Raw genomic sequence first — 520,367 nt, 5'->3', positions numbered from 1 at the left:
AGTTACTTTTGCCAGGTTAGCATTAATGTTAGCGTCAAAACATGGCTATCCAGCATAATCCTATCCTACAATCCTATCCTAATCCTAATTAATCTTCTCTTTCTCTACCTCTCTCTCTCATATATATAAACTTTATTTGCTTTTATTATATTATTTTCCCTCTGTTTATATTTGTACATTGTTATTATTATTATTATTATTATTATTATTATTATTACTTCATTAACCTTTTCTTCATTAACCTTTTCTTCATTTAAAGCATTACAAGAACTGCTTGCTTCCTTGCTTTTACATAGTTTTCATTGTTTTTGAATAGAAACCTTTTATATTGTGTAGTATTTTTAATGAATGAAAACTTAATACTTGCTTTTATTTGTTTTCCCCATTGTTTATTATTATTATTATTATATTTAATTTTATTTTGTTTAGTGTCTTTTTTTCTGCTTCTTTTTGTATTTATTTTTTATTTCTGTATTTTATTTATTTATTTTTTAACATTGTTTTCCTATTTAGATTTGGTTTTCCTTCTGTAGTTTCTTAAAAAAAAGAATGCTTGCTTTTATTACATTTAATTGTCCTCTGTTCATTTATTGTTGTTGTTTTTTAATAAAGTCGCTGCTTGAATTATTTTTCCGCTTGTTTATTGTGCATACTTTATTGCATCTTTCTGAAAATAAGCAATTTTATAGTGTTATTAAAACACAGACAAGCATGCTATTAGAAAATGTAACAGGTTACTAGCAATCAAAACAACTAGCTAAGTTAGCCGATTTTGTCAATGAATGTTTTATATTACAACACAAACCTATTGCCTACATCTCAGTCAAACCTAGAATCCCCTAGGTATTTAGTTCGCTAACCAGATATATTAATATTCAAATTCCACAAAAACGTTACATCTCAGTCAAACCTAGAATCTCCTAGGCACCCCAAACCCAAAAAGTATAAAATATATTTGTAAAGTATAAAGTTCATTAAACTATTGTTGCTTGTTATAACCGTGGTTTCGTACAATGAGCAGTCGGCCAAGTTGACTTTTATTTTGAAGCATGTGAAAAAAAACTGTGGTGACGTCGTTTCCGGGACTCAGGGACGAGCTAGGTGTCGTAGAAGAGGTGGACTGACAAATGAGATCTGCGGCCTGACGCTGTTGACCACAGCGGCCCAGAGACACGCACCTCCTGCAGGGACGGTGGCCTCAGAGGGCCGAAACGCGTTTTCATGTGAAGTAGAGTTCCCTTTTCAGAGAGTCGGGTCTTTTTGGCCAGATTCATTTAAAAGAGTCGGTTCTTTCAGCTACGAAGTTGCTTAAAAGTCTTATTCCATTGTTTTTCATGCATTTACAAATGTCTAGTTGTGGTCTCTAGTATGAATGAAAGCCCTGTGAGCTGTTTTTTGTGAGAAAAAAAAAGTGCTTCGGCTCTTGCTCATGAATATTCATACATGCATACATACAGACTTGTCAAGTCTTCCAGAAGTAGCAGGTGTCTTCTGTCTACTGCATATCAATAACGGCTCCCTGATGCCCATAAGTCAGATAAAATCTCCCTGAATCTAGAACGAGCCACAAACAAGCACCCAGGCGACACACAGACTTTTTCCCCCAATCGCATGTGAGTAAGAGAGGAAGAGGGAGGGCAAGATGTTCCCCTCGTGTGCATATCCATGAAATGCATGAAAAACCAAGAGGCCTGTTCCCTGCAAAGAAGGAGTCTGTGAACCAGCCAATCTGTTTTTAGTGTGGATGGGCAGCGTTTTTTCCTCTTGGATGGGATGCGTTCAGAGCATCAAACTCATTTCACCTCTGACTACTCTAAAGTATATCCAAAGTGTTCTCAAGTCTCACGCTTTGAGCGTGTGACACACCCAACTCAGCGAGATCACACGCTCACACACCACACATGGTATTTCTCACGCTTGCCAATCCATCAGCTGTATATTATAATGTACTCTCGTTGAGCCAATCAGAATATAGATCGCTCTGTTGTTAGGCAGACCTAGGCAAAGAGGGTGGAGTTTCAGCCAGAGTGTCAGGCGCGAAGAACTGTCCGATTCGAAAGTTCTGAAACACACGTCGGTGAACAATTGAAGGAGAACGCCTAAAACGGTTGTCTCAGGGCAATTTATTTGTTGTCTCAGGGCAACATCATGTAGGTAGACCTCTTTTGATGGACCAATCATGAGGCATCTCATTTTTCTGATGGAGCTCCTTAAATAAACCTACTGCCTTGTGTGGATTCTTCCTTTTGCAAGACAAAATGATATTTGTAAATTTTGTACATTTAATTTGTAATGTCCCCCTACCTCCTGATTGTGTGGTCACTATGCTGTGTTTGTTTGTAACATCTTCCCCACACTCGGTGAAGACTCAAATAGCCCTTTTCGACCAAAAGAACTCTGGTTCTGAAACTGGTTACATTCAGGCTTATAAGAAACTTGCTGATTTTAAGTGAACCAGCTCAATTTTAGCACCTTCAAATCTCTGAAAGCGATAGAGTCTTTCCTCGTATCCAGATGAGTCTGTGCTCAGCGCTGTTCTCAGCAGATTTAAGTTGAGCTCCAGTGGGACTCGTGCTCTCAGGCACCTGGCCGCTGATGGGCTGGAGCTCCAGAAGCTGCATTTAATTCTCTGGTAGAGGAAGATCTGTCCATCATGCAGGACTCCTTTGAGATTAGGATGTATTTCCCCAGCCTTGAGGGGAAACTCACCTTTCTTTCTACTTTAATAATGTACACATTCAGAACACAGCAGTGTTGTGCTATGTGTCAGCTCAGCAGGGAAAATAGGTGTAGGGAAAAGTAAAATGAGAACACTGTAGCCAAATTAATTTATTATTATCATAACAAGTGATTTTAAAGTGAATTGTTTAAGTTTTATGGTCAAATGTTTGCCCAACAATACAGTGAATAGCCCATTTGAGTACTGATCTAATCCATATTATGGCAATTCAGCTACTCAACTAAGTAAAGATACAAATATACTTTAGGAAATGAAGGTCATTCAATCTGAAACATTTCAAGAACTTTAAAAGTATTTTTAAAGCCCTATCTGAATGGGATTAGTTTCTCAGGGGGGAATCTGTGAAATATATTTCACACTTCTAATCCTAGTCATAAAACTCTTGCATCCGGACTGCAATTAAAAAACAGAAGGATCAGTGAGTTTTTTGGCTTTCTCAGTCACATGACATCGCATTCAGTAGCTCCTCCATTTCCACTGGCTGTTGTGTTTACGTGGATCTCCATTTGTAATTACGATGTGTGGCGGTAGACAAATAGCTGTTATTAAACGCGAGGCGATGAAACTCAGAGATGTGAGTCTGGACAGGACTAAAATTACCGGATTGCATTTGCAATCCCATCAATTTTTTTTTTATGAAACTGGCTCTAATCAAAACCACCCTAGGAAAGGAAAAGCAAGAGTTACATACTTGTGTTGCACAGAATATGTTCAACAGAGTTACCAGCCTGAGAAACCGCAAGTAAGTAATTCACATACTACGTGGTTCCTTAGAGTTCCTTCATAGGCTGGATGACTAAAAAATAATATTGAAAAATATTGAATGAGAAGGTGATACTTTACTAATATAACACAATATAACACAAAATATTTTATATTTTGCAATTTTACCCAATGCATGTCTTTAAACGTCACTTTCATTGTTATAATTATTATTATGTAATGGAATTTATAGTCTGAGGATGCTTAGGAGGAGGTCACAGCAGGGTCAAACCCTCCTGCAATACCACAGATGTACTTAAGGAGGCTCTCTTCAACATTATCTGCCCTCAGCTGCAGCTTCAGCAGTGGGTTCTGCACTGACTGTAAAAAATACCACATGCTGTCTGTTTTAGAAATGGTGAAGAACATTGATGTGTATGGAAGCCCATTCCCGCCACCTAAAAAAAATAAACAATCCAGAACATATTTTTTATTATAATTAAGTCATTATTTTTGAGATAGTAAGTCAATATTTTGAGATACTAGTAGATTGTACAGAGACGGAAGCAGGTGAGACACAATATGGATACTATTATTGAGGACTACTTCAGACGTAGATTCACAAATCATGTAATATTGGTGCTTTTAGAAACAATATTAAAATAAGCCCCCGGACCCTGAAGAGAAGATATTAATTTAATAACACACTACACTTCTATTTTAGTGTGTTAAACAGTGTGACTGGGGCTCCAACTGTGTTGTATATTATGATGGTAGGCTTCACTGGAGGAAAAAAAAACTTTTTTCCCCGCAAAAAAGGAAACACACTCACAATCTTAAAATAATGACTAAGTATCTCAAAATATTGAGATAGTATCTCTAAATAATGACTTAGTATTTAAAAATAATAAGATAGTATCTTAAAATAATGACTTGGTATCTCAAAATAATGACTTAGTATCTCAAAATATTGAGATATCTCAAAATAATGATTTAGTATCTTAAAATAATGATTTACTATCTCAAAATAATGACATAGTATCTCCAAATATTGAGATAGTATCTCATAATAATGACTTACTATCTCAAAATAATGACTTAGTATGTCAAAATATTGAGATAGCAGTTTACTTAATAATAATAAAAAAATGTGCTGAATTTTTTTTAGATGGCAGGTATGGGACCTTCAGTGAAATAAAAAAAACATAATATTTTAAAAGTATAAATAGCAGACATGATTTAAAAGGTTGGGGTCAGAGCACGCAGTGGCGAGCATGCAGCTCCCCCTTGGCCCAGAATGCCAGAACATGCTACAGGGGCTCGCGCCACTGTCTGTATAAGGTCCGGTTCCATTTTTTAATTATGTATACAATGCTAATGGCACCGCCAGAGGGGGGAATGTGTCTTACATGCCCAGTAATTCATGTAAATGAGAGATTTTATGCAGCCATGTTTGTACCAAGGCGAACTGCTCTGCGTCAGCGAGGCCGTGTGCCAGACACATCGCATTTCCACCATGCAAAACAGCTTCATCTGTTCAAACTCTCCTCAAGACCTTTCACAGACGCTCCACAGCACAGAATTATGCCTGTGAGCCATTCTGTGCAGATAAAGGCAGAGTTTACACCGGGGAACATCTCACAGTTCAGGTTCTGAAGATATGTAGAGGCTGCTCTTATTGCTCAGCTTGATCCAGATGATAAAAATAGAATTATAGCATCTGAGTTTACTGATAAAAATAAATAAATAAATGAAGTAGACTGTTCCATTAATGCATGGATCTGAACACAATGCTCCCATCACAGGGAGGGTGAATGCAACACTGCAAAAAATCAAAATCGTAGCAAGTGAAATGATCTAATATAAATGTATTATTATTATTATTATTATTATTATTATTATTATTATTATTATTATTATTTATCATTTTCTCTATCTAAATAAGTACTGTGTAAGATTATTTTAACCTTTTCAGACCAGAATGCTGTTTTCTCTCTGTAATGCACTCCTATAATATAATATAGCATTACAATAAATACAAACAGCAGAAATCTGGAACTACACTTTGTTCTTCAGCTTGGATCACAGGATATAACATACTTAGTTAAAAGTGAGATTTCACTTTTACAGGTAAAAAAAAAACACTCATATTGCTGAGATAATTGGATTAGTGTAATTTGCTTTGGTGCCTAAAACTTTTGCACAGTATTGTATATATATATATATATATATATATATATATATATATATATATATATATATATATATAAATATTAGGGGTGTCACGATCTCGATATTTTATCGAAATCGAATCGAAATGAGGTCACGATCTCGAGTATCGAAGTCAAAAAGAGGATCGACGATCCCTCCCGCGCGCGCTACGCAAATAGCGCAGCGCGCTACGCAAATGGCGCGGCACCAACACAGCGCATCCTATTCATTTAAATAGAGATAGCCACTGCATGAGCGCAGTCGGCGGGAGTGTGATCACTGTTTTTTATCTGTCCAACAGGGGAGGGGGGGCGGGGGTTGGGCGCGCAGGTTTTGTATCTGTATCTAACGGAGGGGTGGGTGCGCGCAGGTGAGAGCGTGTGAACTCGCTGAAATGCGTGTGTCAGTGTGACTTGAGAACACTGACTATAGATCACAGTGAGGTGGATTAAAAATCTTAAACTTATAATTGACTACACCTGTTGCTTTCCATTGAATTAAAAAAACATCTTTCTCTCAGATAAAGTAAACACAAGCGTGTTTCTGACTAAAATAAAAGCTTTTCAGGAGAGATATAAGTTATGTGTAAATATTTATAAGACAATACCCACATCACTTATCTAACCAGCCTGTACTGATTTCTGCCCCCCAATAATGCTTTCAATAACCTCTTGTAACCCCTGGCGGCCGTGGTGTGTCCACTAAACTCCGTAGTTATAAACATCCTGAGGTTAGCAGCGCGCTAACTGACCTGTGTATAATGTAATCCGAGCAGTGCCTCCGTGTCGGCTGTTCTAACCTGCTGCTGTTAGCTGCTTGGGCTGAAAGATGAACTGTAGTGAGCTGTATTATCCGGTTAGTGGGGTTAAAACCTTTATTTGTTTACAGAAACAGTAAAAACGGACTGGCTGAGCTCTGTAGCCCGTGGCTGGGCTGTACTGAAGTAGTGACTGAGTGAAGAGAGCGGGGCTTGTGCTGCTGCAGCTCCGACTAGTGGTTGGATGAAGAACTGCAGCTTCATGTAATGAGCAGTTTCACCAGCCATCCACACACAGCTCTGATAAACTGCTTGTTTTAATAGTGCACACTGTTGCTACCAAAAAAAGTCACTAGATGGCATTACCATATATATCTTAATAAATAATAATAATAATATTTATAATATTTATAATAATAATAATAATAATAATAATAAATATATTATTTAAATTTTATGAGGCATAAAATAATAACAAGAAAAAAAAACAAGAAAATCGAGAATCGAATCGAATCGTGACCCTCAAATCGAAAATGAAATCGAATCGAGGATTTAGAGAATCGTGACACCCCTAATAAATATATATGTGTGTGTGTGTGTATACGTATATATATATTTATAAATATATGTATATATAAGAAATGATAGGTTTTTACATCAACAATTATGTTATGTAAAGATCTTATTTTAAGGTTGCATTTATTTTAAGAAATCTTACTAAGAAAAATTGCTTACCCTTTTGGCAGATTTGTTCGATTAATATTTCATTTTTTATGTTAATTTTGCTCCACAGTTTTCTATTGGTGAAAGCTTTTGTACTAATTCAGAATTATAATCACTTATTTATCTCACCTGTTTAGTTAGCTTAGAGCTTTTGTTTGGTTGTTTGTAGGGCATTTGTTTCTATTTTATATAAAGCTCTGGTGTGATAATCACAATGTTGCTAAGTAACCAATTATTATTATTATAAACTGAAAGTGAAAAAACATTTGTGTTAACTGAATCTAATAAAAACGATATAAAAAAAAAAACATAACTAACTGAAACTGTATTGTGTGTTTATTAAACTTACTAAAACAAACTGAAATTACTGATAGAATACCCTCATTTTGTGTTTAATTTATTTATAAGCGGTGTTTTCACTCCCGGAGTCGTACAGCGGAGTCGTACAGCGGGCGGTGTACAGCGAGCAGCACCTCGCAGTCCGTGGCGTTAGTTCTTGCGATCGCGCTAGCCGCAAAATACGACAGAAAACACTGAGAAACTGCAGAATTATGTATGGGATTACAATATGCGTGCGAGGCAGATGAAAGAGAAACAGGAGATGCAGTGTGTGAGAACATTTACCTGTGAGTAGCTCATACACCAGAACACGCAAATAGCTCTCTCTCTCTCTCTCTCTCTCTCTCTCTTTCTCTTTCTCTCGTTTGTTTCTTAGATTGATCTCTCTGATGAGATGTGTGAAAACTAATACAACTAGCAAGCCCACCCTAAAAATGAATTAAAACTTACTGAACTGTAGAAAGAATAAAAAAAACTATAAAGTTAATGAAAAATGTTATTATTACGTAGTTCTGGGCGCACGTGAACGCCTTCGTGTTTCACTTGCAGTACTGTGTAGCTGTTCTTAAAAATCATTTGGGCCCGATCTAAGCTCTAGTATTTTAATCTCACTACTAAGAATAAATAGACTGAAATGCTGCAGGAAGGGATGTACAATATATAGGCAAATAAAATGGGAAGTTGACTAGAGATATTTATCTTGACTTATTTTAACTTATTATTAAAATTTTGACATTGAAACATTTTAAAGTTAAAGCAAATATAAAAACACTTTCAAAACTGTCACAACTTAATTTTTTCATTTGGTGTTGTATTTCAATAGATCTCAGTTTTCTACAGGAATGCTTGTACGTAGCCTAAGCGAATTCCCACAGAGCCACATAACAAGACCAAAGGATCCAAGCCTGGAGAATAAGCCCTCAGTGTGTCTGTGATCACAAGTACAGCCGTCTCCGACGTTCACCCGCAATCATCTCTTCCGTCTCCTCTGATAGCGCAGCCGAGCGCCGCAGAATCAGCTTGTCAATCACTGACACACCATTCAGACGACTGCGACAAGACAGACAAATGTGGTTTAAAACCAATATTGTAGGTTTATATATAGTACATCAGCTTTTCCTATCAGAGTGGGCCTGGAAGACGCCTTGGGCTCTTTGTAGAGCGCACAGCCACAGCCTCTTTCGGAACGGGGAGAACCAAAGAACCTCGAAAAAGCACAAAGTAAATACATCAAGCGCTGCGGTAATTCATTGCAGTAATTAAAAAGAGGCAGGCAGATAGGAATGATGAATGGCAGTTATTGACTCGACTGTCAGGCAGCGTGGGCGTCAGATATTTTTAAACAGCGGAGCCGAGACCCGGCGCAGGGTTGTGTTTCCTGAGCTCGTCCTTCTGCAGCTGTTCCGGCTTGGCCTAATTAAACCACGCTCATCAACTTCAGGCAGATTCAACACACTGGCGGTACAGAGCTGGATCAGAGCGTTAGAGTGAAACTCTGGGAACTAGACTTTTGGGTAAAGCTGTCATCAAGAGGCCTCAAGTTTTCCATCAGAACATACTGACTTAAAAAAATGTGGTCAAGGCAACATGAACTGGCAGAGTTATGGCAATGGTGAGTACATTTACAATTACTTTAGAATGCAAATACTGCAGAAGACCAGAGTTTGTAAGAAATCTGATCAACACATTTAGATGAGCTTGGGATAAGATAACAGGAAAACTTAGACATTATAGGAGTCAGACAATAATCAGAGTTTAAAAAACATGCAGAATAAACGTGATGTGAACACTGCAGCATTTTTCAATGAATCAATCAATCAATCAATCAAACTTTATTTATACAGCACCTTTCAGACAAATACAATTAAAATTCAAGGTACTTCACATGTGATTGAAGAAAATATAAAATAAAAGAAGAAAAAGAGAAACATAATACTAATAGAATAAATCATTTAATATAAAATAGACAAGCCAGACTGAACAAATACAATAGGTTTTTAGTTTGCACCTAAAGATTTCTATGTTTTAAGCTTCTCTCACATCAATTAGGTTGTTTCAACATTTTGAAGCGTAAAGTGGCTAAAAGCAGCATGACCAAAGATTTTTCTTTTTCTTTGTGGAACAACTAAAAGAGACAATCTGGAGAATCTGATGGACCTTCCTTGTTCATAAATCTAAAGTAAGGGGCTTGAAGGGGTACTTTTCCCATTGTTACAATAGCAAAGACAAACTGACATGCCCTACATCAAGTTGAACAGTTGAGGCCTTGCCATGAGCACAATGGCCAGTGTGCAACCTAACAAACAAGATAACACCTCACAACTTGTACACGTTTGGATATTTTCAAGCCTTTCCCTGGGGAAACACTCCATGATCAATTTACTGTACATACTTCTATTTTATTTCAGTATGTAGCATGTATGAAAGAAAGTGGAAAAGAAAAGTGGAAAACAAAAATAGAGATAACATATTTTACAAAGAGACAAATGAGCAACAGCAATAAAAAAACTTGGTCATAGCCAAATGTCCCCAACTCCATGAAGTTTAAGAGTTTTCATCTTATGTAATATGGATGAAACATGGCGCCCCCCGAGGCAGACGTGTTTGCTCGCTCCGCTCTAGAATGCCGGTTTTTACTTCTTTTTTGCACTTTTTACTTTCTCTCTGCAGTGCACAAATGCCATGCACTGATAACCTATGACAGACAAACGTTACTGGACATTGGATTGCAAGATAACCCGCGTTTTAACGGATTTATACCGCCGGAGCTGCAGCCCATTGTTCGCTTCCAAAACCACCGCCACCACCGCGAGGCAGACCCAGACATACCGACTGAGAGCGCGTGTGCTGACCCCAGGAGAGCGCTTCGGAGGCGGCGACGTAAGCGGGGCAAGAGGGGAGGGCTACATGCTAGGCTAAAGGCTCGCGCTAGCAGACCACCGGTGCCTAGCCTCTTGCTAGCTAATGTGCGCTCTCTGGAAAACAAACTGGACGAGCTGAGAGCAAGGATTACATCGCAGCGGGAAATGAGAGAGTGTTGCGCTCTGATTTTCACTGAAACCTGGCTCTCGGATAAAGTTCCGGACAGCGCTATTCAGCTCGAGACTCACTCCATACACCGGGGAGACCGGACGGCTGCCTCTGGTAAAGCTACAGGAGGAGGTGTGTGTGTGTTTGTAAACAACGCGTGGTGTAGAGACGTTCAGACAGTTCATCAGCACTGTTCACCAGACGTGGAGTTTCTCCTGCTTAAATGTCGTCCCCACTACCTTCCACGGGAATTTTCAGCGGTGTTTTTATGCTCTGTTTACATTCATCCACGAGCGAACTCCACAGCAGCGCTCGGTGCACTCCATGACGTCATCAGCGCGCTGGAGACGGCTCACCCTGATGCCGTCATCATCACAGCTGGTGATTTTAATCAGTGCAACCTACGGACTGTATTCCACAATTACTACCAACATGTGGATATTCCTACATGAGATAAAAACACGCTGGATCACGTGTACAGTAATTTGCATGGTGCTTATCGTGCTGCACCACGCCCCCACTTTGGACAATCAGACCACATCTCCCTATTCCTGTACCCAGCATACAGGCAGAGACTGAAACAGACAACCCCCACAACCAGAACAGTGAAAATATGGACTCCGGAGACTGAGGGCATCCTGCAGGACTGTTTTGCTACAGCAGACTGGGATATGTTTGAGGCTGCAGCCACTATGGGGGACTCTTCAATCAACATACAGGAGTATGCTGAGCATGTGTCCGGTTACATCAGCACGTGTGTGGACAACATCGTGCCCACCGTACAGGTGAAGAGGTTCCCCAACAAAGAAACCTTGGGTCAACAACCAGGTACGACACATGCTGCGTGCTCGTTCTCTTGCATTCAGATCAGGCAATGAGACACAAAGCTGCGAAGTACAAACTGAGGAAGACCATCACAGTGGCCAAGAGGCAGTACAGGGAGAAACTGGATGGCTTCTACTCCACTGCTGACTCAAGGAGGATGTGGCAAGGCCTGCAGCACATCACAGACTACAGGAGCACCACCAGCACCATCAGCTCCACAGACAGCCTACCGGATGATCTCAACACATTCTACACCCTCTTCGAGACCTCCAGCAACAACACTGAGAGGGGTACACACACCCAGCTCTCCCAACCCCCCTCCTCCACACTCTCAATATCACCAGGCCAAGTTTGCAGAGCTTTGAGTAAAACAGATCCACCTCAGACGCCATCTCTGCTGCCCTCCACTACTCCCTCTCACACCTGGAAAACAAAGACTCCTACATTAGGATGCTCTTTGTGGACTACAGCTCTGCCTTCAACACGGTCATCCCCCACAAACTCACCCACAAGCTGTCCACACTCAGCTTGCACCCCTCCCTCTGCGACTGGCTCCTGGATTTCCTCACTGGCAGGCCCCAGTCTGTAAGGATTGGCAACAGGACTTCAGCCAGCATCACCATCTACACCGGCACCCCACAGGGATGTGTCCTCAGCCCCATCCTTTACACACTGTTTACCCACGACTGTGTCGCCTCACACAAGGACAATATCATCCTGAAGTTCGCTGATGATACCGCGGTGATAGGACGCATCAATGGCGGAGATGAAGCGGCCTACATGAGTGAGGTGACCAGGCTGGTGTTATGGTGCGAAGACAACAATCTCGCTCTCAACACGATCAAGACAAAGGAGCTGATAGTGGACATGAGAAAGGGGAGGAGACCTCATCAGCCACTGTTCATCCGGGAACTTGAAGTGGAGGGAGTGAGCAGCTTCAAATACCTGGGCGTCCACATCAGTCAGGACCTCACATGGACAATAAACACAACGCAGCTGGTCAAAAAGGCTCAACAGCGGCTGTACTTTCTGAGGAGAATGAGGAAGTTTGGGATGTCTCCCAAGATCCTCAACAACTTCTACAGCTGTGTGATCGAGAGCCTCCTGACCAGCTGCATCACCGTGTGGCAGAGCGCAAACGTCTGCAGAGAGTAGTGAAGACTGCCGAGAAGATCATCAGGACTCCACTGCCCTCCCTGCAGAGCATCTACCACCACAGAGTCTACAGGAGAGCTGCATCCATCCTCAAAGACTCCACCCATCCCCAGCATGGACTGTTCACACTTCTGCCCTCAGGCCGGAGGTACAGAAGTGTAAAATGCAAGACCACCAGGTTAAAGAACAGTTTCTTCCCCACGGCCATCAGACTCTTGAACACACCTAAGGAATGACCCTGCCTTCAGACTCTAAACACACCTCAGGTATAACCCTGCACTTTACTTCAACATGTTTACATTGCAGCCGTCACTTTACTGTTAATCTTTTTTTAATATATATAGTTAATGTCCATAACTGCATTATTTCGCACTTGCACTTTTTTTATACATTTCTTTGCTTAAGTAACTTTTATTTTTTTTATGTCTTTGACAATTAGTTTAATATTTATAACCTTATTGTATTTTTTTGCACTTTTTCTATCTTCTATTTGGCATTCTTGGCGAAGAGCAAAGAAAGAATTTCATTGTACACTGAAACCCGTTTCTGTACTGTACATATGACAATAAACTCTTTGAATCTTTGAATCTTGAATCTTGAATCTATGTAATATTATGCTCATATTTGGCCCAGTGCATTCATTGGGCCTCACTGGCAGCTGATGTAAATGGGCTGAAATGGTGGGGTACTCCGTCTGCACCTATTGATTTGCAATAATTACTCCTGAGAAATTAACTTCACAACAAGCTTGAGGGAAGCCAGCAAAAATGAGGTGAAAATGGCCATGTCAGCAAGCTATCCGCTGAGTTTCCAGGTGTTTGGAAATGGATCAGTAGGTTGGTTTCTACATAAATGAAAAGCTCACTTCATTCTGGGTTCATTTCAGCATGCAGGCAAACTGATTCACACAATTAAATTTCACAATAACGTTGTATCGCTTGAGGGGTGTGATGGTTCACAACATTCAGAATTTAATTCAATTTGATACAGTGCAGTCTTGATTGAATACATTCTCAGCAAAAATAAGCAGGGCCTGAAAATATGCCTCATGTTAGGGTCGCAGTAACAATGAGTTAGTATATACACTCATGGGCCACTTTATTAGGTACACCTTGCTAGTACTGGGTTGGACCTCCTTTTGCCTTCAGAACTGCCTTAATTCTTCGTAGCACAGATTCAACAAGGTACTGAGAGAGAGTCTGCTCCATATTGACGTGACGGCATCACGCAGTTGCTGCAGATTTGTCGCTGCACATCCATGAAGCGAAAACCCCGTTCCACCACATCCCAACGATGCTTTATTGGCTTGAACTCTGGTGACTGTGGAGGCCATTCGAGTACAGTAAACTCATTGTCATGTTCAAGAAACCAGTCTGAGATGATTGGCACTTTATGGCATGGCTCATTATCCTGCTGGAAGTAACCATCAGAAGATGGTACACTGTGGTAATAAAGGGATGGAGGACATGATCAGTAGCAATACTCAGGTAGGCTGTGGCGTTAATGTGACACGATGCTCAATTGGTACTAATGGGCCCAAAGTGTGGCATTGCACCACCACCACCACCAGCCTGAACCGCTGATACAAGGCAGAAAGGATCCATGCTTTCATGTTGTTGACACCAAATCTTTACCCTTCCATCTGAGTGTCACAGCAGAAATCGAGAAATCGAGACTCATCAGACCAGGTAACATTTTTCCAAACTTATATGGACCAATTTTGGTGAACCTGTGTGAATTGTAGCCTCAGTTTCCTGTTCTTAGCTGACAGGAGCGGCACCCGGTGTAATCTTCTACTGCTGTAACTCATCGTTCGCCTCAAGGTTCGATGTGTTGTGCGTTCAGAGATGCTCTTCTGCAGACCTCGGTTGTAACGAGTGGTTATTTGAGTTACTGTTGCCGTTCTATCAGCTCAAACCAGTCTATATATATGTAATGTAATGTAATAAATTACCTGTGGTAAACAAAAGCTGTATGCTTTGTTCTGTAAACATTTTTCTGGATCCTCTGAATTACAAGATTATTTAAGAACAAAAAAATATTATTTCAGTTTAACACCAAACGAATGCACTGTAAACTCAATGAAGGCGGTCTGAGACACACCCAGTATGAAAGAAGGGGACAGACAGGTCTATAAAGTGAGTAGACAATTCTGGCTCTGCCTCTGTTCTCAATTTTACAGACTCTAGTTGCAAATCTGACAATATGGTGGACATTTTTTTTAACATTTGTGTCATATTTATAAAAGGGAAGGGTATTAAACCATAACGTCCATGTTTTCTATAGCCAATGGTTTACACTTCAAAGTGTCAGAGGCACTAATAGCTAACTGGCATGCTAACTGCAAGCAAATGTGGTATAGTTGAACTAACAGCAGTGAAGTCTGATCTAGCTAATAAGCTAACAAATCAGTTTGTGTTAATTTATCAATGCCACCCAGGTAATTAAGTTGCTAATTGCTAGTGTATTGCTTATATTAGCTATATTAGCCTTGTAGCTTAAATGCAAGCACAAAGAAAGCTAAATGACTACATTTAATTGAGTGCAAAAGAAGAGTAAATCTGATGGTTTTGTGTTTAAATGCCATTGTTAGAGTTGATTTCAGATTAAAAAACAGTTTTCGTAGCACTGGGACTAGGGCTGTTCTAGGAAAGAAGGCCTTTACATTCAATTACGTTGATTGAAGACCAAAATCGTTTTAACAGCTGTAATTTAGCTACATGCTCAACACAGAAAGAAAGTGCTCCGTAAAATTAAATGGGAGAACAAAACCCGATAGTTCAATCTTTCTAATCTAATGAAGATCACGCCATTAGCGAAGATGAGTTCGTCAGCACCAGGGGGACACGTTCTCCGCTGATTATGAGCAGGGATGGAGGGGGGAAAAAAAGCGGTAGCTGTCATACACACAGCACACGACAGCCCAGCTGCCACTCAACACGCCATCGCTCTGAATCATGCACACCCCACCTACATTAATCTGCCAGGCTCTGCGCTCTGAACAAGATACATTTTTCATGAATCATTTAAAAAGGGTATAAACTCTGGCAGATTCGGTATTCATCACACACATTTAAAAGAGGCAGCACTCCCAATGACACGCTGTGGTAGTACAATGATAAAAATTGGCAATGCTTAGAAGCAGTGTAATTGGGCTGCTTCCAGGATTTGATTGCTGTAGGGCTTAATCTGAATGTTTGTACTGAGGGGAACACACTCTCTGGTGCACTATTCCAAGAGGACAATGCTTGTCCACGTACAACTGCTCTGACAAGAGCCTACCATCCAAGAAGACACTGATTATTCTTCTCGTCTTAAGAGCTTGCCTTGAAGACACAGATACCATGCCAGGGTCAGCCGCATCACTAGACCATGTGTTGTCACATTCTTAAGACAAACCAGAGGCCCACAGATGTAAAACAACCAAAGGGGTTTCATATTTGGAGGGTAATCCAAATGAGAAGCAAAAACAAAAAGGGTATATTACGTGACCATGCTCTTACTCATAAATTTCATTAAATGCAGTTGTAATGCATCACAGACTAATTTAGTTAACTTTTCATGCGTCACTTTGGCTGTGGATAAAAAAGAAATAACAATACCACTTTAAAATAAGACTACCTTTATAGAGGGTTTATAAATGGTTTGCAATTAGCTTATTAATGGTTAATAATTAGGTTGTAAATGCCTTAAAAATCATTAATAATCAGTTATAACACATACATAGAAAGGGCAACAATGACATGTTGTTTATAAATTACTAAAAAAGCTAGTGGTGGAATGATTAAACTTGGGAGTTAAATGGTTAAACTGATGTTGACCAGTGTTGGGCATGTTACTTTGAAAAAGTAATTAGTTATAGTTACTAGTTACTTCTCCAAAAAACTAACTGAGTTACTAACTGAGTTACTCCACTATAAAACTAACTAGTTACCAGTAAAAGTAACTATCGCGTTACTTTTGTTATACGCTCGTAAATAAAAAAAGAAAATCAATTATTTATTTACTACTATTATTAGAAAAATAAACAAAAATAAATCCAAAATGTTGAAAAAAATATAATCTAACGAATTAAAAAAAAACTTTTAATACTAAAAAAAACGGAAAAACGCGTCTGGGGATGAATTTAAACAAACCAAGCCACACTCAAAGGAAATATCTATATATAAACAAAACAAAATAATGGACAAAAACAACAATCTAATGACTGTTAAAATTGTATTAATATCAGAGTTTAACAGCTGGATCAAACAGCTTCACCAAAAAAAAAAAGCAGCAGCACCACAAAAAACGGAGCAGCTAAAAAAGAGTCCTTAAATCGGAACTTGGCCTGTGCACGGCAATCACTGAATTAATTAGAGCACGCAAATCATCACAATTGTGCCTCACTTCACCACACCAAACCACAGGCACAGCGGCCAGAAGCTCAAGTTCACCGGAAAGAAGAGGGGTTAACCAGGGCAAAGCGAAGTTAAAACCAAAAAAAAGAAGTTAATAGAGCGGCTAAAGTAACGTGCAGTAACGGGGTGTGGGAAATAGTAACGGCGTTATAGTTACAGTCAGAGTAATTAGGTAGATTACTCGTTACTGAAAAAAGTATTATTTCAACGCCGTTACTCCCATCACTGATGTTGACTGATGGAGAACATGGAGATGGAGAAGCAAGTTGAATTAGATGGAGGAGACAAAGTAAGTTGAGTATCTGACAAGATCTGAAGTTTAACATTATAGACGGCTGTGGGTTCACTATTTGGCAGGTCATTGTTGCCCTTTCTACGTATGTGTTATAACCGATTATTAATGATTTTTAAGGTATTTACAATCTATTGAGTAACCACTAATAAACTAATTGTAAACCATTAATAAACCTTTCATAAAGGTAGTCTTATTTTAAAGTGGTACCGAAATAACTTTTAAATTTAACAGAATCGATGAGTATGCGTTAATCAAGCCAGGCCTCAAAGTTTAAACATCAGTGAAGAAAAAGACAGAACAATAATAAAAACTCTTCTAAAATAAGCTTCTAAAATAATAATAAATAAATAATTACATTATTTTTAAAGGCTTTAATCAGAGAACAAGTCCTTGGTTAACAACTTGCAGCTATTCTGTAGCACTGGAAGTAAATTAAGCTTCGAAAGTTGATGTAAACAATTCGGGCGGCTCAGCTTTTGCTGATTACCTTACAAATCCTGTGAGTAACAGCAGTGCTGGAACAGACTGTGTTGCTACACTCTGTAGGGCAGGATTTGGATGATATTGCATGTCAGGATTACTTTCCTAATGGATAGAATAACAAAGCAGGATATGCAGCTCATTACTTTAAAAAGTTGAGCTCTTTGCTTTAGAAATATTACAAATAAATTCAGGATGTGGTGAGCACTGGTTCCTATACCTTCAAAAAAACAGAACCTGGGAGAAATTGAAGAGGCCTGATACAGAAAAAAGTCTGATACAATCTAACAATCCACCACAGCATCAGAACACATCATGAAACAGGTTCTGAGAGTCAACAGCCTGTGGCATGGGTGGCCCATATGACAAAGTAAACAAACCTAAAAGTTTCAGCTGTGAAAGAAAGACACAGAGCTGCAGTATGTACTGAATTTAAATAACTGTATTCTGAATAATAATAATCAAACACAGCATGTTAGTCATCTGACCAGTTTTACATGTTACATTGTTGTAATGTTTGGCCTGTAGAGCCTGCGCATTCAAAAGTCGCTCATGCCAGGTTTACACAACACAATTTAACCCAGTTTTTCAGTCACCGACAGTTTTTCACTGATAATGCTAGATATCTAACTCAGTCAGCGACTGGGAGTTAGGAGCAGCGGCTACTACAGACTACCAAAGGAATTGCGCAGAAAGAGAGAACCACGGGTCCAAAAATATACCCCCTGCATTCCCAGAGCTGTTTATGGAGAGTCTGACCACTTTCTGTCCCACTGTTATATCAGGAAATGACAGTTAAACTCTAGAGAAAGCCTGCAAGTGAGTCCTCTATGAATGGGATGAATGAAAGCTAAAAACTTTATTTTAAAAATAACAATGAGCTACTTGTTTTAAGCATTTCTTTAATTTAGAAAGTAGAATAATGTATTTTACAAAAAAAAACTATAAAAGCATGCCTGTACATTTCAGTTTATCTACAGAAAACAGGTCTAAAGCACTGTAAATCACTAGCATTACTGTTACTGTGAGCTGATTTGTTGGCGAGCTGATCCTTGAGATACAGATAGAACATGAGTTCAAAACGATAAAAAATGATGTCTGATTTGATATAGTTCTGTGTTGAGGACCTACATACATTATAAAACTAATCAGATATTTATAAACTCATATAAACACATAAAACATGTTTTCTATGGACGTTGATTTACACTCCATTGGGTTTTCACAGTGTAAGAGGCACTAATGGCTAGCTGACATGCTAACTTCCAGCAAATGTGGTAGAGGTGAACTAATGCTGTCACGGTGGCCAAACACACAACAGACACACACACACATACCAATCAAACAATTTATTAAAAACAGAGCTAAACCTATATAAGAATGACTAGGGACAGGCAAGGTCAGTAACAAAAAGGCAGCAGGAAAAAACAACATAGTAGAATGGACAGGCAAAGAGGTCATACACAGGATATCCAAAAATAAGTAGGAGGGTAAGGCAAAAGGGCAGTCAAAAATACAAAAATAGGTGGGCAACTAGAAAACTAACAAACAACAAAGGACTAAGCAAAAGAGTAGTCACATAAACAAAAAAAGGTTGATAAAAAAAATGTGGGGTAGAAGAGATATTAAAACAGGTTCAATAGCGGGCAACTAGGAACAGAATCAGGTGGCTGTTTATACTAGGAGGTGGGAATGATAAGAAGGCTGGCGAGTTAGAATGCTTAAGCGTCATGTGATCAGGCCTAGATGCAGGTGCATCCTGGGAAGGGGAGTTTTTAGTGCTAGAGCTAGAGTCCATGGCAGGCACACAGACAACATCAGGACTGACAAATATGTTAAACTAAGAGAGGTGAACTTTGAGCTATAATTCCTTGCTAACTGCAGGCTAAGAATCTAACAAATCAGTTTGTATTCATTTATCAACTTCACACAGTTTATTAAGGTGCTAATTGCTTGTGTATTGGTTATATTAGCTATATTAGACTTGTAGCTCAAATTCAAACATAAAGAAAGCTAAATGACAACATTTAATAGAGGGCAAGAAGTTTAAATCTGATTGTTTTGTGTTAAAATCAGTATAAAGGCCAATGAAGGAATGAAGTTACACTTATATAGCACCTTAGAAACCCAAGGACGCTTTACATTTTTTTACATTTAACACACAACCACACACCAGAGAGAAGCAGCAGCCAATAGTGCACAGCATACTCTCAAGCAGAAACAATCGTCCACCTGGAGGGCACTACAGCATTTACCCAGGACAGAGTGCCAATCCATTTCTGGGCACACAGTCATATATACATTTTATACACACACAATCCTGTACAAAGCACAGAAACAAAGGGACAACATGGAAACTTCACCCAGATCGGGACTTGAACCCAAGACCCCAGTGCTGGGAGGTGAACGTGCAAACCACTAAGCCACCATGCTGCCAATGTCCAGCTTCTTTCAGTCCAATCATATGCCCTCTCTCAATGTCTGTAAACTGGTCAAAATGAGCATTGAGTGTGTTGTAGAGCATTCAACAATCTCTCATTGTTTGGGGGAAGCTCATTTACAGCTGGACAATAAATAATGACTGCAGACTTGATGAAAATTACATGAAACTAAAATAAAACTGAAACCACAAAAACTGGTTTTAGACCACAATAATTTATTGTCTTGATGAACAGTTCTGGTGGAAACAGGAGAGTTGAGGTGCACATTGAATTGTTCCGTGATTTGGGCAGCCGTGGTTTTATGTTTTTTGGATACAATCCGGGTTAGCACCCGAACATCCCTTTCAGACAGCTTCCTCTTGTGTCCACAGTTAATCCTGTTGGATGTGGTTGGTCCTTCTTGGTGGTATGCTGACATTACCCTGGATACCGTGGCTCTTGATACATCACAAAGACTTGCTGTCTTGGTCACAGATGCGCCAGCAAGACGTGCACCAACAATTTGTCCTCTTTTGAACTCTGGTATGTCACCCATAATGTTGTGTGCATTGCAATATTTTGAGCAAAGCTGAGCTCTTACCCTGCTAATTGAACCTTCACACTCTGCTCTTACTGGTGCAATGTGCAATTAATGAAGATTGGCCACCAGGCTGCTCCAGTTTAGCCATGAAACCTCCCACACTAAAATGACAGGTATTTCAGTTTCATTGTCCATCCCCTGTAGATGATATGTAGTGGAGCATAAAAGTAAAATAAAGGACAACATGACCCGAGATATGAATGAATGCAAACCAGAATGAAAAAAAAACAAGCAAAGATAAGGATAAGGCAGGGCAAGATTGGTAGAATATGACATTTTATCAGACATGAGTCTTAAACCTGCACTGAAAGTATATTTACAGCAGGCTGGTTTGAGTTTTGGGAGTATGGCTATTACCCTTTGAAGTGAATCTGTAATGACATGCGAGAAGCAGATACACAATGACCGGCGAGGAGACTCGAGTAGCCTGTCCTCCATTATTTACACATCATATGTTCTCGCCATGCTCGGCTGTTGGCAGCTATGTTTTCCATTTGTTGTCAGGATTACTGGTGCAGGGATCCGGGCTTTGCACGCTGCAGATTGCGGATAAAACGCTCAAAACCGGAGGATGAGCTCCAACTCCCTCATGCTTTCAGAGCTAGACAGGACTGATCTGTTATGGCAGCATTAACAGAACATGATTAGAAAGAGAAGCGATGGTTTAGCCAAAAAACAAATACGTACTTAACTAGTCAAGTTAGGCTGCATGTTTGGTGAATATTGCACTCATTTTGAATAATTCAATAATACTAAACCAACATTGTACTAAAACAAAAATGGTTATGCTTTATTTTGTGTACTTTTTTATCAGATAATCAGACTCTCAGTACCTTATCAACAACATAATCAGTGCAGTTGTTCAGCAGCACCTGAACATTAGATCATTAGATTATCAACAGATTTTTATTAAAGATTAAAACTGAATTCAGTTGTTTTTCACTTTATTTGGAGTGTTCTTTTTAATATTTGTAGCTTTTAAACTGAGAAATCACTGATTATCAAACAGTTCAAACACTCACAGTGTGGTGAGACCTGTGAAGCTGTGCTAAGTTAAGTAAACAATATTTAAATTACTTAAAATGGTGAAAACTTCAATTTCTGTAGTGATGCTGTCACAGACTGCACTCAGCCGCCATCTACAGAATTCTACACAAACATACTGCCAGTATTTACAGAGCACAATACATTCCTCTCAAATCCCTCCTGCACTGTCATCAGAGATGCCCTTTACCTTGACCTCTCTGCTTATATCTAGTTGCCAATACAATAGGAGCAGCACAATGGAGTTAGTAAGATGGAAAGCCTCAGCAGGGCCATGTCTCCTTGGCATTTCCTCTGTATCTCCATATATCAGCCCTTTTCCTGTGATAAGACTGTCCTGCTGCTTCATGTGTCATGTGGTGGTTTGGGTATTGAACATCTGCAGTTCTATAGAACTACAAACATCATATTACTGAATAAAAAGAACAAAAACCTGATTTGATAAACTATGTCAGTCACTTCAATTTTAGTGTTGGGACACCTGATTGAAATTAGGGGTATTAAAAATGATTTATTCTGTGTTTTTTTATTCAGGAGCATTGCTGTGAAGATTGATTGCATTAAGTGCCTGCACACTAAGAAAAATAAGTACAGATTTGTACTTAAAAGAATACTGAACGTTCCTTTGAAATGGTACAAATCTGTTCTTCCTGCTGTAAGAAACACATCAGACCCTCTAAAGACCAATATTATACCTTTGAGGGAACAATTTTGAAAAGTACAAGAAAGAGACAGAGAGAAAAACAAACAGAGAGGAAGAAGGAGAGGTAGAGATGGAGAGAGAGTGAGACATAGAGAGAGAGAAACAAACTGAGAAAGAGAGAGACAGAGAGAGAGAAATGGAGATAGAGACAAACAGATAGAGACGGAGAGAGAGAGAAACAAACAAAGAGAGATGGAGAGAGTGACAGAGACAGAGAAAAACAGAAAAAGAGATGGAGAGAGTGAGACATGGAGGGAAAGAAAAACAAATTGAGAGAGAGAGTAGGAGAGAGAGACGGAGATAGGGAGACAAACAAAGAGACAGAGAGAGAGAGTGAGAGTAAGACAGAGAGAGACAGTAACAAATGGTGGAGAGAGAGAGTGAGACGAAAGATAGAGACAAACAAAGAGAGACAGAGAGACAGATGGAGAGAGAGAGAGAGAACAAATGGAGAGAGAGAACGAGAAAGAGCTATTTCTTGTGTTATAAGCAGCTTGATTTATGTGGCTTCTAGAAAATTCCATGTTTACTGGTTTAAATGACTTTATTGCAGTTTTATAATTTAATAAAAGACATCAGGAAGTGTTACATATTCTGCTGTGAGGTTCTATTCATCACTAATTAGAGTATGTTTTTAGTGAGTCAAATGAAATCACTGTGTAACCCTTTACAACTTTATGATTGTAGATCCTCTGAAAGCTCTTTTCAGAGAGACATGGCTCACATTCAGGTAAACTTCTTGTGTAGAGCAAAAATAAAAAAACAAGTATGAGTGGTTTTAGCAGTAAAATTAGGTCTAGTCCACACCTTCACACTAGCAAGACTCCAGGTATGCTAACCCAAGACTCTAATTTGCTTTTTATTAGGTTATTAACACAAGGGTTAACATACTTTTTCCACCTAACACTATGATAACTTTTTGTGTTGAATTATTTAAGGCATATTTTATTTATCAATACCCTTGACTTGGATGAAGATCAGAACATATTTTTTTTTTTACAAAATTCCAATGGGTTCACATACTTTGTCTGGCCACTGGGTATTTATACAATGTTTTTCATGTTTTTCAGCCCTGAAATGTTTTTTAGCCTATGCACAATTTCTTTCATGGTCCTGCTGCTGGTACAGACTGAGATCCCGGACGAGCCCCCATATGTAACAATCCCACTTTTGTCTAGAGGTGACGGGATCAATACCATGGCATATTTTAATAAATCCATCAAAATCAGATAAAATACTTAAAATAAAGGTAAACAAGCTTTACTTACAACCAAGCTATTAAAATAACATTCTTAAATCATCATGTCCTGAGAGAATCAAAGTAGACTGCACCAAAGAATGGATTAAAAAACAAAACATAATACACTTCCTACTACACCAAACATTACCTAAGTGATGGAATTTACAGTATATACACACAGGCTAGCCTGTTTTTTTAGATGTGAGTGTGAAGAACATGCCCATTATATAAGGGTTCTGTTCCACTTACAGCAGTGGCGTGCAGTTAATATAGTGCGTACCCCTTCTGCAACACCCCACCCCCACATACCTACACATAGATAAATATTACAATAACTGCATATTCTCGTTCTTGACTTTATAAGTTATATGAACTTAATACACATTAACAGCACAAACTCAGCTACAATTAACAAAATACCATTTACAATAGACCACAACAAAGCTTTTAATTATTAATTTTTAAAGCACAGCCGTTCAACAAAGATCACTTATTTGAATGCCTACAGTATACCAGGTCAGCCAAAACATTAAATACACACAAACACAAACACCGATTATTGTGAATTACTTTCACATTGAAGGGCAGCCTTTAAAAAGGCATTTAATTAGATAAGACACAATATTTATCTCATCTGCAGTCGCAATTCCATGATAGTTAGCTAACCACCCCCGTAGTGAAAATCATGAATTTGATTGGTGGATTTTTCCTACAACTTTGCTAATAGTCTTATTACTACACCCTTCTCAAAATCAGTAGAAGGGTCCACGCAGACACAAGGGGGCAGAAGCTATTTTAAAAGACAGTTTTGATTGGTTACTACCACTTTCAGTCAGATAGGAGTCCTGTGGCAACTGAAAAACACAGACAAATGCTTTGAATTAGTTGTTGTTTTTGTATTTTAGTTAATTTAATACATATGCTTAGAATTTGCAATAACTATAATATATATTTATTTCCTAATTAAATATTATGTAATGATTTACATGCACCTATTGTCACCCCTTCTCTGAAGTGTTAAAAGTGCCTCACTGCACACCACTGACTTACAGCAGTATAGGGTTGGGCGATGTCTCCTTAATTGGCAGATGACGATGTTTACAGTGAAACATCGCAATGGACGATGATCTTGTTGGGGGGGGGGGGGGGGGGGGTTAGAAAATTAGGACACTTTAAAAAGGTCATAAAAATTGATGCATAAAAAATAAAGAATTTATATCTTATGAAAAAAAAAAATTGACGACACAACCCTACAGCAGTATAACCTTTAGAAACCTTTGGTCTGAGAGTGTAGACCACTTCCCAAGCCTAAGCTTAAGCACTTATATTTTAAAGCACTTACTCTGACTCTGACTCTGCTGCCGTAGGTGATTCATATCAGAGTTCTACATTGGCCATCTAACGTTATTCAGCTCTTCTGCTCCCATTAACAGAACTGTATTGAAGAAAAAATTGGTTGATTTCTATTGGAGAATAAGGAAATCGCAGACCCCGACATTTCTGCACACTTTACCGTGGAGGCAGCACGAGATGTAGCAGTAATTGAGATAACATAAGAGCCAGTGAAAAAAACATTTCCTATTGGCTGTATCTGTTCATCAGATAGGCCGGGTTAACAGGAAAACACATCCGTGGAAGGCCAAGCTTATCACAGAAGGGCATCGCCAGCCTTTGCCGGGCAGAGAAGCGGCAGGTGTTCATATCTATTCTCCCAAACCTGATTTCTTGCCAATATTAATTCTGCCCTCAACATGGCCGCCGTCTGACGGGCATTTTTTCTCATTAAACAGACAGAATGGAGTGGCTCTGGCTTCTGCCGGCCCGAGATCCTGCAGACTTTTTCAAATTTAATGAAAACTTCAAAGCTTCCCATTATTCTCATTTAAAACACATATCAGACTTTATTTCGTACTGAGCCGTGCTGGAGTTCTGCTGAATATACGTCTTTATTTTTATAGGATGAGATTTAGAGGTATCTCTCACTGTTCAGGGTTTTGTTTTTAAGTGTTTTACCTAAACAGCTCTCCAGAAACGCATGCAGGTCCGGTACTCATGAATGTTGCCAAGAAACACACTAGCAGGAGAGACTCACTAAGCGTATTGGAAAAACCTTTGAGACAAATCAAGACTAAAAAAAATAAGAAACCAGGATTTAAAAAATAGAAAGTTCCTAAGAAACATTAACAGGACCAAGACTTAAAAAGTCTTAAGCAGAACTAAGACTAAACATGCAATATGTCTAAAGTGGCAGGTGCAGCAAGGAGAGGACACAGAGAGCAGACACAAACGCAAGTAATATTAACTAACAAATAAATAAAAAAAGAACAGATAAACAGAGAAACTTGCTTATAGAATGAAAGAAACATCTAAGAAAAATCGAGACTCAAAAAGAGAAACTTCCTTAAAGAATAAAATAAAAATCTAAGAGGACCCAAGACTGAAATAGAGATTTTTTCTTATAAAATGAAATAGAAATCTGAGAGGAACCAAGACTCAAATGGAGAAACTTTCTTTTAGAATAAAAGAAACATCTGAGAGGAACCAACACTCATAAAAAGAAAGTTCTCAAAAGAATAAAATAACAATTTGAGAGGATCCAAGACTCAAATGGAGAAAGTTCCTTTTATAATAAAATAAAAATATGTGAGGAACCAAGACTCAAATAGAAAAACTTCTTTATAGAATTAAAAGATAAATTTGAGAGGAACCAAGTCTTAAATAGAGAAACTTAAAGTGTGTAAGAAAAAGCCTCAAATAGAAAAAACTTTCTTAAAGACTGAAAGAAACTCAGTAAGGATCCAAGACTCAAATATAGAAACTTTTATAGAATGAAAGAAAAGTCAATGAGGATCCAAGACTCAAAAGAAGAAAGTTCCCTAAAGAATGAAATAAAACTGAGTGAGGATCCAAGACTCAAATGGAGAAACTTCCTTATAGAATAAAAGAAAATCTGAGAGGAGCCAAGACTCAAATGAAGAAAGTTCATAATAGAATGAAATAAAACTAAATGAGGATCCAAGACTCAAATAGAGAAACTTCCTTATAGAATAAAAGAAAACTCAGTAAGGATCCAAGACTCAAATGAAGAAAGTTCCCAAAAGAATGAAAGAAAACTCAGTAAGGATCCAAGACTCAAAAGAAGAAAGTTCCCTAAAGAATGAAAAAAAAAAACTTAGTGAGGATCCAAGACTCAAATAGAGAAACATTATTGTAGAATTAAAAAAAAACTCAGTTAGGATCCAAAATTCAAGTACAGAAACTTCCTTAAAAAATAAAAAATACTCAATAAGTGTCCAAGACTCAAATGAAGAAACTTCCTTATAACTCAGGAACAAAGTCCTGGACTGGAAACTGGATCTAATGATTGAACAACACTGATTAAAATAAAACAGATTTTATTACAGCACATACTAATACCAAAAGTTATTAGTCACGTTTGATGGGCTGCAGTGTGTCAGATGGACGAGCTGGAAGCACTGTAGCTCTTCCTAAAGGTCATCTCCTCTAGCTAGCGTCTGCTATCTGTTCCTTCCTTCCACTGCGCTCATCTCTGTCACTGTCTCTGCACAGATAATGATGTTCTCTCAGTGTCACGCTTGTGCAGATAGAGGGCGATAAGCGTGCGTAAGGTTACACCTCCACTTTTGTGTGCAAATGTCAGCCGCACATGTTCAATCCAATCAGCGCAGCCCAAATGACCATGAGCTGCTACTGAAATGTTTACAGCTGACATAGAACTTTAGAGATAGACACAATATGATAGGAATAGGATAGGAACTAGTATCATGCGTGTAGGGTCACCTGCATTAAATGTGGATCATTATCACCCACTGTGCTGTCTACTGTGGGTGGTAATGATGCCTTCTTTGATTTATTCCTAGAACGCAACTTTGGAAATAGAATGTCTTATCCATCTGGCACCCACTATCAGATGTTGCTCCACCTCTAATAATTCAATGAGCACAATGGCCTGTGTTCAATTTACAAGATAACACCTCACAACTTACACACAATACATTGCCACTTGTCCAACACTCAACTTAAGACTACTTCAAGCCCCTTCAAGCCCCTTCAAGCCCCAATATCCCAACCGCAGTGTTCTCCAAAATATGATCATCCTAGTTTAGCATGTGATGTTTCAGTAAGACCTGCTCAAACCTTGAGAAATGTGACTTTCATTAACCCTTTGAACTCTAGGCTGTTTTGGTGTGTTTATTCTCTGTTTTTGTCAGTTACTCTTTCAGGTCTTATAACACAGTAATTATATCAGACAGACACATGCCATGAGCTCTTTTACTCCAGAAGCCATACGGCTGCTCAAAAATGTAATCATTCAAAATGTAAAAGGAAGCAGAATTGTTATATTTTCCTGGAATTTATCATGTTTTGGTTAAAATTTTACCAAGCGCCTGTTTTTTTACTTAATTTGAATGTATAGATATACATATATATATATATATATATATATATATATATTCACACCTAAGATATCTTTTCAAAAATGGTTAAAAAATGGACTAAAGTGTTTATGAGTTGAAAGCATAATAATATTGATGATAGTTCATTACATGGATTATTACTTGACAAAATGAAAAATACATGGAGAGCATCAGGCGAATTTATTTTTCTTGATAATCACACCTCTAGGATACATGTAGATAATTAAAAACCTGACACTCAGAGCAGCCTATGCATTTGAGTATATATAACAGCCTGTACCTGTCTTACTTAATCTTATTTATTCTTAACTTTTATTTTTTATTTTAGCTCTTCTTTTATTTTTTTTATTTCCTTTTTATTTGTTTCCTTATTTATTATTATTATTATTATTATTATTATTATTATTATTATTATTATTAATAGTTTTTCATTATTGCTTTTTAACTTATTTTGATTTTCTTTTATTATTATTATGGTTGCGCATAATAATAGCAACACCTTAGCAACCACCTAGCAACACCTTAGCAACCACCATGGATACCATAGCAACGCCTTAGAAATCACCTAGCAACACCTTAGGAACCACCAAGCAACTGCTTAGCAACACCATAGCAACCACCATGGATACCATAGCAACACCTTAGTAACCACCTAGCAACACCTTAGCAACCAGCTAGCAACACCTTAGAAACTACCACAGACATCATGGAAAGCACTAGCAACATTATAGCAACGACCATAGTGAACGGTGGGAGCCATTTTAGCCGCGCAACCAACCTGCGCTCCCTTCAGGAAATGCACTTTTCTAGTTATTACTATTGTTTTTAATTATTATTATTGCTTTTTTTATTTTATTTATTAATTCTTTAGTTCATTTATTTTTTTGTATTTTTATTGTATTATGTAAAAGTTACTTTTAGCTAACTTTAACAAATTTTTGTTGAAATAATCTTATTTTCTACCATGCTTTATTATAATCATTTATTTTATTTTTTCTATTTTATTCTGATTCTCTTTTTATTTTTTATCTATTTTTATATTTTATTTACTGTTATTTTAAAATGATTAAATTTAGCTATTATTTTCTCTGTCATGTCAATCCCTGTGTTTGTAAATGCTCGGCTACATTGAAAATGAGGGTTGCCCTTAATGTACAAAATTAAATAAAGGTTGATTGATATTGATCAGGACACACAAAGAAAACTATGTACAAAAATGTAAACTTTTTAGTCTAAATAAATAAAAATGTTTAGTGCAAAATATCTACTTAGTAAAAATGTGCAAGTAAAATAAAAACTATATAAAGTAGTGCGCAGCTAGCTTTATGTCACACCTGGTGCTGTAAGCGCTCCTGTCTCTCCCACTCTCAGCTCTACCTGCGATCTGCAGCCTCCGGACTTCATTGCCCAGGATGCACCTCACACTGAAACTACACTGACTCATGATCACATGACACGTCACATGCTTCTACCAGGAAGTCGGTCTCCAGAATACTAGGCCTTTTGGCCTATAAAAGGGACTCGTTTTGCACCTGTGCTCTGCCGAGTATTGATGGTTTTTCCTCATACAACACGTTTAATTTGCCTATTTTTTGTATCTCTCGTTTTTGACCTTGCTTTGTTCACCGACTCTGATTTTTGCCTGCCCTTTGATATTGCCTGCGTGTGTTTGACCTCTGGACTGTTTTCTACTCTGGTATGTTATATCCCTTCTGCTGTTGTTCGCCCCTGTTGATATATATTTTTGTCTGACTATCCCTTTGTCTGCCCCTTTATTTAATAAAGTCACGTTTTATCTGCATCAGCGCATGTCTGAGTCCTGTCCAGCCATGACACTTTAGTTTGAGTGAAGGTAGTTTCACACTTTTTCTGTCGACACTTTTGAGTTATTTACTGATATTATTTTGTTTGAATCATCATATAAATATGTTTGAAGCACTAAAGGTAAATAATATTGGTTGGGGAAGGAGATCTCACTTTTTTAGGTGTTTTTCTCAATGGGTGTCTTGTAGATGCTTTACCACACTGGTATGTTATCACTATTTTTATAAAGAGTAAATGCCGCCCTTTTTAACCATATATGGATTATGTTTATGTGTGAAGGGATTCCTGAGTAATTAAGCTGAGAACACAAGGTGTGATCTTAGTTTAGCATGTGATGTTTCAGTAAGACCTCCTTGAGAAATGTGACTTTTGATTAATTATTGGCTACATTAGAACATTTTTGTGTGACGTATTCCTTTAAATCCTCTCTCTGTTGCTAAGGAGCCCCGCTGGCTCTCTGACTTATTAATGGAAGCCCGCCAGGGTGTTTATGGGACAGCATCAGAAGCATCACTCATGTGGCCCCTCGGACTCCACACAGTGCCCATCGATTTCCATCTCTTTCAGCTGACACTTCCCATCAATCATTACAGTAACAAGTCTTCATTTCTGCTCAGAGAAATTCACCATTTACAGCCCACTGGACCCTGACTTCCACATCTGTCCACCGCAGAGCCACCAGATACTCAAACAAGAGCCCTTTCTGGTTTTATATGAAAATGTTTTTATTATTATTTGTGTGCACAGATGTCGCATTCAGAAGATGCAAATTGCCGTGCTGAAACTGGTGTCTAGTGTCTATTGATGAGTGGATAACGCTCAAGTGCTGTTATTAAAGATGAAGTGCTTTGAATCAAACAGAGCAGACTGTTTCATTTAGCTTTAATAGCATTTGAAAGTTACTGTGTCACACAAATATCCATTTGTAATATCCAGCAAATGAGACACAGAACAGAAACTAGTATCATGTCAGCCACATTTATTGCCATGTTCAAAGAAAGATAAAGGGATAAATCTTATACACTGCTTAAGGCGCATTGCGATGCTCAGCGCTATCTTACACCGCATCAACAGTCTATTTTCACACCTTGAGTCTACATTGTTTTAATAGCAACGACACTTGTAAAAATATATCTACACTGATGGGTGTGGTGGTCTGGAAGTGAGGTGCGTTCAGTTAAATTTCTGCCGTATTGCTTTCTTGGCAACGGAAAACACAGGTGCACCACTGGTGCGCCACTTGGACATGGACGGTGGAGTGGGTGGATGCCAGTGTTTCAGGGTGCCTTCATGTCTCCAGAAGCCTTTAGTTAGGCTGTTTTTATCTGCCTGCCGGAGTCTTTAGCCACACTCTAATAATATTAACATAAATCCAGTCAAAACTAATTCCATTTTTCTGCTTCCTCTGAGTTACCGACTGCCCACCTGTCTGACCCGATACTGATGGATGTTGGCCCCCTTAGGTTCTCCTGTCCCCTGTTCAACAGCATTTGCGCAGTGAACATTGTGATGCTCAATGCTATCTCACACCCTGTCAACAGTCTATTTTCACAGCTTAAGTCTGCATTGTATAAATAGCAACAGCGCTTGTGAATATATCTTCACCGATGTGTGTGGTGTCTGGAAGTGAGGTGTGTTCAGGTAAATTTTTGCCATATTGCTATCTTGGCAATGAAAGAAAATAGAATGAACAAGTGTAAACAAGCAGGTTGATTTCCTCTGCTGAGAAGCATTGGACATGTCCAGCTAGCTGCACCCCTGAAATAGCAATGCGCCAAAGTCAAAGCAAAGTTCAACACAACTGGCTGTTAAAGGGAATGAATGGCAAGTGACGTGCTGATTGGTATATTTCATGTTACACCCAAAACACACTCATGATTAATTAGGAGAATTAATGCATGCCATTTGTGCATTTTGCACAAGGTGTACTTTTTTGTACTATCGCTATGACAGCAAAGACACACTGACGCCCCAAATTAAGCTGTGTGGTTGATGGCTCACCTATAGGTCGCTAAAACAGGGCCCCTTAAGACTGCCCTGACTTGCAGGACATGTGTGTAGGATCTCTTGCATTAAAAGTGAATGTGTTTTTTTCTTTTCATGAACAATACAAACCAGAAGCTGCAGGACACAATCACTATCATGCACTGTGCTGTTTACTGTGGGTGGTAATGCCGTCTATGACACATATTGTTTTTATGGTACCCACAGGTGACACAGTAGACTCATCCTTCCAGCTTTCACTATAAGACCTCAAAACTCCAGTAATTCATGTCACCTTGCCATTATGTTAAATACTTACAAGATAAAACCTCACAACTTGTACAGGTTCCCCTGAGGTATTTATATGCTTTATACGACTTTTGACATGTCAGTCTATGTTCATTATGACTCTACGTAGCTCTAGTTCATCCCAGTTGTGTAATTTTGAATTTTTTAGACCATGATGTCACCTAACATTATGTCATTGACCTGCTTCAGGCCGCTGTCGACTCAGAACACTGTCATGCACAGCCTCTGGTCTCAGTCCTCTGTGCCTCTAACACCATTTACTGCAGTTCTGTCAGAACTGGGTCCTGTGTCTGGACTTATCTGAGCAGAGACAGCCGAGAGAAGCGGCTGATCTTTTACAGAGCTGCAGCATCAGGCAGCATCCTTCGCAAGACATCCTCCAGATCATGTGCCAGTCACCAGCAGAGACATCAGGGACAGTGCACTTAAGTATAAAGAAATGCAATTACCTGCAGGGTAAATACCAAATGCACATATATAGGAAGTGTTTATGAAGAAATGCCAGCATGGCTATTGTGAACCGAAGCTGGTGAGGTTAAAAAGGTGAGTTAGCATTATGTTAGTAAGTTGTGCTAACTGCTAATGTTCATACAGCTCTGAAAAAAAAAGAAGCGTTTCTTTCTTTCAATTGTACAAAATTGAAAACCTCTGCAATATAATCCAGAGGAAGATAGATGATCACAAGCCATCAAACCAAACTGAACTGCTTGAATTTTTGCACCAGGAGTGGCATTAAGGTTTTTCCAAAAACATGGCGAAGCCCCTGTTCCCTACTAGTGTCACATAATGCACCTTATAACCCAGTGCACCTCATAATTAAAATAGATCCTTATAATTCCTAGGTGTAACCCTGCCTTCTTGTGATATAACATTTTATAACTGTTTTTTGTAGAAGAATTAAAATGTATTAGCGCAGAAAGTTAGAGGAAAAAAAATGAGATGGTATATGGATGGGGCTGTTCTGCATTAAAACCTTTGGGAATTTGTGAAGTGAGAAGTTGTACTGTACACGATTTTCTACAGTCCAAATTGCAGTGTAAGAAGAGTTCACTTTCTCCATATACAGAATATTTAAACACACATCATTCAAAAGGTGCTTTCTAATCTAAAAAAGCCACAACTAGTTTCTGAACTTCTATACCAAATAATGTATAATACTGTAATACTAAATGTATCATCTTTCTCAGTGGCGTGCACAGACATTTTGGGGGGAAAGTGTTCAAGGGGAAAAGGGCACTTTGTAGCGCATGTGGTGCTGTATGAGACATTTTACTGCACAACAAAATGATTTCACGTTGGGCTTAGAGGGCAAACGGTACGGTATCGCTCAGGTTTCAAAAGATCATTTTAAACCGGCCTCAGTAAAATCTTAATAATAATATTTTTAAAAAAAAATTAAGTTTCAAAAGGCACTTTGGTTGATAGAGGGCAGAGTTGGTGGAGCTTTAGCCTCTGATCTTACTTCTAGACACTTATACATATCTATCTATTTTGTTGCACTTGTTGCCCAACAAAAATAATAATACACTAATACAAATAATACACTATTTGTAGGTAAAACCACACTTGCAAAATCACAAGCAAAAATGACATTTTACATTAAACCATGTTGTGAAAAGTTTGCACTGCTATAGTTCTGCCATGACCTCATATAGAGAGAGTCATCATGACTTTTAAATGTCTCCGTTTTTGCTCGTGTGTGTTCCGGGCTCAAATGTTACGTGCTATTTTTGTGTTCTAACAAAAGAAACGTTGCGTAAGAGACTTCTTTAAATGTTAACACATTCAAATGTAGTGAATCACGGCAGTACCTCAGGTAGTTGCTTTGCATCCTTTCTGAACGCAACCATGAGACACAAGAAAAGTTGTTTTATGGAAAAGTCAGTTATTTGTAAATGGGCCATTTCACAGAATTGGTACCATTTGCTTGTTGTAACTCTTAAAATCTCTGTAAATCTTATTTCAACTCTGTATCTAATAGCACATGTATTTACCTATTCAAAACATGTACTGGTCAAACACAGAGAGCTTTACTTTTCTAAGCTGAAGATGGCTACATTTTTCTCAGTCGTGTTACCAAAACTCATGTGATATTTAAAAAGCAAGTCCACTAATTCCTTTGAGTTTTCTCTCAAGAAAGTGTTCATTTTAAAGAAATGGTTGACTGCATGTTCAAAGAATTGATATTTATGATGAAAAAAAGTCTAAAATATGCAAAGCCATTTTTATCTTTTAAAAAGATAAAAGACCCTAACCTGAAATGTATAAAATGCATTATCATGTAATGTATTAAACAAATGTATAAATGATGAACCAAGCAACATTGGAAAAAAGTGGTTTACATGAACTAATATTCACAATAATAAATCAATAAACCAGGGGACAATACTCATTACTGCTACTGGCACTCACTCCTGTTACTTGCATTTATTACATTTACTGGAACTTCGAATAACAGGACTTAAAGTAACAGGAATTAGTTTTTAGCATAGCATTAGCAAAAACATGAAAAATAAATAAATGACAGCTACGCTAATAGCATGAGGACACTGATCACATTATAGTGATTTTCCCAAAATGTGTATATTAAAAATAAACCAACAAGATCTAACAATTAATTTAGGCAACGGGACAGAATGTTGAGATTGACGTCCTCAGTCATAGTTATGGTCTTCAGAAGAACCAGCTGATGTCACTTCCTGTTGTAGATGTGACTTTGTTCGTGTTGTTTGTAGAATGTTTCAGATGTTTCAGATGGGGTAATGTTTTACGGTAAAAGGACTGAGTGAAAACCCAGGGACAGAAATTATATGTGAATTTGAACTTAAATATTATGGATTTTGTATGATAAAAATATCCTTAAAGCATAGATGTGATTTGGAATCAAACAACAATGCAAAAAAGTAGTTCTAAGTATTTTGATTCATTTACTTAATGACATATCTTATTTTGCCATTTAAATCAATGTAATATAATACAGGAAATTGACAAATCCTGCACCTAACAGCTGGGGTTATGCATAGGGCTCAGCCAGGATCTACTACTCACTCAACTAACAACAATAGCAAAACCACCACAATCTGATACTGGCTCGACAAGAATCCAGAAGCACAGCCTAACACTATGTTCATGGTCCATTGCCTCAACTGCCAAGTAACAGACCTACCAAAAAATAACCTATGAACAAACAGAATCCCTCCTTAATCTAAGATCACTTCCTTTAACTATGGCAACAACACACTGACCACAGCACCCTACCTAAGCACAATCACACACAATAAATCACATTATAAGTTGCGTGAGCAGAACACAGCAACCACTACCATCTGATACTGGCTCGACAAGAATCCAGAAGCATAGCGAACTATGTTCATGGTCCGTGCCTCAACTGCCAAGTACTCAGACGTCTACAAAAACTCATGAGACAAATTATTACAAGAGCAGGACCACACCAATCCCCTTCATCCAAACTCTAACACAAACTTCAGTGCAAGCTCTTCTCAGGGGTCATCAGGCAGGCACCTTCCTTCGTCAGTGTTTCGCTGAATTAGGCCCACGACACCTCCAGAACGCTCAACAGTGAAGTCTGGCGTCCCAGACCCACCCCCCTCCAAGCTTGCTGTAGAAGCACAAACTCACTCCCTTCCCCACACAGCCTCAGCCCTTCTGAACCACAACCACTGACTAGATCTTTCAGCTACATCTGACAACTTCTTCACTACAGTCCTTAGCACACGACCTCTAATTCCGAATTCAGACAGCAGTCTTGTGGCAGACTTCGCAACAAAGCCTCTAGTACAATGCTTAATATCGGCTGGATACGCCAAATACAGTATATTATGCATCACAATGCTTCTAATTTTTCAAGTAATAAGAGAATATTTCTCATAAGAACAATTTCTGGTTCGCATTAGAGCAATATAAGCAAACACAAATAAAACTGTGTCTTCAGCTGGTTGCCAGATTGAGTACATGCCGCCGCCAGCTCACTGTACTTCTCTTTCTTCCTCTCATAGGACACTTCCATGGCTTCTTCTCATGGTATGATAAATTTGGCCCTTTTCCCTGATTTTATTTGTGTTGACCACAGACAATGTCTGGCCTGAGGGAAGTTGCTGTGATCTCCTGCGGAAACTGGAGCTGCTGGTTCAAGTCAGCCCTCATCTTCCACTCACCTCCAGGTGTCAGAATGGACCATCTCCTCAGATTGGTGTCCAGCACCTCTTGTTTCCTGTACGATGAAGTAAATTCTTGGTTGCAAACACTGCAAAAAACTAAATCTTAGCAAGTGAAATTTTCTAAATTTATGACAATAAATCTTATTTTCTTCTCTGATAAGACTTTCTGTCTTACTAAGCGTTGTGTGTAAGTGTTAGATTATTTTGTTTGTTTTAGGGACAATTATCTTAATCATTCTTACTTAGAATTTGTACCTTATTTTAATCATTTGAACTCAAAATAATCACAATCAAGCAGCAATCAAATTATTCTTGTTTCTTGTGTCCAAAAACAGTGAATTTTTTTGCTTGATTTAGGTGTTACTTCACTCATTTTGAGACTTTGCCATTGCTTTTTGTAAGAAATCTTACTAAGAAAATTTAACTTACCCCATTTGGCAGATTTCTTTACTTAATATACATATATTTGTCTTAATTTGCATATATTTTGTCTAGTTTTTGCCAATGGATTTTTTGCAGTGAACTTGATGGGCTGTTCTTATTCACCTCAAGTCCCTTCCACACCCTTCCACAATCTCGTACAGCTGTCGCAACATGGTGCCATCGATAGCGGTTCAATGCTTCTTTACAGCCCTGTTAGAATGTGCTGCAAGCTTGAGTTCTGGGTGCCACAGAGATGGCAGTTTATTTCAGATCCATACCACAAATAGAGGTTTCTGAGATTTGGGAAAGTGTCAATAATTGATCTAATGAGGAAGATAAATAATACTTTGTAAGTAAATGTACTAGTACTTTTACTGTGAAATGCAGACCTCCCACTTCTCCTGTGACTCCCGTGGGATTCTCGTGCATAAAGCTCTGCATACAGCTCTGAAAAAAAAAGAGACCACGTCAGTTTCTCTGATTTTACTATTTATAGGTATATGTTTGAGTAAAATGAACATTTGCATTGCATTTGTTTTATTCTATAATCTAAGAACAACATTTCTCCCAAATTCCAAATATAAATATTGTCATTTAGAGCATTTAATTGCAGAAAATGGCTTAAATAATAAAAAAGATGCAGAGCTTTCAGACCTCAAACAATGCAAAGAAATCAATCAGTTAAGAAATCAATATTTGGTGGAATAACCCTGGTTTTTAATCACAGTTTTCATGCATCTTGGCATGTTCTCCTCCACCAGTCTTACACACTGCTTTTGGATAACTTTATGCCTTTACTCCTGGTGCAAAAATTCAAGCAGTTCAGTTTGGTTTGATGGCTTGTGATCATCCATCTTCCTCTTGATTATATTCAAGATGATTTCAATTTGGTAAAATCAAAGAAACTCATCATTTTAAAGTGAATATCTTATTTTTTCCAAGAGTTTTAGTGGTGTCCTGACGTCTGCAAATCCTATACAGTACAATAGTCCAGAAATTAATACACTGTAACTATATCGTTTTTGCTTGTGGATTGTTTTGGGAGCGCTTAAGCAGCAGAGGGTAAGAGAGTGATTCCTTGTGAACTCACGGAGCAAGTGCTTCTGGATCTGGAAAAAAGACTGGTGTGCACTGGATGCATTGGTGGGCCAGGCCATCAGACCACTGGTGATGATATAAGCCTAACTTAGCTCATTAAAAGTTCTGCTTGTTCTTATGAATGGGCAGGACAGGCCATAATTAGAGTATGTCCAAGAACATCAATGTGCAAATTTCGTCTGCATACTCGTCTCTCCTCTCCTCCAAGCTCTGTGGATGAGCTCTGTCCTCTTTGTTAAAGACCTTGTGGTCAATTAGCCCATGTACATGCTGAGGGGATTTTTGGACTAGATCACCATAGCAACCAGGTAGACCCTTATAAAGAGCATTGTGCAGTTGGGTGGATCGCTGTGTCTGACCACAGTGAGAACAACAGACGAGTGAGAATGAGGTCGTCTGCAGTCACACTGTGAAGGTTTGTGACATGGAACACACAGATGGCACAGTCGTGGTGGTGAAGACTGAGATCAACAGGAACATTCAGACATTCTGGAGGAAGTGCGTGTTTAAAAGCTTGAACTTAAAAACTTTGTAATACTTCCTGCAATACTAACATTGATTGATCTTGTGAGGCTTTATCTCCACCAACCAATGCATTTTAATGTTGTTAAGTTCATGCAAAATAACCTATGTCCACATCAGTGATGTCAGTAAAGCGTTACTTAGTAACGCGTTACTCTAATCTGACCCTTTTTTTCAGTAACGAGTAATCTAACACGTTACTATTTCCAATCCAGTAATCAGATTAAAGTTACTTCTCCAAGTCACTGTGCGTTACTCTCTCTCTCTCTCCACCTCACACTCACACACAGACAACCACACACACACGCACACACACCGCTCCCTTACCCATTCCCCCTCCGCTCTTCCCCAATCACACGCGTCTCGCTTTCTCCCCTGTCTCTCTCTCTCGCGCTCGGCGTGTCTTTAGTTTCCGCCCGTTTTCGTTTTTCGCCAGTTCTCGGCTCCCTATCTCTTTATAAAGGCATTTTTTTTGCGGCCGCGTCCCAATTCACTAGCCAGGGCAGCGGTCTGCCACAAATTTGATTGGCAGAGGAGAGCATTTAAAGATTTTACACCACACGTGATTGGAAGTTCACTGTGGCGCAGAGCGCACATACCGTAAAGACAAGAAAAGTTCCGGTGCTTTAAATGAACACTGTCAGAATTAAGTCCTTCTCAGTTGGTGGGTCCGGTATGGGTCCGTATTGGACAACGTCTGGGTCTGGACCCGGACCGCAGTCTGCAAATATGTGATCCCTGGTCTAGACCATATACACGGTTCTGTTTTATAAAACCACTCCTTGCTTCCCAGAGAACAACAGGGTCAGTGTTCAGTTTTACAGTGTTAAATATGTCAGGTCAAGAAAGACTTTCTTTATTTTATATATTTTTTATAAAAACAAGTATTTATGTTTAGTAAAATCAAGAAAGACCATATTTTATTTTTTATAAAAAAAAAAATATTTATGTTAAGTTAATTTTTTTATTTTTATAAAAAAAACTTATTTTTTTAGGAAATAGTTCAACTTAATAGAGATAAATTGTTGCTGTTAAAAATGCATTTTCCAATAAAGGGAGTATTGGCAAAACTGGTTATAATGTTTATGTTAAGGCGGCGGGAGGTGGTGTCTGCAGCTGCTGAAAATAACTAATAAAGTAACTTGTAAAGTAACTTAGTTACTTTTAAAATCAAGTAATCCATAAAGTAACTAAGTTACTTTTTAAAGGAGTAATCAGTAATCAGTAATCGGATTACTTTTTCAAAGTAACTATACCATCACTGGTCCACATCTACAGCCCCATGTTTCTACAGCCAGGGCCGCTGCTAAGGTTTTGGAGGCCCTAAGCATAACTGGTCATGGCCACATACACTTTAAAAATGGTTAAACATGCGCAAGATTTAGCGCCTCCATGCATTTTTTGATTATTTATTTGACTGGAAAATGTCACATCTGGCAACAACCAACAGAGCAAACCGAGCCGTGCCATTTCAGGCAATAGGGGTGGGGGCATTATATTATGCACAAAAATAATAACGTGCCGCTTTTAAGTAGTAGAGTAGGTGCCCCATGCAATGTTTAAAGACAAAAAAGATGAGCGTATCATAAATAATTCACATTGGGTTTTAAATTTAATAATGTCATAATTTCAACACATTTCATTCTCAGTCAATTTGGCTCTCTGCAACTGCAAAATGGTTGAGGCCTAACGCTGGCTGCGTTGTCTGCGTATGCAGAGCGGCGGCCCTGTCTACAGCCTATAACCACATACCACAAATAATAAGCTAAATGACATCATGTTTCTTTTTTTTCTTGCATTTTTTTTCTAGTTTTTGAGTTGAGGTGCTTTAGCTATATCTAGCACATTAGGCGATACTGTGAAAGAACAGTGGCAAGAAGTTGATGAGTTCTTAGCAGATCTTATCAGTGATTAAAATACAGCTTTGGAAAAAAAAAATAAAAGAGAGCACTTCAAAATTATGAGTTTCTTTGATTTTACCAAATTGAGAGATGGATAATCACAAGCCATCAAACCAAACTGAACTGCTTGAATTTTTGCACCAAATGTGGCATAAAGTTATCCAAAAGCAGTGTGTAAGACTGGTGGAGGAGAACATGCCAAGATGCATGAAAACTGTGATAAAAATACAGGGTTATTCCACAAAATATTGATTTCTGAACTCCAAACACTTAATGAATTTGAGCTTGTTTTCTTTGCATTATTTGAAGTTTCTACAATTAAATGCTTTAATTTACAATATTTTTATATGGAATTTGTGAGAAATGTTGTCTGTAGTTTATAGACTAAAACAACAATGTTCATTTTACTCAATCATATACCTATAAACAGCAAATTCAGAGAAATTGATTCAGAAACCGAAGTGGTCTCTTAATTTTTTTCCAGAGCTGTATGCTTTTGAAAGGGTAATTAGTTATAGTTGTCAACATTTTGGTCTCTCTACATTCATAAAAATCTAAGCCTAGTCTTAATGACTTGCCCAGCAATGTGGCAAAGCTGGCCATGGACTGAACAGACTTATAGGAACTTTAATTTTACCACTAGTTTCATAATAGTCAACCCAAAGTTGTCTCCATCAACCCTAACCAGCAAGATGACTGACTCTATTTTTTGAACGGTGAGATTTTATCAGTAAACAGACGCCATGTTGAGTGAGAACTCCCATTCATATTGTGACCAGTAACCATATTGTCTCATCATTTACAAAAAATGTAAAGTGCGCACTGGTACCACTTTAAACACTGAGTATGACTGGGTACCTGTGCACAATACATGATTTGCAAAGTTTGGTGTGAAGGATCTCATCCCAAACCTTTTGGGATGAATACATTGTTTTCAAGCCAGGGATCAATACTAAGCATCAGTGGCTCATTACTCATAACCACTCTGTTTAATGAAGGGGCACAAATTCTCGCAGACACACATCTTTTAGAAAGATTTTCAAGATGGCCATGGAGGCTGCTTCATATTTATGCCAATGGTTTAGCAATTACATGTCCAATAATCTTAAAGGCTATGTTTAGAATGCCAGCAGAAATCTAACTTTCTGCATGTCTGGGTTGGATCCAGATTGCATTTTGATCACCTGGACAGACAGAAACCACATGCAATCCCACTTTATCCATATTTAGAAGTGGTTTGAAATGCAATTTCTATTAAGTTTTATACAGATGTGTCTCAGTGTGGATGCAAATCCAAAATTATGGAATGCAGGGGTCAAAGAAGAGCACTAAAGGTTAGTTAATGACACCAAACTCAATCCCACAGGAACACATGCAGATATGCTTGTGATGTTCAGACATGCAAATCTAATGTGATACCACCAAGAAGGACCAACCACATCCAACAGGATTAACTGTGGACGCAAGAGGAAGCTGTCTAAAAGGGATGTTCGTGTGCTAACCCGGATTGTATCCAAAAAACTTAAAATCCATAAAACCACGGCTGCCCAAATCACAGCAGAAATCAATGTGCACCTTAACTCTCCTGTTTTCACCAGAACTGTCCGTCAGGACAATAAATTATTGTGATCTAAAACCAGGTGTTTCAGTTTCATTGTCCAACCCTTGTATATGAATTTGATAAACAGGTGTCCATATACTATTGGCCATGAAGTGGATTTTCAAACCACTGCCTGGCCAAAAAAAGGTCACCAATACCTATTGGATAATTACTGCATGAGTGATTGTGTTTCATCTGGCAACACGTTATTTAACTCTAACTGATGCAGTGAGTAGCTTCTCACTTATTAAACAACCATGTGGAAAGACACATCCTCTGGTCATGGAAAATACTGTATATTAATCTGATTCAGAAGGGCCAAATTATTGGCATGCATCAATCAGAGAAAACATCGTAGGAGATTGCTGAAACTACTACAATCTGGTTAAGAACTGTCTAATGCATTATTAAAAAGTAGAAGGACAGTGGGGAACATCATCTTCAAGGAAGGAATGTGGTTGCAACAAATCTCGAATAACTGTGATAAAGCGATCACTTACATGTGTGTTCAAAAGAAATGGTGGAAAATCAACATTAGAATTTGGGGATAATGTTTAATAGTAAAAGTAAGAGCATTTCCACACGTATAATATAAAGAGAACTTAAAAGATTGGAATTGAACAGCTGTGCAGCCATAAAAAAAAACCACAAATCATTGAGGTTAGGTCCAGTTTTACCCTGTTCCAGAGTGATTCAGCATCAGTGTAAAAAGAGATGCAGCCTATGGGGGCGGGGCTATGATCTGGGGTATCTGCTGCAGTTGGTCAGGTCTAGGTTCAGCAACAGTATGTGCTGAAAGAATGAGGTCAGCTGACTACCTGAATATACTGAATATAGACCAGGTTATTCCATCAATAGATTTTTTCTTCTCTGATAAACACGGGTATATTCCAAGATGATAATACCAGGATTCATGGTGCTGGAATTGTGAAAGAGTGATTCAGGGAGCATGAGATCATCATTTTCACACATGGATTGAGAGAGTTCACAACAGAGTCCAGATCTTAACCTCATTGAGAATATTTGGGATGTGCTGGATGGAGACTTTGTGCAGCGGTCAGACTCTACCATCATCAATGCTGCTGTAAGATCTCTGTGAAAAATTAATGCAACACTGGATTAAAATAAATCTTGTGACATTGCAGAAGCTTACTGAAACAATGCCACAGTGAATGCATGCTGCAATCAAAGCTAAAGACGGTCCAAGCAAATATTAGAGTGTGTGAGGTTTTTTTTTTTTGAGGCAGGCACTGGAGTAACTTTGGGAAATTGTAGGCTTTGATACTATTTGAATCTTTCTACATCTGTATATTAACCATGCTGTGCTCAATATGGATTGTGATACCTGATACCAGACATTAAAGCACACAGTCAATACATATACAGGGAAACTGCAGCAAATAACCCAGCTCTCCATGCATAGTATTGACACATTATGAGGCACATGGCCCAGAAAGCTGAAATGGGCCGTGTCCAGGCTGTAAGTGAAATGACAAAGCAGAGGGCTTGAGTCAGCAGGCTGTGCCGTGTGCCGCAGTGACAGAGCGGTCCCCTGCCGGGAGCGGAGAAAAGTACCAGTGTCTTACCTCATGCCCCCCACACCCCCCGGACTCCCCTACATCCCCATCACATGCACTGCCCTTCATCAGCTTTCTTCATCAGCCTGCCTCTGACCCCACAAACACATACACAAAGTAAACCCAGAGACAGGAAAATTCAGCCATTATAAACTTATTATTGAGCTATATAAAGCTTACGATTTGATTTACAGCTCCAGAACATAAATAAGAGACCACTTAAAAAGGTTGAGTTTCTTTGATTTAGCCAAATTAAAAACCTCTGGAATATAATCAAGAGGAAGATGTATGATCACAAGCCATCAAACCAAGCTAAACGTCTTGCATTTTTGCTCCAGGAGAGACATAAAGTTATCCAAAAGCAGTGTGGTGGAGGAGAACATGCCAAGATGCATGAAAACTGTGATTAAAACCAGGATTATTCCACCAAATATTGATTTCTGAACTCTTAAAACTTCATGAATATTAACTTGTTTTCTTTACATTCTTTGAGGCCTGAAAGATCTGCATCTGTTTTTGTTATTTCAGCCATTTCTCATTTTCTGCAAATAAATGTTCTAAATGACAATATTTTTATTTTGAATTTGGGAGAAATGTTGTCTGTAGTTAGGGTGCCGAATGGTCCAGCGGTCTAAAGCGGGAAGTTGCAGGTTCGAACCCCCGCTCATGCAGCTTTGCCATCAAGTTGCCAGTGCTCAGAGGGAGCAAAATTGGCCCTGCTCCCTCCGGTGGGGTAGATGGTGCTCTCTCCCCACATCACTAAAGGGTGATGTCTGCAGCACAGGGCGTCTGTGAGCTGATGTACCGGAACCGAGCCACTGCACTTTCCTCCAAGCTCGCTGGCTGCTCGGCAGAGGCGTGCAGACATAGACTGCTAAAGCAGCTAAAGCACCACCAACTCTGCCCTTTATCAACCAAAGTGCCCTTTTGAAACTTTTTTTTTGTTTAAATATTATTATTATTAAGATTTTACTGAGGCCGGTTTGAAATGATCTTTTGAAAACCTGAGCGATTAAAAACGAGTGAAAACAGAATGCCCTGAAATCAATTCGCACACAACCGACCTCTCTCGACCTAAATCGTACCGTTTGCCCTCTAAGCCCAACGTGAAATCATTTTGTTATGCAGTAAAATTTCTCATACAGCACCACGTGCGCAAAAAAGTGCCCCTTTTCCCCCCTGAGCACTTGCCCCCCCCAAAATGTCTGTGCACGCCACTGCTGCTCGGCAATGCTGCATCAGCAGCAGCTCGAAAAGAGGTGGTGGTTGACTTCACATGTATCGGAGGAGGCATGTGCTAGCCTTCACCCTCCTTGTGTGTTGGGGCATCACTAGTGATAGGGTTGGGTAATTGGCCGTGTAAATTGGTGAGAAAATGGGAAAAATTAGAAATAAAATTCTAAAAAAAATGTTGTCTGTAGTTTATAGAATAAAACAACAAAGTTAATTTTAATCAAAAATCAACCTATAAATAGCAAAATCAGAGAAACTGATTCAGAAACTGAAGTGGTCTCTTTATTTTTTTTTTTCAGAGCTCTTCATTTTACGAGTCAGGTGTGTCTCCTGCTTCACAGCAACTTGGTCCAGTCTACCCCTGTATCTTTAGTCAGACTAGAAGACAGCATATAGTTTTTAAAACATGTTAAAATGTGAGTTTAAATTATTTGACAGGTAAACTGAGCTGCTGCTCCTTCTGAATGAAGGCTGAAAGTTGAGCCTGTGTTGTGTGGTATGATCCGGGTCCTCCCCCTGTCCTGTGGAGATGGTACAGTCTATCCTGAGAAGGTCAGATTACTCTGCAGCGAAAACACGCACGAGCTTCTGCAGAGCGGCAGAGAGACAGGCGCGCGCGGCGGAGATGACACTCTGAAAGTAAGTAATGGGGCTTGTTTTGTTAGTTAGTTTGTTTGTTTTGTGCGTGCATTTGTTTGTGTGCGTGCTCTGCTCCTCGCGCTCTGTCCCGTTTGTGATGCACGACGTAAGCCGGCTCCGTATCACCGGACACCGGAGGAAGCGCACATGAAACTCGAGAGCGCGCGCTGTGCTGGGACGGGACGGGTGTTTACAGAGCCTGTAGGGTCCCATCAACTTCGCAAACGATGCTGTAACTCGGGAAGGGGCTTGTTCAGGTGGGCTTCTCTGGTCCAGCCCACTGTCCCACCTCCTGATGGTGGAGAACTAAGGGTCACGGGTCACTCAAGGGTCAGTCAGACTGGTGAAGCTGGTAAAAGCATGGTTAAACTGGTGAAACTGGTTGACCAGTTTAGATTTTGATCAGTATAGTTATGATATTGTACGTTTAGTTTGAGTTTGATGGTTTAGCTGATCTGCTTGCATGACCAGCATAACAAAGTCGTTGACCAGCTTTAGTAAAGTGGTTGACCAAGGTGGCTGACCAGCATGGCCAGAGTCAAGCTGGTTGACCGGCATATTCACTCTGGATGATTAGTATGACCCAACTGACTGACCAGTACGACCAAGTTGGTTAACCAGTATGGGCAAGCTTAGCCAAGCTAGTTAACCAATATGAACCAGCAAAAGTCAAGCTGGTTGACTAGAATAACCAAGCTGGTTGACTAGTATGAATAGGCTTGACCAAACTGACCGACCAGTTTGACCAAGCTTGACTAAGTGGGTTAACAGTATGATCAATCTGCCTGACCAAGCTAGTTGATCGGCATAACCAAGCTGGTTGACTAGTATGACCAAAGTGATTGATCAGTATTAATAGGCTTGATCAAATTGGTTAACCAGTAAGACCAGGCTTAACCAATCTGGTTAACCAGCATAACCCTGCTGGTTGACTAGTATTAATAGGCTTGACCAAGCTGGTTGACCGGCATAACCAAGCTGGTTGACTAGTATGAATAGGCTTGACCAAGCTAGTTAACCAGTATGACCACACTGACTGACCATTATGACATTACATTACATTACATTACATTTGGCAGACGCTTTTGTCCAAAGCAACTTACAATAATGAAGTACAAAAGTAATAGGAATTAAGATAACCCATTTTTAGATAGGGCCTAAAGGAGGTCGAAGGGAAATAAAGGGATAGAGAAGTGAAGGAGGGGAAGAAGGAAATGGGGTTAAAAGTAGTTAGTGTGTTAGAGGTGTTAGGAGAGTAAGTGATCTTTGAAGAGCTCTGTCTTCAGGAGTCTCTTAAAGATAGTGAGAGATTCTCCTGATAACGAGAGACCATTGTGGTTAACCAGTATGAATAAGCTTGACCAAGTTAGTTAACAAGGATTACCAGCAAAAGTCAAGCTGTTTGACCATCATATTTTCACTCTGGATGACCAGTATGACCAAACTGACTGACCAGTATGACCAAAATGCCTGACCAGTATGACCAAGTTGGTTGAGTTAGAGATATCAGGTGGTACTGATGATCTCAGCAGAAAATGTTGCATTGGGTGTCTGAGGAAGAATAGACTGAATACATTTTATCTGAATCTGTAATGTATCTGTCACACTCACACACACACACACACACACACACACACACACACACACACACACACACACAATGGGATGATGTGATGTTAGCTGTGTATTTCTTTTTGTGGGATAGTCGAGTGTTTCTAAAACAAGCTGTTTTCCACTGTTCCACTGTTTTCCATCTTAAAATAGACCACAGTCCTCATTATTATGGTCTATTTTAAATGATTCAGTTGGCAACAGCGTGTTTTAAAGCTTGGTGATTAGTATTTAAGAAATGTTGTAATGGTATCAGCTAATCAGCTAATCAGAGTCAGTTTTGTCAGATACTTGGGATTTCTGCCAGTACTCAAGGTTTCAGCCCGTACAATGATATATACAATGATATATATGTTTTATAAATATATATGTTTGTGTGTGTGGAAAAAAGAGACTTCTTAAAGATAATTGTGGTTTTATTCTATGAACTACATACAACATTTCTCCCAAATTCCAAATAAAAATATTGTCATTTAGAGCATTTATTTGCAGAAAATGAGAAATGTCTGAAATAATAAAAAAGATGCAGAGCTTTCAGACCACAAACAATTAAAAAAAAGTTCATATTCATAAAGTTTTAATAACCCTAGATTTTAATCACAGTTTTCATGCATCTTGGCATGTTTTCCTCCGCCAGTCTTACACACTGCTTTTGGATAACTTTATGCCTTTACTCCTGGTGCAAAAATTCAAGCAGTTCAGCTTGGTTTGATGGCTTGTGATCATCCATCTTCCTCTTGATTATATTCTCTAGATTTTTAATTTGGTAAAATCAAAGAAACTCATAATTTTAAAATGGTCTCTTATTTTTTCCCCCAGAGCTGTGAATATATATTTGCCATGAAATATAATTATTAAAATCCTTCAGAGATATATATTTTTTGCATTGTTGTGTGACTCCAAATCCCATCTTTATTTTTTTTTTATAATAAATCCATAATATTTCACTTAACATACACACTTTAGTTGTCCCTGGGTTTTTACTGGGAACTGTTACCATAAAACACATTACCCCATCTTAAAAATCTGAAACATCCAAGTCACATCTACAACAGGAAGTGACATCAGCTAGTTCTTCTAAAGATCAGGAGAAGACCAAAATTAAGGTCCCTCATTTGTTTTTCTGTATATTTGATCTTATTGTAACTATAACTAAGAAGGTCAATCTCAACACTCATTCATGTTATCTATATTAATTCTTAGATCTTATTGGTTTATTTTTAAAATACAAATTTTGGGAAAATCACTAGAATGTGATAAGTGTCCTCATGCTATTAGAATAGCTGCCATTTAGCTATTTTTCATGTTTTTGCATATTCTATGCTAAAAACTCATTCCTTTTCATTTTAGTCCTGTTACTCAAAACTTAAAAAGTAACAAAAATTAGTGCTAGTAAAAGGAGTGAGTTCCAGTTACAGTGTTTTTTCATAAATATCAATTATTTAAAATGCAAGCAACCATTTCTTTAAAATAAAGACTTTCTTGTGAGAAAATCAAAGTGAACTTGCTTTTAAACATGCTTTTAAATATCACGATGTAAGTTTTGTAACCATCTTTGGTTTAATAACTGAAGCTGTGCTGCCTATGTTTGACCAGTACATGTTTGAATAGGTAAATACATGTGTTATTAGATTCAGAGTTGAAAAATTATTTTTTAACAAAATTGGAAAAGTTACAACAAGCAAATGGCGCCTATTCGGTGGAATGGCCCTTATAGTGCAATTAAACTGAGATATATAATAAGGCGGAGAGTGAGCTGAAGGAACTTGGCGGGTTCAGGTGTGAGGAGAACGGTAATATTAAAACTATGGTTGGGATTGTATGGGGCGCTGCGGGGGGCTCTGTGTTTGGCGCTGCGGGGGGCGCAGTGGTGCTTATATGGCCCAAGCCTCTCTGCTGGTGGCAATAGATTCAACCCGGTTTAAGAGAAAGAGCTCGCAAACCGAGGCTGTCGTTTAAAGTCTGTGGCAGTTAGTTTGCTCACTGTCGCAGAGTCGTCTGCGATGATCAAGTTAAATAATTAGTTTTTAATTTAATTTGTTTGAGTGCTTGGAATTAATTGTTTATTAAAAACTCTAAATATTATTATGGTCTAATAGGTGTTCTGTAAATAATATGCACATTATGTTAAATAAATAATAGTTAAAATATTGTATATAAATGTATGATTTGATGTAATGTGTCACGGCTTAACAAAACTGCTAAAACGTGGGAACTAGCAGTGCTAATCCGAGCATAGGCGTAGGAACCGGGGGGGAATATTAGAAACAGGTGGATTTGTCCCCCCCAAAAATGATATCAGTTCGCTCAGGTCAGCTGTACTATTAATGAGGAGACAGACCGGACCAATCACGAAGCCGGTTCAGGTATTAAGTCACGCCTCTCAGTAGAAACAGCCAATCAGCTTGCTGGTTTTGCGGCGCGCGGAGCAGAGGCAGTTTGCTGTTGGGGAAGCCCCGCCCCCTCGCTGTGAGATTTAGCAGCGGGATCGGGACGCAGCAGCTTCAGCAGATTTTAAAACAGATATGGATATACGGAGATTTTACTAAAAGAAAGGTAACGATAGGCTAACCACTTCAACTGTGATGATATGTTTCTGATAGCTGGTTAAAAATACACGTCTCTGAATCCGCACACAGTTTAAACCCACTGTGATTAATAAACTGCAGCTGTGTTAGTGTGTAAGCTTATCTGTGGAATTAGCTAGATTGGGAGTCAGGGTTAAAGGAAAAAAATAAACTATATATGTAATGTTTCCCTGTACCTGATCAGCTAATCACTTTAATTTTCAAACTGTTTATTAATTTAGGATTACAGGACTTACTGTGAGCTATAATGAACGAAAATTGATTTAACTAACTAGTTATCTAGAAGCTGGATGTAGATGATCGCCAGAATTTCGTACAGTACTTTAAGTTGGTAGTTTAAAGCAGTTACTTAACCCCGATCACTGCCCTAAACTAGTGTTTTCCACCTGATCAGCTAATAAACAGTCATTTACTGAGTTTACCTGTTAAAAACCTTTAGCCCCCTATGGAGCCTAAATTAATCATGTATATCCACCAGAGGAAGCTCTAGAATATGCAGAACAGTTTTAATATGCAGTAGAATATATAGGAACTGGGTTGAGAAACACTGCTGTAACGTGACTTCTGTTAATTTGTATTTCACAGTAAGACCACATATCCTGACGTTTATAAAAGTCTCTATGAAACGTAAAGTTACATTCTTTTACATAAAAGGACACCATCTTAAGAAGAGCTCTCAGTAGAAAAAAATAAAAGTGCAGGAGAAAATGTAAATATACAACAGAATTGACATGCCAATACATAATAATAATAATAGTAATAATAATAATAATAATAATAATAATAATAATAATAATAATAATAATAACAATAATAATAATCTGTTATATTATTTTAAATATTAGGTGATAACTGAAAATGTTTGTCATATGTACATAATTCAGACATTGCTTGCATAATTTTTAGTTGTATGTAATGTTTAGGTTGTAAAATCACCTTATAATAATAATTTACTTTTAATTAAAAGTAATTTCCACAAATGTTGTTCTAGGAAACAATTGGGTGGGTATTTTCTAGTTTTTATATATTGTTTGGTGCTTTTCTGGTTTTCTTTGTATATTTTGGTTTTTATTTTGTAAGTTGTTTGTGTTTTTCCTGACCCTGTCTTCTCCTCTGTGCTGCAGTAATACTGCATTTAAACTAACTACATACTGCTAACTAGCTGCATATTCTTAACTAGACACGCACTTCGATTAAATAACAATATTTGCATAGATGCATATACTGGAGCCATTCATTATATCTCGTTATATATTGACCATATAAAATATAAGGCATATATCGACGCCATATACTTCAGTATTTGTTAGAATATAAATAAAAGTACAGTAATGCTTGGACATATCATTTCTTTGCGGATAGTCAATATATTTCCAGATAGACTCGCCATTCCTGCAGTAAACATGTCACGTGACCATCCCATGCTACCGATCACACAGCGAGCAGAGCTGTGCAGAAGAACGCTATGACGTCATCCGCGCCAGCGTTCATAAAGGGTTCACGCGCTTGATCCGGAGCTTTGTATCCAGTAATACATAGTAATAACGTGATGCAGACAGAGCGTGAGCAGGTGGAGCCTGATCTGGTGCACCTTTACTACATTTTGAATGAGGTGCAGAGACGTCTCAACTGCGTGTATTTCGTTGGAATGGCCTCTATCTTTGGCGGGACATTATTCGTTTTGCCTTGCATCACGCAGTTAGGGTGCACTCTGTCGGGCTTTACAATAAGCAGTATGGTCGGCCTCGTCGTGGGTGCTTATTCGGCCATTTGCGCACTTCTGCTGGACTACTTAGTTGAACGCTTCATTAGATAAAAATACATAAAACTGCTTATATGTGATACTCACAGCTCCACATACTTAAACAATGGGTTACACGATAAGTACTTCATAAATAAAGTACAGGGTCAGATTTACAGGGGCAGATTTTCGTTAGTTTCGTAACCATTATCCAGACGCTGAATAGCTCATGCTAAAAGTAGTTTTAGAATATTTGGGACTATATTTTAATATGAATTATGCTCATTCATCAAATACATGTTAGCTCTATATTACTAAATAGTTATTGAGAAATTAATAAACAATTCCACATTGTAGAGATCATAACGTTCCAACGCTCGCGACGATGACGTCGTTGCCCTCTCCTGCTCTCCCTCATGCAAAGGAGTGCGCTCGGCGATGCAGGGAGAGAGTGGATTTCCCGCTCCCACCTTGCGCATAGCATATTAGCATATAGCCGCCATTTAGCTATTTTTCATGTTTTTGCTCATTCTGTGCTTAAAAACTCATTCCTGTTCATTTCAGTCCTGTTACGCAAAACATAAAAATTAACAGGAGTGAGCAGTAACAGGAATGAGTGTCAATAACAGGAGTGATTTTTTTGTCCTCAATATCAATTATTTGAACATGCAGTCAACCATTTCTTTAAAATAAAGACTTTCTTGAGAGAAAATCAAAGTGGACTTGCTTTTAAACAAGCGTTTTAAATGTCACATCAATCAACCTTTATTTTGACTCATTTTCAGTGTAGCTGAGCATCTACAAATACATGGATTGACATGACAAAGAAAATAATTTTAATAACTAAATTTAATTATATTAAAATAACAGTAAATAAAAGATAAAAATAAATAAAAATAGAATTAGAATAAAAACACAAATAGAATTAGAATAAAAATGATAATCATTATTATAATAAAATCAAAAGAGGATTAGAACAACACAAAATTGTTAAAATGAACTTAATACAATGCATACAATAAAACATACAAATAAATAACGAACTAAAAAAATAAAAGCAATAATAATAATAATAATAATTAAGGAAAATCTAAATAATTTAAAAAGCAACAGCACAAAACTATTAAATATTAAACTATTAAAACTATTTAAAATAATAAACAAACTAAGGAAATAAATACAAAGGAAATAAAGAAGTAAACGAAGAATTAAAATAAAAAAGTTAAGAATAAAAGGAAGGGGGGAAGGGGGATGCGGGGGCGCGCGCGGTGGCGCTTATATGGCCCAAGCCTCTTTGCTGGCTATAGATTCAACCCGGTTTAAGAGAAAAAGTTAACAAATCGAGGCTGTCGTTTAAAGTTTGTGGCAGTTTTTTTGCTCACTATCCTCGGCGATCTTCCGCTCTCTTCATTTTATTTAAATGTGTACATTAAGTTAAATCATTTGTTTGTAAAAAAAAAAAAAAAAAAAATAGTTATTTTTAGCACGGGATTCCAGTTGGCAATAAAAAAAATTCATTGTTTGAATTTACAATATAATACAAAAATACAATTTTTATTTTTATTTTATTTAAGCTAATATGAAATTGGTCTTTACAGGGTAATATTTACAGGGTCAGATTTACAGGGTCATATTTACAGGGTCAGATTTACAGGGTCAGATTTACAGGGTCAGATGTGTTTCTTCAGGTACAAAGTCTTTCCGAACAGCAGGAAGAAAAGATTTGTACCATTTACCCAGCTAAAATGTACATTCAGTATTGTGTATCACTAATAAACAATATATATTTTAATTATACATTTATCATTTAAAATCCTTCTTTTATTTCAAACTTCTCAACACATATTCAGTTGATGATAATGTTTCTAATCTAATCTAAAGTTTTATAATCTTTACTGGTATAAAAAAGCTTAATAGTTCAGTATAACTCAGTATAGTTCTGCATAATTGAGCATACTTCAGTAAAATTCTGTATAATTCACAAACGTTTTGTATAATTCAGTATAGTTCAGTATAATTTAGTAAAATTCAGTATAGTGTTGTATAATTAAAAAAAGTTCTGTATAATTCAAAAAAGTTCTGTATAATTCAATATAGTTCTGTATAATTTAGTATAGTTTAATATAGTTCAGTATAATTCAGTATAGATCTGTATAATTTAGTATATTTGAGTACAATTCAGTATAGTTCTGTATAATTCAGTATAGTTCAGTAAAATTCAGTAAAATTCACTATAGTTCAGTATAGTTCTGTATAATTCAGTATAGTTCAGTAAAATTCACCATAGTTCAGTATAGTTCTGTATAATTCAGTATAGTTCAGTATAGTTCAGTAAAATTCAGTAAAATTCACTATAGTTCAGTATAGTTCTGTATAATTCAGTATAGTTCACGTCGAAAGCTGTGAGAGGAGTATAAATACAGGCTAATACTAATTAGAAGAAAAAGAACAATAAGTTGGCTTTTCCAAGCAAACTTAACAATACAATAAATCGAATTAGAAATATATTGTCCCACCCTTTAGGGACGGTAGCCTGTATAGTGCAGCTCTAGTAACTTCTAACTTATTTAGAATTTTTAAAAGGGAGTTTTATACTGTAGATCCCATCAAAATTTCCCACCTGTGGTGACTCTGTATTTGATTGCTGCACAAACAAGGAAACGTGCACAGAATAAATACATGGATAATTTTATAAAGTAGGACAGCAATCAGCAGCACTGCACGAGGGGAACAGGCTCTGAGTTTAGCTTTAAACTGGTGAATAAAGCACTCACTCCAGTGGGCTGTACTCTTCAGTATGGCAGGGTTCAGTCAGGCAGAAGCGCTTATTGCTAAAAAGCACTTCACTGTCACTCATGTGAAGGTAAGACACGCTGGTCTGAGGTACAGAAAGTACTTCCCTGGCATTCTGGTCTGTCTGACTGTAGAGCTTTTATGTAAGAAGAACCCTTAAGCCGGGCTTTCAGACAGAGTTCTATATTAAAACCCTGAAAAATCAGAGTAGGGCTTGCATGTCTCTGCCTCTTTGACTTATGTTTTATTTGTTTCAAAATTCAGTTTGTTTCCTAATTTTTTAGGGGGAAATTTGTTGTTTTTTATCATTCATTCAAATTAACGGTATCAGTGTCTTGGCACTAACATCCCTGCAATTTCTAATATATTGATCCTAATAAACAGTGGTCTGGTAGGTGCTGATTGACATGAGTTTTTCTGACCACATCACGTCATTACATACTTGTCACGTGCACAGCCTCTAGAAGAGGATCTGGCATCTCTTGCTGGTTATTTAAGCAATTGTGGCAAACGGGACCATATTACAAACCAAAGACACTAAAAACTTTTAAAAGTTCTCTTCCACATGCTCTGGGCAGTTACACATTGCCAATGAAAGGTCTCTAAATCCCCACAGTTTATGGATTGTCACTTTAAGCTGATATACTAATTAATGTTTTAGCACATCAAAATTATTCTATAAACCAATGAATGAATTGATAAATTTTATCTTCATGTTTTAGTTTAAAAGTACTCATTCTTGCCAGAGAATTCCCAAATCCCTTAAACTTAGACTGTCGCATTAATAATGCATTCTGTGTGTTGAAAACTGGAGTAAAATAAATAATATAAGAAACTAGGGGGAGGACGGGGTACGTGAAACAACTGTAAAAGTTGGCTTGAAAAAGCCTTAAAAGCCAACTTAAAAATCTGCCTTTGGTAAATAGATCATGAAACAACATTTTTTTAAATTTTGTATAAAGCAAGAGGTAGTAGCAAGACATATTTTTAAATGCTTTATATCACTATTATACTTGAACAGATTGCAATGATAAATCTAAATTAATTTGATCTAAATCTCATGAAGCTACAAATAGTACATGTAGTCCTGTGTTACAGGGATTTCAATTGCTCTAGACTGCCCAATTACTGTTTATTACTGAATTTAACATTAACATTTCCCTACCTGTGTAACATGCCTCAAGATTTCACTAATCAGGTCATCAAACCTTCCATCTGAAATGTAATAAATTTGCTATGACAGCTACTGCTGACTGAACTGAGTTCTATCCAAATGCTAATTGTATAATGTACAGCCGTTTTATCCCAGTCTTTTGACGGATTAAGGTAAAAACATTTTTAATAGCATAATTTTATTATAAATGCTGGTGCAACAGTATTTAAATGTCTTTTTCTATTTTTGCAGTTTGTTTTGGGAATGATTGGTTTTGAAATAGGTGAGGTTTTGTTGTGCAGCCGCTGCTTTAACCTGCACACAGTCGTGCACACATCTGCACACTCATACATGTACACGTGCAGCACCAGTGCTATTATCAGCTTGGACACCAGTGAGTATAACAGCAACAGCAGCTCACCCCAGAGAGTTACGTAACACAGTAAATCCTCAGGCCTGAGGAGTGGATAGAGAATCCTCCCAGGTGAGACAGAGTGCTACTCACATTCATGCTTTACTGCTAATTCAGCCATGAAGAGACTCAAACCTGCATCACTTAAATCTGCAGAAATTATCCCAGAATTTTCAGAAATTTGGTTTAGCCTTGTCGCTACAATTATGCTACAATTTACGGACATAACCTGCACAATTTTTGCTGACTTCAGTACTGCCTGTTGTGTTAACTTAGTGATAAGGGCCCATTAATGTAAATAAACCGACATGTTAACTTTGTGTAAAAACTGTGTTTATATTTGATGTGTTTTATGTATTTAGAAAAGGTATGCATTTTACTTTACTTTACTTTTTCTAGTTTCAGTGTCTGTATTGAGTCTTTGTTTGCAGGTTACAAACTTAACATTAATACATTAAACAACATAAAAGTACCACTTTAAAATAAGACTGCCTTTATAAAGGGTTTATAACTGGTTTACAATAAGTTTATTAATGGTTACTAATTAGGTTGTAAATGCCTTAGAAATAGTTAATAATCAGTTATAACACATACGTAGACAGGACAACAGTATAGATGGCTGTGGGTTCACTATTTAGCCAACAACAGGTCATTGTTGCCCTTTCTATGTATGTGTTATAACCATAGACTGTATATAAAGATGGACGCCGTGTCGCCGTTCCCATTCATTCAATGAAAATGAAGCCAAAATCTTCCGCCATTTTGGCGATTCAGAGACCAGAGTCTGCACAGTAGAGACCAGAGGAGGGAGAAAGGCTGTGGAGAGACCGCCTACTCATTTGAATAAGCCCGCCCCTGAGGGCTGCCTCACGGTCACAGACTGCAGAGCGGGGCGGAGCGGAGCTGACGGTCTGTTATTGGTCCCGCCCATAAGCAGCCCTTTTACCATAACCACACCTTTTTTGAATAGAGCCGAATAAAGTTTTAAAAACCGAATTCTGTGGGAATATAAAAATTTGACAATATAAGCAGAGGTTACACTAGCTGCTGCATTTAAATAATGGAGGTAGAATTACAGTATATTAGAAAAAAACGTGATTGAAAGTTGTCTGTTTTGCCATTGAAACCTATGGGGATGGGTGGAGTTACACAGCTTTCTGAAACCGAACAGCAGGGGGCGCCCGACCTGTGGTGGCTTCACTTTTAAGAGACGATGCTCTGTCCAGCTATATACAGTCTATGGTTATAACTGGTTATTAATGGTTTTTAAGGCATTTACAACCTAATTAGTAACCACTAATAAACTAATTGTAAACCAGTTATAAACCCTTTATAAAGGTAGTCTTATTTTAAAGTGATACCAACATAAATACTCATTAAACACAAGCTTGTAAAAAAAATAAGTGAAAATATAATTTATTAATATCACCATACAATATCTTTACCCATGAACTACAGCTTTTTCTTTGCATTATTATCTTTAATTTGAGTTGCATATACTGCACATGTAGCATATATTTGTTTACTCTCAGGATTTTTGAAATTGAAAATCTGATCTGTTTAAATATCCTACTCTAGAACAGTTTTTAATGGTAACTGGATTCAGATGGTCTTAGTTGGTCATTGATGGTCAAGGTGGTCCTATAATTAACAATAGCTGGTTAACCATCTCTTGACCAGCATTATGTGCAGTATGTTGCATTTAGTTTTGCTCATGCATGATGATCATGCTTGTAGACCAACTAAACCATCAAACTCAAACATAAAATATACTCTATACTGATCAAGAGAGTGGCTGTGCTGTTTTTTTCAGCAGGGACATTTTGTAAGAATAACATTTATTGATGTTAACCACTATATTTTTACTGTTGAATTTATTTTCAAAATATTTTTAAAATATCAATATTACGATATATAATACTGTTTTAGTTTGTGATACATTACTGATACATGTCACCAAATATGTATAGATTTATTGAAACATCGGTGCTCTAATCTTATTAAGACAAGGCCCAAATGAAACCTACTACAGTTACTGCTTTATTACTCCACATGGTGGCGCTAATTAGATTAATAGAGAAACCTGCAGTGAAGAAAATTGGTTGTTAAATTGTATGAAACTGACACCAGTAAATGTATAATTCCTGGTATTTACTTATTTAGGAGTATTTTTTTTTTCTCTTCAGTAACACAGATGCTGGGAAGTATCGTAAAGAATATTGCAGAATGATAGTATTGTTATATCTGTCACGGATGTGGGAAAAAAAATGGACTTGCTTTTAAACATGCTTTTTAAATGTCATATGAGTTTTATTACAATATGCAGCTTAGTCACCTTGTAAAAAATGAAGTAGGGCTGCCTGGGATTGACCAGTACATGTTTTGAACAGTTTAATACATGTGCTATTAGATTCAGAGTCGAAAAAAGATTAAAAATATATATATATTTATATTTTTTTATAATTAAATTAAATAATTTGGAAGAGTTATAACAAGCAAATGGCACCCATTCAGTGGAATGGCCTACATACACAGTATTTCTCACAGGGGGTTCCGCAGATGTTTCTTCTGCACCTGTTAACTAGAGCTGGGCGATTAATCGATATTATTGATTTTTAATTCGAATTCGAATTTTCTCTGAGTTTTAATTTTCACCACCAACGCTCCCCTGTGGGCTCCTGTACTTCAGAGTGAGCTTAGCCCCTCACGCGTATTTTTAACCATTTCTTTATCATCTTTAGTTTGATTTTAGTAGGGAAAAAAAGAAATCGAAGATTTTTTTTGGTCCATATCGCCCAGCTCTACTGTTAAACTAAAGAAGACTGAATCCACATTTCTACAGGTTTTACAGCATCTGTTTCAGAGAATATTATTCAAATAACAATCATTTAAATTGGGGCCATCATTATAGTTGTTTGTTAGCATATATGTTGTTCTATCTTTAGTAGCCTTCTGTTCCTGCATGCCTGGCTAGCTTGCCTGTGGGTTTCTGGTTGTAATCTTAATGCACGCTTTTCATCAGTTTGCCTCTCTTGGGGAATTGCATGTGCTTCATACATAGCAAGCCTCAATGCATCCGTGCTTGTTTATTTTGTTGCTACTAGCGATACTGCGGACTACCTGTCAGTTGTTGTTATCTTCAGCACGTTTACGTCCTCGGTAACCTTGCTTGGTGAACTTCTGGCTGTCCTGGGGCAGCCTCAGAGTTTACTCAGCCTCATCCTGTCCTGACTGAGGCATTACAGCCAGTTTCCCAGAAGTGAACCTTGAAGAACTCTTTAATTTGGTTTGTCTCACCAGCAGCTTGTAGTGCAGTCATCCTGCAGCACACAGTATGGTGTGTGTGTGTGTGTTCGCTGGTGGCTGGTTGAAAAGGCCACTGAGCAGTGGAGGCTTTTACTTTCACGTTGTAAATGGAAAGACAGCGTTGTCTGGGGATTAACAAGGGATTTGCTCCGCTAAGCTCCAGTAACCCAACCCATTGACCCTACTGGGGTCATCGCCTCCTAACTCCTAATAGGCCTGTCGGGAAGATGCATTTAAGTGTGGACTTAAATACGTTTATTTATAGCTGTCCAGGCCATAGATGTGTTTGTCATATAGGTCTATCTCTGTAAAATCTAACTTTCCCAGAAATTAAGCCGGGGTTGAACTGTCAGGTGAAACAAACCCTATTTGTGGTCATTTTATCATTGTTATCGGCTATGTTTTAGTATCGACTGATTTGCAGCCAAAATACACGATTGGCAGTCAGACGATATTTCTCTAATCTTGTGATTAGAGCAGTAAAGATTACAGCATCTCTGCGTGAACCTCTTTGAGAAGCACCTCGGTCACAGGAAGCTGAAGTTCCTCAGTCAGCCACTGGATGGAACTCATAAACTCATAGACACTCATTAACAGCCAGTGTTTTTTTATTGCTATTGTCTATGTTTCCTGATTTCTGAGTCAATCTCACCAGGAGTGCAACAACATACTTATTGAGGTGTATGCAAACATACTATTGTTGCCTCCAACAGCAGTTAAATGTACTTATTGGTTTTTACTTTAATATGTATAGTATGAGTGCGTAAAGTTCTTAAAGTTCACAGTTTTATGGAGAGTTATAGCAGTAGTGCAGGTATGAGGTGTGTAGTGAATGCCCGTTTAAAACCCTGGCCTTCAACTTCGAGACCATGTATGTGTATATAGTATGTAATGTCCAGGCTAAATAAAGCTATTAAGTACAATTTATTATTTTTAGCATAATGAAATTAGAAGAAATGTTATGCGACTGTTTTACCATTATTACAGCTTTTATTCTTTTCAGGAAAATCACATTCAGGTCAGGCCGTCGCGAACACATTTAATGATGTTGACGTCTGGTTTCTGGGGAGTAAAGTTTATTGTTCTGAGAACAGCAGCAGCTTTAGCAGTTTGATTTGATCAAATGTTCTTGTTTATCTTTTTGCATTTCACAGTAAGAGCTCCTTGAAAAGCTCTACATCCTTTCAGACTCACAGTGTAGAGATGTCTTCTTGCAGTGAATAGGTAGAAACACTGGTGGATGTTTTTTTTTATATGAAGTAAAAGAGAAGCTTTGTTTTCTCATTTCTCTCTAAGATAAAAAACTTGAAAAACTTGTTTATCTGACGAAGACAGGTTTGGTGGCCGACCATATTTTGCACAATTGTCCCAGTTTTATTAACTTTTAATCAGTTTTCGAAACTTACGCACCAAACAGTGTTGCAATTTGTAGGGGATGCTTCTGGGAAAGCATTGCTGTGTGTGGGTGAGCATTATCCTGCTGAAAAATGAGAGGCAACACCAGTACATCCTGCACATACCCGTGAGTCTTTAGTGCCCCTTATATCACTACTAGGGGTGACAGACTGTAAACTCGTATGTAATCTCGTTAATACCTGCACTAATACCTGCACTGCAAGAGAAGGCAATGGTGGCTGGCTGACAGAAAGCCTAAAACACTGGCAACTCAATGAAATGACCATCCTTGGTAAATGACTTGCTGTCAGTTTGGAAATTGGGTAAAATATCTAGCAGTCAAAGATCTCTCATCAAGAGGTACACTATCCAAAATATGTCTTTGAGACCCTTTTTGAAAGGGCAGCAGGGGAAGCATTTTGTGCCATGAGTATGATATTATGTGGGTTACATGACATTCAATTGGTTGGTTGGGTCTTCTTAACACCACTGACATGGTCCTAGTGATTTACTGAGCTTCTTTTGCCTTGGCAAGAGAAAAGAGTTTAAATACAGATCCAGGCTGTTAATTGCCTGATACTCTTTCATTATATTAGCTGAGGAATGGAGGCTTTAGCACACTGGATCACTGCAACATCAGAGGCTACTGTAACACAGCAGGTTTGTTAGCCATTGATTTACCTTCATGCCTGAGCAGACTGTCCCCTGTCCCCTGTTGATCAGGCTGTGTATATGCATTTGCACATATTTATTATGTTCACAAGCTTTTGTATATGGAGTGTATTAAAAGCTTGATACAGTTCGGGAAAAAGCAGGTTATGATATAGTTTCAGCTCAGTAAGGTTTACTTATATATCTATATGTGTAATGTAGTGCTGGGCGGTATGACCAAAAATCACAGTATATCACAGTATTTTTCCAGATTCTGTATTTTAAACGGAGGTGGAAAACGTACTGAAAATTTTTAATTAAGTAAAAGTAACTTTACTTTGATAACATTCTACTCAAGTAAAAGTAAAAGTACCCATCTAAAAATCTACTCGAGTAAAAGTAATTGAAAATGCACTTTGAGTAAAAGTTAAATAATTACTTTTATTTATTTGATGTAAAAAGGTACAAATCATAAAATAAATAATTATAAAATTTCAGGCAGTATGTGTTCAGACCACCCTATAAAACATTTTCAAGAACAAGTGGCATAGGTTTCTATGATCCATTTTTTTCTTTACTGTTAAAAACTTATGGTCATATAGGTGACTATAAACAGTAATTTTATAGTTTTACAGTTCATTATTATTTTTTAGCTTGCCATTGCTATGCTTTAACTGCTATTTACATGTTTTTTTTAACATTCAAGCAGATTGTTTAACGTTTCCAATAAAAAAAATTAAGGAATTATCATTAAAAACATGAAAACAAAAACTGTTGGTCGGCGCATGTGCAGTGCCGTAAAGATGCTACCCATCGATATGTGCTTAACTCGACAGAACACGACAGTCTCTCCCGCTAACCGTAATAAACACTGCTGGGAGAAGTTCAGCTGCGCTGCCATGGAGAACAAAACTAATTTTTTTTCCAGCATTTTTTTTTTTACTCAATAACAGGGAGTTTTCCAATGTATAAAAGTAAATTACTTGTATCAAAATGTATTTGAGTAAAAGTAAAATGACAAATAAAACAAATAAAGTTAACAAATAAAATGAGTTCAGTGTGCATTCATTTTTTTATGTTTTAGGGTGTTTATCTCTTGTGCTGAATAAATTACACTCAGGACTGATTCTGGGCTAGTCTGGGGGACAAGAAGAACGTTTAGTAATTCCTCTAACTTCAGCTACTGCAGTTAGCTTGTTATGCTAACTGGCTAGCATCATCTAGCGAGCTGTATGCTTCTTTGACGGCACTCTACACTTCTACACAGTGCTCCACAGCGCCTCAAGCGGTATGGCGGTATGAGAAAAATGCATACTGGTTCTAAATTTCCCTGCCTAATCTTATGTAAGAGTGCTGAGTTTGTGTTGATGCCTGATTAAAAGCTGGTTCTGCTCTAATAAGCCTTAGCAAGTGCTGTTAATGAACCTTTTGGCTAGGTTGTTTCTGTCAAAACATATTCACTAATCTTACAATTCAACCACCCAAACACTACCCCAAAATTACCCAGCACTCTGTAAATTACCAATAAAAAAACAATCCGACAGGCTTAACCCAACATTTACATTAATAAACCCAAACCCAGCAGAGTGTTCTATTGACTCTTATTTTCGTCCTATAGAAATAATGAATGTAAAAGTCAATGTGCTTGAGAATTTTACTGAAATGCAACTAGCGTTGTGTTGTATTCTCAACAGCGCAGCATATGAAATTAAGCCTTGGAACAAAGTCGTGCTAGAGAACAACGCCCCAAGAAGCATTTGTCTCTGTCAACAAAATATCATTTGGTGGAATGAGTCAGCGGAACGAGTCCTAACCCCTGTCTCTTTGCGTTTCAGTCCGGCTGATAGTGTCCTGTGTTGCCAGGCCAGGAGCTCGGTCAGAGCTATAGGCATTTTCCTGCTGTTCTGCTGACTCCGTCCCTTTAGACCACAGAGCTCCAACTGCAGCCGCTGCCTGGTTAATTATGAGCCATGATTCAGCTTAACTTACTTTATATTACAAGTATATCAGCAATTCAAAATTACAGCATTACTGCATTACTGTGATAACTGATGTAAAAAGCTGAGTATGTTGTAGGTATCGTTGAGAACAAGAAGGATCAGTTAGTAGCACTTTACAATAAGGGTACATTAATAAACAGTACGTACAACAGAATGTCAGACTAATTATGTATTGATACTAGTTAAGACATTATGAACCATTACAATACATTTCATATTCAGTTATTACTTACAGTAATAATAAGTACATTTTTCACTTACAGTCAAGACCAAGTGTTTTTAGTAGTCGAGTCGAGTCAAGATTAAGATAAAAAAAAACATTAAATTACTTTCTTTATTTATCAAAATTACGCTTAATCTGTGTCCCTTCTAAAACGTAATCAGAAGTCACCACATGAAGTCAACTGAATCAAATTCTATTCATTTTTATTATAAAATGTAAAAAAAAAAAAACAGTCACAATTTGCCCTCAAACAGCTCATCACTAAGGTTAGCTAGCTTGTCGCTAAGGTTAGCTAACTCGTTACTAACGGCAGTTCTCTCCCCTGTAATATTAGTATTTTAGCTAGCTCATCACTAAGATTAGCTAGCTTGTTGCTAAGGTTAGCTAGTTCATTGCTAGCTTTAGTTATCTTCCCAGTAACATTAGTGTGTTAGGTAGCTTGTTGCTAAGATTAGCTAGCTTGTTACTAAGGTTAGCTAGCTTGTTGCTAATGTAAGCTAGCTGGTCGCTAACATCTGTGCTCTCCCCGATAACATGGTGGTAACATGGTGGCCTTATACAGTTATCATACAGTGTATTTGGCAGTACTTGGTATCTTTAAATATGCTGTATGTTTAGTTATTTGCTTCCAGTTCTTGTTCAGTTCTTTGGTCGTCTTTCTCTTTTTTTAACTGGCCTTTCCACACGTCTAAACCCAACGGGCAAAACTTTTTGGCTTGGAAAACAAATACACATTTGCCCACACAATGACCGACTAGGCTAAGACCAGTTAACCCTCACCACACACACAATAATCCACTACTGCTGATTGGTATGCATTCAAATGATTGCTCAGCTGGGATTTCAGTCTTAAAATGCAAGAAAATACTGGAGGATTTTGGCAAAAGAAGAAGCATTGGTCATGCAGCCTCAGGGCGAATAACAGTGTTTTTTTTTTTCCTGTCTCGTATCCTGGAGTTGTGGAGAATGATGTTAATTAATTGGGAGCAAACAATAAGAGAAACGTCGGCGGTCTCTCTGAGACAGGAAAAAACAGTTGTTTATTTGAACGCTCCGGTGGGCAAAGCCGGTGATCCGTGCAGTAGAACAAGAACCATGAGTGCTCTCTGAACCTCAATGATTGAATTAGGTCCAATTTTCTGCATTTTGTCCTGGGATATCTCAAGGAAAGTTTTGTTTCAATTTACTTACAGTTTACTCCAACTTTCTTTTTGCTGTCCTGCTACTTATGCTTTTTCCCATGGCCAATGAAAGCTAAATTATTTGCTATATATCACCAGTCACAATCATTACCACCCACTGTGGGTGGTAAGGCCTTCTATGGCATACTGTATTCCCAGTACAAACTTCAGACTTAAAATATCGCACATCCATTTGGCCCTCATAATCAGACCCACTCATGTCACCTAACCATAAGCATTCTGGCCAGTGTTCAGCCTCACTCACAAGATATCACCTCACAACTTATACAAGTGTAAGAGAAAGTTTAGGTCAGATAAAGGTCACATAAAAAGTTAATGTGACCAGCATACACAAGTGACATTTGTAAGGAAATTTGAGTTGGGCCACTTTAGTTGCTGTATGCACATAGTGCGAAGATGAAGCCTTTGAGAAGACAAAGACTGTGACAGCTAGATCACTGTCTGAGAGCATCTCCAAAACATCAGGCAGGTCTTGCTGGTAAGCAATCGTCAGTACCTACCAAAAACGGTCCAAGAAAGAACAACTGTTAAACAGCACATAAAGGATTATTAATGGAGGCCCACCTCACAACTTATAGCTAACTCTTACTTACGTAGTGGTGCCAGATACCACAGATAACACCTTGTGAAGTCCATGCCTTGATGGGACATTAAACTATAATTACATAATCATGTGCATTAGAATCGTAGACTGTATATAATATAAACAGCGCAACAGGGGTTGAAAAGTGAAGCCACTAACGTCTTTTACGCCCTCTGGTGGCTGGCTCCAGTACAACTTTTAACCCAGACTATTTCCATTCAACTGAATGAGAGATGGCGGAATATTTAATCTAAAATTACACATCCAGGAATTTTTTTGAAAGTTGGGTTCTGTACATGCAAGTACTGCAAGCCCCCCTCCTGTGTTAACAAACCCCAGTGTTTTTATTTTCAGTTAATATGTTTTATAGGAGTTATTCCATGATATTTTCCGTGATATTTCAAATAGATTATGGAGAATTGCTGTGAGGATTATATTGCATTCAGTGACAAGAAGTTACTTGGGTCACAAGGAAGAATAATCACCACCCTATCTGACCTCGTCTCCAAAATTCCCAACTCCCCACCACATCCCAAAAGTCCTGGATGGAGCACCAGTTCCACTGCTCTACAGCTCAATGCAGGAGGGCTTAGACATGGTCCATATGGTTCTATTTTATTGGCTGTACTTCTCCACAGGAACTAAACAACAAACATGTGTGTTTGTGTGCATTTGCACATCTGTTTTAGCAATGGTTTTAAAGTAGCTAAATGTGTTAATTTGAATAGGCGTCCACGTATAGTGTACATCTCTCTTTCCTTTGAGAATCTTTTCCATTCGATTTTGGAACATGACCGGAACATCGGATTTGCTTTCATTCAGGAGCAAGAACTTGGGTGAATGGCTCTGTGTTCAGCTTCATGTTAAATGTGTTGATGTCAGAAAGCAAAAATTGTTTTCAAATAAACTTTTATTTCAAAAATGTGCCAAAATCTGCACCCCTGTCAGGAAAAGTACCACCTCTTGGGAGAGGCTGCAGGTGACGTTTCTTTTCCCTTATTTCTTACAACTCAGCAAAGCTTAGAACAATATCTTGGGTATTTCCATTTTCTAAGTAAAGTTAAACCCAGAAAACAGGAAAAGAGGGGGTGCTTTTCCTGGTGGGGGTGCTGAATTCGACACAATACTGGCTTTACATGCGAGGTCAGTGATGATTGGTCAGCATATTTGGTGCATATTGGTTCATAAACCAGCATGATATACATTTACTATAACAGACACATCACACCAGGGGTCCTTTTCATCCAACCAAACCTGGCAAATCTCAGTTGAATAGAAACATTCACTGTGAGCTGATGGAAAAACGGCTGACCTTAGAAAGTTCAAACCAAACCCAAACCATAATTTAGTTCCTGTGCTTCTCGCTTCAGCATTTCAGACCACTTTATTAATCCAGCCTGTTGTCAATCATAAATCAAATCTCAATTCAGTTACCAGGCAGTAAACCGGAGTGTCACGACGCTGCGGCTCGCTACAAAGCAGGTTATATTGGGGCTTCTTCTGATTCTCCTGGCAGCCGTACATGCTACGTTTTACAGTATTGGCAGGCAACCTACTTTTTACTGAGTTGGAACGTGAGCCGCGTAAGCAATCGCATCGGCTCTCCAGCTTCTGTTCATTCGTCATGCTCTCTGTGACTCATAAGCATCTCTCTGTTTATTACTGTAGGCCGCCTCCCCAATGCATCCCAGCCTGGAGGGTTCCATTAAAATTACCATTAAAGCTTTTCTGTCATTTAAAAGGAAACTCAACCTCTTTTTCAATCTCTTTTAGTGGAGACTTCACAGGGACTGAAGTATTTATGTCAACAACAAAAAGAAAATCCTATTTATATATATATTTTTTGCCTTCGTGCACTTGACTCCATGCTGGTTATATTGACTGTTCTATTTAAAAACAGGTTGTGCAAAGATAAACTATGCCATTTCCAGCTGGGTACATGAATGTAGAGACACTGCTGGGCTGTGACGGGCTGTGCTGTACATTTTAAGGACACATTTTTTTAGGAGTTTGGAAAACGACAATACAATAAACCTTTAGAGTACATGTTTTTTCCTGAAACTGTTCAGATTAAATGAGATAATACTGTATTTGAAACTTAAACTGAAACTAAAGTTTCTTAAAATTTAAATTTTTTGATGCAGGAACTTTATAAAATAATTTTTTTGCTGAAATGAATACTTGAATATTTGAAACTAAAATGCAAACTTTCCAAAATGTAAACTTTCTGAAACAGAAACTTACTAAAAATGTAAACTTTCTGAAATGGTTGCCTAAACAAAAACATTCTGAAACTGAAAAAAAAATCTTTATATATTTATTATATATTTTATAATGGTCCATTTACGCTCAACTTTAAAAAGGCGATGGACACAATTGGAGGTTTCTGTCCATACTCAGCATTAATTTTGTTTGTATTTGGGCACCTTTTCTCCTGAAAACTGTTTATTCGGGTGAGTAAAGCTCTTTTGTTTATTCACAGTAAGCTTAGATTTGCAGACTTGCGGCTAATGCCACCGGACAGCGCTGCACTGAGGAACCCTGAGTGTTCCAGTAAGCCTGGGTGATATTAGCTAGCGGTTCGTCCTATGTAGCTTGTTTTAACACGGTAAACATGCAGACTACAGTCTGATATACTCGTCCCTGAACAGCAAAAGAGCTAGCACGGTTAGCAGGTAATGTTAATGCTGCTCTAGCAGTGCTAGCCGGGGTTAGCAGCAGACTACAGGCTGATAATTCTCACCTCTGAGTGGCGAAAGGAAAGGAAAGTGGCTTTACTGCTCCTTACAACCTGACTGGTACACCAGATTTTAAGGCGCACTGATGATTTTTGATAAAAATAATGGATTTTAAGTGCGTGTTTGTTGTTGTCAGAAACTTTTAACAAAGTTTTGAAGATGTCAACTCGTGTTTTCTATGTTGGAAAAGGTTCAGATTTTGGCATTTGGTGGCACTTGTTTACATTTGGTCTCTGAGATTTTTTTTTGAGATCTAGTATATTACAATAATTTCTATATCACAAATCCAAAACTTCCTTAAATAAAATCTTTAAACACAAACTTATAAAAAATTGATATTTTCTGAAACAGACACTCTCTAAAATGGAAAGTTTTACAGCTATTTATACATTTTTGTAGTAAGAACATAGACTGTATATAGCTGGACAGAGCATTGTCTCTTAAAAGTGAAGCCACCACAGGTCGGGCGCCCCCTGCTGTTCGGCTGCAGAAAGCTGTGTAACTCCACCCATCCCCTTAGGTTTCAATGGCAAAACAGACAACTTTCAATCACGTTTTTTTTCCAATATACTGTAATTCTACCTCCATTATTTAAATGCAACAGCTAGTGTAACCTCTGCTTATATTGTCAAATTTTTATATCCCCACAGAATTCGGTTTTTAAAACTTTATTCGGCTCTATTCAAAAAAGGTGTGCTTATGGTAAAAGGGCTGCTTATGGGCGGGACCAATAACAGACCGTCAGCTCCGCTCCGCCCCGCTCTGCAGTCTGTGACCACGAGGCAGCCCTCAGGGGCGGGGTTATTCAAATGAGTAGGCGGTCTCTCCACAGCCTTTCTCCCTCCTCTGGTCTCTACTGCGCAGACTCTGGTCTCTGAATCGCCAAAATGGCGGAAGATTTTGGCTTCATTTTCATTGGATGAATGGGAACGGCGACACGACGTCCATCTTTATATACAGTCTATGAGTAAGAACATTATCACACCCTTCTCGTCTCCACTGTTGCCATGTTTGTTGTTTCAGAAGGTTTTGACTCTGCATTGCCCTCTAGAGGATGTACTGCTTAATGTATATGCTAACATAAAGGATGCATAGATAGAAGTCTTCAGTGAAGGCTACAATGTTTGAAACAGATGTATTCATATTTATTTATTTGTAAAAAAATTTTTTTCCTGTTTAAAGACTCCAAATATCACCTCATACTCAATAATATCGCCAACAATTTTGAATATCATGAACGATATTAAACCCTGAAATATTGTGCCATATCACCACCCCTATTTATTACATCAGGGTAATACTTTTTTGCTGTTTTTAGCAAAATAATAATTTACACTGTTCTCATTTCCCATTATATATCCACTATATCTACCAGTATAATTTATTTTACTTTATTCCTGGATATATGGAGATATTTGCATATGTAGTGCATTATTAGTATCATGACATTCTGGATAATTTTAATTGTAATAAAACTCTTGTATTTTTTTAAGGGGTGTGCCATATCATATTGATGCAATACTTAAATGTAAATGTAATGTTTTTGCAGTAGTGTATTCTTGATTTTTTTTTTTTAATTCAGTGTTTTGTCTTATTGTCAAAAGTGTCGTTGTTGCGAAAAAAAACAAGAAATATTGTGATATTATTTTAGGGCCATATCGCCCACCCCTACTCCAAATACTCCCTTATCTGCATGAGGAACATGCAGAACAGTACATCATTCTCTGTAATGTGAATCTGGGACAAGTTAAAGCCTAACACCCAGGTGGTGAACAGATTTTTGCATCCATTTATATAAACCTTTCACAAGTCTAGCTCTTTCTTCAAGCCCGGTCAGACCTTCAGCTAAGCAACCTTTAGGCCAGACACGGCATTGTTCAAACGTTAAATCCTGCTTTAACGCTCCGCTTTGTAGCGTCTTCCTCCGTGGATCCAGGCCTCTGTCTGCCTCCCTTTTATCAGAGCTTTCTCATCCCGTGTTTATTGATCATGTGGCGGAAACCGAGCGCCAAGGCTCGCCGAGAAACGCTACAGAGAGAGAGAGAAAGAGAGTGAGAGAGAGATGCCCGGAGGTGCCAACTGTGTTCACACTGCTGAATACAAACAGGGGAAGAGTTCAAGAGGGCTATTTACACATCTGCAGTAACTGAAGAGGAATCTCCATAATCGCTCTGAGTCTGCGGCTAATGCTGCGCTAATCGGCAGGAGTGCGGCCTGTGCCGGCTGAGAGAGAGGGAGGAGAGAGGAGGAGAGGAGAGGAGGGGTAGATGGAGAAATGGAGAGCTGAACAACAATCCTGCAGAAAGTCATCATCACCATCAGACTGAGAGAAAGAGAGAGAGAGAGAGAGAGAGAGAGAGAAAGAGAGAAAGAGAGAGCTGTAGATGACTCATACCAGCACAGTCATTCCAGATATGATTAAAACGCAGTCACAACTCACTGCTGAGACCAGAAAAAGACAGGCAGGACATTACCCTCATTTCACCAAACGAGTTGATAACACTTTATAATTGATTTTCTTTTGTACATTTTTTAAGGGGCGAGTAAAAAAGTAAGTCAATAGTTACTTTTACTGGTAACGAGTTACTTTTATAGTGGAGTAACTCCGTTAGTAACTCAGTTACTTTTTTGGAGAAGTAACTAGTAAATATAACTAATTACTTTTTCAAAGTAACCTGCCCAACACTGGTTGACAATGAGCAAGTTTCCCGACGCACAACGAGCAGGCTTATTCTATTTGTGTGAATAACATAAAATGTTTAAAATTAATACAGACATGTAGAAAAAAAATGAAGACAAGCTGTAACCTAGATATAAATAATAATAATATCTTAATAATAATAGAATAATAATAGAATAATAATAAATAATAGAATAATATGCCAATTAGGCATATTTGTAGCAGTAGGGTATTTTAATTTTCATCCCTGACGCTAATTCATATAAGTTATATACCTGATTTGATCATTTTCATTTTCATTAAACCGGGCAAATGTTTATCAATTGGGTATCACTTTAAAATAAGACTACCTTTATAAAGGGTTTATAAATGGTTTACAATTAGTTTATTAATGATTTAATAAACTATAAGGTTGTAATTGCCTTAAAAATCCTTAACAGTTATATCAGTTATAACACATAATTAGAAAGGGCAACAATATAAATTGCTGTGGGTTCACTATTTATCAAACAACAGGTCTAAACAACTCTTTAGCTCTGTGAGTCCAAATAATGTAAGAATCAGTAATACTAACTAGTGTGTATGTAGCTTCTTGTTTTTACATTCACGGTCTGTCTTACTGTATCAACTCCACTCATCATGTAGGAGCACTTTGTTGTTCAATAATTACAGATTGTTTTTTTATTTTGGCGAGTGTCTATTAGAGTGCATGCACAGTGTTTAAAAACTGCAGCAGCACTGCTGTCTCTGATCCACTCATACCCCCATCACAACACACACTAACACCTCATCCTGTGGGGTCCTGATCATTGAAGAACATGGTTAAAGGAGCATGCTTATATAGTATACAGAGACACAGAGTGTCACAAAGTGTTTCTATATATGATTAGTGGAGCTGGGGAGGAGAATAGAGCTGAAAGTTTATTCTTGTAATCTGTAGGTTTAATGTGTGTTTATAGATGCTGGAAGTTGTCAGGTATTTGGAGGTAGAGCTCCTCCTGAGCTTCTGTTTTTGTTGTGTGTTTTTCGTCGGGTCCTGCCGTCATGTGGAGCTGCTCTTCTGAGCATCAGCTGTGTCCATGCTAATTGTGTTTGTCGGGGGGCTTGGTGTGTGCCAAGACAATTAAACTCATACACAAGACAGCCTTAACCTCTCTCTACCCCTCTCTCTCTCTCTCTCTCTCTCTCTCTCTCTCTCTCTCTCTCTTCCACCTCTCTGTCTCTCTCTCTCTCTCTCGTCCTCTCCCTCTCCTACTCCCTCTACCTATCTTTCTCTCCCTCTCTCTTGCTCCATCTTTTATTCTCTCTCTCTCTCTTACTCCCTCTGCATCTCTCTCTCTCTCGTCCTCTCCCTCTCCTACTCCCGCTACCTATCTTTCTCTCCCTCTCTCTTGCTCCATCTTTTACTCTCTCTCTCTCTCTTACTCCCTCTGCATCTCTCTCTCTCTCGTCCTCTCCCTCTCCTACTCCCTCTACCTATCTTTCTCTCCCTCTCTCTTGCTCCATCTTTTACTCTCTCTCTGTCTTACTCCATCTGCCTCTCTCTCTCTACCACTCTCTCTCTCTCACACGCTCTCCCCCTCTCTTTCTCCCTCTGTATATCTTTCTACCATTCTCTCGCTCTCTCTCTCACTCTCTCTCTCCCTCTCTCTCTCTTACTCCCTTTGCTTTTTCTCTCTCTACCTCTTTCTCTCTCTCTCCTCTCTCCTTCTCTCTTAAACCCTCCGTATATCTCTTTCTACCATCCTCTCTCTCTTCCTCTCTCTCCCACTCTCACTCTAACTCCCTCTACCTATCTCTCTCTCACTTCCTCTCTCCCTCTCTAACTCCCTCTCTTACTCTTTCTCTCTCTCTTTCTCCCTTTCTCTTTCTCTTACTTTGTCTGCCTATCTCTTTCTCTACCATCCTCTCTCACTCTCTCTCGCTGTTCCTCTCACTCCCTCTTTTACTCCCTCTGCCTGTCTCTCTTTCTACCACCCTCTCTCTCTCTTTCTCTCTTCCTCTCTCACTCCCTCTCTCACTACCTCTCTCTCTTCTTTTCTCACTCCCTCTTTTACTTTCTCTCTACCTTTCTCTCTCTTACTCTGTCTGTCTATCTTTCTTTCTCTAGCAAACTCTCACTCCTCTCTCTCTTTCTCTCTCTCTCTCTGTCTCTTCCATTCTCTTCCTTTCTTTCTTTCTTTCTTTCTTTCTTTCTCTCTAAATGATGTATAGAAGTTTAAATACCTGTTTACCCTTCTTCATGTTTTGTCTATTCTCGTGAGATTTCCTTTCTTTTCTATGTACAACTGCGTTCCTAAACCAGAATGCAGTGATTTCAGATCAGTTTCTTATTCACAATAGAATAGAATCGAAAACACTTCAAATATTTACCAAATATCAAACATTTCCTTATTTAGAAGTAACCTATCTTAAAACATTGGGACAAAAAAATCAACTCACATGATTAGGTATAAAAGAGCATTTTAAACAGTAGAAAATCACCAATCTCTGCAAAAAAATGCTTCTAAAAGTAAAATTGCAAAGACTTTGGATGCTCCACCATATACAGTACATAATACTATCAACAGATTCTCCAGAGAATCTGGAGAAATCATTGTGTGAAAGGGACATGGGTCAACATTGGATGCTGCTGAACCTCAGCCCCTTCAGGTGACCTTGCATTTAAAAAGGCATGCTTCTGTGCTGGAAATCACTGCACAGGGTCAGGACCACTTCCACACATCAGTTTACAATTTCATTTTAGAACCTCAAACTAATTCGAAGTAATATTTAGATTCAGATTTTGTAACACAATGATTCAAACTCAATGGTGCGAGTTAGAGTGTAAGTCTGTGGTTTGCAGTGTTAAATCAACACTTATTAGTGTTAAACTTTACACTCTCAGTGTTAATTTAACACTAACAGTGTTGATTTAACACTGTCAAATTTCCTGTGTATGAGCCTCTGATTGCAATCCCAATGTTCCTGTGCAATCTGGACCTGAAACACATGAACACAGGCTTTAAACAGGCTGTGCAAACTGTGTTTGAGAATGTACAAAACCGTACAAAACTACTAAAAAGACTCAATCAGGAGCCCAAACTTTTGACTGGCACTTTAACTACTGTGACACTTTGCGCAGCGACTTCTCCCAGTTTAATGATAGTTCATTTCACCTGCTGTGTTCTGGAGGAATGTGTTTTTTGGCCTTGTTCAGTAGAGTGGGTGGTTCGGCCCCAAGGGGCTTTTTTACCAGTGAGAGGCCATTTCTTTCATCGGCTCTTTGAAGAAATTACATTTGATGGACTGAGAAGGGGCGATTTGGAGCTGTAGCGAAAAATCCGCTCTTATACTTACAGTACTGTCAAGCTTCTGCTTTAAATCAGCTGCTTTCTGTCTGCTGAAACTCCCACTGTTTATCTGTAGGGAAGAGAGAGGGCTGGTTAAAGCCTGGAACTGTAATCAATGTGAATCTGCAGAACACTTAAGTGAGAGCAACAATTTCCTGTTGCTATTAGAGCTGATAAAAAGAGGTATGTGCCTTGGAAAAAAGCCCAAACACACAGCCATCTAATAAAGCAGCACAGCTTTATAACATCAGCTGTTACGTAACACAGCGCCTTCTTCCCCCGTCGCTTTGCCAGAGCTCTTATGATTAGTTTTGGTTCCCTTTTTCATTATGTTCATGTCTTTTTTTTTTTTTGCCTGTTCCTCCCTCCCACACGTCTCAGATGTACTGGTTTAAAAATAGCTGGGGACGGAAGCGCACCTCCTATAGATCTCCATATAAATGTCACTTTCTGAGACGTGAAAATCAGATGGAAATGAACGTTCAGCGCTAAAGGGCTGCAGTCATAGATAAACACTGTTAAAGAGTCTAAACATACTCTTCACTTCCCAATTCATACAGTAAATATATATACGGAAACTTAATGTAACCAAAGCCACTGTCTACACATTATAAGCCCATTCATATTAAACATTATAGGGTGTTTTTGGGCCTTAGCTGCTTCAGGCCTGAAGTAAAGTACAGGGCAGCCAATCAGAACAGAGGTCAGTAGCATATGTCACTCTTAAACTATTATCAGTGATTTTGCAGAATAAAACCCTTATAAATAAGTCTTACAGTTTTTTATGTATAACTGCCCAGTTTTAGACCAGGATTTGATTGTTATTGATCTAATTTTAACTATAACTAATTATATATTTCTATATAACACTATTGTGACTGTTTCTATAAAACTAGAAAGCTATTTCTAACAAGAAATAGTATATTACCACTGATTTAAACTTAATATATGCAATACTTTTTGGACTATATGGCGAACCAGATTATAAGGTGCACTATTAATGAATGGGTCTGGTTCCATACGTAAGGCAAACCAGATTATAAGGTAAATTAAGGGAAACAAAACAGTCTGATTAGTCAAAGTTTATTCAACTTATTCACAATAACTCTCAACATTGTTCAGTTGTAACACATAAAATACTAAACAATACACTCACCTTTTCAGTTCATTTCTCTTTTACAAATCTATCAAATTCTTCCTCTTCTGTGTTTTACAGTTTAACAGTTTAGATAGTGGTGTAATTCGCCCGGTGTTCATTCCCTGTCCCAATACACACCAGCTCCCGCTTTAGACAAACACTTAAACTTTATTCTCATCGTAAATCTCATCATTATTTTTGTATCACTAACAAAATTGTAAATTATTTAAAACTGTGTGGAGTGTGCACCGTGTTTTCGTAAAGTTTTCTCGATTTTAATGTTGTACACTACTAAGGATGCCTACATCGAAGTAAACAAGGATGTCGCCATGTTTTCCTAATGTAATCAGTGTGAGATGCCCACACAGGAAAAATGCCATGTCTCCAATAGGCAGCACCGTGTACCACATAATATCAGTTCGAGGTCAGTAAGCACAACCAGAATTAATACAAAATGCACACCAGATTATAAAGTGCACTGTCAAATTTTTAAGAAAATAAAAGGATTTTAAATGTGCCTTATAGTCTGAAAAAATATGATAATGTCTCACTGGCCAGACTCTCAACAGACTCACACGCAGATACCAAACACACAGTTTATTAATAAAAAGGGATTAGACAGAGGTGGTCAGAGACAGGCACGGTCAGAATCAAAGTGGCAGCAATAGATAACAACATACCAAAGTGAGAGCAGGCAAAAGTGCCATACACTAAATATCCAAAACAGGTAGAAGGGCTAGGTAAGAAGTGGTCAACAACGATAAACAAACAGTACAATGGAAAGTCAAGAGAGTAGTCAAAAAAAAAAAAACAGGTCGTAACAAAAGAGCCAACAGCAAAAAGAAACATGAGAAGAAGAAAACTAGTAATTAGATTCAGTTCCGGCCAACAAAATAACAGAAACAGCGGGGTATGTACACTAATAGGACAGGTGTGCATAATTAGAAGCTCGGTGAGTTAGATCGGTGAAGCGTCACGTGATCAGCAATGTCCAGGGGGTCTAGTGTTTTAGTCTTTAGTGTGTGTGCCACAGAGTTCATGGCAGGCAGACTGACAACATCAGGACTAACGGCTAATTGTATTTCTATAGCTAAATTTACTATTACAATTCTATTGATTACTGTAGTTCAATACCTTACTATATTCCTATATTACTTAAATTCTATTCTTACTGTGACTAACTTTAAATATATGTGCGTGTATGGTCTTGTGCATTGAATGTGAATGTAATTTTCTGCTAGAGTCGCTTTGGTGTCTGTTAGCACGGACAGTTCTAGCCAGACACCGCCGGTCACTATCATTACCACCTGCTGCACTGTCCACTTTCTTCTTCCTGGTACATGTTATGCTGTGGGATGAGGAATGTTAAATTCTTACACAACTTTGGAAATGCATCTAGTTTTAACCATGCGATGCTGTCCATGGTGCTGAAAGTCTACTACTGTTACCAACTCTCCCTAATAAATTCACCAATAAACAAAGTCTTTATGCTAATTTAATGTTTCACTGCTAGGACTACATGATTATTAACACTTTTACTGTTGGGGCATCTCTCCAACATCTGTAATTAGCAGTTCATTATCCTCTGGGTTTTTCCTGAGACTGATACATATTATGGGCAGGCTGTTATGTTGACTGAATATTTGATTTAAAAAATAATAATTTAATAAGCTCTTGTAGAAGAACAGGTGTCTGTTTGCTCTGTGTGTGTGTGTGTGTGTATATTTGCGTGTGTGTGTGTGATGCTCTTTTCCTGGCTGTTCTAATCAGGACAGATGAGGGCTGGGGGTTTGATCCTGGCTGTGGTTCAGATGAGCAGGAGATGAGATGCTGAGTCACAGCCTCACTGACACTGTGTTTGTTTGATTCCAGTGTGAATCACACAGCTGTGTGTGTGTCTGTGTGTGTGTGTGTGTGTGTGTGTGTGTGTGTGTGCAGGTAGGGATGCAGTGTGTTCTGACTGATGATGACTCAGTGGAATGAGTTCACTAATGAGCTGAGAAAGAAAGAGAGAGAGAGAGAGCAAGAGAGCGAGAGAGAGAGAGAGAGAGAGAGGGAAGCAACAGCAGCAAACCAACAGCTCTTCACCATCACTACCACCACTATCTATCTCTCTTCTTCTTTCTCTTTCATTTCTTTCTCTCTATTGCTCTCTCTCTGTCTCTTTTATTTCTCTCTGTTTCCCTCACACTCTTGCTTAAATTTCCTTCTTCTTCTCTCTCTCTTTCCCTCTATTCTCTTGCTCTTTCTTTATTTTCTTTTACTTTCTTTTTTCTTTTATTTCTTTCTATTTAAATGTTCCGTTGCTCCTTTTTCTCTTTTTGTGTTTCTCATTAACATTTGTGTTCTTTCCCTTTTTAATTGATCCTTTTTTCTGATTCCACTCTCTCGTTTTGTCTTTCTTTCTTTCTTTCTTTCTTTCTTTCTTTTTCTGGACCTTTTTACTCTTATCTTTCTTTCTTTCTGCATTATTTCTCTCATTTTCTGTTTTTTCACTCTCTTTTTTCTTTCTGATTCTTTTCACTCTCTTCTTTCTTTCTTTCTTTCTTTCTGTATTTCTTTCTTTCTTTCTGCATTATATCTCACTTTTTCTGTTTTTTTCACTCTCTTCTTTCTTTCTTACTTTCTTCCTTTCTTTCTTTCTATCTATCTGCATTATTTCTCTTTTTCTGGTTCTTTTTACTCGTGTCTATCTTTTTTCTTTCTGCATTATTTCACTTTTTCTAGTTCTTTTTTACTCTCATCTTTCTTTCTTTCTTTCTTTTTCTTTGTTTTTGCATTATTTCACTGTTTTTGTGGTTCTTTTTTACTCTCGATTTTCTTTTTTTCTTTCTTTCTTTCTGCATCATTTCTCATTTTTTTTCTGTTTCTTTTTTACTCTCACCTTTCTTTATTTATTTTTTCCTTCCTTCCACTGTTAATATTTCTCTCTCTTTTATTTATTCTTGCTTTTTATTTCTGTGTCATTCTATTTTCTCACCTTTTTAATGTATTTTACTCTTTTTTTTCTTCTAGTTTTCCTCCTTTATCCTTTACTTTGGTAAGAAAGTCTGTGTAACATTAGACACTGTAAAAATTGGTGTAATCAGACCAGCTGCTCTCTTTTCTTTCTCTCTCTCAGTATCTCTCTCTCTCTCTCTCTCTCTCTCTCTCTTTCAGTGTGTGCAGGTAGGGGTTTAGGCGGTGCTGACGTGTGTATTAATAATGTACACTCTAACCTTTTCTCATGCTGCAGCACCTTCACTCTCAGGGCTCTTGAGTCTCTGTGGTGCACAGGAATGTGAATCTGCAGGAGATCGTCTCACTGTGGAGCTTTTATAACACTCAGGCTGAACACCGGCTTGTTAAACACTGACCGGATACTGTATATATATATATATATATATATATATATATATATATATATATATACACTGTAAAGATATATAACCCCCCCCCCTCTAGTTCTCTCTGCTCCATCCACCACCGCTGAGTGGACCACAGGACCGCTGCTGACCAGATATGATTTGGCCAGTGGAGCGTTCTCAGCACAGCAGTGACACTTGACATTTCAGTGTGTGTGTGTGTGTGTGTGTGTGTGTGTTACTGGCACTGCTGTGTCACTGGGGGATTTAAACACATCAGTGGCACTGCTGGACTGAGAGAGGTCTAATCCAGAAATATCCAGAACCTACTGAGCACTGATGAAGAGCTATACTGCATTAACACACTGACTGTAGTTTATAACTGTACCCACAGTGTACAGCTACAAGGCTATGGCTTATTATCCAATATATAGACATGATATTAATCACTGTACACTAAAATTACTTTAATGCAACTTTCTGCATTTGCTTTTTTAAAGTAAATTTAATTTCAGATAAATTTAAGTAACTTCAACTCGGTTTCAAGGCTTGGAAATGTTAGATAGAGTAAATAACTGAACTGAACTTCAGTCAATCCTTTCTTTTAGTAAACTTTACTTAATTTATTTTTGCTGAATCAATCCTTTCTTTTAGTAAACTTTACTTCATTTATTTTTACCGAATCAATCCTTTCTTTTAGTAAACTTTACTTAATTTATTTTTGCTGAATCAATCCTTTCTTTTAGTAAACTTTACTTCATTTATTTTTACCGAATCAATCCTTTCTTTTAGTAAACTTTACTTAATTTATTTTTGCTGAATCAATCCTTTCTTTTAGTAAACTTTACTTAATTTATTTTTGCTAAATCAATCCTTTGTTTTAGTAACATTTACTTAATTTCTGCATTATCATTAATATTACCTAATTACAATCACTTAATTTATACAATATTACTCAAAAAATTTATTACTACATAAGTGTACCGCAACATGCTAGAAGTTTCAGCATGGAGTTGTAGAGGTTCCTAATGGTGTTCTGTGAAAATCCATCTGTGCAGCTTAAGTATTCACCCAGTATAGACTTGGCAATGCAGCCAGCAGTGTGGACGAGCATTATAACTATAAACTATAAACTTTATCATGAAATATAATTAATAAAATCCTTATGAGATGTACTTTTCCCAAATCCCATCTATGCTTACAAAATATTTTTTTCATAATAAATTCATAATATCTAAGCTTAAATACACATTTTAGTTGTGTCGCTGGGTTTCACTCAGTCCTCTTACCATAACACATTACCCCATCTGAAACTTCTGGAACATTCTACAAGTCACATCTACAACAGGAAGTGACATCAGCTGGTTCGTCTTAAGATCATGGGAAGACCAAATTTAAGTTTCATTTATTTTTTTTTTTATTTATATATTTATTTTTTATGTATATTTGATCTTATTGTAACTATGACTGAGGAGATCAATCTCAACACTCTGTCCTGTTTCCTAAATCAATTCTTAGATCTTAATGGTTTATTTTTAAAATGCAAAATTTGGGAAAATTACTAGAATGTGCTCCGTGTCCTCTAGCACAGCCGCCATTGAGATATTTTTCATGTTTTTGCTAATTCTATGCTAAAAAAATCATTCCTGTTACTCAAAACATAAAAAGTAACAGGAATGAGTGCCAGTAACAGGAGTGAGTTCCAGTAACAGGAGTGATTTTATTTTCATAAAGATCAATTATTTAAACATGCAGTCAACGATTTCTTTAAAATAAAGACTTTCTTAAGATAAAAATTTAATAAATTAGTGGACTTTGGGCTTTTAAACATGCTTTTTAAATTTCACATGAGTTTTTAATAATCTGCGGATTAGAAACTTTGTAAAAATTAAGAAAAGCTGCCTGTGTTTGACCAGTACATGTTCTGAATAGGTAAAGTAAATACATGTGTTATTAGATTCAGAGTTTAAAAAAAAGATAAAATAAAATAAGTTTAATTTGGAAGAGTTACAACAAGCAAATGACACCTATTGGGTGGAATGGAGCAGTAACAGTTATCATGACAGGTCTAGATGGGGTTTCTAATAAAGTGGTCAGTCAGTGTAAAAGGAAAGGGCAGCTGCTGGGAGGATGAAGGTGTATGTATGTAACGGGAGACGGCGTTCAGAGGCTATAAATAAGGAATGCTCCATCAGTCTTACTTTATCTCTCCGTTACAGACAGCATCAGTATTTGCCTCACACACACGCCTGTGTTTGGACTGTGTCTGAGCACAGTATGAACCAACAGCCTGGGTAAACACGCTGTCCAAGGTGCTGAAAGTCCAGCAGTGTGTGGTTAGCCACGGTCCCTCCTCTAATAAACAAAGCCACGTGACCAGATCGTCTCACAGACCTTCATGTTTCTGGAGCTCAGTAACTGAGAACCGGGGCTGCATGATTAATCATACTTTTACTGGGACGGGAGTAGAACATGACATTCAGGACGTCCAGTTTAAAACCACAACCAGTAGTAAAATTAATGTAGTGCTTTATTTACTCTTCAGATAAATAAGAAAAGAAAATCATACCACAGCAAACTATAGCGCACTGGTCACTTTTATGCATTGCACAGCTCAAAATGCGTGAAAGGCGTGAACTAATTACATTAAATTAATTAATCATGGGTGTGTTTTAGAGCTTAGATCGGGCCCAAAAAATCTGACCCGACCTGAGCCTGTGCACGTTCTGCCAGAGCCCACCCCGACCCACCCCACAAACTGTCATTATGAGCCCGATCTTGATTTAAACCCCATATTTTTTTAGTAAGTAAAGCGTTAAAACAGAGCTTTTTAAAATCATTTTCGGGCTGTTGGAATGAGCAAAATCTGTTCAGAATTATGTTAATTAACACTGCAACACTGAAGAAGCATAGACCTATTATTTAAGTTTTTTTTTTTTAAGAACACGAACACAGTGCTGCAAGTCAAGTGCGGACAAGTGGAGGAGCTCACGTTTGTGTGAGCCCCAGAGCTGCGTGATCATAACATTCTAACTATTGTTATTATCACTTTATAGCTTTATATAAAATAAAAATAGCATTAAAAACAGACGCCTACATCACAGACCCTTTTTTTGAGCCTGACCCGACCCTGCCCAAGGAAAGTGTTGGGAAATCTCGAGAGAAATTATACTCTAGCATGTTTTGGCATAACATGAAATAAACCAATCAGTGTGCCAGTTGTCATTCCCTTTAAGAGCCAGGTGAGCTCTGACTTTGGCGCATTAGTATCTTAACAGAGGGACGCTTTTGCACATCTCAGAGGATACTGACCTGTTATGAAGGTACACCAGCAGCTCATTTAAGGGAACAGCAAGGTTATTTTATTCTTTATTCTGTTTATTGTTGAGTTTAAGTCAGGTTTGTGCTCTGTGTGTGTGTTTAACAAGCAGGGTGGGTTGGGGGGGGCGGTTGGATGTACACAGGTACCAGGAATGGGCTCTGACAATTGACTGTTGTTTAGGTTCATTTCATTCAGTGGAGCACCTGTGATTTCTGCAACCAAAATAGAAACACGCCGAATTTTTACCTGAACACACCTCACTTCCAGACAACCACGCCCATCAACATAGATTTATTTCTAAACTCTGCTGCTATTTTAACAGCGTGGGTGCAAGGCGTAAAAAAATAGACTGTTGACAGCTTGCAAGATAGCAAAGAGCATCGCAACGCACCTTGTGCAGAGTGTACAATAGAGCCTTTAGTGTGAGAATGTCCAGTGTAGCAGCAGACCATTGATATAGATTGTGGGTCTAATAATAATAATAAAGATACAGAATATTAAAATATATATTAAGAAATATAATATACTATATGATATTCAGGCCTTGAAGTAGCTAAACAGCACCAGAATATCACACTACCACCACCATCATGTTTTACTGTAGGTATTATTTTTTTTATCTAAAATATGGTGTTACTTTTACTCCAGATGTCATAAGACACACAAGTTACAAATGTTCAACTTTTGTTTGTCAGTCCACAGCTTATTTTTCCAAAAGTCTTGGGGATCATCAAGATTTTCTGGCAAAATTGAGACAAGCTTTAATGTTCTTTTTGCTCAGCAGTGGTTTTCGTCTAGGAACTCTGACATGCAGGTCATTTTTGCCCAGTCTCTTTCTTATGGTGGAGTCATGAACACTGACCTTAACTGAGGCGAGTGAGGTCTGGAGTTCTTTGGATGTTGTTGTGGGATCTTTTGTGAACTCTTGGATGAGTTGTCGCTGCGCTCTTACGATAATTTTGGGCGTCCGGCCACTCCTGGGAAGGTTCACGACTGTTCCATGTCTTCACCATTTGTGGACAATGGCTCTCACTGTGGTTTGCTGGATTCCCAATGCTTTAGAAATGGCTTTATAACCCTTTCCAGACTGATAGATCTCACTTTTATTTTCTTTCTCATTTGTTCCAGAATTTCTTTGGATATTAACATGATGTGTAGCTTTTAAGTATATTATGTTCTATGTCTCTTTATCAGGCAGGTCTTATTTAAATGTTTTCTTTATTGAGAACAGGTATGGCAATAATCAGGCCTGGGTGTAGCTAGAAAAAATTAATTCAGGTGTGATAAACCACAGTTTAATTTTAACTTTTTCATACAGGGCTATGTATGTTTTTTTCTATTTTTTTCTCCCTTAATAATAAAAACCTTCATTTAAAACAGCATTTTATGTTTACGTGTGTTGTTTTTGACTAATATTTAAATTAGTTGGATGATCTGAAACATTTAAGAGTGACAAACATGGTGGATATAGATGGATATTTTAAGAATTGATACAGTATTTCAAGACATTTTATTTTTTATGATATTTTATTATATATAGAACAATTCTTATACCGCTAATTACCACATTACATTGTTGTTATAAAAGTGTTGTTACAGTTGTAATTAAGTCGTGTATACAAGAGATCCCTCACATAAAGTAAAAAAAGCTCTTTTTTTTTTACCTTCTTCTCAACATACATTCATTCCTTCCTCTCTCTCTGATTTCAGATCTGCTCCCTGAAGTTCAGCCCCTCCTAATCGACTTCCAGAAGCGTCCGTCCAGGAGAGAAGAAGGAGAGAGCCGTCGCCAACATGTTCAGCACCAAAAGGTCAGGGTGACATCACGGCTCCTGTGTTGTGTGGTGGACCTCCGCGGGAGGAGACGCTAGGAAATGTCAGGGAACCTTTGGGCCACTGTGGAGAGAGGCTAACGCAGATGATCTGGAGTGACATTTCAGGCCTAGCGTTTATTTTCAGCTGTGATTCAGCGCTCCAGAGGAAGCGGTCACAGTTGATTTCGGGTCGCCTGATAAGCTTTCCCCTCTGTTTACCTCCGCTGTGCAACTTTATCAGTGCACACACAGCGTGGCCTCGTCCAGAAATACACAATAATACACTCCTTCTCTCACAAAACCCAACACAAACACTCCAGCACTCCCGGTTCAGGCGGCGTGAGGTTTTCACACATCGGTACAAGTGTCACACATCAGCACAAGGCCATCAGCTGTGTGTTATGGAGTGTACTCTGGGTCTGTTATGTGTAATTCAACTCATTGACACGTTTAGTGACTGTGAGATTAGAGCTGCACTGGATTTCATCTGTTGATTAGTGTTACAGTTCTGACCTTCGTTCTGCAATACTGTACTATTGGAGAAGGCCACCGTAGTTAAACCACTCTTTACAGTGCTGTGATCTACAGCTCTACAGGAAAAAATAAGAGACCACTTCCGTTTCTGAATCAGTTTCTCTGATATTATAAACTATATACAACATTTCTCCCAAATTCCAAATAAAAATATTGTCATTTAGAGCATTTATTAGCAGAAAATGAGAAATGGCTGAAATAACTAAAAGATGCAGAGCTTTCAGACCTCAAATAATGCAAAGAAAACAAGTTCATATTCATAAAGTTATAAAAGTTCAGAAATCAATATTTGGTGAAATAACCCTGTTTTCTAATCACAGTTTTAATGCATCTTGGCATGTTCTCCTCCACCAGTCTTACACACTGCTTTTGGATAACTTTATGCCACTCCTGGTTTGATGGCTTGTGATCATCCGTCTTCCTCTTGATTATATTCCAAAGTTTTTTAATTTGGTAAAATAAAATTTTCAGCTTATATTATATTACATTATATTATACACTATATTTCCAAACACTTGTGGTGAATAGGAGCTAAATGTCTTAGTCTGCTCAAATACTTATGTCTTATGTTTGGGTGGTATACACTTTTTTTCTTACATCAGCAATACACAACAGTATATACAGTATTATTACGTAATAATAGGGGTAGCATAAGCTGAGCAAATACTGCAGGTTGAACTTGCATTATCCTAATACTTTGTCATTACAAGGGGAAAAAAAGCTATTTTTTATTATTATTATTATTATTATTATTATTATTATTATTATTATTATTATTATTATTATTATTATTATTATTATTATTATGTGTTTCCAGCAATAATATAAACAATATGTTTGTTTTCTTCTTAGTGAAGACCCCGTATTTTTAAATCAGTACCAGTTTGGGGCAAACATTTGTTCACAAAGGGCTGGATTGGTCTAGCCAAATTATTTTCCCTTAATAAATGAAATTATCAAAGTTTTCTATGATTTTCTGATATTGAAGTTTTTTGATAATCTGACAAATATCAGCATGACAAAAAAGCAAAAACAAAAGAAAGGGGGCAAATACTTTTTTTACTTTATAAATATAAATAAACCTCTGAAAATAAATAAGAGACCACTTAATGGTGATGTTTTTTCTTGATTTTACCAAATTAAAAACCTCTGGAATATAATCAAGAGAAAGATGGATGATCAAAAGTCATCAAACCAAGCTGAACTTTGAATTAAATTAAATCTTTGCAACAGGAGTGGCATAAAGTTATCGAAAAGCAGTGTGTAAGACTGGTAGAGGAAAACTGTGATTAACGAGGTTATTCAACTCTTCCAACTCTTAAAACTTTATGAATATGAACGTGTTTTCTTTTGCATTGTTTGAAGTCTGAAAGCTCTGCAAAGCTTCTCATTTTCTGCAAATAAATGCTCTAAATGACAATATTTTTATTTGGAATTTGGGAGTAATGTTGTTTGTATTTTATAGAATAAAGCAACAATTTTCACTTTACTCAAACATAAACCTATAAATAGCAAAAAAATTTCCAGAGCTGTATACACACAGTCAGAGTTCCTTATGCATCCTGTATATTGAATATAAAAATAGTTTAGAATGCACATCCCCAGCTCTGACACCAGATAATTAAAGCTGGGGATGCCTCCTGGCTGATAGAGACAGTGGTGGGAGCTGATTTTATAATGCAGTACAGGATTTGCTCGTGCGCGGCTACAGAGGAACACTTTGTGCTGGAGAGGATCTGGCACAGTTAAACAGTCTTGTGCTGTGCAGCTGAGTGCTGTACAGCTGATCAGGCAGTGTAGTGCTCAGTCAGAGAGAAGAACCTGGAGAAAAGCAGCTTCATGCAGCAGATATGCCTGAATAACAGTGTGTAGAGTGCAGTGGCGTGCAGTGAATATAGTGGGTACCCCTTCTACAAACCCCCCCAACACCCCCACCCCCCTGCCAAGCGACACATAGATAAATATTACAATAACTACAGATTCTCTGTCTTGACTGAGTTATATGAACTTAATACACAGTATCAGCCCACAAATACAGCTACAAACCACAAAAAAACACGCCAGGGCAGCCAAAACATTAAGTACACACAAAAACTCACCAGTCAGAAGGCTGTTAATATTACTGTGAATTAGTTTCACATTGAGGAACAGCCCTTAAAAGGGCTTTTTTGCAGTCGCAATTACGTGATAGTTAGTTAACTACTGAATTAAGCCAGCATGAACATTGTTTTACGACTAAGCAAAGCGTACCCCTTCAGCAGAGCGCTGAGAAGGGGTTAGGCAGCCGTGGCCCCGCCCCCGGAGTGAAAATCATGAATCTGATTGGTTAGATTGTCCTATGACTTTGCTAACAGACTTGTTACTACAGCCTTCTCAAAATCAGTAGAAGGGTCCACGCAGACACGTGAGTAGATACTATTTTAAAAAGCTTTGATTGGTTAAAACTGCTGTCAGTCAGATAGCAACTGAAGAGTCCTGTAGCAACTGAAAGAACACAGACTAATGCTTTGAATTAGTTGCTGTTTTTTATTTTACATGCACTTATTGTCACCCCTTCTCTGAAAGGTTAGAAGGTTAGAGTGTGTGCTCAGTAAGAGTTTGAATAGTGAATATCTTTACTGTTTTCCTCTGCCGCTTTCTGCTAGCAACATTTAGCATTTTACTCACATACAGCTGAGACATACACTTTCAAATTTTTAACTGTGTCTGTGTTGAACTCTGTGCACTCTGAGGAGTTTGGAGTTTCCCTCATACAAAACAATGTGTTTCTCTTGGTTTGTTACGTCCACGTTTGGTACTTGCATTATCCAGCTATGCAAATATCAATGCAGTTTCTATGCTAGGACTCTTTTAACAGAAATCAATATGAGACATAGCTATATTATACATTAGACCACAGTTATTTCTGACCTTGCAATGTGATTGCCTGAGAGGTGTACTATGAATACCATTATCAGCCAGTAATGCACTGTAACTGAAGCTCTTCAGAAATCAATATTTGGTGGAATAACCCTGTTTTTTCTGCATCTTGGCATGTTCTCCTCCACCAGTCTTACACACTGCTTTTGGGTAACTTTATGCCTTTACTCCTGGTGCACAAATTCAATAAGTTCAGCTTGGTTTGATGGCTTGTGATCACCCATCTTCCTCTTGATTATATTCCAGAGGTTTTCAATTTGATAAAATCGAAAAAAAAACTAATCGTTTTTAGGTGGTGTTGTATTTTTTTCCAGAGTAATTGTTCGTTCAGCTATTATTATGTTTTATTGTTGAGTGGAAGGATATTTGTCACACAGGTTAATTGTCTGCGTGCTCTCATTAACGAAGGTAAAGAGAGCGGTGCTAAATTGCTAAATTGAATCCTTGGTCTGTGGGATTGTTTAATTGTAGAGGAGGACAATACAGTTTGAGCACCTCATTAAAAGCTTCGTCGTCAATCTTCTCGCTGTATAAAATCATGAGACCCTAATTCTCTTAGGGGGCTCAAGCAATTTGTATCCACTATACGCCCGAGATAATCTTGGCTCTAATCGCCAGCGTTTACACCCAAAATTAAAAATAAATAAATAAATAAAAATATAAATAAATCGCTCAATAAAAGTAATATGGCAATTTAAACGGTAAAGAATAATTATAATTAATATAAAAATAAATACATATACATAAAATAAATATCTTAATAAATTGTTCATTAACATTGTTTAATATTTCTTTAGATTCATTTGTTTATTTATTTACATAACTAGAAAAAACAGAAATAAATACATTGGGAAATAAATGAATGCAAAAATAAATAACAAATTATTAAGATATTTATTTTTATGTATAGGTATTTATTTTTATATTAATTAAAATTACTCTTTACCATTTAAATCACCCTATGACTTTTATAGAATTATTTACTTATGTATTTATTTATGTATTTATTTATTTTGGCAGTTTTTGTCCTCCATAAAAATGGCTATAGGTGGTCCCGACCCTTTCCCCAGCAGCCTGCAGCACTGGGCTCGTTACCCACCCATCGTCTCGTGGCCCTCAAACCTGGATGGATCTCCACTATCTTCAGTGTCACTTACAATCCAGCAGCTCCTGGTCGACCCACAGAGACACATGACTTCCTCGAGGGCTGAGACGAGTGGTAATGAGACTGGGGTTCACCTCAGAACTCATTATTATCATGGCCCTTCTGTGCTCAGCTCCTCTACTCTCTCGGAAGTGGATAGTGGATGCTATATACAGCCAAAGAAGAAGAAGAAGAAGCGTGGAAACCCTGCCCACCCTTCCCGCTTTACCTGACCTCGCTAGACTGAAAACCAAGCTGTCAAACTCATGGCTGGAATGGAAACCAGCAGCAGGAGCTGTTACTATATTAAAGCAACATGAGCTTGCAGCCATTAGCAGCTGAGAACACGACAGGCCGTGGTGCTTACAATCTGAGTGCACCTGACATGGAGCCTCGTCGCTGGAGTTTGACTGGCGTATGTGTTAATGGGAACCAGTGCCGGTTTTCCTCTGAGGAAAACTCAAGAGAAGGTTCAGCTTTACATAAAGATGTTCATCAAACACTCTGTGACAACGAGCCGAGCTGTAAGATCCTACATGTGAGAGGTGATGCCTGCTGACATCGAGAACCAAGCTGAATTTCCAGTGTGCCAAAAGTTTGGACACACCTTCTCTTTTTCAATGCATTTTCTTTATTATTTTCATGATTATTTACATTGTAGATTCTCACTGATGGCATCAAAACTATGAATGAACACATGTGGAGTTTTATGTACTTAACAAAAAATGACCTGGCCTCCACAGTCACCGGACCTGAACCCAATCCAGATGGTTTGGGGGGAGCTGGACCACAGAGTGAAGACAAAGAGCCAGCAAGTGCTAAACACCTCTGGGAACTCCTTCCTTCAAGACTGTTGGAAAACCATTTCAGGTGACCACATCTTGAAGCTCATTGAGAGAATCAGAAAATGCCAAGAGTGTACAAATCAGTAATCAGAGCAAAGGGTGGCTATTTAAAAAAAAAATAGAATATAATTTGTTTTACATAAAACTCCATATGTGTTCATTCACAGTTTTGATGCTTCAGTGAGAATCTACAATATAAATAGTCATGAAAATAAAGAAAACGCACTGAAAAAGAGAAGGTGTGTCCAAACTTTTGGCCTGCACTGTACATCCAGTGGTGTTAAATTGGGATTGGGTATGGGATTATGCTGTTGTGTGAAACATAAAAAAAATATGCTCTCAAACACATTAAGAGGCAAGAAATTCAAGTAATTAACTCTTAACAAGTTCAGCACAGCTGTTAACTGAAAGCTGTTAATTCCAGGTGACTTTACCTCATAAAGCTGATTGAGAAACATGTGCCAGCCAAGATGTGCAAAACTGTCTCTATCCAAGCAAGAGGTGCCTGTTTTAAGAATCTAAAATATATAAAACATATTCTGGTCCATTAAAGAGTTTTTCGTTGTCTAAATAATTTGATGTTTTTCTTTATAGTTTGGATGACTTTAATTTTAATATACTGTACAAAACAGAACATTTTTAAATAATCAATTAAATAATTAACTTGTAGTTCCTAACTCTGCCTTTCCCCTTTCGGTAAATTGAAATGCACTGCACCTCACCAGAACTACAATCCCCAGCATGCACCTGACAACATCACATGTTCAGCCAATCGTTCTGCTGTTAGTAATTTTTATGTGTATATAAACCCGTTCGTATTATCGGTCTATCTATCTATATATCTGTCTGTCTGTCTGTCTGTGTATCTATCTATCTACTTTTCAATCCTCCCTCTTTCTATTCATCTATCATGCCTTTTTTATTTTATTCTCCCCTTTCTATTTATCTATCACCCCCCTTTCGATCTATCCTCTACCTTTTACCTACTTGTCTTTTCCCCCCTTTTGATCTATTTATCCTCCCCCTTTCTATTTTTGTATCGTAAACAATTCTATTTATCTATCCTCCCCCTTTCTATCTATCTATCTATCTATCTATCTATCTATCTATCTATCTATCTATCTATCTATCTATCTATCTATCTATCTATCTATCTACCTACCTACCTACCTACCTACCTACCTACCTACATACCTATCTATCTATCTATCTATCTATCTATCTATCTATCTATCTATCTATCTATCTATCTATCTATCTATCTATCTATCTATCTATCTATCTATCTATCTATCTATCTATCTATCTATCTAACAAACCCTAACACTAAACCCTACAAATATTCTAAAAAAAAATATGTTTTCTGCATTAAGATTAATAAGTGAATAATGAACTTAATGTTTAATGTCCATAAACCTTTCCTCGAATATTTAAGCCTTCAAGAGTCCATGTTTAAGCATAACCCATGACATATAATCTTTAGGACATGACATGCGGTTTTAACCGAGCTAACAGCTCACCATCATGATGTACCAGCACCTAATCCTGACCTTCATCGTGTATAATTACCACCGCAGAACCTCCCGTCCTACAGATATGTGAGGAGATTGACATCAAGGGCCTAGCGCTTTATTATTTATGTATGCAGAGGCGGAGGAGGTAAAGCTGCCTCCCAGGGAGAGCACGTCCTGCTGGGATATTTAACCCCCTACAAAGGCGCGCTGATCCAATCAGGGACGAGGCGATACGGTGGGTGATGTTCTTTCAGAGAGTTCTGATTGACCTTGAGAACAAGGAAGAACACGCCTGGAGTGTGGAGTTGAGGGAGGAATCTTGGAGGAGCTTCTTTAATCAGAGATTTCAGTGAGAAGATATTCACCCATCAGCTCTTTAGCTCTTTAGCTAGACCCCCTAGAGGTTCTGATCCATCTGATAACAGTGGTGAGAGTGATAGAGGAGGGATTATATCAATATTTCAGTTTACCTACACTGGTATGTTATGTCTTTGTTGCTGCTGTTTGCCATTGTTGACCGTTTTCTCTTTGACCATACCTTTGCCTGAAAATTAATTGCACATTGCACCAGTAAGAGCAGAGTGTGAAGGTTCAATTAGCAGGGTAAGAGCACAGTTTTGCTCAAAATATAGCAATGCACACAACATTACGGGTGACATACCAGAGTTCAAAAGAGGACAAATTGTTGGTGCACGTCTTGCTGGCGCATCTGTGACCAAGACAGCAAGTCTTTGTGATGTATCAAGAGCCACGGTATCCAGGGTAATGTCAGCATACCACCACGAAGGACGAACCACATCCAACAGGATTAACTGTGGACGCTGTAAGAGGAAGCTGTCTAAAAGAGATGTTCGGTTGCTAACCCGGATTGTATCCAAAAAACATAAAACCATGGCTGCTCAAATCACGGCAGAATTCAATGTGCACCTCAACTCTCCTGTTTCCACCAGAACTGTGCGTCACCACAATAAATTATTGTGGTCTAAAACCAGATGTTACAGTTTTATTTTCCAACCCATGCATATTAATAGAAATGCAGACAAAATTCAAATGACTGTAACACAAAATGAACAACCTGATAAAAGACAATATTATTAAGATTTGATGGCATGGTGGTTTAATGGTTAGCACATCGTCCTCTCAGTGCTGGGGTCCTGGGTTCAAATCTCTATCTGGGCTGGAGTTTTCTTGTTCTCCCCAGGTTAATTGGCTACTCCAAATTGCCCAAAAGCCTCAGTGCTTTAGTGCCTGATGGTGGACAGTGGTTTTTAGTGGAGAATAAGCAGTGATTAAGTGCTGTTTGAGTGCTGAATGTGATGGTGATTGTGGTTTTCCAGAGCATTGATTGAGCAAGTGTCCTTGGGTTCCTTGAAATGTTCTATACACATTCAAAAGGGAAGGGAAAAGAAATGTAAGAAAGGCTTTGACCTTGAGCCTGAGCAACAACAAGCCTGTTGATTTCTTTAATGTTCAATCTGTACCATGAACATCTTTAATCAAAGAGTGTGAGAAAAAAAAAAGTGTGAGAAGATTTCCTGTTCTCACTTTCTTTCTTTTTGCGTTTTTGATTCTGGTATATTACGTGTGCTTTCAAGTAGAATTCATACAAATCATTTTAGGATCTGGTAGAGGAGCCCTGGTAGCAGTTTATGTTAACATGCTGTAGCATGACAGTGAAAGCCAGCATGAATCTGGATCACTTTATCTATCTCAAATATTTATAGCTTTCATAACTCAGCTGCACAAGGACCACTAAATATAAATACCCAGTAAAGGTTAGTTAACCTTAACTTTCTGGCTATCTTGTATTCCTTCTGGGATCCTGGCTAAAGCACTGCTATCAGAAGATGCCGGTGATAAACTAAGCACGTTTAATGTGCCTTAATATCTGATCGTTTTATGAACTAGTGCAGAAAATATATTAAATTGCATATTGGTCTTGAGACTGAAGCAGAATAATTCCACAGATATGAACAATTGTATCATAGAAAAGGTGGTTTTAATCAAAGACTTTAATGAAAAGGTTTTCTCCCTTCCATTCTCCCAACTGTTTTTTTCTTTTCCCTTGTTCTCTTTCTAGTTCAGAACTCCCGCTGAGGTCTGTTCCCAGGGGTCATTTTGATTGGTGCTTTGAAAGATGTGTTAAATGACTGGAGGAGAAGGGCTTGCTGGCGTTGGCAGTGCGTTTCAGAATCTCCTCCACCGGCCAGCATAGATCTGATAGTGATTTTTGGTGCCTTTACAGTGATTTATACAGTGACTGATATTTGTTCTGATTGACCTTGAGAAAGAGGACAAACAAAAGCATTGTGTTGTAAAAAGGAATCTTTATAAAATGAAGACTTCAGTGAGAAGGTGTCCTCAAGTCATCTGTTTCTTTCTTTTCTCTCTCTCTCTCTCTCTCTCTTTGCCTGTCACTCTCTCTCTCTCTCTCTCTATTTCTCCTCATACGTCTGAACCCCTGCTGAGGTTCTGGTCCCAGGAGTCATTTTGATTGGTGCTTTGAAAGACATGTTAAGTAACGAGTAAGGGTTTGATTGGGCATTCAGGTGTAGGCAATGCATTTAAAATCTCTTATGACTTGTGCCAGCTTAGATCTCGGGTGATTTTTAAGAAAGTTTTAAATGGCTAATCTTCTGTCAGAATGTCCTGATATTCTTTGAGATTGAGGAAGATAAATTCCATGAAAGAACGTTGGAATTTTAGAAAATTGCACTGATCCTAACATGAATGAGAGGACACGGTGTTTTCTAATTTGATCTTAAATGTATCCTTCCATTAAAATCCACGTTTTCTTCTTCTTTGTGAAATACTGTATATACTGAGTTGTATATGGATGCTGCACATGAAACTGTTCTTCAGCCTCCATTGTCTGCAGTAGCTAAAAAAAAAAAGAAAACCTCAGAAATAAGAGTTGATCTGAGAGATGTCTGTGTCAACCAGTGAGTTCATGGCCTTGCCCACCTTGCTCTGACCTGAGGTGGAGCTTACAGCTGTGTTTACAGAGCTAGTTAGCGTTAGCTATCTTGTGTAAGTAACTGTAGGTTTAAATTGGATCTCCGGTTGATTCTGCATTTTACAGAGACCTTAAATATACACTAGGGAAGCACGGTTTGACAAGGTTGCACAACTCGACAGAACACCGACAGAAAAGCAGGCGCTGTTCGCGAGAAATTTTATGAAATAGAGCAGACTCTGGGGCTTCAACGTAGTGAAACTGCCCAAGCACTGAAACACCAAGTCCGAGGTAAGAGTTTAGTAGTGTTAGTTTAGCTAAGACAAAAATGTTATCAATGCAGCGGAGAGAAGCAAAAAACGACTCACATGGCATTCATTTATACTAGAGACCACAACTAGACATTTTAAAATAAATTTTAAAATCATGAATGAGGCCTTTAATACTGAGGAAGAACCAGTCTGTGGAGTTGATGTTGAACGAAGAAACCTTGGAGGAAGCTCAGAGACCTCAGTAGAAAGGTGTTCTCCAATCAGCTTTCTCACTCTCATTGTCTTTCTCTCTGGGTTTGAGACCCCCTTCAGGTCCTATTCTATTAAGTAAGGTGATTAATTTTGCTGATTAATATGAAAGCTTACAGTGGCGGATTCCTTTGATTTAAATTAGGATGTCTTCCCCATCCTGTCTGAACCTCTGCCGAGGTTCTGGACCAAGGAGTGTTTTATTGGTGTGTTGAAAGATTTGTTGGATGGCTGAATGAGAAGGGTTTGGTTAGGATTAGCACAAGACATGCTGGTGTAGGCAATGTGTTCTTAATCTCTGCCACTGGCTAAAAAGTATCTGATTGACCTTGAGACTGTGGAAGAACCAGCCTGTGGAGGTGAGAAAAGAAACCTTTGTATGAAACTTCTTTAATCAAAGACCTCAGTGCCATCAGAAGTTCATGATAGTTCATGATATACTTTCCCTGTCCACATTGGTGTAAAGAGTGGTGAAGAACAACTCCACCAATGAACAGTGCAATGAGTGATGAGAGTGATGAGTGATGTATAGATTGACCTGACTGAGAAAGAACAACCAAGGTGAGGAAACTTGCAGAAAGCTACTTTAATCAAAGACTTTAAGAGGAGCGATATCATAGAAAAATGTCTTTAATCGAAGAATTTAGTGAGAAGGTGTTCTCCCATCAACTGCTGCTCTCTGTAAATCTTATAAACTTCATTTCACTTCTCAAATATCACTGTGTTCTTCTGCTATAAGATATACAGTATCTAACTAGAATTGCTGATCTGAACAAATGATGATTTATAAAAGAAAATCTTTTATAAAGTTTTTTTTAATCAAACTTTTCCATACCACAGTATTTCTTCTGCCTGACCTTTAGATTTATCTTCTGTCTTTCTCTATTTCTCATTTGGGGTCTTAATCCACACTGAGGTTCTGTTCCCAAGGGTGTTTTGATCTGTGCTTTGAAAGACACATTAAATGACTAGAGGAGAAGGGTTGGATTAGGATTATCATAACCAGTGCTAGCATAGGCAATGTGTTTAAAATCTTTGCCGCTGGCCAAAATACATCTTTTTGGAGAGTTTACAGTGGATGATATGGTGGTTGGTTTTCTTTCAGAGTGTTCTGTCTGACCTTGAGACTGAGGAAGAGTCTATGGAATTGAGAAAAGGAACCTTCTGATTGACTGGAAGATAATGATTTAGTTATAATTGACATAAAACATGCTATGGCAATAAATTTCAATACACATCCCTCGCACTGGCCATCATAAATCTGATATTCGTTCAGTGTACTGACTGACCTTGAGATTGGGGAAGAACTGTTCCACAAAGGTATCATTGAAAAATCATGCTGATCCAATCAGGGAGGGGATGATAGAAAAGGTTGATTTACCTTGAGACTGACGATAATCAAGCTTAGAGAGAAGGAATCTTGGAGGAAGCTTCTAGTTTGGTCTGAAACCCCTTTAGGATTGTGTTCCTTGGTCTGCTGTTGATTGGTGCTTTGAAAGACGTGTGAAGTAACTGGAGGAGAAGGGTTTGATTAGGATTAACAGTGCGGCAGGCGGTGTGTTATAAATCTCTGCCACTGGCCAACGTAAATCACGTTTACCATGGCTGATACTTGAGACTGAGGCAGAAAAATCACATGGATCTGATCTTAAAAGATCTTGAGTGTTTTTTGAAGGAGAGTTTAGAGGGGTTGATAAAGTGAGTGATATTCTGTTGGACTGTCCTAAATGACCTTAAGGTTTATCCTCATCAGCTTCACTTTTTCACATGAGGCTTAGCATAAAGGCTTAGCATTTCATATTATTATATGTACTACTAACAGTAGAGTAAGTCACTAAGTCACAGACAAAATTATAATAATAATAATAATAATAATAATAATAATAATAATAATAATAATAATAATAAAAATATTGTTAAATACCATGAAACCGTCAGAATCTTGAAAAATAGCATGATATACATTTTTGGCCAGCACTAGTGGACATATAGTGTATGTATCTCTATATTTTTGTGTTATAAATGGTTTATTAATGAACCCAAAATAATTATATTACAGCATCCCTCATAGAACCCTATGTAGAACCCTTCTCTTTATTTACAGTAAACTTAGATTTACAGATTTCCATTAAGCGGCTAATGCCACCTGACAGTGCTACACTGAGGAACTCTAATTGTTCTGGTAAGCCAGGGCGATATTAGCTATCGGTTCATTCCACATAGCTTGTTTTAACACAGTAAAAACACAGACAACAGTACAATATACCTCTAACCAGCAGCTAATGCTAATGCTGCTTCAGCAGTGCTAGTCGGGGTTAGCAGCAGGCTACAGGTTGATAAAACTCACCTCTGAACTGCCAAAGAGCTAGCGCGGTTGGCAGCTAATGCTAATACTGCTGGAGAACTAAGCTGAAACTTCTGTATAACTTAAGAAAAATAGCTTTACTGCTCCTTAATACCTGACTGGTAAAATTCATACATAATGTGCATTATGGATTGTGAGGTGCAATGTGGATTATGAGGCGCACTGATAATTTTTTGGAAAATTAAAGGATTTTAAGTGCACCTCATAGTGCAAAAAAAATGGTTGTCTATTTCAAATCTGTTTAACAAAAACAACCTTTTATGAGCAGACTTAATCAGATATATATTAAACTGACTGACTTAACAAAAAAATAAAAATATCTAAGTGGAGATTTAGCTTCTAAGATTAGCCTGCAGCCACACTAGCACTGTCCTGTAGCCCAAAGTTTAGGAAAAGTCAATGCATTTGAAAGCTCTGCTTAACTTCAGTATGATGTTGGTAAACTGTAAACTGGCCAGCGTCGGTTTTTAGAGAGCTTCACATGGTAATGCATTCACTGTCCTCAGTACATTTTATAACACACTACCACTCTAATATAATCTTAATCAGATTACCAGACCCTGGCTTTTCCCTGAAAGCACACAGACTCAGGAGGAGATCTGCTGTTGCATAATGAGTTGTGTGTTTGGTAATGAGAGAGAGAGAGAGAGAGAGAGAGAGAGAGAAATATAATACAGCTGCAGGTTGCAGAAGCCAGGCTAGAGGAGGATGAGCGTCTTTATCTCAGGCACAGACCTGTCAGGTCGCAGATATAAAAGATTTAGATGGCACAGATGTGACAGATGCTCACAGTGTGAGAGCTGCACACCGACACCTTGATTAATCTGGGTTATAGAACAGATCGACCGGAATTAATTTGATGAAACGTCCTGCAAATTTCCATTTTTCAATCAGTCAGCAGTCTTTTCACTGTTATGAGGATTTTATTATCGCATAAATAACTCATTACAGAACATGACTGAGTTACGCAAACCGTATTATTAGGATTCACTGTGTTCTGCAGTCTGGTATAAGTATCGTTATCAATATAAAAACGATTTGGTTGCACAAACGAGTATCTGAAATGATTTCATGGTGATTAAGGAGCATTCTATGATGAATATGATAATAAACATATTGTTGCACATTGTCACAGGTTTCAAGGACACTGCAAAGATGTAAAAAGATAAGAGAGTTAAGAGATGCTACATGTGTCCACAGTGTCAAATGGAGCTGTGAGGGATGACTGAGAAAGCTGTGGAGCATCACAAATCAAGCTAAGTTACATGTCAGTTTAATGCAAGGCTGAGGTGAGACAGATTAGTCAGTTAAGTGCAAATCCAAGTCAAGTTCTGAATCGTGAGTCGTTAATACGAATTGAGTCACAAGATAGGTTAGGGCAAGTCTGATTCAGGTCACATATCAAGATATGAATTTGACAGTTTAACACAAGACTGAATCAAGTCAGTTAAGTGCAAGTCCAAGTCAAGTCTTTAGTCTGCACTACTAAGTCAAGTCACGAGTCAGTTTAGCATCATTCTGAATCAGTTCATGAAACTGACTTGAATCACAAGCCAGTTAAGTACCAGTCCAAGTTGAATCACAAGTCAGTTAAGCACAAATTCAAGGCAAGTCATTAGTCTACACTGCTAACTCAAGTCACGAGTCAGTTAAACACTATTCTGAATCATTTTATGAGACTGACTTGAATCACAAGCGAGTTAAGTGAGAGTCCAAGTTGAGTCACAAGTCCGTTACACACAATCAGAATAAAATCAGATGTCAGTTGAGCACAATGCCAAGTCAAGTCATTAGTCTACACTGCTAAGTCAAGTCACGAGTCAGGTATGCACTATTCTGAATCAGTTTATGAGAATGAATCAAATCACAAGCAAGTTAAGTGAGAGTGCAAGTCGAGTCACAAGTCAGTTGAATGCAAGTCCAAGTCGAGTCACAAGTCAATTAGTCACAAGTCATAATCGAGTCGCAAGCCAGTTAAGCACAATTCCAAGTCAAGTCATTAGTCTGCACTACTAAGCCAAGTCACGAGTCAGTTTAGCACTATTCTGAATCATTTTATGAAACTGACTTGAATCACAAGCAAGTTAAGTGAGAGTCCAGGTTGAGTCGTAAGCCAGTTAAGCACAAGACTGCATAAATTTGTGAATCTAATTTGAGTTACAAGTCAGTTTAGTGTAACTCTAGTGTAGAGAACACTAGAAGTCCAAATTCAGCCGTGAAGTCCACATCGAGTCACAAGTTAATTAGTTAGAGCAAATCTATTGTGTAAATTTTGTTGCAAAAGTTTTATGCAAAGGAAATAAAATCCCAATCAAAATGTTAAAAATCAAAACGAACAAGTGTATGTGAAAAACTCAAATAAGAAAAAAATATATCACATATATATTTTAAAAATATACTTTGTTACATTATTATTCTTTGCAGCTATTCTTTGCGGGGTGAGCTCTCAGATGAGGGTTCAGGGTACCCATCAGTTCAAAACCAGTTAACCAATGAAAATTCAAGGAAAACGCCTTCTTCTAAGCCCCGCCCACCCGTGAAAACAAAAAACTGAAGCAAAAAAAAAAAAAGCCAAAAAACCAACAGAAAATTCACAAAAACACCAAAATAAAAGCAAAATCCAAAGTGAAATGATTTTAAAATGACTGCAAAGTATAATATAGTTACCATGAATATTTAAAATATATATTTGCTATATATTTTTTCTATTTTGAATTTGCAACACACACTTTTTACTTTAGATTTTTCCTTTATTTTGGTTGCGGATTAAATTTTTTTGCGTAAAACTTTTGGCAGAAAATTCACTCCATACTAATCTGTGTCAGGTCACAAGTCAGTGAAGATGAGTCTGAGTTGAGTTCATGAATCAGTCCATATGAAACCAGAGTGCAGCTCCAGTTTAAGTGTCTGACGGGAGTCCGCACACACAGAGGATGCTGAAAGTTTGCAGCAGCTCGGCGGAAACGATGGTGTGGGAGGTAACAGTAGTAGTTCTTGTTCTGACACATAGTTCAGATGTAGCTTTTTCTCCAGGCATGCTGTCAGCTCAGACTTCCGAACGCGTGGAGGTGTTTTCCTCTGTGTTATACAGTCTGGGCCACGGTTGTTCTACAGCCAGGAAGCAGCTACTTCCAGATATGGTCAAATAGATGATGATTAAAGTATTTGGACTCCAAATAAAAAGAAAAACACCTGTAATCAGGGGTATTAAAAAGAGTTTATGCTGCTTTTGTAGGAATATTGTGCAGGGACAGCTTAATACTAGATTTTGGAGAATTGCAGTAAAGTAAAGTAGATAAATGTACAAATATGCTCATAATTCATGAAAAGACTACAAATATAGTTGCCAGAAAAAACAGAAAAAAATGTTGGATTTCAAGGAAGAACAAAGCTACTAAGAACAATAAAGGATTATAAATTTAGACTGATATGAGCAACAATTGGTCATACTGTATGTATTGAGCTACACATCCAGCAGTAAAATAGTTGTAGAGGTTCCTAATGGTGTCCTGAATTAACTCATGCAGTATTCATGCATTTCCTGTAGCGTTTGCTGTAGGGATGGAGTATTGATTGCACGTCCATAAGCAAGTATTTTTTTTTTAATGCAAGCTTTTGAGAGGGCAGCAGCATTTAGACTACCAGAGAGTGCATTTATAAAAGTAGGACTATGGTTGCAGAAACCTTATAATCATAAAGTTAGGCTGTAAGTGCCTGTAATAAAGACCAAAGGCGCGTTGCAATGCTCTTTGCTACCTTACACCTCATCAACAGTCTTTTACCAAACTAAAAACCTCTGGAATATAATCAAGAGGAAGATGGATGATCACAAACCATCAAACTGCTTGAATTTTTGCACCAGGAGTGGCATAAAGTTATCCAAAAGCAGTGTGTAAGACTGGTGGAGGAGAGCATGCCAAGATGCATGAAAACTTTGATTAAAACCAGGGTTATTCCACCAAATATTGATTTCTTTGTTCTTAAAACTTTATGAATATGAACTTGTTTTCTTTGCATTATTTGAGGTTTGAAAGCTCTGCATCTTTTTTGTCTTATTTTCTGCTAATAAATGCTCTGAATAATAATATTTTTGGGGGGAATTTGGGAGAAATGTCGTCTGTAGTTTATAGAATAAAACAACAATGTTCATTTTACTCAAACATTTACCTATAAATAGCAAAATCAGATAAACTGATTCAGAAACTGAAGTGGTCTCTTATTTTTTTTCCAGAGCTGTACTTTTTTAGTTTTTAGTGTGGATGTTTATATACGCGCATGTTCCTTGTGTCCAGCTAAATCTGAAGGACAAAAGCCCTGTTCATGGATTAATTAATGATAATGCTAGGGTAACACATCAGGCAAATGTTAGGTGAAACGTGTATAAATACATGGATCATTTATGTACATAAACCCGTCCTGGCTTGTTTGGCGTACGGATAGGGTTTCATATCGCAATCAGTTTATAAGCTCTCTCGTTAATCCCCCTGAAGCTAATTACTTTGCTAATTAGAAAAAGGTTGCAGGCAGGAAGGAAAGCAGCTATTTTTGCCTTGTCGTTTTTCTCCTTCTTCTTGTTGACTGACAGAAGTTCTCAGTTGTTTTGTAGCAACACAGCTCATCATCCACAGCTATTTTTTTTATTTTCTTCAGAGCAGATGTTAATTATGACATGCTGTAAATAAAAACTCACAGAATCAGACTTTACTGTTATAGGTGAAATTAAATCTCTTAAAATACATACACAATTTAAAATTATAACCCCAACACGTCTATACACTTTTATTGAAGATATCTGAGACGATTTGAGTACTGTAATTTCCACACTACAAGGTGCACCGGATTATAAGGTGCACTATCAAAGAAAATCTATTTTCTGGTCTATTTTCATACATAAGGTGCACTGGATTACAAGGCGCATTATGCTACACTAGTAAGGAACAGGGCCATCACCATATTTTCCTAAAGCTAAGCTAAGTAAACAAAACTGTAATTATATATATTTTTTAGTTTTGTTTATTAAGTTTTTTTTTAAGTACTTGGCATTTACAACATAGATATGTTCATAACTTGCACAGTACAAATGCACCACCATACATCAAAAATTAGTGATAAACAAAACTGTAATTCTTAAAAAATAAATTTTCTTTTAAATTTCTTTTAATGTTCTCTCCCGAAAACTGTTTATATGGGTGAATAAAGTGTTTATGTTTATTTACAGTAAGCTTAGATTTCCAGATTTCCATTAAGGCTAGCTGTGGTTAGCAGCTAATGCTTTCCAACAGCGATATACTGAAGTACCCTGAGTGTTCCTGTAACCCAGGGACATATTAGCTAGCAGTTAATCCCATGTAGCTCTGAACGGCAAAAGAGCTAGCAGTTAGCGCGGTAAGCGGGTGATGCTAATGCTGCTCCAGCAGTGCTAGCTGGGGTTAGCAGCAGGCTACAGCTTGATAATACTCACCTCTGAATGACGGAAGAGCTAGTGCTTAGCGCAGTTAGCAGGTAATGCTAATGCTGCTCCAGCAGTGCTACCAGGGGTTAGCAGCAAGCTGCAGGCCGATAATACTCACCTCTGAACAGCGAAAGAGCTAGTGCTAATAATAATGATAATAATGCTCCAGTCTCGAGTCTCAGTTCTAGAGAACTAAACTGAATCTCCTGTATAAAGCTGTACTTCAGTGGAGTGGCTTTACTGCTCCTTAATACCTGACTGGTAAAATTCATACATAAGGTGCACTGGATTAAAAGGCGCACTGATGATTTTGGGGAAAATTAAAGGATTTTAAGTGCTCCTTATAGTTCAAAAAATATAATAAGCAGTTTTGCCACAGATCAATAACTGTAATAAGCATACATGCTAGAATGGTACCATTAAAAAATTCCAGAGTCTCAGAAAAGAGACTTACCTACTCATTAGGCAGACCTATCCCCTTCTCCCACATCAAGTGTCCCAGACTGCCTTCATTGAATTTACAGTACAGCTTATGCAGCTTATACTGCATAGTAAAAATTCAGTTAATGTATTTAATTAACAAAGCAATTACATTTACATTAAATTACAGTTCTGGAGCTATGTCCAAATGTTTGTGGATTCCCACTCTATAATAAATCATTCAGCTACTGTAAGTTGGGCCCATTGCTAACACCAATGTGCAAATGCACACACTCACACAACTTTAGCCCCTGTAGAGGAGTACTGCCAATACAATAGCAGATAAACCTGTGAACCTGCTGGCACCATGACTAATGCCAAGTGTGGGCTTCTAGATGCGGTTAAAGCCCCCCAGTAATGAACAGTGCTTTATAATCTAGTAGAAAGTTTTTTCTAGACAGTAGAAAGCAGAATAAACTCTTTATTTTGAAAGAAACAATGAATTCTGTTCTCCATATAGTGTCTGTAAATCTCATTAGACATTTGGTTTAAATCACCACCACTATACTTTACTTTATCCTCACCCTTTCTGCTCGACTTCCTCCACTTGTTATTGCCTCCTGGCGTAAGATGGGGCTAAAAAACATACAGCAGCCGGTTCAAAGGTCACACACTGACATGACTACACATCTGCCTGTAAGGGTGAGTGTGCAGTGTGCTGTACGCTGCCTGCAGTATGGTTATGAATTGTATGAATAAGTATACAGCAGCTGAAGGTTATCTTAGCATACTTATATAACTTGGGGTCTAGTTTGACTGAAATAGAAAGTCCACTGATGACGATTTGGAGCACAGAAGCCCCCCATGCTAATATATGGCATCATATAAAGAAAATCATGTAAAAACTAATTTTTAATGATTTTTAATTATTGCAAAGCCAAATTCAGCCTCTTGCTCAATTTAACAACTGAAAACAACAATATTAAATAATTTATTAATTAGGCGAATGTAAAATAAATTATTAGCATTAACCTAGGAACTATATATAGCTGTTGTTCAGCCTGGTCAGCAGCATCACATATGGTTGCAGTGGCTCAAGCTGATGATGTGAATCCTATATAACACATCTTTTCATCTTGGCCACGCCCCTCTCTTCTGCCCACGCCCCCACGTCAAAAATGGGTCAAAAAAGACTCGCAAACAAAACTGAGGAATGCAAAGGAAGGAGTGTATTGCAAACAAAAAAAGGGGAACAAAAAAGCGCAAAATGCAAAGAAAAAGTGGTGTTGCAAAAGATTCATCCTAAAAAAATATTGCAAGTGAAAAAGGTAATATATGCAATATTAGATTAGTTTAATTTTCTCGTCAGTATTAAAGACCCCAATTTTTAATTAAAGATCCCATTCACTAGCAATCGTCAAGCTTGTGTGAAGAGCACTTGGAAAAAGCAAATAGCTTTTAAATAATGTAATGAATAATAAAAATATATCAAATGAAACGCTCACACTACAGCTTTTTAAGACTTGCATATTTGGATAGTTCAGACATTGTTCTTTCCAAAGACATTACATTACATTACATTACATTACATTACATTTGGCAGACACTTTTGTCCAAAGCGACTTACAATATTGAAGTGCAAATAATAGAAGAGGTTGAGTACAAAAATAATAGAAGTTAAAAATAAAGCATCTATAGATAGGGCCTTAAGGAGGTCAGAGGGAAATAATGGGATAGAGGAGTAGAGAAGAGGAAGAAGGAGATGAGGTTAGAATTAGTTAGTGTGTTAGAGGTGTTAGGAGAGTAAGTGCTCTTTGAAGAGCTCTGTCTTCAGGAGTTTATTAAAGATAGCGAGAGATTCTCCTGATCTGGTAGTGGAAGGTAGTTAGTTAGAGGTGTTAGGAGAGTAAGTGCTCTTTGAAGAGCTCTGTCTTCAGGAGTTTATTAAAGATAGTGAGAGATTCTCCTGATCTGGTAGTAGAAGGTAGTTTGTTCCACCATTGGGGAACTCTGCATGAGAACAGTCTGGATTGCTTTGTGTGAGTGTTTGGCAAAGCGAGGCGACGTTCATTGGAGGAGCGCAGCGGCCGGGAGGTAGCGTAAGCCTTCAGGAGCGAGTGCAGGTAGGAAGGAGCCTGTACTGTCATCACCTTGTAGGCGATTGTAAGCACTTTGAATTTGATGCGAGCAGCAACTGGTAGCCAGTGGAGCTTAGTGAGCAGTGGGGTGATGTGCCCGTTTTGGCTGGTTGAAGACCAAACGTGCTGCTGCATTCTGAATTTCTGGTTTTACTACACAGGCCGGGAGGCCAGTTAGTACGGCATTGCAGTAGTCGAGGCGTGAGATTACCACAGCTTGTACCAGGAGTTGGGTGGCCTGTTGCGTCAGAAACGGTCGAATTTTTCCGATGTTGTAAAGCGCAAAGCGGCAGGATCGAGCAACTGAGGCCACATGGTGCGTGAAGAGAAGCTGGTCATCAACCATGACACCCAGGTTCCTAGCAACCTTTGTCGGTGAGAGAGAGAGAGAGAGTCGATGGTTATGGCAAAGTTGTGTTGAATAGAAGGTTTTGCTGGTATGACCAGAAGTTCAGTCTTTGAGAGGTTTAGTTGGAGGTGATGTTCCTTCATCCATGCGGATATGTCTGAGAGACACTGTGATATTCGTGCAGAGATTGCGTGATCATCTGGTGAGAACGACAGGTATAGCTAAGTGTCGTCAGCAAAGCAGTGGTAGGAAAAACCATGTGAGCGGATAACCCGACCTAGAGAGGTGGTGTATATTGAGAAGAGAAGAGGTCCCAGTACCGAACCCTGGGGAACCCCAGTGGGTAACGAGTGGGCTGGGGACAGCCGTCCTTGCCATGACACCCTGAACGAGCGCCCAGTGAGGTACGATCTGAACCATGACAGCGCATTGTCTGAGATCAGACATGTCACAAGTCTGTAGACCAGTCACCAGGGCCAGGCAGGGATGAGACAAGTGCAAATAAAATAAAGAGGCTTTGTTGAAAAGGGACTATCCACAACCATGGTCAACTGACAGGGACAAAAGCATACAAAAATACAAAAACATATTGCTGCAAACATACCAAGAGTCGTGAGTCCTGGTCAGAACATGGCAAGGCAGTATGAGAGGACAAGGCAAAAATTGTAAAGACTATATCAAAAAGTGTCACACACAGAATAAACAGAAACACGGGTAAGAATATCGCTTTAGCATAGATGGTGGACGGAACCAGATCAAATACTCTGCGGGGAGTGAGTGTGGTGAAGGGGTATATATAATGGCTGTAACAGGTGAAGTCAGTATTCCGGTGATTCCAGTGGTCTGGGAGGTGTCATATGAGGAAATGAGTGAGTAAGTAACCATTTGTGGTGCATTCTGGGCAGTGGAGTCTGGAAATAGAGGATTGCAGGTAGATACAGGTGGAGGAGTTAAATTTGAGAAAACTGAGAATGATAATGGAAACCTTATTCACTGCTATGCAATGCGCAAATAGAGATTACGGTAACACTTTACTTGGATGGTCCATTTTATGGCCTTGTTGATGCTCAACTGACATTCAACTAACACTGAATTGAATGTCCATTAAATTTAACTTAACCCTATGTTGAATGTAAATGATTCAAAATAGAACCTAACCCTACACCTAACCCTAACCTTAACCCTTAATCAACCCTAAAATCTAACCCTACACCTAACCCTAACCTTAACCCTTAATCAACCCTAAAATCAAACCCTACACCTAACCCTAACCTTAACCCTTAATCAACCCTAAAATCTAACCCTACACCTAACCCTAACCTTAACCCTTAATCAACCCTAAAATCTAACCCTACACCTAACCCTAACCTTAACCCTTAATCAACCCTAAAATCTAACCCTACACCTAACCCTAACCTTAACCTAAGCTTAAAATCTAACCCTACACCTAACCCTAACCTTAACCCTTAATCAACCTTAAAATCAAACCCTACACCTAACCCTAACCTTAACCCTTAATCAACCCTAAAATCTAACCCTACACCTAACCCTAACCTCACCTTAACCCTTAATCAACCATAAAATCTAACCCTAACCCTAACCTTAACCTAAACTTAAAATCTAACCCTAAACCCAATCCTAAAATATTAAGATAAGCATTTGGGTTAGAGTTGAATGCAGGGTTATATTTAATAGAGAATCATTTACTTTCACCTTTTAGTTCATTTGCATTTAATAGGCATGTAGTTGAGTGTTACTTGAATGTCAGTTGAGCATCAAAGAGGCCATCAAATGGACCATCCAAGTAAAGTGTTACCGAGATTACTACTGAGAACTGATCAGCTGATGCTTCAGGCTCTGATCACATGATCACATCACATATTGCAGTTAACCAATCATGATACAGTTGTTCTTGTTGTTTGAGGGCCTACGAGATCAGAAAGAAGCTGAAATCAATTGAATTGCTTCCTGTCTGGAATTTTAATCCAAACTCATTACGTCCTGCTCCTTAAAGGTGATGGGAGAAGGGAAATAGCCCTATAAAGAAGCAAACATGACACACGTCTTACATCTCCATAGCAGTTCGGAGGGATTTCAGACAGGCTGCAAATTGAACCGAGCATTGGCTGATATACCCTGACCCATATTGAAATTGCTGTGAGACCAAATTGCCTGCGAGTACTTTGGGTGTGCTTAATGCTGTAGAGAGATGAGACGAGGGAAGCGCTCGGCTGCAAATGAGACTCTGAGAAATGTACGCACTGGAACCCAGTTAAAAAAGGTTTGCATTAAAAACTGAACACAGAACAGAGTTTGTGTACCTTACACTCGTTTTTGCACCCATTATTCATTTTCAGCTCTACTGAGTGGATTAGATACAGCAGTGCTGCTGGAGTTTTTAAACACTGTGTTCTTCACTCGCTGTCTTCCACTCTATTACACACTCCAACCTACAGCTCTGGAAAAAAATAAGAGACAACTTAAAAATTAGGACTTTCTTTGATTTTACCAAATTGAAAACCTCTGGAATATAATCAAGAGAAAGCATAAAGTTAATGAAAAGCAGTGTGTAAGACTGGTGGAGGAGAACATGACAAGATGCATGAAAACTGTGATTAAAAGCCAGGGTTATTCCACCAAATATTTATTTCCTGAACTTTTAAAACTTTATGAATATGAACTTCTTTTCTTTGCATTATTTAATGTCTGAAAGCTCTGAATCTTTTTTTTTGTTATTTGAGCCATTTCTCATTTTCTGCAAATAAATGCTCTAAATGACAATATTTTTATTTGGAATGTGGGAGAAATGTTGTCTGTAGTTTATAGAATATAGATCTATCTATACCCAAGTACCTCTCCCTACATGTATCTGAGGTTTGTCAGAGTGTGTTCTCTTTTTTGCCCTAAAATAAAACCCTAATCTAATGGAATGTGTGAAACAGAGAGGTGTGAGGAAGCTGCAATAACAGACCCAAAAGAAATTAAGCCCAACCAAGCAATTATAGGCTCAGTTGGACGTGAAAAAGAAGAAGATTTTCCTTTCTTCTCAAATGTAAAATTACATTACATTACATTACATTACATTTGGCAGACACTTTTGTCCAAAGCGACTTACAATATTGAAGTGCAAATAATAGAAGAGGTTGAGTACAAAAATAATAGAAGTTAAAAATAAAACATCTATAGATAGGGCCTTAAGGAGGTCAGAGGGAAATAATGGGATAGAGGAGTAGAGAAGAGGAAGAAGGAGATGAGGTTAGAATTAGTTAGTTTGTTAGAGGTGTTAGGAGAGTACGTGCTCTTTGAAGAGCTCTGTCTTCAGGAGTTTATTAAAGATAGTGAGAGATTCTCCTGATCTGGTAGTAGAAGGTAGTTAGTTAGAGGTGTTAGGAGAGTAAGTGCTCTTTGAAGAGCTCTGTCTTCAGGAGTCTCTTAAAGATAACGAGTGGGCTGGGGACAGCCGTCCTTGCCAAGACACCCTGAACGAGCGCCCAGTGAGGTATGATCTAAACCATGACAGCACATTGTCTGAGATCCCCATGTTCGAGAGTATAGTTAGGAGGAAGTCATGGTTGACTGTGTCGAAAGCAGCCGAGAGGTCCAGCAGAATGAGCACTGAGGACTGTCCTGCAGCTCTAGCAGTTTTTAACACTTCTGTCACAGACAACAGAGCCGTCTCAGTAGAGTGCCCTTTCTTGAAACCAGATTGGTTCTGGTCCAGGAGGTCATTTTGGGTGAGGAAGCCAGAGACTTGATTGAGAGCTGCTCTTTCTAATGTTTTAGAAAGAAAAGGCAGTAGTGAGACCGGTCTGTAGTTATCAACCTGGGCGGGGTTGAGAGAAGGCTTTTTAAGCAGTGGTGTGACCTGTGCTTGTTTAAAAGCAGTCGGGAACACACCAGATGTTAAAGAGGCATTGATCGTGTGAGTAATAGCCGGAATGATTGCAGGTGCAATGGTTTGCAGAAGGTCTGAAGGAATCGGGTCAAGTGGACACGTAGTAGGACGGCTACGCGTTAGGAGAGCCAGTGTCTCGTTCTCAGTGAGAGGAGCGAACGAGGAGAAAGCGACGCCTTCGGTAGAGGGATACCGGGCAGCAGAGCATGATGTAGGACTGCTACATTGTGCATCAGTAAACTGGCTGCTGATAGCTGCCACTTTCCCAGTAAAGAATGAGGCAAGAGCTTCAGCCATAAGGCAGGTAGCCTGAGGAGGAGGTGGAGGGTTGAGTAGTGTTTTGAATGTAGTAAATAGTTTCCGGGAGTCTGTGAGGGAGCTGATTTTTTTGTGATAGAATTCAGCTTTAGCAGCAGTGAGGCTGGCTGAAAAAGAAGCCAGGAGCAGTTGGTTTGCTGTGTAATTATACAGTGGTGTCACACTTTAATGTGGAGGTGCAGATCCAGCAGGCTTTACTGAACTACAGTGTCTCCAAAAGTATTAGATGACATTTAAGATCTGGTGTAAAATCTGGTAAAGTTGGAACAAATAAAATGAAGTACAAAAAGATTCTGTTTTCCAAAGATTCAGTATTTCCAGAGCACCGTTTAATTAAAAACACAAGAGAAAATCAGAAATATTGTAATTTAAATGTAAGTCATTGGTTTGCTGTGTAATTATACAGTGGTGTCACACGCAAAAAAACAAATCTTTTTAAATCAGTAACTTTAAAAAAAACCTTCTTAACTTTCAGATAAAGTCAATGTTTTATTATTTGATATATATATATATATATATATATATATATATATATATATATATATATATATATATATATATATATATATTAGTTGATTTTGTACTGTAAAGAGCATTTAATGCCACTGATATAATGGTAGTATTATAGCGTGATAAAATCTACATTCTTTTAAAGAGCAAAACATATTTCCAGACGTTGGAATTAAAATATAAAACAAATAAATTACTCAATAAGTCGACGATAAATAAAATAAAAACAATAAATTAAGACAAAGTTGACATTCTGGTTTATTCACATTGATGATTCACATCTTATTTGCTAAGAAAACCAAAAGGGCTTTATTGAGGACAGCTAAAAAATTGTATTTATGTTAAAAAATATGTTATCATGAGCATGTAAAATAATATGTAATATGTTCAGAGCACAGAGCGGAGTGTCACACCTTCCAATAACTTTACAGACTTTTCCACCTTTCCAAACTCCAACTCCCAGAATGCACCTCTCAGTCATGTGTCTCATCCAGCCAATCAGCACCTGATTGATAGATCAGCCTCACCTGTGTTCTGATTCATTTTAGGTGTTTTTCAATGTGTATAAACCAGTCTGTTTGTCCAGCTTTCACAAAGTATTGCCCCTGGTTTTCAGCTGCATACTGAGCATTATTTCACCTTTATTTATCTTTATTTTTTATAAAGGGTTTATGATAGTTTATAAAGGGGTTTATTAATGGTTATTAAAGGTCACCTTCCGTCGTTTTTTCTTTCATTTTAAAATGTCTAGTTGTGGTCTCTAGTATGAATGAATGACATGTGAGCCGTTTTTGTAAAAAAAAAGTGCTCAGGTGTCTCTGTATAGCTCTTTTTTAATGGACTGTTTTAGGGGTGTGTCCAAAATGACCGGATTCCAGCTTGGCTCATGAATATTCATACATGCAAACAGCATGCAAATATCTCTCCTCTGATTGGCTAGGAGCACTGCGACGCCCCTCCACCGCTCTGCCGCTCACTGCCTCCCACCTCCTAACTGATGAGCGGTGATGTTGCGTCGCTTCAGCTCCGCCTCTGGGAGTTTCTCGAGCCAAGGTGGGCTGGTCTGTGAGTTTCTGCCTACGTAGGCAGAAAGATAATTCAAAATTCACCCGTTTTTCGGAGGGGGGGAGGGGGGATTTCTTTGCTTAGCTCCTGCAGACAATGGGGGCTGCAAAACAGTTTAATGTGCAGGTGTACACATTCAACTCGGAGAGACCTACTGTATTCCACAAAAAACAAGAAAAATCGGATTTTCGCGGAAGGTGAGCTTTAATTAAGTTAATTAAGTAAATACTTTAAAAACATGAATAAGCACTTATAACACATAAATAGAAAGAACAACAGTGTCAATGATTTTAACATTTCTAATAAAATAATATAGAAAGTAAGTTTAGGTGTTTAATTTGTTATTATAGTTAAATAAATAAAATAATAACAGAAATGTTATAATGATGACTGATAAAACGAGGAAGTAAGATAAGCATCTATTAAGATCTGAGGTTTAACAGTATAAATGAATGTGTAATCACTATTTGGTACATGGCACATGGCAGGCCACTGTTTCCCTTTCCATTTGTGTGTTATAACTGTTTATTAATGGTTTATAATCATAAAGTTAACCCTTTATAAGCTAATTATAAACTCTTTATAAAGGAGCCTTATTTCAAATTGGTACGCTGAAAATAATGATGAGTAAAACTTACTTTTAAGTAATTAAAAGTTAAGTAAATTTAATTTCAGATAAATTTAAGTAACTTTAACTCGGTTTTAATACTTAAATGTTACATAGAGTAAATAAGTGAACTGAACTGAACTTTAAGTAAACTTTACTTAATTTATTTTTGCTGAATTAATTATTTCTTTTAGTAACCTTTACTTAATTTATGCATACAGTATTACCTACAATTACAGTACTGGCCAAAAGTTTGGACACACCTTCTCAGTCGATGTGTTTTCTTTATTTTCATGGCTATTTACATTGTAGATTCTCCCTGAAGGCATCAAAACTATGAACGAACACATGTGGAGTTTTATGTACTTAACAAAAAAAATGAGCTGAACCTCCACAGTCTCCGGACCTGAACCCCATCCAGATGGTTTGGGGTGAGCTGGAGCACAGAGTGAAGAAGGCAAAGGAGCAACAAGTGCTAAACACCTCTGGGAACTCCTTCCTTCAAGACTGTTGGAAACCATTTCAGGTGACCACCTCTTGAAGCTCATTGAGAGAATGATGCCAAGAGTGTGCAAAGCAGTAATCAGAGCTAGAATATACATTCAGTGAGAATCTACAATGTAAATAGTCATGAAAATAAAGAAAACGCATTGAAAAAGAGAAGGTGTTTCCAAACGTTTGGCCTGTACTGTACTAATTTATACAATATTACTCAAATAATGTATGATACATAATATATTATAATTCCTGAAATTTAAATATTTTTAGTTAAAATACATATTACACATCTGAACGTCTCAACACATGGATGGAATGCAATACAATTTTGGCTCATTGGCTCTAATGTTTTGGTCAGTCTTGTTTCTGATTTATACTGTTGCTTGTACTCAGATCATGTTGGTTGGTTTAGCTCTAAATACTAAAGCTACTCCTGATTTTTACTGCAAGCGCCTCACTCCTGTCTGTGGCGTCACACTGAGCTACTGTATTTCCTGAACTGATGTGGAGCTGATTCCCTGCAGCCGGCAGAGAGGCCAGTGGCAGCTGCAGTTCTCTGCTCTGGTATTTAGAGCTTCATTTGTACGGGATTACTACACAGACCCGAGCTCCAACTTCAAAGAGAGAGCTCGCCATCGCTCGCGGTTCTGCCAAAACAAGCAGCATCTTCCTCTGTTTACCATTCAAAAGCTCTCAAACCATCTTTCTTATCCTTCCCCCAGTGCAACGTTTCAGCTCACAGTTCCTCACCTGACGAGGGCTAATTGTTAAATAGGTATTATTATTTTATTTACACTTTACACTTCTTACTTAACTCTTAGTGATGATACTGTATGTCAGTGGAGCAGGGATATCACTATTGATAACAGAATCTAACCTATCATGTTTTTCGCACTGGATTATAAGGCGCACTATCAACGAACGTCTGTCTATTTTCTGGTCTACTTTTATACATAAGGCACTTTATGCGACACTAGTAAGGAAGAGGGGTGTCGCCATGTTTTCGTTCTAATTCAGCAGGTCTCGCCGCTGAGTGGTGAGACCTGTAAAGTAAAGCTAAATTAAGCAAACAAATCTGTAATTCTTAAAAAAAAAACATTTTCTTTTAAAGTCAAAAGAGCGCTGAATGTTAATCTACACAAATTTATTACCTGTTTATGTGGGCGAGTAAAGTAAACTTTAGATTTACAAATTTCCTCTAAGACTAGCCACAGTTAGCGCTACACTCAGGAACCCAGAGTGTTCCGGTAAAACAGGGCGATATTAGCTAGCAGTTTCTCCCACAGAGCTTGTTTTAACACAGTAAACATGCAGACTACAGTCTATTATAATTAACTCTGAATGGCAACAGAGTGTGATTATGCTAATACTGCTCCAGTCTCTGTGCTGGAGAACTAAACTGAAACTCCTGTATAACACTTCAACAGAGTGCCTTTACTGCTGTAAATTCATACATAAGGTGCACCGGATTAAAAGGGAACTCACGATTTTTTGGAAAATTAAAGGATTTTTGCCTTATAATGCGAAAAATAAGGCACTTACAATGAATATATTTGTCTTTACAGGGATGCAGTAGAAACACATTGTTGACATCAACTCAAGTATTTTATTTTTAAAAGAAAAAACTCTGCTTGCTGCTTTAATTACAGATTTAGTTAAATTAATTTGATCAAATAATCATGATAGACAGTACAGGAATATATCATACATATAGCATAATAATCCCAGTATAACCCTTCGTTTAGAAGGAAAGAAGAAAGTGAGACTGTAGCAGAGATGCTGTTCTGGTTCTGCTTGTGTAAATATTTGATATAGCATGTTCTCCCTGGGGTGTATTTTCAGAGCCTCTTTAAATATATTCTGAACTTGTGTGTCTGTGTGTGTCTGTGTGTGTGTGTGTGTGTGTCCCTATGGTCTGTGGAGTTGTTCATTCAGACTGACTGGTATGGCAAGGGGCATCCCCCATATGCCAGGAATTATCCTGTTATGCCAACAGTTGCTCTGTCCTGGGGGGCATCACCTCACAGAAGGCAATCTGGTGTCTAATTTCATTCAAACTTCATTATATGCTACAGCAGCTGCCAGCAGCCAAGGTCAGTTAGAAGTCGGGTGATTTCGCAACAGTCTGGGAAGTTTTTTTTTGTTGTTTAATTTAGGCAGCAGGTTATCTTTGCAAATTTAAGGAGAAGTTGGAGCTGTCAGGGGGAACATTCACCAGACCAGTGGCTCTTAAATCAGTCCTCAGAGATATCCCAGACCAAGTGCAGATTTGTGCTCCAATTCAATTCTCAAAAAAAAAATACATAGGCAAAAGTATTGGGACATCAGCTGATTTGTTGTTTCTTCTAAAAACAAGGGTTTAAAGAAATGGTTTATCCTGCTTTTATAACTGCCTTTGCTGTCTAAGTAAGACTTTCTACCACATTTCAGAGCCTTGCTGTGATGACTTGATTGCATTCTGTGATTTCAAGAGCATAAGTGAGGTCAAATTGTTGGATGATCACTTACCTCTTCTAAAAATAGTAGATGGAGCTCAGTCATTCCAGAAAACACAGTTTCTTCCACTGCTCCTCAATACTGAGGGCTTTATGACCCTTTAGCCCATGCTTGGTATTAGGCATGGTGCCAACAGGTCCATGTATATGTGCTCTAGCAAGTTCTATTTTATTTGCAGTACTGAACTGTGTTACTACTGTAGAGATACTACTGTATCTCCACATTTGACATATTACCATATTAGTGATGTGTTCAGGATTCCGTTCCAGTGAACTAACATCAATTGTTTTTCCATTTTAAGAAAAAAAAAAATAGTTGAGTGCTGGTCAGTATAGCTTTGAACTTCAGCTCAGTTACCTGTGTTTTCCAATAAAAACATTTACCCTTTACCAGCCTCCATGTTTTCCCCTCCTTTGTTTGTTTTCAAAGCCATGTGATCAAAGCACATGGCTCTCCGCATCTCTCCTTGTCCCCACCCACTTCTTTAGTGGTCCCACCTGTGTTCATTTGTAGCTCCGCCCCCTCACCAGCAATCCCAGGTGTTTCCTGTTTCCTCCATGTGTATTTAAGCCCCTGTGTTTTCTCTGTCAGGGAGAACGTGAGGCGGATGTAAATGCAGGGTAATTTATGTACAAAACAAAACTCAAAACAAGATACACAAACAAACAGAACTGCTGAAATAAACATGGAATAAACTAAAGAAACAAAAAAAACAACAACAAAGAAACAACAACCTGACTGACATGGAACACCTGCACAAGACCAGACAGCCAAACACAGGAAACACAGGGGCTTAAATATACATGTAGGGAACAGGAAACAGGAAACAACTGGGATTATTGATGGGGAGGGGGGGCAGAGCTACAAATTACCACAGGTGGGAGTACAAAAAACAAATAAAGGAGGGGAAAAGCTTGGAGGCTGCTGAGGGACAGGGCAAGCACGTGACACTCTTACACTGAGTAAAATTTTCTAATAGAAATTCTCCAAAATTATCTCAAATAAACTCTTATTCTATTGGAAGTTTTATCTCCTGTGAAGTTGCTGTTTTAGAGATACATGTTTTTAATTGGACATCAATGATATGAAGTTAGGTGGCTGTTAGGACACAGATACTCTATGGCTTGAGCATGTGTGAAAATGAATTGGAGTGAATGGGAAGAGAGGGGGGTGAACATACAATGACAAATAGGCAAGTGAGGGTCAAAAAGACAGGAAATTTGTTGTTGCCTGCTGTGAGATACAGTAGTATATCTAGTATAAATAGTTGAATATTTGGTTATTCGTTGGGAGCGTTTAAGATAAGACGTTTAGAATGAAGACATGGATGGATGGATGGATGGATGGATGGATGGATGGATTTCCAAATAGTGAGCAGATATTCCAATAACTTGAAGTACCCTGCATCAATTACAATGGACATCATGTAGTTTCTTTCTTGAAATGTTTAGTTGCACAGAACACTAATTGAGACCTGTCGTCTATCAGAATAGATCGTAAACCAGCCAATGAAACAAAAAATCAGCCACACAGACATTAGGGAAGGTCAGAACAATATAACAAGCTCTATTTTACTATTTATTTATTTTTATTTTGTACATTATTTATAATTTTTAAGAATAAACAGTTTAGTTAGTTGGATTTATTTTACCATATATTTTATATTAGAATAGTGTTTTATTTTGTGTGCATTACAGACAGAAAACAGTAATTCCTATATTTTTGTTGCCTGCCATGAGATAGTATATCTAGTATAAATAGTTGGATACATGTTTATTCGTTGGGAGGGATTAAGTTAAGACTTTTAGAATGAAGACAGGGATGGATAGATGGATAGATAGATGGATGGATGGATAGATGAATAGATGGATGGATCGATTTCCAAATAGACTTGAAGTAAAGAAGATTTATATGTTCTTTACATGTCCTTTTACTGAAGGGCACTTTGTACCCTGTCAATTATTACTCTTAAAGACCCAATGCTCTATGTAATCTCTCCTCAGATAAATCAATGTGTTTGTTTCACCTCACCCTCTAGCCTGACCTTCAGAAGTTCTCCTCCTGTACTCCTGTAGCATTGCTTACATGTACTGAATAGACGAATTCATCTCCCAAACACATAATTCATCTGCAGACTTTCTGAACGCTTTATCTCCAGCTATTCATCCTATGAAGCATCGCTAGCCTTAGCTCAGGTGCAGAAATAAAACATTTCAAATGGGTCGAGGCAGTGAATCGCTGTGTTCTCGCTCGGTTCACACTGAGATCGTGGAGATATTCCATGAGCTCCTTTCTTCCTCCGGTGGAGAAATGTGTACAAAAGCCATTCAGAAGAGGAATTCAAAAGCAGAGAGATAGAGGTATGCGTCCTTGAAGCAGGGTTGATACCGAGGGTCATCTGCAGACTTTGAATCTCTGCCTGTGCACTGATGTGCTGAGGATTTGATATGCCGGGGATGAAAGCAAAAGACGCAAAAGGACTTCTTTTGCAGTCCTGAGTCGAGCTTTGAAGAGCCTTCCTTTCATGCATGTAGTTATCAAGCTTGATAAACATGCGTACCTCCACACACACACACACACAGAACCACATACTGCCAAATAGCTATGAAACAGCAAGAATACATCACTGATGAAGGGAGAAAAGGGGGAACAGAGAGCATTTCAAGGAGATAAAGAGAGCATTTCATGTAAAACTCATATTCTTCAGTCATTACCTAATGCAGTGATTCTCAAACCACACCTGATGCTTCAGATTCCTGCTCTATTTCTACATACACTGTAGTTCAGTTTCATGGACAGGGACTCAATCATTCAAATGCTGGAGAAAAGTTAGCTAAAAGGAAGCTCTGGGCCAGTCTGAGCAGAATGTTCCTCAAGGTCATCTAAAGAGAGGAGCAATGAATGCCTCTCCTCAGGCCAGCTTTTCCAGGCTCTTTATTACAGAGATCCTGGAGAGGTTCCTCTCTACGATAATTGGCTCCAATGAGCTTCAGACCTGGATTTCTGTGAATAAATATGAATTAAATTAAATACTAAATAATCAGTTTTAATCCGTAATGATTTTTTTGGGCCAAAACTGAAACAAAACGACTGCATTTGGCCAAACAAATGTAAAGTTTACATTAAACTTGTTACTTTTTTGCCGTTAAATAAATCACATAGCCTAAATGTATTTATGCCTTGCATTTTAAAAACTACTTTATAAACTACAGTCAAAAGTTTGGACACACCTTAAATTCACCTTTACCCAGAGACTTGTAAAAAAAAGATGGACGTCGTGTCGCCGTTCCCATTCATCAATGAAAATGAAGCCAAAATCTTCCGCCATGTTGGCGATCCTGATACCCGAGTCTGCGCAGTAGAGACCAGAGGAGGGAGGAAGACTGTGGAGACGCAGCTTACTCATTTAAATAACCCCGCCCCTGAGGGCTGCCTCAAGGTCACAGGCTGCGGAGCGGAGCGGAGCGGAGCGGAGCGGAGCTGACGGTCTGTTATTGGTCCCTCCCATAACCAGACCTTTTACAATAACCACACCTTTTTTGAATAGAGCTGAATAACGTTTATAAAAACAAATTCTGTGGGGATATAAAAATTTGACAATATAAGCTGAGGTTACATTAGCTGCTGCATTTAAATAAAGGAGGTAGAATTACAGTATATGGGGAAAAAAACGTGATTGAAAGTTGTCTGTTTTGCCATTGAAACCTATGGGGATGGGTGGGGTTACACAGCTTTCTGAAACTGAACAGCAGGGGGCGCCCGACCTGTGGTGGTTTCACTTTTAAGAGACTATGCTCTGTCCAGCTATACACAGTCTATGCCTTTACCCTTTCAGACCCTGCGTCAATTACAAGGAACATCATGTCGCATAGAACACTGAGAACTGTTGAGAACTGTTGCCCACATGAAACAGTAGTCTAGCCCCACCCACTGCACTTAAAAAAAACAGCCACAACCAGACTCAAATAAACAGTCCAGGGATCAAAACACAGGTAGAGCAAAAAAATTAGGAATTAAGGAAACACGTTGTAAAGTAGGACGAACCAATCAATACTCAACGAGGCAAAGTTTTAAACCGGCTTTTATACCCGACCAAACAGGTGTTAGTCCTCAGGAGAATGACTTCCTGAAGGTGTCACATGATCTTCAGAGTCTCTGAGTGGTGTATTCTGGGTAGTGTAGTCCTGTGGTTGTGAATCGCAGATAGAACTGAGTGTGGGGGAGATGAGTGCACCTTCAGCGCTAGTCGTGACAACTTGAATACTTCACACCTGCTCAATCAAAACGCACTAAAGTTACAAAAGTTACCTTAATAGAGCAGATCAACTGAAACACAAATAAAAATGCATGAATATGATGACAGAACCTGGACAGAATAGCCTTTCCAGTCCGTTTACTCGACGTAATTGACTGAAAACGTACTATAAAAAAAATTGACGGAATTTCATTGACGACGCGACGTTAATGTGTGATGGAGCGCGAGAGAGAGAGCGCGCGCGCAAGCGAGAGTGAAAAGGGAGAGCAAGAAAAAAGGGGTAAGCGAGGAAGACACGCACACACATATAGTGAGAAATAAAGCATCCTGATTGGCCTCACCTTATGCTAATTCGGCCAGTGAGGTTTCCCTGTGGGCAGGACTTGCAGCGCGAGAGAAAAACAGTGATTTAGCGAGACACAAACAAATTACATCTGACTCCGCAATACTCTAGTCTGGATACGGTGAAATAAGGACAGTTCTGCTCACTGCACAGTTTAAACACGGACTTCTATATTACCTGTAGTGGTTAAACTACTGCAGAAAGCTTGATTAGGTGGGTTTAAACAGGATTAACGCCTTCATTAACATTACTAATGCTAGTTAGAGTAGCTGGATAAGTGTTAGGGAAATACTGTATTCTGTACACTATATTAAAATTGTTGTAGTAACTATATAATATACAGCTCTGGGAAAAAAATAAGAGACCGTGATTAGTTTCTATGATTTGTTCTTTGAATATCTCTGGAATATAATCAAGGTGAAGATGGATGATCACAAGCCATTAAATCAAGCTAAACTGTTGAAATTTTTGCACCAGGAGTAAAGGCATAAAATTATCCAAAATGTACTGCACAAATGGTCTTGGGCTCTAAACGTTTAACAGTGAATGTGCAGTAAAATATGCATTAAATAAGGAGCCACACCACTAGAAAGTGTAAATAGAGGGCACGGCAAAAAATTATCGTGACTATTCGACTAATCAACTAATCGAAAAATGTATTGGCAGATTAGTTGACTACTAAAATAGTTGTTAGTTGCAGCCCTACTTTCCAGAAGATCATCTCCTTCAGCAGTGTTTCTGTTCGAGCCAATTCCAGGACTTTGATCAGGAAATGTATTAAATAGTATAAAAGGAAACACCCACAGTATCTCCCATAAGGTCAGTTTGAAGTCACAGGCTGGCAGGCAGATGATCTGCACTACACAGAGCAGGGTAAACCACGCCGAACGCTCAGCTTGACTCCATCAAGGAGCATCAAGGATGGTGAAGACACAGGGAAATTGCATCTCTCTTACACTCGCGCCTGCGGTCCTGACAGCAGACTGACACACCAAAGAGGGCACCCGGGTGCCAGGCTAATTTCCTTCCTGTTAGTGTCTTCCTCAAGACCATAACTGTCTGCTAGAACCCAGGCTTAACCGGCACTATTGTCTCACCAGAACAGTTCTTCATTCTGTAACACTTCCTATTAATACTATATTTGTAATACAATATATGACATACATAATACCATATAATGACTATTGTAAGATTAAAATATTGTAACTCATTAAATAAGTACATAAACAACATGCATACTTGCTATAAAGTACAATTAAGTGAATTCATAAGGACATATTTCAAAATGTCCTATAATATCTAGGGGCTCTGAGTGGTCCAGCAGTGTAAAGCATTGCCACTATGATTGGAAAATCGATGATTGGTTCGAATCCCAGGCATGCGGCTTGCTTTCGGCTACCGGAGCCCCGAGTGAGCACAACTGGCCTTGCTCTCTCTGGGTGGGTAGATGGTGCTCTCTCCCCTCATCACTCCAAAGGGTGATGTTGATCAGCACAAGGCTGCATCTGTGAGCTGATGTATCTGTACCGAGTAGCTGTGCTTTCCTCCGAGTGCGCTGTGATGCTACTGGGCAATACTGCATCAGCAACAGTTCAATAAGAGGCGGAGTCTGACGGAGTAGGCATGCGCTAGTCTTCACTCTCCTGGTGTGTTGGGGCATCACTAGTGAGTGGGTTGGGTAATTGGCTTTGTAAACAGTAGGAGAAAAAAAGTAAATTACTTAAGTGACATATATAACACATTATAAAGTACAAGCATGTGATTTCATAAAGACAGGTTTTATAATGACATACTGTATCAGTCAAGATTAAGTTAAGTTTTTTTTTTTATTATTATTTTAAAATGTACTGCAAGGTATATTAATACCAAAGGCATCCAAACTATATATATATAAAAAAAAGAATATATTTCATATTTTAGATTCTTCAAAGTATCTTAGATGACAGCTTTGAGCATCTTGGCTGGATTTTCTCAGTTAGCCTTATGAGGCTGACTCTCCTGGAATTCAGGCTTTCAGTTAACAGCTGTACTAAACTTGTTAAGAGTTAATTACTTAAACTTAATTTAATATAAATGAATATAATATAATATAATATAATATAATACAAACAAAACTTAAGCGTTACAGTGCATTATAACATTGCTATGTAATTATCTTATTTACAGATATTATAAGGCATTGTGAAACCTTTATTAATGAAGCCTCATACTTGTGTTATTTGTGTTAAATAAATATAATAAATTAGAGTTAGTATATGGCTATGAAGCATTATATATGAGGCGTTATATAATTAGAGGTGTTTATTAAGTATTTGTGATGTTTTTTCTCTATATAATCTAAGGGGTTGCTCTCAGTTTGTGTTCTGAAACTAATTATACGCACAGCAAAGGCAACAGTCGCAGGTAGGAGAACCTGCTGGGTGCCATAAGGACCTTAATAACTTTTCCTGAGAGGAGATAAAAGGATTAGGATGAGGGGAAATGAAATGCAGTCAATTTTCTAGCATGTTTTTTTAAACGACAGATGTTTTTTAAAGTGTGCACCAAACCGTAGAGACACCTCCCCCGAACCCCTCACCCACCCCTCACCCACGTACCACACAAACAGACACTTACAAGTACAGTGTATGTATTCTGTACCTCCTGCAGGCCTGGTACAGGGGAGCTGATTCATCTTCAGGCTTGATTTGAGAAGCGCTGAGGCAGGGCTAAATGCTTCCTGACAGCCAAGCCCACCCGTCTGAAGCGCTCTCGAGAAGAAGCACACTTCCTACCTCCCTCCCCTTTTCTCCTTGACAGAGACCCAATTCAATTGATACTTTATCATGTAAACAGAGAGATGAGCGGTGAGCGAGAAGGATGGATATGGAGTAAAAGGTCATACAGATGTGTGGAGAGAGTGGGGGGCTTGGTTGGGCCTAGAAATGTAAAAGATGTGGCATTGAAGTACATATGGAAACTGATTGTCAGTCTCTACAAGCCAAATGTCATGGGGAAGCAGGAATGCTCGCGAATGCCAAGACCTGTGTAGGTTGTGAGATGTTAACTTTTAAAGGAGACTGAACACTGGCCAGCGTGCATATAGCAAATAAATGTGAATTATCAGAGTTCAAGCGAGCCATCATAGCACAATGGGTGGTAATGGTCATTATCTATCAATCAACCAATCAATTAAACTACCTACCATCCAAACAACTAGCCAAACAATCAACCATGCAACCAACCCACCAACCAACCCCCCAACCAACTAGCCAAACAATCAACCAACCAGCTAACCAACCCACCAACCAACCCGATAACCAACTAACCAACCCACCAACCAACTAGCCAAACATTCAACAAAGCAACCAATCCACTAACCAACACACCAGCCAACCAACCGACCAACACATCAACCAACATATTAACCAACCAGCAAATCCCTCAACCAAGCAACCAACCCACCAACCAAGCAACCTGCAAAACAATCAACCAGACAACCATGCAACCAATTAACCAACCAATCCACCAACCAATCAGCCAAAAAATCAACCATACAATTGCCAAACTATCAACCAACCAACCAATGAGCCCACCAACCAACCAACCAGCCAAACAATCAACCATCCAACCCACCAACCAACCAATCCACCAACCAACCATTTTTAGTGCAGCCAAGCAATTACAATAACAGGGACTGAACGAGAAAAAAACTGTAGAACGAAACTGTATTTAATCATCTTAGATAAAAAAGGCCCAAAGAAAAATAAGCACAACTGATATTAAACTATCAAATTAAGGCTTAATTAATAGAATAAAATGAAGAAGAAAAGAAAAAAATAAGAAGGTAATGTACAAATTAATATAGGACTACGAAAACAGTTTAAAAAGTTACATTTAAAACAGAAAGGTTTCTATCTATCTATCTATCTATCTATCTATCTATCTATCTATCTATCTATCTATCTATCTATCTATCTATCTATCTATCTATCTATCTATCTATCTCTCTCTCTCTCTCTGTGTTTACAGTGCTAAGTGTCAGGCTGGATGTTTCTCTCACCTTTAATGAAAAAAGCAGGGAGGTGACATATTGCTTTTCATCACCCAGTTCAGGCCTCAAATCAAGCATCGCATTTGAGTCAGCAGAACTCTGGGGGGGGTGTGGCATTGCGACAAGCTCACTGCTCACTCCACGCCCAGACACCACACACACAGACACACACATGCACACAAACACACACACACAATGACTTTTCCTCCACTGCATGGATCTATGGAGAAAAAATTGAAGCATCTATATTTGATGTGCCAGCCTTTCTCATACCTAGATAACCTCTCCTCCTGATATCTCTCTCTCTCACACAGCTCTCTCTAGCCTGACGCAGATGATCTGTTTACTGATGCATGCATCTGGGTCAGCGGTGGCTGCCGGTTTTAAAAATGAAAGAATCTGATGTAAAGTCAAAGTGGTCTCCACCAATCCCACCAAGAGCAGACCAGGTGCTCTCTCTGTTGTGTGAGGAATTGGCTTTGTTCTTTTCCAAACACAAAAAACACACACTGTCAGGATCTGGGGGCATTGTGATTTTACCATCAGGGTTCTGGTACATTAAAGTTCAGTCTGAAATTAAATCACCTGATTTTTCACTCTATATTACTCCGGATTCCAAGGCGCACTATCAGTGAACGTCTATTTTTTGGTATTTTTTCATACATAAGGCGCACTGTAAAATACGGCATGTTTTAAGAGACACTATAAGAAACTTCTAATTCTGCATGTCTTGCCGCTGGGTGGTGGGGGGGGGGGGGGTAGCTAACTAAGTTAAGTAAAGGTAAGCTAAGTAAACAAAACTTTAATAAAAAAATACTTTCTTTTACAGTCAAACAAGAGCTGGTTGTTAATCTACACAAATTCCTCTCCTGAAAACTGTTTATTTGGGTGAATAAAGTGCTTCCATTTATTTACAATAAGCTTAGATTTCCAAATTTCTCCAGCACTAAGGATGAAGCATTAGCATTAACAGTTAACCGCAAGCGGTAAGTGGCTAATGCCGCACGACAGCAATACACAGAGGAACCCTGAGTGTTTCAGTAAGCCAGGGCGATATTAGCTAGCGGTTCATCCTACGTAGCTTGTTTTAACATGGTAAATGTGCAGACTACAGTCTGATATGCTCACCTCTGAGCTAGCACAGTTATCGGTTAATGCTAATGCTGCTCCAGCAGTGCTAGCCGTGGTTAGCATCAGGCCACAGGCCGATAATACTCACCTCTGAGTGGGGAAATAGCAGATAGCGGCTAATGCTAATACTACTCCAGTCTCGGTGCTGGAGAACTAAACAGGAACTCCTGTATTAATCTGTACTTCATCAGAGGGGTTTTACTGCTCCTTACAACCTGATTGGTAAAATTCATACATAAAGTGCACTGATGATTTTGGGGAAAATGTAAGAATTTTAAGTGCACCTATAGTGCGAAAAATACGGTATAAGAGAATTTGCTATGCAATACTCTTTACTGAGTATTTAAATATATATATATATATATATATATATATATATATATATATATATATATATATATATATATTTATACTAGCCTATTTTATAAATGTATGGGCAATATAAAAACAAATTATTGTACATTGTACATTAACTAAATATTAACTGGATTGTGTTTTTTTTTTTTTTTTTTTTTGGTCAAAACCAAATATTAACTGTTGTCAAAAATAAATATGATCTGGTTGGTCGTGGTTAAAAAAATGGACTTTTATACAAATTAACCAATTTGGAAACTATTAAAGAAAGAAATGTGGATTTGATGATAAACCTAAAAAAGCCAACCAAAAAAACCCAAAATGTAATAAATGTTATACATCAGTTTTAGACTCAATATAAGCTGGTTGGTCTTGTTTGGTTAAACCATAGCGTCAGCTCCGTAACCTCTCACCTGTGGTCAGAAGCTCTGCACTCACTCTGTGATATGGTGAGGATCTGTAATATCCGGAACATGAGGGATATCTAGCTGAGGTGGCTTCAGTATCTGATAAGGATGCCCCGTTTGCCTCCACTGGAGATGTACCAGCTGGGAGGAGACTCAGAGGAAGACCCAGGACCAGCTGGAGGGATTAGATCTCCCGGGAGGGCTGGGAGCGCCTGGGGATCCCCAGGAGGCGCTGGAGGAAGGGACTGGGGACAGGGAGGCCTGGGCTTCTTTACTCTCTCTACTGTCTCTGCTGCTCTAAATTATACAACTGAATAAGATAATACTAACAATGATTATGTCATCATATGTGATGCATTTCTTGGTAGTTCACTATGAGGTACTAATCCTGGAGTTATAAGGCTATAAAACTATAAACTAAGATTTTGTGAATGTGGAAATACTTCCAGCCATCGTAAAAATATGTCGGTCGTTGTTAAGCTGGACATGGTGCACTATGCAATTTTGGTAAAGTGTATATGATATAGGATAACGGTCATATTTAAAATCCTGTGGGCTTTACATGGTGGGCTTTAAGTGGTCCAGCGGGCTAAGCTTAGCCACTGTGATCAGGAGATCGCCGGTTCGAATCCTGTTCATGTAGCTTGCCATCTCTGGGTGGGTAGATGGTACCTCATCTCTTTAAACGGTGATGTCGCTCAGCACGGTACCGAGTCGCTGCACTTTCCTCCGAGTGCACTGTGATTCTGCTCGGCAATGCTGCATCAGCAGCCGTTTGAAAAGAGGCCGTGGCTGATTTCGCATGTGTCGGATGCCTGGTGTTGGGGCATCACTAGTGATAGGGGGAGTCCTAATGAGTGGGTTGGATAAATGGTCATGTAAATTGGGGAGAAAATAGGTAAATAATTAGAAAAAAAATGCAACATTACCATCTCAGTCCACATGATCCTTTCATTTCCAGTAATGGGTCTGGATCACCCAGTTTGTCCAGAAATGCATGTGTAAAGCATGTCCTTTAGTAGTAGGTCAGTGTGTGAATGACTATATATGCCTTACTACCTATATACCTTACGCTAGCTCTTGCAAAATTCTGCTTTAAGCCTGGATTCATGTCAGTTTAAGCATCAGTTCCCAGCAATGCAATGCAGACTGCAACAATTCAGCCTCTGGATTGGATGAAATGAACTGGGTCAGGTGGTTCATCTTTCTCTTCCAGCATCTTCTCTGTCTTTCAGTGCAAAACATTTAGCTCCAACTCCATAATAATCACTTTAAGCCATCATTATTGGTAGCACTAATAAAGTGGCGAAAAAACGTTCATTTAAAATGGTAAAATAACCTATGTGCCTTGCATGTGCTTTTTAAATTCAATTCAATTCAATTCAATTTTATTTATATAGCGCTTTTTACAACAAAGGTTGTCACAAAGCCGCTTTGCAGGAAAAACAGGTCCACGCCTCTTATGAGCAGCACCACAGAGATGCCAATTTTATGGTGACACAGTGGCAAGGAAAAACTCCCTTTAAGAGGAAGAAACCTTGGAAGAAACCAAGACTCAGTCCGAGGAACCCATCCTACTCGGGTTGACCCGCTCAGTACAAACAAACAACAAACAAATAACAGAACAAAAACAGTACAGAGAATTAATGTGAACTATGGGTAATATAACAGGTACTAATTTATGAATATAAGAATGTGATGGGCACAAATTATAGAGCTACAGATACTGAGTGTGTTAATGGTAATCAGTGCAGGGTTGCAGAGCCGGAGAACAACACAGCGGGCAGTGGAGAGCCAGGCTGGGAACATCAGGAACAGGGCATCTCCATACATGTAAAAGAGATAGATAGAGAAAACAGAAAGGAAAGGAAGAGAAAAAAAGCAGAAGTTAGAAGGGTTGTGTAATAATTCTGATGAGTAGAAGGACAGGGCTGATTCCTGAAAGCTGGAACCACAGACGGACACATCCAGGAAGACCAGCCGGCCAGGCGTCTCAGCACATGTGAGAAAGATAGAGATAGAGAACAGAGAGGGGAGGGAAGAGAAAGGGGTTAGAATGGTTTTATAAAACTCTGCTGGAGTGGGATGGGCACTGGTAGCAGCAGCTCAGGACATGGGGAGAGAAAGAGAAAGCAGATGATTAGCACAGGGTTTATATTTGCTGGATAAGCTGTAAGAGGAAGAAAATTGTAATGAGACATTACTCAAAAGCTTGAGCAAATAGAAATGTTTTGAGTCTAGATTTAAAGATTGAGAGTGTGTCTGAGCCCCGTATATTAATAGGGAGGTTATTCCAAAGTTGGGGAGCTTTATAAAAGAACACTCTTCCTCCTGCAAAGTTTTTTCTAATACGCGGGACTAATAACAGGCCAGCGTCTTGGGAGCGGAGTGAACGCGGCGGATTGTAAGGAGTAAGGAGATCCTGTAGATAATACGGGGCCAGACCATTGAGGGATTTATACGTCAGGAGAAGTATTTTATAATCTATACGAAATTTAACAGGTAGCCAATGTAGGGATGAAAGAATCGGTGTAATATGATCAAACTTTCTAGCTCTGGTAAGCACTCTTGCGGCTGCATTCTGAACTAGCTAGGAGTTTATGGAGTAATTTATGTGGACTTCCAGCCAACAACTCGTTGCAGTAGTCCAGCCTGGAGGTTATGAATGCATGTACCAGCTTCTCAGCATCTTCCAGAGAGAGCATACTGCGGATTTTTGCTATATTTCTTAAGTGGAAGAATGCAATTTTGACTATGCTACATATGTGAGCATCAAACGAAAGAATTGGGTCAAAGATGACCTTACCAGGTATAATTAAGTGACCGTCTATGTCTACAGTATTAACATTTATGTTTTTATCAATATTAGGACCTAATAGAAGGACCTCAGTTTTATCAGAATTAAGTAAGAGAAAGTTGTGTGTCATCCAATTTTTAATGTCTTTAATACAGTCTGTTATTTGATTTGTACAGAGCTCCTCGTTGGGTTTAGCAGATATGTAAAGTTGCGTATCATCAGCATAGCAGTGAAAGTTAATACCATGCTTACGGATAATTTTACCCAGTGGTAGCATATAAAGAGTAAAGAGTAATGGACCCAGTATTGATCCTTGAGGGACACCATATTTTACTCTAGACTGATAAGAGCATTCTTATCTGGAATCGATCTCTCAGATAAGATCTGAACCAGGTGAGGGCTGATCCTTTAATTCCTATAAGATTTTCTAACCTATCAAGTAGAATAGCGTGATCTATGGTGTCAAAGGCAGCACTCAGATCTAGCAGTACAAGGATGGCATTACTGCCCCTATCAAGAGCTGAAAGTAAATCATTAGTTACTCTAAGTAGAGCTGTTTCAGTACTATGGTTTTGTCTAAATCCAGATTGAAAAACCTCATGCATACTATTACTTTGTAGATACAAGCGCAGCTGGTTAAACACAATTTTTTCTAGGATTTTGGCTATAAATGAAAGATTAGAAATTGGTCTATAATTAGCAAGCTCGCGTGGGTCCAGATTTGGCTTTTTGATAATGGGCTTAATGACCGCCAATTTAAGAGAATTGGGTACGTAGCCCATGCTAAGAGATGAATTTACTATTTCTAGTAACGATTTTCCCACCTTTGGCAGTGCCTGTTTCAATAATTGTGTGGGTACTGGATCTAATATACATGATGTTGATTTTGATGAGTTAATTACACTAAGTAAATATTTTTCTGTAACCGGGCTGAAACACTCTAGGTGTGTCTCAGAGCTGGAGCAGCATTCATCGATATCTATAAGTAAATTTTGGGGGTGATACTGAATTTTTTGTCTAATGCTATTAATTTTATCATCAAAGAACTTCATGAAATCATTACTATTAATGTCGACAGGGATAACGGAGCTAGTTTGTTTTTGACTGCCGGTGAGTTTAGCCACAGTAGTGAAAAGGAATCTAGGATTGTCTCTATTTTTCTCAATAAGCAATGAAATATACTGGGATTTTGTTTTAATTAGGGCTTTTTTGTAGTCTGTGAGACTATGCTGCCATGCTAGCCGGAAAAATTCTAGTTTTGTGTGTCGCCATTTACGTTCAAAGTTACGAGCGGTTTGTTTTAATGTACGTGTGTGGTCATTATACCACGGTGCTAGCTTTTTATCCCTGATTTGTTTTATTTTTGTTGGCGCAATGCGGTCAAGGTTAGAGCGGAGCACAGTTTGTAGATTTTCTGTTTTGTGCTCGAGATCATGCTCATAGGACGGAAGGGAGATGGTTAAGTCGGGGAGTTTATTTACAAATTCATTAGCAATTGCGGTTGTTATTTTACGCTTGCTGATATAGCGGGGCGGGAGGAGGATATTTTGATTAAAAACTATTTCAAACATAATTAGATAATGATCGGATATTGAGTCATGTTGAGAAAGAGTAACTATCTTCTCAGCCTCAATACCCAGTGTCAAAACTAAGTCTAATGTATGACTACATCGGTGAGTGGGGCCAATTACATTTTGTTTAAAGCCTAGAGCATCTAAAACTGATTTAAACGCAACCTTTAGTGGATCCTGGTCATTTTCAAAGTGGATATTAAAGTCTCCAACAATTATGATCTTATCAGAAAGAAGAATTACTGCTGCTAGAAAGTCAGCAAATTCACTAATAAAATTTGAGTATGGTCCAGGAGGACGATACAGTGTTATCAGCAGAAACGAATGCTGCGTTTTGGAAGCAGGAGACGGGCCTGCTACTTTAAGACTAAGAACTTCAAACGACCTAGCATCCAATTGTGAGTTTTGAGATATACCTAACATTGAGTCATAGATTGTGGCAACACCACCGCCACGACCAGAGCTGCGTGGGTAACTAAAATAGCTAAAACCTGGGGGGGTAGACTCATTTAAAGTGATATATTCATCAGGTTTAATCCAGGTTTCACACAGACATAGTGCATTAAGGTGATTATCAGTAATAATATCATTAACAATAACTGAATTTGGTGCTAGCGATCTTATATTTAATATCCCTAGTTTCATAGTGACGCTGCTGGTACTCTGAGAGACGGATGCTGTTGTTTTAATTTTAATAAGATTATTAAAACAGATTTTCTGAGTTCTGAGACACGGGGGACAGACACAGTCTCAATCCTACAAGGTAAAAATGCACTTGTATCTGAAAAAGGCACATAATTAAAACTCACAGCCTTATGCACAGGAAAGTGGCAAGATAACTCATTAGAACAATGTATATTACTAAACTGCCCATTACTTAGACCACTAACCTGGCCGGTATGACTGGAAAGAGCCATTCAGTCCCGGCGTAGCACCGCCTCAATGTTACCAGAGAGGACGGTGGATGCTTTTTAAACCACATTAAATTTAAAGGTTTACAATAGTTAAAAGTAAGAATTTGGATTTTTACTGGACCTGGACTACCCACCTCTGTGTTTAAGTAACTATAGGTTTACATAGGATCTCCGGTGGATTTGGCATTTTACATAGACTCTGAGACTCTGAGACTCAGTGGCTATACTGCAGTAAATGCATGTAAAGTTGTAAAATAACATATGACACTGCAAAGACTGTTATTAGTGTAAAAATGTCTTTATTTTAAAATGCTTCTAACTGTTGTCCGTTTTGCTGCGTCCGGTGTCGCAGTGCTGTTAGCCAATCAGAGGCGATATGTTTACATGTATGAATATTCATGAGCAAGAGCCAAAATCCTGTTATTTATTCTTCCCTTCCACTCCTCCACCGGACTTAAACAGCGTTATACCGGATCACCGGAGCACTTTTTACATAAAATCCAGCTCACAGGGCATTCATTCATACTAGAGACCACAACTAGGCATTTTAACATGAATGGAAAACAATGGAATGAGACCTTTAAAGACCTTAAAAAACTGTAGACATGGGTCCTAATATATAACAGAATTTGTACTGCAAGTGTGATTTATATTGTATCTGAGATGAATTCCTCTCTGCCTAGCTGAGGGATCTGGATCAATACATGTCTTCCTGACTCGTCAAATTAAAATCTCGCGTTTGGTGGCGGCGAGTGCCATTTTCCTAAGTATAGCTTTTGTGCTGCCAAATAAGTTAATGATTGCGAAGGTTAAACGCTCGCAGTAAAAGCACTCTGGAAAGCATCGGCGTGGTCTGATTGACAGTAAAAGAGAGCAGCGTGTGAAGAAAGCAAAACCTTTGCTGCCTCTTTTTGTTAGAATAACATCCCTCCCTCGCAGGAACAGGAAGCTGAGAGATTAATTGTCAGCTGATTGCAGCCCCCTGTCTGCCGAAGGAAGCCGCTCCGGCTCCGAGAAGGTTAGTCGGGTTACGCTGTGTGTTGCCTACACCCTGTCAAATTAAGCGGCAGGCGCTTGGCTTTTCTTGGCTAAACGTTGAAGATTTTTTCCCTAATATTCCATCTGCTTGAGCGCAAATAGATGGGCACGTGCCGGCGTTCGAACTGAGCTCCATTTGTGCTGGAGCGGACGGCGCGGCGGAGAGGGCCGGTGTGCGCTGCAAGCGGGAATACTCAATTATAGATACCAGCGATGGCCTGCGCTGAACCCCTGAGCGCTCTAATGAGTTTTCTTCATCTCTCACAGTCAATTGAAACCTGTGAGGTTGGATGATGGCTTTCTTTCAGGTTTTCTGATGACATTTCTCTTCCATTTATTCTAAAATGAGGTTGAAACACATTACAATGTAGCGTAGTAACAGCTTTTGAATATTATGTGATTAGAAGTAAGGCTAGTCAAGGTAGTGTGTTGGTGTAGTTCTCGTTAGAGGTTAGATCGGGCCCAAAAAATCCGACCCGACCCAGCCCCAGCCCGTGCACGTTCTGCCCGAGCCCGACCCGACCCGAACCATAAACTGTCATCATGAGCCCGAGCCCGACCCGAACCATAAACTGTCATCATGAGCCCGAGCCCGACCCGAACCATAAACTGTCATCATGAGCCCGAGCCCGAGCCCGACCCGAACCATAAACTGTCATCATGAGCCCGAGCCCGAGCCCGACCCGAACCATAAACTGTCATCATGAGCCCGAGCCCGAGCCCGACCCGAACCATAAACTGTCATCATGAGCCCGAGCCCGACCCGAACCATAAACTGTCATCATGAGCCCGAGCCCGAGCCCGACCCAAACCATAAACTGGCTGTTTTCGTGCTGTTTGAATGAGCCAAATATGATCAGAATTATGTTAAATAACACTGTAACATAGAAGCATAGAACTATTATTTAATTAAAATTATTTTTAAGAACAGCTAAACACAGTGCTGCAGGTCAAACGCGGAGGAGTTCATGTGCGAGAGAGAGAGAGAGACAGACAGAGAGAGAGAGAGAGAAACAGAGAGAGAGACAGACAGAGAGAGAGAGAGACACAGAGAGAGAGATAGAGATTTGCATGTTCTGATGTGAGCTACTCACAGGTAAAGGTTCTCTTTTATCTCCTCGTGCTCATATTCTAGTCCCACACATAACTCTGCAGCTCCCTCAGTGTTTTCTGTCATATTTTGCGGCTAGCGCGAGCGCTTACAACTAACACCGCGGAGCGCGAGGTGCCGCCGCGCTTGTGCCGAATCCGCTACTGAATCCGACTTCTGCTTCGCGGACAGAATCGGCACAACACCCCCCGCTGTACAACTGTGGGAGTGAAAACAGCGCTTATAAATAAAATAGTTTAGTTTCACTTTCAGTTTTCGTTATTTTCGATATTTTATAAAATATATATATATATATATAAATAAAAAACAGATGCCTACATCTCAGACTATTTTCTGGAGCCCGACCCGACCCAGCCCGAGGAATGTGGTGGGAAATCTCGGCCCGAACCGACCCGATTTCGGGTTGGGCCTCGGGTCAGGTTGGGTTCGGGCAGAGAATCTAAGCTCTAGTTCTCGTGTTCTTATGCTTAAGAAAACTCCCTGTTTTAGGCTGGTAAACTTGTGGTAAACAGTCCCAAAAACAGATGCTTTTTTACTTACTAACCCTTTGAACTCTAGGCTGTTTTTACCTCTTTCAGGTCTTATAACACAGTAATTATATCAGACAGACACATGCCATGAGCTCTTTTACTCCAGACGACTGCTCAAAAATATAATCATTTAAATGTAAAAGGAAGCAGAATTGTTATATTTTCCTGGAACTGGCCATGTTTTGGTCCAAATTTTAACAAGCACCTGTTTTTTTAGCTTCTTTTTGAATGTATAAACGTTAAATATATTCACACCTAAGATATCTTTTCAAAAATGGTTAGATTAGAGTGTTTATGAGTTACAATCATAAGAATATTGATGATGGTTCATTACATGGCTTATTATTACTTTGACCAAATACATAGAGAGAGAGAGCATCAGGCGGATTTATCACCTCTAGGATACATGTAGATACTAAAAACCTGACACTCAGAGCAGCCTATACCTTTCAGTATTTTGATCAGGACACACAAAAAATAAATAAAGTAGTGCGCACACCATACCTAGCTTTAGTTTGTGTAAAGCAGGTAGTTTCACACTTTTTCTGTGGACACTTTTGAGTCATTTACTGATATTATTTAATTTGAAACATCATATAAATAAGTTTGAAGCACTAAAGGTAAATAATATTGGTTGGGGAACGAGATCTCACTTTTTTAGGTGTTTTTCTCAATGGTTTTCTTGTAGATTTAGCTTTACTGCACTGGGATGTCATCACTATTTTTAGAAAGAGTAAGTTCCGCCCTTTCTAACCATATATAGATTATGTTTATGTGTGAATGGATTCCTGAGTAATTAAGCTGAGAACACAAGGTGCGAATTAGGATGTAAAATCTGTCCATAGGGTTCTAAGGGTTAATTATGCCATTCTGAGTAAACTGTAATCAAATCAAAGCTCCACTTCTGACACCAACAATCAAGCCCCACTCAAAATCACTATGATCACATTTTGTCCCCATTAGAATAATGGTTAATTGGAACGTTACTTAATGCTGATGGCTCATATCTGTATGACTGAATGAATGAACGATTGAGCAAGTAGCTGTAAAAGTGGAGTATTTTATTTGAAGAGTTATAGAAATGCACAGATCTTGTGCATTTACAAAGAACTTCTAGTTTCAGTCAGTAAAGCACTGTTTATTTGTGCATGAGAAACTAAAACATAAGAAAAAGCAAAGTCCAGGTTCTAGTTTACTGGGATGCAGTAAAATGGTAATGATAGTGGTGGAATCCATTAATATTCAACAGTAGCAAAATCAAATCAAATCAGAGCAGTACTGTACAAAGGACCAAGTGAAAAGCAATAGCTTAATGTGGACCAATCAGGAGCCAGGGGTACAAAAGATGTTTTTTTTTTTTTTTCAAGTCTGTGTACTGCATTAACCATTTATACACCCAAGATCTGCAGCATCAACAGCACTCTAGGAAGATTCTTGGAGGAAGCACAGTCTAGCCTTCACTTGCAGAGCAGCCAATCAGAGTAGAGTAAATGTACTGGTGTAAGAAGGTAAAGTAAATTTCATATTAATATAAGATACCTCAAAAATGTAGGATAGTATGTTTTGCTTCCTTGTCTGAACTAAGGAAGCATCAAGAATCAGACTCTGGTAAATATCTCAACATCACACATTAGAAAGCTGAGCATAAGAGATCTTTATATCTGTGATATCAATTTAATCAGTTTACGCTCTGTGATATTAATTAGCATATAGTTATTGCCATGTGTATTGAAAGTACATGTTGCACAACTTCAGTTAAATGCAATATTAGATCGCAAAACAATCACAGGTTAAGTACCATTGCTACAGAGTCATTAAATACCGTTTAATAGTGCTGCTATACACATTGGAATATGAAGTGATTAAAAACCTATTAAACTGATCATCTGAATGGCACTCGCAACAGATTATTGCAAATCCTTACATTGAAGGTAGATGTCAACAAGGCTTTAAATGCATAAAAGTAAATGGGATTACCCTAATGCAGGTATATCTGTAATAGGTGTGAGGTGTACTGGTATAAAAGCCAGTGCTGGTATGATGTTTTGTAGTATGAAATAAAGGAAATAATTTTTTGTTTCCTTGCTGATGTTGTAAGTTCACCCACTGAAAAAGACATGAACAGTCTATAATTTTACCAGTGAGAGATAGAATATCAAAAATAAAATGCAGAAAATCACATTGTATAATTTTTATATATTTATTTGCATTTTGCAGAGAGAAATAAGTATTTGATCCCCTACTAATCATTAAGAGTTCTGACTCCAACAGACCAGTTAGAGAGATCAGCCTAAAAAACTACTTGCGTGGAACTTGTTAATGATCTCAAGGCAGCTGGGACCACAGTCACCAATAAAACCACTATATCTATCATATATAATCTGTAAGACCCCATTAAGACCCCAAGACCCCTGAACCAGAGAGCAGGTCAGTTCTGGGCTGGGCTAGTTCAAGGTCTTGGCATAAGGGCATCGAAGTGCCATGATGACGAGGACACATCTGTTATCGATTAGGCTTATTGAAGTGGTCCATAGAGGCTAAGCCATTAGCTGGCTTAGTCTCTTTATCTAAAGTAGTACATAGAAGCTAACCCATCAGATCCATATCTGCGTAAATGAGCTTTGAGACATCAGTAAAGGACATGCTTTACACATGCATTTTTGGACAATCTGAGAAAGTGCTTTACTGCTGAAAGTGAAAGAAGAATGTGGGTTAATGCAGTAGAAACCTGGAGTAACAATGGGTGGAGGTGCAGTTCTTCCTATTACAGTCAGTGGAGCATTAACATTATTTTAAATCTGATAATTTAGGATACAAGGGGATTCTAATTTTAGCAGAACACCAGTTCTTTTTCTTTTGTTGTTTAAAGGGTGACAATAGCCTGCCTTAATTTTTTTAACATCAGCCTATGGAGTAAAATGGGGAAAGAGTGCCCTCTACCCATCCAGAGGGAGCAAACCCAATTGTGCTCTCTCGGGGCTCCAGCAGCTGATGGCAAGTTACATGAACAGGATTCGACCAGGGATCTCCCGATCATAGTGGCAGCGCTTAGCCTGCTGAACCACTCGTAGCCCCAAGCCTGCCTTAACTCTCTGTACTTGGTCTAAATAGCTGAATAATCTTTAAAATATTTTCATATTGCAAAAACAAATTTGGTTCAATTGGTTTACAACAACTCTTAATCCTACTGTTTGGACCAAACTGAGAAGTCTGAAGGTCTGAACCAAACTTTATAGGTTTGATAGGGATTTCTGTGATAAACCTTGTTTAATACAAAATCAAATGTGTTTATTGTATTTATTATTTTTTCTTGTTGTTTGTTGGATTGTATTTATTTTGTATTTTAATTTTTTTATTTCATTTTACAAGGCCAAATACTCAACCCACTCATTAAAACTCCCCCTATCACTAGTAATGCCCCAACACCAGGAGGGTGAAGACTAGAACATGCCTCCTCCTCCGATACATGTGAAGTCAGACACCGCTTCTTTTCAAGCTGCTGCTGATGCAATATTGCTGAGTAGCATCACAGTGCGCTCGGAGGAAAGCGCAGCGACTTGGTTCTGACACATCAGCTCACAGACGCAGCCTTGTGCTGATCAACATCACCCTATGAGTGATGTGGGGAAAGAGTGCCATCTACCCACCCAGAGAGAGCAAGGCCAATTGTGCTCTCTTAGGGCTCTGGCAGCTGATGGCAAGCTACATTAAAAGGATTTGAACCAATGTTGGGTTGTATTTATATATTAATAATAATAATATTAATAATAATAATGTTAATAAATCATGAATTATTTTATTCAAAATATGAATGAAAGCTAGGGGCCAGCACAAGATCCTCCTGCTATGTTCCTATTAGCTTTCATTCTCTGTCGGCTGTGTTCATTGTTTCTGTCTGAAACGTCCCTTCAGAATGAAAACAAAGGCTCTTTCAGTCAGAGCAATGTGACTTTGAGAGAGATCAGCCGGAGGTCCAGCTCTAATTTGAGGCGTTTGAAAGACGGCATCAATTGACATCACGTCATTTTGCTTTTATCCACAAGGTGGTCTGGCAAGTGCTTCTGCTGTAATGAAAACGTCCTTAGCATCTGTCCAGACACAGGCCTGCTGTGCTGTGTTCTCCCCTCCCCTTCTTGTCTCGTCTGCCCAGTCTATTCCTCAAAGTCTTAGACACCGTTCTCACAGCAGGTAAATGTGGCCCGTATCTGATCTTTTATGTCATGTGTGACACAGGTCAGTTGTTTGTGTGGCAGTGTGAGCAACAAAAACACTTTGAATCTGACATTTAACATTTTCAATTTGGGCCAGTATATGGCTTTGAAATCTGATACATATCTGATTCATAGCAAAAACAGACACATTTGTGAGACTTCTACATCAAAGAGGTGGAAAAAAGGAGGAGAAGGCAAAATTAGAAGATGGAAAAATGGACAGCAGTAGAGAGAAAGGGCTTCAGTGGCAACAGAGCTCTGAAATATATGGACGAATGTCTGTTTTATTAATATTAAAACACTTGTGTTTCAGCTGCACAGTTTCTAATGAATTGGCCGAACACTTCTACAGATTGCTTCTACAAGCAGCTGTGGCATCACACTTAAAACAAACCAAAAACCTGTCCATGGCTGAATAATGTGTAGCCTAAAAAGGATTAAAGTGAAACTTAATGTGAAGCATTGCTGTTTTGTACATGCATGTCACTCACAGTACAGAGTGTACACTGTAAAATATGGGTGTCAAAGATGTCAAATATGGGTCACATTAAAAAGATGGTGTGAACAGTCTAAATTAAAAAGGTGTTTTGGTCAGAAAATGGGCTTCGGGACACTTTTACCTGCTATGCTAATTCAGACATCCCAAGTTGCAAAAGTTGATTTCAGGGAGGTTACCCCCCCCCCCCCCCCCCCCCTGCACACACACCAAAGGATAACGAAACTTTTCCTTTAAATTAATTAATTTAACTTTTTTTCAAATTAAATTTAGAGTATTCAGAGGTGAAATGAATTTTATCTTTTTTCTTTTTGGAAGGCCCTGCCTCTGTTTTCCTTTTTTTTGGGCGGGAAAAAAGCCTTTATTTGACAAAAATTGATAGTTACAGTATCACAAAAATTGCACAACATCAAAAACATTTCATATCATATTACAATAATTATTAATATTGCCTCCGCCATGATCTGCTTTCTCTCACTCACTGAACAAATCCCGTCCAGGAGGGGGGAAAAACACTGCCCGCCCACACTAAAAACTGATTGGCTGTCTCACAGACTCTTTGCAGAGAACAGGCCAATCAGAACCCTCTCTGTTTTCTCTCTCTCCTTCCCACACGCGATTAGAGAAATAAAGTCTGTGGTCTGTGTGCGCGTTTGGGGCACTCGTTCTGAATTCCGGGAGATTAAATGTGACTCGCGGGCATCAGGGAGCCGCTACCGAAATGCGTGAGACTCCCGCAGCTTCAGGGAGACTTGGTTTGTCTGCTAATGTAACTTTAGAAACACCACTTCTCTACTTGACCACTAGCTAAAGCTTTAAACATGGGCAGACCCAGGATTGAGGTTTAAAGGGCATGTTCAAAAAAATAAACACAACAAAAAATGCATCCTTTTTTACTAGAAGTGGGTTAACGCTGCAACTTTTTCCCCATTGGAAAACAGAGAGGCCTCTCCTCAGGCTGTCGGTATGCAGCTCCGCCATACACCCTAACATAACACCACAAGTCCAAGCTGATTTGCATAATGATATTTGCATTAAAATAAACTAAAAACAGCCGCGCTCTGTAGTTGGCCGAGGACAAGTCTGACATTTGAAAGTGAACACAGCCGGCTGTAGTCATCACTGGGTTGCGTAACGGTGGCGCTGAAGTTCAGGAGCCTCAGGACGCTGCTCTGACTCTAATTAATGTGAAAGGTCAGTTAGTGTTGCATCCAGTGTACTGAACACACACACGGCTTTTTGTTGTTGTTGCTGTGAGACTCTGAAACTGCTTTAAGATTCACTGGTATTTACAGTGGGTTGCAAAAGTATTCATACTCTGTGAACTTTTTCACATTTTTTTACCTAACAACTATAAACTTTAATGTATTTTATTAGGATTTTGGGCGATAGACCAACACAAAGTAGGACATAATTGTGAATCAAATAAGTCAAATAAATCAATAAAAATAAATCTCTCTCTCTCTCTCTCTCTCTCTCTCTCTCTCTCTCTTTCTCTCACCTTGCTGGGGTACCGTTGTGACGCCCCCGGTGCCACCTATGTATCTAACCTCCAAGTGCCTTTCCAAACACATTAATTAGCTGTTAATTATTCACTGATTCCCGCTAATGAAGATCCATGGCTTTACCGTGCGAGTGTTCTCCCACACTTCACAGTGTGAGGGAGGAAATCCTCCAGCTCACCGTGGTGGAGGGAGGAGGAGAGCAGCATGAGAGGGAGAGTGGTCTCACTGTGGGGGGTTTGGGGGTCCGTGTGTAGTGTGTAGTGTTTTCATGGCTACAAGTCTACAGTTTATAATTGTCTGAAATCACTTGTTATATTGATAATTTGTTAAATAAGGTAAATTAATTTTTAGAAAACAAATAAACATATTAAAAGCAACTTAACACTTTTTATATATTGAATATACTGACACTAAAAACAACAGCATATCAGCATATGTGAAATTAAGCAAATACACAAGAAGTGTGTCTCTCAACAGATGATTTGCTCACTTAGTTCTATAAAACAAATCAAATCTTAGCATTGTGCAGTACATACAGTACCAGTCAAAAATTTAGACACACCTTTTCATTCAATATTTTTTCTTTCTTTATTTTTTTTATTTATTGTCTACACTGTAGATTAATATTAAAGACATAAAAACAAGTAAGGGACACATACTTGGGCACTTTTCTACACAGGGCCATGAAGGTTTAGATTTTTCTTTCTCCCTTAATAGTAAAAACTTAAAAAAAATTTAAAACAGCATTTTGTGTGTACTTGTTGTGTTGTCTTTGACTGATATTTACATTTCTTTGATGATCTGAAACATTTAAAAGTGACAAACATGCAAAAAACACTTTTTTACATATCTGTATATTATATTGCTGTAATATATTAGATATTAATCTGAAACATTTATAACGGTAGTGTATGTAAGTAGGCCATTTATTGTTTTTTTCTCCTGTTTGGTATGTAAAGACTGATGTAACAAAAAAAGTCTATTTAATGGGGGGCACATTCTTACTGAACTGAAGCTGAGCAGGCTGTTGTATAAAGAATGAGAGAAAGAGAGAGAATGAGAGAGAAAGAGAGAGAGAGAGAGAGAGAGAGAGAGAGAGGCAGCATTTGTATCTTGTACACTAGGTTACTTTTCCTCCCTCAGGCAGAAATCTTCTGTTCATTCATCTGGGTCACCCGAAAGTAGCAGCAGTGATTTTTGATGTGAGAGAAATAATTTAACGCCTACAGTGCTTACACTGCTTAAAAAACTATATTTTTTAAGCATGCAAAGTCAGAAATTCTCTTAATTCTCATAACTTAGAACATCAAGTTATTACAACTAAAGGGGAAGTGGATTTAACGTTTTTTTCTTTTTTTTATACTGTAAGACCGGATAAGTTTACTTAATATTTTTAAGACACTTTGATCAAATGTTTTAAGTAATGGAAGAAAGAAAACTTGAGTTAGCATAAATTAAAACATCAAGTTATTACAAATAATGGGGAACATGATTTATAATCCCTACACACTGATGGTGAGTGTCAGTCAGAAACTATTGGACACACCCAGTATGCAAACAGATTGTGCCAAAAGCCAATGGCAACAGACTAAACTCAGTTATTATAAGTTGTTTCAACTCAAAGATCTCAGTTTGAGTGTATATATGTGCCCACAAATGTTCAACTAACTCAAAATAGTTGAGTATTGAAACAGACTTAAGGAGGGCTTCTTAATTCCCCACATCCTGCTGGTCCAGGGTATTAAACTAGTGACTCTCTAGTCTCAGGGCCATTTCTCTAACCTTTAAACCGCTGAAAAAGCCTCAATTAACATCATAGAATTCTAGAAATCTAGATTTCTGATCTAAAAAGAGGCAAATCCAAAAATCTATTGAAGCATAGCATTTGCATCTCTATATAACATCTATATAAAATATTTCTAAAAAGTCATCCATCTCCTGACTGCTGAATTGTTGCTGAATGCAATCAAATCCTCACAGCAGTGCTCCGAACTCGAATAGTCTAATCAAGTCTACCCTGGACAGCAGAGATGGTTATTAAAAGCAAAAAAACAAACCAAAAAATATTGCAGGTGCCCTGTAACTTGTGTAGCAATATTTTTTGGACAATATTGTTTTTATTTACATATGCATCTTAAACAAATTGAGTATTAAAAAGTTACTTTATTTCAGTAATTCAGTTCAAAATGTGAAACTCTAAACTATTTTAAGTGTATATTTCTTTTATTGTTGATGATTATGGCTTACAGCCAATGAAAATCCAAAAATCAGTGTCTCAGAAAATTAGAATATTATTAAAAAGTTACTTTATTTCAGTAATTCAGTTAAAAATGTGGAACTCATTAAATATAGATGTATTACAAACAGCGTGATCTATTTTAAGAATTTATTTATATTATTGTTGATGATTATGGCTCACAGCCAATGAAAACACCAAATTTAGTGTCTCAGAAAATTAGAATATTATATAAGACCAATTAGTACTTTTGACAGTGTGGGCAGTGTACCAAGTCCTGCTGGAAAATGAAATACGCATAGATCACTCTGTGTGTAATATATATAATATATGAGTTTCCCATTTTTAACTGAATTACTGAAATAAAGGAACTTTTTTGATGATTTTCACCTTTTTTAGATTCACCTGTATTTAGTTATGGCTGATTTCCACACATAAAATATGGAGCTCACCGTGGAGTGAGGTGAGATTCTTTTAGCCTTTGCTGTAGTTTAAAGTTTTTAGGCCTTTGGGGGCCCCCTCTAACCTGGGGCCCTACGCAGAAAAAAGCTTCACACCCCGTACCCCAGTATCCTCCACATCAACAGATGTCATATCCATGTCAGTTTCTAAACAGTGCATTTACAAATCAGCTGAACATCTGAAATCACCTCCCTGCTCTTCCTCACACTTCTGGTTGTTCCTTCTCGCTCAGACTCTCCTCACCATGTCTGCTGATGATATCCTGCTCTTTGAGTCTATCCCAGGCTCCAGTCAGTAATTCACCCAGACCAGACATCACAGACAGAAGAAGATCACACCCACTGGTGGTCAGCAAGGCTAAATTTCTATTAGCCACCTGTGAGAATGTAATCTTCCCCCTGCCGTGAACTTCAAGGAGAAGAAAAGAAGGAGCAAACAGGGCGCTCTGCTAAAGAGAGACCTGAAGCCTGTGTAAAATACAAATAAGAGTAAAAATGGGTTGATACGTGTGAGATGACCCTCAGGATGTTTCAGTCTGGCTGCAGGCTGTTGCGTCAGCAAGTGATTTCAGCACTATTTACATAGTCGGCTTTCTAGTAGAAAAGGACACGAAGAACAGAACAGCATATTGATCATATATTCAATATATTCACTGATAAGCCATAAATATAAGACCACCTCCTTGTTTGTACATTCACTGTTTATTTTATCAGTCCTTCTGTGGTCATTCTCATCACTATAGTCACAAATCATAGACGGAGTGTGCCTAATGCAGTTCACTTGCTCAGCTTTTTGCAGATACTTTTCTGATCAAGGGCGCTTAAGGTCATTGTCCTGCTGCATGACCCACACTCTCCTGATTTTGAGGATTTCATGAGAATTTACTGTCATATAATTCAGGATTTGTTGTTCTCTAAATGATGTCTAAACTGTCCTGGTCCAGCTCAAACATGAAACTACCACTAAGGTTGAAACTACTACTAAGGTTTTTATGCTTTAATACAATTTGTCCAGTCTTTAAAAATGTGCTTATCATTTAAGCCAGAAAGATCTATTTTGTGTGGTCTTATTTGGCCAAAAAATATTAGTCCAATTGTTTTGGCTGGGCAGAATTCAGGCACGCGCAGATGCAGATAGAAATATACTTTATTAATAAATTAAGTAAAAGTATCATGCAAACGGATGGTCAAACAGAAAAGGGTTAACAATGGCAGACAGCAGTAACAAAAAGATATTATACCAGGATAAGTAAACAGTCAAGAAGTCAAAACACAGCAGGGAAATGTTGAGGGTGGTGAATAAAACAAGGCGAAAAGACAATGTACTGTTGGAAAATGCAATTGTAAGAGGATAGAACCGTCAATGACTGTGAGCAAATGAGCCCCTTTCATATAGCTAAAACCATGTGGCAAATACTCAGGTGATCTGCTTCCTGGAAGTGTCATGTGCTGTGTCATGTGATCAGGATTGGGTGTAGGCAGAGCTGAGTGTGTGCGAGAGATAAGAGCGCTTTCAGTGTCGGGCGTGACACAAATAACATTGATTTTTCCACCATTTGTGGAATATACACAGATTAGATTATTAAATTAGATTAAATTAGCTTCAGTGCTCTCAAACCCTCAAAATATATTTCACCCTCTCCAAGCACCTACATCTGATTGCACCATGTGCTAAACAGGGCTTTCTTCTGAGGAAATGACATGTATTTTCACACTTGTGAAAAGCTCCAGCCACGCAGACCTCCGCAGGTGCTGCAGGTGTGTCTATAAAGTGACCCAGTCTGGCGCTGTGTGTATTTTTGGCTCAGCCACCCGCAGACAATGCAGCTCGGGGAGGGGAAAATATATAAATAAATATATAAATAAATAAGAGCAGCAGGCGGATTGATTTGTATTCCTCTCTGCGGTCGGTAAGCCATTTTGGAGCAGGCCCATTTTTCAAGCCCAGCCCAGAACTATCATCCCGCGCCACCCGCAGCAAGCAGGACAGAATACAGATGTTCCAGCGGGACCCATTTATTATTGAAATCTATCTGCAGCAAAGGTCTTCTTCATACGGACAAATGCCTCCGCAGACGTGGCGGGTGTTTCATTCAGTGGCAATAAGTTGTGTGGAAGCACACCTGTCCTTCACCGCTCTGCCGCCGTATGGAAATATATGACGGAGCATTCTGCACGTATAACAAACTGTCAGCCCAATCGCTGTTTCATGTGTTTTCACAAGCAGCAGCTCTGAAATAGCTGATATCAGAAAGAGGCTGGATGGGTAATTTCACGGCGATGAGATGCTGTACACTGGGTGCTAGCTGATTGTCATGTGCCATGTAATATATATCCCATCTCCATATTTCCATCCGCGCTAATGTCATCTAGTCCGCGAGAGATGAATAGAGTGCGCCTCTTAGACTGACATATTTCATTATCTGGATGAATAATGAGTCTGGCTGTGGTGTATTTGTTGCTTGTGAAAGATGCCCAGTACTCACAGCACACCCTTAAACAAACAGGGCAGGGCTTCTTAAAAGGGCCTCTTAGCAAAGTAATAGTTCAGAGTGAACATTTTCTTCAAATAACATGTTAACATTTTTGTAGTCAGTTCTGTAATAGTATGTGTCATGGGTGAGAAGAACAGACTTAAGTACAGATATTAAAATTTATTTTAATTATACAAACAACATTTACAAAAGCAAAACAAAGATGAAGCAAGCACAGGTAACGCAAAAACTCACAAGATTGTGATAAAAATAAAGACTAGAACTAGGACTAAGCAAAACAAAGCAAACAAGAAACTCAATAGCTGGAACAAGACTGATATCTAACTATAAAAAACTAGACCTGGATACAAGAAACACATAGACTATAAGGCACACACACAAAGATACAAAAGACTCAACAAGGAAACACTCAAAATACAGGCTATATATACACAGAGAGGATGAGGAACACCTGGGGAAGGAATCAAGGGGGCAGGGTTACAAACAAGACACCAGGTGACAACACTAAGGGTTAGGGTGGGGCATGGTCAAAGACAGGACCAATAACAATTGGCCTTGCTCTCTCTGGGTAGGTAGATGGGGGTCTCTTTCCCTGCATCACTCCAAAGCATGGGCGCAGATGGCACTGGGGACGGGGGGGACATGTCCCCCCCAGACTTATAGTGACCTCATCCGAAATCTAGCATCTACAAGCATAAACGTTGGGGTTTTAATTTAATTAACTGTACGTTTGTGGAGTTCTGTGTTCCACAATGCCCTCGTTTTTAAACTAGGAAGCGTTCAGTTCAGAGGTTACATTGTTCGGAGCTCCGTGTTCCAGTTCCAATGTAAATTTAACGCACCTTCTCAAGTCCGGGGTTCTAAGGAGCTGGTTACCTGTAGACTACAGACACAGGCAGTTACCAGCTCCTTACGGTACGTGTCCACTAGCACTTTTTTTCAACGCAATCCGCTGCGCTGGATCTCCTTGCTCGTTTTTGAATTAAAATGAAGCAACAGAAGTAGACAGTCATAAGTTTAATATTTTTATTTTTTTACCAACCTCACTGTAACCTATAGCTCTATAAATCCATATTCTGCCGCTTTCAGCTTCTCTTCTGTGGTTGAAAGGCGCCTGTTCTCTGTGTGTGTGTGTGTGTGTGTGTGTGTAAGAGGCTTGTGTGTGTGTGAAGACGCAGCCTGCTCTTCCCTCATTGGCTGGACGCAGCCTGCTTTTCCCTGATTGGCTGGACTGGACACAGTGCGGCGGCCGGATTTATTTGAATAAAGTTGAGCCGGAGGGCGGAGCTGCGTTAAACGCAACGCAACCCGGCATGCACCGAGGCATGCAGCGGCTCTCTCCATTGATTTTATGTATGATGTTATTATGATGTTATTTTAGGAAGCAGTCGCTGTTAACTGAAATTATAAGATGTAAAATGTTAACATTGTCTTCCTGGTCTTGCCTAGGCTGTAGCAATGAAGAAACAAAAAACAATAACATATAACAATAACAATATTCTAAAGTTTATTGCAGCATATATATATATATATATATATATATATATATATATATATATATATATATATATATATATATGATTTTACAGCTTGGTCCCCCCCAGTTCAAAATTTCCATCTGCGCCCCTGCTCCAAAGGGTGATGTCCATCAGCACAAGGCGTCTGTAAGCTGATGTATCAGAACCGAGTCTGACTTCACATGTATTGAAGGATGCATGTGCTAGTCTTCATCCTCCTGGTGTTAGGGCATCACTAGTGATAGGGGGGGTCCTAATGAGTGGGTTGGGTAATTGGTCGTGTACACTGAGGAGAAAATGGGAAAAAATGAGAAATAAAATCATTTTAAAAACACACAATTTGATTATACTGGTCGAGAGCTAAGATAGCCAACTAGCCTAACTGACTTAACTGTCTTAGCCTGACTTGCTTGACCATCTTGAGCAGGGCAGATTAGCTTTAGCTTAGCATTGACCATTCTAAGATAAAGGAGCATACCTCAGCTATCTGCACTGCATCCTGGGTCAGTGATCAGTCATGGTAATTAGATTGTTCAGCATACTGTCCCGCTAAGTGCTACATCAGCTATTACATGGCTATCAATTTACACAATGGTGTTAGCATAGTGCTTAAATTAGCTGGTGGCTGCTCAGTAAAGCTGACACCAAAAAAATGTACCCAGTGAAAAACACTAACCTAGTTAGATCAGGCTGGTTAAGGGGGTTAATCTGACTGGTTCACCAGCATGACTAGATATAACATACACTGTGCTGGCCATATATTATTAAATATTAGCCAATATAGGGTATTGTCACTTTCTTTTCCTGCTCTGTGTCTATTATGTGTGTCTCTGTGTTTTTCCTGCCCTTCTGTTTGTATATTTATTTACCTTTCCCCTGCACGTTACCCTGTCTTTCTCCCATGTCTACCTCTTAGTGTTTTCACCTGTGTTTATTTGTAGCTCCGCCCCTTTGTTCCCTGTCCCCAGGTGTTTTCTGTCTGTTGTCTACTTCTGTGTGTGTATATATAGCCCCTTTTGTTTCAGTTTCCGCTTGTCCGTTCTTGTATGTCTTTACGTGTGTTAGGTTCTTGTTTTTTCTTCGTTTTTAGTCAGTTTACTCCTTGTTTCTATGTTGTTCTGTTGTTTTATTTTCTTTTATTTATGGTTTATTGTTTGTTTTTTTGTTTGTTCGTTGAGACCATTTTTAATGCATTCAGCTATGTTCTTCAGATGTTCTTTAGTTTTCAGTAGGAATTTGTTCAGACCTAACATTTTGTAGCTGATACAGATAGTAATTTTATGAGCTTACCCATCTAAAAATCATATATTATAGCACATTTTTACACTCTGTGCTCCTTTAACAGGTGACCTATTTGGAATACACCCATCATGCTCATAAGAAACAATAGCAGTTGGCTCCAGGAAAATAGCTGGAGCCTCTGATCTCCTGAGGTAAATCCTAGTAAATCTTGGGGCGCTGTTTGGGTAGAATAGGTGACTGAGCACGTCACAGCCTCATGCACTTAACCAGCTTTAATTACTACACCCTATAACTGGAGCAAGCTTTTCCGGTAGAGGCTGCGTTTACTAGGCCAGGTTAAGGGTTAAGACTGTCCTAGAAACAGAGCAGAGTAAATAAGCGCACACACAGGGAGAAACAGACCTTATACCCTAATAATTCCTTCACTCGCAAAAGTTTACCATGTGGGCAAAAGTATTGGGACACCAGCTTATTCATTCTTTCTTCTGAAATCAAAGCATTTATTCTGCTATTGTTGGAGTAACTGTCTCTATGTTTTGGAGCAATGCTTTAAGGATTTGTTTGCATTAAATATTGACAAGAGCCTTAATGAGCTCAGGATGTTGGATGATCACCACTCCACCTCATCCCCAGCACGCCAACTCATTACAAAAGTATTGGATGGGGCACCAAGTACTGATAACTATCTTTATTACTGTATAGTAAACATCTCAGCTTGGTTGTAAGGATTTCTGAATTAGACCATAGAGCTATGGTCGGGATCAGTTGATGAGTTCATTTCTCCCTCTGTTTGCTTTGGTTTTACATAGATGTAAACCTAACCATACCAAAATATGCAGCAATTAACCATGCGAGCACATTGTCTCCTCTGTTGAGAAGATTCTGTGTTCCAGCCTGTATATCTGTGCAGTGTGAAGCTGCTTTCAATGGGATGCGCAGTGCAGATGTGAGCAGTGAACGCTGCACATTGCTGCATGTGTAAACAGCATGGAGCAGCAGAGACAGCGTTTGTTTATAGCAGTGTGTTGCAAATATCTGCATGTTGGCCGGGGCAGATTACGGAAGTTGGGGTTCATTTGCATTAGCATGTTTTAACGTTTTAACATTGGCAGCCCTAAAAAAGAGTTGTTGTATCTGGATAATTAGAATTGGATTGGCCTTTTAAATGTTTGTAGTTTGTTGAAATTATACTAATAGTAATTTTCATAGAAATAGAAATGCGCAACTGACTGAAATAAACCCCGACAAAAGTCAACAGTCAGCCATGACTGGATCACCAATCACTGTGAGCACTGCACACCAAAATACCACATACGAGCACAATGACTACTAATGACACTGATGTCAACATGCTTTTGTCTTTGTGATCATATGTTACACTGTATTGCATGGGAATCATTTGAAAAAGCATAGCGTCAGGTACACCAGTCACAGAAAAACACAGTCAGATTCCACGTGTGCATTTTATCGATGTTCCTGTCATGATGAAAACCTATGAAGATAAAAATTAGAGCAGTCCTTGTTAGACTGCATGAACATGTAGATCCATGACTTAGGGTAACTACAGATCTTATTGAATGATCAAACTAATATTCCAATTAATTTTACAGCTCTGGAAAAATATAAGAGACCACTTCAGTGTCTGAATCAGTTTCTCTGATGTTGCTATTTATAGATATATGTTTGAATAAAATGAACGTTGTTGTTTTATTCTATAAACTTTATTAGAATACGTTTATTCTAAACGTTTATAGAATAAAACTACAGACAACATTTCTCCCAAATTATAAATAAAAATATTGTCATTCAGAGCATTTATTTGCAGAAAATGAGAAATGGTTGAAAAAACAAAAAAGATGCAGGGCTTTCAGACCTCAAATAATGCAAAGAAAACAAGTTCATATTCAAGGGCGTAGGAGCGGGCTTGATATTGGGGGGGACACATTTGCCAATATGAACCCAAGCCCACCCAATAGTTTCCTAGAACAACATTTGTGGAAATTACTTTTAATTAAAAGTAAATTATTATTATAAGGTGATTTTACAACCTAAACATGTTACTTCACATTACAGCTACTGTTGTTAGAAAAATTATGCAAGCAATGTCTGAGTTATCACCTAATATTTAAAATAATATAACAGATTATTATTATTATTATTATTATTATTATTATTATTATTATTATTATTATTATTATTATTACTATTATTATTATTATGTATTGGCATGTCAATTCTGTTGTATATTTACATTTTCTCCTGCACTTTTATTTTTTTCTACTGAGAGCTCTTCTTAAGATGGTGTCCTTTTATGTAAAAGAATGTAACTTTACGTTTCATAGAGACTTTTATAAACGTCAGGATATGTGGTCTTACTGTGAAATACAAATGAACAGAAGTCACGTTACAGCAGTGTTTCTCAACCCAGTTCTTATATATTCTACTGCATATTAAAACTGTTCTGCATATTCTAGAGCTTCCTCTGGTGGATATACATGATTAATTTAGGCTCCATAGGGGGCTAAAGGATTTTAACAGGTAAACTCAGTAAATGACTGTTTATTAGCTGATCAGGTGGAAAACACTAGTTTAGGGCAGTGATCGGGGTTAAGTAACTGCTTTAAACTACCAACTTAAAGTACTGTACGAAATTCTGGCGATCATCTACATCCAGCTTCTAGATAACTAGTTAGTTAAATAAATTTTCGTTCATTATAGCTCACAGTAAGTCCTGTAATCCTAAATGAATAAACAGTTTGAAAATTAAAGTGATTAGCTGATCAGGTACAGGGAAACATTACATATATATTTTATTTTTTTCCTTTAACCCTGACTCCCAATCTAGCTAATTCCAAAGATAAGCTTACACACTAACACAGCTGCAGTTTATTAATCACAGTGAGTTTAATCTGTGTGCTGATTCAGAGACGTGTATTTTTAACCAGCTATCAGAAACATATCATCACAGTTGAAGTGGTTAGCCTATCGTTACCTTTCTTTTAGTAAAATCTCCGTATATCCATATCTGTTTTAAAATCAGCTGAAGCTGCTGCGTCCCGATCCCGCTGCTAAATCTCACAGCGAGGGGGCGGGGCTTCCCCAACAGCAAACTGCCTCTGCTCCGCGCGCCGCAAAACCAGCAAGCTGATTGGCTGTTTCTACTGAGAGGCGTGACTTAATACCTGAACCGGCTCCGTGATTGGTCCGGTCTGTCTCCTCATTAATAGTACAGCTGACCTGAGCGAACTGATATCATTTTTGGGGGGGACAAATCCACCTGTTTCTAATATTGGGTGGGACATGTCCCACCCATCCCCCTCGGTTCCTACGCCTATGTTCATATTCATAAAGTTTTAAGAGTTCAGAAATCAATATTTGGTGGAATAAACCTGGTTTTTAATTACAGTTTTCATGCATCTTGGCATGTTCTCCTCCACCAGTATTACACACTGCTTTTGGATAACTTTATGCTTTACACTACTGGTGCAAAAATTAAAGCAGTTCAGTTTGGTTTGATGGCTTGTGATCATCCATCTTCCTCTTGATTATATTCCAGAGGTTTTAAATTTGGCAAAATCAAAGAAACTCATCATTTTTAAAAGGTCTCTTAATTAGTTCTAGAGCTGTATATTTAATGAGAAAAAAAATATTATATGACATTGTTTAGGGTGTTATAAACATTTGTTTTATTGCAGTTGTGGGTGTATTTCACTCATTTTCAAACAATGCATTTAGGCTATGAGAGCACCATAGTACCATAGCAAATTCTATTTACTATGTAAATTACTTACAACAGTAAAAGCATAGTTAAATAGATTTGTAATGTCTCAACTAGTTATTACAGACTATTTATTTAAGATATTATTAAATTCTATCGCTTAAGAATGTTGAAAATGATAAGTTTACCTATTAATTTTGCTACTGTTTGTATAATTGCAATTCATGAAAATCTTTATAAGGGGAAAAACTGAAGTACAAATAAAAAAGTAATAAATATACAAATGAGAAAAAAATAAATCAAATTTCATAGGGCTCTATGCATATGTTTATAATTGCATCCTGGTTCAGTCGGTTGGACCTGTTTTGAAGTGTGACTTGCTGATATCATGAGACACCAGGGCTGTTTGGGAGGCACCGGAGCAGCACACTAGCACAGGGATGTGGGTCACAGTTGGCTGTGGGTGTTGTTTAGCCGTTCTGGAGTGCGAGGCTGTGTGCGGTGCGCTGTTTTTTTCAGTTAGTCATGGCTGGTGCTGCAGAGATAACTGTATGTGTGTAAGTGTGTGTGTAAGTGTGTGTGTGTGTGTGTGTGTGTGAGAGATACATAACTGCATATATCATATGGAGACTACTGTACTAAGACATCTGGATACAACCAAGTAAAGTTGCAATGGAGTGGAAGTGGAATATATACAAAGTATATATAATGTACGGTATTTTTCGCACTATAAGGTGCACTTCAAATCATTTAATTTTCCCAAAAAATGTCAGTGTGCCTTATAATCTGATGCGCCTTGTGTATGAATTTTACCAGTTAGGTTGTAAAAAGCAGTAAAAACACTCCACTGAAGTACAGCGTTATACAGGAGTTTCAGTTTAGTTCTCCAGCAGTATTAGCTGGAGCAGTATTAGCATTAGCTGCTAACCACCCTAAGCGCTAGCTCTTTTAACATTCAGAGAGGAGTATTATCGGCCTGTAGCCTGCTGCTAACCCTGGCTAGCACTGCTGGAGCAGCATTAGCATTACCTACTAACTGTGCTAAGCGCTAGCTCTTTTAACATTCAGAGGTGAGTATATCGGACTGTAGTTTGCGTGTTTATTGTGTTAAAACAAGCTAGCTGATATCACTCTGGCTTACCAGAATACTCAGGGTTCTTCAGTGTAAAAAGTGGGTAACATTAGTGTAAATCTGGAAATCTAAGCTTACTGTAAATACAGTTTTCATGAGAGGAATCTGTGTAGATTAACATCCAGCACTCGTTTGACTTTAAAAGAAAAAAATAGATTTTTTAAAGAATTACAGTTTTGTTTACTAAGCTTAGCTTAGCTTTACAGGTGAATTAGAAGCAAAACATGGTGACACCCCTGTTCCTTACTAGTTTCACATAATGTGCCTTATAAGTTAGTGTGCCTTATGTATGAAAATAGCCCAAAAAATAGACATTCTGTGACAGGTTTGTCTTATAGTGCAAAAAATACAGTATATGTGTTTATGCAGTTGAAATCCAGGAACATATGGGAATCTATTAAGCTGTATAGTGTATATAAACGGTACAGCCACCACCGATCTGTACATACTGCATCTGTTTATATAAACCTCCAGATGTGCACAGTATGATCAAACACAGTAATACAGGAGGATATGGGAAAACGAAGCAGACAGAGTTGTATTTGGACAGGCACAGGCCTGGGCAGATGGTGTGGGGTGGGGGGTAGTTACTGTACTAGCAGGGGGGGGCAGATTCTCCTCCATTTCTGGAAAAGAACCAAAATCTACAACCTGCAGCATCCCTCCTGCTGCACACAGCCCCAGGGCTTTCACTTATCTCCCACCTTCATTCTGCACATGCTCATACTTACGCAAACACACACACACACACACACACATACATACACCTATACACGCATAGATATGTCTCTTATGTAGTTTGTATATATATATATATATATATATATATATATATATATATATATATATATATATATATATGTCCTGTGTATACAGAACATAATGTAATAACTGTCTAAAATGAGTATAAATAACTAAAATCTTATGCCTAGGTTTCTATTCAGTCATAGGTACTTAATGCAAACACTAATGTAAATCTTTTGGTAACAGTTTTGTGGAGTCCCACAGGGTTCTATCTTAGGGTTCTATTGATGTGAATTATGACATTGTTATTGAAATAAAAAAAAAACTCTGTTATAACTCATTTTGCCATTCCCTTATACTTTTTGCTTTCACTTCTCTCTCATTTGCTCTCTCTTTTATTTTCCTTGCTCTTACTTTTTCTCACTCTCTATTCTCTTGCTCCTGGTCACTCTCTGTTTTTCTCTCGGTCTTGGTCACTCATTTTCTTTTGCTCTTGCTCTCTCTCTCTCTCTCTCTCTCTCTCTTTTTTTTTTTTCTTACACATTTATTTCCTGTCTCTCATTCTCTCTCACTCTTGCTCTCTCTCTCTCATTGTCTTACTTTGCCTCATTACCTAAATGTCCTTCGGGATAAATAAAGTATCTATCTATCTATCTATCTATCTATCTATCTATCTATCTATCTATCTATCTATCTATCTATCTATCTATCTACTTACTTGTTCCAAGTCTCGCACTTTCTCTCTCTCTCTCTCTCTCTCTCTCTCTCTCTCTCTCTCTCTCTCTCTCTCTCTCTCTTTCTCTGTTTCTTAATTTCTCCAGCTCACTCTCTCTCATTTTATCTTGTTCCTGCTCTTTCTTACTCTCTGTATGCAGCTCTCTCTCTCTCTCTCCCTCCCTCTCTTGTGTTTTCTCTCACTCTTTCTCACTCTCTCCCTGTATACAGCTCTTTCTCTCTCTCTCTCTCTCTCTCTCTCTCTCTCTCTCTCTCTCTCTCTCTCTCTCTCTCTCTCTCTCTCTCTCTCTCTCTCTCTCTCTCTCTCTCTCTCTCTCTCTCTCTTTGGCCTGGCCTGATTGTTGTGCTGTTAACAGGATCAGGAGGGTTTGCTGGGTTCTCTCTGTGTTGGAGCTGGCTGGGTTATATTGGGTAAATACATTAGCCCGGTGGCCTGCTCTCCTTAAGAGTGATCACATGGCTTGGTTTTCGTTGAGCTTTGCTCTGAGCAGCGGGCCAGATCAGTTCCATTCCCCTGACCAGCCTGAGCGCGCTGAAGCCATGGAGTCCATACTGCACACGCCTCGGTATGTACGCTAGCTCTGCATTTATTTCACTATGCTTCTGCCCATTGGAGGGGCTGGTAAAAGTCAAAGGAACAGTTATGAAACTGAACCTGAGGCTAAATGCTAATTTTTGGTTGCTATTGATTGTTTTGAAGAGATGTAGCTTTCGCCAAAGTGAAGATGCTAGCACGTGTCACTCTTTTGATAGCATCAGGATTGGTTGATGGCTTCCCATCACTTAAATTTAAGATGCACCGTTCTTTTCCACAGAGGCTCTTTGTGGTATAGATTGAGCTTTAAACAGAAATAAGCCGTAAACATGTGCAGAATGCTAGCTCCACCTCTGCTTCTTCTCTAAATGCTGTATTTGTCTTAAGCTGCGTGATCAATAGCGGGTAAACAGCGTGTCTGGCAGTAGGAAACAGGCTGACTTTAAGTTGGAGGCTATGCGTGGAGAGGAGACATAAGATTTGAGCAGATTGAGAGATCTCTGAGGCGTCTGCTTGTGGAAATGCTGAAAACAATGACGTCTGACAGGGAATTAGCTGCGTAGAACACAGACAGAACAATTACATGCTTGAATGGGAGCATTTGAATAGAGGTGAATGCATTTTTTTCTAGTAAATGCTTCTATACATATAATGATACGGGTACTGGTGCAAATACATATCTTATCTATATTTAAGTGCATATATTTAACAATGTGTCCCGTATGTGCTAGATGTATAAGTACATATTCATTAATATGTCTTACATGTGTTGTATATATGTATGTATATGTGGTAACAATAGCCCATATGTATTTAACATGTACATAAGTACATATGAGTCTGTCTAATATGTTTCGATGTTACTATATGTGTAAGAACATATATGTAATAAAAATTAATAATCTATCCCGTACACATACATAATATTGATTTGTTCCATTTGTTTGTTAAATATGCACATGTGATATCATATATTTGTGTAAGTATAAGTGTAAGTACATATCTAGGAGATTTAAGTCTGTAATAAAAAGTTATAAGTATTTTATAATAATATGCAGTATACATTAGTAACTAGAATTTTACTATATATGTAAGTATTAATAATAACATAATGATGACTTAATAATGTGTTAATAATTAATAAGTGTCACATATGCTCCATATTTGAGTACGATGTCCCATATGTATCGTACAGTATATATTGCTTTTTAAAATATGTCCTGTATAATGAATTATTAGTTATTATAGTATGTAGATCGATTGTTTATTGTTCATAATCAGAAATATTATGAGCTGAACTGGGTTTGTTTATGTAATCAGATGTAATCAGTGTTTCTGTAATCAGTGAGGCTGATCCCATTATTTCTGCTGTAGACTGAAACATTTGGGTTTAACATTATAAGATTAATATAATTCAATAGATCAACATTTTAGCTTTTCATCTGGATCTGATACACAGTTAAGAAAATAGATCCTTTAATCTGAATATTAGTTTCAAATCAGTTTCAAATCCTCGATGCTGAGAGTCTGATGTTGAGTGAAGTTTAAGGGTTATCTTTATCTAGCACTTAGTGGTGTATCTTTACAACCAAGGCTGTATCTCTAAAAAAAACTTTTTTCCTTTAAGTTTTAGAGCTGTAAAATTGACTGTGAGAAGAAAGGCAGGTAGCATTCTCTACTGCAGTGCTGTTAGCCAATCAGAGGCGATATGTTTGCATGTATGAATATTCATGAGCAAGAGACAAAATTCTGTCCTTCTTTACAGACCAGTAATTCAGTGAACTAAAGCAGGGTTATACAGAAACACCAGATTTACTAGAGACCACAACTGGACATTTACAAAAAAAAAAAGAAAGAAATGAGACCTTTAAGTACTTGGAAATAAAAGCTGAAATGTTATTAGTCTACAGTAGAAATAATTTAATAGTGTGTGTGTGTGTGTGTGTGTGTGTGTGTGTTGTGGGCTCTAGTCCAGCTCTGTTTACCTGCGTACGGTGTATCCAGGTCTGGAAAGAGTGCTGGTGCTGAATTGAGAGCTGGAAGATGCTGCTCTAAGCCGCATGGTGACCAGGTTAATCCCACATGATCAGAAAAGGTGGATTTGGCTGTTATAGAGTCGTGACCCTGCTGTCCTACATAGCCTGGCTGATGACACTCACTGAAGCTATTTCTCTTCCATTAGTTCATCAATTTGTCCATCCATTCAACCATTCCTCTTTATCTGCAGGTCTTTTTGCTCTTTGCAGCATTAAAAAAGGTTTCTGATTGGCTCTTGGCTTGGATTAATATTTTATCTTATTTTATTATCATTCTTAAAATTAAAAAAAGTACAAATTGTCATTATTAAAACTGCATATATTATTTTTATGTTCAATTGATTGACTGTATCCCTTATTATTGTTGTTATAACTAAATATATGCCTATCTTTGTATGTAAAGTGTCTTTGAGAATTTTGAATTTTGCTACATAAATAAAATGTATTATTATTATTATTATTATTATTATTATTATTATAAAGTACAGAACAGAAGATTTTAGATTCAAGATTTTTCCTCATACAATGAATTCTTTCCTCCTCGCCAAGTATGCCGCATAAAGAGAACAGCAGAAAATATACAATGAAGCAAGGAATACAAACTAACTAAATATAGTTTCAATATAAATATTAAAACATATATTAAACATATGTGTTTACATCCGGGATGGAAATATGTACATGGTAGCAGTAATGTGTTGTGGATATTATTTACAATTACATGATTATCTACAGCAGTAAAACATGAAAAAAGCGCAAAAAGAAGGTTCTTGGGAAAACAGCACATTGTTTTGGCAGCTAATGCATCTTTCCATCCGATATCAATCCATCTGTCCATCATTCATACACCAATCCATACAATCATGCACTGGATCTATCCATCAGCTGACCGTCAACCATCTATTGGCCTATCCGTCAATCTGTCTTTCCATCCATAAATCAATGCATCCATTCTTTCACTGATCCATCCATGTATCCTCTGTAAAAAAAAAAAAGATCTCTAAATGATCCTATACAGTATTAAAATGGTAAAAAAAATATCTGTTCTGTGGAGGTTCTTTGAATATTAAAATGTAATAAATGTAATAAATATCTATTTACTTTTACTTTTACTTTTTTTATACATGGATTAATGGATGGATGGATAGATATATAGGTTTTAGGTACATAGTTTTAATAGTTTAATTGACCCAATCTTGTATTTACTATGTTCCTATTGACACTGTCTAATGAAAAACACGTATCTCCAAAACAGCAACTTTACAGGAGAGAGAGAAAAAACTTCCAAACTTACAATGAAAGTCAATATAAAAAGAGTTTATTTCAGGTCATTTTTAATTATTTCTACTGGTCCATTCATTAAGGAATTTTGGTACAATGTGAGTTACAGTTTGTCTGTTTAAATTATGTAATAACCTAAAAATCAACAAAAATGAGATACTTAAATTTCATTGGGAATTGACTGTTATCATTTTTTAAACCTTTATTTGTAATAGTGAGCAACAGTCTGTAGTGAATTTAGTCACGGCGCAAAGCAAACTAGACAACAGTTCTTTCACTCCAGCAAACAGCAGCAATGAAGCAAAATGTGGTATGTGTTTAAAATCAGTGTAATATTATGGCAGCATCAAAAAACTGTTTAAACAAATACAAATTAGACAGATAACGCCCCCCCCCCTCTCACCCCCCCCCCCCCGCCCCCCCCCCCCCCAAACATCTGGCATAACCTTCCATTCAGGAAACAAGTTACTCAGTTAGCCAGTTACTCCAACACGAGCAGGAACTCTTTATTAAAAGCCTGGAGTTCAGAAGAAACAGTCAATGATCAGGTGGTCCAATGTCTATAATACTGTACTTATACTTAATTGTATACAGTTTGTACGCTTATTGCAAAATGTACAGTTTACACAATGAAAAAAGCTTTAAAAAACTGTGTATATCGTCGCTGTTCAATGAAAAACAAGCATCTCCATTTTTGTTGATTTTTAGTTTAGTACAGAATTTGAACACACAAATTGTTTCTTACACTGTGTCAAAATTTCTTGATTAATTGACCAATAGAAATTCTCCTATTAAAAAATGACCTGAAATAAAAAATGTTTTTACACTGATTTCCATTGAAAGTTTAGAAGTTTAATCCCTCTCTGTCAGATTGCTGCAAGGGAGACACAGAGAGCGGACGCAACTGCGAGTAATATTTATTAAAAAAACACAAGGAAACGAAATAAACAAACAATAAAGCAAAAGTTAAGAAACAAAGAGACACCGAGTAGTGACTGGAAAAAAAAAACAAAGAAACACGCAACCTGAACTGATGAAAAACACACAAGAACCAACACTGAACACAGACACAAAAGGTTATTTATACATAAGGAAGGAGACAGGAAAAGAGGAAACACCTGGAAACAGTTAACGAGGGGGCGGAGCAACAGAATGTCAAAAGGGAAACACAGGGCCATGAGCAGGGAACACGTGAGGAAAAGACACAGGAATGGGAAAAAAAAAATATCGCCATTTTTGTTTATTTTTAATTTACTACATAATTTGAACAAACAAACTATCCCTTACACTGTGTGAAAATTCCTTTGAATAGTTGACCAATAGAAAGTTTTCTAGATTAACTGAAATAATTTTTTACATTGACTTTAATTGAAAGTAGAGAAGGTTTTATCTCTCTCCTGTAAAGTTGCTTTTTTTTAGAGATACATGTTTTTCTTTGCACAGTTACAAGGGTGGAATGATGAAATGGGTGTTCACGTTTTTACACTGCTTTAATGCTTTAATGTAGTTTTTTTTTTTGCTTTAATGGTGCCTAATGGAATGAAAAGCTGCTACATTAAGGAGAAATATAAGGAAATGCCTCAGTATTAACTGATTAATGCTGATGCTGATTTAGCATCTGGACCCAAAGCTCGCCGTCGGCTTTTATTGGCGTCCACTACTGCACATGCTTTTATTGTTGGATCCTGAATTGAATGTTTCTGCATGTTGTAGCTGCTGTTGTAGTTATATTAGTTTGGAGTGTGTGTGGGTGTGTGTGTGTTTGGGAGATATTCTGATGAATGGCTGATGGCAGAGTGCTGATGCAGAAGTGTTTCACTCAGACAGTGCCAAAAGACCATACACACACACACACACACACACACACCAAGCCATCAGCTTCTATCAACCCACCTTAGACATCAGTGGTGATTACTACACAATTAAGATCAAATTACTTTACCTGGCTGCAGACTGACCAAGAATTTACTGCCAACAAACACCAGTTCCTCACAGACATCTCCAGCTAATGAGGGGTTTTCTGCTCTCTTACAAACTTTATTCAACTTGTAAACAGTAAAAAACAGCTCTAAAGGGTTTTCAGGTGGACTAAGGTTCTTGCTGATCCGAGGACCGCTGGTTCGAATCTCAGATAATGCTGCTTGCAATAAGCAGCCAGAGCCCTGAGAGAGCACAAGCTGGTCGGCACAGACATCTGTTAGCTGATGTATCAAAGCTGGGTTGCTGCGCTTTCCTCCAAGAGCTTCCCAGGTTGGAAAAGTTGGAGTCTGACTTCACATGTATTGTTGGAGGCATGTGTTAGCCTTCCTAGTGTTGAAAAGTAAAGTTCATATAAACAGGATTTAATAAATTGGAAAACAAATGGATAAAATTAGAAATAGAAACCAACAGCCAAAAGAAATCTGCTACTACAGTGGTCCAGAATGGTAAACTGTGGAAGTTAAGTTGAAGGAGTTGAACTTTAAACACTTGAGTCCTCTTACAAACGAAAATCCAAAATACAGAGCTGTAAAACAGACTGATTCCAAAACCTCAAAACTGTCTTCTCTACTCCTGACTCATAGGGCCCTATCTTACTTTGTATCTCATTACATTTAAAATGTATCTTATTTTTAGCAATGCCTGTTACAATCCTAATTGCTATCTTATCTACGCCAATAGGTTTGGTCATCTCGAAGTGAGGTGCGTTCAGGTACATTTCTGGTGTTTTGCACAGGTGCGCCACTGACTGAAAACAACTTAGGCAGACATCAACTGTCAGACATTTATTGCTATCTTGGAAGTGAATTGTTGAGACAAGGCATGTGCCTAACTCCCACTTGTTACGCACACATGGAGATGCGTAGCGTGTCTGTTGGAAGCTATACAAACTTATATACATCAACAAAAACAGAATGAACAAGCGTGAACGAGCACGTCAGTTTCGTCTGCTGAGAAGTCGTCGCATGCATCCAGGTAGCTGCACCGCTGAAATAGCAATGCAATGAGTCCGAGCACACCTTGCTCTTAAAAGGAATGGCAAGTGACATACTGATTAGTTTATATCACACTACACCCAAAAACACAGGTGATCAAAGGAAATCATTTGTATATGCCTTTTGCGCAAGGCATACTTTTCCCATCGTTATGATAGCTAAGACACACCGATAAGCAGTAAATCATGTGCCATGTTTGGTTGGTTAATGGTTTGCTTAAATATTGCTAAAATAGGGCCCATAATGGTTGTGCATTGCAATTGTGTCACTGCATCATTATTATGCCACTTATTACCAATTATACTGTTCTTTTTCTAATTCATTAATATTTTTGTGGTGGATATTCACTGCATATCTCATCCCACAGTTTCTGAAATATATGAACACCGTTACAGTTTTAGATTGTTCAGTTTGCAACTGTTATGAAATACCATAGCACTCTGCATGCCACACCGTAGCTCCAGTTAGGGCTGTTTTAAGGCATTTGGGGGTCCCAGGCAAAATTGACTGCACAATATAAAGTATAGATTGAGTTTTCTGACAATGTGATCTGACAGTGAAACTAATGTCACTTAGAAGCTATCTCTGTTCTAGTGTTAAAGACAGTGATGTCAGTGATGTTAGACAGTGATGTAGCTGGTGTGCATGGATACTGCTGAACATGTTCCAGTCTGGTTATATGATAATATCAGCAACCTAGATGTCTGGATCTAACGTCGCTATGATACATATCTCAAGTCTTAAGTTTATTTAATTCAAATATAAGTCAAAGCTCAAGTCTCTGGGTTTGAGTCAAGTCTTAAGTCTATGGCAACTTTGAGGATTCCAGTCAGAAATCCAATCCTCACTCTGATGGCCACTTTTGCTCCACTTACTCTATTGGACCACTAAACAGACGTAGAATTACAGAAGTCCAAGCTTCTTATGAGCAAGCAGCATGGTGATGGTGCTAACAGTGGCAAGGAAAAACCCCCTCATACTAAGAGGAAGAAACACTATGAGGGAACCAGGACTCAGTATAAGGGGAACCCATCCTCCTCTGGTCAACACTACAAACAAGAGAAGGTGAGAAGGTGATGGGCACATGCTCAGTGTTAATGATAAAGACCAGGCAGTTTAAGCATCCATATGTACAGCTATGAATTCTGTCCATCTGTCTGTTTTTGAAGTCATATCAACATATGCACTAGTAGTAGGGGTGTGCCATATCGTAGCGTACACAATAATATCGCCAAAATCTTTCAGTATCGTGAACGATATTATACCCTGAAATATCGTACCATATCACCCACCCCTAATTATCACATCAGGGTACTACTTTTTTGCTGTTTTTAGCGAAAGAAAAAATCACACTGTTCTCATTTCCCATTTTATATCTACTAGAGACAGATTATATCTGTCCAGCATTATTTATTTTACTTTAATCCTGGATATATGGAGATATGTAGAGCGCATTATTAGTACCATGACATTCTGGATCATTGACTTCTGTTACAAATCTGATTAATTCAGTTTTTCGTCATATCGCCAAGAGTATCGTTATTGCGAAAATACCATAAAATATCGTGATATTATTTTAGAGCCATATCGCCCACCCCTAACTAGTAGCTTCAATTGCTTAGAAACCATATTGACCTTGTAGCTCCAGTTCAACCTTAAGCAGAAACTTCTGACAGCTGATTCTCACATCCTGACTGATTGACTGTTTTTAGGTTGAAGGAGAAATCTGTGTGACTGGTGATTCTCCATTAAAAATGCAGCTTAATCTCCATCCAGGAAAGAGCATGAAAACTAAGCTGTGAGGAAATGGGTAGCAGTGCAAGGGCGAGCAATGACACACCAGAAGCTTCTACCACCAATCACTTTAATAGATCAAAGCTCTAAAAGCATTAATGAAATCCCCACTGCTCAACTGCAGGCCAGCAAAGCGGAGGCTGAGACATGTGCTATATACAGTAAATATTCACTCTAGAGTAAAATGAACATGATCAGAGATTTACATCATTTAACAACGCCTTCATTACTCACTGGCCACTTAGAAACTCCTAAGATGCTGGTTTACAGAGATTGTAGCCCATCTGATGATTTGTGGTTTATATTATCCATCTTCCAGACGATATCATCAGTGGTGATTTCCTAACCACACTGTAGACTGTAATTCTACATCTGTTTAGTGGTCTAATTGGGTAAGTGGAGCAAAAGTGGCCTTCAGAGCGAGGACTGGATTTATGACTGGAATCCTCAAAGTTACAAGACTTGAACTTTGACTTATATTTGAACCAAAGAAACTTAAGGCTTGAGATTTACATCGTAGAGACGTGAGACCCACACACCCTAGATATTCAAACCTTATAGTCTTAAGACATGAGTAGGATTTGAACTGTAGAAACTTGAGACTCCCACTCTCCATACACTCACACTCCAAATCAGATTTACACATCAGAGACTTGAGATTTGACTTGGATTTGCATCTTAGAAACTCTGTACAACACTATGTTTCAAGACTTAAGACTTGACTTTTACCGTAGAGTTGAGCCTTGGACAATCCCAAGAATCAAAACTCCTCATGTTTATAATCCAGGGACATGATCTATGACTTACAGTATATTTAAACCAAAGAATCTTAAGACTCAAAATTTGAATCGTAGAGACTCAAAACCCAGACATCCTAGATATTCAAACCGTTACTCAGATTTACACCTTACAGTCTTAAGACTTGACTAGGATTTGGACTGTAGAAACGTGAGACTCCCCCACCCCAGATATTCAAACCTTCACTCAGATTTAACCCTTAGAGTCTTAAAACTGGACTTGGATTTGGACTGTAGAAACTAGAGACTCCCACACCCTATATATTCAAACCTTCACTCAGATTTACACCACAGATTCTTAAGACTTGACTAGGATTTGGACTGTAGAAACTTGAGACTCCTACACCCTAGATTTTCACATATTTTTCACTCAGATTTATACCTTAAGAGTCTTAAGACTGAACTTGGATTTGGACTGTAGAAACTAGAGACTCCCACACCCTAGATATTTAAACCTTCACTCAGATTTACATCACAGAGTCTAAAAACTTGACTAGGATTTAAACTGTTGAAGATTAAGTCTCCCAACCTTCACTCAAATTTACACCTTAGAGTCTTAAGATTTGACTAGGATTTGGACTGCGGAAACTTGAGACTCCCACACCCTAGATATTCAAACCTTCACTCAGATTTACACCTTAGAGTCTTAAGACTTGACTAGGATTTGGATTGTAGAAGCTTAAGACTCCCACACCCTAGATAGTCCAACCTTCACTCAGATTTACATCATAGAGTCTTAAGACTTGACTAGAGTTTGGGCTGTGGAAACGTAAGACTCCCACACCCTATATATTCAAACCATCATTTAGATTTACATCACAGAGTCTTAGGACTTGACTTGGATTTGCACCTTTGTGTTTTTGACTGTGACATTTTACTTTTACCCTAAACTTGAGCCTTGGACAATCCCAAGCATCAGAACTCCTCATATTCATACCACAGAGTCTTGAGACTCTTGGGACTTGGATTTGACACATAGATACTCTAGACTCTACTTTTAAGACTCAGACTCCTGGAAAATACTAAGTAAAAAAAATGAGACTTGTCTTACACCCCAAGGGCTCAAGCCTAGTCTAAGATTCAGCCTCTAGAGATTCAAGAAATTCGACTTGAACTTGAATTTGCACCACAGAGACTCAAGACTCCACGAGCATCAACCCATATTTATACCACCAGAGATTTAAGATTTGACTTGAATTACTACCATATAAACCTGACACCCATACACCCTGAAGACATAAGACCTAGATTTGCCCCCCTAGAGGACAACAATTTTACCTCAGGATAACGTCTAATACTGTTATGTACCTGCAGGGTTAGCTTGGGTCCAATCCCATTTCACCCCTTGGCCCTACCACTTACCCCTACCCCTTGTTTTCGAGTGTAACCCTTCCCCTTGGAACAGAGTTATAAGGGGAAGGGGTGAAATTCTCCACCTTGAGATTTTGGACAACCCTTTAAGCACCTGATACGTCATCAGGAGCTCTAAAGTTCAGTTACCTAGCTGCTGCTTAACTAGGGGTTTCACCAAGGGGTGAAATAGGATTGGGCCTTGGACTCACATGAAGTGAACATTTGACCATAGCATTATGAAGAAGTTTTTAAAATAGTGCACATAATACTGAAATTTAAGGATTTTCTTTACATATAACTATAAACATTCTAAAGCCAGAACCATTACTTTTTTCAGAAAAGCTTAAACTCAATATGCCTTTATATCTAAAAACCAAAGCACTTTTAGTTAGGCTGCCATATTTATGGATGCTCAATCTCTTTATGCTTCTCCAGATTCCTGGGCCAAATCAGCGGTAAACCCGGAGATGTTAACTGGTTTATAAATCAAGCTAATGGCACTGCTCTAATCTGGGTGGATGCTAATCCTGGCCTCCACCCAGCTGCTGCGTCTTGGAGGAGCACGTAGGCAGATGATGTAAAACTCTTACCCCTTTTTGGCAGGTCGCCCACGTGGCCCAGCGGTTACTGCTGGCTTAGGGGAGGCGGGGCTTTCACGCTTCAACCAACAAAGCTTCCTAATGCTGCTGAGATCTCAGTCTGGAATATTCCATTGATTTTTCTAGTTATAGGCTGGTGCCACTGCCATCCATTTTAACGTTTAACTGTATCAGTTGTAGCGTTATTGCATTATCTTTTGAGTTAAGCAGAGAACACCTGCAGAGATGTTTTGTTTTCTCAGTGGAAAGTGGAGCAGAGGCTATTTGAGGTTGCGTAATCAGATTACATCATGCTGATGCATCCCAGGCCCATAGACAAACAATGAGAAAGTAACTCTTATATGAGTGAGAATACAGGCATATTTTAAGCTTGTTAGCTTAGCTTTGCTAATGGAATTTACAAGTACAGGCTGGATGAGCCAAAATGTTTTTTTTTTCTGTCCAAAACTAAATTCAAACAAAATGAAACACTTAGTTTAAGGCTGAAGGCTGAATGCTGAAAAGCAAACATGTTTTTTTCACAGGTTTTCATTAATATCGCCACTTTTTCCATCATTAAATTGCATATGTGTATGCTTGGCTTGTTTTTGAAAAAAAAAAAAAAGCAGTTACAAAACTACAGTTTTAAAATATGAACTAAACTAAAGACATTTTTAGCATCCAAATAGATTAACCAAAAAGCACAATATAAGTTCAAATAAATGATCAAAAGAAAAAGATCTGTGATTTAATCAAAAAACACAAGTCTGGTCATTGTTCAATATTAATTATTAAATAGTCTTTTTTATATATTTTTGGACAAAACAAAGATACCTTAATGCCCATTTTAATAAAAAAAAATATTTATCTGATTTAGCTATTTATAGGTTTATGTTTGAGTAAAATGAACATTGTTGATTTATTCTATAAACTACAGACAACGTTTCTCCCAAATTCCAAATACAAATATTGTAATTTAGAGCATTTATTTGCTGAAAATGAGAAATGGCTGAAATAACAAAAAAGATGCAGAGCTTTCAGACCTCAAATAATGCAAAGAAAACAAGTTCATATTCATAAAGTTTTAACCAGAACCATTCAGGAACTTGGCACCAGCCAAGGAAAAGCAGTATCACTTTACATCCTGACGTCCCAAGACTTTTTCATGTCAGTGTAGTAAAGGAGATAAAGAATCTGAAGGTGGAGGCATGGGTTGGAGACACCCACCTCTGTATTTTGTTCCCAGTTTTTGGGCTCTTCTGTTTGTGATTTGCTTGATTGATCTCTATTGAATCCCGGATATCCTGGATCAAAGTCTTTGGTTCCTTCTTGATCAGAATTGTCCACCTTCATTTAGCTGCTGAAGTGAATGTGGCACAATTTGAACACAGGAAATAATCCAAACCAAATCCAAACTGAATTCAATTTGCTAAGCTGGGCCTGTTGGATTCTGATGGTTATTTCATGCTCTAAATTTCCACAAGTCTGTGATTTAATCAAACATGTGGCCAGAATTTCATGTTTGTGATTGGGTTAACAAACAAAAATGTAACTGGCGAAGCTGATGAGTCCCAAGCTTGAGAGAGTCTGGACCAGTTCAGCCGGTTTGGCCTCGATTTCAGACGCTGTTTTGGTGCGGAATTGACCGGCTCAGTGATGACCTCATCTCTTCTTCTACCACCATCTGCTGCATCCAGATGGAGTGAGGCAGGGAGAACGGGTTTTGGGAGAAGGGGAAAAGCTCGGTGGGAAATGAACATGTTGAAAGGAGCTTTGAGGAAGAGAAAGAAAGAGTAGAGGGTGATGGACAGACCTGATGGCAGGATGAATTTACAGATAGACTACACCTACACCCGCACTCAGTAAAGGGCATAAGATGTAGAAGTATTCATTTTTAAGCATCACATGAACTGAATATTACTCACCATATCTGATTTTTCAGGTATTCTAGTTATTACAACAACAGTAGCCGTGCTATAGGGGGTCCAACTATCTATATATTTATATCTTTATCAATATTGACCAAGAAACAGAACAATATTCAATGATTTACCAGGTATTAAAGGTGTGCCATATCGTATCATATGCAATATTGCCAACATTTTTGAATATGGTGAACGATATTATACCCTGAAATATCATGCAATATCACCCACACCTAATTATCACATCAGGGTACTACTTTTTTACTGTTTTTATCAAAAGAAAAATTCACTGTTCTCATGTCCCATTAAATATCTACTAGAATCAGATTATATCTGTCCAGTATCATTTATTTTGCTTAAATCCTGGATATATGGAGATATTTGGAGCTGCATTATTAATATCATGACATTCTCAGAAATCAGAAATCTGATAATTGTAACATGGAGGAGGCAGGATGTAAGCGCAAGTCAGGTTTATTCTCCATATTTACAAAATAAACTAACAAAACACTAAGGAAGAACTATAAAGAAAAAGGTTACTGAAACAAACACTATACACCAGAAGATAAACTAAAAGACTGAACCAAACAGGCCAAAATAACAAAGAAACTAACTACATAAAGCAAACCTGGAAAACTGAAGACAAAAAACACAACAGGTCTGAGGCTAAACAAAACATTAAAACACAATCTGGAAAGATTAACAGGACACGGTCAAACTAAAAGCGTGACAGAGAACAAAGGATCACATGAGCTATTTATACACAGGCACACACTAGGGACACCTGTGGAAGTAATGAGGGGGCGGAGTTACAAATGAGACACAAGGTGACAACACTAATGGCTAGGGCGGGGCTAGGGCGGGGCTAGGGCGGAGACAGAACAATAACAAAACAATGCCATGTGCTCAAAAAAGCACATGGCTGGAAACACAAGACAGGAAAACAGGGCAGGAGCACAGAAAACCAAAAGAGGGAAAAACACAGGACAGACACAGGCTAATATGTGACAATAATAAAATTCTTGTATTTTTTTATATCTCAGTTAGGGGTGTGCCATATCATATCATATGCAATAATAAAATGTAATTTTCATTTTGTTACAGTAGTGTATTCTTGAAAAAAATATTTTTTAATTTAGAGTTTTGTCATATCGCCAAGAGTACCATGAAATATTATTTTAGGACCATATCGCCCACCCCTAACAGATACTTTACTATTAAAACAATAATCCTCATGTTGCAGACTTGTATAGTTTTGTATGCATGACTGAAAAAGAGTAAACTGGCATAAACTCACACCAGCTGGGTCTAATGAAAGCACAAACGCTTAACCCAGCAAAATATTTAACATACACAAAAATTGCATTTTGAACCAAAACTGTATCTTTAAAAAAAAAAAAAAAAAGGTTTTGTATAGCGTTGTGTGTGCACTTGCTGAACTAATTCTTACATTGTTTTATGATTTGCACCTCTATATTTTCTCTATAATTTAATAGTTTGGGAGATTTGGGATCTGCCTGTTTTATATTAGCATGTTAAAATATTAGCAGTTTGTGTTCCTTTACACAAATACATTTCCATATATTTTAAAAAGGAACCGTAGGCGTTGATTAGCCACAGACCTCCATGCATTGATGCAGTGTGTGGAAGAGTGTGATGGAACGTTCTCAGCCAATAGCAGATGGTCTGGACTTCAATCAGTCTCTTCAATACTGAGCGAGATGGAAGAGAATCCAATGGCAGGTGTCAGGACAGAACCAGAGCTGTACGATGCAGCTCTGAGGATCTATAAAGACATGTGATGACTGGTATATATTATATGTAGCTTCACAATTTAGAAAAAATATATCATTCTTGGCAGGGGAGTGCTATATCGTATTGTACATGACAATATCTTGAATATTTTTGAAACTATAAAAGAATCTGGATTATGATAATAGAGGTGTTCTGTCTTAAAGCAGCATATTTTGTATTTGTGCTGCTATTTATTTTTAAAAAAATTAAAGGTAAGATTTTTTTTATTATTTACTAAAAATGCAATTAATACCATTGCATTATTTTTTGCCACATTTTGTATTTTGTTTTTATTATTATTATTTCACATACAATCAGAGATTACTGTTGGTAAGTTGCTGTTAATTACAAAAATAGACAAAAAAAATTGCATTCTTAAAAATTATTACTGTATTTTTTTTTTTTTTTTTTTTTTTTGTCGTATAATGCATATAATAAAATATATAGCCAGTAGTAAATACAGTAAGACTACAATAGGGATCCTAGCACAGGAAGTTAAACTTTCTTAATTACTACCGGAAAATGTTATTTTTATTATATGTCTTAGTAGATAACATATTGCCAAGAATATTGTTATCAAATAAATACTGAGAAATTGTAACACTTCTGAGGCAGCATGCAAATGCAAGTTGAATTAATTTTTTGACATTTCAAAAACAAACAAAGAAAAAAAACTGAGACAAAGAAATAAACTCAAAGACTATAAAACAAACAAAGGAGGATTAAAGACTAACAAACATAGAAGCAAAATAAACAAACAAAGAAACACAAACTAGAGAAAACAAACCAGAAACTTAAACACTGCAGGACTATGGATAAAACTGAGACTGAGGATCAAACACAGAGACTGAGGTTCAAACACAGATATTGAGGATCAAACACAGAAACTGAGGATCAAACACAGAGATTGAGGATCAAACACAGAGACTGAGGATCAAACACAGAGACTGAGGATCAAACACAGAGACTGAGGTTCAAACACAGATATTGAGGATCAAACACAGAAACTGAGGATAAAACACAGAGATTGAGGATCAAACACAGAGACTGAGGTTCAAACACAGATATTGAGGATCAAACAGAAACTGAGGATCAAACACAGAAACTGAGGATCAAACACAGAAACTGAGGGTCAAACACAGAGACTGAGGATCAAACACAGAGACTGAGGATCAAACACTGAAACTGAGGGTCAAACATTGAAACTGAGGGTCAAACACAGAAACTGAGCATCAAACACAGAAACTGAGGATCAAACACAGAAACTGAGGGTCAAACACAGAGACTGAGGATCAAACACTGAAACTGAGGGTCAAACACAGAGACTGAGGATCAAACACAGAAACTGAGGATCAAACACAGAAACTGAGGATCAAACATTGAAACTGAGGGTCAAACATTGAAACTGAGGGTCAAACACAGAACCTGAGGATCAAACACAGAAACTGAGGGTCAAACACAGAGACTGAGGATCAAACACAGAGACTGAGGGTCAAACATTGAAACTGAGGGTCAAACACAGAAACTGAGCATCAAACACAGAAACTGAGGATCAAACACAGAAACGGAGGGTCAAACACAGAGACTGAGGATCAAACACTGAAACTGAGGGTCAAACACAGAGACTGAGGATCAAACACAGAAACTGAGGATCAAACACAGAAACTGAGGATCAAACACAGAAACTGAGGATCAAACACAGAGACTGAGGATCAAACATTGAAACTGAGGGTCAAACATTGAAACTGAGGGTCAAACACAGAACCTGAGGATCAAACACAGAAACTGAGGGTCAAACACAGAGACTGAGGATCAAACACAGAGACTGAGGGTCAAACATTGAAACTGAGGGTCAAACACAGAAACTGAGCATCAAACACAGAAACTGAGGATCAAACACAGAAACTGAGGGTCAAACACAGAGACTGAGGATCAAACACAGAAACTGAGGATCAAACACAGAAACTGAGGATCAAACACAGAAACTGAGGATCAAACACAGAGACTGAGGATCAAACATTGAAACTGAGGGTCAAACATTGAAACTGAGGGTCAAACACAGAACCTGAGGATCAAACACAGAAACTGAGGGTCAAACACAGAGACTGAGGATCAAACACAGAGACTGAGGGTCAAACATTGAAACTGAGGGTCAAACACAGAAACTGAGCATCAAACACAGAAACTGAGGATCAAACACAGAAACGTAGGGTCAAACACAGAGACTGAGGATCAAACACTGAAACTGAGGATCAAACACAGAGACTGAGGATCAAACACAGAAACTGAGGATCAAACACAGAGACTGAGGATCAAACATTGAAACTGAGGGTCAAACATTGAAACTGAGGGTCAAACACAGAACCTGAGGATCAAACACAGAAACTGAGGGTCAAACACAGAGACTGAGGATCAAACATTGAAACTGAGGGTCAAACATTGAAACTGAGGGTCAAACACAGAACCTGAGGGTCAAACAGAGACTGAGGATCAAACACAGAGACTGAGGATCAAACACAGAGACTGAGGATCAAATAGAGAAACAGGGAACACCTGGGACAGAAAACGAGGGGGCAAGGTAACAAACAGGACAGGTGAGAACACTATTGGCTGAATGGGGCTAGGGCGGAGACAAGGGGGGAGACGAGGCAAAAAACAAAAGAGGGCCATGTGCTTAGATGCAAATGGCAAGGAAAACAAAACAGACTGAAAAGCAGAACAGGAACGACAAATAAAGGAAAAACACAAGACAGAAATATTGTGATATTAATTTAGGGCCATATTGTCCAGCTTTAATTCTTGTTCCCGTGAGGAAAAAAAATATCGTTCTCATCCAACAACCACGTCTACTGTAGAGCCACTCACATGTGCGTGAGTGTGTTTTTGACAGATAGCAAAATGTCTTGTGAAGGTGGCCTCAGGCTGCGCTGTCGAACAAAACAGGAACACAGTGCTGAGGGGCGCAGTGTTCCACATGGCACCAGACCTGGAAAGACAGAAGAACAGAATAAGCAAGACAGACAGACTCAGTGAAAGAAAGAGAGAGAGAAACCAGGCGAGTGAGTATGTGCTTTAGCACCCTGTGTGCATGGATTGAAGCGGTCCGTGGCGGGGGGGCAGTAACGATAGACTCTGGGCTGAATCAGAAACCCATCGAGTCGCAGCGAGCGGCCCACTTTCCCCATTCACAGCCCTGTGATTTCCGCTAATCATAAGCTTCAAGATTTTCCTCCATTCGCTGCCTCTCTTCACGTAGCGCTGCAGATTACTCGCTCTCACAGAACTTTCAGAACACTTCAGTGCGGGAACAGCGGACCTCTGCCACAGGTCCTCGCTGCCTCCGTGTGCTGCTTGACCCCTCAGTGCGTTTGTCAGGACTGGAAAGTTAATAACAGATGAGATTCTATTTCTGGTTAGTGTGAGAGCGCAGGGTTTGAGTGTAGAGTCTGCAGGAGAGAAGTAGTGTATGTAGTGATTGGGCTGACTGAGCTTTAGGCTTTAGGCTGGAGTTATACGGACGGGATTAGTTTCTCATGAGGTTCTGGGATCATTCTTTCTTTTATGGGGGGTCCTCTGTGATTTTATTCCCATCGGGAAAGACCATGTACGTGTTTTTCTCAGATGTTTTTTTTCTCTGAACTCTGTGCTCCTCCTGTAATTTTAGTCCCATCCGGATCCACATCTCTGAATTTCATCACCTCGCGTTTAATAAAATATCTATTTATCCACTGCCACGCACCGTAATTACACTTTGGGCACGCGTTTCCATGGAGATCCATGTAAACACAACAGCGAGTGGAAATGGAGGAGCTACTGAACGAAATGCCACGTGAACGAGAAAAAGCCAAAAAAACTCACTGGTCCTCCTGTTTTATCAATTGCAGTCTGGATGCAAGAGTTTTATCACGTAGTAAAAGTGTAAAGTATTTTTCACGGACGTCCCCCTGAGAAACTAATCCCGTCCAGATAGGGCTATTGTCATACAAACTGCTTGTTTCTCCATTTTTAAAGATATTTACCTTTTGGTATTTTTATAAATCCGGCTGTTCTATACATGGGGCTAAAATGTCATGATACGAGGTTTTTGTTTATGGAAAGTTCAGTGTAAATATTCTATGAAGAATAATTTGTTTGGTGCTCAGCATAGCTGTGCTTTACTCATTTCAAGGCTGTAGAGCTGTAAAAAAAAATAGCATACCTTTTAATTGTCATATAAAAACCTTGTATCTCAACTTTTGTAGTTTTATTTTGGAGTTAGAGATTTTTTTAAGTCACAGTTTGGTCTTAATATCAGGTGTTGGTATGAGTACTGGTGTGATATTGGTCAGACTTACTGGGTTGAATACAGGGAGAAAAACATATTAGTTGTACAAAACTAATGCCAATATGTTATTTATTTAACCCTTAAAAATCAGTGAATGATGTAATTAGACCAAAAGTGGTATTTTTGCATAAGACTTTGTATTGTTCCATTAATTAGTAATATAATGTATTAGTAAAATAAAATATTAGTAATATTCCTGTATTTTTCTGTGGTGCTGAGTGTCTGCAGTAGAGCTGCTCTCAGCACTGATGCTTCACGGTTAGGACAGATCTGTCCTGGTTGAGGTTTGGGAAGATGCAGAGCGTGGCAGGAATGGTAAGCGGTGTGTTAGGACTGTATCTGGGTCAGCAGTGGAGAGTTAGTCCTGTGGGATTGCTTTTTGTCTGCTTCTGAAGGCCTGACCTTTGGAACCTGATTTGCATACACTTCCTGTCAAGCAGTGTGATGTGTCTGCAGATCTGCACCTCTTCTGCTGCGTCACGCTTTTCACATTAGCTCACTGCAGATGCTGGTAAAGTTAAGATTGTTGGGGATAAACTGTTGAAAGTTATTGGTTAAATTAATTAGTTTAACTTTGCTGGTCTGGGGCATTTCATTAAAGTACACAGATAACACAAACGTGTAAGGTCTGCACTGAAAAAAAAGTAAAATTTACTTTAAAAAAGTTTCGCAACTTTCTGCATTTGCTTTTTTTAAGTAAATTTAATTTCAGATAAATTTAAGTAACTTCAACTCGGTTTCAAGGCTTAAATGTTACATAGAGTAAATAAGTGAACTAAACTTCAGTCAATCCTTTCTTTTAGTAAACTTTACCTAATTTCTGCATACAATATTACCTAATTACAATTACTTAATTTATACAATATTAACTAATTACAATTACTTAATTTATACAATATTACCTAATTACAATTACTTAATTTATACAATATTAACTAATTACAATTACTTAATTTATACAATATTACCTAATTACAATTACACAATTTATACAATATTAACTAATTACAATTACACAATTTATACAATATTAACTAATTACAATTACTTAATTTATACAATATTAACTAATTACGATTACACAATTTATACAATATTAACTAATTACAATTACACAATTTATACAATATTACCTAATTACAATTACTTAATTTATACAATATTAACTAATTACAATTACTTAATTTATACAATATTACCTAATTACAATTACACAATTTATACAATATTAACTAATTACAATTACACAATTTATACAATATTAACTAATTACAATTACTTAATTTATACAATATTAACTAATTACGATTACACAATTTATACAATATTAACTAATTACAATTACACAATTTATACAATATTACCTCATTACAAATACACAATTTATACAATATTAACTAATTACGATTACACAATTTATACAATATTACCTAATTACAATTACACAATTTATACAATATTACCTAATTACAATTACTTAATTTATACAATATTACTCAAATAATTTATGATACATAATATATTATAATTATACTAAAAATAATGTATTACGTGCCATCCATGTGTTGAGACAGTGAGACTTGGTCTGTTTACAAAATAAATCTTTGAGATTATGTAAATATTTGAATGTGTGTTTTAAATAAAATTATATATAATAATATTGTATAAATTAAGTAAGCAAAAATAAATTAAGTAAAGTTTACTAAAAGAAAGGATTGACTGAAGTTTAGTTCACTTGTTTACTCTATGTAACATTTAAGCCTTGAAACCGAGTTGAAGTTACTTAAATTTATCTGAAATTAAATTTACTTAAAAAAAGCAAATGCAGAAAGTTGCAAAACTTTTTTTAATTAAATTTTAAGCATCATTTCTTTCAGTGTGTATTGTTTGCCCAATTGGGAATCAGAAAGATTAGTCCACAGGTTCCTTGTGGGTCCCAAAAATGGTTAAGATGTTTCTCATTATGTGATGTATGCAGAATTAGAGCGGATGTTTGTTTCCAGTATTTGAACTTATGTGTTTCTAATCAGGCAGTTAGACAGGCACGCCACCCCTGAGATGTGGAACTGCGTAAATTTTGTGTGCCCAAGAATGAATGAAAATGAACTTAGAACAGTGTGTTTTTTATTATGGTAACATTTCACAGCTTTACAGTGACAGAACTGTCTTACTGCTGGCTTGTGAAGCAATAAGATCATTTATAAATAAAGATTATCAGTTGAAAGTTTGAACACATCTTAAATTAAGTCTTTTTAAAATTATTTGGATAATACTAACATCATCAAAATATGAAGAAACACATTTTAGATTATCTAGAGTTCATTACTTAAATTTCTTATTCTCTTAATGTGTTTGAGAGCATCAGTTGTAAAGTTGTAAAGTGAAGAGGTAGAGTTACAGGTATACAGTGAATAACTCTATTTGAGTAATGTTCTAATCCATATTATGACAAGAACTACTCAACTAAGTAAAGATCAAAATACTTTAAGAAATAAAGGTCAGTCAATCCAAATAATTTCAAGTTGTAACTATCTTAAAGTATCTACAAGTGCATTTGCAAACACCAGCAAAAATGTCATGATGGAACTGGCTCTCATCAGGACCACCCCAGGAAAGGAAGAGCAAGAGTTACCTCTGCTGCACAGGATAAGAGTATTTTGGTACATTTACTACATGATTCCTTATGTGTTCCTTTATAGTCTGGTTCAGTATTCATTTACAACGTAGAAAACAAAAATAAAACATTGAATTAGAACTGGTTTCTCTGTATATTGTATTAAGTTTACACAATATTTTGATGTACAATGCAATTCTATTTCTTTTTGTATATCCAAGCTTTGAAAGCTGGGGTCAGATTATTGAACTTGAGGGTATCGAACCCTCAACCTTGTGTTCAGAAACACAATATTGTAACTGTAGTATTGTTTTTTTTTTACAGTGATGAGAATTTGATTGAAATTTAAAATAAATAATAATTAATTGGAACACAATTGTTTGGCAAAAAAAAAAGCAACACATTTTTTGGCTGATTATAAATCTTCCAGAATAATAATTAAGCACAAAATCCGAGTACAGTTACCCTGTTCTTTTTTTTTTTTTTACGTTTCTGCAAATGTTGCTGAGAACACACAGAAGGAGAGCACAAATGTTGGGTAATGAGAACAGTGGCATGTTTCTCAGATTGAACACGGCAGCGCAGCTTGAATTCAGCAGACTCTGAGCGGATGCATCTGTGTGTCGCTCGCACACTGAATCTAAACGCCACTAGAGTCAGGCGTTTCTGCTCATATCTCTCTCTCTCTCTCTGTCTGTCTCTCTCTCTCTCTCTCTCTGTCTCTCTCTCTCTCTCTCTCTCTGTCTCTCTCTCTCTCTCTCTTTCTTTCTCTCTCTCTCTCTCTCTCTCTCTCTCTCTGAAAGCACAGATTGTGCAGAATCATGCCAACATGGTGCCCGCTGTTGCTGAGCGGCAGCTGGTGACATGTGAGAGAGACACTTCTGCGCCAGCCTTTTACACCAGTCGGGATGTGTGTGTGTGTGTGTGTTGGGTTGTGTGTGTGTGTTATATGTGAGAAAAGCAGTGGTCAATCCAGACAAAACCACCGCAAGGCTGAACCACCATCTGAGTGTTCTTCAACCCTTTAACCCCAAAACACACACTAAACTAATTTACACACAGCCGCACTCTATTAACTAATTAAGTGAGCTCTAAAGGCAGTTGAATGCACTGGATTTTATTTAGGGGTTTTAGATACTTTTGCACATCACACTTTTTATATTTTTATTTGATTAAAAATTTGAGAACTATGTATCATTTTCATTCCACTTTACACTTATGCAATATTTTGTGTTTGTCTATCACTTAGAATATCAATAAAATACACAAGTTTGTTGTAGTAAGGTGACAACATGTGAAAAAGTTCAAGGGGTATTTTGCAAGCCACTGTATATATAGGGTTAGGTTAGGTATGTCCCTATTTCTCAGGCATTTCTATAAGGATATTTGGTAACACTTTATAATAAGGGTACAAGTCATGACATTAATTAAGGGATTCATTAAGGATGAACTAATCAGTAAGTAAGGATGAATTAAGCAGGAACAAACATATTAATAACTGCAAGGTTGAATTCCTCACCATTAATTAATGTGTGTATGAATGAATGAATATGAGGGTAATGAAGGCTTTGTACACTATATGAATATACCAGTAATTAATATGTTAATTAAGCATGTGGTTTCCATTTGACATCCCACATTCCCTTCCTCATATAATTTAATGCACATGGTTTGTTTTTTAAGTTCCATCCTTTCATATTTTATAAAATGATAACATTTAAAATCATACATACAAAAAAAACACTTTTACTTACTGATGAGTTCATCCTTATTGAATCCCTTAATTAATGTCATGATATGTACCCTTATTATAAAGTGTTACCGGATATTTAAACATTTAGTACATATTATGTGTGTGTGTGTGTGTGTGTGTGTGTGTGTGTTTATGTTTGCTTCTCAAGGGCGTATTGAGAGCGATCTGTGGCCGCTGCAGCTCAGAGCTCGTTAGAGTGGCTAATCAGTCTGAAGGTTACAAATTAAACAAATGAGTTTGACCTCTTTCAGCTGCAAATGAATCAAACATAGGAGACGCACACTGCAGCTTCTGCGTTTTTTTTTTTTTTTAGCATTTTGTATTATACAGGTAAATAATAAGATGAGAAGAAAAATAAAATAATCAATAAAATAAATGTAAAATATTTAAATGTGTGTAAATTAACACTTTGGGCCCTATTTTAGCATTTTAAAGCACATCAGTCGATTGCAGATCGAGCAGCTGGTATTAGGGCATGTCTAAAAAATATATAAAAAGAATATATCTATAAAATTATGCCTTGCTTGGCTCTAAACACGCAAAAGGTATGTACAAATTTACTTAATTAATTATGGGTGTGTTTTGGGTGTAATGTAAAATGAACCAATCAGTGTGCAGTTGTCATTCCCTTTCTGACTTTGGTGCATTGGTATCTTAACAGCGCGGCACATTTGTGCTTCTCAGTAGAGGATACTGATCTGTGCATTCATGCTCTGAAGATATGGCAGCAGCTCAAGTAAGGGAACGTCAGCGTATTTTAATTTTTAGTTCTTTTTTTTTGTTGAGATAAAAGTCAGGATTTGCGCTTTTCTGCGGTGTCAGTGTTTGTGTGTTTGTGTGTGTGTGTGTGTGTGTGTGTGTGTGTGTGTGTGTTTATCGTGTGCGTGGGTACGCAGTGCGCATGGTCCACCTATAGAAATGGACTCTGACAACTGACTGTTGTCAGGGTTTTAATCAGTCAGTGGCATATCAGTCACCTGTGTTTTTCCGATGCCAAAATAGAAACACGCCAGAAATTTACCTGAACACACCTCACTTCCAGACCACCACACCCATCAATGTAGATATATTTCTTAACTCTATAACACTACATAACGCTATAAACACTATTTGTTCAATAGAGCCCTATGAATTTAAGTTAGTAAAATACAATAATGAGATGGTGGGTATGTAGATTATTAGAAGGCTAGACAGAATATGTTGTGAATACTTTATTTATGGTAACACAGGGACACATATTACCTGTACAGAATTCTAAACCCTGCATTGTTAAAAGTTTGGGCCGTTGTTCTTCTTTCAGTTCTTTCATTAATGACTCCCAAAGAGCGATGGAAGGGCCTCTCCTCACCAACCCATCACCCCATAATGGTCTTCCTCTCCAGCTTCAAAATAAACAGTATCAGTCCTTGAGATTGGGTAGTGCTGCAGGTGTTACCCCGAGGATACACATGCAGGAACAGGTTCTGTGGAGGTGTATTTTTTATAACTTTCACATGCAGTAGTGGAAGCAGAACTGTGTTCTTCTTCTCTGAAATGATGGTTCTCTGTCCAGTGCTTTAGGGATGAGTTGGGGATGAGGCAGAATGGTAATCATTCAACATCCTGATCTCACTAATGTTCTTGAGAGCAATACTCTAAAATCGAGAGAATTGTCACGCCTTAGCTATTATCTGTCTTGTGTTTTTCCCTCTTTTGGTCCCATGTGCTCCTGCCCTGTTTTCCTGTCATGTGTTCCCAGCCATGTGCTACTGTTGTTTTTGTCCTGTCTCCGCCTAGCCCCACCCTGTCATCTGTAACCCGTCCTGTCTCATTTGTTACTCCGCCCCCTCATTACCTCCACAGGTGTCCCCAGTGTGTGCCTGTGTATAAATACCCCATGTGCTCCTTTGTTCTCTGTCATGCTTTTTGTTTGATGCTGTCCTGTTCAACCGTGTCTGGAAGTTAATCTTTGTTTTTATCCATAGCGTTCTGGTTTGTTTTTTGTATATTGTTTGATTCTTTGTTAGTTTATTTCACCTCTTAGTTTAGACCTGGTTTAGTGGTTTGTTTTGTAGTATTTGTTTTATCGTCTTTATTTTATAGTCTTATTTTTATTTTATAGTTAACTTGTGGTTTTTGAGGCTGGTAACTCTGGTAAACTTATCCTATGTAACAGAGGTAACTCCTGCTCTTCCTTTCCTGGTGAGGTCCTGATGAGAGCCAGTTTCATCATAACGTTCTCGATGGTCTTTGTGAATGCACTCAAGGATACTTTCAAAGATCTTGATTTTTTTTTTCAGAATGGACTGACCTTTATTTCTTTAAGTATTTTCTTCTTTACTTAGTTGAGTAGTTCTTGCCATAATACGTTATTGCCATATATTTCTGGATGTTCTGGTAACATTTCTGCAATGTCACTTGTTTGTATCAGTGTTTTATTTTTTAATTAAATGTTAAATTAAATGTTAATTTTAATGCTTCCGTAATGTTAGTACTTATCTAGCTGGGAACGTTATGTGAAAACGTTGTAATAACATTGTAATGCAAACCATTATCACGTTAGCATGTTTTCAGAACATTTCTACAATATTATTTCTGTAATGTTACAGGCTAACCTTCCTGAAACTTTTTTTAAATGTTTTCTGTTAGCTGGAAACTCAAACTAAAACAATGGCTGTGTTCCAATTTATATTCCAAAAAATATTACAGATCTAAACTATTTTGTACTAATAGGAATGAGATTCCATTGAAATTGAATTGTGGAAAATTTGGGTTTGTCAATTCAGTTCAACTCAACTCTACTCAACACTTTTATCTGTATTAGCACTAAGATCTTTATTAGGAATTACTATGCACATGAGACACACCCATTTTCTATTCAGGTCAAATGATTAAACTGGCAAAGCTGGTTAAGCTGGTCAGGCTGGTAGAACAACAATAGAACCGCTAAGCCATTAATTTAAACTTATATATCCATCAAGCCTCTACTGTTCAACAAGCTGAGCCAGTCTACCAACTCAACCAACTGGACAAGCAGTGTTTTAGCATTAACATCATGAACTCCATCCATCATCCCATTTCTAATAAAGATCTAGAGTCATGTGATAGAATGGCTCTCTTTCATATGTCTGGCTGACTCCAATTTTGTGGAAACAGGATCTATGGCATCATTACTTCAGCTTTTGTCCAGACGTGAGAAACATTACCTCTGTCCAGCTAAAGGTCTCTTCCTGATATTAATCAGTTTCATATTTCCCTTGTGCCATTTTATATGTCTGTTATTTTTATTTTCTTATTGATCTGAAATTGCATATGCCCTTTGTGTGTGTGTGTCAAACGAAGGAATAGTCCGGCATAAAACATTTTATTAAATTTTCCTATTACTCCAAATGTGTAGTCAATCAGCCATGAGAAGTTTACTTTCTCACCAGTAGTTCACTGGGGATACAATGCTAATGTAGATGACGAGGAATTCAAAACCTGCTAATTGGGTGGCTTTGTTTGTTTGTTTGTTTGTTTGTTTTGTGCCATATCAGCAACATATTAGCTTTTTATGGCATTGAAAATGTTCTTTCTTCATGTGAAGGACTTCCAGAAAATTAAAAAGTTTAGCTGATAGAATATTTTTGAATATATATATATATATATATATATATATATATATATATATATATATATATATATATATATATATATATATATATATATATTTGTAACCCTATAAAAGTTATTTCTATTTGTGTGGCTAAATCAACACACATTTGCTTCAATTGTGATTGTGATCAGTCATCTCAGATGGACATACGTATTTCATTACTGACACTGAAAGACACTGTTACTAACAAAAACAGACAAAATACCAACTTAAACCAATTCTCAAGTGGCGGACTTGCATGTGTACATGTGTACATGCATGTATCCATGTGGATCATGAGGTTGTATGGTGTCCCATTTCTCAATCTGCCGATCTAAATGGTGTTTATTAGAGCCCTCTCTATGCACTCTTATTAAACTCTTTGCCTAGGAAGGCTTTAAAGTGGACTTAGCAATGCCCTATTACCCACAATTCCATTTTGACACTAACTTTAAGATGAAGACTAGCACATGCCACCTCCTCATACGTGTGAAGTCAGACTTCTCCATTTTTCGAACTTTTCATCACCGGGTAGTCAGAGCACTTGGAGGAAAGCGCAGTGATCCAGCTCTGGTACATCAGCTAACAGATGCCTGTTCCGGCCAGCATTACTTTAGGAGTGATGAGGCAAGAGAGCACCGTCTACCCTTCCAGAGAGAGCATGGCCGACTGTGCTCTCTCTGACTCCTTGGATGCGAGCTATTCTTCTTCAGTTATTCAACGGGGGGTGGGGGGGATTCATCAGTTGTTACTTGAGTGGGGGAGGGGGTGCTGGGGTGGTTGTGTTGCCGCCGTTCTCCTTCAGTTGTTCACCGACGTGTGTTTCACAACTTTCGAATCGGACAGTTCTTCACACCTGACACTCTGGCTGAAACTCCACCCTCTTTGACTAGGTCTGCCTAACAACAGAGTGATCTATATTCTGTTTGGCTCAACGAGAGTACATTATCATATACAGCCGATGGATTGGCAAGCGTGAGAAATACCATGTGTAGCGTGCGAACTCGCTGAGGTGCGTGTGTCACACGCTCAAAGCGTGAGACTTGAGAACACTGGTTAAGGGCAAAGTCATGTAAAGGTCATTTTCTTCTCTTACTTCAAAAGATCATTCACTTCTTGGTTCTGGCTAAGATTTTAGACTTTTTTGACTTGACTGTTTTGTTTAAGGAGTGTGTGTGTGTGTGTGTGTGTGTGTGTGTGTATGTGTGTGTGCACTCTGCCGGCTCCTGTCTAATTTTCCCCTTGCACTGAATCCACCGAAGCCCTCGTCATCCAATCACATTTCCCCCTCACCCCCATTCTCAGCCAATCAGAGTGGAGGGGAGTGAGAGTGTGGCTAGCAACTGGAGAGGACTGAGGGACTGCATCTCAGGCCCAGGGATGATTGCTGATGCTATGTGTGTGTGTGTGTGTGTGTTTGGAGGCAGGGTGATGTGTAATGCTGAGTCTGAATGCATGTGGGTCTTATTCTGAACACATAAACCGGGGTTCATGCAGGGTTTACGCATGTGTGTGTGTGTGTGTGTGTGTGTGTGTGTGCTTTGGTAGGTGTGAGACGTGAGACAGGTTCAGACAGAGTGAAATATGCTCGTCGGTGAGGAAAGACAGATTCTCGGAGGGCAGCGTGTCTGCTCATCTCTCTGCTCTTATCAGACTGAAGGCCCTGCTGCAGCCGTGCCTCTGCCATATTGATATGTTTGGAGGAAATGAATAGCAGCAGCATCAGCCGCTGATTTATCCTCCTCCTCTTTGCTGATTTATGGTTGGACTATGATAAACAATGAAGTGCCGAGTTCCGCTTCCCTGAGCTGCTAAGCGGTGGCTGAAGTGTTTAAAGAGCCTGTATCAGGGTAAACCTTTCTGTTATTTACATAAGAGTTAAATGTAGTGTGCAGACATTGAAGTTGTACTCCCTTTAAGGTCAATACAGTCCATAAAGTCCATATATGGAAACTAAATATGTACAGTTTTTAGTACAGTGTAAATATGTACGGCTACATTGGACCAGCCTTGTGGCCAATCTTTATTAATTGCACATTGCAACAGTAAGAGCAGAGTGAGTGTGAAGGTTCAATTAGCAGGGTAAGAGCACAGTTTTGCTCAAAATATTGCAATGCACACAACATTATGGGTGACATACCAGAGTTCAAAAGAGGACAGATTGTTGGTGCACGTCTTGCTGGAGCATCTGTGACCAAGACAGCAAGTCTTTGTGATGTATCAAGAGCCACGGTATCCAGGGTAATGTCAGCATACCAGCAAGAAGGGCCAACCACATCCAACAGGATTAACTGTGGATGCAAGAGGAAGCTGTTTGAAAGGGATGTTCGGGTGCTAACCCGGATTCTATCCAAAAAACATAAGATTGTGGTGGATTATTGGGATAGTATGGAGATTAAGCTGGAGTGTTGGGGATCAGTGGGTAAAGGAAGATAAAGTCGTCTAGTTCTGCTGTAAAGATCAGCTCCTGTAAGACCCTCTGAGACCTCTTCATGCTGCAGTTTTGAAGGTGTACAGTCTACATCACACTTTTTGGCTGCTAAAGCAGCTGGAGGCTTCTGTCCACAGCTGCAGAAATCCAAGAGCCAGCCGGAGCGGGAGACGCACACGGGGGAGGCAGAGAACAAAGACGGCGGAGCGAAAAGCCCGCGAAAAGCAGTGTGTTCTTAGCCGTGAATGACTGCTGTAGACAAAGCCCTGTCTGCTATGAAAGATGCCATCAAAGCGTATTGAGGGGAGAACAATGGCCACCCACTCGCCCAAAGATTTGTTTTTCATCCCCATCAGGATATAATGTCGCTTATTTAATGCATTATGAAACAGAGGCGCTTTGAGGTAGCGCAGTGATTTCGCTAATGCTCAGCCGTAGCGGTGGGAATGACTGCAGCATTCATGTGAGCGGTAAACTCGCTGAGACTCTGAGGTGTCGCTGAAGTTAGTTCAGATTTCTGAATGCTCAGAGTTTCGTAATATAACAAGTGGTTTTAATTGCATTATGTTTCTTTATGGGAAGAAACACTGCTGCTTAGAATAAACCGCGCTGTAAATGACAGGCTTGAATGACTGAAATATAAAGGCTTTGGGTTCTTTGGAGTGACACCATAGAAGAACCACTTTAAAGTTAGTCTCAAAAGAATCTTTTCTATAGAGCATAAAGAATCATTTGTCAGTGTTTTGTCTAGGTGTTCTCTTGCCCTGATGTTGCCCTTTTTTGGACTGCAAGTGTTTCCTCCTCTCATTACCCTGGTACAGTTTTTCTTTCTGATGGTAGCTGCTAGACTTTCACATTAACTGTGGCAAGAGCTATCTGGATAAGAACCAACCAAACTACTTAGGCTACGTTCACATTACAAGCCACTTTACTCAAATCAGATTCTTTGCTCAGATCAGATTTGGCTATCTTGACGGTTCACATTCACAAATGTAAGTGAGCTGTATCTGTGTGTAATGTGAACAAATCTGTCCTTAAAACGCTGCCTCACCAGCACACATTGATACATGTATAAATGTCGCCTTCTTCACTAACAACAAAAAAACTCATATTTGAGAGACGACTCATAGCTTTATAAAGGGAAATGGATGTGTTTGTTAGCAGCTCATATGTGGAGCATGTTTTACTGGAGTGGAGAAACAGCAAACAGCTGGTCTGAAGTTCATGCTCAGGTTGAGGAGGTGAAAAAAGGCCAGACGGTTTGCTTTTGCTGTTTTATCAGCTATAGCTGCACAGCTGCACCAAGAGATAGAGTGTGGGTACGAGAGAGAAGCATGTAGCACTAATGCTAATGCGTAAAAGCAAAAAGATGCTACATGAATTCAGATTTGACCATTCACATTCATGTCGCATGTCCATGGATTGGATAGGTATCTGATTTAGGACCAGATTTGAAAGTGATTTAAATCTGATTTGAAAAAAAATTGGGTTTGGCACATTCACACAGCCATGAAAAAAATCAGATCTGAGCCACATTGAACAAACAATCAGATTTGAGGCACTTTATCCTGGTAATGTAAATGTAGACTTTTTTTTACATTGTATACATATGTATACCGTATTTTTCGGACTATAAGGCGCACTTAAAAACTTTTAATTTTCACAAAAATTGACAGTGCGTCTTATAATACGGTGCGCCTTTTGTATGGATTTTACTCGTCAGGTTGTAAGGAGCAGTAAACACACACTCCGTGCAGCGTTATAGAGAGTTTCAGTGCTATACAGAGTCCAGAGCCGTGCAGCTCCGAGGCTGAGCAGCAATAGCATTAGCTAGATGCTAACCGCTAAGCTAGCTAGCTTATTCACTGAGATCAGTATTATCTAAATTTTACTCGTCAGGTTGTAAGGAGCAGTAAACACACACTCCGTGCAGCGTTATACAGAGTTTCAGTGCTATACAGAGTCCAGAGCCGTGCAGCTCCGAGGCTGGAGCAGCAAATAGCATTAGCTAGCTTATTCACTGTTCAGAGATCAGTATTATCTAAATTTTACCCGTCAGGTGTAAGGAGCAGTAAACACACACTCCGTGCAGAGCAGCAATAGCATTAGCTAGATGCTAACCGCTTAGCTAGCTAGCTTTTTCACTGTTCAGAGATCAGTATTTTCTAAATTTAGCACTTTTAATACTGCTGGAGCAGTATTATTAGAGTTAGATGCTAATCGCTAAGCGTTCACCGTTCAGAGGTGAGTTATCGGCCTGTAAGTCTGTGCTGCTTTGCCTGGCTAGCATTAGCTAGATGCTAAGCGCTAACTCTCTCAGAGGTGAGTTTTATCAGCCTGTAATCTGCTTGTTTACCGTGTTAAAACAAGCTACGGGGGACGAATCGCTAGCTAATATCTCACTGTCTTACCAGAACACGCAGGATTACTCAGTGTAACGCTGTCGTTTAAGTTTGGGTTAACTTTACTAGTTTAGGTGACTAGCTAGCGTGCTAGCGGATAGCTATGCTAACGCTGGTGCAGCAAGCCTTAGTGGACATCTGGAAATCTAAGCTTACTGTAAATAAACTGAAGCACGTTACTCACCCAAATAAACAGTTTTCAGGAGAGGAATCTGTGTAGATTAATATCCAGCACTCGTTTGACTTTGAAATAGCTAGATTTATATATACTGAGACGCTCCACCGGCAAGCGACCACCCCCGGTGGGGGAAGGGAAACATGGCGCCACCCCTGTTCACTTTGATATAGGCACCCTTTCTAGTGTCACTTAACGCGCCTTATAATGCGATGCGCCCTATGTATGGAAAAATAGCAGAAAATAGGCGTTCTTTGATAGTGCGTCTTATAATACGGTGCGCCTTATAGTCCGAAAAATACGGTATATATATTGTATATATATTTAGTTTGGTTAGTTTTGGTTTCACACTGCAGTTTAGTGAATGCACTGCACTCATTCTTTTTCCTCTTCTGTTGATTGATGAATGATGTCTGAAACATCCTAAACAGTGTTTTCACACTACATGTAAACCTGGACCATCTTCAGTAGGTATGAACTGAGATAACTTCTTTTGGTCAAACCAAAATATTCTGTACCTGCAATTTTGGTTCAAACCAAGCTGAAAAGTTCAAAGGACTGCACCTAGCAAGGATGCTCCTCCAAAATACGCTTTAACCTTATTTTACTCATTTGGCGCTGATGTGCTGCACCTGATTCTACTTTTGCCCATTTTAAGAAGTAATACATTTGCACTGTTCTAACTTTTCTATAAATTACATTGCAAATTATTCAGTGTTCAATGTTTGTTTTTTTCTAATAACCATCTATTAGTATTGTTCAATGAAGATCAAGGGCTAACTTTAGAGCACCGGTCAGTTGCAGATTACGCAGCTGGATTTAGGGTGTGTCTGTGCGTCTTTGCTATCACGAAGGTGTAATGCTACAGACGAGGCTTTATTGCAGGGCATGTAAACAGAGAGCGTAGTTAAATAACAAGCAATAAACGTAAATATCAAAGCCGAATCACAAACCGGAAACGAAACCATGTGCCAGAAGCAGTGTTCAACAAAACAGGAAATCAGAAATACAAACAAGCAGAAGGGCTAGGCAAAAAGCATTGTCAAAAGAGCAAACACGAATGAAATACAGACTGAAAGGAAATGCTCAGTATATCGCTGGTTAACAGGGAAAATACCTCACAAAATACACAACAAACAGACAGGTTTATATACATGGATAAATCACAAACACCTGAACACAATCTTAAATTCCGGTGACGTTAAACGTGAGAGTCTGAACACGTGATACTGGCTGATTCATGTTGGGAGTTGTAGTTCCGGGCCAGGTTTTGTCCATAGACGGAAACAGAAGAGTTTCCTGTTTTGGACTACAGAGCTCGCAGCCGGCGTGACAGAGGTTGCAAAGAATGCGCCTTGCGTGGCTCAAAATGTGCAAAAGACATGTACTAATTCTCTTAGTTGATCATGGGTGTGATTTCAGCGTACTGTGCAATTTTACCAAGAAATCAGTGTGTCACTTGTCATTCTCTTTAAGAGGCAGGTAAGCTCTGACTTTGGCGTGTTCTTGTCTTAACAGTGCGGCACTTTGTGCTGTTTCCTCAGCAGAGGATACTGACCTGCACGTTCACACATTTAAGGAAACAGCAATGTTATTTTTTTCTTTATTCTGTTAATTGTTGAGTTAAAACTCAGGTTTGGGCTCTGCAGTGTAGCATGCATGGGACACCTCTTCTTAAGGTTAAATGGCTCTTGGATGAATGCTTCCTTGATGCTACAATTTACTGTGGTCATCCAGAGGCACACAAATCCACTCTGTATTCCTCTGTGGCATTGACATAAGCTCCATCCCACACACAGACACTCATCTTCCTGCATTATCTGACAGTACAGATCTTCTTCAGTTTTTAGCCGGTGCATTTCCTCATCCTGTAATGAGAAATCCCCCCGAGATGACCCGTATTGATAAGCCAGCGTCCAGCGGCCCCTCAGCACAGCCATTTAACAACCAAACGGCCACACTGGCATTTTGGGAGGGCAGACATTAGTGTCGATCTTTCTGACTGAGGTGTGTGTGTGTGTGTGTGTGTGTGTGTGTGTGTTGGAGAACACAGACTACAATTCGTTCATCAGCCGCCCACACGTCAGAGAAAAGTCCATTAAGACGTGGCAGGCCGACTTTTGCCTCACACATTTCTGAGCACCCCGTCTTTATCGTGTCACACTAATGGGCTTTAACCCTTTCAGCTCTGTGTTCAGAGGCTCTGTGTGGCTTTGTGTTCGGGTGATCATGTTGTCAAGTTTGACAACAGTATTTTTTATTATACGAGCCCACAGCATTCATTATACAATTAATGTCCACATCTGAATGTTTCCTATATGGTTAAATGTTTCCATTTGATCCATATGTTCCTCAAAGCACTTAACTATTTGACAAGACCAATCATCTACATTTTTTAAGGTCTGTTTTAAATGATATTTGGTCACAGTCGTTATTGAAAGGTTTTTAGTATCTTATTTGAATTAAACAGATTACAGGTTTATTACAGTTTTATCACTAACTTTTAGACCGGTATATATCAACCACATAACACTGGTGATGCAGCACTGAGAGAATTGGATTCTGTACCAGTAAATATTAATATATTTAACCAAGATATTGTACACACAGCACAATTATACAATAATTGTCCGAATCCCAGTTATGCAGCTTGCCATCAGCTGCCGGAGCCCTAAGAGAGCACAACTGGCCTTGCTCTCTCTGAGTGGGTAGATGGTGCTCTCTCCCCACATCACTTCAAATGGTGATGTTGATCAGCACAAGGCTGCGTCTGTGAGCTGATGTATCAGAACCGTGTCGCTGCGCTTTCCTCTGAGTGCGCTGTGATGCTACTCAGTAATACTGCATCAGCAGCAGTTCAAAAAGAGGCGGTGGCTGAATTCACATGTATCGGAGGAGGCATGTGCTAGCCTTCCTCCTCCTGGTGTTGTGGCATCACAAGTGATGGGGGATCTACAGCTGAGTAGAAGCTTAATAGGTGGGACAGTTGGCCCAAATAGAAATTTAATTATTTAAAAAAAACTTTGTTAACATAGAGTATCAACCTGTTTCATTCCTGATAAACGAGGGTAACAGGCTACCGCAAGAAGGCTAACTGCTAGAAGGCTAACTGCTAAAAGGCTAACTGCTAACAGACTAACCTCAATAAAGCTAACTGCTAGAAGGCTACTCACTAACTGACTAAATGCTTGAAGGCTAGCTGCTAAGAGTCTAACCCCTATAAAGCTAACTGCTAGAAGGCTACCCACTAACTGGCTAAATGCTTCAAGGTTAGCCTCTAAAAAGCTAACCTCTAGTAAGCTAACTGCTAGAAGGCTACCCACTAACTGGCTAAATGCTAGACGGCTAACCACTAACAGGCTAACCGCTATGAGACTAACCCTTAAAAGACTAAACGCTGGCATAACACCACAACAAACCCCATATTTAATTAAAATGAGGTTCAAATCACACGTTAAAAAAATAAAGATAAAGCCAAACGTTCAAAAACGGATTCAGAGAGCACTCCGGATCACACCTAATCAACTAATTCATTCTTTTGCTGATGTTTAACAAATGTAAAACATCTGATTGGGAACTTAAACATTTAATCTGTTTACTTTTGGACACTGGTCTTGCATAGGTCTTTACTGCATTTGGTGACGTTAGACCAATCAGAACACGTCCTGCAGTATCATTCCTCATGCAGCAGCAGGACATGAATGGGTCACGCAGATGCAGAATGTGTTCAGAAACACAATAGAAACAATGGTGAAACTTTTTTGGGTGTGGTGAGGTTTTTCTTACATATGAATATAAATAAACATTGCAACTTCTTTAACTGTATTTTTCTCATTTAAAATCCAAAAATCATCACTGCGCCTTTTAATCCGGTGCCTCTTATGTATGAATTTTACCAGTCAGGTATTAAGGATCAGTAAAGGCACTCTGCTGAAGTACAGCATCATACAGGAGTTTCAGTTTAGTTCTCCAGCACTGAGACTCGAGACTGAAGCAGTATTAGCATTATCCGTTAACCGTGCTAAGCGCTAGCTCTTTCGCCACTCAGAGGTGAGTATTATCAGCCAGTAGCCTACTGCTAACCATGGCTAGCACTGCTAGAGCAGCATTAGCATTAGCCACTAACCGTGCTAAGCGCTAGCACTTTCAGCGTTCAGAGCTAAGTATTATCAGCCTGACAAATTTTAGCTATAAATAGAAAAAATATGGTTTAGGGTTTAGTGCCTCTTTAAAAGCTCTGTTTGCCATGTGAATAAACTTTTCTTGGCTGAGTAGCATCATGTGGGATATTTACAATGCATGTGATTGGTCTGTGAGTTTCCTAGGATGATAAACCTGTATCATAAAGTCTAGAAAATTTAAGTTGATTAAAACTGATTAAGCACTTTTAAAAATATAATAATTTGGAATATTTAATTAGTTATAGGTCCAGGTTTAGACAGGACAGTGTCTGAACATTAGCTATGATCTGCGTATTAGTGACATCTGCTTTATACAGTGACAGAAAACACATTAACTAATAGTGCGTGCAGGTTTTAATTATGCTGATGTTTTATTTATTCATACCATTGACTTGGTGCTAGTGAACTAGTGGTGCTCCCATTAAATGCTACAGAGCTAAACCAAAAAAGTGAACTTTAGTTACTTTTTCCAGCATACTTGGGGTAAATGGTTGTTTTTGTGGCTGAATCAATATGATATATATATATATATATATATATATATATATATATATATATATATATATATATATATATATATACATATTTTTTTTCCCCCATTTTTTCCCCAATTTACACGGCATATTACCCTACCTACTCCCCCTAGGACTCCCCCTATCACTAGTAAAGGCCCAGAAGGGTGAAGACTAGCACATGCCTCCTCCAATACATTTGAAGTCAGACTCTGCCTTTTTTCGATCTGCTGCTGATTCAGCATTGCAGAGTAGCATCACAATGTGCTCGGAGGAAATCACAATGCCCTTAGGAGCGATGTGGAGAAAGAGCGCCATCTTCCCACCCAGAGAGAGCAAGGCCAATTGTTCTCTCACAGGGCTCTGACAGCTGATGGCAAGCTACATAAACAGGATTCGAACCGGCGATCTCCTAAACATAGTGGCAAAGTTGCCAATGTAGCTGAAAAACACAAGTCAGCCAGTTAGTTCCCTTAGTTGAGTAGTTGAGTTTGTATAAGGGCTGAAAAGGTGCAGCGTGTCACATTACTCACATTATTTTACTCGTTATTTAAAGCCTGTAGGAAAACTGTAACAGTACTGCAGTCACCTCTGTGCTGCTGCTTGTTGTATTAATTATATAACTCCAGTAATAAAGATACTCTGGAACAGGGTTAACTGCTGTTACTGCGATGATAAACCAATCCCGACTCACTGCACTGTAATAGATCCCCATGTGTTTTTTTTTCTTTCACGTCCCTCGAATGGCACTTTAAACCACATATTGATTGGAGCAAATATGATTCACGATGATAAAGAGCTCCTCCACGCTCTCATAACTGCAATGATGAATATCAGCCTATATTAGATTCATATCTTCCCCCACGACTTGATTAAGCCGTCAAGCATCTGAAGCTTTCTAAACGCCCGCCTGTCCGGCAAGGCCAGCCTCCATAACTCTCCGCTAAGAGCCCTGTCTTACGCCGCCACAAGGACGCCAAGGAGATGAAAACCTTCCCTGCAGAAACAGAGAGCGGCCTTTTGTTGCCCCGCTACACCTGACGTTGTTGCCTGGGCTTCAGTCATGGTAACGGGACTCAAGGGCATCATTGTCGTCACGTTTGCCTCAGAGAGAAGAGCAGCAAGCTCCGGCCCTGACCAGAGCTGACTGTATAAACTCACTAGTGGGATTAGTGTATTACAACTTAAAGGTCTCCTTCCGCTAAAATTGTTCTTTGTGAAATACTATAGGTTCCTCTGAGTTGTATATGGATGCTGCACATGAAACTGTTCTTCAGCCTCCATTGTCTGCAGTAGCTAAGAAAAGAAAATACTAAAAAAAAAATGAGTCTTAGTTTAGTTTAAAGAAGCGTTATCAATGCTGCTGGGAGAATTACGCTGCTGGCCTCAGGGCTAAGCAACACTGAGTGTTAAGTGTTAAGTTTAAGGGTTAACTTTACCAAGCACTCAGTGCTATATCTTTACAACTATGGCTGTATCTCTGAAAACATTTTGTGCTTTGTGCATTTTGTGACTGTTAGATGCACAGAAAAAAATGAACAAAAATTTTGATTTATTTTAAGCTACAGTTTAGGCTCACCCAGTGTTTTGATTTTTTTTAAGTAAATGATTACTTGAATGTCTGACCAATTAATATGTTTAATAGCATCAGTTGTAAAGTTGTGAAGAGCTAGAGTTGATATACAGTGAATAGCTCTATTTGAGTAATGTGCTAATCTATATTATGACAAGAACTACTGAAATAATTCAAGATTTAAAAAATTCTTTAAGAAATGAAGGTTAGCCAATCCGAATATATTCAAGAACTGTACATTATCCTCAAGTGCAGTAACAAAGACTATCAAAAACATTATGATGAAACTGGCTCTCATCAGGATAGGAAGACCAGGAGTTACCTCTGTTATTGGAACTCTTGGTCATATTTTTATTGAGCTACACACAACATGCCAGACCCTTGGCATAAAGTTGTAGAAGTTCCTAATGGTGTCTTGTGATAATCCATCTCTTGCTGCTCCAATTTTTACACGGTTTCTTCAGATTTTACCCCAAACACAGCCACGATTAACCCTGTGTAAGCCTGTATACGTTCCAAGGGCTGTAAATGGGTTAATTAAGAGAAGTAGTACATGCTTTTGCGCATTTTGAGCCACCCGAGGCATACTTTTCTTGCTGTTACGATAGCAAAGACACACTGATGCCCTAAATCAAGCAGTGCACGGTAGATGGCTAGCTTATAGATGACTAAAATAGGACAAATAGTATGAGTCACTGTGTGCTACTTTAGACTAGATCACATTACTGATGCTGATGTGAATTGCAGGGCCTCTTTTCTCTTCTGTGTTTTTGTATCACTTCAGTACACTTTTTTTTTCAGGACTCTCTCTATCTACTTCACCAAAGACAGAAAAGCGTGCCCTGTATTTGAGTGCGGCCCAAATTCCCTGTTGTTTATGCCTCTTTTGCCAAACCGTGTCCCTGCAGAGTGGCTTAATCCTGCACTGTCTTTTTGGCAAAGCGTGGCTTTGCTGTACGGACCCGACGGACAGGAGGAGAACAAATCGGTAGCTATTTTCTCTTTCCGTCCTCCTTTATCGCTCGCTGGGAGATAGGGATCTATACAGAGCTGTGGGCATTCACTCACAAACAAACCACCCCCTCCTCCTCTCTCCCACAATAAAGGGGAAAAAAACAGCATTTGGCCTGGAGTCTTCCACCAGTTTTCCATCCTTTTCCACCTTCCTCCACGTCTCAGAGAGCTGAGCAGTGCCCACGCACTCGGCCTCCAACGATGGTCGTGGCGCAACCGCCAAAGCTCTTAATCCCTCTGCGGTTTTCCCAGCACCAGCAGCTTCGTTTTTCCCGCTGATTAGCCACGGAGGCTGGTGCTAACATGAGCTTCCGGCTGTGACTGGTATACAGTATAAGAGAAAAAGAGAGGCTGAGAGATGAGTGTGTATGCATGCTAATCACGGATCAAAAGTTACGTCACTGACACACGCAGACCATCTGTCGTACATCCTGTACCTTTGATTTTGACGTTTGTTTTTGTGCACCACCCAAAAACTGCTAGCCAGAAGCTTGGGTACAATTGGCTACCAATGTATGTTTCTCAAGACATATTGCTCTTAGTGCTTAAAGTGTTTTGCTAACACAGATAGAGTAGAAATAGTCAATTCAAAGTTAATGCAGAACAATGCAAGACTTACACTTTAAGCCATAAGTAAAGGACATGCTTTACACATGCATTTCTGGACAAGCTGAGAGATACAGAAATGTCACTGAAAGAGAACATTGAAAAAAAGCACATGGATGGTGGCTTTTGAGTTTTGCAGTATTGCAAGGTTCTAAAGAGTGCTATTCAGACAGATTTCTCAGCATACAAGCAGTTTTCTCAGAGATTTTTTTTTTATTTGTCAATAGCACAATAATAAGACATACCCATTACTTTAAAGCAGCAATGAACTGTGTTCATTCATATGTTGTACGATATTGTAATTATAATTATTTTGACAGGTCTAACTGGTTCATTAATCATGCATTTTTACACAGTGAGAAGTAGGGGTGAAAATCACACTATATATGTACTGCAGATATGTTATCCCATTGTCAAACGCATAGTAATTTTTCATTTTTTTTAATTTTATTTGAAGCAGTAAACACTAGGGCGACACGATATTGAAAAAAAAATTGACATTGCAATCTCGCAACAGATATCTGGACCTCTTTAGAGTCAGCTGATCACATAAAATTGGGCATTTAAATGGTAAGTAAAAGTTAAGATAAAAGATAAGTAAAAGCGTTTTTTTGGGATTAAAAGCATGATTTCAGCTTTAACTGGAAATATCTGCACAAAACTGTGCCGAACTGAGGTGCACAGCTTTCGACATGTGCGTTTACAAGCACATGCCCAGCCATGTGATTACCTCGTGCTTCTCAGGCAGCAGCAGCCTGTTACTCACACAGACACAGAGACAGCGCTGTTCACTCAGAAAACTACACCACTGTGTATCTACTTCTTGTGTCAAGAATAAAACATTGCAACATGACGTGTTTAGTTTAATTGCCTTAGGTGACATCGCATGTCCTGCGATGTGACTATTGCGCATGCGCACATCACAATGACGATGCTTAAGCGATATACTGTGCAGCCCAAATGAACACTGCTTTAAACACAGCCTCTGCAGATAATAAAACACAATAGAACACACTATTTTAATCAAATCCTAATGCACAGTTACTCTCTTTCATAACATCTCAGATCCTGATTAGCAAATCAGGCCCAAGGCAGAGCACCAAGTGTAATTAGGAACTGTCAGCTGAATCAAATTTCCCAGCTTAATAAATTCTCTCACTCTTCAAATATTGTACTAACACTCATCAAACACGGGCTGTTTTAAGCAACTGTCTAAAGATCTGAAAAGGGACATTCACATTCAAAGCGTTTAGTAGATGATCTGACACACACTTACAAACGCAAGGCTGTTTTCATCATTTACTACTTTAAATAAATCAGAAGACAGTTTTTGAGAACATGTGTTCAATATTAAGCCTTTAATGAGTCTTCAGTCAGGGTTTGAAGTGTCGCCGCCATTTGGACACCCAGGGGATGTTCATTCCACTACTTATGTACCAGAGCAGTGTCTGGATTCACTGTAAACATATACGTTGTTCGAACTCAAATGATTTAAGTCTGTTTTACATAAAATTGGATATTTCTAAACATTACTCAACTATTTTGAGTTAGTTGAACATTTGTGGGCACATATATACACTCAAACTGAGATCTTTGATTTGAACCAACTTATTGAGTTTAACTGAGTTTAGTCTGTTGCCACTGGCAGCTTCTTTTCCATTGGCTTCTGTCACAATCTATTTGCATACAGGGTGTGTCTAACAGTTTCTGACTAACACTCACCATCAGTGTGTAGTGATTCCCCCTGGGCTACCTTACAAATAAATCAACTTCCCCTTTAGTTGTAATAATTTGATGTTCTAAGTTATTCTAACTTAAGTTTTCATTACCCATTACTTTTTTAACTTTTTAAAGCAATCAGTTTCCTCATTTTTTTTTAGTAAATTCAACTTATCTGGGCACAACAGTGTTGTGTCTTCTGCAGTGTTGGGCACGTTACTTTGAAAAAGTAATTAGTTATAGTTACTGGTTACTTCTCCAAAAAAGTAACTGAGTTACTAACGGAGTTACTCCACTATAAAAGTAACTAGTTACCAGTAAAAGTAACTATCGCGTTACTTTTATTATTCGCCCTCAAAAAAAAGGAAATCAATTATGTAATAACTATTATTATTAGAAAAATAACAAACGAAAATAAACCCAAAATGTCGACAAAAATATAATCTAACAGATTTCAAAAAAAAAAAAACGAAATTCTCCACACAACCAAAGAAAATTACTAAAACTTATAATACTGAAAAAAACGGAAAAAACTGAAAAAACGCGTCTGGGGATGAAATTAAACAAACCAAGCCACACTCAAAGGAAATATGTATATATAAACAAAACAAAATAATGGACAAAAACAACAATCTGATGACCGTTAAAATAGTATTAATATAACAGTTTCACCAAAAGAGAATAGAGCTTAGATCGGGCCCAAAAAATCCGACCCGACCCAGCCCGAGCCCGTGCACGTTCTGCCCAAACCATGAACTGTCATCATGAGCCCGACCCGATCCGCCCCATAAACTGTCTGTTTTCGGGCTGATAGAATGAGCGAAATATGATCAGAATTATGTTTATTAACACTGTAACATAGAAGCATAGAACTATTATTTAATTAAAATGATTTTTAAGAACAGCTAAACACAGTGCTGCAAGTCAAACACGGAGGCGTTCACGTGCGCCCAGAGCTACGTGATTACATTTTTCATTTTTATTATAGTTTAATTTTATTTTGTTTTACTTTTTTCTGTTCAGTAAATTTTAATTTGTTTTTAGGGTGGGCTTGCTAGTTTTTATTATTCACACATCTCATCAGAGAGATCAATCTAATAAACGTGAGAGAGAAAGAGAGAGAGAGAGAGAAAGAGAGATTTCTGGAATGAGCTACTCACAGGTAAATGTTCTCACACACTGTATCTGCTGTTTCTCTTTCATCTGTCTGGCGCGGATTTTGTAATCCCATACATAATTGTGCAGTTTCTCAGTGTTTTCTGTCGTATTTTGCTGCTAGCGCGAGCGCTTTACACAAAAAGCTCGGCACAACAACGCCCGCTGTATAACTCCGCTGTACAACAGCGCTTATAAATAAATTAAACACGAAAATGAAGGTATTCTATCAGTAATTTCAGTTCATTTTAGTTAGTTTTATAAACACAAAATACAGTTTGAGGTAGATATGTTTTTTTCCTTTTAATTACCGTTTTTATTAGATTCAGTTAACACAAATGTTTTTCACTTTCAGTTTTCGCTATTTCGTTCGCTTTAGTGAACAATAATAATTGGTTACTTAGCAACATTGTGATTATCACACCAGAGCTTTATATAAAATAAAAATAGGAGCCCGATTTCGGGTCGGTCCTCGGTTCAGGTCGGGTTCGGGCAGAGAATCTAAGCTCTAAAATAGAAAGCAGCAGCACCACAAAAACCGGAGCAGCTAAAAAGAGCTTAAAGCCCTTAAATCGGAACTTGGCCTGTCCACGGCAATCACTGAATTAATTAGAGCAGCAAATCGTCACAATTGTGCCTCACTTCACCACGCCAAACCACAGGCACAGCGGCCAGAAGCTCAAGTTCATTGGAAAAAGGAGGGGTTAACCAGGGCAAAGCGAAGTTAAAACCAAAAAAAATTGGCTAAAGTAACGTGCAGTAAAGGGGTGTTGGAAATGGTAACAGCGTTATAGTTACAGTCAGAGTAATTAGTTAGATTACTCGTTACTGAAAAAAAGTAACATTGTCAGTAACGCCGTTAGTTTTAACGCCGTTACTCCCAACACTGGTCTTCTGGCTGTAGTGTTGTTTGGGGGGTTTGGGTCAAGCCCAGCCATACTTGAAGCTCTTGGTATAGATCATGTTTTGACCATTGCCATCAAATACGGGGGGGGGGGGGGGGGGGTTGGTTCTTTTTTAGCCTGTTTTTAACTTTAAAATATACATTTTAAGTAATAGTATCTCAGTGGAACTGTAGAGCACTTAATGAGATCCGAATGACCAGTAAAATTCTTTAGTAGTAGAGAAGTCCAGTGGTGTAAAGTGCTGCCACTATGATTGTGAGATTGCTGGTTCGAATCCTGTTCAAGCAGCTTGCCATCAGCTGCCGGAGCCCTGAGAGAGCACAATTGGCCTTGTTCTCTCTGGGTGGGTAGAGTAGATGGAGCTCTCTCCCCTCATCACTCCTAGAGTGATGTCGATCAGCACAAGGCGTCTGTGAGCTGATGTATTGGAACCGAGTCCGGAACCGCACTGTGCTACTCTGCTACTCTGTAATGCTGCATCAGCATTAGTTTGAAAAGAGGTGGTGGCTGACTTCACATGTATCGGAGGAGGCATGTGATAGTCTTCACCCTTCATGTGTTGTGGTATCACTTGTGATGAGGACCATACAACAGAATGCAACAATTGGCCTAGCTAAACTGAGAGAAAAATAGGTGAAAATTAGTAATAAATAAATAAACAAAAATCTCAATATTATTTATATCACAGTGGCATGACATGCCAAAGAACACTGCACAATATATTTCCCTCAGGAGTAGAACATACAGAAACACCTTATTTACTGCAAAATAAGTTATAAAATTAATAGTTTTTATAAAGTTTTATGAAGTTTCCAGTTCTTTGGAGAAAGAAAGGTCTATCCCAGGAGCAGATCACAATAATATCTCACCAGTGAAAGGGAGCAGTTTATAATTTTACATGGTGATTCTAAACACTTTATATCAAAATATAGAGCTGCAAAAACAATGAATCCATATGAATATTTCATTGTATGGATCTGAAAATAAAAATTTAAAATAGAAAATCTGAAAAGCGCATTAAAATGTTTTTTACCATATTTTTACCATTACATGTTCAATTGAATAATTTTAAGTGTTTTCAATTCATTTGTAAAGGCTTCTAAGTAATATTAATTCATAAAATTGCCTTTGAATTATTTAATATTAAAGTGAAAAGCCTTAAAATGTAAGTATGTAATTTTACTGGTAAAATTGGTCACATTAGACTTGGAGTTTAAGAGGTTATCTCAATAATTTCTTGGACAAAATATTTTCCAAAATATTGAATATTGTGACTTAGATAGTACCAAGAGAAGTGTGCTAAATTTACCTAAATAAGATGTGTTTTTTTTTCTTCTCTTGTGTAGTTATAAGATTTTTGCATGACAGCCAAAACATGTGGAGCTTCTTTAGGCTTTTGTTGGAGAAGTCTCCCAATCAGGCCTAACCAGCCGGCGTAATCATGTGGAGCTCATTTGGACGCACCATGGGCTAGGAGGATTCCTGGTGACATGGGCTCTGAAATAATTTGTACATATGTAGGCTTTACCTAATGGACCCCATCATTAAAGCCCACCTGGGAGCCCACCAAGCTCACATGGGTGCCATCTAGAGCCTGTGAGCTATGTACAACCCATGGGGGGATGAATCCCATTACCAACCCTACAGTATCTGTGGGTACTTTGATTGTATGCTGCTTTAAAAAAAAAATTTTCCATCATCTATAATTCCATATACAGCTCTGGAAAAAAATCAGAGATCACTTAAGTTAAAATGATGAGTTTCTTTGATTTTACCAAATTGAAAAGCTCTGGAATATAATCAAGAGGAAGATGGATGATCACAAACCATCAAACCAAACTGAACTGCCTTAATTTCTGCACCAGGAGTGGCATAAAGTTATCCAAAAGCAGAGTGTAAGACTGGTGGAGGAGAACATGCCAAGATGCATGAAAACTGTGATTAAAAACCAGGATTATTCCACCAAATATTGATTTCTGAACTCTTAAAACTTTATGAATATGAACTTTGAATTATTTGAGGTCTGAAAGCTCTGCATCTATTTTGTTATTTCAGCCAAATTTCATTTTCTGCAAATAAATGCTCTAAATGACAATATTTTTATTTGGAATTTGGGAGAAATAGCTAAATCAGAGAAACTGATTCAGAAACTGAAGTGTTCTCTTAATTTATTCCAGAGCTGTATGTTCACAGTGTTGATGTTTTAGTGCGTAGCAGTGCGTGGTGGTGGTGTTATTGTTGTTGCTGTGCTGTTCTGTTTTCTTTGTAATGTAATTGTAGGGTAAACTGTGTTTATTTAAGTGTCCGCGGCACGTTGTTTTAATTAGAGCTCACGCAGGGCGGAGGCTGGCGCTGCTGGTGTTATCACGGCTGTTTGGAGTGGAGCTGTTGCTTTTGTTTACGGCTGGTGTTGTGGAGGCTGGAGAGCGGCCAAACCTCTCTACCTCCCTCTACCTCCATCCTTTCCCCTCTTTCTCTCTCTGCACTCTACACTCTCTGAACAGGTAGTAATGGATGGGTTGCCACTGATTGACCATTTTAGCCATGCCTGAGCATGTTGGCTGATTATTATGCAACATTAAATCATTTTTCAAACAGAGAAAAAGATAGAGAGATTAAAGGAGACATAGTATACCTCTTTTTACACAATTTAAAATAGAAGAATAGATCTATGGTCTATAATAAAACATGTTCATAAAGTTCTTTACACAAAAAAAATAACTCTCACATAAAGAGATCTCACAGGTCTATTCTTGCCAGTTTCAGTCTCTTTCAGAAAGAACCATTTAAGAGCTCTGTCACTTTTATGCAAATAAGCTGTTTCTTGCCCTTCCTTGTTTACACTAAGTATTTACCACATGTTAGTGTTAGCTTTTTAGCTTGTGCTATTTAATGCTTAACTGCGATAGAAGCACCGAAATCACTATTTAAGTGATCTAGGTACAGATCCCTCCATCAGACAAAGTCTGCTGGCTAAATCCTTTGTCTGATGAACTACTGTGTACTGTGGAGATCTCAAACATCAGACCGAAATGGTGAAGTTGAGTATCTTCAACTGAGCTAGTGGGTGGGGCTCTGGTGGGGTTGAAGAATGAAAAGTGGTACCAGGGTGGTTCAATGCTTACATATTTGACCTTGATATACATACTGATATTTATTAGAAATTGAACAAAAGTTAAAATATTCACACATTACAGGATAGATTACAGAATAAAATGTTTAAACTACATTATTGCTGCATGCCTGACTCTTCCAAATGTGTCTAATTCATCATCATTTGTAAATATCAGTGGTGATAATGAAATCTAGAGGTCTAGATGTATAGGTTTATCCTAAGTTGGTCATAAATGTCAAACCATGGTCAAAAAAACAAATCTGTGTAATTATGTTAATGCTTATTTATTGTAGCACCTTAATAGAATATTCAGTAGTATGGTAGCGCTAAGCTAACATTGATGCAACAGCATTTTTTGGTCATGCTAAATGACTAAAAGGACAAAACATGTAAAGTTCTGCGCACATTAGAGGTTGGAGCAGTAAGCACATTTCTGTGAGACAAAACATAAAGTTTAAGATATAAATGTGTTTTATTACTGTTTTCATAAACTGTTTGACATAAGATTACTGACAGTTATAATGTCTAATGCTGCCCTCAAGTCCTCCTCGGAAATTCCTACCTACAATGTTGGAGGTTGTAATTATGACTTGACATGCGTACCTGGCGGGCCACGGAAACAAAAAATCTGTTTTGGAAAATGGAAAAGTGTAATGAGATAGAGTGCTACAGACTAGTAGCTCTTCGGCCCAGAGGGTTGTTGAACCCAATTGCAAAACAGTTGAATCCAAAGCAGGTCAACTCAAGAAAAAAAGAAAAAAATAGTAAATAAACACAACGCTCCTCATGCGGGATCGAACCCGTGACGTCAGGGTCGCAGCCCAATACACTACCGCTGCCCCGGCTAGTGAATTGGGACATGGCTGGGAAAAAACGCCCTTGTAAGGAGATAGAAAGCCCAAGAACGGGTGGAAAAACGAGAATGAGCAGAAACTAAAGTCACACCAAGCGTGACAGAGAGGCAGGAAAGCTCACCAAAGACAGATTTTATATATATATTTTTATTATCATTCATTATAGTTCCCACAACCTCATGGGCCAGATGTTTCATGGTCCCTTATTGCCGACCCCTGGTCTATTGTTTGTTAGCATTGTTAGCCTAGCATCTTCTCTTCTAAACAAGTGTTAAAAAAGCATCCATCACATACCAAACCAGACCTGGCAGACTGACTGAATTCAGAGTAAATCATCACTCACATTTCTTTAAGCTTTTTCTGGCTGTTGCTTTAACACAGAAGCTGTCAATCATCTCTTATCTGATTGGCTGTGTTCAGAGCGAGGGGGGTGGGGAATGGTGTAGATGTGATTTCTGCTGAGCTGTTGATTTGATTTGCTATTTAAAGCTGTTTATGTTGACGTACGCTGGAGCAGAACAGGTGTGTGAATGAAGGAATGAAAACAACACGTGGTCACAGGTGCAGGGTCAAGCTGTGTGCTTTATAAACCAGCAGCGCAACCAGCAGCACAGGCAGCTACCTGATCTCCAGTAAGCACAGAATCCCAGACTCACAGTCAGTGTGTTTAGCAAAAGTACCATAACTCATACCTAATGTTCTCCCAGTTTACTCAAACATCTCTGTGAATAATTTGATGAAAAATAAAAAAATATGTTTTTTTTTAACAGGGCTTCCAACAGGCATGTTTCACCAGGATAATGCTCACACACACATAGGAAGGGTTTGCAAGGAATGTCTCTGCCAGATTCTAATAATTATTCCTTAATTATTCTAACAATTTTGTGTAAAAGCAAAAATTTAATTGATAACATTTTTTAACTGATAACATTTTCAGAAGAAAGTACTGTATTAAATAAGTTTGTTGAATAATTGATGAGGTTGGTTATTTTTCATGTATTAAAACTTTATTTATAATCAGTAAAGTAAGTGTGCTTTAAATTGTCATGTTTTCTTGTTTAATTTGGTTAAAAAAAATAAATTTAGGCAAAAATATATGGATTTATTATGACAGAAAGAAATACAGCAAAAATGACAATAGTTGTTAATATAGATAATAATAATAATTATAATAATAAAAACATACCATGGTTTTGCAATAATTTGTCTCTAGTTAACAAATAAATTCAGTTTAGTGTGCATTAAAATTATCTTCAAGGTACTGTATTCATATATTTAAACAGGGCTAAAGTTAATATTGCACCTCCAGAGTTTTATGGTTTTTTATGGTGCTGAATTAATGATTTTGTACCAGGACGGATTCTGGGCTCTTTGAGCTGTGGAACGATTGTGTTATTCCAATCCTTTCTTTCTAAATGAATAATTACAAAAGCTTTATCCATTTGCCTTTTTTTATTTTACCAGGATAAAAACACTTATACAGTGAGGAACAGCAACAGGAGCTCCTCAGATAAAGTGGTGTTCTCATTTTAATGTGGTTAGAATGAGGCATAAAAAATCACAAACCAGAAGAGTGAGGGAGGGTGAGTATGGCTTGAGGGTGTGGGCATGTGCAAAAAGGAATTGAGTGAATAGGAGGAATGAGGGATGGAGGAACGATAAATACATGAGTGCAGGTCAAGATGGCAGGGAAGATTTTTTTTACTACACTTGATGCTTCATGCCGTCTGAATAACTGCCTGTTTTTCTTTTTTTATTGTGCTGGGCTTCTTGCTCATGCAGTCCCACCAGCCTGGTGGGCAAATTCCAGCTGACTGGGCACATCCTGCTGGTGGGGTGTAGAGGTGGTGTGGGGGGATCTGGATGGAGGGGTGGAGTATAGAGGCTGTGGTGGGGACTGGACCTGCACCTGCTCTCAGAATAACTCATGCAGTAAAGATGTGGCTAACACTGCCGCTAGCATCTCTCTCAACTGTTTATCCAAGTAGCTGAATGCTGTATTTACGAGTGTGTGTGTGTGGCACATAAACACACACACACACATCCTCTTTAAAGAGCCGAATTCCTGTAGTAGAAATATAATGCACCATTACTGAAATGTGTTGTAAATGAGCTTTGATTTATATGAACATTTTCATTCTGCTCTTTGTGAGTGAGTAATTGTGAAAGCTTCATCCATTTGCTGTTGTTTTTTTATTTTACTTGGATTAAAACACTCATACAGTGAGGAACAGTAGCAGGAGCTCCTCAGATAAAATGCTGTTCTCATTTTTATGTGGTTAGAACGAGTGATGGTGAGTATGACTTGGAGATGTGGGCATGTGCAAAAAGGAATTGAGTGAACACACACTCACACACACACACACACTTTTCAAAGAGCCGAATTCCTGCAGTAGAAGTATCATGCATATGTTTATTTTATGATTAATTATGATTTATGATTATATTAATGTAAAAACAAATATTTCACCTACAATACTTCTGAGAAAAAAAGAGAGGACAAAAGGGTTATTACCTTGAAAATGCCTTAGCTTTAGCCATAGTCTGTTTTACTTTAGTTAATGTAACTAATGTAACTGACACTGTCAGTTTGCCCACTCAAAGACTCCAATTCCCATCATGCACTCACACCAGACTTCCCTGACTCTGCTGATCACGTAACACAGCGTTCCCGCTCCCCCAGTTACTGATTGTTTCCACCTGACCTATCCAGCATAAATACCTCTTGGTATGCTCCTTAGTTCCCTGCTGAATATTGAATGTAGTTATTTTTATCTTTCACAATATATTTCCTTTTTTATTGCTTTTGATACCGTCTTGTTTTTTACCTATGCCCTTTCTATTGTGTATTTACTGGTATGGACTGTATCTGTACATTTACTGTAAGGATTTCTATTTCTACTTCATGTGTTCTTCGCATGAAACAGTTAGCATGAAAGGAATCGTCCATACTAATTGCTGCATGTCAGTTACTTCTACAACTTCATGCAGTAGGTTTGACAAGATCTGTCATTCTGTTTTGCTCTCTCACTTACTCTCTCTCTCTCTCACCCTCTTTCTCTCTCTCTCCCTCTCCCTTTCTCTCTCTCTCTCTCTCTCTCTCTCTCTCTCTCTCTCCGTACTCTGCTGATTCATCGCTCAGAAAAGCAAACAGAGTCATTGCTTGTCTGGAACATCACAGAGAAAAGCCTGTGTTTGTTCTTCACAGCAGCAGCTGCTGCCACAGCTCTACAGCACCAGTCAAAAGTTTGGGTTCACTTTCTCTTTATTTTTCTATCGTCCACATTAGAATAATAGTGAGTACATCACAACCATAAAATAATTTATCATTATAGCTCTTTTTACACCTGACACATTGTCACAAAGCAGTGCTAGGACATTGTCCAGTGACAGGACTATAGTTCTACAATACATCAACATACAACACAGAACATGCTTGGAATTATATGCTGAACCCAAAATTTAAAAAGAAAACCTGTTTTCAGTTTTTTACCTTTTTTTTTGATGCATTTTTTTCTTTTTAACACACTCTTGGCATTTAAACAGCTCTACGAAGAGCCACCAGGGACGCTTTTCCAACAAACCTCATTCATTGTTAAACAGACATGCTGGCCAAAATAAAAATGTGTAATTGCTACCTCTGTAAACATGCTTGCTCTCCTCAAACTGAAGAGTTTAAAAAAATAACAAAGGGGAGGAATATTTTAAAGAATGAAAAAGGCCTTAAATATTTAAAGCAGCATTGTATAATACTTTTTTGAAATCATGTCCAGTGACTGTATTACAGAGAATAGCATCTCTAGCCATGCCACATTAAGCTTAGCACACAGCTAACTGCACTTTGTAACTCTGGTGAAGATGGCAGGTGGACAACACTCAAAAGAACTGCGTAATGCTGTGCATCATATTTGTGAAAAATCCTGTAATATAAGTTTAACGCATCAATCTGCATCAGAACTTTTAGTGTTCAGTGACTGTTGTGTATCTCTCAGCTCAGTCCAGAAATGCATGTATGTAAAGAAGGTGTGGCTAAGCAACCAGGAGCAAAACAGTACCAACTCTCACCTAATGTTTCTTTTTTTCTGGTCACTGGCTAATGTAGAAAGCTAGGCTAGGCTAGGCTAGCAGTGAGAGCACGTGTCTGTGCAAGACTCTCAGTGCCTGTATGAACCGTTTGCATTGTACAAAGTATAAAGAAAAGCTTAGTAGCTACACAGCTTTTACATACATAATGACCAAAAAACTTCAGTTTCTGAATCAGTTTCTCTGATTTTGCTATTTGTAGGTTTATGTTTGAGTAAAATGAACATTGTTGTTTTATTCTATAAACTACAGACAACATTTCTCCCAAATTCCAAATTAAAATATTGTCATTTAGAGCATTTATTTGCAGAAAATGAGAAATGGCTGAAATAACAAAAAAGATGCAGAGCTTTCAGACCTCAAATAATGCAAAGAAAACAAGTTCATATTCATAAAGTTTTAGGAGTTCAAATATCAATATTTGGTGCAATAACCCCGTTTTTTAATCCCAGTTTTCGTGCATCTTGGCATGTTCTCCTCCACCAGTCTTACTCACTGCTTTTGGATAACTTTATGCCACTCCTGGTGCAAAAATTCAAGCAGTTCAGCTTGGTTTGATCTTCCTCTTGATTATATTCCAGAGGTTTTTAATTTGGTAATTTTTAAGTGGTCTCTTATTTTTGTTCCAGAGCTGTATATTTTTACGGCTGATTTCAGTTCATTCGCACCATCACTGACATACACTATTAACACATTTGCCACCTATTAAAGATAGCTGGTGCAGGCAGCTGCCTCTGCACATTCGATCTGGTTCTGCCTCTTGATTTGATCCGAACACCGTGGCCGTCAGCTCTTTAAAGACTGGAAGCTGAAAGGAAAGAATTGGTGGGCACATTGTTCCGCTGGTTTAGGTGATGTTTTGTTCTAGCCTTGACTGAGCACATCAGTAACAGTGAGAGAAATCAGGGCTTTAAGAGCAGGACGGTGATTGAGGGTGATGCATGAAAGAGCTCTCTAGTGTTTAGTCCTTCAGGAGGCTTTTCACCGCACATGCATTAGACGTGCCTCAGGGGCCGTCCCTTTTTTTTTTTTACTGTACTAACAAATAGAGCTGCACAGTATAGCACAATTCCACTTTATTATTATATACTGTGACTGCTGAACACCTTGGAATGTGCTAAAAGACATTTCTGGACCTGTCATTGCTGAAGTTTAACCTTGTTTGCAAAGAACATCATTGTTGTGCATCATTCTGAAGTCCTCTTTATGCCCATATTTGGCACAGGTTTAACATTTAACACAGGAATCACAGGACTAAATGTGTTTTTTTCTGTGGTAAATGAATATGTTCAAAACCTTGTACACTTTTTCTTTGTACATATTCTGGGAACATAACTGGTTCCTTGCTGCCATTCCATCGTTTTTTCATTCATTTTAAAATGTCTAGTTGTCTGGTCTCTAGTATGAATGACTGCTTTGTGAGCCGATTTTTTTTTCTTTCTTTCTTTGGTGAAAAAAAGTGCTCTGGTGATCCGGTATAACACTGCTTTAGTCCAGTGGAGGAGTGGAGGGGTGGTGGAACGATAAGATTTCAAATCTTGCTCATTAATATTCATACATGCAAACATATCGCCTCTAATTGGCTAACAGCACTGTGACACCAGAAGGCAGCAAGACGGACAACAGTTAAAAATGTTCAAATAAAGACATTTTTACACTAATAACAGTCTTTGCAATGTCATATGTTACTTTACAACATGTGTAAATCCCTGCTAAGTGCAGTTTAGTCACAGACCTAGTCTTAGAGTTTCTGTAAAATGCAAAATCCACAGGAGATCCTACACAAACTTAGTCTGATAGTTTACTTACAGACAGAGGTGGCTAGTCCAGGTCCAGAAAGTAAAAATCTGAGCCACAGCAGAGACGCCCAGGCCGTTGGAACAAACCTCGGGTTGGATAAAGAAAACTATATGTCGATGGTTTTGCTTGTAACTTAACTTATCTCAATTTTCACAACACACATTTATCTCAAAGCTACCTATAGTACATGTAACTAAACATCTGAGACAAGTATTAATTAACTTTAGTACACTCAAGTGTGAATGAATTTAAATAATAAAAAAAACTTGTCAATTTTGTAGATTTTTTTTCTTAAACCTCAGAGAATTATGCTAAACAAAATAAAGCATACACATAATATAATAGCGCCAACTTCAGTGGTCTATTTTTGGAAATAATGATTTACAAATGCAAGGCTTCTGTGATATTGGCATTAGGCATGGTGCCCACAGAGCCATTCTAGGTTTATCTGCTCCAGAGCATCCTATTCTATTGGCAGTAGTTCTCTACAGGTACGGTTTATGTAGGTGAAGCTATTGTACAGTAACTGAATGCATTTATTAGAAGGAGTGTCCACAGATATTTGGACATATTGTATAGTGGAGTCATTCCGTATGGAGGCTTGTGTAACACAGTGAATTCAGCACAGTGTGTTCGTTCGTCTGGCTTTATACACAATTGTGTTCATTTTATCAGTGGTGTTACAATAGTCAGCGTGGTGCTGGACTAAGCCTCGTCTTCACGCGCTCGCTCCGTTCCCGCTATCTCAGCGGCCGCTAATGGTTTCCTTTCACAAATGCCTCATATCTGATTCAGCGTCACTCTGTGCTCTGGCACGACAAACCAGCCCCAGCTTTCTCTCGATTCAGCAAGAAACTACCTGCTGTTCTCCTGAAGTCCTAAATGATGTATTTACTTTGTTTATATTGATATGTATGTAGTAGTGTATGTTTGCACTGCAGGTGCACCAAATATTCAGCAACCCAAATTATTATTATATTCTGATGTAAATGGCAAAATAGCCATTTTTGGTGTTCACTCAAGTAAATTAAAAGAATAAGTACCAGACCAGGCTTGCCAGTATATGGATGTGACCATATAATATAACCCCAGGAGTGGTCCAGCGGTCTAAAGCGCTGCCACTATGATGCAATGCATCAGCAGCAGTTTAAAAAGAGGTGGTGGATGACTTCACATGTATCGAAAGAGGCATGTGCTAGTATTTATGCTTCATGTGTTGTGGCCTCACTTGTGATGGGAAATATACAGCTGAGTAACAGCTGAGTAGCTGAATGGGTGGAACGATTAGCTAAATTGGGAGAAAATTTGACTCACTTGACTTTAAAAGAAAGCCTTTTTTTTAAGAATTACAGTTTCGTTTAACTAGCTTAGGTTCACTTACCTTAGATAACCACCCTCTCTTACAATGTGCTGTATAATCCGGTGCGCCTTATGTTCCTGTAATTAGTAGATTTTATAAGTAAGTTGTAATTTTTAAAGTAGTTTTTAAATTACGTCATTTTACTTTTACTCAAGTTTGACACAAATTTTGTCGCAAGTAATTTACTTCGCTACTTTGAAAAAAACCCCGTTACTGAGTAAAAAATAAAATGCTGGGGAAAAAAACAAATTGTCTGAATTAAAAAAAAAAAAGTTTTGTTCTCCATGGTAGCGCAGCTGAACTTCTCCATGTAGTGTTTATTAGGGTTAGCGGGAGAGACGCTGTGAAAATCAGCTGTGTAGCCTGGGGTCTGTGGGCTCGGCTCGGGGGAACCGGTGTTCTGTCGAGTTATGCTACCCATCCATATGTGCTTCTTTACTGCACTGCGCATGCGCCGACCAACAGTTTTTTATGAGGACCATGTGCTTGGATGGCAGTTAAAGCATAGCAATGGCAATTTAAAAAATTATAATGAACTGTAAAAAAAAATATGTTTTTTAGTCACCTATATGACCATAACTTTTTAACTTTTTAACAGTAAAGAAAAACAATGGATCATAGAAACCTATGCAAATTCTAGTTGTTGTTGTTTAATGGGGTGGTCTTAACAAATATTGCCTGAAGGGTCCAAACTATTTAATGTAATAAATATTTAATTCATGATTGTACTTTTTTACATCAAATAAATAAAAGTAACTATGTAACTTTTACTCAAAGTAAATTTTAAATTGAGTACTTTTTTACTTTTACTCGAGTAGATTTTTAGATGGGTACTTTTACTTTTACTTGAGTAGAATTTTAGCAAAGTAAAGGTACTTTTACTCAATTACAATTTTTCAGTACTTTTTCCACGTCTGGCCTTATGTATAAAAATAGACAAAAAAATAGACGTTTATTGGTAGTACACCTTATTACCTGGTGCGCCTTATATTGTGAAAAATATGAGCATAGCTGCATCTGTAAAGCATGTTAGTGTTATGGTTATTTGTGTGTGTATGAGTCTAACACTGTCTCTGCTTTTCTTAACTGCAGGCTGAAGAAGAAGTCCCAGTCGGTGGATATCGCTCCTCAAGGCTTCCCAGCCAGCCTGATCCCGGGGCTGTCCTTAAACCGGTCCTCACCACCTGTTGCTAGGACAACCACGTTTGAGGTTCAGGAAAACAACACCACTAATTCCCAGCGGCGCAGTCCACGATGCAGCGAGCTGAAGAGAGGCTACACCATAGGTAAACCAGCACCTGGACCTTTCCGCTCAGCACACTGCATACGTGTGCTTATTATGTTTGTGTGTGTGATTGTGTGTGTGTGTGTGTGTGTGCTTGTTCTGGGGTCCTGAGGGAGGTGTGTGTGTGTGCTCAGGCTGAATGCTCTATCTCAGCCTGAGATGACTCTAACACAGTGTGAGGGATGCTCAGCCTCGTCCTGCCTCTCCTGCCTCCTGCTGTGTCTCAGAGTTCACACAGGCTGGTCCCTGCACTCGCCTCCTGCCGAGTGTTCCTGCCGTCCTCTCGTGGTGCAAGAACTGCTCTCAGAAAGCCCTCAGAAGTTAGGAGGAAAGAGTTCCGCTAAAAATGTTAGCATGCTAATCTTACATGATTAGCTCAGTGTCATTTAGTACCACTCGAAACACTCAATCTTTATGATTAGCTACATCAGCAGTGTTCGCATTTCTGAGTGAAATATGGTTTAAAGAAGCATTAAGGCATTTAACAGTACAGAAAAGTTTCATTCCAAGATTGCTAACGTTGCAAATTCAAGCTAGTTCACACTAACTGATCTTCTGTAAATAGATAACAACATTATAAACTTTCCCAGGACTGCTCTTTAAAAGGCCTCAAAGGTTCAGTTAAAATGCTAACATGCTAACATTTTACATGATAAGCTTTTGGTTATTTATTCCACCCTAAACAGTCACTTTCAGTCTATATGACTTGCTACAGTATCAACATTAGCATTATCAATTAACTTTTTTTTTTAAGAATTAATAATATTATTTTAGTACACGATTGCTAACATGGCTAATTCAAGCTAGCTCACAATAAGTAGACTTACTAATCTTCTGTAAATAGATAACAATATTAGGAATTGTCAGTGGCATATAGCTTTCCAAGGACGGCTCTTAAAAAGCCCTCAAATGTTCATCTTACATGATTAGCTTCTAGTCAATTATTTCACCCTAAACAGTCTCTTTCAGTCTTTATGATTTGCTACATTATCAACATTAGCATTATCAATGAACTATTATTTTAAAGAATTAATAATATTATTTTATTACCCAGTTGCTAACATGGCTAATGCAAGCTAGTCCACAATAAGTGGTCTGAGCTTCTGTAAATAATTAGCAGCATTAGGATCTTTAGTGACATTTGTCTTAAAAAGTCATCAAAAGTAACTAAAAATGCTAACATAGCTTGATGACTTTAAACAGTTGCATATTACTGCAGTAGCATTTCTGAGTGAAATATGGTTTTAAAGAAGCATTTAGGCAACATTACAGAAATGTTTCATTTCAAGATTGCTAACTTTGCAAATTCAATCTAGTTCACACTAAGTAGCCTTACTGAGTAAACAACATTAAACATTTGGTTGGTGACATATTGCTTTTCAAGGATTGCTTATGAAAAGGCCTCAAAGGTTCAGTTAAAATGCTAACATGCTCACCTTACCTTATTAGCTTTTGATAATGTATATCTTTATGACTAGCAACATTATCATTAGCATTATCAGTTAACTATTATTTTAAAGAACCATTAGGGTAACATTAAAGAAGATCTTATGAGATAATTGCTAACATGGATAAACCAACCTAGCTCACACTAAGCAGTCTGACCGATCTTTTCTAAATGATTAGCTAAGTTGTCATAATTAGCATTTCTGAGTGAAATATGGTTTTAAAAAGCATTTAGGCAACATTACAGACAAGTTTAATTTGAAGATTGCTCATGAAAAGGCCTCAAAAATTCAGCTACAAAATGCTAACATGCTCATTTTACATGATTAGCTTCTAGCTTTTATTACACTCTAAACTGTCTCTTCCAGTCTTTATGATTTGCTACATTATCAACATTAGCATTAGCAGTTACCTATTCTTTTAAAGAATCATTAGGGTACCATTAAAGAACATTAAAGATTTTATTTCATAATTACTAACATGGCTGATGCAAGCTAGCTCACACTAAGTAGTCTGACTGATCTTCTCTAAATAATTAGCAGCATTTGGATTTTAAATGACATGACTTTGCAAGAACTGCTCTTAAAAAATGTCTTCAAATGTTAGATTTAAGCTACAAATGCTAACATAGTTGATGACCCTAAATAATCGCATATTAGCTGCATTTGCACAATTAGCATTTCTGGAACCCGGTTGCTGCGCTTTCCTCCGAGTGCGCTGTGATCCTACTCAGCAATGCTGCAACAGCAGCAGTTCAAAAAGAGGTGGAGTCTGACTTCACGTGTATCGGAGGAGGCATGTGCTAGTCTTTACCCTCCTGGTGTTGGGACAACACTAGTGATAGGAGGAGAGGGTTGGGTAACCCACTGAGTGGGTTGAATAAGTGGCCTTGTAAGTTGGGGAGAAAATGTGAAAAAAATATAAAGAAAATTATTTTAAAAAAAAGTCAAAAAAGCAAATAAGCCACATCATTCAAACCATAATGAATGCCAATGTATTCCCAACGCCGTCCAAAACATGTCCAACAGTGGATGCCAAATAGTAGACCTGTTAGCACATCACATTTATATTATATAAAGTAATCCTCAGGGCTGAAAGAAGCTTTTATTTATGATTATCAGCATTAGTATTCTGTCTGGAGTATTCAATGCAATTATATTGCATTTATTTGGACTGGTGTGGTTAAAGGCTTCGTCCAAAAAAGCTAAATATTACTATCAATAAAGGCCAGAGAGTGGCACCAGATGGCATCATCTCATTCACATCACATCACATCACACTCCGTAGTCCTTCCAGCTTTTGTTCATGATTACCCAGCATTTTTATCAATAACGTGCTGCATTAAGGCTGCATTTATGTGTTGTACTGATGCACTGCTTTGTGACCTTTGCTTTTGCAGCTGTTTTTGAATATGGGTCCTGTGTGTCTGAGGACAGAGAGTGGCATTTAATAGAGACTTGGCTTCTCAGAGCAAGCCTGGCAAGACTGGCCCTATCTTCCTCCTTCTCTCAGTAATGATATGCGCTATTAAACATTCATAGTTTCCCTTTAGAAAGTCAGTGGTGAGACCTGCAGATTAGGAGAGTAAACACTCAGCGATTCCGCTCACGCTCCCAGGTTCTCTGACCTGCCCCTCAGACCCCCGCTGAGTGCTGCTGGCTGCAGGTTAGAGCGGGGCTGCTGGAGATTCTTAGCGTGTAGTGATGCTTAGTGATGCATTGTGCTTTGGCCTGACATTGACCGGAGAGCAGCGTTAGAATGACAGTCTGAGGGTGTTGATGCTAATTCATAAAAAAGGACTGTAGCCTACTAAAAGAAACAGCACTTCTATTACAGCTACGCAAACATGATGAACCTACTGGAACCATGCCTAATGCTAGATGTGGACCACTAGAGCAATATGAAGCTTATGAAGCATTGAGATATGTTCTCTGGAATGATGCTCCAACCAGTGGAGAATGGTGCTCCAACCAGTACTTTTGGGATGAGCTGGGGAGTTGGGAATCCAAACTATATCTAATTATTTAATTTAAACAAGTTACGTCTGTTTTATGCAAATGTTTTGGACATTTCCAAACATTACCCAAATATTTTAAATTATAAATGAACATTTCTGGACACATAAACATTTAAACAGAGATCTTTCAGTTGAATCAAAGCATTTTCACACCTGTAGTTGGTTTCTATGGTCCAGATCAGTCGATCTCTCCTCTGATTGGTCAGAGCTGTCTGACGCGAGAGCGGGAAAGTAAATATAGAGAGAGGATTCTGTGAGAAATTTTAACAGTTTGTCCAAACACCCTTCACACTGGGTGACAGGGGGCATAATTTGCCCTGATAAATCGTTTTTTCCACCGTTATCCAGCTCAAAGTAGCTCAACACCTCCTTGCTAAAATCAGAAGAGCCCTGACATTTAAAACAAGGCATTGATAACGTAAAAAGTGCACAAGAACCTTAAAAACATTAAAAAACCTTTTTACATCCCGCAACACGAGCTTAAGCTCAGAGCGCCATCATTACTGAACTGAAAATAACATAGACACACATATACATAGACTCCTCATAGCGTAGCAGCCGGCACCAGGAGGCAGGCTATGCGGAGTTTACTGAGCAGTGAATGCAGTGGTAACTAATTAGCTTTATCTGGCTAATATATCAGATTAAACTGTGCCTTATTAGCAATTTAGCTCAAACTGAGATCACCTCCTCTAGCTGATCTGGGTTTGGTTGTTTTGATTCGCACTGCTGAAAAAAAAAAAAGACTAAGGGTACAAAAAAACTAGAGTTCGTTTTAACCGGACCAAATAATGCTGGTGTGAAAACCAGCACACTTAATAACCCCTAACCCTTAATAACCAATATTTAGTCTGTTGTACCAACTATTGTATTTGCATACTGGGTGTTTCCCCCCGTTTCTGATACTCACCATCAGTGTGTAGCTATTCCCCCAGCCTTACTTAGGTTACATTTTGAGTCAAATATTATGATTAACTACCTGTCTTTGATTTTGTAGGCTGTATATTCTGAGCTTCCAATTCTTATGTAGCATTACTGTAACAGTGACAGAGTGTTACTGTGAGTCTCAGGCTACTTTATCAGTTCTGGAGGTTGGAGGCATGTTTCACACCAGGGCAGGCTCATTCTCTCACTCTCTGAGCGTTTAATTGACTTGTTAATTGACTATTGTTGTCTGGATGCTGCAGTCTGAATGAAGAAGGATGTGTGAGGGGGAAGAGTTACTGGAGCAGCAGTAAGAATTCACTACCAAGCAGAACCTACAGTTCCATACAGTCCTCCACTCAGTGTGCACTGTATCTGTACATTGATTTAAAAAAAAATGACATTTTCAATCTGGCTAGGGATTATATATTTATTAAAAATGTCTTATTACTTATGTTATATTACTTAACATTACATTATAAAATACCATCTCAATACAATTCCAGCCAAACAAATGGATAGGACTGGGCTTTGTATGATTTTTTCCTGTAAGAATCAAGTAATAGTAATAATACAGACTATGTAAATAATTGGACTAAATGACAACAGTTGAAAAGTGAACCTAAAATACTGACTGTGGTACATGTTAATTTGTATTTTAGGAGTAATTTATTGATATTCAAAGGGAATTTCAGTCGTTGTGCACACTCCCAGTTCAGAGACTTGAGGAGGGTTTACCACAAAAAAAAATATGGGCAGAGTTTGAGCAGTCCCAATGTCTCAACTGAGCATGCTCTGGCAAAACAAGATGGCAGCTTCCATTTCAATCATCAGTAGTATCATATTTGTGCACTATATGATGCACAGGATTATAAGGCTCACTATCAATAAAGATCTATTTTCTGGTCTGTTTGCATATATAAGGCGAACTGGATTATAAGGCGCATCATGCAACACTAGTAAGGTACAGGGGTGTCGCCATGTTTTCCTTCTAATTCAGCAAACAAAACTGAAATTCTTAAAAAACGATTTTCTTTTAAAGTCAAACAAGAACAGGATGTTAATCTCACATCATATTTCTCTCCTGAAAACTGTTTATTTGGGTGAGAAAAGCACTTCTGTTTATTTACAATAAGCATAGATTTACTCATTTCCACTAATAGAACACTGAGGAACCCTGAGTGTTTCAGAAGCCAGAGTGATATCAGCTAGCGGTTTGTCCCACGTAGCTTGTTTTAACACGGTAAACACACAGATCACAGTCCGATATACACACCTCTAAACATTTATTAATCCCACAATGGGGAAATTTACCATGTTACAGCAGTGCAGAGTAAAGGACAGAGAAAAAGGTCAGGAAAAGGTAAATACAAATAATGATAAATCTATATATACAGAAAACCTATTGTAGGAAAATATATAAAGATAGTTTAAAAAATTATATATAGTAAAAGAAAATATATATATATACATCTAGTGCATAGAGATATGATTATGGTAGGGTGGACCAGTATTATTGCACAAGAGTAACAGTGAATAAATATCAAATAAATAATAGATAAAAACAAAAGTGAGAAAAAAATATTGCACATTAAATAAATTGCACAAATGATGATCACAGTACTCGTAGTGAGATGGATATTGCACACGGTAAGCAGTACAGCTACACTGAGTAGTATGTAGGTTTGTATGAAGTCCTGAGATAGTAAACTAGTGTTTACTGGGAGCGCGGTGTGTTGTAAAGTCTGATGGCGTGTGGAAGGAAGGACCTGCGGTATCTCTCCTTCACACAGCGTGGGTGCAGCAGCCGGGTACTGAAGGAGCTGCTCAGTGCTGTCAGAGAGTGATGCATGGGATGGGACAGGTTCTTCAGCATGTTGTTAAGCTTAGTCCTCATCCTCCTGTTTCCCACCACCTCCACTGGGTCCAGAGGACACCCCAGGACAGAGCTGGACTTCCTGATGATTCTGTCCAGTCTCTTCCTGTCAGCGGTGGAGATGCTGCTGCCCCAGCAGACCACTCCATAAAAGATGGCTGATGCCACCACGGCATCAAAGAAGGTCCTCAGTAGTGTCCCCCGCACGCCAAAGGACCGGAGTCTCCTCAGGAGATGCAGTCTGCTCTGACCTTTCCTGTAGAGAGCAGCCGTGTTGTCAGTCCAGTCCAGCTTGTTGTTAAGGTGGACACCTAGGTACTTGTAGGACCTCACTATCTCAATATCCGAGCCCTGGATGTTCACAGGCACCGGAGGAGAGTGTTTGGTCCTGCGGAAGTCCACCACCAGCTCTTTGTTTTTTCCTGCGTTGATCTGCAGGCAGTTCCTCTGGCACCATTTCACAAAGTCCTGCGTCAGTTCTCTGTACTCCTTGTCATCTCCATCACTGATGAGTCCGACGATAGCAGAGTCGTCTGAGAACTTTTGCAGGTGGCAGCTGGCAGAGCTGTACTTGAAGTCTGCAGTGTAGAGGGTGAACAAGAAAGGAGCAAGAACTGTTCCCTGTGGAGCCCCCGTGCTGCAGATGACCATGTCAGACTGACAGCCCTGCGTCCTCACATACTGCGGTCTGTTAGTAAGATAGTCCAGAATCCAGGTGGTGAGGTGATGGTCCAATCCTGTGACCTCCAGCTTGTCCTTCAGGAGCATGGGTTGGATGGTATTGAAAGCACTGGAGAAATCAAAGAACATGATTCTCACAGTACTCCCAGCATTCTCCAGGTGGGACAGAGATCTGTGTAGCAGGTGGATGATGGCATCTTCCACTCCAATGCCAGGTTGATAGGCAAACTGAAGTGGGTCCATTGATAAATTCACCAGGGGGCGAAGGTGGATGAGGAGCAGTCTCTCCAGGGTCTTCATCAGGTGAGATGTAAGTGCCACTGTCCTGTAGCTGTTGAGGTCTTTTGGATGCGGGGTCTTTGGAATTGGTACCACACAGGATGTTTTCCACAGCTGTGGAACCCTCCCTAGCCTCAAGCTCAGGTTAAAAATGTACTGGGTCACAGTGCACAACTTGTTGGCACAGGTCTTCAGAACTCTTGAGCTGATGCCATCTGGACCCGCAGCCTTTCTGACCTTGATCTTCTTGAGTGCACATCTCACCTGGGATGTTGTGAGTGTGAGGCTGGATTGTGGGGGCTGAGTTTGGGTTGAGAGAGGGAGGGGTGGGTGTAGGGCAGCATGCTGGTAGTGCCAGACGGGGAGATTTCTGCAGTGATGTTTGTGCAGTGGGGGGAGTAGGTGCGTGATCAAACCTGTTGAAAAACAGATTGAGTTCGTTTACCCATTTTTGACCCCCCACTGCCTGAGAGTCAGGTTTCCTGTGGCCTGAAATAGGTTTGAGGCTATTCCAGACTCTGCTGACATTATTGTGCTGCAGTTGGTCCTCCATCTTCCTCCTGTAACTGGCTTTACCATCCCGGATCTTTCGTCTTAACTCCCTCTGTGCAGATTTCATTCTGTCCTTGTCACCTGATTTAAAAGCCCTCTTTTTCTCCTTCAGGAGAGCTTTAATATCAGGGTTGATCCATGGTTTGTTGTTGGAGAAACACCGCACAGTTTTGGTGGGTACAGTGTTCTCCACACAAAAGTTGACATGGAGGTAGCCTTGTTATGCTAAAGGCTAACAGCTGATCCCGGCTATAAACAAAGAGACCGTCTGCTGGATCCGCGGTCGTGTGTGTAATGTGCCAGAAAAACAAAACAAAGAAAAGCACAAGCTTGACCAGTTTAGTGTCCATGGTGTGCGGACAGTTTAAAAAGTACGTAAACTTAGAGTTCTATAAAAAAAGAGAGAAAAAACAAGAGAAAAAGCTCACGAAGAGCAGGAGCTGCTGTAACTGGCTGCCACTCGAGCGGCGCCGGAAGTAGAGAAAGTATTCAAAACATTAGGGTGTGAGTAAATAGGGATGTTCTGTGGTTAAAATACTGTTTCATACTATTCATGCATTACTATATCGTACAGTATGTTCCACTCTTTAATCACTGTAGATATTTGGTGCAGTTTAACAGCCTGTATACAAAAAAATCATTATTCCTGATTTTTATAAAACATTTTATAACACTATAAAATACCATCTCAGTAGAATTCAAGCCAAAGGTAATGGATACAATTCTGTCAGTTCTGCATGTTCCCCATGTTTATATTCTGCCTACTTTTCTTTACAATTTATTTGTTTCATAGGAGTAATTTAGGGATATTTAATAATTATTCCTGATTTTCTAAGTAATTGATTCAATGGTTTGAATCTAAAGTCTCAAACAGCACTTTTCACCAAAAGAACTCTTGTTCTTGAACCAGTTCCGTTCGGAATTATAAGAACCGTGGTGCTTTTCAGCAAACCAGTTGTAGTGACACCTTCAAAACATCACATCATACACCATCAACACATGGTGTTAGAACCAGTATTTGAACCAGTACTTTGGTTCCCGCTGCGATTGAACGTTCCTGTTTCTGGAACCTGCTTTTTTTGGTGGAAACGTGGAAACGGTTCAAAATTAGGTTTGCAAACCGGAACAGTGCCGATTCCACGTCAGTGGAAAAGCACTAAAAGTAAAGTTGAAGCTGAGTCTGAGGTTTTCTGGGGTGTCTGAGTGAATCTGAGTGAGTCAGGTCTCTGGGGTTCATAGTCAGAGTGAAGTCTCATGTCTTGTGTAAGTCAAGTGAAAGCTGAGTCAAAGCCTGAGTCAAGTCTCTGGAGAGTGAGTCAGAGTCTCTGGGGCATTGGCTGGGGAATCCTTTGTGCTTTTCCAGCAAACTGTGCTGGACTCCGACCCTCTGTTAACTAGAGCTGCTCTGGGGATGAATCTGAAATGAGTCTAGAGCAGGGTTGTCCAAACTTTTTTTGTTGGGGACCAGAAGGAGGAATATATTTGAAGTCACGGGCCACGGACTCTGTAATAAAACAAATAATAAAATATACCACTTCAAATAATACATTTTTCCTGATTACTTTCATTTACACACCATTTTACTTACTTACTATCTTTATCTATCTTTGACAGTGTTGTGTAAACATGATGTCTCTTAATATTAAACTCCTCAATTAACTTTTAGACTCTTTGGCCCGTTTTTCTGCGCTACAACTGCGCACCCTCTCCGCTTTTAGACTCTTTGGCCCGTTTTTCTGCGCTACAACTGCGCACCCTCTCCATTTTTAGACTCTTTGGCCCGTTTTTTCTGCGCTACAACTGCGCACCCTCTCCGCTTTTAGACTCTTTGGCCCGTTTTTCTGCGCTACAACTGCGCACCCTCTCCACTTTTAGACTCTTTGGCCATTTTTCTGCGCTAGAAATGCGTTTTTGACACCTAGCGTTCAAACTTTGAATCTCACGTTATAAAAACCTGCTTAACAGCGGGCCAACTTTCATTCTATTTCTAAAATACCTCGCGGGCTGCTCCAAAAAAGGAAACGGGCCGCAAATGGCCCACGGGCCGTAGTTTGGACACCTCTGGTCTACAGTTTCTGGAGGGCAAGTCCAAGAAAAATATCTAGGGTTTAAATCTGAGTAGAGTCTTAACTTTCTGCAGTGCATGTGCAGGTAGAGTTACTGAGAGATTGTAGAGTTGTAAGCCTGAGTCTGGTCTCATGTTGTCAAGTGTGAGGTAGAAGTAGGTATAATGTCACGTGTTCAGCCGAGTTATTGTAGTCCATGTAGGGCTGAGAATGCTGGGAAATAGAGTCTTCAGTGGAACAATAGTCCAGAATGGGCAGACTGACAGCGTCAGGTTTGACAGCCCGTAAAGTTTTAGGAGTTCAATCTGACCTTCTTCCTCTCCTCCAGCAGAGATTACACAGACCACACCCTCATCATGCCAGCACTGCCGATTATGGCACAACATGCCTTGATCTAATTGGAGAAATGTGCTAGTTTATTTGCGGTGGCATGCTGCGCCCCCCCCCCCCCCCCTCCTCCCGGCTTCATGGAGGCGCCGCCATTAAAGCCCCTAGCTGATCCTTCAGCTGCGGTTTAATGACCATCGTTGACGCGTCTCGTCAAATTACAGCGCGGCTCTCAGCCTCGTGGGAGAGATAGGGCCGGTGGTGTAATGCGACTGAATGAAAAGCCTCTATTCTTAGCCTGTAATGAAGGTAATGTTTAGATGGAGTTTGTGAATAAGGAATGAATAAGAGTCTTACGGCCGGCTCAGGCTGATCTGTGCTGCTGGAGAGTTTTAAAAGGGCTCGGGCTGGACTGGAAAACAGCTCAGTGTGTGTTTTACACGGGTAATGAGATTAAATTAGGCTTGTGCAGACAGATTAAGGTTGCGTTGTATAACACAGGTGTAGTGTTTTGTCAAGTAATCTGTTGGGAATCAGTTGCCGCTTTTTAAGGACCCAAATTATAAATCTCACTAAAATCATGAAGAGAATCATCATTGTTACTCAAAAACTGCATGTCTCTTTTTTAACTTACAGTGGAAGTCAATGTATAAAGATTTTTTTTATTTTACCTTGATTTTGAAGGACTTCCATTGGTCCATTAATTATAGAATTCACACAGTGACAGTATGTAAAGATGGCAGGAACAATATGCACATGCTGTTTCAGAGGCTACCATTTACTATCTTGTCGATCCTGTCTATTTATAGTATATGAAACCTAAGCTTCAAAAACATTTCATAAACACTTTAATAAACTCAAGGGGATGTCTGTGAAAAATATTGGCCTCACTGTAAATCCTGTAGTAATAATCCTAATATAACACCTTACCTTTCTTCACATACTACATTACACATTCTTTTAATTAAGATTCCATTTTTCCTAGCTTGCCCAGAAATGCACGTATGAAGCATGCGCAATTTCCCTTTTATTGACTTTAGGGGGTGCACATAAGCAAGAAATGGCAATTCTTGCATTATTCTGCTTTAAAAGCACAATATAATTTCACATTTAACATTTACGGCATTTATCTGACAATCTTATCCAGAGTGACTTACAAGGTTATTTCTATTACAGTGTAGTATGGCCAATGTAGTGTTTGGAGTCTTGCTCAAGGGCTCTTATTGGTGTAGTGCAGCACCCAGTCACCCAGACTTGGAATTGAACCCCAGGCTCCCACATGATGTGATTGCTCACCAGCAAGTAGTAGTGTGCCACACCAACCACAATATCAAAAGCAGCTTGTTCAATTTGGGTTCAGTGAGCTTGTTTTGTACAAATATATTTAAAATAATATGTTGTTATTATAATAAATATACCTGTGTTGGTCAACTCAAATATCTGCAGAGTCTGATATGATTCTGATATTGTGAACTGAACTGAAGGCTTCTAGTTCTAGTAAAATAGATTTCTAGGAAATCTACAGCTTTGGGGAAAAAATTAAGAGATTACTTAAATTACTGAATTTTCTATTTATAAGCATATGTTTGAGTAAAATGAACATTGTTGTTTTATTCTATAAACTAAGGACAACATTTCTCCTGAAATCCAAATAAAAATATTGCCATTTAGAGCATTTTTTTGCAGAAAATGAGAAATGGCTGAAATAACTAAAAAGATGCAGAGCTTTCAGACTTCAAATAATGCAAAGAAAACAAGTTCATATTCATAAAGTTTTAAGAGTTCAGAAATCAATATTTGTTGGAATAACTCTAGTTTTTAATCAATTTTTTGATGTGTCTTGGCATGTTCTCCTCCACCAGTCTTACACACTGCTTTTGGATCACTTTATGCCTTTACTCCTGGTGCAAAAATTCAAGCAGTTCAGTTTGGTTTGATGGCTTTTCTGATCATCCATCTTCCTCTTGATTATATTCCCGAGGTTTTCTCATCATTTTTAAGTGGTCTCTTGTTTCTTTCCAGAGCTGTATATATTCAACAGTCTAATTACTGCTGTTTAACAGGAACACCCTTAATATTAGTGGTTAAAGACGCTGTTGCATAAGATTTAGTTTCAGTGTCAGAGTCTTTCTTTTATCTCCTTCCATCAGAGTCTTTAAACACATATCAGAAGCTTCTGAAATCACACCTCTCGTATGAAGTGCAGCTGTGCAGCTGGAGGGTTGCCTGCCTGCTGCCTGCCTGCCTGGGATCCACGGTGTTCCTCTGCTGGTGGAAGTGTGTGTGTGGAGGTGTTGCTGGCTGTGCCGTGGTCTCCAGACAGGGGGTGAGAAGGTGAGAGGAGCTCCAGGTGCTGTGTGAATCCTGCAGTACTCAGTAAAAGCCCTGGCTGAAGTGTTGTCAGGGTTCTGAGGGCTGATGTGATGTAAAGGTGAGGAGAGCTGGGGTTGAAGCAGAGGAGGAGAGACGGTAATGTTTCTAGCGTGGTTTATAGCCTGTAGCGTTTCTTCTGTTTTGCATGAGTAGGAAGGTTTTAGAAGCTGCTAAGAAGTCTTTGATGTATTCCATCGTGTGTGTGGAGGTACAGGTGTGTTTCTTATAGTGATAAACCTGTTCTGTTTTTTATTCTGTTTAGTTTCAATGATTGTTTTTTTAGTCATCTGCAAAACATGCCAAGACATATGTGCATTTATATCCTTGTGGTGAGGCTTGGGTACTTACTTTACAGCAATATTAAATAAATGTACCATACTAAATATATTACATAGAGCAGAAAATATACTAAATATACACAAACAGGTCATAGAAAACATTTATAATTAATTTTTTTATAATGTCTAATTGTTCCACCCATTAGGCCGCTACTCAGTTGTATATCACTATATCCACTAGTGATGCTACAACACAAGGAGGGTGAAGACTAGCACATGCCTCCTCCAATACATGTAAAGTCAGACACCACCTCTTTTCAAACTGGTGCTGATGTTTCATTGTAGTGTAGCATCACAGTGAACTCGGAGGAAAGCGCAGCGACTCGGTTCTGATACATCAGCTCACAGACGCAGCCTTGTGCTGATCGACATCACCCTGGGAGTCATGAAGGGAAAGAGCACCGCCATCTACCCACCCAGAGAGAGAGCAAGACCAATTGTGCTCTCATAGAGCTCCAGCAGCTGATGGCAAGCTGCATGACCAGGATTCAAACCAGTGATCTCCCAATCATAGTGGCAGCGCTTTAGACCAGCCCCACTTTTGGCAATATATAAAATCATGACTTCACTAATGTCAATTAATAATTAGTTAGTAAGTATTCATATCCCTTGAACTTTTCCATATTTTGTCACATTAAAACCACAAACATAAATCTATTTAACTGGAATTTAATGTAAAAACCCAACACAAAGTGATATACAATTTTAAAGTGGAAAGAAATTTATGCATGATTCAAAATTTTCTCTGAGTGCAACCAATTGCATTCCAGTCTGTGTGATCCTACACCTATATAATGGACCTGTGCATTAGGTGGACCTCATAAAAAGGACAGTAAGTGTAACTATAATGAAATGGACAATGACATGTTGAGATGACATCACCAGTTATGACCTAGAGTTTCATGCATCATATAAACTGGACATTTTAATGGTGACATTCTTCCATGTTCTTTTTTATCACTGTAGAGATAATACACTCCCCTCCAAAAGTATTGAAACATTGAGGCCAGTCCAAAATGAAAACAATGGGTTTTAACATAAAAAGATAAATATGAGACAAAAGGTCAACATTTTAGCTTTTTTTTTCAGGTATTAACATCTGGATATATTTAAATCACTGATTTTAAATCACTGTTCAGTTTATAACATTACACAAAAAGATGATTTTCTTATCAGCATTTTTATGGCTACAGCGCATACACACATTCACAGCCTCTAGCACACTGATTCTCCTCCACGTTCCACAAAACCAGCAAGCTGATTGACTGTTTCTCCTGAAAGGCAGAACTTTTTCCTTGAACCGGCACTATGATTGGCGTTAGGAGATTTCCCATTCACACAGTGGTCAGTGGCCTGTTTCCTCATTAATAGTACAGCTGAGCTGAGACAAACGGTTCGGGGCTACTGGATAATCATTCGGGGCTCTTGCCCCAAAAGCCCGGGCCAGGCGACACCCCTGGAAGGGAGTGTATGTTATTTTTTAGATTTTACAGAGGTCATGGCTACATAATATGAACTACAGGGATTGGACAGTGAAACTGAAACACCTCGTTTTAGACCACAATAATTTATTGTGGTTACAGACAGTTTTGGTGGAAACAGGAGAGTTGAGGTGCACATTGAATTCTGCCGTGATTTGAGCAGCCGTGGTTTTATGTTTTTTGGATACAATCCGGATTAGCACCCGAACATCCCTTTCAGACAGCTTCCTCTTGCATCCACAGTTAATCCTGTTGGATGTGGTTGGTCCTTGTTGGTGGTATGCTGACATTACCCTGGATACCGTGGCTCTTGATACATCACAAAGACTTGTTGTCTTGGTCACAGATGCGGCAGCAAGACGTGCAAGACCAACAATTTCTCCTCTTTTAAACTCTGGTGTGTCACACATAATGTTGTGTGTATTGCAGTATTTTGAGTAAAACTGTGCTCTTACCCTGCTAATTGAACCTTCACACTCTGCTCTTACTGGTGCAATGTGCAATTAATGAAGATTGGCCACCAGGCTGGTTCAATTTAGCCATGAAACCTCCCACACTAAAATGACAGGTGTTTCAGTTTCATTGTCCAACCTCTGTAGGTGCAAGCTTTCAATGTCTGAGGAGGTTAGGAGTTATTTTGGTAGGAAACAGATAAGCAATAGAATATTACTGTAAATAGTCGCACAGTAATAATGTTTTGTCCCTTTTGTCTATGTACCCTGTGTTAGCTGTACTGTCCTGTTCAGCCACACGTCTGATGCCCGTCCTTCAGTTCGTCTCTCAGAGGACAGGTTCCAGAGTCCGGACAGCAGAAAGCTGTTAATGGAATATGAGAGGACAGGTGAAGAGCAGGACAGCACAGCCGTTTCAAACACATTGATGAAGTCAGGGACCTTAGCTCATCTGTCTAAACGCAATCAGCGCTGCCTCTGCCCTCTCACGCCTGATTTACGGCACACATGCAGATGTAGGTCTGATAGTATCGAGTGCATTTTCTCAATTAAAGACATAAATTAGCGGCAGCGCTGATGAAGATACAGGCAGTCGAGCAGCTCAGGATGATCCCACAGGCCTTTCCTCATGCTGTGCATGGCACAGTGCTCGGTGTGGTGCAGCAAACTGTGCTGTACACTCCGTAATCCACAGTTTCAAGATTTCATTAAGATTAAACACTTAGTATTAGTATTATTCATATTACTGAGCTGATTCCCTGTAGAACAGTGCAAAAGTATTTCAAAGCTCTTTAAATATGCACAGCAATAACGCAAACACCAAGCATGAGTGGTGACGGATGACTGTGACAGATCCCTGCAGGCATATTTAACATGACATGTGATTATTCAGTAAGAAAACACACCTCTGCTTCCAATCACAACAAGACAGCTCTCGAAAAGTGTTAGGAAACACCCTTAAGACACTTAATGCCAGGTTCACGCTTCACATAATTCATTTTGAATCGTCAGTCATTGTGCTGTTCACACTGTAATCGCGAGTCCTTCAGTTATTGAGACTTTTCACACTACATGACTGATCAGCAACACGGGGTCACAAATTACACTATTTTTCACTATGGGAAATCGCAAACTCACCTTACAGCTCTCCAGAAACACGTTTATCACCAGAACACACCAGAAATAAATGCACACGAGCACTAGGGATTCCATGCCAGAGAATCTCTATAGAGGAGAATACGCACTTAAAGTGAGTCCAAAATGAGCGGGTTCATATGAAGCAACTGAGCAAAATCAGAATTTATTCATATCTGATCATTTTTATACTGAAATATATATTTATGTCCTCAACACAGAATTATATCAAATGTTTCTTAGTATCGCAGACATCATTTTTTAACATTTTGAACTCCAGTTATAAGCCTTTTAGACATGCTGTACCTGTATCTCCAGGACCAGCTCGCCAACCAGTTGTATATCAGCTCACAGTAGCAGTAATGCTAGTACTGCTATATACTCAGGACAAGTAGTGCCTTATTATTTTTAATATAAAGTTTTATCTTTTAGCTCCATTCACCCTATTCACAGAGGACTCACTTGCGGGATCCTTCTAGAGTTTAACAGTCATTTACTTAAATATCAGTTAAACAGAAAGTGCTTAGATTCTCTATAAACAGCTCTGGTAATGCAGTGGGTGTGTTTTAGACCCGTGGTTCTCTCTTTTTTTTGCTTGGATCCCATTAGCTGTTGGTAGCCGCTGCTTCTGACTCCCAGTCGCCGACTGAGTCAGATATTAAACATGTTGAATATTTGCTGGGCGTCTGAAAAATGAATCCAGAGTGCAGACCGAGGACTCTATCAGTAGCCATATTTAATATTGAGCATAAATTACTCAACAACAATGCACATGTTCAGCCCATTTACATAACGTTCGCTAACATCTTGGAGCTCAAACGCATTGAATATTCCATTAACCGTAAAATTAACTTTAAAAAAGATGGAAAATAATCGTAACTAAACGTAACTTTTTATTTTTTACTATACAAATTAAATGTGACGCATGAGTTTATTTTATAGTACAAGCCCAATTTAATTATATAACCATGACAAGTATGTTTTAAAAAATTACACAGCTGAAACCTGAACATTTATCACTGAAAAAAACGCAGAATTTCTCTTTAGCTGCTATTTGGAGTTGTGGACCTCCCACTTTGGAACCGTTGACCTCACATTTGGAGGTTAGCCCCTTCCCTTTGTAGGTGCTCTGCAGCAATACATACTTGCAACAAGCACCCTTGTTCATCATCACCCGAGTAATAATCATTCACAATTGTTTAATTACATATATAAATATATATATATATATATATATATATATATATATATATATATATATATATATATATATATACGTGCATATTTGTCCCCCATTTTGGGAAGTATTGTCCCTGTATTCAGTTCATACCAAGAGTTGTATTTCCTGTTTGCCTTGCTGTGGTTTGACCTTGTTTTTTTTATTTTGCCCTTGTCTGGATTTTTGATTTTCTTGCCTTTGCCCATGCCTAGTATACCTATTCTCCTGGTATTGACTCTGCTTCTCTTAGTAGACAAGTATTTTTTGGATTTCCCATTTTTCTAACAAATCCTTTGATTTATTTGTAATCCTCGCCTGTCTAATTCTATTTTATAAACATTACAGGAAGTCAAAACTGTTACATAACAGTGTGGAGGGTTTGGAATTGACTTTTTTTCTAGCTTTGATTTTATTTTTGAAACTAAACACAGAAATTGAGGTATACAATTTGTCACTTTCATGTAGGAATCTCTAATTATTCAGCGTTTCTAAGGAAACTGTATTAACATGTTAGCATGTCCTTGCATGTGGCCAATGTGTTTTTTACAGTATTTATAACAAGTAAAGTATACTGATCATTATTCAGCACATGTCACCTCCTTTGTCTCCTGCTCTGTTGATGACCTAATTGTCCCTCGCCCCATGACGTGCTGTTTGTCCTCCTGAAGCGGCCGTACGGCTGGATCTTCTCTTCATCTCTGCTCTCTCATCTCAGCTTTCCCCTGTTCCAGTCTCTAAAGCTCTCTTTATATGCATGGTGACACTCTGCCACTTCTAATAGCTTCCCCTTCCCACTCTCATTATCCAGCTAAAGCTGTTGTGCAGACTGGGTTAGAGAGAGCCACAGTCGAGCTGTGCAGGTTCTACTCATAACCTTAATAATCCAGGAAGACCTGAGCAGCTGCCCTGTCCTTTTCTCTCTGCTCTATAAGGCCCAAAAACCTACCAATTACCCCTACCCTTCTGTTTTGTGCTTTTATGTCTAGATGTAGGGTGTCCTGATTCTTGTTAGGCTCGAGTTAGAGGGTGAAATCTTAAAGATTGTTAAACATTTTTCAGAGGCACACTTTAAAACTATGAGAAACTATGAGAAATCACTGGATGAAATCACAAGATGGGGGTACAAGCTACTATGTTACCCTATATTACCCTAGTTTCATTGTTTTATGGCCATTTTTTATCATAACAAGCCTAAAAAATCGCTAGGAGTATGTCTTGGTTTTCCATTTCCAGTTCCACCTTAAATGGTGCAACAGCAGAGTTACTGAGGCTGCTGCATTTAAGGTGGAAAGGAAAAGTAGCAAGCTTGTTGCACTGCTGTCATCCTATTACAGCACCACACTGGAGTTTAGTAAGCTCTTCAGAAACACCCAACTAATACCGTATTTGCGATAATCGCACTATTATAAAGTGCACTTAAAATCCTTTTATTTTCCCAAATATTGTCAGTGCACCTTTTAATCTGCCTTTTAATACCTAATTTATAAATTTTACCAGTCAGGTAGCCAGTAAGGAGCAGTAAAATCACTCAGCTGAAGTACAGCGTTATACAGGAGTTTTAGTTTAGTTCTCCAGCAGTATTAGCATTACCCACTAACCACGCTAAGAGCTAGATCATTGGCCACCCAGAGCTGAGTACGATCAACCTGTAGGCTGCTGCTAACCCTGGCTAGCATTGCTGGAGCTGCTTTAGCGTTAGCAGTTAATCGCACTAAACGCTGACTCTTTGGCCGTTCAGAGTTGAGTATTAGCGGCCTGTAACCTGCTGCTAACCCCTGCTAGCACTGCTGGAGCAACATTAGTGTTATCAGCTAATCGCACTAAGTGCTAACTCTTTCGCCGTTTAGAGGTGAGTATTATCAGCCTGTAACCTGTTGCTTACCCCGGCTAGCACTGCTGGAGCAGCATTAGCATTAGCCTTTTACCGCAGCGCTAGCTCTTTTGCTGTTCAGAGGTGAGTATATCAGACTGTAGACTAGGCGATCTACTGCTAGCTAATATAATAATTTGTTTTGTCTGTATAGTATATTTAGCTCTAAAGTCCTACAGTGAGGAGGCTAGTGTGTTAACAGCCTGGGGAAGGAGATATTGTATCAGAGGGAAGCAGCAGGTGACTTGCCTCACTGAGCTTCCAGACATGGAGCAGAACAGTGCTGCGTGAATATCACTCCACTCCACAGTGTTTTGGCTGATCCAGAGCTGGAGGAGCATCCAGGTAGTTCTCACTGTGCCCCTTTTGGACCAAAACTGATACCCTCTCCTATAAACAATATATATACAGTACAGGCCAAAAGTTTGGACACACCTTCTCTTTTTCAATGCATTTTCTTTATTTTCATGATTATTTACATTGAAGATTCTCACAGGGCATCAAAGCTATGAATGAACACATGTGTGAGTTTTATGTACTTAACAAAAAAGGTGAAAAACCATTTGCTCTGATTACTGCTTTGCACACTCTTGGCATCATTTTCTCAATGAGCTTTAAGAGGTTGATCACCTGAAATGGTTTCCAACAGTCTTGAAGGAAGGAGTTCCCCGAGGTGTTTATTAGCACTTGCTGGCTCTTTGCCTTCTTCACTCTGTGAAGCTCCAGCTCATCCCAAACCATCTGGATTGGGTTCAGGTCCGGTGACTGTGGAGGACAGATCATTTTTTGTTAAGTACATAAAACTCCACATGTGTTCATTCATAGTTTTGATGCCATCAGTGAGAATCTACATATGAGATTTTACATATCAAGAGTATTTCCACTTATTTGCTTTCTGCTCCTTCCATTGTGTCACTCTGGCGTCTGATTGAAAATAGCAGAAAGTAATAAGTGGTCTGACTCTCACAGCAGGCCTGTTGACATTCATCAGTGGTCCACATGGCCTGACCTTGTAATCTCATTGGACGGAGATAATGCAGCCGCGCTGTGTGTTGTGTGAATGTGAATGGATGAGCATGTGACAGAGGGACAAGTGTAAACAGAGCTGTTTAAAGGGAGGCTGTCTGGGGCCTCTGTGCCAGGCGTGATCTACAGGGCTTCCTGAGACCCTCAGTTCACTGGCTGGAATTCAATTAGCAGCAGTTCAGTGGATTGTGTGAGTGCGAGCTGTGACCTGGATTGCCCTGGGCTTTTGTCAAGCTCTAGAAACTTAACCATTAGGACCGTTTTGGACACAGAGAGGAAACTCTCGTATTTTATTATCCTTTTTCTTAGAACACTGTGCTATCGAATAAAAAAATGAAAACAAGTATGCAAATTCTCTCTTAAAGAAATCAGTGAGCAAAGAGGTCTGCACTGTGTGAGATTTATTTATTTATTTTCACTTTCTCATGTAGTGTGTATTGTGTAATCTTTCAAATATGTACTTATTTATAGCTAGACTGATGTCAAAGGGCCAAACGCAGACCCAGCTAAATTTAGCATTCAGCTATATTTTGTATCTTCATTTCTGCTATATGAAGATTGGACGTAAAATTTGATGCAGAAACTTTTTCATTCATTTTTATCCATATTATACAGTTGCAATAAAAAGTATGTGAACTATTTGGGATTACTTGGATTTCTGCATAAATTGGACATTAAATGTGTTCTGATCTTCATCTAGGTCACAACAATAGACAAACACAGTCTGCTACTAATACCATACAAAAATGTATGTTTGTATTGTTTTATTGAACACAACATGTTAACATTCACAGTGCAGGGTGGAAAAAGTATGTGAACCTTTGGATTTAATAACTGGTTGACCCTCCTTTGGCAGCAAAAACCTCAAACAAACGTTTCCTGTACTTTTTTTCTTCTGTTGAATTCATTTTGGTTGTTGATTTACTACTAGGTTTTGGGTCGTTGTCCTGTTGCATCATCCATCCTCTGTTGAGCTTCAGTTGGCGGACAGATGGTCTTAAGTTTTCCTACAAATGTCTTGGTAAACTTTACGAATTTACGAATTAAATTTTTCTGTTGATGCCGGCAATCCGTTCAGGCCCTTAGGCAGCAAAGCAGCCCCAAACCATGACGGCCCCTCCACCATGTTTCACAGTTGGGATGAGGTTTTGATGATGGTGTGCTGTGCATTTTTTCAGTAGTTTCTCTGTGGCTTTTTGAGATACTTTTGTAACCCTTTCCTGCTTCATGCAAGTCAACAATTCTTGAACGTAGGTCTTCTGAGAGCCCTTTTGTGTGAGGTCTGATTCACATCAAGCAATGTTTTTTTAAGAACAGCAAACTCAAAACTGGTGTGTGTGAGTTTTTTTATAAGGCAGGGCAGCTTTAACAAACACATCAAATCTCATCACATTGATAGGACTCCAGGTTGGCTGACTCCTGGCTCTAATTACCTATTTAAAAAATCATTAGCCTAGAGGTTCACATTTTTCCCCCCTCACTGTGAATGATATTATGTTGTGTTCAATAAAACCATACAAACATATATTTATTTTTTGTTGTTTTATTAGTTTAAGCAGACTGTGTTTGTCTATTGTTGTGACTTAGATGAAGATCAGAAAACATTTAATCACCAATTCATGCAGAAATCCAAGTAATCCCAAAGGGTTCACATACTTTTTCTTCCAACTGTATTATTGGTTAGCTAGGATTTTCAATGATGCATTACATCATTTAAAAAGTGCTGTTTAAAGAGTTTCAGTGCTCTACAGCTCAGTGCTAAGGGGCTTAATACCTCTTAAGTCCATCCCTGGCATTAAGAATGGAGCAAATATGGTGTGGTTTATATTTGTCTGCTCCAGAGAGTCCTATTCTAGTGGCAGTACTTCTCTACAGTCAGTAGACAAGCTTTGTGTGTGTGTGTGCATTTGCATAAACAAGGGTTGGACAATGAAACTGAAACACTTATTTTAGTGTGGGAGGTTTCATGGCTAAATCGGAGCAGCTTGGTGGCCAATCTTCATTAATTGCACATTGCACCAGTAAGAGCAGAGTGTAAAGGTTCAGTTAGCAGGGTAAGAGCACAGTTTTGCTCAAAACATTGTAGCAATGCACACGACATTATGGGTGACATACCAGAGATCAAAAGAGAACAAATTGTTGATGCACATCTTGCTGGCGCATCTGTGACCAAGACAGCAAGTCTTTGTGATGTATCAAGAGCCACGGTATCCAGGGTAATGTCAGCATACCACCAAGAAGGACAAACCACATCCAACAGGATTAACTGTGGACGCTGTAAGAGGAAGCTGTCTGAAAGGGATGTTCGGGTGCTGACCCGAATTGTATCCAAAAAACATAAAACCACGGCTGACTCTCCTGTTTCCACCAGAACTGTCCGTCACTACAATAAATTATTGTGGTCTAAAACCAGATGTTTAAGTTTCATTGTCCAACCCCTGTATGTGTCAGGAATTGTATTTTATCATTTTTATATACCATATTATATGAACCAGCTTGGCTCACCAAACGAGTCATGGCTGATTCAGTACTCTAGCGGTAAGGGTAATTATGTGAACTCCTTTTATTTGCCAAACTATTCCTTCAAGACACACACTTGCAAAATGGAACCATCCACTGGGTCATGGGTTAATGAAGCTTGTGCTTGAGCCTAACAGGTGCCAATTCCGGCCTCACATAGAGCTCAGAGCTGGAGCTGGCCAAGCGTGCACGCTCAACGTGAGCCATGAATACCAATCAGATCACCTCCAGGCACTCTGTTTACAACACTGCAGCCAATGGAGACATCAGACGGAGACAGGAAGTGGTCTTGATCACCTGTGTAATGAGTGATTGTCAGACTCTGGTCTTGGGAGTCACCATGTGAGACACTTCACACTCCACGTGTGTAATGAAGATTAAGCTGCCGAACCGAAAAACTGTAGTGATGAGTGTGGAAAGGGCACTGAACAGGAAGTTGTTGTCTCTCCAGACGCTCTCTCATTGACATGATTATAGACAGCCTGGTGCCCATCTCACACACTTGCAGTTCTTACACACAGGCCTTCACTGGCACTGTGGGTTCATCTCCTACAGGCTGCAGTACACTTCTTCTCCTCAGGTCTAATAAGGGATCCACACCAGAGGGTTTCCAGGAGGTCAGACGGGAAGTAACCACAGAGGGACTAGTTGTGAAGAAAGGTCAGGATTGTGATAAGCTGAGAGATGACCTGAGGCACTTTGGACCCTCTGGACTCATCCTCAAAGCTGAGAGCTATTCCTCAACTCTTACTTGTGAACTCTACTGTAATATTTGTTTTCAGTAAGGACAAAAGTTACATGTACCTTGTACTATACATACTTATGCATAAATAATAACCATAAAAAAGAATTAGTGCTACATAATTATTAAACACTGTTTCTGTAGCTAATTAAACATCAACAACTAGATTAGTGCAGAATATCCTGAGTTCTGAGATGTCATCAGGGTCATACATTTCCTATAATGTTTAGGTCAAGGAACTCTAGACTGAAAATAAGATATACAGCTCTGGAAAAAAAAAAACAAAGACCACTTCAGTTTCTGAATCAGTTTCTCTGATTTTGCTATTTATAGGTTTATGTTTGAGTAAAATGAACATTGTTGTTTTATTCTATAAACTACAGAAAACATTCTTTCCAAATGCCAAATAAAAACATTGTCATTTAGACCATTTATTTGCAAAAAATGACTGAAATAACAAAAAAGATGCAGGGCTTTCAGACCTTAAATAATACAAAAAAACAAGTTCATATTCATAAAGTTTCAGAAATTAATATTTGGTGGAATAACCCTGTTTTCTAATCCCAGTTTTCATGCATCTTGGCATGTTCTCCTCCACCAGTCTTACACACTGCTTTTGGATAACTTTACGCCACTCCTGGTGCAAAGATTCAAGCAGTTCAGTTTGGTTTGATGGCTTGTGATCATCCATCTTCCTCTTGATTATAATCCAGAGGTTTTCAATTTGGTAAAATCAAAGAAACTCATCACTTTAAATTGGTCCCTTATTTTTTCCAGAACTGTATTTTGCATCTTTATCCTGTAGTAGAAACCATCCTTTTGTCTGCATTGGTTTGTTAACAAATAGTTTGACAGGTGCATTCACAATTTGATGATATGCAGTGGAATCAATTCCAGAACACAATTCCACTTGTGTAGTATTGTACATCCAACCTCATGTTTCAAAGTTGAAAAACTTTTTTTTTTTTTTATGAAACTCAATTTGTTATTTTCTTTAAAAGTATCTTTGCTGATTTATTTTGGCATCATCAGTTCACATAACTTGTTTCCAAAACTCTAACTCTAACTAGCTTGTCTAAATATTTTATGCTGAATTTAGCTGTTAGTGTTTAACTCTTATGACTTTTGCATGAAGATTATGTTTGTGAAAACAATGCTGCACAACAGTGCACCACAATTTTTATAGGGTACCTATTATACCTCTTTGTACAAAAGTTAGAATATGTCTATGGTCTATAAAAAAAACATGTTCATTAAGTTCTTAGCACAAAATCGCTTACATTAAGAGATCTTACTGGCTTTATTCTTTTCTGTTTCAGTCACTTTCAGAATGAGTCATTAAAGGGCTCTGTCACTTTGTGCTAAATGGCAAAACACAAACAGGTTAGTTTATGCTTAACTGCAATAGAAGCACAAAACTCATTATTTGAAAGTACTTACACGTCACTCATCTGCTGACTTGACACGGACAGTAGATACAGATCCCTCCTTCAGAAGAAGTCTGATGGCTAATCCTGCTGTGTACTCTCTGAGGTTCTTAACCAAAATTACCGAAATAGCATTTCTTCAACTGATCTATTGGGTGGCGGGTGAGGGGTGGTGCCAGGGAGGTTCAATTCAAGTTTCCTTATTGCAACATTATAATAAGGGAGCATCCAAACATCTTACAGAAGCATATAATTGCTGACGCCAAACTCTTTCAACTGATTTACAGAAAAGCTTTGTAAGTGCTTGTCTGTCTTCTTGTAGCCTTCCCCTCTCCAGCCTTGTGGGCACTGGTTGCTTTCACTTTTGTCACTAAATGCAATCAAATCCTCACAGCAATACTCAAAATATAGTAGAAAGTCATCCTCCCTTGAGAGTAAAGACATTTAATCCAACAAAATCAGGATATCCTCTTTCTTTAAATACCCTACAACTCAATGACATGATGAATGGACAGGTGTCCCACTACTTTTTCCATACAGTGTAGCAAGATGTTTTAACATTTATAATGCTGTATAACAGGTAGTTGGAGTGAATCATGTGTACAGTTGTAGAAATTATGGTTAGCACTTTATATGTACAGTGAGGAAAGTTCTCCCACTTAGAAATGATGGAGGGGTCTGAAATTTTCATCTTAGGTGCATGTCCACTGTGAGAGATTTAATCTAAAAAAAAAATCCAGAAATAACAACGTTTGATTTTTAAAATAATTGTTACTGCTGCAAATAAGTATATGAACACCTGTGAAAATCAATTCTAATATTTGGTACAGTAGCTTTTGTTTGCAATTACAGGTCATTGTCATGTTGGAAGATCCAGCCATGACCCATCTTCAGTGCTCTAACTAAGGGAAGGAGGTTGTTCCCCAAAATCTCGCAATACATGCCACTGGTCATCTTCTCCTTAATACAGTGCAGTCGTCCTGTCCCATGTGCAGGAAAACACCCTCAATTCATGATGCTTCCACCCCCATGCTTCACAGTAGGGATGGTGTTTTTGGGATGGTACTCGTCATTCTTCATCCTCCAAAAACAGCAAGTGGAATTAAGACCAAAAAGTTCTATTTTGGACTCATCTGAGCACCGAAATTTCTCCCATGAGAGCCAGATTTTTTGCTAATTGGCAGGTGTTCAAATACCTATTTGCAGCAGTAACACACATAAACTATTAAAAATTATTATATTATAAATTAATCATACGGTACCACTTTAAAATTATACTACATTTATAAAGGGTTTATAAATGGTTTACAATTAGTTTATTAATGGTTACTAATTAGCTTGTAAATGTCTTAAAAATCATTAATAATCAGTATAACACCTACGTAAAAAGGGCAACAATGACCTGTTGTTTGTCAAATAGTGAACCCACAGCCATCTATACTGTTGCCCTTCCTACGTGTGTGTTATAACTGATTATTAATGATTTTTAAGGCATTTACAAACTAATTAGAAACCATTAATAAACTAATTGTAAACCATTTATAAACCCTTTATAAAGGTAGTCTTATTTTAAAGTGGTACCAATCATACATTGTGATTTCCAGATTTTTTTTTTTTTTAGATTATGTCTCTCATTGTGGACAGGTGCCTAAAATAAAATTTTCAGACCCCTCCATGATTTCTAAGTGGGAGAACTTGCAAAGTCGCCGGGTGTTTAAATACTTATTTTCCTCACTGTAGAGGTTTCTACTAAAAACTTAAGAAATCTCCAGTTCATTCATCCTCTCTACACCAACGCTGGGTTTCCAGCCCTGGACCCACATGGTGCTGCCAGAGGAGATGAGTGTGTGGGGGTGAGACGAGTGTGTGTCCAGGGCACGCCACTGTCTGTGTGCATCAGTCTGCCCTGTGTCCACAGAAAGCTCCTCACACACCTGTCCAGCCCCCTCAGGGCCTCGCAGATCTAGTCTTCTTCACCAACCAGGATCAGAGCCGGGCAGAGGTGCACTTATATTCACTCACATTCACACATATACATCACAAACACACTCAGATACACACAAATACAGAAATGCCAGACAGGATAATCCTGTGTATGCTCCCCTCCCCCATCCTCTGAGCCACAGCACTAAAACCATAAGCCTCAAACAGCTCTGTGGTCAGTCGTGGACGTGTGTGGGTGTGTGTTGGTATGAACTTGTTTTCACACATTTTCAGGACAAGATGGACCTGATTTTGTGGAAGAAAACACAAATCAGCCACTTCATTATCACCACCTACTTGTTCCGACACTTCTGTGTCCTACCAGCCTCTCCAACCATATTCTACAGTAGAACTTTGTAGTTTTAGAATAATTACAGACTGTAGTCCCATATCTGATTCTCTGAAAACTTTCTCTGAATTAATGTCCTCCTTTTACCATGTACTTTAATGATCAGGATCCCACAGAATAGAAAACCACCACAGAGCAGCTGTTATTTAGGTGGTGGGTCATTATTCTCAGTGTGTGAGGTGTAAATGTATGTTGTTTTGGTATGAAAGGATCAGACACAGCAGTGCTTGAGTTTTAAATATAAACCATGATTAACCAATATTGCATTTTTAAAAGCATTATTAAGCCTTTATTAAGCTCTGTTCAGTAAAATAAATATACCTGATGTAAAGTGAAATTAAATAATTATAATCCATGTAAATATGCATTCCATTAGAAGTAAAAAAAATGTAAAATATATAATATTATATTAGTTAACTGACATCAGTAAATAAAAATGTAACTGGCTACCACAGCATATGTGTTATCACAGCCAAATATGTATATAACTAATATTTAATTAACAACTATTTACCAATGTCTGCAGCATATAAGCCAGGGGTGTCCAAACTTTTTTTTTGTTGGGGGTCAGAAGGTGAAATATATTTGAAGTCACAGGCCACACTCTGTAATAAAACAAATAATGAAATATTCCACTTTAAATAATACATTTTCCTGATTGTGTTGTGTAAACTAAGATTTTTCAAATTGATGTTTAATTTCTTGATGTTTCTTAATATTAAACTCCTTAATTATGGCAACTTTTAGACTCTTTGGCTTGATTTTCTGCGCTAGAAATGCGCACTCTCTCCGCTTTTAGACTCTTTGGCCCGTTTTTCTGCGCTAGAAATGCACACTCTCTCCGCTTTTAGACTCTTTGGCCCGTTTTTCTGCGCTAGAAATGCACACTCTCTCCACTTTTAGACTCTTTTGCCCCGTTTTTCTGCGCTAGAAATGTGCACTCTCTCCGCTTTTAGACTCTTTGGCCCGTTTTTCTGCGCTAGAAATGCGCACCCTCTCCGCTTTTAGACTCTTTGGCCCGTTTTTCTGCTCTAGAAATGCGCACCCTCTCCACTTTTAGACTCTTTGGCCTGTTTTTCTGTGCTAGAAATGTGCACTCTCTCCGCTTTTAGACTCTTTGGCCCGTTTTTCTGCGCTAGAAATGTGCACCCTCTCCGCTTTTAGACTCTTTGGCCCGTTTTTGACATCTAGCGTTCAAACTTTGAATCTCACATTATAAAAACCTGCTGAACAGCGGTCCCTGATATAAGCAAACGAAAAGAAGAGCAGTTGTTCCATGTTTACCGAACATTAGTTAACATTATTAATGAAGTGTATGATTTATTGTTCATCTTAACAAATGCTTTACTTCTAATGTTAGTTCATGTGAAAATAACATTAATTAATGCTGTAGTTCTGTGTTTAATTAACATTACCTAAGCACTGTTACTGTATTACCTCATGTCTTATTTATGGTAACTAATGCATTAACTCATGTTAGTTACTCAACACTTAATGTAAAGTGTTACCAAACATTTCACCTGGTAAAATGTGTTTTAAAATGCCTTTCATATCTAGATTTAAGTAAAGTCACAGTATAAAATTAGTGAATTAAATAAAAATAATAAAATAAAAAAAATCAGATCAGCACATCATTTGCTATAAATGTGTTTCATTATTTAATAGCAGGGTTTTTTTGGTTGCCACTGCCAGTTACTCATATGCCATTTCCTTTCGCCCACGCACAGGTTTCACCAGGCTGCTCTGTGCTTTACCTCAGCACTGCAGCACTGCTGAGCAGAAAATGATTTCTGGGGGATACAGTAATATTACACTCATGCACACTGTATTGAGTTAAATCATTCACTAAAGATTATGGCAGTGGCTCAGAGACTGATCTCACTGGAATAGCATTTCATTTGGAGGAAGTGTGTAACAGTAAATAAAAGATCTAAATTAGCAGACTAAAAGATCCAATTATATTCACATTCATATTTGTATGCTGGCACAATAAAAAGTTAGATTTCTAGAGCTTATTCACAGTAGAATAAGTGATGCTGATCATTGTGAAATTATATTATTACCTTTAGACACTGATTTTAAGCCCACAACCCAAAAACTACACAATCTTTATAATTTATATCAATGTCATAGGCCCCTAAATCATACATCTCAATCCTCTGCCCAAAAAAAAAACCCAAAAACTTGCACATATAGAACTTTACCTTTTGGCTATTTTATATATACAGTATTGTGCAAAAGTTTTAAGCACCTGTGGCAATTTTTAGCAAAGAAAAAGCTTCTTATCTGTAAAGTAAGTGTTTATTAGCTCAGTAAAACACTAACATTACAATAAATACAAACAGCAATTTGACAAAAAGCAGAGCATTTTCAGCCCTGTTTTCCTTAAATCATTTCCTAATCTCTCCTCATATGAGTTTTATTTAGAGCCAGTGAGGCAGAAATGTTAGAGTTTCCTCAGGTTTAGATCTTTAGAGGTGGGTCGCTCCTTCAGCTCTGGGTGGGTGCAGCCGGATCAGCAGCACTATTGATCCTGGACACAAATTCGCAGGTCAGAGTTCACAGAAGTTGACTACAGTGCATTAGAAGTTGCTGAAGTCTCACAAAGTTTCACTAATCGAAACCAAATGTGACTGCAGCTTATAAGTGACATAGTGTACCTTATTTTCCACACTATAAAGCGCACTTTAAATCATCTAATTTCCCCAAAAAACGTCAGTGCGTCTTATAATCCAGTGCGTCTTATGTATGAATTTTCCCATTCAGGTTGTAAGGAGCAGTAAAGCCACTCCGCTTAAAAAGCATTTTAAAGAAAAGGTTGACTGCATGTTCAAATAACTGATATTTATGACAAAAATAATCACTATATATGTATCCACATTGTATTTTCTATAATATGCAAAGCCATTTTTATCTTTTCAAGAAGAACCAGACCAGAAATTGATCAAATTTATTATCATGCAATTTTTGTTAAACAAATGGATAAATGGTGAACAAAACAGAATTGGAAAAAAGTGGTTTACATGAACTAATATTCACTTTAATAAATCAATTAACCACAGGACAACGCTCATTCTTGTTACTGGAACTCACTCCTGTTACTGGAACCCACTCCTGTTACTGGAACTCACTCCTGTTACTGGACCTCACTTATGTTACTGGAACTCATTCCTGCTACTGGAACTCACTCCTGCTACTGGAACTCACTCCTGTTACTGGAACTCACTCCTGTTACTGGACCTCACTTATGTTACTGGAACTCATTCCTGCTACTGGAACTCACTCCTGCTACTGGAACTCATTTTTGTTACTAAAACTCTTTCCTGTTACTAAAACTCTTTCCTGTTACTGGCACTCACTCCTGTTACTGGAACTCACTCCTGTTACTGGAACTCACTCCTGTTACTGGAACTCACTCCTGTTACTGGAACTCACTCCTGTTACTGGACCTCACTTATGTTACTGGAACTCACTCCTGTTACTGGAACTCACTTATGTTACTAAAACTCTTTCCTGTTACTGGCACTCACTCCTGTTACTGGAACTCACTTATGTTACTGGAACTCACTCCTGTTACTGGAACTCATTTCTGTTACTAAAACTCTTTCCTGTTACTGGCACTCACTCCTGTTACTGGAACTCATTTCTGTTACTAAAACTCTTTCCTGTTACTGGCACTCACTCCTCTTACTGGAACTCATTTCTGTTACTAAAACTCTTTCCTGTTACTGGCACTCACTCCTGTTACTGGAACTCACTCCTGTTACTGGACCACACTTATGTTACTGGAACTCACTCCTGTTACTGGAACTCACTCCTGCTACTGGAACTCATTTCTGTTACTAAAACTCTTTCCTATTACTGGCACTCACTCCTGTTACTGGAACTCACTCCTGTTACTGGACCACACTTATGTTACTGGAACTCACTCCTGCTACTGGAACTCATTTCTGTTACTAAAACTCTTTCCTGTTACTGGCACTCACTCCTGTTACTGGCACTCACTCCTCTTACTGGAACTCACTCCTGTTACTGGAACTCACTTATGTTACTGGAACTCACTCCTGTTACTGGAACTCACTCCTGCGACTGGAACTCACTTATGTTACTAAAACTCTTTCCTGTTACTGGAACTCACTCCTGCTACTGGAACTCATTTCTGTTACTAAAACTCTTTCCTGTTACTGGAACTCACTCCTGTTACTGGAACTCACTCCTGTTACTGGAACTCACTCCTGTTACTGGAACTCACTCCTGCTACTGGAACTCATTTCTGTTACTAAAACTCTTTCCTATTACTGGCACTCACTCCTGTTACTGGACCACACTTATGTTACTGGAACTCACTCCTGTTACTGGAACTCACTTTGTTACTGGCACTTAGGCCTGTTAATGGCAATCACTACTGTTACTGGAGCTCATTATTGTAACTGAAACTCACTTATGTTACTGGAACTTGCTCCTGTTACTGGAACTCACTCCTGTTACTGGGACTCACTCCTGTTACTTTTTATGTTTTGAGTAACAGGACTGAAAATAACAGGAATGAGAAAGAAGTAAGTTAGAAGCATGTTAGTGCAGAAGTAAAACTACACCATTGCTGCAATGGTGCAATTAAAAACCGGAATATGCAATATGGCAACATGGCAAAGCCACTGTTTTCTAACACCCCTGCTAATAAACCCCATTCAACCACTTTAAGTAGCACCTATCACTCCTAGTGCAAATACAGTACATTCACACATTTTTTTCTATTCACTTGGGGATGAAGTGAACTGACTGATGATTTTTTCAACATCCTGACCTCACTAAAGCTTAAGTGGCTGAATACAATCAACGCACATCCTCACAGCAATGCTCCAAAATCTAGTGGAAAGCCTTTGTCTCTAGACTTTAGAGTGGGGCTGGGCAATATAGCTCTAAAATAATATCACAATATTTCATAGTATTTTTGCGATAATGATACTCATGGAGATATGACAAAACACTGAATTAAAAAAAATCAAGAATACACTACTGCAACAAAGTGATTTTTTTATTTTATTATTGCATATGATATGATATGGCACACCCCTAACTGAGATATTAAAAAATACAAGAATTTTTTTTTCAGATTTGTAACAGAATGATACTAATAATAAACTCCACATATCTCCATATATCCAGGATTAAAATAACATAAATGATACTGAACAGATAAAATCTCTATAGTCTCTAGTAGATATATAATGGGAAATGAGAACAGTGTGATTTTTTATTTTGCTAAAAACAGTAAAAAAGTAGTACCCTGATGTGATAATTAGGAGTGGGTATAATATCGTTCACCATATTCAAAAATGTTGTCGATATTATTGCGTACAATACGATATGACACACCTCAACTGTAGAGACAGTTACTCCAACAAATGCTGGATAAACTCTCTTTTTTGTTGGCCTATCCGTAATGAAAGAAGAAACAGTGAATGAGCAGGGGTCCCAATACTTTTGTCCATGAATGTATGTCAGTGTGTAGAGCTGCAGTGTGAAAGCAGCAGACTCTATAACATTAGCAGAAAGTGTGGAGAATTATTCATAAAGTGAGCTGTGGAGAGGTACTGTATGTAGCAGCATGCTGCCTGTATACAGTATATATATATATATATATATATATATATATATATACAGAGTTTGGAAAGTTTTCTGCTGTTTATTTACCGGTAAATAAATAGTGTTTTTGGCTTTCATACAGTGCATTTTTTTTATTTTTGTCTCTGCAGGAAAGGGTTAACGCTAGCAAAAACAGTCCTCTGAAATGAGCAGCGCGTTTAATACATCAAACGCGTGAAAAGGATTTCTCACAAACGGTTGGCGCGATCACCTCCGCCATGAATATGAATGAACTGATGGTCGGAATGGCTCGGGAACGCGGGCAGCTGTCAGAGAGGGACGGCGGAGAGGGAGAGAATTCAGCAGTTTTGCAGAAGTTCCCATTCGGCCTCATCCCTCGTTCACGGGCCGTCTCTCTTTTATGCGAGGCATTTCCATAATGTCACGGACCCGAACTAAAACAAACGTCACCAGTTATGGGGAGTGGCAGGGTTCGTTTTCCCCGGTGTAGGAAGGAATCGATGGGCTGGCAGAAAGACGGCGGTGAAAGTGCTTACGCTTACACTTAAGATCCCTGCAATCAATCGCTGCCTCTCGCTCGCTCGGCGAGGCCCAGACCGCGTCCGGACCGAGGAGAGAGGAACAGTGGGATTACTGCAGCACTGGCATTTATAAATTGAACGTATTGAGTGGAGCGAGCCCTGGAGTGTGTGTGTTTGTTGGGAGTGTATGTGTGTAAGTTTGGTGTGTGTGTGTGTGTGTGTAAGGGAGAGACCCAGTCGCCGTAATTATACGGCCAGGGCGATAAATCCAGTGCTACGTATCCCTCCATGAGCATGCGGCAGTAAATTCAGCCAGGAAAAGCAAACTGTTTGCGTTCTCACCCGCAGACCGTGCCATGAATCTCAGAGACACGCGGGCCTACACTGCCGCAGAATATGGCAGCTCTAAAGCCCAATCATATTAGCTTTTTGACATGTTCTCCAACAGGAACAGCTGCAATCAACGGATTTGCGACTTCTCGGAACGATGAAACTGTGTAGGAAGGTTAACGTCATTAAACAAAAAGTTAAGATGAGCAACATGGCAAACATACAGTATATCATCATATTTAAAGCCATTTTCTGAGGTTCAGAAGCTACCATGAGGTTCTATATATAAACCTCTTATTTATAGTTTAAACACTGATGTTATTTATTCACATCGTCTCTGTTTAAACCATAAACATTCCACTGACTGTATTAGTATAACTGTAGCAACGAGCTGTTATTTATAAATAAGTCCTCAATACATTAAGGCAATCAATTCAGAACCTTAAAGGAATAAATCAAATTCATATCAAACCATAGTGTGTTTGCCTAGGTGGTAGATGTTTCTGATAATGTGGCCAATAAACTAAGTTGCAAGGCAGTAGTAAAGTTAAGGGAACTTTTATGTCAGCAGGTTATAACAGTTCTTCTGTGTAAGAAGGCTGGTGTCAGAGTGGTGCAGGCAGGAAGATGTGGAGGCGGACGTAATCACAGGTAAAAATAAATAATTTATTAAATAAATAACAAATAAACAAAGAACAAAGAAATAAAACAAAACAAACACGAGATAACAGTGAGAACAACGGGGAGGCTAATAAACGAGGAACCTATATAATAATAACATAAAACAAACAGGGAGGCTATACAAAGAAACAAACAAGTAACTGAAACAACACTAAAATAACTAAACTGAACAAGGATAACAAAGGAAATAAACAAATACTAACAAACAAGGAACTAAAACAAGACAGGATAAACTAAACTGGGCAAGGGAGTAAACAAGGAAAATAAACAAGGAACTAGAAGTAAAACGAGATAAACACTGAACTAGGAAACGGGCTATGAAAAACAGAGAAACGCTGAGAGACAAACGACAGGTGATGGTGTAAAGACCGACAGCAAACACTGACACAGAGGGACTATTTAACACATATGGGAAGTTTAAACACTTGGGGCTAGGGGGCGGAGCTACAAAATGACACAGGTGGAAAAGTACTGAGACAGAACACAGGGGCACAGGTCACGTGGGGAACACACAGGCCTGAGGACAGACAGGAAACAAGGCCAGGACGTGACAGCTGGTTCCATTCCATATGTTGTAATATACTACAAACTATGTACTGGTTGTGGGGATTTTGTGATCATTCATTTTCCTCTTGATTATATTCCAGAGGTTTTCAATTTGGTAATTTTTAAGTGGTCTCTTGTTTTTTCCAGAGCTGTATTGTCACACCCCTGCTACCCCTCATGTGAAACATTTATATATGCAAACAGTTTGTTGCTGTTGGACAAAAATAATATGAATTGAAAAAGGTTTTCTTTGCATTGTATCAAAATTGACATGGGTGGAAAAATGAGAATGGACAAATATACAAGAATGAGTGGAAACTAAGGCCACGCCAAGAGCGACAGAGAGACAGGGGAGGAATGTAAACAAAAGCTCACCGGAGATGCATTTTTTCCTTTTTCGTTCAGTTATTATGTTCAAACAACCTCACAGGCCAGATGTTTCATGCTTGCTGGCCACATCTGGCCCGCGGGCCGCCTATTGCTGACCCCTGTCGTACAGAGAGTGTTACAATTCCCGCTTGATCGTTTAGGAATCGTCTTTCTGGTAAAGATGAATTTGGAGAACCCAGTGCTGAATGTTTGTACTTCCTGTCATCCCCTACTGTGGATTCTTTAATTCTATCCTCATTTTCTTCATTAGCTTGTGGCAAATGTCGCAAGCTTTATCCACCTGGCACCGTGGATCCTGAAGCGCTTGTCAATTTCCCTTTCTCTCAATCAGCAGGGGAATGAAAGGAGACAGCCGTTCGGCCATTAGGAGTCACGCACCGCAGCTTAACATAATGGTGAAATATATGAGTGTGTCTGCGGGAAAAGAGAAAGCAATTAATTCCCCATGCAGAAGATAATGACGCGCCGGTTGACACAAGATGGAAGGTGTTTATTTCGCCCATCACCCCCCCCCCCAACACACACACACACACACATTACCCTCCCCAAGCCACTGCTCCATTATTGCCAGGCCCAACCTTGGAAGCAAGGCCAGAATGGTATTGTTTTAAGAAATTGGGCAGATGAAAGGAGCGCTGAAGTGTGCCTGATGTACGCCTCTCTCCAAAACTCTACAGCTGAGCTTTCTGCTGCCTTGTGCCTCTATACTCTATACTGCAGGAGCTCCACATACTGACCCAATGCTGGCTTACACAATATTATACACATTTATATCAATCTTATAATTGTTATGCAGGTGATAGTAGAGTAGGGGTGTGCCATATCGTATCATACGCAATAATATCACCAATATTTTTTTTGATTGTGAATGATATTATACTCTGAAATATCGTGCCATATCAACCACCCAATAAATTATCACATCAGGGTACTAGTTTTTTCTGTTTTTAGCAAAAGAAAATTCCACACTGTTCTCATTTCCCATTATATATCTACTAGAGACAGATTATACAGGGGTTGGACAATGAAACTGAAACACCTGTCATTTTAGTGTGGGAGGTTTCATGGCTAAATTGGAGCAGCCTGGTGACCTTCATTAACTGCACATTGCACCAGTAAGAGCAGAGTGTGAAGGTTCAATCAGCAGGGTAAGAGCACAGTTTACTAATATTAATATTGCAATGCACACAACATTATCGGTGACATACCAGAGTTCAAAAGAGGACAAATTATTGGCGCACGTCTTGCTGGCGCATCTGTGACCAAGACAGCAAGTCTTTGTGATGCATCAAGAGCCACGGTATCCAGGGTAACGTAAGCATACCACCAAGAAGGACCAACCACATCCAACAGGATTAACTGTGAAGACAAGAGGAAGCTGTCTGAAAGGGATGTTCGGGTGCTAATCCGGATTGTATCCAAAATACATAAAACTACGGCTGATCAAATCACGGCAGAATTCAATGTGCACCTCAATTCTCACTTATGTTGTCTGTTGCCAAGATAGCAATACACCATAAATTTACCTGAACACACCTCATTTCCAGCCCATTAGTGTAGATATATTCACAGGTGCAGTTGCTGTTTAAACGACACAGGCATGGAAATAGACTGATGTGAGACAACAACGTGCATCATGACATGCCGTGTATATATATATTTTGTATTTTTGTTTTGTCTTATTACTAACAGTTCTTGTATAAGACTAAACAAGGATCCAGGGGATGTCTGAAATCCTGGCCTGGGAGGCTTTTATTAAACTTTAGTGACTGGTTAAGAGACAGTATAGACTTATAGCTTCAGTATAGCTTCAAGTTTTCAAATTATCAACATCATTCCAGTTTTTAAAAATCTCTACAGGTCAATTTTTTTAAAAACTACATCTACCAAATGTACAAAAAATATAAAAAAAACATGTAGCAAAAATATACACCTTAATAACACCTTAGCAACTATCAGCTATCCCTTAGCAACAGCCTAGCAATACCTTAGCTATTGGCTCTTTAAAATAGCACTTGCCAATCAACACCTTAGCAACCAACAGGATAAAGTACAGAAGTATCTTAGCAACCAACAACTATTCCATAGCAACATCTTACTTATTTAGTACCACCTCAGCAACCACTTACCTAAACGTTTGCAACTCCTTTAATGTAACAAAACCATAGCAACCAGCTTCTATAACAAAGCAACACCTAAGCAACCCCCTAGCAACATCTTTTCAAAACAGGACACAGCACAACAGGATATGTAGACAAAATATGGAATATAATATATAGAATAAAATATAAAAACACCTTCACATCCATGCAGCAAAAACTTAGCAACCATCAACTGTCTCTTAGCAACAGCCTAGCAACACCTTAGCTACTGGCTCTTTACAATAGCCCCTGCCAAGCAACAGCTTAGCAACCAACAGCCAAGTATAGAAGCATCTTCGCAACCACAATTATACCATTGCAACATCTTAGCATCCAACTACCATACCACAGCAACACATTATCAATCAACAATAATACCCTGGCAACACCTTAAAAACAACAGCTATATCCTACCAGAACAACACATCAGCAACTACATTAGCAAACCCTTGGCAACTGTTTAGCAACACCTTATCAACCAACCTGTTATTGTAGCTGCTACTTACCAACACCTCAGTGTTAAGCTAGCGTTTAACCAACAACTTACTTATTTAGTACCACCTTAGTAACCACGTCACTAAACCTTTGCAACCAGCTCCTTTAATGTACCAAAACCATAGCAACCAACTTCTATAACAAAGCAACAGGTAAGCAACCACCAACATCTTTTCGAAACAGGACACAGCTTTATTAGAATATGTAGAAAAAAGTATGAAAATAAAACATAACATCTTCCTATTCATGTAGCAAAAACCTAACAACACCTTAGCAACACCTAAGCAACCAGCTGTCCCTTAGCAACAGCTATTGGCTCTTTACAATAGCACCTGCCAAGCAACCAACAGCTAAAGTACCGAAGCATCTTAGCAACCACAATTATACCATAGCAACATCTTAGCATCCAACTACCATACCATAGCAACACTCTAGCAATCAACAGTTATACCCTGGCAACACCTTAAAAACAACAGCTACATCCTACCAGAACAACACATCAGCAACTACATAGCAAGTTCATATCTGCTGTCAAGCAACACCTTGGCAACTTATTAGCAACACCATAACAACCAACATGTTACTTTAGCAGCTACCTAGCAACACCTCAGCAACCAACAACTATTCCTTAGTCCTTAGCAACATCCTTGCAAACATTAGCAACCATCTAACAACATCTTAGTGACAGACCTACATCCCATAACAACATATTAGCATCCAACAACCACACTATACCATAGCAACACATTAGCAATCAACAGCTATTCCAGAGCAACACCTTAGCAACTTAATAAAAAGCCCTTATCAACAGCCTAACAACAGCCTTAGCAACCAACAGCTAAAGTATTGACACCTTAGCAACCACTTTCAAACATCTTAGTGACCAAAATCTATTCTATGGCAATATTTTAGCAACCCTGTAATACCAACTTAGCAACCACTTATAACAACACTTTTGCAACCAACTTCTTTAAAGTAACAAAACCATATCAATCGACTCCTATAACAAAGAAACACCTTAGCAACCACCAAGCAACTAGCTTCTTTTCAAAATGATTTTGTGGGCACAGCTCCATTGAAAAAAATTAGAACAATGTATGCTATCCTTATAGCAAAAAACTGGCAACACATTAGCAACCACCAGCTATGCTTTTGTAATACCTTAGCAAACACCTGGTAAGCCCTTAGCAACAGCATGACAACACCTTAGTAACTGCTTTGCAAAGCAATAGCAGCTGTCTAGCAACATCTTTGTAACTGATATCCATACCATAGCAACATACTCGTAACCAACATCGAAACCATAACAAACATCTTATCACAAAACATCTTTATCATAGCAACACTATGGGAACAAGACAGTTTTTTGCTACATGGATGGCCTACATTTTTTAATAGAGCTATGTCCACAAAACCGTTGTTGCTAGGTGATTTTTAAGATGTTGCTTTGTTACAGAAGGTGATTGATATGATTTTGGTCACTAAGATGTTGCAAAGTGGTTGCTAATGTGTCAATACTTTAGCTGTGGGTTGCTAAGGTGTTGCTAGGCTGTTGGTAAGGGCTTTTTATTAAGTTGCTATGGTGTTGCTCTGGAACAGCTGTTGGTTTTAAGGTGTTGCCATGGTATAACTCTTGATTGCTAATGTGCTGCTATGGTGTAGTGCGGTTGTTGGATGCTAAGAAGTTGCTACGATATGTATGTTGGTAACTAAGATGTTGCTAGATGGTTGCTATGGTTTTGAAAGACAGTTGCTAGGGTGCTGCAAGGCTGTTGCTAAGGACCAGCTAGGTAATTGTCAGTTGGTGGCTGCTAAGGTGTTATTAAGGTGTTGCTACGTTTTTTGCTATATGATTGATGCTATATGATGACTTTTTTTCTTAAGTATGAAAGTCTCCTGTTTATAAAAAAATATTGCTAGGTTGGTTGCTTTATTATAGAAGTTGAATTGTTTGTTTTTGTTACATTAAAGGAGTTGGTTGCCAAAGTTTAGCTAAGTGGTGGCTAAATAAGTAAGATGTTGCTATGGAATAGTTGTTGGAATAGGTTGCTAACGTGTTGCTAGGTGGTTGTTAAAGTGTCGCTATACTTTAGCTGTTGGTTGCTGAGGTGTTGCTAGGTAGCTGCTAAAGTAAGAGGTTGGATGCTCACCTCGTAAGCCTTTAGCAACAGCATGGCAACACCTTAGGAACTGCATTTGCAAAACCACAGCAGCCAGTTTAACCCTGCTTTAGCTTTAAGAGTTTAGGATGTAGCAGTTTTCTGTAGTATAGTTAGGGAGGGGTATTTGAGGAATGACTGTAGGTGTGGGGTATAATTGGTGCGCTGGTTTATCTGTAAGAGGGGTCAGTTCATGGTGATTTTTCCACTTCTTTGTGAACAAATGGAGCAGAATATAGGAGCTAATGACCCAGCACAGAGCAAGTGCTTTATAAATACGTGTCTGCAGGTTGAGTAGCTGGAGCTCGGCGTGACCTTGCGTGACCTTGCGGATCTGAGGATGAGCTCGCCGGCTGGTGGGTAGGTGGGTGGGTGTGTGCGGGTGCTCGCGTTCAGGTGCCGTAATCGTTTCTCAACTCTAAAAAGCCGCGCTGCAGCTGCTGGGGCTAATCTCTCAGTGTTCATCCAGGACCAGCCACGGCATAAACAAACCCAGCCCAGAAAAGGAGAGAAAAGAGGGAGCGATTGCATGGGTGTAGGGGGGGGGGGAGGGAAGGATGATGGGATGGGGGGATTCTGATACAGAACTGAACACAATTCAGCGTGACGGAGGGGGTTATCTGCTAAAAATAGCTCTGTGTCTCTGACGTGATTATCTCGCATTGTTCTGGGATTTTCTCTTCCCCCCTTCGCTCTCTGTCCTTCTCTCCCTCTCTCTCTTCCTCTCTATTTATTCATTTCATTCTTTAGTCGCTCTGTCTGCATTTCTGTGCATTTCATTCCATCTGTTTCTCTCACTCTCTTTCTTTCTAAAATGTCTAAAATGCCATTAGGAGATCCTGCTATATGGGACACTGATCAGTGAGGTCTTGGCCCTGGTGATAGGTGATAGCCCCCACGGTTGGCCGATCATGGCGGCTCCTCTGCATACCTATTGGCCAGTGCTGCAATAAGGGTTTTGGGTAATTGTGGCCTCTACTCCGCTAGCTTAACAACCGCTGAGGTCAATTGGCCAGAAGACGAAATGGCATGGCATTAAAGCCTCTGTGCCCAGTTCCCAGAGGACCAAGATGGAGTACTTGAAAAAAGAGCGATTCCATATAATACACTAAAAAGACTGGTACTATACTGGTACAATACGGACAGCATAATATAATATATTTGACCAAAAATAAAAGTCAATACATTTTAGCAAACAAGAGTTAAACCCTGGCAACGCCTTAAAACCAACTGCTATATCCTACCAAAGCATGACATTAGCAACTACATAGCAAGCCCATATCAGAGACCAAGCAACACCTTGGCACCTCATTAGCAACACCTTAGCAACCAAACTGTTACTTTATCAGCTACCTAGCAACACCTCAGCAACCAACAGCTAAAGTATAGCGACCCCTTAACAACCCCCTAACAACACAACTTTTGCAACCAACTTCTTTAATGTAACAAAACCATGGCAACCAACTTCCATAACAAAGCAACACATAAGAAACCACCTAGGAACACCTTTTCAAAACAGGACACAGCTCTATTGGCCCCCACGGTTAACCAAGCATGGTGGTTTGTCTGCATCCCTATTGGTAATTGTGGCCTCTACTCAATTGGCCAGAGGACGAAATTGCATGGCATTAAAGCCAAAGTCTGTAAAAGTGCTTCCCTCACTGCTCTATAAAAGGCTTTTTGAAACTACTTTGGGGTAGTGGACCTCCTGGTGAGAGACTGTTGACGTCATGCCTCTCTCTAAGATGCACTAAAAAAGATTTTGCCCAGTTAACAGACTTTTTGCTGTGGACCAACACTCTGCCCCAACTGCTGGAGTGATGACCTGGCACCCCTAGTAGTGATACAAGGGACTTGTGATATGTGCAGGACATCCTGTGGCCACGTGTGTTGCCTCTCATGGCAGGATTTCCAAGGGGCATTTTTCAGCAGGATAATGCTCACTCACACACAGCAAGGGTTTCCAATGTCTACACCAGACTACAACATTTCCTTAGCCTGCCTACTCGCCAAATGTATCACCAATTGAGCATCTTTTTGCTTTTACGCATGTGCTACGTGCTTCTCTCTCGTACCCACACATCTCTTGGTGCAGCTGTGCAGCTATAGCTGCAAAAACAGCAAAAGCAAACAGCCTGGCCTTTTTTCACCTCCATGACCTGAGCATGAACTTCAGACCAGCTGTTTGTCTTAGCTACGACGTTTTTTGGTGTTGGTAAGGCCGCGTTTATACACGTATCAAACTTGACTATGTATCATCCTAATGACCACATCATTGGTTCTTAGACCTCCTCTTTACTGTGATTGGTCCACATATCAGAGGGTTACCCATGGCAGTCCGTGGTAGGCCTCTATTGAAAATAGATTCTCAGTTCTTTTTAAGTTTGGACGTTGCATTGTATGAAGTCATCTAGGCTATAGGTCTATAGACTCCATCTTACACAACTGTGCAGCTTCCAAGCAGTGTTCTCACCTCGTCTTGGAGGAACACAGTAAACATGTATGTGTGTGTGTGTGTATGTATGTGTGTGTGTGTGTGTGTGTGTGTGTGTGTGTGTGAGTGAGTGCAGCTGAAGGTTTCACAGCTCTCTTGGCGGATTGTTCCAGATCCGGCTCTCTTTCTTGTTTGCGCTTTGTGAATATTCATGCGTTGCTGTGGCGTGGTTTAGACAACATAATCATCCGTTAGACGCCGCTGTCAACACTCTGGGAGTGAAAGCGGTACTTTCCCAATGAGGCAGCCTGATCCGGGCTATTATATGACTGCTCGCTTTACACCTGAGGCCAACAGCGGTAGCCACTCCACCACCAACTGCTGCTGCCTGTACTGGAAAGCACAGCTGCTGTTCTGTCTTGTACTGCTGTCTAGTACACTTCACTGATGCTGCTGTCAGTGTGGGAACACTCCCGCATTTCTAGATTCAAGAGGTGTCAAGTAACAAAGTACCTTTACTCCTTTCAATTTCACACAGTTTTCTGAACTTTCTACTCCTCACATTTAAAAAAAATAGCCTTGTTATTCATTTTTACTTATTTAATTTCAGCTTGTCTTCATTCCGACTTCTCATCTTTCAATAAAACCCCTATCTAGATAAATATCTCCATCCAGATAGAGTGAATCTGATTGTGATTGGATGTAGAGAAGTGTAAACATATATCTTTCCGACTCCCTATTGGTTAACACTGTAATTCATCACACCTGCACATCACGTCACGCCCCACTAAACCCCCCCCCCCCCCCCCCTCCAGCAAGAACATAGCAGACGTATGTAGTCTAGTATGAAGATGATCCGTGCAGAGACTCAAGAGAACTCCAGACAAACATCCAGTCCAACTAAGCTTCTTTAATATATTTACTTTCTACTAAAATACATTCATTTTTCAATCAGAATATATGCAGCTGAAACAGGGAACAGCCTAGTGCATACCAAATTCATCACCATAACATTTTAATTAGAAAAATGTGTTTTGGGGAGGGGCAGTTGTGTACTATAGGCTCTTGTGCCTCTGTCTAAGCTTTAGTCCTTAGTGGCTTAATTTGTTCCCCTTACATTTCTTTTATTTTTACACTTAAAATAGTTTTAAAACCTTCTACACTTTTATTTAAAGAGTAAAAAGCTTGAGTTGATTTAAACCCTAGTATCTATACTTCTAGCTACAGAGTAATGAATGTGATTTTTTTTTAGACCTTTGCTAGTTTGCCTGCATTGAAACACTTCATAAGAGCTGCCATTATAAGACATACAAGGTTTGGACAATGAAACTGAAACACCTGTCCTTTTAGTGTGGGAGGTTTCTAAATTGGAGCAGCCTGGTGGCAAATCTTCATTAATTGCACATTGCACCAGTAAGAGCAGAGTGTGAAGGTTCAATTAGCAGGGTAAGATCACAGTTTTGCTCAAAATGTTGCAATGCACACAACATTATGGGTGACATACCAGAGTTCAAAAGAGGACAAATTGTTGGTGCACGTCTTGCTGGCGCATCTGTGACCAAGACAGCAATCTTTGTGATGTATCAAGAGCCACGGTATCCAGGGTAATGTCAGCATACCACCAAGAAGGACGGACCACATCCAACAGGATTAACTGTGGACACAGGAGGAAGCTGTCTGAAAGGGATGTTCGGGTGCTAACCCGGATTGTATCCAAAAAACATAAAACCACGGCTGCTCAAATCACGGCAGAATTCAATGTGCACCTCAACTCTCCTGTTTCCACCAGAACTCTCCATAAGGAAAATAAATTATTGTGGTCTAAAACCAGGTTTTTCAGTTTCATTGTTCAACCCCTGTACATCCTTTTCTGTGGAATAAAATAAACGCAGGCTTGGTCTTTTTTATCATTTTTTTATTTTCTTTTTTCTAGAAGCCGCATTAGCCCTGAGCTTTAGTGCAGGTGCAGTTAGCGTAGAATAAGCAGGCCGTTGTGCAAATTCTGCTGTATTTAGTGCTCATTCATTGGTGCGAGAGTGCTCGGCTGTTAGGTGCATCTGCATGGGGCCGGGTGAGTTTCGGCTCCATTTGTGTCTGACTAATTGGCCCAGTAATCTGTGAAAGGCCGGGAGTAATGTGCAGATGTTGGCTGTTTTGTGTTGTGTCGGGTTGTACCAGTGGTGGTTGCGTGTGTGTGTTTGCTGCAGCTGGAATTATGTAATAATTCAATTGTGTGTGTGTGTGTGTGTGATATAATGAAGCCCTACCTCCTCAGAGGATTAAGCATGGCATATAAATTAAGGCTCAGTGTTTGTGACACCAAAACCCTCCTCTAGGGCTTTAAAGACCCACAGCAAACAGGACTGCATTCGATTCCAGCTTCTGGTCATCTTCTCCTCTACTACTATCTTAGGGTGTACTCACACTAGGCAATCCACGCCGTGTCCGGGTACGGTTCACTTGGACTCGAACTTGGCTACAGTGTAAGTGTGATCTGTGTCCAAACACGGAATAAAATCATAACAATGACGCGACGTTCCTGCAAACAAACATGGTGGTGGTGTTGAATTCAGCCCCCCCGCCAGGAAAAGCACCCCCTCTCAGGAGCCCAAGCTGTTGCTATATAAAGAAAATGAAAATAAGAGAACACTTAAAAATGATGAGTTTCTTTGATTTTACCTAATTGAAAACCTCTGGAATATAATCAAGAGTAAGATGGACTGAACTACATGAATTTTTGCATCAGGAGTGGCATAAAGTTATCCAAAAGCAGTGTGTAAGACTGGTGGAGGAGAACATACCAAGAAGCATGAAAACTGTGATTAAAAACCAGGGTTATTCACCCAAATATTGATTTCTGATCTCTTAAAACTTTATGAATATGAACTTGTTTTCTTTGCATTATTGCAAAAGCTCTACATCTTTTTTGTTATTTCTGCCATTTATCATTTTCTGCGAATAAATGCTCTAAATGGCAATATTTTATGTGAAATGTTGTCCGTAGTTCATAGAATAAAACAGCAATGTTCATTTCACTCAAACATTTACCTATAAATAGCAAAATCAGAGAAACTGATTCAGAAACTGAAGTGGTCACTCGTTCTTGTTTTTACGCCAGTTCTTGGTCTCTCTATCTCCTTATAAGGGCGTTTTTTTCCCGGTCATGTCCCAATTCACTAACCGAGGCAGCGGTGGCGTATTGGACTGCGACCCTGACAACACTGGTTCGATCCCGCGTGAGAAGCGCTGTTTTTTTTTTTGTTTGTTTTTTTCCTTTCTTCTTGGGTTTACCTGCTTTGAGATCAACTGTTCTGCAACTGGGTTCAACAACCCTCTAGGCTGGAGAGCTACTAGTCTGTTACACAACATCCCATTACACTTCTTTTTACAAAACAGATATATATATTTGTTTTGTGGCCCGACAATTAGTGGCTTGGAAAATATCTGGCCTGCAGTTAATTGGCACTTAATTGGCAACCCCTGATGTACTTCTTCATCAGCTGCTCTCAGTCCAGCAGTTACACTGCTGTGTCTGTTTCACTCGTACCAGCACAACACTCAGGTGGTCCTGAGCATTAAAGACCAGTGTGAAAGAAGGAAACTAAAGTATGCACAAAAACTCTAATTACTGTATATGCTCAACTTTAAAGGGATAGTTCGGTATTTTTGACATGAGTCTGTATGGCATCATCATAACCAGTGTCGTGCATCCACACTGACTTACCCCCCACAGCGTCCTGTGAGCCGAGTTCTTGTCCAGTTTAGGTCAAAGCGAAAGTAGTCCGGCATGTTTGCTGGGGTCAGGAAAATAACTCCTTTTTCTTCCCAAAGCAGTACGTGTTCAAAAGAGTGATTTATTTACATCACAAAAAACTAACCCTGCAAAAGTCACACCTCGTAAATCACTTGGGTCCTACTTTCTCTCATTTTGTATCAGTGCGCGTCATTCTGACAGCGAGCTGCGCACGCGTCAACTTGTTTGTGATGCAAGCAGCTGCCCCGCTGACATCCTCATCAATGGATAGGTCTTGCATCTCGGGCATAACTAAGTCCCACTCGTGGCAACAGTAGCATTCCACCTCGGTCTGCATTATTTCGCACTTGAAACAAGTGCACCAGGATTTGTCGGCCACCCTGGGTATCGCAGCTCCAGCAGTGGCTCCAGTTTCATCTTCCACCACTTCTCTGTCCACCCTCTCTCTTTCTGCCCGATCTAATTCCATTTGGCGAAGTTCAACATCTGTATACTCGGGTTCATAAAGATATCCCCGTGGCTCTGAGCGGTGATCAATGTTTTCCTCGTCACTCTCGTAGTCAGACATGTTCTCGAGGCGAGAAGTAAACAAAGCGACCCAAACACGTAGGCTAGCTGTCAGGTTGCAGGCTGCGCGCATTGATATGGAACGAGAGAAAGTAGGACCCAAGTGATTTACGAGGCGTGACTTTTGCAGGGTTAGTTTTTTGTGATGTAAATAAATCACTCTTTTGAACACGTACTGCTTTGGGAAGAAAAAGGAGTTATTTTCCTGACCCCAGCAAACATGCCGGACTACTTTCGCTTTGACCTAAACTGGACAAGAACTCGGCTCACAGGACGCTGTGGGGGGTAAGTCAGTGTGGATGCACGACACTGGTTATGATGATGCCATACAGACTCATGTCAAAAATACCGAACTATCCCTTTAAGCTGAAACAATGGACAATGAATGTAGATAGTAGATGGTATATGTGATAATATTTGATATGACTGTAAATTTCATATGTTTTATTAATGTTTATGCCAAAACAATCTTTAACACAAAGTCTCAGGCGTAACCAGTTTAGATTACAGAGTTGTGTGGTGTAGTTATTAGAAGACAGTTTTCTTTACAGTAGAGCATTTTCCACTAAACCACAGTGAATTACTTTTTTTAAATACATTTATTTCAGATTTTTTCCCATTTTCTCCCAATTTGGCTATCCAATTGTCCCACCCCTTTTTGCATCCCCATCACCAGTGGCGCCTGCGACCCTAGGACAGTGCAGACCAGCACACGCGTCCTCCGACACATATGAAGTCAGTTACCCCCTTTTTTGAGCTGCTGGTGATGCATCTTTGCCTGAGCAGCTAGCGCGCTCGGAGGAAAGCACAGCGTCTAGGTTCCGATACATCCGCTCACAGACGCCTCGTGCTGCCTGGTGCCACCTTATGTGTGATGAGGAGAGAGCGCCATCTACCGAGCCGGAGGGAGTAAGGCCAATTGTGGTTCCTCTGGGTGCCAGAAGCTGATGGCAAGCTACATGAACGGGATTCGAACCTGCAACCTCCAGTTCATAGTGACAGGCCATTAGAGCGCTGGACCACTCGGTGCCCCCACTGTGAATGACTTTCTTTATACTTTGACCATTTATTTATGCAGAAGTAAATGGGTGGAATTTGGCTTTAAAGTCAATTCTTCCAAATAGGCCAAAAATCTGCAATTATTATAGTCCAACCAGATTCAGCACAGCATGAACCGATTTCACTCAGCAGGACTGAATTTAAATCGCGGCCTTGTAACGAACACTTGAGAGATGAGGAAGGAAAATCGGACTGCTGTTCTGGGGATGGTTGGGATAGGAGAACAGTTTGAATGGGTCAGGGTGGGGGTGGGAGAATCCCCCTCTTTAATCTCTGTGCTTAATAAGGCTCGTTTCATTTTGCGTTTCCAAAACGAGCAAAGAGGATCTTTCATACGAGCTGCTCAAATTAAACTGTGGCTTAATTACAGCCGGGCCTGCGGAGGCCCACTAATCAATGGGTTTTAGATATGCTGTGTGTTTGAGATTCCCAGGGTGTGGATGGGAGCGGCTTAGAGGTGGACTTGCACTTGTTCTGTCCCCTTCTCTCTCTCTCTCTCTCTCTCTCTCTCTCTCTCTGAGACAGTAGTCAGAATGACTCCCTGAGCTCAGAGTGCGATGGATGGCTTGACGACTGCACTGGGCGACATTTTCGTGCGAGTACACAGTATGTTATGGCAAAACAAGGCTTGTGCACAGCCTCTGTGGCCTTTTAAAACACATTTATTGCTCACAGCCTCTCTCCGGAGGGGCCGGAGTGTGTGTGGGAGCTGAAATGCAAGGTCACAATGAAGATAGAGATGGAGAAGCTTTTAAGCCCCCATGATGGCCGGCGATGTTTTAGCTGCAAGTCCAGACTTTCTGTTCTTTCCTTCTGCTTTAAGGTAATATTAGGACACTCCAGGCAGATCCTTGAGTGCATTCATCTATGAGTTTCTGTCCTGAACCTTAAAAACGTTCACAGTTACAGCTTATAGCTGTTTTTCAACCCTTTTCAAACCTTATTTAACCCTTTCAGATCAAATCAAATCAATCAAATCAAATTTATTTGTATAGCGCTTTTTACAACAGGTGTTGGCACAAAGCAGCTTTACAGAAACATGATTACAGGACAAAGAATCAGGCAAAACATTACACATAGAAAATACAGAATACAGAACCCCCAGTGAGTGCGGAGGCAAGGAAAAACTCCCTCAGAGCTGCAGGAGGAGGAAGAAACCTTGGGAGGACCAAGACTCACATTAAAGGGGGGACCATCCTACCACTGGTCAAACGGCTTTTAAATTAAAATTTAAAAAGTCTTTTATACATCCATATAGGTTTTATGTACTCAGGAGTGTAATAGCGCCACTAATGGCTTGGATGTAATCTGTAGTGGAGAGTAAGATGGTCGATGAGCAGCTGATCTGTGGTGGAGGTGCAGAAGAGCTGACTTCAGAAACTTCCATCAGTCTGGCTGGACAGGAGACGCGAGAGTCTGAGGGTCCAACATCGGTATCGGGTCAGACAGGTGGGCAGTCAGTAACTCGGAGGAAAGCAGAGAGATGGAATTAGTTTTTACTGGATTTATGCAAAACTGAGAATATTAAAACATTATCAGAGTGTGGCTAATGACTCCGGCAGAACTGAATAAAACAGCCTAACTAAAGGCAGAGAGCCAGAAGGTAACATAGACATGGAGGCACCCTGAAACACCAGCATCCACCCACTCCACCGTCCACAAACCTGAGTGACCGTGTGCAGTGGGAGAACAACAGCACCAGCATCTCAGTTTACCACAATTTCCTCTGTCCATGAACCCCTGAATCTGCAGCCTTATCTAAAGGGAAAAACATTAATTACCAAAAGCTAAACTAAACAAGTAAGTTTTCAGTCTAGACTTAAAGATTGAGACTGTGTCTGAGTCCCGAACATATTCGGGGAGATTATTCCAGAGTTGAGGCGCTTTATAAGAGAAAGCTCTTCCTCCTGCAGAGCTCCTCTGAATTTTAGGCACTACTAATAAACCAGCACCCTGAGATCTGAGTAATCGCGGTGGTTCATAACAGGAGATGAGGTCTTGTAAATACTCAGGAGCGAGCCCGTGTAGGGTTTTATACATTAACAGGAGAATTTTATAGTCTATGCGGAATTTGACTGGAAGCCAGTGCAGTGCTGATAGTACTGGACTAATATGGTCAAATTTTCTAGTTTTAGTAAGGACCCTGGCTGCAGCATTTTGAACTAGCTGAAGTTTATTTAAGTTACTGCCGGAACATCCAGACAGTAGCGCATTACAATAATTACAATAAGATCTGAATTATCTCCAGTGATGGAAAAAATATATAAGAATGCTGTCTTCTGTCTGTAATATTCTACTATAAAATCTATATAGAAAATAAATCCAATTAACTGAAATATTTAATCGTTTTTTATTTTCATTGCATTTGAAGCCTGTGTGTAATATATTTTTTGTATTTCATATTGATCTTTTTGTTTTATAAACCATCCCTAAACAGTAAAACTAATCATGTTTAAAAATTGTTCTAAATCACATTGATTAAATTAGCAAAACATTATCTGTTACTTTCCCTCAATGGCTCTTGTACTACTGTTTTTCCAGTGTTTTTGCAGTGGGCGGTTACTGTTTCAATTGTTTATAAACTTGATAGAATGATGGAGACATTTGTATGTTAAACCCTATAGAAAAATATATTAATATAACCAAACATTAAAATATTAAATATAATAATATCAAAAAGTATATATATAGTATATATATAGTATATATATATATATATATTGTCACGGTCTCGCTCTGTTCCCCTGTGTTTCTCCTGTAATTTTCCGTCACGTGTGTCTAATTTGTAGCTCCGCCCCTCGTTACCTGTTTCCCCAGGTGTTCATTGTTTCTTGTTTAGTATATATAGTACCTGTTAATCTACGTTTGCTGTCGGTCTTTGCACCTTCCTTTGTCGTTTGTCTCGCCACGTTTGCTATTGTTTACTACGTCACGTTATTGCTCTTTCTATGTTCTTGTATTTACACGCTATTGTTTATTTCTAGTCACGTTTATTTCCTGTTTGTTTCTTAGTTTATTTTGTATATATTTACGTATTTATCCCTGTTTATATTCCCTAGCCCTGTTTAGTTATTATCTGTTTAGTTTAGCCACTTATCTGTTTAGCTTAGCTCTTTGTTGGTTTTCCCTGTTTGTTTATGTATATATATTTATTCGTTATTCCCCTGTTTGTTTACTTGTTTACTTATTATTCATTAAAATCTTGTTCTTACCCGCATTTAAATCTGCCTCCAGTCTCATCCCAGCATTACATATATAGTATGTATATATATATATACTATATATATATATATATATATATATATATACTATATATATATATATACAATATATATATATATATGGGTAAAATTATAAAACATAAACTCTTGAAGCAACTAAAAATAATTATAATCAATAAAAGAATAAAAGTTTAGAAAAAAAAGAAATAGAAAAAGGTTAAATTAAACATGATATAACTAAAACATTATGTATATATAAGTATATAAATAATAATTAAGAAATAAATAAAATAAAACAAATACAGGCTGTTTTGAGGTGGTTTAAGACAGCAGTATGATATGAGATGATTTTTAGATATTGACACTGAAGGACCCTTATATTGTTAAACTGATTTTTGCTCATTTAATACTTAGCTGGATTAACTTTAGTATATTACCAAAATTAACCATTTAATCACTGGTTACATCTATATACAATTAATTAATTCTTCATATCAAAAAAATTGAATGAATATTCACTGGATATGTGCTCATGCAGCAATTTAGCCCTGCTCAGTTACACTGACATTTGGTACAATACAGTACAAGCCAGCCAATGAGAATAAAGATCATTTACATATATCAGTCCTTAAAACACAGTAATAAAAACAGCTTCATATATGATAATGGCAGGTTTGAAAAGTTGTATTTTCTTGTTTTTTTTTTTAATGTAACACTATTTGAGAGCTGTTATCTATCAGAATAGACCATGAACCAGCCAATAAACACGTTTATAAACTAATGAAACAGCAACTTTTCCCCGAACACTGCAAAAACACTGGAAAACGGTAGTACTAGAGCCATTGAGGCAAAGTAACAGATATTTTACTAATTTAATTAATGTGATTTTAAAACACTTTTTAATCATATTTTTTGTATTTCTTAGGGATGGTTTATGAAATAAAAAAAGATCAATATGAAATATATAATATTACACACAGGCTTACAATGCAATGGAAATTAAAAACAAAACTATTACATATTTTAGTTAATTTGATTTATTTATATATTTTTTGTATAATATTAGAGTCTTGTTTTCTGTTCATTACAAACAGAAAACAGCACTCTTACTTTGTTTCCATCACTGGAGATAATTCAGGTCTGAAAGGGTTAAAGTGCTCTCTCTCATACTGTATCTACCAGCATGTAATACCCTGACAGGCCAGCAGAGGGGGGCGCCTGTGTGCTTGGGTTTTTAGGCTGTTTGAATGCAGCATGAGGAGCGCTTTCATTTATTTGATAGCAGTTGCGATGTAATTAACTTGATAAATTAAGATAAAAAAAAAACAGAGAGCAGTCTTAGCAATTAGTGGCTGATCACAGATCATCAGAGGAGAGCTGTACATTCAGCTGCAGAAGCATGGAATGGCCTATTTACTGATTGGTGCCCTTTCAAGCAGTACACAGACTGAGCTATTACAGTGATTCTGACGAGTTGCAATGAGTTCATCTCAGTCTCGTCAAAGGATTAAATGTAAGTGTGTGTGTGTGTGTGTGTGTGTGTGTGTGCATGTGTGTGTGTGTGCTTGCTTCTATGTCTTGTTACTATTTTATTGAGGTGCACTGATGTATTGACTGGTCTGGGCTTTGACTTCATCATTAACATGACTGGTCATTAAACACTGACATTGATTCCATGTACAGTTAACTTTACAGGTTTATTAAAAATATAAAAAAAAAACAAGTATTTTATTGGAGTAACTCCAGTCTCTACTGTTCAGAAAGGGATTTCTACTAGATGTTTGGAGCATATCTGTGAGTATCTGATTGCATTCAGTGATGCAACTCATCCCTGAATTATTGGGTACATCACTTCATTCTACACAGCTCTACCGCTCAATTTTAGCCAGAGTGAACAAAAATATTGATATCATATTGATATCACAGTATTTTGTTTTGCAGTACTGCAATACATTTTTAATTATTATCAATTTTTTCATACCTAAAACTTCCAAGTACCACCTACAAGCCATTTTGTTACACGAATAAATGTACCCTATTTTATGCACTATAAGGCACACCAGATTATAAGGCACAATAACAATAAATATCTATTCTCTGGTCTATTTTCAAACATAAAATGCACCGGATTATAAAACGCATCACCAGAAAGAAAAAGGGGTGTCGCCATGTTTTCTTTCTAATTCAGCAGAGCTGAGTTAAGTAAACAAAACTGTAATTCTAAAAAAAAAAAAAAAAAACATTTTCTTTCAAAGTCAAACGAGCGCTGGATGTTAATCTACACAGATTTCTCTGAAAACTGTTTATTTGGGTGAGTAAAGCGCTTCTGTTTATTTACAGTAAGGGTGGATTTTCCCATTTCCACTAAAACTAGCCGCGGTCTGATAGCGCTACACTGAGGAAACCTGAGTATTCTGGTAAACCAAGGTGATTAGCGGTTAGGTTAGCTAGTGGTTCATCCCACGTAGCTTGTTTTAACACGGTAAACACACAGACTACATTCCATTATATACACCTCTGAACGGTGAAGAGCTAGAGCTTAGCGAGGTTAGCATATTTTGTGGCGTTCCACAGAGTTTAACTGTTGGACCAATGAAACTGAAGGTAATACTGTTGTTAATAATGATAAAACTGTAGCTCTGAGAGTGAAGGACTGAAGTGTAGGATTAAATACAGGTTCTAACAGGTAAAGCACTTAACACAAATTAATGTAATGATAGGAAAATTACAGGTGGAAACTTTAAAGATTTCAGTCCTTAATATTTTAATGTAAGCTATTTTTTTTTTCTGAGCTCATCTAGTGTACCATTTTGAGATGCTTTGAGAAGCACTAAGTTTAGATGTAAAGGTTGGTGTCAGACAGTGGTGAATTTAGTGTTACAGTGTTGCATTCCATCATTAGATCTCACTGTTCTGACTTTTCTTTTTCTCTGACTTTCTAAATATGAAAGTGTTTTTATACTAAAATACTTTTTTTTATAAAATCTGACAACATACTAGAATGCCACTCACAACATTGTATTTAATATTGAAAGTATTAAAATGAATACTGAAGTCATCCAGACTATGATGGAGCACATAAAAAATAATGTAGTTACTTAATAGTGTTAAACAAACCAAAATATAGGCGCCTCTTATCTGGTTTTGCTGTTAACTTGCGGTTTCTGAGCCCTGTAACTCTGATTATCTTATCCTGTGTAACAAAGGGAACTCTTGCCGTTTCTTTCCTGGGGTGATCCTGATGAGAGCCAGTTTCATCATTAAATTTTTAATGGTCTTTGCGACTGCACTTTCAAAGTTCTTAACATTTTTTTTGCATTAACTGAAGCATTTTTTCTTTACTTAGTTGAGTAGTTCTTCTTATAATATGGATTAGAACATTACTCAAATAGAGCTATTCACTGTACACCAACTCTGCCTCTTTACAACTTTACAACTGATGCTCTCAAACACATTAAGAGAAAGGAAATTCAAACAATTAACTCTTGATAAGTTCAGCACAGCTGTTAACTGAAAGCTGATTATTCCAAGTGACTCTTCCTCATAAAACTGACTGAGAAAATGTAGCCAAGATGTGCAAAACTGTCTGCACATAGCTTAAATAACAAAATAGTTTAAATAACTTTAGTATAAAGTTTTGACTTTTGACTGGTAGTGTACAGGTGCACATTTCCAAACAACCCCCTGATGTGACACTTACAGTTTACATACTGCTGTCCCATGACTTTTGGCATGTCAGTGAATGTACCTTTATCTGCATGCAGCCGTTGGTCAAACTGCTTCCCACCACAATGCAAACATGCCTGAATCCAAATGTAAACAAGCACAAATCACTTATAGAACAAAAGTCAGTGGCTTTCTCCTTCAGAGCGACTACAGAGCAACCCTTCAGCTATTGGAGACTCACTATATATCACTCACTAGAGCAGCTAGAAAAGATTAACAGCCTCTCTACAGAATTCTCTACATGTTTTCAAGGTGAAATCTGCCTCGGTTTGCAGCATGAAGACAAGCTTCATCCAACCAAGGCCTCGTTTTTCTGTTTGTTACACTACTGTCACACTCTGATTCCTGCAGAACAAATCATGCTCTGTACAGCCTTCTCCACTTCCTCTCCTCTCCACCATATCACTCTTCATGAATATTGCATAGAGCTCTGTTATGTCCACTACATAATCCTGTTCGCCAATCATTAAACCACATTCTGCTCCACTGATTTCTCTCTGTTTGCATCCAAGTGAACATGAATCCATGCCTCTGATTCACCATGTTACTGGAGTATCCAGTGAGAAAGTCCTGCTTGGTGAAGAGAGAAGCTTAAAAGAGAATTTCACAGATTAGAGTGGTTCACTGTGAAATGTGTCTCTCTCAAAAAAGACTCAGATTTTTTACAGGTGTCTAAAAATATTAATGCAGCAAAACTCCCTCACAGAACTTTTTTGCACAAAATTATGTTTTGTGAACACAATGAAGTGCATCTCAAATAATTAAAATATCAATGAAAAGTTGTTTTCCCGGAAAATCTTACAGCACTTCAAGCTTCCCTCTGCTGACAACTTTTATGGAGATGCGGATTTCATTTTCCAGCAGGATTTGACACACTGCCCACACTAAAAAAAATAAGTACCAATTGGTCTTATATAATATTCTGTTTATATATTTTCAATGATATATATTTTTTTAGATGCACTAGTATGTAAACAGCTCTGGAAAAAATTAAGAGACCACTTCAGTTTCTGAATCAGATTCTCGGATTTTTCTTTTTAAAGGTATATGTTTGAGTAAAATTTATATACTTGTTTTATTCTATAAACTACGGACAACATTTCTCCCTAATTCCAAATGAAAATACTGTCTTTAAGAGCATTTATTTGCAGAAAATGAGAAATAATAAATAAACACAAAAAAAAAGTTCAGAAATCAATATTTGGTGAAATAAGTCTGTTTTTTTTTAGCACAGTTTTCATGCATCTTGGCATGTTCTCCTCCACCAGTCTTACACACTGATTTTGGATAACTTTATGCCACTCCTGGTGCAAAAATTCAAGCTTGTGATCATCCATCTTTTGCTCTTGATTATATTCCAGAGGTTTTCAATTGGGTAAAATCAAAGAAACTCGTCAGTTTTAGGTGCTCTGTTTTTTTCCAGAGCTGTATGTACTAAACTAAATATATAGGCCTACTTTTTTATTTTATACTGTATCTGATGTAAAGGAGGCCCTCAGCTCTGTCATAATCAGCTCCAGCTGTTATAAACAGAGGTGAATTTCAGTCATTATCGATTTATTGAATGTACAGAGTATCTGTATCAGTCCTCTCTAAGGTCTGATAGTTTTATTACTCTGTTATTAGTGTTTATTAGTGTTTAATATGGGTGTAATAGCCGCTGTGGAGTAGTTGTGGTGTAGTATCGCGGAGGGATCTGAAGTTGAGAGCCGCACTTTCGCGGCGGAGTGCAGCGGGAGGGGGGAGGCGGAGGGAGCGGGAGGGGGGTGTAAAAGTTGAGTAGTTGTCTGTTTCGGTTCCTGCTCTGCGGAGTTATGCGGACCTGCTGAACTCGGGAGTTTTTACCGTGTTTTCAGCGCCATGGACTACATTCTGTCGTTCACGAGCGGCGGGGCGCGCGCCGTCCGGGACGCGATCACCAACCGACTCTGGAGCGCGCCGCCGCCGCCGCCTCAGCAGCACGGGCACGGGCACGAGCACAGGCACGAGCTTCGCGCGGCCGAGCCACGCAGCGCAGGTGGGAAGTGGATACAATTTTACCAGATTTGAGGAGTTTAGTGTAAAATAAAGCGGGTTTAAGTGTTAAATCTGGAGTTTAAACTCGAGCAGGAGTTTAAAGAGCGGTTTAACTCGTGCTGTCACTGTTTAAACATTCCTATACACACACACACACTCTGCTCACACTCTGACAGCTCGACGTGGCTGAGCTGGCTCTGTGTGTGTGAGGTATAATGAAGTATATTCTGATATAAGAGGTCTGTTAAGGCCTTTAAACCAGACTAAACCCAGTCTGCTCTGACTGTGTAAAAGTTTAGAGCTGTGTGTAAAGTTGTGTAGACTGAAGTGACACAGAAAAGTTGAGCTAAACCTCCGTAACCTACAGGAGTTGGAGCTGCTCCCGTGTTGACATGTGGCTACAGTGGCCTTGTGCTTACTTACTGTCGACTAAGTTACATGTGGGATTTGCTATTGGGTTTTTGCTGTTGAGTTGTTTGGTATTTGCTGTTGAGTTATTGGGTGTTTGCTGTTGTGTGGCTGTTGTTTAGGTGTTGGGTGGTTGCTGTTGAGTTGTTGTGTTGTTGCTGTTGAGTTATTGGGTGTTCGCTAGTAGGTTATTGAGTATTTGCTGTTGTGTGGCTGTTGTTTAGTTTTTGGGTGGTTGCTGTTGAGTTGTTGGGTATTTGTTGTTGAGTTGTTGGGTATTTGCTGTTGTGTGGCTGTTGTTTAGTTGTTGTTTGGTTGCTGTTGAGTTGTTGGGTGGTTGCTGTTGAGTTGTTGGGTATTTGCTGTTGTGTGGCTGTTTAGTTGTTGTTTGGTTGCTGTTGAGTTATTGGATGTTCGCTAGTGAGTTATTGAGTATTTGCTGTTGTGTGGCTGTAGTTAAGTTGTTGTTTGGTTGCTGTTGAGTTGTTGGGTGGTTGCTGTTGTGTGGCTGTTGTTTAGTTTTTGTATGGCTGTTGAGTTGTTGGGTGGTTGCTGTTGAGTTTAGGATGTTGCTGTTAGTTGAGGTTATTGTTATTGAATTGAGGTGGTTGCTATTAAGTTGTTGAGATTATTGCTGTTGAGTAGAGGTTGTTGCTGTTAAGTTGAGGTTGTTGCTGTTGAGTTGAGGTTGTTGCTGTTAGTTGAGGTTGTTGCTATTGAGTTGAGGTGGTTGCTATTAAGTTGTTGAGATTATTGCTGTTGAGTAGAGGTTGTTGCTGTTCAGTTGTTGGGTTGTTGCTTTTGATTTGAGGTTGTTACTATTGAGGCGAGTTAAACTGGACGAGAAAATACGATCTGTTTGGTTATAAACACTCCGCAAGTTAAAATAGTTTCATTGCTGCTCTGTTTGTAGCTGCGGTATTTGGCTTGTAAGCGCTGCATCGTTGCTAGGTTACCTGTATGTGGCGGAGTAAGACATGGAGCTAAGTTACCCGGCTGATAACGGCACTAACAGAACGCCTCTCAGCCAATCACATTGCAGGTTTGGAACTAACTGTGGTATAATTGATAATAATTATAATAATAATAATAATATACCCATGCACAACTACAATCTGACAGTTTGTTTTGCTTTAATGCTTTGTCTTAAGGGTTTTAACCTTGTATTCTGTCTATCTGTGTGTTTGTGTCATTGGATAGGCCCTCTGTCTGGTGGTAAAAATATACTGAGCATTGTCAGGGTGATATATTGACCCTTTGCAATAGTAGCCACTTCCACAATACACATCTCTCACCCACTACATGACTCAATCAGCGGTCACAGAGGGCAAACTCTGCAGCTGGTCTGTGGTGTCTGTGTGTCCTGTCCCTGAGCCTCTGCATCCACAGCACACAGGAATCTGCAAATCAGTCCCGTGACCCTGAGTAAACACCTGAGGGGCTGCTTCTCTAATTTACTCTCAATCACAGCACATCAGAAACTACGCAAATAAGAGTGACAAAATGTTGCAAAAAAAAAATTAACCACTAAAAAAAAAAATTGTGATATTCTGATATTCTTAAAAGCGTTTTTTATTTGTTTTGCAATTTCTTGTTTTTATTTTTAGGTGTGTGTTTGCCGTTTATATGCAAGCACTAAATCTACTGTACTTTAATTTTATGGTTACATTTCTTTAATTTTGTTTGTTACAAAATCTTGGTAATTTACTGTTTACAAACATTTATAGATTAATTCATTTCTACTTAGTGTATAAAATTGTTATATTTATAAACATTAATATGTATTTTGTTGCTGTAGTGTATTCTTAAAATTAATTTTAAAAAATTATTTGTTTTTTAATATCGCCAAAAATATTGTTATTGTTAGAATACCCTGAAATTTTAAGATATTACTTTAGGGCCATGTACAGCTCTGGAAAAAAAGAGACCACTTAAAAATGATGAGTTTCTTTGATTTTATCAAATTGAAATCCTCTGGAATATAATCAAGAGGAAGATGGATGATCACAAGACATCAAACCAAGCTGAACTGCTTGATTTTTGCACCAGGAGTAAAGGCATAAAGTTATCCAAAAGCAGTGTGTAAGACTGGTGGAGGAAAACATGCCAAGATGCATGAAAACTGTGATTAAAACCAGGATTATTCCAACAAATATTGATTTCTGAACTCTTAAAACTACATGAATATAAACTTGTTTTCTTTGCATTATTTGAGGTCTGAAAGCTCTGCATTTTTTTGCTGTTTCCGCCATTTCTCATTTTCTACAAATAAATACTCTAAATGACAATATTTTTATTTGGAATTTAAGAGAAATGTTGTCCGTAGTTTATAGAATAAAACAACAATGTTCATTTTACTCAAACGTAAACCTATAAATAGCAAAATCAGAGAAACTGATTCAAAAACTGAAGTGATCTCTTACTTTTTTCCAGAGCTGTATACATTTAGGGCCCACCACTGTTGTCAATACAGTTTATAATTCTTATATTTCTTATTTTTATTAGGCTTGTCATGTTAAAAATATTTGTTTGCATAATGAATTATCCCAGAAAGTATTGTGATAAATTATAGTACTGTAATATTTCAGACCATTTTATACCACTGATATAATTAGATAATATCATGTTAATGCAACTTCACTCTTTTAAAGAGCAATGAACTTTATTCCAAATATTTAGACATGATAATTAAAAATCTCTCTTTACTAACAGAAATATAATGAGCCAGGTCATATCTGATTATTGCATGATAAATTGATAATGTAATTACCATGACACAGCTATTTTTATACTGTTTGGATTGTAATCATTTCAACCTAAATGGACACGTATAAGCCCAACCTTAGTGACCTCATTCCAGCACTGCTGAGCAGGTCATTAAATGTGTACATCGCTCAAAACCCCACCCTGGATTTCATAATGTCAGTTTGTACTTTTCCAAATATTTAACCAGCAGAATAATTCCACTAATGAGATCAGGCCAACCCTGAGAAATCACTTAACAGTTCCTGACTCTGCAGAGTCTCAACAGCCTTGGAGAAAGTAAAAGCTAATATTTTAAATATGCATGTAAATAAAACATATTTGCTGGATTTGATGAGAGAAGTGACTGTTCTCTTCTGAATTGTGGTATTATGTATTCAGAGCACGGCAGGTTAATTGCAGGACTTAATTAGACTAGGAGTGAATGAGATGCATGACTTTTGGTCTGTGTTGGAAGTGCAGCTGATAGACCGGAGCAGACAGTTACAGACAGTTACTCACCACAAACGGGTGAGAAAGCTAAAGGCCTCATTTTAATAACAGACTCCAGCAGTGACCAGAGTGCCAAGCAGTACTGATGCACACTGTCGGACGCTGCTGTGGGTACAAATTCGAAAAATTCGATTAAACTACACAGTCCAGTAAGAAAATTCTAACCACCTATTTTTTATTTTATTTTTTTTTTACCCTGTGATGATGCGAAAAATATGCCTTGTGTGGCATGAAACTCGCAAAAGGCATGCACTAATTGACTTAATTAATCATGGGGGTGTTTTAGGCCTAACGTGAATCAAACTAATTAGTGTGTCACTTGCCATTCCCTTTAAGAGCCAGGTGCACTCTTACTTTGGTGGATTGCTATTTTAACAGTGTAGCACTTCTTCGCTTCTCAGTAGAGGAAAATGAACTGCACGTTTACACTGTGAATAGGCCTCTCATGATAAGAATTATTTGTGGAAAATATATTGTCCCAGAAATTATTGCAATACACAAGAGTTTTCTAATTTAAGAGTATTAAATGCCACTGACATAATGATAACAGAATAGCACAAAAAAGCAATTAAACACTTTTTGAAAGGCAGTAAAAAATTAATAATTTGTTTGGGAATAATATACTTATTTCTTCACCTACTTTAGTCCACACTGTATGTATGAAGTCATAGTTATAGAAGCATGACTGGCTAAAATACTGGTCACTGTTATATATGTGAACAAACATACAAATAATCACAATAGACAATATCACGAGTATCAAAACGTATTGAGGTCATGTTCATTTGGTGTACGATAAATCGATATTGCAGTTATTGTGATATTGTGAAGGTGTTTAAGCAGGTAGTTTACGAAACAGCAATGCAATTTTATTTAATTAGGGCCCGAGCACCGAAGGCGCAGGCGAAGCCTGCACCGGAGGTGCAAAGCCCTATTGTTTTTGGTCCGTTTATTATTAGGGCCCGAGCACCGAAGGCGCAGGCGAAGCCTGCACCGGAGGTGCAAAGCCCTATTGTTTTTGGTCCGTTTATTATTAGGGCCCGAGCACCGAAGGCGCAGGCGAAGCCTGCACCGGAGGTGCAAAGCCCTATTGTTTTTGGTCCGTTTATTATTATTAGGGCCCGAGCACCGAAGGCGCAGGCGAAGCCTGCACCGGAGGTGCAAAGCCCTATTGTTTTTGGTCCGTTTATTATTATTATTTTTATTTTTAAACTTCGCGGCCATTTTTGAGGCCTTTCTGATACTCGAAAACTCTTGAATTTTGGCACAGACATCAAAGCCGGTGAAAAATTTGAAATTTCACAGTTCCTGGGCTTGGGAGTTGATCAGGAGCTCTATAGCGCCCCCAAACGTTGCCAGTGGCCGGGATAAAGTTTGTCCAATGTGCACCAAATTTGGTACGCTCATTGACCTCATTATACCGATCAAGAATCACTTGGATTTATTTGACTCTGCCTAACAGGAAGTCGGCCATTTTGGCAGGAAGTCGCAAAATAAAAAGTTTCCCGTGGTGTTTTGGGTGGGTTATGATGATCGAAAACTCATAAAATTTCACAGGCATATTGGGCATAGGCTGTACTTTGATGTAAAATTGGAATTTTTCATATTCATAATTTATCAGCTCTCTAGCGCCACCTATTTTATATGACATTTATAGAAAGCTCTTAGCCACTTCTAAATAAGCAGACCCAATAATGCCTTTAAAGGATTTTGAGAAATGTAATCGTTTTTCTAATGTGGAGCTAAATGACTCTACAGCGCCCCCTATTTGGTTTAGGCTAATAAATTAGCGGTAGCTGTCTCAAATTTTCCCCAATGTTCAAGATTTTTGGTAGAAACATAGATATTACGATGCCACACATAATAGCCATTGGCATGTATTAGCTCCGCCCAACAGGAAGTCGGCCATTTTGAAAAATTTTAAATTTTTACACATTTTTCACGAACTCATTCGAACTCCTCCTAGAGTCTTTGTCAGATTACAACTAAATGGTCTGTGGATAGTCTCCAGACATACGTGGTGCTAAATTGCGAAGGAATAGTCGATAGCTGAAACGATGACGTAATGGCGGGCAGTTGATTTAATACAGACACAACACTAAACCAAATAGAAACATTAGCATGGTCAGAACACAGCTGCTTGGAAATTCATGAAACTTGGCAAAAACATAAAAGACATCATTACACACGTTTTCAGTGTTGATATGATTGACTCCGCCCAACAGGAAGTCGGCCATTTTGAAAAACGTGCATTTTACACACATTTTTTGCATACTTTGTCGAACTCCTCCTAGGGAATTTGTTGAATACTCTTGATATTTGTCAGCAATAAACTACTACCATCCGTGATGATAAATTGCGAAGGAATAGTCGATATCTTAAACGAGGACGAAATGGCGGACAGTTGAATTGCTTGAGATACCCCATTAAAATAGGAAGTAAATACATTCTGGTGTTAGTAGGTGTTTGAGGAGGTTAAACAGGTTGAACACTCACGAAACTTTACAGGCCTGCTTGATTTAAGCGGTCCTTTGATTAAAAATTTAAATTTCATATATACATATTTCATTGGCTCTATAGCGCCACCTAGGTTTCAATGCATATTTGACATTACGGAAATGCTCAAAAACTCTTGAAAACTGTCAGATCCCATAAGATCTAAAAACACTTTACAAATATTGTGATAATTTTTTCATGTGTAGCTAGCGGACTCTATAGCGCCCCCTAATTCATTCGTTTAATAAATTAGCTGTGGATGTGTCACAATTTGTCTAATCTTCTCAAATTTTGGTAGGAGCGTAGATACTATGACTCTGCACATATTTGCAATTGGTTTGTATTAGCTCCGCCCAACAGGAAGTCGGCCATATTGGATTTTGTAATTTTTTTTACACTTTTTTTCACAAACTCATTTAAACTGCTCCTAAAGTCTTTGTCAGATTACCTCTAAAGTAGCTGAGAATGAACATCAGACACAGTTGATGAAAATTGCCAAAGGAATAGTTGATCGCTAAAACGGTGACGTAATGGCGAGCAATTGATTGACTAGAGACGCAACACTAAACCAAAGTGAAACCATGACACAGTCAGAACACAGTTGATTAAAAATTCATGAAACTTGGCAAAAACACAAGAGACATCATTAGACACGTTTTCAGTATTGGTAGGACTGACTCCGCCCAACAGGAAGTCGGCCATTTTGAAATATCTGAATTTTACATACATTTTTTGCGTATGTTGTCAAACTACTCCTAGAAATTTTGTTGAATTCTCTTGGTATTTGGTAAAAATAAACATTGAACATATCTGATGATAAATTGTGAAGAAATAGTCGATATCTTAAACGAGAAGGGAATGGCGGACGGTTGAATGTTTGAGATGCCACATCAAAACTGGAGGTTGACACATAGGTAATGCTAGGAGTTTTGAGGACGTTATAAGAGAGAAAAGCTCACAAACTTTGACCGGCCTGCTTATCTGAGGCTGTTGTTTGATCTAGAATTAGAATTTCAAATATATGTGTTTTAACAGCTCTATAGCGCCACCTGTATTTTAAATGGGTATTTCACATTTTTGGCAGGATAGAAAACTCTTGAAAATTACCACACTTAATAAGACCTCAAAATTACTTTCACCCGTTTCTCGGTTTGGCCCGGTACGATTTGCGCTGTTGTGCGAGGGCCCTACGTCCCCCTGTGACAGGGGGACAACTCGTTATTTTTATTTTTAAACTTCGCGGCCATTTTTGAGGCCTTTCTGATACTCGAAAACTCTTGAATTTTGGCACAGACATCAAAGCCGGTGAAAAATTTGAAATTTCACAGTTCCTGGGCTTGGGAGTTGATCAGGAGCTCTATAGCGCCCCCAAACGTTGCCAGTGGCCGGGATAAAGTTTGTCCAATGTGCACCAACTTTGGTACGCTCATTGACCTCATTATACCGATCAAGAATCACTTGGATTTATTTGACTCCGCCTAACAGGAAGTCGGCCATTTTGGCAGGAAGTCGCAAAATAAAAAGTTTCCCGTGGTGTTTTGGGTGGGTTACGATGTTCGAAAACTCATAAAATTTCACAGGCATATTGGGCATAGGCTGTACTTTGATGTAAAATTGGAATTTTTCATATTCATAATTTATCAGCTCTCTAGCGCCACCTATTTTATATGACATTTATAGAAAGCTCTTAGCCTCTTCTAAATAAGCAGACCCAATAATGCCTTTAAATGATTTTGAGAAATGTAATCGTTTTTCTAATGTGGAGCTAAATGACTCTACAGCGCCCCCTATTTGGTTTAGGCTAATAAATTAGCGGTAGCTGTCTCAAATTTTCCCCAATGTTCAAGATTTTTGGTAGAAACATAGATATTACGATGCCACACATAATACCCATTGGCATGTATTAGCTCCGCCCAACAGGAAGTCGGCCATTTTGAAAAATGTTAAATTTTTACACATTTTTCACGAACTCATTCGAACTCCTCCTAGAGTCTTTGTCAGATTACAACTAAATGGTCTGTGGATAGTCTCCAGACATACGTGGTGCTAAATTGCGAAGGAATAGTCGATAGCTGAAACGATGACGTAATGGCGGGCAGTTGATTTAATACAGACACAACACTAAACCAAATAGAAACATTAGCATGGTCAGAACACAGCTGCTTGGAAATTCATGAAACTTGGCAAAAACATAAAAGACATCATTACACACGTTTTCAGTGTTGATATGATTGACTCCGCCCAACAGGAAGTCGGCCATTTTGAAAAACGTGCATTTTACACACATTTTTTGCATACTTTGTCGAACTCCTCCTAGGGAATTTGTTGAATACTCTTGATATTTGTCAGCAATAAACTACTACCATCCGTGACGATAAATTGCGAAGGAATAGTCGATATCTTAAACGAGGACGAAATGGCGGACAGTTGAATTGCTTGAGATACCCCATTAAAATAGGAAGTAAATACATTCTGGTGTTAGTAGGTGTTTGAGGAGGTTAAACAGGTTGAACACTCACGAAACTTTACAGGCCTGCTTGATTTAAGCGGTCCTTTGATTAAAAATTGAAATTTCATATATACATATTTCATTGGCTCTATAGCGCCACCTAGGTTTCAATGCATATTTGACATTACGGAAATGCTCAAAAACTCTTGAAAATTGTCAGATTCCATAAGATCTAAAAACACTTCACAAATATTGTGATCATTTTTTCATGTGTAGCTAGTGGACTCTATAGCGCCCCCTAATTCATTCGTTTAATAAATTAGCTGTGGATGTGTCACAATTTGTCTAATCTTCTCAAATTTTGGTAGGAGCGTAGATACTATGACTCTGCACATATTTGCAATTGGTTTGTATTAGCTCCGCCCAACAGGAAGTCGGCCATATTGGATTTTGTAATTTTTTTACACTTTTTTTCACAAACTCATTTAAACTGCTCCTAAAGTCTTTGTCAGATTACCTCTAAATTAGCTGAGAATGAACATCAGACACAGTTGATGAAAAGTGCCAAAGGAATAGTTGATCGCTAAAATGGTGACGTAATGGCGAGCAATTGAATGAATAGAGACGCAACACTAAACCAAAGTGAAACCATGACACAGTCAGAACACAGATTATTAAAAATTCATGAAACTTGGCAAAAACACAAGAGACATCATTAGACACGTTTTCAGTATTGGTAGGACTGACTCCGCCCAACAGGAAGTCAGCCATTTTGAAATATCTGAATTTTACATACATTTTTTGCGTATGCTGTCAAACTACTCCTAGAAATTTTGTTGAATTCTCTTGGTATTTGGTAAATAAAAACATTGAACATATCTGATGATAAATTGTGAAGAAATAGTCGATATCTTAAACGAGGAGGGAATGGCGGACGGTTGAATGTTTGAGATGCCACATCAAAACTGGAGGTTGACACATAGGTAATGCTAGGAGTTTTGAGGACGTTATAAGAGAGAAAAGCTCACAAACTTTGACCGGCCTGCTTATCTGAGGCTGTTGTTTGATCTAGAATTAGAATTTCAAATATATGTGTTTTAACAGCGCTATAGCGCCACCTGTATTTTAAATAGGTATTTCACATTTTTGGCAGGATAGAAAACTCTTGAAAATTACCACACTTAATAAGACCTCAAAATTACTTTCACCGGTTTCTCGGTTTGGCCCGGTACGATTTGCGCTGTTGTGCGAGGGCCCTACGTCCCCCTGTGACAGGGGGACAACTCGTTATTAGGGCCCGAGCACCGAAGGCGCAGGCGAAGCCTGCACCGGAGGTGCAAAGCCCTATTGTTTTTGGTCCGTTTATTATTATTATTATTATTATTTTTATTTACAAACTTCGCGCCCATTTTTGAGGCCTTTCTGATACTCGAAAACTCTTGCATTTTGGCACAGACGTCAAAGCCGGTGAAAAATTTTAAATTACATTGTTCACAGGTTTGGGCGTGGATCAGGAGCTCTATAGCGCCCCCAAACGTTGCCAGTGGCCGGGATAAAGTTTGTCCAATGTGCACCAACTTTGGTACGCTCATTGACCTCATTATACCGATCAAGAATCACTTGGATTTATTTGACTCCGCCTAACAGGAAGTCGGCCATTTTGGCAGGAAGTCGCAAAATAAAAAGTTTCCCGTGGTGTTTTGGGTGGGTTACGATGTTCGAAAACTCATAAAATTTCACAGGCCTATTGGGCATAGTATGTACTTTGATGTAAAATTGGAATTTTTCATATTCATAATTTATCAGCTCTCTAGCGCCACCTATTTTATATGACATTTATAGAAAGCTCTTAGCCTCTTCTAAATTAGCAGACCCAATAATGCCTTTAAATCATTTCGAGAAATGTAATCATTTTTCTAATGTGGTGCTAAATGACTCTACAGCGCCCCCTATTTGGTTTAGGCTAATAAATTACCGGTAGCTGTCTCAAATTTTCCCCAATGTTCAAAATTTTTGGTAGAAACATAGATATTACGATGCCACACATAATACCCATTGGCATGTATTAGCTCCGCCCAACAGGAAGTCGGCCATTTTGAAAAATGTTAAATTTTTAAACATTTTTCACATACTCATTCGAACTCCTCCTAGAGTCTTTGTCAGATTACAACTAAATGGTCTGTGGATAGTCTCCAGACATACATGGTGCTAAATTGCGAAGGAATAGTCGATAGCTGAAACGATGACGTAATGGCGGGCAATTGATTTAATGGAGACACAACACTAAACCAAATAGAAACATTAGCATGGCCAGAATACAGCTGCTTGGAAATTCATGAAACTTGGCAAAAACATAAAAGACATCATTACACACATTTTCAGTGTTGATATGATTGACTCCGCCCAACAGGAAGTCGGCCATTTTGAAAAACGTGCATTTTACACACATTTTTTGCATACTTTGTTGAACTCCTCCTAGGGAATTTGTTGAATACTCTTGATATTTGTCAGCAATAAACTACTACCATCCGTGATGATAAATTGCGAAGGAATAGTCGATATCTTAAACGAGGACGAAATGGCGGACAGTTGAATTGCTTGAGATACCCCATTAAAATAGGAAGTAAATACATTCTGGTGTTGGTAGGTGTTTGAGGAGGTTAAACAGGTTGAAAACTCTCGAAACTTTACAGGCCTGCTTGAATTAAGCGGTCCTTTGATTAAAAATTGAAATTTCATATATACATATTTCATTGGCTCTATAGCGCCACCTAGGTTTCAATGCATATTTGACATTACGGAAATGCTCAAAAACTCTTGAAAATTGTCAGATTCCATAAGATCTAAAAACACTTTACAAATATTGTGATAATTTTTTCATGTGTAGCTAGCGGACTCTATAGCGCCCCCTAATTCATTCGTTTAATAAATTAGCTGTGGATGTGTCACAATTTGTCTAATCTTCTCAAATTTTGGTAGGAGCGTAGATACTATGACTCTGCACATATTTGCAATTGGTTTGTATTAGCTCCGCCCAACAGGAAGTCGGCCATATTGGATTTTGTAATTTTTTTACACTTTTTTTCACAAACTCATTTAAACTGCTCCTAAAGTCTTTGTCAGATTACCTCTAAATTAGCTGAGAATGAACATCAGACACAGTTGATGAAAATTGCCAAAGGAATAGTTGATCGCTAAAACGGTGACGTAATGGCGAGCAATTGATTGAATAGAGACGCAACACTAAACCAAAGTGAAACCATGACACAGTCAGAACACAGATGATTAAAAATTCATGAAACTTGGCAAAAACACAAGAGACATCATTAGACACGTTTTCAGTATTGGTAGGACAGACTCCGCCCAACAGGAAGTCGGCCATTTTGAAATATCTGAATTTTGCATACATTTTTTGCGTATGTTGTCAAACTACTCCTAGAAATTTTGTTGAATTCTCTTGGTATTTGGTAAATTTAAACATTGAACATATCTGATGATAAATTGTGAAGAAATAGTCGATATCTTAAACGAGGAGGGAATGGCAGACGGTTGAATGTTTGAGATGCCACATCAAAACTGGAGGTTGACACATAGGTAATGCTAGGAGTTTTGAGGACGTTATAAGAGAGAAAAGCTCACAAACTTTGACCAGACTGCTTATCTGAGGCTGTTGTTTGATCTAGAATTAGAATTTCAAATATATGTGTGTTAACAGCTCTATAGCGCCACCTGTATTTTAAATGGGTATTTCACATTTTTGGCAGGATAGAAAACTGTTGAAAATTACCACACTTAATAAGACCTCAAAATTACTTTCACCGGTTTCTCGGTTTGGCCCGGTACGATTTGCGCTGTTGTGCGAGGGCCCTACGTCCCCCTGTGACAGGGGGACAACTCGTTATTAGGGCCCGAGCACCGAAGGCGCAGGCGAAGCCTGCACCGGAGGTGCAAAGCCCTATTGTTTTTGGTCCGTTTATTATTAGGGCCCGAGCACCGAAGGCGCAGGCGAAGCCTGCACCGGAGGTGCAAAGCCCTATTGTTTTTGGTCCGTTTATTATTATTTTTATTTACAAACTTCGCGCCCATTTTTGAGGCCTTTCCGATACTCGAAAACTCTTGCATTTTGGCACAGACGTCAAAGCTGGTGAAAAATTTTAAATTACATTGTTCACAGGTTTGGGCGTGGATCAGGAGCTCTATAGCGCCCCCAAACGTTGCCAGTGGCCGGGATAAAGTTTGTCCAATGTGCACCAACTTTGGTACGCTCATTGACCTCATTATACTGATCAAGAATCACTTGGATTTATTTGACTCCGCCTAACAGGAAGTCAGACATTTTGGCAGGAAGTCGCAAAATAAAAAGTTTCCCGTGGTGTTTTGGGTGGGTTACGATGTTCGAAAACTCATAAAATTTCACAGGCCTATTGGGCATAGGATGTACTTTGATGTAAAATTGGAATTTTTCATATTCATAATTTATCAGCTCTCTAGCGCCACCTATTTTATATGACATTTATAGAAAGCTCGTAGCCTCTTCTACATTAGCAGACCCAATAATGCCTTTAAATGATTTCGAGAAATGTAATCATTTTTCTAATGTGGTGCTAAATGACTCTACAGCGCCCCCTATTTGGTTTAGGCTAATAAATTAGCGGTAGCTGTCTCAAATTTTCCCCAATGTTCAAAATTTTTGGTAGAAACATAGATATTACGATGCCACACATAATACCCATTGGCATGTATTAGCTCCGCCCAACAGGAAGTCGGCCATTTTGAAAAATGTTAATTTTTTTTAACATTTTTCACATACTCATTCGAACTCCTCCTAGAGTCTTTGTCAGATTACAACTAAATGGTCTGTGGATAGTCTCCAGACATACATGGTGCTAAATTGCGAAGGAATAGTCGATAGCTGAAACGATGACGTAATGGCGGGCAATTGATTTAATGGAGACACAACACTAAACCAAATAGAAACATTAGCATGGTCAGAATACAGCTGCTTGGAAATTCATGAAACTTGGCAAAAACATAAAAGACATCATTACACACATTTTCAGTGTTGATATGATTGACTCCGCCCAACAGGAAGTCGGCCATTTTGAAAAACGTGCATTTTACACACATTTTTTGCATACTTTGTCGAACTCCTCCTAGGGAATTTGTTGAATACTCTTGATATTTGTCAGCAATAAACTACTACCATCCGTGATGATAAATTGCGAAGGAATTGTCGATATCTTAAACGGGGATGAAATGGCGGACAGTTGAATTGCTGGAGATACCCCATTAAAATAGGAAGTAAATACATTCTGGTGTTGGTAGGTGTTTGAGGAGGTTAAACAGGTTGAAAACTCTCGAAACTTTACAGGCCTGCTTGATTTAAGCGGTCCTTTGATTAAAAATTGAAATTTCATATATACATATTTCATTGGCTCTATAGCGCCACCTAGGTTTCAATGCATATTTGACATTACGGAAATGCTCAAAAACTCTTGAAAATTGTCAGATTCCATAAGATCTAAAAACACTTTACAAATATTGTGATAATTTTTTCATGTGTAGCTAGCGGACTCTATAGCGCCCCCTAATTCATTCGTTTAATAAATTAGCTGTGGATGTGTCACAATTTGTCTAATCTTCTCAAATTTTGGTAGGAGCGTAGATACTATGACTCTGCACATATTTGCAATTGGTTTGTATTAGCTCCGCCCAACAGGAAGTCGGCCATATTGGATTTTGTAATTTTTTTACACTTTTTTTCACAAACTCATTTAAACTGCTCCTAAAGTCTTTGTCAGATTACCTCTAAATTAGCTGAGAATGAACATCAGACACAGTTGATGAAAATTGCCAAAGGAATAGTTGATCGCTAAAACGGTGACGTAATGGCGAGCAATTGATTGAATAGAGACGCAACACTAAACCAAAGTGAAACCATGACACAGTCAGAACACAGATGATTAAAAATTCATGAAACTTGGCAAAAACACAAGAGACATCATTAGACACGTTTTCAGTATTGGTAGGACTGACTCCGCCCAACAGGAAGTCGGCCATTTTGAAATATCTGAATTTTGCATACATTTTTTGCGTATGTTGTCAAACTACTCCTAGAATTTTTTTTTAATTCTCTTGGTATTTGGTAAATATAAACCAAATGTTTGAGATGCCACATCAAAACTGGAGGTTGACACATAGGTAATGCTAGGAGTTTTGAGGACGTTATAAGAGAGAAAAGCTCACAAACTTTGACCGGCCTGCTTATCTGAGGCTGTTGTTTGATCTAGAATTAGAATTTCAAATATATGTGTTTTAACAGCTCTATAGCGCCACCTGTATTTTAAATGGGTATTTCACATTTTTGGCAGGATAGAAAACTCTTGAAAATTACCACACTTAATAAGACCTCAAAATTACTTTCACCGGTTTCTCGGTTTGGCCCAGTACGATTTGCGCTGTTGTGCGAGGGCCCTACGTCCCCCTGTGACAGGGGGACAACTCGTTATTATTATTATTATTATTATTATTATTATTACGCTTCTTGACCCTTTCGCTCATTTTTGAGGCATTTCTGATATGGGAAAACTCACGCATTTTGGCACAGGCCTCAAACTTGGTGAAAATGTAAAAGTTCCATAGAGCATTGACATGGGCGTGGTTCAGGAGCTCCATAGCGCCCCCAAACGTTGGCATTGGCCGGGATGAAGTTTGTCCAATGTGCACCAACTTTGGTACACTCATTGACCTCTTCATAAACGACAAGAATCACTAGGTTTTATTTGACTCCGCCCAACAGGAAGTCGGCCATTTTGACAGGAAGTTGCAAAATAAAAAGTTTCCCGCTGGGTTTCGAAGTGGTTAGGATGTTTGAAAACTCCTAAAATTTTACAGAGCTATTTGGCTTAGGCCAAACTTTCACCGTAAATTAAAATTTTGTATATTCGTGTTTCATCAGCTCTCTAGCGCCACCTATTTCATATGACATTTTTGGAAAGCGCTCAGCCTCTTGATAATTGGCAGATTCAATAAGATCTCGAAGTGACTTAGATATATATTGTCATTTTTGTCGTGTGTAGCTAGATGACTCTACAGCGCCCCCTATTTGGTTCAGCTAATAAATTAGCCGTGGCCTTCTCAAAAATTCTCAGATATTCTCGATTTTTGACAGAAACATAGACAATATGATTCTGCACATATTAGCAATCGGAATGCATTAGCTCCGCCCAACAGGAAGTCGGCCATTTTGGAATTTGTGGAATTTTGACATATTTTTCACAAACTCATTCAAACTCCTCCTGGAGTCTTTGTCAGATTACCTCTAAATTGTCAGTGGATAGTCCCCAGACATACATGGTGATAAATTGCAAAGGAATAGTCGATAGCTGAAACGATGACGTAATGGCAGGCAATTAATTTAATGGAGACGCAACACTAGACCAAAGTGAAACCATGACACGGTCAGAACACACATGATTGAAAATTCATGAAACTTGGCAAAAACACAAGAGACATCATAAGACACGTTTTTAGTATTGGTAAGACTGACTCCGCCCAACAGGAAGTCGGCCATTTTGAAAAAAGTGCATTTTACACACATTTTTTGCATACTTTGTCAAACTCCTCCTAGGGAATTCGTTGAATACTCTTGATATTTGTCAGCAATAAACTACTAACAGACCTGATGATAAATTGCGAAGGAATAGTCGATATCTTAAACGAGGACGAAATGGCAGACGGTTGAATTGCTTGAGATACCCCATTAAAACAGGAAGTGAATACATTCTGGTGTTGGTAGGTGTTTGAGGAGGTTAAAAAGTATGAAAACTCACAAAACTTTCCAGGCCTGCTTGATTTACGTGGTTCTTTGGTCTGAAATTGAAATTTCATATATACGCATTTCATTGGCTCTATAGCGCCACCTAGGTTGCAATGAATATGTGACATTACGGGAATGCTCAAAAACTCTTGAAAATTGTCAGATTGCGTAGGACCTAAAAACACTTTACAAATATTGTGAAATATTTTTCATATGTAGCTAGCGGACTCTACAGCGCCCCCTAATTTGTTCAGTTAATAAATTAGCTCTGGATGTGTCAAAATTGATCTAATCTTCTCCAATTTTGGTAGGTATGTAGATACTGTAACACTGCACATATTTGCAATTGGCTTGTATTAGCTCCGCCCAACAGGAAGTCGGCCATATTGGAATTTGTGAAATTTTTACATATTTTTCACAAACTCATTTAAGCTGCTTCTTAAGTCTTAGGTAGATTACCTTTTAATTAGCTGTGAATGAACATCAGACATGTTTGATGAAAATTGCCAAAGGATTAGTTGATCGCTAAAACGGTGATGTAATGGCGAGCAATTGATTGACTAGAGACGCAACACTAAACCAAAGTGAAACAATGACACGGTCCGAACACAGATGATTGAAAATTCCTGAAACTTGGCAAAAACACAAGAGACATCATTAGACACGTTTTCAGTATTTGTAGGACTGACTCCGCCCAACAGGAAGTCGGCCATTTTGAAACATCTGCATTTTACACACATTCTTTGCGTATGTTGTCAAACTACTCCTAGAAAATTTAATGAATTCTCTTGGTATTTGGTAAAAATAAACATTGAACATATCTGATGATAAATTGTGAAGGAATAATCGATATCTCAAACGAGGAGGAAATGGCGGACGGTTGAATTTTTGAGATGACACATCAAATTGCTAGGTGTTTTGAGGAAGTTATAACAGGGAAAAGCTCACAAAATTTGACCGGCTTGCTTATCTGAGGCTGTTCTTTGATGTAGGATTAAAATTTAAAATACATGTGCTTTCACAGCTCTATACCGCCACCTATATTTTAAATGAATATTTGACAGGATAGAAAACTGTTGAAAATTGCCACACTTAATAAGCCCCTAAAATTACTTGCACCGGTTTCTCGGTCTGGCCCGGTACGATTTGCGCTGTTATGCGAGGGCCCTACGTCCCCCTGTGACAGGGGGACAACTCGTTATTATTATTCTGCCTCTTTGCGTCCATTTTTGAGGCATTTCCGATACTCGAAAACTCACGCATTTTGGCACAGACCTCAAGCTCTGCGAAAATTTTAAAGTTCCATAGAGGCTGGACTTTGCCGTTGTTCAGGAGCTCTATAGCGCCCCCAAACGTCGGCAGTGGCCGGGATGAAGTTTGTCCAACGTGCATCAACTTTGGTACGCTCATTGACCTCCTCATAAACAACAAGAATCACTAGGTTTTATTTGACTCCGCCCAACAGGAAGTCGGCCATTTTGACAGGAAGTTGCAAAATAAAAAGTTTCCCGCTGGGTTTCGGAGGGGTTAGGATGTTTGAAAACTCCTAAAATTTTACAGAGCTATTTGGCTTAGGCCATACTTTGACCGTAAGTTGGAATTTCGTAAATTCGTCTTTCATCAGCTCTCTAGCGCCACCTATTTTATATCATATTCATGAAAAGCTCTCAGCCTCTTGATAATTGGCAGATTCAATAAGTCTTTGAAATGATTTAGGAATATTTTGTTGTTTTTCTCATGTGTAGCTAGAGGACTCTACAGCGCCCCCTATTTTGTTTAGGCCATTAAATTAGCTGTAGCTGTCTCAAAATTTCTCCAATATTCTCGATTTTTGGCAACAACATAGAAACTATCATCCCGCACATATTACCCATTGGCTTGTACTAGCTCTTCCCAACAGGAAGTCGGCCATTTTGAAATTTGTGGAATTTTTACACATTTTTCACGAACTCATTCAAACTCCTCCTAGAGTCTTTGTCATATTACCTCTAAATTTGGTGTGGATAGGCTCCAGACATACATGGTGATAAATTGCGAAGGAATAGTCGATAGCTGAAAAGATGACGTAACGGCGGACAATTAATTTAATGGAGACGCAACACTAGACCAAAGTGAAACCATGACACGGTCATAAAACAGATGATTGAAAAATCATGAAACTTGGTAAAAACACAAGAGACATCATAAGACACGTTTTTAGTATTGGAATGATTGACTCCGCCCAACAGGAAGTCGGCCATTTTGAAATATGTGCATTTTACTCACATTTTTTGCATACTTTGTCGAACTCCTCCTAGGGAGTTTGTTGAATACTCTTGATATTTGTCAGCAAAAAACTACTACCATCCGTGATGATAAATTGCGAAGGAATAGTCGATATCTTAAACGAGGACGAAATGGCGGACAGTTGAACTGCTTGAGATGCCCCATTAAAACAGGAAGTGAATACATTCTGGTGTTAGTAGGTGTTTGAGGAGGTTAAAAAGGTTGAAAACTCTCGAAAATTTACAGGCCTGCTTGAATTAAGCAGTACTTTCATGTGAAATTAAAATTTCTTGTATACGTATTTCATTGGCTCTATAGCGCCACCTAGGTTTCAATGCATATTTGACATTACGGGAATGCTCAAAACCTCTTGAAAATTGACAGATTGCATAAGACCTAAAAACACTTTACAAATATTTTGACAATTTTTTCATGTATAGCTAGCAGACTCTACAGCGCCCCCTAATTCGTTTGTTTAATAAATTAGCTGTGGATGTGTCAAAATTTGTCTAATCTTCTCAAATTTTGGTAGGATCGTAGATAGTATGACCCTGCACATATTTGCAATTGGCTTGTATTAGCTCCGGCCAACAGGAAGTCGGCCATATTGGAATTTGTAATATTTTTACAAATTTTTCACAAACTAATTTAAACTGCTCCAAAAGTCTTTGTCAGATTACCTCTTATTTTGCTGTAAATGAACAACAGACATATTTGATGATAATTGCCAAAGGATTAGTTGATCGGTAAAACGGTGACCCAATGGCGAGCAATTGAGTCACTAGAGACGCAACACTAAACCAAAGTGAAACCATGACATGGTCAGAAAACAGATTATTGAAAATTCCTGAAACTTGGCAAAAACACAAAAGACATCATTACACACATTTTCAGCATTGGTAGGACTGACTCCGCCCAACAGGAAGTCGGCCATTTTGAAATATCTGCATTTTACACACATTTTTTGTGTACATTGTCAAACTACTCCTAGCAAATTTGTTGAATTCTCTTGGTATTTGGTAAAAATAAACATTGAACATATCTGATGATAAATTGTGAAGGAATAGTCGATATCTCAAACGAGGACGAAATGGCAGATGGTTGAATTTTTGAGATCCCACATCAAAACAGGAGGTGAAAACCTAGGTAATGCCAGGTGTTTTGAAGAGGTTATAACGGAGAAAAACTCACAAAATTTGACCGGCCTGCTTATCTAAGGCTGTTGTTTGATGTAGAATTAGAATTTCAAATACATGTATTTTAACAGCGCCATAGCGCCACCTGTATTTTAAATGGATATTTCACATGTTTAACAGGATAGAAAACTCTTGAAAATTGGCACACTCAATAAGACCTCAAAATTACTTTTACCGGTTTCTCGGTTTGGCCCAGTACGATTTGCGCTGTTGTGCGAGGGCCCTACGTCCCCCTGTGACAGGGGGACAACTCGTTATTAGGGCCCGAGCACAGAAGGCGCAGGCGAAGCCTGCACCGGAGGTGCAAAGCCCTATTGTTTTTGGTCCGTTTATTATTAGGGCCCGAGCACCGAAGGCGCAGGCGAAGCCTGCACCGGAGGTGCAAAGCCCTATTGTTTTTGGTCCGTTTATTATTATTATTTTTATTTTTAAACTTCGCGGCCATTTTTGAGGCCTTTCTGATACTCGAAAACTCTTGAATTTTGGCACAGACATCAAAGCCGGTGAAAAATTTGAAATTTCAAAGTTCCTGGGCTTGGGAGTTGATCAGGAGCTCTATAGCGCCCCCAAACGTTGCCAGTGGCCGGGATAAAGTTTGTCCAATGTGCACCAAATTTGGTACGCTCATTGACCTCATTATACCGATCAAGAATCACTTGGATTTATTTGACTCTGCCTAACAGGAAGTCGGCCATTTTGGCAGGAAGTCGCAAAATAAAAAGTTTCCCGTGGTGTTTTGGGTGGGTTATGATGTTCGAAAACTCATAAAATTTCACAGGCATATTGGGCATAGGCTGTACTTTGATGTAAAATTGGAATTTTTCATATTCATAATTTATCAGCTCTCTAGCGCCACCTATTTTATATGACATTTATAGAAAGCTCTTAGCCACTTCTAAATAAGCAGACCCAATAATGCCTTTAAATGATTTTGAGAAATGTAATCGTTTTTCTAATGTGGAGCTAAATGACTCTACAGCGCCCCCTATTTGGTTTAGGCTAATAAATTAGCGGTAGCTGTCTCAAATTTTCCCCAATGTTCAAGATTTTTGGTAGAAACATAGATATTACGATGCCACACATAATAGCCATTGGCATGTATTAGCTCCGCCCAACAGGAAGTCGGCCATTTTGAAAAATTTTAAATTTTTACACATTTTTCACGAACTCATTCGAACTCCTCCTAGAGTCTTTGTCAGATTACAACTAAATGGTCTGTGGATAGTCTCCAGACATACGTGGTGCTAAATTGCGAAGGAATAGTCGATAGCTGAAACGATGACGTAATGGCGGGCAGTTGATTTAATACAGACACAACACTAAACCAAATAGAAACATTAGCATGGTCAGAACACAGCTGCTTGGAAATTCATGAAACTTGGCAAAAACATAAAAGACATCATTACACACGTTTTCAGTGTTGATATGATTGACTCCGCCCAACAGGAAGTCGGCCATTTTGAAAAACGTGCATTTTACACACATTTTTTGCATACTTTGTCGAACTCCTCCTAGGGAATTTGTTGAATACTCTTGATATTTGTCAGCAATAAACAATAAAGGAATAAAGGAATAGTCGATATCTTAAACGAGGACGAAATGGCGGACAGTTGAATTGCTTGAGATACCCCATTAAAATAGGAAGTAAATACATTCTGGTGTTAGTAGGTGTTTGAGGAGGTTAAACAGGTTGAACACTCACGAAACTTTACAGGCCTGCTTGATTTAAGCGGTCCTTTGATTAAAAATTTAAATTTCATATATACATATTTCATTGGCTCTATAGCGCCACCTAGGTTTCAATGCATATTTGACATTACGGAAATGCTCAAAAACTCTTGAAAACTGTCAGATCCCATAAGATCTAAAAACACTTTACAAATATTGTGATAATTTTTTCATGTGTAGCTAGCGGACTCTATAGCGCCCCCTAATTCATTCGTTTAATAAATTAGCTGTGGATGTGTCACAATTTGTCTAATCTTCTCAAATTTTGGTAGGAGCGTAGATACTATGACTCTGCACATATTTGCAATTGGTTTGTATTAGCTCCGCCCAACAGGAAGTCGGCCATATTGGATTTTGTAATTTTTTTACACTTTTTTTCACAAACTCATTTAAACTGCTCCTAAAGTCTTTGTCAGATTACCTCTAAAGTAGCTGAGAATGAACATCAGACACAGTTGATGAAAATTGCCAAAGGAATAGTTGATCGCTAAAACGGTGACGTAATGGCGAGCAATTGATTGACTAGAGACGCAACACTAAACCAAAGTGAAACCATGACACAGTCAGAACACAGTTGATTAAAAATTCATGAAACTTGGCAAAAACACAAGAGACATCATTAGACACGTTTTCAGTATTGGTAGGACTGACTCCGCCCAACAGGAAGTCGGCCATTTTGAAATATCTGAATTTTACATACATTTTTTGCGTATGTTGTCAAACTACTCCTAGAAATTTTGTTGAATTCTCTTGGTATTTGGTAAAAATAAACATTGACCATATCTGATGATAAATTGTGAAGAAATAGTCGATATCTTAAACGAGAAGGGAATGGCGGACGGTTGAATGTTTGAGATGCCACATCAAAACTGGAGGTTGACACATAGGTAATGCTAGGAGTTTTGAGGACGTTATAAGAGAGAAAAGCTCACAAACTTTGACCGGCCTGCTTATCTGAGGCTGTTGTTTGATCTAGAATTAGAATTTCAAATATATGTGTTTTAACAGCTCTATAGCGCCACCTGTATTTTAAATGGGTATTTCACATTTTTGGCAGGATAGAAAACTCTTGAAAATTACCACACTTAATAAGACCTCAAAATTACTTTCACCCGTTTCTCGGTTTGGCCCGGTACGATTTGCGCTGTTGTGCGAGGGCCCTACGTCCCCCTGTGACAGGGGGACAACTCGTTATTATTATTATTATTATTAGGGCCCGAGCACCGAAGGCGCAGGCGAAGCCTGCACCGGAGGTGCAAAGCCCTATTGTTTTTGGTCCGTTTATTAGGGCCCGAGCACCGAAGGCGCAGGCGAAGCCTGCACCGGAGGTGCAAAGCCCTATTGTTTTTGGTCCGTTTATTATTATTATTATTCTGCCTCTTTGCGTCCATTTTTGAGGCATTTCCGATACTCGAAAACTCACGCATTTTGGCACAGGCCTCAAGCTCGGCGAAAATTTTAAAGTTCCATAGAGGCTGGACTTTGGCGTTGTTCAGGAGCTCTATAGCGCCCCCAAACGTCGGCAGTGGCCGGGATGAAGTTTGTCCAACGTGCACCAACTTTGGTACGCTCATTGACCTCCTCATAAACAACAAGAATCACTAGGTTTTATTTGACTCCGCCCAACAGGAAGTCGGCCATTTTGACAGGAAGATGCAAAATAAAAAGTTTCCCGCTGGGTTTCGGAGTGGTTAGGATGTTTGAAAACTCCTAAAATTTTACAGAGCTATTTGGCCTTGGCCATACTTTGACCGTAAGTTGGAATTTCGTAAATTCGTCTTTCATCAGCTCTCTAGCGCCACCTATTTTATATCATATTTATGAAAAGATCTCAGCCTCTTGATGTTTGGCAGATTCAATAAGTCTTTGAAATGATTTAGGAATATTTTGTCGTTTTTCTCATGTGTAGCTAGAGGACTCTACAGCGCCCCCTATTTTGTTTAGGCCATTAAATTAGCTGTAGCTGTCTCAAAATTTCTCCAATATTCTCGATTTTTGGCAACAACATAGAAACTATCATCCCGCACATATTACCCTTCGGCTTGTACTAGCTCCGCCCAACAGGAAGTCGGCCATTTTGAAATTTGTGGAATTTTTACACATTTTTCACGAACTCATTCAAACTCCTCCTAGAGTCTTTGTCATATTAGCTCTAAATTTGGTATGGATAGGCTCCAGACATACATGGTGATAAATTGCGAAGGAATAGTCGATAGCTGAAACGATGACGTAATGGCGGACAATTAATTTAATGGAGACGCAACACTAGACCAAAGTGAAACCATGACACAGTCATAAAACAGATTATTGAAAAATCATGAAACTTGGTAAAAACACAAGAGACATCATAAGACACGTTTTTAGTATTGGAATGATTGACTCCGCCCAACAGGAAGTCGGCCATTTTGAAATATGTGCATTTTACACACATTTTTTGCATACTTTGTCGAACTCCTCCTAGGGAATTTGTTGAATACTCTTGATATTTGTCAGTAATAAACTACTAACACACCTGATGATAAATTGCGAAGGAATAGTCGATATCTTAAACGAGGACGAAATGGCGGACAGTTGAATTGCTTGAGATGCCCCGTTAAAACAGGAAGTGAATACATTCTGGTGTTAGTAGGTGTTTGAGGAGGTTAAAAAGGTTAAAAACTCTCAAAAATTTACAGGCCTGCTTGATTTAAGCAGTACTTTGATCTGAAATTAAAATTTCATTTATACGTATTTCATTGGCCCTATAGCGCCACCTAGGTTTCAATGCATATTTGACATTACGGGAATGCTCAAAACCTCTTGAAAATTGACAGATTGCATAAGACCTAAAAACACTTTACAAATATTTTGACAATTTTTTCATGTATAGCTAGCGGACTCTACAGCGCCCCCTAATTGGTTCGTTTAATAAATTAGCTGTGGATGTGTCAAAATTTGTCTAATCTTCTCAAATTTTGGTAGGATCGTAGATAGTATGACCCTGCACATATTTGCAATTGGCTTGTATTAGCTCCGCCCCACAGGAAGTCGGCCATATTGGAATTTGTAATATTTTTACACATTTTTCACAAACTCATTTAAACTGCTCCTAAAGTCTTTGTCAGATTACCTCTTATTTCGCTGTAAATGAACAACAGACATATTTGATGATAACTGCCAAAGGATTAGTTGATCGGTAAAACGGTGACCCAATGGCGAGCAATTGATTCACTAGAGACGCAACACTAAACCAACGTGAAATCATGACACGGTCAGAAAACAGATTATTGAAAATTCATGAAACTTGGCAAAAACACAAAAGACATCATTACACACATTTTCAGCATTGGTAGGACTGACTCCGCCCAAAAGGAAGTCGGCCATTTTGAAATATCTGCATTTTACATACATTTTTTTGCGTATGTTGTCAAACTACTCCTAGCAAATTTTGTTGAATTCTCTTGATATTTGGTAAAAATAAACATTGAACATATCTGATGATAAATTGTGAAGGAATAGTCGATATCTCAAACGAGGACGAAATGGCAGATGGTTGAATTTGTGAGATGCCACATCAAAACAGGAGGTGAAAACCTAGGTAATGCTAGGTGTTTTGAGGAGGTTATAACGAAGAAAAACTCACAAAATTTGCCTGGCCTGCTTATCTAAGGCTGTTGTTTGATGTAGAATTAGAAATTCAAATACATGTATTTTAACAGCGTTATAGCGCCACCTGTATTTTAAATGGATATTTCACATGTTTAACAGGATAGAAAACTCTTGAAAATTGGCACACTCAATAAGACCTTAAAATTACTTTTACCGGTTTCTCGGTTTGGCCCGGTACGATTTGCGCTGTTGTGCGAGGGCCCTACGTCCCCCTGTGACAGGGGGACAACTCGTTATTATTATTATTATTATTATTATTATTATTACGCTTCTTGACCCTTTCGCTCATTTTTGAGGCATTTCTGATATGGGAAAACTCACGCATTTTGGCACAGGCCTCAAACTTGGTGAAAATGTAAAAGTTCCATAGAGCATTGACATGGGCGTGGTTCAGGAGCTCCATAGCGCCCCCAAACGTCGGCATTGGCCGGGATGAAGTTTGTCCAATGTGCACCAACTTTGGTACACTCATTGACCTCCTCATAAACAACAAGAATCACTAGGTTTTATTTGACTCCGCCCAACAGGAAGTCGGCCATTTTGACAGGAAGTTGCAAAATAAAAAGTTTCCCGCTGGGTTTCGGAGTGGTTAGGATGTTTGAAAACTCCTAAAATTTTACAGAGCTATTTGGCTTAGGCCAAACTTTCATTGTAAATTAAAATTTTGTATATTCGTGTTTCATCAGCTCTCTAGCGCCACCTATTTCATATGACATTTTTGGAAAGCGCTCAGCCTCTTGATAATTGGCAGATTCAATAAGGCCTCGAAGTGACTTAGATATATATTGTCATTTTTGTCGTGCGTAGCTAGATGACTCTACAGCGCCCCCTATTTGGTTCGGCTAATAAATTAGCCGTGACCTTCTCAAAAATTCTCAGATATTCTCGATTTTTGACAGAAACATAGACAATATGATTCTGCACATATTAGCAATCGGAATGCATTAGCTCCGCCCAACAGGAAGTCGGCCATTTTGGAATTTGTGGAATTTTTACATATTTTTCACAAACTCATTCGAACTCCTCCTAGAGTCTTTGTCAGATTACCTCTAAATTGTCAGTGGATAGTCCCCAGACATACATGGTGATAAATTGCGAAGGAATAGTCGATAGCTGAAACGATGACATAATGGCAGGCAATTAATTTAATGGAGACGCAACACTAGACCAAAGTGAAACCATGACACGGTCAGAACACACATGATTGAAAATTCATGAAACTTGGCAAAAACACAAGAGACATCATAAGACACGTTTTTAGTATTGGTAAGACTGACTCCGCCCAACAGGAAGTCGGCCATTTTGAAAAAAGTGCATTTTACACACATTTTTTGCATACTTTGTCAAACTCCTCCTAGGGAATTCGTTGAATACTCTTGATATTTGTCAGTAATAAACTACTAACACACCTGATGATAAATTGTGAAGGAATAGTCGATATCTTAAACGAGGACGAAATGGCGGACAATTGAATTGCTTGAGATGCCCCGTTAAAACAGGAAGTGAATACATTCTGGTGTTAGTAGGTGTTTGAGGAGGTTAAAAAGGTTAAAAACTCTCAAAAATTTACAGGCCTGCTTGATTTAAGCAGTAGTTTGATCTGAAATTAAAATTTCATATATACGTATTTCATTGGCTCTATAGCGCCACCTAGGTTTCAATGAATATTTGACATTACGGGAATGCTCAAAACCTCTTGAAAATTGACAGATTGCATAAGACCTAAAAACACTTTACAAATATTTTGACAATTTTTTCATGTATAGCTAGCGGACTCCACAGCGCCCCCTAATTTGTTCGTTTAATAAATTAGCTGTGGATGTGTCAAAATTTGTCTAATCTTCTCAAATTTTGGTAGGATCGTAGATAGTATGACCCTGCACATATTTGCAATTGGCTTGTATTAGCTCCGCCCCACAGGAAGTCGGCCATATTGGAATTTGTAATATTTTTACACATTTTTCACAAACTCATTTAAACTGCTCCTAAAGTCTTTGTCAGATTACCTCTTATTTCGCTGTAAATGAACAACAGACATATTTGATGATAATTGCCAAAGGATTAGTTGATCGGTAAAACGGTGACCCAATGGCGAGCAATTGAGTCACTAGAGACACAACACTAAACCAAAGTGAAACCATGACACGGTCAGAAAACAGATTTTAGAAAATTCATGAAACTTGGCAAAAACACAAAAGACATCATTACACACATTTTCAGCATTGGTAGGACTGACTCCGCCCAACAGGAAGTCGGCCATTTTGAAATATCTGCATTTTACACACATTTTTTGTGTACATTGTCAAACTACTCCTAGCAAATTTTTTGAATTCTCTTGGTATTTGGTAAAAATAAACATTGAACATATCTGATGATAAATTGTGAAGGAATAGTCGATATCTCAAACGAGGACGAAATGGCAGATGGTTGAATTTGTGAGATGCCACATCAAAACAGGAGGTCAAAACCTAGGTAATGCCAGGTGTTTTGAGGAGGTTATAACGGAGAAAAACTCACAAAATTTGACCGGCCTGCTTATCTAAGGCTGTTCTTTGATGTAGAATTAGAATTTCAAATACATGTATTTTAACAGCGCTAAAGCGCCACCTGTATTTTAAATGGATATGTCACGTGTTTAACAGGATAGAAAACTCTTGAAAATTGGCACACTCAATAAGACCTTAAAATTACTTCTACCGGTTTCTCGGTTTGGCCCGGTACGATTTGCGCTGTTGTGCGAGGGCCCTACGTCCCCCTGTGACAGGGGGACAACTCGTTATTATTATTATTATTATTTTTATTTTTAAACTTCGCGCCCATTTTTGAGGCCTTTCTGATACTCGAAAACTCTTGAATTTTGGCACAGACATCAAAGCCGGTGAAAAATTTGAAATTTCACAGTTCCTGGGCTTGGGCGTTGATCAGGAGCTCTATAGCGCCCCCAAACGTTGCTAGTGGCCGGGATAAAGTTTGTCCAATGTGCACCAACTTTGGTATGCTCATTGACCTCATTATACCGATCAAGAATCACTTGGATTTATTTGACTCCGCCTAACAGGAAGTCGGCCATTTTGGCAGGAAGTCGCAAAATAAAAAGTTTCCCGTGGTGTTTTGGGTGGGTTACGATGTTCGAAAACTCATAAAATTTCACAGGCATATTGGGCATAGGCTGTACTTTGATGTAAAATTGGAATTTTTCATATTCATAATTTATCAGCTCTCTAGCGCCACCTATTTTATATGACATTTATAGAAAGCTCTTAGCCTCTTCTAAATAAGCAGACCCAATAATGCCTTTAAATGATTTCGAGAAATGTAATCGTTTTTCTAATGTGGAGCTAAATGACTCTACAGCGCCCCCTATTTGGTTTAGGCTAATAAATTAGCGGTAGCTGTCTCAAATTTTCCCCAATGTTCAAGATTTTTGGTAGAAAAATAGATATTACGATGCCACACATAATACCCATTGGCATGTATTAGCTCCGCCCAACAGGAAGTCGGCCATTTTGAAAAATGTTAAATTTTTACACATTTTTCACGAACTCATTCGAACTCCTCCTAGAGTCTTTGTCAGATTACAACTAAATTGTCTGTGGATAGTCTCCAGACATACGTGGTGCTAAATTGCGAAGGAATAGTCGATAGCTGAAACGATGACGTAATGGCGGGCAATTGATTTAATGGAGACACAACACTAAACCAAATAGAAACATTAGCATGGTCAGAATACAGCTGCTTGGAAATTCATGAAACTTGGCAAAAATATAAAAGACATCATTACACACGTTTTCAGTGTTGATATGATTGACTCCGCCCAACAGGAAGTCGGCCATTTTGAAAAACGTGCATTTTACACACATTTTTTGCATACTTTGTCGAACTCCTCCTAGGGAATTTGTTGAATACTCTTGATATTTGTCAACAATAAACTACTACCATCCTTGATGATAAATTGCGAAGGAATAGTCGATATCTTAAACGAGGACGAAATGGCGGACAGTTGAATTGCTTGAGATACCCCATTAAAATAGGAAGTAAATACATTCTGGTGTTAGTAGGTGTTTGAGGAGGTTAAACAGGTTGAACACTCACAAAACTTTTCAGGCCTGCTTGATTTAAGCAGTACTTTGATTAAAAATTGAAATTTCATATATACATATTTCATTGGCTCTATAGCGCCACCTAGGTTTCAATGCATATTTGACATTACGGAAATGCTCAAAAACTCTTGAAAATTGTCAGATTCCATAAGATCTAAAAAACACTTTACAAATATTGTGATAATTTTTTCATGTTTAGCTAGCGGACTCTACAGCGCCCCCTAATTCGTACGGTTAATAAATTAGCTTTGGATGTGTCAAAATTTGTCTAATCTTCTCAAATTTTGGTAGGAGCGTAGATGCTATGACTTTGCACATATTTGCAATCGGTTTGTATTAGCTCCGCCCAACAGGAAGTCGGCCATTTTGAAATTTGTGTAATTTTTACAAATTTTTAACAAACTCATTTAAACTGCTCCTAAAGTCCTTGTCAGATTACCTCTAAATTAGCTGAGAATGAACATCAGACACAGTTGATGAAAATTGCCAAAGGAATAATTGATCGCTAAAACGGTGACGTAATGGCGGGCAATTGATTGACTAGAGACGCAGCACTAAACCAAAGTGAAACCATGACACAGTCAGAACACAGATGATTAAAAATTCCTGAAACTTGGCAAAAACACAAGAGACATCATTAGACACGTTTTCAGTATTGGTAGGACTGACTCCGCCCAACAGGAAGTCGGCCATTTTGAAATATCTGAATTTTACATACATTTGTTGTGTATATTGTCAAACTACTCCTAGAAATGTTCTTGAATTCTCTTGGTATTTGGTAAAAATAAACATTAAACATATCTGATGATAAATTGTGAAGGAATAGTCGATATCTCAAACGAGGACGAAATGGCAGATGGTTGAATTTGTGAGATGCCACATCAAAACAGGAGGTCAAAACCTAAGTAATGCGAGGTGTTTTGAGGAGGTTATAACGGAGAAAAACTCACAAAATTTGACCAGCCTGCTTATCTAAGGCTGTTGTTTGATGTAGAATTAGAATTTAAAATACATGTATTTTAACAGCGCTATAGCGCTACCCGTATTTTAAATGGATATTTCACATGTTTAACAGGATAGAAAACTCTTGAAAATTGGCACACTCAATAAGACCTTAAAATTACTTTTATCGGTTTCTCGGTTTGGCCCGGTACGATTTGCGCTGTTGTGCGAGGGCCCTACGTCCCCCTGTGACAGGGGGACAACTCGTTATTAGGGCCCGAGCACCGAAGGCGCAGGCGAAGCCTGCACCGGAGGTGCAAAGCCCTATTGTTTTTGGTCCGTTTATTATTATTAGGGCCCGAGCACCGAAGGCGCAGGCGAAGCCTGCACCGGAGGTGCAAAGCCCTATTGTTTTTGGTCCGTTTATTATTATTTTTATTTACAAACTTCGCGCCCATTTTTGAGGCCTTTCCGATACTCGAAAACTCTTGCATTTTGGCACAGACGTCAAAGCCGGTGAAAAATTTTAAATTACATTGTTCACAGGTTTGGGCGTGGATCAGGAGCTCTATAGCGCCCCCAAACGTTGCCAGTGGCCGGGATAAAGTTTGTCCAATGTGCACCAACTTTGGTACGCTCATTGACCTCATTATACCGATCAAGAATCACTTGGATTTATTTGAGTCCGCCTAACAGGAAGTCGGCCATTTTGGCAGGAAGTCGCAAAATAAAAAGTTTCCCGTGGTGTTTTGGGTGGGTTACGATGTTCGAAAACTCATAAAATTTCACAGGCCTATTGGGCATAGGATGTACTTTGATGTAAAATTGGAATTTTTCATATTCATAATTTATCAGCTCTCTAGCGCCACCTATTTTATATGACATTTATAGAAAGCTCTTAGCCTCTTCTAAATTAGCAGACCCAATAATGCCTTTAAATGATTTCGAGAAATGTAATCATTTTTCTAATGTGGTGCTAAATGACTCTACAGCGCCCCCTATTTGGTTTAGGCTAATAAATTAGCGGTAGCTGTCTCAAATTTTCCCCAATGTTCAAAATTTTTGGTAGAAACATAGATATTACGATGCCACACATAATACCCATTGGCATGTATTAGCTCCGCCCAACAGGAAGTCGGCCATTTTGAAAAATGTTAATTTTTTTAACATTTTTCACATACTCATTCGAACTCCTCCTAGAGTCTTTGTCAGATTACAACTAAATGGTCTGTGGATAGTCTCCAGACATACATGGTGCTAAATTGCGAAGGAATAGTCGATAGCTGAAACGATGACGTAATGGCGGGCAATTGATTTAATGGAGACACAACACTAAACCAAATAGAAACATTAGCATGGTCAGAATACAGCTGCTTGGAAATTCATGAAACTTGGCAAAAACATAAAAGACATCATTACACACATTTTCAGTGTTGATATGATTGACTCCGCCCAACAGGAAGTCGGCCATTTTGAAAAACGTGCATTTTACACACATTTTTTGCATACTTTGTCGAACTCCTCCTAGGGAATTTGTTGAATACTCTTGATATTTGTCAGCAATAAACTACTACCATCCGTGATGATAAATTGCGAAGGAATAGTCGATATCTTAAACGGGGATGAAATGGCGGACAGTTGAATTGCTGGAGATACCCCATTAAAATAGGAAGTAAATACATTCTGGTGTTGGTAGGTGTTTGAGGAGGTTAAACAGGTTTAAAACTCACGAAACTTTACAGGCCTGCTTGATTTAAGCGGTCCTTTGATTAAAAATTGAAATTTCATATATACATATTTCATTGGCTCTATAGCGCCACCTAGGTTTCAATGCATATTTGACATTACGGAAATGCTCAAAAACTCTTGAAAATTGTCAGATTCCATAAGATCTAAAAACACTTTACAAATATTGTGATAATTTTTTCATGTGTAGCTAGCGGACTCTATAGCGCCCCCTAATTCATTCGTTTAATAAATTAGCTGTGGATGTGTCACAATTTGTCTAATCTTCTCAAATTTTGGTAGGAGCGTAGATACTATGACTCTGCACATATTTGCAATGGTTTGTATTAGCTCCGCCCAACAGGAAGTCGGCCATATTGGATTTTGTAATTTTTTTACACTTTTTTTCACAAACTCATTTAAACTGCTCCTAAAGTCTTAGTCAGATTACCTCTAAATTAGCTGAGAATGAACATCAGACACAGTTGATGAAAATTGCCAAAGGAATAGTTGATCGCTAAAACGGTGACGTAATGGCGAGCAATTGATTGAATAGAGACGCAACACTAAACCAAAGTGAAACCATGACACAGTCAGAACACAGATGATTAAAAATTCATGAAACTTGGCAAAAACACAAGAGACATCATTAGACACGTTTTCAGTATTGGTAGGACTGACTCCGCCCAACAGGAAGTCGGCCATTTTGAAATATCTGAATGTTGCATACATTTTTTGCGTATGTTGTCAAACTACTCCTAGAAATTTTGTTGAATTCTCTTGGTATTTGGTAAATATAAACATTGAACATATCTGATGATAAATTGTGAAGAAATAGTCGATATCTTAAACGAGGAGGGAATGGCGGACGGTTGAATGTTTGAGATGCCACATCAAAACTGGAGGTTGACACATAGGTAATGCTAGGAGTTTTGAGGACGTTATAAGAGAGAAAAGCTCACAAACTTTGACCGGCCTGCTTATCTGAGGCTGTTGTTTGATCTAGAATTAGAATTTCAAATATATGTGTTTTAACAGCTCTATAGCGCCACCTGTATTTTAAATGGGTATTTCACATTTTTGGCAGGATAGAAAACTCTTGAAAATTACCACACTTAATAAGACCTCAAAATTACTTTCACCGGTTTCTCGGTTTGGCCCGGTACGATTTGCGCTGTTGTGCGAGGGCCCTACGTCCCCCTGTGACAGGGGGACAACTCGTTATTATTATTATTAGGGCCCGAGCACCGAAGGCGCAGGCGAAGCCTGCACCGGAGGTGCAAAGCCCTATTGTTTTTGGTCCGTTTATTATTATTATTATTATTATTATTATTATTATTATTATTCTGCCTCTTTGCGTCCATTTTTGAGGCATTTCCGATACTCGAAAACTCCCGCATTTTGGCACAGACCTCAAGCTCGGCGAAAATTTTAAAGTTCCATAGAGGCTGGACTTTGGCGTTGTTCAGGAGCTCTATAGCGCCCCCAAACGTCGGCAGTGGCCGGGATGAAGTTTGTCCAACGTGCACCAACTTTGGTACGCTCATTGACCTCCTCATAAACAACAAGAATCACTAGGTTTTATTTGACTCCGCCCAACAGGAAGTGGGCCATTTTGACAGGAAGTTGCAAAATAAAAAGTTTCCCGCTGGGTTTCGGAGGGGTTAGGATGTTTGAAACTCCTAAAATTTTACAGAGCTATTTGGCTTAGGCCATGCTTTGACCGTAAGTTGGAATTTCGTAAATTCGTCTTTCATCAGCTCTCTAGCGCCACCTATTTTATATCACATTTATAAAAAGCTCTCAGCCTCTTAATAATTGGCAGATTCAATAAGTCTTTGAAATGATTTAGGAATATTTTGTCGTTTTTCTCATGTGTAGCTAGAGGACTCTACAGCGCCCCCTATTTTGTTTAGGCCATTAAATTAGCTGTAGCTGTCTCAAAATTTCTCCAATATTCTCGATTTTTGGCAACAACATAGAAACTATCATCCCGCACATATTACCCATTGGCTTGTACTAGCTCTGCCCAACAGGAAGTCGGCCATTTTGAAATTTGTGGAATTTTTACACATTTTTCACGAACTCATTCAAACTCCTCCTAGAGTCTTTGTCATATTACCTCTAAATTTGGTGTGGATAGGCTCCAGACATACATGGCGATAAATTGCGAAGGAATAGTCGATAGCTGAAACGATGACGTAATGGCGGACAATTAATTTAATGGAGACGCAACACTAGACCAAAGTGAAACCATGACACGGTCATAAAACAGATGATTGAAAAATCATGAAACTTGGTAAAAACACAAGAGACATCATAAGACACGTTTTTAGTATTGGAATGATTGACTCCGCCCAACAGGAAGTCGGCCATTTTGAAATATGTGCATTTTACACACATTTTTTGCATACTTTGTCGAACTCCTCCTAGGGAATTTGTTGAATACTCTTGATATTTGTCAGCAAAAAACTACTACCATCCTTTATGATAAATTGCGAAGGAATAGTCGATATCTTAAACGAGAACGAAATGGCGGACAGTTGAACTGCTTGAGATGCCCCATTAAAACAGGAAGTGAATACATTCTGGTGTTAGTAGGTGTTTGAGGAGGTTAAAAAGGTTGAAAACTCTCGAAAATTTACAGGCCTGCTTGAATTAAGCAGTACTTTCATCTGAAATTAAAATTTCTTGTATACGTATTTCATTGGCTCTATAGCGCCACCTAGGTTTCAATGCATATTTGACATTACGGGAATGCTCAAAACCTCTTGAAAATTGACAGATTGCATAAGACCTAAAAACACTACAAATATTTTGACAATTTTTTCATGTATAGCTAGCAGACTCTACAGCGCCCCCTAATTCGTTTGTTTAATAAATTAGCTGTGGATGTGTCAAAATTTGTCTAATCTTCTCAAATTTTGGTAGGATCGTAGATAGTATGACCCTGCACATATTTGCAATTGGCTTGTATTAGCTCCACCCAACAGGAAGTCGGCCATATTGGAATTTGTAATATTTTTACAAATTTTTCACAAACTAATTTAAGCTGCTCCTAAAGTCTTTGTCAGATTACCTCTTATTTCGCTGTAAATGAACAACAGACATATTTGATGATAATTGCCAAAGGATTAGTTGATTGGTAAAACGGTGACCCAATGGCGAGCAATTGAGTCACTAGAGACGCAACACTAAACCAAAGTGAAACCATGACATGGTCAGAAAACAGATTATTGAAAATTCATGAAACTTGGCAAAAACACAAAAGACATCATTACACACATTTTCAGCATTGGTAGGACTGACTCCGCCCAACAGGAAGTCGGCCATTTTGAAATATCTGCATTTTACACACATTTTTTGTGTACATTGTCAAACTACTCCTAGCAAATTTGATGAATTCTCTTGGTATTTGGTAAAAATAAACATTGAACATATCTGATGATAAATTGTGAAGGAATAGTCGATATCTCAAACGAGGACGAAATGGCAGATGGTTGAATTTTTGAGATCCCACATCAAAACAGGAGGTGAAAACCTAGGTAATGCCAGGTGTTTTGAGGAGGTTATAACGGAGAAAAACTCACAAAATTTGACCAGCCTGCTTATCTAAGGCTGTGGTTTGATGTAGAATTAGAATTTCAAATACATGTATTTTAACAGCGTCATAGCCCCACCTGTATTTTAAATGGATATTTCACATGTTTAACAGGATAGAAAACTCTTGAAAATTGGCACACTCAATAAGACCTCAAAATTACTTTTACTGGTTTCTCGGTTTGGCCCGGTACGATTTGCGCTGTTGTGCGAGGGCCCTACGTCCCCCTGTGACAGGGGGACAACTCGTTATTATTATTATTATTCTGCCTCTTTGCGTCCATTTTTGAGGCATTTTCGATACTCAAAAACTCACGCATTTTGGCACAGGCCTCAAGCTCGGCGAAAATTTTAAAGTTCCATAGAGGCTGGACTTAGGCGTGGTTCAGGAGCTCTATAGCGCCCCCAAACGTAGGCAGTGGCCGGGATGAAGTTTGTCCAATGTACACCAACTTTGGTATGCTCATTGACCTCCTCATAAAGAACAAGGATCAATTTGATTTATTTGACTCCGCCCAACAGGAAGTCGGCCATTTTGACAGGAAGTTGCAAAATAAAAAGTTTCCCGCTGGGTTTCGGAGGGGTTAAGATGTTTGAAAACTCCTAAAATTTTACAGAGCTATTTAGCTTAGGCCAAACTTTGACCTTCAGTTGGAATTTCGTAAATTCGTGTTTCATCAGCTCTCTAGCGCCACCTATTTTATATCACATTTATAAAAAGCTCTCAGCCTCTTGATAATTGGCAGATTCAATAAGTCTTTGAAATGATTTAGAAATATTTTGTCGTTTTTCTCATGTGTAGCTAGATGACTCTACAGCGCCCCCTATTTTATTTAGGCCATTAAATTAGCTGTAGCTGTCTCAAAATTTCTCCAATATTCTAGATTTTTGGCAACAACATAGAGAGTATCATCCCGCACATATTACCCATCGGCTGGTATTAGCTCCGCCCAACAGGAAGTCGGCCATTTTGAAATTTGTGGAATTTTTACACATTTTTCACGAACTCATTCAAACTCCTCCTAGAGTCTTTGTCATATTACCTCTAAATTTGGTGTGGATAGGCTCCAGACATACATGGTGATAAATTGCGAAGGAATAGTCGATAGCTGAAACGATGACGTAATGGCGGACAATTAATTTAATGGAGACGCAACACTAGACCAAAGTGAAACCATGACACAGTCATAAAACAGATTATTGAAAAATCATGAAACTTGGTAAAAACACAAGAGACATCATAAGACACGTTTTTAGTATTGGAATGATTGACTCCGCCCAACAGGAAGTCGGCCATTTTGAAATATGTGCATTTTACACACATTTTTTGCATACTTTGTCGAACTCCTCCTAGGGAATTTGTTGAATACTCTTGATATTTGTCAGTAATAAACTACTAACACACCTGATGATAAATTGCGAAGGAATAGTTGATATCTTAAACGAGGACGAAATGGCGGACAGTTGAATTGCTTGAGATGCCCCGTTAAAACAGGAAGTGAATACATTCTGGTGTTAGTAGGTGTTTGAGGAGGTTAAAAAGGTTAAAAACTCTCAAAAATTTACAGGCCTGCTTGATTTAAGCAGTACTTTGATCTGAAATTAAAATTTCATATATACGTATTTCATTGGCTCTATAGCGCCACCTAGGTTTCAATGCATATTTGACATTACGGGAATGCTCAAAACCTCTTGAAAATTGACAGATTGCATAAGACCTAAAAACACTTTACAAATATTTTGACAATTTTTTCATGTATAGCTAGCGGACTCTACAGCGCCCCCTATTTTGTTCGTTTAATAAATTAGCTGTGGATGTGTCAAAATTTGTCTAATCTTCTCAAATTTTGGTAGGATCGTAGATAGTATGACCCTGCACATATTTGCAATTGGCTTGTATTAGCTCCGCCCAACAGGAAGTCGGCCATATTGGAATTTGTAATATTTTTACACATTTTTCACAAACTCATTTAAACTGCTCCTAAAGTCTTTGTCAGATTACCTCTTATTTCGCTGTAAATGAACAACAGACATATTTGATGATAATTGCCAAAGGATTAGTTGATCGGTAAAACGGTGACCCAATGGCGAGCAATTGATTCACTAGAGACGCAACACTAAACCAAAGTGAAACCATGACACGGTCAGAAAACAGATTATTGAAAATTCATGAAACTTGGCAAAAACACAAAAGACATCATTACACACATTTTCAGCATTGGTAGGACTGACTCCGCCCAACAGGAAGTCGGCCATTTTGAAATATCTGCATTTTACACACATTTTTTGTGTACATTGTCAAACTACTCCTAGCAAATTTGTTGAATTCTCTTGGTATTTTGGTAAAAATAAACATTGAACATATCTGATGATAAATTGTGAAGGAATAGTCGATATCTCAAACGAGGACGAAATGGCAGATGGTTGAATTTGTGAGATGCCACATCAAAACAGGAGGTGAAAACCTAGGTAATGCCAGGTGTTTTGAGGAGGTTATAACGGAGAAAAACTCACAAAATTTGACTGGCCTGCTTATCTAAGGCTGTTGTTTGATGTAGAATTAGAATTTCAAATACATGTATTTTAACAACGCTATAGCGCCACCTGTATTTTAAATGGATATTTCACATGTTTAACAGGATAGAAAACTCTTGAAAATTGGCACACTCAATAAGACCTTAAAATTACTTTTACCGGTTTCTCGGTTTGGCCCGGTACGATTTGCGCTGTTGTGCGAGGGCCCTACGTCCCCCTGTGACAGGGGGACAACTCGTTATTATTATTCTGCCTCTTTGCGTCCATTTTTGAGGCATTTCCGATACTCGAAAACTCACGCATTTTGGCACAGACCTCAAGCTCGGCGAAAATTTTAAAGTTCCATAGAGGCTGGACTTTGGCGTTGTTCAGGAGCTCTATAGCGCCCCCAAACGTCGGCAGTGGCCGGGATGAAGTTTGTCCAACGTGCATCAACTTTGGTACGCTCATTGACCTCCTCATAAACAACAAGAATCACTAGTTTTTATTTGACTCCGCCCAACAGGAAGTCGGCCATTTTGACAGGAAGTTGCAAAATAAAAAGTTTCCCGCTGGGTTTCGGAGGGGTTAGGATGTTTGAAAATTCCTAAAATTTTACAGAGCTATTTGGCTTAGGCCATACTTTGACCGTAAGTTGGAATTTCGTAAATTCGTCTTTCATCAGCTCTCTAGCGCCACCTATTTTATATCATATTTATGAAAAGCTCTCAGCCTCTTGATAATTGGCAGATTCAATAAGTCTTTGAAATGATTTAGGAATATTTTGTTGTTTTTCTCATGTGTAGCTAGAGGACTCTACAGCGCCCCCTATTTTGTTTAGGCCATTAAATTAGCTGTAGCTGTCTCAAAATTTCTCCAATATTCTCGATTTTTGGCAACAACATAGAAACTATCATCCCGCACATATTACCCATTGGCTTGTACTAGCTCTGCCCAACAGGAAGTCGGCCATTTTGAAATTTGTGGAATTTTTACACATTTTTCACGAACTCATTCAAACTCCTCCTAGAGTCTTTGTCATATTACCTCTAAATTTGGTGTGGATAGGCTCCAGACATACATGGTGATAAATTGCGAAGGAATAGTCGATAGCTGAAACGATGACGTAATGGCGGACAATTAATTTAATGGAGACGCAACACTAGACCAAAGTGAAACCATGACACGGTCATAAAACAGATGATTGAAAAATCATGAAACTTGGTAAAAACACAAGAGACATCATAAGACACGTTTTTAGTATTGGAATGATTGACTCCGCCCAACAGGAAGTCGGCCATTTTGAAATATGTGCATTTTACACACATTTTTTGCATACTTTGTCGAACTCCTCCTAGGGAATTTGTTGAATACTCTTGATATTTGTCAGCAAAAAACTACTACCATCCGTGATGATAAATTGCGAAGGAATAGTCGATATCTTAAACGAGGACGAAATGGCGGACAGTTGAACTGCTTGAGATGCCCCATTAAAACAGGAAGTGAATACATTCTGGTGTTATTAGGTGTTTGAGGAGGTTAAAAAGGTTGAAAACTCTCGAAAATTTACAGGCCTGCTTGAATTAAGCAGTACTTTCATCTGAAATTAAAATTTCTTGTATACGTATTTCATTGGCTCTATAGCGCCACCTAGGTTTCAATGCATATTTGACATTACGGGAATGCTCAAAACCTCTTGAAAATTGACAGATTGCATAAGACCTAAAAACACTTTACAAATATTTTGACAATTTTTTCATGTATAGCTAGCGGACTCTACAGCGCCCCCTAATTCGTTTGTTTAATAAATTAGCTGTGGATGTGTCAAAATTTGTCTAATCTTCTCAAATTTTGGTAGGATCGTAGATAGTATGACCCTGCACATATTTGCAATTGGCTTGTATTAGCTCCGCCCCACAGGAAGTCGGCCATATTGGAATTTGTAATATTTTTACAAATTTTTCACAAACTAATTTAAACTGCTCCTAAAGTCTTTGTCAGATTACCTCTTATTTCGCTGTAAATGAACAACAGACATATTTGATGATAACTGCCAAAGGATTAGTTGATCGGTAAAACGGTGACCCAATGGCGAGCAATTGATTCACTAGAGACGCAACACTCAACCAAAGTGAAACCATGACACGGTCAGAAAACAGATTATTGAAAATTCATGAAACTTGGCAAAAACACAAAAGACATCATTACACACATTTTCAGTATTGGTAGGACTGACTCCGCCCAACAGGAAGTCGGCCATTTTGAAATATCTGCATTTTACACACATTTTTTGTGTATATTGTCAAACTACTCCTAGCAAATTTTTTGAATTCTCTTGGTATTTGGTAAAAATAAACAATGAATATATCTGATGATAAATTGTGAAGGAATAGTCGATATCTCAAACGAGGACGAAATGGCAGATGGTTGAATTTGTGAGATGCCACATCAAAACAGGAGGTCAAAGCCTAGGTAATGCCAGGTGTTTTGAGGAGGTTATAACGGAGAAAAACTCACAAAATTTGACCGGCCTGCTTATCTGAGGCTGTTGTTTGATGTAGAATTAGAATTTAAAATACATGTATTTTAACAGTGCTATAGCGCCACCTGTATTTTAAATGGATATTTCACATGTTTAACAGGATAAAAAAGTCTTGAAAATTGGCACACTCAATAGGACCTTAAAATTACTTTTACCGGTTTCTCGGTTTGGCCCGGTACGATTTGCGATGTTGTGCGAGGGCCCTACGTCCCCCTGTGACAGGGGGACAACTCGTATTCTGTTTATTGTTGATGTATAGGTTGGATTTGTGGACTCTGTGTGTAACAAACAATAAAGTATGCACACTGAGCATGCACGGCAAACACCTGATGGTTAACTGTTGTCAAGGTTCTAATCAGTCAGTGGCACACCTGTGTTTTCCACTGCTAAGATAGCAATATGCTAAAAATTTACCTGAACACACCTTACTTCCAGACCACCACGGCCTATTGCTATTTTAACAGCGCAGGCAGAAAGTGTAGAAATAGACTGCTCAGTGATATAGCTGATATAATAAAATTAAAAATCTTCAGATTTAGTCTTGCTGTTGGTTAAAAGTGTTATAGGCTATGTTGTAGCAGTAACAGCTTTAGCATTTGTTCCTCTGGTGTAATGCATGGTCATGACCCAGCTATAAAAGTGTTAGACAGGGTAAGTGTGTGTTTATACAGATGTGTGAAGCTGTTTCCAGCGTGCAGTTAGTTGCGCAGTCAGTGTTGAGTAAGGCTGGCTGGAGGAACTTATGTAGGCTGCATGCTTATGCTTTGTCATGTATCAACATGAAGTTGGATTGTACAAAAGTCAGCGATGTAATTTCTCTGTGATTTATTGTAGAAAGGTTAAAGGGAATATTTTGATTTCTTACTGTCATAAAAAAAACTTGATTGTATTGATTTCAGAATACTTAATGGATGGTTAAGGGTCCCAATACTTTTGTTTATATAGTATTCTTTTTTTTTTTTTTTTTTTTTTTACATTACAAACCGGTAAATTAAAAACAAGCTATTATTTCAGTGTAAGATAAAATGGTATTAAGAGTAAATAGGTTCTAGGTATCTGTGCCAGTATTTACTATTGTATTTAAATGTATTATAGTTGACCTTCCTGTATCATTTAACTTACCCTTGTGTTTTAATGTCAACAGACAGTCAACGCATCACAGTACAGTAATAAATGCTTTCATCTAAACATGACAGTATACAATACTTTCTGACCAAGTAGGTCTGTCATTATACCAATTTTGTTTGGATGATTATATTGTTGCATAAAATGCAGTTAAGCAAACAAAACTGTAATTCTTAAAAAAATATTTCAGTCAAAAGAGCGCTGAATGTAAATCTACACAGATTTCCCTTCTGAAAACTGTTTATTTTGGTGAGTAAAGCACATCTGTTTATTTACAGTAAGCTTAGATTTCCAGATTTCCACTAAAGCGCTAGGCGATTAGCAGCTAATACCACCCAATAGAGCTATAGTGAGGAACCCTGAGTTCTGATAAGCCAGGGCGATATTAGCTAGCGGTTCGTCCCTCATAGCTTGTTTTAACACAGTAAACACTCACCTCTGAGCGGCCAAGGAGCTAGCGCTTAGCGTGGTTAGTGGCTAATGCTAATGCTGCTCCAGCAGTGCTAGCCTGGGTGAGCAGCACGGTACAGGCCAATAAGACTCACCCCTGAACGGCCAAAAAGCTAGCGGTTAGCGCGGTTAGCAGCTAATGCTAATACTGCTCCAGTCTTGAGACTTGGTGCTGGAGAAGTAAACTGAAACTCCTGTATAATGCTGTCAATTTTTGGGAAAGTTTAAGGATTTTAAGTGTGCTTTATGGTGCGAAAAATACAGTAACTTTCAATTATTAAGAATATTGAGACACTGGAATTGGAAAAATAAAATTTGTTGAAATATCCTAAAAAAATACAACATAAATAAAATAAAACATTATTTTAAACACGGTTGACATACCAGCTCATTCGTGTTTATGTTTTTTTTTGCTAAATAAAGAGAACAACATATATTGAACGCTAAGTCGATAATGTAATTATTGTGACAGGCCTATCTCCATCAAGTTTCCTCTTCTTTTTACAAACACATGGTTTACACAGAATTTAACCCATCTGACCTTTAAACTTATGCATGTTCAATGAACTCAGAGAGAGAAATAATTAGTAGTATTATTAGTAGTAATCATTTTAAGCATATTTCTGTGTTTGCCAGTGATAAACACAACCTCTATTGAATCTCTCTATAATAGAGGAATAAAAAGCAGCAGTAGCTATAGACAAGGTCTCTCACTTGGCTAGCAGCGCTAACAATTAGCGCTCATCACTGTGGGCTGTACGCGGGAGGCAGGTCCGACAGTCTCGTCTCGCATTTTCTCCGGACCACCTCGCAGATGAATGAGGTGTGTGGGTGTCATCTTCAAACCTGAATTACAAGACTGCAGTGCTGTGTATCAGGAGTAATTGCTTGCTACATTAACCTGTTCAGTCACTCCTACGCTGCAGAGTTTATGTAGATAACAGAGGGACCACAGGAAGAATGAGCTCCTACCCCAGAAGATTCTTCTACAGATAATAGTTTAGAAAAGCTACACTGCTGTAGAGTTAAAATACTGTAGAGTTGTTTCTTAGAAGGTGCAGTATCATCTCTGTATAACGCATTGAATAGCAATACCCCCTGCCAGTGAGCTACCACCTCATATGGAAGACTAGGGTTCAATTCCTGGTCTGGGTGACTATACTGTGATACACTAATAAGAGTCATTGGGCTAGACTCCTAACACTTTATTGACCCACCTCTATGATAGAAATAACCTTGTCACTCTGGATAAAAGTGTCAAATAAATGGCATAAATGTAAATGTAATTCCAAAGCAAAGGAGGCTGAACACTGGCCAGTGTGCTCATGGCAACCCGGCATGAATTATAGGCGTATGATTGAGGCCTGATAGTGGGCGCCAGATGGATGTAACATTACATTTCTGATGTTGTGCGTGTATTTAGCTTTCCCCAATCCACAGTGTTCACAGAAGGCCATTACCACCCACAGTGTGTTAATTGTTAATTATTGCAACTGATGACATCTGTCTAGAACACTGGCAGAAATCACATCCACATTCAGTGCAAGAGACCCCACAATAGGGGTGGGCGATATGGCCCTAAAATAATATCACAATATTTTTAAGGTATTTTCACGATAATGATGATATCTTGGTGATATCACAAAACACTGAATTAAAAAAAAAAAATTCAAGAACACTCTGCAACAAAATGAAATTTGTATTTTATTATTGTATACAAAATAATAAGGCACACCCCTAACTGAGATATTAAAAAATACAAGAATTTTATCAGATTTATAACAGAAGTCAATGATCCAGAATGTCATGATACTAATAATAATGCAAATATCTCCATATATTCAGGATTAAAGTAAAATAAATGATGCTGAACAGATATAATCTGTCTCTAGTAGATATATAATAGGACATGAGAACAGTATGAATTTTTCTTTTGCTAAAAACAGTAAAAAAAGTAGTACCCTGATGTGATAGTTCACGCTGTTCAAAAATGTTGGCGATATTATTGCGTACGATAAGATATAGCACACCCCTACCCCGAAAGTATCCCATAGGTCAGTTAAGTTTCAACATGGCAAAAATCTTAGTTCTATATTTAGAAAGCAACACGGCAATGCAGCACTACCTGTCAAATAAAATGACCTTTTGCTTTTAACCAAGTGTAAAGCGGTGAGTTCTGCTGGCATGTGAATGATACCGTGCTAACTGATCCGAGCAGCTTTTATCCACCGTTAGCCACATTAGCCTTTAAAAGCAGACCAGAGCGCTGGGAAGATCCGGGCCTTCTCTGGCGGCTGCCAGCATGACCCCGCCTCAGACTCGCCATCGATTAGTGCAGCCTGTGGACGCGGCAGCAGCAGCGTTAGCTCCTTACTCGTCTGGACTAAATGCCAAAGTAGCGGGGAGGGGATGACGCGCTCCGAGTCGATGGCTGGCCTCTGTTTGATAGCTGCCGAAACTTTGACTACGTGCTTCGAGAAGAAGTGAAAGAGCTGTTTACCGAGTCTGAGCATGTAGCTCCCCGGCCAATCTATCAGTGCTCACCGGGGGCGCTCCCAGCCTATTTTTTCCTCTTGACCTGCTCTATTTCTCCTCCCTGTGGTCTGCTGTATTGAAGGGAGATATAGATTTTGTACTAAAGCTGTCAGTGGCATCCACATGGTGGGAGATGAATAATACGCAGTGTGCCGGCGCCGAGGGGGAAGGGTTCAGCGAGCAGTCGCGGCTCAGCCCCGCGTGCTCTTCAGTCACATTTAAAGAAGCTCCTGTCTTTTATTTTGGATCTGATGTGTCACTCTCTCCTCGTCTCGTGGGAAGGAAGAAGGGAGGAAATGTGTGTACACTGGCTGCAGATTGTGAAAGAGGTGGAGGAGGAAGTGCGGGCGGTGGGGCCTTTAGCCTCGGGTGCAGGTTGCCCTTTTGCACGAGGGACCAGTTCCTTCTACCCGAATGCTAACTTTAGCTGTTGTGAAAGAAAGTGTCAAAACTGACCTCTAATCAGCGCAAAGGGGCAAACTGTCCTATTGCTGGTGTCAGAACATGACCTCATATGTCTAAGATTGCAACTTTTCAGAATAAGAGCATGTTCTTAAAGATTTAGAGGCCTAACACAATGTTGTTACCCAATCATTAGGAATCCCCCTCACTCCTCCGATACATGTGAAGTCAGGCCCCTACCCATCTGCCCACACAGAAAAGGCAAGGCCAGTTGTGCTCTCTCGGGCTCCGGCTGCTGATGGCGAAGAAGGATCATAATTTTGTGTCTTGACACACCATGTCTCTTAAGAGGATGTGGTCTCACCCAGTCCCAATTAAACTCTGGAGAAGTTCATTTGTGGTGAGGATGTGATCTGTCTTTATTCCACCCAACTATTAGCTGTACTCTGCAAGTTTTAGTTTAAGTTTGAGTTGTTATATTACCTAGATAATCATAGCATGATATATGAACAAATGCCATCTTTGCTGTTACTGGAGAGTCTCTAATAACACAGTCTGTTTTAACAGTCTGTTTTTATAGTTAGAATCAAATTTCAAAGTTTAATTTACATCTATTTCTGTAATATATTAACCAATGACTTGTCCCCTGAAAAGGCCCAAATAATCCTGCACGTTTAAGGTCACAGGGGCTGAATCTGAAGCTATGTTTTGACTTCATTACTTTGCTATGATGTAACATATAGCCAAACACTATATATATTGAAACACTATATAGCCAAAAGTGGATTATTTTTTTTATTGCTATGGCTCACACCATTACAGCATTGGTGAGGTCAAGTACTGGTGCTACACTACAGTTCTTCCCAAAGGTACTGAATGAAGCTCATCACTCCAGAGAACCCAGTGAGAACCCAGTTCCACTGTTCTACAGTCCAGAATGTAAAGTAAAGGATTGGAAATCTGGCATCTGTAACAGAGCAGGAAGGTCATTCATTTCATTTTCATGCAGTCGAGAGTCTATAAGACATTCCAACATTATCTGCTTTGCTTTGTACAGACTGCTGCAGCTCCTGGTGTATAGTGTAGTGTAGTGTAGTGTGAGTGTAGTGTAGTGTAGTGTAATGTAGTGTGAGTGTGTGTGTGAGTTGGCTGTAGAATTTAAGGTAAGTTTGAGTGCACTGAAGGAAGGCGATACTCAGCCGGCCTTGGCTGCAGCGAGTTTGCCCTCGAAAGCTTGGCGTGTAAAGGTGCTCAGCCTTAATCTGGGTCTGGGAAACTTGCTCCAAATGTGTACTGGGTGAAACACAAAAATGTGCTACATAGAGATGAACTGCTTTTTACAGTCTAGGATTGGGCGATATTGTATAAAAGACTCAATATTCTCGTAATCCTTCGAGTACAGTTTATATTTTTTTATTTTGTTTCATTTAGATCTTTAGATCAAATATGAAAGTTCTGTTTCTTTTCCACTTGTTTTCAAGGAAGTCAAAAATGTGCAGACTTGTATGAAACCAATATAAAAACAACATTTTAATCTAGCTATTTGTTTGCATAACAAGCCCCTCCATTTAAAGTTACAAGCAGCTTACATATTGAACAAAGTATAAGAAGTATCAGAACCTCCTTATATATCAGTTCATGAAAAGAAGTGTTCCAGCAGACTAAGGCACTGCCACTATGATCTGAGTATTGCTGGTTTGAATCCTGGTCATGCTGCTTGCCATCAGAAGCCAGAGTTCAAGAGAACCTGATAGGTATTACTCTCTCTGGGTGGGTAGATGGTGCTCTCTTTTCAAATCATTCTCAAGGTCAGCAAAGGCGCCTGTGAGCTGGTGTATCGGAGCTGCGTTGCTGCGCTTTCCTCCGAGCACGCTGGTTACTCAGTAATGCTACATGCGCAGCAGTTGGAAAAGAGGCGGAGCCTGACTTCACATGTGTCAGACTAGGCACATGCTATTTTTTGCTCTCCTGGTGTTGAGAGCATTGCTAGTAATAGACCGAAGTCCACCTGATTGGCTGGGGTAGTCTGCATAGCAAATTGTAGAGAAAATAGAATAAAAACTAAAACTAGCAGCTTCTATATGTAACAATATTGAATCTCCATTATCCCATTTTGAAAGTTCCAGCACTATTACATTCTGATTTTTACTGTACAAAGCGCTGTTTGATTCATTAAGTAAAGAAATGAAATTATTTGTATCAAAAAGTATTGAAAATGTTATACTGTGTGCCACAAAACACACATAAAGGTAGAGCTCAGGGAAAACACTAACATGCAGGTGAACTGTAGGGTATGTACGATATTGCCCTTTATCTATTAAATGTAGACTATTTATGTTCAAATGTTTTTGAAATGTTGACTGATCCAGACCGCAGATTTGGATCTGAGGGTGACGACACTGTTGAGGGGATTCGAGGACGCTGTGGTGAAGCTGGGGGATTGTATTTCGGAGTGTGTGCTCTCTTAAGCTTAACTCAGCACTTTTCAGGCTTTGTATTGATTTGAGGGAGTGAAACTGGAGAGGCTGGAGTCACACAGAGAGCAGCTGATCAACAGGTGAGAGAGGTCACAGGGTGGACACACAGGGGTCATGATCCAAAAATGGTTCAGTTTCTGCATTTTAGATATTTCTGGATAATTATAGGCAGAGAATTATAAATCTTTGCTTGTTTTCCTGTCTGTCATGAATTTCATTACATCAACTAATTTAACATGTGCAATGTATTGCATTTTGAAGTCTACCCTTTGGATAATTTTTGTATGTTTGGATGTCAATGACAGAATTGTGGATTTATACAGCTATGGGAAAAATTAAGAGACCACTTCAGTTTCTGAATCTGTTTCTCTGATTTTGCTATTTATAGTTAAATGTTTGAGTAAAATGAAAATTTTTGTTTTATTCTGTAAACTACAAACAACATAAAACATAAAAATATTGTTATTTAAAGCCTTTATTTGCAAAAAATGAGAAATGGTTGAAATTACAAAAAAGATGCAGAGCTTTCAGACCTCAAATAATACAAAGAAAACAAATTCATCAAGTTCATATTCATAATATCATATTGATATCAGAAATCAATATTTGGTGCAATAACCCTGGGTTTTAATCACAGTTTTCATGCATCTTGGCATGTTCTCCTCCACCAGTCTTACACACTGCTTTTGGATAACTTCATGTCTGCACTCCTGGTGCAAAAATTCAAGCATTTCCGATTGGTTTGGTGGCTTGTGATCATCCATCTTCCTCTTGTTGTATAATGCACCAGAAAAATGTGAAAATAATAAAAGTTGTGATTGTACGTAGAGCAATGGAGTAAAATCTAAAAATCACCACAAGACAACACAACACTGATCTAGGATCTGACATTACCAGGGTTTGGACCAGCAGTCTTCCATTGATGGGAACACTAAAGCCATTGCGTCACTCAGAGCTTTCAGAACGTCCTAACTTTTGCCTGAGTTTCTCCAGTAGAGCTGGGCAATATGGTAAAATATTATTACACAATATTTAAAGACAATTTTGTGTATTATGCACTATACACAATGTGTATCGTACTGTCAACAGTGGCAGATTACAACAGTTACAAACTATTATTCAAGTACCTTTTTATGCATAGTACAGTGTTATTTATTCAGTTTTTGTTGCACATCATTTAATACCAATTCAACCTGAAATTTTAACACTCTCTGTAAAGAAATGTACAGTTGGTAAATGTTTTTTTAATCATTAATTAAGCATATTGTTGGTATGATACAAAATGAACCAGCCCTATTTTTTTTTGTTTTTCCATGAAGAATGAGTGAGGAATTCTTAAAATTGAATTACAGCACGCTTTTAAAAAGTGTATAAGAACTAGAGCTGATGTTCACTGTATTTCTTGTGGTTTTATTCAAGATGAAAGTATAAACCATAGACTGTGTATAGCTGGACAGAGAATCCTTGCTCAAGAGTGAAGCCACCACAGGTCGGGCGCCCCCTGCTGTTCGGTTGCAAAAAGCTGTGTAACCCCACCCATCCCCATAGGTTTCAGTAGCAAAACAGACAACATTCAATCACGTTATTTTACAATATACTGTAATTCTACCTCCTTTATTTAAATGTAACAGCTAGTGTAACCTCTGTTTATATTGTCACATTTTTATATTAACACAAAATAAATTTTTTAAAATGTTATTCAGCTCTATTAAAAAAAGGTGTGGTTATTGTAAAAGGGCTGGGTTACACCTAGCCGGGGTGGGACCAATGAATGTATGGGTGGGACCATAGACTGTATAGCTCTGTGGAGGCAGCCCTCAGGGGCGGGGTTATTTAAATGAGTAGGCTGTCTCTCCACAGTCTTTCTCCCTCCTCTGGTCTCTACTGCGCATTGACTCGGGTTTCAGGATCACCAACATGGCGGAAGATTTTGGCTTCATTTTCATTGAATGTGTGAATGTGTTTTTTTACAGTCTCTGGTTTAAACAGTTGTAAGTGGACATGCAGCAGCGCTAAGCGTACTTTTAAGTCCTGTTGCAGCTGTGGGTGTATCTGATTTGCACAATAAACAGCGCTGGTGAAAGCAGGAACTGCGTGCTGGTGGAGGGATCGTGGTGCGATTAGTCACCCTGGAGCGCGTGCTAATGAGAGGCCGAGGCGCGATGTGACACACGCCGAGCCGTTGACACGATCAGGGTTTGATTAATTGAACTGGGTTGAGTGTTAATGAGGGAGAGGAGCCGGCACTGTCGAGCTTGGCCGGTCCCCTGACGCAGCGTTCAAAATGCTGCCCCAGCACAGGACCTTACACACAAACACACACACACACACACACACACACACACACACACACACTGACACTGCAGATAGTGCACAGGTTCAGGCCTCGGAAGTCCCGCAGTGTCCCGGAGCCACTGAGCAGGCACTAATTGTGTCGCCTCTCTGAGCAGGGAATTAAATGTAGGTGGATGAATTAAGATTAAATGAGCAGTAGTGCTGTGCGATATGACGATAAATATCGTGGGGACGATTGAAAAGTGTCTATTGTGCTACTAACCTTCTATCGTCCCTATCGTTTCTACAGTAATTTCATCAATTATTCATGCAAATATATAAAGTAGGCTACGATGAAATGTATTGGCGTGGTCACTTTGCATAAACTTGGTTTATATAAGTGATGATAATCTTCACAAAAAAAGCTTCACAATGTGGTTTTGTGACATGATGCTGCTTTACGTTATTTGACGGACATATTGCTGCACTAAAAGGTAGTTATTCTCATTTGTGAAAGTTTGGTTTAATGTCACTTTTAAATAAAGTTGGAAAAAATAAGCAATAATATTAATTTGTCATATTTTTCGAAGAATAACTGAAAACATACTTAAATGTGATATATCATGATATATATCGTTATCATGATAGAAAAAATTCCATATATCATAATCAAAACATGTATGAGGCAAATTAGGCGATGACGTAGGGGGAAAAAATGATTTAAATCGAAAATCAGAAAATCAAATAAAAAAAAAGTTGAAGATTTTTTTTTGGGCCATATCGCCCAGCTCTACCCAGCACTAATGAGCTGTCCGGCTCGCATGGGGGTGAGCGCGTGGCGCTGTAGGAATCGGGATGGCTGAAGCTTCAGAAAGTTTGAGCTGTGCTGAGGGGTCTTAAACGCTTCATCATAGGTGGTCTAAAGCATCAGGTTTTAGATGATCCATCTGTAAAAAGTCTACAGCATGACTGAAACTGATTGATGAATGTAAGGATAAGATATGTGAGTTTAAGGTTACTGCTTTAACAAAAGCCCTCTGAGAAAAGGTTTTAGCAGCATTTAAAAACATATATTAATAAGAGTGCAGGTCAGGCTAATCAGTTTCAGGTCTTGTTTCAGCTCAAGTTAAACATGAATCTGAAGTTAACTTACAATAGTGAAGGACAAAAAGTAATAGAAGTTAATGGTAAAACATCTTAAAGGAGGCCTAAAGGAGGTAAAAGGGAAATAATGGGATAGAGGAGTGAAGGAGGGGAAGAAGGAAATGGGGTTAGAAGTAGTTAGTGTGTTAGAGGTGTTAGGAGAGTAAGTGCTCTTTGAAGAGCTCTGTCTTCAGGAGTTTATTAAAGATAGCGAGAGATTCTCCTGATCTGGTAGTGGAAGGTAGTTAGTTAGAGGTGTTAGGAGAGTAAGTGCTCTTTGAAGAGCTCTGTCTTCAGGAGTTTATTAAAGATAGTGAGAGATTCTCCTGATCTGGTAGTAGAAGGTAGTTAGTTAGAGGTGTTAGGAGAGTAAGAGCTCTATGAAGAGCTCTGTCTTCAGGAGTTTATTAAAGATAGTGAGAGATTCTCCTGATCTGGTAGTGGAAGGTAGTTAGTTAGAGGTGTTAGGAGAGTAAGTGCTCTTTGAAGAGCTCTGTCTTCAGGAGTTTATTAAAGATAGTGAGAGATTCTCCTGATCTGGTAGTTAGAGTTGTTAGGAGAGTAAGAGCTCTATGAAGAGCTCTGTCTTCAGGAGTTTATTAAAGATAGTGAGAGATTCTCCTGATCTGGTAGTGGAAGGTAGTTTGTTCCACCATTGGGGAACTCTGTATAACAACAGTCTGGATTGCTTTGTGTGGTAAATGTTTGGTAAAGTGAGGTGACGTTCATTTGAGGAGCGCAGCGGCCGGGAGGGAACGTAAGACTTCAGGAGTGATCAGTGCAGGTAGGAAAGAGCTGTTCTGTGAGAGCTTTGAAGAGTAGTAGGAGGTGGAGGAGTAATAATAGTTATAGTAGAAGTAGTAATAGCACTAGTGGTGTGCCATATCGTATCGTACGCAGTAATATTGTGAAAAATATTATACCCTGTAATATTGTGCCATATCACCCACCCCTGCAGGGTACTGCTGTTTTGCTGCTTAGATGGTAGATGTTTATTGATTTTGAATAGAGAGAGAGAGAAAGTACAACTACTGTTAGAGTCTCTAATGCTGCTGTACTGTTACTGCAGTCTTAGGCAGAACCTAATAAAGAGCAGAACACGTGTATAATCCAGGAACTTGCCTGAGCCTATTTACTGCTGTGCTGTGCGTCAGTGTTTCAGTGTTTTGACTTGCAAAGCATTTCTCTCCTATAAAGAAATACAGCCAGCTGAAGCTAGTGCATTCCGCACCAACTGTCACGGCAAATTCAGGACTGCATGTCATGAATATTTTGGTAAATATATCAAAAACTACAGAATGTTCCTCATTTTTTTAAGAAGAGTTTAATGTGGTATGGAATTTAGGAATATTAAGCTGCAAAAGTGACCTGTGTTCAACAAATAATAATTACACACAGATTAAAACAATTATTTGGTTCATATTCGTTTTATTATTAATCTTCTTATTGTTATTTCTGCTGTGTTATCTTGTCACACAGCTTTTAAGATATGAACACTATTGTATATTGTATAACTCTAGACTGTTTTGTCTGTCTGATTTGGGCTTGTATACAGCTTTTCCAACATTTACATGGTGCTGATTTAGTTTTTTGTTAAAACATTTTAGCACCCTTTTATGTCACAATGATAGAAATACACTAGTGACACCCAAACAACCTCATATGAAGTCATTTGACAACCACATAAGATGACATATTAACCATCTGGGGTACCATATAAATGCCTACTAACCACCTAGAAGCCATTAAACGACCCCATAGCAACCGATTGAAATGCTACTTCAGTCACTTTGCAACGCTGTAGCACTTATTTGCATCATAGCAAACACCTTAGATACCATAATCATAACCTAGTAACCAGCTAGCAGTATCATAGAAACCACTTGGAATGCCATAGCATCAATGTAGCAGTTGCCTAACTAATATAGACAACTTTTTTCTAGACAATGTTTATGTTAAGCATAGAATGAGTATTTTGAAAGCATGCACCGATGCAGGCATTCTGTGCTGATGCCGTAATATCCGATATTACACGTGTATATATCTGCCGATATCAATATCTAAACAAAAACAAGTTGGTAACAAAAGGCAATAAACAAAGGAAACACGTTATAGAAGAGCTAGCTAACTAGATTCAATAGTCGCAGGGAACAGAGCAAACAGAGGGGTATTTATAGTAAATAGGCCAGGTGAAAACAATCAGTAACTTGGGGGAGCAGGAACGTCGTAGCATCACGTGATCAGCAGAGTCAGGCATGTCCGGTGTGAGAGCATGCTGTGAATTGGAGTCTTTGTTTTATAGTTCAGAGTCCAGAGCAGGCAGAATGACAGCTACAGGACTGTCCCTAGTATTTTTCACTGTCATGCAAAACTTATGGCACTATTTTACATAATATGAATTTCTTTAAATTATCTTAAAATTCCAAAATAAATAGACCAAAAGGAATGCTTTAAAATTAATTGTATTTTTTCACATTAAGTTGCATTGCACCATGTTTTATTGAAACTACTCAATTCAAACAGAACATACTATAATATATACTTAATAAAACTTTATTGAATAAATTTGGAAACTCCAGACTTGCTCTTACGCAAATAAACGAACAAACAGTCTTGTATAGAAATGCCCAAAACAGTAGGATAGTGCTGGGCTATTTTCACGATAAATTTGGTAAATTTGAATTACAGTCAAAAATGGAGAAATTGCAATTTTAAATACAGACATTTTATATTTTTAATCTAAAATTTCCAAAAACGCTACTCATTTCTGAAGTTTTTATCCGTATTACCTTGGTTACCGGCACCTCCCACAGACTAACGCACGCATATTTTATAAACATTCCTCTCAGTCCGAGTACTGAGCTTGCACCAAAAAAGTTCCAGCACTTTAGACACAAACACCCAGTGGGATTAAGCACATATTTAGCTAGAAATAAATCCTCTCATTTTTAAAAACTGCAGCGTCATCGCTCTCCGGTGAGGATCTGTGATTAATTGTGGAAAACCATAATAATCTCTTCAACAAAGTATCTTCTGTGACTTGTTTAGTGCATTGTTTCTCGGTTTTATAAGTCACAAACCCACGTTCTGAAATATAGATATATATATTTTTTTTTTCTTTACAAGTAAACCTAGTTTTAAACCATTTCTTTGTCATCTGTAGTTAAATTTTTAGTAGGGGAAAAAATATTTTTACTTTGACCTACATTGTACATGTAACATATAATATTGAGAACAATTCCATTTCTAAAAGCAATAAAAGGGAAAGACTGTACACGTTTTTATAGATCCTATAAGAAGGCTTCTTCTGCTGAAAAGTTGCAGATTTGGAAATAAAGTGTTTTTGACTAACAGCGACGACAGTATGTAAAATCATATAGCACTATTACATAACTGATTAAAACACAGTCATTAGGCTAAGTTGGTGTGGCAGAGTGCCAGGGCTGCTGTGGAGGAACGCTGCTTTGCATTTGTGAGCCTGTGTGGTGTTGTTGTTTGGTGATGCTGAAGATGATTACACCAGCTTCACTAATTCAGTTTGTAGCTCGTTGGAGGCCCCAGCAGTGTCAGTTATCATTTCCAGATTACAGCAGATATAAACTGGGGTTAATGTCCTTCAGGGTTCTGCTTCTGTTTTTATACAGAAACACATTCTGTCTTATGCTTTCAGGTTTAATAAGCCTGTGCTGATTCTGACAGCTATAGTCTGAGCTCCTAAACACTCGTTCTCCAGCAGTCCATATTCATACTGCTGTTCTCAAGCTCAGGTATTCTGGTTCTTTTTACAAAGAATAAACACATTCAGACACTCGTAAAGCAGTTTACTATGCAGAGTGAGTGCTGCAGACTCCCTTATGGCCATGTGAGAGAGAGCACATGACCCTGTGCTCATGAATGTTGAGAGTAATTTCATATCTAGTGTCAGGGGAACAGGCTTGCCCTTCAACTACTATGGGCAGAAATGTCACAATCGTTAAGTGTGAGAGAACATTAACCATGTTAAGGAGATTTTATATGTTTGCTCAAAGGCTATAAAGTGTGTAGAATTGAGCTCTGATTAAAGTTAAAGGTGTCCTTCTGCCAAAATCCACTTTTTCTTGTTTTTTGTGAAATACAGTAAATCTCTCTGTTTGTATGTGAGTTTTATATGGATTCTGCACATGAAACTGTTTCTTAACCTTCACTGTCTGCAGTAGCTATTAAACAAAAATATTCTGAAAAACGAGTCGATCAGGAAAGGCAACCGTGTCTACGTCAACCCATGAATTAATATTCATGGCCCCGCCCACCTTGGCGTGCGACCACCCACAGACAGAGCTGAAGCCACGCAGCAACATTGTCTCGTCAGATAGGAGCTAACAGGGCTAGGAACAGCATGACAGTTTGTTCATGTGTTATTTGTGCAAATAACACATCAGTTTTATATGCTTTGCCCAGTAATTCAGAGCTAGTTTTTTTTCTAACAGTTCTGTTTACACTAGTAATATATACATACCGGGGTGGATTTTTACTTTCTGGACCTGGACTCCCCATCCTGTGTGTTAACATAGGTTTACATAGGATCTCCGGTGGATTTGGCGTTTTATAGAGACTCTAAGACTGGGTCAGTGGCTGAACTGCGCTTAGCAGGGCATTATTCATGTTGTAAAGTAACATATGACATTGCAAAGACTGTTATTAGTGTAAAAATGTCTTTATTTTAAAACGTTTCTAACTGTTGTCCATCTTGCTGTGTCCTGGTGTCGCAGTGCTGTCAGCCAATCAGAGGTGGTATGTTTGCATGTATGAATATTCATGAGCAAGAGCTGAAATACTATCATTTCCCTCTCTCCACGCCTCCACGGGACTAAAGCAGCGTTATACTGGATCAAAGGAGCACTTTTTTTTTTTTTTACAAAAAACAGCTCACATTCATTCTAGAGACCACAACTAGACATTTTAAAATAAATTTTAAAAAGATGGAATGAGACCTTTAAGACGGTCATCTTCTTAGGTGGTGGCATATGAGGTGTTAGTGTGTGTTGTTCTAATATCAGTGGATCAGGCACTGCAGTGCTGCTGGAGTTTTTAAACATCTTAGTGTTACTGCTGGACTGAGAATAGTCCACCAACCAGAAATACTAAGCCAACAGTGCTCTATGGGTAGCATCCTCTGGGTACTGATAAAAGACTAAAGAATAATCAACACAACTTTGCAGTAACAGATTCAGAGCTTCTGTCTCTGATTTTACTTCATCTACATGGTAGCGCAGCTGTAGGTAGTAGTGTGTAATAGAGTGGAGGACAGTGAGTGATTAAACACAGTGTTTAAAACCTCCAGCAGCACCGCTGTATCTGATTTCCTCGTACCTGCTCTGTGGTGGTCTCTCCTTTGGGCTTCTTATCATTGGAGAACAAGCTGGATAAAAGCAGTAAAGACAATAAAGTATGCAGAGAAACAGACCCAAGACTACAGTCTGTAATTATAGAACCACAAAGTGCTGTATATATACGCTCAGTGAAGCTGATCACAGAGAACGTTTTGGTGTTTCATGATATAGGCTCTTTAAATATCACACAGCAGCAGCAGCAGCACAGCAGGATTCCCTAGCTTATACTCAATCACAGTGACAAGTGGCTCACCGCTCATTACTCTCGTTTCATCAGCTGAGAAAGATAAACTGCAGCACAGATGAACAAAATGATTCATATGCGCTTAAATCGAACAGTGATTCAGCAGATAGCTTCATTTTCAGTTCATCTGTGTCTGTATAGCGGTGATTAGTGACAGGGTGACCGGCTTGTTTGGGCTGCTGTGACATCTTTTTCCTAAACTACATCCCATTCGTTCTATTTCTGTGTGTGTGTCTGTGTGTGTGTGTTTTTGTGTATCTGTGTGTATGTGTGTGTGTGCCACCTGCTCATTATGATGGAGCACTTGCTTCCACCACCATTCTCAACAGCAAATAAGTGGGCGAACTAAAAATAACTTCGGTTGGGCTATTGCATCTGGCAGGGAAACAAGTTGCCAAAGCAAAATTGCCTGGTAGTGTTCGCTGTCAGAGAAGCATTCCACACACACACACACACACACACACAGGCACGCTCACACACATACTGATGCTTCCCCAGCCCATATATAGATGATACATATCTTGTATGTCTGCCAGTTTGCCTGAAGAAAGCCGTGCTGTGATTTTTTATTTCTACGTTCCGCTATCGTAGGAACATTTCAAACACACTAACATGCTAAAAGTCATAGGATAGGATTTATATCAAGTCCTATGTAGAGCTGCACGATATATCGCTTAAGCTTCGTCATCGCGATGTGCAATAGTTACATCGCAGGACGTGTGATGTCACTTAAGGCAATTGAATCAAACACGTCGCATTGTCACATGTTGCAATTTTTAGATTCTTGACACAAGAAGTAGATACACAGCGCTGTCTCTGTGTCTGTGTGAGTGACAGGCTGCTGCTGCCTGAGAAGTGCAAGGGGGAGGGGGAGTGCAAAGAGGAAGGGGGGGCAGGAGTAAACACTAGGTAACCGCATGGCCTCCATCCACATGGTTGGGCACGTGCTTGTAAACGCAAACTCTAGCAAAAATTGTGGTATTTAATATCAAAATTAGGACTGTCACAAAAAATATATATTTTCTGGATGATATATTGGTTCAGAAGTGAATGCGATAAGTTGTATTTTTGTCATGTTTACGACCATTTAAATGCCACTGACTTTTTGAGTTTGGGAAATATATATACTTTATTTTATGGAGTCACAGTTATTGAAGCATTTGTATTGCATGACTATTTAAAACACTGTTCACTGTTATATATGTGAACAAACATACAAATAAACACTATAGACCATACTCACCATTATCAAATATAGTTTTTCATATATATTTTTTTTATTTAGGGAATGAGAAAAGAAGAAAAAACAATAATAAGATAAGATTATGGTAGGATGTGGCCAGTATTATTGCACAAAGAGTAACAGTGAATAAATTTCAAATAAATAGTAGATAAAAAGGTGAGAAAATATTGCACAAATGGTGATAAGGAGATCACAGTGCACATAGTGAGATAGATATTGCACATGTTAAGCATTGGTGTAAAACAGGAAGGGAAAGAAACAGAACAAATCCAATGAGTGAAAAAAGCCTGAACAATATCCAGTATAAAAGCACAGAAGTAATAGACGAAAAAAAACAATGTATGAAACTAAATAAAAGGAACCAGCAAGAAACTTAGTATTTCCTTTTTTTTTCTTTTTTCTTCCTTCTCCTTACTTCTCCTTCCTCTCATCCCCTTCATCCTCCCTTATACTTCCATCCTTTCTTGTCCTTTCTGCATTTTTTCTTTTTTCCCATCAAATATTGTTGAGGTAATGTTAAATTATTGTAAGATAAGTAGATAATCATAATGTACTGTATAGGGGTGTCATGATTTCGATATTTTATCGAAATCGATCGAATTTATGTCATGGTCTCGAGCCTCGAAGTCAAAAAGATGATCGACGATCTCTCCCTCTAAGCTACGCACGCTACGCAAATGGCGCAGCACACTGTAGCCGACTCTGTGGAGGATTGTGACAGGATTGTGGACATTCTCATCTTCTTAAAGAAAAACTTGAAAATATAAAAATAACAGTTGTTTTGTCTAGCCTCAAATATGTTAATAGTTTTGGTACAAAGGAGCATCTTTCTCTCAGATAAAGTTAATAATATAGCTTTATTAAAGAAAAAAACTTGTCATTCTCAGGGACCGAGTCTTATTTTTCATGTTTAACTGTTATGGTAGGATAAAGTTCAGTTTGTTAAGGCTCTAATTGTTCTATTATTTTGTACATTTATTCTTTTGTACATTTATTATTTATTTTGTTATGTTGCACATTGCTGTTTTCATAGTGCACCACTGCTGCTACCAAAAAAAAAAAAAACACTAGATGGCATTACATATATATCTTAATTAAATTATTTAAATTTGACCATTAGTGCCTAATGTGGTGTATTACAGATCACTTTATCACTTTGCATCACTTATATCAAGCCCCACCTTTTGAAATAAGATATTGTAAATTTGATTAATCAAACCAATTACTGACCACAGACTAATCTAAAACTGGCATAGGCCTCTCTGCTGTAAAATAAAAGAAAAAAGAAAATTGAAAATCGAATCGAATCGAATCGTGACCCTAAAATCGGAAATAAAATCGAATCGCGGATTTAGAGAATCGTGACACCCCTAGTACTGTACATTGTCCAGCTCTAATCTCACATCACATTTTTGTCCATATCATGCATCCCTACCACTCATAGTGAACAGCACAGTCTATTAAATATGTCTGAATCAGATCAAGATATCCTCAGTTATGATCAATGCTATATGCAGAAATGCATTACTAGTAATGATGCATTCTGTGCAGTAAAATAGCAGTTAAACTGTTGTTCATTGAAAGCTGTAATGACAGTGTGGTTTACACTTTATTGACCCACAATTGATTACAAATGAAGCAGAATTAGTAAAATGCAGATACAGTAATTTATCACAGTAATACAGTGTTACATAACTACTGTTCTGCTTTTTCTGAGTGCTGTATAAATGCATGCTCACCAAACTCACCACTGACCACAGGCTGCTTCAACTGGACAGAGAACCTGTTGTTGCCAGTGCCAGTGAGCCACCACTGGTTATAACTCAGCAATTATCTGCGATTGGTTGTTGGTCTTTAGGGAATGCTGATCTCATAAATAAGATTTATGGCTGTGTGATATGGACTGCGTCTCAGTCTTATTATTTATTTCTGTTGCTGCATATTGTAATTGTGTTACTCCCTGCAGTAGATTACTAACACATGTGTGAATCAGTAATACGACATGGTTAGACATGGGCCTGTGTTATACTGTATTTACTACAATTATTTACAGCCATTTGATTTTATTATTGAAAGCCTGTGAGTCACCAAACACCAGCAATGCCAGGAATGATGATGATTGGTTGAAAGGCTCATTTGCATTGCAGATTTTTTTGCAATATTAGTGTTGAACCCAGTGACCACTTTAATTTTTAGTCCAGATTAATGGCCTGTAGCCCAAAGTTTGAGGGGCAGTTTCCTAGACAGAGATTCGTCCTAGTTTTTCTTGGACTACACAGCATTTTGAATGGATATTTTCCATTACATGTAAAATACAGTTTATGACTAGAGTTAATCTCTGTGTGGGAAACTGACTTTCAACATCGTTATCATTACAGTGACTCTACAGTATCATAGTTTTAATATATACACATATCTTTCAAACTTTCATCTTTTTCAAGCATCATAAAGCATACCCTAAAATGCACATGCCAATAATCAGGGGATCAGAGGTTGAACACTGGCCATTGTGCTCATAGCAAGGCAGCGTGAATTATTATTATTATTTATACAACAGTTAGTTCCGACCTCACCGATATGATTGGTTGAGAGGTGTTCTAGCCGTGATGATATTTGTGATAACATCGCGGCCTTCTCACACTAAACCTGTATCACTCCACTGACGCGTTGCCGAGTAACGGCGTATATACACAGGACAGCTTAGAATCATCAACGGCATCAGCAGCAGCGTTAGCTTAGCACAGGCTAGCGCTCAACCACAGCACGCTCGCCCGCAACGCTGACTGTTTTTTGTGGAAAAAAAGGGAAAGAAAATCGCTCGGCTAATGCCGTCTGACAGCCAGAACGATAACTTAGGCAAGCTACGCTAACCTAACCACAGTCCAGCCAGCTAGCTAAAACCAACACGACCCAGCGAAACAAGCAGAAATGCTCAAAAATGCGCAGCGTTCACCTGAAGACGACTCCACAGAGCAGGAGAGGAGAGTATTAGCGTTATTTCACGCTCCTAACATTACCATCTTCACTTATTCCCAATTTTGCTTTCAAGCTAACTTTCGTGGTGTTAGTCTGTATGAACCATACACCGTTTTGTAGTTAAGTTGTGGTGGAACTACTTTTTGGAGGAAGGCACAGTCCATATTAAAGCATATTCATTCTTAGTTTCTTAAAGTTCTTTGATTTATTTTCTTTATTCATTTTGTAAAAAAAGAAACTGTTGTATATAAGCAATAGAACACTGATAACATACTCCCTCTCGTGTTTTATTGCTTAAAACAGAGTTTGAATGAGGCCTACAATTGGGTGCCACATCCACAATGTCAAGTCATATAAGGCATTACCACCCACAGTGGACATGGCAGTAGATGGTAAGGACTGCGGCCGATGCTTTCTGGCTTTAAAAGCCAAGCATTGTACTAGATGCAGATATCTATTAGCAATTACTTTGCTAAGCCAATAGCTTGTTTTCTAATATGAAAGTTGGCAAATCACTTGAAGAACCATGTTTTTTTTATGTTTTTCTTTATACAGTAGTTTTGTTTCATTTTAAAGATAATAACTTTTTTCTTCAGACAAGAACAGCTAAACATTTTTTATAGAAGATTTTTTCCAGGAACAAAAAGTGACCAATAGTGTTTCCCAGCCAGGGATTAAGCCTAGTCATAGACTATATTTATCATTCAGTGAAAAATCTCCATTCGTAATGCTGTGTATTCACAGACTAGGCTAATTCCCTGTCTGAGAAACGGACTCATAGAGTTTACCAGACATGGATTAAGTCTTAAAGTCTTAAATCTACAGTTACAGTAGATACAGGAATCACCAGTGTACTAGTGCATCCCATAAAAATTACTTTAAAAAGTTACTTTATTTCAGTAATTCAGTTGAAAAAAAGGGGAAACAAATATATTATATAGATGTATTACACACAGAGTGATCTATTTTAAGCGTTTATTTATTTTATTTTGACAATTATGACTTACAGACAATGAAAACCCAAAAATCAGTGTCTCAGAAAATTATTAGAATTTTATATAAGACCAATTGGTACTTTTGACAGTGTTGGCAGTGTACCAAGTTTTCAGTAGCTTGGACTGTGTGTCTCTGCACTCTTCCTCCAGACTCTGGTGTCTTGATTTAAAAATAAACTGTAAAATTTACTGATGATCAGTGATGGTTTGGAGAGACATGTCATCTGCTGGTGTTGATCCACTGTGTTTTATTATCAAGTCTAAAGTCAATCTTACAGCACTTCATGCTTCCCTCTGCTGACAACTTTTATGGAGACCCACACTGCCCACACTGACAAAAGTACCAGTTGGTCTAATGTAATAGTCTAATTTTCTGAGACACTAATTGTTTTTGTCTGTAAGTCACAATCATCAACAATAAAGATATAAACACTTAAAATAGATCACTGTGTGCCATACATTTAAATAATATATGAGTTTTACAAATTTTAACTGAATTACTAAAGTAAAGTAACTTTTCAATGATATTCTAATTTTTGAGATGCACCTGTTCCCATACTGCTGTTGTACATTAAGTCGGATTTCAGCACAACACTGCTTCTTTTTCTTCTTCTATTGTTTAACAACTTCCTACAATTGGTCTGAAAGTGTGAACTGTCTTAAAAAGTGCTTTCACACTGCAAGCAAAAACAGACCATGCTTCAGTAGATCTGGACCAATCAGATCTGATGATGGTCAAGACCAAGCAAGGTATAGTCAAAGCACCTTTAGTTGAGTGAGTTATTTGCTTATTGGATTGCTTTAGCAGAATTGATTCGTTTAAAAAAGCTAACATGCCTAACTTGAGAAAATCCCACCTGCTTGAATGTGCTTCATTGTTGAGGATTTGAGTTGTGCTCCATTGTGAGCGAGACGCTCCTTTAACAGTCAGTTATGTGAGGTATTGACCGGCGAGAGTGAACAGCGTAACTCGTGGCTCGCTCCATGTAAACACGCAAACACACAAACAGACTCTCACACTGGTACGAGTTATTTCACACAGTGTGTTGGAATCTGAACTGCAGTGGTCTGTTCAGAGTCCAGCTTTAACCCAGCTGACTTTCTGCAGCTTCAGTCTCCAGCAGCGAGTCCAGCTCTCCCGTGCTGAGCTGACAGTGGATCTGTGAGGTGGAGGTAAAGGCCAGTCCTGACCCCTGCTCATGCGGAGGGTCTACCTGAGAGATTGAGAGCTGCTGTGTGGAACTGGAGGAACGGCTGTACACTGCTTATCTCAGCCTGCGCTCATATGGAGATGTTTATCAGACGCCATTACCTCAGTAAGTAGGAAGAGGAACTGATACAGTGTGGTGTTGCTGAACATTATTCTACTCTTAAAGTAGGAATGGACTTCAGTTTCTGAATCAGTTTCTCTGATTTTGCTATTTATAGGTTTATGTTTGAGTAAAATGAACATTGTTGTTTTATTCTATAAACTACAGACAACATTTCTCCAAAATTCCAACCAAAAATATTGTAATTTACAACATTTATTTGCAGAAAATGAATCTGTGATGACACTGACCACAATATGAAAGTTTTCCAGCCCGTGTTAGTCTGGTATTGTTGAGAACAATCACATGATACAGCTCCTGACCTTGGCCTTAATTACTAAAAAACATTAAAGTTATACAACAACTCTGTACGTGCTGTAAAATATTGTAGCATGTGCTCCTGTTAGCGGTTAGCTATAGACACAGTCTCTCAACTAGCAGTGCTTCTCACTGGCAGCACATTGTCCTCTGCTGAACTGCTGCAGCTCAGGCCTGCTGCTCTCCCCAGACTCTGCAACGCTGTGAGAGAAATAACCAGTAAATTAATATCTTATTAAAAAGCGTGTCAGGCTAGCGGAGCTATCTGGACCTGTGGAGATGGAGCAGCCTCTGACTGCTGCCGGAATGTTCCAGATCTGCTGAGTGACTGACTCACTCTGGGGGGATTTGGTGGAGCTTGTGTCTCTGTGCTACAGACACATATTAGACTCTTTGTGTTGCTGGTGAAGCGGCTCTCACTGCAGAGAGCAGTGCAAAGGCTGTGTTTATAGTTAGAGTTGAGAAGAAGCAAAAATGCTTTCTCTGATTCTTATTAGAGATGAACTGATCAGTGTTGGAAAAGTGATGGAAAGTGCAAACACCTGAAAAGGGCTGTTTCTCTAACATGTTAGTATCAAACAATGGATCACATTAGCTGTTTTTCTTGTAGGTTTTTTACTCTTGCTGCTGTCTTTTGGTGGGGGTAATGTGCTCTGCACTATTTGCTGTCTATTGTGGATAGTGGTGTTTGCTAGCTTTGCTGTGTTTAGATACTTACTATACTCCGCTGAGTGATAGACTTTTCAGTGTTCTGGTTAGTGTTCTGACACTCACTGAAGTGAGAGGTTTACTCTTTAGAGGAATACTTTTCTTATTCTCACTGTATTGAGAGATGCACTCTTGAGAGGAGTTTCTGGTTAGTGTTGTAATACTCATTAAACTGGGTGATGGAGTTTTAAGAGGGGTATCAAGTTAGTGGCCTGATACTCACTTTAATGGGTTGAGTGAAGCACTCTCAAGAGGGGTATCAAGTTAGTGTTCTGATACTAACTGTAATGGGCTGAGTGATGTACTCTCGAGAGGGGTATCCAGGTACTGTTCTGATACTCACTGCACTGAGGAGCTTTGCACAAAGCCGCTGTTTACCTAACTTTAGATTATTATTTGATCTGTTCCTAGGATTGTCAAAATTAGAGAAATATAATCCAATTGTCACCCATTTTTCCATCTATGATTGTTACTTTAACGTATTGTTCCTGCTGTCTCTTTCAGTCTGTTAATGTCTGTCTGCCTCCTGATTCCTATTTACACTATTTACATCCTATTCACAATTAATTAACTCCCACATAAACATAAACACCTACATATGTGTTCAGACAGGGAAGCAGAATGTTTGTGAATTAAATGACATGCATAATTGGATATACTCATAATTGGAATACTCTTGGATATACTCTTATTGGAATTTCTTGTTTCTAGACATATCTCAGTACTATTACTATTACTATTAATCCTGTATTCACCGTCAGCCCTGACTGAACTGGAGATGTTTTGTAAAGAAAAATGGTCCCAAATACCATCAGCCAGAAGCCAGACTCTCATTGGAAGCTTTATGAAGCCTTTAGAAACTGTTATTTCTGTAAAAGGTGGATCTACTAAATATTGATGTAATTTTTTTTGTGTGCACCTGCTACATTTTTATTTTTTAAAAATCATTTTATTTAAATTTTTTTCCCATTTTCTACCCAATTTACATGGCTGATTACCCAACCCACTCATTAGGACTCCCCCTATCACTAATGATGCCCCAACACACCAGGAGGGTGAAGACTAACACATGCCTCCTTAGATACATGTGAAGTCAGCCACCACCTCTTTTCTAACTGTTGCTGATGCAGCATTACTGAGTAGCATCACAGCGCACTCGGAGGAAAGTGCAGCGACTAGGTTCAAATACATCAGCTCACAGACGCCTCGTGCTAATCGACATCACCCTTTGGAGTGATGTGGGGACAGAGCACCATCTACCCACCCAAAGAGCACAAGACCAATTGTGCAGCTGATGGCAAGCTAGATGAACAGGATTCGAACTGGCAATCTACAGATCATAGTGGAAGCGCTTTAGTCCGCTGGACCATTCAGAGCCTCTTTAGTTTAAAGAATTATTACACTCTTTCTGTAAATCCTATACACTTCATTTCACAATATATTTAACTGAAACTGCTGATCCAAACAACAAGTGATTTATTAAGGAAAATCATGAATGAAAATGATCAGGGGTGCCCAAATTTTTCATACCTCTGTATATACATTTTGTAACCATATAGCACACTTTATGTTAAGTTGTATAAGCTTAATTTTATAAAGTTCTGTGCATAAGACTATAATAACTTATGAGCGATTATGCTGGTCCCTGCTGAGCAATTTGTCACGTATGCCTTATGATACATTATGAATGCATTTATTCATGTATTATAAATGCAGGATCCTTTTGGAAGTATTACCTGAGGATCGGCAACTCTCTGGCTATCAGTCATATGAGCCCCGCGTGTTTTTCGATCTCGGCATGTTTTGCTCGGCAAGGGGCGATCAAAGGCAATAAGGCTTCCAGCATCGGCGGTTTGAGTCTCCTGATCAGCATCCAGAGCCCCAGAAATAGCAGAGCTGCTGTATGACTCATGGCTCTACAGCTGAGCCTCACTTTTGTCACACAAACTCAAGTGAGTGAGGAACCTGTTAGCCTCTGGCCCTCTGCATACAGAGCGGGAGGATAGCGGAATACATCAAGTACCCCTTTAACATCTCACAGGCATTCCATCAGACCACCTACGTGCACCTGCCTGTATGCAATGTACCTGCATGTCCATCTAGGAACTACAGATAACCTTCACTCTTTCTCTCTCTCTCTCTCTCTCTCTCTATATATATATATATATATATATATATATAACAGAATATACAGGCACATTTATATATACACTCTCTTCTGGACACCCTTCATGGAGGTTAAGGTGTCTTGAGTCTGCGAGACAGAAACAGCAGGAGGCAGAAGCAAGGTGAAGACGCTGTCATTGTGGTGTGTGGAGAGAGAGAGCGCGAGATGGAGAGAGAGAGCGCGAGATGGAGAGAGCGAGATGAAGAGAGAGAGAGAGAGAGAGGGAGAATGGGGAAGGTAGGGAGGGAGAAGGGGAAGAAGGAGGGGGTGTGAGCAAGCGAGAGAGAGCGTGCAAGTGAGAGAGAGAGAGAGAGAGAGAGCGAAAGCAGGGCGAGAGAGGATCGGCTCGCAGAGCTCTAGCTTGGCTGGCAGGAGCCGTTCCGTTCGCCCGGCCGTTGACGAATGAGCTGTCTAGCCACAAGGCTGGGTAAAGCGGCAGCTTGTGACGAGCTGAGAGGAGGAGGATGAACGTAATGAGAACCTTGCCTCGTCTGCTTTCAGATACGGGCCAGAAGAAGACCCCCGACAAGAAGGACGCCAGCCGCCGCATGTCCTTCCAGCGACCCAAGGGGACCATCGAGTATTCTGTAAGTAGACGATGTACTAATTCCATTTTAAAACGCCTGTACGTGTGTGTATGTGTATGTGTCCGAGTCTCCAGGTCTCTGGGCTCGGTGGCAGGTTGGTAAGTTGGTGGGTTGGTGGGCTGGTGGGCTGGTGGACGTCCCTGTCAGGATGCTGCTTCTGCTGCTGCCGCCGCTGCTGTCATTGAGGGGCATGTGGCTACGGCGCTGTGTTGTGGTAGGAGGACGTTCTGTTGTGGTTCTCCTGCCTTGTTTACAGCAGGCACATGTGAGCATGCGGTCTGTGACAGTCCGTGAAGAAGAACGAGGAGCAAGAAAGGTGGAAAGGTGGGACGTCAACAACCTGAGCGGCGTTGTTGTTGGTCAGCGGGGTCTTGTGTTGTTTTGCTGTGGATGACGGAGCAAGCTTCTGCTTTCTGGTAAATGATTGAACAAGCAGAAGCAGGAGAGAGAGTTTGTTTACATAGCTGTCCCACCATTTTATTACCATGTATGTATGAATGTGTGTGTGTGTGTGTGTGTTTGTGTGTGTTGTGTGAAAGAATGCATTTGTGCCGAAGTGCTTAACAAGACGCACACTGCTGCCAGCGTTCACAAATGACCTTCCATCCGTGTTAGCATTCCTATTGATTTGGCGTCCGTGTGACGTGAGAGGGAGAGAGAGAGAGAGAGAGAGAGAGAGAGAGAGAGAGCGTGTGCATGTGAGAGAGAGAGAGAGAAAGAGAGAGAAAGATAAAGCATGAAAGTGAGCAAGAGACATAAGCACAGCAGGGGAGAGAGAGGAATAGGAGGAGAGACAGGCAGAGAGAAAAGGGGAAATAGAGGAGAGACAGCAAAACAGAGAGCGAGAGAGAGATGGAGAGAGCAAGGGATGAATATATGTATGGAGAGAGAGAGAGAGAGAGAGAGAGAGAGCAAGAGAGAGAGAACCAGACAGTGGAGAGTGAAGAAAGAGAAAGAGACTAAACCCGTGAGAATATAGTGAGCTGGAAAATGGAGTGAGAGACAGCGAGATAAGCATGGTGGAGAAAGACTGAGCCAAAGGCAGAGAGAGCGAGTGAAAGAGAGAGAGAGTGAAAGCGAGGGAGCGAGAGAGCTAGAAACAGAGCTGAGAGCTCTCTCTGCCTTGTCATGTTCTTGAAATGACCCTCAAATTTCCAGCTGCAGACAGGCAGCTCTCTCTCCCCGATACCAGCAGGCCAGCTGAGACGGCCGCAGACCGGCCCTGGCAACCAGCACCGTCACAGAGCCCGGCGGATTGGAACGCGACCCAGTTCATAACAGGTACCAGGAAGCACCAGAACGGGCCATCTGTGCCACGCTCCCCAGTTACCACGGGTCACCAGGGTCCCCCAGCGCCCCTCTGAGGCCGCTTTCCTGTGACCCTCAGCAGCCAGGCATCGCTCCAAGACCCCACCACCGCCGACTATGCCAACAACCTCCCCACAGCTCCCCAACACCCCCACCTCTCCCCTCCCACCACTACCAACACCTCCTCCACCCGTCCATCACTGTCGGCCCGAGAGTGATCGACAGGCTCTGTTGTTTTTCTCAGTGGAGCATGACAACAGTGCAAGAGCTGTGATGAGGGATCTGTCAAAGGGGCGAGAGAGGTAGAGGTACTGGGGAGTGGGAGAGAGAAAGAGAAAGAGAGAGAGAGGGAGAGAGAAACGGGTGGAGGTTTGCCAACCTCAGCTTGGGTGCCATGGCAAGTCTTGTGAGAATTAGGGATCTCAGGGAGGAGTTGTTGTAGGGATGGAATGATACGGAATTAACTCCTGCTGATATTGTTGTTATCCGATACTGATATTTGATACCACTGCCTTCTCAAATTAAATGCAAGGAAAAAAATAATATATATATATATATATATATATATATAAGCCTTAAATTGACAAAATTATTGGGACACATACTTGAGTCTCTACTACACTACTAGACTTACTACATTTTGGAACATTGCTGTGAGGATTTGATTGCATTCTGGATTTGACTGCTCAATCCGTTGCTCAGGGCCCTCAACCAGTCTTAATTTTGCTATTGTAAACTATGACGAAAGCGACTCGTTAATTACCTATTTTTTATGACCAAAACTAAATAAAATTCATTATGCAGTTTGTTAATAGAAAAACTAAATGACAGCCCTTCACTTAGCTAGCAGTTCCTCCCACATTGCTTGTCTTAAAATGTTGCAGGTTATATGTATAATGTGCAGGTTATAGTATGATATACTTACCTCTGAACAGCAAAAGACTTAGCGCAGTTAGCGGCTAATGCTAATGCTGCTCCAGCAGTGCTAGCCATGGTTAGAAGCAGGAAATTTTGGTTTGGAAAAGTCATGGAAATTTGCTCTACAAATGTTTTTCATTTGTTGCCGGAGAAGCTATTTTGAGCTAACAAAAACATCAGATCATATAGTTTAGTAATTTAGCCCTACACAATAAATCTCTCAGGATTTGACACATTTTATTACTGAAGATTCTGTGTCAACCTTGCTTAAAAATATTTTTTTTTAATCAAATTCATTTTAGGCCTATTATCAATTTTGATTATAGTTTATAATATTTTGTCCATGTCTGCACTGGTGTTTTAAAGATCGTGTGGTCATGGAAATTTGCTTTGAAGGCATGGAAAAGTAATGAAAAAATCGTGGAAATGTATTTATGTAATGTTTAACAAGTGTAGCTTAGCTTGTTTAGTGGCTAATGCTAATACTGCTTCAGTCTGGAGTCTCGGTGCTGGAGAAACTTCACTGAAACTCCTGTATAATGTTGTATTTTGATGGAGTGGCTTTACTGCTTCTAACAACCTGACTGGTAGAATTCAAACATGAGGTGCACTAGATTATATAAGGTTGACTCATGATTTTTGGGAGAATTAAAGGATTTTAAGTGCACCTCATAGTGCGAAAAATACGGTAGGTCTCACTTGTGCTACCTCAGCAGTTCTGACCATTGGAGGCACGTACTTTACAAGACCTCTGAAGGTGTTTTCCTGTGATCCTATCCCTATCTCTGGATTACTGGGTGTCTTGTGTCTTGGACCATGCCACAAGACCTGCCTGATGTATTTAAGATGTTCTGATTCACAATCTGGTGGCTCAGATTCTTATGCCTGCGCTTCTGTCATGCTTTTAACAAATCAGCTTCAACAACTGACTGTTCACTTGCTGCCTAATACAATATGTAGCTCCACCTCTTCGACAGATGCCCCTATAGATAAAGACAATCTATGTTATTCACTTTACTTCACCGGTGTTAATGTTATGGCTGATCGAGATGTACCCTGCTAATAAGCGCTGGGAAAGCGCAGGCCTGAGTCATTAACCACTCGCTTCAAACCACACTGAGTCATCAAGTCATCTCAAACAGACTCACTTATGTGATTTCTGACACTGGATGATACTCTGCTGTTTATAAACACGGATCAAACTTCAGGCGTAATTAAAGAGGACTGCTGGTAATTACTGTGTTTAACTCTGATACACTTTCATCCATTTGTTTATTAGATTTTTTATTTAGAGATTCAGTTTATGGACAGATGTTCAGACATTAGTTTCAGAGTTTACATTGTGGTATAATTTAGAATTTAATTTCTCTGTCATTGATGGCAAGCTGTCTGGACCAGATGCAGCAGAACAGCCCAAGCCATGATACTACCACTAGTGATGCACTGAAATAAAATAAAAAACTTTGGTTCAAACTGAACAATAATAATAATGTTTTTTTAATGGTTTGCATTCATTTTTGAATGATTATTAATACTATTTAATAAAACTATAAACGTACACACCATTAAATCAGAGTATGGCTGCTATAGGAATAAAAAGGACTTTTTTCTAACTATTTAATTAGAAATTGGAAGATTTTAGCCTTTTTTCTGAGCAGGATTACTTACTGCAACTTGACAACAGGTTAACAGAACTATGCTGGTTAAATAGAGGAAGTTATCCTGATTGAATCCAAGTTAGGAGACCTAGAGTAGCAGTTACCCACAATGCTTACAGCTTTTCTGAGCTGGATTACTTGCAAGTAGTTAATGATAGGTTGATGTTACTTGACCTTGACCTTTTAGGGTATATTTTGCTGTTTGGTGTGTTATATGAATAAGGTTTGTATCTTATGTGATCTTTAGTTATGAAGCTTAAAATACTAGTATATTGCTTGGCACAGTGCATTACAATAAATTAGTAATTATTCTGTATAAATTATTTAATATTTCACTTACAAATGCTTGTTCAGACAAATAATATTGATTGAACTACCACCACCGTGTTTCACAGATGGGATAATATTTTATGCTGGATTTCAGTTTTCCTTTTCTTTTCCAAATATGATACTTTTTACTTTTTAAAAAACTAGGGATGCATAATCATATCTGAATAATATCTGTATCGGCTGATAATTGCTTTTTTTTTAATCATCGGCATTGGCCATCGATGTCAAGATTTTTTAAACCAATATTTGCTGATGTATTAATGTATGCCGAAAATGGACCAGACAACACTGGTTATGTTGCTACATTGTTGGTTGAAAGATAAAATAGTAAAGTATGTAAAAGTTACATTTATTTCAGAAGTTTTACCTTGGTGTCTAGGTTCTCTGTAAGTTATAGATGTATAGATGTATGTATCAGCATCGGCCCAAAATTTCCACATGGGTGCGTCCCTAATTTTTTAACAAAAACGTAATTGATTCAGTACCTTCTGGCTGATCTGTGTTAGCTTTAGCAAACTGCAGATGGGCAGCAATGTTCTTTTTGGAGAGCAGCAGCTTTCTCTTTGCAGTCCTGCCAGGCACACTATTGTTGTCCAGCTCTTTCCTGATTCTGTGTTTAACTGTGATTCTCTTCATCTAGGGGTGAGCGAAATACAGTGGCTTGCAAAAGTATTTATACCCCTTGAACTATTCCATATTTTGTCACATTACAACCACAAACTTAAACATATTTTAATGGAATTTAATGTGAAAGACAATTGTGAAGTGGAAAGAAAATTCTGCATGATTCAAAACAAATAAAAAACTGTGTTTAAAAGTATTCAGTCCCCCTGAGTCAATATTTTGTGGAAACATCTTTTGCTGCAATTACAGCTGCTTTTAGGGTATGTCTCCACCAGCTTTGCACATCTACTGACTGAGATTTTTGACTGAAATATTTGTACTTTTACACACACTCTTTTTTAGTCATTATCAGTCATAAGGCAACTTCTGAATGCAATTGGTTGCACTCAGAGAAAAGGGAACTGAATACTTTTGCACACCACACTTCTCAGTTTTTTTATTTGTAAAAAATGTTTTGAATCATGCATAATTTTCCTTTCACTTTTGCATTGGTCTTTCACATTAAATTCCAATGAAATATATTTATAATATTTATGTTTGTGGCTGTAATGTGACAAAATATGGAAAAGTTCAAGGGGTATGAATACTATTGCAAGCCACTGTAGTTCTTACATAATATCACAATATTTCAGGGTATTTATGCAGTAATAAAGTTCTTTGCGATATGACAAAAATAAAATAATCAAGAATATACTACTGCAGCTAAATAAATGTTAATGTTTATTTTATATGACAGCTTCAAGCATTCAGTACAAACCAGAAAATCTGTATTTTTTTCTATTTTGTAAACAATACAAACTTACCGAGACAAAATTAAAAATAATTTAACATAAAATAATGAAATTAAAAGACTGCTTTCAAAACACAATACTGCTATTATCATTATACGATATAGATTTTTTCACACTATTACTGTGTCAAAATTGATTGTTAATGATATGATAGGGCGCAACTCAACTGTCATCCTTTATAGTACCGTATTTTTCGCACTATAAGATGTACTAAAAATCCTTTAATTTGTGCACAAATCGTCATTGCGCCATACAGGTTACTTCTCCAGCACTGAGACTGGAGTAGCATTAGCATTAGCCGCTAACCACTATTTCACTGTTTAAAGGTGAATAGATAGATACATACTTTATTGATCCCAGAGGGAAATTCTGGAGTATTATTGGCCTATAGGCTGCTGCTTACCCTGGCTAGCACTGCTGCGGCAGCTTTAGCATTACCCGCTAACTGCGCTAAGTGCTATCTCTTTAGCCGTTTAGAGGTGAGTATTATCGGACTGTAGCCTGCTCCTAACCCCAGCTAGCACTGCTGGAGCAGCTTTAGCATCAGCCACTAACCGCGCTAGCACTTTTATCGTTCTGAGGGGAGTATGTCAGACTGTAGCCTGCGTGTTTACCATGTTAAAACAAGCTATGTGGGATGAACCGCTTACCACTAGCGATGGCTGCTAATGCTAATGAATAAATTCAGGAGTCTTAGCTTACTGTAAATAAAGGGAAGTGCTTTACTCACCCAAATAAGCAGTTTTCAGGGGAGAAATCTGTGTAGAGTCTTTTTTATTACAGTTTTGTTTAGCTTAGCTTACTTGGTTAGCTAACTACATCCCACCACCACCTATTGTTGAGATCTGCTGAATTCGAAGTTCCTTATAGTGTCTCTAAAAAAGTGCATTATAATCCAGTGCACCTTATGTATGAAAATAGACCAGAAAATAGACAGTTATTGATGATGCCCCTTATAATATGGTGTGCCTTATAGTGCAAAAAATATGTTAGATTTAAATCAGTAGATAAAGTAACACTTTGAAGCAGCCCAAGTGTTGACATGTGCCAGTCTGCCAAAACCGTTTCCAGCTAATCTCGCGCCCCCTCTAATCTCTAGCCCTTATCTGCAGTTTCATTTCTTCATTAGCAGTGCCACCGATAAGTTTGTAATCTTCGGTTGGCCAGAAAAGAGGCAAGCCTCGCTCTTTTATCACAGAAAGCAATCTTTCTCTCCAGAGAGACTGAAGGAACGGGAGGAAGAATAGGAGCGCTCCAATTCGGCATTCCTTCTGCTTAGCCACTGATACGGCGGCCCGGTTCAGCGAGGTCCACCCATCGGCTCACCCGTGACCAATTAAAACGGTGTTTAGACTTCAGGGAAGGAGAGAGAAGGCTGTGGGAACACAATGGACAGATACACAGGAGGATCCAGCAGCCACTGGATAAATGCTGGCCGTGTGGCAGCTCAGCTCCAACCACAGAGAGGAACATGGCCTGGGTTTAAATGCTAAAGAGAGACAGCTGGACAGATCTTTAAGATGTATTTTCTTTTTTCTTCAAATATGAATACTGTGCAGACTCATTATCACGTTCTGGAGCATCATTAACACATTTCCCATAAAGCAGAGAGACTGATTATAGAATACGTGACAGAATTGTGTGTGTGTGTGTCTGCTGGAATGCTGTATATCCCTTGCTATTTATCTCTCAATTATTTATAGGATACATCTTGTCCCTCAATAACATGAGACATGCTCTGTATTTGTGAACACAGCTTGTCTATTCCTCTAGGGAAGCATTGCTAATATAATAGGACTCTCTGGAGAAAATAAACATAAACCTATTGGCAACATAGGACTAATGCCAGGTGTTGTCTGGCTAGAGGTGTATAAAGAAACCAGTATCGAGCTGTGGAGCAGTGCTAGGCCCAATCCCATTTCACCCCTTGACCCTACCACTTACTGTGAAATCTTCCACCCTAAGAATTGGGACTAAAGTTCAGTAACCTATCTGCTGGTTAACTAGTTACCTTAAAGGCATTGTATGTCTTCAGAAAGGGGAAGATGCTATAAAAATTAATTATTATTGTCTATTCCTTAATTCCTCTGTTTAGGGGAGTGGAAATAAGCTTTGATTAGCTTTTATTTTATTACATTTTTCTGTTCCGCCTTTAAGGCTGCAGCCCCTGCCGGCTGTTCCACCATTTAAGGTGGATTGGGAAAGTTAGATAAGCTAGCTAGCTACTGAGACAAACTACTAACAGTCTTTTTTTGTATGCTTGTTATGAAAAATTCAGCTATTAAACATTGAAACTACAAATAGTAATAGTACAAATATGTAATATAGTACTAGTCGTCACTTTTAACAAGGAAAATACTTATGCAACAAGGAAAACACATGAGTTTTTTTGGTCGCTTGTTTTGCCATCTTACCAGTGATTTTCATACCCCTAGGTTTGAAGTATGCCTGAAAAATCTCTGTATGAAAGGCTAACAAGCCCTATCCCTTCCGCTGACCTACCCCTCCAGCCTAACAAGAATCAGGACACCCCTACCTCTTGGTGTGCACACGCAAAACAGAGGGGTAGGGGTAAGTAGTAGGGCCAAAGGGTGAAACGGGATTGGGCCTTAGAACTGTGGTTTCTAGAATAATGGAGCTCCATCCAGTACTTTTGTGATGAGTTGAGGAGTTGGGGATGAGGTAGGGTGGTGATCATCCAACATCATGACCTCATTATACTTTTTTGTGCTGCTGAATACAATCAAATCCTCATAGCAATGCTCCAACATCTAGTCAAAGACCGTTTCTGGAGAATAGAGATAGGGTAAGTTCTGCAACCACAAAGATATAGGTATGAAATCTAAATGTATATATATACTCCACTGGAACAGTTCTGACATGCCCAGGCATGAACCATACAAGACATTTAAATGTGTATAATGATATCTGGCACCAAGACATTAGCAGCAGATCTTTCAATGTCTTGTAAATTGAGAAGTGGACTGATCAGTCTGCGCATCCCATGGATATTGATGCTGTATTACATTTATTTTGGATGTCTGAGATAGAAATGACAGCACACCTGATTTGAAAATGTTTAAGAAAATTGTACACTGTTACAAAACATCTACAAACTCTTTAGTCTTTACTACAACTGGCTTTGAAATCATTTACCAGTGTTTAATGGCGAATCAAACCAAAATATTTTCCAAAATATATTTTTTTATGTTCCTAGGTTATTATTATTCTTTGCATTGTCCCAGGTTAACATTGTTAGTGATTACAGTTGCTAAAACTGCATTTTACTGTATTTTGCACATCCAAACATTATGGAAACATGTCTTAAGATAGAAGTTGGAGAGTACTGTGTTTACGACTGATTTAGTGAGACAAAAATGACAATAAACTGCCTAATACTACTGTTTTTACTACTGTTGATGGTTGGGGCAGCCATCTTGGATTTTGAACTTTGGGTTGGTAAGGCTCTTCTGACTTTTTGAGTGGGAACTCCAACTTGTGGGGACATTCCTGTTGATTTATTATTTATTTTTTAATTCTTACATCAGAGTATAAATGAAATACAGTATAAGATCTGATCCATTAGGGAGTTTAAGCCATTTCAGAGTAATACTGTATAATATATGAAGTACACCATGAAGTTTTCTGTTGCCATTTAGTTTGTCCCACACCATCAACATCACACCATTGTCTGTAGGTACTCCTGACCTCTGTACAGTAGTCTTGCTGTTTTGGAGATGTTTTGGACCTAGTCATCTGGTCATAATGATCTGGCCCTTGTTAAATTCACTCTAGTCTTCACTCTTGCCCATTACTCCCACATTTAACACATCAGCTATGAGAAGCAGCTTGTTTAGATGGTGTCTAACATAGACAGTATATTCCAGAGCGTGATATGCATGGCTTTTTGATATAATCAACATTATTTGCTTTATCTGTGATAATTCAGTCAGCAGGGCTCCTGAGTGGTGTGTCATCTAATTGTTGGGCCTATCTTTAGAAGAATGCAGCTTTAATGCCTGGTGATCTTACAGTCATCCGTGGCCGGGAGTCCCAGAGAGTATAATTGACCTCACTCTCTCTGGGGGGCTTGAAAGCCCACCCCTCTCTTCATGCCTCAGCGCAGTGCTAGCCATTATGCTAGATGATGCAACAGCTCATAAAAAAAAAAACTTATTAGCAAATGTACAGTAGTTGTTAAATGTGTAAAACCTGTAGGATATGTATGTGTTGCTAGCATTGGATATGAATAGTACTGATTTCTGCCAGTCATTTGTCTAGAATTGACACATGGACAATTCTAGCCAGATGCAACTGGTCACGATCGTTTCACTCACTGCGCTGCTGTATACTGTGGGTGGTAATGCATTCTGTGGTGTAAGGAAATGCTAAATGCCTATCCAGCTTAAGAAATAAAATCTCCAATCCATCTGACACCAACTATTACGCCTCGCTCCATTTCCAGTAATTTCCAGTAAATCACATCACCTTGCTATGAGCATTATGGCCAGTGCTCAGGCTCATTCACAGGAAAACACATCACAACTTTTACTTTAACTTATACAATCATTTCTTGATTAATTATATGACATAGTGCTATTTCATTTAGCCACTTTTGTCATTGCATTGTAAAATTGAAAAATTAAATACATGTCTATTTTTTTCATATGAAAGATTTAGGATTTAATGTTCTCCTCCAAGCATGTTGGAACTGTCAAATAATTTAACTGCATTGGTGGCAGTTCAAAAACGAAACTGTTATTTAGTATTAGAAAGTAGTTAGCTTGCACCCTGCTAATATATGGCTTATATTGTGCAATCTGTTACTTATTAGTCTAATACTTTGACATAGCACTGCATATCTTAAACATTTGGTTAAAACACACACACATTTATTTTTTTTTTTTACATTTATAGCTAAAATGTGTTCATTTAAAGTAATAAAACATACCAGTTAGGCTTAAAATATTTAAAAAAATTTGCTAACTAAAAAAACTAATGCTTTCGTTGTAATCAGTTCCACCTCTGCAGCGCCCTCTCAGGTTCAACTGTGCTATAGATGTGAATGACGTTTCCGTGTACTTTGGCACGCTGACACATCACAATATTCAGATCAGCCAATCAATAATACTGCCCCCCAGCTCTCCCTCCTTCCCTCTTTTTAAACCCATATATCACCCAGTGCCAGGGTGGATTCAGCTAAAATCAAGGGCTTTAGTTATCCGTTAAGTAATTTTCCTGCTACCTTAAACATATTTGATTAGCTACGAAGCTATGAAGCTAATGTAGCTAACAGGTATTTTAGGTTTGTGTTTAATCAGTTAGCAAGGTGCAAACTTTTGTCCTAAAATGTTAGTTTTCAAGCAGAGTCAAATAGACATGCTTCTGTTTTAGATTTGTTTTATTTAAATATGAGCACAGACAACAAGAAACTACGCACAACATGCAGTATCCAAGATGGCCACTGCAACTGTGTATATGTGGCATATTTTTAGACACATTTATACAGCCCGGGCCTTCTCATACGCAGATGGCACGGAGCCATGCTGACTACTCGGAGGTACGCCAGGTGCTCGTGTTGGTGGGGACCAGCTAATCAGCCCCAATGTGTCTCAGGAGAACGTTCTGGGCTGTCTGCCGCATCCGTCACCCTCTGCCTTCCTTCAGCAGCAGCGAGCGCTGTTCAGGCTAACCATTAACACAGCCGGCCCTCCACAATAATGACTCCTAGAGTGGGCGCCTTAAACATTACCTTGACTAAGTGCTTGTTTTTTTTTCTTTCTCTCTTTTTTATAAGAAGCGCGTTACAGGGTGGCCTTGGAGACGTGACAGCACTTCACTAAGCTTCCTTTATTCCAGCCTTTAAAGAGTCAAAGTTCAAACTGTACATCTTCCAAGCTCGAAATGTACAAGTGACTACTTCAGTTTCTGAATCAGTTTCTCTGATTTAGCTATTTATAGGTTTCTGTTTGAGTAAAATGAACATTGTTGTTTTATTCTATAAACTACAGACAACATTTCCAACAATTCCAGATAAAAATATTGTCATTTAGAGCATTTATTTGCAGAAAATGAGAAATGGCTGAAATAACAAACAGTTTGACCTCAAATAATGCAAAGAAAACAAGTTCATATTCATACAGTTTTAAAAGTTCAGAAATCAATATTTGGTGGAATAACCCTCCACCAGTCTTACACACTGCTTTTGGATAACTTAATGCCACTCATGGTGCAAAAATTCAAGCAGTTCAGCTTGGTTTGATGGCTTGTGGTCATCCATATTATATATCCATTACCTTATTTTTTATAAAGTTATCCAAGAGCAGTGTGTAAGACTGGTGGAGGAGAACATGCCAAGATGCATGAAAACTGTGATTAAAAACCAGGGTTATTCCACCAAATATTGATTTCTGAACTCTTAAAACTTTATAAATATGAACTTGTTTTCTTTGCATTATTTGAGGTCTGAAAGCTCTGCATCTTTTTTTGTTATTTCTCATTTTCTGCAAATAAATGCTCTAAATGACAAAATTTTTATTTGGAATTTGGGAGAAATGTTGTCTGTAGTTTATAAAATAAAAAAACAATATTCATTTTACTCAAACCTAAACCTATTAATAGCAAAACCAGAGAAACTTATTCAGAACTGAATAACCAGATCACTGAAGTGCTCTCTTAATTTTTTCCAGAGGTGTGTATTGTCCCAAGCTTGTGAGGCTTTTTTTTCACACCTTTCCCAGTCTGGAAAAGTGTGAAGAAAATCCAGCCGCTATAAGAGATCAGTGAAGAACGCGTGGGAAGCAGTTTGCTTGTATTAGAATAAGAAAACATCTTGAAAATAAGGCTTGAGAAGAGCCTATAAACTGCTGATAATCACTTTAATTTGGGTTTATGTTTTGTTTGTTTGTGTGTTTGTTTGATAATTAAATTTCATAGTGTCGATAAGAAGTTAATACATAAATTAGAAATGTCTATGGTTGTGGTTTAGAGCTTGAGGATCTGTGCCAAATTAGAATGCACAGTTTGGTGGGAGTCGAACAAAGGGACTATTGGGATTGGGTAGGTGCAGAAAAGGGATGAAAGTGAATTGAAATAACAGGTAAAAACTGAAGTAAATCTGTTGTCAGAGCCTGCCCTGAGATAGTATTTCATAAATGGTGTGCACGCCTGCACGGGTTAAGTAGAAGCACAATACATGGGTGTACACATCTGCACCCCATTCATTCATACAATCAGACCAAATAATCTCGAGTTGGGCGCCGAGTGGTAAAGCGCTGCCACTATGAGCAGGAGGTCGCAGGTTCGAACTCCCGCTCATGCAGCTTTGCCATCAAGCTGCCGGCGCTCAGAGGGAGCAAAATTGGCCCTGCTCCCTTGTGGTGGGTAGATGGCGCTCTCTCTTCCCACATCACTCCTACAGTGATGTCCACAGAACAGGGCGTCTGTGAGCTGATGTATCAGAACCTAGTTGCTGCACTTTCCTCCGAGCTCGCTGGCTGATCGGCAATGCTGCATCAGCAGCAGCTCGAAAAGAAGCGGTGGCTGACTTCACATGTATCGGAGGAAGCATGTGTTAGTCTTCACCCTCCTGGTGTGTTGGGGCATTGGGGGAGTCCTAATGAGTGTGTTGGGTAATTGGCCGTGTAAATTGGGAAGAAAATGGGAAAAAAATAAAAAATAAAATAAATAAATAATCTTGAGTTGAAATGGTATTCATATCTTGAAATCTGGAGGAACCCTTCCTTTGTATTCATTTGGTTCTTTGAAGCAGGATGTTTAGGATGTTTAGGGGGTTATGTTTTGTATTGTTAAGCATTCATTGAAGTAGCCTAGCTAAGCCAAGAGTGGTGGCTCATAAAGCTGTTTGTAATCTTTGTTTGGTTTCCCCTTACTATATTTTATTCTTACTTTATTCTCGTGCTATTGGGGAAGGCATGGATGTTTTTAAATTATGTTATGGCCTGACCTAGACCAGGTCTTAATAGTGGCAGCATTGACTAAAACTCTGCTTCTGTCAATCAGAGGGTTGGAAAAAGTGGCTCACAGCCAGTTGCCATATTATACTTTGCAACCTGGGTGTTGGCACTTGCAGCACTTGGCTCGTATGTGAGCTGAGCAGTTTGGCCAGAATTGGCCTAGGTTTGCTGATGCAACTTAGCCTCAGCATGTGGTATTCTGCTGGGAAATGGTCTGAGTAATTTTTACTATCAGGAGGATTTTTACTCTTTTGAACTTTTTTGTCTCTCGCTCTTAACCGCTCTTCTTCAGAAGGCGCCATAGATTTGCTGACCCTGTTCTCTGACCTTGGCTTTCTAAGCTGAGATATGGAGATATGTGAGGAGAATAACTTTTCTTTTAATCAGATTTTACTCACATTGATGTGTTTTTCCTCTTCTCCACTGGAGAAGGATGGCAGATTCTCCTTAAATATCATTATAGCAATGTGTAAACACTGGTCCAGCAATTGGTCCTTGGCCCTGTGGAACAGGGTGTCTTGTGTCTTTGTTGTTGAGTACCGGATTTTTCGCACTATAAGGCGCACCATCTGTTTTCTGGTCTATTTTCATTTCAGTGTTATGCAGCATAGATAAGAAACAGGGATGTCGCCATATTTTCCGTCTAATTCAGTAGGTCTGTAAACCTGTAAAGCTAATCTAAGTTAGGTAAACATACCTGTAACTCCTAAAAAATAAACATTTTAGACGAGTCAGACAAGTCAAACGAGCGCTGGATGTTAATCTACACAGATTTCTCTTCTAAAAACTGTTTATTTGGGTGAGTAAAGCGCTTCCATTTATTTACAATAACCTTAGATTTTTAGATTTTAACTAAAGCTGGAGGTTTAGCATTAGTGGCTAACTGTTAGCACTTAGTGCAGTTAGAGGGTAATGCTAATGCTTCTCCACAAGTGCTAGCCGGGGTTAGAAGCAGGCTACAGGTCGATAATACTCACCTTCTTCTTCTTCTCCTTCTTCTTCTTCTTCAGCCTCAGCCCACATTGGCTGCTCTTTTAGTGTAGAGAAACTGGTTCTTTGTGTTCATTTGGCTCTGCGGAACAGTGTCTAGTGTCTTTGGTGGTGAATATGTAGTACCTGAGCTCAGGCAGGTAGTCAGCTCTCTCTCTCTCTCTCTCTCTCTCTCTCTCTCTGTCTCTCTTTCTCTTGCTCTTTCTCTCACCCTTTCTTTCTCTCTCTCTCTCTCTCTCTCTCTCTCTCTCTCTCTCTCTCTCTTTTGCTCGTCCTCTCTGTCTTTTTGCCTGTGTTGTCTGAAGGACTGAATGTCAGATCTTGGTGCGACCGCTGAGCTAAAATTAGGCCTGTAAATGATCAGCGGCACAGTCAGGCACCACATACCATGAGGCTAGTAACGGCAATGTCACTATGGCAACTGTCATGCTGAAACAGCTAAAGCCGGGCTGTGCGCGGGGAGCCGCCGGAGCGCTCCTTCTCCTCTGATCTGACATTCTGCTTGATTACACCGTCCGCTGGAGTATTATTTCCAGTGCGATAGCGCTCTTCATGCCCGATGTTGATTGTTGGAGATTGTCCCTTCGTTTTCGGTTTCCTGCTTTATAGGAAGAGTTTGGCCTGGTATCAGCTGGACGCAGTTTTCCTGTTTCCTGTTTGGGCAGTGGATCAGAAGTGACATGCATATTTCTCAGAGTTTCTGAAGTTTCTTTAGTCGTACATTGGAGAAACAGTTTATAAGTTTATTATAACTAAGACTAGTAATTGAAGCTCTTATGGTAGCAGTTAAAATCAGGGGACTTGTGGTGGTTCAGTGGTTCAGTACAGTTTGAGAGCCAGGTTATTGATCACAGGGTTGTGGGGTTCAGTGCTTGTGCCACTAAGCTGCCACTGTTGGGCCCTTAAAAAAGGACCCTTGGGAAAGGCCCTTAACTACTCTGCTTCAGGAGACACAATAGCATGGCTGACTCTGAGCTCTGACTCTGGCTTTTACACCTTTAGTTGGTTTCTATGGTCTGGATCAGTTGATGAGTTTGTTTAATTGGAGTGTTTCGCCCTCTGTTTGGTTTGGTTTCACACAGGCGCAAACCTAAATGCACCAAAACGCGCATCAATAAACCACGTGAGCATGCTGTGTCCTCTGATTGGTCAGAGCTGTCTGGTGCATTAGCAAGAAAGTAAATATATTGAAAAGATTCTGTGTTCCAGCGCGTGTATCCAGATTTGCTAGATGTGCACATGAAATAAATAAATGGAGTCGCACAGCTGCGAGCAGTGAACGCTGCACAGATCGTGTAAACAGCATGGAGCAGAGACAGCGTTTGTTCATAGCTGTGGTAATTAGTTACTTATCTGGCTAATAAATCAGATTTAACTGCGCCTTATCAGCAGTTGAGCTTAAATAAAAGGAGTATATTTAATAGCTGGGTCTGATCGAGACCAGATCACATTCTTACCACAAGTGAACCGCTCCAGAGTTCGTTTGGGAACGGACCAAGGCCACTTCCACTAACAGGCCTCGATACTTTTTTTTTTTCCGATTACTGTTTTTACACCTGCTCAATTGAACCACACTAAGTGTACAAACAAATAATGCAAATCCAAATAATGCTAGTGTGAAAACGCCCTTAGTTATACAGTATGAAATAGTAAATTGACTATAAAAGCATAGTATTCTTCTTATTGTTATAACATTGTGCATATAATGCAATGTGCAATTTCTTTTGTGCAATCTCAAATTGACTTATGTATAGGGGTGGGAATCACAGTTGTATCTCACAATACAAATGTTATCACAATGCTCACGATAACAATGATATCCTAACAATACTGTGAGTCTGCAATACTCGATATGTCGCAAGACAATTCCCAATGATACTTCACAACATCTGTGTTATAAATTAAATAAGCAAATGCCAGGAATTATGAGCGCCAGGTTGATCAGCAGCGTTTAGTGGCCGTCTGGAGGGACACCGGGGGAAGTCTCCTCTCAATGTGTTGTCTGTGTTGGAGCGTTTCAGTCATTTGTTGGGGTCAAACTTGGTGACGTAATTCCAAACGAATCACATGCATATAACTAAAGGAATAATAATCCCCGTATTCTCCCAGTAAAGTTTTAATATAACTTTAAATCTGCTATTTTATGGTAAAATGCTTTAATCGGCATATTGATGTAAGGTAGACTAGCTGGTTTTATGGAAGTGTAAAAAAGCCAAAGTTTGAATTTCGTCCACTGCATAACTTTTGGTTGAGTTGTTGCTATAAATTGTCGTATGAATAATGTTGTTTGGCTGCGCTGTGTGAAGTGGTTTTGGGCTGTGTATGTGTACGAGTGAGTGTGTGTACGAGTGAGTGTGTGTACGAGTGAGTGTGTATATGAGTGTGTGTGTGTGTGTGTGTAAAGGGAGCTTGTGTTTTTTCTCTGCTGTTTGCGTGTTGCGATCAGCAGCTGTTAGAGCGTGGCTGAGTCGGCTGCGGTTGATCAGTCTGACAGGCGAGTGTGGCGTTTTTCTCGTGGGTACTCAGAGACTCCACCAGCCGTTCACATGCTAATCACAAATAGCCGTTCTCCCAAACATGAAAACAAACATGCTCGTCATCATCAAGCAGTGCGACATATGGGAGGGAACCAGCACAGCTATGGAACACAGATGGTGCCATTCTTCTTTTTCTTTCATAATTTGATGCCTTTAGAGTCAGCCGATACCTAGGGCTGCACAATATATCGCTCAAGCATCATCAATAGTCACATCGCAGGATGTGCGATGTCTCTTGATTCTTGATTCTTGACACAAGAAGCAGATACACAGTGTTGTCTCTGTGTCTGTGAGTGACAGGCTGCTGCTGCCTGAGAAGCGCGAGGGGGAGGCGGAGCGCGAGGGGAGGGGGAGCAGAAGTAAACACGAGTTAACAGCATGGCCTCCATCCACATGGTTGGACACGTGCTTGAAAACGCACGTGTGGAAAGCTGTGCACCTTTAAATCCCGGAAAAAACGCTCTTATTTACCTTTTAAAAAGCCATTCAAATGCCTGATTAAAGGGCCGATTACTGTTGTTTTGCTGTTTTCCTCGGGTTTTGAGTGCTCAGCACTGACTCAGCTCTTGATAGGCCGTTCATTGTTTATATATATATAGTCAAAAAAGAACATTTGCAATGTACATTTTTTCAATATCGTCTTCAATACCTTTGTTGAATAGCCCCCCCTCCGCTCTCCTACAGCTTCCTGAGATCCAGTAATTTTGTGCTTTTTGCCCAGCACTCCTTACAACGGTTGCTTTGGGGCATATTTTGCCACTGCAGGTAAATCGCTTTTTACACCGTTATCCTGGCTCAAAGTAGCTCCACACATTATTGCTAGAATCCAAAGAGCCCCGACATTTAAAACAAGGCATTAATAACTTAAAAACTGCACAAGAAGCTCATTAAAAATCAATGTTTACATCCCATAGCGTAAAGTTATCTTCTAATCTCTCTTATTCAACAAAGATTAGTACTCATGTTTTACTACATCAAAAGTCAATTTTACAGCATCATTCTCCTTTAACTTAAATTTTAATGCAAAATATAATATTGTGGGGTTTTTTTTTATACTATGACGGTTTTCCTTTAGTTTGAAAAAAAATTGCAATGTATCGTGATATATTGAATTGTAACCCTTTTATCGTGTATCATGTATATGTATCATATCGCCAGGTTCTTACCAAAACTCAGCTCTAGTGTAAAGTAGGAATAATAAATGTAGTAGAGAGTACAGCAATATTATATGGACCTTTTAAATAGTTAAACAGGTCAAAGTAAAACATGCTTTTATTTATTATTTCAAAATTTGACCTGAAATTTAATAGATATTTTTTTTCCAGAAATTAGACAGAATTTAATTTAAAGAATACTATCATGACAGTTTAGTCATTTCAGATTTCCAGCTACTGTCTGGACAAATAGAGCTAGGAAATATTGCAATTCTTTTATTATATACTTTTAAAGCAAACAGAGGATAACAGTGCCAGTTTATTTGGAGGAATGGTGAAATATTTCAAATTAAAAGTCAGTGTCCTCCAGTTTCTGTCATTAAATAGCCTATTTAATGACAGAAATATCCCAGCCTATTTATAGTTTCTTATTCTCATCAATGCTGGGGAGCTTAATACCCATAAACCCATGCTTGGCTTTATTGGATTGGTGCCAGTTGGTTTTTGTGTATCTGCTCTAGAGAGGAAGTACTTCTGTACAGGGTCTAGACCAGCTGTGTGTGCATTTGCACACCTGTGTCAGCAGTAGGTGCAACTCATTCAGAGCTATTTCTGATCTAAACTGTTCTCAGTCGAGGAAAAACATAGTGCATCCAACAAGAATGAAGACTCATACATTGTTCATATAGCAATAAATTAAATATCCAAATAATTCCCATTCTACCAGCGGAATAACCACCAAGAGACCTGCAGAAAGAAGTTGAGGAACCATTTGATTGAATCTGTTTCCTTTTATCTGTCTTATCTGTGATACAGCATTTATTATGTTTTGCCCCAGAGTAACAGGAAAGATTAAATAAACATGAGAGATTGCCTGTACATTCCCTTTACATTTACATCAATGGATTCTCAGTGAACTGGTGCTTGTGCTCCTGAGGTCAGTGATTTTATAGCATTTTATGCTGATTAATTTATTATTAAATAGTAGCTGATTATTGTTTCCCACTTGGTCATATTAAAAAATCATGCCTCCCGCTGCTTCAAGCAAAGCAGACCCACATATATACCCACATATAACAAACAATACTGCTGTTTCTGGGTCAGTCTGACTTATTAGCACACTGATGATCAGCTGCTCTGTCTTAAGATCAGCTCTGTGAGCACACATACACACACACACACACACAAGTCTGGGATTGTAGTATTTTCCGGCTGCCTCGTAATTGTGCATTGATTCCAAGTGGTGCACAAGATATTAAAATTAAATTTATTCATTATGTGGATAAAAGTATTGAGACACAATTGATTCTCAGTGTATCTTCTGATAGCAAGGATATTAAATAGAGTTTATCCTGCTTTTATTGGAGTAACAGTCTCTACAGACAGGGAAGTCTTTCTGCTAGAATACAATTAGGAAATCTCTTGAAAAGTTTCTTTATTTCAGTAATTCAGTTCAAAATGTGAAACTCATATATTATATAAATGTATTGCACACAGAGTGATCTATTTTAAGCATAATGATTATGGCTTACAGCCATTGAAAACCCAACAATCATTGTCTCAGAAAATTAGAATATTATATAAGACCAATTGGTACTTTTAGCAGTGTGGGCAGTGTGCCAAGTCCTGCTGGAAAATAAAATCCGCATCTCCATAAAAGCTGTCAGCAGAGGGAAGCATGAAGTGCTGTAAGATTTTCTGGGAAAACACTGCACTAACTTTGGTGCACAGCTTTCAACACGTGTGCGTTTAGCCATGTGGATGGAGGCCATGCGGTGTTTACTCCTATGCCCTCCCTTGCGCTTCTCAGGCAGCAGCAGCCTGTCACTCACACAGACACAGAGACAGCACTGTGTATCTACTTCTTGTGTCAAGAATCAAAACATTGCAACATGATGTGTTTGATTTAATTGGCTTAAGTGACATGGTACGTCCTGATGACGATGTTTAAATGATATATCATGAAGCCCTACTTAGCAGTAAATATCTACAGTCACAATACAAAAAAAAAAAAAAATAGAAAAGCAATAAAAATACATAATACATACTATTTATATGACTAAAATTAATTAGACTAAAATTAGACTAAATTGTTGTTTGATTTTGTTGACCAAAACTAGACTAAAACTAATAATAACCAAAAGACTAAAATGTGACTAAAACTATTATACATTTTAGTCAAAAGACTAAGACTAAAACTAAATGAAAATCACCTGTCAAAATTAACACTGCTGCACTGTAAGCCTGGAAAAAGTTGCCTTAAAAAAGTTAATTAATGGGTAAAGAAAACTTCAACATTAAGTTATTACAACTAAAGATGACGTTGATTTAACTTTTTTATTTCTGTTACACTGTCAGACCGGATAAGTTGAATTTACTTAACTTTTTTTAAGGCAGCCAGTTTTGCATAAATTAAAACATCAAGTTATTACAACTAAAGGGGAACATGATTTATTTCTAAGGTAGCCTGGGGGGAATCACTACACACTGATGGTGAGTGTTAGTCAGAAACTGTTGTACACACCCAGTATGCAAATAGATTGTGAAAGAAGCCAATAGAAAGAAAGCTGCCAATGGCAACAGACTAAACTCAGTTATTATAAGTTGGTTTAACTCAAAGATCTCATTTTAAATGTACATATGAGCCCACAAATGTTCAGCCAACTCAAAATAGTTGAGTATTGTTTAGAAAAACCCAACGTATAGGTTTACAGTGTGTGGGTATCTGAGACAGAGAGTCATATTCTATATGGAGTATGAAGGCCAGCATCGTGATATAGGCTAATGATTAGTGATTAATTAGTGGTGATATATAGTGTGCATCAGTTCAGTCACGCTCTTGGCGTTGTTTATCTCTGACGTCAGCGCTCGGTAGCGCGCCAGTTTCGTCACATGGAGAGCCGGCGCTGGCCACTGAGGGGGCGGCGAGGCAGGTTGTATTTGTTCGCAAGCGAAGCAGCGAGAAGCTAAAAATAAATAGCCCGTGGAAGAGGCGCTCGCAAACGGCACTCGCAGGGAATGGATGTTGTGTGCCAGACTGGGAGGATGAAAGGGAAGTGCCGGAGCAGGGGCGCTGGGAATATCGACTGCTGACGCTTCCATCTGGAGAGAGACGCCAAAACTTTTTTTTTGTTCCCCTTTTTTTTATTATTTTTTTTTTATTCTGGAAGGTCTCTGTCTCTCATTCTGCCACCAAGGAAAACAAAAACAAAGCAGATTAAATAAAAAAAATAATAAAATAAATAAAAAACTCACATCCATGCAGACTCAGGGAAATCTTAAGAGTGACAGCGACAAAATCGGCTGGCAGAAGAAGACACCCACGCGTCTGGAGACTTGCTTAGCTTACGTAAGGCTGACGAAGGCTGTTCAGAGTCTGGGAACACGGACGGATCAATCACGCAGATATTAGTCCAGCTGTTCTGCAGTAAATACGCATTTCTAGCATTTCAGATAATCACAGCCTATCCGTTACTTTAACACAAGCACAGATATATATATACTTTTGTGTAAACTAAGATTTTTCAAATTGATTGTTTCATTTCATGATGTCTCTTAATATTAAACTCCTTAATTTGCGCTAGAAATGCGCATCCTCTCCGCTTTTAGACTCTTTGTCTGTTTTCTGCACTAGAAATGCGCACTCTCTCTGATTTTAGACTCTTTGGCCCGTTTTTATATGAATTATTGTTTTATTCATCTGAAATATTTTTATTATTTTATTGATTAAATTATTTTTTTCTTCATAAGATATACATTCTTTATTTTTTATGTATCCATTTTAATGATCTTTTTAAAGTGTCCTATTTTTCCTTTTTTGCGTCATCCTGGTAATTAGCCCCGGGCCTCAAAAAGTGTTAATCTGGTACTGAGTATATGATCAATGGACCTGATTACACAGACACACCTGTCTGGGGCACCTTCTCTAACCTTGACCCGTTGTTTTCTCCTCACATGTTCACGGCTCAGTTCACACGTTTAGTCTTGTCACACATTTCTCTCCATGCTCCGCCGCTGATTTAGGTGAGATAGCCCCGTGCTGTGTGACACACTTTCTGATGCTCACAGCGCGTCTAGTGCAGCGTTCACCGTCAAGGTGAACAGCTTTCTGAAGGGCAGCGCCAACACCATGCACACCATGCCCCAATAACAGGATTATTAGATAGGCCTTAAATTGGATGCTAAATATTGGAAAAAATATTCTACATCATTTCTCAGGTATTGTCCATGATTGGGTATTCACATATTCACTTTTCAGAACTATATTTGTTACGTATGCATATTTATATTTACATTTCTATGGCACATCAGTCACTTTCATAATCATTGCACCTTGCGCTTTGCTCTGTTAATTATCTAATCACATTAGCAACATCTACTCCTTCGGAATAACTAAAATATCTATCTATCTATCTACGTATCTATTTATCTATATATATATATATACATATATATTGATCAGTCTAGTGTATGATTCCTAGACACGTTCCTAGAATCAAAAAATAGTGTCTTATAAGGTCAAAAAATAGTGTCTAGCTCAAAAATCTCTGTTCTATTTCATCTTAATGGTGTTCTTCAGGACTGAGATCAGGGTTTTGTGCGGATACTGGTCTGGCTTGTTTTAACACAGTAAACACACAGTCTGATATCTTTACTTCTGATTGACAAAAGAGCTAGCGTGGTTAGCGGCTAATGCTAATGGTGCTCCAGCTGTGCTAGCCGGGGTTAGCACAAGGCAACATGCCGATAAGACTCACCTCTGAACAGCTAAAACTCTAGCGCTTAGTGCGGTTAGCGGGTAATGCTAATGCTGCTTAAGCAGTGCTAGCCAGGGTTAGCAGCAGGCTGCAGGCGGATAATACTCACCTTTGAACGGGGAAATAGCATTTAGCGGGTAATGCTACTTCAGTCCCCAGTGCTGGAGAAACTTCACTGAAACTCCTTTATAAAGCTGCACTTTAGTGGAGAGGCTTTACTGCTCCTTACAACCTGACTGGTAAGATTCATACACACAGTGGCGCACTAACAATTTTTGGGAAAATCAATGAATTTTAAGTGTGAAAAATACAATAATAAACTCAAAACAACTCATTAACTGAAAATTAACACAAAAAGCTGACTGACAAAAGACAAGAAACAAACAGGACAAAACCAAACAAACTAAAAAAACAACCGCAAACTGATGTGAAAACACTCAAAAGCAGACATAGGAAGACTGAAAAAAGGGGTCTATATATATATATATATATATATATATATATATATATATATATATATATATATATATATATATACATATGTATTGTGGCGTGAGGAGGCGGGGGAACCGTGGGTCCGCCCCACGCCGGAACTCACAGCCATGTCTGTCCCAGCCGGTGTGCATTCAGGACTGATTAAGCAGCCGGCTGGGACAGGTATAAAAACTCAGCCTCAGCTCACTGAGGAGGACACACTCGACTGGGGAGCTGAGGGTTGAGGCCGCACGGACCTTTAAGAACTAAAGAAAAGTAATTATACTGACTCTAGAGCCCCATTGGGCCATAATGATGTTTTAAGTTGTTTTTGGGTGTGGTGGAGGGCATTTAAAAGCCAAATAAAAGGTACGTTTTGAGTTCATTTACTCCCCGTGTCTGTGTTCTCTGTGTGCTTCCTCCTTCTGGGTCACAGTGGTCACGCCCCCTACCCCAGGGGCCTACCACAGTGGTGGAGAATGCGGGCACCGCCCCTTTTGGGCGGGGTCCAGTGACCTGGTTGGAAGGAAGCCGCGGAGTGGAGCACGACACGGGGCTGTGGCGGACTCAAAGCGTGCCTTTGTTTGGCCGCCCGAAGCCACACCTCAGTTTTGTTTTGCCTTTTTTTTTTTCCCCGGAAAAATAAATAAATTTATAATGCCTCGCGGGAGAAAAAAGGGGAGGCCCGCCCCCGGCTACTCACCGCCTCGCTGGTGTGACGCCGGGGAATTCCCCTTCGTCTCCATACTCCTCGAGCCAGAGCCCGCCCCCAGCTACTCTCCACCGCTCTGCAGCGGTAACGCTGAGGATTTCCCTTTCTCCTCCCTCCTGCCGGAGTGGCTCCGTCAGCGGTGGGAGGACGCCAGCGAGAGGCGGCTGCAGCAGCAGTGGGCGCCTCGCCCCGAACTCGGCTGGTGCGAGTGGTGTCCGAGCCCCAGACACCGGGAGGCCGAGTGTGCTCACACCGGCCCGGACTTCTGCTGCTGCTGCGTCGGCCCGGAGGAGGAGGACGAGTTCCGCGCCTCTCTGCCCGGGCCACAGTCCGACTCCGCCCCGCCTCTCCCGCGAAACTCTTCGGCGGCCGAGTCGGAGTCGTGGAGGGGGGAGAACGGCCCTGACAAGAGCGAGGCCGAGCCAGCCGCCGCGCTACCGAGGGCCGCCGCTCCACAAGCCGCCGCGCTACCGAGAGCCGCCGCTCCACAAGCCGCCGCGCTACCGAGAGCCGCCGCTCCACAAGCCGCCGCGCTACCGAGAGCCGCCGCTCCACAAGCCGCCGCGCTACCGAGAGCCGCCGCTCCACAAGCCGCCGCGCTACCGAGAGCCGCCGCTCCACAAGCCGCCGCGCTACCGAGAGCCGCCGCTCATCCAGCCCCGGAGCTACCGAGAGCCGCCGCTCATCCAGCCCCGGAGCTACCGAGAGCCGCCGCTCATCCAGCCCCGGAGCTACCGAGAGCCGCCGCTCATCCAGCCCCGGAGCTACCGAGAGCCGCCGCTCATCCAGCCCCGGAGCTACCGAGAGCCGCCGCTCATCCAGCCCCGGAGCTACCGAGAGCCGCCGCTCATCCAGCCCCGGAGCTACCGAGAGCGGCCGCTCATCCAGCCCCGGAGCTACCGAGAGCCGCCGCTCATCCAGCCCCGGAGCTACCGAGAGCCGCCGCTCATCCAGCCCCGGAGCTACCGAGAGCCGCCGCTCATCCAGCCCCGGAGCTACCGAGAGCCGCCGCTCATCCAGCCCCGGAGCTACAGAGAGCCGCCGCTGCTCCCAGCCCGGGCCCGCGAGCCACCGCTCAGCCTCCTGCCCTGGGGCTACAGAGAGCCGCCGCTGCTCCCAGCCCGGCCCCGCGAGCCGCCGCTCAGCCTCCTGCCCTGGCGCTACAGAGAGCCACCGCCGCTCCCAGCCCGGCCCCGCGAGCCTGCCCACGAAGAGCTGCCGCTCCACCCGTTCCGGTGCAACGAGCCGCCGCTCCACCCGTTCCGGTGCAACGAGCCGCCGCTCCACCCGTTCCGGTGCAACGAGCCGCCGCTCCACCCGTTCCGGTGCCAAGAGCCGCCGCTCCACCCGTTCCGGTGCCACGAGCCGCCGCTCCACCCGTTCCGGTGCCACGAGCCGCCGCTCCACCCGTCCCGGTGCCACGAGCCGCCGCTCCACCCGTCCCGGTGCCACGAGCAGCCGCTCCACCCGTCCCGGTGCCACGAGCAGCCGCTCCACCCGTCCCGGTGCCACGAGCAGCCGCTCCACCCGTCCCGGTGCCACGAGCAGCCGCTCGACCCGTCCCGGTGCTGCCGAGAGCCGCCGCACCTCCCGCCGCGGGGCTGCCGAGAGCCGCCGCACCTCCCGCCGCGGGGCTGCCGAGAGCCGCCGCACCTCCCGCCGCGGGGCTGCCGAGAGCCGCCGCACCTCCCGCCGCGGGGCTGCCGAGAGCCGCCGCACCTCCCGCCGCGGGGCTGCCGAGAGCCGCCGCACCTCCCGCCGCGGGGCTGCCGAGAGCCGCCGCACCTCCCGCCGCGGGGCTGCCGAGAGCCGCCGCACCTCCCGCCGCCGCGCTGCCGAGAGCCGCCGCTGCGCGAGGCTGGGGGACTAAGGCTGGGAGGTGGGCTGCCATCTCCACGGGCCTCTCTCTGGAGGGGGGGGCCCAAGCGAACGAACTGCATCCCCCGCTCTCCTCACCCCGCCTCTCTTCGTTCGCTCCAGTCACCAGGTCACGCCTCACCTTCGACCCTGGTGGCTGGAAGCTTAGGGGGAGGGACTGTGGCGTGAGGAGGCGGGGGAACCGTGGGTCCGCCCCACGCCGGAACTCACAGCCATGTCTGTCCCAGCCGGTGTGCATTCAGGACTGATTAAGCAGCCGGCTGGGACAGGTATAAAAACTCAGCCTCAGCTCACTGAGGAGGACACACTCGACTGGGGAGCTGAGGGTTGAGGCCGCACGGACCTTTAAGAACTAAAGAAAAGTAATTATACTGACTCTAGAGCCCCATTGGGCCATAATGATGTTTTAAGTTGTTTTTGGGTGTGGTGGAGGGCATTTAAAAGCCAAATAAAAGGTACGTTTTGAGTTCATTTACTCCCCGTGTCTGTGTTCTCTGTGTGCTTCCTCCTTCTGGGTCACAGTGGTCACGCCCCCTACCCCAGGGGCCTACCACAGTATATATATATATATATTGAGACAGACAAGGAACACCTGGGGAGGATAACGAGAGGGCTGGGTACGAATAAGACAGGTGGGAACTCTAATGACTAGGCAGGGCTAGGGCGGAGACCAGACAGAAACAAAACAGAGCCCTGTTCTTAAGAGTAAAGCGAGCAGACAGGAAACAGACCTGAAAAGATATAGAGCACAACAAATAATAATTCAGTAAATCAGGAAAGTAAAAGTTGTCTTGGTCATATCATTGTCCCAGGTCTTTAAGCATCTGTACTTTAGCAGATTGTACCATACGTAAAAGCCTGGGTGGAGCCAACCCCCCTTGGGCATTTGGACAGGACAGAACTAGTGGCGAAAGAGAAGAAGCCAGGAAAATGTTACATTTCAGGTCTGAAAGCAGCAAAGCTTGTAATTTAAAATCAAGTGGAATTGTGAAGCTATGGTAGAACCTTCACCATCCTATAAGCTTGGAGCATTCATATCAGACCACAACACTGGACACAATTATCCACAACTATACTACACTATTTTCTTAAGGTGAAGATTAAATGGACTCTCTGGATATCTGTGAACGAAACCTGGTACATTGTATTTAGCGCTCGTTTAAAGCCATATAAATGTCATCTTTCTTCAGCCTAATTTGTAGTAGATTTATGACACTCATTTCAGGTACAAGCATTTCAGTCCTGTATGCTATCAACAGCTACATGGCCGAGTATTGGTTCAGCCTAATGGAAGCGTATCTCCCACAGCAGTGTCATTTTTTTACTACCTGGTGCTCGTCATGCAGCCCGTATATATATATACCCTATACAGGGGGGCGTTAAATAAGCCCGGGTTTGGATGGAATGGATCAGACTGTCTTTGCTTGAAAAGCCTGAAGGTGTTTCCTGATGACAGATAGGAAGAAGTGCGTGATTGGTTGCCACCGAAAGCCCTTCGGGCCGGCGGCTGTCACGTCAAGCCACGGCTGGCTGCGGTGGTGAAGTCAGCGTATTGATCTCAGTCGGGGGGCTGATAAGGACGCAGTGCAGTACAGTGGAGCGGGTCAATAAGCATGTCAGCAGCACACAAAAGTGGAACAGTGACTGGTGGCTCTGCTTTAAGCTACTGCCACCGTGACTGCTGATAAATGGCCTGTGTGTTGGTCATAGATTAGTTCTACTGGGAACACACGCGGATGATCTTATCCTGCAGGATTTGTTGCAGGATTGGTTTAATTTGTACTTTATCAGTGTTTTATATGAACGGGATAAGTGCGCTGCCCATAGTGGTATCAGGACTAGAGATGATGAATCGCAATAATATTCCGATAGTTTTTGTTTATAATGATATTTGTACGCTTTAGAGCTTTGATTAGAGATGAGCATCTAGGAGGAAGTTCATCTCAAGAGCATCTAAACCTCTTACAGAAATGTATCAGATTTTTTTTTCTCCCTTCAGTATCTGATCTAAAATTTTCTACAGGAATGAGCCCAGTACAGATTCCACTGATAACAATCAGCGATAACCCTTCACCGAACTGCATACCAAATATGTGACTGTGAAAGTGCATCAACATGATCGATAAAATGCACGCATGAGGTTTGAGAACAAGCCTGCATAGGTGGGATTTACCCTGCATTCACACTGGTAGGTGACAGAGCAATAGGCGGCCATTCATTTTCTATGGGAGGGCGCGATTTGTTGTTGCAACAAAGCAACAGTGACAGAGTGACAGAGCGACAAATGAAGTTGAGATTTTCTCAACTGTATCCAAATTGATTTTGACGCTTGATGCGACATTGTACACTGATTGGCCGAACCTATTCTTCAGACCAATCGCAAACACGGGGTTTAAGATCTTCACTTGATATGACACAGAACACCAGCAGATTACATGGCTCTATAGAGATGTGGATTTTGTTTTCCAGCAGGAAACACTTGGCACACTGTCCACACTGCCAAAAGTACCAATTCTAAATAGATCACTCTGTATGCAATACATGTATATAATATATGAGTTTCACATTTTGAACTGAATTACTGAAATAAAGTAACTTTTCAATGAAATTCAATTTTTATGAGATGCACTAGTAAAATGCGTTGGGTGCCACTTACATTTTAATTTGTATTTATTTATTTTTACAAAAATACATTAATTCCAACCATTCATAAATGTCCAGCTCTGGCACTAAACATATTTTCTTTTTTGACAATGAAATGCTTAAAATAGCATAACATTAATACACAAAATGTGGCTAATTAGTGTCTATGCTGATGAAGAAATTAAGGTCAATCAAATAATTTATTTTAATAATCTTTCTGTTTCTTTTTGTGCCCCTAATTTGTTTTTTTTTTTTTTTCTGCTGTGCACACTTGCTTCTCCCTGTAATTTGTCTGGAGACTTATTTCCATATTGATCTCAGCATCAATATATCAATATATCACTATTGCAAAGGCAAATAGTTTGCTAATGCCCTGCTAACTGGCCTCCCGGCCTGTGTAGTAAAACCACTCCAGATGATCCAGAACGCAGCAGCACGTCTGGTCTTCAACCAGCCAAAACGGGCACATAGAACAGGCTCCTTCCTACCTGCACTCACTCCTGAAGACTTACGCTACCTCCCGGCCGCTGCGCTCCTCCAATGAACGTCGCCTCGCTTTGCCAAACAAACATTCACACAAAGCAATCCAGACTGTTCTCATACAGAGTTCCCCAATGGTGGAACAAACTACCTTCCACTACCAGATCAGGAGAATCTCTCACTATCTTTAATAAACTCCTGAAGACAGAGCTCTTCAAAGAGCACTTACTCGCCTAACACCTCTAACTAACTACCTTCCACTACCAGATCAGGAGAATCTCTCACTATCTTTAAGAAACTCCTGAAGACAGAGCTCTTCAAACAGCACTTACTCTCCTAACACCTCTAACACACTAACTACTTCTAACCTCATTTCCTTCTTCCCCTCCTTCACTCCTCTATCCTATTACTCCCCTTTGACCTCCTTTTATCCCTATCCAAAGATGTTTTACCTTTAAACTTATTTTACATTGTACTTGACTATTGTCGCTTTGTCGCTTTGGACAAAAGCGTCTGCCAAATGTAATGTAATGTAACGTAATGTAATGGTTAACAGATGATATATAGTGCAGAGCTGTGGGCGACAGTTCCTCCTTCAGTTTTTTTGGTTGCTGGAGGAGGTTATTGTTGTGGTTTGAAGGTCAGATGATTGTACCTTTTCATCGTTTTCTCTTGATCTTCAGTGTCTTTGGGGATTTGATGGTAAATTGAGGCTTTATTGTCCTTTGAATTCTATTAGGATGTTCTGATCTCCATGTCCTGTAGATGTTGTGTTCATATCCATGAGCAGAAACTGAGAACATGGGAATAGTGGGGGTAATTTGTCATGTACTGAGATTTCACAAGTGAAGATCCTGCATTGGAGATACACATTGACGTACGAAACAAGATGACATCATATCAGACTTCTTTGATGCTCATAAGCTGTCTCAGAGGAGTTATGTGATGGTTTTATTTAGTTTGTGTGTGTTTCCTCTGAACCTAACCTTATCTCCAAAGCTCATCCTGAACTCCTCTCCTCTTCTTCTCCTCTGTTTGTTTGTTTGTTTGTTTGTTTATTGATGTGTGGCCTGTTTTTTGTTTTTTTGTTTGTGTTGTGTCTGTGGTCCAGGTGGAATCGAGGGACACTCTGAACAGCATAGCGCTGAAGTTTGACACCACCCCCAACGAGCTGGTTCAGCTAAACAAGCTCTTCTCCAGAGCCGTGGTCCCCGGCCAGGTGTGCTCCTCTCCCCTCCTCTCCTCCTCCTCCTTCTCCACCTCCTCCTCATCTTCCACTTCTCTGCCCTCATTTCCTCTCCTCTTCCCCACCTTTTCCTTTCCTACTATCTCCTTTTCCTCCTTCTCCTGTCCTTTGCTTCCTTCTTCTTTTCACCTCCTTCTTCTCTCCTCTTCTGTCTTCTACCACTGTTTTTCTGTCCTTTTTCATCTCTTCTCTTATCTCTGCATATTTTCTGCTTTCCTTTTCTCTCCTCTCCGTCTCTTCTCCTCCTCTCCTTTTATCTCCTTATCTCCTCTCCTGTCCTTCCCTCTACTCTCTTCTCTTCTCCTCCTCTACCTTTATCTCATCACATTTTCTTCTCTTCTCTTCTCTGCTTTCATTTGCTCTCCTTTCCTTCTCCTCCTCCCCTTTTATCTCCTCCTCCTCTCTTTTTATCTCCTCCTCTCCTGTCCTTCCCTCTCCTTTCCTTCTCTTCTCCTCCCCTCCTTTTATCTCCTCACCTCCTATCCTCTGCTTCCATCTCTTCTCTTCTCCTCTCTTCTCTTCTCTTTTCTGCTTTGATTTGCTCTCCTCTCCTTCTGTTCTCTTCCTCTCCTTTTATCTCCTCACCTGTCCTTCTCTTTTCTCTTTTCTTCTCTTCTCTTCTCTTCTCTTCTCACTGTTACCCCCCCCCCCCCCCCGGTCTCTTTATTTTGTCTTCTTTTCCCATCTTATTTCATTCTTTTCTCCTTTCCTGTCCTTCTCCTTTTCTCTCCTTCTATTTTTTTTTTCATATCCCCTCACCTCCTTGTCTTGTCCACTCTTCCCCATCTGCTTCTTTCTTCTCCTCCAGATCTCATTTCTACTTTCATCCTCTTCACTCCTCTTATCTTATGTCCTCCTCTTTGTCCTGTTATGTCCTTTACTCTCTTTCTTTTACCTTCTTCATTTGCCTCCTCCTTTTCTCATTTCATTCCTCTCTTTTCTTACTTCTATGCTTTTTTAAGCCACTCCTCTCATGTCCTTTGCTTTTCTTCCCTCTTTTTCTTCTCCTTTCCTTTCCTCCTTTATTTCCTTCCACTCCATGACTTCTCTTCCATTCTCTGCTTTTCTCTCTCTGTGTCTTTCATCTATCCTCTCATCTTCTCCCCTTTCTTCTCCTGTTCTGTCCTCTCCTATACCTTCTACTTCTCTCCACTCTTCCCCTTCTCAACTTCTTTCCCCTTTTTTCCGCCCCTCATCTCATCTTCTCTCATTTTTTTCCCCTCTTGTCTTTTATTTCTTTTCTCCTCTACTCCTCTGTACTCATCCTCTCTCCCATACTTTTTACTTTCTTCTTCCTTCCTCTTTTCTCTCACCTTTTATCCTATTCTACTCACATCTCCTCTTCTTCTCTCTCTATCTCTTGTCCTCTTCCATTTCTCTGCTCCTCTCCTCTCTTCTCCCATCCTCTCTTATCCTTTCTTTTCCTCTCCTTTCCTCTTCTCTCCTTCTCTCAGTTTCTAACATCATATACAGTAGTATCGCATGTAGCAGCTCTCTGCCCTTCTATTCTATGTTCATCACTTCCACATTAAAACACTGATTAACTGATGGCCTTTGGTCACATTACCGTAAGTTGTGTGTGTGTGTGTGTGTGAGAGAGAGATTGAATGCTTGTGTGTGTATGAGAGTGTGTGTGTGTGTGTGTGTATTTCTGTGTGTATGAGAGTGTGTATGAGAGTGTGTGTGTGTGAGTGTGTGCGCGTGTTGGCCCTGCAGTGGGTATAAAGCTGTGCTGTGTTTGCAGGTTCTGTATGTTCCTGACCCCGAGTATGTGTCCAGTGTGGGCAGCTCCCCCTCCCTCAGCCCCATCAGCCCCCTGTCCCCCACCTCCTCAGAGGCTGACCTAGAGAAGGTGACGGTACGTGAAGCTTCGCTCGGACCCCCATCAGAACACAGCTAAACCCTCTGCTGCTTCAGACAAACACAGTACACCCTATACACACTCACATACAACACAGTAAAGAACCTGCATATGCAGAACTGTGCAGAGGTTTCAGACTCCTAATCACATACTGTAAGAACTCCAGACCATATTTAGGTGCCTATAAAAATACAGTATAATGGTTGAATAGCTTTTAGTGCTTCACATCAGTGACACTGTGTGTCCTCATATGTTTCTGTCCCATGTTTGTTTTCAGAAATATGAATAAATGTCAGGGGCCACAAAGTGTGGAATAATATCACAGAGTCTGCTTAGGTACACAAACTTGTTTGGTTGTCAATGTCAATTTAATTGACACCTAAATTACCTTTTTTTTTAATTAATTCTGGAACTAGGAACAGCAAAATGACATTATTTCTTTTCTGATACCAATCCTGATATCAATCCTGAGTATCAGCTTATCAATTATGATCAACTATTTTGGGCCAGATTAATTAAAAGTGCAATGTCATATTTAATGTGATGTCAAGCGGGAAATGCAGTAACACTTTTTGTCATTTGTGAATGTTGCCACTACTGATTTTTGCATTATTCATAGCATTTCACAAGCAAGGTAATACACTATATATACAGAATGTAAAATTATAAAGAGTAAATACATTTGTAATACTAAAGACATAGTTAATAGGAATAACAGCAAAAACAAAACATAAATCACTTTTGAAATTGACATTTTTTATAGAGTATACACATGTGCATAATATTCAGTTGAAATCTTGAAATTAATTATTTTTTTGTATGTATAACACTTTAGCATGAGTAATCAGATAAAATCAGACCATTTAGATTTCTTATAAGAAAATCAGATATCAAGCATTTAAACCTTAACCTTTGACTTAAATGCCCAGATTTCTGACTGTTGGACTGTTGGAAAAACATTCCATTTTTTTTTCTAAAAGAGCAACTTTACATAAGATGGAAACCCCTCTAAACGTTCAGTGGAAGTCAATGTAAAACAAAATAACTTATAACAAGTCATTGTTGAACATTTCTAATGGATCGATTTATCATGAATTTAACTTAAAGGGGACATGAAACATTTCAGTTTGTACAAGTTTTCTAAGGGATTAAATATAATGGAATTTATTTGGGGGGGAATTTTTTATATAAAATGTTTACACACTAAATTATAATATATTTATTTTAGTTACGTTTGAGCTAGGGCGCCGCCATGTTGCCCGTGCAGCACTGGTGACGTTACGAGGTTGGTTGGTTTAAGATCCCAGGCATATAGCTAGAGGAAAAGAGCTTATTGTTTGTGGAGATTATGGATGAAGACGAAGCTACTAGGCTTACATGGAGCATTTGCTCAGAGATCTTTCCTCTATAAACCTGAGCAGAACATTTTAAATGCTTTTCTGAGAGAGAGACGTTTTGGGAGTGTTTATTCTCTCTCTACGTGAAGCCGTGCAGAAACCCTGCAGCGCGTCCACAGCAGCGCGTCCACAGCAGCTAACCTACTGCCATCCAGTTAACTAGCTAGTTTATATACATTTAGCTATTTAGCATGTAAAGTCCAGCGAGCCCCCGCTGAAGAACAGCTGTCCGAGGCGAGGTATGAAAGTGAAAGTAAATATTTCTCATTCCTCACCCTATTAAATTTCACTACTCCCAGTATTACTACACACAGGGGCAATACAAAAGTACCCCCCCCCCCCCCCATCCCCCCCCCCCCCCGCTCTGCATTGAGTTTTGGTTTGAATTTTATTATTTATTGAGGAACTAATTTACGGTAGACTCATAGATTATAGTAGTGAGGCGTTCGAGAACCAACCTAGTGACGTCACTTTCAGCGCTGGGACAAGATGGCGCTGCCCTTACTTAAAAAATGACATTTAGATTGTTCATTATTTTAATTCCGCTTCACTGACAACTGTTAAACTTATCAGATTTGTTAGAGTGAAAATACATCTTGTGAATTAAACCAAATACTTGAAGTGTTTCATGTCCCCTTTAATGTAAAAACACATCTGGTAGAATTGCTTTATGTCAAAAAAATAGTTCAAAACGACAACATTTTTGCGTGACAGTGATGATACATATACATATATATTTATAACTTGAGTGACAATGAGTGCAGGACCCATTCATACATGCATGTGATTCCTTCACTCGGACCGTGTTTTTCCACTGACTCTGAGCTTCTGCATTTCAGCTCCACATTAATGCTTAATTCAGTTGCACTGCAGACCCAGGCCTCAGGAAAACATGAAGAGACAGAGTGAAGCGCTCGCATTCCGCTGCGATGTGACGAGCTGGCATTGTGCTTTGTTTCCTCTCAGCTGATCTGGGGCTGCAGAATGCCACGCATGCACAATACCTTTCAGATACGCTGCTCAGTCTCGACCTCCCTACAGCTACATGCACTGCCTGTGCACCCGGCACTGGGTTAAGAGTGAGCTACGTATAGATATGTATTCATATTATCATAATAAATTATATACTACAGTTCACTTTCCTAAGTGTAGCATAGGTGGAACATACTGAACACCAGCATGCCTCATTATTTACAGGTGTGCTGACGTTATAGGACAGATCAGTGGAGGCAGGCAGGGAGGCAGGCTGGGGCAGTTTACTGACTGCTGGGTGAAAAGAGGGTTTGGAACACTTGGATTTGTTCCCTGGCTCTTCATGTGATCAGCCAGGCCTGTGCCTGTGAGCTAGTTGTGTATATATAAGTTAAGGCTGACTGGCAGTAAAACAAATTTTAAAGGCTGTAGTTAGTTTTGATGAATCACTGCTTCATATGAATATTCATATTATTAATAGTAGTGAAATATTGCAGTCTATTAAATGCTTAGTGTGGGTTGGTCCACGGGGTGGTCCTGCCAGGGGTCTAATTTTTATTCTTTCATTATAATTCTTAATATTATAGGAGAAATCCAGTGTGAAATGGATTTGGGTTGTAGTGAAACATGATAACGAGTACAAACTTTGTCGAATAGCCTCCACCTCCAGCATTCCAAAAGAAGTTCTTTTTGCCAAAGCTTCCAATAGTTTTACAGTGCTAGAGATAGGGGCATACTGTTGCCCATGCAAAGAAATCACTATTTTTACACCATTAACAATCTCAAACTAGTTCTATATTTAATTGGTAAAATATTATGGTTTTGACATTTAAAAACGAGGCACTGGAAACTTTAAAAGTGAAGAAATAGCACTGTTTATACACTCAGTACCTTCAGGTAGAAGAATAAGGCTGTCAAAAAGGAATGCATTATTGCACACAATTATTCTGTTCACTTTTAGTTCAGATTAATCATGTTAGTGAGTTTTCACAGCCCATCTGTTAAACTTTTACTCAGCACATCTAATTCTTCTAATTCATAGAAGAAGAACAAGTAAGATTAATCGTGATTCATCACAGTTAATCACGATTAATCCCAGAATAAGATGTTTTAATCAATCGACAACACTACAAATTAAAATAAAAAATAAATCAAGTGCGAGTCAGTTTTGTTGATTGGTTTATTAGCTTGTCACACCTAATTAGCTTTAATTTTATTTTCTTCATAAATCAGTGTGGACCACATTGTATGTAATTCTCTCATCAGGGATACATATGTAGTGATGTTAATGATTTTAGTGCTGTTATAAATATATTATATATATACTACAGTACAGTATACTCACCTCTGAAAGGGGAAAGAGTTAGCGCTTAGTGTGGTTGGATGCTTATGCTAATACTGCTCCAGCAGTGCTAGCCAGGGCTAACAGCAGGCTACAGGCCAATAATAGTTACCTCTGTACAGCAAAAGAGCTAGCGCTTGGAACTGTTCGTGTCTAATGCTAATGATGCTCCAGTAGTGCTAAGTGGCACTGGCCGATAATAGTCTCTAGCTAATGTTAATACTGCTGGAGAGCTAAACTGATACTCCTGTATATTGCTGTGGTTCAGTGGAGTGGCTTTACTGCTCCTTACAACCTGACTGGTAAAATTCATACATAAGGCGCACCGGATTATAAGATGCAACGTCAAATTTTGGATAGATTAAAGTATTTTAAGTGCACCTTATAGTGCAGGGGTCACCAACCTTTTTGAACCTGAGAGCTACTTCTTGGGTACCAATTAATGCGAAGGGCTACCAGTTTGATACACACTCGTGAAATTACAAATTTTCTCAATTTACCTTTAATTATATGTTATTATTAATAATTAATGACATTCATCTATGTGAAGACACAGATATCAATAGGCAACACTATTATTATAAATCTCTGCAAGTGTTTACATTTTATATTATATTTTAATATAATATTACATATTATATTACATTATATTGTATAATAATATATAAACTATAGGCTATCTCTAAGCTAATATTAATGTAATATAATCTAAAATTACATCAATGCAACTGTGATTTAAAAAAAAAAAGAATAGCAACAAAAATGCTATTTTTAGACCAGGCCTGCGGGCTACTCATAAGGTCCTTGCGGGCTACCTGGTGCCCGCGGGCACCATGTTGGTGACCCCTGTTATAGTGTGATCTAGTGTAATCTAACTCAGAGTGCAGTCTGAAGCACTTCAAATACATGTAAAAACAACATATTAAACAAAATGGGAAAAGACACAGTTTGAATCAGCTTTAAAAGGTTAAAGGAGATGTTCTGTTTTATACAAAGCAGATAGAAAAAAGCAAAAAAGGCAAAAAAAAAATCATACAGAGAGCAGTTACTCTCAGCCCAAACCATCAGACAGCAGCACCCATGTGCCTGATTAGCCTGAGCGAGGAAGAGCAGTAGAAACAGTGTGCAGCCTCTTTTCTCTTAACAGTCTTTTAATTAAAAAGCTGTTATTGTGAACCGGCGGACTGGGTGCTTATTTATTATTGAAGAGATGGAACCAGCATGCTTATATGTAATCAAGCTCTGCAGTGATTGGTTACCACAGGGCTTGGTGTGTAAGAGTGTAGGCACGTATCCCCTGAAAGATTCAGTATGTATACAGCATATACACCAAGCAAAAATGGCTCTATATAATAAAGAAATGTAAGAAAAACATTCTTTAACTTGCAACAGTGGACTGAGATGCCAAAAGGAGCTAGCATTGTGACCCTTGACTTTCTAGCCATGGATGCTAAAAATGCTGCTCTGACCTGCAGGAACTGTGTGTTTAACCTTGCTCACAAGATACCACCTCACAATGTATACAGTTGTGGCCAGTTTTAAACCGTTCTTTGAGGTAACACTAGGAACATTGCTCTGAGGATTTGATTGTGTTCAGCCATTAGAGCATCAGGTACCAATGTTGAAAGATAATTTTTAATTTCTGATACTGAAAGGAATTCCATCATCACAGAAAATAACACAGTTCTTCTATTCCACAGCTTTTAATGCTGGTGGAAAAAAACAGTGGCCCACCATGAACATCTAATAACATTAGCGGAGAGCTAACTAACATTAGCATCTAATGTTAGCATCGAGCTAGCTGCGTTACTGACATATTAACTTTAGCAGCCAGTTAGCTAACACACTAACTTTAGCAGGCGAGCTAGCTAATGCTATCGGGGAGAGAACTAAGGTTGGGGGAGAGCTAGCTAACAAACTAACTTTAGCAGCGAGTTAGCTAATGCTATCGGGGAAAGAACTAAGGTTGGGGGAAAGCTAGCTAACACACTAACTTTAGTGGGCGAGCTAGCTAATGCTATCAGGGAGAGAACTAAGGTTGGGGGAGAGCTAGCTAACACACTAACTTTAGCGGGCGAGCTAGCTAATGCTATCGGGGAGAGAACTAAGGTTGGGGGAGAGCTAGCTAACACACTAACTTTAGCGGGTGAGCTAGCTAATGCTACCGGGGAGAGAACTAAGGTTGAGGGAGAGCTAGCTAACACACTAACTTTAGCGGGCGAGCTAGCTAATGCTATCGGGGAGAGAACTAAGGTTGGGGGAGAGCTAGCTAACAAACTAACTTTAGTGGCGAGCTAGCTAATGCTATCGGGGAGAGAACTAAGTTTAGCAGAGAGCTAGCTAACAAACTAACTTTAGTGGCGAGCTAAAGGTTAGGGGAGAGCTTGCTAACTTTAGTGGTGAGCAAGCTAACTGGAAGGTCTAAATAAGTCTTGACTAAGCCTATAATAAATTAATTTTAGGTTGCATTTTACAACTGTGGTTCTCAAACGTTTCAGTTGGAGACCCCGTTTGTGCATGCTAAATACCATTGGGGCCTCCTTTTTTCCATATGTGCAGGAATCTACGAAAGAGCTCATACAACTAACATATGTTATGTTGGCTCTGTTCTGCATCACAATGAAACAAGATTTATATGAAAACAAAAATGATAACAAATGGGAAACATTACGTTTTGATTTCCAGTACAATAAATTATTTTCTCCCAAAGAAATTAATGACTACATTCTGCTGTCTTTTATTATATTTATCGAGGTTTTTAAAAAGGTCTTAAAAAACATTAAATTTGACTTTTAAAATGGTGCAAGAACCCTGTATGAGAATTTGATTGCGTTCAGCTATTGGAGCATCAATAAGTTCTGGTACTGAAGTTAATTGATTAGTTCTGGCATTGGATGGAGCTCCATCATTTCAGAGAACACAGTTCCACTGCTCCGCAACTCAACACTGAGGGGCTTTATACCCCTCTAGCTCACACCTGGCATTGGGCCTGATGACCTTAGGCTTTTCTATGAGTCTGTGTGTGTGTGTGTGTGTGTGTGTGTGTGTGTGTATGTGCAGTTGAACCTATTACTTTTCCCATCTTTTAAAGCAGCTTTGGCATCATCTGCTGGAACCTGCTGAAAGTACTTTTCTATACAGGAGGCCGTTTCAAAAGTGATTTGTTTTGGAAATAAATTCATGCATAGGCTTAAACTTCACTATTTATATTTGCTGTAGAAACATATTTCAAGCCTATAAAGCGTAAGCCTGCAGATTGAAATGTCTTTGAGGTTGTGAAAAGAGCGTTTTCACTCTTTTGACTGGTGGTGTAGCAAATGGCAGAGGGCGAGAGCTGCCAGGTCGGCTGCTTTGCATGCCAAGAGGCAAATAGAGATTTGCATGCTAGCGTAGTGTGTCCTTCCTGCACACATTTGTTGACGGTGGCTCCCAAAGGTATCTTTCGTTGTAATTAATCAGTAATCTTAGACAAGCAAAGGCCGGCCTTGGTCTTTTTATGGAGTCACTGGATTATAGCACTTTTCTCAAATACAGCATCTGAATAAAGTTCTTTAATTGCTGTAACACGTGAAGGTTTGCGTGGAGTAGATGGTAGATGTCTGGGGTCCTAAAACTAGGGTTGTGAACTTGCACTGATGTGTCTGAATGCGCTAAAATAAACTTTTAAGGTTTAGGGTTTAAGGTACTTGAATCAGTTGTGATTAACTCTCTTAATATAAGACAATGCAGGCATTGCTTTTTAGTCAAAATAAATATCTCACAATAATCACAAATATAAAAATAACATTGAATATATTTATTGTATTGTCTGTATTCCAATACTGAGCATACATAATTAATCTAACCATTTAAATGTCATGAAATCATACAATAACAATAAAACATGAATAAAAAAAAATGAATAAAATTGGACACTTCATGTTGTAAATTAGCATAATGAAACTGAATTGTTGTGAGCTGGCAAACATCAAATCAGATAAATCGTATCCTAAAGAATCATAATAAAATTGAATCTTTGTGAATTGGTACATCAAATCAGTTGAATCCTGTTCTAAACATCAAATCAGCCGAATCCTGTTCTAAAGAATCATAATTAATCTAATTATTTTGAAAAGATACATCAAATCAGTTGAATCATGTAATTAAATAAAAAAAAAAATTAAATTGAATCCTTGTGAAATGATACATCATATCAGTTTAATTATGTTTTAAGGAATCATAATTAAATCTTTCTGAATTGATACATAAATCGGTTAGTGTTCTGAAGAATCATGATTAAATTAAATCATTGTAAATTGATACATCAAATCAATTTAATTTAGTTCTAAAGAATCATAATGAAATTGAATCATTTTGAGCTGGCATACATTAAATCAGTTGAATCATGTTCTAAAGAATCATAATTAAATAGAAGCATTGTGTTGACATGAATTAAATCAGTTGAATTATATTTTATAGAAATACAATCATATTTTCTCAGTGTGAGTTCTCAGTTTCTTCATTTTATTTGGAGCAATTTTCTTTCAGAATCTTCTTTCTACGCTTTACAAATCAACGTGATCTCTTCCTGTGCTATTACCCCACACTTCCTGCCTCAGGCTAAATTTAGCCTTCCGGTACACAGGAGAACAACAGAGGGAGGGTGTGAGTGAGAAAGAGAGAGATAAAGAGTGAGAGAGAGAGAGAGAAAGAAAGAAAGAAAGAAAGAAAGAAAGAAAGAAAGAAAGAAAGAAAGAAAGAAAGAAAGAAAGAGAGGTAGAAGGAAAAGCAGGGAGAATAAATGACTTCTAATAAAACTATAGAAAAAGTGCAGATAATGCGCTGAATAGATACAGTATAATCATTGGACTAGTATGGTGTCCCCATGTCCCATGGCTTTTGCCGTGTCTTATGGAATCTAAAAAGTGCTTCACAGACCTGTGGGATATGTGTGGGCTCTCCTGCACTGAACATGGATAAATTTAATAAGATACATAAATTATATAGAGTGACATGCAAAAGTTTGGGTACCCTGCATAGTCAGGACCTTGTAACACAGCTCTTGTAGTATTGTGCTATATAAGTTGAATTTTGTGGTGAATGTGATTTCTGCTGATGACTCTTATATAAAGTTTATCAGTATCAGAGTCTGATAAATCTTCCTGAAGGTCTTTTTGCAGTTAAATGTGGTTTGTGGTTTGCTGTTTTTGCAATCAGAGACCTCAGCTTGACTTTAACTGTTCTGCTTAGTGTAACTGTTTCTTAACTGCTTCATGAACTGAGGAAAAGGCTTTGCTGTTATCTACTAGTGTTCTCATGCTCTGTGGGCATCACATATTTGGGGACACTTTACAATGTACAAGGTACATGTACAAGGTACATCAATTAATTTATAACAGTACTAAACATTGTTAAATGGTTATGTATCATTAAGCCCCATCTAAGTAGTAATCAAGGCATTACTAAACATTACAAATGTATGCTTCAGAATATTGTAAATACTGTTAATAAGGCCTGTTTGTTAACATGTATACAGCTCTGGAAAAAATAAGAGACCACTTGTTTGAATTAACCAATTGAAAACCTCTGGAATATAATCAAGATGAAGATGGATGATCACAAGCCATCAAACCAAACTGAACTGCTTGAATTTTTGCACCAGGAGTGAAATAAAGTTATCCAAAAGCAGTGTGTAAGACTGGTGGAGGAGAACATGCCAAGATGCATGAAAACTGTGATTAAAAACCAGGGTTATTCCACCAAATACTGATTTCTGAACTCCTAAAACTTTATGAATATGAACTTGTTTTCTTTGCATTATTTGAGGTCTAAAAGCTCTGCATCTTTTTTTATTTCAGCCATTTCTCATTTTCTGCAAATAAATGCTCTAAATGACAGTGTCAATGGCATTTAAGGACAATATATCATCAACATTTTGATCATGACAGGCATACTGTTAAAAATGAAATGAGATAATAGATTAAAATTGAATAATTTCCTAACTAGTGTCAATTAATAATTAGTAAAATAATGTACCAAAATGTGTTACCAATTATTTTAATTTTAACAGTGCTAGGCAGCTGCTTAGAGAAGATCATTGCTGCTAACTTGGGATTTGATAGGTTTGTAAATAAAACATATTTATTATGCCATTACTTTTTATACTTTTACTTATTTTAAGTTGTTAAATTTAGCAATTTTATGTAGAATATGCAGAAGAATTTGTTATCATAATAATATAATGTTTATTGCTATAATTTTCAGGACAGTATATCATCCACAATTTGTTTTTAGCATGACAAGTTATGACATGATATTAATTATTATATGAAATTAGATATTAGTTTAAAATTTAATAATGTCCTTACTAGTGTCAATTAATAATTAGTTAATAATTACATTAACTAATGTACCATAGTTTAACAGTGCTAGGTAGCCGCTTAGAGAAGATCATGGCTGCTGACTGTTGGGATATGATAGGTTTGTAAATAAAACATATTTAAATATATGTTAAATTTAGCCAATAAAGAGCAATTTTGATGTAGAATATGCAGAATATGTGTCTCTATAGAATAGAATAATGCAGATATTTCTATTTAGAGAATCAAAAACCCAAGTAATCTTCATAAGACTGCATATTAAAACGTGCGAGTGTGTGTTATAGTGAGAGAGCGAGAGAGGGAGAGCACAGCAGGGCCAGTGTTAATTACCCATGTGTGCCTGGTGTTGGCTGACACTAGGCTAGGTCACTCCGATGCTGCATTGCCCAGTTGGCGCACTGCCCAGGCCCTCACAGTCTCCTTCACTGGGCTGGACTCTCTCATTCACCTGTCAAGGACAACCCGAATTCACCCGAAGTTAAACAGGCCATGTCTGCTCCATAAACCAGAAATCATTAGTGTTTAGCTCTGAAATCAGCTTCTGATCAGTGTCTGTCCTTGCAGAATCCACGTATCTCCACCAGGTGGAGCTGCAGGTTGATGCCCATATGTTTAAAGCAACATCACATTAGTAGTGCATACTACAGTACTTTATAGAGCATGGAAACTAAACATTGTTATGAGAAATGCAGAGCTGTTAAAGTGCCGGTCTGTATTATTTTGTTTCTAAACTGAAAGCAGAAGCATTTCTGAGTGGATAAAGGATAAAATATTGTGTTTAATGGTACCAGTGTGCTGGAACCACCATCCCTGCTAATCTGGTCGCTTTTAGTGGTAGTTCTTCTGGTCACGTCACACGTCTTTACGCACTTACGTCACACGTACAGCCTCTAAAAGAGGATCCAGGTCAGTTTTACTGTACGTGAGCGGCTGGTGGAGCAACGGAGACTTCAGAAGAGGAAACTCAGAGATCAGTAGCTCATTCACTCATAGTAAAAACAAAGAAACGAAGGAGTGAAGCTTCTGACTGAGCGCACTCTCAGATTCATTCGCTCTGAAAGGAGACTGCACCACACCCGCCCAGTTTAAAATTATTCGTCCACATGCTTTGTGCAATTACCCATTCTCACCAGAGAGGGCCCTAAATCTCTTAAACATCCCTAAAGGGCTTTAAAGCTTTAAATAATCTGGAAGAGACTGGCTTATGTGGTTTCTTATGCAGTATTTCAAGGTATCGTTTGTAAAAATGGACAAACAGACACAGTAGCATGGCTAAAAACAACATTAGCAACCAGCATAGTGAAAGTTGCATTTGATTTTGGATATATATGCTTGGTCATGTTTATGCTGGTCAGTCTTTCTGGTGAAGGGTGGGACTTATTGGTAAACAAATGCCATGTCGAGCATTACAGGAACTCCCGTTCCTTTTTCTGGTTTCCCAGAGCCCCACTTAGCTAGTTTTACTATGGTGCTTTAAAGCTACTGAAGCTTACAAGCACTGGATTCTAACAAATGATCAATTAGCATGAAAAAGAGTGTGTTTAAATCCTCATATTAAATCATTTCTTGCCAGGCTCCAAGTGGTCTAAGCGGACTAAGGCACTGCCCCTATGATCAGGAGATCACCGGTTCGAATCCTGTTCATGTAGCTTGCCATCACCTACCGGAGTCAGGTGGGTGGGTAGATGGCGCTCTTTCTCCCCTCATCACTCCAAAGGGTGATGTCGCTTATCACAGGGCGTCTGTGAGCTGATGTATCAGAACCGGGTCGCTGCGCTTTCCTCGGAGTGACCTGTGATGCTACTCGGTAATGCTGCATCAGCAGCAGTTCAAAAAAAGGTGATGGCTGATTTTACATGTATTGGAGGAGGCATGTGCTAGTCTTAATCCTTGTGGTGTTGTGGCATCTGTAGCACACTGTTAAGACCATGCTAAAAAACAGTTTTTTTAATCCAGTACTGTTAACTGGTTTTAGATGGTCTAAACTGGTCTTTGGTGGTCATGGGAATTATCAATTAGCATGAAAAAGGGCCGTGCTTAAATCCTTATATTAAATAATTACTTGCCTCAAACTGTGTTGTTTTTAGATTATCTTATGTGGTTTCTAATGCTGTATGTTATGCTGTCATCTGTAAAAATGGATGAACACACATAACCCTGAGCCACACTGACAAATGCTGACAAATGATCAGTTAGCATAAAAAAAAAGATTTTAAAAAGGTGGCTAAAAACTATTAGCAATGTTAAAGCCTAAAATCTGCTTGTGTTTTTTCCCATTAAATGCTATATACTGTACAGAACAGATAATTTCTCAGCAGTTTCTTTTGCTGGTGGTTTATTTTTCTGGCCATGGCTAGTGAGTGTTTGCTTCTAACACTTGCCCAGTCTCCCTGAGCCCCACACCCTGAGTCAGTGGCTCGCCACGGGGCTTAAGTTTTAAATCCAGCCCCTGGTCCCTGCAACCCCCCAGGCTGGGTCTAATCTCCGGGCCTCGTGAAGCCAGTCTAGCGTAGGTAAAGCTGCAGATGGCCTGGAGGACACACACACACTCACACACACACTCCTCAGTGTCCGATATGTCCTCCTCGTCCTCCACACCAGCTCTGCAGGGCACTTTAATCTCACACTCGGTTATGGTACCTTAGTTATGCTGCTGGTTTCTCTCTCTCTCTCTCTCTCTTTGATGTGTCTCGCTCGGCAGTGCAGTTCAGTGCCGGACACGGTATCGACCGGCTGCTCATGTAACGGTGCTGAGAACAGCCACACCACAGGAGCTGTGCAGCTTCAACACTGCCTTATTACTGTGATAAAAAAAAACCCTCGCTGTGTATTAAACTGTCCAAATCACTCTGTCTTCATACTTTTGTCAATTACTGCCATTGATTGGTTGGAGTCTGTATTGACTGGTTTAGTATTGACCCCCAGTATAGGGGGAATTTTGGTTGTTTATTTTTCTTAGGCTAGAGAATTACTTGCTGTTTGGCCATGAGTTTATATGGATTGTCTGCACTGTGAGCGTAACTGTTTTTGTGTACGTGCTACATGTGTTACTAGAGGCTTCCACTGGAGATATGCGCAGACTCAGTAGCCATAACAAGCAGAAAAATCTAGTTTTTCATGCATTATTGAGTTAAACACTATAAACTGTCAGTGATTTTGGTAGTCCAACTTTTGGTTTCCAGTATTTCGATCTCTCCCCAACAGATGGGTGAGGCTGATGTTTAGATGGCCACAGAGTGAACTGGCTTGCCTATAAAGACTTTTTGTTTTGTTTTTCTGTTCCGTTTTTCTCATACTCAGATTTTATACATATGATTTATCGCAATATATGTAGTGTAACTGCTGTATTGTGACCCTGCTCTAGCTAACACCAAGTAAAACTATAACTTATAGCTGTTGATCAGTTATGGAAAAAGGCTTAGTGAATAATCAAATGAACAAAATTTTAAAAAGTTTCAGTGTGCATGATGAAATGAAATGATTGATAATCAATGATAATCTTGCATTAGCTGCTTTGAGTGTTGGCTACTGAGGGACCAGCAATGCAAATCATAGAAGCATAGTAAAATATTATACACTTTTTGCCTATGTTTTGTTGTTTTTTTAATGTTTATCACAATGAAAATTACCACATTTTTCACACTATAAGGTGCATCGGATTATAAGGCACACTATCAATAAATGTCTTATTTCTGGTCTATTTTCATACATAAGGTGCAGTGGATTACAAAGCACATTTAAGAGGCACTATAAGGAACTTCTAATTCAGTAAGTGTCAAAACGTATCTTTATTATTAAAAATGGCCTCCATCAACACCCAAAACAAACTTAAAGAAACATATTAACATATTAACTTTAGTGTCTCTTAGGTTCGTGTTGCCTCAGCCTTCCTCTCACCAGCAGTGTATCTCTCGAGTGAAGGCTGAGTCAAAGTCTTTATGCTGGTCCAACGCGTGCCAGCTGGGGCAGACCCAGGCTGCACGTCATGGTGTGGGGCAAACCCACTGTTCCTGACTATAACCTACTTTGGTTCAAGCTGGGAACTTTTTAGGTTCCAGAATTAGGTTCGTGAACAGAAATGGAAAGTATATTGTGTTTAAAAGTGTGCAATTCCTTTGTTATGATATTGTTATCATTATATGTGTGCCTTTAATGGTCATAAAATGGCAACAGGTTTGACACAGGTTGCAGAATCTTTAAAATGCAAAGTGCTCTTTTTTACTAAGTTTAGTGATTTATATTAAACATAAACCGCACTTCATCCAATGAAACAGAATTATTTACAGTTTATTCTTTGTAATGAAATGTAAAGTGTGTCAGTGTTACTTAAGCACTGTTGATATCCATGGTATTCTCAGAACTGTATACAGTGATATGCATCACAATTAACAATATGTTAAAATATTCTCATATCAACCACACGTTTCTCGCAGACAGACAGTGAGCAGAGGCTGGATTAAGGATTAGGTTTTGTTCTTTTCTGGAAGCTTGTGGGTTAGTGAGCATTGCTGGTAGCGTAGTTGATACTGGGCTCTGTAGTGCTGTATTTGTCTGCTGAATAGAAACAATGGGAATGAAATTTGATCAGGTGCAAGTGAAACCCAAGAGCTTCATGAACCTGGTCTTCTCTTTGCATATTTGGTTTCTTGGGTCATCCCTCAGAAACGTAGCTGTGGTACAAACTGTGCTTAAAGCAGTATCTACTACTGAACTGATGATGCACATACTGAATGAGAAAACCTAAGTGAGCAGTGGCTAGTTTACAGTGTCCAGTATGCCTGTAACTATTTTTTATTTTTTTGATAATGCCTTGTCCCAAAAATTATTGCGATAGATAGATAGATAGATAGATAGATAGATAGATAGATAGATAGATAGATAGATAGATAGATAGATAGATAGATAGACAGACAGACAGACAGATAGATAGATATATAGATACTTTATTTATCCCGAAGGAAATTTAGGCATCCAGCCAGCAACAACACAATAAAATAAGAAACATATTCAAACATAAATTAAAACAAAGAAGAATAGAAAATATATAAGGCTATAAAAAACTTACTATACAAGGTAAAGATATATATGTAAACAGAACAGTGCAGTAGATGTTGCTAATGGTCATTAAATAATTAAATAATTGAATATGAAAGTGACTGATGTGACATATAATATAAATATGCATCTGTAACAAATATAGTTCTAAAAAGAGAATGTGAATACTGTGAATAATCAAGACAATTTTAGACAATTTAATATGATATAATGGTCATAAAATTGCATAAAAATACATTTTAAGAGCAATTAAGCTTTTTTGTAAGAATATTTAGACATTGGAAACAACAGCTTAACAGGAGAAAAAGAAAACCTCCTTAACTTTCAATGGAAGTAAATGTGAAAATAGTTTATTTCTAGTAATTTAAAGAATTTCTATTGGTGCATTCATCAAGAATTTGTGACAAACTGTAAAAAAAACAGTTAAGTTTGTGCATTTAAATTATGTACTAAATTAAGAATCAACAAAAAGATGAAGATGGAGATACTTGTCTTTCATTGGATAGCAATAATCTGAGGTTAGCAAATATTATTGAGGTCTTTATATTGTATAATAAATCAATAACTTAATGATCGTAACAGGCCTAGTGTTAATCTAGGTTCATCTAGGTTAATCTAGGTTGTCTCTGCAGCTCCAGCATTGTATGGTAAACCTTTGTTTCAGGCCAAGATTGATGGCTGAATGTGGTCAGGGATGATTAAAGCAGGTCAGCAGATCACCATGTGGATGAGAACTTCTCATGAGTCTCTGAACCAATAAGTTTAAATACAGTTGTGGTCTGAGGTTTGCGTTCAGATGCGATGGTGGACACATCGTTAATGGACTGGCATGCTAAAAGGCATGCTGAGGTTTGCGTTCAGATGCGATGATGGACACATCGTTATTGGACTGGCATGCTAAAAGACATGGGATGGCAGTACATAATAAATTGTTCCTGAAGGATATGGATTGGGAAGGCCCACACCTGTAAAAGTAGTGAGGTGTTATCTTGTGAGTGAGGATAAAGATTGGTCAGCATGCTAAGGGCAAGACATCATGAATTATCAGAGTTGGAGCCAGGCCTGATAGTGGGTGCCAGCTGAATGGGACATTCAGTTTCTGATGTTGTCCACATTGGACAGTGCAGTGGATGGGAAATGATCGTGACCAGCAGTGTCTGTCTAGAATTGTCCATGCAAACAAAAATCACATTCAAATTCGCATAAAATTTTATGTTTGAAACTAGATTATTTACTTACTGTAGGAAGCTATATTTTTGGGCTAGTTGGTGTTAAAATATACTAAACTAAAATGTTAATATAAACTACTTATTAGTAGTTTTATACTTGTTAGGTCCTACTAATCCCGAATAGCTTGGAGAAATTAAAAATGTGTTTTTTCTTCGTTTTTGTCAGTTCCTCTTTCAGGTCTTATAACACAGTAATAATATCAGACAGACACATGCCCTGAGCTCTTTTACTCCAGAAGACATACAGCGGCACAAAAATATAATCATTTAAAATGTAAAAAGTAGCAGAATTGTTATATTTTCCAGGAATGTTTTGGTCAAAATTTTACCAAGCACCTTTTTTTTTTTTTACTTATTTTTAAATGTATAGACTTTAAATATATTCACACATAAGATATATTTTCAAAAATGGTTAGACTAGAGTATTTTTAAAAGTTGAAAAAATAAGAATATTGATGATAGTTCATTACATGACTTATTACTTTAACAAAATACATGGAGAGCATCAGGCAGAGTTATTTTTCTGGATAATCCTTGATAATCACGCCTATAGGAAACATGTAGATACTAAGAACCTGACACTCAGAGCAGCCTATACCTTTCAGGATTTTGATCAGGACACACAAAGAAAACTAAAATCTATATAAAGTAGTGCCATACCTAGCTTTAGTTTGAGTGCATGTAGTTTCACACTTTTTCTGTGGAGACTTTTGACTAATTTACTGATATTATTTGGTTTGAAACATCATATAAATATGTTTGAAGGTAAATAAAATTGGTTGGGGTGAGGAGATTTCACTTTTTTAGGTGTTTTTCTCAATGGCAATCGAGATGTTTAGAAAGAGTAAGTTCCGCCCTTTCTAACCATGTATGTTTATATGTGAAGGGATTCCTGAGTAATTAAGCTGAGAACACAAGGTGCATTTTTGGATGGAAAATCCGTCCGTAGGGTTCTAAGGGTTAAGGGAAAAGCTTGATGAAAATTTTCTGTCTAGCAACATATGGAAGGTATATGTTAGATAGTTAGCATGCTACAAGTCACAATACCAGTTAGCATTACTTCCTTCACACAGAGCTAGAACTGGTGTCTGCTCACTTCCGTTAGTGTTAGCTTTAACAGATGTTATAATAGTAGGTTAGCTCAGGATTAGGGCCTTGTTCCACCGCTTGTGTTTTTGAATCCGGTCTCTTCCTCCTCGTGAATGAGAGTGAATAACTGTTTACGGGTCCTCGGGGACAGTTCCTGAAACAGTAAGCTAGCATTAGAACTGAAAATACTATTTCCAGCTCCTTCCGCTAAAGCGCTAGACTAACGCCTCCTTCCTGAGCTCGGCTGATGGAGGGGGCGGAGGGTTCTGTGCCGATTCGGGTCCCGGGAGGCAGGTGTTAGGCCGGATTCAGTGCTAGGAAGAAATGTTTTGACTACTCGGATGCTTTTTCCAGGCTTCGGGGTGGTCTCGCCTGTCTCATCTCAGCAGGCAGTTGTAGATTTGGGGTCAGGGGGAGGAGACTGCGTGCTCTTCCAGATTGGGAATGCTTTTTTTTGGGGCTGAGGGTTTTGTAAAAGTGTAGTATTAAACTGTCTGGAATGGTTTAAAAGAACATGCAAAGACAAGAAAAAGAATTATTATTTTAAAGCGGCAGTCTGAATTATTTTGTTTCTGAGTGGAGAAGGGATAAAATATTGTGTTTAATGGTACCAGTGTGCTGGAACCACCATCCCTGCTAAACCTAATATACAGTTGCAAGAAAAAGTATGTGAACCTTTGGAATTACTTCCAAATTTTTGCATAAATTGGGCATTAAATGTGTTCTAATCTTCTTCATCAAGTCACAACAATAGACAAACACAGTCTGCTTAAACTAATAGCACACAAAAAAACGATGTTTGCATGGTTTCATTAAACACAATATGTTAACAATCACAGTGAGGGGGAAAAAGTATGAGAACCTTTGGGTTTAATAACTGGTTGAAAACCAGCAAAAGAGCTAGCGCTTAGCGCGTTTAGCGGCTAATGCTAATGCTGCTCCAGCAGTGCTAACCAAAGTTAGCAGCAGGCTACAGACAAATAATACTCACCTCTGAACATCAAATGAGCTAGTGGTTAGCGGCGTTAGCGGCTAATGCTAATGCTGCTCCAGCAGTGCTAACCAAAGTTAGCAGCAGGCTACAGGTCGATAATACTCACCTCTGAACGGCAAAAGAGCTAGCCCTTAGCACGGTTAGCGGCTAATGCTAATGCTGCTCCAGCAGTGCTAACCGAAGTTAGCAGCAGGCTACAGGCTGATAATACTCACCTCTCAACAGCAAAAGAGCTAGCGGCTAATGCCGCTAATGCTAATGCTGTTCCAGCAGTGCTACCCAGGGTTAGAAGCAGTCTACAGGCTGATAATAGCTATTGTGTTTTTTCTATAAATGTGATTGTACAGTTGGAATACTTTTGATTTACGTTATGTTGTTTAGTGTAATTCGTTGCAATTAGGGTTGCCACCTTTCAGAATTTAAAATAAGAGACGCCCACCATGGCTTCTCTGGGCTATGTCCAACACAGGCCTGAGACCTGTGGGACGGGGCACCCGCAGCAGTGGTATGTTTTATTCTGTGCTGGTGTTTTTAGTAAACCACTTATTATAATATTTTTGGTAATGATCACTGGACACTGTATTGCTCAAACATATAAATATTTTGACACAAAATACATAAAAAATTGGCATCTCTGTGGTGCTGCAGATAAGAGGCATGGACCTGTTTTTCTCTGTAAAGCTGCTTTGTGCCAACATTTGTTGTAAAAAGCGCTATATAAATAAATTATAAAATTGAATTGAATTGAAATCTGTACAAAAGTTTTTAATCTAAGAAATCATTTCTTAGATGTTTTTTTGTAAAGATGAACACAGTTGTTAAGAGAAAATGGACATTTATGGAAATATGAATCACGTTCGCGTCCCGAATTGGTTTAATACGGGATCCAACATTTATTTGCCAAATAAAGGAGGATTCCCTATTTTATGGGATGGGTGGCAACCCTAGTTACAACCAGTGATGGGAGTAACAGCGTTACGGGTCTGAGGCCTTCATACGGTTTCTGCTGCACGTCTCTGTTGCTTTATCTCTTCGTATCATCGCCATTTCACTGTTCCACGGCTTTACTCCAGGTAGGAATATTATAGGATATAGAAATATATAAATATAGGATGCCCGTTACATGTTTTTGAGAGAATGAGAGAATTGTTGAATTCTTTTTAGAGGTGGACAGGCCAAGTTCCGTTTTAAGGACGTTAAGCTCTCTTTAGCTGCTCCAGTTTTTTGCTGTTTCTCTTTTCCCCCTTGGTGAAGCTGTTTGATCCAGCTGTATAACTGTTATATTAATACCGTTTTAGCGGTCATTAGATTGTTGTTTTTGTTCATTCTTTTGTTTTGTTTATATATACATTTTTCCTTTGAGTGTGGCTTGCTTTGTTTAATTTTTCGTTTTTTTTTTTTTTTTTAGTATTATAAGTCTTAATAATTTTCTATGGTTGTGTGGAGTTTTTCGTTTCTATTTCTTGGAACTTGTTAGATTATATTTTTGTCAACATTTTGGGTTCATTTTCGTTTGTTATTTTACTAATAAAATTAGTAATTGCATAATTTATTTTCTTTTGTTCATTTTTTTTACAGGGCAAAAAACAAAAGTAGCGCAATAGTTACTTTTACTGGTAACTATTTACTTTTATAGTGGAGTAACTCAGTTACCTTTTTGGAGAGGTAACTAGTAACTTTTTTTAACTAGTTACTTTTTCAATGCAACGTGCCCAACACTGGTTACAACGCTTCCCTGCTTGATTGGACAAGGATGTGATCACTACAGTCTGGACCAAGGCCTTTAAAGTGTCCAGCTTTGGTTTGTGTTTAATCTGATGCACACATTTTGGCACAGGCCCATTTCAGGCCTTTATAAAGCATCATGTCCTAGAGTCAGTACTATTAGCACTTGTGTGTGCTCCAGGCTGTGGCTTTTAGTGTGTGTGTGTGTATCTGTGGGAGTGTGTATCGGAGTGCAGCAGACAGATGTGGGCAGGGGGTCTCTTTTGAAGAAGACCTTGCTCCCACACTGCTGCCCTGCTGTCTGCTCTCAGTGCCTCCAACGCACGCACACACTCACACACACACACACACACATACACACACACACACACTCACACCACATTTGCACACATGCCTCAGTCTCTCAGAGCTTTAAAACAGTGGAGTATGTAACCTCTGTTTCAGGAGGCCGTGTTTAATTCTTTATAAGCATTCGGCTCGACGCTCTTTCTGGAATGGACTGTTCTGGGAACAGAGGAGATGAGAGGTTACAGCGCTGCTGGAATACTTCACTTTCAGAAGGGTCCTCGTGTGGCCTGATGGGAGGCCTGAATAAGTGCAGTTGAATGCTAGAGATATAATTATCATCACCGCTTCTATTACCATATAAATGGTTTACACATGCGTGATCACGCTCGAACACAGTCAAACGCAATAATGGCTCTGTAAATATGTGTAGTACCTTCGTTCTTATGCATTAATAAATGTTAATGTTGCTTTTTAAGACTGCTATAAGATTGTACATTTACAAGAAATTCACAATAGTATTGAAACACCTGCTCGTTTGTTGTTTTTATAGTTTATGTGGCTTTTGTTGGAGTAACTGTCTCTACTGTATAGAAAATGCTTTAGACAAGATTTTAAAGCATTGCTGTGAAGATTTGTTTGCATTCAGAGATTAGTGGCCAAAAATGTATATCACAGTATTTTGCAAGATTCTTACAGCTTTGCAGTATATCACGGTATTTTTTGAATTATTTTTTATTTATAGTTTTTTGTATGACTGGGCTTTAGTATAGGGTTGTGACTTACTCTAATGTTAGGAGTACATTTAATATAAAAATTAAGGCTTTAAATTAAGGCTTTGATTACTATTGGGGTTACTTTTTTTAATTAGTTTATCTTTTTATTAATATTTTATTATATTTTATTTATTTTATTCATTTATTATTTCTTTTTGTTTTTTATTTTAAAGATTTATATTTTGATTCTTATGTTCTTAGTTCATTATTATTCATTTTATAATTTCTAATAGTTTTTATAATTTTACTTTACTTTTATTATTGCCTTTTTATTTATTTTATATTTTATAAATTCTTTATATTTTATGTGTCAACTTGTTTTATATGGTCTTTTAGAATTTAAAATGTTACATATCAATTTTATTCATAAAATGGTGATTTAAAATTAGTATTTTTTTTATTTATTTATTTATTTTTGCTATTTTATTCCTTATTATTTCTAATTTCTTATTAAATGTTTTTAATCCTTTTGATGCTATAATTGCTTGGCAACATTGTAAATGAGGGTCACCAAGTTGGTTCCTCTGTGTACTTTGATGCTCCTCAGCATCCACTGTCAGTCGCTGTCATTCCCAGTCTCTTCCACTGTGTTATAATATCACTGACAGTTGGCTGTTGAATATTTAGTAAAGGACTGGATCCTATCACTGTACCACTTTGTACCACTCTGGAGTTCACTGAGCTCCTGATAGTGACCCATTCTTTCACTAATAATGTTTGTAGAAGCATTCAGCATGACTAGCTGCTGCTTTTATACACCTGTGACCTTGGAAGAGTGATTGGAACCTGAGTTCAGTGATTTGGACACGTGAGTAGGGCTGCACGATATTGGAAAAAAGGATATTGCAAATGTTCTTTTTTCGACAATATATATTGCGATATTAAACAATGCAGGGCCAATGACGTCACCAGCTTAGCCCCCACCCGTGCGCTGTCTCACGTCTGAAGGAACAAGATCTGAATCAGCGCCGAGCACTTACAAACCGAGGAAAACAGCTAAACAACAGTAATCTGCCCTTTAATCAGGCATTTAAATGGCTTTATAAAAGGTAAATAAGACCATTTTTATGGGAATTCAGCTGTAACTGGAAATATCTGCCATGCAAAACTGTGCTGAACTGAGGTGCACAGCTTTCGACACGTGGGTTTACAAGCACGTGCCCAACCATGTGGATTGAGGCCATGCAGTTTTACGCTTCACACTCCCCCTCACGCTTCTTAGGGAGCAGCCGCCTGTCACTCACACAGACACAGAGACAGCGCTGTGTATCTACTTCTTGCGTCAAAAATCAAGAAGTATTGATTTAATTGCCTTAAGTGAGTGAATACTTTTGACAATATAGAGTCATCCTGATGTTTCGCTCACCCACTGGGTATGTGGACGTGAAAAAAAAAAAACTCACACAAGTTGTCTTCCTCACGAAGCAGGAAATGCTGTTTCTGCCTGTTCATCCACTCCATGTACTAACTGTCACATTAAGCTGATGGAGGAGAGTCTATAAACAGTAAAGACTCCAGCGCCTGTTGCTGACTTGTGTTTCCTTGTGTCATGCTGGATCTCATGGGACGTACAGCGCACTCAGCAAGCAGAGGAGAGTTTATGAGCAGTTTGGGAATACATTAATGTCACAGCAAACAGCAAGTAGTACAAAATGCAGAGATACAGACATTACATGCTGTAGGTCATCATTCACTGTGTAATCAGAACATTCTGTGCATCCACATGTGCATAATACACACACACACTGAAGATTACATAGATGCTCAGAAGCTAAGAATGCTGGGTAGAAGTAGAATTATGTAGTATTGTACTATACTGTATCTACAGCTGGGCGATACATTGATAGTTTAGATTAATTCGAATTTACAGTTAAGGACGACTTTTTTAAATGAAAATTGCATTTTTTAACTTCTGTAGTTGAGAGTGACCCTACTCCCGTGCGCTTTCCCCACAAACACACACACACACACACAAACAACAACAATGACACAGAGACTGGGGGAAAGCTGGAGCTTGTGTAAATTAGTTCGGTTTTACAGCGACGGAAAATGTGTCAAAAACGTTTTCCTCTAAAGGACACCCAATTTGAATAGATTCACTCGATGAGTCGACTCTACACTCTGAAAAAAAAACAAGTGACCCCTTTTCAGAACAGTTTCTCTGATTTTGCTACTAATAGGTATATGTTTGAGTATAATAAACATTGTTGTTTTATTTGCAGAAAGAATATTTGCAGCTTTCAAACCTCAAATAATGCAAGAAAAACAAGTTCATATTCATAAAGTTTTAAGAGTTCAGAAATCAATATTTGGTGGAATAACCCTGTTTTTTAATCACAGTTTCCATGCAGGTTGGCATGTTCTCCTCCACCAGTCTTACACACTGCTTTTGGATAACTTCATGCAACTTCTGGTGCAAAAATTCAAGCAGTTCAATTTGGTTTGATGGCTTTTGGTAAAGTCTAAGAAACTCATAATTTTAAAGCCTAGATTTGAACCATGAGTTTTAGTAGGGGGAAAATCTATTAAAATCTGCAATTTAAAGATACAGCTCTAACTGTATCATGTTGTATTGAATCATTGTGTCATGATTAGCATGTTAGCTCATGGCAGTTGCTAGCCCTAGGCCAACACATCAGCTTGTGGCTATCAGGTCATCTTGTGGCTGCAGTGGCTTGCCCCCTTATCTGCACACACATCAGCCTTTTCTGCCAGTCAGTGGAAAACTGTGGAAGAAAACAACTGAATGATTCAGTGCTGTGGTTGTTACGCTGAGATGACATTTTCTTTTGTTTATTGCATTATGAAGCATTGCTTTTCCTTAGTGTTTACACTGCTGTTCAAAATACGACATTAAAATAAACTGCACTTGGTTGTAGATCAATCTAGAAAATTGCAACATATATGTTTCTCCTAACCCAATAGCTTAAAAAAAAGATTATGATGCTAAATAATTAAATTATACTGTGGCTCATTTCACAGCGTTTTGTAAACGTGTTTAAAGTATTGATTAAAGCATCTGAAAGACCTTTTGGGGTGAAAATCGTAATATAATTATAATAAAATATTACTAATGTTAAAAATCTACACTACATAAGTTATTATTGATTATTAAAAATATATATATTTATATAACAAATAATTTTGTTTGTTTTAAACACATCTGTTACGGCCAGATTTTGGATTTTGCCATTATTTGTGTGAACTGCACTTTTTCTAGATAATTTTATATACGTTTTTTTATTGTCTTTTTTAAAAGTGTCTCTATTGATTCTTTTCTGTTCATTCTGACTTACATTATATAGACAGAACTATTAGAACCAAAGGGTTACATGCCAAAATCATCACAATCATCATAACAGAAAATGCGGGCTTAAAAAAACTTTCACCATTGTTGCAAAAATAACGACTTTACAGTAGAAGGAAAAAATGCCCTGTGTAAGTCCATGGGAAAAGAGGTAAAAGATTTTAAAGCAGAAGGTGCTGAGTCATCTAGCGGGCTAAGCACTGCCACTATGATCAGAAGATCACCGGTTTGAATCCTGTTCATGTAGCTTGCCATCAGCTGCCGGAGCCCTGAAAGAGCACAATTGGTCTTGCTCTCTCTGGGTGGGTAGATGGTGCTCTCTATCACTCCAAAGGGTGATGTCTGCAGCACAAGGCGTCTGTGAGCTGATGTATCAGAACAGAGTCGCTGCACTTTCCTCTAAGGGTGCTGTGATGCTGCTCGGCAATGCTGCATCAGCAACAGTTCGAAAAGAGGCGGAGTCTGACTTCACATGTATCAGAGGAGGCATGTGATAGTCTTCACTGTCCTGGTGTTTAGGCATCACTAGTGATAAGGGGAGTCCTAATGAGTGGGTTGGGTAATTGGCCATGTTAATTGGGGAGAAAATTGAAAAAAAAAAAGATTTTATTGCAGGTCATATTGGAGCATTTAAATTGGGCCATTTATTATGACATTTTATTACAATATAAAGAACAACTGCCAGATTTATATTATCTTAAAACGTGGAAAATAAAGTCTTTAAGTACCGCATTAAGTACATTAATTGGGTGGGTGGTCGTTATTCTCAGCACTGCAGTGACTATACCTGCATGGTGGATCAGACACAGCCGTGCTGCTGGAGTTTTTAAACGCTTTACTTTCACTACAGGACTGAGAATAATACACCAAGCAGAAGTGTCCTGTGGGTAGCGTCCTGAGGTTGACCAACACAAACTGTTGCTGTACTTCTACAAGGTGGAGCATCTTTGTAGCAGTAACATTGAGTAGACATTGTCCACTATTACCGGCACAACACACTAACACACCAGTACCACCACCATGTCAGTACAGTGACTGCAGTGCTGAGAATAAAGACCCACCACCCAAATCCTGATTATTGAAGAACAGGGTGAAAGGAGGATAATAAAGTATGCAGAGAAACATATACAGAACTACAGGGTGCTCCTATAGGCTCAGTGGAGCTGATGGACAATAAGTATAAAAACGCTGAGATGGCATTAAAGTTATGGCTGATGATTGTATGGTATCTGTCCATGCTGCAGTTTTACAGTATCATACCCTGCTGTTGTAACATGTCACCCCCCTGTACTGCAGTCCTGCCCCTTGTTTCACATTCTGCCTCACTGTTCTTTTTCAGGACTCTGATGGAGCGCCCCGCTCGGAGGCTCCGGCCTCCATCCCGCCGGTGTTCTCTGCCCTGCGGCCCTCCCGAGTGGTCTCCTCCACCTCTGAGGAGGAGGAGGCGCTGACGGAGAAGTTCCTGAAAATCAACTGCAAGTACATCACAGATGGCAAGGCAAGTCAGCACTCTTGCCCACGTCCAATTACGCTCTCAAAAACTCGCACCTCTCCGCTGCAGTGTGCTTTCCCCCAGCGATCTGCAGCGAGATTCAGAACATAACCGCTAATAAGACCACTGTTCTCTCTGGGAGAAGTTAGGAGTGCCAATTGGGCAGCCTTTCCAGACTTTTACTGTAAACGTGGGAGTTCAGCATCTGTGTTCAACACAAAATACAGTCTGTTTAGTAATGAGCTGATTGGCTCCCTTGGAATTTAAAAGTTGTTCAGGTATCTTTAATAGCTTTAATAACTTTAATCAGCATTTCCTGGGTTTTAGTAGTCAAGTCAAGAGTCAAGAGGCTTTTTATTGTCATCACAAACAGAGTGTAATGAAATTACATTCCTCCAGGTAGAAAGTACAGCATTATACAAGTACAGCATTATACAAGTGTTTCAGTTTAGTTCTCCAGCACCGAGACTGGAGTAGCATTAGCATTAGCCGCTAGCGTTTAAAGGTGAGTATTATCCACCTGTAGCCTGCTGCTAACCCCAGCTATCAGTGCTGGAGCAGCATTAGCATTACCCACTAACAGTTTGATGCTTATGCTAATGCTCCAGCCGTACTGCTTGAGAAATTCAGAAATCTAAGCTTACTGTAAATAAACGGAAGTGTTTTACTCACCCAAATAAACAGTTTTCAGAAGAGAAATCTGTGTAGATTAACATCCAGCACTCGTTTGACTTTAAAAGAATGCCTTTTTTTTAACTACACTTTTTTTTTTTACTCAGCTTAGCTTTACTTAACTTAGTTAACTACCCTCCCTTAATGAATGCCTATAATGAGCTATGGAGCAGGATGAACACAAAATACAGTCTGTTTAGTAATGAGCTGATTGGCTCCCTTGGAATGTAAAAGTTGTTCAGGTATCTTTAATAGCTTTAATAACTTTAATAAACGTTTCTTGGGTTTTAGTAGTCAAGTCAAGAGTCAGGAGGCTTTTATTGTCATTACATCTGAGAACAGGTACACAGTGTAATGAAATTATGTTCCTTTGGAACCATGGTGCAACATGGAACAACAAGACAATACGACAGACAACGTGCAAAAGTGTGATGATAGTGCAACATAAAACAAAAAAGAGATGAGACAGTTTAACAGACAGGACAGTGCAGTACTGATATGGTATAATAAAGTGCGCATGGTGAGAATAAGGTGCAAAAATCTGTAACATACTGTATCATATAGAACATACATGATCACTGGTAGTGGAGGCTCTGTGTGTTGAGGAGTCTGACTGCCTGCTGGAAGAAGCTGTTGCAGAGTCTAGTAGTGAAGGCTCGAATGCTCTTGTATCTTCTGCAGGACGGCATCAGAGCAAATAGCTTTGCGGATGCAGCGTGTGGTGTAGATCTCGGTGACAGAGGGGAAAGAGATGCTAATGGTCTTTTTAGCTGTCCTCACTATCACAATACTATAGTAGAGTACACAGTACTGTCCTCACAATACTATAATACTGCAAATAAAAAAATGTCCTAAATAGCTACCCTCAAACTGTGTTATCCACTATGCTTTTCCACTAGGGAGTAGTAAGTGGAGTTTTGCTGGTGACACCCAACAACATCATGTTCGACCCTCACCGGACAGACCCCCTGGTTCAGGAGCGAGGCTGTGAGGAGTACGGCATCATGTGCCCCCTGGAGGAGGTGCAGTCTGCGGCGGTCTACAGAGAGATCACCGACAGCAAGATCCGCGAGTCGGTTCCCCCGTAAGACCACTACTTATATCATTATATAATTATAACTGTGAGGTTATTACTGAATGTCTAACATGGTCTATAAAGCAAAGGGTAGTGGTGACAGTTATAAAGTAGAGACAGTTATAAAACCAGGTTAATCTCTAAATAAGCAGAAACCAAGAAAAAACAGGCGTGCCAAAACGTTGGTCGATATTCTGTGTGATACAATACTTTTTACGATATAGTACCAACATTAATAATAATAATAACTTAGCGTAAGAGTCTCTTAAAGGGACAGTGTACACATTACTAAATATTACCTATTACATATTTCCCCCAGGCCATTTAAATGCTCATCCCCCCTATTGTGAGAATGTGTGCAATCACTTCCTGCAATCACTTACTGAGATTTTAATACTCAGCAAATTAAGTTCTAATTCATAAATCCTTACAACCACGCTAAGATATTTAAAATAAAGTAAAAAAAAAGTTTCCTCTATCAAATTCATCATGCATTCTTTATTCCAGCGCCCCATGTTGGTTTATATTCAAATATCCACTATAAAAACTTGCGTCTTAAGAAGAGCAAGTGCGATTAATTGCAGTTAATAACAGAATATTGTTGTGGTTAATCAGATGTGGTAAAATTTGGTAAAAAGGATTGACCGCTAAGGTAAATGCATTCATTTAAAAGGGTCTCCACAAACTTTGAGACACATAGTGTGTAAAAGGAATCTGACAGCTGATCTGGAATAAGTCTTGCTTATTTACCTACTGTTTAACATGCAGAAGCCAGAATTGGCAGCTTCACAGTGAATTACACATGGTTAATGAGTTTTGTGTTGCGTTGTCTTATCTGCATGAAAGATTTCATGTGACAATTGCGCATTTTGTCTAGCATAAACTTCAGTCACAGGAGCGGAATATGAGTGTGATTGTTTCAGATATTCATCGTTCAGTCTTATCATGCAGGAAATGGATTTTTACTCCAGGGTTAATGAAGCGCGATTCCAGACGCCCACATTTGGATTACTCACCCGTTTTGTTTTGTAATAAGAAGTTAATGATTTTAGCAGGTCTTAACGCCTCCCGCAGATGTTTATATCCTCTTCCTCATCATTTATGAGGAATTCCGCTTCTCCTGCTTCTCAGTTAAGAGGCGGTCGTTATGCTCAGGTGCAGCGTCTGTTCTGTGATGAAATAAAAGCTGCAGAGTTTGAAAACATGTAGGAAGAATATCATGTCTGTCACGTTGAGTGTAATGTAAAGTTGAGGTACCTAATTATACACAGTGCTTAAATTGTCTTCCAGAAAGCCAGTCATATGGTGTTGTAGCAAACAGAGCCGTGTGTGTTTTGAAAGGTTTAATGCACCTGTGTGAAAATTAAAATAAAAAAGCTCCTTTACAGTAAGAGTTTTGTGCTCTAAAAGCTTTTATCATGGGGGTCTAGTACTGTATTATATGTAGCTTATAGTATACATAATCATATTAACACCTGCTTTGGTAATTCAGTGCTTAATGATGTTAAATCATGTGAGCTGCTAAACTCTTTTAGTACTGAAATAAATGTGCTTAGATTCCTCAAAGCCCCAACCCCTCCCCCTCCAGTCAAATGCACATGAACAGCAAAGTAGAAAAGTATAGCCCTGCACATTATAGTTCAGCTATATGGAATGCCGGGGCCCTATCATACACCCTAAGCTGCCGCACCTTCAGAGCAAGAACGAACAGTTCAGTTTCCTCTGCCGAGACGTGCAAAAACGGTTAACTGTTAAGATACCAATGTGCCAAAGTCAGAGCTCACCTGCCTTTTAAAGGAAATGGCAACTGGCACACTGATTGGTTTGTTTCACTTTATGCTCAAAACACACCCATGATTAATTAAGATAATTAGTTATTGTCAATGTGTGTTATAAGTGTTGCTACTGATTTCAGGTTGCAGAACAGCAAGGTGGTGGATATCATTATTGTTTACTGGTGTCAATCGATTAAAAAAATTATAATCAAATTAGTCAGAAGAGATTTCTTTGATTAATCACGATTAGATTTGTATTATTGGTGTCAAACCTTTAAAAAAAAAAATATTAATCACAACAATATTTTGGGACTAAATAATGGATAAAAACATGTTTACATTTTTTAAATGCTGGTACTGAACTGTATTTTTGGGAAAGAAACAGTAATAATGGTGTAGTGTGACAACTGGTGCACAAGATCCTTTTTTACGGTATTATAATACCTCAGGGTAGATTTAGTGTATTACAATATCTCAGGGTATTTTATTGGTTTTGAAACTAGAATATTGTACTGTGCTGAGTTACTGAGTTTACCTAAGAGTTTTAATGGAGAAAATGAATGTTAGTGTAGCTCCATATTCCACATTCAACAACTGAAAAGAGGAAAAGTGCTATCAGCTGTGTGTGTGTATGTTTGTGTGTGCAAGACAGAGCATAAACTTTAGCATAGTTACAAGTAGTTAATCTACCTTCTGAACTCAGTAGTAAGCAGTAGTAAGTAGTAAGCGTTGCTGTGTTATATCTCTAAATAAACCTGCTAATGCGTCACCAGTTTGTTAAAGTTTCCAGATTATCTGCTTGAGTTAATGCATTAATGTTAACAGCCATATTATTGTTAAAATAAATATTTCAGCCCAGTTGTTTTGTGGCCCAGGGGCTAATCTGAATCCCACCGAACACTGCCGTCTGCTTTTGTATTTGTTGCAGGGATTTGGACGTGTTGTTCTCAGGACCCCCTCAACAGGGGGATAGCCGTCTGCGGGAGGGCTACGACAGTGCCAGCACCGCCCCTCGGAGCACAGAGGGCTCCCTCTCTGAAGACGTCTTCACCGAGTCGGAGCTGTCGCCCATCCGCGAGGAGCAGCAGTCCACCGAGGAGCTCCGTCAGGAGGACAAGTCCTCAGGCGCCTCCTCCGAGTCCGTCCAGACAGTCAGCCAGGCACCGCTGGCATCAGAGGGCGCCCGAAGCCCCATCAGCAAGCCGGAGGGAGAGGAGGCGGCCAGGGCCAAGGAGGGCGAGAAAGCAGAAAAAGAGCAAGGAGTACAGCCAGCCAGCGACACTGCCGAGCCCCGCTCCTCACTGGGCTCCAAACAGCACAGCCAGGAGCAGCCAAGCACACCTAGCAGCAGGGACCAGCAGCAGCAGCAGGCTGGAGGATCTCGCACAGCCTCCCAGAGCTCCATCACTGGAGCTACAGAGGAGGCCGCGGGCCAGCAGAGCGCCCCAGACGGGGCCAGACTCACCCGAGAGGGTACCCAGGACTCGGAGACAGATGTGGAGGAGCTGAGGAAGATGTGGAAGAGTCACACTATGCAACAAGCCAAGGAGCAAAGGGAAAATGTGCAGCATGCTCAGAAGGACAGCGTGCCGCCTAAGAGCACCCAGAGGCTGGGCTCTGCAGAGGGTAAGACATCTAGATTGTTCAGCAATTATATACACTGTCCATCAAAAGTTGAGGAGAGCTCGCCTTGTAAAATCACGTCCAGAAATGAATCTTTTCTTAAAATTTGACTTAAAGGCTGAATTATACGAGAATGATCAATTCTTACTCCAGGACTATAGTCAGGATGTGTAATTCATGCTCTGAGCCACCACTAAAGAACATGTGTTACACACACATTTCTGGGCAAGCTGAGAGACACAGTACAGGCATATGAAGAATATGGAAGATTGTATACATGGTATAGGTGTGCTATATATATAGATCTGGAAAAAAGATAAGAGACCACTTAAAAATGATGAGTTGAATTAAAAAAACTATGGAATATAATCAAGAGGAAGATGGATGATCACAAGCCATCAAACCAAGAAGCTGAACTGCTTAAATTTTTGCACCAGGAGTGGCTTAAGGTTATCCAAAAGCAGTGTGTAAGACTGGTGGAGGAGAACATGCCAAGATGCATCAAAACTGTGAATAAAAAACAGGGTTATTCCACCAAATATCGATTTCTGGAACAAAATTAGAACTTTATGAATATGAACTTATTTTATTTGCATTATTTGAAATCTGAAAGCTCTGCATAAATAGCAAAATCAGAGAAACTGATTCAGAAATTGAAGTGGTCTCTTAATTTTTTCCAGAGCTGTATATAACATTTTTATTTAAACCATAGATTTGGGGGAAAAAAGAATGAGATATTTTAGTCTTTTTGTCCATATAGTATATTGTTTCTTTGCTGGAACATTATTAGAAATATACATTATTTTGCGCATCTCAAACAAAACGGTCATTTCCATCAGTGGAGTGTCGGACAGAACTTCAGTGCAGGTTCCAGAGCAGACTCATTCTCTGAGCCGAGTATATTAATTATAAAAGCGTTTAGTGTCTGGGTAACCAGTGCAGAAGGCATTACAGCCCTGTGCTCTGAAGTCTCCTCATCACAGAGAGCTGCTGGTGTGTTGTCGGAGGTCCAGGCTGCTGGGAGCTGCTGATAACCTTGTGCGGAGCTGCTTTGTGGATGGAAAGAGGAGCGGAGGAAACATTAAAATATGCCTCACCTGTTATCACCTGAGGGAGCGCAGCTTTTACACGCCGCTTTGATCCTGCCTCCGCCAAGCCCGGCCACACACTCACTCGCCGCGCGATAAGCTCCAACCTATCAAACACAACAACCACACGCGCACACACCTGGCCTCGTACGCACAGCGCCCCAGAGAAAACAAGAAAGAGCTTTACACAAGCATTAAGAGCCACCTGACACAGGCGGTGCCAGACGCTGTTTAGGCAGAGGGTCGAGTGGGTTTACAGACCAGCGCATCGCCTCTGTACATCCGATCAGGAGGGAAATGAAGATGTCAGGACCTGTAAGCGATGGAGCATTGAGAGCTGTTTTTTGTAGATAAATCACTGAGTAAAGTGCAGGAATGTTAGTAGAGATGTCATGAGTTCATTGCTGTTATGCAATTCAAAGTGAAGACATAGAACCATATTAGGAAAACAGAATAAAGCCAATGTGTTTAGTCGGATTTTCATAATCCTAGTAAAATTCAATGTACAGTGGATACACCGTGAACATTTTCACATAGCATCATGAAGGCAAAGAATCTCACCAGATAGGTCAGAGATAAAAAGCCCTATATAGACCCTGCGCAAGGTGCGTCGCGATGCTCGTTGCTATCTTACACCCCCGTCAACAGTCTATTTTCATGCCTTTTGCCTACACTGTTAAAATGCTTAGTGTTGTGGAAGTGAGGTGTATTCAGGTAAATTTCTGGCGTGTTTCTATATATCTAGTTGCCAGGAAATATAGGCACTGACTGATTAAAACCCTGACAACAGTCAGCCGCACAATCCTATCTTAGCCATGCAGGAGCGCTGTGCACATTGCCCGTGTACACGCCTGCTCGTTACACACACATATGGATGCAAAGCCAGCATTTACATCAACAATAAACAGAGTGAAGAATAAAATAACATCGTTGTTCCATTAAATGAGCTGATGGCTTACCTTCATGCAGTTCAGTATCCTCTGCTGAGACGTGCAAAAGCGCTGCACTGTTAAGATACGAACGTGCCAAAGTCATTTTGAAAAACATGTATAATTTTTGTTCCACTTTATAATTATGTGCTACTTTGTGTTGGTCTATCAGGTTGCGCAGGTTGATTCTTTGGGTGTGTCGGTGTGTCTTTGGTATCGTAATGACACAAAAAATACGCTTATTCTCTTTTCTATTCTATTAATCATGGGTGTGTTTTGGGCATAATGTGAAATAAAACAATCAGTGTGTCACATGTCATTCACTTTAAGAGCCAGGTAAGCTCTGACTGGCGTGTTCGTATCTTAACAGCAAGGCGCTTCTGTACGTCTCAGTAGAGGATAATGAGTGTTGTAATTTCAATATTTGATCTCTCATATGGTTGGATTAAATCAAATCCCAATAGCAGTGTTCCACAAACTAGTATTGAATGCAGCAGGGGTGGTGGGAGAGCAGAACAATGCCAGTTACACCAGTTAAGATATCAGACAACACTTAGACTGTTGCGCCACCCAGGAGCCCCTTGTCACTTTTCAAATTCAAAGTATTTTAATTCTGCTGAAGCTGGTTATTTGTATTGTCCTATGTTGAAGTGCATTGACTTGAGGGGCTCATATAAAAAATAAAATTGTTACAATTCTTAAAATATCAAGTATATACACAGCCCTGGACAAAAATAACATTTCTCTGATTTATGTTTGAGTAAAATTAACATTGTTGTTTTATTCTATAAACTACAGACAACATTTCTCCCAAATGTCATTTAGAGCATTGCAGTTTGCAGAAAATGAGAAATGGCTAAAATAGCAAAAAACTGTTTTCATGCATCTTGGCATGTTCTCCTCCACCAGTCTTACACACTGCTTTTGGATAACTTTTTGCACTTTATCCACTCCTGATGCAGAAATTCAAGCAGTTCAGCTTGGTTTGATGGCTTGTGATCGTCCCTCTTCCCCTTCAATTTGGTAAAAACAAAGAAACTCGTCACTTTTAAGTTGTTTCTTATGTTGTATATGTCCAGTGCATATTAATGTTTTGCTTATATGTTTGTCCAATAGCTCTAAAAGCCTGAGTCAGATAGACCACAGCACCACACACCTGATCTGATCTGATCTAATATCTCTGTATGAAAGTTGAGAGCTCTCACGCTGGTCACAGGGGAGACTTTTTGTTTCATTCTTTGGAAGTGAGACTCTAAAGGAGGCATGAGCACACATAGACCTCAACAAAGCAGAGGAATTACACACCTGATTAGGGCACTGTAAATGAATTGGCCCTGGCAGTATGCTGTTGTGTAAGTAGATTAAGGTTTCTTTGCCTCTGTGTGTGGCACAGCACCGCTGGATGGCCGCTCGGTAGACGTCTCCTGCAGAGCTGACCTTCTAATAAGCTATTAGGGAAAGCGGCGTGAAAACGTCCATCCCTCAGATCGCTCCTGGCTTTAGCTGAAAAGCGTCTTAGTTTGCTTAAAGGCTAATCCAGGGTGCGTTGATCAAATTTGAGCTTGAAATCTACTTAGAATGCGGTAATGCACTTATTAAGGGGTGTTCATTGTTGGTGCTGCGACTACTACAGTGTTTAGAAGCATTTTTTCTGTTCTGTGAAGCTCAAAAATCTTATTTCTTGTCTAATTAGATGTCAAAAAGTCATCATTCATCTTCAGACCTTCTGATAAGACTAGCAATGTATTAGGGTGCTTTTACAGCTACCTAGATTGGTCCAGATGTTCAGACATCATTTTCATTTGGTCTAAACCATAGTTGGAGATTTGAAAGGACGAAATGGCCTATTATACTGTATAAGAAGAAAATCCATCTCCCCTCTACATGCATGTGCATCATGCAGCAGTATGAGTACAACAGATTAGGCTGTTTATTAATGTGTCTGCAAGAAAAGTAGACATATTTTTTTAACTATAAGGAGCACCGTATTATAAGGCCCACTATCAATAAATGTCTATTTGGTCTATTTTCGTTCATAAGTCTCGTCGGAATATAAGGCGCATTATGCTACACTAGTAAGGAACAGGGGTGTCGCTATTTTTTATAATTCAGCATGTTTCATCACTGGGTGAGCTAAGTTAAGTTAGCTAAGCTAAGTTAAGTAAACAAAACTGTAATACATACACAAAAAGAAACATTTTCTTTTTCTCTCCTGAAAACTGTGTATTTGGGTGAGTAAAATGCTTCAGTTTATTTACAGTAAGCTTAAATTTCCTTAGATTTCCTGGGTGTAGCAGCATTAGCGGCTAACTGCTAGCACTAGCCATGGTTAGAGGTGGTAAATGGCACCCGACAGAGCTACACTGAGAAACCCTGAGTGTTCTGGTAAGCAAGGGCAATACTAACCTCTGGATGGCAAAAGAGCTAGTGCTTAGGGTGGTTAGCGGCTAATGCTAATGCTACTCCAGTCTCTGTGCTGGAGAAATTAACCGAAACTCCTGTATAACACTGTACTTCAACGGAGTGGCTTCACTGCTCATTATAACCTGACTGGTAAAATTCATACATAAGGTGCACCTGATTATAAGGCGCACTCATGATTTTTGGGAAAATTAAAGGATTTTAAGTGCTCCTTATAGTGTGAAAAATAAGGTAACCTTTATTTATAAACAGAAATAAATGAATCTGTTATGCTCAGTCTGTTGTATAACACCTATGCATATAAAAAGGGAGTTCAATTCTGGTGGGGAGGCAGAATTCAGCACAACACCTAGAAAAAGGCATCTTGCCTAACTGACAACATTCTACAAACAAATCAGTGTCAGCTACAGGGAGATGCAGGCTTTGTACGTGATGACGACAGGAAGTAGTAAAGCTCTTTAGTCTCCTCACTAAACTGCAGTGTGATACTGAAACTAAATGTATTCAAATATATTCAACATATGTGTTAAACTCAAAGCCAAATGTGGCCCGTCATGCCCTTTTATGTGGCCTGCAAGAGCTTGAAAGGTCTTAGTGTATAAAAATAAATAGGTCAGAAGTGTGCTTTGACCAAAAACTACATTTCCCACAATGCATGCCGATTGTGTTACCCGCGAAGTTATGGCTTACTGCCACTACAGGGGAGTGTAGTTATTGATGTGGAAGCGCTGCTGTCATTTTGCAGACAAATGTTTATTGTAATCAAAGCATCTCATTAGCTTGATGCAAAGCTGTTGCAGTCAAATCTTTTTGTGTCAAATCTGTCACATCTGTTCTTAGCAGCTCACAATTTTTGATTTTATATTAATTAGGCCTCTTTTCAGTAGGTCAAACGTTTTTGATCAAAGTTAATATTATAACTTGTGTTTGATGTTATTTTTTATTCACTTGAATAGTTTGATCTTTGATTAATGGAGTTTGTGGATTTCATTAAAATGATTTTTTTTAAAGTATTTATAACAGAGCAACAAGCAAACAAAAATATTTTTCCATGCATCTGTAATATTTTAGTTGAGTAAATAATACATTCAGAGTCGTTTAACATTAAGGAGTAGTCACATTAATTTTATTTTACATTTTGTTACATGTTAATACATTTATAAGTTACATCTGTCCTTTTGAGGACAGCCATTATACCGATGTGGCCCTTGGTGAAAATGTGTTTGACACCCCTGGTATAAAGTTTACCAAACCTATAAACGTTGGTCCAAACTATGAAATTCTTCTATCTGTGTCACAGGTCCAGTCACAGTGTCCAGGGAGAGGAAGATGTCCAGGTCTCATAAGTTCCTGTGCCTGCGGGTTGGAAAGGCCATGAAGAAGACTTTTGTGTCCAACGCCAGCGCCTCCATGCAGCAGTATGCCCAGCGTGACCGCAAGCACGAGTACTGGTTCTCTGTGCCCCAGGAAAGGTGAGCGGAGCCGGCTTTGCTTTTAGCGCCCAACAGACCCATCATTTATTCATCCGCACTGTAGAGCACAGACTGGCTGGGTCCAAAGCAAGCACTGACTCATTTGTGTGTGTGTGTGTGTGTGTGTGTTCAGTCTTTCCGATAAATGCTAATACCGTATCTTTTGCACTATAAGACGCAACTAAAATCCTTTAATTTTCCCAAAACGCATCAGTGCGCCTTATAATCGAGTGTGTTTTATGTATGAATTCTACCCATCAGGTATTAAGGAGCAGTAAAGCCACAGAAGTGCAGCATTTATACAGGAGTTTTAGTTTAATTCTCCAGCACCAGAGCTGGAGTAGCATTAGCATTAGCTGCTAACCACGCTCGCTATTTCCTTGTTCAGAGGGGATTATTATCAGCCTGTAGCCTGCTGCTAACCAGTTATCAGCAAAGAAATCTGTGTAGATTAATATCCAGTGCTCGTTTGACTTTAAAAGAAAGTCTTTTTTATTACAGTTTTGTTTACTTAGCTTAGCTTTATTTAATTTATTTAGCCTCCAACCCCCTTCCCATTACCACCACCCAGCGGCGGAAGTTCCTTATAGTGTCTCTTAAAATGCGACTAATAATCCATTGTGCCTAATGTATGAAAATAGACCAGAAAATAGATTTATTGATAAATTCTTAAAGACGTCCTGAGGTTAGCATTAGGTTTGAAATACCATAGGTTTAGATGTTGATTCAGCAGCATTTACGTAGGTACAGCATCTCAACCAATCGCAATTCTAGATTAGTTTCCTGGGAACTATGGTTGTTTTGTTGTTTTGATCATGTGAGGCAGTCATGTGACTCAAACAAACATACACCAAAAAGTAAAAAAAAAAATATCTTTGATTGACTTATAACAATGGGGAAGGTCAAGTTCTGGGATTCATTTTAGATGTTAACCCTTCTGTCATGTTCCAGGTCAATTTGACCCGTTTTAAAGTTTGAAGATCTAGGAAAAATAGTTAAAAAAAGTATTTTTTCAGTATGAAACTTCTTCTGCTTGCCTTAATTAGTATAATCAACATATAATATGAAAATATGAAAATGGTTCATCTCACATATATGCAAACACCCCCTGCAAAAACTAAAACTAAAACAAAATTGCATTATTATGTTTTAATGTTATGTAAAACTATTGTTTTATATGTTGGTCTTTAAAGTAATAAAGTAAAGAAACATTAAAAAAGTTTGAACAGTTTGAAAACTAATTGAACCACTACCTTTTGGAGGTAAGAAACATTATTGCAATAAGTATTGATAAAATAATTAGTAATGGAGTTAGTAAAAAAATATTTACTCTGCTTATAAGGATTTTTTGGGGTTTATTTTGAATAATTAAACATGCACCAGGTCAAAATAACCCTGAAACATCATTGCTGTTACTGATAAATGAACATATTAGGAGGGTTAATTGAATGGTCTGTTGTCCTAGTCAGTGTGGTGACCTGAGCTTGCCCTCTGCACCCCATGAGTACCTACCAACAGTGGTTCTAAGAGGAACAACCCACAAACAAATTACAGGTGATGGACAGTGTTGGAAGGCTCGATCAGTGTGTGAGGTCTATCAGAAATTTTTAATGATGTTTACCTGAAATGTATCACCCCCTGCTGCGTAAAGAGCTGTCTATAGCTATAGCAGACTGCTCAGAGTACCCATGCTAGCCTACAGTGGACATGCAAGCATCAGAACTGGACTGATCCACTGAGTTCTTTTTGCTTTAAGACTCAGCATTTGCTTTAATTTGCAGCATTTTAATGGATCTGGCATGTCTTTTTGCTTAGACCCACAATATTACACCCCATCACGATCGATTAGGCCTGGACAGCTGTTGAGTTTGCACTTCACTGTTTCTCTATTTATGCAAGTTGCTGCAATTTCAGAAAGCTTATTGAGTTTCCATTAGATCAACAGTGTTTTCCTAATTCACAGCTTTCAACAGCTCCCAAAACAAGGAGGCTTCTGAGAGCCTCTGAAGAAGCATGAAGTTTGTTTCCCTAGCAGATTAAACCAAAGTACGCAAACAAACTAATTCAATTTAAGCCGTTCTCAGAAGCTGCTTCATTTTAAACCAGAAATGATTTAGCTACGCCCCCACTATCAGTTCTACAAGCCAGTGCCACTACAACCCTGACTTTGTCTCTGGTCATGGTGGGACTCTCTATGAGTCAGATCCTTTCATATAATACAAGCAGCCAGTGTTCCTCATCCTTATATAGGCTTCCTCGTTTTGACCCACATGTTCTGACTCTTTTCTTCTTAAACAGAGTATACAGTCATGTGAAAAGACATGGGGCATCCCATTAAACCATGAAAAACTGTGTCATTTTAAACACATTTAAGGGATGATAAACACAGAAAATTAACATAAACTCAGCAGAGTTTATATGAAAGTAGGTAAGAGACACATTGTCCTTCTTATAGCTGGAGAAACTGAAATATTCAACTAGAGGATCTGTACAAGGTGTGGCAGTCATTTTTTTATTATTTCTATCTAGAATTCCCTACCAAAAACACTGGCAGTTGCTGTAAGGCTTAAAGCCCCACTAGGTAGGATTTCCTTGATTTTTGATCTTTTTAAAGAAGTAAAATTACAGCTTGAAACTCACTGCAGCGCTGCATTGAGGTGTAATAGGAGGAATAGCGGTGCTCTCATGTCTGTGCCGGAGCTCCTCTGAGCTCAAACCAGACTCTGTAAGTTTTCCGAGGCGGCCGTGACCAACGCTCGCGAGAACTGCGACCTGCTTTCCGACCTTTAGTTCTAACAGTTCTACAAGGACTACTGGTTCATTCTTTACAAACTAACATACAGACACTCTGGCAGAAGCTGGAAAGAGACCAAATATGTCTGTGAAAGCCAGAAAACGAGAAAGAGAAACTAATCGGCCTGAAACATTTATTAAACTCTGCAACTGTAGGGGGAGCCAACGAGCACAAAATCTCAATCCTACCTAGTGGAGCGTTAAATATTACAATTTATTAATTTGTCTGTTGTAATAATAATAATAATAAGTAATTAAGTAATGTTTTATTGTCATTATTATGTTACTTTGTTTTTTATTATTTACTGTTGTTCTTTCTAAAGTATGTCATGTTGAATATATAATGTTTGCATTTAATATAACAACTCAACAAAAATATTTGAATAATAATAGGGTTGAAAGTGACATTAAGGAATGGAGCATGCTCAAACAACTTAATATATAGCCAAAGAAATACTGCCAAAAAACAGCATTTAAATATACAAACTTTTTACACACAAGAACTCTCTCTCTTAAAATACTGTTATTATATATTATTTATTATTATTTAAATATTCCTTCTTTTTTAAATGGTATAATTGCATTATTATACATTTACATTATTGGTTTCACAAAATAATCTTAAAAAATACAATCAGTTGTAGAAAATCAGTTGTTCTCATGATTAAATGCGTTTAAACAAAAGACAAAAGGAGATGTAAGAGAGAGTATTCAGTTATAAGAGCCGGTGTGTGTGTGTGTGTGTGTGTGTGTACTGGTATGACAGGCTCAGTGGCAGGGCAGTTGTATAATATTTTGGAAGGCATTGGCAGGCTGCTCCTCTGCAACACGACCCAGTTGGGAGGCGACCCGGAAGATTGGTGTAAAATATCATAACAATAGTGAGAGTTCAGGGGGGAGTAAAGCACACTCAACTCTCTCTGAGCTCGGCAGCAAGCTGCCAGGACCTGCGCTGACTTTGCTTGGCTGCTCTGGGCAGTGCAGACCACCTGCTGCCCTAACCAGCCCTGATTTACCAGCGAGTAATGGGTGTGGCTATTCAGATACACTGATGTTCAAACCCAGGTGAACATTACTGATTATTTACAGTCAGGCAGCTGTTGTTGGGAATATTAAAAATCTTAACATTATGTTTTGGCATGTTATGAAATCATAGGGCATCTCCCGATGCGATTCTTACGATACAATATCACAATACTGTGATTCTGTGGTACTCGATATATCACAAGACAATTCTATATGACCTTTCACAGCGTCTGTGTTACTGAGGATAAAATACTCTCAAATAAGTTAATACCAGGAATTATGGATTTATTTGTGTAACTTTTGCATAATTTAACAACCAATATTCTTTACCGCAGGTTTACCGTATTCATTTCATTATAGCGCCACCATGTGGAGTAATGAAGCAGTAGCTTTTAGGGGTGTGACGAGATCTCGTGGCACGAGATCTCGCGATATTAAAACGTGACGATATTTCTCGTCAAGCTTTAACCTGTCTCGCGGGGAAAAAAAAATAGTTTAGTGTGGACTTTTTAAGCGGGATCTGGCAACACAGCAGGAGTGCAACTAGTATTAGCGCCCCCGGGGGGGAGGGGATGGAGGAGATCCACCGCGCTAGTAATGACAGAACCAGCAAGCTGATTGGCTGTTTCTCCTGCCAGAAAATTTATTTGGCTTTCATTTGGCGCCCCCTTTAGTGCAGCGCCCCTATGTGTTGTAGGCAATCCCTTACCTCTGTACTGTATTTAAAAAAAAGTTCTGTCTCTTTTTGCACTTTAAGCATAGTCCTAATATGACTGGTTATGGTTATGCATAGTTAAATTACAAGAGATTTTGGAGAAAAAAACACAAACCATAGTCTTAATATGACTGGTTGTGGTTTGCACTTATTGTTTGCACTATATAAGACCTAGAAAATCTTATTTCTTATTTCTATTTCTTATAGAATCAATGTGTGAGAGTAATATGATTTTGTCAAATAAAACTCTAGTTTTCAAGCCATTTTTCATTTTTGACATTTTCTTTAAAATTTTATTTTTAAATATCGTCTCGTCTCGTTATCGTGAACCCAGTATCATGTCTCGTCTCGTGATATTAGTGTCTCGTCACACCCCTAGTAGCTTTAGTAAATTAAATTGGGGGGCAAGTCTTAGTGAGTTTGTTACGTTATGTTCGAAAATATACAATATATACCAATATCTATATCTATAATGTCCCACCCCTAGTTGAAACTGGGAGATTGCAGCACAATTGTAAATTTGAAGCACAATTAACTCTGTTCTCTAAGGATAGGTAGGATGATCCTCCATCATATAGCCAGTGTGGGTGTCTAATAAGGCGTTCCCAGCTAACAATTTTCGGTTAGCTTTCTGAACATACTGTTACCGGAACACTCAGGGTTCCTCAGTGCTGTCGCGCTAGCGGTTAGCCGCTAATGCTAAAGCTTCAGCTTAAGTGCTGAAGAAAATCAGCAATCCAAGCTCACTGTAAATAAACAAAAGTGCTTTTCTCACCTAAATAAACATTTTTTAGGAGAGAAATCTGTGTAGATTAATATCCAGCACTCGTTAAAAGAAAGACTTTAAAAGAAAGTCTTTATTTATTAGCTTTGTTTACTTAGCTTAGCTCTACTTAACTTAGTTAGCTACTCCCCACCACCACCACTCAGCGGCGAAGCCTGCTGAATTAGTGTGTCTCTTAATATACGGCTTATAATTCAGTGCACCTTATGTAGGAAAATAGACCAGAAAATAGACATTTATTGATAGTGTGCCTTATAATCCTTGAAGTGCAAAAAAATGTGGTAAGTGAAAATGGGCATTTCTTGCTTTTGGGCTCCTCCTACAGTCAGGTAGTAGAATTGTTGTTTTATAGGCATTGTGTGGGCATTAGTAACCGTGAAAAATAGGTGGGAAAGAAAACTGGAGTAAAAAAATAAACTTTTAGGGTTAGCTTAATCCTTGTAGGAGAAACTGCCCCTTCAGGTCAGAATTAACAGGTTAACTATTCGATATATCGCTCATCATATTGCTAATCATATACTCCCTCTTTCTCTGCAGGTCAGACCACCTCTACTTGTTCTTTATCCAGTGGAGCCCAGAGTCATTCGGGGATGGCATGGGGGGCATTACCCGTGAGCCCGGCTTTGTGGTAGTGAAGAAGATTGAAGAATCGGATGGCAGCGATGAGCAGACAGCATCAGACATCTCGCCCAAGGAGTGGGAGGTAGACCCTGTTCACCAGCTTTACTCCCCTGTCTTTACTCTGATTTCTCACTGTACTGTACTCAGAGCTTCTGAATGCTGTGTGAATTCTGATTTGATGGTTCTGTACCACTATTTGTGAAGCAATGCTATGCTTGCTTGTATTTATGTATTTTTATGGTTACACAGTAAGTTTTGCTTGTGCATTGCCACATGTGGAGGTGTATAGTATATGGTGCATATATTTTATGTGTGTTTTTGCTGTTTTCTGTGTATCGGTTCTGTTTGTCTGTCTGTTTGTTTTCTGTTTCTTTTTTAATCCAGGTGCCCGGAAACTTTTAACGTGTTCACTGCACCCGCCCACCCACACCCTCCCCAACCTCGTCCCTGTGCCATCACTCTGTGTTGTCAGACGTGTTGAGTTTTTTGCTCACTGTTTGTGAGATTAGTTTGTTCACTTGGTCAGTAAATATCCCCACATGACAGCAAAAGTGCATTATTTCCTTTTTTTACTGTGAGCTTGAAGCTGGTGTTTTGCATGATTGTGTCCTGTTTTCTTTTTTAAGAAAGCAGCCCATGTATGCACTGTGTGCGCATGCATGAGTTCCTCTGTCGTACGTCGGCACCATGGCATGGTTTAATACACAGTACGAGCGGGGATACTCCAAAGAGTCCCTATTAAATCATGCCACTATTTGACAGTGTATGGTTGTATATGTTTGCCTACACTCTTAAAAAGAAAAAAAAGGTGCCATAGAAGAACCATTTTTGGTTCCATAATAAACCATTTTTGTAAAACAGATAATAGATAATACACTATATGTCCAAATGTTTGTGAACACCCCTTCTAATGAAAGCATATTTCTACAGTATGATACAGATACAGCTCTGAAAAAAAATTAGAGACCACTTAAAAATGATGGGTTTCTTTGATTTAACCAAATTTGATTTAACCAAACCTCTGGAATATAACCAAAAGTAAGATGGATGATCACAAGCCATCAAACCAAACTGAACTGCTTGAATTTTTGCACCAAGAGTAAAGGCATAAAGTTATCCAAAAGCAGTGTGTAAGACTGGTGGAGGAGAGCATGTCAAGATGCATGAAAACTGGGATTAAAACCAGGGTTATTCCACCAAATATTGATTTTTGAACTCTTAAAACATTAAGAATATGAACTTGTTTTCTTTGCATTATTTGAGCCTTTTTTGTAATTTGGGAGAAATGTTGTTCGTAGTTTATAGAATCAAATTTAAGAAACTGAAGTGGTCTCTTTATTTTTTCCATAGCTAAATATAATGTACAGATGTACACATACAGCTTGCCTAATCCTTGTAAAGAAGTATTGCCAATAGAATAGGACTCTCTGAAAAATATAATTATGAGTCTATTGGCACCATGACTACTGTATAAAGGTATAAAGGCTCTAGCATTGGGCTGTTGGTGAGTGAGATGATGAGTTGGGGATGATGAGGTGGGGTGGTAAAATTCCAGCATCCTGACCTTACTTATGCTCTTATTGCTGAATGCAACCAAATATTCACAACAATGCTACAGAATATAGTAGCAAGCCTTCTCTGGAGAGTAGAGACCGAAGAGACTCAAGGATAAACACTTTTTAACTTTTTTAAATATCTCTAATTTCAGAAAAACTAAATAAATGAGCAGGTGTCCCAATACTTTTGTCCATGTTGACCAAATTCACAGCTATGTACACTAATCTCTTTTACAAAAATGATTCTTTAAAGCTCAAAACCAAATGGTTATTCTGTGGCATTATTTAGTTAACCTTTGTTTTTAAGAGTGTAGTGACAGTTCACACTGATATTTATACAGTAAAGTGAACCATACGTTTTTGTTGTATCTGTTCATTGAAGGTCAGTGCGTGTGCAGTTCTCCTATGAGACTTCATTAAGTACAGGGTGCAGAGGTGTAGTAAAAAGCAGGGAGCATGCGTCTTCATCGGAAATAATGATAGTCTGCAATCTGGAGTGAGCTATGCTGAAACCAATCCACCCCCCGATGAAGAGAACGATACTGGAGCTGAGGCAGCAGTTTAAATTTTAATGTAAATCAATGATGTAGGAAACAAAGTAGACTGATTTGTCATGCGTAGTCTTGTGGAGCTGACATGGCCTCATGGTCTCGTGGTGTGAATAAGTAAAGTTTCCTTTCCCTTGAATGTAAGTGAACGTAAACAAGCTCTGTATGACCTCTGGCTGTTAGTTTGTGTTGAATTCCTGATGTAAAGTCAAGTTTTAGACCAGCTTCTGATGGTTTTGGAAGTAACTGTACTCTATTCTCAAAAGCTAACTAGTTAACTAGCTCTTGACTAGCTTAGTGGTCTTGCTTAAATTTCGATTTTGGTCATTCTTGGCCATACTAGTTTATATTGGTCACCCAGCTTGGCTTTGCTGGTCATGCTGGTTACTAGGGGTGTACGATAGTATTGATATATTAAAGTATTGCAATATTTTATGTTGCAATACTGTATTGATTTTCATTAAAACACATTGATTTTTAATTATTACTTTAAATGTAAAGTTTGGTGTCAGATAGTGTTTAATTTATCGTTTTGTTTAAACCCCACCCTCTAGATAGCAGTGTTGTACTCTCTCATTAGATCCCACTGTTCTGAAAAAATTTGTTCGATTATTTAAACAATAGCAATATATCACCTTGCTTACAGTATTGCAGTCTCTTGCAAAATATTATGGAGTTGTTACTTCTGTATCATGATATACAGCTCTGGAAAAAAATAGGGGACCACTTTAAAAATTATGAGTTTCTTTGATTTTACCAAATTGAAAACCTCTAGACTGTAATCAAGCAGAAGATGGATGATTACAAGACACCAAACTAATCACTGGTTGAATTCTTGCACCAGGAGTGGCATAAAGTTATCCAAAAGCAGTGTGTAAGACTGGTGGAGGAGAACATGCCAAGATGCATGAAAATTGTGAATAAAAACCAGGGTTATTCCAACAAATATTGATTTCTGAACTCTTAAACTTTATGAATATGAACTTGTTTTCTTTGCGCTATTTCAGGACTGAAAGCTCTGCATCTTTTTTTTTTTTCAGCCATTTCTCATTTTTTGCAAATAAATGCTCTAAATGACAATATTAGAAAAACTGTTTTCTTAAATAACAGACCTGTGCTTCTTCCATTCTGCATTGTTCATTAACATCATTCTGGACAGGTTTTACACAATAAATAATTAGTTAAAATTATAAATTATAGTTAAATAGCTTAGTTTTAAGGCTCTACTTAATAAAAAATTGGCTCAGAATGACCGTTTATGGGTTGGGCTTGGACAGAACGTGCACAGGCTCAGGCAGAGTTTTTTTTTTGGGCCCAATCTAAACTCCATTGGTTATCTAGCTTGGTTAGTTTGATCATGTGACCTATGCCTTAGTTAGCCCTGTCTGGTACTTAGATTTGGCATTGTCGTGTTCATACATATTAAAATAAACTAATAAATAATAGTTTTGCCCTCACAAACACGGTTTCAGAAACTCAGCAGAGTGTGGCCTTGCTTTGGGCACATGTGTGTGCTGCTGATAAGGAAGGGCTTGTAGTAGAGCTGCTAATAAAAACATGTGCATTAGAAAAGATAAAGCTGTGCGATCACTCTTATTTTGCAGCGAGCCAACGTGTTTTATTTGTTGGAAAATTCCAGCTCGATTTGCTCGAGTATTTGTACTGTGTTACTTTACTTAAGTAGAAATGTTGATAATTATATACTTATACTTTACTGGAGTAAATATTGTTCAGAAGACTTTTTCTTCTACTCCTTTACTTCTAGAGTTTCACACAATTTTCGTAACTTTCTAATCCTTATATAATAAAAAAAGCCTTGTTATTTCATTTCCGCTTGTTTTTATTCTGGCTTCCCATCATTTAAAAAAAATATACAGATAATTCTCTCAACTCAGACAGAGAGAATCTGTCGGTGATAGGATGTAGAGAAGTATAAACATAAACCACAAAAACATAAACTCCCAAAGCCCTAATCTGTATTGTACTAAAATGCATAATTTTTTAATGGGCATGTATGCAGCTTTAATAAGTAAATAAAGTAGCTTTTAAATGATATTCTAATTTTTTTCAGCTCTGGAAAAAAATTAAGAGATCACTTAAGTTTTTTGAATTAGTTTCTCTGATTTTGTAATTTATAGGTATATGTTAAATTAAAATGAACATTGTTATTCTATAAACTACAGACAGCATTTCTCCCAAATTCCTAATAAAAATATTGTCATTTAGAGCATTTATTTGCAGAAATCGAGAAATGGCTAAAATGACAAAAAAGATGCATAGCTTTCAGACCTCAACTAATGCAATAATAATAAGTTCATAAACATGAAGTTTTAAGAGTTTAGAAATCAATGTTTGGCTTTTAATCCTGGGTTTTCATGCATCTTGGCATGTTCTCCTCCACCAGTCTTACACACTGCTTTTAGATAACTTTATGCCACTCCTGGTGCAAAAACAATCAAGCATTTTAGCTTGGTTTGATGCTTGTGATCATCCATCTTCCTCTTGATTATATTCCAGAGGTTTTCAATTTGGTAAAATCAAAGGAACTCATCATTTTTAAGTTCTCTCTAATTTTTTTCAGAGATATATATTTATGTGGAAGGCGTGTGTTTGTGTCTTTAAACGTGGCCATCGTCAGCGTGCGTGAGAGGCGGGCGCTCGTAGTCTGCGAGCCTATCAGAACGCGGCTTTGCCCTCGCAGCGATGTGTGATTGGCTGGCGGCGCCGTCGGTCAGCCCGGTGGTGAAGCGGTTGAGACAGCCCCTCTCAGTTCTGCTGCTCGCTGTGTTTTCATGGGTCTCGGGTCGGCGGAATCGGCGGTTTGGAGAATGTAACTGCAGGAAGCGGCCTCGCCTCGATTCGACATGTTTTCTAGGACGGTGAAGGAAGTTCGGCAGCTGACTCCTAAGTATACTTATGTACGTTAAAGTCCGCTGGGCTCGCTGCTGGCCGTCCGGAGAGTCGCTAACCTGAGTGGGAGAGCTAGGCTTAGCGGGTTAACTGCACTTCAGAGCGGGCTCAGAGCAGGCTCTCCCGGGTCCGGGGCTGTTTTAGAGGTCGGCTGGGGGTCTGTGCTGGCTGTGCTGGGGTTGTTTTGGTCTTTAAGATGAGGAGAAATGTCTGAAAGCACGTGCTGATCGGTTCCTCCTCTCTTTTTGCTCCTGCTGGCTAATCTAGCGAAGTTACCCCGGGCTTTTATAGTGGCTGTTCTAACCCTAACAACAACAATAACAACAGCAGCAGCAGTAGCAGTAGTTTGAGCCATACAGCTGGAAACTAGTTAACTGAGTCTGTGTTTTGAGGACTGTTTCTTACTGACTGTTAAAGTTAGAAGCTGACTTTTTATGGGATTAACTAGCTTGTGTTTCCCACGTTATTGCTGGAGTAGGTTAATTGTTAATAAAGAGCTGTGATATATTTAACAATAAACATGTATGAGTTTGGGGACACAAAACCGTAAATTGCAAAAAAGAGATCATGTTAAAAATCGTATTTCTGTATACAAATATGTACACAAAACAGTAAGTTACTATGAATTATTTCACATTAAAACATCTAATGCCATTTGGCCATTTGATCTTATTCACTATCAAAGTTACACTTGGCTTTAATGACTATTGACCAGATGGGTCTGACAACAATGTGTCCCTAAAGCAGTGTTTCTATGACTGTAGCTAACTGTTAAAGTTGTAAACAGATATCTTTTGGTCTAAAGTAGCTAGCTGGTGATTGTTTCTCATTGTGGTGCATTTAAGAGTGCAGAGACTGCAGTCTTTGGGAACATACAGGCGTTAACAGTGTTTGGGACGTGGCTGGAAGCATACCTGTCAAGTTTTAGATTTAAAAATAAGGGATATTTTCCTACGTCCGATTAAAGCCGTCCCACCAGCCCAACGAAGGTTCAGTATGCCTTCCATTTTAAGACAGGTTTACAAGAAATCTAAGATAACCACATGTGAACCATTTACAGACTACAATTAGATTATCAGAATCTGATAGGCCTACCTTTGTTGACACTGAAATTTTGTGGACATTCCTACATGTGTCATTCTTTTAATACAGCCAAATTAATAACCCTTTTCTAGATTTTTAAAAAAGTTAAGATTTCATGTCTTTTTTGGCATAAATGCACTCTTTTATATGATATATGTTTTATTTATTTAATGGATTTAAAATTGAACAAAGGGTGCACAAATTCTGCAAAATGACTGTTGGTGACCTAAAAATAGTATCATGAGCTTTTACTAAAAAGACATGGACCAGATATATTCCATCAGTAAAAATTAGTTCTAATGGGGTCTACATAATTAATACTTTTTAATTAATACTTCTTTCTGATCATTTCAGTTAATTTCGGTCCTCTCCACATTTCACAAGCTGTAAATTTTTTAATTTTTAAAAGGTTTAATCTGTGTGTTTTTATTCGGAGACGAGTATTTTTAAGCAGCTATAAGACAAATCTCCTCACAGTTTACATGATTAGCCTACCCTTACCTTTCTTTTAGAAAAATCTCCGTATATCCATATATGTTTTAACATCAGCTGCTCCGACTAGCTGCCTGAACTCACAGCGGGGGGCGGGGCGTCTTCCCCACACTGACCCTCATTTGCGCTCCGCAAAACCAGCAAGCTGATTGGCTGTTTCTCCTGAAAGGCGGGACTTTCTTCTTGAACCGGTACCACGATTGGTTAAGAGACACAGAGCGGTAAGTGCCCTGTCTCCTCAATAATAAAGTTTTTAAAATTTTATTATAATACGGGAAATTTACGGGAAAATACTAATACGGGAGGACGGCGGGAAAGAGGAGTAAAATACGGTAGTTTCCCGGCCAAAACGGGAGACTTGACAGGTATGGCTGGAAGGCTTTAAGTAAACGTTAGCTATCAGACTATAGGAATGTAAAGCTTGTGTGAGGGAGCAGGTGGGAGTGAACGGTGGAAACTGTGCTAAAGGTGACTTCTTTAGGAGTCAACTTGCTGGAGGAAATCTCAGTAAAAAGTGTGTTTTTTATGTGAATTCCTATAAATTTAAAACGTGCTCTTGAGTATAGTTTTAAAGGCTTGGTGTTTTGGGTAATGTAGCTATAACTAGGGCTGCACAATATTGGAAAATATTTACATTGCAGATGCCACCAGCCCCGCCCCCACCTGCACTCTGTCTTGCGTCCGAAGTCAGCGCAGAGCACTCAAAACCAGAGGAAAACAGCAAAACAACAGTAATCGGCCCTTTAATCAGGCATTAAATGGCTTTTTATAAGGTAAATAATAGTGTTTTTCTGGAATTAAAAGCATGAATTCAGCTGTAACTGGAAATATCAGCGGAAAACTGTGCTGGACTGAGGTGCACAGCTTTCGACACGTGCGTTTACAAGCATGAGCCCAGCCTTGTGGATTGAGGCTATGCGGTACTCCTGCCCCATGTCCTGCGATGTGACTATTGTGCATGCGCACATCGCAATGATAATGCTTAAACGATATATCATGCAGCCCTAGCTATAAGTATTAAAGCTGAAAACTAACTTATGTCAGAGTTAACTAGCTGGTGTTTCCCAAGTTTTTCTCAAGTAAATCAATGTCTGTCTAAAGCCCTAGCTTCTTAATGTCTAATCTTAGGTATTTTTGTCATCTACAGCCAGCATATCACTTACTGTGATAGTAGGAGAGTGATCAATTTGTTGAGCTGATTTATTAGTAATGAGATCAGCAGGTATTTCATGAAGATTTTTCAGTTGTCCTGATGAGAGTCTAGTGATCTATCAAGAATTTCCCCCCGGGGATCAATAAAGTATCTATCTATCTATCTATCTGAGTCCTGCTCTGTAGTACTAAACGTCCAGTACAGAATGATCTCACAGAAAATCCCACTGTCTGAAAGACCCTAAAATGTCCTTAGTGTCATCCTTGGCTTCCTGTGACCCTTTATGGTCTGGGGGAGGGGATCGTATTTTTATGGCTGCTGTAGTGTACCATTTCTTCTGAATTATTAAACACCTTAAAGTGGCAACTTGTTGGCTAAAAAGTTTTATTTACAGTGACACAGTGAAGTGCCAGATCACTGGGTCTTCTGCCTCTCACGGGTCTTGTTAGTGACCCACTGGCCTGTGAGGGTTACTCATTCCTGCTGTGTGTATCAGGGAATTACCGTATGTCAAGCAGTCACTTCCCAAGATGGCCGTCAAACCACCCACCTTATACCCACTGTGTACAAGTCAGCATTATCCCAGAGGTTCTTGACATATTTCTGCCTACATGCCATGATATACCCTGAGTGTGTGTTCATATGTGTGTGTGTGTAGAGCTAGGCCTTTCCTGATTGCATGCTTCATATTTTCTTTCCTGTCTATTTAAGTCCTGAATAATTGTGGCCTACATTTTGACATTACTATGTCAGGCTGAACCACATTGTTGGGCTTACCTCGAGGTAAGGCTGGCCAATATTAAAATGTATTCAAATTCACATCAGCAGAGCCTTTTGAGTGACACCTACTCAGTAGTAATATAACTAAGGGAAACTCCGAAGGGACATATCTTATTTTTAGACTTTATTTTACAGTATGCCAGTCTCAGATCATATTTAATTTAGCATTATTAAACTTAATAAGAACTCAAGATATTGCTCAGAAGTTACAAACCCATCTTTGTTTATATAGACTTATTTAGACTCTTGGACTGTGTTTTTTTTTTTTTTCTATTACGATCCTTAAGTAGAGCATTATCGCGCATTTTTGTAAACATTAACCAGACAGAAAGCTCATTTCCAGAGAGGAAGCATATTGTTTATTTAATATTCTGGATTTTAAAGCACCGGGTAAATAGCATGCACTGCAGTTAAATGCCAGATCATGAAAGTGTGAGTAAAGCACAGAAAGTAAGAGTTTATCCAGCTACAGATTAATCCACTGTTAACATGACCCCTGAGGATTTATTGAAATTATTTCTAATGTGTTATTCATATAAACAAGCTGTGTCTTGAGCAAAGATTTCATCTTTACAGACTTTTACAGTCTTCTTTTATTGATTTTGCCAGGTACAATGAGCAGTGCCCACCTAATGAAAACATCCACCATACATCTGGGAGTACAAATGCTCCAGACAGTTCTGTGAGAGAGGTGCATACCTATTGTTTAGATGAGATTCAGTATGACATAGCTGATCAGACCATCTGTAGGACCCAACTGCTTCCATTCACGGTTTTCTTATGCCAACTAATAAGAGATTAATCATTGCTTTATGAACACTGAAGTAGGGCTGATCGAATAATGGCTTTTTAAATGGAAATCACGATTTTATTATTTTTTTGATTATTTGAGTAATTTTGGGTATTTTAAAACCTATTGGCGCTTAATACTGAACAACATACAATTAAAGTTGTATGCCTTGCTGAAGTCTAAATGCTGTTGTTCTTGTTACTTTTACTATTATTATTAGTAGTGGTGGTAGTAGTGGTAATAATATATGGTAGGGATCAATGGCTTTTTAAATGGAAATTACGATTTGTATAAATGCGATTTTTCAATCGCAGGAGCTGCAGAGCCAATAGTTTGCAAGACGCAGCCTGCTTTTCTGGAGACGCGTCACAACTTGCAGCACGTGTGCCGTGATGTTGCCGCATTTGTAGTCCGTAGAGTGCTGGAGATTGTAGTCTTTGGGCTCATAGTCACTCCCATGCTCAGTGGGAATGACGGGAGGAGCAGAATGAGCAGCGTGACAATGTCTTAATGTGTTTCAGTTTTCAGACTTTTCTAGCTAGTACTTCCACTCACGCTTGTTTCACTTTTTTAATGCTCTGTTTAGATGTAGAGCTGGGCATTTTTACTGTTCATATCTATATCGTAATTGTAACGCAAAATTAAGAAATCTATTGTGATATTAATTTTACCCATATCGTCCAGCCCTGCTTAGATGTACGTTAAAACATTATTTCCTTGAAAGATACTGTATAAGCTACAGTCATAGAATGACATTTTTCTAGTTCTAGTTTTGATAACATAATCTGCCTTTTCCTAAAAAGTTGTTCTTGGTGATTTATTTCTATCAAATTTAGACTTTAGAATCAGAAGTTACGTTAGATGTTTTGCTCGTTTATGAATGATGACACCTTGAGCTCCTTCCTTCCTTCACACAAAAAGACCTAATGCATCGAACAAGAGAGACTATTAGCCAGTTAGCATCATGAGAGTCTGAGAGATGAAACAGGACAGGTTTGATTTAAAGCCGTCATCTTTTCTGCTGGAAGTAAAGCTCCTTCATTAGCTGCAAGGTCAAGTGCAGCAGCTTCAAAGGGAGCTGGTAGTCAGTGTGGCCTCTGAAGTTTGCTGCATTAGGCAGGCTGTAAACCTTATTAGCCTGGCCACCTCAGTGCGCTTTGCTGCAAATGATCATTAGACTGTAACTTGCTTAAACACAGTTAAATTTTTTTGCCGCTATATACGTTTACTCCTCTGGTTCCAACTTAACCTATATCTGCTAGATCTGTGTTATATATACATTTAAATTCTGCTAATTAAAAAACATACTGACTCAAAATACACTTGTGATGTAAACTAATAGCATGGTGCCCAGTGGCTTAAATTTTATTTTATTTTTTTAGTTTTAGTTTTTTGATTATTTGAGTAATTTGGGGTATTTTAAAACCTATTAGCGCTTAATACGGAACAACATAATAATACAGAATATACAATTAAAAGTGTATGCCTTGCTGAAGTCTAAATGCGGTTGTTCTTGTTACTTTTACTATTATTATTATTATTATTATTATTATTATTATTATTAGTAGTAGTAGTAGTAGTAGTAGTAGCAGTAATAATATATGGTAGGGATCAAATCTGCAGTATCTTTCGTTACAGTAGGTGATTTATTAGTCATTTATCTTTTATAGCATATATTTCGTAAGATCCCTGTACAAATACGATCAAACATAATCTTGCAATACAAAAATAAACAAAATGAAAATTTAGATTTAATAAACTGGGGAAAAAGACAATAGTGCACATTTAAAATGTTAAAAAATAATTCGTATGATTTTTGTTTATTTGTTTTAAGACATAAGACATTTAAGCATTGCTAATTTTTCTAATTTTACAAAAAAATATATGATTTTTTTTTTTTTAAACATCAGTCAGTAAGTTTTAGGATTTGGGGTTTTAGAGCCCTCTCTGGTGAGAATGTATAATTACACAGAGCATGTAGAAGAGCACTTTCAATGCAGGTTGAGTTTCTATGTTATATTTTATGTTTTTGAGTCTGTTGTTTTGTTAATTTTGTTAATTTATAAAATACTGTCAAAATGTAGAGAGCAGTCACATCCATTAAACTGTCTAAACCACTCTTTTTTTAAATAAATGTTAGACATTGCAGGGTTGGTTGTGCCAGATGACTGATACCATTTAATTAGAATATTTTACTCCAGGAGTTTACTTCAGGAAACTCTGGAACACTACTGCTTTCACTTTAAAATAATACATGTTAAGGACTGCTGCTTCAAGTGTCAATATAACTACATTAACACAACCATATTGCTCAACCCTGTGTTGTATCCTATATGTATGTGTCTAATAGCACTCTTGCCTTTTTTTATTAATTGCAGTTAAAGCTCAAGTTGTAAGAAAATTCAGAGTGATTCCTCCTGTGTGAGTGTCTCAACATCACCTGTCACAGAAACAGAAGTCTGCTATGTTATTTTTTTGTGAGATATTTGTAACTGTGAGTTATTTCACAGTCATTACTCTGGCACCACTGCAATCTTATGTCTTATGCCTAGCAGAGAAATGGTGGAAAAAATAAGCTTCCCCATTCGGATCCACTCCAAGGTAGCAGTTGATTGTGGCTACATTGATTTAAAATGACAGACTGTCACAAACTTTCCGCTCCAGTGCATCAGTAAAGGCTCATCTAACTGCTTCACTGTTGCAGTTATGAAGTAAAGGCAGACAGCTGACAGAGAACATCTTAAACTCCACATGTCTGGATTGAATCAGTCGACCTTTTCCCTTTTCAGTCAGAGGACATTTCAAGCAGCAGTTTTTGGAGTAATTTAAGGTACTTTTACACCTATGTTTTTGATGTGGACCTTGGGACGAATCCGTCTGGTCCAGACAAAAGTACCAAAATTGTATCCGACCAAATGAGTTGAACTCAATCTAGGTCAACTAAGCCATGGTCCGGTTCATCTGCAGCTTTTCTAGACGGTTCAGACTCTAACAGAAGAAGAAAAAGAACTGATATTATGCTGAAATCTGATTCTCCTATTCGTGCAGGTGTGTTATGCAGCAGTATGGATGTTACAGATTATTAGATTAGGCTGGTGATTCCTGTATTTACTGTAGCTGTAGATTAACCTGTATGTAGATTAACCTAGAAACATAAAAAAGGAATTCAAGGGGATTTTTATTAAATCTGTTAAATATGCGTGCACATGAAGGTAATCAAATTCTGGCAGAGAGACAGAATTCAGTCTCTGGAAACCAGACAGTAGTCTACAAACCAATTATTGTCAAGTACAAGGACATGCAGCTTTTGTTAGCATAAAAGTTGTAAGTTTATCTCTGTGTGCTATTAGATTTTTTTTAAATAAACAGCTCTGGAAAAAATAAGAGATTTGATTTTAACCTAATTAAAAACCTCTAGGAAATCAAACCAAGAAGCTGAACTGCTTGAATTTTTCCACCAGGAGAGGCATAAAGTTATCCAAAGGCAGTGTGTAAGACTGGTGGAGGAGAACATGCCAAGATGCATGAAAACTGATTAAAATCCAGGGTTATTCCACCAAATATTGATTTCTAAACTTTATGAATATGAAATTGTTTCTGAAACTAAAGTGGTATCTTATTTTTTTTTCCAGAGCTATATATACACGCATGTATGTAATGTAAATGTAAACACATAAACCTTCTATCAGACTCTGCTCTGGAATTTTTTCAGGTGTGAAAACTTCCCGAAGCTTCTAAAGCTTCTGAATCAGTAGCTCCAAGGTTAATAATCTGGCACAGAGTCTCCAAAGCTGCCGTGCTCTTCAAAGCACTGAAATCAAAACATAGCCTCCTGACACTTTCACAGTAATGTCACTCACTTTGCGTGTTCAGCCGGTTTTCAAAAGCCGTGACGTAGCAACGAGCTCTGTACATTTCACTGGGCTAATTTTAGCTTTGGGAGCTGTCAGCTAGCTCGAGGTATCTTGGCAACTAATGCAACTAATAAAACAATTAAGTCAACCAGATTGCAGCTTGGCGAAGGTCTGGCAGTCATCAGCTGTGGGTTGTTCATTAGGACGGGGCATGCTTTCTGTCTCAGGAGCTCCTGCTGCAGACTACGTAATGAGAGAACAGTTTACACAACCATGCAAAACACCTGCCTTACCTTGCTCGTATTTTGGAGCGCTTGGGTGAGGTGGAACAGGCTGTCTGTCACCAGCCACGTTTTGGGAATCGTATCAATCCCCAACCGTCTGACCATTCTGTAACGAAGGGTGCAGTGTCCCAAACCACACATTTCCTCCTTCCCTACTGCCCAGCTTCATGCTCACTACTCTGCTCATGCTTTCTATCCATGTTCAGCTGTGGCTTCTTCCCCCCTGTCTCTATACCAGGTAGTGTCAGTGACTGAGTACCACCGCCGGATCGATGCGCTAAACAGTGAGGATCTGCGTGCCCTGTGCAAACGGCTCCAGGTGCCTGGCCCAAAGCATAACCCTCTGGGAACTGTAGAACTCTCTTGTAGAGCCTCATAGCATTGGTTAGACTGAGCCACCTAGACTTTTGAGAGTCCATATGGTTGTGCTGTTTGCAGCTACAGCTATATGGTAGCAAACATGCTTATGTTTGCTGAGGACAGAAGCTTTTCTCTATTTTAGACTAAAATGTTTCCCAAATGCTTGAGCAGCAGCATTGCTGGGATGTTAAGCATAGCATAGCCTGATAGCCAAATGTATTAGAAACTGACCACTGATGTAGAACTAGAGGAGGACTAGCTGCTTTCTCACTGAAGACAATATGTACTGTGCTTGCCAGGTGTATTGATTGGCACAGAGTGAAAGAAGAGAGAGAGAGAGAGAGAGAGAGAGAGAGTGCTGCAGATCATTGCAACACTAAAAAAACATCCGTACATGAGTGCTGAACAATAATTAGTCAATTCATACAGTTTTTGGACATGATTTAAGTTCATTGATTAATTCAGGACTGCCCATTGTGCACTAATTGGTTTTGATGGGCAGTACAAGTGTCCAAAACTAAAATATATTGTCAGAAAAAAACTGTTAACAGGTCTTGACAGGTCTAATTTGATGTGTTCTTCAGTTCTTAATTACAACACATTAGTGGCTACCCTACTAGAGTGTTTTTCACACTATAAGGCTCACCAGATTATAAGGCTCACTGTCAAAAAACATCTCTTTTCTGTTCTATTTTCCTTTAAGAGACACTATAAACTTCTCATTCAGCAGTTGTTGCCGCTGGGGGTGGCTGGGGGTAGCTAAAAAAGTTAAGTAAAGATAAAAAGCTAAGTAAACAAAACTGTAATAAAAAAAGACTTTCTTTTGAAGTCAAACGAGGGCTGGATGTTAATCTACACAGATTTCTCACCTGAAAACTGTTTATTTTGTTCCATTTATTTACAGTAAGCTTAGATTGCTGAATTTCTCCAGTACTGAGGCTGGAGCTTTAGCATTAGCAGCTAACTGCTAGTTGGTAATGCTATTGCTACTCCAGCAGTGCTAGCCGGGGTTAGGAGCAGGCTACAGGCCGATAATACTCACCTCTGAATGGGGAAGTAGCGGCATATGCTAGCAGATAATGCTAATGCTACTCCAGAGTAGCGGAGTGGCTTTACTGCTCCTTACAACCTGACTGGTAAAATTGATACACAATGTGCACTGGCTTACAAGGTGCACTGACGATTTTTGGGAAATTTAAAGGATTTAAGTGTGCCTTATAGTGTGAAAAATATAATTTATATATACTTGGTAGCTGAACGTATAGCTTGCTAATTTTTACATACAGCTTTGTTTTAGAGGCTGCCTTCAATAGAAGGCCAAACTATAAGGCCAATATTTGCCAATTTAATTAAAAGTGCTGTATTTTGAAGTGCAGTGGCAAATGTTCAGTGTGAAAGCAGCTTTATACAATTTTTGCTTGGGAAAAACTGTAAAGTGTGGAGGGTAAATATACTTACTTTACAACACATTATCATTCTGCTACCACGAGTCACTGTAGTCTTATATTGGTTCATTTTTATTGATTGACAGGGCATAAAGTTAGATGAAAAAAAATAGAAACAGGTCAGCTAAAGTATGAAGTGCTCCATACATGGTTGGTGTGAATAATAAACTGGTAATTCAGTTTGGTTTGATTGATTGACCATAAATTGTGCTTGCAGTAAATAACTGAATTGCTGCCTACTGCTTTAAATCATATGCTGACTGCTGGCAAATGAATTTACCAGGACTGTAGGCAACTTTATCTCTCTAGGCTTAGTTATGAGCTTAGCTGAAAAAGTCTTGCATGTGATTTGAAGCTGTTTTTTGAATTTGGAGTGACATTTGAGCAATCTGATTGGCTGCTGCCTGGCAAAACTCAAATATTTGATGCTAAGTTGGGTAAAGTTGAGAAAGTCCCAGCTGTTCAGCACTCTGTTTCTTTGTTTTGCATCATTGCTGCTGCCACAATCCTCCATAGGCTCAAACAGCACCTGTCACTGTAGGAATAAATAGCAGCTGAAACAAAGGTTGTGTTTCTCTACTGTAAAGCAAACACATCATAAACCTACAAAGACTGACCAAATAGCCTGTGTACTACAGACCGGCCCTTATTGTAGATCTTTAGTCTCAAACTTTTCCTTAAGAACCACACATGAAATATGATAATAGGTTTATTTTGCCAGCCATTTGCCTGCTCTGCAGTGAAGGATGGCAGTGAGGGTGTGCAGTTGAAAAAGGAGGGAAGTTAGGGCTCCATAGAGTGATTGTTCAATTGTGTGGGATAGACAATGCAGGTAATTCAAGCAAGGGGTGTGTAACATGAGTGTGTCCAGGTCACAAGAGGCAAAGTGCTCTGTCTTTGCCACACTATTCTATGAAACAGACTGGCCCTGTGCATCATTTTCTCGCAGTACATTATGCTTAGTCACTTGATGTCTGTAGTATTTTGGATAGATATACTGTTTACATTCTTAACTCTATGTTAAGTTTAATTTTATTTATTATTTTTACACTTATATTCTGCAAAAAGATATTTCATTATTTCTTGTTTTAGCTTTGCTTTCTAGAACCGTAGACATGGTCTTTAATCAGTTTTTGCATAAAAAAAAATTAACAAGATATTTACACCCCTGCTCCTGGATTTAAGCCCAAACTCAATTCTAGACTCTAGACTGTTATAGAGCTTAGATGTGCACACACTTATACCAGATATACAGCTCTGGAAAAAAATAACAGACCACTTAAAAATTTAGTTTTACTTGATTTTACCAAATTGAAAACCTCTGAAATATAATCAAGAGGAAGATGGATGATCACAAGCCATCAAATTATTGCACCAGGAATTGCATTAAGTTATCCAAAAGCAGTGTGTAAGACTGGTGGAGAAAAACAGGGTTATTCCACCAAATATTTCTTAAAACATTTCTCATTTCCTGTAAATAAATGCTTTAAATGACAATATTTTTTATTTGGAATTTGGGAGAAATGTTGTCTGTATTTATAGAATAAAATAACAATGTTCATTTTACTCAAGCATATACATATAAATAGCAAAATCATAGAAACTCATTCAGAAACTAAAGAGGTCTCTTAATTTTTTCCAGAGCTGTATGTTAGCTGTGTAGAAAAGTAGATTTTTTTTTTTTACCTTAGCTCCAAGCCCACCAAAGCCACTTTACTTACAGTGTTCTCTGCCTCTAGATCACCACTAAGGAGGAGGTGAACTCCAAACATGGCACGTCCATCACAGCCAGCCTGGAGCCAGAAACCTTCAAGCCCAACATGACTGAACCCAGTGATCTGCTGGAGGCTGAGCAGATTGAGAAGGTAAGCTGGCATCGATCCTCTTATTGCTAGTTTTGTTGCTTGCGCTAGTTAGTTGTTTTCTTTCCAGGGTGGCGAATCTCTTATTGATCACCTCCTCCTTCAATAAGGTGCTTCCTCAAGCATCCTCCACTTATTGATCTTAGAGAATCCTAAATTAAGCAAACGGAGCAGAAGAGCAGAGGCAGCTCCGGGGTCAGTATTATTTGGTATAGAGTTGGTATGAGCTTGATGTGCTATCTTTATTGTTAAAAATGTGTGGATGTTGAATATTTTGATGGCTTTATTGCAAGTCTTGATATATCTTGAAAAATGGTGATATACACTGCACAATAATATTTCATTGGACCATCTTTACCTTTGATTGCTGCACACATTCACTGTGGCATTGTTTTAATAAGCTTCTGCAATGTTTACAAGGTACATTTCAATCCAGTGTTGCATTAATTTTTCACCAAGATCTTGCAGCAGCATTGATGATGGTAGAGTCTGACCACTGCTCAAACTCTTCTCCTGCACATCGTAAGATTCTCAGTGAGGTTAAGGTCTGGACTATGTGGTGAACAATCCATGTGTGAAAATGATGATCTCATGCTCCCTGAATCACTCTTTCACAATTCCAGCACCATGAATCCTGATATTGTCATCTTGGAATATGCTCGTGATCATCAGGGAAGAAAAAAAATCCATTGTTTGAATAACCTGGTCTATATTCAGTATATTCAGGTAGTCAATGCAACAAAATAGAAATTCGATTTTATTATTGCATACGATATGATATGGCACACCCCTAACTGAGCTAATAAAAAATACAAGAATTTTATCAGAAGTCAATGATCCAGAATGTTATGATACTAATAATGCTCTCCAAATATCTCCACATATCCAGGATTTAAGTAGAATAAATTATACTGGACAGATATAATCTGTCTTTAGTAGATTTATAATGGGAAAGGATTTGCTTTTGCTAAAAAAAGTAGTATCCTGATGTGATAATTGGAGGTGGGTGATATGGCATGATATTTCAGGGTATAATATCGTTCACGATATTCAAAGATGTTGGCGATATGATCGCGTACGGTACAATATGGCACACCCTTATTTTTTTACTCTTTTCTGTCATACATTTCTAAGCCTATTTTGAATATCATCTGGGCTTTAAGAACACTGATTTAAAAGAACTAAAAACTTCCTTGATTTATAAGTTGTTGTTGTTTTTTTTTCTACTATTTTTGCTGTGCATTTTTTTCTCTGTGTCCATATATTTCGATAAATATCATTTATCATCAAAATATCTTTAAATATTGTGATGTAAATGGTTTACCACATCGCCCATCCCCTTACCCTTATGTAATACTGGAAAAGGCTGACAGCCTTTTTCTTCCCGCCGTGACTTTGACGTTTTAGATCTGTTTGTTTTGAAGCCCCTGTGATATTGTAAAGACGGGCGAGTTTTGTTGAACTACACTAAGAGATGCCCCGTAGGTATCAGGCCTTCAATAGCATCAGCACTTTCTGAATAGATCAACTAAGGTGGCCTCTCGTCCAGTGCTTTATGCACCCCAAGGCCCATTCTGCTGGCAAATCAAATAAGGGCAGGTCATTACGCTGAGTAATCTAATGCACTCAAAGCTTGGTGGAAGCCTAGACTCGCCACAGGACAGAGAAAGCCCCACGTGGACTCGCATGCAGTTTGGAGTGCTGTCTCTGCACAGTCCATGTGTGTGTGTGTGTGTTTGTTTATGTGTGGGTGCACAGTGTTCTGTTAGCCTTTTTGTCTGCTGGTGTTAAAAGGTCAGTGCTACTGTAATTGTGCCCTGATGGCTCTGGCCTTTCAGCATTCAATTTCACTGCCATGATGTACCACTCTCCAACTCTTCCTCTGATGCAGCCATGTTTTCTTTCCTGTCTTCCTCTTTTTTTTTGCTTTGTTTATGTATCTAATCTCTATTCTATCTTTTTTTTCTTATTTGTACCCCTACCCCTTGTTTTTGAGTGTCATCCTTGCCCTTGGAACTGAGTTACAAATCCAGAGCTACTGGATTGTAGTTACTGTATTTTTCGCAATATAAGGTGCACTTAAAATCCTTTAATTTTCCCAAAAATCATTAGTGCGCCTTTTAATTCAGTGCACCTTATGTATGAATTGTACCAGTCAGGTATGAAGGAGCAGTAAAGCCACTCCACTGTACAGTGTTATACAGGAGTTTCAGGTTAGTTCTCCAGCACAGAGACTGGAGCAGCATTAGCTGATAACCACTATTTCCCCATTTAGAGGTGAGTATTATCAGCCTGCAGCCTGCTCCTAACCCTGGCTAGCACTGCTGGAGCAGCATTAGCATTACCCACTAACAGTTAGCCGCTAATGCTAATGCTCCAGACTTAGTGCTGGAGAAATTTGGGAATCTAAGCTTACTGTAAATAAACTAAAGCACTTTGCTCACACAAATAAACATATTTCAGATATTACAGATAAATCTGTGTAGAAATCCAGCACTCAATTGCATTTTAGTTTTGTTTCAGAAGTTCCTTATAGTGTCTTTTAAAATGCGCCTTATAATCTGGTGTGCCTTAAAGTGCGAAAAATACAGTACATTTCAGACATCATATCTCTTCAGTAAAGTTATTATAAGTTCTTATTTAAACTGTTCAATTCCCCCTTAAATGCAGCCATCTCAGGTGCAAAAATGTGACTGTTGCACCATTTAAGGTGGAACAGGAAATGTAGCTAGCTAATAAAATGTACTACTAGCAGATTGTTATACTTGTTATGAAGAAAATGGTCATAATTCAGCAATCTACATTATCTGAAGCTAAAGTAAATTAGCTAAAGTAAAGTTACTAGAGTTTGTGTCTTTTTTATTTTTTATTAAAGAGCATTTGTTTCAGTAATTTCTAATAACCATCTGTTTAGAGAGTTTCTGATAAAATCTTTGTTTAAAGACTTCACCATACACTTATGTCCCAACAAGAATTGGGCCTTAGCATTCTTTCTTCATGTTCTTATAGTGTCTCAATCCTTTCGCCCCCTATATGCAATCTTGCTTCTTCACTAATGATATAATCCCTGTTTTTATTTCCTCAGTTGGCCAAGCATCTCCCACCCAGGACCATAGGCTATCCCTGGACTCTGGCCTTCAGCACGTCTAAACATGGCATGAGCATCAAGACCCTGTACAGGATCATGCAGGGGCAGGACTCTCCTGTCCTGATGGTCATTAAGGACAGTGATGGACAGGTGAGGATCAGTATTTTGATTAAAAATGAGAGGACCACTTGGCAACATCTGAGCAACCACTTGGGATACCATTGTGTCCACCTAAAATAAAACCGCAATCACCTTTTAATACTATAACACTCATCTAGCAACAGTTACAGGAGCAACACCATAGCAACGACCTGAGATACCATAGCACCCACCTTGAAAAAACATTACAGCCACCTAGCAGCTTCATGCTTTTCTAGTCAATAAATATTGTTTAAAAAAGGTCAAATATAGATACTATCATATTTATTAGTGTTTCCCTAATTTGTGTACATGACCATATCTGTGAACTCCGTTGAGTAACTATTACTAATATTAGTATTAGGACAAGCAGTAAGACTTCACAGTTTTTTCATTGAATGGACGCGATTTTTCAATCGCAGAAGCTGCGGTTTAAATTATCCAATAGCCTGCAAGTATGTGTGTGAAGACATAGCCTGCTTTTCCAGAGACGCATCACAACCTTGGGCCACGTGTGCCATGACATCACCACGTTTGTAGTTCGTAGAGTGCTGGGTTTTGTAGTCTTTGGGCTCATAGTCACTCTGATGCTAAGTGGGAATGACAGGAGGAGCAGAATGAGCCGTGATCGATGTGGCAATGTCTTAATATTTATGTCTTTTAGCTCTGTCCAATAATAATTAAAAGCTGTGACACTTCAATAAATGTGGTTTAAAGAGGAATAAAATAAATATTAATACATAAATGCATTATTATGTATATACACACACACACATTTGTTTTATTTTTGTGGTTTGTTGAAATGTAAAAATAAACCTGCATTTAATCTGAGAACCCTGGCAATATTTAATGTGAAAGAAGTTTATAATTATATTTGATTGATAGATATATTAATAACTAATACAAGTTTAGGGTTCAATGGATTAAAATAATCACATAATCACAATTTAAATTGCAAAAGTCTGTGAAAAAATCACAATTACATATTTTGCCCAAATCATGCAGCCCTTAATTGTAGCTCCTCCTAGACTTTTCAGCATTGGCTGCCTGGCATTTTGTTATTAAAATATCCGTACACTGTGCTCTCATAAATTGTTTTTAAGAGTTTTATCAAAATGCCTAAATGTATGTGACAGTCTATTCAGTCTATATGCTTTTAGACTGTATTGCACATATTTATAATGCGTTTGTTTGTATGGTATCCTGCTGTCCTATTGTCTGTCCCAGAGGAAAGCACAGAAATATGCTTAATATTTATTCAAGGATTCTGACTCTATTTAATTTGCTTCTGCTCTCTAATGATATCTCTGTGTGTTTCCAGGTGTTTGGGGCATTAGCATCGGAGCCCTTTAAAGTCAGCGATGGATTTTATGGCACAGGAGAAACCTTCCTCTTCAGCTTCTTCCCAGATTTTGAGGTATGTGGTCTGAAATGAGCACTGCTGCTAAATGATGCCCTAAATTAAAGGAAACATAAATGCAGAAGAATCATTAAGTTGCATTTTCTTGTGTGGCTTTAAATGAGTTGATTATTTCATTAATTTTGTTTTTTATATTTATGTATGTCTTTTAGGCATATAAATGGACAGGGGATAACATGTTCTTCATTAAAGGGGACATGGACTCTCTTGCATTCGGTGGAGGAAGGTGAGTCTTTTTAAATAATATATTTTGTAAAGTGAATTCAGAATTTCATAACAAATAGAGATGCTCCCAAATGTCAGCATCTAAATCTATAAAACAGGTCACATTAAATTCCATTGAAAAGTAAAACGTTTTTTTCCTTCTCCTGTAAAATGTCAGTTTTTGAGATGCTGTGTACTGTGTGCTACATAAGGCGTTGATTAGAGATTGAAGTTTTCCGTTTTGCAGCTACAATCTTTGGACAAAATGTTTAGGATTGTTAGTCTTAGGACTTCAAGCCACACCCACATATAATATAAAAGAAAGTACACAGTCAAGCATGTCTCAATAGTCTTAGTGGAAAAATGCTTATAGTAGAATGAGTCATACTCACAAGCTCAGTGACTTAAGACATGAATGGCCGCGGGTAATGGGATCATTCAGCAGCAATGTAGGCCTATTTTTGGTCGCATTTACAGTGAAAATAATAGCAGTAAATGTCTTTCTGTACCTTAATTAGGGCAGGTTGTACTTGTGTACTAAAGTGTGTCTTTCTGTCTGTGTGTGTCTCTGTCTTTCTGTGGTTGTGTCTGTGTGTGTGTGTCTGTCTCTGTATGTGTGTGCATGTCTGTGTGTGTGTCTCTGTGTGGGTGTCTGTCTCTATATGTGTGTGTTTGTCTGTGTCTGTCTCTGAGTGTGTGTGTCTGTCTCTCTGTGTGTGTGTATCTGTGTCTGTCTCTGCGAGCGTGTGTTTGTCTCTGTGTCTGTGTGTATGTCTTTGTCTGTCTGTCTCTCTGTGTGTCTGTCTCTCTGTGTGTCTGTCTCTCTGTGTGTCAGTCTCTGTCTGTGTGTGTGTCTGTCTGTCTGAGTCTCTGTCTCTGTCAGTGTCTCTCTGTCTGTGTCTTTGTCCGTTTCTCTGTGTACGTGTGTGTGCATGTGTGTGTGTCTGTCTCTGTGTGTCTTTCTGTCTCTGTGTGTCTATCTCTGACTGTGTGTCTCTGTGTGTCTTTTTGTCTCTCTGTGTCTGTTTCTCTGTATCTATCTCTGTCTGTGTGTGAGTGTGTGTGTGAGTGTGTGTGTGAGTGTGTGTGTGAGTGTGTGTGTGAGTGTGTGTGTGAGTGTGTGTGTGAGTGTGTGTGTGAGTGAGTGTGTGAGTGAGTGAGTGTGTGTGTGTGAGTGAGTGTGTGTGTGTGTGTGAGTGTGTGTGTGTGTGTGTGTGTGTGTGTGTGTGGTTTTATTGTGCTAGTTGAAATACTGGTCTGCTCCATTATGTGTACAAATAGTGATTGGTGTTTGGACAGAAATGCTGCTCTGCTATTTACACTCTTTCTGACCTTCAAGGGCAAATAAAGATTTGCTCTAGCATGAGGCTGTAAAGCAGAGCTTTTCCACTGTGGCTTATTAATGGTTACCAGGCGGTAATGGCAGTAAAACACAACAGCTCCCCAAAGAGCATTAGAATCCTGACTTAGCATGTACCTTCTAATAGCAGAGTAGTCTCTCTGCCCAGATACAACCTATCCTACTAACATCAAGAACTTACTAACTTGTGAGACCATCAGAGAAACATACATTAGTCAAATAAAGTAACATTTCATTGTATAGGGCTCTTTACAGTCTGATATTGTCACAAAGCAGCTTTACAGAAATTCATTAGTTATTTCCAGTTGTACTGATGTAGTTACAATAATGCTGAATCATTCCTGTCATACAGCATATCCAAGTTCTGGTACATCAAGACATCATCACACAGAGATGTAGTTTGAGAGTGCAAATATGTAGCAGATGCTGAGATTGGAGGCGACTACTCGGAGACAGGTAACGGGAGAGTGATGCTACCCACTCTGTCAGATCTTTCTATAGCAGCCTAACTAGAACAAGAAAGCCAGAAGGTAACATAGACTACGTTCACACTACCAGTTTGATTGGTGACTCAAATCTGGTTTGAGTTTGTTGAGCTCAGCAATGCCCAAAAACGATTTGGCTTGTTCCGGAGATGCGCAGATCATTTGCGCAGATCTCCGCGCTCAGGGAATGTATTACTGCCATGTATTATCTAAATATCTGAGTAAACATATCCCTGTCTCCTTCTCTTGCAGTGGTGAGTTTGGATTGTGGCTGGATGGAGATCTCTACCATGGCAGGAGTCACTCCTGCAAAACCTTTGGGAACCCTATGCTCTCCATGAAGGAGGATTTCTTTGTGCAGGACATCGAAATCTGGTCGTTCGAGTAGGCCGTTCCCGGAGAGAGACCGAGGGAAGGGGAGAGAAAGAGAGGTAGTGACAGATCCAGTCGGGAAGAGAACGCCAACCAGACGCCCCTGTGCCCGGCAGTGTCCCAAACCTTATCAAGCATCACTTTTGGCTCCCAGGAAGCCTGATAAAGAAGCATAATCTCACTATGCTTGTCGTATGTTACTCCTGCATTTAATACAAAGCTTTTCGTTTTTCCTCTATTCGTGCTGTTACAGTGTGTGCTTCGTTCCAGATTTTGGTGAGGAAGTAGTAGAGGGTGTGATTTGAGTAGAGGAAAGCCAAGATGAGGCGCCATTACAGCAGCAAGCATTCAGATTCAGGTTCTGACGGACCATCGGAGCAGTCTTTAACATCATGTAAGTGGAAATGATGATGGTGGCATAGGTTTGGGACGGCTTTATAAACTGCCAGAGTCCAGACGACCCGAGCCAGTCGGTGCCGGGCCACCCTTTGGTTAGTCAATAGGATGTTACCAATGCATCGCTGGTCTCGCTGGAGACGGACGGAAAGAAATCGAAACGACTACAAACACATTCCCGCGCCCTCAGAGACAGTACAGACGTTCTGGGAGCGAACGGAACGCCGGGATTAAAAGGCGACGTCCGTCTGTCCGGAAGAGCAGAAAAAAGGTGTACATCTGCAGTTTCTTCTGAAGAGAAATTATTCGAGTGTCGTGAATTCTGTAGTCTTTCTGTCGTTCACCGTCATAGATCCACCACGTCGAAGCACATAGCCCTTAATCTGAGAGGAAAAAAAATCCCATTGTCGTAATGTTCTGTTAAGTGGGTGTACGTGTGAGTTCGGCTTCCTCCGCGCGCGGAGGTTTGTGTGTACTGTTCGTAGACAGTAATGTGTCGCAATAGATTTTGTGGAATATGCAAATTACTGTCCTTGTAACCTCAATAATCCAGACGGGGTCTTTTGTCTTCTCTTCCCGTCGCTCTTTCAAACAGAACTTTTAAAAGCTTTTACGTCTCGACGGAACAATTGCTTTTCTGGGTATCATTCGAAAAGCCGGAGATGTGGTTTAATTGTTTTTCATAAATATGATGACAATTATAAATATATATATATAAATTAATATATATATGCATAAATATATTTATGTATATAATTATATATCAGATTATATATAATTATATGTATTGCTGTTAAGTGTGACAGTGATCTTTTTTGTGCTGATATCTCAGCTGTTATACCAATATAATGTACAGTATATTATTACCCTGTAAATTAATGCTTAAATAAATAGTAGATCTGTTCATATATATATATATATATATATATATATATATATATATATATATATATATATATATATATATATATATATATATATATGGTTTTGCTTCTAGCACTTTAATCTAGTTTAAAGCCAGATTCTTTGGGCTTTATTAGCAGTAGCTGTACAGGGTTACTTTATTTTTTTCTCTTTTTAATTTTTTAATTTTATTCGTCTGTTTAGATGATGACAGATGTTAGCTGTTTATGAAAAGCTAGCTGCTGCTACGCTATCGGGAAGAATAAGCCAGGTGTAGCTACAGCAGTGCGCCGAGCCGAGTGTCGGCGAGTGACCGTTGGGTTTTGGGTCTCCCCTCACGTCCTGTCCCAGTGCTGTGTCTTTTGTCGGTGTGTAGCCTCACTGTTAACAGATTGAGGGGGGGTGTTGGAAGGGGGGGTCGGGAGGGTGAGGAAAATATATAACTCCATCCTTTTCCACCCTTCTGGCGAGATGTGTCCTTGAAGTCACAGACTAGATCCAGCGTGAACAAATGCTCCAGCTGATTCACTGGAATACAATGTAACAGTGATGTAAAAAAAATAATAAACAAGTAAATAACTAATAAAATATGAATAAATTATTGTAATCTTGGATATAACATTTTTTCGCTCTTCTGGTGTTTTTGACAGATTGAAAGATGAAAATATGGAATTATTGGTTGGTATAGGTTTTTTGGAAGAGCACATTTGTGACACTATATATTTTATTTAAGAAAGTGTTTAACTGAACATAACATGATTGGTAATAAATCCACTAGAGGTCACAGTGTCTTTTAATAGCATGCCTTTTACAGTTCTCCAAGGTATGGAACACAATAGCAATAGGCAAACACAGTGTGTTACATCCTTCTCCAATGCTCTATGAAGAGAGAGGGAGTAAAATGTGGGTAAAATAAATTTAAAAAAGCTTTTGATAGAAGGACTACTAGATGAATGTTAAGATGGCCAATTTTCTCCTGAACAGGTGATCACTGAGCTTCAGCGAAGGTTAACTGACCGTAGCTAGATAATTTGTTACAAACACTAGAAGGGATGAGGATTTTAGGTCATTTTTCCATGTTTAACTAACATTTAATACTCAGTGGTCCCTGTTCAGTGTATTTAATGCTAACGTTTAATACTCAGTGGTCCCTATACAACTGGCTAATCAAGGTGGTGAGTATTTAAGATGTGTAAAGTGATCCGAACTAGTGCTGTCCAGACTCAAGTCCAGCTGCTACTTGCTACAGGTGCATCTCAAAAATTTGAATATAATTAAAAAGTTAAATTATTTTAGTCATTCATTGTGATGTATGTAAAGTAATTGTATTGTCAATGATTATGGCTGATAAAACCCCCAAAATCAGTGTCTCAGAATTTTGGAATATTATATAAGACCAATTGGTATTTTTGGCAGTGTGCTAAGTCCTGCTGGAAAATGAAATGCACTGCACTGACTTCGGACTTGATATAACACAGTGGACCAACACCGGCAGATGACCTGTCTCTTCAAACCATCACTGATTGTGAAACTTCACACTAGACCTCAAGCAGTTTGGACTGTGTGTCTCTCCACTCTTCCTCCAGACTCTTCTCCCTTTATTTCCAAATGAAATGTAAAATTTTCTGATGATCAGTGATGGTTTGGAGAGACATGTCATCTGCTGGTGTTGATCCACTGTGTTTCATTATCAAGTCTAAAGTCAGTGCAGTTTTGCTTTCCCACAAAATCTTACAGCACTTCATGCTTCCCTCTGCTGACAACTTTTATGGAGATGCAGATTTCATTTTCCAGCAGGACTTGGTACTCTGCCCACACTGCCAAATAAATTATATAATTACTAAATTAATATTACTAATGGCTGAACATGCAACAAGTGTGTTCATTCCCTTGGGAATATTTATTATGTTATATTTATTAGAATATTCCAGTTCTTTCTCCTCAGTGAAGATATTGAAGGGTTAAGCGCTGGAGAATGAAGAAGCACTTTTCTAAGTGATCTGAGGCCGTTTGTTAGGAAGGCCATTAGGGAGCTGATGTCACTCAGAGAAGATGTTATGGCAGGTTGCCATGAGAACAGGCTTATGTCTTCTCTTTGCTTTCAAAACACAACAGCAGTCTTTAGTTTTAGCTTCAGCTTTAGGCTGAGTGCTGCTGCTGCCCCCTGCTGTCCTACACTGGTCTGGAAGCAGGAATAGTGGAGGAGGCCTGGGATATGAAGCCATGAGGCCTGCAGACTTTGTTTTCTAGTACTGGAGAACTTCTCCATCTCCAGTAAAGTGCTCTGCTCCCCGTGGCTCTTCCAGTGCCAGTATACATAACCACAGCAGTGTCATACCTCGTGGCCTGGTCCTATTTCCTCTGGCAGCTGGTGACCTAAGTGGATACCTTCAGAGCTAGCAGCAGCATCAGTGTGGCCTGACCTGTAGGGGTGTTGGACACAGGCAAACTCACACTGCAACATCTGAGACCATTACAGACAGCTAGAGAGATTAAGATTTAGATTAAGATATTAATTAAGTAATTCAGAAATTTACAGGATGTTCCTTACCTGCACAAATACTATTATATATGGTAATTAAGTAATAACACAAATGTTTTGAAGATGTTTATTTTAATAATGTGGGTATTTGCTATATATATAATAATCTCGAACGTGTGAATTTTTTTAGAAATGTAGGCATGTAAATTCATGACTTTAAGAAATTAATCTTAGAAATTAGTGACATCATAATCTTGACACTGTTTTATTTTTAAGGGATGAAAGACACTTTAATAATATTAATTTGAAAATACCTTCTGCCTTTTGTGCACAATTAAGTGTTCACACATGTTAAATATGCAATTATTGTTTATTTTCTCTTTTGATCTAAGTTTACCTATAGAATTAAAAAAACAAATTTAGAGGCTAATTTTTACGTATTTTATGAATGTAAAATACAGCTCTGGAAAAAAATTAAGAGATCACTTCAGTTTCTGAATCAGTTTTCTTTGCAGAAAATGAGAAATGGCTGAAACAACAAAAGAAATGCAGAGCTTTCAGACCTCAAATAATGCAAAGAAAAAAAAATCATATTCATAAAGTTTTAAGAGTTCAGAAATTAATATTTGATGGAATAACCCTGGTTTTTAATCACAGTTATCGTGCATCTGTGCATGTTCTCCTCCACCAGTCTTACACACTGCTTTTGGATAACTTCATGCCACTCCTGGTGCAAAAATTCAAGCAGTTCAGCTTCTTGGTTTGATGGCTTGTGATCATCCACCTTCCTCTTGATTATATTCCAGATGTTTTAAATTTGGGAAAATCAAAGAAACAAATTTTAAGTGGTCTCATTTTTAAGACTTCCCTCCAACCTTTTATTTTGGGATAAAACCATCATTTAAAAAAACATTATCTTCACACTGTTTTATTTTTAAGGGACTAAAGACACTTACTACATGTTCAGCATATAATAATATTAATTTAAAAGTACTATCAACCATTTGTACACAGCTAAGTGTTCACATATGTTCAATGTGCAATTATTGTTTATTTTCTCTTTTGATCTTTTGAAGTTTAACTATAGCATTAAGAGCAGTTGTAGAGGCTAATTTATATGCATTTGCTGAATGTTACATATTTGAAAAAACAACCTTAATACATGCTCACATTATGCTTTATTCTTTTTCAGTATGTTAAATTGAGAAAATAAATGTATTTTTAATAAAAAAAAAAACTACATGATTTAATGATTTCAGCATAAGGTTAAAGGTGCAGAATGGTGTGAAGGGAATGAGGACTACCTTGGAACATTTACATTTTTGCAGGAGCGCCATCTAGTGGAGGCTTTCTGTAGAAATAGCAGTAAGGTGAGCACAGTAATCCTTTTTTTCAGTTTTTATCCTGTTTATCATTCATTATTTGAAAGACAAAAAAATGAATTACACACTCAGTGTGAGCATTGTGGTTTATTTATATTTTAATTTAAGTTAAATGGTTGTACGTAACCTCAAAAAGGCCAGAACATTTTCACAACTTCCATTCATACGCTCATGGATATTGTACACATCACATTTAAAATAGCTTTATTAGAAGTCTTTTAATAACTGTATCTTTTAAGAGAGTGATTTGTCAAGATTTAATTCCACTTTGATACAAAATAATTTGCAGAAATGTATGTTTCCATATGTTTTAAGACATACATGTGTTATACAAACGTAACAAGTCAATGTAGCAACAGCAAACAAATCCAAAACACATAAAAAAACTGATATTCAATTATTATTTAAAAATTATTTATAGCAGCATTATGTTGTGATTGAACTGAACCTTTAAATTCAGCTTTAGAACCATGCTGATGCTCCACCTGAATGAACTAGAACAGCGATTCTCAACTGGTGGGTCACTGTACTTTTTTAAGTACAAATCTATACTTATTGTTCTTTCTAGATTGTGTAGAGTACACTCTATAAATGCAGCAAAGTGGTCTTTTGTTTGTTTCCTTCACAGACCAAGATACATCCTCTGCCACTTTCTGTACAGGAAATATTAATACCCCAGATCTAGCATAGCAAAGGTGATGCAAGTGTGTAGCCAATCAGAAAATCCCTACGCCATTAAGCCCGCCCATGTAATGTTTCCAGGGTCCCAATTACATTTATCTACCTGCTGAGAAAGCTAAGCTCAATGCAGTTTAGTGTGCTGTCTCTCTGTACAAAGAACCAGTTGGACATGAAGTGCAAAAGAGGCTCTTTTCTTCTTAAACAGCTTGTCAACAAGTGCATGGGTAAAACTGTCCATCAGGAGGCACTCAGAGCGCAATCTGTAACAGTGCATTTCACTCTCCACCTGCAGAGGGAGCCTAGGAGCAAAAAACATCTATTCTTGCATATTGCTGCTTTAATTTCAATAAAGCGAAAAAGAAATCCACAACCACAGCATTACAGCAGTTTAATATGAGCTCTTCTTACATCAGCAGGGCCCTGATTGGTCAGTATGCCTGTAAAAATGTGCTTTTTAAAGCTGATAGTCCCTTTCAAAAGGCAAAGCAGATTTAAGGCCCCTGTGTTCAGTCCTTCCTGAACAGACAGACAGTTGATTTGTCTATAGTGAATGTAAATCTGTTATACAGTCTAAGGCACATATTGTCTAAGGTTCATATTGTCATATTGTGTCTTTCTGGTTTTTTTGTGTTTTTTTTTATGGGTTTATTTATAAAAATAAGGCTCACAGAGCTCTCTTTACGAAGGCAGGTCAGGAGATAAAAGTCTTTAGGTTGCCAGTTTGTACCATTAATTAGTTTCCTTTTGGATCAGTACACCAGGTACTTGAACTCTGAGTAGATGAGGGGGAACATGACGGCACAGGCACGGTACAGGATGGCACCACTGTTCAGCAGAGCCCGCGGCATGGCCAGCCACGACTCCGACTTGAAGCTGAAGTAGACGGCGTACAAGGCCACAGCAAAGAAGTGTCCAATCAGAGTCATGGGTTTGGGTGTGAGCCTGTTAAAAACCAAAAAAAATAAAAAAATCACAGAATCACATCTTTTTAGAACTTTCCAGACAGTGTGTTTGATTGAGCAGTCAGTGGTTATACACTGTAAACCCACTGAAATGACTGTATGTATATTTAATGTACAGTTTAATTGAAAGACTTACACAGACAGGAGTCCTATGGGTCCATTAATACACTCCCCACCCAGCTTGAAGTAGCAAAAGCAGGCTTTTCTGAGTCGATGCAGAGAATCTGTAAAAGTAGAGAGTTATAAGCATTATTAATACAGTCTCATGTGGCTTTAAAGTGATTTCAAATTAAACCTCTTTATTAGGCTCTCGACCCAAAACGCCCACTCCCAGTTTTAATACAGCTGTGATATTTTATGCCACGCTACCAAGTAAACCATCGCGTTGAGGTGCAAAACTTGGTCCAGATTATTCTTATATACTTATGGTGTAATATTATTATGTATGGAGGATGAAAAATGACATAAGTATATATAAATTGTAAGAGCCTAAATTTAGTTTATGTATATAATGTTTATCTGGTTGTTGGATTATTAGAAATAATACCATATTTCAAGTTCATTATTAAGTACAATTTATTTGACCTCTCTCTTTCTTTTCTTTTTTGGTTAACTTTGGAAGGACTTTGGAAGAATTTAAACCTAATTTTGGAAGAAGTAAACTGTTCAACTTTAAACCCAATGGTTCAGTGGATTTTTGTGGTATTTCCCTTTTTTTGGTGGACTTAACCAAGGGGAGTGTGGTAGAGCCTCAAGCTGAGGCTTATTCATAAATGGAACCTATATAAATAAATATATACATATAAAAAAGTTACACTTAAACTTATATCAGGAATCTATTTCTATATTTCCACGCATCAACCTTTGATTCGGGCTGTTTCTGCATTTTTGCATTTATTTAGTTCATATCAAATTTACTGATGTATTCCTACATTTATTTATTTACTAATTTATTTATTTCAACATTTCATGTATTTATTTACATATTATCATTTTTCTTCATTTATTTCTTTCTGTATTTCTGCTTTAGTATGTTAATTAGGTAGGCAGTCCTATCATCGCTATTTTTCGTCCCCCATACATATGTACATTCAATGCAGTATCATCAAATAAATATAACAGAATATTTCACCTAAATTACTATGGAAAGTTCATTAGTATCGTACACATCCCACAGTTCCATTCAAGTCATTCATACTGTATATACTGTTTATACCAAAATGTGCAATTTCTGAGGCTGGTAACTCTGAACTCCGATGAACTTCTGCACAACTCTTGGTCTTTCTTTCCTGAAGCAGTCCTGATGAGTGCCAGTTTCATCATAATGTTTTTGATACTCTTTGTGACTGCACTTGAGAATACTTTCAAAGTTCTTAAAATATTTTGGATTGAAGTTGCTGTTTATTGACTTGAGACTTGAGTAGTTTAACACATTCAGAGTACAATAAATGTAATGAATTACCTCTTGACAAGTTCAGCACAGCTGTTAACTGAAAGCCTGAATTCCAGGTGACTCTACCTCATAAATACTGTGTTTAATCACTCACTGTCCTCCACTATATTAGACACTTCTTCCTACATTCCATTTGTAGATAAAGTAAAGTCAGAGACAGAAGCTCTGAATCTGTTGCTTCATCAGTGACCACAGGACGTCGTTGGCTGGATACTTCTTGTTGGTGGACGAACTTCAGCAGCACTGCTGTGTTTAATCCACTTTTAAACCAGCACAACACACACTAACACCTCATACACCACCACCATGCAAGTACAGTCACTGCAGTCCTAAAAATAATGACCCACCATGTATGTGCAGGGTTTATATGCGCATATATTATAGAGAAACAATTAAAACACTTATAAAAAAAAAAAGCTGGTGAAGGTAAACGTACTGTCTGTAGCAGCAAACAGCTCGTACAGGGCCTGGGCCAGCACGTTCACAACAAACGAGTGTGAAGACTTTCTCTCCCAGTGGAATTTCTTCTTCGCCTGTTAAACACAACAGTGATTTAGTGAATTAGTCATCACGCTCTTCTTCATCACATGTCTATTTCTCACAGTAGTCACACAGGAGCAGAGCAGTTATATGGATAGTTATAGCTCTATTTCCAGCTAATGATATTTCCCATTAGACTACACCCTGGAGTTATCTTTACCCCTACCATTAATGATTAAGCATGGCTTCAGTTCAGTCCTGTAACTACACGTCCATTACCTGCAGCACCGCCTGGTCATCATACAGGTCAGGAATGTTCCTGAGGAGAGTTCTCCAGATCTGAACGTCATTCAGCACTACACTCATCCCTCCTCCGGTCAGAGGATGACGCATGTTGTAGGCATCTCCCAACAGCAGAACCCCTGCAAGAAATCAAAGAGGAGGATTCTTAGAACTCAGATATTATCATACTGTCCTTATATTACAGTGCTAGTTTACTTTGGAAGATAAAGGTTTTGACCATGATAAAGAACACCTTTGTCATCTTGTATACAAGTAAACAGTGAAAACTTATACAGGACCTTTTCTTTCTTTTTTATTTTTTACCTAAGATGTATTTAACATCTTTGGTGTCAAAAAATTGCTCCTTTTAGTACTGATTTGCTTCAAAGTTTGTACAAAATAAAAGTCATGCTATATACAACTATAAAGGTTTCATAAAATTTTATGAATACAACAAAAGTTATATTGGGGTGCCAAGTGGTCTAATCAGCAGAAGATCGCTGGTTAGAATCCCATTCATTTAGCTTGTCATCAGCTGCCAGAGCCCTAAGAGAGCACAATTGGACTTGCTCTCTCCCCTCATCGAGTGATGTTGATCAGCACAAGGCTGCGTCTGTGAGCTGATGTATCAGAACCAAGTCGCTGCACTTTCCTCCGAGTGCGCTGTGATGCTGCTCGGCAATGCTGCATCAGCAGCAGTTAGAAAAGAGGTGGTGGCTGATTTCACATGTATCAGAGGAGGCATGTGTTAGTCTTCATCCTCCTGGTGTGTTGGGGGCATTACTAGTGATAGGGCGAGTCCTAATGAGTGGGTTGGGTAATTGGCCATATAAATTAAGGAGAAAATGGAAAGAAAAAAAAGTTATAGATATTGTTTGTATATGTTTTTTCTGACTGAGTCTCGGTTTCTTCCTCTTTCTTTTTTGGCTTTCTAGGTCACAACGCTAGGTCACATCACATTCAGTAGCTCCTCCATTTCTACTCGCTGTTGTGTTTACATTGATCTCTGTGGAAACGCGTGCCAAAAGTGTAATTACGGTGCGTGTAAGTGGACAAATAGCTATTTTATTAAACTCAAGGTGACGAAACTCAGAGAGGAGAATCACAGAGTTTCAGACAAAAATCACAGAGAACCCCCCATAAATGAGAAAACTACCCCATGACCCCCTGAGACACTAATCCTGTCTGGATAAGGATTTAGATAAACAAATTAACAAATTTTCAAAGCGTTTAAAAGTGCAAATAAACTCTGGGAGAAAAAGTTTCATACCTGGTTTATTGACTGGTGCAGGTGGCAGAAAGCTGGCAGGCATTGTCCTCAATCGGTCATTCTGCAGGGCCAGCATGAAGGGCTCCTGTAAGTGCTCTACAGACAGAGTTTAGAACACATGATTACTGATAAGAACACTGGGATCAGGTGGTGCTTTTCAGAACACTGAGCTGGTATTTTATTAAAGGTCTGTTTTACCTGGTAACTGAGGATGAATCTTCTCCACCATGTACGCAGACAGATCTCGAGGCATCTCTCCTCTGATGTCCACCAGAACTCTGGTTTCATTGGAGGAGATCTGGTAGATCAGTACTGGACTGGGATCTGCCAGGACCAGCTCTGCATGGTTGGCTTTAAACTGGGGGCAGTCCTGAGGGAGAGAGTGTAGAGGAGAATTTCACATCTCTATGAGAGAACACTAGAACAAATGGAGGAATATACAGCTCTGAAAAATGTTTTTCCATGATTTTACCAAATTGAAAACCTCTGGAATATAATCAAGAGGAAGACGGATGATCACAAGCCATCAAACCAAACCGAACTACCTGAATTTTTTGCACCAGGAGTAAAGGCATAAAGTTATCCAAAAGCAGTGTGTAAGACTGGTGGAGGAGATCATGCCAAAATGCATGAAAACAGTGATTAAAAACCAGGATTATTCCACCAAATATTGATTTCTGAACTCCTTAAAAATGTAGCAAAACATTTAGCAGCTTTATATTCACCTTCATTATACAGCCAACAAAGTGGGAGGACACCTTGGCCTTCCCTGAGGTGAGGTTCTTACGGAACTTGGAGAAACAGCCATCAGCGACTATCGTCAGTGGAGCATAGATCTCCTGAAAAAAAAAAAAAGTGTGAGAAATCATCCTTAAAGTTTTTTTGTTAAAAATGTAAATTTTAGGGCAAATTCTATTAAAAATCAATGAACAAACAAACGTATTTCTAACATAATGTACAGTAATGATCCAAACAGGTGTTATGCTCATGAATTAAATGCTCAAAAAGTTAAAAAAAAAAGTCTCTACATTTAAATTTAAAGTTTAAATGATGTGTATAAAACATCTGTTGCTATGTGGTTGGTACAGTATTCCAGATTATTTATATGGTGTTGCTAAGCGGATGCTAGGTGGTTGCTATGCTATTGCCAAACAGTTGCTATGGTATCTCAGGTTGCTGTGGTATTTCTAAATTGCTTGGAATCTTATAGCATCCTATGTAGCGTGTTACTAGTGTATCTTTATCATTTTGCCACTTAACCCTCCTGTTATGTTCATTTGTCAGGAACAGCAATGGTGTCCCTGGGTCAGTTTGAACCGGTGTATGTTTAATTCTAAAAAATCCTAACAAGCAGTGTAAATATTTATTTACTAACTCTATTACTAATTATTCTATCATTATTTAGTGCAATGGTGTTCATTACCCCTAACAGGTAATGGTTCAATTAGGATATTTCACTCGTTTTTCATTAAAAAAAATACATTTTCAAACTTTTTTAATGTTATACTACTTGTTTATTACTTTCAAAAGACCAACATATAAAACAATAGTTTTACATAACATTAAAACATAACACTGCAATTTAGTGTTAGTTTTTGTTTTTGCAGGGGGTGGTTGCAAATATGTAAGATAAACCATTTTCATATTATATGTTAATTACACTAATTAAGACTGGCAGAAAAAGTTTAATACTGAAAAAATACTCTTAACTATTTTTCCTAGACCTTCAAACTTTACAACGGGTCAAATTGACCCGGAACATAACAGGAGGGTTAAAGGATGTCAAAGCGTTTGCACCTGATTCATTCCTAAGGAAAATGTTGATGAAGAATGCATTGCTACTGCATGTACTACAGCTGTGCATCCAATCAAAAAGCTCTACACAAGCCTGACTCACACAAATTTTATTTTTTGTTTCAATAATAAAGTATAATAATCTCTTAATAATAATCTCTTAGTATATCAGTCTACAGCACAGTGTGCTCACCTTGAGTTTTCCACTGTCCTTCTCTCTGTACTGAATTCCAGTCACACAGCCGTCCTCTTCCTCTAGACTGGTCACTGTCCCCTCCACAAACGTCACACTGCAAAATCAAGAGGATCATCAGACCTCTGCAGATTTTAGAGGCTTCAGAGGGATATAGTGTACATCTCAAACCATAATAATAGCAGCCTTCACAAACTACTAGTACAGATTCACTTGTTACTCCAGATAAAAGGTTACACATATTTAAATAACTTGTTAAGTGCAGTCACTAGCTAGCCAGCACCAAACTTTAGGGAACAACAGATACCAGAAATTCCTCTTTAATCTAATAAATCTGGTTCAAGACGCGTTAATGTAGCTCAACCGGTTCCAGTGTAGATTCATTCATTTCATTATGAAGAATTATATAATCATCACTGTTACACAAAAATCTATGTCCATTTTTGTTTTTAACTTTTTGATATAGTGTAAATGTGAATCAGCCTTTAAATACAGTATTTAAAAGGACAAGTACAATTTTGTAAAAATAAATATTACTTACTATATATTATTATATATAAATATTTATAAAATAAAACCAACGCTGGTCTACTGTACTAAAATATCTTCAATGTATTGATTTTGTTGTTTTTGTAATACTCAAAAAATATTACACAAAGTTTATAAAGATACTATTTACAGCTCTGGAAAAAAAAAATTAAGAGCTTTTTTAGCTATTTTTTGTTATTTATAGGTTTATGTTTGAGTAAAATTAACATGGTTGTTTTATTCTATTAACTACAAAAAACATTTCTCCCAAATTCCAAATAAAAATATTTTCTTTTAGAGCATTTAATTGCAGAAAATGAGAAATGTCTGAAATAACAAAAAAGATGCAGAGCTTTCAGACCTTAAATAATACAAAGAAAACAAGTTCATATTCATTAAGTACTTCATAATCGATATTTGGTGGAATAATCCTGGTTTGTAATCACAGTTTTCATGCATCTTGGCATGCTCTCCTCCACCAGTCTTACACACTGCTTTTGAATAACTTTATGCCACTCCTGGTGCTGGTTTGATAGTTAGGATAGCTAGTTAGGATAGTGTATGTGTCCGGGGGTGTGTTCTGAGTACTGTAAGACTACAGTTTGTTCTGTAGTTATAATAAACTCACTTGGGTTCTTTGAGAGCGGTCCGTCTCAAGCCCATGATGAAGCGACCATGGTGGAAGGCTCGGCCCCGGCACTGGACACCACCCTCATCCTGAGGGTACGGAATCTCCACCTCTGAACAGCTCTCTCTGTCGTGAACAACATACCCACAGACCACATGAGCATCCACGCCTTCTACTGCATCTGAGGAAACATCAGCAGAGATACAGATTAATAAATGAAAACATTCATACACAAGGTTTTATTTACGGTTTGGGCTTATAAAAATAAGTATGTTCTGATTGTTTCTGCATATACAAACTCTACATCAATTTGGAACAAATGCAGATACATGTAAATACAGTAAACCATACTAATAATTTCTTACTTTGTTATACACTATACACCTCTAGAAAAAAAAATAGACCACTTAAAAATGATGAATATAATCAAGAGGAAGATGGTTAATCACTCGTTATCAAACCAAGCTGAACTGCTTGAATTTTTGCACCAGGAGTGGCATAAACTTTATGAATATGAACTTGTTTTCTTTGCATTATTTGAGGCCTGAAAGCTCTGCATCTTTTTTGTTACTGTATGTCCAAATATTTTGGACATTAACCCTATAATGAATGTATTCAGCAACTTTATATTGTACCTATTGCTGATAAATGTGCAAATGCACCTGTTGGCACCATGCCTAATGCCAGGTGTGGGCTAGAGGGGTATAAAGCCCCCTAATTGAGCTATGAGGCAGTGGAACTATGTTCTCTGGAATTATGGTGCTTCATTCAATACTTTTGAATGGGATGAGTTGAGGGAGTTGGAGGTGAGGGGGGGTGGTAAATATTCAACATCCTGACCCCAAACAAATTACTGAGTAGGTGTCCCAAGACTTTTGTCCATATTTTATATATAAGGATTGAGAGTAACAGCGTGAACTTTGTTCTGTAAGTGTAAACTGAGCCCCTCACCCTCCAGCCCCAGCTCTCTGAGGGTCCGGAAGCCGCCGGGCTGTAGCAGTTCCCCCACGATCCTGTCCGGCTCCCGCAGGTCCCTCTCCACCACAGTGACCCTCCGCCCGTCCCGCGCCAACACCGCCCCCATCGCTGCCCCCAGAACACCTGCACCCACTATGATCACCTCCGGCCCCTCACTGCAGGGGTCCACTGAGGAGCCAGGGTCCGAGTTCAGACAGCTCTTCACTTCTGCTCTCCTCCTCCTCCTCACTCCTTTCTAATCAGTGATAGAAAAAGAAAGGAGGAGCAGTGAAAATAAAGGAAGGAAGGCAGGAAGGAAGGAAGGAAGGAAGGAAGGAAGGAAGGAAGGAAGAAAGGAAGGAAGGAATGATTAATATAATGAAGAGAAAAAGGAAGATAAGAAGGAAGTAATGAAGGAAAAAAGAAGTAAGATAAGATAGAAGAAAGGAAGGAAGTAAAATAAAAAGGAAGTAATGAAGGAAAAAAGAAGGAAGATAAAAGGGGAGAAAGAAAGGAAGTAAGAAAGAAAGAAAAGAAGAAAGGAAGTAATAGAGGAAGAAAAAGAAGGAAAATAAGAAGGAAGTAATGAGGTTTAAAAAAGGCAGTAAGAAAAGAAGGATGTAATAACAGAGTAATCAAATTCAATTCAATTCAATCAAATACATTAAAGAAAACAGAGGAAAGGAAAGAAGAAAGAAACAAAACAAGGAAGAAAGGAAGGAAGGAAAAGAGGAATCAAAGAAAGGAAGGAAGTGATGGACAAAAGGGAGGAAGGAGAAAAGCAAGCATGAGAAGACAAAACATGAGAAGTAAATGAAAGAAAGTAAAGAAAAGACAGGATGAAAAAAAGGAAAAGCAGAGGAAGAGGGAAAATGAAGGAAAAGGGGTGAATATATGAAAGAGATAAAGAGGGAGGAATAAAAACAAAAAGAAAGTGAGCGCAGGAGCAAGTGAAACAGCGAGAGAGTGAACAAGTGAGAAAGAAAAGAAAGTAAAAAAAGAGAAAGAAAGAAAACAGAGAGGAAATATAAGAGAATGAAATAAGGGAATGAAAGAAAAGAAAACATAACGAGAGAAAGTAAACCGAGTATGAGAGAGAAAGAGAGAGAGAGAACAAGAAAGAAAGCATGGAGTAAAAAAAGAAAAGTGAGTGAAAGAGACTTTTATTTTGTACATCAACTTTTATTCCCTGAACGTTAACAGAAGTAATACAGTCAGTGTGAAATAACTTCAGCAGATTAAAGTAATTAATTATTAATCATCTGTATTATATCATCATATTCACACACTGATCACCTGTACACCTCACTGTATTACACTGTATTACATAAAGATGGTAAAATAATACAATAGTGATGTAATAATAGTACAATAGTAATATAAATATAATAATAAGGATCAGTATGAAGATGAACAGTAAGTTATTATAATAATTATTATTATTTACCTGTTTGCTGTTGTCAGGTGTGTGTTTCCGGCTGCAGGTGTCTGATCTGCTGAAGATCTTGCTGGTCACAGGTAAGGCTGAGAGAAGCTCCAGGGCGAGCTGGGAGATCTGGGGGGCTTTCCTGAGGGTCAGCACAGTGCTGACAGCGAGCAGACCCAGCAGAAGCAGCACCAGCAGCCCATTATTCACAATAAAATCACACTTCTTATACACGTAGGTGAAACTCGCTACACCCAGAAACGTCCACATGATCCTGACTATGATTTAAAAATAATAATAAGCTCTGAAATAATACTAATAAGAGGATAATCCTAATAAAATACAAAATATTATATATATAAAAGAGTTTCCAACTACAAAATACAAAATAATACAGCTTCAAATAAAGTTTCACCAGTAAAAAAAAAGCCTTAAACTAAAAATAAAGTTTTTAAAAAAGTTTTTAAGCTACTTTTTTAAACTTTTTCATTAAAAAAATAGTATTTAAAAAAAAAAAGCATAAACAGGTCCGCGGTGTTCAGCAGGAGCAGAAGCTCATCCGAGCCGCCGAGGATGCTGAATAATTTATGCTAATATCGAACGCCTCCATTGGCCGTTTGTATGCGCTGCAGTTCCGCCTCCTCGGCTCGAATTCCACCAATCAGCGGCGAGGACGCGGTGAGCAGAGCTCACGCTATCTGGCCATTGGCCAATCGCCGGCACCTGGTTGGGGGACAGACAGCAGCAGCAGTAGTATGATGTGATGTCACTGAAAGAGGACGATTTTCCTCACAGCTCCACAAACTCACACCTTTATTACACTTTATACTCTCAGAAGTATATACAGAAATATATATATATATATATATATATATATATATATATATATATATATATATATATATATATATATATATATATATATATATATATATATAAGAGCTGTTCCACTGAATAAGTTCCATTTCTGTCCCCAGGAAATTACATGTATAAATGTGCACACAAAATAACTTTAAAATACTTTTATTATTAGGCATTATTAAGTCTTGTGCACTGACCTTATTGCAAAAGTAAAATACGGAATTAAAAACATTAATAAAAACAATTTAGGACACTAAAAAAATCATAAACTTTACCATGAAATATAATTATTAAAAATTCTTCAGAGAGAGTCCAAATCCTATCTTTGCTTTAAAAATATATATTTTTTTCATAATAAATACATAATAAATTTTTTTAGTTGTGTCACTGGGTTTCACTCAGTCCTCTTACCATAACTCCTTCTGAAACATCTGGAACATTCTACAAGTCACATCTACAACAGGAAGTGACATCAGCTGGTTCGTCTTAAGACCAAAATAAAGTTCCCTCATTAATTTTTCTGTATATTTGATTTTATTGTAGTTATGACAGAGGATGTCAATCTCAACACTGTTACCTGTTACCTAAATTAATTATTAGATCTTATTTGTTTATTTTTAAAATACAAATTTTGGGAAAATCACTAGAATGTGCTCAGTGTCCTCATGCTGTTAGCATAGCCGCCATTTAGCTATTTTTCATGTTTTTCATGCAAATTCTATGCTAATAACTCAATCCTGTTACTTTAATTCCTGTTACTCAAAAGCATAAAAAAACAGGAATGAGTGTCAGTAACAGGAGTGAGTTCCAGTAACAGGAATAAGTGGCATTAAAGGGAGTGATTTTTTTGTCATAAATATAAATTATTTGAACATGCTGTCAACTTTTTTTTTTAAATAAAGACTTAAAATAGAGAAAAACAATACACAGTTCCAGATCATTTATTTATTTTCTACATTGTAGGTTAATATTGAAGATATCAAAACAATTAAAGGGACACATATGAAATTATATAATAAACAGTAAAAAAAAAAATGTGTTTGTCCGCCAAAGAAAAAGAAAGACAAACTTCAATATCTACATTAACAGGTATATATTGTAGACTTGTTATTTGCTATATTGCTTTAATTATACAAGATTGACATCAATATTGGTCCATTTCTCTAAACTGTATATGCATAGTGCTTTTCATATTATTGCTCTCTGTTAAAATTATAATCTACATAATCTATTTTTTTTATTTATTTTGAAAACACTTTAGCATTTATGCAATACTGTATATAGATTTGCTATAAACACATTAGACATATATATATATATATATATATATATATATATATATATATATATATTTTTTTTTTTTTTTTTTTTTTTTTTTTTTTTTTTTTCATTTACAACTTCCCAGCTTATCCAAAAGTTTGGGTAGCCCTGACAAAATTACGAGTGTTTGATTGTTTTATTGTAAAGACAAAATCATACGCTATAGAAATTCACATCTGCACAGTAATTAAACCGTAATTTTTGACAATTACTATAATTACCATAATTACTGTTTATTTGCTTAGTTTAACATGTTCAAAAATAATTAATGGAATGTGCAGAAGTAATGGCACATTAAATGCAGTGTAATGCAGAATAAATGAGGAATAATATGCGATGAAATGTAAGTAAGGATTTCAGACATGGACCCTGATTGAACAAATCTCCTCCATGTAACAGATCAGTGAGTCAGATGTAATGATTAAAGACCGTTTCATATTTTTCCTGTTTTCCTGATGTGACTTTAGGCTCTCCATTCTGCTTGATGAACTCCTGCAAACAAATGAACACACATTAATATAGGGACACAGTGTGCATATGAAAAAAGAAAAGGCTGGTAATGTAATCTGTGTAACTGAGCCACACCTCCAGGTCCTCCAGTGTCGCACCGCCCTCTTCCACCTTCTGACCAATCCCGCAGCTGAAGCTTACATAACGCTCCTGCACAGCACAAAATCAGACAACTGATCATGATCTGGGCTGACACTTGACAAGTAAAAGAGCTGATCTGGGATGAACATCTGCCTTTTACATTGTTACATTATTAATCCCAGACATGTTCTCTTACTCAAAGATATTTGAAGTCGTGAACTCAAAAAAAAGTCTTCACCTGGATTTCAGTAACTAAATGATGTGGGGTTGATGCTGCAGTTGGTCAGGTCTAGGTTCAGCAACAGTATGTGCTGAAAGAATGAGGTCAGCTGACTACCTGAATATAATGAATATAGACCAGCTTATTCCATCAATGGATTTTTTCTTCCCTGATGAACACGGCCATATTCCAATATAACAATATCAGGATTCATGGTGCTGGAATAGTGAAAGAGTGATTCAGGGAGCATGAGATCATCATTTTCACACATGGATTGAGAGAGTTCACCACAGAGTCCAGATCTTAACCTCATTGAGAATCTTTGGGATGTGCTGGATGGAGAAGGGTTTGTGCAGTGGTCAGACTCTACCATCATCAATGCTGCTGCAAGATCTTGGTGAAAAATTAATGCAACACTGGATTGAAATAAATCTTGTGACATTGCAGAAGATATTTAAAACAATGCCACAGTGAATGTGTGCAGCAATCAAAGCTAAAGACAGTCCAACAAAATATTAGAGTGTGTGAACTTTTTTTTTTTTTTAGGTGGCGACTTTTTTTGGGCCAGGCCGTGTACTAAAGGTAAACAGAGTTGATGATCATAAACAATGATCATAGATAAGTCATACAAACCCAAAAAACTTTAAATATAAACAAAGAAGCAAATGTAACCCCAAGCTTAACTAACCTAAACCCCCCCCATTAGAGAATGGGTGAAACCCTAAAGGTTTGAAGTGTAAATACAGGTTTACTCTACTGAAATAAATACAAATCATGTACAGCTGTACACATGCATTTCTGGACAAGCTGAGAAATACAGAACTGAAATGAAAGAATCAGATTATCACAATTACCTGTAGCATTTTTTGCATGACTCCGTCCTCAATAATCTTGACTGCATTTTTGAGACCCCGAGCGAAAGCATCCATGGCAGCAATGTGAGCGATGAACAAATCCTCCAGGTCAGTCGACTCTCTTCGAACCTTGGCATCGAAATTCAAACCTCCGGGCTGTAAGCCTCCCTGCTCGATTACAGCCTGAGGGAGTGAGTGAAAGTGTGTTATCCTTGTATGAACTAAAATATACACTCCCTTCTCTATAATAACTTTAACCCTCTATGGCATTAATTATATTTTTGGGGAGAAAATAAATCACACCACTATTTGGGAGATTTTTCTTTTTGGACATTTTTAAATTACCACCATTAAAGTCAATTTAAGCTCTATCCAAATTCTTAAAAATCACCTTCATCACTAGGGTTGTGTTGCGGATGTCCATGGGGAACTGATCTGTGTCCCAGCCCAGATCAGGAGACCCAGTGTTTGAGTCCACAGAGCCCAGCATACCAAACCTGCACACATACATTACATACACAACCTGTAATTTAATACACAAAATACACATTCCTAATAATCAGCAGTAAAAATGAAGAGCACCGTACACAGAGGCCATGATGATGTCGTGCTCATAGGAATGTCCAGCCAGGGTTGTGTGGTTGGGCTCAATATTAAGCTTGAAGTCTTTGTCCAATCCAAAGTGCTTCAAAAAGCCGATAACACTCATCGCATCTGTAAAGGTGAACACATACAGTCTTTGAATGGTGAAAAACATAAGCATATTCAAAGAAACTCTCCATGCAACACTCTCTTTGTTGCAGAACAACCTTTTTTAAATCAGTTTAATTAGCAAAAAGTTCACCACACTATTTTGTATTATCTGTTTTTTTATTTATATTTAGCATTTTGTATATTTTAAAAGAAGTCAGTGTAAACAGGTTTTATTCAGTTATTATGGATTGTTTCTATTGGTCATTTCATCATGAGGTTTACTATTTAAAGAAAAATGACAAATATGTAAATACAAAGGTTCTGGTTATGACAGTTATAAAAAAAAACAATGTAACAATCCCAGATATTTAACAACATTTAGCACTTAAGAAAGTAAAAGCATGTAATAATGACCTAATAATGTAAGAATATATTGCAAATTATCATCTTAAGAAAGTAATGAATGCCCAATTATGTAATACTTTTTCATATTAGATTTGAGTCACTTTCATATGTGTGGTCCTAAATTGGATACATATCTGATCCATGGACATGTGACATGAATGTGAACGGTCAAATCAGAATTCATGCGTCTTTTTGCTTTTACGCATGCGCTACGTGCTTCTCTCTCGTACCCACACATCTCTTGGTGCAGCTGTGCAGCTATAGCTGCAAAAACAGCAAAAGCAAACCACCTGACCTTTTTTCACCTCCTCGACCTGAGCATGAACTTCAGCCCAGCTGTTTATTCTCCACTCCCTTCCATTCCCTTTATAAAGCTACGAGTTGTCTCTCAAATATGAGGTTGTTTGTTGTTGGTGAAAAAGGAGATGTTTATACTCGTATCAGTGTGCGCATGTGAGGTGTTTCAGGGACAGATTCGTTCACATTCGTACACAGATACAGATCACTTACATTTGTGGATGTGAACTGTCAAGATATAGCCAAATCTGATCTGAGCAAAAATGAGGCTTGCAATGTGAACATAGCCTAAAATCCTGCTTGAGGAAGAAATAAACCCCATTTAGATTAATTGGTAAGTAGTTGGTTAAACCATTTTTGCTGCAACATCAGCTTTAATTCTGTTGGGGTCAGTGTCTCACAGCTTTGCTCACTGTGGTGGAGTGATTTTCACCCATTCTAGCTGCTAGATTTGCTCCTTGTTGAGGGTTTGTTAAATGACGCATTTGAAGTCAAACAGTGCCACAGAAATTCTTTACAGCACTCTTTACAACGGCCACTTCAGGACATATTTTGCCCGTGATAAATTGCTTTTTACACCGATATCCAGGCTCAAAGCAGCTCCACACTTTCTTGCTAGAATCCAGGAGGCAGCTATGTCTGTCATTATCAGTACAGTGATGGCAGAGCACAAGTTTTGTTTTAAATCTCAGAGCTCTTTAGATTCTAGAAAAGAGGTATAGAGCTACTTTGAGCTGGATAACATTGTAAAAAGCAATTTATTGGGGCAAAATATGCCCCAAAACGGGCGTTGTACAAAGTGCTGGGCAAAAGGAACAAAATTACTGCATCTCAGAAAGTGGAGGTGAGCTATTCAACAAAGGTAAGAACTTTTTATCATGTTTTACTACACCCAAAGTCAATTTTACACTGGAGTTCTCCTTTAAGGGGCAGATTTGTCCAGTTAGTAATGCAGCTTTCATTTACTTACAGTAGATCCAAACACTTGGATTTAGTTTTTAACCTTTTTGAGTCTTGTAGATGGAAGATTGTAGAAGTAGATTAATCCTTGGTCTTTATTTTTTCAGTCTGGACAGTGGCTGTCAGTCCTGTCACTGTCTATCTGCCTGCCATTGACTGTAATACTCCAGAAACAAACTCCATTTCCCATAAAACTCCTTCATTCAACTCTTCTTCACTCGGACATGCCGGATCACATGACTCATTGGCGTTCCGGTTCACCATTCTACTGATTGTACACACCTGGACTCAGCACTATAAATATTTCACACTCACTGCTTCAACCTATCGTATCTTTTGTACTTTGTCTCTCTAGTTGCAGACTCTTTTTCTCTTAGACCACTCTTTTGTTTAGCCCATTGTTTTTTTAGCTTATTTTGGTACTGACTGGTACTGTATGTTGTATATCTGTTTATGTCCTCATTTAATAAACCATTGTATTGTATCCCCGCTTGTCTGTCCCGCGTTTGGACCCTGTGACAGTGGTACTTGAATGAATGTCTTTTATTTTATAATAATTTAAAGGCAGAGGGCAACTGTAAACCTAGTGTGTCCATATTAGGCTAAAACATATATATTTGAAGCTGTGCAAGCATGTAAAAGGAACTACCTAGATATACTTTGTTATACTGTACATGTGTGTTAACATTAATTACTAAGCATAACATTATGACCACCTCCTTTTTTCATGGTGTTGGTGTATGAGGTGTTGTGCTGTGCTGTTACAAGTAGATCAGATACTACATACAAAAAGTTTTACTGTAAAACTCTATTTACTGCCTCTATAAAGAGTAAACAGGGCTTACCGTAGTCGTACTGGTGCTTGCACGGTTCCTTCGGCTTTGGCTCAATGAGGAACTGGCATTTCAAGCCAATCTTTTCTTTATAAGCTACAAATAAGACCAAGGTTAGCATATTTTACTAAGGAAACTAACACCATTAACACATCAAAGTAAATTCTTAAGTACTTCTTACCCACTGCCATTTTAAAGAAGTTGGCCATGTGCTTCAGTTCAGCCGCTACGTCTGTGTTGAGGATGGAGAGAAAGCCCTCCCGGCCCCCCCAGAACACTGATCAAACACAAGCAGAAAAAGACTTCCATTATTAACACATACAACTACAGACCCACTGCTGTTTATACATATGGAGGTGTAGAACATCAATTACTTAAAACAGCATTATGTAAGAATTGGAATACTGAGTGCCCTTTACAGTCGGGAAGTGGAATTTGAGCATTGTGCTTCCCTAATGAACACGATTTACACATGCACTTCTGGACAAGCTGAGAGATGACCTAGGTAACACTGCGTTATGCAGTTCTAGCCAGCGTTGTCCTGTCTACTTCACTATTCTGAATCATAGTTGCATAGTGCAATGTGCAGAGAGCCCAGGATTTCGGCTTTTGCCTATTAATATTCATGCATGCAAACATATCGCCTCTGATTGGCTAACAGCACTAGGATGCAGCAGGTTGAACAACAGTTAGACATGTTTTCAAAGAAATAACAAAACTTTGCAATGTCATATGCAGTGTTGTGAGTAACGGCGTTAAAACTAACAGCGTTACTAACGCCATTACTTTTTTCAGTAACGAGTAATCTAACTAATTACTCTGACTGTAACTATAACGCCGTTACCATTTCCGACACCCCGTTACTGCACGTTACTTTAGCCGCTCTATTAAGTTTTTTTTTTTACTTCGCTTTGCCCTGGTTTACCCCTCCTTTTTCCGGTGAACTTGAGCTTCTGGCCGCTGTGCTTGTGGGTTTGGCGTGGTGAAGTGAGGCACAATTGTGACGATTTGCGTGCTCTAATTAATTCAGTGATTGCCGTGCACAGGCCAAGTTCCGATTTAAGGGCTTTAAGCTCTTTTTAGCTGCTCCGGTTTTTGTGGTGCTGCTGCTTTCTCTTTTAGAGCTTAGATTCTCTGCCCGAACCTGACCTGAACCGAGGACCGACCCGAAATCGGGCTCCTATTTTTATTTTATATAAAGCTCTGGTGTGATAATCACAATGTTGCTAAGTAACCAATTATTATTGTTCACTAAAGCGAACGAAATAGCGAAAACTGAAAGTGAAAAAACATTTGTGTTAACTGAATCTAATAAAAACGGTAATTAAAAGGAAAAAACATAACTATCTCGAACTGTATTTTGTGTTTATAAAACTAACTAAAACGAACTGAAATTACTGATAGAATACCCTAATTTTCGTGTTTAATTTATTTATAAGCGCTGTTGTACAGCGGGCGGTGTTGTGCCGAGCGCGCGGCACCTCGTGGTTCGTGGCGTTAGTTCTTGTGTAAAGCGCTCGCGCTAGCAGCAAAATACGACAGAAAACACTGAAAAACTGCAGAATTATGTATTGGATTACAATATGAGCGCCAGGCAGATGAAAGAGAAACAGCAGATACAGTGTGTGAGATGTGTGAAAACTAATAAAAACTAGCAAGCCCACCCTAAAAACTTACTGAACAGAAAAAATAAAAACAAAATAAAATTAAAATGTAATCACGTAGCTCTGGGCGCACGTGAACTCCTCCGCGTTTGACTTGCAGCATTGTTTTTAGCTGTTCTTAAAAATCATTTAAATTAAATAATAGTTCTATGCTTCAATGTTACAGTGTTATTTAGCATAATTCTGATTATATTTCGCTCATTCAATCAGACCGAAAACAGACAGTTCATGGTTCGGGTTGGGTCGGGCTCTGGTAGAACGTGCACGTTTTGGGCCCGATCTAAGCTCTATTCTCTTTTGGTGAAGCTGTTATATTAATACCATTTTAACTTTATATATACATATTTCCTTTGAGTGTGGCTTGGTTTGTTTAATTTCATCCCCAGACGCGTTTTTCAGTTTTTTCTGTTTTTTTCAGTATTACAAGTTTTAGTAATTTTCTTTGGCTGTGTGGAGAATTTCGTTTTGTTTTTTTGAAATTCGTTAGATTATATTTTTGTCAACATTTTGAGTTTATTTTCGTTTGTTATTTTTCTAATAATAATAGAAAATGCATAATTGATTTCCTTTTTTTTTTGACGGGCGAGTAATAAAAAGTAACGCGATAGATACTTTTACTGGTAACTAATTACTTTTATAGTGGAGTAACTCCGTTAGTAACTCAGTTACTTTTTTGGAGAAGTAACGAGTAACTATAACTAATTACTTTTTCGAAGTAACGTGCCCAACACTGGTCATGTTACTTTACAACATGTGTAATGCCCTGCTACGTGCAGTTCACCCACTGTAAAACGCCAAATCCACTGGAGATCCTATGTAAACCTATAGGTCACCAATAGGCGGACCGTGGTCCGGGTCTGGACTAGGGTTGCAGCGGTAACCGGTTTCACGGTATACCATGGTATTAAAATGCACGGTTATCATACCGTGTGTGTTTGCTTATTACCGGTAAAAGGCAAGCCAGCGGAGAAACTCACCCGCGCATGCGCAACTCTGCTCCGCTTCAGCTGCTCAGCACACAGCGGTGAGAACAGCAGAAAGTGCATCAGACTAAACAAATCTCCGTCCGCCTAAAAAAAGGCTAAACTAAAATCAGCAGTGTGGGACTATTTCAGAGACCCGCCGAACGCACCCGAGGATGGGTATCCGATTTATAATCAATGTGGCTGTAAAGTCACAGCTAAAGGTGGACATCCATCAAACCCGTTCTCCCATCTCCGAGAACACCACCCCGCTGTGCAGCGCAAAGTATGTGTTTAGTTTATAATTTTAATCTGAACCTAAATAAAACCTCTTTGTAGTCGTTCACAACCCATGCGGTAAGCGCCCGCAAAAGCGCTGAGTTATCCGAAATTTGAGCACGCAGGTACAGACGTGAAGTGCGTGCTACGATGGATTCACGTGTCCGTGTAAAGGTCCTGGCCGGACTGGATGTGAAAGACGCCATTCATTTACATGCGTTCATTTTCATTTTCAAATTTATATATTTATATATATTTTTTTACATACACTCTTAATGCCCTTAAGAGTAGTGGAAAAACCTGGTTTCCTTCACCTGATGGTGTACAGCTTATTTTTTTAAGGAGACATTATCTATATTATTGTTCCAGGTTTCTACAATAAATAGTTAATTGAACAAAAAACCTTTGTTGTAATTTCTTTAAGGGTCAGTTTAATAATATATGTAACAAACTGTGATACCGTGATAACCGTGATACCGTGGTATTTTCTGAGACGGTTATCATACCGTGAAAATCTCATACCGTTGCAACCCTAGTCTGGACACAAACGTTGTCCAATGCGGACCCAAACCGATCAACTACTGAGAAAGATTTAATTGTATACGTGCTTTGCGGCGCAGTAAACCCACAGACCACGTGTGTTGTAAGATCACCAAATCTGTGCAGTCGCGGTAAGTAAAAAAATAAATAAATAAACACACCGCTCCTCACGCGGATCGAACCCGTGTTGTCAGGGTCGTGAAAAAACGCCTTTATAAGGAGATAGGGATCACGAGAACGAGCGGAAAAACGAGAACGGGCGGAAACTAAAGTCACGCCGAGCGTGACAGAGAGACAGGCGAGGAATGTTAACAAAATCTGTACAGAGAGGTATTTTTTTTTTATTATTATATATTTTTTTTATTATAGTTTAAACAACCTTACAGGATATAGCACTGAACCATAACACGAGTTAAAATCGGTCCTGACCATGGGCTGTCGAAATTTTGTCTAACTGGACCATACTGAAGTCTAATTAAATTAGACTGCTATAGATACTTACACAGAGGTGGGTAGTCCAGGTCCAGAAAGTAAAAAATGCACAGCAGAGCCACAGCAGAGCTGCCCAGGCAGTTGGAACAAAACTCCGGGGTGGATTTTTACTTTGAACTAGTGTAAACAGAACAGTTTTAAACGTAAAAGCTGAGAGGTGACTATAGGTAACACTGCAATACGCAGTTCTAGCCAGCGTTTTCCTGCCTACTTCACAATTCTGAATCATAGTTGCATAGTGCAATTTGCAGAGAGCCCAAAGTCAAAGACAGTGATGATATGGTATTTACAGTCTGTGGCAAACCATAATGATTTTAAAGCTTCTACTTTAAAGTAAAAATACTAAATAATATTGATTTACAGTTTATTAAGTGACTGGCACTATTTCTCTTACCCTTACTTTTATGGAGATGCGGATTTCATTTTCCAGCAGGACTTGGCACACTGCCAACACTGCCTAAAGTACCAATTAGTCTTATATAATATTCTAATTTTTTGAGACACTTATGTTTGGGTTTTCATTGGCTGTAATCCATAATCATCAATAATAAAAGAAAACAACGCTTAAAATAGATCACTCTGTGTTTAATACATCTATATAATATATGAGTTTCACATTTTGAACTGAATTACAGAAATAAAGTAACTTTTTCATGATACTCTTAATTTTCTAAGATGCACTAGTACAATAACATTTTGAGGCTCCGAGTAGCTCAGCAAGCAAAGATGGTTTTAGGCTTAAAATGACCTTTTAGCTGAGATTTATAAACAACTATTACATTCATCACAAACACAAAGCCAGGTCTTACCAAAGTTTTCGGCCCCCAGCTTCTTGGCTATGTCGAGACCCTTTTTCACCTGAGCTCCAGCATAGGCCAAAACATGGCAGTCTGGGTTAGTGGAGGCTCCGTTCATATACCTGCACATACAATATACAATGCACAGATAAACCGAAGAATGCACAGGTTTTTAAAAAGCTCTCTTTAAGTAAAACTGACCAAGAATGAGTTGTTATGGGACTGACCTGGGATGAGCAAACAGGTTGCAGGTGATCCAAAGCACTTTAACCCCAGTCTTCTTCTGGAGCTGCAAAGCCAAGTCTGAAATCTCATCCAGGTTTTTATTGGATTCTTCCAGAGTGCGGCCCTCGGGGGCCATGTCCCTAAAACAAGAGCACTGTAACTCTTACAAATGTAAAAAAAAGAATTAAATCTGATTTACTGATGAATTACACACATAAAGTTCAATACATACCTGTCATGAAATGTGTAGTATTTCACCTGCAGTAGAAAATGTTTCTTTTGTTAACAGAGTATTAAGTAATTATCTGGAATTAGTAATATAGTACTTTTTATTCTCAGATATTATTTAAATAATACACATTTTAGTATTAGCATTAGCAAATGTTTATTCATTTTTCTATCTCTCCTCAATTCATGCCACATGCCAAAATATAAATAAAAAAATAAGAGAGCACTTAAAAAAGATGAGTTTCTTTGATTTTACAAAATTAAAAACTTCTGAAATATAATCAAGAGGAAGATGGATGATCAAAAGCCATCAAACCGAGCTGATGACCTGCTTGAATTTTTGCACCAGGAGTGGCATAAAGTTATCCAAAAGCAGTGTGTAAGACTGGTGGAGGTATGAAGATGCATGAAAACTGTGATTAAAAACCAACGTTATTCCATCAAATATTGAATTCCGAACTCTTAAAACTTTATGAATATAAACTTGTTTTCTTGGCATTATTTGAGATCAGAAAGCTCTGCATCTTTTTGTTATTTCTCATTTTCTGCAACTAAATGCTCTACATGACAATATTTTTATTTGGAATTTGTGAGAAATGTTGTCTGTAGTTTATAGAATAAAACAATAATGTTCATTTTACTCAAACATATACCTATAAATAGCAAAATCAGAGAAATTGATTCAGAAACTGAAATTATTCCAGATCTGTATAAGACTGGGCCTTTTTTTTGTTGGTTAACTTGTGTACTTTGGGTTATTGTCATGTTGCATCACCTCTTCAGCTTGCGGTCATAAACTTTTGCTATTACATTCTACTGTAAATTATTTTACTAGTAGCACTGCACAGAATATTCAGCAGCAAAAAAGGGTTGTATGGGTGTTTTTGAGACAAAAGGAAATCAATTTAGTAACTGTCTTACTCCAAGTTTAGTGAAGAACTCGAAGGCTGCGCTGAGTCGCTTCTTTGCTATCTCCATGTCGCTGTCCCCCTCGTTCCATGGCCTGCAGAGAGTGGGAGACCCAAACGGGTCTGCACCTAAACGGAGAGTGAAACTTATATCTACACATGCAGCACTTACCAGCCTTAAAGTCATTTACTCAAATCAAATTCAAGACAATTTTGAGCTAAAATATACTACCAGAAATTATTTACATAATTTACTTATGGCTTTATGGACATGACCTCAATTATTGTTTTTGTTGACCTCAGTATTGCCTGTTATGTTTTTCTAATTCATTTATGTGCACTTTAGATAGATGGTCACAGGATGGGGGATCAGTGGGAGCTCACTGATGTTGATGTTGCTCTCTGAAAATGGGTGGAAAATACACAGACTAGCTAGGAGTCTCTTACCAGTTCCACAGAAGGAATGCCAGTAACACACCGAGAACCTGAGCCAGTCCTCCATTGTTCTGCCCAGCAAGACCTACAATCAGATATGTGCAGCACTTAACCTCTAGAGTACCATACTGTATATACAATCAGCATCAGCTACATTACAAACACCCACAGTGTACACTGGCCACTTTATTAGAAACACCTACCTTGTACTTCCACTCACTGGCCACTTTATTAGAAACACATACCTTGTGCTTCCACTCACTGGCCACTTTATTAGAAACACCTACCTTGTACTTCCACTCACTGGCCACTTTATTAGAAACACCTACCTTGTACTTCCACTCACTGGCCACTTTATTAGAAACACCTACCTGTTCTTCCACTCACTGGCCAAAAAATATGGTTCATGGTTTAGTGTCTCTTTAAAGAGACTGAGCCAAAAATAAACATCTGATTAAATGAGAAAACCTAATTTAGGCCACTTTTACCTGCTGTGTGAACATATTTCTGCCTGGTGGTGGAGATGGCAAATTAAAGGGTTAATCATATCAGTCATATCTCCTAACTGTGGCTCCAACACACCTGAGGCCCAAACCCAAAGCACTGTCAGCTGTGTCCTCTACTGCTTACCTGTGTGGCATCGTAGTGTTTAAAACACAGCACCTCCTCAGCACTGGCATCTGCTACATAGGAGATCTTGGAAATGCCTTAATAAAGAAAACAGCAGATGTTTAAAGAGCGCCTAAGGTGACATGATTAAAAAAGAATGCATGGCCACAATTTATTAAGGCGTGGGGATAAGATCCTTATGCATGGCATAGAAACGAGATCCTAATGTGTGAGAACGAGATCCTAATGGGTGGCCATGACTTATTAAGGAGTGGGTATTAGATAATTAAGGCATGTGAATGAGATAATTAGGTTGTGGCCACGCATTATATTTTTAAACATGATGTCATCTTAGGGGCTCAGTGTGTGGTGTTGTTTTAATGGCTATGATTTAATTACCTCATTCATGCGCCTTAATAAGTTGTTTCCACAAATTAGGATCTCATTCCACGCCTTAATTATGCATTAGGTTCTCGTTCCCATACCTTAATTATCTCGTTCCCACATATAAGGTTCTTATTCCCACACCTTTATCTCTTTCCCACGCATTAGGTTCTTGATCCCTTGCCTTTATTATCTCGCTCCCACACATTAGGATCTCATTACCACACATTAGGTTCTCATTTCCACGCCTTAATTATCTCGTCCCCTTGCCTTAATAAGTCATGGCCACGCATTAGGGGCTCGGTACAGTTCAGGCCTGTGTTGACTGGATGAGCTACAGTAGAAGTCTCAGATATTGAAGCTCCTCAGACTCAGACTCTGCAGTTTAATCTGAATCAGGCAGTTTTTAATCACAGTCCTGAGATCAGATGAGTCTCAGGGTCAGTGTGTAAAGTTCATGCTCTCTCTCTCTGAATGAGATTCACCCAGAAAACAATAACAGTAATAAAATGAAGCTTTTAAAGCAGTTAAAACCTCCTGTTTACGTTTTACTGCACCGATTTCACCGCATCAAGCTCAACCCCTGACCCGAACCCGTAATCTGAAGCGTATAAAGGGCTGTATTTACCTGTGAAAAACTCCGTGCTGGCCGACATGACGAATTCCACCAAGTTCTGCTCCTGCTGTTTTTTTTGTTTTGTTTTTTTTTTACCGGCAGTTCCCGCCTTCAGCCAGCAGGTGTCACTGTTATAACGGGAGATTTATTTCTATGACGCTTTTACACTGGGGATAGCTTATCCATTATTATTATTAACCAAAAATAGATCATAAAGTATAATAAATATATCATACACACTAAAATGCATATATGTATTATGGGTAATTCTACATAAACATCCACTTTTACAATGGCAAAATATTGTGTTTCTTTTGTTTTTCTAACATTTTAACGCAGACTGCCTTATTGCACAACATACTGACTGTATGGATATCCATAAATAAAAGCATAGTTATGTTGTTTTTTACCCATTTTTGTACATTCGAGCAAAGTATTTTAGGTGCCAAAGAAAAGTAACATGAGTGATAAAAAGCATTTAAAAACAGCCATCAAACAGCATACTATCTATTCTGAAAAAAACAATAACAAATATGATGCAGATCTTTCAGACCTCAAACACTGTAAAGAAAACAAGTTCATATTCATAAAGGTTTAAGAGTTCAGAAATCAATATTTGGTGGAATAACCCTGGTTTTTAATCAAAGTTTTAATGCATTTTGACCTGTTCTCCTCCACCAGTCTTTCACACTGCTTTTGGATAACTTTATTCCATTCCTGGTGCAAAAATTCAAGTAATTCAGCTTGGTTTGATGGCTTGTGATTATAACATCTAAGAAACTCATCATTTTTATATCATATACAATAATATTGTGAATATATAAACTCTATATTGTGAGAATACTAATATTCTTGAGTGCAGCCTGTTTTGTAATTGTTTTGCCATTTACTATATTTACCTTTAATTGCTTGTTTGCAGTTTATATGTATGCACTAAATATTCTGTTCTTTAATTTTGTGGTAGATTTTTGTTGTTAAATTAGCTTTTTTTGTTAACCTTTTTTGCAGCTATTATTATTTTATTCAAAATCTGGAAAAGTTGGAAAGTTACTGTTTATTTTTTAGACAAACATTTTAAGATTATAGTTTAACGTTTGTATGGTTTAGTAATACATTATAGCTTGTAGATACAAAACTAAATAAACTTTTATACTTATTTGGTTGCAGTCGTAACCAATGTTTGTCGCATCAGCAAGAATATTGTAATTGCAAAAATACACTGAAATATTATGATACTATTTCATGGCCATCTCACCCAGACCTACAATATAAAATATATAATATAGATTTTCTGTAGAATACACATTTTAGCAATTAATAACTATTTTATGTCTGTTCCAATTACCTGCTCCACTCTGTTACCCTGCACCCACCATCAGGCCTCCATCCATAATTCAAGTGTGGGTGTTCATACTGCTGTCCCATGACTTTTGGTACATTTGGTACACATACTTTGTACATTGCTGCTCAAATGTTTATAGGTCATATATTTTCTGAATACTTGTTAACAAATCAGGCCCAACACACATTTTTCACTGCTCAGTAGCTTATTTAATTTATTATAATTATGTAATACAAAATATCTGATGTCAAAAAAATGAACAGAAATGTAAAAACACAGAACAGCTTCCACACTCATACAACACAGTATGTACAGACATTTTAACACACAATCAACCAATCAAAGCCTTTGGTCTGGATCCCCACAAGAAAAAGTTCAAATCTGTAGCAGAATTATATTATTATTACTATTATTTATATATTCAGATTAATGCTACAGTCCTGCCATTATTCATAATTCAAACACAGCATACAGTGCAGCTTCCATGAGCACAACATGAAGATATACAGCTCTGGAATAAAATAAGAGAGCACTTAAAAATGACGAGTTTCTTTAATTTAACTGAACAGATTGAATTTTTGCACCAGGAGTGGCATAAAGTTATCCAAAAGCAGTGTGTAAGACTGGTGGAGGAGAACATTCCAAGATGCATGAAAATGGTGATTAAAAAACAGGGATATTCCATCAAATATTGATTTCTAAACTCTTAAAACTTTATGAATATGAACTTGGTTTCTTTGCATTATTTGAGGTCTGAAAGCTCTGCATCTTTTTTCCATTTGTTTATATATCTATAAATAGCAAAATCAGAGAAACTGATGCAGAAACAGAAGTGCTCACTTAATTTTTTGCCAGAGCTGTATATATATGTATTTGCATCGGCCAAAAAAAGGTCACTCACGTCCCTTTTCACTGTTATACATTAAAAAAACGTATTTTTTTATGCATAATACGATGAAAGGCAAAAGAAACCCAGCAACTGCCAGGTGCTGGAGACTGAGGCACTTTAGCACCTGGTAAACCGGCCCAGTGACCCCCTCAATGCAAGCTGAATGTGGGCGGAGCCATATACTCAGCCCCGCTCTTTCTCAAGCTTATTCTGCTGTCGGGTTATGCTGGATATTCAACCCCACCAATGTATTTATATGAAGATTAGATGGGGTTGTCTATTCAGTCACAGCACATACCAGCCCTTCATATACAGTAGAAACCTGCAGTAAATCAAACAGATTTATAGGAGAACAGAACACCTACAGCTTCATATCTTATTTATTTATTTATTTAAGACTTAAAGTAATAAAAAAAAATCTAAATCCTGTTTTTGTCACTTATGTTGTCGACTAATCATTCATTTGTAACAGTACCGCATTACACAAAGTGCTGAGGACAGATACAGTTTACAGTCTCCAAAAGTCTGTGTCTCCAAAAGTGCTCAAAGACAACAGATTACATATTTACTCACTAATGATTAGAACTTTCCACATTTAAACAACATTTGGACATTTAAATGGCTTTTAAATCTCACGTTCAGCTGTTTCTATACTATTTAGAGAGGAAGGACATGGCAGCAACAGTCGTTGCCTAATCGACTAATAAAGAAAAATAATGATCAGATTAGTCGACTACCAAAATAATCATTAGTTGCAGCCCTACTGGACTAAAGACTGCCCTTAATCTCAGCTTTACAAGAAATGTCTCATCTTATTTTACACAGAGTGTCTTACTTTAGTCTGAAACTAAGCTAACTGCTAATGCTGCTACACTTGCATGTTGGTCTGCATTGTTACGATGTTACAGGAATAGCTGTGGCCTGGCTAGCGGTGTGCAACAACTTTTTCCACATTTCTCCAGAAGTACAAGCACTCTGTCTGTGGAAAAATGCAGAAAAATAAATGATACGGCAAACATTTACTTTTTTGCCAAACAAAATGAAACACAATTTATTTTTTAGCATGTTTCCATTAGTTTTGGCACTTTTTCACTACTGTATTTGTGTCTGTGGGGCATTTCATTTGTCATTTTGAGTGATCTCTATACACCCCTATGGAGCCCTTTAACAAGATGAGGACATTCTGTTGTGAGCCAATTTGACGTGTTTATGATGATAATCTGAACTGACCCACAGTAGATTAGCAACTTAACTCATTTAACAAAAGAAATGATTATGGGTGACAACATAAAGGACGATTTATGCTTCTGCTCAAATCTACATCTTCATCACCAAATATTGTACCGTATTTCGTTTAATAAATGCAGAGTGACGCAGACACACCAAAGCACAAATATAAATGCTCACAATGGTGTAGGCCACTTGCAGTATAGCTTAGCCTTAAAGGAGAACTCCAGTGTGAAATTGACTTTTGGTGTAGTAAAACTTTATAAAAAGCTTTCAGAAATCCAGTAATTGTGTGCTTTTTGCCCAGCACTCTTTGCAACGACCGCCTCGGGGCATATTTTGCCTCTGATAAATCGCTTTTTACACAGTTATCCAGGTTCAAAGTAGCTCCAGACCTCATTAGTAGAATCCAGAGAGCTCTGACTTTTAGAACAAGGCATTAATCATTTTAAAAGTGCACAAGCTTATTAAAAACACTGTTTACAACCAATAGCGTTAGCTACAGCTCCGGGGGTGCATGGTTGACTCCTCCAATATAGCAGCCAGCTGCTACTTCAGGAAGCAGGCTATGTGGCATCTTTATATATATATATGTCTATGGTCATGATCAGTACAGTGATGGCGGTGCACAGTGATTAGCTAATGCTACAGGCTGTAAACAGTGTTTTTTAATAAGCTTCTTGTGCACTTTTTAAGGTATTAATGCCTTGTTTCAACTGTCAGGGCTCTCCTGATTCTACCAATGAAGTGTGGAGCTACTTTGAGCTTGGATAACAGTGTAAAAAGCAATTTATCTGCAGGAGCAAAATATGCCCCAAAGCGGCCGTTGTACAGAGTGCTGGGCAAAAAGCACAAAATTACTGAATCTTGTAACACTGTGGGAGAACAGAGGTAAGCTATTCAACAAAGGTTAGTATTCTTCATCAAGTTTTACTACACCAAAAGTCAATTTTACACCAGTGATCTGCTTTAAAGCTCTTTTTTTTACAGTGCCTGATTTTTGACAGTATCCTGCACTGTGACCAGAATCACAAGGACACATTGGTCATAATTTCTCAGAAGCGAAGCATTGCGGTTCCAGACCGCCTGCTTCCACAAGCTCAGAGGCATCTCGAGGACAACAGAGCCTCGTCTTTACTGTCTAGAAGCTCTTCCAAAACTCACACAGACACAAACTGTAGTGAGCACAGCTCACAACCCTATTCAAATGTGGAGTGTGGCAGTTTATATAGTATCTTTTGTGAAGTTGTGAAGTTTCTAATAAATTATGTATAAAGTAATACAACAGTATATACACAATATGCTAGTGCTGTTAACCTTCAGGCTCGCTACCTTTACCAGCAGCAAGCAGCTACTGCTCTCGATTGTCTCACCAGGTATAGCCCAAAAGCACAGTTTTAAACATAGCTTAAACCTAACATAACAGTACCTTAAAGACAGAAACTGCATGCTTAGTCTTTAGAGAAGGACCACAGAACTAATGGTGACTAGACTTGAGTACATCACAATAATTTATACCATTTCAAAATCTACTGTTTTGTACCTTTAATTTCTTAAAGAAGCTTCACAAATGAAAATTATTATTATTGTTTTTATCATTATAAAAATACCCAGTTAATGCAACATGTATGGAACAAGCTGTTTAGTTGTTTAATTTTTACACACACACCCCAACTGGCTACATCTGATTGGCTGAGAAAGTGCACATGTGCAGCAAATAATAAAGGAGCAATGGCAGCAGTCAAAATAAATCAGCAGAGTTAAATCAGAGCTTGCCAATAATCTCCAACATTAATAAAGTAAAGAATCCTTTAAATACAGAAATGATATACTGTACATTAACCTTAACATTAACCCTGTCCAGCATACTGCTCATCTCCAACCCTTATTTCCGTCCAGCTTGCACTGAGGGGCTTCTCAACAACTCAACCACAGCACGCTTTTGGCATGTAATAGCAGTACAGTACAGTAGATGGTGCTAGAGTGCAGCTGATACAGCACTGAAGATACGAGCCGTGGTGTTAAAAGTAAGTTATGCTACTGAATCCTGTGACTTCTGCTCTCTTGACATCTTCTTTTTCTTCTTCTTTTTTTTCTCTCCTTTTTTCTTGTGGCAGGGTTTGCACACGCAGCACAGGATGCAGGGAGAGGCCAGCAGAAGAAGAGGTGAAGTCACCAGCACGATGATGGTGACTCCTACTAGGATGCCCGCCACCTACAGATAACAGAGAGCAGGAGATCAGAATGGCCAAATTTAATCATTCTATATCCTACAATACCTATTACTATTCTAGTTTTTTTTTTAAATCCCTGAACTTCACTTACAATGTGTCTATTCTTCTGTTCACAGCCGGCCGTAACTAATACTGATTCATTTTCCAACTATTTGGGCCTTACCTTACACCCTGCCCAAGGTGTATTGCAATGCTCATTAAAGTTTAGATTGAGCCCAAAAAATCCAGCCCGACCCAATCAGACCCATAAACTTTTTATCATGAGCCCGAGCCCGATTTAAACAAGACATTTTTTAGTAAGTAGAGAGTTAACACTGAGCTTTTTAACATTTTTGAGCTGTGTAAATACATTTAATTTAATACATTTAATACATTTAAATTGGGCTGCTTTTCACAGCGTGGTTTCTATACAGTAACTGTGGAGATGTCTTCCATTTTTGCATAATTCTACTTCTACTTTATACGTATTTATATGCTTTTTTTTTTAACTTATCAACCTCTATACATTAGACTCTTGAGTTTTATAATTTCAGCCTGGAGTTTTCACATCACTTTTTTTAGTACTGGATATTAGTTTTAAACAGAAGCTGCAAGGCTAAAAAAGGGTTTTGACTGTCTACATTTGGTTTGGGTTTTTTGATGGGAACAACTGTGTGAATCTGATTTTTGGTCAAATCAACTTTTTTAATGTTTTGGTAAAAACTAAACCATTACAACTTGTGAAATTATTACAGAACTGTAACTTATACAAGAAAGTAAATACAGTAGAATGCACTGCCCTGACCTGGGCAGATTTGTTGTCTCTCCTGCTCTAAACTCCCTTGATTCTAGTCATGTGAACCATCTGATGAGCTGTAGCTGATAGGATGTGGTAATTAGGGTGACCAGATGTTCTGTTTTTTACTGGACACATCCTCTTTTTGGGATGTTTGTTTCTACTGCTTCTACTTTTGTGTACAGATTTAAACATGTCTCTTTAAGTCCCACCTTCCCACTGCCACGACTGATCTATATGTAGAGGTGCAGCTCAAAAAAATTAGAATATCATTGAAAAATTACTTTATTTCAGTAATTCAGTTAAAAACGTCAAACTCACATATTATATAGATGTATTAAACACAGTGATCTATTTTAAGCATTTATTTATTTTATTATTGATTATTATGGCTTACAGCCAGTAAAAAACCCAAAAATTAGTGTCTCAGAAAATTGGAATATTATATAAGACCAATTTGGTACTTTTGGCAGTGTGGGCAGTGTGCCAAGTCCTGCTGGAAAATGAAATCCACATCTCCATAAAAGTTGTCAGCAGAGGGAAGCATGAAGTGCTGTAAGATTTTGTGGGAAAACAAAACTGTACTGACTTTAGACTTGATAGAACACAGTGGATCAACACCAGCAGATGACATGTCTCTCCAAACCACTGATCATCAGTAAATTTTACAATTCTTTTGGAAATAAAGGGAGCAGAGTCTGAAAGAAGAGTGGAGAGACACACAGTCCAAACTGCTTGAGGTCTAGTGTGAAGATTCTACAATCAGTGATGGTTTTGAGAGACATGTCATCTGCTGGTGTTGATCCCAACAAAGCTAATGCAAATAAACACGAAATAAAAGCGATGGCATTAAATCAATTATCAAATCAAATCACACACACATCAGACTGTACAGTGGCTTTTGAAAAATGGGATTGTTTTAGGCATTTGTCTAAATGTATTTAATTTTTTAAATGCATCTTTTTTTATACTGAAATGTACTAGAATGCTGCGATGGATTGGATTAAATGTTTGAGAGTTGGAGATGCTCGATACCAGATCATGTGTTGCTTATTAATATTTTAGCGATACAACTGGGGATGTGACCCTGTACCTGTGTCCTGTTCCACATGACGGAGGCTCTGGAATGTCCCAGCTTATTGCGGCATGGTCCTTTGTCGTAGTGTCTCAGGAAGATGTCGCCCTGCAAAACACGAATAAGGAGGTTCATGACTTCTGAGCTGATACTATTCTGTATATAAAACTTACTGGAATATAAAAATAAAGCAGGCACACTCACATCGAGGTTCTGCAGGCAGTACCAGCAGAAGGTGTGTTTGCAGCTCTTGCACAGCATTTGGGCGCAGCCCTGGTTACGCTCGATATACACTCCACACTTGGGGCACTGTTTAATGGCTGCTTCAGTGTCAGAACTGGGTTGACCACTGGACAAGGCAGACAATAAAGCACAAGCATGTTACTGTATAATTTTGCAGGACTTTTGATTTCTGTTGGTTTCTATCAATTCATTGTGAAATTGATACAATATACTGCTGCCAGATTTACATTATGTAAAAAAAACTAAAATTAGTAAACAGACAGTGCTGTGAAAAAGTATTTGCTTGTTTTTGCTTTTTTGATCAAACTGAATGTAGGACGGGCCTTTGTGTTCTTTTTGGAGAACAAAAAGACTATTTTCCACAGTCTCTTTCTTATTATTAAATCATTAACACTGATCTAACTGAGGCAAATGAGACCTGTTCTTTAGACGTTGTTCTGGGTTCATTTAGGACCTCCTGGATGAGTTGTCCATGCCCTTTTGGAGTAATTTTGGTAGGCTAGTCACTCCCAAAACTCCCAAAACTCCAGAACCCCAAAGAGTCCTATTCTATGGACGGTAAATCTCTACAGGAACTAGAGATGCTCTGGGTGTACATTTGCACATCTGTGCCAGCAAAAGATGCATAGTAGCTAAATGCATTTATTAGATGGGGTGCCAAAAGCTTTGGTGTAGTCTGTAGCATGTCTGAGCTCAGTAGTGATGATTAGAATTCAGAATCACTTGTGAGGTACAGAGAGAGTGATGAGAATGAAAAAATTAAGAGGTACATTCCTGCTACTAAATTCTTAAACAACACCATTGGTCACACTGACCTGTCGTTGGCAGGTAAAACAACTAGGGGCTGGTGCTGGGAGCAGGCATGTCCGTCCTCCCACGGCTCCCTACAGCTGCAGCAGAACACGGCTTGGCACATGGGGCAGGGAACCGGCACCGCACTGCCTTCAGCACTGGGCATCACACTGCACACTGCCTGACAGTCCAGCACTGGACACCACGCCTTACTGGGGTCCAACTGAACTCCTGAGACAGATTTAAGAGTAAAGTTATGAAATGCAATGTAATTATACCACATTATTAACCCTAAAACCATTTCTACACAGACTTCTACTTAATTAGTACACAAAAATTAAGAATTACTTGGTTATTTTTTTGGTCTACAGTGCCACAATCCCACTTTTGGAATAAAAAAGGTTGGGGAATCAATGATTCAATAACACAAAACCAAATTAATAAAAAAATGTGTTCTAAGTAGTGGTGTCAATCAATTATAAGAAATTAATCAAATGAATTAAATAGAATTAACTACAATTTAATCCCATTTTTTCTTTCTTAAGACCAGGTTTTAAGAATGGGTATTTAAATATGAATAATAAAAACATAATAATCAGTGTTAGAAGCACTTTGTATTATTTGGTGCAAATCGCTAAATAAATTGTATTAAATAACAAAAACATTCTGTGACTTAATAATGATAAAAAAATGTTTTAAAGCTGGTAATTAACTGTATTTTTGGGAAGGTGACCGTAATAATAATGTAATGTTATTTACATCTAGATCCTCTGTATTAAAATATTTCTGGGTATTTTTTATGCATTTCAAAAGTAGAATATTGTAATGTGCTGAATTATCTGAGAGTTTTAATTGAAAAGCTAAACGCTAGTGTAGATTCATATTCCAGAGAGAGAGGAGGAGAGAGGGGGCATAAACTTTAGTATAAATAAAAGGTAATCTACAATCTGAACTCAACAGTAAGTGTTGCTGTGATGTATCACTAAATAAATGAATCACTAGACTTTGTAAATTTTGTTATTTGATTAATTTGCATAAAAAAAAATTAAAGTTTCCATTATAAACTGCATGAGTTAATCATAATTATTAAAATAGCTAAAATAGTTTTTGTTTCTAATCAAATGCTGATCTGGCCTGTTAGCCACTGTTCTACAAGATCTTTTCCACAGTGCTAATACACTACAGGCTTGGAAAGTTAGAAAATATAAAATATGATTTCTGGAGCAGACAAACCTGAACCGCAAGATCAGCTCAATGCCAGCCTTTTTCTGGTAGCTGGTTTCCGTTTTTTATTTAGGTACAGATTCTTACGAGAATAAATTCTAGCCACTTATTTTAACACTAACAAGACATGACATTTACTTATTTTCTACCACAACCAGCACTTCTCCACCTCCTCCGACTCTTTCCTGAATTTCCACCATGTGACGGGCATTAGCTACAGCTTTAGCTCTAGCATTAGCAGCGGATAGCGCTCTGCTCTGTGTCTCTCCAGCCAGAGGAGATCAAGCATGTTTGGAGAGCTTTGGAACTGGCAGAGCAGACAGAACTGGTGGTTGAGGGAAATGCCTCAAGCTTTGCCACTCTGAATAAGCTCATTGTCTGCTGCTCTCGGCGGGTATTTTGCTAATTACATAAGGTAAAATATGACGTGCAGTTTGGCTGAATGCTGGTTTTGCTGCAGTTCTAAAATAAGAACTGTTTTAATAAGAGACCGTTTTAGGCAAAATTAGATTTAAATCTAAATAAATGTTAGGTATAACTGGATCTACCTATCCAAAAGTTGAAAATTGTTGTAATGTTTTCAGATGAATTATAGTTAGAATTAATGGATAAATGGTCTTTATTATTCTTAACATATAGTCTATAAGTCTATATATAGCCTTGTGACATTTTCTCATGCAATACCGACCAGTGGCTGGAAACCAAGACTACCCACAAGGCTACACAGGCACACAGTAACACACAGCTTCTGATGTTACAATATTACACCTGGGGCCTTCTGCAGAACACTGTGATGCACAAAAATGCTAGTAGAAAAACACTTATTGGCTACTATACTCAACTCAAAATATTATGTCCATCTCCTTACACAAGAAAACACCTCACAACGTATACAGGTGTGGGCAATCAATCCTCTGATGTAACACTCCCAACTGGGACACTTATAACTGTGGGTTTATCTAATAAATTGTAAAAACACTGTCTGTGAGATACAAAAATATTACATAAACAGTTTAACAGAATCATATTGGGGTCCCTGCTGGGCTCAGACTGAACCACTATTCAAATCAGGGGTCTCAAACTCCCCTCTGGCCAATTGCTGCCCACAGAACGATATTTTGTGGCCCGCTACTTGAAATCAAATTTTAGTGTTCGTGTGGCCCCACCAGCACAACGCTTTTTATTTATTTCAATGGAAAGAGCTGCTGCATGCCGCTGTGCATGCTAGCTTGCGTTGAACGCAGCCCCGCCCTCCGGCAGAGCTTAACTTTATTCAAATGAATCTGACCACCACGCTGCATCTAGCCAAATCAGGGAACAACAGGATGCGACTTCACACACACATCGAGAGATCCGGCATGGATTCAAATAATATCTGGCAAATTGTGGTCCTATAATAGTTCATGCACTGATACATGTGGCAGTGTGGTGTTTGAATACTGTGTGGCAAAAGATGGGTGACAGTCAGCAACTGTCAGGATTCATACAGTTTTTACCAAGAAATTTCCATGACTCCATGACTTCATACGATTGTTAAAACATCAGTGCAGATATGGACAATAAAATCAAAATCAACTAAAACTATAAACAAAATAGATTACAGTAGGCCTAAAATTAATTTTATATAAAAACATTTCTTTAAGCAATGTTGACACACAATCTTTAATAATAAAATGTGTGTCAAATCTTGAGAGCTTCACCGTGTAGGGCTAAATTACTGAACAAACTCCGAGCTGATGTATTTGTTAGCTCAAAATAGCTTTTCTCCGTCAATAGATAAAAAAAACAAAGATTTGTAGATTGCAAATTTACAAAAAATAATTTCCAAAACTTTCTAGGTCTTTATATATTTTTAAAACTAATCCAGGTCTGGAAATTGCTATTTTAAAATTCCATGACAAAAATTCAATTTTTGATTTGGTGATGATTTGGTCAGGTCAGGGTTTCCTCCCTGCTACTGGTACCATGTAACCCAGTACTACCTGCCGCATGAGAGGTGATAGCACGGCACCCCAGGGCGTACGACTTCCTTATGGAAGCACCGGCCAGGGCGGAAGGGGTCGTCACGACCTGCAACGGCCACGTGCTCGTGACCAAGGCGAGCCACCACACTGGAGGATCTCGGCTGTGGTCATGCGTGGACAGGAGATGGGCACCACCAAGCTTTCTTTAGCCCACAGAAAAGACATGAGAAACACAAGACAAACCAGGATACCGGACCGGTCGAGGCCCGGGTTAACAACGGCCGCGCTCTCCATCGGTGGTACCCAGGATGGAAGTGTCAAGTATGCCACTGGGTCCAAGTCCAAGTCCAAGTCCAAGACTAAGACGGCTCTCAAAATGACAAATGAAAAAGTCACCATTGGTACATGGAATGTCCGTACCCTGCATGCCTGTGGGAAGCTGAAGGAGCTTGAGCAGGCTCTGTCACACTACCGCTGGGACATTATTGGATTGTGTGAGGTGCGATGGACAGGCTTTGGAGAGATAACAACAGAAGAAGGGCATAAAATGTGGTACAGTGGGGACGAGAGGAATCATAAACATGGCGTCGCCTTCATGGTTCGAAAGGAACTACTGGGTTGCATTATCAACTGCACACCCATATCCAGCAGGATCATTTCAATGAGAGTGTCAGCCAAACCCAAGAGCATCACAATCATTGAGGCCTACGCACCCACTCTCGACCACAGTAACGAAGAGGTTGAAGAGTTCTATGAACAGTTAGAACAGATAATCCAGAAGAGTCCAAAGAAAGACATCCTCATAGTGCAAGGAGATTGGAATGCGAAAGTCGGTCCTGACTCTTATAAACAGTGGGCTGGAACAGTTGGAAGGTTCAGCACAGGAGAAACAAATGATCGGGGACTTAGATTGCTAGAATTTGCATATAGATACAACCTCACACTGGCTAACACACTCTTCCCACACAAGTTATCCAGGAGGACGACCTGGCATGCGTCAAATGGCCTTGTCCATAACCAGATTGACTTCATCCTTACACCCTGCCAGTTCAAATCCAGCATTAACAAAGCACGAACTCGGACATACCCTGGAGCAGATATTGGCAGTGACCATGACTTAGTTCTATTGGTCATGAAGTTGAAGCTCAGAAGGAAACGTCCAGTTGCAAGCCCAAGGATTAGGTTTGACCTAGAGAAGCTGCAGGATCCAAAAGTAGCCTCAGCTTTTGAAGCTCAGCTGGGAGGAAGATTCGCAGTACTGAATGTGCTGGACAGCAACATCAATGAGCTGGCTGGAGGTTTTAGGGATGCTATTCTGGAAACAGCAGAAGAGGTACTGGGCAGAGACAGGAAGAAGAAATGCCCCTGGGTCTCCAATGCTATCCTAGACCTCTGTGACAAGCGTAAAGCTCTTAAAGGGGCCAGACACACGACCCCGGAGGCAGCAGAACAGTACAGATGCGCCAACAAGATGGTCCGATCGAAGATGAAAGAAGCAAAAGAGCAATGGATCTCCCAACAGTGCGAGAAGATCGAGAAAGGAATGAAGGAAGGTAACAGCAAAGAAGCCTACAGCACACTTAAGACTCTATCCAAGAAAAAGCAGAACCAACTGACTGTCATCGAAGACATGGATGGGGAGCTGCTCACAGAGAAAGCAGCAGTTATGGAGAGGTGGACTGAGTACTGCAAGGAGCTGTACAACTTCCCAATCAAGCCTGACAACACCCTGCTAAAGAAGGAACAAGATATAAGAGAAGTTGCACGCTTACCAGTGCTGAAAGAGGAGGTGAGGCACGCAGTAAAAAGGCTGAAAACAGGAAAGTCACCAGGGCCAGACAATATCCCAGCTGAACTTCTGAAGAATGGTGGTGAGGATACTATCAGTATCCTTACTTCGATGTGTCAGAAGATCTGGGAGTCCAAGGAATGGCCAGAAGAATGGACCAAATCCCTCATCATTCCACTGCCGAAGAAAGGCAACCCTCGTCATTGCCAGAACCACCGCACTATAAGCCTCATAAGCCATCCAAGTAAAGTTATGCTTAGAGTCATCCTGGATAGACTTACGAGCCAGGCGGAAGAGATCCTGGCCGAAGAACAAGCTGGCTTTCGCAAGGGGCGCAGTACAGTGGAACAGGTCTTCAACTGCAGAGTACTGATTGAAAAACACATTGCACATCAGAAAGAGCTCTATCACAACTTCATAGACTTCAAGAAGGCATTTGATAGAGTATGGCACGAAGGCCTCTGGCAAGTCCTTCGCGACTTCTCCATTGAGGAGGGGTTAGTCCAGATGATCCAGACACTCTACCACAATGCAAGCAGTGCTGTACTTCTCAACAGCCAAGTCTGAGAATTCTTTAGGACAACAGTAGGTGTCAGACAAGGTTGCTTACTGTCCCCAGTGCTATTCAATCTTTACCTGGAGAATATCATGAGAGAGGCACTTGAAGGGCACCAGACATCCATTTCCATTGGTAGTAGGCCTGTGTGCAACCTCCGCTTTGCAGACGATATTGACTTAATGGGAGGCAGCAGCCAAGAACTCCAGTCGCTGACAGACAAATTGGCTGGCAGAGCAGGAGCATATGGCATGGAGGTGAGCACAGACAAGAGCAAAGTAATGGTGAATAGCATCAACAATATATGCAGTGCCAACATTACAATGAATGGCCAACAGCTAGATGAAGTAGATACATTCAAGTACCTGGGTTCCATACTAAGCCAAGATGGCAGATGCACAGCAGAGATAAAGATCGCAATCGCCACATCAGCCATGGCAGGCCTGAGAAAAACATGGCAGAGTAAAGAACTCAGCTTCAACACGAAATTAAAGCTCTTCAAGTCCCTGGTCCTGTCAATCTTCCTGTATGGATGCGAAAGCTGGACTTTGACAACCGAGATGGAGAAACGCATACAAGCATTTGAAATGAAGTGCTACCGCAGGCTCCTTGGTATCTCTTGGATGGAATATAAGACCAACGAGTATGTCAGAGGTCTTGTTGCCACATTAGCTGGAGCCCAAGAACCACTGCTGGCAACGGTAAAACGACGGAAGCTTCAGTGGTTTGGGCACACCAGCAGACATGACTCCTTATCGAAAACAATCCTTCAAGGAACAGTCGAAGGAGGTAGGCGACGAGGCTGACCACGGAAGTGCTGGATGGACGATGTCAAGGCTTGGACTGGTCTGGACATGAACAGGCTCCTGTGTGAAGTCAAGGACAGGCAGCAGTGGAAAAGGAAAACTTTGTCAGCATCTCTCATGCCTCCCTACGACCGCAGAGTGCGGTTACAGGACTGAACTGACTTTCCAGGTTTTCATGACCGTACTAAGCCTGAATTGTAATCCTACATAATACAGCAATATTTTAAAGCTGTTTCCAATAAAATGACCATAGTGTGCAAACTCGAGAATCCTCAAGTCTTTGCCTTCTTTTTGCACCCCTTTTCTAGCAAACCTTTTATTACTATTTTAAAAATGTGAATTTATCACATATTTCTATAATTCATGCATTTATTTGTTTCTTCTTTAGCTTTCCGATGTTTATTGGATCCAACTGTGTGTTTTTCTTGCAACTGTCACCACTGGTTAGTTCACTTGGGGCTCAAACACCGATTGTTTCGCGACATCATCTGCCATTAAAAAGCTTAGATAGATATATCTATATTTGAACACGGTTAAATACATATTAAATATTAAAAGTGTAATAACAAAAAGTGTACTAAAGGAGGCTTTGTGTACATTACATGACTCGCTCATCACAAAAAACACTCAGAACATAAAACAGATGTTTGCTTGTACACACACACACACACACTCCTACTCTCTCTCACACACACACACACACCTCTTTCAAATTTGAGCCGCCGGTAAAGCTCGACTTCATCACTCGGGGCGAAAGAGGCAACCTGTGTGAACAAGGAAATTAATAGTGACATCAGAGCAAACAATATCTACAGCAACACGGTTCTGCAGCTCAAACAAACTCACATGTTACATAAGACTTAATAAAGAAAAACAGAACCACCTTAATATTACTGTGATGTTTTTGTTGCATTATATGACGGAACATAATGAAAAACAAACAGTCACCTTGGCTTATGCTTTGGAAAAACACAAGAATTCAATTACATGCCAAGATGAGCTATTATTTTTTATCTAATGCATACAAACAGTTCTAACCTAGATTTTGGACACTTTACATCATGAATAGATGTAGCAGAGTATGCTTGTGTATCAGTATCCTCCTTTCACACTGTTCTTCAATACTCAGGAACACACAGGAGAGAAAACCCCCACAGAGCAGATTTTATTATTATTTGGATGGTGGGACATTATTCTCAGTACTGCAGTGATTAGCACTGATTAGCATGGTGGTGGTGTATGAGCTGTTAGTGTGTGTTATGCTGACGGTACAGTGAGTGGATCAGATACAGCAGTGCTGCTGGAGTTTTTAAACACTCAATGTCCTTCACTGTTCTTCACTCACTGTCCTCCACTCTATTACACACTCCTACATACACACACACACACCTGCTCTACCTTGTAGACATTGCTCACAGCAGAAAGCTTCCCACATGATGATGATATCTGGATAGTTCTTTTTTTGTGATCTTGTTGATTAACAAAAGTATAGAATTTACAATTCTGCACAAAAAAGAGAAAATACAACTAAGCAGATAGAGATAAACAGGATAAACCACCTCTGTCACTATCACACCAAATAAGTAGAGAACAAAAGTACAAGGTGATGGTCTAATATTGGCTAATGAGATTAAAGCAAGTCCTTAAGGGTTGATCTAATGGTATCCCACCCCACAAGTGTACCTTCTTTAGCTTCATTTATCATTTCAGTAGTCTGTTCAAGAGAGACAATGTCATAATAGAATAACAGCCATTGTTTTGAGAGTATTGTTTTGGGATTAAACCAATTAAATATTATAGTCTTTTTTAGCTGCTGTTGAACCAGCAAATATTAGTCTTTTTTAACTAGTGTAAATGTAAAAGAATTATCATCACTTATTAAACAAAGACATGGATTTTTGTCAATATGAATTCTAAGCATATCAGAAATTGTAAGTCGAATGTAGTCCCGAAAATTGAAATCACTTGTCTGGATTAGGGCTGCCACGATTAGTCGACTAGTCACGATTATGTCGACTATTAAAATAGTCGACGACTAATTTAATAGTCGATTAGTCGTGTTTTTTTTTTTTCTTTGTTTTTCTCTCCAAACTGCTGCGACTGCCTTTCTGTCCTGGACGCACATGCGCAGTAGTGGAAACCGGGGTAGGTAGTGGACGACATCTCAGGACATTATACAGACAGGCTCTGGTTTCATGGCTACCCCGCTACAGAACTCAAAAGTGTGGGATCACCAAGAAAATAAAAGTGAAACGCGTGCAATGCAATATCTGCAATGAAGAACTTGCCTTCCTCGGCAGCACAACCGCGATGCACGAGCACCTGAAAAGGAGGCATGTTGTGGCTGATTAAATGACGAAGAAGCTAAATTGCTATTTAGCTGCTAAAATTAGCGTAAACAGAGCGTTAACTTAGTACTTAACTTACTCATCTTGATAGCTTTAAAACAGAGGTCACTAATAGGCGGACCGCGATCCGGATCCGGACCCAGACGTTGTCACAAATGCCGTCCCAAACCGATAAACTACAGAGAAGGATTTCATTCTGACAGTGGCTTCTGTTTTCAGTGTTTCTCGGTGCAGTAAACTCACAGATCAGTCATGTGTGGTGTAAAATCACCAAACGCTCTCCTCTGCCAATCAGATCTGTGCAGACCGCTGCCCTGTGTACGGTAATGTACACAATATCTGGACAGAGAGGCATTTTTTATTAATATACTTTTTTTTCATAATAGTTCAAACAACCTCACGGTTGAGATGTTTCATAAATGCCAGTGCCTTATCCTTATTTTACACAGTTGTTTACACTTTATGCTAAACAGTAAAATAATTGTCTGTTACAACAAGCTGCATATTTCATTAAAGGTTTAATGAACTATGATTTTAATTGTTTTTATTTTTAGTTAGCATATAGCTGAAATCTAATGTTGGTTGTATAATAGCAGCTGCATTCTATTGTGATAAACTGTGTTTTATATTCAATTAACGTATGATCCGATTAGTCGACTAATCATAAAAAATAATCGGTGTTTAGTCGACTATAAAAATAATCGTTTGTGGCAGCCCTAGTCTGGATATTTCTGATTGGTGGACTATTCTCAATCCATTACTGACACTGTTTAAAAACAGCAACAGCACTGCTGTGTCTGATCCACTTGTATCAAAACAACATACACTTACACACCACCACCAAGACAGTGTCACTGCACTGTTGAGAATAAATAATACCCAAATAATACCGGTCCTGTGGTGGTCCTTATGGGGTCCTAACCATTGAAGAACAGGGTGAACGGAGAATAAAGTATGCAGAGAAACAGATACAGGACTACAAAGTGCCTCATCATACACTGCCTGGCCAAATAAAAAGTCTACACCTGGATTTAAGTAAGTAAATGATGTGGGGTTGATGCTGCAGTTGGTCTGCAGGTTTAGGTTCAGCAACAGTATGTGCTGAAAGAATGAGGTCAGCTGACTACCTGAAAATACTAAATATAGACCAGGTTATTCCATTAATGGATTTTTTCTTCCCTGATGACACAGCCATATTCCAATATAACAATGTCAGGATTAATTAGGCTAGAATTGTGAAAGAGTGAAGAGTTCAGGGAGCAAGAGATCTCACATGGATTTTCACACATGGATTGAGAGAGTTCACCAGAGAGTCCAGATCTTAACCTCATTGAGAATCTTTGGGATGTGCTGGATGCAGAAGGCTTTGTGCAAAGATCAGACTCTACCATCATCAATGCTGCTGCAAGATCTTGGTGTAAAATTAAAGCAACACTGGATTGAAATAAATCTTGTGACATTGCAGAAGCTTATTGAAACACTGCCACAGTGAATGCATGCTGCAGTCAAAGCTAAATACTTTTTTTTTGGCCAGGCAGTGTAATTTTGTGACCAGACTGTGTATTTGCATATTGTATGTGTGTGTGCGTGCTACCTCAGAGTCCAGAAGAGGTCCTGGGTGTTTGCATGCCAGGTCAGGGCAGGTAATGGGAGCGCCAGCCCCGCCGTGTATGGCTAGCTGCACATACTGACGCAAGCACTGTAATGAGAACACAGCACGGTTTCACTGTATTGTTCCCTTCAATAGCTCCAATCTACTCACACATGCACAGACAACGAGGTGGCAACAACCTGCAGTTATAATAAACCCTGCTTCACCGCTAGAACCAGTTTATCACTTTACCCAAACAAAGCACTCAAAGCAAACCAAAGCACACCTTTCAGTGCAATCTGCAGTACAGCTTGTTTGACACTCCTGTGGAGGACGATTACACTCAGTGACAATCTGTGCTTTCTGAAAGGTGAGACGAGGCTGCAGTGTGCTGCTGTGCTCTGGTTACTGTTTTTCTCTTGACCTTGCAGAGCGGGACCGCTGGCACAGAGATAAGCATCTGTACAACCCAAAACAGAGAACAGTGGCTGGCATGTGTGTGTGCGTGCGCATGTGTGTGTACTGGAGTGTGTAGATTTGTTTCTTTCACAAGGGAAAATAGCTGACAAATTAAATATGACTTTCAACATCAGTTCTAACACAACGTTTTGGATTTTATGAACAAAGTTCCCAAATGACACAAAATCATGTAAATATGCTAAATATATGAAAAAAAAAGTTTCAATGTTTTTAGTAACAAGTTTGTAATGATAAAGTATTTTATTCTATAATGCAACATTTTTTATTTCCCTAGTCTAAAAAGTTAAAAAGCACTGTTTAAATAACATATCCTACTGTTGCAGAAGGATGTACAAACTAATTCTAACATAATGCTAATGATGTGCGACATCATTAGGACCGATTAGCCGACTCAATCGATTAGCCATCTATCAGTATCTGACAGCATAAGCCCAAATATTCTATATGCAATCAGGGGTAGTCAGATCATATGATACATAGTAACTAACCAGATTTCCCTTTTGAGAGATCATCACTCAGCCCAGTACAGTGAGTATTACAACATTAACTGGATACACCTCTAAAGAGTACTTATAGTATAGTGTAATAAGTATCAGAATACTAACAGATAATCCTCTCGAGAGTCCATCACTCAGCCAAGTACAGTGAGCATTACATCACTAACTGCATACACCTCTACAGAATACTTATCTTAGGCCAGTACAGTCAGTATCAGAATACTAACCAGATAACCCTCTCGAGATTCCATCACTCAGCTCAGTACTGTAAGTATCAGAATACTAACCAGATAACCCTCTCGAGATTCCATCACTCAGCTCAGTACTGTAAGTATCAGAATACTAACCAGATAACCCTCTCGAGATTCCATCACTCAGCTCAGTACTGTAAGTATCAGAATACTAACCAGATAATCCTCTCGAGATTCCATCACTCAGCTCAGTACTGTAAGTATCAGAATACTAACCAGATAATCCTCTCAAAAGTCCATCACTCAGCCAAGTACAGTGAGCATTACAACCCTAACCACATTCTCCTCTAAAAAACACTTATCTTCATCCAGTACAGTAAGTAACAGAATACTAACCAGATAACCCTCTCGAGAGTCCATCACTCAGCCCAGAACAGTAAGCATTACATTACAAACCAAATTTCCCTCTAAGGAATACTTATCTTAGCCCAGTACAGTGAGTATCACAACACTAACCAGATTTCCCTCTTAAAAGTCCAACACTCAGCCCAGTACAGTGAGTATCATAACACTAACTGAATACACCTTTAAAGAGTACTTATCTTAGCCCAGTATAGTGAGTATCAGAATACTAACCAGATATCCCTCTTAAGAGTCCAACACTCAGCCCAGCACAGTGAGCATTACAACACTAACCAAATATCCCTTTTCAAAGTATAATTCATTTATGTATAAGAACATTCTCACATACTAACATTTTTTCTTAAAGTGTTTAAATATTGAAACAATAAAAATCTTAAGTCTACATTGTATACATGATTATTCCAAAATAATAATATGATATTCAGACTTTTTTTACATGAGTAGTACACTTTGTATCAGTACTGTGCCCTTGAGGAATCTTCCTGAAGTTTTGAGAGCACTCTGCTGTCTGCAGTGTGTCAGCTGTCCTCAGAGCACCCCTGAGCTGCGCTTACGTCTTTACCTGAGTGCAGAACACGCAGCCGCAGGAGTGCAGTCTGCTGGTCTCTGGCGCAGGACAGTCACTCAGACACAGTTTGCAATGCACTGCAGCATCTTCTGTCTGGACGGGGGAGTCAGAGCCGTCCTCCATGGTGGCGATGGAGAGGGCCTGTGGCCTGTCTGCCTTCGGGGGCTTCAGTTCAGCCCCTTAATCTGAGAGGTGAGGGAGTGATGTCCTCCATGATTCTGAAGGACGCAGGGAGAAAAAGAAAGAGAGAGGAGTGAATTAAGATGAACAGCTGCGATTGACTGTGTGTGTGTGTGTGTGTGTGTTTGAGACATGCAGGTCAGTAAACAGTACAAGAATCTCATTTGTAGTGTTTGTGTGTGTATAAACATAATGAAATAGGTGAAAGTGCATTACAGTGACAATGAGCACATTTTGTAACTGATAAATGATTGCTTGGCTGAGTAACCTTTAATAAAACCCACCATAAATCATATTTCCACACCTCCCTTCTTCAGGTAATTGCAATAAGCCAGATTCATGCTTTTATTGCACCCAGAAACATGGTTAATTGGGAATATCTCCAAAAAAAAGCCATAAACCATGGCTATCTAACTGACCACAGCGTGATCACTTTAGTGCTTTTAGTGTCCGAGCTTTATGAGTCTATAAGGATAATGCAGCTAACAAGTAATGGAAGCATATGCGCCAACAGTTGGCCCAGAGCAAACTGCACATATATTGTCAAACCCTTCTCAAAAAAAAGTAGATTCATTAAAGAGCTTGTTATCATGCAAAAAATGAATAATTTACTCCTGTATTGAAATAAGAGTTCCATGTTTGATATTATGCTTTGCAATACTGTATGAATTAGGGCTGTGAAACAAATTAAATATACAGCTCTGGAAAAAAATGAAGAGACCAGTTCAGTTTCTAAATCAGTTTATCTGATTTTGCTATTTATAGTTATATGTTTGAGTAAAATTAACATTGTGGTTTTATTCTATAAACTACGGACAATGTTTCTCCCAAATTCCAAAGAGAATAAGTTCATATTAATAAAGTTTCAGAAATCAATATTTGGTGGAATAACCCTGGTTTGTAATCACAGTTTCCATGCATCTTGGCATGTTCTCCCCCACCAGTCTTACACACTGCTTTTAGATAACTTTAAGCCACTCCTGGTACAAAAATTCAAGCAGTTCAGTTTGGTTAGATGGCTTGTGATCATCCATCTTCCTCTTGATTATATTCCAGAGGTTTTTAATTTGGTAAAATCTCATCCTTTTTAAGTACTCTTATCTTTCCCAGGGCTGTACTTATCATTTTTGACTTATCATTGAGTTTTCACAATAAACTCATTGTAAGAGCTTCAATAACACTGTAAATAACAGTAAACTCAATACAGGAGAGCCCACACACACATCCCACAGGTCAGTCCACTGTTGTTTTTTTTTGTTTTTGTTTTTTTTAGCTTCCCGTGGTTGTGGCAAAGTCATGGGACACGATACTAGATCTTATCCTGTGACATGTGGCATGTCTGTTTCTAAACCAGGCATAGTGCAACTATTTGGTAACTTGAAGTATTGCCTTTTATAGTATTTTAAATTTGTGTGTGGTACTAGAAGTCGGTCAAAATAATGATATTATGATATGTTGTATAATTTTCATTTGCAATACATTGCCGGTACTTGGTATCAAATACAAATATTTTTATAGAAGCATAAGTACAAAAATATCTACATTTAATTCAATAAATTCAATTCATTCTATTGCATTTAAAATGTGTTAATAAATGTTTTGTTTCTGACTACATTTTTCTGTTAAGGTACATAAACATTTATAAAATGTAGAATTTTAGCTTATATAATAGCAATAGATATTTACATTAAACATATCATCAGAGGTTACACCACTCTCATCCTGTTGAACTCGTAGATGTGAACAGTCAACAAAAGCCAATGAACACCAGAAGAAGCTAAACTGTTTGCAGAAGAGAAATGCTCAGCAGAAGAAGAATCTGCTAAAACACACAGAGCCATCCTCACCCACAGTGAAATTTACTTAAGAGCTTACAGGTTTAGAGTGAAGTGAAACAAACAGTTCATGAAACAACTATGTGGAATATGTGAATCAGCTGCATTTATAAAACAGTACCTAAATAAGATACATTTTCAGTGTTTGTGCTGCATATATGACCCAGAAAATATGAGAAAGAAAAGCCCTATCTGTATGGGATTAGTTTCTCAGGGGGTCCTGGGGTAATTTTCTCTTTTAATGGGGTTTTATTCCTCTGTGATTTTATTCCTGTCCAGAACAACCATGTAGTAGTTTTTTTTTTTTTTTTCCCCAAACGTCCTCTACCAACTCTGTGGTCCTTCGGTAATTTTAGTCCCATCCAGACGCACATCTCTGAGTATCATCACCTCACATTTAACAAAATAGCATAACTACTATAATTACACTTTGGGCACGCGTTTCCACAGAGATTCACGTAAACACAACAGCAAGTGGAAATGGAGGAGCTACTGAACGCCAAAAAACGTACTGATCTTCCTGTTTTTTCAATTGCAGTCTAGATGCAAGAGTTTTATTATTGATTAGAAATGTGAAATATTTTTCACAGACGTCCCCCTGAGAAACTAATCCCATCCAGCAGCCGGTCATTTAGTAAACAAACAAATGCTAAGGCTAAGTAAGCTCAGCTAACGCTACTATCCTAGCTCTGTACAGCCTGTTCCTTTCAGCTGGAAAACTGTTGTAAAAGGTTGTAAAATGAGCTTAAACCTGCCGTTTATGGGCTATTCCTGCTGCTATTCTATACAGCAGAGCTCTGATATGCTATGTTAGATGAAGAAGTAATTGCATTTACTACTAATAATCATTACAGTAAAGAATTTTTCCATTAAAGCATGAAGCAAAAAAAACACAACATTTCAGTCGCTAATATAAAAACAGTCATGCAGAGTGTGGTTTAGTGTGAAATGGTTCCTGCTGCATCACATTTCTTTATAGCGGTGAGAACAGGAACCAGGTCATCATGACAACACAAATATAAAAACTAGTTTTGTATGTAAAGTTGATGAGATGATGATAAGCAAGTGAAACTGTTTTCCTTACAACAACCAGAAGATCAAAAGTAGCTGGATATTCAACCTTAAAACTTTGAATATTAATATGGAATGTTTATGAATGTGATGTGACAATTAGTGCCCATTCAGTAAAAAGTGTATTTGTGAGGAAAAGTACTACTATTAGGGAAGCAAATAATGATTATTTTATTAGGTGACTAATTTGATAAATATTTTTTAGATTAGTCGATTAGTCAATGATTATTTCTGCCATGTCTTCCATTTCTAAATAGCATAGAAACAGCTGAACATAAGATTTAAAACCCACTTAAATCTCTAGATGTTGTTTAAACGTGGAAAGTTCTGATATTTAGTGAGTAAATACGTCATCTGTTGTGTTTGAGCTCTTTTGGAGACTAAGTTGAATGTAAATTGTTTTTGTCCCCAGTGCTTTGTGTAATGCAGGACTGTTACAAATAAGTGATTAGTTGACAATAGGGCTGAAACGTTTGAGTAAATCGAGTTACTCAATTAAAAAAAATTATTGACTAATTTTCTGCGCCTTGAAGAAGCATTTATTTCGTTTTAAAACTCAGAACACGGTATTTCGCATGGACTACTTTTAATGTGGCACAGCGCACTTAGCGTTAGGTCACCCACGCACAGGAAGAAGGAGGAGGAGGTGGGGTGAATTAAAAAATATAACCAAATATAACCAAAATATAAACAAATAAAAAAGTAAACCAATTTGTCCTTCATTATTAAGTGAAATATCTTGTTTTCTCATGTATTTTAAACTGCTCTTTAAGCAAGCAAATATGTTTTATCCGATTACTCGATTAATCGAATCGATTTTTCAGTAGAGTACTTGATTACTAAAATAATCGATAGCTGCAGCCCTAGTCGACAATGAAATTTATAGTCGACAAATTTAAGTAATGGACATTGAAATCGATTATTTAGACTAATTGTTGCAGCCCTAACTACTATTTAACTACTACTCTGTGAAGAGTGGTGCAACAGAGAACATGGCATCACACTTCATGGCTTACCAGTTTTTACGGCTGGCTGGGGCAGCTCTAGCAGGGTGGAAAATGTTAAGAACTGGCATGTGGTAATACTGTGTTATACTGACACTGTGGAATATTTAAAGTCACTGTGCTTCTCAGTGTGACTTACACTACTCACATTTTTCTGTGAATACTGAAGAGCATTATGCTTGATATTATACACCTGTTACCAGTGCACTGGGTGTGGTTGAAACACCCCAACTCTATAATTAAGAAGGTGTACACACATATTTTTCTTTATAGTGTACCTAACAACTAAGCATGAATCAGAAATATGCTTCAGGGCAATCTTAAACCAACATCAATGGGATCAGGCAGCGTATTCATTACCACTTCTTGTTAGAACTTGATGTAGCTTTTACAGGCATTGAATGATTTTGAAGTCTTGTTCCATTGTCCTTGCAAACCATTGCAAATCATTATGACTGATCAAAATCACAAGAGAGTTTCACTTTAAATGAGTTTGTTTACATCTTTGTTACAGTGGAATTCCCCATTCCTTCAAATGACATGTGCAGCTTTGAGTGTGGTATTTGTTCTGGTCAGTGCAGTATGCCAACTGAGATCTCTTAGAAAATCTGAAGGAAAACAGAAAAACACAACAGAAGTATAGTGTAGTAAACTACAGTGTCTACATGGCATCTTAATCTTAAATGTAGAAACTAGTTTAAAAGTTTAAAGTTAAGTTAAGTTTTTATTATTTCAGTAATTCAGTTCAAAATGTGAAACTCATAACACAGAGTGATCTAAAAACCCAAAAATCAGTGTTTCAGAAAATGTGAATATTATATAAGACCAATTGGTACTTTTGGCAGTGTGGGCAGTGTGCCAAGTCCTGCTGGAAAATGAAATCTGCATCTCCATAAAAGTTGTCAGCAGAGTGAAGCATGAGGCGCTGTAAGGTTTTGTGGGAAAACAAAACTGCACTGACTTTAGACTTAATAATAAAACACAGTGGATCAACACCAGCAGATGACACGTCTCTCCAAACCATCACTGATTGGTGGAAACTTCACACTAGACCTCAAGCAGTTTGGACTGTGTGTCTCTCCACTCTTCCTCCAGACTCTGATTCATTGATTTACAAATGAAATGTAAAATTTACTGATGATCAGTGATGGTTTGGAGAGACATTTCATCCACTGTGTTTTATTATCAAGTCAGTGCAGTGTTTTCCTGGAAAATCTTACAACACTTTATGCTCTGCTGACAACTTTTATTTTACAGCAAGACTTGGCACACTGCCCACACTGCCAAAAATACCAATTAGTCTTATATAATATTCTAAATTTCTGAGACACTGATTTTTGGTTTTCACTGGCTGTAAGCCATAATCATCAACAATAAAAGAAATAAAGGCTTAAAATAGATCACTCTGTGCGTTTTTACCTTTTGAACTGAATTACTGAAATAAAGTAACTTTCAAATGATTTAAACTTTTCAACTAGTTTCTGAATTAAGATTTAACATGCCATGTAGACACTGTAGTTCACTACACTGTGCTTTTGTTTTTCTGTTTTCCTTCAGACCTTTTAAAAGATCTTACACTGCCAAAGGTATCAATTGGTTTTTATATAATATTCTAATTTTCTGAGACACTGATTTGAAAAGGGGTTTCATGTTCATTTTACTCAAACATATATCTATACATAGCAAAATTAGAGAAACTGATTCAGAAACTGAAGTGTCCTCTTGATCTTTCCCAAAGCTTTATTTTTTATCTTTCAGATTTTTAGTGCTACAAAATATACTGGTTATCTGGTTCACTCACTCCAGGACACTTTGTGAAGCACCGGGGGTACACATACCTCAGTTTGACAGAATAACTGTTTTAGAAGGAGAACTGTTTTACAATGTAATTTTGGATGTCCCAAACACACTGATAACAGAAGCAACAAAAGACAGCAGATGTCCACAGAGTAAACGCCTCATAGATAAGAAAAAGGTTACCACCATCACTCAGAGTGACATAACTGGTGTGTTGAGCACATCAAATACAGGCACCAATTATTTAATGCCTAAACAAATCCACGGTCAGACTGTTCAGCTGTTTGTTGACTGTAACTAAGCAGCCTCGGAGTGAACTGTGGTGTAACACGGACAGGTTCAGCCAGGGGAGCCGGAGAGATGGAGGCCTACAGAGCCGAGGCTCCCCTCCACTCGCTGCTACAGCCAACAATCACTGGATACCAGGCAGTGCGGCCCAGTGGGCAGAAGTGATAATACTATAATCTGGGATCAAGATAGATTATACTGCTCTAGCCACCACAATACAGAGGAGCAAAGGGCCAACAGAATCAGTGTCTGAAACACAGCTGATCATGTATTATTTTGTTATATTGTTTTAGAAATTGTGCACCACCATTAGAAGTGTATTCATGAATGTGTCAAGTAAAGTACAAATAAGAATATTGTCATTTAGAGCATTTATTTGCAGAAAATGAGAAATGGCTGATTTAACAAAAAAGATGCAGAGCTTTTAGTTCACAGTTTTAATGCATCTTGGCATGTTCTCCTCCACCAGTCTTTCACACTGCTTTTGGATAATTTTATGCCACTCCTGGTGCAAAAATTCAAGCAGTTCAGCTTGGTTTGATGGCTTGGAATCATCCATTTTCCTCTTGATTATATTCCAGAGGTTTTCAATTTGGTCAAATCTCATCCTTTTTAAGTTCTCTTATTTTTTCCAGAGCTGTATTTATCCTGTTTGACTTGAGAGTATTGTGAGGTTTGATTTTACCAAATTGAAAAGAAACTCATGGTCTCTTATTTTTTCCCAGAGCTGTATAAAACCAAATAAAAAAATATACCAAACAAGTTTGATTATACAACAGATTAGTGCTGTGCGATATGACGATAAATATCGTGGGGACGATAGAAAAGTGTCTATCGTGCTACTAACCTTCTATCGTCCCTATCATTTCTACAGTAATTTCATCAATTATTCATGCAAATATATAAAGCAGGCTATGATGAAATGTATTGGCGTGGTCACTTTGCATAAAGTCGGTTTATATAATTGATAATAAAGTAATCTTCATAAAGCTTCATAATGTGAATTGGCGACATGACGCTGCTTTTTGTTATTAAACTCATGAGAGCTGAACAATGAAGACGAATTGTTCTTTTGAAAAAATGAGCTACTGCATCTACCTCATCTGTTTTCATTTGATACATATATATATATATATATATATTGCTGCACTAAAAGGTAGTAATTCTCATTTGTGAAAGTTTGGTTTAATGTCACTTTGAAATAAAGTTGGAAAAAAGTAAGCAATGATATTTTTTGTCATATTTTTTGAGGAATAACTGAAAACATACTTAAATGATATATATCGTTATCGTGATATAAAAAAATCCATATCGTGATATATGATTTTTCCCATATCGCCCAGCACTACAACAGATAGGTCTGATCATGCATTATTTTGTTATATTTTAGAAATAGTTCACTACTTTTAAAAGTGTATTCATGAATGAAGCAAGTAAAGTACAGAACTGGCTCGCGATGCGGGCATGGATTTCTCCAGTGACTGAGCTGAGCTACAACTGCAATAAGCAAGCAAGTACAAATAACCTGAAGCACCTTATCTAGACAGCTGTGTCTTTATCGCATCATGTTAAAAGCTCTATTTCAGCAGTGCTACTGTTATAGTAATGTAACTTTGTACCAACCATACGTTATCCAACACTGTTATTTGGCTATTTTCTATTTCTCTCTGTACTTTAATGGACATGTACTGGTACAAGTGAGAGAAATACATAAACCAACAACATAATCTGTTAGTAATGTCTGCACGATTTAATATTTTCCATCTACTATAACAATGCAAAACAATTATTTGTCAGTTACTACCTTAACTAAATATTACCACAGTGAATAAACAATAGTAATAATCAAAGTTATAACCGGTTTAAAGTTTTGTATTGAAGTACAAATCTTGTATTGAAGTACAAATATTGATACTTCATTTAAATTAAAGGGTAGCTCAGATGGTACATGTAAACACAGAAGTATTTTTGTTGCAGAAGAAAATCCCAAATGCATACTGGGTAGATTAGAAGATGATAAAAAATATTGAAATTTCAAGAGAATTGTTATTTTTTATAATGATGGAGAAATTGTATTCAAGCACACTAAGAACCATTTATAGTAATTGATGAATTAGTCATTAAACTAATTTACTTACTGAAAACAATGATTAAATCTCTTTGCATTTTACTACATCACTCTGTCTCACTTGATTGCTACCAAAAAGTGCGCAAGTAAGTCAAACATGTCCTTAGTTCAATTATATTGTAAAAGATTTGCGGGCATCAAGGATCCTCAAAATGCAGGAAAATGAAGGTAGTCAATGGAGAGGTGGAATGTTTGATAATGTGAATTTTTCAGGTTGTTTATTTATTTTAAGAAGTGTTCATTTAATGTAATGTTTTATTATTATATTATTTATTATATTACATTTTAATTCCAATTTATGAATATTTTTAATTATTAACAGTTCATTATACTTTAGTGTATGCAACTTTGTGTAAAATTTATTATTATGCTGTCATACTTTCGTTATATCAGTAACACAAAAAAAATATCCACAAAGGACTATTGTTTACGGCAAACATCGTTTACCGCATCATTTCTGAGACTATATATTGTCCAAAACAATGTTAATGTGACAGGCCTGTGGTGTATCCCTAATCATAAAACCACCACCACCACAATAGAACTGATGTCTAAACAGGTGTTGATATAAATATATATACAATTCTGGGAAAAATAAAGAGACCACACTTTCTGAGTCAGTTTCTCTGATTTTGCTTTTTATAGGTTTATGTTGGAGTATAATGAACATCGTTGTTTTATTCTATAAACTACAGAGAACATTTCTCTCAAATTCCAAATAAAAATATTTTCATTTAGAGCATTTATATGCAGAAAATGAGAAATGGCTGAAATCACAAAAAAGATGCAGAGCTTTTAGTTCAGTTTTCATGCATCTTGGCATGTTCTCCTCCACCAGTCTTACACACTGCTTTTGGATAACTTTATGCCACTTCTGGTGCAAAAATTCAAGCAGTTCAGCTTGGTTTGATGGCTTGTGATCATCCATCTTTTCAATTTGGTAAAATCAAATAAACTCATTATTTTAAGTGGTCTCTTATATTTTTCCAGAGCTGTATGTATATAAAACCTAATAACAAAAATACACCAAACAAGTTTGATTATACAACAGATAGGTCTTGTATACAAAATATGTCTTTCTCTATGTAGTGGAAACTCAAAACAGACTGTAGAACAGTCTGAATCACAGTGTTCTGCAGAGCAGGAAGAATATAAAGTATGCATGTGGATTTATGCCAGCACAATCCCAATCGATGTGACCAACATTACTGCCCTAAATATACACTGCGTCTCTGCGAGCCCTATTGATTAATGGAGCACGTGCAACAACAGTACATTTCAGTGAGCACTATTGCCTTTTTGTCGCGTCATTCTCAGCCGGCGCCAGTCTGAACTTTGTCTAAAAGCGCACACACACCTCTCCCCAGTGATAAAGCAGCAACATGACAGTCATGATGACAACAGAAACAGAAAGCATAATCAATATTTACTATCAGATCAACCATCAACTAACCACATCAGTGGAAAGTCTCTGGAAATGTCTGTCAGAGTCACTGGTGAACAGAGTCATGTCCTCAGGTAAAATGAGGGTAGACTGTGGTGGGGGTGGGGATGCAAAGGTGTGAAATGAATGGGCTACAGCTGATAGGGTGATAGTTTTAACACAAGATTAACAAAACACTTAACTCAACACTGAGTTTCTGCTGTATTACAATGTTAATCTAAGGCCACCTGGACACTATGGGGCAGTTCCCCAGACAGGGATTAAGCTTAGACTTGGACAATACAGCATTTTGAATGGAGATTTTCCACAGAAAGGAACGTATAGTCTACCACTAAACCTAATCCCTGTCTGGGAGATTAGTTAAATCAGGTGTTAAAAGGCTCATGTCATATAAACACATCACTAAAGTACTGTGCATCTATTGGTGAATGTTTCCAGAGACACGTAACTGTCTCTACTGTCCAGGAAAGACTCTCTACAAGTCACATTGCTGTGAATAATGATTTTTAAGAAGAAGAAGAAGAAGAGGGTCAGTAAAGCCATGATTTAGGATAATCAAAAGTACTGGATGAAGCACCATCCTTCCAGAGAACACAGTTCCACAGCTTAATGCTGGGAAGATTTCTATACCTCTATAATGGCATTCGGCACAGTGCCAATAGATTCAGACATCTGTGTCAGAAACAGGTGCAGCTTAAAGTAGCTGAATGCATTCATTAAGGGGCATGTATACAAACATTTGGGCACATATTGTGTACATCAAAATCATGTTATATTATAAAAAGTTGTGAGTCTTGCCCAAGAACTTAAATTGGTGTAGGGTGGTGTGGTGGCCTAGACAAGGAATCAAACCCTAAGCCCTAGTTCAGTTCCAGCTCAAGACGGCCACGATTTTTGTCAATGGTCTGCTTGACATTACACCACTAAATCTTTAGGATTTCTATTGAAGCATTACATAAAAAGCTTTCATGTTGATAAGAAACCGTTCTGACAAGCATCATTTTAATTGTAATAGAAAATGTGTTCATCCAGCAATGTATTTGTGGAATTCTCTACCTAAGCATAGCACAAAAAAATAAGGAAATTTGTGTTTGGTAGATAATGTTTTTGTTGGAAGAATTCTTCTTGGAAATGAATCTTATTCCACTGAAAAGCCTGTTAATTTCCCTTTTAAATGGACACATTTGTAAGGAACATGCTTTTGTGGGATGAGCAGTAGAGCGGAGTATGTGGGTTGCATCCATGAAAAAAATGACCAATGCTCTCTGCCAATGTCAAATAGATTACTGAGCTTCTCGTGTCTCCAGGTGAGCACCTGTGAGCATGGGCCCTGCTACAGTGGTCAGTAGATGTCTGCTCCTACATTTGGCATGCCCTGTTTGACAGATCTAGATAGGGTTAGGCAACTTCAAGCTGGTGTTCCACAAAACCCAAGTTGCAGCATTATATAGAGTACAGGTGCTGGTCAACGAATTAGAATAATTTGAAATAGTGCAATCATGAAATTCTTTGAATGCATTTTTTGTGCAGAAAGCAAATCAGGTGTTCACCGCACCTGTCCTACTCGTTAGACTAATCACAGAACTCGTTACCTGGAAAAAAATTTGCTCAGCTGAGCTTTCCAAAAGGCCCATTTAGGCCATTTAACTGTGACACTGTTGTTTTATTGAATTAGAATAATGGAGAAACAGTTTCATTGAATTAGAATAATTTTTATTATAATTACAATCATCACTTTCTCAGTATTTTGTGGCTGCCCCCTTGGCTTGTATGACTGCCTGAAGTCTCCGCGGCATCGATTTGACCAGCTTGTCGCAAGTTTCCGCACTCACAGCTTCCCAGGCAGTGGCGATGTTCTGCTTCAGTTGGTCCAGCGTAGTAGGCTTTCTGTCACGAATTTTCCGCTTGACGATGGCCCAAAGGTTTTCAATGACATTGAGGTCAGGCGAGTTGGCCGGCCATGCCAAAACTTCAAGCTGTTTTTTAGTGAACCAATCTTTGGTCGACTTTGCCGCATGAGCCGGTGCAAGATCCTGTTGAAATATGAAGTCTTCTTCGCCGAACTGTTCCTCAACAGTCGGAATCAGGAACGTTTCCAGAACATCTTGATATACGGCAGCATTGACAGTCTTCTTGAGGAAGCAGAGTTTCCCTACACCTCGAGCGGACATGCATCCCCAGACCATAACGCTCTGGGGAAACTTGACGGATCTTTTCACGCACTCGTGGTTGTAGGTTTCGCCACCACGACGCCAGACACGAGGACCTTGGTCACCGAAGGAGATGCAGAAGCGTGATTAGTCACTGAAGACCACTTTCTGCCAGTCTTCAGCAGTCCACTCGCCGTGTTCTTTGGCCCACTTTAGCCGTTTCTCCATTTGTTTCTTGTTCAGCATCGGTTTTACTGCTGGAACGCGAGATTTGAAGCCGAGTTCGCGCACACGACGGTAAGTGGTTGATCTGGAGACGTCAGCGCCGGTCTGCTTGTTCCACAAGTCGGTGAGCTCGGAAGTGGTCTTGAACCGGTTGCTGACTGCGATCTTTCTCAGCTGCTTGTTGTCGCGAGCAGAAGTTTTTCGGACGCCGGAACAGTTGGTGCGCTTGCTGCAGTTTTTCTTGAGAGCTTTGCAGACGGAAGACTGGCTGATGCCGAGCTGCTCAGCAATTTTAGTTTGGGTCAAGCCTTGTTGGCGAAGGGCTTGAATTTGAGCCACTATTCCGGTTGAGAGGTCGCGCTGCTTACCCATGATTGATTTTACAACTTAGAAATTCTACTCAACCCTGACTTTATACTGCACAGTGAACACTCTTCACAGAAAACAAAAATTCGAGCATTTATTCTAATTCAATGAAACGGTTTCTCCATTATTCTAATTCAATAAAACAACAGTGTCACAGTTAAATGGCCTAAATGGGCCTTTTGGAAAGCTCAGCTGAGCAAATTTTTTTCCAGGTAACGAGTTCTGTGATTAGTCTAACGAGTAGGACAGGTGCGGTGAACACCTGATTTGCTTTCTGCACAAAAAATGCATTCAAAGAATTTCATGATTGCACTATTTCAAATTATTCTAATTCGTTGACCAGCACCTGTAAGCCCTAGAACCATCTTCAAATTGAATTCCACTGAAGTTCCATATGACAGGGTAAAGTGGGCCTCCCAAGAAGAGGACAGCCCAAGGAGATGGTCAAACACGAAACAAGTCAATGGCAGAATAAGCTGTTTGGTAAGGGTGAGCGATATGACCCTAAAATAATAACCTAATATTTCATGGTATTTTTGTAATACTTATTCTCTTTGCAGTATGGCAAAAACACCAAATAAAAAAAAATAATTTAATGAATACACTACTGCAACAAATACTGGACAGATATAATCTGTCTCTAGTAGATATATAATGAAAAAAGAGAACGGTGTGAATTTTTCTTTTGCCAAAAACAGCAAAAAAGTAGTACCCTGGTGTGATGATTAGGGGCGGGTGATATGGCACGATATTTCAGGGTATAATATCATTCAAAAATATTGACGATATTATTGCATACGATACAATATGGCACACCCCCAAGGTTTGGCACTGGAAGAGAGGATTTGGGCATTTTTTCAAGGGCATTACCCACATACTCAGCTCTGCTGCTCATTTCACGAATGCATGTTCCTTGCAAATGTGCCAATATTGAAAAGGGAAATTTACAGGCTTTCCAAAGACTTATTTCCAAGAAGAATTGATCCAACAAAGAAATACAAATTATTACACTAATTCCCTTACTTTTTGGGCTATGTTTGTAGCTACAAGTGGTAACCTAACACTTGGCATTATGGTGTGTGTTTCCAGCACTTTGTAAAAGAGAGGGATTTGCATAATACTGTTATTTTTGAGTCCTAGACCAAACCACCAGACTAAACATGAAAAAATTAAATCCACTTAGGTGACTACTCCTCTCAGACAGTGTTGTAAAAAACTGTACATACCTGCCCATCACCTCCACTATAACACCTGACTAAAATAAGCTCTGTAACATGTAACACTCTGTTATTTAACATTTTTAAGTTAGTCAAGACCTGGTTATAAGCTTTTAGCTTAATAAATATCTTAACTAAAGTATCGTGGCGTAGCTAGCAGTCTGGAAAAAATAACAAACCATTAATTAGCCAGCTTTAAGCTGGTAAATCCCTTTTTGGCAGCCAGTTAAGGTCAAACAGTGACTCTTGCAGCACACTGGGAACAGCCTGAGTAGCTCTTGTGTGTGTCTGCACTGCACTGTAGCTAAATAAATTAATATAGTATTACTTATAAGTTAGTTTAATGAAGATTAACTCATATACTGGGACTTGGTTTAAAGGTTAAACGTGTTTTAACATATTTTAGAAGCTGAAATAAGCAGATGGTAACACATAAACCAATGTTAGCTAGTTGAATCATGATATTTATATATATATGTATATTATATATATGTATGTTTACAACCACAGCTAGCGTTACATATTCTAGCTAGGTTAGTACGTTATTAAACGTGATAAATTAATAATTACCGGTGCACAGCTGCTGCTGGAAGACGCTGAGAGACCCGCAGTGATTTCCACCTAAGCCGAAACACGTGTGAGGAAACACGGGGGAACCCTCCAGACCCCCGGTAAACGCAGCGAGCTCCGCCCGGTCTACCTAAGCCTTCCGCGGCTACAGATCCTCCGTCTCCCGCCGCCTTCTCCTCCGAGTGAGCCTTTTGTCATGATGCCGAAAGGTGAGTCTTTTATTAACACACGTTTTCAGGCAAGTCCCGCCTTTCGCGCATTTTCCATTGGCTATCATTTCATTAACGACCCAATCAAAACGCTAGACCGTGATCCCTCCAGCCAATCACAACACAGCACGGAGGAACTGCCAGAAAACAGGTGGAAACTAACAATAACACAAGTGTGAGACTTCCTAGTTCCTAGTACTGCATGTACCCACCCAGCCAATATGCTAATGTAGGTCTCCCACGTGCGTGGGACGTGAGCTGGGTGGGGTCCAGGTGGGCAGGGGGGTCTAACTGGGCTTGTACTTTTGTTACTGGGAAACAGTGAACCAGTTAACAACCCAGCTCTAGTACAACATAACTGAGGCTTAAAAATAATGAATTCATACATAGTGAACATGTGTATGTTACTCTATTGTATTTTATTTTACAAAAGTTTGGATACAACATTGGTATAAGAGATTTTTTTTTTCTATCCCATTTTCTCCCCAATTACCCATGCCACTCATTAGGACTCCCTCTAGTACTGGTGATGCCTCAACACACTAGGAGGGTGAAGACTAGAACATGCCTCCTCCGACACATGCTGCCGTTGTAGCATTGCCAAGTAGCCAGAGCGTTCAAAGGAAAGCGCAGCTCACAGACGCCCTGAGCTGATCGACATTACCTAGGTGTGATGAGGGGAAAGAGCATCATCGACCCACCCAGAGAGAGCAAGGCCAATTGTGCTCTCTCAGGGCTTCAGCAGCTGAAGGCAAGCTGCATGAACGGGATTAGAACCAGCAATGTCCCGATCATAGTGGCAGCGCCTTAGTCCGCTGGACCTTTTGGAGCACCCATTGTTGATTAATATTAAAGACATTAAGGGACACATGGAATTATGTATTAGACCAAAAAGCGTTGTCTCCACAAATTCCCTGATCTATTTCTTGCAACCTGAAAATATGTTTAAATATTTGTTGTAAACTTTACCGTACCTTAAAATCTCAGTCCTAAAGTAGGTACAAACAATTGTTACACTTAAACTTACAAACATGAATATCATATTTGCCACCCATAATCATAATTAAAGTAACCATCACAGAAATATTATAAGAAAGGTCAGCCAAATAATAACATATATAAATATACTGAAACTCAGGAATATTATGTAATCTAAAGGATAAACAGTAAACATCATTCCTAACATTTTTGTAAGTTAAAACAAAATAGTAATAAATGCTCTGTGCTCTAAGAGTCTCTTCTGCAGTACAGAAGAAAAAAAATAATATAAAATATATTTTTTACATAAATAATTCAATGGATTCATAGAAAATATTATTTTATAATAAATTGTGATGTTTTAAAATAGGTATAAAAAATAAGAAACAAGAAATAACTTTAGCCAGTATAACCTTTCACCTGTAGTTTCGCATCAAAATCACATAAAAGTCCAGTAAAAATCTATTATTTGACCAACAGATGGCAGTGATGATCAGACTGCACTGTTAGGACCCCAGTGTCAGGACTTGGACAACCTACATAGGATTTAGGCCTCCACTTGGGAAAGTTTCAGATGCAACTCAGCCAAAACTTTCTGGTGAATCAAGTATCCACAGAGGCGTGATGGTGGGGAATGTGGCCTGCCGCTGTCTATCAAACCCTCCTTCATAGCTAACACCAGCAATCATATTTATTTCAGTTCTATTAGAACACAAATAGCCAAAGGCTGTTTCTGAAACTTTGCACTGAAGTACCCCAGCTGATAATGCGTCACTTGCTTCAAACTGAATTTGTTTCATAGACCAGTTCCACCGCATGTGTTTTCAAATATGAAACAAACATACCCAGCTAACATAATTATATGGGGCTGGGTGGGCTGTGTTTATTCCAGTTGGGCATGTGTTTGTATAACTACATGTTTTTAGTTGGACCCAGTTGGCCTTTATAAATGGACCCCATCACTACAGCATGGGCTGGATGATACAGTAAGAAAATCTTATTATTCTTCAATTCTCAATCATGATTTTGTTTGTTTTAGTTTTTTTTTTTTTGGACATGTGTTCAAATCAACACCATCTAGTGCTGTCAAAAATGCAAAACGATTGTTTCTTATTAAAGTTCTTTACAGGTTTCCTTAAATAATCAGCTAACTTATTTTTTATAAGTTTTTCAGTAAACACATAAAACACCAATTAGCCAATCCACTGATTAGGACTCCCCCTATCACAAGTAATGCCCCAACACAAGGAGAGTGAAGACTAGCACATGCCTCCTCCGACACACGTGAAGTCAGCCACTGCCTCTTTTCCGACTGCTGCTGTTGACGCAACATTGCCGAGGAGCATCACAGCGCACTCTGAGAAAAGCGCAGCAACTCAGTTCTAATATGTCAGCTCAGTAGAACCAAATGATTTGTTGACATTGTAGGAAATTTTACCATAGGTGAGACAGAACCATAGGGAGAAATAAAAAAAGTAAATGTTGCCAAAAATTAATTATTTTGGGATGATGACAATATGTAAAGATGTCTTATATTGACTATCCCATTTTGATTCAATTAATCTAACCACATGTACCACAGTGTACAACCCAGGCAGGGCCCATATTTAACCCCTTCAGACACATCACTGACCCTGATGGTGCCTGTCACCTACGACACATATATGTGGGGCCAACATGGAACCTGTGGACAGAACTTTGTGCGGATCATACAGGCCTTACATGGGCAGTTGTCTGAAATCAGAGGAAGATAAACCAGATTGTTAGCTGAGCTGTTAGTGTTGTTGTTGAATGCAGCACATTATGAAAACACATTTCAATGAAATCCTGCCCTGCGCGCTCCTGTCATTAGGTCATAGCTCTTTAGCAAATTAAAAAGGTGTCAGCCTGATCATCATACTCCCAGAACCAGTTATTACATGTTATGATTTGACTAATATAATGCTTACTGGACTTTCTAAAGAAACCTCATTACTTGTTCTCATCCTACAATGCTCACCTGCTATTGTAGGCCCATAGCCAATAGTGGTCAGTAACTAATGGCAGGTCCTGTACTGTACTATAGACCTTCTATTAAAATAAGCAGTGTAATTCAATTAACATTAATTGACACTGCCAATAAATATTTGCTGTCTGGCTTGTATGTGCAGCATGATTAGCCATGGAGCTAACATAGCAGCAATCGCTCTTTCATACGTTTATTAATAGCCGCTGTCTGGGATTGGGAAACCCTGGCGCAACCAAATACATATTCCTTCTGCGTGCTTGCGTAATAAAAACTTTTCTTTTGCCTTGCAATAACCTGAAAACAGTGTGGTTGACTGAACAACACCAATGAATGAAGAAAGCATGGACAGTGCAACATTTCACAAAAGTGAAGCAACCACAGATTTAGTACCTCTTCTGTCTGGTTGCAGTATAATGTGAATCCTGATGGATGATCACAAGCCATCAAATCAAGCTGAAAAGCTTGAATTTGCACCAGGAGTAAAGGCATAAAGTTCCAAAGATCCAAAAGCCATGTGTAAGACGGAGGAGGACATGCCAAGATTAAGAACCAGGATTATTCCACCAAATATTGATTTCTGAACTCTTATAACTTTATGAATATAAACGTGTGTTCTTTGCATTGAGGTCTGAAAGCTCTGCTTCTTTTTTGTTATTCAGACATTTCTCATTTTCTGCAGATAAATGCTCTAAATGACAATATTTTTATTTGGAATTTGGGAGAAATGCTGTTCGTAGTTTATAGAATAAAATTTTACTCAAACATAAACCTATAAATAGCAAAATTAGATAAACTGATTCAGAAACTGAAATGGTCTTTAAATTTTTTTCCAGAGCTGTATTTTAGTTTTTAAAAACGCATTCTTCTATAAAACAGATTGTCTGCATTACATGCAGCTGTAGTTGAGCTGTCAGACAAAAAAACATTTATTTTACTATTATTTATCATGTGATGTTTACAGCAATTCAGCCTAAGTCTGATGTTACTAAAAATGGCTAATGTGATCTAGACAGTCTATAGATAGTCATAGCCAGCCATTAGCGATAGTTATATAGTACCTGCTGAACCCTTGATGGAAATGAAAATGCATTGATAATAAAATACATGAGCTTTATCCATGAAACATTACACTTACTGGATAAACTGGGTATCCAGCGCACTGCAAACTTAATAAAGGCAGTGTGAGATGTTTGTTCTGGGAGAATGGGGTGGGTCTGCCAAATGAATAGTTGTGTCTGGCTCTGCCTCTGGTCTCTCTGGTTGCATATTTGACAACATGGCAGACAATTTTAGCTTTACTTCTATAAAAAGCATACTATTTTTTACAGCTTAGCTTTGGGTAACATTATGGCTAACACCATAACAGTGGACATGTTAGCACCATGTTTACTACATTACTAGGCTGCTTCTCTTTGCACTGCAAGCCGTGAAAAAGTAAAAGACTCACTGGAAGACCAATAAAGGAGAAGATTTTGCTGCAAAAATGCTATGGATTGTCTCTTTAAGGAGCGAGAGATGAAGAGAAAGAGAGAAATCCCCTGAGAATAAAGTTAGCCTTGAAGGATTACAGCTGATATCCGTTTTGCAGCTCAAATATTATTCCAGGTTGGATACCAGCCTCTCGCCGTTTCAATCCAGAGAGCTATTAATAACACCGTCCGAGGAGAAGGAAATTACAGCAGTCCTCTAGGACTCTTTTACTGAAGCGTTATTTTGTCAGGCTCTGGAACAATGGTTTGACCTTCTGCTGCAGCATATCAATACTGTTTAGTGTCTAGAGCAGGCTGTGCTATCTAAGCAGATTTATTACAGTATGTTTCTAGTTTATAGTGCATTTGTTAGGATTCAGCATTGTCTGTACTGTTAACCCCTTAAACTCTGAAGGTTTTACAGCCAGAAAAGCATAACGGACCTGTCCTCACTCTGTTTGGGTGGGCATGAGGGTCCTTCCTTTACCCTAAATCCTTTCAGGTAGATGCTAGCAAATGTAACAGAAGTAACAATAGGACTGAATTTCAGTAAATAAACTGCTATTAATTCATACAAATCTAATTATTTCAGCTTTAAACCCTAAATTCCTCTGTTTCTTAGCTCTTGAATTAAAGTGCACAATACAGACAAAGTATTGAGGCACCTGATCATTCATTGTCTCTTCTGAAATGAAGGATATTTAAAAGAATGTTTCCTGTTTTTGTTGGAGTAGCTGTCTTTACAGTCCAAGAACAACTTTCTGGTAGATTAAGGAGCCTCATTCCCAACTCCTCAACTCCAAAAGTACTGCCAGTCATCATGTATAATGCCCCATCATTCATAACATTTTAACCCACACCTTGCATTAGGCATGGTGCCAAGAGTGTCATGTTTATGTGCTCCAGACAGTCATATTCTATTGGCAAAGCTTCTGGTCCTGGTCATTGATCCCCAACGTACCTCATTTTAGAAGTCCTGGAAGTTTCTGGAATGAATACCAAAGTACTTTGGTGGGATCTAGAGAAGGCGGAAGGACAACACAGGAATATTAGTGATTAAGATGCCACTGCCTTAGAAACACTGCCAGAAGCTGGTATCTTTATATATTGTGAATGTTCCTAACATGCCTATCATATTTTTTTGCACTACAAGGCACACCGGATCTTCTGGTCTATTCATATATAAGGCACATTGAATTTTAAGGCACATTATGCGACATTAGTAAGGAACAGGGGTGTTGCCATGTTTTCCTTCTAATTCAGCGGGACTCACCTCTGAATGGCAAAAGAGCTAGCACTTAGCAGGGTTAGTGGCTAATGCTAATGCTGCTCCATCAGCGCTTGCCAGGGTTAGCAGAAGGCTACAGGCCGATAATACTCATCACTGAATGACAAAAAAACTACCGCTTAGCGTGGTTAGTGGGTAATGCTAATACTGCTGGGGAACTAAACTGAAACTCCTGTATAATGCTATACTTCAGCAGAGTGGCTTTACTGCTCCTTAATACCTGACTGGTAAAATTCATACATAAGGTGGACTGGATTATAAGGCATATTTGGGGGAAAATTAAAGGATTTTGATTGCGTCTTATAGTCCGTAAAATAATAATTGTAATTACAGAGTTAAATTATAGGGTTGATGACAATGTGATCAATGTGTGTTGTACAGCTGTGATAGAAGTAATGCAGTGTAAATATATCTCTAAAAATATAATATAATATATATAAAGACAGAGGATTTTCCAAAGTCATCATAAGGAGAGTGAAATGCTGGTACAGGCTGTTCTAGATTTTGAATTCTTTGGGAATTGATGTCACTACAGGATCATTTTGATGGCCTGCAGATGGAGTTACAGCAGCACCACATGTTTACTAATGATTTGAGGCGACGACAGAATAAATTTCCAGTGCAAGCCAGGGCTGATAGCAAGGGACTCATATAGGAATGATTCATCAAATAATTTAATTTCCACAAATTTCTACTCACCTAAGTAAAGATGGTCGCTAAGACTATCAAAAACTTTAGGATGAAACTGGCTCTCATCAGGACCGCCCCAGGAAAAGAAGAACAAGAATGATACTGGTTGTCGATCTTGGTCTGGTTTATCATGCTTAAAGCCCAGGTAGAAAAATCCAACTAAAGCACACTGAGCTGGCCAGGATCATACATCTTTTTACTGAAATCTGACAAGTCCTAAAAAGGCTTTTAATATTTGGCAGGGAACAGTTCTTCACACTCCCAGGCAGAGAAAGCCTAATCTTGTAAATAGAGTCTCTTTTTGTTGGACTGTTTTCAATGGCGCCATCCATCACGCCGGGAGTGTACTGCAGCTGTGGCTGTCAGCCGGCCCAGCCCTGGGCTCTGATTACAGGGGAGAGTGGTTGGCAGTGAGACGCAGTGAGACTCGTGCGAGGTAGCTTGGACTGGAGCTCAGTAATCGGACGCTGTATCTTGTGCTGAATGTGCTGCAGGAATTTCCCATCAGAGCATCAACGTTTTACTTAAAGAGCCATTGATGTCATCAGAACCAGTGGAACCTTGAGGATGATCTAGTATCACCTTTATGCTGCGGTTCATCACGGACATGATGGAATAGTTTGGCAAAGGGCGACACACAGGCATGACATACTGGTGCAACTGGGCTTTGTCGTTTGAAATAAAAGAGCAGTGCAGGACAATTGATCTACAAATTGTGTTTGTTTTGGTCAATGTGTGAGGCAGCAGTGTTTTGGCCAGAGAGAAGTTACATTTGAAATGTTATTACTATTACTAATTTTGCTCCAAAACAATTCTTCTAAAAGTATCTGCTCGTATGTAAGGTTTGGATAGAGCTGCTCAGCCATGGAAATTCGTTCCATGAAGCCGTCTACACTCTACTGTTTTTGAGCTAATCTGAAACTACATGAAGTTTGGAGGTGTGCAGTGACACAGAGCACAGACAGCACAGAGTCGCTGTCGTTCCCAGTCTCTTCCACTGTGTTATAATATCACTGACAGTTGGCTGTGGAATATTTAGTAGTGAATCCTATCACTGTATCACAGTGCTGGAGTTCACTGAGCTCCTGAGAGAGACCCATTCTTTCAGTAATGTTTGTAAAAGCAGTCGGTTTACCTTGCTGCTTGGTTTTATTCACCTGTGACCATGGTATTGATTGAAACCTGAGTTCAGTTATTTGAATTGATTTGATTTGATTGATTGAATTGAATTGATTGAATTGCATCTTGTGCTTATAGATGGATTTTTCTAATATATATGTTTAATAGTTTTCACATAGAAATCATTCAAATTTGTGTTTTTGTCCCACTGGAAAAAAAACATACGGTAATATAAATGTTAACGTTTGGCATAATATCACAGTGACAGAGTTGACAGTGAAATATTCAGATAATTGTATACTAATTCCAAAGAACAGTTACCTAAAGACTTTGGAGTTTACTATGACCGCTTTGTCAATCATCTTGCCATTGTTTTACAGTGAATCCACTTTTTATACTCCAGCTTATCAATTTTAGCATTGTTGTATATTAGAATTGTTACCGATTCCAGTTGATAAAGATTGTGCAGTATTTTGTACATCCAAACACTACAGAATCATATCCACATATAGATGTTGGACAGGACTGTGTGTACTACAGATTTAATGAGACACAATTAGATTTAAGTGCTAATAAATTGTATAATACTGCTTTACAGTCAGGCAGCCATCTTGGATTCTGAATTTGATGTTGGTGAGGCTCTCACAACTTTCCAGGTAGAAAATCCTCTTTGTGTGGAAGCTCTAATTGAAATTTCCTACTTGGAAATACAAAATAACTGCAGCCTTCAAAGGCTCTTGATTGGGGGATTGAAAACCAAATTATTTACATACATTCTGTGTTCAAATGTTTGTGAACACCCTTTCAGCTACAGCTTACAGATTTGTAAATGCACGCACACACACACACACCCCTTGTCGTTTTAGAGAAATACTGCCAATAGAATAGGACTCTCTAGATCATATAAACATGTATTGGCACTATGCTGAAGGCCAGGTGTGGGTTAGAGTGGTATAAATATCCCAGCTTATTTCTGAATGTAGTCAAATCCCCCTTTGGACAGTAACAATTACTCCAGCAAAAGCAGGATCAAATCTTTTTATAATATCCTTGATTTCATGGGAGGTTGCTGGTACGAATCCCATTCATGTAGCTTGCCATCAGCTGCTGAAGCCCTGAAAGAGCACAATTGGCCTTGCTCTCTCCGGGTGGGTAGATGGAGCTTTTTCCCCACATCACTCCAAAGGGTGATGTCAATCAGCACAAGGCGTCTCATCTATGCAATGCTGCAGGCCGGAGCCCAAGTGGGTGTGGCTAAAGGGCGGAGCATGTGTCAATCATTGTCGACTGCAGATACTACACTTTTGTTGTCAATCACTTTTTATTAAGCCAATCCTCACACAGACCAAACTGTCCATCATTTTTTACTGCAGCCAATCACCTTAACAGATCTGTTAAAAGAAGGCAGAAACTGCATTGCTACTGGTTAAACGTAGCGCGATTTAAACTTCTGAACAGCGGTGAAGCTGAATGTGTTTTACAAAATACTACATTAACAGTTTAAACACATTTATGTGTTACTGTAGTTTGTCCTGCCTATATACCACTCTTAAACAGAAGTAACTGAATGAAAACATTAGAAAAGCCTTAAAATACTCATTTTTCTGGAATGGCACTTTCGTGATTTTTTTCCTTTATTGCAGTAATTCCAAAATTTCTCCTCGGGGATCAATAAAGTGTCTGTCTGTCTGTCTTGCATTAAATTGTGTATGTATATATATATATATATATATATATATATATATACACACACACACACACACACATACGTATACACGATTTAATGCAATTACTGCAATAAAGGAAAAAAAATCACGAAAGTGCCATTCCAGAAAAACAAGTGTTTTAATCTTTAAAAAGTCAGGGCTTTTCTAACGTTTTCATTCAGTTACTTCTGTTTAAGAGCGGCATATAGGCAGGACTAACTACAGTAGCACATACATGTGTTTAAACTGTTAATGTAGTATTGTGTAAAATACTTATACACATTCAGCTTCACCGCTGTTCAGAAGTTTAAATCGCGCTACGTTTAACCGGTAGCACCGCAGTTTCCGCCTTCTTTTAACAGATCTGTTAAGGTGATTGGCTGCAGTAAAAAATGATGGACAGCTTGGTCTGTCTGAGGATTGGCTTAATAAAAAGTGATTGACAACGAAAGTGTAGTATCTGATTGGCTGCAGTCAAAAATGATTGACCCATGCTCCGCCCTTTAGCCACGCCCACTGGAGCTCCGGCCTGCAGCATTACCCTTCTCAGGCGTCTGGGAGCTGATGTATCTGTACTGAGTCACTGCGCTTTACTCTGAGTGCGCTGACTACCCAGCAATGCAGCATCAGCAGCGGAGGAGGCATGTGCTAGTCTTCACCCTCCTGGTGTTGGGGCTTTACTAGTGATAGCGAGTTGAGTAATTGGCCTTGTAATAAAAAATAGAAATAAATTTATAGAATAATATACTTGATTTCTGAAGACTTGAGCAGGTGGCGTACTGGTAACACTTTTGTGAAAATACTCAGAGAATCCTTCAACTGTTAAGAGAGTTGTCTGTATTGTTAAGTGCTTAAACCTTTTAAAATGATCTATGTATCACCAAAGAAGTGTTTCACTATTTCATACCTGTCAAGTCTCCCGTTTTGGCCGGGAAACTACCTTATTTTACTCCTCTTTCCCGCCGTCCTCCCGTATTAGTATTTTCCCGTAAATTTCCCGTATTATATTAAATTAAAAAATATATATTATTGAGGAGACAGGGCACTTACCGCTCTGTGTCTCTTAACCAATCGTGGAGCCGGTTCAAGGAGAAAGTCCCGTCTTTTAGGAGAAACAGCCAATCAGCTTGCAAAGGAGGGTCAGCGTGGGGAAGCCCCCCGTCGCTGTGAGTTCAGGCAGCTAGTCGGAGCTGCTGATGTTAAAACATATCTGGATATTCAGCGATTTTTCTAAAAGAAAGGTAACGGTAGGCTAATCATGTAAACTGTGATGAGATTTTTCTGATGGCTGCTTAAAAATACTCGTCTCCGAAATAAAACACACAGATTAAACCTTTTAAAATAAAAAAATTACAGCTTGTGACTCAGCTTAACTAGAAATGTGGAGAGGACCGAAATGATCTGAACTGATCAGGGGTGGAGTGATCAAAAGAAAGAAGTATTAATTAAAAATTATTAATTGTGTAGGCCCCTTAGGACTATTTTTTACTGATGGAATATATCTGGTCTATGTCCTTTTATTAAAAGCTCATGATACTATTTTTAGGTCACCTACAGTCATTTTGCAGAATTTGTGCACCCTTTGTTCAATTTTAAATCTATTACATAAATAAAAATATATTATATAAAAGAGTGCATTTATGCCAAAAAGACATGAAATCTTAACTTTTTTTTAAATATCTAGAAAAGGGTTTTTAATTTGGCTGTATTAAAAGAATGACATATGTAGGAATGTCCACAACATTTCAGATTCTGATAATCTAATTGTAGTGTGTAAGTGGTTTACATGTGGTTATTTTAGATTTTTTGTAAACATGTCTTAAAATGTAAGAGATACTGAACCTTCGTTGGGCTGGTGGGACGACTTTAAGCGTACAGAGGAAAATATCCCTTATTTTTAAATCTAAAACTTGACAGGTATGCTATTTTTCTGTATTATTCAGTACTGTACACAACCCCTATAGTGCTAAAAATAGACACCAGAAGGAACCTGTCTGGCTTCAGACAACAAACAGTCGTCTCTATTTCTCGGGAATAATGGACGCTCTCTCCTGAAGACAGCTACTTGGAGGACACTGTAGGTTATGGGTTCACGACTAAAAACAGCCCAGTGTTTAATCAACACACTGGACATGCTTCAGCTTCCTCCACGTGAAGCACTGCGTGTGTGACTGACAGCAGCCATGCAGAGAATGGCCAAACAGCAGCACAGCGTTGCCGGCGTGTGTGTGTGTGTGTGTGTGTGTGTGTGTGTGTGCTCTCTCTATGTGAGGAAATGCTGACAACTGTGACTGTGCAACATCAGTCAGGTCAGTGACCTCACACCTTTCTCTAGAATACAGTCATCCTTACTCAGAAACAGTAGATTCAGTATTCAGTCTTTTCACATTACTACAGTAAAGTCACTTTGCTTTTTGGGTTATTTAGTATTATAGTATTAGTAAATGTGCACTAATTGCTAATACTATCTTGTTTTTGTATGAAGATACAGTACTGTGCAAACATTTTAGACACCAAAGCAAATTATATTAATCCATTTATCTCAGGATTATGAGTGGTTTTACCTAAAAATAACCACATACGATTTGAACAGATGCAAATTAACATACACACAGTAAAACGCAACAAGGATTTCTCATTTTTAACTAAGTATGTTATATTCTGTGAGCCGAGCTGAAGAACAAAGTGTAGTTTCAGATTTCTCCTGGATGCTCCTCAGTCAGCATGTGTATATCACATTTACCAATTTACCAAACCAGGTGTTGATATGATGAGAACTAGACATAACTCTATTAAACTCAGATGAGGAGAGATTAGGAGATGTTTAAGGTAAAAGCTCTGCTTTTTGTAAAACTGCTGTTTATATTGTATTGTAATGTTAGTGTTTTACTCAGCTAATAAACACTTACTTCACAGATAAGACACTTATTCTTTACTGAAATTCCCACAGATTCTTAAAAGATTTGCACAAAACTGTAAATTGCAAATAAAACTGTTAAAGTTGAGTATTCTCCCAGTTAATTCCTGTAGGTTTTAAAATAGCGGGATATTAATATGCATCATAATTAAACGATTATACCACAATGTAATGCAAAACATGCAAGGAAAAAGTTCTTAAAAAATATGCAAGTATAGCAGTGACAGCAGACATCCTGTTTGCAAGAAATTGTGTTAGTGTGTTATTATAATGTGTCAGAACCTGCCAAACCTACACTGTTAGGCTTAGTGTATAGTGCATATACTATATTGCCAAAAGTATCCGCTAACCTGCATTGTGTTTGGTGATGCAAGGCTTAAATGCAGCTGCCATGGAAACCCAGTACCAGCCATTGTAAATAAATACTGAAGTCATCCAGACTATGAACACAAGAAATCATGTAGCTACTTAAAAGTGTTAATCAAACCAAAATACTCTGTGAAGCTTTTAGATGCTCTTATTTGGGGTGCTGTTAACTTGCGGTTTTTGAAGCTGTTAACTCTGATGAACTTATCCTGTGCAACAGAGGGAACTCTTGATTTTCCTTTTCTGAGGCGGTCCTGATGAGAGCCAGTTTAAACAATGTTTGATTGTCTTTGCCACAGAACTTGACGATACTTTCAAAGTTCTTGAAACTATTCAGCTAATCTTCATTTCTTTCTTTTTTTATTTAGTATTTTTTATTCTTTACTTAGTTGAGTGGTTCTTACCATAATAGGGATTAGAACATTACTCTTATTCACTGTAACTCACCTGTAACTCTGCCTCTTTACAACTTCACAACTAATGCTCTCAAACACATTATGAAAAAAGAAATTCAAGTAATTAACTCTTGATGAGTTCAGCACAGCTGTTAACTAAAAGCCTGAATTCCGGGTGACTCTACTTCATAAAGCTGAGTGAGAAAATCCAGCCAAGATGTACAAAGCTGTCTCTATCCAAGCAAGAGGTGTTACTTTGAAGAATCTAAAACATAAAACATATTCTGTTTTTTTTAACACTTTTTGGTTTCCTATATAATTACATTTGTACAATAGTTACAATAGTTTGGATGACTTTAGTAGTAATCTACAATGCAGAATATTTTAAAATATAGATATTACATAAAATACAGTAGCTAATAGATATAAAATAGGTTAAGTGAAGGAAATTCTATAGGCAAAGTTTGAGTGCATAGTGGCAAATAGCCTTTTTTTACCAATTTATTGCTTTCTATTAATGATCTGTAATTAGATATACTTCTGATGATATACAGGACTGCCACCACTCTCACTGTATATTATTCAAACTGTTGATTCCAAACCTTTGAATGCTAATGCTAAAGTGCTAACGTCAATACAATAACCCCACACCTCTTATGCTCCCTCACATTAATCATCTGTATCCAATACCTGGGAAGAATGCAAACATTTAAGCTAGCGTCACACTATCTCTCTACGGTTTGCCATCAGCAATAGTCATACAGCGTTGATGAGCTGAACCTGAGAGTGCTGAGATGAGCCGGTGGGCACTGTTGACCCCCTCGGTGGAGCTATGGCACACGTGTGAGTGAAAAGCTCTCGGGATTAGTCATTCTGCTCATTCATCACTGGAGTAAACCAATCTGTAAACGCTTAACATGATGTACGGCTCCAAAAATAGCAGCACCGCATTATTTAAGCAGCACTCAGCACTGAGGCTCCAGCATTGATTGTTAGTGATCAGTCCCTCTAGAAGTCGTCCTCTGATGTCACCCAGACCCGCCTGGAGAAGATGCACTGCCTGAGCAGAACACCCCGGTCTTACCTGCTCAACTCCTACAGTGATGTGAAGGAGAGTGATGAGATTAGGAGGGAATGGTACGAGGCCTCCTGGCTGGACCTGGTGATGGAGACCAGGCCTGAATACAGGTACGGGTCTCACTTTTTTCCTTGTGGCTCCTTGTGAAGGACAACAATTTAGATCACAATTACAAATTAATTGGCAGTAATTTGATTGGTCCAACTTATATGGGTGAATCAATAACATACCTGTCAAGTTTTGGATTTAAAAATAAAGGAAATCCTCTGTTTAGTATCATAGTATAATGATAGAGTATTTAGTAATTAATATTATTAGATTCATTTTATATCATTTATATTAATATATAGTATTTTTATTTTAATGTTATTTTATTGTGATCAATGGTATTTTCTGCAGTCAGAAGGAGTATGGGTGATATTATACATCATACAGTAGACATTATACATACAGTACTATGTATGAGTATGTATCATCATAGTATGGTGTTTTTTGTCAGGAATGCCCTTTTTCTCTCTCTCTCTCTCTCTCTCTCTTCTTGCATCCATCCATCTCTCTGATTTGTTGTTCCTGGGTTGTTCTGGCTGTTGGCACTAAACTCGTTAGAACTGCCACTTGCAGCAGCCTGGGTGGCAGTTCTTGTGAGGTTAGTGACATTTCAGTTTGGAGAAGCACAAAAATGTTTTTTATTATTATTTTAATATAATACTGAAAATGTATGGAAAAATACTAATACGGGAGGACGGCAGGAAAGAGGGGTAAAATACATTCGTTTCCTGGCCAAAACAAGAGACTTGACATGTATGGTCAATAATGCTAATGTTGCTAACATTGAATAGTCACTGAACCAAACAGCAGTTTGTATTCTTTTATCAGATCTCACTGTTCTGATTGAATAACAATTAAACCTTTTCTTTACTCAAAGATGTGAAAAGTATTCAGATACATTACTCTGTAGGTAGAAGTATAAATACTAGGGTTTAAAATACTTCTATTAAGATTGAAGTATCAACTCAAGCTTTTTACTCAAGTGAAAGTGTAAAAGTACTGGTCTCAAAACTGCTTAAAATATAAAAGTAAAGTAAAAGACAGACCAGAAAAATGGACAAAAACAGGAGAGAAGTGTCTAAAGTAGCTAAAGTAGCTTTTATCATGGGTCGGATCAGGTGGCCTTCCCATGCGATTCAATAAGCCCTGAGCCCTTTTTCAACCCAGTGAGCATATTATGTCTTTATTTGATGATTCGATGATGATTTAGCACATAAACCAAATTATATGGCTTCCAAGCAAGGTAAACTGTCTGGCCCACTCTCCGTATTAAATAAAAAACACAAGTGATAATGTGATATAGTCAACACCATTTATTGCACAGTGGTTACTCAGAAAAAAAAGAAACACTTCAGAAATGACCTATGACCATCACTACCCAAATCTGCCGTAGTTTAATGGTTTAAATGGATAGTTTAAAAGGGATAAACTGACTGTCCACTTGCTGCCTAACATGTAGTAATGCTGTATATCCCACCCCTTGACAGGTGCCACTGTTATCAGATCATCATTGTTGTTCACTGGTAAATAAGGTTATTGCTGATTGATTTCTATAGTCTGTAGCTTTGAAATAAGTAGGGTATTTATTTTGACTCGTAAATCTGACTCTATCTTACAGGAACACCCTCACCGAAAAAGACTCGTCTCGAAAGGAGAGTTATGAGAGAAAGCAGGTGGTTCATTTCGTGGTGCGCAGATTCCCCAACCAGACCTTGTGCATTGGCCAAGATGGGATGAAGATGCGTGAATATCATCTCCCCTACAAAAACGTTCTCCCTATACCCATCTTCGTGCCCCGGGATGTCACGGCTCTGCGTGAGGCAAACCAGGAGCCACCTGCTTCCCATTTGCAGTCAATCATGGACGTTGAGAAGAGCTGGAATGAGAATAAAGAACCAGAGTGTGAGGTGAAAGGCAAACCGCGGGTAATCGAACCCAACAAGGAGGAATTCAGGATGTCTGGCCTCTTCTTACCGCCAAGGGATTCAGCCCAACGCTCATGATGTGGGCCATCTGCAGAACAGCTATATTACTGTTTACAGCTGTTTATACTAGAGATGTCCAGATCAGGTTATTTGCCCCCCATCCCCTCCCTCCAACCACCTGTTTAAGTTTCTTAATGCTAAGTATCTATCGATACCGATCTGATCTGATCTTTGTGTTTGTAACATTAACACAGCCGCTCAGATTAGATAAGATGTGCTGCTGATTATTATTGAAGCTGTGACATTTTTACAATTACTGTATTATAGTGTGTTTAGTGGTGCACAGTCTGCATTTAAATATTTTGTTGTTAAGATGAATATGCTAAGATTTTTAGGGGTTCTATAGACTATGTATGTGGGTTTTTTTTAAATATTTTTCCCATTTTCTCCCAACTTAGATACTCAACTGTATATCCTCCATCACTAGTAACGCCACAACACAAGAAGGGTGAAGGCCAGCACATCCCTCCTCCGATACATGTGAAATCAGCCACCACCTCTTTTCAAATTGCTGCTCATTCATCATTGCCGAGTAGCATCACAGTGCACTCGGAGAAAAGCACAGCGACTCGGTTTAGATACATCAGCTAACAGGCGCCTTGTGCTGATCGACATCACCCTCTGAAGTGATGGGGAAAGAGGGCCATCTACCCACCCAGAGAGAGCAAGGCCAATTGTGCTCTCTCAGGGCTCCGGCAGCTGATAGCAAGCTGCATGACTGGGATTCGAACCAGCAATCTCCCGATTAAAGTGGCATCACTTTAGACCGCTGAACCACTCAGCACCCAGGTTAGCCTCCTCTCAGTTCTGAATGTGCTGGTGGTCCCACCAGTAAAAAACACCATTTCTGTGATAAAATTATTTATATTCAGATATTCTGTAAAAAAAAAAAAAAAACCTAAACAATGTACCTTCTGAGAACTCTTCTCAGTGCTGCCAGCTGGGCTGTAAGGGCACCAAATGGCGCTCTGAATACCATGGTTAAACACATGAAACTGGATTCATGCCAATGCTCAAGCCCTATAAATTGATTGATTTTGATCCCGAATCGTTGGATCAGATCTTAAGATCCATAGGCTACACCCCTCTTGTTGGTGCTTGACATTGGGCATGGCAATCTTAAGCTTATTTTTGTCTGCTACAGAACTTTCCATTATATCGCCAATGCTTTTTACAGGGATTATACATGTATATGTTTATTGGTGCAGTCAAACACCTGTATGTAAGAAGTGTCTGGGGTTTCATAGAAAGGTATTGTATGTTATGGCACATGGTAAACCAGTTTTACCCTAAGATGTGAGGACTTTGTTGGTATTTTGGTTGTGTTATTTTGAAAGGCATGCAGTAAGTCAAACGGTTGTGTACAGGATAGTAAGCCTCTAAAACTGGATTCCTTTTACTAAGGGAAGATATATTCTTTAGTGTCACTTTGGCAGGTTACTACACACTGCTGAGTCACGCTAAATTAAAATGATGGTTCCAAACTAATTCAGCTCTAATCAGGCTGTATTGAGACACAAGTGGAAATACAAAAGCAGGCAAAAAGTGAGTTCTGAATAATATAACCCCTTTTAAACCAGTGTTTTCCAACCCTACTTTCACCTACTCTACTACTAGGCCTGAGGTCAGCATAGAGGGGCATTATATCAGAGTGGAATGCTACCATTCTAATACAAACACTGCCATCTAGAGGAAAAAATCTGCAGATTATAATAACTAGGCCAACGTTACACAACATTACACAGTTGTACAAAAATTATTTAATTTTAAGAATAATAAATGTTTTTGGTATGTGAATGAAAATACTGACACATTGATATGCCACCTAATAAACTTCAAAATGTATAAAATCAATCAATTATTTTTTTTGTGTGTTTGGTTTACTGAATAAAATAATTTAAAATGGGTCATTTCAGAAAAAAAGAAAATGAAACATTTTTACATGTCATGGCAATCATTGGCATATAAATTACATGAAAGTGAGTCCTGTGCATTTCCATTAATTTGGACCCCACAGGACAGACACAGCATAGACCACCTCTGGTTTGAGTGGATCAGATACAGCAGTGCTGCTGGAGTTTTTAAACACTGTGTTCACTCTCTCTCCTCCACTCTATTAGACACTCCTACCTACAACTGCTTCACCTTGTAGATAAAGACGCTTGCTACCCATAAAAATTTGGTGGTTGTTCCAGCATCATACTGTGTGGCTGTGTGACCAGTGCTGGATACTTCAACAAGACAACGACCTCAAACAGTAAACGCTGCTCAAAATCTACTAAAACATTCATGCATTCTGGAATGATCATCTCAGTCCCCAGACCTGAATATTATTGAAAATCTGTGGTGTGATTTAAAGTGGCTGTTTTGTAAAGAATAATAGTCCCAAATACCTTCAATCAGAAGCCGGACTCTCACTGGAAGCTACAGGAAGCGCTTAGAGTCTGTTATTTCGGCAAAAGGAGGATATACTAAATATTGATGTCATTTTTCTGTTGGGATGGCCAAATTAATGCAAATGTTTATTTTGTTTAAAGAATTATTGCACACTTTCTCTAAATCCTATAAACTTCTTAAATATCACTGTGTTCCTCTGCTATAAGATACATTTAACTGAAATTGCTGATCTGAACAACCAATTATTTATAAAGGACAACAGGGGTGCCCAAACTTTTTCATTCCAGTGTATTTACTTACTCTAGCATATTTATTTTTACTCATAATACTTATATTTATTCTGTATTTTCAGTACTGTATATTTGGTAAATATATGTTTACTTAGTGTATTTATGTAGTAAACATGTTTCTTTATAAATAGTATATTAATATTTATTTTCTATATTTCTACAAATATATTACATTGAGTTCTGTTTATGTTATGTAATTTGTTCTGTATATTAATACTATCCTGCTGTAGAGTCATTATTTTGCCTCATCATAAGTATTTCAGTGATGCAAATAGCAAACGAGCCATAACATGAAATAATATATTGCTTTTATTTTTGATTGAACAGATGTCACACACCCAAAAAACATAAAAAAATCACACATGCATAAATTGTAGCTATTATTTAGATAGTAGGTAAAATATTTTCCAGCCCAAATTCTAAAGTACTAAACACCTAAGCAAACAGACTCAAAGTGCTCCATATTTCAAGGCAAACGATTTTTGCTCATGTAAGTTCTATTAATGTATAGGTCAGTTATTAATGTCACTGTCATTAGGCTTAAACTGTTTCAGCACCTCCTCTATCTTGTTGTGCTTCTGCTGAGTGATCTTGTGCTCCCATTCCTTCAGAAAAATCCACATCAACTTCCCATTTTTTTTTTGTCAACTGTGTTCCAAGGCCTTTCACAATAGCCATCCTTAAAAATCTCACGAAGATCTTCCTTAGAGACCAGCTTGGCCAAGTAGGGATCAGTGTCCACTTTGCTCAGCAGCTTCTCCTCAATAGGTTGTCTGCGATCCCTTTGTGCAGTAAAGCTGCAGTAGATTCCCTGCCTATGTACTAGTTCAGCCTCAAGCGTCGTCAGTGCAGCCACAGCACCCTTGTGGAATTTTTTTCCTTCCTCTTGTGCACTAAGCAGTTCCTGCCACATGCACCTCTTCTCTTCCTTCAGCTTCATCACTTCCTGCTCCTATCTGCTGAGTCTTTCTGTAGTCTGTATGGTCATTACCTGGATCTGTCTCTGGGCGTCTTGTTTCCAAAGCCAACCTAGTATGCCATGTTTTAATGAATACAATTAATACATGTTTTTGCTGAAGTAAAAGAACAATTATATGTTATAAAACAATTATATGAAATGGAAAGGTGTAGTGGAGAATGATAACGTGCATTAATTTTTATCAAATAGCTTACCTCCATTCACTTTCAGCTAGGGTTGCCACCTCTCTAGGTTTCACCTGGATTTATTTTATTGTCAGTCACAGACAGGGCTGGACTGGAACAAAAAATCGGCCCTGGCATCTTTGGTTTAGACCGGCCCCTCATCACAATTAGCGGAGCACAACCAACTTATTATTTATGTATGTGGGGTTACAGAGAAACATAATGTATCAACATGTTAAATATAAGAAGTTTAGTCTTTTGTTTCGTCTATTATTAACTCCACCATTTTTGTCTGCTCTGCGTAATTCAATTGATTCTTTATCGTTTTTATTGAATTAATGTCCAATATGTATTTTCTGAATTTCTCTGATATAGCAGCTCAATTCTAATTCTTCAGGTTAAAGGTGCTTCCTCCTTTTATCAGCTATAACATGTATTTGTATCAGGCTACAAACTGCACTGCTTTATGAATTCATGCAACGCAACTATGTCTTAAAAGCATTTGACACTGTTTTACTCTTATTCAGTGTGGGCATACCTTTTGCTAATATTACTTTTATATTTTTTTACACTTACTTTTTAAGTTAACTGATCATTTATCAGTTTTAAAATCTGTTATTTCACTTGTTTTAGTGCTTTTTAAAACATGCTGATCCACAGCATAGAGGCTACAAAACTCAAACTATGCAGCCTTTAACCTAAATTTCTCAAATAAAATGATGTAGCCTAAAATATACACTTGCTGCTCATCCAACACTTCTCATTCTTGACCGTTTGCTATTTTATCAGTCATTGCTCATCATTCTCATGTAATAGAGCTAACGTTACCTCCATCAACTCAAAGTCCCTTAGTTATCCTAACTTTACTAACATTACTACCTGCTTACGTGCTACACATTCCTGCTCAGTCTGTCCCTCGGTTTCTCCATCACAATGCCCGGTACGCCAGATTACCAGTCCAGCCCTGGTCACAGAAAAACAAATTAATCTTTAAATGTCCTGTTTTTTCTGTAGATAAGTTGTGCCCCCGTGTTGCTGCTGTCTTGTCTCCGTCCTAGCTCCCGCCCTGTCATCAGTGTTCTCACCTGCGGGTGTTTGTTTGTTGGCGCCCCCTTGTTATCTTCTCCAGGTGTTTCCAGTCTTTTACTGTATACAGAACCCCTTTGTTTCAGTGTTCTTTGTCTGATCTTTTGTGTGCTATGTTGTGTCAGATGTGTGAGTAGCTTTGCCCGTTCTAATGATTTC

At 38.7% G+C, this 520,367-nt stretch overlaps 4 protein-coding genes and 1 long non-coding RNA gene across 12 annotated transcripts; 3 read left to right on the top strand and 2 right to left on the bottom strand.

The window, feature by feature from the left end:
* The first annotated feature begins 45,305 nt into the window (after window positions 1-45,305).
* Window positions 45,306-434,677, top strand: oxr1a (oxidation resistance 1a). 6 transcript variants are annotated; one of them, XM_007242109.4, is made up of 17 exons: window positions 45,306-45,391; window positions 83,314-83,414; window positions 209,289-209,482; window positions 333,135-333,220; window positions 363,562-363,669; window positions 365,441-365,554; window positions 391,427-391,585; window positions 393,151-393,335; window positions 396,030-396,727; window positions 402,463-402,634; window positions 408,490-408,655; window positions 422,262-422,342; window positions 425,568-425,693; window positions 428,776-428,928; window positions 430,238-430,333; window positions 430,489-430,562; window positions 432,638-434,677. In XM_007242109.4, the coding sequence occupies exons 2-17, from the start codon at window positions 83,398-83,400 to the stop codon at window positions 432,771-432,773; spliced, it is 2,565 nt and encodes an 854-aa protein (XP_007242171.3). In that variant the 5' UTR covers window positions 45,306-45,391; window positions 83,314-83,397; the 3' UTR covers window positions 432,774-434,677. The 6 variants fall into 6 exon arrangements, with proteins under 6 accessions (XP_007242171.3, XP_022524409.2, XP_049323484.1 ...); XM_022668688.2 differs by lacking the exons at window positions 45,306-45,391; window positions 83,314-83,414 and adding an exon at window positions 153,381-153,505; XM_049467527.1 differs by lacking the exons at window positions 45,306-45,391; window positions 83,314-83,414 and adding an exon at window positions 153,381-153,505 and having other exon boundaries at window positions 391,427-391,589; window positions 393,155-393,335.
* LOC125783377 (uncharacterized) lies at window positions 370,067-372,318 on the top strand. Its single transcript, XR_007426104.1, has 3 exons — window positions 370,067-371,162; window positions 371,306-371,377; window positions 371,450-372,318. It is a non-coding gene; the product is annotated as an uncharacterized LOC125783377 (long non-coding RNA).
* Window positions 434,678-438,972: 4,295 nt separating the features above from the next.
* sqlea (squalene epoxidase a) lies at window positions 438,973-449,135 on the bottom strand. Its single transcript, XM_007242106.4, has 11 exons — window positions 448,596-449,135; window positions 447,143-447,404; window positions 446,192-446,372; window positions 445,036-445,132; window positions 443,774-443,887; window positions 443,247-443,418; window positions 443,049-443,144; window positions 441,776-441,918; window positions 441,453-441,549; window positions 439,700-439,787; window positions 438,973-439,543 (listed from the first exon to the last, which is right to left on the bottom strand). The coding sequence occupies exons 1-11, from the start codon at window positions 448,842-448,844 to the stop codon at window positions 439,351-439,353; spliced, it is 1,692 nt and encodes a 563-aa protein (XP_007242168.3). The 5' UTR covers window positions 448,845-449,135; the 3' UTR covers window positions 438,973-439,350.
* Window positions 449,136-450,360: 1,225 nt separating this feature from the next.
* Window positions 450,361-499,234, bottom strand: rnf144b (ring finger protein 144B). Of its 2 annotated transcripts, XM_049464665.1 has the most exons (17): window positions 499,037-499,234; window positions 484,756-484,979; window positions 482,606-482,710; window positions 479,367-479,427; window positions 462,769-462,845; window positions 462,151-462,223; window positions 461,717-461,832; window positions 460,800-460,825; window positions 460,570-460,707; window positions 460,355-460,464; window positions 455,790-455,885; window positions 455,621-455,704; window positions 453,008-453,134; window positions 452,812-452,917; window positions 452,421-452,603; window positions 451,341-451,415; window positions 450,361-451,247 (listed from the first exon to the last, which is right to left on the bottom strand). In XM_049464665.1, the coding sequence occupies exons 2-17, from the start codon at window positions 484,882-484,884 to the stop codon at window positions 451,164-451,166; spliced, it is 1,590 nt and encodes a 529-aa protein (XP_049320622.1). In that variant the 5' UTR covers window positions 484,885-484,979; window positions 499,037-499,234; the 3' UTR covers window positions 450,361-451,163. The 2 variants fall into 2 exon arrangements, with proteins under 2 accessions (XP_049320622.1, XP_022524375.2); XM_022668654.2 differs by lacking the exons at window positions 479,367-479,427; window positions 482,606-482,710; window positions 484,756-484,979; window positions 499,037-499,234 and adding an exon at window positions 463,760-463,865.
* Window positions 499,235-513,075: 13,841 nt separating this feature from the next.
* Window positions 513,076-517,146, top strand: zmp:0000000930 (telethonin). Of its 2 annotated transcripts, XR_002649822.2 has the most exons (3): window positions 513,076-513,369; window positions 514,926-515,377; window positions 515,691-517,146. XR_002649822.2 is itself a non-coding variant. In XM_007242104.3 (2 exons), exons 1-2 carry the CDS (start codon window positions 513,233-513,235, stop codon window positions 515,308-515,310), a joined length of 522 nt encoding a protein of 173 aa, XP_007242166.1. In that variant the 5' UTR covers window positions 513,077-513,232; the 3' UTR covers window positions 515,311-517,146. The 2 variants fall into 2 exon arrangements, 1 of the variants encoding a protein (XP_007242166.1); XM_007242104.3 differs by having other exon boundaries at window positions 513,077-513,369; window positions 514,926-517,146.
* The last annotated feature ends 3,221 nt before the right edge of the window (window positions 517,147-520,367 follow it).

The sequence above is a fragment of the Astyanax mexicanus genome, chromosome 1, assembly GCF_023375975.1.
Source record: "Astyanax mexicanus isolate ESR-SI-001 chromosome 1, AstMex3_surface, whole genome shotgun sequence".
In the NCBI taxonomy this organism is placed as follows: domain Eukaryota; kingdom Metazoa; phylum Chordata; class Actinopteri; order Characiformes; family Acestrorhamphidae; genus Astyanax; species Astyanax mexicanus.
The sequence above is the reverse complement of the archived record's forward strand: the minus strand, read 5'-3'. Positions and strand labels throughout refer to the sequence as shown.

Excerpts from the sequence above, each read along its gene's own strand:
- sqlea (XM_007242106.4), bottom strand. The coding sequence starts at position 448,844 with ATGTGGACGTTTCTGGGTGTAGCGAGTTTCACCTACGTGTATAAGAAG. Across the intron at positions 445,133-446,191 it reads ACCGCTCTCAAAGAACCCAA|TGTGACGTTTGTGGAGGGGA; the intron begins GTGAGTTTATTA and ends TTGATTTTGCAG. Across the intron at positions 443,419-443,773 it reads TTGTTGGCTGTATAATGAAG|GACTGCCCCCAGTTTAAAGC; the intron begins GTGAATATAAAG and ends TCTCTCCCTCAG.
- rnf144b (XM_049464665.1), bottom strand. The coding sequence starts at position 484,884 with ATGGAGGACGGCTCTGACTCCCCCGTCCAGACAGAAGATGCTGCAGTG. Across the intron at positions 455,705-455,789 it reads CTTCTTTAAAATGGCAGTGG|CTTATAAAGAAAAGATTGGC; the intron begins GTAAGAAGTACT and ends TCTTATTTGTAG. Across the intron at positions 451,416-452,420 it reads TCATGCAAAAAATGCTACAG|GAGCGTTATGTAAGCTTCAG; the intron begins GTAATTGTGATA and ends TGTGCTGTGCAG.
- zmp:0000000930 (XM_007242104.3), top strand. The coding sequence starts at position 513,233 with ATGCACTGCCTGAGCAGAACACCCCGGTCTTACCTGCTCAACTCCTAC. Across the intron at positions 513,370-514,925 it reads GAGACCAGGCCTGAATACAG|GAACACCCTCACCGAAAAAG; the intron begins GTACGGGTCTCA and ends TCTATCTTACAG.
- oxr1a (XM_022668688.2), top strand. The coding sequence starts at position 153,396 with ATGGCTTGGTTTTCGTTGAGCTTTGCTCTGAGCAGCGGGCCAGATCAG. Across the intron at positions 209,483-333,134 it reads GAAGAGAGGCTACACCATAG|ATACGGGCCAGAAGAAGACC; the intron begins GTAAACCAGCAC and ends GTCTGCTTTCAG. Across the intron at positions 402,635-408,489 it reads TTCTCTGTGCCCCAGGAAAG|GTCAGACCACCTCTACTTGT; the intron begins GTGAGCGGAGCC and ends CTTTCTCTGCAG.